The 576716-nt window shown below is 45.5% G+C and overlaps 2 protein-coding genes, 2 long non-coding RNA genes and 2 pseudogenes across 10 annotated transcripts; 3 read left to right on the forward strand and 3 right to left on the reverse strand.

The window, feature by feature from the left end:
- Positions 1-15796: 15796 nt before the first annotated feature.
- Positions 15797-268192, forward strand: JARID2 (jumonji and AT-rich interaction domain containing 2). 4 transcript variants are annotated; one of them, XM_045811686.2, is made up of 18 exons: positions 15797-16409; positions 131154-131289; positions 164135-164276; positions 200360-200529; positions 215287-215463; positions 236672-236907; positions 244057-245104; positions 248067-248569; positions 251348-251440; positions 254249-254367; positions 254457-254527; positions 255669-255783; positions 258144-258249; positions 258751-258933; positions 259463-259593; positions 260225-260408; positions 262980-263087; positions 266395-268192. In XM_045811686.2, the coding sequence occupies exons 1-18, from the start codon at positions 16365-16367 to the stop codon at positions 266575-266577; spliced, it is 3750 nt and encodes a 1249-aa protein (XP_045667642.2). In that variant the 5' UTR covers positions 15797-16364; the 3' UTR covers positions 266578-268192. The 4 variants fall into 4 exon arrangements, with proteins under 4 accessions (XP_045667642.2, XP_045667645.2, XP_045667643.2 ...); XM_045811687.2 differs by lacking the exons at positions 15797-16409; positions 131154-131289 and adding an exon at positions 154635-154777; XM_045811689.2 differs by lacking the exons at positions 15797-16409; positions 164135-164276.
- On the forward strand, positions 18749-24286 carry LOC148107323 (uncharacterized). The gene is made up of 2 exons (XR_015722595.1): positions 18749-18823; positions 18954-24286. It is a non-coding gene; the product is annotated as an uncharacterized LOC148107323 (long non-coding RNA).
- Positions 260946-391203, reverse strand: DTNBP1 (dystrobrevin binding protein 1). 4 transcript variants are annotated; one of them, XM_087858061.1, is made up of 11 exons: positions 391012-391199; positions 381592-381645; positions 380801-380851; positions 370479-370539; positions 357789-357921; positions 345902-346034; positions 326745-326767; positions 278537-278692; positions 270256-270399; positions 268981-269240; positions 260946-261873 (listed from the first exon to the last, which is right to left on the reverse strand). In XM_087858061.1, exons 1-10 carry the CDS (start codon positions 391065-391067, stop codon positions 269023-269025), a joined length of 1029 nt encoding a protein of 342 aa, XP_087714187.1. In that variant the 5' UTR covers positions 391068-391199; the 3' UTR covers positions 260946-261873; positions 268981-269022. The 4 variants fall into 4 exon arrangements, with proteins under 4 accessions (XP_087714187.1, XP_045667646.1, XP_045667647.1 ...); XM_045811690.2 differs by lacking the exon at positions 260946-261873 and having other exon boundaries at positions 268878-269240; XM_045811691.2 differs by lacking the exons at positions 260946-261873; positions 391012-391199 and adding an exon at positions 390085-390513 and having other exon boundaries at positions 268878-269240.
- Positions 391204-419045: 27842 nt separating this feature from the next.
- Positions 419046-419775, reverse strand: LOC123801539 (syntenin-1 pseudogene; annotated as a pseudogene).
- Positions 419776-467193: 47418 nt separating this feature from the next.
- LOC123801538 (uncharacterized) lies at positions 467194-470443 on the reverse strand. Its single transcript, XR_006782259.2, has 3 exons — positions 470372-470443; positions 469386-469467; positions 467194-467382 (listed from the first exon to the last, which is right to left on the reverse strand). It is a non-coding gene; the product is annotated as an uncharacterized LOC123801538 (long non-coding RNA).
- Positions 470444-480265: 9822 nt separating this feature from the next.
- On the forward strand, positions 480266-481662 carry LOC123801540 (non-POU domain-containing octamer-binding protein pseudogene; annotated as a pseudogene).
- Positions 481663-576716: the final 95054 nt, after the last annotated feature.

Raw genomic sequence — 576716 nt, forward strand, 5'->3', positions numbered from 1 at the left:
TCCCACCTCCGATTCCTTCTGCACAAGGTTCTCAGTCTACTCTCTTCATTATCTGCCCCGCCCTCAAAACAAAACGAAACAAAGCACACACTTGAGGGAAAAGTTCTAAGTGAAGCTGGCGTTCGTGGCTCTCAGACCCTGCTGCATACACTCCATTCCCACTCCAACCCCTCCCCACTTCTTGGGCACCTGTGCAGCAGGGCTGTGAGACCCCAGGCTGCTGGAATACTTACGAATCTACAGATCAGTGCTACAGGCCACCCCAGACCCTTTGTTCCATCCTCCTCTTTCCACATTGTTCTGGGCCAGCCTACACCTCAGTCTTCTTGGAAATTCCTGCTCAAGCCCTGCCCCTTCTAGGAAGCCTTCTGGCCCCGCGCGATCTCTCCCTCTTTTCTGAATCCTCCGGCGTTTATTAATCTAATCTACATCTTTATTTGTACTTAACCATATGCCACCTTGTGCTGTTACTTAATTTTTCTTGAGGACGTATTTTTGTTCCAACCAGATTCTTAAGAGCAAAGGTCATTTCTTACGTGACTTTTTACTCTCTTGGATATCAATATCGGGTACGTTACAGGCCCTTAATATATATTTAACGAATCATGGACAAATATAAAATCCAGGGACAACAAGAAACACGTTCAGCTTTTCTGTTCAACATACTGTCAAAAGTAGGGAAGGAAATGGAAGCAAGATTCCTGCCTTATGGGGTTTATGTTCTCTTGAAAGGAGCTAAGACCATCACAAATAAATACCTATTAATACAAATGGCTTACAAAAAAAGCTATAGTTGTAGAGAGAGTTATTTATACAGGGATGTACTTGGTAATTTGGGAAATTGAAGTCCAGAAGGGAGTCTATTCATGCTCCATTCTATTTTCCATATCACACTCCCAGCCTTCTCTGACCGAACCTGTCCATACCAGAGGCTCTCAAACTTGGGTGAGTATCAGAATTCCCTAGAGGGCTTGCTGAAATGCAGGGCACCACCCCCAAGTTTCCGTTAGTGGGTCTGGGACCCAGCCCAACCATGTACCTTTCTGGCAAGTCTGAATCCTGCCGATTCTGATCCCTGGACTGGGCCATTCTGGAACCTAATCACGGACATTATTGAACATTGTCCTTTGGTGCTTTTTTTTTTTTTTTTCTGGGGTGCCTGTCTTTTCTTTCAAGCTGACTGCAATCTCCCACAGGGCAGGGGCGATTTTATCATTGTTTTTCTAACTGCCTCCAATCCTAGCACAGTGTTAGACCCAGAGTGTAATTCAATACATCTGTGAAGGCTGGGGAGAAAGAAAACAGGATCCTTAATGGCAAGAATAAAGGCAAAAGAAAATATTTGCATTCTTTCAGGTCTTGGCTAAATTAAAGGAAATAAATAGTCCTAGTATTCATCCTAGTCCCTCCCAAGTAAGGATTTTTTCCCTCAGTGGGACTGAATGATTTTCAACTGGGAAGACTCGTCCGTGAGAACTACACTTTATGACTCAGTCCATTCATTCATTCATCCCAACCCTGCAACAATCAGAATCCGTTTAAACATGATTGAGCAGCACTGCGCAGGATTTATCATATTTGTGACAGGGAAAGCAATCAGTTTGGCAGGGAACAAATGATATTACAGGGCCCAAAGGTGAGTAATTGGCCCTAATGACGTGGAAATAAATTTGAATTCGCATTGGGTAGGCTATATAAATACCTACTGTAGAACTGAATGCCGGGTGCTTTTGGGGGGCAAGTGAGGTGGGAGGGGAGGGGACATGGGAAGGAGAGGGCATTGTTGTCAGCGGCCCCCTCGCAGCTGGTGCTATTCTTTCACTTTCTTCTCCTCCCCAAGTTGAATGACAGTAGGTTAAAGGAACTGCTGAGGCACAGACAATGAGCGAAGAAAGTGGCAATTCACAGCCTATTAACCTTGGATTTTGGAAGTTGTGCCACTCCCATGATTCTCCACTGCAACTGGCTTTAAAATCGCAGCCTGGAAAGATTGGCCTCCGTGCCTGTACTGAGACTTATGCTTTTGGCTCAGACGGGCGAGAATTGGAAGAATTTCCTGGGCGTCCTGGAAAGGTAACTCGATTGGAAAAAGACCCCTCGGTGGACCAGAGAGGCCCTAATGCATGGTGGTAGCTACTGATACCTGGGATTTACGTCGTCTTTCCTCTCAAGCGTTCAGAGGCATGGGGACAAGGAGAGCAGTTTTGGTTCAGTGGACATGCATGGAATGTCATTCTGAAGATATTCTGAAAATATTTATTGAGGGCCTGTTCTGCAGTCCTCTGAATGAGCAGTCAAGAATGGAGCAGAGGCTCTGCCCTCGTGGGGCTTGCAGTCTTGAATGTCCTTCTAGGCTGGTTGACCAGCCTTGGTGGTTTGGCCAGCACTGATGGGCTTTCTAGGATATGGGACGCTCAGGGTTAATACCGGGAAAGTCTTGGACAAACCAAAAGGAAGACTCTTACCTGGATCCCACCTTTGCTGGTCATGGCTGCCATTCACGAACTTGGGCTCAAGAGTACATAAATAATAAATGACTCTGCTTGAATCTGTAGAGTTGCACTGTCGAAAGTGGTAGCCACTAGTGGTAGCCACATATGGCTTTGTGCTCTGGAAATATGGGATGTTGAAAGAAGAGTTCGACAGAACCAAGAAAGCTGGGGGTGAGAGGGAGAGGAAGGTGCGCTCTTGACTAGCAACTCCGTTGAAGAGTAGCTTTTGTGGGTAGGAGGGTGAGGGGATTAAAAGTATTTTGGTTTTATTTTATGTTATTTTTTAAAGATTTTTAAAAGAGATTTTGTTTATTTGAGAGAGAGTGAGAGAGCATGCACGGGGGAGAGGTCGAGGGAGAAGGAGAAGCAGACTCCTTGCTAAGTGCAAAGCCCAACTCAGGGCTCCATCCCAGGACCCTGAGATCATGACCTGAGCCCAAGTCAGATGCTTAAGCGACGGAGCCACCCAGGCGCCCCACAGATTTTTTTTTAAAGTAATTTCTACACCCAGTGTGGGGCTCAAACTTAACCCTGAGATCAAGAGTTGCATGTTCCACCAACTGAACGAGCCAGGCACCCCAAAAGTGTTTTGTTTTTAAATCACTTTCAAAGTAGGATGAAGTAAGGGGGAGATGTGAAGAAGATGGTAGCTTGGAGTTGGTGATTTTCTAGCTGAAGAGCTCAGAGTATGGGAATGGCCAAGGAAGAGTGCCTCGGACTGGTCTCGAGCCTGAAGGCATTAACAGAAGGGCAGCAAAGCCCCTGTTCTGGTCCCTTGAGGCCAGGCCTAGTAACAGTCGTGTGGGTCATACATAGTTTTCATGAATCAGGGCACAATCTAGGGTTTGAGGAAGGGAATGGTTATGCATATTTTAGGACAGGAGACCCTGGTGTGTGGACTGGTAGACAGGGTACGTTGGATATGAGGAGGCTATTATACACGTGTATACTGAAATCGTGTTTCAGAAGAATGCATTTTCAGTATTCTAATGAGAAGGTAGGAAAAGCTAATTGTCTGTGCAGAATCTACTTCAGAGTCAAAATTTCAGGAATTTCTCTGTATCCCCTGCTAAAGGTTATATCTACAATGATACCTGTGTTCCCTTACTGCTTTTTCTTTAAGGTGGTTTTTATATTTCCCGTATTTTTCCTTTATCAAAATCCATACTAAAGCACGTGATAACTCCTTCATTATATTGATAAGAGAGATGAGATACAAAAGATATATATTTTTAAAATATTTTATTTATTTATCTGACAGAGAGAGAGAGAGACAGCTAGCGAGAGAGGGAACACAAGGAGGAGGAGTGGGAGAGGAAGAAGCAGGCTCCCAGTGGAGGAGCCTGACGCGGGGCTTGATCCCAGAACGCCGGGATCATGCCCTGAGCCAAAGGCAGATGCTTAACCACTGAGCTACCCAGGCGCACCAGTAAAAGATATTTGTAATGCATTGTACTGCTAGAAAAGAATTAAGAAGAAAGAACAGTAACTGTCTATAAAGCAGGACTCACTTAAAAGAAATCTCTGGCATTCTTTTACCCTCTCTTTCTGGGTTCCTTAATTCCCCACTTCTCCAAACATGTGTCTTCCCAAACAGCTAATGTTGGGCTAAGCTTCCCCAGGCAGAACTCAACTCAGACTCTGTATCTGGTTCAGACTTCCATCTCAACATAGAATCTAACCAGAGTGCAAGAGGTTCTAGAATTTAGACGCCAGTTCATACAGAACCAGATGGTGTCAGGTGTCCATAAGCAACACATTTCCGGTCACTTCAGGGCCCTGGTCCACAGGGAATAATTGTGATCCTGGGGACATTAAAAGCCAGGGACTCTCTGGATGACTAAATGAGGCTTTTAGGAGATCCATCTTTGAAAGGCTTGCATGACGCATGACAGAGAACCAGGGGGGCATCACATAGGCCAGTGTTTCCCAGAACTGTACAGGACAAGATTCACAGCAGAAGAAACACCGGGAGTGCTTGTTCAAAGGCAAATTCCTAAACTCCACCCTCGACCTACTAAAGGAGAATTCTAGGCTAGTGGCCTGGAATCTGCATTTCAAGCAAGTGCCCTAAAGATTCTTGCCTATTCTAAAGTGTAAGAACCTTACATACATTATCAGCACTTCCTCAATTTGTTTCCTTAGACCTTGCTAGAAGTCTGGCTCGCTAATCTCTAATACTTAATTCATGCTAATGTATTAATGATTAATAATGGTTTTAAAACTCTTTTATAGAATTTTCATTTAAAAATAGATCCCTAGATCTTGGAGTGCCTTCTCCCAAAGGGATACATTTTCTTTTCTTTTCAAGAATGTTATTCTAATAGTAGAACTCAAACTACGTAGGCCAATTAACTACCTAAAAGGGCAGCAAATGATCTGTGGTCAACCTTGACCACAGGTTTGAGAAAGGAGATATTTTATTAAGGGCCTCTCTTCACCTAGATAATAATTTGGGCTGTAGATAAATAATAGTTACTTTGGGGGGGTGTGAAGGCCATATCTGTTGGACTTTTAAAATTATGTCAACTATTATAAACTTTTAAATTGTGCTTAAATAATATTCTATCACAGTATAAACCCATTTACTAAACCAGCAAAATCAAATAGTTTGGCTGTTTTTTTTTTATTAGTTTTTTTTTTAAAGATTTTATTTATTTATTTGACAGAGATAGAGACAGCCAGCGAGAGAGGGAACACAAGCAGGGGAAGTGGGAGAGGAAGAAGCAGGCTCATAGCAGAGGAGCCTGACGTGGGGCTCGATCCCATAACGCCAGGATCACGCCCTGAGCCGAAGGCAGACACCCAACCGCTGTGCCACCCAGGCGCCCCGACTGTTTCTTTATTTAAAAATTGGGATAGGACAAGACAATTTTTAGGCAAAGAAAGTGATTCTATCTTTTTGAAACTCTTCCTTCCTATTCTTCAGCAGGAAAAATCCCTCAATTAGCCAATGGATGGTGCTAGTTCTTGGGAAGAACAAGGTAGTTTTCTTAAGTCCTTATGCCAGCTGTAAATATTGGACCTGTCCTTGGGCCACAACACTGAGAAGTAAGAAGCTTCATCTCTTACCCTTCTCCACTGCACTCCCCATACCCAAGTCCCCAAGAAAGACCATGGCTAAGAGACCAGGGGCTGGGAGTATCACCTACGGAGGATCCTGATCTCAACTACCATCTTGCAAATTTATGTCTCGGCATAAGTGGATGGGAGAATAGATCCACAAACTTATCCCCGTGACTAGACAAACAACTCAATGTCGGGCCCTGATGGTGGCCGGTCAGTTTTCTTTCCATATATCAAAGGTGTAATTTGCAAGGCAACCATATTAGTTGGCTCCAGCTGCCATAACACAGTACCAAAGACTGGGTGGCTTAAACAACAGAAATTTATTTCCCCCATGATCCTGGAAGCTCGAAGTCCAAGGCCAAGGTGTCAATGGAGTTGGTTTCTTCTGAAGCCTCTCTTGTTGGCTTATAAGATGGCCGCCTTCTCTCCTTCCCCTCACGGTCTTCCCTCTTTGTGTGTGTCTGTCCAAATTTCCTGTTTTGTAAGGACCCCAGTCATATTGGATTAGGGCTCAGCCCAATGACCTCATTTTAACTTAATGACCTCTTTAAAGGCCCTCCTTCCAAATACGAACACATTCTGAGGTACTGAGGGGTAGGGCTTCAACAGTTTAATTTTTAGGGGAAGGGGGGACACCGTTCAGTCCATAACAGCAGCCGACAAATACCATTTGTCAGATGAATGTATCTATACTGGTCCTGAGTTTTAGACTCACCATATGAAAATGTCTGGGCTTGTTACACTACTGAAGTATTTCAGTAATTTCTCATTGCGCCCTCCCTTCTTTGGACATTTTGTGAGACAAGTGCTGGCTGGAAAGCAAAATGGAGATCTTTTAAATGCCACTTGTCAAACAGTTTCACTTCCTCTGTAATTGCAAAGGCTTGGTGGGAGCTGACCTATTTGAAAGAACACTCCAGATGCAGAGAATTATTTGTGAACAAAATGATAATTGGCACAGTGCCAAATTCCATTCATTTATTTAAGAAGCAGTCTCTCCACGATGTGATAGATACTTTGCTAGGTAAGTGCTAGGTACTTGGTAAGTGTAAGGACTGATTCTGATCATCTGCGTCTGACACCTGGGAAAGCCTGGCACAGCTGCAGGCATATTGACGTGGCTGAGAAATCTCCAGGGATCGACTCTGTAGCAACTTCAGAACGTCTAGCCTCCTTCCTCCTGGTTTCTCCTGCCTTCTATATTGAGAGAATCCCAGGGGACCCAGTTTGGGTCCTAGGTTGCTTGGGAGTTATGGATTCCCCTACCAAATGGGACTCCTCTTCAAAAATATTGATCCACGCAGTGTCCAACGCGTAAGCTGTGACTAATGTTTATCCCCTCCCTTCCCACTCCCTCCCTCCCTCCCTCCCTCTCTCTCTCCTTCCCTGCCTTCCTCCTTCCCTTTCTCTAGGTTTCTGATAAGGATGTCTGTTTATATACTATGAGTCTGTGAACACCGCATAAACCATGTCCGTAGTTTATGCACTAAGAATTTACTGCCGTACTAAAAATTTACAACAACATTAACCATGTTGTATAAAATTGGTATGATCACAGATTACCAAGATTAGTATTGTTTGGTATATAATCATAGAATGTTAGATTTGGAAGGGTCTTCAGGGCACATCTAGGTCAGTTCCTTTTTTCACAAATGAAGTGAGGCGTAGCCAAGTGACTGATCCAAGGTCACCAAAAGCTGAAACAAACCCTCAAGCCTTCAGATGCCCAGCATAATCTTGCCATTAAGCCACCCTGTGTTAAACAATCAGCCTGGGTTTATAGTTTTTCTCTTGGTATCTGTATTTATCTAGAATCATAAATGCCCCAAATTCTTTAGATATGAGACACTGTTTGGAAGCCCTTCCTCCCTTGTCTTATGCACATGCACACACGGATACATAAAAACTCTGTCATTTTGTAATAACAAAGGCCAGATTCTGGCAATCCGGGTTCCTTTGCCTTGTCCCAAGTTCTCTGGATTTCCCTTACAGTCAGTCCTTCTCCCCTTTTCCCACCCTGGCTGCTTTTCCTGTGTGAGGACTGTTGGGTTTAAGGCAAAGATGCTCTACACTGATCACTCCCGAGGCCTGGAAGGGTACGCAGAAGGGAGGGGAGCATTGTAAGCACTTACCGGGTACTCTTTGGATGAATGAATGAACCAATGAATGAAGGAACAAATGAAAGTTAGAAGGGGAGGAAAAAAAGGTGAGGGGGCTGACCTGCTGGCTCCTTGGCACCTATGAGTCTCAGGGCTGAGGGATGGGTAAGACAGAGTTTGGAGTTAAGGAATGGGGGGCCTCGTTTGCAACCTGCTCCCAGGCTCAAGACCAGAGCGAGACTCCTAGCCGGCCCTCAGTTGAGTAGAGCCCAGAGGCCTCCTCGCTTCCACCTGCAAATGTCTTCCCCCTTCTTCTCCACATTCCTCGCACAAGGGACAAAATTCTTAGTGCTTTGCACAAAATGCACGCTGGGAGGACAGGGTCTGTGTTTAATTTTGCATCCTTAATAAATGTTCAACAAATGTTTTTTTTCAATGAATGCTTGACAATTGAGAGGAAGACAAACATCTGGAAATTAATAATCCACTAAGTTTCAGTCACAGTGTAACTGCTGATGTCTGAATTTTTTCATGTTTTACTGTGTGCGTGTGTGTGCGTGCGTGCGTGCGTGTGCGTGTGTGCGTGCGTGTGTGTAGGATCCGAAAGGGAGAGCGTGCCGGGTTTCTGTAAAGATGTAGGTGACTCTGGGGTTCTAGACACATGAAGGTTTGGGAAAAAACAAGATGAACTTGGCAGACGTTGCAGTTTCGCAGGGCTGGGCTGTGTTTCCGTGCAGTAGCACACGGACGCGTGGAAGCTGTGCGCGGAAGCGGCCGATAGGGAGATCGCCCAGCGCCTTGGGGTGCGCCTCGTGGCTGTGCGGAACGTCAGCTGCGGCACGTCAGCTGCGGCAGTGGGCTTGCGCGTAGCCGCAGGCAGCGGGACGGAGGGATACTTAGGCTGCTGGCCGGTGGGAGGGTGCTGTTCTCCTGGCTGCCCACCGGGGTGCTCGGACCCATCCCAGCACGAAGGACTTCCGTGGTGGGTGTGATCGCCGTCGCTTTTGTGCTGCCCAGAATGTTTTTCTTCCCCTCCTTCTGCTAACCATCTCTGCCCTAGCCCCACACTCATGGTGGGAAAGGAGAGTTTTCTTTGGGGCTGTCTTCACTGGCCCCACGGAAAAGCCAGAGAGGCCGACCAGAGGAGGACGCGCGAAGATGAATAGAGAGAGAAAGAGAGGGAGGAGGGAGGGTAGGAAGATGGACGTTTTTTGTGGCCCTGAAACTCTGACCCTGGAGTTCCCAGCTAGGTGGACCCAACCCCGTCCCCATCTTTCCGTTTTCATGTGGGCTTCTTTCACTCACAAGAGAAAGTGTCCTGATGAATACGGCTCCTCCCCCTCTATCCCTGCCAACGTCAGGGAGCTGGGTAACCTCCGTGACTCAGTTTCCTCCTAATGATTTCCTGTGGGTTAGTTGATCGCTCCTCAGTTCCTTCCCCCCCCCCCCAAACACAAGAGTACTGTATTATTATAAACAGTAACTTCTATTCTTAGGAACTGCAGGTTTCCCGTCTTGGCTCCTTTACCAGAGTTTCTGAATCAGGGCCAGCTCTCTTTCAATAACACGAGACACAATCTAAGCAGAAAAGTAATGACAGTCCAAAAATTTCAAATTATCCAAAGAACCAGGGACTTTCAGTGACTTGTATAAACGAGGTCCACTGGCAACCAGGAGATTTTAAAAAGATCATTTTATTGTATTGGGTTTACACGGTGGCATTTTAGTGAGGCTTGACAAATCAGACCATAAATTCAGGGACAGGAAGCAGTGAATAACAAAAAGAACTAATGTCTCCTTGACATCACTCACTCTTGGGAAGGCTGTTTACTTCTGAGTTTACCTCCTAGTGTGTTTTAAAATACTCTTGCAAATCTCAGTCAGCTTGAAATAGCTGTTCTACCTTCTTTCAATAGAAGCCCCCAACTTCTCAGCACACTGGCTCATAGTTATTTATAAACCTGATGTCAGTCAAAGAGTATTTTTTACATCCCTTCTCCTTACTCCCTTCCCCCCACCTATGAAGACAGACCTATATGGAATTAGAAACTTCACATAAAGTATTCAGTCATTTAGGTAAGAATTGTTGTCAGTCAGCAATCATTTATGAAACATAAATTCATCATGTTGGGTGAAGCATGTCTCCAACACTGTTCCATGGATACAAGCTACTTCTTTTTTTTTGGAAGATTAATTTAATTTAATTTATTTATTTGAGAGAGTGTGCGCGCAAGCGTGAGATGGGCGTGCGAAGGGAGAGGGAGTCTTAAGCAGACTCTGCCCTGAGTGTGGAGCCCCATGTGGGGCTCTGTCCCACTGCCTTGAGATCATGACCCCAACCGAAATCAAGAGTTGGACGCTTAACCAACTGAGCCCCCCTACGCTACGCGCCCCCACAAGCTCTTTCTTTGAAAAAAAGGCCTCTGTGCCTTTTTGAAGTTGAAAAAAGTCCTACGGTAATCAAGTTATTGTTGTGGAGTTAGCAATTTCCACATCTATTTTGTCAAAGCATCCCTTTCTTTCCAGCTAAATTTAGTAACATTTCATGGAATGATGTGTCTTGGATCACATCTTGGAAAACCAGGGAGGTAGCCTACACAAGGGATGTGAAGCCAGGAGCACTGGATTTGATTCCTGGCTCTGTCACCCTACACTGTGTATGACCTTGGGCAGATCACCACCTCTTTATATTTACTTTCCCGTTGGAAGAGTGAGGACGATAATACCGATCTTGATCCTGGTTGTTTTATGGATTAAATGATATTATTACGACCATGCTTTAAAGACTATAAAAAGGTATCATTAGAGATCACAGAGAAATATAAGATTATATTTAAAAATTAATAATGTGCAGGTATAAAGAAAGTTGCCCCAGCAGTTCTTACTCAACAATTGTCTACTTAAGTCTACTTAGGGGCCAGCGCTGAGAGGGGAGCCAGGAAGCACAGTACAAAGGTCAAAGTAAGATTAGAGCATGTTGGATCCAGAAATGTCTTTGGTGATAATTGAATTTAACCCTCTAATTTTATAGATGATGAAGCTGAGGTCCAGAGGGGTCAAATGAATGGCCTAAGGTCACTCAAAAAGTTAATATTAGAAACATCTGATTCTCATCCAGAGATTGGACTCCTTGCCGAGGGCTGTCTCAGTATGAGACAAATCACGGCCCATGAAGTTTTCAATCTAATTAGGAGAGACAAGATATACAAATGACATCATCAGAAAACAAGACAACGTGGAACAAAATTTTAAAGCTCAAAGAATGTGGCTGATTGTAACCATGTGAGGTGATGTGTATGTTAATTAGCTTGACTGTGGTAGTCATTTCAAAATGAATATGCATATCAAAATATCATATTGTACACCTTAAATATATACAACTTTTATTTACAAAGAAATGTGGCCGGGGTGCCAGGGTGGTTCAATCAGTTAAGGGTCTGACTTTTGATTTCGGCCCGGGGTTGTGAATTCGGGGTCGTGGGATGTAGCCTCGCGGGCAGCTCTGCACTCAGCAGGAAGTCTGCTGGAGATTCCCTCTCCCTCCGTGCCTCCTCTCAAATAAATAAATAAATGTTTTTTAAAAAGTTGTGGCTGAAGTAATAGGGACAAGGAGAATGCAGGAATGAGTAAGCCAAACAGCCAGGCTGAACTGGAGATAGGACCGTAGCTGGGGGAGAATGTACACGACCGTGTTCGATGTGGCTACCGCAAGAGGGAAAATAGTAGTCCCGAATGGAATTGGAGATGATAGTAAGACCAAATGGCTGGCCATAGTCTAAATAAGTGGACGTTACAGTTTTGGTGAAATATTCAACAGGAAACATTTATTGGACACTTGCAAATTCGATGAAGTCTCTGGAGCTTTGGGTTGGATATGAGAAGTAGGCAACATGGTCTCTGACTATGGAAAGCTTATTTTTTATTTGGAGAGTAGAGGTGGAAACATAAGACAAAACTGGAGAATGTGAGCAAGTAAGTATACAACATAGAGGGGTGAAATACATACCGTTAAGATAGGATTCTGGAGAAGATGAGTCTTGTTGTTTCTTGGGAGAACCATGCGTGTTTTTGGTTTTTGGAAGCATGTGGGATAACCTGTGCCATCCCCTGCATTAAGAGGGAAATTTCAATATGCATATAATATAGGACTATGGATTATTGCTCTGTAATTGGTCTTTATTAACTTACAATCCTTTCCCTGTCAGTTTTTTAAATTTTTTTATAGATTTTATTTGTTTATTTGACAGAAAGAGAGAGAAAGCACAAGCAAAGGGAGAGGGAGAAGCAGGCTCGAACCCTGGGATCATGACCTGAGCGGAAGGCAGATGCTTAACCGACTGAGCCACCCAGGCACCCCTCCCTGCCATTTTTTATTGTAAACTGGATCGTGGACTAGAATGCCTATGTAAATCTGGTCTCCTGCCCAGATTTGAACCCAGAACAGTGAGTGCCTGCTCTTATTTGTGTCTCATGATTTGCTGTCTCTTCCTCTTTCACCTCCTTCGCGTTCCCATTCTTCCTGGAGTAGTAGTTAATTGATCTAAGTATACAAGAGCATAGAAGGTCAGATTAAGGAAGCATTTTAGACTCTACCCTGTTAGTCACCATTCCCTCCAGCTAACAGTTCCCAAAGTCCGTTGGACTTTTGACATTTGTAAGTATTTCTCAACCTGTTTTCTGCTCTCCACGGTATTTCCTCTGTCACTGGGGTCAGATCATAACCATTTCTCACCTCATTTATGCAGTACCATTGCAACTGCTCTCGAGGTCTGCCTGCCTCCAGTCTCTTTTCTCCAGTCCTTAATTTCATCTCTCCTACAGGCAGAACTACTTTCCAAAAACGCAAATCTGCTTTATACCTCTAGTGAAAGTCCTTCTAAGATGCCTTTTAGTGTCCAGGCAAAGTCCAAACTCCTCCGCCTGGCGTACAAAGCCTTTCTGGGCCTGGCTCCTGCTCACCTCTGAGTATTTCGGCTCTAGTGACTCTCAAACAAAAATTGGGTCCTATCCATAAATTTGGTATGTTTTTGGAGTTCTCGTCATTTTTCTTTTTTTCCATGCTGGAGAGTTGCTTGGCTTCCTTCACACGGCTGAACCCCTCAAACCTCATCCCTCAAAACTCCCTAGTTCCTGGTCACCTCTGTTATGGGTTCCCTTTAGCACATTTTCCCCTGTAGCTAATTAGCACTTTTTAGAGGTATTACAATCCACTGTTAAGTCTGCCTTTTGTACTCAGCTGTGTGTTTCTTCACAAAGCACTTTAAGGCTTCTGTCTGTGTCTTCAGGGATGAGAACAGTGCTGGCAGTCTTCTAGAAGCAATGCACCTGGTGAGGATTTCCCTCCATCCTGCCCCCTCTCTACTGCCCTGACTTGAAGGCATCAAGAGGAGTGGTGGTGAGGAGTTAAAATCATCAGGAGAAAGAGTGAATTAGATTTAAAGAAAACACAAAAGAGGAGGAAAAAGAAAGGAAAGGTAATATCTGAATTTGCCAAGGTAGCGGGGGAAGGATGTCCATCAGGAGACAGTGCCTTCCACAACAGGAAAGGCTTCAAATCGCCAAAAAGGCCGATCTATTTTCCTTTTCAGGCAGAACAACACGAATGGTATCCAAATCTTTTGGAAATGAGCAAATTCCTTCCTTTCCCCTGCCCTCAAGCCTCAACTAGGAGAAGGGTTTTTAGTCTGTGTGTGTGGTGACCTGAAAGTTGGTAGCCCAGCAGGGGAGTTCCCAGGTCTGGGACAGAGAAGCCCAGCCTCAGGGCTAGCTCAGGGAACCAAGAAGAAGCCCACCTTTGTTCTTTAATATTTTGCCTGGGGAATGACAGATCTGACATTAAACCTCCAGAAAACTGGTTAAAACCATAACACTGTGGAGGAGTGCAGACCTCCAGTATACAGGTCGTAATGATCAGAAAATCTTTTGAAAACACCTCGTTGTAACCTAACCATAAAGTCACTTGGGTGGCCAATCCTGAAAAGTGGTCTGTTCTGCTCAGTCCTCCCCCGCAAATGGCACCAGCAAACAAAGTTTTGCAATATTAAGGCACAGAAGGCCATTTATTTTTCTGATTGTGAAATGAATGCAAGACAAAACTGTTCCTTTTGAGAAGGCATTCAGATTTTTTAAAAAGGAAGAGTAATAATTAAAAAGCCTTTGAAAAAGGCATTTTCTTTCATTTACCGAAAGCTTCCTATAACGTGGCTGGTTCTTAGCTAGGTTAATCGTATTACCTAATCCTCCCCATAGGGTCTGGTAATTCCTCATCTGCGATGAGGCCAAAGACGAACTCAGAGAAGCCACCGGTGGCCTTTTAGCAAGGGCTAAGGTGTGATTTGAATCCAGGTCTCTTCCCACCAGTTTCAGAGACCTTTCTAGACCACGGTTACCTCCTGAAACACTGCTGCAAATAAAAATCTAAGGATTGTGTTCCGCGAGTAGTTCTCCTTTCAAGGTAAGGAGAATCCACGCGATGGAAAGGAGAACAAGACATAAAGCAATGAGCACGAGGCAGTGTGAGTGACCCCACTTTTCATTTACCCAGAGGGGAGCCTGAGAGGAGATAATTTAAAACACTACTTCTCGGCAGCCACAGTTAAAACAAGGAAATTTACGATGCAGCATGGCTGCGTAGGACTTGACGAAGTTGTTAAGAAGGCGAAGGCCCGAGGAGACAGAGCGGGGCCTTGCTCCTTCCTTCCCATCAGCGATTAAATAACCACAACAGGGGGCAGAGGCAGGTAGAAGGCGGCTCCCGCGTGGCCAGCGCGGGGCATATTCCCCGGCACTTGGCGTTCCAGATGCTTCCCTGCAGTTCGCATGGCCGTTCGGCTCAGTCTCCGTATTCCACTCGTTTTGAAGTTCCGCGTGTGAGCCTCGCTCGCCCGCAGGCACCCCCGGCGCCAGGCACGCCTGAGGGCAGAGCTCGGGCTGGACGTCCCCGGGCGGGTTATCTCGCGCAGGAGGCGGCCGCCTGGGGTGCCCTTCCCGGCCACCCCCGTCGCCCTGCTCGGCCGGCGGGCCGCGTGCCGCGCCAGGAGGTGGCCTTCCAGCGCGTGCGGCTGCGGGGCGCCGGCCGAGGTGACCTCAGCCTACCCCGGGCCCGGCCGCAGCACGCCGTGTGCGAATACGCGAGGCGGTGTCCTGAGCTGACACCGGCTGCGCGGCACAGGCAGCAGGCGCCGCCGATCAACTAGTTCGCACCGAGGATTCCTCTTGGTGCGTGGCCCAGTTTTCCTTAGGACGGGCTCCAACCCCTCTCCGACACCGCCCCCCGCGCCGCCACGCTCCGAGGCCTTCCCCCAGGAAGCCTCGCGTCCCTCCCCCGCCGCTCGGCTCGGGCCGGCGCGCGCGCGATTCCTCGATTCCACAGGCGGTTCGCGCCGCGGGTGGGGGCGGGGCGCCGCCGGGGGAGGGGGGCCGGGGCCCGGGGGCGGGCCGGCGTGGGGAGTTCCTCGCTCGCGGCCCACACGCTCCGCGGGCCAATCCCGAGCCAGCCTCTAGCAGTGTCACACGCGGGACACATCCAAGCGTTTGTTGGCAGGGCCCGTGAGGGGGAGGGGGCGAGGAGGAGGGAGGGGAGTTGAGTGACAGGCTTGCGGGGCAGGCTGGGAATTGTAGTTCCCAGCTTCCGTGGCCATAGCCATTTTGTAGTCGGGGGACTACAACTTCCAGAAGATCAAGGGGACCATTCTAAGGTGCCCCGGGAATAGGCGGCTCTCCCCGGGGCCGGGCGTCCTGGGGCACTGGTATCCAGCAGCCCGGCTGCAGGTAGACGCAAGGGCAGCGGCAGGGGCTGGCGTGTGGCGGCTGTGGGGTGAGCGCAAGCTGGGGAAAGGGGGTGAGGTGGAGCGACCGAGCGTGCCATGCATTGGGCTAGGGAGCCTCTCTCAATTCCACTCCTAGGCTTGGCGTGGGAGCGATGCCTGAGGGGTTGCCCGGGAAGGGTTCGTCGAAGCTTCTCGGGTGTCTAGTCGACGGGGCTTGCGGGGGTCCTCCGGACCGGGCCGGGGTCGGTCGGCGCCAGAGTAGGCGGGTGCCTGGTGGCTCAGCTGTGGGAGTTTTCGGCTAGCGTCCTTCGGGGAATTATCCGAGGAGCCCTAACTTGTATAAAAGCAGAGTCCATTTAAAGTTGGGCTGGATAGCCTCTCTCTCATTGGTTAGGGGGCTTGGAAAAAAGAGACTCGGCGAGCCCTCGCTGTGGTGCTGCCGCCGCCGCCGCCGCCGCCGCTGGAGTTGACTCTTCTGCTCGCACTGCTGCTGCAGCACAAACGTGACTTCCAACATTTTTTATTTATCTTTCCCTTTTCTTTTCCAAGATGTAACTACAGATCAGACACTAAGGACCTTCACGTTTCGCTGATGTAGTTTTTGGAGGAAAAAGGGGGGGAGTGAAGGGCGTCGGTTTTTTTTGTGTGTGTGTGTGTGTGTTTCGGGGGAAATTTTCCATTATGAGTGTTTTACTAAAGTGAATTTTTTTTTGTTTGCTTCGTTCGTCTTTGGCTCTTTTTTTTTTTTTCCTTCCCAATTTCGGATTTATTTCAAGGCGAATCGGGCTTTGGGGGAAGAGGAAGAAAAGTCGGATTACAAGATCAACCACCACCAACAACAATAAAAACCACCAGGATATTTTTTTGCAAATTTCTGACGGCTTTAAATTCATGAAGCAATTGTCCCCTTTTGCAATCAGCATTTGGATCTCAGAATGAGCAAGGAAAGACCCAAGAGGAATATCATTCAGAAGAAATACGTAAGTGCTCTTAACAACACATCCTTTGACTTGCAGTTTTAAGCAATGGCTGTGAATGTCAAGTTTATAGATAATTCTGCAGCTGAAGGGTTTTAAACACAGCGTCCGATAAGGCTGTTTCTTTCTTTTCTGAAAGAGGGCTTTTCAGGCAAAGTCGTGTCTGCCTAGTTTGGATGAAAAAACAGATTGGTGTAGCGATACCTCAAGTGAATAAATTGACCTCGAATGACACAACCATAATCTAGTTTTAGATGAAAGGCTAGGGATTTTGGTGGAGCTTGGGGGGGTGGGGGCTGCGGTAATGTAACTAAACTGCATTCTCGGGCGGATTTGGCCCCATATTGCACTTTGCATGCAAATGAGCTTGTGTTATTATTATTATTAATGTTATTTGGAAAATCGTGTAACGCGTGTGTGTTGGAAGCCCTTTAAGTTGCAATCGAGGGTCCGATTATGGCGATCTTGTTCCTTGCACTGGCACATCAAATTTAATATATGTGGTCGTTTTGGCTTATTTGGTTCGCAACCTAAACCAGTTGGGAATCATGTTACAGCGAATGCATTTGTTAGGATTGACTTTAATAATGGGACTGGTTTTGTTTAAAAATTCATGGTTTCCAGTTTTAGGGGAAAAAGACATACAATATAGCTAATGTTTTTAAGTAGGTACGTGAATGCATGTGTAAGTGACTACAAATAAATTCTCTCTGTTAACTGGGCTTCTGAAATTGGGTGATTATTCAGAGATTTAAATGGTTTGGAATAGTTAAATTTGTTTTGTGCATAGTACAGCTACGTTTTGATTGGCATGGGGAGTGTTTTTGTTTTGTGTATGGCTTTTTTTTTTTTAAGTTTGGGGGGAGGGAGGGTAGAGGGGGACGGAGGATTAACCAAATATGCACTCGAGTGATCGGTGATTAGCTGCATGCTTTAAATCAAAGAACCCATTTTTTTTTTGAAAGCCCAAATGAACATACACTAGGAATAATGCAACGTTATAAGAAACTTTTATTTAACTCGAATCGACAAATTGGTGTTAATATTTTCCCTTTTTGAGCAGTGTGATATGTGTAATGGGAGATGACCTTCGGGGCACTAGTTTTTGTAAAAAAATACATTTAATGAAAAAGCCGAATGCCTCTTCTAGAGGGCTGATTCTAATCTAGGCACGTAAACTTCAACTATGAAAGAAATGCAAGGTTAAATAATCAAGCTCAACTTAAAAAAGCTGTTCCCTAAAGAATTTAAGAATTAAAATACATCCGCATTGCAGAGGGTTGGGTAGAATGCAAAGGACTAGTTTAAACTCGGGCTGTAGAAACTGCATGGAGACAACCTTGTCTTGGAGCGTGGACGCCTTCCCGGGGCACGTCTGATCCGGGTGCAGCCACAAAGCAAATGGGGTAGAACTTGGACAAGAACCGCCTCCGCCGCCCCCACCCCTCCCCCCGACCCCCATCCCAGACCTCGCTAAGTTGGAGAGCCGTGTGGGGTGGGATTTTTTTGTTGCTGGCGGTCAGGGGATTGTGTCGAGTCCGGGCGTCCGGCCGCAAGCCCGTGGCTGGCGGCGGCCGCGGGAGGCAGAGCACGAGTTGACGCCGGGGGAGCGGAGCGGAGCCCGTGTTCCCGACGTGCTCGAGCCGGCAGCAGAGGGGAGGGCGCGTGGGGGTCGCGGCGGGCTGGGCCGGGGCCGGGCGGGCGCGCGCGCGGCCTGTAGGGGGCGGGCTGTGGGCTCCGGCGCCGGGCTCTGGGCGGCTGGGGCTCCGGCCCCGGCTCGGGGCTCGGCGCGGGCCGGCCCGCGGGCGGGCGGGCGGGTGGGTGGGGCGCGGGGGCGGCGCGGCCTGCTGGGCCCGGGGGAAGGGAGGGGAGGGGGCGGCGCGGCGCGCGGTGGGGGGGGGGGCGGGGGCGTGCCGGGGTGGGGGCGGCGCGGCGCACAGCTGCAGCGGGCGCCCCCCGCCGCGCGCACGGCCGAGCATGGCGGCGGCGGCCCGGCCGGCTCCCCGCGGCCCTGCCCGCCGGCTCCAGTGCAGTCTCGAGAGCAACAGGTTAAGCCGGCGAGACGTCAGCGCGCCCCCTCCCCGCCCCCCGGTTCTCCCCCCGCCTCGCGCCGGCCTCCCCCTCCTCCCTCCGCTCCCCCCCGCCCCCCGCTTCTCCGGGTTCCCGGACGCTCCCGGCCGCGTTCTGTTGTCATTGTGACGTCACAAAGGGACGGGCCCGGGTGGAACCTTCTCCTCCTCCTCCGTGACGTCAAAAGTCAGGCGGGAGGTTCCACGCGGCGGGGCGGCCGGGGGAGGAGGGAGCGCGCGGAGGCGGGGGCCGCGGCGGAGCGGGGCTGCGGCGTGGGAGGAGGAAGAGGAGGAGGAGGATGCGATCGGCCTCCGCCTTCCGCCCCGAAACGCTGCGCTTCCCTGCAGGTGAGCGCCTGGGAGCCTTTGGTTCCCCGACTAGGGCTGCGGACCTAGCTCAGGTTCCATTTAGGGGGTGGGGAGCAGGGAGGAGACGCCTCCGTTCTGCAGAAATGTGTTTCGCCTCTTCTGTTTCCAGGTCTGCTGGTGGTGTGCCATTACCACGGTGGTCGCTGTGATCGCTCAGCAACGCTTTTGAGAAAGCGAGGAAACTTTATTCTGGGAAGGCTTTGCTTTGTAGGAGGACTGTGTTGTGGATTTGGGCACTTTGTCACTTGAAGTCGTGTTTGGGGTGCCTTTGGGGGATGTGGCGGGGTGCTTTTCTGGGTGACGCTGTTCAGGAGCAACTGTTGCTCTTTTTGGGAGCTCTGTAATACCGTGGGAGGGGGTGGCGCTCCTCCTTCGTATCTTTTGGGGCGGGGGGGGGGGTGGGTGAGTGGACCAGGGAAGACTCGTCATGGATACGTATTATTCTTGGAAGTGCACGGGACAATTAAGTCAGGGTACTCCAGCGCTTAGTACTTCTAGAGGGTAGAGCAGGAGGCTTACAATCTGAATCTACAGACTTCTGGGAAACGGAAAAGGTAACACCTAACACCTGTCTTTGCCCCTCACTTTCATCTGGAAGGATCACGCTCGGGACATATGTAAAGCAGTATGCTCTCTCTGTGTCAGGGGGCATCATTCCTCGAGCTGGTGGAAGGCAGCACATTTCCTACAATTGGTCTCAGAAGCCGCAGATGCCTGCTGCGTTGCCATTCAGTTTATTGCCTCCGCAAAGCAGAGTTTGGGGGGTCCGACTGGGGCAGGCTTTGGGAGAGATGATAGTTATATTTTGTATTAAATGGCATCCTTGAGAAACTCATAAATTGTAATGTAGTCCCGTCTTAATTGTGCTGGGCACGACTCCCATCACAATACCTTGAATCACTGAAAACATTTTCTTTCAAAGCCCCAGTCCACTTGGACCATAAAAACAGTTGCATGTCTCTGCTCCATGGATGTTTTCTGCCATTTCCATCACTCCACTGGATGGGTTATTCCTAGGGAGAATAACGAGGATGATATCCAGGCTTCAAAACCATTTGATCTTTGAGGCTTTATAGCAGGTATGAGTTTGAAATTAAGATCTCTGCCACGTGAAGATCCGAGTCATGAAGTGAGCACAAAAACAAATTACCAGTTTGATTTCTAGGCTAGCTCAGGCGGAATTTGTACCACTAGGCTGTAAAGTTTTAAGTATCTAATTTTCTGATGTCAAAGTCATGGTATGATTAAACAAAACTGGGAAAAGTTCACATTCCAAGGTTCAAAAGCAGGATTTACTATAATTACAATTACATAAAATTATAAAGAAAAAAGGAGAAGTACACCAAAATATAGTGGTAGGATTTACGAGCTCCCCCCATTCCCCCCCCCATCTTATACCGTTGGGTTCTTTCACAGTTCTGAAGGAAAAAAAACCCAACAACCTTGTACATGTCATTTAATTGCTATGTTGTTCCTTTCCTTTGCTATTTACGTGGCTTGCTTTCTGCCTCTGTCTAGTACTTTATTCTTTGGCACGTAAGTGTATAGGGCAGGGGCACTTGCGTGGCTGTTATTGTACGGAGAGATTATGGAGGGAAGACTGTCCAGAGTCCAAAGTGTGTACTATAAATTTAAAAAGAGAAAGAAGTTATGTTCCCAAATAATCCAATTTGGGTTACTGTTACTTGCATAATTATCACTTCATTGTAGACAAGAGTCTGACGTGTGTCTTCCCCGGTCATTGGCCCACAGAGCCACCTGGAATGAATTGGTATTCAGATGATATAATGGCTGTCTTATCTCACAGTAGGTCACCCCAGTTCCTTTTGCTGAGCTGGGGACTACTGACTCACTTCCAAGTGCCTTGGAAATAACTCGTGTTAATACATACCCTGCTCCAAAGGTTATTGGAAGTTCTCCCCTTCAGAAAGAGAAAATCTTTTGTTGGGAGTATGTAACTGGTGTCTGTTATGTTCCAAATGGAACTATTTTCCTCCTTTTAGAGACAACACAGACAAGTCATACAAAGCCTAGTACAGTAAAACACTTGGTAAAGGCCAAAGTGGAGTATTTTTTAAGGTTTGCCCTTTATCATGATGTTCTTAAGAACCAGGTTCCTGACGTTTTTATCTGAACGGTTAAAAAGTTTTGCAGTGTAAGAATTTTCGTTTTTGGACCTTTAGTTCCATTGTTTGTTTGTTTTTAAAGAATTTACTTTATGTGTTAAAGATTTTATTAGAGAGAGAGAGAGTGCGAGCGTGTGCGGGCACAGGGAGAGGGAGAGAATCTCCAGCAGACTCCCCGCTGAGTGCAGAGCTCACAACCCTGAGATCATGACCTGCACTGAAGCCAAGAGTCAGACGCTTAACCCACTGTGCTACCCAGGTGCCCCAAGAATTTACTTTTAAGTAATTGCTACACCCAAGGTGGGACTCGAACTCACAACCTGATCAAGAGTTGTGTGCTCCAGGGACAGAGCCAGCCAGGTGTCCCTGTTGCATTATTATTATTATTATTATTTTTAAAGAATTTATTTATTTGACAGAGTGAGACAGCCAGTGAGAGAGGGAACACAAGCAGGGGGAGTGGGAGAGGAAGCAGCAGGCTCCCAGGAGAGGAGCCTGATGTGGGGCTTGATCCCAGAACGCCGGGATCACGCCCTGAGCCAAAGGCAGACGCTTAACCGCTTAACGACTGAGCCACCCAGGTGCCCCCCCCTTGCATTATTCTAAACCTGCTGTTAGTGGCCCATCTCTTAAGTCTCCCCAAGGATTACATGACCGCTCTCCTAACCACCTTCTACCTATCCAACCTACTTGTTGGCTGCAGAATATCCTGGCTGGCATACCCCAGCACGACACTCCTGGCCAGTGGGTAGCCCTGGGGTGTGTGTGCGCCTCTGTCCCCTTTGGCTCCCACCCATAGAAGCCTTGCCAAGTGTCAGTTGTTTGTTTCCAAATCTGGTTATTCCAGTTAGACTTATTATTGCAATTACAGTTAAATATTATGTAAACCTTTGAACAAGTGTGGAAAGAGAGTTGGTTTCTTTTTCTTTTTTTTTTTTCAGAGTTCGTTTCTATGAAAACTTTTGACTGTTTTGGGAACGCTTGATAAAAGTGAATTATTAAAAAAAAAAAGGCCATTAAATTAGAGGTGGGCCCGCCATTTAAAAGACTTGGGGTAAATCTTAAGGATTGTGTACATGCACTGTTTTGCAAGTTGATTCCCTTTTAAGAACCGAACTTCATTTCTGCCCACACTCCCTTCCCAACAAACACACCAGGAAAGCATAACGTGGAACACTGGAATTCTCAACAAATCTATTACTGAAAGTACACTGAGGTATTTAAGTTAGAATGTCAAAATCTATATGGATTTTAAGGTTTCCAGCCTGACAGACTTTGCAGGAGCTAACCAGCTTCTGGCCCCTATCACCTCTGATTAGAGGGCTTCCATTGTATTTAGCCTTAATCCCCAGGGATTAAAGCAGACTCCCTATCTAGTTCATGCCAGGTAGCACAGGTGACTCAGTTTACAGTGGTCCTGCCGAGGTAACTTGTATTACTTTTAGAATTAAAAAAACAAAACAAAACAAAAAAAACAAAAAAAAACCCACCAGTTGTGTCAGTCACTGGGTGGGAGGGGGCAGAAAGATTAGTGATTTTACACCTAATTTATATGGAGTTCAGAAGCTTGTGTCTTGTAATCCAGCAACCTTAATTATTGTGTCTCACGTAGGAAATATTGCTAAAGGTATGTTCCCTTTCAGATCCTTAAACCTATCTGTTAATGGAAAGGAGACAGTTTGAATCTCAGTTTCTAGGTTTCAATCAATTTATCTTTTGTTTCTTTCCATCTCCAGGAGGTAACCTCTGATACCTGCCTCCCTCCTGACCCCCCAAGGTCTCAGGTACTTTTCCAGTTGGCCTCCAGTCTCCCTTTTTCTGGTTCCTTTTGTGCCCGTAAAGCCTTTTCCCTGCTGCCTTATGATCGCAGGCTTCCTTCGTTCCAGGAGGTGGGAGTTCCGATGACTTTGGTATCGCTGTTAATTTGTCTGCTTTTTTTGTAGACCGCATCTGTGTGAGATTTCTCTTATCCTTTTAATCTTTCTTGGGACTTCAGTTAACACTATACCTTCTGCCAGCCTCATGCCTTTTATTTATTTTTAAACATTTTTAAAAAGATTTTTTTTTATTTGAGAGAGAGGGAGCGAGCACGCCCTGTGTGCAAGAGGGAGGGGGAAAGCAGAGGGAGAGGGAGAAGCAGACTCCTCGCAAAGCAGGGCTCTATCCCAGGACCCCGAGGTCATGACCTGAGCCCAAGGCAGACACCCAGGCGCCCCAGCCTCACACAGTAAGGGAGTTTGCCTTCATTGCCGATTCAGAACACAATCAGTGAAAGCAGAGCTACAGCCTGTAGGAAGTGGCAGTGTGGGCTGGATACCCCTGGGCTCCTGGTCAGGAAAAGCTGCCTGCTTCCGGGACGTGCTGTTCCTGTCTCTGCTTGCATGTGGCTTGTGTCTCTTGTTCTCTGAGGATGTCTGGGATCAGAAAGGGTCAGTGTTTTACGGATGTAGATCCTGTCCCACAGGTTGAGGGCTAGGTCCCACCTGAGCGAGCAGTTGGGATGGCATCCTGGGCCTCTCGGGTGTCTGTCTGTTTCTTTCCACGTCCACGCTGTTTTTGCAACAGATTTTGCTAGTCTTGTGAGAAACGCTGCCCATCTCTCCTGGGGTTCTCTTTGAAGTTCGAAGAGCTGCGCCAGAAGAGCTTGGATTGTAGAAAACACCGTAGCTGGGCCACACGACACCCACTGCTCCTGAAAGCATCATGAAGAGAAGGCCCAGTCAGTTCAGAAATTACCACCCACGTTTGTTTCCATAGTGAGTTCACACCAGAAGAAGAGGCTGTTGAGTCCATTTTACAAAAAGAAAACCAAGGCAGAGAGACACTGGCCAGAGAGTTAAAGACCACGTTATCTCTTTCCCACTTTTTAGTCCAGCTGAAAGGTAAAATGAATGATCACTGTGGTCCCGAAAAGGGGGAGAAAAGGCCATAAGTGGGGCTCTGGGCAAGCTTTGGAAGAGGTTTTTTGCTCCAGAAAGTTGGGGAAGTTAAGGCAGTTTGTCAGTCTCCTGGAAGCAAAGGAGTGCTTCGTCTCGAGTGCGGGTTTGTGTTTGTTGTTTTTTTAAACACCAGTTGGTGGAGCTAACCCCTTATCCCCAGCCGGCTGTCTCCTTGAGTCCTCATTGGAAAAAGAGCTGAGATCCCAGGACCCCTTGGGACTGGCTGGTTTGTGCTCTGTGTTTTCGGAAGTGTCCCCCCATTCCCTTCTCGGTGGTACCTGAGGCCCGGCTGGGCACACGAGCTCTCCAGGCTTCTGAGAACCTGCTTTCTTCGCAGGGGCTGTGACACAGCGGCTGGATACTTTTTTTTTTTTTTTTTTTTTCCTGTCCTTGTATTGTTGCCCCTGGCTTTGCTGCTTAGGGGACCGGGGGGCTCTGGGGAAATCATTTGCCCTCTGTCCTCACCAGGGTCCGGGCCATGCGGGAAACAAAAGGCTGCCCAGATATATTGATGAAGCAGCCTGAGTAATGGGAACATTATATATAATTGCTCACATATTCATAAGATGTAGGAAGGGGTGAGAAAGGGGAACCCTACTGGTTGAAGTTCTTGAGAGCTGTTTTTGAGGGCCAGTGCTGCCTGAGAGGTCTAAATTGGATTTTAAGTTCTAATTTTGTAAGTCTGTCAAGCTCCACCACCCGTGAAGAGGAAGGCCAGTGTGCATTGAAATGTCATCACCAGCAGTGTTTAGTTACCAGGAATCCTAGAAGGTTAACAAAATAGCCAGAGTTTTGCCCCTTCATCCTCCCAAGGCGGCTCTTCCCTCACATACCTGTTTTCTCCCATAGAAGCAGGAGTTCTTTTCCAGCACTATTGTTTTTTGGGGGGGGAGGGGACAGTGAGAGAGGTGGGGTGTGTGTGTGTGTGTGTATGTGTATATGTGTCTGTGTCTGTTTTCCATCAGGAGACCCTCTGGTTTGCTGTGAATGAATGATCCGGGGGAGTGTGGGAGACCTTTTGGGTGTCCTGTTTTATTGTTCTTTTTAAAAAGCTGCGTGGTTCTTTCTCTCTTATTTCCTAGGCATGGTTTTGGGGAGGGCAGGATCTGCAATGGTTATCTCTTGGTTCTCATTTCTGCCAGCTGCTAAAGTGTTTGGTGCCGGTGGGGGCAGACACAGGTGCCAGGAGGAAATGAGCAGGGATTAGGACTGAGCATGTGTTTCTTGCATTTATTCCTTCCATAGGTTTGCAGAAGGAGGGCTACTGCACGGATGCTCATTCTGCGAAGCGGCGGTCGGGTGTAGACATGATTAAAACCCAGAGTGCTCTGTGTCTATGCCTTCTAGTACGTGGGCTTCAGTAACGCAGTGCCCCACATTTCATTCACAGGCTCGTTGTGAGTATATAGGGTGCCTCTGTGGTAATGGACAGGATTGGGGATGAGAGCTGAGTATAAGGTTGGGTCCTGCGTTACATGGGCCACGTGACCCTTGGGCACGCCCCGTAACCTCACTGAGCTGCTTCCTCATCTGGAAAACTGGTTGCGTGTACCTCCCGGGCTGGGTACTGGGAGAGCCGGTGAGATTTTTTGATGCGAAAGCACTTTGTAAATTGCATACGCCCGCACAAGTGGTCAAGGTATCATTACACAGTTGGAAATCACCAACCTGGAGACATAGGGCCTGCCGGCAGCCTTCCTAGCTGACTCAGAAATAAACGAGTCAAATGAGTTCTCTACTTTGCCTCTTAATAACCAGATGAGTAGCTTTAGAATAAGTCCATTTTGATGTCCTCTCTTCCCAGCCCCACTCCTGCTCTCTGTATCATCCGGCACTTGACTCCCAAGCACGTCCGGGGGTGACCTGGAGGCACAGAGCTGACAGTGGAGAGGAGAGTGGCCCCGAGTCTGTGCGCAAAGATGTTTCACCCAAGGTGTTTAAACTGGATCTTGGAGCAATAATCCCTGAAATTGAAAATCCGATCATGAGCCTTCATTGGCTCCCTGTGACTCTCAGGATAAATTGAAACCGAGTATGTCCTCAGCACATCCTGAGAAGCCCTTTTTGGTTTACCCTGGGCCTGTCCTGCCACCTGTTTCGGGGTAGCAGAGCTCACTCAGCCCCTTGGCCTTTGCACGTCCTGGTTCCTCGAGTGGCTTGCCTGAGGAGCCCAGCTGGGCCTTCCGAAGCCTTCCTGGACAGCCTGCCACCCCTGTCCTCCAGGCAGGCAGGGCTAAGCCCCTTTTCTGTGTCAGCCTGACTCCTTACACCTACCTCTGGGCACCGGAGTCCGCGTTTGCCTGCCTCTGACCCTATTAACCCGCCAAGAGGAGGGGCTGCATTTTTTTTCCGTGTGCAGCTGAGGAAGTATTTGTTGAGTTGAAGCTTTTGCAGTAGTCATATACTACCTAGTTGTGGGAGGGAGTTGGTGTGGGTCTAGCAGAAAAAGATGAACGTAACAAAGCAGAATCTCCTAGCTGAGAAAACAGAGGTGTCTGGTGCCGGAAAGCGACTTGCTTGAGGTCACACGCTTTGTCAGTGACACCGTGACACGGCCAGGGCATGAAATCCAGCCCTCGATGCAGCAGAAGGCTTTCTGTTACTGTTCTTGGGACAAGTTTTTCAGAGGTCCTGCCTCCTTCCAGGTGGATTCTCCGTTATCCATGATAACTGCTGTCACTGAATCATTTTCATGGGAAACTGAAATCCACACGTAAGCCCCGTACCTATGTGCCAAGAGTGTTTGTCCCATTTTGAGAACGACTTTTTGGCTTCATAAGAAGTACTTCACATCAGAGAATTGCAAATGATAAGAACCATTGCAGTTGCATACTGGGCATTCCTGCACTTGTGAAGAGAGAGACACACACACACACACGCGCGCACGCGCACGCGCATGCACACACATATAGTTTGACGTGTGTGGGTGCATGCTCCTGAGTGATGTTCTCTTAGATGCTTTTTGCATTTATATCTTATCTCGATTATCAGAATACAACAGTGCATGTTATTTTTAATGGCTGCAGGGCACTTGCTTGGTCTCCACTACAGTTTTCTCAACCTGCCTGTTCTCAGTGGCCTTTTCAGTTTGCGGCCTGTTGTGCAAAATGATGTGCCCAGTAGGCTTTAGCTATATCTTTTCACTTAATTCCAAATTCCTTAAAGTGGTATTACTGGCTCAGAAGTGCCCTTTTCTGTGTGTGGTTTTTGGTTTTTGTTTTTTATTTTAGTAGGCTGCACACCCAGTGTGGAGCCCAGCGCAGGACTTGAACTCACAACCCTGAGATCAAAACCTGAGCCACCATCAGGAGTCGCGTGCCACACCCTCTGAGCCACCCAGGAACTCCACAAGCGCCCCCTGTTTACACTGAGAACCCTGTTACCACCCTGTTTTCTCGGAGAAAGGCTGTACTAATCTACAGTCCCATAGGTAGTACATAGGAGATAAGTGGATTTGTTTGTTTGTTGGCTATTAAAAACCAATACAGGCCCTGGTAACGCGTAGTAAAGATGTCAGTTGGGTTTTATTTAAGTTTCTGTTTTCTTTCCTTGTCCTCTCTCAGGGCTTTAGAACTGAACGAGATAAGGTAGGTGATATCACTTTGTAAAACAAAATTGCTCTGGGAACACAGCGTGGAATTAGAACGATGGTAGTCGTGAAAGGTGAACAGGGTATGTGTACTGGTACAATTACATATTTCCTGTTTATGAAATGCTGTTTTGGGAGAATTGACATGCTTCGAGACGACCTGGAATCTTATGTTTTTACGTGTAATTTCAGCCTTGTTTGCATGGTTACAAAGGCGCCACTGGGCCCTGGCTTGGCAGACCGTCCAGTTACATACAGCTGACATATTCTGGTTGCTTGCCATGCTCTGGCACTGTGTTAGGTGTTAGGAAAAAGGTTATCATCCTTGTTCTCAGAAAATGTATAGTTTAGTTGACAGCAGGGCTGCAAAACATTGGGAAAAGAGCAAGTGGCCTTGGATAGATCACTTGACCGGAGTCTCTGTTCCTTCATCTATAAAATGGGGAGAATTACACCTTTAATCTCAAGGTCATTTTGGAGGAGGCAGAGTCCATGGGAAGTGCTTTATAAAACTGTTACCTAGATTGTGTTATTCTTGTTAAGTCCCCCAGGTCTTTGTGGCTGTCATTCTCTGGCCTCAAGGTTGAAGAGGGAACATAGTGTTTCTGGGTTATCGTCTTTGCTGATTGTAGCATGTCCGGTTGTCTGAGGAAGAGGATAGAAATGAAAATAAGGGGTGCCTGGGTGGCTCAGTCCGTTAAGTGTTCGATGTTTGGTTTTGGCTCAGGTCGTGATCTCAGGGTCCTGGGATTGAGTCCCCGCATCAGCTCCACGCTCAGCAGAGAGTGTGCTTGGGATTCTCTCTCTTCCTCTGCCCTGTTGCCCCCCACCCCCCAGCCACGTGTGTGCTCTCTTTCTCTCTCTCAAATAAATAAATCTTTAAATAAAAAAAGAAATGAAAATAATGCAGGTGCTGAACACTTTCGTTCTTGCCAAGACTTGCTTTTTCTTCCTAACTTAAGGGAAAAATGCAGCCTGCTCTCTACACTAGACACACTTCTGGATTGTTCAGATGTCGGATTCCCCACCCCCTACCCCGGCGGATGTGGACGAGGTGGTGTATCACAGTGCTGCTGAGAAGAAGCATTACTTTTTGGTGTTTAAAAGAGTGCTTTTGGATAAACCTCTTTTCCTTCCTTTTTAATTCTGTAGTCAAGATGCCCCTTTTAGAGATGGGGTAGAACTTGAATGTTTATTGGTTCTACCCAGACTGCCCCCTTTTCCATTCTTGGGCTGCCCAGAGCATTAAGCGCCGTGCATTCTATTTCCGGCTTGTAATAATGTCTTGATGTTAGAGGATGAGGAAGGCAGCGGGAATGGAAGGCATTGCGTAAGGAGCCATGGCCTGGAGCCCCAGTTAAACTGGTAGCACATGGCTTTCCCGTGCCTTGAAGGGCTTTGGTTGTGTTGCCCTGCTGGAGCTGTGTCGGCCACCACACCGCAAAACTTGGTCCCCGCTTGCCACGTGACTCCTTTTTGTAGCGATGATTCCGAGTGGCAAAGGCCAGCTGCCTTTGATGCCACATGAACAGTGGACTTGGTTTCTTAACAGTTTGAAAAGCCTGGAATGTCGGGTGGGGCCCTCTGCAGAGCGATTCCTGTGCATTTATTTAGGAACCGGGCCAAGGAAGCCGTCTTCTTGAGCCTGATGATTTTATTTTATTTTATTTTAAAGATTTTATTTATTTATTCGACAGAGACAGAGACAGCCAGCGAGAGAGGGAACACAAGCAGGGGGAGTGGGAGAGGAAGAAGCAGGCTCTCAGCGGAGGAGCCTGATGCGGGGCTCGATCCCAGGACACCGGGATCACGCCCTGTGCCGAAGGCAGACGCTTAACGACTGAGCCACCCAGGCGCCCCTGAGCCCGATGATTTTAGCATGGTTTTAACATTCAGTTCTGCCAGCCCTGCAGCCTTTTTGCTTGGACTCCCGGTTGGTTGCCCTTTTTTGAGACCTGTTTATTTTACGTATTGACTTATATATACCACACCCTCATTCCAAAAAGGATTTAAGGCCATAATGAGCAGTCCTCCTGGGAGCAAATAATTTTTTGCTTTGATCTGACAAAAGTTCACTTTCTAACTGCGAAAAGTGACAACCACATTAAAACACGGGCAGCGAGTCCTTGTCCTTCTCAACCCAGCGGTGTTAGGGCCGAGTAGCTTTTTCCTTTAGTTTTGGAAACTGGAGCTAATACTTTAATTAAAGGTGAGTTTCGTTAAGTAATATTGGTATTGACACCCTGACAGAACTCTTAATCTGCAGGAATTTTAAAGATGCGTGAAAGTAATCCCCAGTGGTGGTAACATCCTTGAGTGGCAGAGATCAGGTTTCTGTTTAAATGCCAGGACGGTTTATCACTTTTTTCCACAGTGCAGGGGGCCAGGGAGGGTTCTGGACTTAATAATGAACTTCCTTGGGGGGGGGGGAGGGTGTGGTGATTGGGAGATGTTCGTGCATGATTCAGCGTCCTGTGTCTTTAAAAATGTTTTCAAATACCCATTCTGTATCCTAATCCTCAAAACTGTTAGGATTCCAAACCATTGTGGTTTAAACTTAGCTGGAATCTGAAAGGTGGCTGACAGAGTGAAAGGAAACCTCCTTTAAATAAGGAACACATTTGGCTTGCCTGATTGTTCCAGAGTCTGGGCTCTGGGCATATCTGAGCCACAGGCCAAGTCTCCTGGTTGAAGAGGTTGGGGAATACTTGTTTCAATCCACTGGCCCGTCTCCCCCCCTCCCCCCCCCCCCAGCTCAGTCTAAACACCATCAGTGAGTCCTGCAGAAACTCTTGCTGCAGATACGGACTTGGAAAGCCTCATGTTACAACCGCGTTCTTGTCTGGATGAGAAACATGCTCTTTTGTCCTCGTGCTACATCAAAACTCTAATGATGCTATTAAAACGGGTTCTCTTCTGGCCCTGGTAAGCCGGAAAGCATTGGGAGGCCGGGAGCACAGATGTGACTTTGGGGAATATATGAAGCTCAGAAGCGGTGGTCTTTTCTCTCTCCGAATTCTGCTGGGGGCTCGAATTCAATGATGTGATCCCTGCCCCAGTGCTGACATGGCCCAAAGGAACCACGTTTTTCAGTTCAACCCGTTCTTTCTCACTTCCTTTCTTCTACGGGACTTGCTAAAGTTGTCACCTTCTTTCTTTCCAGAATTTATTGGAGCAGTGGGCAAAAGGCTCTTGGGAGTATAAATAATGATGATTTTAAAAAACAGTCAGTTTACCAAGGAAGGCCATTATCTTTGACTCGCGAGAGCTTCTCTGGCCCAACATTGTTTGCTTACAGTTGTCTCATAAAAATGGAGACCTCAGTAGTACCTATTGTAAGAGGAGTCCTTTTACTCTCTTTGTACACAGGGTCATCTCGATAAAGAACAGAACCACCTTGCCTCCGGGCACGAGGGCTTAATGCCTTGGGACAGTCATTATACACACGAGCCTCGAGCCTCCTCGGAAGGCCTTGGATGGTGGTTCATGGTTGCTCCCCCCCACCCCCTTCCATCAACAGCAGATAATCCTCCCTGCCGTTGTGGAAAGATCACTAAAGCCGATAAATAATATCTCATTTACTTCTGGAGTCCCCTCCTCTCTGCTTCCTGCCCAATTTACAATCCAAAGATGGCTTTAGAAGTCATCGACAGGGTTTGTCTGAATAGGCACTGGCATTGAGTAAATGTATTTAAATGGTAGACTCCCGTGCTCTTAATTAAAGCCCACAGCAGAACTGGGGGGTGCGGTGGGGGGGGATAGGAAGCCTAAAATTGCAGTTTTTATTTTTTGGGGGAGATTCAAGTTACCCCTCATTGCACTTTTAAGTGTAACTACAGCGTTTTATATAAATATATATATATATATACACACACACACTCTTGGCGCACATTGTTGTCCTTTGCTGCTGTATCTTTAGCAAAAGTGTCAGCCCATTTTAGCCTTTCTTTTTTTAAAACTCTCCTACATCTCCAACTTATTTCAGTTCGTTTGGCAGTTCATCAACTATTTTTCTTTTGGCGTTTCAGTGGTAGTTCATGACGGAAGGCATTTTAAGCATCTCAGTCTTTTCCCTGAGTGATTTTGGATGTGAATGTGATTTTTTTTCCCCCTTAACAATTCAGTGGTTTTTAGTATATTCAGAGTTGTGCAAGCATCACCGCGATCAGTTTTAGAACATTTTCGTCACCCTCCCCAAAAGAAACTCCATATCCATTGCCAGTCACCCCACATTTCATCCCAGTTTCCGTGGTCTCTGGCAGCCACGAATCCACTTTCTGTCTCTCCGGACATTTCGTATACATGGAATTCCTACAATATGTGGCCTTTTGTGACTGGCTTTTTTCACTTAGCGTAACATTTTCAAGGCTCGTGCATGTTGGAGCATGGGCCAGTGCTCAGTTCCTTTTTATGACCACGTAGTATTTCATTGTGTGGGCATACCGCCTCTTGCTAAGTCACCGGTCAGCTGACGGGCATCTCAGGTGGTTTTGCTCCTTTTGGTTGTGAATAATGTTGTGCACATTTGTGCACAAGTGTTTGTGGGGGGCGATATGTGCATTTCTCTTGGAAAACCTCCAGGTAGGAAATCTGGCCCATCAAACCCATTCATGACTAGATTCATTTGCTGCTCTTAGTTCAACCTGCTAAGCGGTTCTCAGCTTGTGTCGCTGAGCCACTGCGTGTTCTGTTCCGCTGAGTGCTACGCTGGGCTCTCCCCTTCTGGGGCCCTGGCCTTGCCTTTGGGGACTGGGGTTCTCCGTTTCCTCACTGCCTGACTGCCACTGCTCACTGTGTGTGTTTGCAGACGTTTAAGCTAGATCTATATATGCTCCAGGTAGGTGTGAAAAAAAGCTGGGACTTTGAATTTTACTTTTTGCGGGTGTTCAGGTGTTTTCGGCCGTCGGGGTGGTCTTTCAGATCTACGTAGAGTTTTGGGAGGGGTAGAGTAAAAACCCTGGCTCCTCTCTGGGCGCAGGAAAAAGGTCTAGGAGGAACTGCTGCCCTGCCTTACCTTCAGTTTTGACTTTCTCGTGGTTATGTTAACGTTTTTCGGCAAAACCCCTTGGGGCATAGAACCACTGTCTACCTAGCAATTCTCCCCGATTTTCTTGGTCCTTCCAGGCCTGCTTTGCCTAAACAAAAAAAGCGCTGACAAAGCTCTTCATAATGAACTCCTTGAAATGGGAGTTGTTTTAAGGAAGAGGGATGGTGCCGTGTTTTCTTTTGATGTTTCTGATTTGTACCAGATTTATTTTTTCCCAAGTTGGTGTGAAATTGTTGAGATGCTCTTGGTCTCTTCTTTGAGTCAGGAACTTTCTGCTTATTTTTAAGCGTTCAAAGATATTGTGAGGCAAGGGAAGAGAGGTGGCATGGTGGGGGATTCTGAAAAAGTCGGGTGGCCTGAGGGCATTCCAAAGACTTTTGGGAGGCGCAGAGTGTGTGTCCTCACTCTTGGACATCTTGCTGTGGATGTCTGTGCCTTACCTCGAGGTTCCTGGTGATAATTGGAAGCCAAAGACCAGTGTGTCTGTCAGCATTTGGAATCTTACTTATTACATAGCGCTTAAGTTTGGTGTCAACAACATTTCTGATTCATGATGTCAATCATGTTTTTTTCACACCGGTTTTTCTGGTGCAGCTCTCTGTCCCAGATTGACTCTTGTGCCCAGGTCATGGCTTTGGCTTACCCAATGGGGAGCCCCAGCAGATGGCTGCGTTTGGCATTTTTCTCTGTCATGGCCAAACAACCAAGAATTGGCAAGGTTAGATACCTACCTCAATTTAGATAGAAGGTAGGTGTCAGTGAGTGAGTGTGTGAGTGTGTGTGAGTGTGCATGTGTGTGTGGGTGTGGGTGTGTGTATGAATATCTAAGAAGGAGCTACTTTTTTTAATCTTTGCATTGTTGAACTGGCAATCTGTGTCCTGTTCTGCCCAGCTGCGTTTGTGTGGCTTACCTATAACCTATCCACATCCTGGTGCCATTTCAAAAGCAAATGCCACATCCCTCCTCCTAAAATTGCTTATTAGAGCTAATTTTAAGAATTGAGTTAGAACTGCCCTCTAATGTAATGCAGAATATTTCCCAATAATGCCTAGGTTAACAATGATAGTCTTGCTGTATTGTGCAAAAAGGGCTTCTGTTCAGACCCAGCTGGATTTCAGGCTTAATTCATTGCTCTATGGTGGGATCACCACAGCTGCTGTGGGGCCTTTACAAATGCAAAAAAGCTGTCAGTGTTTGTTTCATCAGCTGCATAAGTGATGAGGCCAAGTTGAGGAATCCATTCCAGTGTGGCAGCGTGCAGGCTGTGCCATTATTGTTTACAGAATTAGTGTGTTGGAGCTTTAAAATAGTTGGCACACCGACCGCCCTTTAGAAGCACAAGACTAAGGAACAGGACCAGTTGGTTGTCCTTGTCCTGTTGGCCGGATCCAGCCCAGCCCTTGTCTTGAACAGCCACGGCTCCAGTCTGTGCTGTGGGACTGACCTCCTTTTGGACAAGGTGGGGGGACACTGAATTTCTTGTCCCTTTAGATCCCCACCCCAAGCTTAGGTTGGCGTTCGTTTGTTTTTCGTCTGTTACTTAATGGTAATTGAATTTTAGAGCCTTCATCAGCCTCCCCGCCCTAGATAGGTATGGGGTTGGCAGCTGGGTCTTTAGGTAGCTGCGGTAACCTTCTAGGTTCTGCTCTGTGGGATTTATTTTGCCAAGTGATAATGCTTTGGGAATTGCCCTCATTTCTCCCCACAGATACAGAAGTTAAGGCTACTTTTTGGCTGCGGAAAGACTCACCGGACAGGTCCCAGTCCAGCCAATGAGGGGGCGTTCCCTAGGGTCCTTCAGTGGATGCCAGCCCCCTTCTGCAGGGTCCTGGTATAGCCATGGCTGCACGTCTAGTCCCTTTTGGGCTGGGCAAGCCTGTGTTTGGTGACTAAACATGCATACGTGATCTTTCACAGGATAGCGTGTCATTGTCCCAGCTTCCCCTGATTTATTTCTAGCCCCCTTCTCAGCTCCTGGGTCTTTACAGAAGTCCTGCCTCATGGAAGCTGGAGGGTGGCGGTGGCCAGTCTGTATAGGTTTTAAAAGCAGAGCCCGTCAGGTCTCTTCAGCCACCGGTGATGAATCATGGTGCTTCCTTCCTCCTTGCTGGAGATGTCCCAAAGTGCCTCGCATAGTCATAAAAAGGCTGGCGCGAGGCGCAGGGTCTCCACATTAAAGGTCAGTACCATTCAGCTTTAGACCTCCACGCACCGTCACATAGGCTCTTCTTCACTCCTTTACGTCTCCACGTTTTATCCTACGCATCCTCTGCAGCGCAGGAGGACGTGTGGGTCCGATGAATTCCCATGTGGTACGTGTACTGATGAAGCAGAGTTTGGGGGGGGGGGTCCTTGTATGGCCTCCCTTTTTAAAGAGCTCTTTTGAGGGGAGACGATGGACGAGTGTAATTTAACCCTTCCTTGACAGTGAACTTCAACAGAGCAAATACAAAAATAATCAGTTCAGATTTTTAACTGTCTTCACGCGCTCCGGCCAGCCATCACACACACACACACACACATACACACACACTCACGCACACACCCTGGAACAGTAGCAGTGAAAAGGGAAGTAGCCTGCAGTGAGCTCGCCGTCCCCTGGGGGGGAGGCTCATTTGTGGGGCCTCATAAGGAAGCAGCAGTGTCACGGTCATTGTTCTCCACCTCTCAGTGCTTGGTTGCACTTGCGGGAACTGTCCGGGGCCCCACCTGTTTCTCTCCTGGCTGGGGTGCTTGTGGTGTATTTCCAGTTTATGGAATGTTGGATCAAAGCCCCTTTTGCTTTTAGGGAAGTCATCCTGAGGCAACAGTGTCGTCTTGTTTTAGTTTGTTTTGAAAGTACTGCGTTCTTCTTGGTGTTTCTAGCAGTTTCGTTGAGTGCCTATCCAAGTGATGGGTGTGGTGCACACGTGCGTGCGCGTGCATGTATGTGTGTTTCTGTTCGTTAATTCAAGTGAATGTTGTCACCTCGGGACCCCTAGGGACCTCAGTCACTCGCCTCCTCGAAAAGTCACTGCTCTCAATCTGGGTGTCGGTGGGCCGCTGAATGCCCGCCCTGCCACTTATGGCTGAGCGCCCCAGAAAGTCCCCGGGCCTCAGCTTAAAGCCAGCCTCCGTGTTCTCCACAGTAAAATGGGTTGCACATGCCTCCCTGAGCAAACGGTAGGTGTTTTAGTATGTGTGCCCCCCACGTGGCAGGCGTGCCCTTCCACCTGCACACCGGTGTGGCTCCAACACGGCTTGGGCGGACACGGACATACTGCAGCCTGCTTCGTGGCCAACTGTGAGTTAAGTTGTTCTCTGGCTGTGGGGAGAGAGAGAGCGGGTGAGCTCACCACTCTGCACACATAAAAAATGTGTCCAGAGAGAGCCTGAGCTTCCTGGAGCGTCTTTCTCCTGACCTCAGCGTCCTCCACCCATCGGGGAAAAAAAAAATCTCAGGCTAGCGGGTCACTAGCACCCAACATAGAGGTGAGAGCCTTCACTTTGCCTGCACGGCTGTGGCTCAGAGATGGGCTCGAGGGGAAGCGAAAGGCCTGGGGGTGCAGGTAGCTGGGAAAGGAGCGCCCGAATCCTAAGCGGCTGTCTGGGCATGGCAGGAAGTGCCAGCGAGGGCCCTGCTGCTCCCTGTGGGGGCGTCACCCGTGGAATGGTCCAGGTAGAGCACCGGGCTCAGCATCGGGTTTCCTGGTGAAATGGAGACAGACTCAGAAGGCCCTGGGAACGGACTGTGCTGGTTCTAGTGGTTTCCGGTTGACTCGTTTCAGCCCAGGCTGTTGGAACTGTGGGAGGACAGTTCATTGGCTCTTCTGCCTTCGGGAGTCAGGTGTGAATCAGGAGTAGGCTTTCACCTTGGTTTCATCCCAGAGGACTTCCGAGGGCCTCCTCGCCCATCGTCTGACAGCTCGGTGTCACACTGTGTGTTCGTCTCGATGAGCTGGGAGGTTACTGGGCTGGGTGCATGCTGAACCCCAGAGGGCTGTGTATTTTGCCTACATTCCTGAGGGTGTTGTTGAGTTACTTGGGGGCCATTCATCTGAGGGTTCAACACGGGGCAAGTTAGTTCCACGGACTGCACGTTGACACACACTCCCAGGACGCTGCTGGGTCGGAACCTCTAAGGTCTTTGGCCCCGAGTTGAGGAGGGGAGATGAGTTGTTCGTGCTCTGTGGCCACAGTGGGCGTGTATGAAGCACGGACCGCTCCCCGCTCCACGGTGGACAGTAATGAAACCTTTGCTCTGAACTGCCTGTCCGCTCACTGGAAATTGTGGTAAGAGGTGGCGGCCTCCGCTTTGTTCTTGCCGTGGACATACACCCACGGTGAGTAGGCCCATGTACCCATCACTTGATACAGAAATTTAAAACCAAACCTCCGAACCCTCTCAGACGGCCCGTCTGACCCGAATTCGCTTTTCCGTAAGGGCAGAGCTGGATTTTCCTACGTTAAGCGCTCTCACAACACACCCGAAAAGCTCATCTTTGAGCTTTTACTGTTGACAGGGGTTATCTTGGTGCTGCTAATAGGATAGAAACTAAACTAAAAAGTTCATTTGCCCAAACGGATGGTCCTTTCCTACTTCGGAGGGCAGCTTTCCTCCCGGACTTCATGTAGTCCGAGGGAAAGGGTTGGGCCCTCCCCTGTTAACCTTCTTGCCATTATCCAGTTGTGGCAGGATTGACTGTTGTTTTGGGGGTTGGGGGAGGCCTGGGGAGCTGGGGGTAAGAGAAAGGAGCTGCTAAGAAGTGGTCCTGCCTTATATCTGAACGGAGGGGCCTTTAGAATGGGGGTAAAATGGGAGGGAGCTGGGGTCGCTGAAGCATGACCGGCCTCCAGAGGCCCCTGGGACTTCACAACAACAAAAAAGGGGAGCTTTTGGCAGAATCTTTCACATGCACACGTCTTCCTCTCCTGCATCCATTCTCCCCTGCTGTTTTGTAAATCTCCCGGTTGGAAATTTTTAACACGGGAGACTTCTTCCTGCGCCTCTCTTGGCAGAAGGCTCACACGCAGCTGCAGAGTCCCCTCCTGCTCGTCCCAGCAGCTCGCATTTAAAAGCATTAGTGGGGGCTACGAAACAAAACACAAACTTGAGGGTTGTTCAGAAGTGCAAGCCAAGTTTAATGAAACTCCAGGAAGTTGGGGGCTCTAACTCTTTTTGTTAAATCTCTTTAAGTCAGGTGCGCACCAGTGGCAGGCAAGGTGGAAAGTGCCAGCGAGCACCCGAGAAGGCCTCCCCCTCTGGTTTGTGCTCGGGGGTTGCCCCAGAGCTTTGTCAAGTGAGGTGCCCAGCCATCACCTCGTGGTGGCCTCCAGATGCTTGCCGCTTTGTTAGGTGGCTGCCTCCTTGGAGGAGGAGGAAGAGGGGGAGGAGGAGGAAGAAAAGCCTAGAATAGCTTTCTGCCTCCTCCCAACCCAACTTACTACCCCCACACACTCAGTGCTCCGCCCCCAATCCCTGACCAAGCCACTGGGTTGTGACACTTCAATAAAAAGTGAAGTTTCTTGACGAGTGGACAACAACTGTCTTCTAACATTGGCTTTTTATTATTTTTTAAAATTTTTTTATCAAAACAGTTTTTTTTCATTTGTATTTTTAAAGTAAGCTCTGTGCCCCATGTGGGGCTTGAACGCGTGTCCTGGAGACCAAGAGTCTCATGCTCCACTGCCTGAGTCAGCCAGGTGCCCCTAGCATGGGCTTTTTAATCTTTTAGTATACTTGGAGGTCTGTCTGAGCACTTTGGGTGGTGGGCTGGTTCCGTGGTCTTGGAGAATATTTTACCCAAGTTCACAAAGAACTATACTTGCTCTGTGGGAGAACATTCTCTTCTGTTCTTCAGGCAGTATTTATGTAGACCAGAGCCCAGTCAGGATCCAGAAGCAAATTGCTGTCTAGCCAGATCTGGACTGTCCCCAGGAAGGACACTTAAAATTTTTCTCACAGATTGAGAGGATCGGTAAATTTAATCTATCTGGTGACAGGGCTTTAAATTGAGTTTTGCCAGGAGATGGTTTAGCTTCCTCTCAACTTTTGAATTTCTTTCTTGAGTAGTTAAACATAAAAATTGTGTGTGTGGGGGCGCCTGGGTGGCACAGCGGTTAAGCGTCTGCCTTCAGCTCAGGGCATGATCCCGGCATTGTGGGATCGAGCCCCACATCAGGCTCCTCCGCTATGAGCCTGCTTCTTCCTCTCCCACTCCCCCTGCTTGTGTTCCCTCTCTCACTGGCTGTCTCTCTCTCTGTCAAATAAATAAATAAAATCTTAAAAAAAAAAATTGTGTGTGGGGCGTTTGTGGTTTTACACATGGAATTTTTATGTAGGGAACCATAGCCTTTCCTTACTGCCTCTGTAGAACCTAGCACTTCTTTTCTAAAGACAAAATGGTTTACTCAGGATCATTCTTGGGTATTTGGGTATTTGACCCTAACCATTTATTTGAGGTAGTCTGACCGTCTCCTCCTCTCATTTCATTGTTATGAAATTGAGATTTTTAAGGAGCTTAATGGTTTCAAGTCCTGTCAGGCTAATACGTAATAACAGCTAGAACTTGAAACCAGACCCTCAGCTCTGTGGTGACTGCTCTAGACGTGTTGGGCTCTGGGTTGAGTTTTTGCTCTACCGTGAAAAAGCCGTGGGACCTTACCTACAGTTGAGTCTCCTGTGTTTGCAAAGTCAGGGGATACGACTGGAACAGAGTTTCCCTCCGGAATGCTGTAATTTTTGTGTTCTAGACATTGGCAGCTCAACTTCCCTTCCCTTTATTCAGTTTTATTTCCACAAATGTGTACTATCTACTAGGTGTTCTTTGTCCAGTGATGTATTTTTACTTGTGGTGTGGAAGGACATGGGAAGGACACCGAGGATTGAGACCAGATGAGGTTCGGGAGGGTTTTAGGCCAGTGCGAACTCATCAGCCAAGGATCTTGTTAGAAGGGAGCGTCTCATTCAGCAGGTCTGCCTTTCTAACAGGCTCTCAAGAGACGCTCCCACCTCACAGCAAGGGTTTAGGAGTAGCTTTGTGGGGAGTTTGGGTGGTGGTTCTCCTTTCTCCTGCCTCTGTTTCAGCCATAGCACCTTATTCACTGGGGAATTCTCGTAAGATCTCCGCTACCAAAAAAAGTTTGAAAACTGTCATTTTGGGGGATCCCGCTTTCTGAACCAGCAGGAAGGGAAGACCATGTTGGTCATTCTCCCACAGTTGAAAGATTTAAAAGCAGTGGTGGGATGGTAAACCCTAATCAGCATTGCTTGAAAAAAAGCCTTTTTTTGGCCCCGTGTCCTATATGCTCTCCTTTCTGAGGACCATTCTTCAGTTTTTATTCTGGAAGGAAGCCTGGTGTTGTTTCCTTGCAGACAACTAGTTATAATGCACTGTCTGTGTAGTGTTACGCATTTCCCAAAACTGTGTCAGGTCTCATTTGGTAAACACAGAGCAGTCTCAGGAATTTCTGTGTGGAGCCCTTGCTGTTCTGCTGGTTTCTATCCAGAACTCATCTTGAAAGCTTTTATGTCATTTAAAAGAAGAAAAGTTCTCTACTGGGTCATAGCTACCATCGAGCAAATGCATACCCTGCATAAACGTACAGTATTTTACCTATTCTGGCCTAACGGCATCCCTTGCAGTTGAGGAAACAAGGCTGGGAAGAGGGGCCGGAATTGGGCTCCCCTTCGCGCCCTCCCAGGTGAGGTTTGAATCCTGGTGCCCGGAGGTCATGCAGCCCGAACCCCGGGTTTCAGTTCTGACTCTGGTCATTTACTTACTAATCTCCTAACTCACTCATGGAAACGGAGACACAGATGATCTATAAGATGGGGGTCCTAAGTTTAGCATTCATGTCATTTAATTTGGAATGTCTGCCAGCTTCCTGTGCATTTTATTTTTATTACTACACTTTTATTTATTATTACTGCCATACTGTCACTGAATTTATAAACATTATTTCCCCTCCCAGACACCCTCCCCTCAGCCCCCCAGGAATTGTTTAGAACACATTGTCCCAGGGCGCCTGGGTGGCTCAGTCGGTTAAGCGTCTGCTTTTGGCTCAGGTCATGATCTCAGGGTCCTGGGATCCAGTCCTGCATTGGGCTCCCTGCTCAGCAGGGAGTCTGCTTCTCCCTCTGCCTGCCACTCCCTCCCCCTGCTTGTGCGGGTGCACGCTCTCTCTCTCAAATAAAATAAATAAAATGTTAAAAAAAAAACCAACACACATTGTTCCTAGTGTCGAAATAGGTTTTTCTCAGATTGAAAGGTATGATGCTAGGTTAGGAGATTCTGTTTCTGTGTTATTGTCAACATACAAAATAAAACCTGGTTAAGGGGCTATTTATGGAGAAGGAAACTGGACGATTCAGAATTGGGGCCTTACCAGATTTTTGCGGGTCTCCATATTTCACTCACTTCATTTTCCGCTGTGTGCGGGGAATTCCTTCTGCCTGGAAACACTGCAGCTTCCTCAAATTAAGAGCGACTGCCTGTCCTGGTCTCCCCCACACTCATGTGCACTGCCGCCCTGAGACTATTTTTAAAAAATATTTTTCATTTGCTAACAGTATTGAATACATACAGTGGGTTTTCTGTAAACACAGCGACTGGCCAAATGATTAAAGATCTATAAATGGGATGTGTCCTTCTACAGGCGTCCCCACCAGTGTCCCCTCTGGGACATGCTCTTATTTATAAAAGTGAGGAAGTGATCTTCAAGTGATGATGGTACTCTTGTAAAAAACTGTTTTTGGGGGTGCCTGGCTGGCCCAGTCGGTGGAGCGTGCAACTCTTGATCTCGGGCTTGTGAGTTCGAGCCCCACGTTGGGTGTGGAGCCAGTTAAGTGTCCAGCTCTTGATTTCAGCCCAGGTCTTGATCTCATGAGTTCAAGACCCGTGCTGGGCTCCTTTAAATAAATACATAATAAATAAAATAATAAATAAAATCTTAAAAAAACCCCACAACTTTTTAAGGCTGCTTTTTTTTTTTTAGTAATAATTTTTTATTATGTTACGTTAGTCACCATACAGTAAGGCTGCTTTTTGGAAGCCTGATTTTTAGATATAATGTATATTAGTAGGACCCTGGTTTTGAGTCCTCCAAAGATCAATTAATTTCATTCTTGTGGGAATACTCATTGAAGAACATGTTTTTTCTTTTTTCTTTTTGCCTTTCTGTGTCTCTTCCAAAATATTTCTGACTCTATCGTCTTCCTGTTCTGTCTTTTAAAAATTAGGTTTTTTGGACGTTAAGAAATATTTTACTTTGCATTTTATGAGAATTTTGGGGACGTCCTTACTGTTTTTGCATGCTTTTTTAAGAGGCGTGTGAGGAAACTGGTGTATTTTTGTCTGTTAACTAGAGAATTATGTGGTTCTATTTTATTTTCATAGAAAAGCTGAACGTTCCTGTGTAGTATTATCTAATATGTTGTTCTGAAGAAACATGTTCTCTTCATAAAACAGGGAGTGTGTGGGAAAAGGGCATTCAGCAGCATGTTGGCTTCTCAGATCCAAATTAATTTGCCTTCGTCCAGATAATTTAACACAGCCTAGTAACTGATGTTTCCAGAGTGGTTTATTAGAGAGTAGCCCAGGAAGTAAGAGGGTGATTTTAGAACTTGAGTTTTTGTGTGTGAAGGGGGTTATTTAGACCAGAGCCAACAGGTCTGTTGGCTGACTTTTGATTTGGATTTTTCTCAGTGTTGATCCTTGGCACCTTTAGTCTTTGTTGGGTGTACGAAGGAGATTCTAGAGGTTTTTACAACCCCCTTGGCTGGTCCCCCCCCCCCCCATTCCCTGATTGCATCAGTGGGACCCTTGAAAAGCTGTTGACAATGTGATGGTCTAAAGCTCCACCTGCAGTTAGAAGCCGGTCATCCTTCTGGAATGTTCTTTCTATAGGAGGCTGGTACGAGTGTCTGGTCCGAAGGAGGTTTTGGTTAGGTAGGCCTTTCGTTTTGTGGTCTCTGGAGAGGCCACTGGACTGCAAAGAGGTGCCTTCAGGCATCCCTGTTTGTGTGATAGGATTAAAATGGGTTACCTGGGTCTCTGTGACCTGGGGTCACAAGCTCCAGGACCCAGTTGCCGCAGGAGGTGTGCAGACAGCAGGGAAGGGACCTTGAATCTCTCTTGCAAATTGGGCTCAGGATCCAGGACTGGAGAAGGAGAAGCACAGTGCAAGGGGGCAGCAGAGAGGAGGCGGGGTCAGCAGCAAGACAAGGACAAGCTAGGAAACTTGTCCTCACCTAGAAAGAGGTTCTATAGACAGGCCTTTGGCTGTTCGGCGTTTCCTTTCTTCTAAAGGCCCTGTGCACAGCTGAATTGGAAAATTTCCTACACGTACAGCTTCTTCATTAGATACTGATACCGGGTAATTCAAAATCGCTTGTAATTGGAAGCAGCTGCTGTTTCCCAGCTGACGAGGTGTTTGAATCAGATGCTTTGAATTAGCTGGACTTGGATTATTCATATTTTAATTAAAGTCCATTTTATCTCCCCCTCCCCCCAGTCTCTTGCCTCTCCGACGACCAGGATTTTACAGTAATACATTTGAAATTACATGAGCATCCCAGTAGAAAGGCGTAATGTAAGTTCAAGGACTTGCAGTTGATTATGGTCTTGTGTCATTAAATAGTGAATTTAGCTGCAGTTGCCAATTCCCTGCTCTCACCCTCTGAACCTTGCTTCTATCTTGGGGGGAAGATTTCATTCCCTTTAGAAAAGTTGAGACTTTTGTCCCCTTTCCTCCTCTTGGGACACAGGCATATTAGCCTAATTGCTTGTGTCACTGCTACAGGGAAGGTGCTGCGTGAAATGGGCCGAGCAATTTTCTGCCACTTTTCGTCTAATGGGGTTTGCAAATGAAGCCGTGAATAGTGGGGCTTTGGGGCAGTGGGGAAATTTTCTTAGAAGAAAAAAAAAGTTAGCAAGTGCAAGGGTGAGGCCATTTAGTGTTTCTGTATGGATACAGAATGTTCCACAAACAGCTTGCAGGGAAAAACCGACTATCTCAGTTTTCAGGGGGAAGAAAACAAAAGGGGGGGGGAGATTGTCTCCCGGTGCTCTCTCCGTAATGCTAATGATGAAAAGAGGCGAAGCTGGAGGGAAGGAGATAAATGGATGTTTCCTCCCTGTTGAAGGTACCTAACTTGACTAAAGTTTGACTTGACAAATGTTCTAGTTAATTTAATTTTGTGTTAGTCCCTCTCCTCCCCTTGAGTGGCCAATTTTGGCTGACTTGCAGAAAAACCAGGCAGTGCAAATGTGCCTGTTAGAATGCGTAAGCATTCTCCGCTATCTGGCAATTTTAAAAGGGTGCAGGAGACATGAGCTTTGTCCAAAAGGAGTTTCAAGTGTCCCTGGAGAGCAAAAGCATATACCTGTCAGTGCATTTGGGGAATCATGTAAATCAGCGTTGATGTGGCCCGTGAGATTTGGCGTGTCAAATACCCAGCACAGGGGAGAGACTAAGGAGACAAAGTCTAAGATTGGCTGGCTGGTTTTTGGGGGGGTAGAAGGTGACCACCGAAACAGGGAGATAGTTCATCCAGCCTAGTCCTCCTGTTTTTCTGTCTTCCCAGAGCTTGTCTGAGGGTCTAGAACTAATTGGCAGCCCCTTGACCAGAGAACCCGTCTCTCTCCTGTGCGTATCCTACACTGGGTCAAAGATTCGGAGGCCCCACAGAAGGAAGGTGGGGGTTTTCTTGGCCCACGAACGTGGTCAGGGACTGGCACAGAGACTGGCCTTGGAGGAGACACGGGCTGGAGTGTTGTCTTTCGCGAGGGTCCTTCTGTGTGTCATCCGTGCCCCCTGGAATTTTCCAGTGGCTAATTCAACCCAGAATTGCTGCAGTAGTTTCTTGGTCATAGACCTGGCCCAATTTGATTGCTTTTTGGGCTTCTCCCCAGGCTACAAGGCCATCAACAGACAAACCCTAGGTATACCTTAAGAGAAACGCATCTGACAGAGCAAAATGCTGTTATCATGTATTTCAGTGGAAAGTTATAGTTCCTTCCGATTTTCAGTTCCTCACGAATGAGTCCTTAGAAGAGGCACTTGGTTACGTTCTCCGCATTGTGGTAACCACCACATTTTGAGTGCTTTTGCCTGTCAGTGAACAGCATTAAGCATTGAAGTAGATGAGCTATGTATATTCTCATACACCTTTGCGAAGCCGGATTTATTCTTTTATTTTTACTTAAGAGAAGACTTGGCTTTAGGGATAAAATTGTGGGGGCTGGAGGTGAAGCCCAGCTTGCTCCATTGTGCTGATATTATTTAATTAATTAATCCGTTTATTTTCCAAGCCAAACTGTATCCAGCTTTATTAAAGATACTTTTCTCCATTGTGCTGATTTTAATAATGAGATGATATTTCTGTCCCCCAAAGGTGTTTCTAGGCTTAGAGATACCGACTCTCTTCTCTCTTCTGGGGAGAGCCCCCACGGTTGCCCGCCAGTCTCCTTCTCAGGATACTCCAATGTAAAAAGGAACTGGTAGTTAAACAGGACTCTTTAATTAAGGTCCAGCAGTCCTCATTTTGCATTTTAAGGTAGCTGTTGGAAATAATAATAAGGTGACATGATGATTTTTATTAATTGCATAGCTGCTGCTGAAGCATGACATTTATTCCATTTTCAAAAATATTTTCAGAAGAAAGACAGGAAAAATTTCTCTGTTCTAGAGCTTATTAATAGATAATCGAGTTTGGAAGAAACCCATCAAGAATTCCATCTAGTTAAGAAAGGCTTGGGGACATTTCAGGGGGAAGTTAGCAAGAACAATATGGATACATGGAGAGAAAGCAGAAACAGCTGCTTTTCTGGGGAAGTGAGCACACTGTTGGCTGTGGCGCAAGCCATAAAAAAATGGAAGGAAAAAAAATGAGCCCCGGTAAGGAATATGAGCTCAGTGAGACCGTAGGGGCTGAATAATGATAATTCAGGTAGGTGCAGTTCAGGAGCTCCTGGGAATTGATTGTAGGAGGAGCAGGTGGGGGGAGAGGTCCCCCAGCTGTAGGAGGAGCCTGCTCTGCGGAGCCCAGACAAGTAGCTGCCGGTGGCCATGGGGAGCTCCGCCACCCACCCTGGGCCTAGCCCCACCCGGGCTGCGGCAGGCCTCATTTTGTCTGGGATTTTCATTTGATGGGACTGGAGGTGGTGAGGGGGTTAAGAGGGAGGAGAGAGGGAAGAAGGGGAGGCGGAGAGGTTGAATATGAATGTTTCTCAGCTAAAAGAGCAGGAAAGTGAGGCAGAGTATAGGGAAGGAATTTTATTTTTTTAAGTTAATTAATTTATTTTTTAAATTTATTTGACAGGGAGCACAAGCAGGGGGAGTGGCAGGCTCCCCACTGAGCAAGGACCCTAGGATCATGACCTGAGCTCAAGGCAGATGCCCAACCAACTGAGCCACCCAGGCGTCCCTAAAGAAGGCGTTTAATTAGAGGATAAAAGCGAATTCCAGAATTAAGAAAAAGAGAGACTACCTTTGGATCTCAAAACTTTTGAGTGTGGGGAAGAATCACCCAGGCCCACCCCACTGAACCAAGCGATGCTGGTCCCACTTAGCATTAGGAGAGGGCACAGCTGGTATTAGAACCTAGCCCTGTGGTGTGCGTTTAGTTACTTACTTTAAAAAGTCTTTTTTGCCTTCTCAGCAAAATATATAGGAGGCCCTGTGGGGGTGGGGGTGGGAGATAGTGAAGGAGGACAGGAAAGAGGGGGAGGGAGTGGCAGGTGTCCAGGCAGAGGAAGGAGAAGCTGTAGGACTGATAGCTGTCTGCCTTAGACACCAGCAAAAAAAAGAAAAGAAAAAAAGTTTACATTTGAACTGGGATTCAGGAAGGAAATGCTTTGAGATCAAGTTTTTTAATTTTTGCGTGAGAAAAACTAATTATTACATACGTATTGATAATGGACATTCTTGATGGACAGTAAGCTCCTGGTCCTCATTTTTATATCTCCTGACTCACCAGTGCAGGAAGTTCTCTAATGTATATAGACCTAGGATTTCAGTTGTCCGGCCCTAGGAGGTCATGTGCATTTTCAACGTTAAGGAATACGAAGTGGTCTCTGAAATGGTTTGAAATGGTTGAAACACTACACTCCTACCACCAACATCTGCGTCCCATGTGATACACATCCTTGCTAAACTTTGATATTCTCAATTTTTTTTTGATTTTTGTGCATCTGACTTGTAATGCATATGGATTCACGTGGGGAACTTCATGGTACAGCATACTTTCTATTGTTAGTGATATTCTGGGGTCACGGATGTGTCCAGGTGTCTTGCTCTTCATCTCTCTTCTTGCTAATTTATAAAAGCCTTTACACCACTTGTATTTTAACTCCGTTGTCACTTCCCTTGGCTCTCCCAGCCCGACTGTCTTGTCCTGAAATGACACCATTATTTCCTGCGCTTGGGTGGATTGGTCACGTGGATAAGGTGCTACCCTCCAATCTCCTTACTGTTGGAAATTTTTTTTTTTAACATTTTATTTATTTGAGAGAGAGAGTGCAGAGAGCGCGCCAGTGAACATAAGCAGGGGGAGGGGCAGACAGAGGGAGAGGGAGAAGCAGACTCCCCACGGAGCAAGGAGCCTGACCTGGGTCTGGATCCCAGGACACCCCCCCCCCCCCCCCCGCCCCCATCATGACCTGAGCCAAAGGCAGGCACTTAACTGGCTGAACCTCCCAGGTGCCCCAGGTGTTGGAGATTGTTAAAAAAAAAAGTGAGACTTTTCTGTTCAAATCTTCCATACCTCTCCTTGCTTATGGGATAAAATCTAAACTGGAAGCATTACCTTAAAACCTTTTATTAGATCCGTACCTCGTCTCCTCCCAGACATTCCTGTTCATTTTCTGTCTTTGCTGTCAAGGTCATGGTCCTTTAAGACTGTGGTCCTGTGGCCCGTGTCCTTGTTCCATTTCACTGCCAGTGACCCTCTGACTCCCCCTTCAAGTCTGAGCATCACCGAGCTCTGTGTGCCCGCTCCGCGCTGTTGGTATCACCAGAGAGCCTCCACCATGTGCTGGGCACCTGGCCTTGTTCTGGGAGAGCGGCACGAACAGAGGTACGGGGTCGTGTCGACAGGCACATACATACCTGTATGGTTCATCTTTGGGTCTCCTGGCACTTGGCAGACAGACAGTAAATGTTGTTACCCTGATTTCCATATTCACCTGCGGCTCATCCGGATGAATGTGATTAAGTCCCTTTCCCTGGTGTTTTATATTAGGAAGAATGTCACGTCGAGCGGTGGAAGGAGTGGTGTGATGTGCACGGGACACTCGTGGCCTAGACTCCAAGATTAACTTCCTGTTGTGTGTGTGTGTCTCACCCAGGGTCTACTCCCTCCACGCCCCCCCAAATCTGTGACTTTGGAAAATTTGGAACGGTGCTCTTGGTTATCCATTAAAAGAGGATAAAAATAAACACGCTGTTGCTCCTGTTGCCGCCCTTCAGTGGTAATAAAAAAAATAATTTCAATGACTTCGGCTTTTTTCTGCCAAAGTAAACGTTGGCTCTCTTTCAGCTGTAGTAACGTAGCTTCTCTCAATTTGTTCGAGTTACGCTAAAGCAGGGCCAAGTTGAGAAATTAGTTTCTCGGTTTTTTCCCTTCCAATTTAGAAAAAAAAATTAGATTTTGGATACTCTTGTTCCTATAATCTTCTTCCCGGTTCTCTCCTCCTCCTGCATTAAAAAAAGATGATGACGAACTGGCTAAGTTGTCAGTGGAACAGCGAGGTCTGATTCTTAACGGTATTTCTAGGAGGTGGTGTTGGGGATAATCCTCACAGGTCATCGCGCCCTGTATTGAAGGTCACCTGGTACGTTTCTTCTGAACTGTAAGATGGTAGGTCAAGGGCCATATAATCTTTCAACGTGTGATTTTTGCTCTTCTGCAATACAAGTTCTTTACTAGCTTGGAAATCCAAGCAGCGTCAAGTTATGCCGCAGTGTAAGCAAGCGCCAACTCCGAGCCCTTCGAAAGCCTGATTTGGGGGTATGTTAGTTTTGGGTGTGTCAGGGTTTGTTTTGGGGGAACGTGGGAGGGCTGAATGTAATGTGCCTTTGGGAAGCAGCTTCTAGTCAAGACTGCCCAAAGGAGTGGTTGGGCAGGTGGGCCACGAGCCCCTTGTACAGTAAGTAATGGTTTGGTCAGGTGACCTCCAAAGAAAGCCATTTTGGGTTTGTCCCAGATGATCTTTCACTCTTCACTGCCTTTCGGTTCACAGGATGCCATTAAGATACAACTTTGTGTCCAAGAGAAAAAGAACGTGAATACATCGTGGCATACAGAATTCAATTTAATTTTTGAATTTTGAAAAAAATGTCAGGAACAAATTCAGGAACCTTCAGAGCAGAATATGAAATTCCTCTATATTTCCCCTATACTCCTATTAAGTTTACTTTCTATATATTTACATGCATATTTATGCAGACGTACATAGTCTTTTTTCTAAGATTTGAGAGAGAGAGAGCGTGCGTGCACACAAACAGGGGGAGGGGCAGAGAGAGAGGGAGAAGCAGACTCCCCGCTGAGCAGGGAGCCCCAATGTGGGGCTTGATGCCAGGACCTTGGGGTCATGACCTGAGTCGAAGGCAGGTGATTAACTGACTGAGCCACTCAGGCGCTCCGTCCTTCCTTCCTTCCTTCCTTTCTTCCTTCCTTCCTTCCTTCCTTCCTTCTCTTTCTTTTTTTTTAAAGATTTTATTTATTTATTTGACAGAGAGAGACAGCCAGCGAGAGAAGGAACACAAGCAGGGGGAGTGGGAGAGGGAGAAGCAGGCTCATAGCGGAGGAGCCTGATGTGGGGCTCGATCCCAGAACGCCGGGATCACGCCCTGAGCTGAAGACAGACGCTTAACGACTGTGCCACCCAGGCGCCCCCCTTCCTTCCTTTTCTTTTGCTTGTTTTATATAAATGAAATGGGTCATGTTGTATGATTCAGCGTTTTCTCACGTAACCATGTCTTGAAGATCTTCCCATGCCACTCTCGGTAAAGCGGCACTGTGTCCCACAGGACCCGTATCCTGTCACTTCCCTGAGCGCTTCCTCATGGCTCCCTTCCTTGAGGACTGCCTGCTGGCACTTAGGAGCCACTCCACAGAATTGAGGTTGTTTCCACTGTTTTGTTTACTTAGAAACAAATTTCTTTCCGGACATCTTTCACACGTGTGGGCATATTGGCGTAGGATTTAGTTGGAAGTACCATGTCCAAGGGTATGTGCTCAGTTTTTATAGCAGGAAGAGCTTTTTCCGTCCAAAGAGGTTTACCCAGCTTGCATCCCACCAGCAGTGTAGGACAGCGTTTCCCTCCTTGCCAGCACTTGGTATTACAAAGCTGCTTTGGTTTTTGCTTAACGAATGAACACGGCTCATCACTGTTGTATAATTTGAATCTGTCTCTATTGTGTGTTCTTCGTTGGTCTGTTGGCCATCCATATTTCTTCGTTCATGACCTTTGCCCATTTTTATAAAAGATTTTATTTATTCTAGAGAGGGGTGAGGAGGGGCAGAGGGAGAGGAAGAGAGGGAATCTCAAGCAGACTGCTCGCTGAGCTCGGAGCCAGACTCGATCCCACGACCCTGAGATCATGACCTGAGACGATGACCTGAGACCCTGAGGTCATGACCTGAGACGTAATCAAGAGTTGGGCGCTTCACTGACTGAGCCAGACCCAGACCTTTGCCCATTTTTATATTGGTTTGTGTTTTTCTTACTTTTTCTTGTTACAGTTCTTAATGTTCTGAATGTTTCCTAAACCCATTTACAAATATTTTCTCCTACTCTGTCCTTTATCGTTTCATGGTTTTCAAAGTGCTTTCCCTCTTACAGAAAGTTTAAAATTTTTCTGTAGTCCAGTTTGGTTTTCCTTTATGGGTTTTGTGTCCTGCTTAGGAATGCTTTTCTGACCTCAAGAATATGAAAATATTCTCTAAGAAATTTTCTCTGTTACTTCCCACCTAGTTAATATCACCCTCCAATTTTTGAATCCTGTCTGCACTCCACATCAACCACTAAAATGGTATGAAACCTCAGCTCTCTGGAATCTTCTGGTCATGACTTCTGACAGCCACATGTTATGGATACCTTAGGGTTGATCCCCTCATCTATGTACAAAAGGCTTAAAATGTACTTTTAATTTTACTTATTTATTTACTTGTAAAACTACTTTCTATTTTACTTTATTTTTAAGTAGACTCCATACCCAGTGCGGGGCTCAAAATCACGACCCCAAGATCACATGATCTACTGACTGAGACAGCCTGGCGCCCCTAAAATGTACTTTTTAGAGTCTTGGTACTCAATTATTATCATGACCACCATTATCTTGTACTAAATGATGTATTATGTTCCTGTTGGATATAGGCGAAAGCATGTATTGCATTAGAATTTCCGGATTCGAAATCTACTTAAATATGTAAAAACATGCGTAAATTGTTTTCTTTTTTTTTTTTTTAAAGATTTTATTTATTTATTTTAGAGAGAGTGAGCAAGAGAGAGCACGAGCAGAGGTATAGGGCAGAAGAAATGGGAGAAGCAGGCTCCTCCTTGAGCAGGGAGCCTGACGCGGGGCTTGATCCCAGGACCATGAGATCATGACCCTAGCCGAAGGCAGATACTTCACCGACTGAGCCACCCAGGCGCCCCTCTTTCAGTTTTACGGTCTTGAAAAGGAAAGGATGAAACAGGGAATGAGATAAAGGGGTGGCACTTGTGGTATCACTGTGTCACGTACACGGAAGGTAGACAGTTCGGACCTGGCCTCTGACGGAACAGCCCTCCTTGCTGGCACACCTGGGCGGGTCACTCACTTCCAGGACCAGCTGTGAACCCTGTGCCTGGTCTGCACTCAGTGCGGCTTGCCTTGGTTGTACCTGTTTGCTAACCAAGTTTTCTTTTGAAGGGCAGAACTGCTTTAAAACCATTTTAGAACAATTGCTTTCAACTTGTGTGGTGTTTTTTTTCCTTAACTCAAGTTTTTCCTGAAAGTTTTTTTTGACACTTGCCACTTAACCATTGGCATGGTGTATGTCTCCGAACGTCTATTTTTGTGACATCATGAATTATAATATGGAAATCAGTTAACTAGGCTATGACTGTAAAGTCGAGCTAAAAAAGCCCCTGATTATGGACCTGGGCCTCTGTGATAAGTAAGATGTCACTGCTTTTGTGCGTGAACTCGGAAATTGCTTTTTGACGCCCCGGAGACCTTTTGTTTGTTTTCTACTTCCCTACCATATTCCCTAATAAGTGAGGTTATAGGATAACTGAATTCTAGAAAAAAAGGCAGCGTCTTTTGTTTCCTAACCTTTTGCCTCCATAAAATTCATATTGCACTAGAACAATCCGAAAAGCCTTTGGAATCTCTTGTAAAGGAATTTTTGCAGAGATCAACATGCATTATGTATCAGACTTCTATATTAAAACCCACTTGATGAAAGCACAGCAGATTTGCGCCGCTTGACTCAGCAACCGGCAACTTCCAAAGTAGAGAGCTAGGATAATTCTTTATATATTGGTTATGCTAAGTTTGGTGATGCTTCGTTTTCTAAATGCGTTCCCTTCCTAGCACAACCCACCAGAAGCTTTCCTGGGAAGCTTTCCTGTCCCAGCTGGTGCTTCCCTGTACTCACCCGCCTTATCTTTGCTGCCTGTCCCTTTGTCCTTTGCCCGTCTCCCAGATAGCAGAGAAAGTGATCCTGTTCCAGCCTTAAAACCCTCCCCGGGTCTCCCCTTGCTCTCAGCAGGAGTGGGCATTCTGACCCATGGCTGTGGGCTCCTGTTGAAGCTGCGTCTATTACCAACCCCCCCCCCCCCCAAGTCCAGAAAATCCTCTTCAGCCCTTCTTGTTTTCTTTCTTATTCTTGTTCTCCGTTCAACATGTCCTTTTCTTTATCTGGAAGGTACTTGAACCTTTTGCAGTCTGGTGAAGTCTGTTGACCTCTTTCTTACAGTGTTTCCGATTTAAAGTAAAATACTCAGGATTACAAAGGGAACCCATTACCTTGAAATACAGCCATCAGAATACTGAAGAGCAAATTTGTGATGTGGCAGTAGGGGCTTCTGAATCCCCTGTTAAATAGCAAGCCCTCACTGGGAGGGGAGGGCGTCTGATCATTGTAATTTCAGAGCGATGATAGCGAATGGTGTTTCATGCTCTCTGCAACCACTGTAATGGGATACAAAGGTATTTATGATTTTTTTTGGATCTCAAACTCACAGGTTCTTTGGTGTACTGCCTACATTCATAGTTGGAGGAAATGCTAAGTTTCTGTAAGAGGTTAACAAAAACGGAGATGGAACTGTTCACTTAACCCAGGTTCCCAGACTTCAGGGCTCCATGAATCTTCTTGAACACCCTGGGCTCCTATCTTTTCCTCCTGCAGCTGTGCCCTGTGCCCAGAGCTCTCTTCGTTCCACTGTTCCCCAGCCTCAGCTTAAATGTCATTTCCTCAAGGTGGCCTTTCTAGGTCAGGAGCCTGTGATTGCGTGGCAGCACCCTCTCCTTATATGCAGCCCTTTGAATCATGGACATGTACGGGATGATCTGTAGGGTACCTGCTTGCCATGGGGGGGCTCTGTGGCTGTGAGAGCTTTGGGGCTGCAGTGACTGTCCACCCATCGGTCCCCAGTGCCTAGTGCAATGTCATAGGCACTTGTTAAACACTGACCTCACCGATGACCTTGAGAGCACCGTGAGAAGCAGGAGCAAACCATGTGAGAAGAGCTCAGGGAGCGTGACAGTCCCAGGCAGTGGCTCTCGGGGCCATGAGCGAGGCAGGTGGGTGGGTGAGGTGAGAGATGAAGTAGAACATAGCCCGGAAGGAATGCAGACGTGTTATTTCTTTGTCTGGGATGTAAGCCCCACACACCCTATACACAGATGTTCGTAAAAACACAGATGTCTGTGCGTGTGTGGTCGTAGATGTTACATGAACACACGGCATTAGTCCCACTGCCTTGCACTGCCTGGCATCTAGTAGGTGCTTGGTGTCTATTAAATGTATGACTGCGTAACCTAACTTGGGCCATGGCTTGCTCATCTGCAAAATTGAGGGGGCTTCCTCCTAAGGCCCTTTCTAGATCTCCCTAAGCTTATTCTCTCCCTTATCGTAGGGCATTAAGTAGGCCCTCTGGGGTTATAAAGGTGAGTAATTCAGGTTTTGCTTGTGCAGGGGGTAGGAAGGGAAGCATGGGTCCTGAAGCAGCTAGTGCAGAGGGGAGGAGAACGTCCTCAGAGCCATTTGGATGCTGGTTGCCCTGGGCCTCTGGCCTCTGATTTTATCCTGAGGTCCCCTTTTCTTATTAAGGAGCAGTATGCGATGATAGTGGGCCTTAGGCTGAGGGTTGGGAACACAGAGCTAGGGTTGATGGTCCCAAGCCCTGGAGGGAGGAGAGAGGCCCGAGAGAGATGTCACTGGGGCAGTTCTGATGGCGGACAAGTGGTCTCACAAAGAAACCATCCCGACGGGTTGGTGAAACCATCCCGACAGAAACCATTTCTGTCTGACGAGGTGGCACTTGAGCTGGGCCTTTAAGAAGTGATGGCAATTTCCTCCTGCTGCAGACTGAGTCTGAGGCCGAGGATGCAGGTGATCTAGAAGATTAAGAAGGAGCAGTTTTGTGCATGGTATCTTTAGGAAGATGAATCTGGTGTGCTTCTTGGGGGGGAACACTCTAGAAAGAATTTCTTTTAGTTTGTTTTAATGCCAGTTTTTTCCCTACTCTTACATATTTTATTTTATTTCATTTAAAAAGTTGTATTTTTTTAAGTAATCTCGACACCCAACGTGGGGCTTGAACTCACAACTCCGAGATCGAGTCACATGTTCTTCCGACTGAGCCAGCCAGGCGCCCCCCCCTCACCTATTTTAAAAACTTGACTTAATTGGGACCAGAAACTGAATGTACTGCATTAGTTGTGGGGGGGGGGGAACAACCCAGATAAATCTATAAGCCAGTGAATCATTTATCTTTATGGAAAGAGGGAGGGAGAAGATTCTTTTTTTTTTTTAAAGATTTTATTTATTTATTTGACAGAGATAGAGACAGCCAGCGAGAGAGGGAACACAAGCAGGGGGAGTGGGAGAGGAAGAAGCAGTCTCCCAGCAGAGGAGCCTGATGTGGGGCTTGATCCCATAACGCCAGGATCACGCCCTGAGCCGAAGGCAGACGCCCAACCGCTGTGCCACCCAGGTGCCCGGGAGGGAGAAGATTCTTAATTTTTAATCATGTTAATTTTGATTTTAATCAATAAAAATCCATAGTTTTGCCTGTAGCCACATTCGCAAACATCTGTCGGTATATAATTTACATACAAACACACCGATTCCGAGTATATGGTTCCTCGAGTTTTGATAGTTCTCTATCCCTTCATGTAACTCTCACCAAATGATAGTGTATTTTCATCGCTCTGAAAGTATTCCCTTCACGCCCTCTATCGTTGCTCGATCCCCCTCCAGCCTCTGCTTTGATTTCTGTCCCCAAAGGGGAGCGGTGCCTGTTCTTCCCCGCTTGATCTTCGCAGAGTCATTGGCGGCGGTGTATTCCTCAGGGGCTCGGTCCTTTTTATTGCTGAATAATGTCGCGTCGTGTGGATACAATGCAGTTTGTGTCCTTGCTGGCCGGTGGACTCTGGGTCGTTTCCCGTTTCTGGCTCTTAGTTGCGGTGCACATTTTGAGTTCAAGGTTGTGTGGAATCAAAGGTTTTCATTTCTCAGGGGTAAATCCTGGGGTGTGTCCTGGGTCACGAAGCCAAGTGTATGTTTCACTTCAGACGAACCCGTGGCCCAGTTTTGTAAAGTGCTCGGCGCCATCTTGCAGCCCGGAACGTTCCAGCTGCTCCACGTCCCTGTCAGCTTGAATGTTGGTCCCTCTTAAGCGCTTTCCTGAAATGGTTAGTAGTAGCCTTAGTATCTGGCCAGACTTGAAGCTCATGTGATGAACAGTTGGTTTTCAAAGACGCTGAAAAATGTTTGAACAGTTCACTTCAGATTGAGCTTGTAGAGTTCCTGAGTGACATCTTGGTGAAAGTGTTTGCCTTCTCTTGGGTTGGACGTGCACCTTCATTCACCTTCTCGAAGTTTTGACTCTCCTGCTAAAAAAAGACAAAACCCCTCACTTTTCACATGTGGTATGTCTTTGTATTGAGTGAAGCAGCTCTAAGTGACTTAAATGGTCTGGTTTCTCAGCCTGCATCGGACTTGAAGTAAAAGTTAAGAAGGGGAATTTCTTGGACCAAAGGAGGAGGGAGCACTGACCCTCAAATGAAGGGACATAGCAGAGCCCGTGACACCCCAAGTCACAGTGGTATGTAGCAGTGCGCTGAATAGGCAACTGGACCTCCCAGCTCAGGGGTGGGATACCGCCTTCCTGTGTAATTCACACATGCATGTTTTAAAGCAATGTTTTTTTCTCAAGTGGTAACAGAGAAACCACAGAAAAAAGCAGAAAAGAAGCGATTCCTCGCTCCAAGACCCCACGTAACCCCTGTAAACATTTAATTTTTCTTTTTACAGCCATTCTGGCCCTTCATGCAAATATTTTTGTAATACTGTATGTGAATTTTGTTTCCCACTAGGTATTATCATGAGCATTGCCTTACATTATTACCTGTTTTCTAGAATAATGATTTTTTTTTCCTACCCCACTTCATTGCCAACTCTGCCTTTTCTGAAACAACCCCTTCACTTCAGATTTTCATAATGAGTGAATCTTTTTAGGTCTTCCCTCGGTTTCTTACTCCTGTGCGATGCAGCTTCTTTTTCTGTTTGTTCTTTCTTTTTCCATAATAACAATTTTAATGGGCATGTATCTGTTCAGTGAATGTACAACCCAGGTGACTTTTTTTTTTTTTAAAGCCATTCCACTGTATTTAAAGATTTTAAATTGCTTTGAATTTTGGTGATACTATCCAAGTATAACCATCTTAAGTATCTTAAGCTTTTTGTTTCCTTTAGGGTAGATTACCAAATACAGACTGCCTGGGTCAGTGGAAGTGGGCATCTTAAAGCCTCTTGTATTTAGTGATTCACCAGAAATATACCGCTGCTCCCCCAAAAGGTTTAGTGAGGGTGCTTGGATCACTGTGGCATCCCAGAGCCCACTGGAATATTTAAATATTGAAACTGTGAAATCCAGAGTCACCTGAAAGCTTAAGTTGTAGTATTTTCTTAATTCAAGATAGGACACCATTCTAGAAAGATTTTTGTGTATAGTTCGTCAGAATGTACTCAGGACTGTTGTTTGCCTTCAAGCTTTGAGAACTGTTTGCCTTTTGAAAGCTATGTATCCCTAAAATAATCGAAGAAACTGACCAGTTAAAGGAAGGTTACCCGGGTAGCTCTAGGCTTGTCCAGATGCCCGAGGTTTTGAAGGGCCTCACAGAAAGGAGATACCTTTCCCTGCCAGAGCCTGATTGCTTGTTCATGCCCTTGAACCTGTCCCTGGTTACTTCACTAGGGGTTCCCTGAAGTCCTTTGTGATTGGTGATTTGTGTCTACCTGCATTCCTCCCCTCCCCCCACACCGACCTTGAGCTGATCTGTAGAAATGGCAGACCTTGTGAGGCATTATGAATTCATGGTGGTAAGGGCATTGGGCCACTTTCAAGGACAACCCCTTTTCCTTTTTCTTACCTAAATTGTGATGCCTGTTGATAGCCCTTCAACTTTCTACTAATAAGTTATTTTAGAATTGATTTTTAAAGTACTCTCGTTCTTTGAAGGGACACATATTTTGCAAACAAAGGGATTAGCGGGCATTAGTTTTGACCGGAAATGGTAAATGTTTGAGCCAAGGCTTTGTTCAGTGTTCTTCTATTTGTGCAGTAAACATGGATTGTTTCTTAGTAATTCCCAGTAAGACTGTCCCTTATCTTAAAGAGCTCACTGTTTAGACAGGTTCACAAAGTGAGGATTATAATGTGTCAGTGAGCTGGGTGTCACCCATAGGCCATTATGGAAGCTTCCAGGAGGGAGGTAGTCTTGGAGAGAGGTGGGTAAATCAGGGAGAGCTTCTTGGAGGAAGCCAGTTTCTTGTTAAGAGTGAGTAGAAGTAGTTAGGCTGGGGCTTGCATGGTGAGAGAAGCAGGGCCAAAGAACATGGCAGGCCTGTGGGAGAGGAGTGAAAGCACAAGGGCCCGGGGCAGTATATGTGCATGGGTGTATATGTGTGTGCACGCCTGTGTATGTTAGTGTGTACATTTGCTGGAGTGGAGAGGTCAGTGCAGGGCATGGAGGGGGGATGAGGCTGGAGAGATGGAACTTGTCCCTGTTGGTAATCAAGAATCAGTGAATCATAAACAGAGATTTTAAGCTGGGGTGGTGGTGAGCTGTGGGGCGGTTACAGCCTGAACTCGGATGGGGGCTGGCTTCAGTGTTAGGGCCTGTACCTGACTGTCTCCTGGGTGACAACTGGGAGCTAGGGACAGAGGGAGAATGTTAGAACCGAGGTTGTTTTAGGAGAGACTGTAACGCACTCAGAGAACCTTTTCTTTTTGGTGGCACGGTAATACAGTTTCTTCAAAGAGGAAACCTGTAAATCGCTTCAAGGATTTAGATAACCTGAAAGCAGTGTAACAGGTAACTAGAATTTGCCCACCCTGCATGGTCTGGAAACTTCCTGGTAGAGGACCATCTATCACATTATGTGGACTCTTGGTGTGACCAGCTGTGTCATTTCAAATGTTAATGAAGTTAATTTTTTTTTTAAAGATTTTATTTATTTATTTGACAGAGAGACAGCCAGCGAGAGAGGGAACACAAGCAGTGGGAGTGGGAGAGGAAGAAGCAGGCTCCCAGCGGAGCAGGGAGCCCAATGCAGGACTCGATCCCAGGACTCTAGGATCACTCCCTGAGCTGAAGGCAGACACCTAACGACTGAGCCACCCAGGTGTCCCTGAAGTTAATTTTAAAAATAAGTGAAGATTTCAAGAGGTGTGAAGCAGTTAGCATTTTAGAGCCATTTTAAGTGGGTTTTTTTTTTTTTTTTTAAGATCTCTACACCCAACATGGGGCTTGAACCTACAACCCCGAGACCACAAGTTGCATGCCCTACCCACTGAGTCAGCCAGGCGCCCCTGAAGGGGGTGGGGAAATCTCTCTTTTTTTTAAAAAAAAAAGGTTATTTATTTGAGAGAGATTGAGGGCAGAGAAGGGCAGAGGGGGAGAGAGAAACTCAAGCAGACTCCCTGCTGAACTCGGAGCCTGACAAGGGACTTGATCTCTGGACCCTGAGATCGTGACCTGAGCCGAAACCAAGAGTTGGACGCTTAACCGACTGCGCCACTTAACCACTCTGCCTGAGGAAGAAGAGTCTTTTTAATGGAACAGCTGTTTTACTCTGGCCCTTAAATGGAGGTTGTGTGCTCTTACTAAACTGGTGGGATCAGGGACAGGGAATTTGAGGATCTTATCTGCGTGCGTAGCTGAACACTAGTTGGTGTCCTTGCTTCATGCTGTCATGAAAATCCTGTTGGTATTGCTGGAAGGCTCTTTGCTATATGATGAGACAGAGTTTAATAAACGGATATTTTATTACTGAACAGGTCTTTGTTGTCTGCTGCTTCTGGTTTTATTTGAAAAAACACTGTTAGGTCTCACATACACATGCAAAAGAGGGACCCCTTCTGCCAGGCCTGTCATTGGAGGCTAGAAGTTCCCCTGGAAAGGTGATTCCCCATCCTTACCCCCTTCTCCTTCATTTTCTGATCTTGCTTCTTTTCAGTCCAAAAAGCAAAGTTTTCGTTTATCCTTTGAATAACTTACAAAAAGAAATGCCCCGTCAGTACCATTTTTGTAAGTGGCTTTGTCAGTCACAGTTTTATTAGCCTGAAGTAGATGCTACTTTTATTAGTCTTGGCATGATTCTTGGCGTACGAGACTGCAGTTGGGCATTGGCGGCGCGTTCGAATGCTGTCATTTTTGGAGTATTCGAGCCTGTGGATTTTGCTAGAGAAGTCGGTGACACTGATATTCTGTCCCATCTCTCCACTCCTGGGGATTTTTTTCCTCTGTGCTTTTTTTTTTTCTTTTCTCTTTTCTCACCCTAGTTTGTGCTATGTTGTAAAATTTACTTTTAAATGAAAAGTTGCGATGAAAATAGTGCAAAGGATTTCTGTCATTTCAGCATTTTGCCATGTTTGTGTTCCGTTCTCTCCTGTCTCTGTGCCCCTGTCCCACCAGCTCCTTAGTAAATTCTCACCTGCTGGAGGGTAAGTTACAGACATAATCCTCCTTGATCCCCAGATACTCCCATGTGTATTTCCTCAAACATGAGAATGCCCTCTTACAAATGTGCTCTTAGAAAACCGTAGTTTAGTTAGTCGATGAGGAAATTAATTTCGGGGGCCCTTCGAGACATCCGCCGTGTCCTTGTACCGTGTCCCCTTCATTCCTTGGGGGGCACTCCCTTCCTCTCCTCCCTGGCAAGGGATGCCGGGCTCATCATGTACTTTCCCAGCCCCTTCTGTATCTTGACCATCTTACGGTCTTTCATGCTGTTGCAAAAATTCTGTCTTTAATTTCATTTTCCATTTTGGTTTATGCCACAGCATTCACAGCACCTCACGGGTGGCTTTTGTCTATATGGTGGCTTCCTGCTTACGTCCCCCAAGCCGCTCTCTCCTTGAAGTGTCCATTACCATTGAGGTAGGTGTAGAGTGTCTCAGAATTCCTAAACCAGGGCATCCTCAGAGGTGGTGTTTCAGCTCGGGATTTTTAACTATTTCTTTTCGCTTGTCTTGTCCTGGGTCTATCACTCACTTGTGTGCTTAGGCTTTTATAAATCACGTCCGTTCCCAGGCTGCATCTGAGTCTTGCTAGGGAAATTTGCCCCTGTTCATTCTCTTCCTTGCCTCTGGACCCTCGGCTGTGGCAGGTCCTAACCTCTTTGAAACTTTCTGGAATCCTTTCTACACCACACTTGTGGTAGCCCTACTAATGTGTCAAGAATGGGCAGGGGAGTTGGAAAAAAATAAAATACTACATTATTTAGTGAACCCTATATTTTCTCTCTAAACATAACAACACATTCATATTTTTCCTTTTGAAAGGAGTGTATATATAGTAGAAAAAATTCAGAAAGTAGGAAAACGAAAAAGACGGGGGGGGGATAGGATATTTATCTTGCTCTTATAGTAATCCGAATCTGTGCGCGAATAGATTGTAAGACTGTTAAATCACATTTACAGTGTAATGCTTGTTCCCCGGGAATGCTGTAGCAGAATTTTATTATTATTACTAATATTTTAAGATTTATTTATTTGAGAGAGAGAGCATGAGCAGGGGAAGGCGGGGAGAGGTAGAGCGAGAGGAGCAGACTCCCTGCTGTGTGGAGTCCGAGCCCCCACAACCCCCCATTCCCGCAGACTCAGCCATGGGGCTCGATCCCAGGACCCTGAGATCATGACCTGAGCTGAAGTCAGATGCTTAACCAAATGAGCCACCCAAGCTGCCCCTGTTAACTATTTTTTAAAGTAATCTCTACCCCCATCATGGGGCTCCAGCCTATGACCCCACGATCAAAGAGTTGCATGCTCTACCCACTGAGCCAGCCAGGCAGGCGCCCCTTTAGCAGAAGTTTAGTAACCAAGACATTTTGGGGAATGTATCCAACTTTTTCTTCATATATGGCAACAGAAATGGATGTAATCAGAATGTAATCAGAGTGTAATCAAAACTACATTTGAATTGTAGCCCACGTCATTTTGTTTTCAGTTTGTTAATTTGCTTTATTAGATAGTTTCTCAGGACTCCTCTCTATTTTTTCATACCTTTATTGATAGTAAAAGTCAAGTGTTTCCTGAAAAAGTGACTGCTAGTTTTTGCTAGACAGTTTATAATGAAGTCATAGTGTTGTGAAGGGTCCTGAGTTCATTACTCCAGTGAGAACTTGCATTTTCACAAGTGTCTGTAGTTATGTTTTGTTAATAACTTTCTGTTATGTGTACGGTGGAAATCTCAGAGGATTAGGATAATTGCCTTTTTCAGTTTCTCTGAGCTGTAGAAAATAAACTCCTATTTTTGCCCAGTGCACTCAGTGTAGTTTACTTTTTTACAGTTGAACATTCATTTATTTATTACTCAGGAAAAACACCCTCCCCTCAAATAAAGACCCAGATCAAACCACCAACAAAATTGAATGAGAACAAGGTTGTATGGTGTATCGCAAGTATGTTCTGAGAAACACGTTCTGTTTGGGGGCAAGGGAAGGAGGAAGCTTCAGTGGTCAGGTAATTTGGGGGTACTAGGACTCTTTTTAGAGAATCACAGTGCCTGAGAGAAAGAAACCTGTGTAACCCGACATTTCTCAAACTTTAGTTCATCAGCAAACCCCGATTTTGATAATACCCCCTGCCCTAGGGTTCCCTGGGATCCCCTCTGGGAACGAGCAAAGTTGTGTGAAGAACATCACCTTGTCGTACTCAAGCCTCCGCTACAGACAATTAATCTGTGAAAATGAAGGCAGCAGTAGGGTCACGAAATTTCCAGTTTTTCCTCAACAGCATTCCAGGTGTGTTTGGCCCAGGGAGGAAATGGCATTGTTCTCTGGGTGGGGGTCTGGGGAGAGGGCCCATACGCTGATGGAACCCCTTCTTTGGGAGAGGGTGGGGGAACCAAAACATTTGTTGAGTCCCAGCTTTTGGCTGTGTTCTCTTGTGCTTTAGGTCATTAAGCTCGTAACATGGGCTCCCAAAGTTGGTGTTACCCCCCAACTAGTAAGGAATTTAAACTTAGGAGAGGGGGTGGGGCTGGAATCCAAATGCAGGTTGGCTTGCCCTGGTTTCCTGCTCAGTTAGTCCTGGGAGAGGAAATAAGAGCAAGTCTGCCCAGCTCTGCCAAAACCTGTGGTCTTTGTCTCTCTTCCCTTTTCTTTCCACTGCACCATAGCTTGGGGGCCACCCAGATGGCCCCATTGCAGTTTCCAGAGCAATCCTCAATTGGCCGGAAGTTACCCAGGCAGCCCTGCCAGTTTCCTCACTTCAAAGGGGTGGGCGTGGGTGTGGGTGAATGAGATAAGATATGTTGTATTGAATCATTTTTTCTGCTGGTCTGCCTAGCCTGCTTTGAGGATGATCACTTGGTCTTCTCTTGATTTCACTTTGCCTGTTGTCCCTTAAAAACCTGGATTTCTGTCCGGCCAAGGGCAAGGTCTCGGGCTCTGTGGGTGTGGGCTTCCTGCCATGTCCCCCCCCCCCCCAACCCAGAATTTCTGGTGTCTCCCATCCCTGGACTTCCAGATGAACATGAAATGTGTTTTCTCATCGGTGCAGGATTTGGAAGAATAAATCACTGTTTGCAGAGTCTGTGTGTGTTTAACCCTCCATTTGGAGTTGGGATGGCGTGGAACTAGGATGCATAGACAAACCTGTTGGAAAGCTTTTTAGCAGTGAAGGTTGGATGTGATTTTCCTAATTCTCTGATTTTGCTATACCTTTTCTCTCGTAAGCATTTAAAAACCTCTAGTGAGGGGCATCTGGGTGGCTCAGTCGGTTGGGCGTCTGCCTTCGGCTCAGATCATGATCTCGGGGTCTTGGGATTGAGTCCTGCATTGGGCTTCCTGTTCAGTGGGGAGCCTGCTTCTCCCTCTGCCTGCCACTCCCCCCTGCTTGTGCACTCTCTCTCTGACAAATAGAAAATAAAATCTTAAAAAAAAAAAAAAAACCTCTGCTTAAAGACAAATGAAATATATAATTTTAAGGAACAGTGCAGAGTAATACGCATGTAAAACTTCTCCACCTTAAAGGTGTGCTGTGGGCATTGAAGAAAAGCGGGGGGCATGGGAGCAGAAAGGATCACACCACTAGGATTGGACAGTTGACATTTAAGCTTCGTTCCTTGGAAGCATCTGGGCTTTGCCAGCAGCCCTTCTCCCCACATCTCCAGCTTCCTGAGATACTGTGCTCGTTCCGAGCTTATTCACAGTAATAAACTGCACCCGTAATTCACGAGCTCGCAAGGCCTTCTTTAACCGCTTGCAGCCAGGAGAATAATGACAACATTTAAAATTACAGATCGCTCATTTTGGGCCCTTTCTGTTTCAAGTTATGAATGAAATTTATGAACCAATTACTGGATGGTGGAGCCTGTTTGCAAAGACGAAGCTAGTGCCCCATGTCGTTACTGCTGCTGCTGCTGTGTGTGTGTGTGTGTGTGTAAGTGTGTAAGTGTAAGAGGGGTGGAGAAAGGGAGCAGGCTATCCCCGCATGTTTCCCAAAGCTTGCATTCTTAATTTGAAACCTTTTTAAAAAAAGGGTTAGGGTCACCCTGGCTGTATCAGGGATACGATTATCATTTGTCAGTTAGTAGGTAGCTCTTCTGAGAGGGAATTTGGGTAGCCAGGAAGCAGAATACGTTGGTATAAAAGTAAGGTTCTCGGGGTGCCTGGGTGGCTCAGTCTTCAGCTCGGGTCGTGATCCCAGAGTCCTGGGATCGAGTCCTGCGTGGGTCTCCCTGCTCAGCGGGGAGCCTGCTTCTCCCTCTGCCTGCCGCTCCCCTTGCTTGTGCTCTCTCTGTCAATAAATAAATAAAATCTTAAAAAAAAAAAAAGATTCCCTACATAGTCTCTTTACAAACCCAAGACTCACAGGCAAACATTTAAAGCAGTACGTGTGTAGGTAACTAGGTTTTCAGAAACTATTTCTGAAATGGCTGTAATTACTAAAATCCCAGGTCTTTAAAAATTCCAAAGGAACAGCAGGGCCACGTAAGGAGGAAAGCTACAAAATGATAGGGTGTGATTTGAGTTAGCAAATTGGTACTTGAGCTCTCTCTCTCTTTTTTTTTTTTCACAAAAAATTTTTTTTTGGAGACCGGTAAGCAGGTTAGCATAAACATGAATGCATTTAGAAGACAGACCAATATTAATCATGGGCTTTTCACTTTCTGTCACGGGTTCTAGACGTTTTGGCTTGAAATCAGTCATCAGTGTACTCCTTGGATGTTTACAGAACATCTCGTTGGTATCTCGATTTCTTGCTAACCTCTGACCCAGTGTCATTTGCGTGACTGGAGGGACATTTGTTTATTGACTGTGGAGGCTGCATTACACTAATGGATAATTGCAGCTCCTCTTCATTGTTGGCGACGTTTTCTCTCTTTTAAAAGATTTAGAGAGAGAGGGATGGGGGGAGCATGCTCTTGGGGTGGGGGGGAGGGCAGAGGGAGAGAGAGAATCTCAAGCAGACTCCCCCTACTCAGCGCCGAGCCCAACCCCCACAACCCTGAGAACCCGACCTGAGCCAAAACCAAGAGTCGGACACTCAACCAACTGAGCCACCCAGGCACCCCACATTTTCTTTCCTTTATAGAATGAGCTCTGCAGCCTGTTCTTCCGTAAGAGCGGTTTGAGTGGGGTGATTCTGTGCTAATACTACCATGGTTTGATGGGAAGGACGAGTGCAGAGCTGTCCTGTACAATATTTGAAACATAAGGGAAACCTGCTGGGTACTCGAGTCTTACATTCACATCAGGAAATGAGGGTGCTCTCCGGGTGTGTTGATGGACACGTTTTATTCTTAGCCTGTGAAGGAAATGTCTGGTTTAATGACTTCAGTTGTAACAAGGAGAGCTCCTTCTTTTTTCTGAAGTACTAGAAATTGTGATTAACGTAGATTGTGAGTGTTGGTGAATTGTATGTTGCTGTGTTTTTGGGGTCCCTCGTAACACGGAAAAGTCTGTCTCTGAGGGGGAAAATTGGTCTGTAACTCCTTACCTAGGAGGGGAAGGTGATACCTTTTGATCTTTCTGCATGAAAGGTAATAATGATTTATGGCATCCAGAGCCTTCATTTTACAATGACTGTAAATCTGTTACTTCAGGAATGATGGAGAAAGCCGCCCAATGTAGCTTATTAGTAGCTAAAAATCTAACGGTGTAAGTTCTGTTTTTGCTTTGATGATATTCAGGACGGTTTACGTACATACTTCATATCGATCAGATGTACTGGTTTCTTTACATTCTTTTCCAAATTTTCTTTTTTCGCTAGCTTCATTGATTTTCTACAGTGATGCACTTTTATAACTGGGGATTTCTTCTATATCTAAAACAGGGCTTCCTGCCCACTGCCCTGGGGAGACCATTTTAACCCAAAGAACAGGTAACCTCATTTAATAATGCATTTGTTGTGGTCACAGGATTTCTGGTGGTTCATTTTCAAAATTGGTGACGGTTATGAGCTGGAGAATTTTCAGTAAATTTCCTCTTGTTCCTGCTTGATGGCAGGAGTTAGAATAAAGTGGCAATTCTCATGTGTGGTCGTAAAGGTAAGTGATAGAAATTTGGGGCTCATTTGGGCAGCAACAGCAGTTGCTTCCTTGCCCTCCCTCCCTTCACTTGCTTCCTGGAGGGAGGTCGGCTTGTCTTAAGGCATACCCCCCATCGCCCCATCGGGCAGCACGGCTGAGACTTGTGTAGGAATCCCCCAGGGATCTTGTGCAAATGCCTGTGGTGGTTCAGTTGTTCGGGGTAGGCCTGTGAGGAGGATGCATTTCAAACCGGCTGGTCCTGAGCACGTGGGGTGGGGGGCAGGAGCGTGGCCGTGGCCCATTGGCCCGCCTGTAAGTTCACTTGTACCTGCTGCTCCTGGCCTTTCCTCTTTAGGGGGCTCTGTTTATCCTCAGGCTTTGATCTTCTAAAGCTCGGCAGTTTTGTTTCCTTTTTGTTAATTTATTGGGAGCGCTGTTTAAAACACTTGTCCCCTTGTTGCCCGTTAAGGTTAGACCCTAATGTGAGAAGAGTTGCCCTTTTGGTAATTATTTAAATGATTGTGAGTAAAATCATTCCGTGATGTTTTTAATACTGGCCTCAACATCCTGTCCCCCAGAAAAACCCCAAATCCAGTCACCGTTATGGAAGGGAAGCTAGTTGAACAGGGCAGTAGTTGAAGGGAATGTAAGTTTTCAATTTGCAGTGATATTTCGGGTATAGAAGTTACTGAGTGTGTAATTGATAGCGCTCGGTGCCTTCTTTTTAGTTCGTCTGGGATGCATCCTGGCTGTAGGTTTAGTAATAGGTATTTATTTGTTTATGTATGTATGTATGTATGTATGTATTAGAGAGAGCGCACGAGAGCGTGAGCACGAGTGGGGTGAGGGGCAGGGGCTCCTCCACTAAGCAGGAAGTCCGATGCGGGGCCCCATCCCGGGACTGCGGGATCATGACCTGAGCCGAAGGAGGCAGATGCTTAACCGACTGAGCCGAGCCGCCCAGCGCCCCAATAATAGGTAATCTTGAACTCAGAGCTCAACCCAGTGCATAGTTTATGGCTAAGAGCAATGGGTTCACATCCCATCTTTGCCGTTTGTTTAAGCTGTGTGGCTTTGGGCAAGTTACTTACATGTTCTGTGCCTCAGTTTCTTTAACTGAAATGATCAGGGTGGGTATTTTCCCAGTCGGGTTCCATAGAGGTGATTAGAGGAGCTAGTAAATACCAAAGGCTTGTAGACATTCCTGGAGTCAGCGCAGGGGGTGGTGGTGACTACCTTCTCCCCCCGCCCCCCCTCTCCTCCCGCTCCTCCCGCGCCCCAGTGATAACGTGTGATCATCTGGCCTCGAGTCTACCTTGAGCTTCCCAATCTCTTCTGTCCCTGCCTTTTCCCGCCCCACCTCCTTTCTCCTCCCTCCTGGAGTGGGTGGTAGAGAGTGGACATGGTTTACTGATTCCCCACTGTAATTTGGGTAGATTAACCAGCACTTTCTGGTAACCTCCCAGAGAGGTGATAATTAATTCATTTTCTAAAAGAACTCTAAAGCAGGAGGATTCGCCATCTCTCTTGGCAGCCTTTTCCAGTCGGTCAAGTTGCAGACACACCAGGAAGAAGCCCGCTTGTGGGGGTCCAGCTTGCTCTGCAACGGCCAGACTGTTACCCAGTGGCCCTTCTCAGACTCCCATTGCTAGATGATGGATGCTTTGCTTTTGGCCTTACATGGCCCTCTTCCCTCGAACCCTTTAATCACACCTTAAAGTCAATCAACAAACATTCATTGAATGTTTCCTGGTGGTCCTAGGGGCTCTGTGGATTTCTGCCCCAAATCGCACTGTCACCCAGGGAGCCCACCCTGGCCAATTTCTTTGGTGTCTGCTTTCCGAGATGGTGGTCAGCAGTCTTGGTGTTTTCCTTGCAGTCACTGTGTGTGCAGAGCACGTGCTGGCGGGGAAGAATCCAGTTCCAGGTTTATGAGGCTTAGTGAGGGGGTGGAGGGCGGCAGGCGGGCACCTCACTGTTTGTTTCGTTCCTCTTATTCACCTTTTTCCATTGTGCTGGGATATCTGAAACCTGTTTTGGGGTCCCCACAGTCTTCTGAGCTTCTGGTGGGAGTGTCACCCGCTGGGAGCAAGCGCAAGCCTGGGGTTTTGTTGGACCGGGTTTGTTACCTGTGATGTCCAGCTGGAAAGTCTCCTGCTGTTCGCATAGGCCTTCTACCCTTGGGGGGCTGGGAGGGGAGGATTTAACATATGTCCACCGGGAATGAATGGGGGCTGGCCATCTCGAGCAGCGCCCCCTTCTCTATATATTCTGGTGGGAGGGGCTTCGAGCAGTTGGGATCTGGGCTCCCCCTCCCCCCCATGCTGCCAGAGAGCGCAGACAACAGGCTCATTCTGTGTCTCCAGGCAGGAGAGGCAGCGGCCCCCTACACGGAGCTGCCCCCCAGCAGCCAGGTGCCTCGGCTCACTGACTGAGAGTCTTTTCACCACCTTCAGTTCCATTCTTCTGCACCATCGTCTCTTCCTGGAACGGAGTCCAGCTTCGAGTTAAAATTGGTTTCATTCTCCGGTGGTGTTTCTCTTCTTATTTCCATCTGCAGATGACTTGAGGTTCAAGCTAGAATAGGGTTCTTATGTGTGAGTAAAGCAGCTTATTTCCCCGCGGCCTGTGACCTCGTAGTCAGGTAAGAGGCAGAGCAGATGTCCTAGTTGACCAAGAATAAAACCAAGTTCAAGGGGTCTTATACAAGGGTTTTTGGCCTTGGTGTTTTTCTGGTCCCTTTGGGTACTCCCCCAGTACCTAATATTCTGAGCGTTAGAGAGGTACTCACCAGCTCAAGTGAAGTCTTAAGAATTCCTGGGACAGCGGATGAGTGTGTCCAAGGATCTCACTATCTCAAGGGTATTTGTGCTATACACATCACAGTATGCACGTATATACGTTATTTGCAGCTTCTTTAAGGAAAGGAAATAATTTACTAGCATTCACTACTGTGGTTTTAGCCACAGTTTTTAAAATGCGGAGGATTACTCAGTTTACGTTTTCTTCTTTCTTTTAAGATTTTATTTATTTTTTGAGAGAGAGAGAGAGAGGGAGAGAGAGCGAGCAGGAACAAGACGGAGAAGCAGACTCCCCACTGAGCTGGAAGCCCCATGTGGGGCTCGATCCCAGGACCCTAAGATCATGACCTGAGCCGAAGGCAGATGCTTAACTGACTGAGCCACCCAGGCGCCCCTCAGATTTTATTTTTTAAGTAGTCTCTGCATCTGGGGTGCCTGGGTGGCTGAGTCTGTTAAGTGCCTGATTTTGGATCTGGTCATGATCTCGGGGTCCTGGGATGGAGCTCTGTGCTCAGCGGGGAGTCTGCTTGTCTCTCTCCCTCTGCCCCTCCCCCTGTTCATGCTTGCTCTTTATTTGAGAGAGATCTCAAATAAATAAATAATCCCCCCCCCAAAAAAGATAGTCTCTGCACCCACTGTGGGGCTTGAACTCACAACCCCACGATTAAGAATCACATGCTCCACCCGCTGAGCCAGCCAGGCGCCCCCACCCCCCCCAAAGTCTTTAAACTTTCTGTTGAAGTAGCACACGTTTGATGTGTTGGCAAATCATCGTGTACATTTGGAGTTTTCAGAAGCTGAACATACCTGTTGTTTAACCAGCTTCTAGGTCAGGAAACAGAGTCTTACCAGCCCCTCCCTAGAAGCTGCTTTCGACAGCGTAGCTGAGTTTGGAATTGCTTGGACTTTTCAACAGGCGTGGGAAGTCCTTTCACAGAGGAGGGCAGAACAGGGTCCAAGCAGGAAGAAAAGCACGAGGGGCGAGTGGAATGGAGAACAAATGGAAGGTGGGGGAAGATGGACAGCCTGTCTTTTCTCCTGTCTGCATCCTTATACTTTAAAGTTTAAATATCTGTTTTTTTTGTTCTGTTTTTAGTAGATTGCAATTAACATTTACATTGAAGCTTTACAATACCTTGGAGCTCTGTTTTGGGGCAAGGAAAGGGGATGGTTGTGGCTTCTAAAAAAAATCTGTATCTCACCCACCAGGAAATGTGACCGGTCCGTTTTTGAATTCCATTATATAGTATTTGAGGCTTTGGATGCTGCTCTGGATAGTTTTCCCTTTTCTGATGATGCACTTCCTTAAATCAAGAACACTTGTTGGGGGGGCGCCTGGGTGGCTCAGTCATTAAGCGTCCCACATCGGGCTCCTCCGCTGGGAGCCTGCTTCTTCCTCTCCCACTCCCCTGCTGTGTTCCCTCTCTCGCTGGCTGTCTCTCTGCCACATAAATAAATAAAATCTTTAAAAAAAAAAAAAAAGAACACTTTCTTGTTGGGGGGGTGGTGAATTTTGTATATTTCTATACTTTAGTTTCTCCCTTTAATTATGTGATTAATTTAATTTCAGACATCTTATGAGTAGCCAATGAGAAATACATATTCATTGCCCAAATTTGCTAGGATAGCAGAGTCTGGTTTCAGTTAATTTGCAGAGTTCATTATAGTACATAATTCATCAGGTCCAAGAAATCCAGACTCCTAGCCAGTGTAGCTTAAAACTTAATTATTTTCTTTGGAGCCAGTCAGTGACAGCTAAAACAAGCACTTGCTAAACTAGAAACCCTGAGTTGGTTTTTCTCATTCAAACCTGAGTTTCCATTCTAATGCTCAAGCCACAGCATGGTAGTGACATCACTTTCTCATTGAATTTTTCCAGTCTTTTGGATCAGTGCAGATAATTCTGTTTTGTTCCCCGTAATGTCCCTTAGCAGCTTTTAGTCATCTTAATCTTTTCTCTCTTTTTACATTATTATCCCAGCCGGTTTTGTTTAACTCCTTTGTGCTGGCTTAGGAACGCACTACCACCTGAAAACTTTTCCTACGATGAGTTGTGTTCTGCGTTTATTTATTTATTTATTTTAAAAAAGATTCATTCATTTTAGAGCACACAGGGGAGGGGGTCAGAGGGAGAGAGAATCTCAGGGAGATTCCACCCTGAGCACGGAGGCCCCGCAGGGGCTCCATCTCACAAACCTTGAGTCCCTGGCCTGAGTCAGAGTCAAGAGTCGGATACTTAACCGACTGAGCCACCTTCGTCTCCCCGTGTTCTGCTGAATGAAATTTTAGAAGGTGGACTGCTTGACAGCGATCCTGCTTGTATCTTTCTTTCTTTATTTTTTGAGTGAGCTCCATGCCCAGTGTGGAGCCCACCGTGGGGCTTGGACTCACGACCCCAAGATCAAGTCCCGAGCTGAAACCGAGTCAGACCCTGAACCCACTGCATCACCCAGGCGCACCCCCTGTGCTTGTATTTTGAAAGTAAACCTCTTCGCCAGCCCTTCTTGCTTACGTAAGGTCCTTCATTATTCTCATGGTTCTCATCCCTCTTTGTCCACATGGAAATGACAACGAGGGTGAAAATGGGTCTGACAGTTTCGTGGCACTGGCAGTGTGCTGGGCAGTTGTCTTAAGCATTTTACATATGTTAACTCATTTGATCCTGACACCACCCGTGTCAGCAGGTACTGTTAACCACATGTCAGACCCCAGCTCACAGGCTGTCTGGCTCTTGAGTCTTACTCATAGCCACCAAAGACTTGACGTTGGCACTGTTTGCCGTTTCGTGGATCCCCCTGCCTTTCCCTAGAAACTAGACTTGCGTAGAAATGGAAATACAACAGTATTTTTGCTCCTTGTTTTGTTTTCCCTATTAAAAAAAGTGGGGGGGGGGACACTTAGGTGGCTCAGTGGGTTAAGCACCTGCCTTCGGCTCAGGTCATGATGGTTCCCTGCTCAGTGGGGAGCGTGCTTCTCCCTCTGCTGCTCCCCCTGCTTGTGCTTTCTGACAAATAAATAAAATCTTAAAATAAAAAGGTATCTTTCAGAAACTTACTTCATTTACATATGAACGTTGGTAAAAATTGAGGAAGAGATAATCCTATCCCCCTACTCCCCACCTTGTGGTTAAATAGTGACAGTTGATCTGTTGAATGCCTTCCTTTCTTAAAAAAAACCAGCAGGGAGATTGGGCAATTGCACCAAATGTTATCAGGAGAGTCATTTATTCTTATTACATATATTACAGTGAGGGCCGTAAGTGGTGAGCGAAGTCAGACCCTCCGGAGAAGACAGCAGACCTACAGTAAACTAGGTTACCGCCGTTGTTGGTGGCTGAGCCCACTGTTTGGTCCACCATGACCTGGTGCGTGGCCGCAGTCTGTGTGCGGTACATAGGCCCCGAGCTCTGATACTGCTTCGGTTCACGTAGGAAAGTTTCACTATGGCTGTTTTCCAGTTTCACCTGAAGAATGTGGTGGGGGGCCTTGAGAGAGTAGTAGCCAAACACGAGTGACCCTTTTGGGTGACTGACTGACCTCCCGATGATGCTGGCCCCATGTCTTTTCCCTCATGGGGATTCCGGCCTTCCCGGGCCTGAATACTTAGAGCAACTGCAGAGTCCCCGTTGGAAAGCTCTTGGGGAAAATTCCATTCTTCGAATTTGATAGAGTACCTCTTTCCGTCTCTTTCAGCAGGTTCCAGTTGTGTCCTCAGATGTAACTGAACGTTATCTCCCATCCAGCAGGCTCATTGTTCATCTTCTCTGGGCTGAACAACCCTGGGTTTCCTCAGCCATTTTTCAAATGAACTTTTCAGGTGCCTCTGTTATTTTTGGTCGTGGGGACCCTGTTATTACCCTCAAAAACTCGTAACCCATGTCTCAAGCTCTCGGGATATTATACCTAGTATATTTTGCATGCCATTTCATTCAGCTACTCTGGGTCTAGAAATTTATTTAGATTTGACCACAGGGAGATGTATCAAGTGTATTTCACTGTTGTCTCACACTGAAAAATGGTAACCAATAGGGGATTGGTTAAATTAGGGAACATCTGTTCCATGCAGTCATTAAAATGATAGGGTTGCAAGAATATTTAATGACATAATGTCGTCGTAAATGAAACAGGCAAGTGAGAAAACAGTTATGTACAGGTTAATCTTTTTTTCTAGTATACTCATTTCAGTAAATAAGATATTTAGGAAACACTGTAAAAGGTTATATACCCAAATCAGCAGTGTTTTTATATCGGCGTGGTCAGAACACATTCAGTTTTATTTTTGTTTGTTTATCTGAGTAATATTTACTGATCTCCTGCCATATGCTGGGCCCGTGCTGAGTGCCAGGCACCCATTGGTGGCTGTTTCGTTGTGACACAGGGAGGGACAAGTGTTCTGGTAAACCAAGTGCCCTGGGTGCTGTGGGCCCACTTTGGCACGCTCGGAGGAACAGCGCATACACGTGGAGGGGTGAAAGAAGGCTTTCTGGATGTCAGGGTGTAGAGGCACTTGGAGGGAGCAGTTAACAGGTGAAGAAGGTGGTGGAGACTGGTGTGTCCCAGAGTGCATTTTAGGGTTCCGAGGTGGAAAAGAGTGTTGCAGGACTTGGGGAAGAGGGAGGGGTGCTCCAGAGATGAGGCATAGTCGTATTTTCTCCAGGAAACACGTATTACAGTGCGGTTTAGAAAGATCTGGAATCTTCCTCTGTAAAAGGAGAGTCAGGGAAGCAGTGGGCACACAGAGGGTGCGCCCTGTCTTCTTAAGGAGACGTGGCTAATCCCGCTGTGGGTTAAGACAAGGGAGGTTTCCCAGACTGGCTTGCTGGCTGGGCTGGGTGTCTCTGGTGAAACAGATGAACACCAGATAACTAATTTAATTTCTAGAAGTGCTGCTTAAGTGCCTTTGCCTCCTACTACTGGTTAGAGCAAAACAAGCATGTGATTTATGTAAAAATACATGAATATTAGTTTTTATCATTACCCTGCAGAACAGCATAAAAGTGACGCTTCCTGCCGTAGCCGCTTTGCAGAATAAAATTAAGAAAATCAGTATTCTTTACAAATGACTAGTCACAGTGGAAAAAACCTGTCTGTTGAACTTACCATTTGTAGATAGCATTAATAAGTCTCCCCCTCCCATATTACCCCAACCAAAACTGAAACATGATTTACATAGCAGAACACAAGCTGAGTGAGAGATGGCCCTGAATTCCAGTAGAGAGGTGCTCAGGATGGCCTCCCCACCCCCACGCCTCTTTCTGGCCCATGCTTTCTGCAAGTTTCATGCCAGGCAGTTCCAGAAATCTGGGGGATACCCTCACCTATGTATGGAAGTTTCTGCAGGTTCTAAAAGGGAATGGGCCTAGGACTTCTTCTTTTTTTTTTTTTTTTTAAAGATTTTATTTATTTATTTGACAGAGATAGACAGCCAGCGAGAGAGGGAACACAAGCAGGGAGAGTGGGAGAGGAAGAAGCAGGCTCATAGCAGAGGAGCCCGATGTGGGGCTCAATCCCATAACGCCGGGATCACGCCCTGAGCCGAAGGCAGACGCTTAACCGCTGTGCCACCCAGGCGCCCCAGGGCCTAGGACTTCTGACCCATCTCTTCTATGAGATGGGATTTTAACTTTGAAAATCGGCACTCTTTGGCCTCTCAGGGTCTCCCCATTCTAGAAGCTGAGATTCAGACCAAGGCAATTGTCTTAAAATAGATCTTGGATATGACCTCTGACAGGATGACTTGTGAATTGTTTTGTGCCAGGAACTGAGCTGACTTTGGTTTGTGGGCTCCTTGGGTCCAGCCCTGGGAATGTGTTCTGGTTTTCTGTGTCCCTGCAGGGCCTCCTGCCCACTGTCCCCTTTGGAGAACCCTCAGTGGAGTTCGCGACATTGTCAGTGCAAGGACTGGGCTCCTTTGGTATGCCACATTTTGAGTTCCAGTGCTATGGTTCTTTATCAGAGTGCTTTTTTGTACTGGGGTGGGATAGTCCCGTAGTATTTCTGTAACATCAGGACCCCCCTCCATGTGGCCTAGAGACTGCGGCAGGATATCATCCCCACCCCAAGCCCAGTAACCACCCCAGGGGTGCTGGTGGCCTGCTTCCTTCCACCTAGTACGAAGCCCGAGTGTGGGGAGCCTCCCTCAGACGTGGGAGTGTAAATTTCTGGGTTTGAAAAAGTACGAACACTTGTGAGCACATCTTTTTCTCTCGGCAGATTAGTATTGGATTTGCTTTTCTGCACAACACAGAAACAAATCCCTTCACACAAACCACACGTGGCACGCTGATTCATTTTGCAAAGAAGTGACTTTTTAGTTTTCTCTTGCCTTTTCTTTTTTTTTTTTCTTAAGATAAAATCTACTTTTCCTTTAAATGTCTCAAGTCTTGAAAGGGTTTGTATTGTAAATATTTCTTTAATAAGTCACTTTTAACAGCATGAAACTTGAAGGAATTTTCCACAGTCGGACCAGGTCCCTCAACTATCACCAAAGGTGTGGCTTTTGGCTTTGACTTGTATTTAATTTGGGTGGCTACTTTCCAGAAAAATCAGTTTAACCTAATGAGTTGTCACAACTCATTCTACCTCCCTTGTCCCTCTTTTGTTTTTAAACAATCATAAATCTGTTCCAGTTTTTTTTAAAAAGTCAAGTTTATCGAAGTACAATTTAGAACACAACCCTTTCAAGCATACAGTTGGATAAATTTTGACAACTGCATACACCTGGGTATTACCATCCCATCAAGGGGATGCAACACTTTTTTTTAAAAAAGATTTCTTATTTATTTTTTTATTTTTATTTTTTATTTTTTTAAAGATTTTATTTATTTATTAGAGATAGAGACAGCCAGCGAGAGAGGGAACACAAGCAGGGGGAGTGGGAGAGGAAGAAGCAGGCTCATAGCGGAGGAGCCTGACGTGGGGTTTGATCCCACAACGCCGGGATCACGCCCTGAGCCGAAGGCAGACACCTAACCGCTGTGCCACCCAGGCGCCCCTAAAAAAGATTTTTTAAATTAATTAATTAATTTATCAGACAGAAGAAGAGAGAGTGTGTGTGTGCGCGTGCACAAGCGGGGGTGGGAGTGGAGGAGGGGCAGGCAGAGGGAGAAGCAGGCTCACCGCCCAGCAGGGACTCAACCCCAGGACCCCGAGATCATGACCTGAGCCGAAGGCAGGTGTTTCACCCACTGAGCCACCCAGGCGTCCAATGCCCGTCACCTCAGAAAGTTCCCTTATTACTGCCCCTTTGCAGCCAGTTTCCTTCCCTCCCCCAGTCCGAGGCCAACGCTGACCTGATTTCTAGTATTGTATAGATGGAAACACTGTTAGGTCGAATTCCTTCACTGCCATGTCTTTTTGAGACTGATCCGTGCTGGGTGTACCCATAGCTCCTTCCTTCCTTTTCTGCCTGAATCAGCTTTCCTTTTCTTTCTGCCTATGCTTTTCTGTCTGTCTTTGCCTTTCTTTGGTTTTCTGTGGCTTTCTGTCTTTCTCTCTTTCTGGGAATGGCATGATCCTTCCATTACTCCGTGTAGAGTCGTTTTCTCAGCTGGGCCTTAAAGCAGCCTTTACCTTTCACGTGCACTGAAAAACCCAAGTGACTGGAGAGAGACCCATCCACCCTCGCCCTTCCACACGAGGGTGAAAAACCGGTCTTGTTCTTTACTATCAGCCGGATCTAAATGCTGGAATTCTCTCCAGGTCAGCACCTGCCCCGACACCGGGCTGCCCGCCTCCCTTTCCACAGAGTAGGTGAGCTTTCTGTTGGATCGCCGTTGCTTGTTTTGAAACTTAACAGTTTTGGAAAAGGGTTCAATGCTGAGTATCACAGAGTTCAGCGCTAGGCAACTGTCAACCTCACGTTCCTTCCTTCCACAGGGAAGGAAAAGCATCTTCGAAACAGTGAGGACCCACGGAGCCTTCAGTTACAGGAAAATGTCTAATCATCTCTGCTAATGTAGTTTTAATGGATGAGAAAGTCCCATTCTGTTGGATCTTTGTGCTTGGTGGGTGCATACACGCTGTAACATCTCATTTTATTCTAATGTGAAGAAAGTGCTGTGTTGAGAGCGAGTGTCTTTATTTATTTGTTTTTAAAGCTTTTATTTATTTATTTGACAGAGAGAGAGGGAGAGCACGAGCAGGGGGAGCAGCAGAGGGAGAGGGAAGAGCGGGGAGCCTGATGTGGGGCGCGATCCCAGGACTCTGGGATCATGACCTGAGCGGAAGGCAGATGCTTAACCGACTGAGCCACCCAGGCACCCTGAGAGCGAGTGTCTTGTCAGGGACAGTTGGGGCCGGGGTGGCCTGGACTTGGAATCACTGTGTGGCAGCTTGTCCTGCTCTGGAAGGTTCTGCTCTGGAAGGTTCTTCGCAAACCCTAGCAATTGGGACACGCTTCTCACAGATCCTGCCTCTACCTCCTCACTGGTGACTTCACGTCTTGAAGAGGGCCGGTTTTGAGAAGCCTGCTGTCAGCACTGCAGTGACCCGCGTTCCTGGTCAAATCAAAGCCTGTAGGTCGTTGGTGCTTTAGCAGAATGGGTGTGCAAGCCTAGCGTGGAGAACCACGCCTGTTTAAATTGTGGGGTGACGCTCGAACTCCCAGCCATGGTGTGTGTGTTTTCTCGGCGGCACTAGTTTTTTTGGCTTGTGAATCCGGGGAAGAACAGCTAGTCTGAAGCCAGACTTGGTGGCAGCATTCCCTGGCGGGTATGTGTATGTGTGTATATATATATAGGAACTTGTTTAAGTACAGATTATTAGAAAGTTTCTTCCCACTTGGACTTTTTTTTTTTTTTTAAGATTTTATTTATTTATTTGACAGAGATAGCAAGAGAGGGAACACAGGCAGGGGGAGTGGAAGAGGGAGAAGCAGGCTCCCTGCTGAGCAGGGAGCCCGACGTGGGGCTCGATCCCAGGACTCCGGGATCATGACCTGAGCCGAAGGCAGTTAACCGACCAGGTGCCCCCCATTTGGACTTTTAAGGAAAGAAGTACCTTAAGTGTATCATTTAAGCCTTTCTCCTCAAGGCAGCCGAGCTCTGCCCTGGGCTTCATAGGGTGGGAGTTGGTAATCACCTTTGGCTATCTCCCTCAAGAAGCCAGAAATGTCCTCTTGGCCCCAGGCACCCTTTTTATTTTTCTCTGCCATATCTTGTTTGGGAAGAGTCTACTGTCTCTGGGCCCAAGGTCTTGCCAGGACAAGTCTCTCTGATTCTGAATAGCAGTTACTCAGGTGATCCTGTTCCCAGGCGAGGATACCTGTGAGGCTTCCAGAGATCAAGGAACCTAACCTAGTGAAGTTAACTCAGATAGTTAACTCAGGCAGTGGCACGGTTGGACTGGAATTCCAGTGCCTATCAGAGGACCCACTGTGGCTCGGGGTGGGGGGGGACACCCCTGTTGCTCTCTTGCCAGGTTAGTCTATCCCACTGCTCTTTTGTTTCTAGCAATTTACCACTGTCTCTCAGATGCCTTGTTCTTTACTTGTGTTTCGTTTTCTCCAGTGAATATAAACTTCCTGAGAGCAGGAGTCTTTTTGTTCTTGCTCACAGATTTACCTCAAGCACCGAAAACAGTGCCTGGCACTTCATGCTTCCTGAGTGTTGGTGAAGGAACGGATGAGCAAAGAGTACTTTGAAATTTGCCATAGTTCACATTGTGACTTGGGGCGTCCGATCTGTCACGGGCAGGGCTTTAATTTGATAAGTGATATTGGGGGGTCAGTAAAAAGCCATGCATTAGCTAAAACTTCTACAGTTTGGTACTTGTGTGTTGAGGCTGACAGACCCTGGAAATGCACTTTGAGGCCTCTTGGAGGGGCAAGAAAGAGGAAGCTTGAATTTGCAAAATGGTAGAGGGAATCCATGGGACACCAATGCCAGAAGATAGATCTTGGAGGAAAAGTTTTGGGGACTGTGAAGTGGACTGCAGTAATAATTTGTGAATGATTATTCGTCTTTTGCGATTTTTGGTTTCTGGAGAATTATCAGTAAAGCAAAATACAAAAACAAACCAAACCAAAAACCACCTCAGAAAACCCCCCAGAAAACCATACCTGGATACCTGGCCTGCTTTGGTCCTGGCTTCTACTGTGAGAGTCTTTCGCAAGAAACAGGAGGGTGGCATGCTTGTCTGAGAATTATCATTGTATTTGCATATATTGATTCTGTCAGAAAGCAGAGTTTAGACATGACAAACGTCGGCCTCTTTAAGACGCGGCCTGGTGGACACTCTGTAGGACCACAGAGGGTCAGACACCGTGTCGGTCTCTGGGAATTTTGTATGTTTAACTTCAGTGTGGGCGGTGTGCAGAGTGACCTGACTCCCCCCCACCCCCTTCCCCGGCGGTATCAGCCGGCTTCTTCCCAGGGTGGTGAGGACCAAGGTGGGGTTTGTTGGCCTCATCTTGAAGGATTACAGCTTCAGACAGCTTTGATCTTCAGCATGGGACGCAGAGTGGAGCCCGTAAAGTCCAGAGTGAAGTGTGGAATCTGGGGTTCTGACCAACACCCCTGTTCAGGAGTGGCCGTGTGTCTCCAGTGCAGTTCGTGTACCTTCATAATGAGGAGGGGGTGTGGCCAAACCAGGGGGGGCTCTAAAGCCGCAGCTCCCCATTAGTTGTGATAGTCCCGAGTTACTTGTAGAGCGAGGGGGGTTTGTGTTCAGTTCTTTCTTCATGTTGGATTGGAGTTTTCAGTCTAGTACTTGACCCGGAATTAGGAGAGTGCTTTAAAGAAGCTACCTGGGTAGCTCGGTCAGCTAAGCGTCCGACTCTTGGTTTCAGCTCATATCATGATCTCAGGGTCGTGGGACCAAGCCCCGCGTCGGGCTCCATGCTCAGCTTGGAGTCTGCTTGAGATTCTCTCCCTCTCCCTCTGCCCCTCTTCTTGCTCTCTAAATAAATAAATAAAATCTTAAAAAGCAAGTCCTGTGGTTGTGTGTCTACTGGGCCCGGTGTGCTGGTCATCTCTTCCGTACTTGCTATTATGACTGACTTTTGAAATACTTTTTTTTTTATGGTTCCCAAATCTGTGAAAGAAGGAAGTGATGCTTTTAGATTAATCTTCTTTGTTCAGATGGATTTCCTAGAGGCTGAGGACATAAGCTGGAGCCAGGATTAGAGCCTAGGAAATTCATATGGGTCCTGCTTTCTTTTGGTTCTGTTCCATAAATGTCATTTGGTTAAGTATTTTCTCAACTAATACCACAGGTACAACTAAGGTGGGGGCCTGTACGTGTTTTGATTCTAAAAAGCGAGCGTCTTGCTTGAAAAGATAAGACGAAATACAGATTCTGCAGTTGTTCAGTTAGAAATATTTTATAGCAGAGATTGCCTTTTTAATAATTTTAAGGTTTGTTGCCAAGGACGGTATCACTTTTTATGCTTCCTACTGCTTAAAAGTGGGGATGTTTTGGGGCGCCTGGGGGGCACAGTCGGTTAAGTGGCCCACTCTATTTCAGCTCAGGGCATGATCTCAGGGTTGTGAGATCGAGTCCCGTGTTGGGCTCCGTGCTCAGCGCGGAGTCTGCTTTTGATTCTTTCTCTTTCTCTCCCTCTGCCCCTCCCTCCCCGGCCCTGTGCTCGGCCACGCTCCCTCTCAAATAAATAAACCTTTAAAAAAAAAAAAAGGTGATGTTATTTTGGACCATTCTCGACGGTAACAGTAGTGGGTGGTATCGCTAAAATCCCCTCCCTGCAAAGATTGTCCTCGTATCTCTCTATCGCTTTGGAATGTCCTCAGTCTCTTTAAAGAGCTCAGCTCTCGTTCAGTTTTTAGCAGACCTTTGAAGCAGTGTGATTTAGTGAAAAGGCTCACTTGAGCCAGATGCCTTAGGTCTGAAGCTCAGCTGTGACGCTAGTGGAAGGACTGTGGGCAAGTCATTTATCCTGTGTGCGCCTCCGTTTCCTCCCGAGCGAAAAGGGAATAATAGCAGCACCTTTGATGTAGGATTTAAATGAGTGTACATCTGGTGCGGAATGAGTCCCTGTATTAGCAGTTGTGATTTTTAGACATCCTTTTGCTGCCAGTTCCTTATGATTAAAAGTGGAATGTTGCTGCAGAATTTTAAGCTCGATTGTATCAACTTAGCAACAGAAAAAAAAATTTGTTTTTTAAGCAATAGAATTTTTTTAGTCAGAAATGATTTCTTCCTGTCCGTGAAAACCCCTTGAGAAAAGGGGGAAGAAACAGCTCTTAGAACCAGTTCAGAAATAACGTCTCTAAAATGTAGAGACCGTATTAACACGTCAGTTATTTTTTTCCTCTTGCACTTGAGAATGTGTAAGTATCATTTAGGATAATAGCTTGGCTTCTGAGGTGGTTATTTACGGTTTGGTGTAACTTGGGGAGTCATGTAAAGGTTGATGCATGGATTTCTGGGTAAAATATGCTTCTGTTTGATATCTGCAAGCATTGCTCGAAGAGTAATTTCCCCCAAAACTCCCTAGGAAATTTTTACCTTTTACCTCAGGAAACCTGGAGTTTTGCCTCCTGCCCTGCTTGCAAAGTGAGTTCTTGCAAACCAACCCAGTTGCTTATCGTGTAACCAGTGGGTTCCATAATCCCAACCACAGTGCGCGCTCTGAATCCCTGAGATGTTGTCTTGGAATGCAGTTTTTGGGTTTCAGTTTAAGGTAGTTCCTCAGGTTGAGTTTCTAATCTGAGGAGATGCATAGGTATTTGTTCTAGGCCCTTCTACGCCCCTTCAAGGTGGGTGTGCCCGTGGGGGCGTGTATTTCCTCCGAGGCGCTCCACAAAGCTGGGGTGTGCAGATCCGGCCGAGGAGGGGGTGATCCCTGCTGTGGTTTGTGTCCAGCACCTGTCCTGTTTGCGCAAAGCTTGAGTGTTCGAGCCTCCCTTGTCCTGCCCTCTTCGCCGCTGGCTGGGCCTCACCACCAGGCTTCAGCAGGTGAGGTGAAGAGGCCGCAGGAGGCTGAGTCCGGTGTTGAGTGCTGTGGCCCTTACTTAGGAGGTTTGCTGAGCAGGCCCCAGGGGGGAATGTGACAGTGGTGGGGAGAGTGATGGCACACGCGGATCTTGCCCTGCCTGCCTTTGTGTCTGCACTGCACGGAAAAAGCTGAAGTCTAGGGCCAGGCTGGAGGGCACATGGCTACGGCGGGCATTTGGGGTTTATTTTATATATATATATATTTAATTTTATTTATTTATTTTATTATTTTATTTGACAGAGCGAGAGCAAGCATGAGCAGGGGGGAGGGGCAAAGGGAGAGGGAGAAGCAGGCTCCCTGCTAAGCATGAAGCCCGATGCTGGGGCTTGACCCCAGGACCCTGAGATCACAACCTGAGCTGAAGGCGGCCACTTCCCCGACTGAGCCACCCAGGCGCCCTGGCACTTGGGGTTTTAAAAGATGAGTGGAAAAGGAAAAGAGCAAGGAGCAAGGTCAGCAGAGCTGTGCCCCCGTGCTGCTGCTTGGGGCTTGGGTGTCGCTCTCTGCAGTCACTCGGGTTCCTGTACAAGAAGCAGGATTTCCTCGTAGGATACTTGGGCCTTTTTTTACACGTGCAGCATGAACTTTTGGGCGTTTCTTGATTTTTGTTGTTGTAGCTACCTAATCTATAACGAGAAGCTTGCCATGCAGCCCTCTAGCCGGAAATAGAGTCTGAGAACCACAGGCTCTTGAAGAGCTTGTCCTGACCCTCCCCCGGAGGCACCCCCACACCCTCTCTTTGGGACTGGCCTGATTCACTGGTTTGGCCGTGCTGGGGCTGGCCTGCCTCATTAGAAAGCGTGTTTTGGAGCAGAGACAATGAGGGATGGGAAAGGTAACAAAAACCTCTCGGGATTCCCGGATTGCTCAGGATGTTATAACAGTAAGTGTTGCCTTTGATCTCAGAGGGTGGTGTGGGGCAGGCCAGCGAGGGGGGGTGGTTATTGAGAGGAGAGCTGGAGCCAGACAGCCATAATGGCTTGTCCAAAGGCTGCTATGAATCCCAGTGGCAAAAAGCTCTGTACTTGCCACTAATTTCTGTTTTCTTTGCTGTGGTTGGCTTTATTAAAAGGGCATAAGGAAGCAGCCTAGACATTCAGTTCCAATCCGTTTTCGGAGCGAAGCCGGTTTGGGGGTGGGGTGGAATCGGGCCTTTGGTGATTTCAGAGAAAGGATGACTGGCTTTATGGCTTATTCCCTTTCTTGGGGGAGGGGAGAGAGATCTATGGAATGTTATAAATCATCAAAGGTATTCACGAGACACAAACAGATGTTTCATCCTGTTTGCAGAGCTGGGACTGGTGCGGGGCTGCCGCCTTAAACGTGATTTTAAGGGGTGGCTCTGATGCTCCCTGTACCGCGTGTCACCTTTTTCTGGACGTGGTTCTGCGCTGGCCATTCGGCGCGTGAGTGAGATGATGGACGAGCTGTGTTTGGTTTCTGGATCGGAACTGGGAAACGGGGAGTCTGGACCGGAGAGGGGAGCAATGAAGGTTTAACCTGAGGATGGCCCTTTAACTTTCTATGAGGAAAAACCACCTAATCAACGGTTGCAAATTATGTAAATTTGATGCAATAATCAAGCTTCTTGCTCCACTGCATCATTTACCTTTTGATTTCAGAGAAGTTCAGCCCCGTGACTCTTTTCCTTATTTGAACTGGAGCAAGGCGCCCAGAGAGACTTGGGTCACACCCTAGGCGGGGAGCGCATCTATGTAAATACAAGCTGCTAATTTCAGACAGACACAGCTAAATTATTAGAGCTCGGTTACTTTGAGCTCACTCACCAGCTCCTCCATCCTCAAGTGTGTTCTTTCCGTGTGTTTCAGAACTGAAAACTGCCGTCCTGGCCTCCTGGGACTGGTTTGCTGGGAGCTTTAGGACCCTGCGTGGCTGGGTCTACAGGGGAGGCTGACTGCTGGGCGGGTGGGGTGGGGTGCTGGTGCAGAGGACTTCTAGAAGCAGCATTGCTCTTTTAATCCTCCGCACACCCTGGCTCCCCCCCCCCCCAATTCCAGGGACCTTAATATTTCGTTAGGATGCACGTGTAGGGTCTTGCTTGTGTATAGTGGTCCAAGCTGGGTTAACCTCGTTCTGGTTCCACCGCGACTGATTTACAAGGAAAGAGGAAAACCTTGAATTCATGAGGCAGTGCGTAGCCTCTGTGGACGAACGTGGGAAAAAATGGGCTTTGTGGAACTCTGTGATTGTACTCGGGGCTAGATGAGAGGTCCCTCGGAGCGGGCGCCTGCCACGTGGGTGGGCTGACGGAGAAGGTGAAATGTTGATCGACTCTTGTTCCTGGAGGTGGTTTTGGAACCTACTGTACTTCGTACTCATCTGGCATTCATGACCATCGCAGTTCCTAAACAAGATGAAACTGTGTATAGCTAATGACACAAAGTGTTTCCTCCTTATCTAATCAGGAATCTTTCTGAGAGCAGCTAGATTAGATGTTACTCAGAATGGATAATATACGAAATAACTACTAACCGTATTTCATTTGTGGAATTAACCATGTGGCCTCGAACTTTGCGTATATTGCGAGTGAAAATAAAACCAATACAGAGCAGTCTGTAGTATTTTTAGCCAGTGGCACGCAAGAATTTGAGACTCTTGTTTGTTATTTTAATCCGCGTATGAAATACGATCTGCTGTTGGGAACAGAGTAATTTTATGCTATTGTTGCATTTGCCCATTTTGTTTGTGAAGTTCTATGAAATTGTAGTATTTTGATTTGGGGAGGGGAGGAGGTGTATTATAATAACATTTCACTCAAGAAGTCTGTATTTGATTGTATAAGGCAGCATTTGGGGCACTGGACACATGTTGTTAACAGGCTGAAAATGTACCAGAAGCTTACGGAAGAATTTTGGGAAGAAAATAACACTGTCTTCAAAGATTTGAGATTGATTCCTGAACCTTACCAATTATGGAAGACCTGGGCATGTGCCGCTATGTATCACATTGAGTTTTAGTATCATTGGTATAACCAGCCACCTTCTTGTTCCAGGGATATAGATATATATAGATATGCCATTTTTTTACTCAAGAAGGTAAAACTCATACGGTTATTTTTTAAAGATTTTACTTAGAGAGAGAGAGGAGGACAGAGCACGAGTTGGGGGGCCAGAGGGAGAGGGAGAAGCAGACTCTCTGCTGAGCAGGGGAGCTCGATCCTAGGACCTTGAGATCATGACCTGAGCTGAAGGCAGACGCTTAACCGACCGAGCCACCCAGACGCTCCTACAATTAATAGTTACTTGTTAGTTGTCCATCCTGTATAATAACAGGCTAATCACGCCCATGCGAATGTTCATAATATTGGTTATAGAACACGTTTCGTTAACGTGAACGTGCACAGTTACGTAAGGATTAAGTATGACAGCAGTGCAATTCATACAGGGTTTGACCAGGAAATATTTAACAAGTTTGAAAATCCTTTTGGTCGGGTCATGAGACATTTGTTTTGGAGCTCTGTTTTTTCTGCTCTGTTTAATGTTCAAGCATTGGTGGCCGTAAAACCAAGCTGTCTGTTCAGAATCAAAGACTGAGTGCGTCCGGGGACTTAGCCGTTGCACAACTCGTCAGCAGAAAACACCTTTTCTTCAGCATCTCCTATGACTCCCCCTTACATTTTGCAAACTAACTGCTGCACTCGGGGTGAATAGTTAACAGAGATACGATAACAAAAAAGACTTTCCTTGAAGATATGAAAAGTTGGTCAATAATAGAGCATGCGTTAGAATCGCATTCTAATTTTATAATGGGAAGGGGTCTCTCCTTATTGGAATTGGTGTCTAGGGATGCATGAGTGGGTGGGAAATCTTCACAGGTCCTGATTGGTGGAATGAAAAGCACGTAAATGTAATTTCACACATACTAAGAAGTATATGGAATAATGACTGCTCGTTGGACCTTAGTTACCTGCGGCTCTGATTCTGTCCCTGGTTAAAGAACAGGGGCTCACATCGTAAGAGCATGACTGTTGTCAGTCTCTAGACTAATTCTGTATGGATTCGCAATGGGCTACAAAATGTTTTATTCAGTATCTCTCCCTGTGTCCAAGAAGGTCTGGACAGGTGCCTGGGTGTGCTTTGACTAACATTCTCCCCGAGTCCTTTCCCTTCCTGCAGAATGGGAGAATACCCAATAATAGCACCTTGTTAAGGAATTCAGTGAGTGTGAACCCCATGAGCAGTGCCTAGAATAGCGCCTGGCATATGTTCTAAGTGTTCAAGAACTAATTTGTCTAGAGACAGACCCCGGGCAGTATTTTCAGCCAGCACTCAGGGAGCATTAAGCCGCTGGCGGAATCAGACTTGCTTTTTCTTAATCTTTAAGCTAAAAAAAGATAGCTCCTCTTGGGGTGATCCTTTGTATGAGGAAATCCGTAACGTGGCGGGGTGGGTGTTGGCAGGGGGAGATTTCAGGATAGAGAAGGAGAGATGATTTCTTAAAGCCACTTCCAGATGATGTCTTAAAGCTTCCTGCCACCCTGAATTCCAGAATATCAGATATAACCATAATATAAACATAACAGCATCCTCTTTAAACCAAAGAAAGAAAAAAAATTCCAAGCTGTTCTGAATTATCTGATTCATTTGCGATTGGACTCTGTGTGATTCGGTCCTAGTGGCAAGGCTCATTCTAGAAACACAGTCCTGCAAGCAAGTCGCCAGGACTGGAGGTTACTTTTCTCTGCAGCATAGTGATTGTAGGTTTCCCAGCAGAATCATTCTGGCTTTTTTTCCCTTTCTGCTCCCCCAGAGCTGTGGTAAGGAGCCTCTTAGATCTGTGTGGGTGGTGGTGGGCTTTTGCCTGTTGGGCAAGCAGGCACAGCCCGATTTTCCAAATGCATTTCTCCTGCATTTCTTGCTGCCTCCAGTAAAGCATATCTGAATTGTGTGGGAGTAGCTGCCTCTTGTGCTTTTGCTTTTTCTTTTCCTTCCTTACAAATCAGAGATGGGCTTGGGGGGTGGGGGTGCTGCTGTGTGCGGGGACTGACTGACCTTAGCCTAGCTAAGTAAAAGCAGGGGAGGGTTCTCCAGCAAGCATCTTGCTGTTTTCCCTTTTGTGCTTTTTCCTCGAGATCCTGGCTTGTCCTGTACTTTAGTACTTCAGATGTGAAGGTAGCCACTGGCCACGTGACTATGCCTGGTCTCCGTTGTTACGTGCTATCCGTGGAAAATACACGTGGACTTTCTAGGTCTTTGTAATATGAAAAGAGAGCTAGCGAAGTTGATTTTTATATTGATTGCATGTTTAAATGATACTGCTTTGGATATCGTTGAGTTAAAATTGTCACGCATTTTAGCAATTTTAATTGAACTGTTTGATAATTTTAAACGGTGCTCTGTTCCTGTTGGATAGCACTGTGTGTTCTGCCAAGAACTTGGGGGGCACATCTGTGGCCTTTCCCTAATAAAGTAGACTTGTATTGAGGTGTTACTAGCGTGCAGTAGTATTCGCCTATTTTCGGTAAACAGTTCTAGGAAGTGTGATAAATGCACACTTGTCCTATAACCCATCACAGTCAAGTGCTCCTTTGTAGTGAACCCTCTCTATCACCACTGATCTATTTCCTAGATTTTCTGACATTTCTACAATGTTTAAGTAGAATCACACAGTATGTATCCTTTTGAGTAGAGTTTCTTAATCTGAGATTCATGAATGTGGTTGGTGTTAGACGTGCATTTCTTTTCACTGCTGAGTGGTATTCTGTCCTCTGGACGGACCACAGTTGGTGTCTGTCGCTTCCTGAGCTCACAGACATGTGGTCGTTTCCAGTCTTTGGCAGTTACGGGCAGGGCTGCCGTATATAGGTTTTTGTGGGGTTATGGTATTCGTTGCTAGGTATTCATTGCTTGTGCATGTTTAACCTTTATAAGAAAATGCTAGTCTTTTCCAGACTACTCTTTTGCGTTCTCCAAGCAATGCATGAGGGTTCAGTTTGCTCTTGAGGGTTCCTTTGTACTTGGCGCTGTCGGTTTTTAAATTCTAGTCGTTTTAAAAGGTGTGTGGTAGAATCTCACTATGGTTTTAGTTTGCATTTCCCTAGTGACTGATAGATGGCGAGCATATTTCCCTATGTTTATTTGCCCCCTGTAAAATTGGGTTGTTTTCAGGATGCCTGGCTGGCTCAGTAGAGTATGGGACTCTTGATCTTGGGGTTGTAAGTTTGAGCCCCACGTTAGGTGTAGAGATTACTTAAAAATGAAATCTTAATAAAACCAAAAAATAAAAGGACACTCGTTCAAGTGTGGGCTTGAACTTGGGCTTGTATCTGCACTAAGAAATTTTGACTTGAGACCCATGCTTTGTGCACACTACATGCAAAACTGAAACACGTTTTGTGAAACTTTGCCTTATTAAGAAATTATTTGTATTTATCCATGACATACTCTGACCTGTCCAGTTTTGTTCTGTTTAATTTAAAAGAAAAATGCTTGTCCGGAGACCTAGCATATTGACTTCCTGTGAGAGACGTTCACAGCTTGTCTTGGATTTATGGGCGTGAATGTTTAAAGGCACTTTGCACCGGGCGTCACTCCACGGAGGCCCTTCCTCTCCATGGTGCTCTGCACACACGGGAGGGCGTTCTCTTTGCCAACTCTGGGTATTTAAATTTTGTGCCTCACTTTACTTCACAATTAAAAAGGAGTATAGAGGGTTCTTGCTAGGCCTGGTGTCAAGGAAATTCTGCCTTTTCCCACAGAGATTCCCTCCATCTCAGTGGTTCCCAAAGTGCCCCACAGGGAATCTTGGGGTTCTCAGAGTCCCTTTGAGGGCATTTGCACGTTAAGATGTATTCCTGTTTTTACTGTCATTCTCTCCCAACTGCGCGGCAGGGCATTCTAGATGCTACATGATCCGTGATAGCACATCGGATTGAGTTCAGGTGGGAGAATCGAGCTGACTGATTCAAGCCAGACATCATGGACTTTGCAGGAGCGGGAGACTTTGCCTCATTTTTCGCTAAATTTTTTTATTTTGGAAAAGACAGTTTTCATAAGAATGTTATTTATGTTAACGTGTGGTGGTTATTTTCTAAATGAATTAATATATATATTTAAAATTTTTCTTGGTATTAATTTGAAACTTTTTAATTTTTTTAAAAGATTATTTATTTGTCAGAGAGCACAATCGGGGCGGGGGGGGAGAAGCAGGCAGGGGAAGAAGCAGGCTTCCTGCCAAGCAAAGAGCCCGATGGGGGACTCGATCCTGAGACCCTGTGATCATGACCTGAGCGAAGGCAGATGCTTAACCGACTGAGCCACGCAGTCATCCTGAAACTTTTTTTAAAGATTTTTTTCCTTTTAAGTAGTCTCTTCACCTAGTGTGGGGCTCGAATTCACAACCCCCTGAGATCAAGAGTCAGTCGCACACTCTACCTACTGAGCAAGCCAGGCACCGCAATTTGAAACTTAACTTGAAAATTTCCCTCCGTGTCTCTCTCTGCTTATCAATATCTATATATCTGTATCCCACGTAAACAACAGCGCTTTGGTCCTCAGTAATTTTTCAGAGTTCGAAGAGATCCTAAGACCCAGCAGTGTGACAATTGCTGCTTCAGTTACATGTCATGTGGCTTAAAACCTCTTCTTCTTTTTTTTTTTCTGGAGGAGAAAACACCTTCCAGCCTTTAAAAAACTTTTTATTGGGGCGCCTGAGTGGCTCCCTTGGTTGAGTGTCTGACTCTTGATTTTGGCTCAGATCATGATCCCAGGGTCGTGAGATCGAGCCCCTCATGGGGCCCTGCGCTGGGCTTAGAGGCTGCTTAAGATTCTCGCTCCCTCTGCCTCTGCTCGTTCCCCTTCTGCCTCTCCAAAAATAAATAAGTTAATTAATTAAAAAATAAGAAAATTAAAACTTTCGATTACAGGAAATTGCAACTATGTGCAGAAGTGGTGAAAATGATAAAATGTGCCACCATAGACTCTTCTCTTAGCCCCGGTTGTATAGAGCTCGTGGTCAACTTGGTTTCACTTAATGCTTCTGCTGCCACTTGGCTCTGTTGAACAGGATATCCTATACTTTGCAGACATTTCATTATTAATCTTTAAAAGATGAGAATACCTATATACATAATAGGTTTTGATCCCAGATAACTAGTCAGCGTTCAAATGTCCTCTGCTGTCTGTCTCTCATCTTGTTTTTGAAGCTTGGTTTAAAATGAGGTCCATCCATAGCTGATTAAAAATGTAAGTTTATTACTAATCTAACACCCCCACCGTGACCCGTGGCCCTGCCCTTTGTAATTGGTTGAGGGAACAAAGTTGGCTGTCCCAAGGGGCACAAGTTTTGGGTGTGCAGGTGTGTGGCCTAATTTACCAACAGCGTTTGGGGTGGATCTGAAACACTTGAGTGTTGATAGGGTTTTTTTCTGAGGATATGCCATCTTTAGTGTTCTTCATAAAAAGAGGCCCGTCTTCTGGCCTCCAGTGTATCCCCTGCACGTTCTTCTTAGTTCATCCCCTCACCTGCACGTTTTCAGGGGCACAAACTATAGTATGTATAGCGTGCAGTTGGTATCTGGAAACTTCTTTAAGTTTCTTGACTCCTTGGGTCTGTGGGTGCCATTGCACGTGGGTAGGTGACGTGATCGAGAGAGTGGGAGTGCGGAGTTCTAATGGCCTCAGGGTGCACCGTTAGTGGAGCCGAGGGGGAGATCTGACAGTGGGGTCTCAGGAAGGTGGGAATGTGTGCGGGGCTGAACTCAGCTGGTCCCCCTTGCATTCTGGATGCTGGTGGAGGGTGGTGCATGGGGGTGTTTGGGTTGGGGGTGCTGGCTGGGCGGGGGGGTAAGAAAAGAGGACTAGGCGGGAGGGAGAGGGTCAAAACACTCGTGAAACCAGCGGAAGGATCTTGTGTGAACAGGCCCCCACGGGACTGGGAAACTGGCTGGCTCTTGGGCAGTTGTTGCAAAAATCGGGTTAATGTACCTGGAGATAAACAGAGCCTTCCAGGAGGTCTCTATCCTCTCTATGTTCACATTTTCATCCTTCAAGATTCACTCTCACTTCCTCTGAGAAGCCTCCCCCCACCCCGCCCCTCCCAGGTTGGATGCATTTTCCACCTCCCTGTCGCTCTCTCGTTACCTTGTTCCTATTTCTGTCACAACACCAGTCGCACAGGATGTGAATTGTTTGTTTTCAGAGGTGCCTTTCCCCTCGTGCTGCCCTTGGCCCCCTTTGATCCTTCTTGTTAGCAGATTGCTGGTGAATATTTACTGCGCACCGGGCCCGGGGAGCTGTTCAATAATGCCGGGTGAATGAAAGAATCACCCTGAATGAGGAGGTGAGGTAGGGGTCATCCTTCTGCAACGCCCCAGGGAGGGCTTTTCGGCAAGTCGTGGGCCCTTTTGTAGGTCCTGACAGAAAGGTTGGAGCACGCTGACCTCACAATGTTCTGAGCGCCCAGGATGTAAAGCACACTCCCAAGAGACACCTGTGTGGAATTCAGAAGGCCTTTAGAACTTGCCAGAAATGTCAGTGGTCATACCTCAGTAAGCACGGTTTGTTGAGCACCTACTATGTACAGGCCCTCTGTGAGATGGGCTTCATTATTTCCAGTTCAGCTCTGTTCGCAGGTGCTTTTATCCGTAGGAACTGGGCAAGTTCCTCGAAGAACTGTCATAAGTTGAGGCTATTGGTAAAACTTGTTATTACTGTCGTTGGATTACACGATTTTGCACGTCTAGTACTTAGACCATAGTGAAACCTTACTGAATGCTTACTCCTGCTTTGACGGAAGAGGGATTCATCCAGGGGCGCGCCTGGCTCACTAAGTCGGTGGAGCGTACATGCGACTCTTGATCTCGGAGGCGTAAGTTTGAGCCCCACATTAGGTGTAGACGTTCCTTAAAAATAAAATCTTAAAAAAAAATGTTCATCCAAGTTGTCCGGTGTCATATTAACTATTAAGTGCTAAAGCCAAGCCTGGAGTCTGTCTTAGTCTGTTTTACTCCAAACTTCAGAACACAGATACAGTGATACAACGAGACTGTGTTTGCCCTTGTGACCTCAAAACAAGAGATTCTAGTTGTCCAGAAACGCTTCCCTCCATTTAAAACTGGTAGTGACTTCACTGGCAACATTGCAGTGTCTGTTTTATAGGATGTGGGCTGTTGCTGCTGTAGGAGGGTTCCTTGTCTATTAGTATAGCTTTGGAGGCCCTCGCCAGATAAGGACGGGCTGGGGACACATCCCCTTGTTCATGCAGCTGGCGTGCAGCGAAAGCCAGAGAAGTGACTGGTAGGCCTCCGAATATGATGCTCTTAAAATCGGCCTTTTGCTAGGTTCCCATGTTTCCCTTGGATCCCAGATACCAGGAGAGTATCTGTCTGTACCCCCATTATAAACCCATTGTGTCTGGGAAGCCAACTAGGTCAGAAAAAGAATTCAGGAACCCAGAGAAACAGTCAGTGTATTGGTGCTTATATTTAATGAGGTAGGGAAGAAATGTTGTTTTAATATGTTTACTTGCATTATTTTGGTATTCCCTCAGCCATCCCTCCTTAACCATCAAAACCATCATCATCATCATCTGGCCCATCTCTGCTCATCTCGTGAGATACTGGCCTGGGCTGCTTCTGCTCTGTGGTTGTGATTTGTCCTGTGGGGGGCGGGGGGGGTGGAGTCAAAGGGGGGTGAGCTGGAGGAATGGGCCTGCTGCCAGTGGTCCATGGGTAGGGAGCATAGGGCAAGGGGACAGCCTCCCAGGATCTAACAGATGTTTGAGCGTGATTGTGGTGATAATGCGAGTAATTCTGCCTCTTCACTTACGGCAGGCAGGTCCCTGTAAACCATGGTGTGTGTGTGTGTGTGTGTGTGTGTGTGTGTGTGTGTGTGTGTGTAGGCAGGACATAACACGATGGCCTCTTTCGCTGCTCCCACCTCCGTTTGAGGGTGCACAGACTAGTTAGCATTTCCCCTACATGAGCACGAATGTCCATCTTTAATATGCAGGTCAAACCGCTCACACTCTGTCCAGCTTGTGAAGGTCAGGCAACCGTTTGGATTTTGTCTTCTGTTTCCAGACTGCCCAAATTGTTGTGCAGTGTTAGCACAGTTACTGGGCTTTGTCTTAAGATGCCCACACGTGGAAACACCTTTATCCTTCTTGTGGGAGGTCAACAAAGAACATGAGTCCCGTGCTAAGTTGCAAACATTTGTTTAATTTTTCCGGAAAAACGTGTCGTAGAATGTTGGTGGAGGTTTGTGCTGTTCCATAGCCCTGTGGTTGGAAAAACTTACCTTGTAAAATTGTTCATCGACAGCTCAGCACGGATCTATGAGATACGCACATAGCAGCATCTCGCTTTCACTTCATTTCTACTGAGTTTTGGGGGTTTTACTGTAATTAAACTTGGCATTCGTTTAAGGAATGAGTTGTGATTTCTTTGGTCACGACCTAGGGAAAATGACGTGTGTGTACTCTGGGAGTGAATGCTGGTGAGAACCTTTTGTGCTCTCCCCCCTCAACGCCCCCACCCCTCTTTTTTTCATTTCACAAGTCAGGCTGTAACTTTAAAAGAAACTGTAGGAGCTGTTCCCCAGGTTATCCACAAAATGAGTCTTTGTCTGCTTTTTCATTCACCATCTGGTTACAAAGCTAAATTGGAATCGTGCTTGTTTTAATTATTTTCTACTTGTGTGGCCAGGAGGTTATTTGGTCTGGTGAGGTTGCACGAAAGCGCACATTCTCGCTAATAGCACGCCGTCCACTTCCTCCGCCAGCACCGGGATGGTTAAGTCGATCCACTTGTGTGGCCAGCGCCTGATACAACACAGTGGTCACGACTTAGAATTACCGGAGGAAATGTGGTGTCAGTGTGTGGGTTCTCCCCCACCCCCACCCCGAGTTGTTGTTGTTTTTTTCCTTTAAATCTCCAATAATGTTAATTAAGTGCATTTTTCTTCCAGCAGAAATATGATTACAAATGGCTTTGGTTGACAGTCTTAGATCAGCACATTGTGTGATGAAAGGGACAATGTGTATTTCAAAAATTGGTAAAATAAAGTATTCAGAACACTTATATTTTGAACACTCTCCACAGCATGAATAATGGAAATAGCGTAGTCAGAAACCTCTCTGTTCAGTCATGATTTTTAGTGAATCAGCCAAAAGATGCAAGTCTTGCAAAGAGGTATTGTTCAATACTAGGAAAGTGACATCAAAAGGTTTCTTAAATTTTTTCTTTTTCTTTTTTTTCTTTTTTTTAAAGTCCTCCGTTCCCCGCTTTCCTGCTTGGGATGACTGAATACTCCAGAAGCAGGCACTTGTTTTCAGAAGGGGACTTGATTCAGGTTCTGTGAAATATTGTTCAGTGTGGTAATTAAGTAATGGGTGCTTACATATTCATTACAGTAGGCGATGAAATGTACATATGCATTGTCTTGTGAAATCCCCACCACCACTCCTCATTTAAAAAGCAAAACAGAACGTGTGGGCTCATACTTGGGAAAGGAAAACAGAACGCCCGCACCCCCACCCCAAAGAACTTTACTTAAAGCTGTCCATTTGAGCAAGACTTTATGAAAGATCCCAGAGATTTGGGAATACTTGCTAAGGTAATCCATTACAAATGTATGCTCTGGCATGGGAGCCGGAGTCGGGTCATGACCAAAAAATTTGGAAAGGCTGGTTAAAAGTACTGCCAAGCTAAAACCCAGTAGCTCTGACTTAGGCATACATCAGCATGCAGTGGGAGGAGGAAGGTGGGAGGATTAAAACGGGCTGGGGAAAAAATGCCTAGGAAGAATGATGAGCGATAATTCAGTCATCGAAATGACTTCATCAATAATACGCTGATATTTTACGGGGGGGGGTGTCAAATGGTTCTTTTCAGAAAAACAAATTAGCAATTTGCCGCATGAATTTAATTTTTAAGATCTATCTGAATAGTAATTTGGCGCTCAGACAGGCGTCACGGTTCTTTTGTTAATGAACTAAAATACACTGGGGGGTGATGTTGACCTAAAAGACACGCAGAGCTAAAACCGAAGATTTTATTTTCATTTGATTGAACTGGCAGGTGTCTTAAGGTGGCAGCCCCGTATAGAAACAGTTTTCTTCAGCAGAGGGAGCAAAATTTAAAAACCTTCTGCCATGGGGCGCCTGGGTGGCTCAGTTCTTAAGCGTCTGCCTTCGGCTCAGGGCGTGGTCTGGGATCGAGTCCTGCATCGGGCTCCCTGCTTCCCTGGGAGCCTGCTTCTTCCTCTCCCACTCCCCCTGCTTGTGTTCCCTCTCTCGCTGGCTGTCTCTCTGTCAAATAAGTAAATAAAATCTTAAAATACAAAACAAAACCCTCTGCCGGTTGCTTATCACTTGCCTGTACTTCTAAAGGGTTGTGACAGTGGCCAAGGTCTGGAGGGACCAAGGTGTTCAGAAGAAGGATTTGGCTTGCAGCTGGCATGGGTGGTCTTCGCCTTCCTCCCGTCTGTTAGGGCCTTGACATTGTAGCCAAACCGGAGGGATTCAGTCCTCTGCCAAGATGGGACGCAGACAACACATCCAAATTGGGGAAATAAACATGCATTCTTGTCCTTTTACACACACACACACACACACACACACACACACACACACACACGTGCACGCACTTTTTTCTTAAGCTTCTTCCCACTGTCTTTTAAAAATAGCTTTATTGAGATGTAATCCATATACCATAAAATGCATCCTTATAAAGTATACAATTCAGTGGTTTTTAGCATACTCAGAGTTGTGCAAACCATCACCACTGTCTGATTTCAGAACACATTCATCACTCCTAAAAAAGAACCACATACCCATTAGCAGTCCCTGCCTATGCCCTCCCTCCGGACCTCCCTCTGGGCCCTGGTAATCTCTGCTGTCCTTTCTGTTGGCTGTGGATTTGGCTTTTCTGGACGTTTCATAAAAATGGAATCATAAACTATGTGGTCTTTGTGTCTGGCTTTTTTCACTTATTATAATGTGTTCGAGGTTCATCCACGTTGTACCATGAATCAGTACTTTATTCCTTACACCCCCTTTACATTTTAAAAAATGGTGATAAAATGTACATAACAAAAGTTGCCCATTTTAACCAATTTTGAGAATGCAGTTAAGTGGCATGGACTTTATTCAAAATGTTGTGCAATCACCACCACTATGCTATCAATTTTCAAGACTTTATTCAGTCTTTTTTTTAAAGATTATTTATTTATGAGAGAGAGAGAGAAAAAAAAAGAGTGTGGGGGAGGGGCAGAGAGAGAAGCAGAAGCAGACTCCCTGCTGAGTAGGGAGCCCAACATGGGGCTCCATCCCGGGACCCCGAGATCATGGCCTGAGCCCAATATAGACACTTAACCAACTGAGCCACCCAAGTGCCCCAAGAATTCATTCATTCCTATTGCCAATAATACTCCATTGTGTGGATATACCACATTTTATTTATCCATCCATCAGGTGATGAAAATTTGTTTTCATTTTATTATAAATAATGCTGCCATGAACATCTGTGTCCAAGATTTTGTCTGGACATATGTTTTTAATTTTCTTGGGTGTATTCCTAGAAGTGGAATTGATTGGTCATATAGTAACTACATAGGTCTCTTACACGTCTATTCACATCCTTTGCCCATTTGTAAATTGGGTTGTCTTTTTTTTTTTTTTAAGATTTATTTTTTTATTTTAGAGAGAGAGAGCAGGCAAGTGGAAGGAGGGGCAGAGGGAAAGGGAGAGAAATCTCAAGCAGACTTCCCACTGAGCACAACCCAGGACCCTGAGATCATAAACTGAGCTGAAATCACGAGTCAGATGCTTAACCAACTGAGCCACCCAGGTGTCCTGGGTGTTTGCCTTTTTATTGTTGAGCTGTAAGTGCTCTTTATATAGCCTGAATACAGGTCACTAGTATGATAGATGATTTGCAAATAATTTCTTCCCTCTTGTCAGAGAAAGAAGGGTTATGTTGGTCCCCCCCCCTTTACCCTCAAATACATCTGAATGAGTTTGGGAATTGGCAGAAAGGATTATATTTAGTTAAGCATCCAAATTTGTTCAGAAACGTGTAGGTTAAGGAGAAAGGAAATGGAGGTTGAGTTATGTGAGATGTGGGTGTTGTAACATAAGAATGATCAGGGAATCCTAGGTCAACGGAAGCATGCCACTGAGGTGGTAATGCAGCGTTCAGACACGTATCACGCAGGGCAGTCTGGAGAAGAAAGGAGTGGGTGTTCTTGTTTTTAAAATCTGTGGTTATTGGTATGGACAAACGGACGAAAGCCACTAAGTGGGCAGACGATTAAAATGAAACGTCTTACAGTCAGAGCCCACAGCCCCAAAGCAAGGCCGGCTTGGTACATGCGGAAGTGTTCTCAGAGCACGTGTAGGTCTGTATGAATGTGCAAACAGCAATTGATCTGACAGCGTGAAGACACGGCAGCCTTCTCTAATTAAAGCCTCTTGATGACATTAAACTGTGTTGCTTAATTACAATAAATCATACACTAACAGATCATGTCTCCGAAGAGGCATTGTCAGTGTGCTGCATAATGGAAAAAAATTTGACCTTGTAATCGCGGGGGTTCCTGTGAGGCGATGGCTCTTGTCACCGAGAGGAATGTGTGCCCCACTTAAGTTTGGAATAACTCCGATCTTAGAGAATGCGTCCCGATAATTCTATTCATACAAAGATGTGTTTCATATGGACACGTTCTTTAAACGTGAGGCCGTTTTATATACATTGAAGGGACTAGAGTGTTTCATTCATTTGCTGTTTATTTTCACAGCCCTTAGTTCTCCGACCCCCTCTTAATTTTCAAGCTGGTCGGGGCTTGACTTCACTGCTACAGCTGTTTTGCACTCCTTGGGCAGAGCCCTTGCTCCGTGTCCCCTCCGTCAGTCACCTTTGGAGCCTGCAGACTACAGCTGGGTCACGCAGGTATTGGGCTGTTGTTACCAGAGCATCATGTTACGTATGTCCCTTTCTTAGATTAATACTGTAATAGTTGAGATGGTGTATCACTATAAACACAGAAGGTCTTTTTGAAACTCTTCATGAAGTAGTAGTAAAATACAGGCTAATGTGGGATTGGGAAGAGTAGTTTCTGTTCAAAACGAACCCCCACCTCCAGCTAAAGAACAGGAATATGATAGCGTATGACACTACCTAGGCTCATGAATGTTGCAATTAATTTATTTTCATTGGCTTAATTTTCAAAAATTAATGGTATTAAAACCAGTGGGGTCTATTTAATTTCTTCTTGATGCAGACTGTTGAACAATGACCAGCCTTTCTTCTCTTCTTGATTTTTGTAAATGGGCCTGGAAAGTCACTACATCTTAGCTCCATAGAACTGGATGGGGCCCCGGGGCTTACTCCATCCATCGCCCTCGTTTTGTAGCAGGCCGTGTTAGAGATGTCACGGTCACCTCGCCTAGGGCAGAGGTCTGACCCACATGTCCAAGGGCAGGGTGCTCTCTGCTCTGGAGCGCTACCTGTAACTCCACGTTTGGCTACTTCCCCCCCTCCCCCAATACACATTCTCTCCCCTTTCTTTGGATCCTGGATGCCATTATTTCCTTCCTTTTTCTCTTCCTGTTTCTGACCATTTTCTAGCTACTGTTTCATCTTTTTTTTTTTTTTAAGATTTTATTTATTTATTTGACAGAGACAGCCAGCGAGAGAGGGAACACAAGCAGGGGGAGTGGGAGAGGAAGAAGCAGGCTCCCAGCGGAAGAGCCTGACGTGGGGCTCGATCCCAGACCGCTGGGATCACGCCCTGAGCCGAAGGCAGACGCTCAACGACTGCGCCACCCAGGCGCCCCCACTGTTTCGTCTTTTGCAGCGTGTCCCTAGATGTTGAGGTGGCCACTGCTCTTGCTGGTGTGTGCAGAAGAGCTCCCAATGCTCTGTCCCTTTCCCCCCAGCCTCAGCCCTTCCTTCTTGGGTGACTGCTGTCTGTTCCTCTTGACCAGCAGTTATAACGGGCTGTGTCCTCCTCTGCCTTTTGGGAGATGTGGCTGTGCAGAGCCTGGCCCCTTCATCACCCCAGAGGAGGAGACTGTTCCGTGAACACTGTGGGTGGGAGATGGGGGGTGGTTCTATGGCTGAAACTCTGAAAACTGGGGGGGGGGAGGCAGTGCAGTGGGTAGATAGCCTCTGGGAGGGAAGGAAAAGTATGTCAAGTCTAACTTCTTCACTTGCGTGTTTTATGACACTATTTCTAAAATTTCAGCATGGTGTTAAAAATAGGAATCCAAGGATTAAATATTTTGGCTTGTCAAGTTTTGGAATGAACTACTTTTGTCAACCTCAAACATGAATAATCGCTAACATTTAGTTAGAACTGTAGTATACATTTTAAGTGTACATTTCAAGTAACATTTGTAAATTCCTGTGTATAATGGTAGATACTAAGACTTTTGTAAGGAAACCACTTTGCTTGGGAAAAGAGTGTTGTAGTAATTCCCAAATGTTGAAAACTGGCTCTCTGGAGTTTGTTAACAACACACACCCTTCAGTGTTCTGATGCAGCATTGGCTCACGAATGAAATACAGGGTAATGGTGGTGGTGTTTTAATTAAAAAGTAAGAAATTTTAAGTGTGTTACCGCATTTTGACGCATAACCAGGGTTATGCATTTTAACATACCATCCAGGTTAATTGTGATCCCGTCAGGATCGGAAGGAGTGCTGGACTTTGAGCAAATTCCTTTTGCCAGGCAAAGCTTAACTTATTTGCAGTATCGAGAGTGGTTCAGCAGGTCATGCATACAAATCAATTTCTGTGACTTTTGATTACCCCTCTTCTACGTGTTCCAGATTGTAGGGTTATCTCCGTGAATGCAGATGCTGTGCTCAGATGTCTGTGGAGTGCCCGCTGTATGCCCTTTCTCTCCGTGTGCACCTTCTTCTCGCTGCTTCTCTGATGGAGGATGCCGTTGCCCAGTGAGGTCACAGAGCACAAACATCAAGGACTGGTGTTTGAGCCCAGTTTTGATTCTGTGGCTTACGTAACACAAAGGGTGCCTCTGTTACTTTGCTTTTCATTAGCTGGGCAGGCAGCTTACACGCTACATGGGCATAGTGATGAGCACAGGCAGGTGCTAGTTTTCATTCCTTGCAGTGGACGTTTTGAGCCCCCGGACCCCCAGACTGTATGAAGTCTACTCCCCATCTTGCTTTGAATGGTCTTTTAAGTGATGAATATTGGAAGAGCTATTGAGTCGACGCGTTGGACACATCTGATTTGTTTCAGGCCGACTTCATCCATGTGACTTGGTGGTGGTCTGTATGTTTATTACGATTACAGCTCTGGCGGGGAAGGTAGATTTATGGTGTTGATGTCACAGTCTTTGTTCCAGCCCTTCTTAGCTCCTTCTAGGTCAGAAATGTGTCTCGATTCCTCTTCAGTGGGAAAAACATGAGTGTGAATGTGAGATAGTTTCAGTCAATACTCTCAGATCTCAGATGATCTTGTGACCTGTCTAGTCCTGAAGTCTCCTGTGGGATATTTTTTTTTAAGATTTATTTTTATTTATATGAGAGCGCGAGCAGGAAGAGGAGCAGAGGGAGGGAGGGAGAGAGAGAATCCTCAAGTAGACTCTCGTGCTGAGTGTGGAGCCGACGTGGGGCTCAGTCCTAGTACCCCTGAGATCGTGACCTGAGCCGATAGCAAGAGGCGCTTAACCGGCTGAGTCACCCAGGTGCCCCCACCTGTGGGATATTAACGGAATTTTGCTACGAAGCTGTGTGTTGGGACCTGTCTGTCTCTCCATGATAATGTAAATTCTGTCAAAGGCTTGGCCACCTTGAGGCAAGAGTAGGCTTGCAGCACTAATGAACCATCATATAAATGACCTTTATCTCTTAATTTTTTATACTTTTAAATTTTTAAAAAAGATCTTATTTATTCATTTGACAGAGAGCACAAGCAGGGGGCGCAGCAGGGAATGGGAGAAGCGGGATCCCCACTGAGCATTGAGCCCGATGTGGGACTCGATCTTAGGACCCTGGGATCATGACCTGAGCCAAAGGCAGATGCTTAACCGACTGAGCCACCCAGGCCCCAGGCCCGAACTTTATCTCTTTAAAAAAGAAAAGGAAAGAAAAGAGACTGTTTTCAAAAGGACATACTTTCTTCTATACCTACGCTATCCTTCCTGCCCATGTCATGTTAGAAAAAGTGAAAAAGTGTTATTTTCGCTGTTATGTACACGTTCTTGATGGTTTTTCTTCTGTGCAGTTTTGAGATGTCTCCTTGTTAATGGAAAAGCATGCAATACTCAAGCAGAACTCGTACCTTCTTCATGGCCTGTTCTCTTTTGTTGTATATACTGCATGTTTACATGAACAATCCTCCTCCCTCCACCCCACGTTCTTTCCCACTCTGCCACATTTTGAGTGGAAAAAAAAGTGTTCTTAAAGGGTGGTACGTTTTTTTCCCTCTGGAGCGGCAGATGTAAGATCTGCAGAGGCTTCCTTAAGCACGTGGGCTTCCAGTTTCTCTACAACAGACGGGGAAGTGGTCAAGTCCGGGGCGGGCCCCAGCCTCGCATCTTACCTGCCAGAAACGCTGCCTCGTCTCCGTGGGCCTGCCTGCCACAGCGAGGGTGCTCCCTAAACAAGACCTGCTATACTCCATGGGCCGGACCTTCTAGTTTGTCATCAGAGTTTATATTTACATATAAAATGTCTTCTTTTTGGGCAAGAATGTACTCTAGGAATTGCCTAAGGGAGGCCCATTAACTTTGCCATCGATAGCTGGATTCGCCATTATTCTGTAGTAAGTGGAGGTGAGAAATCCCATTGATGAAAAGCCGGGATGGGAGTAGTGCCCAGTCTCCTCATAGTACCTTCACTGATGGATACTTGGTAAAGGCAGCAAATAAAAGTAGGTTGATTATATTACCAGGAGGGCGGGCAGTACTGAGAATGTCTAAACATCAGGAACTCCTGAGAGAGGAAGAATATAATTTGGTACAGTCTGCTACTCTATTTTGTGTATGGTTTATTGAAAGTAGCCTTTTATAGTACATGAGTAATTTGTTTTAATCTTAGAACATTTAGAAACTCTGAACTCTTAAAATAAAATGGGAAAAAAAACAGCGACATTTGTGCCGCCCTGATAATTATTAACATTTTATGTTTGTCAGTTTTCCTCTTTTTCTCATCTAGTAGGCCGAAACAGGAAGAAACAAAACAGAAACAGTTCCCAAAGCTCATTGCACGTGCTTCTTCTCTTATTCCAAGTGTTGTCTTAAAATCATTTCTCTCATCTTTCTTTGTAATGGGCTGTCTAGTGTTTCAGTGTGCACTGAATCGCTGCAAAGCTCCCCTCCCCCGGCTCCGGGCAGTGTGACACTCTACCCCCTTTATATGGGCCTGTCGAATCTCTGGAACAGCCTCAGAGGACAGGGATGGCTATGGGAACCCGGGGCAAAGCAGACCCACACCCCCAGGGGGGTCTGACTCCTAGACCTTCAGCCAGCTCCCCAGCCACTGTACCCTGCGGCCTGCTAGAATTTATTAACACCTGGCTTTCTGGTAAAATACTGAATGTCCTCAAAGTCTAGTGCATTTTCATAATTATCGTCTTAAGATAAAATATGGAATTACTTGGTCCAAATATACATTTTTATTTATTTTTTAAAGTCTTGGTAAGTGTTGGGGCGCCTGAGTGGTTCAGTTGGTTAAGCGTCCAACTCTTGCTTTCGGCTCAGGTTGTGAGCTCAGGGGCCTGGCATCGAGCCCCGTGGCAGGCTCTGCACTCAGTGAGGAGTCTGCTCAGGATTCTCTCTCTCTCCCTCCCCTCCCCCCTCGCTTTCGTGCACGTGGGCTGTTCTGCTCTTTCCCCCTAAATAAATGAATAAAATCTTAAAAAAAAATCTTAGCTAGTCTTAACGTTTTACGTAACTCTTAAAATTCACGGAGACGTTCTGTGAGAGTTTCCTACTTTCTTTAAACTATAGAAAAAGCGAGGAGATGGTTTTTATTGCCGAAGTGTTTTTCACAGGATTATTCAGATAACCCCCTCCTACCTCAAAATGAACGTTCCTCTGTATTGTGACCTTTCTCCACCCCGATATTTAATTTGTTTATTTGTCCTTGTTTATTTTTACTTAGGCATTTAGTACTAGTACTAAATTATTCAACCATTATTTATATGCTTTGATTTTACAGTTTATTTACGTCCACGCTCGAAGATAGGCACCCTAAGTCCGAGGCAGGTAAAATAATGAGGATTGTTGTGTGAAAAGCTGCTTTACTGACCCATTCCTAGTTCAGGATTTTAAAAAACGCTGTTACGAATGCTTTCCGTAAATTGGTTTTGTGATTTCTGGGATTTTTCCACTTCAAAGAAAGGGTGTCATTAAGTTCTCAAATGTAACCAAATCGGTCTTACAATTTTGGTGGGCATCATTATTGATGGTGGAATTCAAAGATGGTGAATATCGTATTTAAAAACTCCCCCAAAGCTGTGTTGAAGTTACATTAAAGAATTGGCCGTGTACTGAGAGTATGATCACCTCCTGGTGTAAAATTAGGCTATTGTACATCAAAGAGGCCTGTGCTAAGTATGGTTCCATCAATGTCTTTGGAGCGGGGGAAGGGCGGCCCGACATCCTGTCACTGTGCCCTCCAACAGTTAGCAGATGTTCTGTGAGTTAATGTTGCCCTTCAGTTATCTTTGACAGAAGCAGGGTCTGGTGAAGATCAGATTGTTTAGACTAATGCACGTTGATCTTGGCATAGTAAGCAGAAGCTCTCAGCCTACTAGACAAGGAAGAGCCAGGTTGTTAAATTCAAAAAACAAAGCAATTAATAATTGGAGAATGGCTTCAGTGTCCTTGACTCATTCGTAGTCATTCATTCTGATGAATGCTGCTTTTTGATTTACCTGGGAGGACCTTTTAAATAGCTTTAGGGTATTAAGCTCCATGCTGCTGACCTTGCTGATCTGGGCATCAGCACCAGTGCGGGCTCTCCTTTCAGACCTCCAGGGAGAGCGAGATCACGGGGACAGCTAGCCCTTTGGGTGTTTCGGCTGCTTTGTGACACCTCGCTGTTTGGCACTCGCCCTGGAGGTTCAGTTTTATTTAATGCTTGCTTAATGTTAACTTAATGCGTGTGTATCACAGAGTCAAATGCGACGTCTGCTTGAGTTTTAGGGGAAGTATATGATATTCTGGCACACTTGGGAGTAGTAGGTGGTAATGTTATAGCTTCCAGAGGTGCCTGTTAAATTCCCTTTCATAGTCGACTACAAAGCAGTGGTCAGTCCTAAAGCAGTTTTGGGAAGTAGGCGAGAGAGGGAGATGTTCACGGAGTCTGTGTTCTGTTCTGTTCTGTTTTGTTTTAGCTTGGGTATATAACTTCTCCGGCATGCTCTCATGCTTCCTGTGACTGAGATCGAGCACTGGCATGTAACTGGTTTCCTTCCGTTGGTGTTGGGAGCGACCATGGAGTATGCGTAGCTCTGGCTGACCGAGCTGTTGTCTTGAAAAATAGAATGTCGTGAAAAATAGAACTTTTTGAAAGATCTTTTTTTTTTTGGAAAGAAGTTTCACAAGAAAGTCTGATGTGCTCTCTGGTGTTTTCTTAAACAGCTTTATTGAGATACAAGTTACCTACCCTACAATCCACCCATTTAAAGAGTATAATTCAGTGATTTTTAAGTGAACTCTCCAGGTTGTAGAATGACCATCGTAATCTAATTTCAGAATCTTCCCAGCCCACAGTTTCTCTGATTTTAGAAGTAAAATATCTCTTTCCACGAGTATAAATCATTCGGCGTCGGAGTTATTTTGATAGGTTCTAACCTACCTAGTTACGTGGCTTTTTATATTACTTTTATACATACTCTGCAGAAAATTTTTAATCCCAGCTTATCTGCCTTTTTGCTGGTCTCAAGTTTTCTGTAACAGTCACCTCTTCATGAGCTAAAATAATTTCAATTCCCTAACTATTGTAATGCTCAGAACATCCATAGATACCTAATTTTATTAATAACTTAAGCTGTGAAAATGCTACTGCTAACACCATACATTTCTGAGTACTTGGGATTATTTGCTATTTTAGATGATTATTTAAAAAAATTTTGGATTATCATTTTAAACAAGAATAGTTGAAGGTACATTTTATTTTTTAATTTTTTTGTCAAAGCCTGATTTAATTAGAATCTAAGTCCATTTGCTGCTGTTGTATAATCATAAAATATGCATCAAAAGTGATTCTCTCTGTATCGCTATTGTTTGTAATTTGTTTTTTTCCAAGAGGGGATAGAGTAGATTGAAGAATGCAGTGTGGTTTAATATTCTTAACCAGGGATGCGCATCTGAATCCCTGTGGAACCATAAAAATTCACCACTGTGAGTTTCTGCTTCCAGCAACTGGAATAACTGGAGTGGAGGCCAGCTCTGATGGTTGGAGCTGCACCCCAAATTGGTTTGTCTTTGGACTGAAAGTCTGAAGGTCAAGGTTATCAATTTATCTTGGTCTATTCGCGGACTTCCTGTTTTTTGCCTGTGTAATGGAGAGAGAGCTTTTGATATGAATTTTAGTGTATGGGAAAGTAGTTCAAGTCCTGGGGGTGGGGGGAGTAGGATTCAACCAAAATTGGTTTTATAATTAAATGTAGCTGACAATTTATCGTGCTGCTGGGAATGAAATAAAACCCATCTGTGCTTTATATAAATTGTATCACATTTATAAACTTACCCTTAAAATAAAAATTTTGACTTGACTTTACTCCCTTTAGATGGAAATTTTCTGACAAGGATTTCCACTTGCTTATGTTTTCTTAGGGTAGCACGGGTAAGGTTCTGGTTTAATATAGCCCCTAGCTTGCTTTGTTCTGTTTGGGGTAATGGAGCTTTGGGTAGACCAGAAGGCTGAGCTGTGGCTCTCTTTGGGAGTTTGCTTTGGAAGGGAACTGCCCGGGGTTAATCCTCTCCTTTGCTGTTGACTAAACTGTGCAGTCTGGGTCAAGTTAGCCTTTCCTTCAGGGGCTTGTTCTGTTCTTTTTTCTTTTCTTTTCTTTTTAAATTAAATATTTATTTGAAAGAGAGAGCGTGAGAGGGGAGGGGCAGAGGGAGAGAATCGCAAGCCGACTCCGTGCTGAGTGGGTTGCCTTGCCTGCCGTGGGTCTCGATCTCATGACCCACGAGGTCATGACCCAAGCCGAAACCAAGAGTCAGGGGCTTAACCGATGAGCCCCCCAGGCGCCCCTCATGGGGTGGTTCTGAGACTGAGTTATGATACATGGGCAGCGTATTCAGTAAATGTTTATTGTCTTTGTTGTTGGTGTTCAGCTGTTTGTATTTGAAATAATGAATTTTTTATTAAATGAATTTCTTGTCTGGTAATACTCCATTCTGTTGTTTTGTTGTCACATGTAGACTGGAAGCTTTGAAGAGGTTCAGACTCTTTCCGTCCCGTTTTGAAGCATCTATTTGGTGAATGTGACTTCTTGGTGGCTTAAAGGACTTTTAAATGTGCTTTCCAAAGACCCTGGCGTACATTAATGTATTCATTTATTCACTAGGAAGAGTAATTCATTTTTATTACACAGTAGCTTATAGCAGGTGTTAGAAACTCCTGTTGCTAACACTAATGGCAATCAGCATTTAACTTTTTTTCTTCACTGTCTGCTGTCTTGTGGTTTTCCACCATTTATTCTTAATTGTCATGTATAGTGGAAGTAATTAAATCCATGAGTCTCCTCCTCTTGTTATAAACGTTTGCACCCCTTTTAAGTTTTCTTGGCTTTCCCAGATTCTGGATTCAATTAACATGCTGATGGTTCTCTGGTTTGTAGGGCAGATGAGTCAGCCTCGGTGTAGCTTTTTTTCCTCCTTCCTTCCTGCTTTTCTGCATGTAGTTGATGTACCTGTGTATATAACCAAGCAAAGAATTTCTCGTCCTTTCTCTGGGAAGAAGGTGTGTGGAGCCACCGTGGAAAGAAACTTGCAATGCTTGGTTTCATTTTTCTTGGAGCGCCTGAGTGGCTCAGTCAAGAAGCGTCTGCCTTTCGGCTCAGGTCCTGATCCCAGGGTCCTGGGATTGAGTCCCTCTGTCATTGGGCTCCGTGTTCAGCGGGAAGCCTGCTTCTCCCTCTCGCACTCCTCCTGCTTGTGTTCCCTCTCTCGCTGCCTCTCACTCTGTCAAATAAATAAATAAATAAATAAAATCTTTAAAAAAAAAAAAAAAGTTTAAAATCGTTTGTCCTGACTGTGCCAAGTGGACACAAGCATTTGGATGTTGGTAATTCCAAACAGATTTTGAATACAGCGGTCAGAGTTAGGGCATTGAACTATTTTGTATCAGGAAAAAAACAGGCGGAGTGATTTTCCAAAACACTGTTTGACTCTCCTAACCTGAGCCATTAGGTGATTAAGTAATCTGAGTGAGTACATGGGGACACGTTATGCAGCCACACTTGCTGTAGCTGCTATATTTAAGGATTTCAGGTTGAGAATTTTGCTATGAATTATGTGCAGAATGAGGATGTGGGGAAAGAAGAATCTAGGGCAAATAAGTTATCTTCAATTGTTTCAGGATAGAAAGGGAATATGTTGGTTATAATGCAAGTTTTTAAAATTATTTTTTTTTTTAAAGATTTTATTTATTTGAGAGAGAGGGAATGAGGGAGAGGGGGAGCTCACATGAGCTGGGGGGGGAGGGTCAGAGGAAGGGGGAGAAGCAGGCTCTCCCCTCAGCAGGGAGCCCGACCCATGGCTCCATCTGGGCTGAAGGTAGATGCTTAACTGACTGAGCCACCCAGGCACCACCCCTGTAATGCAAGGATTTTAATGAAAATTGGGGAGGGGTGTATGGAAAGGGAGAAGAGAGTGTGCTTGCTCTCAAGAGAAATGGTGGTTTTATTTTAAGCTAGCAAGCATTCTCTTAAGTAGTTCAGAATCCATTTTGCCTTCCCTGATCACTCACGTGGCTGGTGAGCATTTATGAGAAATGGTTCCATTCCCATTATGTGTTGTAGATCCCCGGGCATATTGCATAATGTTTTATGTTTGAAGATGTGGACAAAAATGAGACGAAGAATGGGATGTTTGTCACCAATTGCACTGACTTCGTAAATAATACAATTCCGTTTGGGGCTTAAAAATTTACACTGCGTGTGTTGGTGTTAGTGGCTTGAAATCCACTTTACGGGCCAAGGAGATTTCATTATTTCTCTTTTAAGTGTGCTGTTTTCTCTGGATCTTCATTATAGCAGATTATTAGGGGGGAAGGGGCTATCGTAGTATTTTCTAAAATGTATTTTGGAAATTTCCATTGACTGCTTCCAACTTTTCATAAGCTCACAGAAATGGCTCAACATTTTAATTTGATTTAATATTTTGTTCCAGATGTTAACTAGTGGATTTTCCTTCTTTTTAGTTATACTTGAAAGGGCAGAGAGAACTGCTCTTGCTTTCTTCTCAAGTATAAAAACGTCAAAGTCAAAGTTAACCTTTATTCTTCCTTGAAACCATTAGAGGGTAGAAAGCGAGCATTTGCAGACAGGAACAGCATACAGCTAGATGAGAAGCAGCTGTACCAGGAGGATCGGGGCGGGAAGAGCTCACCAGAATATGCTTTGTTGCTGAGGTTTTCAGCATTTACTTATTTACTGCCTCTTTGGGTGGGTAGCTGGGGGGAAGTCAAGCCAATTAAATGGATAAAAGTTATTTATTTCCGTGGAAGAGGCAGGATATAGTAGACCGTCTCAGGCACACAGGCTGGAAGTTGAAGACTCCTTAATTAAGGCCACGAGAGGAACTCTAGGACACGGCTGAAGAAGTTTTTTTCTAAGTTAACAGCATGCGCATTAGGGATGGAAAGCATTTTCAGTGAGATTCCTTAGACCCTACTGTAATGTGAACTTACCACTTTTCTTTACAAACGAAAAGAGAAACCCCATCCACAAGGTTGTAGCTTATCTGTGGGTGAGGGGGGGTAGATTCGTACTGGTTAGTTCTAAAGGACCTCATTGGTATTTTAGCTTTTGTTCTCGAATCCAAGATGGTGACTTCCTTTTGGTGATGGAAGATGCTGAACAAAGATGTTCCATCTGAGAATGGAATTTTGTGGGCGGGTAAATTTTTAGTGTCTCCATCCACTGCCACAACCACATTATGTGCCCTAATTAGGCACATGTGAGTGAAGTAGGCCCAGCTGGGTTATTCCAAAGAGAATGGGTAGTGAGAAGGTTTCAGTCAGAACTATTTCCAGGTTGGAAAATTCCCACTTCTATTTCCAGGGTTGCTCAGTCTGGAGGTAGAGCACAAATTAAAGAGCACTGTTTTAGAAGTGGGATTGGGTTTTGGCACTGGCAGCTTGATAATTGCACTTTCGGCAAACGATCCTTTGGTGGGTTTGGGCCCGCCAGACATGAGTTGCTCCTGAAGAAGCAGTGAAGGGAAAGGGAAGGGATACGGTAGAGGGAGGTCTGAATGAGAGGAAACACCGACGCCCCCCCCCCACAAGTTCCAGAACCTTCCACAGGTTGCAGTGTTGTCTCCATAAGTGACAGTGAGGGAAAGCCACCAAAGATAACAGTGGATCCCAATTTCTCTTTCTGTCCTTTATCTGAATACACACAGGCATCTTTTCTAGTTAAAATTCTTGCCGGTCCTGTTTTGGAGATAGGGCAAATACCATGTAACTGTGTATTTGTTTGTTTATTTTAAAGAATTTATTTATTTATTTGTCAGCACGTGTGCACGTATAAGCTGGAGGAGCAGCAGGTGAGAGGGAGCCCGATGAGGGAGCCTGATGTGGGGCTCGATCCCAGCACCCTGGGATCATGACCTGAGCCAAAGGCAGATGCTTAACCAACTGAGCCACCTAGGCGTCCTTTAGCTGTGTTTTTGATGATGAAGTTTCTTCTCACACTTTGACCCCCTGATCTCTTGTCACAGATGTCACACCTGGTCACTCTTCTTTTTAGTGACCTTCTATCATGCAGGCATGACACAATGAAAGTTAGAAATTGGTTTGGAGGTGGTTACTGGGCCCACTCTATCTGAGACCTAGACGTTGGGTAAGGCTGCTGGACGTCCTTGTTCCAGTCTGTGGATACACAGCTTCCCTTCTGACTCACGACCAGAATTTGGGGGAGGTGGATCAAACTGTAGGCGTGGGTGGAGGCAGGTTTCCCTAATGGAGAGACCATTATATAGGATTGCCTTTTCTGTTTTGTCCGGCATATTAACCAGGCACCAGAAGTGACCAGTCTGCATTTTGCTGTGTTCATGATGAAGCCCAACCACAGGTCTTCTGGTCTACCTCACTCAGTTTCTCGTTATTTCTATCTGGAAATGTGTTATTTAGTTAATGTGTTATTTAACAGATACCCCTAATTAATAACATGGAGACCATATAGCCAATGGGGGAACATCGGTGCTCCTGACCAGTAGTGCTCAATAATTGGCATATTTTGTTGACTCTAAGTTGTACTTGGTTTTCATATTTTTAAAAAGCCTAAAATAAGAAATAACCCGGGTGGTCTCCATGACACGGTTTCCATAGCCTGAGCGTGAGTGAATTTGGTCATGGTGGTTCGTCTTGCCGTTCCTTCCATCAAGTTATAGGCACTGTTGGGACTTCGCATAATTGAAATGAAGTGAAGACTTCATCTCAACGCCAGATCATATTGTAAATTTATTTGGAGCAAACAGAGGCATGGAAATGAAAGCAGCAGGCTGCAAATTTCATATTCGCGAAACAAGTATTTGTTGTGGCCAAAATTTCGCGTTTTCATGCAAAACAACCACCAGGTGTTTTACAGGACCTTAAAAAAGAAAGGTCTCCCCCCACCCCCCGAGTAGATGAGGTTCTGGTGGGTCCACTAGGATGGCCTATTCCAGCGCACCTGAAGGCAGGAGAAATTGAGCCTAAAGAAAGAAAACGGAAAGCAAAGCTGGTATCTTGCACGACTAAGGGATCGCGTCACATGTGACTGACAGGAGGGTATGTCGTGTTAGGTATAAATATAATGCTGAATTTTTCATATTCATCGACACCAATACTTGAAGGTTATGTTTTTTGGTGAAGGAAGAGGATGTTGCTTCACATGAAGACTTAAAGAGCTCACCTCAGGGACCTTCATGTCTAGTGCGGGAGCCTGTCATTTTGGGGGGATGTCTGAGGAAGCATTCTGCTCTAAGAGGCGAACAACATGCTAAGATTCTAAACGTTTCTGAGGCAAAGAGACATTTTCAGTCAATACTTGAAAGGCGGAGCTGAGTTAACTAGGGGAAGGGCTGGTAGAGTTTGGGCAGAGCCCCTGTTTTGCTCCCACGACTAGCTACCAGGTGGGGATGGTTGTGTGAACCAGCCAGAGCCAACCTTGCTTCCAGCCCGGGCCAGTGTGGAGGGCCATGAAAAGACACTGTTGATAATGAAGCCGGAGGTCGGGTTTTCACCCGTCGTCTTCCCAGTAGAGTGCAAGCAAGCTTTCTGACCATGACTTCGGCTTTCTAGGCCACACTGTCCTCATATGTAAATTTTGGTGCAAGCGTGCAGAGTCCTGGCAATAGAAGGAGGTGCTTTTGTGTCCCACAAGCCGGGTCGACTGGAGCCTCAGAGAAGCAGCTCTATTCTGGGGGCCAGTCCTATTCACCGTGACTTTTATATTTGCTGATTTTTTTTTTTAAAGAAGTGACCGCTTTATGGGTTAAACTTGGAAGTTATTCTAGGCTTCTGCAAAGTCGCTGTGTGGTCCCTCTGTGCACACGCTTTTGTGCAGCGTTATAAATGGGATGTGTTGGCATCAGTCGCTGCTTCGTTTGGCAGGAAGAGAGACAGCCTGAGTCACTTTCCCTGGTGCTTCTTCCAGGCTTTCCCCCCCGCCCCCCCTTCCCTGTGCTGATCACATCTCAGGAGATTTCTCTGTACGAGCTCATTTGGGGCTTGGCTGGAGAGTTGATTAGAAGGAGCCTAGACTCCGGTATCTCTGCTCGTTTAAAGGAGAATGTGTGTGCCCAGTCCCGGGCCAGGAGGTATTTGCAGTCTGTGTTGATTTTTCTTTTTTATCTTTTTTTTCCCCACGAGTAGTTTGCCTCGTGTCTCTCAGAGCAGGGGATCTCCCGCTCTGCCCACTGGCTTGTCAGAGGCCAGGCCGGGTGCCTTCCTTGGCCTCACTGCTGCCTCGTCTTCCCCAGCACCCCCTCTACCCCCCACCTTACTCCCCTGAAATCCTGTTTGTTTCTTACACTCAGATTAATTTATGGACGTGTAATTCTTTATAACAGAACACTTTAAAGGCTGCTGTGAATCTGAGCAGTCATGCTTAGCTGAGATTCCTGTGAGGCTGTAGGTTTTAACAAGTACAGCTCTTTGAGTCGTTGACAAGAAACTCTCTTTAGATTCTTCCCCCCACCCCCTTCCCCCACATTCATGTCACACTGTCCCCTGTCTGTGCGTGGTTTCCTAGTAACACGTGCACTGTCACTGTAGGCGAACCGTTTTTTTTCCTCTTGGCTCAGATGTCGACTCCCAAAGAAGGAGTCACGCACCTGCCTCCCTGCCTATTCGCGAACGGGCGAAATGGTGGTGGGGGGCGGCCTGTGTGGGCCGTACGGAGGAGACTGCTGTCTCTCCTTCCTTCCCCCTCCTCATCTCTCTCCTTTCTCTCCCTTAACCTGCTGTGAACAGGAGGTTGTCTGAATGTCTATTAAGTAGTTTCCTTGGCGGGCCTGTCATGTAGGGAACAGACGACGGATGGCGTGTTTCCAGCTGACAGAGCAGGTGAAAGGTAGTAAGCAGCTCCAGCATTTTCCTTTCCAGACATGCTCCTGAGCCTAGATTCACGGTGGAGGAAACACTCATTGGATGTGCAAAGTTTTATGAGTTAAATGTAGTGTGGGAGAGCAGAGGCTATTCTCGAAGGGCAGCTGTATTGGGATAGATCAATACCTCTGTTTTATTGTCCAGCAGTTCCATTCATGGATGCGTGTCCCATTTCATCTGTTCGTCAGTTGATGGGTGTTTGCGTTGTCTCCACGTGCGGGCCATCACGAACATCTGCGGGCAGGTTGTGTGGCCATTTTGTTCACTTGTCCTAGGTGTACGTACCTAGGGGTGGAATTGCTGGGTCTCGTGCTGACTCCCTTGAACCTTTTGAGGAATGAGCCCGACTGTTTTCAAAACCACTGCACCAGTTTTCATTACCACCAGTGTAGGAGGGATCCAATTTCTCTGCGTTCCTGTCAACACTTATTATTGTCTGTCTGTCTGATTATAGCCATCCTACTGGGTATGAAGTGGTATCTCATTGTGGTTTCGAGTTGGAATTCCCTCATGGCTTAATGCTGTCAAAGCTTATTTTCATGTGTTTATTATCCCTTTTTGGTCTTAGAGTAGAAATCTTGAGGTTAATTCCTATCATCCTATCTGAGAAATTTTCAACACATTCATGTCTTCTTTCTTTATTAAATTTCTACTTTAGTGCTAGTTTTGAGAAGAGCAGTTGGGCGGTGTCTCTATTTAGGAAAAGATAAAAAGCATTACTCAGGAAGGGCGCTCTTTGAGTAGTAAAATCAGAAATAGAAACTTCTTATCCCCAGGTAAATTAACACGACTCCAGCCGTCAGTTGCAGACTTAGAAGGGAAGCCCTTGCGACATTAAATGATCGGGCTTCTAATGTGCGTTCCGTGTTCCTCTTTATTGAGAAGTCAGAACAATAGTAAAACCCTTCAGCCAGTTCACTGCTCCCCTCTGCGCCATGATTTCAATGCAGGAGAAAAAAAGTCTTTTCAATGGAAACACTCAATTACTTTGCTGTTTCTAGGGAAACAGAGAGTGTAAGCTTTGAGAGATGGTAGTTCTGGATGAGCCTACGAGTTCCACCCTTTATTGTTGGCCCATTCAGGTGTTCTTGCTTTATCAGGAGCTGATTGTTTTCTTTAAAAAAAAAATGGGGGGAGAATTCTGCCAGGTGTGTTCCTGAAACGCTGTCCCCTTAAGGGGTGTAAAAAGTACTTTGCCAGTGTGATTTCACTAAGGATCTTCACATGGGGATGTTATCCTGGGCGGTCCTGGTGGACCCAGTGTCATCACGAGGATCCTTATAAAAGCAGAGGTAGGAGGCGGAGGTAGGGAGGAGGGGAGGCGAGGTTGCTGAGGGGCGGTCCGGCCGTGCTCTCTGAAGATGGGGTACGGGGCCACAAGCCACGGAGTACAGGCAGCTGGCTTGAAACAAGGCAAGACACTAGATTTCAGAGCTTGTGGGAGAAGCCAGCCCTGCCAGCCCCACCCCTCCCTTATAACCCGGTGAAACTGATTTTGAACTTCGTTCCAGAAGGTACGCGAGTAAGTTTGCGTTTGTTAGACGCTAGTAACAGCAGCAGGAGAAAACCAGGCCAAGTGTTCTCTTTGTTCTGTCGTCCCTCACTAATAGAGGGGGCATTCCCTCACTGCACCCTCTTTGTGCCAGACCCGCCGTGGGATACCACGCAGTTGGCATGACTTTGGGCACAGACTGGTGAAGGCAGTCCGCGAGATCACACAGCTTGTAAGTGGTTCCAGATTCCATGATTTTTGTGGGGAGGTGGGGGTTCACGCTTGACTTTGTTAGCTACGTGAGTTAACTTATCCCTTTGACCCTTTTTTTTTTTTTTATGGTTTTAAAAAAAACAACTGTTTAATCCTAGAGAATCAAGTTTTGAATACAGTTGACCCTTGAACAGCTTGGAGGTTAGGGGCACCGGGCCCCCTGAGCTGTTGAAAACCTGCGTATGATTCTTGACTCCCTCAGAACTTAATTCCTAAGAGCTTACTCCTGACTGGAAGCCTTCCTGGTAGCATAAAGTCGATTAACATGTATTTTGTACGTTACGTTATTATATACTGTGTCCTTCCAATAAAGTAAGCCAGAGAAAAGAAAATGCCAAGGAAATCCTAAGGAAAATCTGTTTACAGTCCTGGGCTGTGTTTATTGCAAATGCCTGTGTGTAAGTTGGACCCGTGTTGTTCAGGGGTCGACTGCATCCTGAATGCTCCACACAGATCTTGCTCCATTACGGGCGGGATTCAGCGGGTAATTGAGAAAACCATACACTCCATCCTCTGACAAAGGAGAATGTCATGGGTGAGAAGCCCAGTGAAGAAAGTGAAGCAGTTACTTAGACGGTGTGGTAGGCTGGTCTGAGAAGACTTTGTTGAAAAGGTGGTGTTTGAGGGGCGCCTGGGTGGCTCAGTGGGTTAAGCGTCCAGCTCTTGATTCCGGCTCATGTCTTGATCTTGGGGGTCCTGAGATGGAGCCCACCTCAGGCTCCGTGTTCAGCAGGGAGTCTGCTTCTCCCTCTCCCCCGTCCCTCCCCCTGCTCAGACAGGAGTGTGCGTGCCTGCGGGCTCATTTGGGCGCTCTCAAGTAAAAATCTTAGAATAAATTAAAAAGGTGGTATTTGAGAAATACTGTGATAAGGGAAGATCCAGAGGAAGAGACTTATGGGAGAAACAAGTGCTAAAGGGTATTTAGGAGATGGGTTCAAACCATTGTAAACCAGAGCAGAGATGCAAAGTAAATACTGAAAGTTAAGAATGTTGGTTGAGCCCATTCTGTCATGAATGACTGGAATCTTGCTCCTTCCCTTGCTGGAGGTTTGATCACTACTGTTGGCCAGGCAATGGCTCTGGTTCTAGAGGGGAGCAGATCCCACACAGCCCTGTCCTGCCCTTTGTGAAGAGGAAGTCTGTGGGTCTTCAAAAGTCGTATGAATTATAAAGGGACTGCTTTCCTATATGTTGACTTCTTTTTTTTAATTTCAGCAGTACCTTAGTAGAAGTTTCTAGTGAACATAAAACCAAAATAAGCTCATATTCTGTTTCACTTAAGCTGCAGTATTAGTGGTATTTTTTGTATTGAGAAACTAGATTTTTTCTTGGTAAAACGTGATTATGGTTTTGTTTTGAATACTGACGGGTGATTTTACAAGCCTTTTTAAACTCAAGCCCCGTTTGCCAGTAATATTCTTTCTAGAACTTCCACATGGAATAAAATACTAGTAACATCAGTATTGATGCTCAGTATCTCAAAGTAATTTAAAGTAGAATTTGTTTTGAAATGAGCAGATTTAACATCCTAAGTTTTTTGTTGTTGAGGTAAAGTTCACATGATAGAAAATTCACCGTTTTAACCATTTTAAGGTGTATAGTTTTCAGAGTTTTCTTTCTAGAGGTTAAGATAAAAGGCTCCAGACTCCTGTTTGCATCGAGCAGAAAAGCTTTGAACAAAGTGAAAGATCCTCACTAGGGAGAGCGCCCCAGAATGTCCTGAGGTAGGTTTGTTGGAGCCAGACAGCAGGCTCTGCCTTGGCCAACCTGCCTGTTACCTCAGCACTGCATTACTTCACGTAAATCTCTTAGAAAGCTTCCCAGAAGGGGCGCCTGGGTGGCTCAGTCGGCTAAGCCACTGATTCTTGGTTTTAGCTCACATCACGATCTCAGCGTCATGAGATCGAGCCCCGCATCGGGCTCTATGCTTAGTGCAGAGTCCACTTGGGACTCTCTCCCCCTCTGCCCCTCCCCCCCTCAAATAAAGCGTGGTTTTTGTGTGTGTGTGTGTGTGTGTGTGTGTGTGTGTGTGTGTGTGTGTGTTTTTAAAGGCTGCCCAGCATATATGGTAAGCAGAGAGAACCCTGGATTTTGCAGTGGTGAAGATACCCGTTTTCGTAATAGAACAATTCTTGGTCAGATGAATACAATTCACAGGCTAGTGAGGATTATGAGGCAAATGTGCAGACTTATTTTTTTTTAAGATTTTATTTATTTATTTGACAGAGAGACAGCCAGCGAGAGAGGGAACACAAGCAGGGGGAATGGGAGAAGAAGAAGCAGGCTCATAGCGGAGGAGCCTGATGTGGGACTCGATCCCACAACGCTGGGATCACGCCCTGAGCTGAAGGCAGATGCTTAACCGCTGTGCCACCCAGGCGCCCCTGCAGACTTATTTTTATGCTCTTCACTCATTAGTATTTTCTGTGCTGCTTCTCTTTAATCACAGGTTCATTTTGGATAGGATTTATACAGTACATGTCCATGAACTTAAATCATAATTTCAAACTGATAACCTCGTAATCACAGTGGGAGCTAGTGTGGTTGATTTGATGGACAGCTGCCTCACGTGCTCATCTGAGTAGTTCTCAGGCTGTTTTTTAAGGGAGGATCTCTGCTTTTCTTTATTGATTTCCCCCCCTTAAAAAAATCAAATGGGCATTGATTGGGAAATCGTATCAAATTTAGGGGAAATAACAAATGCCCAGAGGAATGAGAAATCTTTTCTCAAATATTAAGCTATAGTTTATTTGGTGGGTTTTTCGGAAACTTTCCGGTTGGTACCAAAGAAAATGAATGGTCCTTGCATTCTGCTTCTGTATTTAAGGAGGGTAGCAGCATGTTGAACCCTGAACAGTCCTCTCTGCAGGCTCATAGACGGGGCCTCTTGTTGGAGCCTCTTCCAGATGTGTTTCTTTGCATCTCACTGAGAAGCAGTTCCGCCTTCCTCCCGGTTTATTGTTGGCCGTGTAATTTTGTTTATGATGTTTTTGTTGCTGGTGGTTTTTCTTGTACTCTGTACTCTGACTCAGGAAGCCCGTCTCCTTTTCTATTTATGGTAATTACTAGAGAGCATTTTCTTTTGGCCCTTGGGGAGCTCCTGCTGTGTTTCTTTGTGTGGGCATGTATGTTAGCGTTGCAAAGTGTTTTCTTTGAGGTCAGGGCTTTTGTAAAATGGTCTGAAAAGTTTGTCGAACCCCAACTGGCCATTAAAAATTTTTGTGTGTTTTGTATAGGACTACCCACCCTGCACCCCCACCCCCCACCCCTGAGCTTTACATCAACGTTAGGGATAAAATCCATCCATTACTGTCCTGTGGGAAGGACAAGATCTATTTTCTCTTGTGTGTGTGCCCGCCAGGTTGGAGAAGGTCTTTTTGAGAGCGACCCTGATAACTGAGGAATGTTAGGAACAAAAAGCGAGCCCGCAGGCCGCGGAGTCTCTCTGGAGACAAAGTGGAATTATAGGTTCACGGTGGGCAGGAGATACCCCAGAATGTAGAGCCTCACCGTCCCTGCTCTACTGTACAAGAAGAGGAATAGAAGCTTCACCTGTGTCTTTCAGGTAACTTGGGGACTGGGGGTATTTGGCAGTAGCTTGAGTTTTAGATAAATGAGAAGAAAAACTCAACACGTGGAGGTGGTTGGTGTTTTTTTTCCCCCCTTTCCCTCCCTCTAGTAAATTGACCTTAGTTTAGCTACCTTCCCTGTGATGGGATATTGGGGTCAGAGGTCACCTACATTTCAAATCTGTCCCTCCTGACAGAATTAAATACACAAGCAGTCCTAACCTGGTTTCCTGATTCTTGTACTGAGATGTTATTTTTGTATTTATTATTGGCAAACGAGAACCGATCTCTGACTCAGACATGCAGGGTTTCCCTCATTCAGTGGGAACTCTGGAAACTTTGAGTAGTTTACAGCCATTCGATTCACTTCCTTCAAGCTAATAGGTGCTCAGTTTATGTTTCAAGGAACGAAAGCTTTAGTATCTGCTAAAACTTTTTTTTTTCCTCTCTATTTCAGAGAACACTGAAATCTTGATCTTCGAGAATTTCTGTAAAAACAGTAAAAGTGTATTAGGACATTCTGGGTATCTATTTAAATAGTTATCTGATTTCCTTATTTACATGAGTTTCTTTCTGTTTTCTTAGCTTCATTTGCTCAACAATTCTGACACTCCTAATATAAACAAGGGTTGCTGTTGGGCAGTTGTTAAGAATAGTCATTAGTGCTGTGAGACTGCTTTTTACTAAGGGTGGCAGTGTCAATAGATAGATGGTCCCAGGGCTGAGTCCCAGAGGTGTGAATCTGGGCTTATCAAAATCTTGGGGCACATGCCACAACCCCGACCTATTAACATGCCACAACCCCAACCTGTTCAAGTCCGAATGGGGGTGAGGTCTGTACTTCATAAAGCTCCCCAGGGGGGTTTCCAGGGCAGCCAAGCTTGACACACGTAGCATTCTGGAGAAGAGCTTCCGGGGCTGCTCAAACCTGAGCACAAGTCCTCAGCAATGGACGTGAGAAAGACTGACTTATTTGGAAGATAAGAATATGGGGTTTTTTTTTGGGTAAACCCAGTAAAGGAGTATCTTTAAGGTGAGAATCTTGGTTTCAGGGGCCGGAGGTATAGCAAGGCGGTGTGGCTCGTGGCCGTGGGTAAAATAAGGATGTTCATTACTCACCAGCCATTGGGTTTCTGTATTCTGCCTCCAGGTCTTGGGGTTTACGCCTTTTGGATTTTGTAGTGTTCTGCCCTTCGGTGTCCCCAACAGCTTTTCTGTCTGTGGGTCTAGCCAGGATCCTTCCTCAGTTCACTTGAGGGGGAACAGATTGGAATTTGGATCTCCACACAGATCTTTGTTTTGTGACCTCTTGAAAACGTCACTGCGTCGTCCCGGTGTTGCCGTACGGGGCATCTTGTGACCGTATTTTGACTACCTATGAGCACAGGCCTCAGGCCAGTGTCTCCTTGGGTGCCTGTCTCTGCATAGGGGTGGATGTTCGTCCTTTTTCTTATTTGCACGTGAAGCCTATATAGAAGAAGGGATAGTTTTGGGGTGTATGACAGATTGATTTTATTTAGGACTTCACATGGCTGAACAGAATTTTCTTACCAGCACCAGCTGATGAGCGCCAGTGTCACCTGTATTGATCACTGCCCCATTGTTGACCGGCCATCACTGGTGAATTAGGGCTGTGGTGACAAGTGGGTTTTTATAGAATGACTCTTGAGTACGTGAAACCTCCATTTTCTCCCTTCATGCTCACCCCTCCGTCTTCACTCGCTATTTTTAAAAGCATTATCTTACCTAAGGCTCTAGAAACCTTCTTAGCCATAAAATGAGTCATCCAGGTTAGCCAGCCCTTTATTTGACTTCGTTCCTAACTTTCACATGGACAAATAAACTGCATTTTCTGCCCTTCAATAAATTAGGGTACAAGAAATTGATGTTTAAACTACTGGTTATATTCCGATCTCTCGTTCTGACCCCTGGCCTGAGCTCTGACATCTCTCCTAGGGCAGGTTATAGGAAACTCAGACTAGGAAGCCTAAAAATGAAACTCTGGTTCCTCCCTTCTCTCTGTTCCAGAGCACTCTTCTCAGAAGTGTCTTCCTTTTCCCCCCGAGGTGAGACTCCGTTTACGGAGATGAAACATTTTGGAGTTTATCTTTAACTCCCCCCTTTGTCACACATTCTAGATAAGCATCGAGTTGGTTCTGCCTAATAAGTGTTTGTTCTCAACGGAGCAGTCCCTGGGGGACTTTTAAAAAATGTAGATCAGATTGTTCCTTCTTTGCTCAAAACTTCTCCAGTGGTTTCCATTGAGAGTAAAATTGTCCTCTGCCTGCTGCTTTATTTTTTCATACATGCTGGCTGACGTGTCAGTGGTAAGCTTCCACTTAAATCCATGTTACTTATAACATGAGTTTTTGCTTATCACTGAAATGTCAGCAGAGGAAGAATCATGACTTTGCCTCCAGATAGCCATATTTGCTTTCCCTAGCAGCTTTGATTTAAAATGAGATTGTATACATGCAATGTTCTCTTTGTGGGGGGTCATCCCTCGTGACTTTAGGGGAGCTTTGTCAGCCTATAGGTGAGCGTGAATCTCTTCATTGAACCACACACTGGTACGTTGGGTTTTATAGAGCTAAATAACCACAGGAAATCTTGTCCTGCACGAAAGGAACAATACTAGAACTGGCTTGGATGCACGCACCAAGGAAGATTTCCATTTTTTTTTTGGTGGCAGTAATGATGACTTGGAAACCAGTGTGAAATGGTGATCTAGTTAAATCTTGTTACTGGACTAGGACTAGATTGACTTGTAGGAGATCTATCCATTTGAAAACCATTGTTATCTTGTACAGAGGGTCCTGGTCACACAGAATCATGCATTCTATGTGATAGGAAACCAAGAGCTGTGGGTAAATACTGAAACAGCCATAGGTGGTAAATTGAGTCTAATTGACTGTTGAGCCCAATTGACTGTGTTTCTTGGTACCAAGGTATTGATATGAAAACGAATTGAGAATGGACTCTCACTGGTTCATTTAGAAAGTCTGTTCTTTATTTTCTGTGGAATTACTGAAGTCACAATGATTATTTAGTTAATAAACGCCAGTACTCCGGTTTCCTGGAATTTCTTTTGGGATGCAGATGCAAGATGAGAGAGAGGTCACCTCTTGTGGAGGTTGTCCTGGGGGTGGGTATTGAGAGTTGTGGGGGAATTGCAGCCTAGAAGGTAAGTTGGGTTGATTATAAAGGAATTTTTGTAGGCCATGCTAAGAAATTTGGAAATTTCCCCTGTAGGAGTCACTGGGGAGCCATGGAAGGCTTTGGTGTAAGGGGAAGGAATGACATGGATTGATGGTTTTCCAGGGTAACTCATGGTCGCTCTGTTTTTTTTTGTGTGTATGGTGTGTGTGTGTGGGGGGGTTGTTTTGTTTTTGTTTGTTTGTTTTTAAGAGGAAGACTGTGTGTGGAGGATGGTTGGGCCAGGGATTGGTTGGTGGCAGTCATTTTGGAAGGTTTCCTCTGTAAGAGGGGAGAGGAGAGTGTGTTTCAAGGCTGTATCTGAGGACTAGAAAGACAAAGAGCATTATACCTGGATTTAGGGAGTGGAGGTGAATGAGAAGGTGCCACGTCCTGCTCTAGGATTTCAAATCGTGGGTAGGCAGGAGGTCTGTAGGAGGGATAATTGCGGTAGAATCCCACAAGACGGTGGGGGCGGGGTAGAGGAGGAAGGAGATTGTCAAGAAAATGCATGAGTAGTCATAGGTATTAAAATCATTACAGATTGGGAAGCGCAGAAAAATCCTAGTTAAAAGTGGTCGGGGGACAGGAACTAGGAAAGCGAGGGGGGAATCAGGTTGCCAGTAGAAAGTTTGTGTTAGATTTGGCAATTACCATGCTTTTCATGGCAGTGAGAACCATTTTCCTAGGGAGCGAGGAAGTCCAATCCACCACAAGGCTGGTGTGCACCTGTGATTCTCCAAGTGTGTGGTCCCCAGGCCAGCACTGTCAGCATCACCTGGGAGCGACTGTGGAGGTGGGGCCCCCAACGGGGGGCGGTCGTCAAGCCTTGTGGAGGTTTCTCACGGATGCTCGAGTTGGCGATCACTCTTCTACACATGGGGAAACAGTTCTAGAATTGGGAGTCCAGGTCCCTCTTACCTCGAGGCCACTGTCTTGTTTTCCATCTGTTTCTAAGTGTTCACTCCTGGGAGATGGTTTCGAATACACCATGTGTGCTAGACTCCTTGCTCCTTGTTGGGAGCACAGAGATGAATAGGGCACACGGCAGGTGCTCTGGACTCAACACCGACTAATTCGGGTGGGATCTGTCTTCACACCTCTTTGCCTAAGGTTGGTCGTTTGCAGATGTTTGTGTGATAATACTTCATAGGCCAGTTGTAAAATGGGGAGGGGACTATGTGCGAGAAACACGTAGGATGTGGCCTGCCACATAGTGGTCTACACTTATCAGTGTGTGAAGTGCTCATAGAGGGGGAGGCAGACATGAAAACGGTTTCTGGAGACCCATCAATTCTAGGTCATTCTCTCTGCAGAGGGCTGGAGGGTATGAGAAGGGGGGGGTAAAACACACCAGCACAAATGTGGCATAGGATCCATTTACCCTCAACCCAAGGGCAGGATTTTATTTGTATGCTTTCTGATAATTTGATAAGTTTTCATAAAAAGGCCAAAAATCGATCCAGTGGCTTATGATCTAGTGGGACCAGGCAGTTGGTGTCCTGGGCAGGTACGTACACTTACGCTTACATCCTGGATGGGGGCACTGCTGAGCCAAAAAAGCCAACAAACCAGTCAGCTTCTTGATGGAACTCCTAAAACGTTCCCAGCAGTGTCCTAGGGCCTCAGGGAGGAAACAGGAGTGTAAAAATTGCTCAGAGGGCCATAACCTTGACTGGTCCTGGCAGGAGCTGGGGCAGCAAGCCATCTCAGTGGTTTGGGTCACTCTGTTGGTGCTTGGAAACTGGCTGGTGGAGAACAGGCTTTTGTCTAGTCTTAATCCTGGAGGATTTATTTTAATGATTTATTTATTTTAGAGCACGCGCATGTGGTGGGGAGGGGGGAGAGGGAGAGAGAGCAAGAATCCCCAAACTGAGCTCGGAGCCAGATGTGGGGCTTGATCCCAGGACCCTGAGTTTGACACTCAACCAGTTGAGCCACCCAGGCGTCCCTCCTGGAGGATTTATTTTGTGGGAGAGTCCTTAGAAAATGATTTGAAGACCTACAGAAACGGTGTGTTTCCAGGGCTTCCTTGTAGACTGAAAAGTCTCCCACTTTATCCCCAGAATTCCTCTACATCCCCTGCAAAATTGAAAGGCCCGGTGTAGCAGAGAGGATGGCAGCTATTTTCCTGAGCATTGTATGGGTATCTGTAATTCAGGTGGTTCTCCCCTACTTGCGACTCGGATTCTTGTGCAAAGTATTTAATATTCCCGAGTTTTCCTAAGCATAAAGGTACATCCTTTGAAGAATCTCAGGGACATGATGGAAATGCAGCAGGAAGTGGCCCACAGTCCTTGAAACCCTATCCAATGAAACACAAAAAGGATACTCTGGAAAGAAACGTGTTAGCCATGGGAGCTTCTGGTGATGATGGACACATTCCGTAGGGAGACATGCGGCTGTTGAGCACCTGAAGTGTGTCTAATACAACTTGGAACATATATTTTTTTTAATTGTAATTAATTGTAGATGTGGCTACATGTAGCTGGTGGCTACTCTATCGGTTAGTGCCATTTGGGGAATTTTGGGGAGGGATGGGGTGTATTCTTCACATTAAAAAGGCTTAATGATGAGAAGATCCAAATCGGTTAGAATTCCTTTGGGAACCTACACGTTAGTAACATCCCCAAATGAAGTCCTTGTCTACTTGCCCCATCAGCACTGCTGATGCTGAGTCGACTGTCCTTCGTTCTGCTTGGGTTTTTGAAGACACCGGTCCAGCATTTCTTTGTCACTTGATTTTTAGTGCTTTCCCCATCTCCCTACACTTGAAGGTAGATGGTCAACCCAGAGAATTCTTGGAGGTTATCCTGCTGTAGGTCTCGCGCCTTTCTGATGATGTCGAAACCACTAAGTGTTGGATGAAGAGCTTCGGGAGGGTGGACGGTTCCCTGACTGCACCGCTTACCCGTGAACGTGGGGCTGTCGCAGCCCATGCTGCCGCTGTCTTGACAACAGCAATGTGACATGCTCAGACGCAAAAGAGCTGACTTGGCAGCTGCCCAGCAGATTTTTATAAAGACTCAGTTGGTGGCCGGAGAATCAGGCTGTCAGAGTTGTGTGTTATGCAATAAATCGTTTTCAGCAGAAGTTCTTAATCCAATTTCAGCTGTGGCTTTTTTTTTTTTTTAAATAGGCGGTAATCAAAGATAAGTACACATTATTTAATGGGAGTTTGGAAGAAGTAAAACTTTCCTTGCATAAGCATTTTCAGGCCGTTTACTTTATCCCAGGAAGCATGTCTTTCTGAGGGAAATTTGCTGCTGGAAGTGCTTTTTAATTTAAAGTCCAGGCAGAGCAAATATCATTCACAAGTTCAGTAAGTCTGTGGTTTCCTGGCTGCTTGTCCACTTTCTAGATCTGAATATTCTTTGATATTGTCAGCATTGACCGTTGATCCATTTCATGGAATTAAAAAAAAATGGATTAGCATCAGGTTGATTTGAGAAATGGAGATTTGTAATGGAGAAGACATGATTATTTTTGAAAAGGGAAGAAACATTAAGTTTTAGCCTGAGTTATAGCGCTCCCATTTTTCAGTATTTTCTCATTTATTTTTTGGCTCTGTACATCCTTGTTTACGTGGAATCCATGTCAAGAATCAAGACAGCCTCACCTCCCCTACCCCTATGCCCCCCTTTTTGGGGGGGTGCTTTCATTGTTACTCTTCTCAAGCTTGATGGAAGAGGCTGGCGTTTCAGACAGCAACACATTGTATTAAGTAGGACGACTTAACAGGTATACGCAGAGCTTGTTCTGAAAAGAAAAGGTGTTCATGGGGAGGGTTCCAGTCGTTTTCCCTGGAATGAGGAAAGCGCTCTCAGTTTTTCTCCATCTCCCTCACGAACCCGGTCTTTCAAATTTTGTCTCTTTACTTGTTGGCTCTGTGCACCTGCCAGACCCTCCCCCCCCCCCAATTCTCCTCCTCTCCATGAAGTGCTTATTTCTTGTTAATCCAACTTCGGGTCGGGTTAAGCGTTGGAGTTGGGCCATGGCACTCCCTTTTCATTTTCAAAGGAGTAGAAAGTCACAAGTTCCTCCGTTCCCAGAGCCTTGGCAAGGTGCATAGAGAGAGGCTATAGCACATGCTGGTGGAATTGGTTAACTTTTCCAGTGGCTCCTGTGATCCAAACACCTAATCATTTGTCTTAGCATTTGTATGAGCCATCGTACAGAGGTTTCCTGAAGGAGAAGGTCTTCCTACCTTTGAATCTGAACATTCTCTTTCCGAACAATCCCACCCTCCCTTCCACATCTGCTTGTTGAACCTACAGGAGGTTGCAAAGAGCATTTGATTTCCTGTGCGCCCTCCCTGTGGAAGCATGAGTGTTTGCTGTGGACTGTGATGCCATCTTTACCTGTGCCAGTCCCAAGGGATCCCCCCCCCCCCAAGCAAGTTGACCTTTAAAACCTCAGTGGGGAGGTTCTGGATTTCAATTTAAAACACAGGTGTGTATCACTGCATTTCTGGTACGTCTTGCATGTTGGTTTTATTTTTCTTGGGTGATGTGGTTAAAAATGATTTCTGGTGTATTAGACTTTTTTTTTCTTTTTCTTTTTTTTTTTTTTTTAAGATTTTATTTACTTATTCGACAGGACAGAGACAGCCAGCGAGAGAGGGAGCACAAGCAGGGGGAGTGGGAGAGGAAGAAGCAGGCTCATAGCGGAGGAGCCTGACGTGGGGCTCGATCCCATAACGCCGGGATCACGCCCTGAGCCGAAGGCAGACGCCCAACCGCTGTGCCACCCAGGCGCCCCCTAGACTTTTTTTTCTTAATGGATTTGTATCTGCTGGAAAGGACACCTGGTATAATTGGTTGGTTGACCTGTGTCCCAGTTTCTACCAGTCCTTCCTGCATCATTATTAACGATGCCCTTGGTTGGTGTGATAAACTGCTTGGTCATTCTACCTGTGATGCATGAGTCTCTGATGTAGTTTGCTGACAAGTGATAGGAAATTAAGGATCTGACCTTGGACGGGCCCTATTTCATTTGTAAATCGCTGTCATTGTTAGGAAAGGTGTCTTTGTTTTTGCTTTTGAAATCAGAAACGTTTCCCTCATACCCATGCATTTCCATCCTTGTTTTCCCTCTCCTCAATCAAGATGGCCTGAATTTGAAACCATAACACACACCGAGCCAGATGGCATACGGATGTCTTGAGAAATGACCTTAGAATGGTGTTGTTCCAATTACACGAGGTAGCTGCAGAGACCAGTAGGAGAAAATCCCTCTTCCTCCTGTTCTTTCTCTAATCTCCAGCTAGTGCTGCTCGTGAATGGTTCTGGGTTGGGTTGGTGGTAGTGGTGGTGTTTCCCCACCCCCCCACATAATGTTTCCATTCACCTCTTGAAATGAGTAATTTTAATTTTGCTTTCATTGAGGAGTTCATGTGAGTTACAGGTTTGACATTTTCTCTTCAAGAATGAGTTTCCGAGTTTTAAAACTTCGCTTTGGGCACCTGCTGCCTGGTGTGGACCCATTGACCACACAAGCCAGCTCCAGGTTCTCTCCAGCTGTGTGACCTTGGGCTAGACATTGAAACTCATCTCTCTCTCTCTCTCTCTCTCTCTCTCTCTCTCTCTTTCTTTTTTTTTTTTTAAAGAGTTTTGTGATTACTTCCTTTTCTGCCCCATTTAAAGCCTAAAGGAGATGGTAGCAAGCTTTTTAATCTCTAACCCAGACGTGAGTTTTGGAGAATCGTTCCTGGGTGCTGTCTGCCACAGGGAGTGTCGTATCCTCTTGTGCTGGCCTCGCACTCCATTTTCTTGCATGTCTTTTACAAAACTTGGAGCAGCTAAGGGTTATGCTGTGCTCTTTTTCTCTTAATAAAAAAGATTATGACCATAAGCATTCACGTTTAATTCCTGACCAGCTGCCATTTTTGATAAGAGATTCTCCAGCTATTTCAAAGAATGGGAAACGTTTTTCAAATGAAAAGAAAACCCTGTCACTTTTACTTTTTTGAAGACCTAAATACTCAATTTTTCATTTGCCGAAGAAAGTGATTTTTTTTTTTTTTAAGATTTTTTTATTTATTTATGTGACAGAGAGACAGCCAGCGAGAGAGGGAACACAGCAGGGGGAGTGGGAGAGGAAGAAGCAGGCTCCCAGCGGAGGAGCCCGATGTGGGACTCGATCCCGGTACGCCGGGATCACGCCCTGAGCCGAAGGCAGACGCCTTAACGACTGCGCTACCCAGGCGCCCCTGAAGAAAGTGATTTTTAACAGTCAGAATAGCAAAGTGAATCTAGATCTGCGTGATGATTTTTTTGTTCTTTTTTTTTTTTCTTGTTGTTTTTTTAAATCCCGTCAGCATGCCCACATATTCTTATTATGGCAGTATTTGCAAAGCATTTGTTTTGGAGTTGGGGAAATACAGGTTAAGAAATTAGGGGATGGGAATGAGGGAGGGTGCTACGTTGTCTGGGGCTTGAATTGTACTTCCCCAATAATCTGATGAAAATGTAAAAACGTAGAGGTCTTACTGATGCCCCAATGGCAAGTAGCTTTTTTAAAAAAAAAAAGTCTTTAAGGAAATGCATAGAAAGAACGGACACACACTCTAGGCGCCTGAATTTGCATCAGAATTAAGCCGCCGGGTTCCTCTATCGTGGCTACAGTTTTTCCTGGGCCGCCTTTTGTTAAGCTGACCAGTAAACCAGAATGGACTGGGTACATGGTTCTGGGGAAGCATCCCAGAGGAAACCAAGAAAGGATCTCTCCCTGATCTCTCCCTGTTCTGTCAAATCTGGCAGGATCCCTTCTGACGAGAAGGGAGGATCCCATGGCCTAAAGGGGGTCTAGGGAAGGTCAAAGGGGATCATTAGGAATTTTGAACACTGAGGCATGAGTGGACCATCAGATGATTTTGAAAAATAGTGATTTGGGAATGCATAATTGGATATAGAGCGTCCAGGGAAAAGAGCCTGCAGGAATCCTGGAGGATTACAGGGGGGAGGGGAGCCAGAATTTAGCCTAAGGTAAGGGGCTGTGGCCCGGTCATCAGGTTTGGGCCCTAGGAGACCATGCGGATTTCTAGATAGGTGATTGCAGGACGAAGTCTCCAGTATGTGGATAAGCTTACTGCTGAGAATGAGAGAGGGTAGATAGTCCTTTTGGATTATCACTGTGGGGAGTGTTTTATGGGGGGTAGCGGTGACTTGAGTCAAGAAAACTGTAGGATTTCCAGCACTGTTCTCTACTTAACACACCCTGGATGTTTGTAAGGTTAGGGACCGGCAGGCCAAGTGTAGGTAAAGGTAGTGTGAAGAGTAAGCTTGAGTCTTTTTGTTTCCCTGAAATATTCATTGAGCTCTTATTCTATCAGGCAGGCCCTAGGTGCTGGGATGTCAGTGGTGAAAGGGATTTCCCAGCCCCACGCAGATGTTGTTTAAATGGTTGATTAAACGAGACCACTATCAGGGAGTCTGCGTCTCCCTCCCCATGTCTCCTTCCCCATGTCCCCCTCCCCCTGCTTGTGCTTGCTCGTGTGCGATCTCTCCCTCTCAAATAAATAAAATCTTTTTAAAAAATGAGACCACTGTTGAAGAGGAGGAAATAAAAAAGTCTTAGGTGTTTGCATTTTGAGTCGCCTGACGTCTAATGATAGTTCTGTCTGGGCTTTTCTTGGAGCTCTCAGCCCTTGGCTGTTCTGAACGACAGCTAAGGCTATGGCAGAGTGCGTGTCGGACTTGAGGTACCTTCTTGCAGACCTTCCAGGACCCCCCTCTGGGCTACCTCTGTGTTCCCGGCTTGTGGGGTGCAGGCACCCTATGCTTTTTGCATCTGGCATTCCACTGGGGAGGAGTGCAAGCCTGCTAGCGTAGTGTGGGGTGATTCATCTTGACCTTGCAGCTGTGAAAAGCAGCTTAAGTTTTAATTTCGGAATTATTACCCACCTGTGGAGCTTTTGGAACCAGAACAGAGTCCCCTTATTACCTACTAGGTTTGTGTCTTGCGTCCACATCAAGGGAGGTGACAAGGCTTGACCAGCACTGTACATTACAGAAAAGAACTCTTGTGTTAAAAAAAAAAAAAGGGTTTGTTTTTTAATGTCTAGAATTTGAAACCCCATAATCCAGGTCATAGATTTTGTTCTCCTGTATTTAAAGTACTTTATAGATTTCATGAAGCTGCTTGTGTGAGTAAGCGAACCGGAACTGCATCTTCCGTGGTGGGCGGTTTCAGCTCACATGGTTTGTTTTAATGAGAACTTAGGGGTACGAGCCTCTTGTACAGAGTTTACTGTATCGTGTTCCGACCGGTGCCTTCATTCTGACTTCGGGCCTCCGTACAAACGCTGGGGTTTCAGCCTCACTGTCTAAAGGTCGGGAGGGGTCAGCGCTTCTCAGATGCAAGTCATCGGCTAGGGGCGCTGGTGGAACAGTGAAATCACCTTCTTTGTGCCTTTTGTGTGTGGTGTGGATATGTCCTTCTGTTGGTTCTTGTTGCTCACATGGGGTCTGGTCAGAGGGCTTCTCTTATCCGTTGGTGAACCCTGTGATTGGAAGGTACGGAGTGACTTGTACGCAGTTGCAGCTCAGAAATTCCGTGTGCTCCTCGCTCAGGTGGAGGCCGTTTGCTGGCTTCTTTCAGCCTTTTTTGGGTTTGAGCCTCAGCCCGCCAACCCTGGCCCGTAGAACTTCGCTTTGCCTCTCTGGGGAGCGCCCCCGGGGAGACAGGATGTGCCTTCTTCCGCTGGATCCAGCGGAAATCTCAGCTTGGCAGGTCTGCAGGAGTGGGAGGATGTCGTGGGGAAGGTGGAAATCCTAGCCCTTCTTTCCCAGGGCTCTCTTCCCCCTTATTACAGAAGATGGAAGAGCGTTCTCCTTGTGGGAAAATCCTGGCAGCTTAACCGAAGTGAAGCTTAAAGTTATTTAGGACTTTAGAGTCTCCGTGTGGTTGGATTTCTAGATGTAGTTTGTGTTGGTGCAGAGTTTAGGAATGTGAGCACTGGAAGAGACCTCACGTCCTCTAGCCCCCTGACCTAGTCCCGTGGACGTTTCCCGGGACTGGCGAGTGGTGCGGGTTCTCTCTGGCATGCGGGACCGGCCTGGCTCTTGCGCCGTGTAAGTCCACCTGTTTGAGCAAAACGATCCCAAATATCCACCCTCCCCCCACTCCTGCTTTTACCCAGGATGTTAAGGTTCTCCTTACTCTCCTAAGGCCTGAAGTATCTGAGAAGCTCCCATCCTTCTAAGGCGAACGGTTCTGAAATGCTTAGTCTTGAAGGGAGTTTGTGAACATAAGGGCCTCTTGGGTTCACAGATAGTGGGCCGGTATCTAGAGGCGCGAACCTGCGACTGTCCTTGGCCATGTGTGAAGCAGCACTTCAAACCTTACACAGACCTTCTTGCTGGTTCCCTGAAACCGTTACCTCTGCTCAGATCCCAGATCAATGTGTCCACGTTGTTTCCAGACTTGGCTCCCGTTCTCACTCCCCTGCTTGGGGGGACTCCTTCCCCTCCTCCTCTTGCTGCTTCTCGATTCTCTGCTGTCTTTCTGGGGTTACTGCTGGAGTGGCTGGGATGGGCTCGGGGCCCAACCCCCTCCCGCCCAACTTGGCCTTCATTTCTTCTGTGCCTCTCGCAGGAGCTTACATTGCGTCTGTTACCACAGACCTAAGGGGGAGCCACGCAAATTAGACCTTCAAGACCTATTATTAACCTGTGTGTATTTTTCTTTTTTTTTTCCCCCTCCCCCTTTAAGTCACCCCTTCCCTCGCAGACTTCCTACCTGTACCCACCAGGATTCATGGTCTGTTTTCCACAGTGCTCTGTCTCTTTCCCTAATTAGGACTCCTTTCCATGAGTGAGGGGTCAGTACAGATCCAGTTGCCTTTCTTCGGACCGAATGGTAAATTCTCTGAAGGCAGCACCAACCCCTCCCCAGTGACAACAGCACATGTTTGTAAGGCAGGACATCTTCTGGAGTTCTTCAGCGGAACTCCCGGACAGTCGTTCCTCGGCCCTCTGCTTGTGGGTGTACTAACGCCTCTTTTGCCCGGCAGGAAACTTCAGGGTTACTCTCTAATAAGGATATTTGGGCGCAGGGTTTGTAAAGGAAGCGAGGTGGTTGTCTTCCTTCCACGGCCTTTGACAGGCTGTGCGGGAGCTTTCTGCTAGGGGCCGGGCTGGAATCGTGACCACGTGGTGGAATTCCGGCCTCCAGCGCTGGTTCTCAGTAGCGTCCTGCTCATTTGGTTTTTTTTTTTTTTAAGGTTTATTCTAACTCTTAATATTTACTGGCCCCCCCTTTTTTTTTTTTTAAAGTGATTTCCCTTCTCCCTTTCTTCTGTTTCTCCAGGATGACAGTGATGGGATTCCATGGTCAGAAGAAAGGGTGGTACGTAAAGTCCTTTATTTGTCTCTGAAGGAGTTCAAGAATGCCCAGAAGAGGCAGCACGGGGAAGGCATTGCTGGGAGCCTGAAAACAGTGAATGGTGAGTTGCCTCTTCTGTTGGAATCGGCTGGGATCTTGGGGCACGGCCTTGTTTCTGCATTGGATGTGTTTTGGGCGGCTTGTGCTTCTCAGGCCCCTCATGGCAGTTTCTTTGGACATCTGACTGGGTTTATGGATTCATTTTTAAGCTCCGTTATGTGCTGTGTGATATAATTGGCAAGGTGCCTTAATTAGTCTGTTCCCTACAGATAAGACGAGGGCTGTGATCTGATTTCTACCAGGTCTGGGTTGAAGGTAGAGTCCGCCTTACAGGTTTTTCTGTGGATCTCTGTCGTTCTGCTTAGCTCTCGCTGCACCCTGGAGCTCCTGGTCCATTTTCCCTGTTTGTGTGGGAAGTAGCTTGAGTCTTCTGGGTGCCTGCTGTCCTTCGTGCTCTCTGGGTCAGCAGCCTCCTAGGGGCTGCTGCTTTTCCTTGCTGATCAGGCCGAGCAGGTGGTTACGTGGCAGCAGGTAGACGGTGGCCTAGAATTCCTGTGCATTTGGGAGTGGCAGCCATATGGTTATTAGAAGTCTCCTTGCAGCACGGAAGGAAGCCTGTTCCTCTCTGAGTTCGCTGCGCGGTCTCTATTTCACAGGCGTCGGAGGATGGGGCTGAAATCATCCAGTGGAAGCCACTTCAGAACATGCGTTGGGTCCCAGTGTGTTTTTTTGAGTTCAGCGGATGTGGCTCTGATGGCATTCCCCAGTCGCCCTGGGCCTCACTAGGCCTCAGAGTTCTAGGTAGATGTGAATGAGTGGACCACGTTCTGGTCTGTACCTGGCTTGGAGCAAGGAGAGATACGGAAGAGGTGATGGCTCTTTCTAAGAGGCTCTGCTCTGGTCGTGGGGTGATAAGAGTAGGGATGCGTGGCGGTACTTGAGAGCTTGCCAGGGTCCACAGGGGCAGTTTCGCCTCAGGCGTCCACTGTCCTGCATTCGGCTTCGTTGTAAGGTGAGTTACCCTCTCCGAACTCTAGGGTTTACCCTGCCACCCACCCAAGGCCTGTCCCTCTCTTCTTCTGGTTCTGTGTGACTTAAAACAAGAAGCTCTTGGAAGTCAGAATCCACATGTATATGGGAAAGCCCCCCCCCCCCCACTTTTTTTTTCTTTTTTAATTTTTCACATGCATGGAAGCAAAATCAGTAGACTTTGTTGCCACAAGTCTAAAATCTGGAGCCCCGTGTGACGTGATTGTTCTTGGTGTCCTTGCTTCTTGTTGAACGTAGTGTCTGGTTCTGCGTGTTTGAGGGGAGCCTGTCGGGGGAGAGTCTCCCTGCACCCTAAGGTTACAGTAGACCAGGGGCTTCGGGGGGGTGTAGATTTTACTGTCGTGATAAGGCATGCTCTCGTCCTGCTGTGTAGGAGTGGTAAGGCCTTAGTGCTTTTGGGATCTCGTAACAAAAAAACAAACAGAAAACCTACCTGAGGAAAAAATCCGATTTTTAGGACAAGTTAGCCAGGTGTCCAGAATTAAATAAAGGTGGAATTTAGGTAAAAGAACAAAAACTTAAAGCTCTTCAAGAGGTCTAACAGGCACTGCCAGCCTCATCGACCAAAGGTAACTCTCGTTTTTAAGTGGCCTCGTTAAGGGTTTGGCAGTGCCGAGGAAGGAATTCTAAGAAAACTGGCAAAGACCGCTCTGTGGGGATCACTGAAGACTTTAAAGAATCCTTGTACCAATTTCATAAAGAACAGGGGGTTTTTGTTGTGGAAGTTTGTATTTCATGCCGATAAAGTCTGGCTTGTTGTTTTTTTCCTGTCTACTTTTCAATACGGGGACACCAAGGCCTGCCTCTCTTGCTTGTGGGATTGCTGTGAAGATGCCCGTTCCTGGTTCCTCTTGGTGTCCGTGCGGCCAAGTCCCCATGTCTGTCACTCTGTATCGTGGATTTCCATAGCACTTCTAAGTAAACACCTCTGGTTTTAAGAATGATTTTCTTAGAGGCCGCTCACAGGTCGAAGTGTGCTTTCTCATCGGGGGCCTACTGGAGAGATCGGGAAACCAGCATTGTTCACTGGGGGAATAACTCCTTTTCTGTAGATCCCCGAACCTCAGCAGTGCGCTCTTAGGGCACGTGGTCCAGAGAAAGCCGAAAGCAGTGGAGGTTTGCAGACTTTTTTGGCCGCTGAGGTTGGGAGCGGGGTGATTGCGAACGGTGCTGTGTGCGCGCGCGTGTGTGTCTATATAGATAGATGTCTCTTATTTAACAGATACTTCATAACCCTCATTCCATACTGCACAGTAGAAGGACCTTGTCCTGAGCTGGATGTCCCAGCACCCCATCTTTGGGGTTCTTCACTGTGGGGCAAATGGACATAGGTTAGTCGTGATGGGGGGTGGGGTGGGGAGAGCGGTTTTCACAGCCCTGCAAGATGAAACGTTTTGGGTTTTTGTTTTGGTTCGATTAGTCACAGAACCTCCTGAGGTTCCCGTGTGAAAATTGAAATCCATTGGTCCAGTGTTAATGGTCACAGAGATCTGTCTGGTGGTCGAGTTTTGAAGCTGAGGACACGGGGAAGGAAACTGACCAGACAGGGGTCAGAATGGGCACCTGCTGCCCCTCTGGGCACCCCCCCCTCCTTTCATGCCTTGAAGCTTGGGGACCTTGGGTAGTGACCGACCTCTGAGTCCCCTGGGGTGCTCATCCGTAAGCTGAATGCAGTGTCCTCGTGGGGCTTTGTGAGTGTTCTGTGTGGTAGTGACTTTCCCAAGGTCACATGGCTGTCACCTGTGCAGTGGCAGAACTAGAATTATAGCTCAAGGCCTGGAACTTTGAATCTAGCGCTTATTTAAGGAGGCAGAGGGGGTGAAAATTCCACTGATACCTTTGCAGCAGTACTATTGAAAACAAGGTGTTTGATTCCCCCACCCCACCCCCACTCCCTTCACTGAATCACTTTTCAGAGCTGTTTCTGGGTTATTGGTCCTGCCAGTGTTTCATGGGGAAAATTCCCTCTTCAAATAATGCTTTGCGTTGACAATGGAAGGAGCTTGATGTAACTTTTTATCTGATTTGAGACTGAATTGACATCACTTCCGCTAAATCCTTGGCGTGCCAGGATGAAGCAGCAGCAGCTCCTCGCCCTTGTGCGAGGAGGGTGGGGTCTGGTGGCTGTGAACAGAAGGCGGCAGCTTGTATCGGAGCGGCTGAGCTCCGCTGCCCCATTTCTGTGGGTCTCGTGTAGTAGAAATAACCCAACCAGACGTAAGATCGTAGGAAGACCACCTATTTTATGTCACAAAATCCATGTTGGCCACCAGTCTTGCTTTTGTAGTTCTAAAGCAACAAGGAATGAGGTTGTATGTTTTTTATGTTTTTGTTTGTTTTTGTTTTGGTCCTAGTCGGAGTATCGAATGTGAGTCTTGAACAGCCTGGTGGATTGTCTGCGTAGGGCTTGAAATCCTCATTACGGCTTGCTGGTTACAGCCGGGTGTGGGGGGAGGCAGCGCTCTGATTTTTGCTGATTGTGAGAGCCTTCTGTCTGCTTCCTGCTGTAGATAATGCCACTTCTTCTGGCTGTAATAAATTTGACAAAAGCTTTGGGAAGGGCTGGCAGAGGCTGAGGCCTCGGCCACTCTTTGAGGGCCCTTGGCCCGCTGGGGCTGAAATTAGGGACATTTAAATAATAACATGCTACACAAATGAGTACACATAATTACACAGTAAGAGAGGGGAGCTATTAGCTGTATTTTGAGTTTCGTTTGCTTCCTATAAATGTCATCTGAGATCGAGCAAGGTCTCTGGCCAGCCAGAGAGCCTTGAGTAGATTTAAGGGACCCCGGGTTTTTTTTCTTGGACCCTTAACGGTAGTTGTGATGGCCAGTCTGTTTTGGGCACTCACTACTGACCCACTATTGATTCTAGGACTTGATGCGCATTTCACTCGTTTTAACCCTCAGAACAGACCATTCTGTAGATGAGGAAGTGATACACCGGAGTGGATTAGCCGTTGGCCTACACGAGTAGTCCTTGGCAGCCAGACTCGAAGCTGCGGCTTTCTGCACCTTGCATTCAACCACCTCTTCGATAAACAGAAGTAATTTTGGAACACTCTGTAAAGCTAGGATTCCAAAAATAAGAATTTGTAGGAGGACACTTTTTCTAATAGGCATTTCTTTTGAAGGAGATAATGTGAGCTCTTTCATTGGGGAAGGAGACTTGGGAAGGGCGGGGGCGTGTGAGTATGAATGTGGGCATGTTTCCGGGCTTTAGTAGAGCTTATCATTGATCGAGGGCATCCGAAGATGGCACTGCTTCTGCTCGCTTACCCTCCCATCACAGGCACACAGATGCATTCACTTTATTCTTTCACCAAGAGGTAGAGATTTGTATTTATAATGCTGCTATTGAACCACCAGGTTGGCGGTCCTGGCACCATGCTGCTGGGGGATGGGCGTTTCTGGCAACCACTGACAATTTGTAGCAAAGGGCCAAAGTTGGAAGTGCAGATACAGGGTGACCCCCTCCTCCCCAACATACACCCCTTGTTTCTTTTAAGGAATAGAATTTTCAACTCCTTGAAAATCTTTCTCCAAGATTCCTGATGTGTTTGTTGATTGTGAAATGAAACAGGGTCCCAACCCTGCAGGTTCATTGTGGACCACATAAAATAAAGATGCCTTGTGAGTCCAAATGAAAAGCCCAAGCACATTGTCCCACAAATGGAATTCTATTGACGAGGCTGTATTTGAAAAGACCGTCATGGTCGTCTGGTTGCCTTCTGTAAGCCAGGGAGACACCTCTCCCTTCTGCTTTGGGCCTGAAGTGTTCACGTCTAGCTGTTCTAAGGATGGTCCGTACTTCAACAGGAAAGACCGTTTTGGGGAGGGGGGGTTGTTCATTTTCCTCCCGGAGAAAGTGGCTTACCCCACCGCTTTGCCCAGATGGAACTTGTCCAGTGTCCCGTGTCCTCTGTAAGCTGTGGGCACCGGCCACCAGCAGCTCAGGCTGCCCTTGAGCAGCCGCTGCAGGTTTGGGTTTCTGGAACGCTCCAGCCTCAGAGACTCTTCTTCCTTCTGTCCCCCCTGATGTGTGAGACGACACTCCATGTGAAAAAAAGCTGGGTGAGATGAAGGGTAAATAATACACTTCACTGAAAACAGCTCAAGTTTATTCTTTGTTTAAAAAACAAAAACAAAAACTGCATTTTATCCTGGAAAATGGTCACGTGGAAAAGGCTTGATGTCTTTCTCTGGCTTTCATGTGGTCCATCCAGGACCTGAGTGATGGACTCGGGGAGTTTGTTGATAGTGCGTCCATTTGGTTGATACCTGATGTGTCTTTGGAATGCAGGCAGTTGCGTGAGTGATAAAACAGAACTCCGTTGCTTTTCTTTCCTGTCACTTTGTGCTTGAGGCCCCTGCCCCTCCAGCTCTCCCAGCCCACTTCCTCTGTCGGCTCTGTCCCGGATTCTGTCCTCTCCATCCTTGTCACATCTGGGCTGCTTTAGGGGGAGGGGGTACGACAGGTGTGTGTGTGTGTGTGTGTGTGTGTGTGTGTGTGAGAGAGAGAGAGAGAGAGAGAGAGAGAGAGAGAGAGAGAAAGCACGCGCACGCTCTCCTGCCTGTCGTAGTTCTTAGAAAAGCCCAGCTCTGAGGGGTCCTGAGGGCAAGAGGATGGAAATCTGCTGTGATCTCCTTTTCTCATCTCTATAGGGACATCACTCTGGAACTTATCTTCTTCATTATTTACTTCTCTCCTAGATGATTGCCATCAGTAAACAAAGCATGTTGTAGTTGCTCTCATAATAAAATAATTCCTCTCCTGATCTTGTATCTCCCTGCTGCTGTTCATGTCTCTCTTTACTGTGGTGTTCCTTGAAAGAAAATGTCTACACGGGCTGTCCTCTCTACTGTTTATATTCATGTTAATATCCTTTCCCCCTTTCATTCTCCTTTGAACCCCTAGAATCAGGCCACGATTGAGGCTTAATAATGACCTTGATTGTCACATCAAGGTTCCAGTCAGTGTCACCTTATTTGCCCCTTTGGCAGCATTTGACATGATCAGACCTGTCCTGAACTCCATTGCCTACTTGCCTCCTACACTGATGTCTTGGAAGGCCTCGTGAATGTAAACTGTCCTAAAGCCAACTCTGTCTCCACCGTCTCTCCTCTGCTCTGCCTGTCTTCCCGTTGTCCATAAATGCCAGGTCCGTTTTTCTAGTTGCTTTGGCCTAAACCTTGGAGTGATCTGTACTTCTCTGATTTTTCCATACTTTGCGTTTTGTCCTTCAGCAAAACCTGCTTGATCTAAATTCGCATCTTCTGAATCAATCTGAATTTGCACTACTGCCACTAGTCCGAAACCTCTGGCTGGGCCTGGGACCCCTGATGCGCCTTCATCTCAGCTTCTGTGTGTCGCCCCCCACCCCCGCCCCGGCAGCAGTCAGAACAGTCCTTCATAAATGCCGAGTAGTGCATGCTGTGTTCCTGCCGTGTCTCCCTGCCTCTTAGCATGATAGCTGAGCGTCCTTACCCTGACCACTTGATGTGGGCAACCGTATCGGTCAGATCTCCTCACCACTGCCTCCCCTAGTGTGGCCTTCTTGCTGTTCCAAATGCACCAGAGTTTTTGTGCCTTTTTTTTTTTTTAAGATTTTATTTATTGAGAACACGAGTGGGGGGAGGGGTAGAGAGAGCGAGAAGCCCATGCAGACTCCCCGTTGAGCCTGGAGCCCAACATCGGGGCTCCATCCCAGGACCCTGGGATCATGACCTGAGCTGAAGGCAGACGCTTAACCAACTGAGCTACCCAGGCGCCCAATTTTTGTGGTTTAAAAAAAAAATTAGTTTTTGAGAGCATGAGCAGGGCAGAGGGAGAGAGAATCTCAAGCAGGCTCTGCTTGGTGCAGAGCCCGACTCAGGGCCCGCTCTCAGGACCCTGAGATCATGACCTGAGCCGAAATCAAGACTTAGATGCTCAACCGCCCGAGCCACCCCGGCACCCGGGATTTTTGTGCTTTCTGGTCCTTGTGTTTACAACGCTCTCCCTCCGCATAACTGCGTGCTCGGTCCCTGCCTGTGTTCCAAATTCCTGCTCAAACCCAGAGGTTTGTACTGGAGCGTTCCTCTTGAGCACCCTAGCAAAGCTCGTTCCTTGGTCTGTTACCCTTTAGCTGTTTACCTTGTAGTATTTCTCTGGGTAGAATTTCTCGCTGCCTGGCATTGTGTTCTTGTTATTCGCTGATTCTGAGTCTTCTTTCCGCAGTAGACTGAAACCATGACACAAAAGCTTTCTCCACGTGGAGTGCACTCCCGGGCACTCCGTTGAGCATGTGTTGTGTGAAGCACTGTGCGGACAGTTCTCTGCCCATTGGCCCCCTCCCCCCTCCAGCATCCTCTGCTGTGCTGTGGACACGTGCCTCTCCGTCCAGGGGTTGAGTGTCCCACGTGGGACTCCAGGTTTTATTTCAGAAATGCACGCAGCCTGACAATTCCCGCCCCGCCCCCCCCCCCCCCCCCCCCCCCGATCGCAGCCTATGCTGTTTTCCCTGTTTCTGAAGCACATGTTGATTCATAATTGTGATAAGTTTCTCAGTCTTACCATTATAAAAATTCTTGGAATTGGATCACCCTGTACGTTTTCTTTTTTCTTTCTTTTTCTTCCTTTCTTGTCTTTTCTTTCTCTCAGATTTCATTTATTTGAGAGAGCGCACAAGTGAGTGAACCCTTGCGCAGGAGGAAAGGGCAGAGGGAGAGAGTGTCGCAAGCAGCCTCTGTGCTAAGCCTGGAGGCTGACACGGGGCTCGATCTCATGATCCTGACATCACGACCTGCGCTGAAATCAAGAGTCCGATGCTTAACCAACTGAGCCACGCAGGCGCCCCACCGTGTACCTTTTCTTAACCACGTTTGTAGATTGCCTGTTCAGGTACCGGATACGTTGCTTGGTAGTTTAAATGAAAATTGGGCTTTTAAGAAATAAGTTACTGTTTCTAATCTCATAACCTTATCAGCTGTTACTATCCTAATTTTGTGGGTTTGTGTTGTGCGTTGGCACAAGGCTGCATAACTAAACAGTCTAATCAGAATTTGACCCCTGGACTCCTGACTCAGATCTTCCTTTTTTTTTTTTTTTCTTCTTTTTTTTAAAATTTGAGGTAAACTTTACTTTCTGTGAACTCAAACCTCTTACTTGTATAGCTCGATGGATTTGCAAATGCTCATACACTCGTGTGACAAGCACTCCAGTGTAGACTTAGGGCTGTTCCATTGGCCCGGAAATGTTGCTCCTACCCTTTCCCCTTTCCAAGTGAAAGTATGTGTTCGTTTTGGGGTTTGTCACCATGGCTGGCTTGATTTTTTTTTTTTTCTTTTTTTGAACTTTTATGATGATACGTGGGTTTGTGGTGTTTTCCCAGAATGTACTAGATGCTTGAGAGTGTCTGTTGAGACTCGAAGGGGTCTCAAAGCCAGTGCCTTGGCTCCTCTGTGTCCAGTGGGCAGCTCTTGGGAGCCATGGCTTTAGGTAGGCATGAGTAAGCCCCCCACAGTTGCACATGGCCATGAATGACCTTCACTGTCTCAGAGTGGCATTCTTGGAGCCAGATTATCTTGAACCGGTGTTACGTTTTTGGTTCTGAGCTGTGTGCAAGTCCAGACCTAATGGGCGTTTGAACAGCTCTGCCTCTTCCTCCTGCTTGGTGCCCCCTTCTGTGAGTGTTAAGAATTCGTTCAAGAATTGATTTCTCAGAACTGGGGCTCCAGGCGTGGCTTTTCCCCAAAGGCAAGCTAATGAGGCATCCTTAGGGCGTATATCCCTTCTCTGCCGATACGTGTGTTTTCAGTTAGCGTGATTCTTGTCCGGAGCCTGTGAGCTGCCCCATGGCCCTGAGGATGCCAACAACGCAGCGGGGGGCAGCCTGGTCAGATTGCTAATTTCTGTTCATTTTCTTAGGGCTGTGACGAACGTCTGTGTATTAGTCAGCTCGTGCTGCCATAAGAAAATACCATAGACTGGGTGGGGTGGTTTAAACAGAGAGATATTTCTCCTGGCTCTGGAGGCTGGAGGTCCCGGATGTGAGATGCCAGCCAGTCCTTTTCCTGGTGAGGAATGGCTTCCTGGCTGTATCCTCACTGGGCTGAGAGAGGGGGAGAGAGTGTGCGGGTGTCCTTCCTCTTCTTATGAGGACACTGGCCCTGGTATTGTCTCCCCCCCCCCCCCAATTATGACCTCATTTACTTTTCTCACCTCCTTGCAAGCTCCGTCCAAATACGGTCACACAGGGTTTTGGGGCTTCAACATAGGAATTTGGGGTGGGGCAAACAGCACTACTACCAGTACTAACACTAAGGTAGGGCTCTGAGGTGGTAACAGTTTTATTCCATTTTAATTCTAGATTAAGTTAATTTCCATGTTCATCAGCAACATGTTTCCTTTTGTTCTTATGTGGGTACTAGAATGACTTCCTGGTGTGTCAGGAGCCCCTGAGAACTTGTTTGACCTTGGAGAAGTTATTATTCTTCCCAGTTGGATGGAATTAAGCTTGGGTTTTTAATTCATTGAGTGCTTGCTTTTTTGAGACCACTTGGGTTTATCTAAATCCCATTCTTCAGTGAGGATTGAAACGAGTCTGGAGCTGGGGAGCTGCTGTAGGCCAGGAGCCCTAAGGAGGGGGCATACAGGCTATTTCAAAGGCCCCAGAGGTCAGGGAGGGAGTAGGAATTGAGTTGGCCCTGGAGGGATGTTTCTGTTGTCAGTGTGGGAAAAATCATGAAATTATTTGAGGTTGAAGGGTCCTATTTGTTAAACACACATTTTATTTGTATTTTATACACAAATTCAATTTATTTTTATATGCTGGGGGTGTAATTTAGGGCGAGGCTTTCCAACCAGTTTTACTTCCCAACTTGTATAGGAAGGGAGGAGCCTGTGGGGTCCCCAGACAGGGCTGCCCTCAGCCAGAGAGGACGTGTTCAGGCATGGAGTGGAGTTTATCTGTGTTCACTCTCGTAATTACTATCCAATCTACCACAATGGGCCTACTGCCGTTGTGCTTTGCTTGTGAGCTTCTTAGATCCATTTCCCCCACATCTAGAGGGCCCTTTACCTCGCTTTTGGAACGAACCTGTTATTACTTGAGCCACATTAAATGTTTAGTGTCCTGTATGGCGTATCTTTAAAGCCAGAAGGGTGATAACTGGGTATGCTTTTGGGAAATTACCCTACAGCCCATAAATCCCTTAATTTACAATTTGTTACTTAAGCTTACCAGTTGCCAAATCTCCTATCCTTCTAGCCTTCTCTGTTAGTTTTGAGGGGGGCTTCTCTAGAGTCCCCAAACTAGCTTCCTCATGATTTCTTTCTGAAAGATGGTAAAGCAGTCCAGGTGTCTCCTTCTTGGAGGTTTGGGGTCTGTGAGGGAATTAGGAGCTATTTCATAACCTTAGACCTGTCCGTCGAGGACTAGAGTGTCACCAGTGTCCGCCCAGCCTGTCTGCCAGGCTATCTCAGTGTCTTGCAAGGAGACCTTGAGGCTCCTTTCCGGGGTTTTAGAGCTCCTAATGCCTGGTGCCCGGGACCCCGTTCCTCCCCTCTCTTGTTCCCTGACCTCTGACTAGTGCTCTTGGTTTCTTCACACTTTGGAGCTGATGATTTCAGCTCTGCTCACAGGGGCCTCTTCCTGTCTGACCCGCCCCACCCGAGGCTCCTGGGTCTGTTCCTTCACCGACTCCGTGTTTCCCTCTGGCAGGTACGTGGGCCTTCTGGTCATGTGTGTGGCACCTGGTCTTGGTGACTGGGAACGACATCTGTGCCTTAGACTCCCCTGCCAGCTCCTGGTGCCGCCTCAAGTGGCAGTTTTCCTTCCAATTTTCCAATGGCTTTGAATGATTTCTGTTGCCTTCCGATGCGTGAAGGCAGCTCAGGGTCTCCCCTTGGAAACATTTACCTGTCTTAATTCTGATACCTTCGCTCTGATGGGCTTTTGGAGTATATATGAAAGAGTTTGAATCCCTGTGTTTGAAAAGTTGGACCTCCCCATCTAGAGTGATGCTAGAAGGCCAGCGAATCCTCTCCAGACATGAGTAGGGCAGGTGACACCCCAGTGGAAATTGTGCACATTTATTGTCTTGGCATGCAGGAGGCCTGGTGATTTCTGGAGGGATCTGCATTGCAAATTGCTTAGCCTGGACCAGGGGGGCTTTACCCTGTCCTCACTCAGCAGTTTACCCAACTTCAGACTAGTGTTATTTGAAAAGGGCCTTTCCAGTTTACTCAGTTGGAAAGTGTTACAGAGTTTTAAAGGGTGAGCTGGAAGGCTCTCAGCTGGCACTTTCTGAATCCCTCAGAGGAAAATATTGGCAAACTCTCCACTCTCTGCCTGAACTCTTCTTATAAATGGAGAAGCCAAGAGTTACGAAGCCATCACAAAGGGCTGGGTCTAACCGTGGGGGGGATACCAGTCCTTATCCATGCTAAGACCTTGGGCAGTTTTCTGATAATCCTGCCCCGCCTCCCCCCCCCCCCCCGCCCCCATCTTGTGATGTTAATCTTCCTGCCACTGAAAATAGAAGTGTGCAGTGAATGTAATTTACAGTGTATTCCCTTTTTTTTTTTTTTTCCTGGATAGCCGCCTCTTGAGAAGATACATGCACATGGCTTTTATTTCTCCCCCCCCTTTTTTACAGTTTAAATAAGACAAGTGCTGGGCTGATTTATTCAACAGGTGTGGTAGCACCCGCCAGGAAGGAAAGTTGCCCTTTTTTTTTTTTTCCTTCCATTTTTTGGCTTTTTTTCCATGGTTTCGGGGGACAAGGTGCTGAGATCAGAAGCAGGAGCTTGCCATTGATTTATTATCCTGTTTGTTACCATCTGTCTGCCTCGCACTTCAATCTGTAGATGGAGAGCCCAACGCGAATGTGTCACGGGGCCTGAGAAATTTCCATCTTCACGAGTTGTCTGACTGCAGAACCCGTATTGTCGCTTCCACCCAGTCCCCCAGAGAGGTCTGTGGACACGAAAATAACCCAGGGGAGAATGTCAGCATCCTTTCTTTATGCATCCTTCTGTGCCCCTGTGCCTGCCTCCTCAGGCCACGCGAAAGGGCTTTTTTCTAGCACTGTCCACACATTCTGCAGCCCATTCTTGTTGCTCCCACCCTCCTGGGGTCGCTCCTGATGGAAGAATTCCAAGGGAATAGGTTAAGATTGCCATCAAGTGGCTGCTCTTGGTAGTGGATGGGAGGTCCTGGCCCTCCGTGCTGGCCGACTCCTCACACCTGCTCCTCCCATTTCTTAGACCCTTTGTGAAAAATAAGCCAGCTCCAGCAAGCTCTGGCTGGGGAACGGACTATCGGGGTGGGGGTCAGGCACCGAGAGCTCAGAACATCTCTATACTGCACGTCCTCAAGGACGGGCTCTTGTGTGAACCCGAACCATACGTCCCCAGTGGACTCGGACACGGAAGGCAGGCGTACTTGCCATGGCCTGAGCTCAGGGCCCTGGACCTGTGAGTGCAGATGATCTAGAAGCTTACTGTGGAAAACTGCTTGTGTGTTCAGCCTCCTGCCAGCTCCAGCCCCGGTCAGCCGCTGCCCTCCAACTCGGCTTGTGGAAATTGGCAGGGGGGATCACGCTGTCATCCCTGAAAGGATGGCCTCACCGTCCCAGCATGGGAGAGGAACGCTAACACACATGACTTGGCCATTCCGTTTGGCTCCTGTCCTTGTTTCCCAGCTCTGTAAATGGAGTAATAATTTCTTTCTCAGTGGCGATATTCTTAGGATTAATGAGATGATTTATTTAAAGTCCTTAGTATCTGGCAGGAAGCAAGCATTCAAAGGGTAATTGTGATAGAGGTTCTAGATACACATTACCGAACTACTGCCCATAAAAGCTCTAGCTGTGTCATAAAACAGTACACCTCAGGGACTGTATTAAAATCTGTTTGCCCCATTCCTTGGGTCTGGATGCCATCTTCCTATAATTAGACCTCCCCCTAGGACTCGGAGAGCAGAAGCTCTTGACTGAGCGAGAAGGACGTGAACCCTATTGAGTTTTCCCCAGTAGGTCGTTCCTCAGTGGTTTGGGAAAACCTGTCCTATAGCAAGGCAGGTTTGTGTATGTGGGGTGCCCCTCCTGGGGCACAGAGCTCTTGATTGGGTTGTCTCTGAGGTTTCTGAGCTGGCCTGTGGTTCTGTGGCAGCTGGGTTGGAGCGGGGAGGCAGGCAGAAAGAGAAAGGGACTGTGGGAGTACATCAGCGTGGCAGTGCGACTTCAGGTTAGGGTCAAGGACAGACAATTCTAGGGCTTCTGTATTTGCAGCAGCTTTTTACAAGTGATGGAGGCTACGTTACGTAACCATTCACATTGCAATCTGTCAGATCATGAAACCACAATTCCTGGATTCTAGCCACTTAAAGCAATATTGGATGCATCAAAAAGAATTGGTATGTTGTAATATTTTGTAATGAGCGCTGACCTCATTGGAGGTGTAGCTGTACAAGTAACTGGGTACCACCGTGAGCGGGTTTCTTATGTCAGATAGAACACTTGAGACCTCCCTTTGTCCGATTTGGTTTTGTTCCAGTGACGAGTGATCGGCTGATGTTTATGGCCTGTTCAAGTTCTTCTTCCTAACTGCTAGATCCTACCTGGTACGATCGGGTAGGAAACATTTGGATGCTTTTGCAGAATTTGGGGAGAAGTAGAAAGCAGATAAACTAAAGGACAGGCATCGTTTGTGAGCACCGATTCTCTCCTGTGGTGTGTGAAGCCTTCCCTGTCCCTCAATCCCCACCTGCATACGGGAATGAATTCAGGGTGATGGTTTCTTTCTGGAGGTGGTGTGTGTGTGTGTGTGTGTGTGTGTGTGTGTGTGTGTGTGTGTAGGAGCCAAGCAGTGAGCCCAGAATCCTCTCTGTGGATTTACACGTTTCCTTGTGCCTAGAGCCTCGAGGGTAGCAAAATGTGCGTCTAACTCTGAACAATTTCACGCGGCGTTTTGTTCCTGACTATTAATTGGTGATTGCTGGCCTTTTACCCTCTAGCTACATCAGGATTGCCTAAAGTCCTCTATGATAGAAACTACCTTTTTGGGGGTCATGGGTTTGCAAAGAGTTTCTCTGTAGTTTCTAGTTTACTTGAATAAGTGCGTGGCTTTTTTTATTTTTATTTTTAAAGATTTTATTTATTTATTTGACAGACAGCCAGCGAGAGAGGGAACACAAGCAGGGGGAGTGGGAGAGGAAGAAGCAGGCTCCTAGTGGAGGAACTTGATGCGGGGCTCGATTCCCAGAACACCAGGATCATGCCCTGAGCCGAAGGCAGCTGCTTAACAACTGAGCCACCCAGGCGACCCCCCCTTTCTAAAAAAGATTTTATTTATTTATTTATTTGACAGAGACAGCAAGAGAGGAAACACAAGGCGGGGGAGTGAGAGAGGGAGAAGCGGGCTCTCCACTGAGCAGGGAGCCCAGTGCAGGGCTGGAGCCCAATGCGGGGCTCGATCCCAGGACCCCTGGGATCACGACCTGAGCTGAAGGCAGCTGCTTAATGACTGAGCCACCCAGGCTCCCCTCCCCGCTCATGGCTTTTTATAAGGGCTCTGACCTGCGCTTTCCCCTTCTCCCCATGTCTCAACACTAGCCTGGTGACACCAGTCGTCTGCTGCTGGACTAAAGGAGGTTTGTCAGCCCGCTGCTCTCCATTTGCTTCCCTCTGCTTTTCTCCCTGTCTCCTGGAAAGAAGTCCCCATCTGGCTGACTTGCCCTGTTGACTGGGTCTGGGCTCTAGCGGGGGACAGCAGAGAGCTAGAGGGACCGGACCGCTGCTGCCCACAGACGTGGTAGCAGGGTCTTGAGACTACACTCATGAAAAATCTATAGATGTAGGACTTTCCACAATGAGGGGAATGCTGTGTATCCGTATTATTGTATCTGGTAGCCACTAGCCACCTCTGAATCCGTGAGTCCTTGGTACCTGGCTGGTCTGATTAGTTTTAGTTGATTAAAAAAACAAAAACCAAAAAAAACCAAAAAACAACAACAACAAAAACCAAAGCCATATGTGATGACAGGCTACCGTGAACAAGTGTAGCTGTAGAGGCAGGAGGAGCATAGCGGTTACGTTCTGAGCTTTCGTTCTCCAGCTCAGGCTTTTTTTTGTTGGTGGTGGTGGGAGGTCTTTCTAGATTGCCAGTGTAGTTCAACTGAGAAACACTCCTTTAGCTATCTTAATGGTATGTTGTGTATGTAGGCAGTGCCTGTTTATTCACATGCCTTGTAGTGTGTTGGGCAATTTGAGAATACTTTACCTATGGTATTAATGTCACAGTGTCCATATCCCCGACTTCAATATAGCAATATTACTACTGGCTTCAGAGTTGTCATTGTCTGCTGTTCTTCACTTGATCCTCGTTTTTTTGTTAGCTCCGTGTGAGTCCTCGTTTCATATAACTTGTTTTTTTTCTTTTCTTTTCTTTTTTTTTGAAGTAGGCTCCACACCCAGGGTGGAGTCCATCGCAGGGCTTGAACTCGTGACCCTGAGATCAAGCCCTGAGCTGATACAAGAGTTGAACGCTTAACTGAATGATCCACCCGTGTGCCCTGTATAACTTCTTTGACCGAGTACTTCTTTTTGTGATCAGTACTAGTTCCATCCAGGCAACACACCCACTTTCCTTGTGATACCATTTGAATAGTTGTTAAGATTCCCTTTTCACTGGGTTATTAGTATAATTTATTCATTGTAGAAAATGTGGACCTTTCAGAAAGCTGGAAAGATTGCCACTGGACAGAATACTCCTTTTTATTTTTTTTAATCACTACCTTGTTTTATTTCCTCTGGTCTGCTTTCTGTACCCTTGCATTAAAAAAAAAAAAAACCCACTAAATATTTCGTGCAGTAGAATCTCTGTTATTTAAAACATTGTTTTTTCCTCATGTTGCTAAGTGTTGAAAAATGTGATTTTTGGTTTTCCTTTTTAAAACCTGTCTTGTCTTATTTTTTTTTTTAATGTTTTTTTATTATGTTAGTCACCATACCGTACATCCCTGGTTTTTGATGTAAAGTTTGATGATTCATTAGTTGCGTATAACACCCAGTGCACCATGCAATATGTGCCCTCCTTAAAAACCTGTCTTGTCTTAAATTATGTTCCTTATTCAGCATTAGGTGTTATTATGGCACATGAAACTTTTAAGGAAAATACCACAATGGATGCACACAGAATTGTTAAGTGATTGATGTAGTTACTAATTTTGGCTTTTATTTGAACACGGTAGTAACCAAATGAATTTATCTAGGTTAGCAGGGTATAAAAGGCAAATCTTTGAGGAAGAGCCAGAACAGTTTTATTACAGACAGGAAGAAATCATTGGCTCTAAAACAAAGGACTTTAACATTAAAATTAGTGTAAAGGGATTAAATGTCAAGAAAACACGACGTGAAGGTTATTGAGTGTTAAATAGTGTTCATAAAATTTTTCTCACCTGAAAATTTGAAGGTTAGATCTTTTTCCTAGGCTAAGAATTCCTTGGGTACCTGGGTTGCATAGTCAAGCATCTGAGTCTTGATTTCGGCTTAGGTCATGATCTCAGGATCATGAGATCGAGCCCCATGTTGGGCTCTGAGCTCTTCAGGGAGTCTGCTGGAGAGACACACACCCCCTACTCTCTTTAAAAAATCTTCAAAATTAGGAATTCTTTTTTTTTTTTAAATTTTTGAATGCTGAAAAATCAGTGCAGTAAAAATGTACATGATGCGTTCCTAGCCAAGTAACTTCTATACACAAAGAGCTAAAGAATTCTTCCCTTTTCGGGAAGAAAGGGGTGCCTTTGAATGCTTCGAAGTTGTGAAAGGGGGCCTCCAAGGTAAGAGGGTGTCATGCTATGGAGATCCTGAAATGGCCTCAAAGAACAACCTGTTCTTGAACAGTATTTATTGGCTCTCAACTATTTTCTCTAGGTGCATGCTAGGTTTTGAGGGTTCTTAAGATGAGCAAGTCTAAATCTTTTTCTTCTTCTTCTTCTTTTTTTTAAACGAACGAAAATATTTCTGTAATCTCCATACCCAATGTGGGGCTCAAACTCAACAACCCTGAGATCAAGAGTCACAAGCTTCTCCCGACTGAGCCAGCCAGGCGCCTGAAAACTAACTCCTCTTGTTCAGAGAACATGGCAGTTGGGTAGATGTTGGCTTGTCACTGCGGGTATTACCTTGAAAGTAGCACCTGCCGAGCAGGTGGTGGGTATCCCTGAAGGCTGACCAGAGGAGGAGCAGGAGTTTTCTAGACAGAGAAGAGAATATTCCAAAAGAGGGAATAGTGTGTACCAAGTCAGAGGCTTCAGGGATCAAATTAAAAGAATGTGTCGGTTGCCATACACGTAGGATCCAGCTACCTCTGGCATCATGTGCCATCAGGGTGGAAGACCGAAGCCCTGTTAGTCTGTTGCATGGCTTAGGAAGCTGGTGTTTCTCTTTCTCTGTCTTTTATTATTTTTTAAAAGACTTTAAGTAGTCTGTACACCCAACGTGGGGCATGAACTCATTACCCTGAGATCAAGAGTCCCGCGCTCCACGACGGAGCCAGCCAGGCACTGCTTAATATTTTAACTGGGTGCAGATAGAATTTGAACCAGTAAAAGGAGCAACAGAACAGTTAAAGTATGTTGAAATCCTTGCACGTAAATCTTTGTTTCTCTGATTCGTTTCCTAGTATTACTTTCTAGAAGCAAACTTGCTGAATTACAGACTTGTAAAAATTGGCATCTATCACCGAGTTGCTCTCTAGAAATATTTTTTTCGGTTTGTTCCCATCCTAGCAGCGTAAGGGGGGATGGGTTTTGTCAGCCTCAGATTTGAGAAGGAGAGCGACGATTCTTCAGTCGTGACCTGAGTCAGCTCTTTTAGTTCTTCTCAAACCGAGTTTTCCATTATTCAGTATTCTTAAGTAGGTCAAATGGCCATGTTTTAGTTCTGGTTGAATTTTACTGGATCCTTCTGCAAGTCATGTTTTCAAAATATTCTCAATGCTGCTAATCTTCTCTAACTTGGCATCGTTTCTGTGTTTACCTTTTTATAAATCCATTACCCAAATCATTTTAAAAATATACTGAAAGCCAAAGCGTATTTTATCTTCTTTTTACAACCAAATAATCAAAAGTGTATATTTGACAAAAATTTCTGCAATTCATTAGCACCAAAGTTTATTAAGGCATCAAGGTAGCCCTTTTAAAGTGCTTATTATGGGGGCGCCTGGATAGCGCAGTCGTTAAAGCGTCTGCCTTCGGCTCAGGGCGTGATCCTGGCGATCCGGGATCGAGTCCCACATCAGGCTCCTCCGCTGGGAGCCTGCTTCTTCCTCTCCCACTCCCCCTGCTGTGTTCCCTCTCTCGCTGGCTGTCTCTCTGTCACATAAATAAATAAAATCTTTAAAAAAAAAAAATAAAGTGCTTATTATGTGCCACTAACCCTTTTATGTATATAATTAATTGAACGCCTTAATTTAACGAACTGTTGTCTTTACGTGTATTTAACAGAGGACACGGGGTTTTCCCTCGTTCTCCCCTGACGTTCACACACTTGATGAAGGGTAGAGTTAGAACCAGGCAGCCTTGTCCAAATTGTGCCATGTATTCTATGAACTATCAAGGTTCTTAGTGCTAGATGTTTACCAAATCATTTTTTTTAAATAAATAAAAAAAAAAACCTGATGGAACATTGTCCTTTATAGTAGCCTCTTAATTTGAACTTCCTGGTTTAATTGTAGTGACTTTTCATTGGTATTAGTGACTAAATCCATAGCAACCAAGTTTCACTAGTTAACATACAGTCCCCCAGCCTCGATCTCCCTACTGTGTTCTTGTAATTATTGGTATTATTTTATAATTGTACAGCATGGACTTGAAGTCACATTGGCTATAGGGCCAGCCACACGCATTATAGAGTTGTACGCTGTTGGTGCTTCAGAAATTACCAAGCCCTCTTGGAAAGAGTCCAAGGCGACTCCGTGTGTACCTAATTCTGCTTGGTGTATTGCCAGTGTATTAACTTTTATTTAAATAGAAGGCTAACAAGTAATGTTTATTATTATGTTGGCTGCTGTAAACGGCCCACGCTTAGTATTTTTAAAAGTCAAATATTAGCACTGTGGATCACTTTTTCTGCATTGGCTTTTTATTCTAACGTAGGTGATATGATCAATATTGTGTCATTCAGCCCAAATAACCTCTATCTTTATGAGGACATGGCTAATGTGGTGTGATCATTAAAACCCTCTATTTCCTCTGTGAAATTCTCAGACTCTACAGCCTTGGACACCCTTCTCTCCCACATGGCAACCCACTCCACCCCAATCCTCCTTTGTCATGTGTGTTTTGTTGGGGGATGTTGGATTGGTAAGGTGCCACCTTTTGTATGCAGTCACTTACATAGGTGGCAGGAAATTGGAGAGCTTTTGGAAGCACATCATGGACGATAAGGAGTATTCGGTGACTTGCTCTTACTTTGTAAGGCTTGTCTTTCTTTTTATGAGTTAGGTCCCAGCTCTCAAGATGAGCTGACTTCCTTGATTGGGTACATGAATAAAACAAGTCTTAATGCTTATGAAGTAGCTTGTTTAATTAATCAGCACGGCACTATTAGATATCCAAATTTGATGAAGACGTGCAAGTGAATTGCTCTCTCACATTATCCACAGCCTAGATTGGGGTTTGCCCCAGTCCTATATTTTTAAAATGCAAAGTGTGGCTGGCGGGCTGCTGGAGTTGGCCCAGCTTGGAGGTAATGACATGGTTGTACATGCAGATAGGGTCCTCCGTTCTGAAGCTCTTGGCAGCAAAATATGTCCTCGATGTCCTGGTGTTTGGGTGATCGTTAGGTGGTTGGTGGCCACGTAGCTGGCTGGCTGCATAGCGTTCTTCGGATGAGAGATCCTTCCTGAAATGCTGATCTCTCTTCAGAAGTAGCAGTTTGGAGTACCTTGTGCTCTCAAGTCCTAGGTAAATTGGTCTGTATATTTAAGCATTTAGAGATTACAATGATTTGTATTGCTGGTGCACACGCAAACGTGGAGGCCTGCTTTGGCAACCAGTTTGCCATTAACATGTAAATTTGTTTTTGCATATTCAAGAATTTCCAACACTTCCACTTCTAGGTGTGTATCCCAGAGAAACTCCAGTGCATGCTTTCCAGGGGACAAGCAGAAGGTTTGCAGCGTGGTTCATGATAGCAACAAACTGGCAATGCTTAGATGCCCTTGGATGAGATAGTCAAAGTGTGGAATATTCATACAGTGGAGTGTGATGAACAACAGTGAAAACGAGCAAAGAAAAAGCTTAAAATCATGGATAGATGATCTTAGTAGCCTCATGTTGAGTTGCGGGAAAAACAAATCCCCTGAGACTTGACACAGAGCAATATCCTTTTTTTAAAAAAACGTATTTATTTGTGAGAGAGAGAGAGAGAGAGAGCAAGCACACATGTGAGCATGGGCCCGTATGAGCCAGGAGAAGAAGAGGCAGAGAATCTGAAGCAGGCTCCCCGCTGAGCACAGAGCCCAGTGCAGGGCCAGATCCCATGACCCTGAGATCATGACCTGAGCCAGTACCAGGAGTTGGATGCTTAACCCACTGAGCCACCCAGGTGTCTCCCCCCGCCCCCCAAGAGCAGTACCCTTTTTGTGAAGTTCATAATCGAGCATGCTGAAATAATAGAGCACAAATACATATGCCTAACTTAAAAAATAGTGAAGTGCAGTAGGCAGGAGCATATAGCCAATGCTTTAGTAACTGGTTTGGCTGTGGGTTTATAGGTGTTTTTTTACATTAAACTGAAACAGGAAGACTGAAGTGGGTGGGCGACATTTGGGGAGTCTTCACTTAAAACTTGGAACTTGCTCTGATCTTTGAATGTAATGTTGAAACTCTCCCCTCTCTAGCTCAGAATTTCAGTATTGAAAGTTGTATTTTTATTCAGAAACAGGACGCCGTTTTCAGTTTTATTGCGTCTCCCCCAGAGGCTGTTGTTCCATGTATGTGGTACTTCTGACGCGTTTCCTCTTTGGTGAAACAGCGTTTTATCCGAACAGTCCAAAACCTGTTGAAGTTGACAGGCCAGAAGTTTTCACCTCTTTTCCCGACCCAGCAGCAGAGCATGGGTCAGAGCAGACACACGGGTCTAACCTTAGCATTAGGGAACGTGGAGTGCACGATCAGATCCTGATGATGGTCTTGGAAGTAAAAGCAGTCAGGGCCAATACTCCGTGAGGTCTTATTTATTGAAATTTAAAGGCCTAGTTACTCTCCAGACAACGGGAAGAGGACACAGTGAAGTCAGAGAGTGGAGGTGAAAAAGCAGGGCTCTCTACACAGAGCTGGGGTCGTTAAGGATGACCAGTATTCAGACGTGACTGTCAAGCTGGATTTTGGGGAGGCATTTTAGGTCTTGTGGCTCTTGCTGTCTTCCTTACCTTTTCTCAGAATGACCATCCCGTATTTCCAGTTCTCTGTTGGGTGCTTTTGATGACTGAGGGCACCAGAAGACCAGTCCCAGTAGAAAGAAGAGAAAAAAAGCCAAATAGTCATCCCTTAAATGTCCTTTAATTGACTGTGTATGACTTATGCTGTCGTGGGATGCGTGCCAAACAGTTGTTCGACATTATAGGAATATACTGCCCTGGAGAGAACTGAATGAGGGTCTGCTCTGCTGGCTCACACATGGGGCAGGAGAGGATACGAGAGGGATTTTCCAGCCCCGTGATTTCTCTGGGGAATTGTATCATGAGGTGGTTCGGTCCCTAGATACCCTGGAGTTCTTGGATGACCTTTGGTCGAAAACTTCTTAAAAGGAGCTAGCTCTGATCTTAGTTAAAAGCCATACCTGCATAAGGCCTCAGTGTGCACATCTGTAAAGTGGGGTTTATACTAGATGGTTTCTAAGGCCCCGCCTGTAATTCTGATCAGGAAAGACCATCACCAAACTTCTGATATGTTTTTTGTTTGTTTAAAAGGGAGGCGGGTAGATATGCCTCGGTGATTTAGGCAAGGGGAAACTGCCCCCATGGAAGGAATAATCACCAGCTCTGGGTAACTCTTAGCTGGCCGTAAGCAAAGCCGGCATCAGCTTTGAGGGTTTTTGTGTGGTCTAAGTAACTTAAAGTGTGTAAAGCCCAGGAGGGGCTCATTCAGTGGTTAAGTAACAACTACAAGTAATAGTAAGGGGCATTCTTTTCCCAACTCCCTTGGTTGAATCTGAGGTAACACTTAAATTTAGCATGCGGGTTCTTTGATGGCATGCCACCATCCCCCCCCCCCATTAGAAAGGCATAAAGAGTGGAGTGTGGGACCGTGTTCAGAGCCTGTGTGTTGGACATCATAATTGCCAGCTGCAGTTCAATAGCTTTGAAGAATTGACTTTGAAAATCAAATTGCTTTCTGACAAATGAAGGGAGACGCATGCTCCCGAAGTCATCAGGGCCAGGGAGCTGGCCAGCCTTGTTGGGAGTCCTGCGGTCCTCCCCCCCCCCCCCCCCCCCAGCAGCTGCCAGGCCACAGAGCCTGTTCTGTGACAGATACTCCAGAAACAATGCGGAGAAACAGCTTCTGTGTTATTAGATGAGATGAATTTACGTGCGTGGGGGAGGGCCGCCCGCGTGCCGGGGGCGGGAGGGCGGTGGTGGCCCCCGGCGGTCATCACAGAGGTAATAAAGCACCCTGGGAGCCGGGATTGGAGGGAGGGGAGGGCTGGAGGAGGAGGAGGGGGAGGAGCCCGTGGAGCGAGATTTCTGCAGTGGGCCTGGATCGCTGCCCAGGTCTCCCAGCCAAAAAAACAAATAAAAATAAATAAAAGGCAAGTGCTGAATGGCACAGATTATGATATTAAAAAGGGGCGCCATTGAAAATGTGCACGGACCCCCACCCACCCCCGCTGTGCGCGGGGGTGCACTGTATGCATGGAGGGGGCGGTCTGGCAGACGGGGCACAGACGTGTGGACCATTAAGCTGACCGCCCCCAGTCAGAGGTGTCCGGTCTCCACCCTCCACCTCATCCCCCCCCAGTGTCAGAAATTCTCCAGTAAGGATTTGTCTGCATTGCAGATTGGGGGAATTGCCTGGCCTGGATAGAGAAAAGCTAGTCGCTCCTCTCCGTCCTTTTCCCCCCCTCCTCTCAATTTATCAGGAAGCGGGGGGGGGGGTGAAGCGCGCCCCAGACCCCTCCTCTTCGGGGTTGGGTTCCCTCCCCTGCACATAAATAACCTTCCCTCCCTGGCGCGTCCCCTCCCCCTCCCGGGCCCGGCTGCGCGGCCGTCCTATTGCCGCGCGGAATGTGCACCGCCGCCTGCTTATTACGTACAGGGGAGGATTGTTGACAAGTGCTCTGGAGCCTGCCTCGCCGCGCTCGCCCTCCCTCCTCCCTCCCTCCCTCCCTCCCTCTGTCCTCCTTCCTCTCTGTCTCTCTGCAATGATCCGGCTCTGAGGATGGCTGCTCCACGGGCCTGTCAGGTGCAGTTTTTGGTGGCTTATCTTGAGGAACCTGGGATAGAAGGTCTGTTCCTATAAATAAAATAAAAACCAAATAGCTCTAGGTTTGTTTCCGGCTGCTAGGGCTTTTGTTGGAGAAATAGGCCTTTTGTGGTTTTTCTCCTGCTGGGGTCCTGATTAAATCCATTATGGATGGCAAGGTGCTAGATGGATCTATCTGTCTATCTGTGTGTATAGATAGGAGTATGTGAAAAAGTGTTGTGATTGCTTAATATTAATATTCTTTTAGCTTTGATCTCCTCCCTGGGGGCAGTCGTGGCTCCTAAAAGGCACTGTGGAAATTTACAAGAGAGAATTAATGTCGTTCTTAAAGCATTCAGCTCTGTTGACCATTTTGGCCAAATCTGCAGTTTTAGCCAGGCTGGTATGAATTTAGACGTTTCTCTGGGGACCGAACGCCATCCAGCTATGGCTGGTCCCTTTATTTTATTGCCAGTTGATGTGATCATTTCCCAGCATTTAAAAATAGATGTTTGATTAAAGTTAATTAGTTCATCCTCACCCTCAGCTTTGGTTTCCTTTATCAGCAGCATGCATGGTTTCCTTTCCCTTCATACTTTTGTATCTCTTGTTTTCCTTCCTTGATAGAGGGAGGAAACTGAGGCATGGACGTGGGTACTGGGTGATTCCAGGTCAGCCCTTAAAGCTAGAAACTCCGAGTGCTCTCGATTTTTTTTTTTCCCCTCCCATCTCTCGTGCAGGAATCTGGGTTTGCATTACTGGATGTAAACACAAATGAATTTTAGGAGCCCTCAGTTTAGGTGCCTCTGATCTTTGCAGATTCTGTGGCCGCATTCCTAGAGTTCTGCTTTTTGTGTTGCTTCCCTTAGATTTCAGTATGAGAAAGAACGTTGCTCTGGGAGGTGGTAGGCCTCTCTGAACTTGCTTGCTGTCAGCAGCTTCAAAATTTCTTTTTCTTATTATTTTTTACTTCAGATAGCCCACTTAATCCTTTCTTACTCTGTTCATCTGAAAAGGGGTGTGCAGTTTGATTTGTGAGTGAGGTAATGAGGGCCCTCAGAAACTTCCGTCCCTCCCAGTCCATGCTCCAAACACAAGAGAATTGAGAACTTCTGTGGGGGTCCATTTGTATTGTATGAGGGAGTAAAAGCAGCCAGAGAGGTTTTAGGGTTAAGGGTGTGGCTCTTCTCCACAAATTGTGATGTTAGTCAGGACACAGTATTTGGAGTGGGGCCTGTTTATCAGCACAGACTAGTAGACTAGGAACTTTATGGGGTTTGCTCATCTGAGTTGAAGCCAGCTTTAACTTTGTAGAGACTTGCTAATATTTGAGAGCCCGTGTCTTTTGGTAACTCATCTGTGGGGTAAGTGTAAGTGATGATACTAAGCTTTAAAGATATATACACATGCATATGGCAGTTACTTAAAGGTAGACTATTCCTGGCTCTCTGAGAATATACTGCATAGGTATATGGAAATCTCCCTTGAGAAGTGCAAATCGCATGATTTTGGGGGAAAAAAAAAATCTGATTTTCGCACGTCCGGTTATCTGAACATAAAACTTTGGATGTATTGGTCTCCTTAATCTGTCTCAAAGAATTTCTCCAGAAATGCCCTGTGTTTACCTCTGCTGTGTGTGTGTGACTCCAAGTTCATGCTCTGCAGTGATGCCATTGTTCAGCAGCTCGGTCTCCACACCGGCCTAAATCAAGCATCTGTCTTTAATCCCTTTTCTTCTGAATGTGGAAGGCGGTTTTTGACCTCTGGGGTGTTCAGTACTGGGCCATTTGCACAGTGGAACCTTTTCCTTAGCTGATAGAAGCTTGAGTTGTGTGTCCTAGAGGATTCCAAGGATTCATGCTTTGGATGGATGGTTATAACTAGGGGGCCTGGTGGGCATGCTTTTGACTGGTTTGCCAGCGTCAAATCAATAAGGTATCCGGATGGGGGTTGGGACCCGGAGGAGTTAAGGCCTGGGATGGAGGAGTAATTGATGATCGCATGCAAAAGTAGAGAGAGCTGCGCATTGTGGAGCAGGGTGGGTGTTTCTATTTCAGTGATGATGATGGTGATTACTCTTATTATTCAAGCTACCCTACCTATTGTGATGTTGTAAAATTCATGGTAAGGACGAAGAACGAGGGAAAAGAGGGAGAATGTAAGGAGCAAGAGCCCTTTACCCTAAAGAAGTGAAGGAGTTGTTGCACAATGCCCAGGACAGTTTGCTTGCCACTGTGATCATCACAGTTCCAGTAGCTGCCATGGCTGGTCCAGAAACGAGAGATCCTAGATCGTTCCCACCGGGATTTGTTTGTTTGTTTGTTTTTGGTACCAAATGAAGTCCCACTGTGGCTCTTTGGTGGTGGTTGTCGGAGCCTCTCCATGAGGATTGTTTTCTTTCTTCTTGTGACTCCTGGTCAGGATGTGGGAAGGAGAGGTCTTTTGTCTTTGGGTAGTGCTCACTCGTTTGGGGTTTAGACCGCCAGAGCAGGGCCCGTTTTAGTGTTTGCAGCACTGTGGTCGCCCTTCCTGTGTGTAAATGTGTCTGGTCTGCTGGCTCGCTCCTTTGTGCCTCAAGGTGAGGAAATCCCTTCTGGGCTCAAGGATCCTGTCTCTCTTCCCGCTCGTCCGTCTCAAAGGTAGCCATGTGCTTGATTCCGAAATAAGAAAAAAAGGATGGAATCTGACATTGGCCTTGCCTTCCTGGTGGCCCAACTTTTCCATGTTAATTAATTAGTACTGTGTTAGGTTTTTTTTTTTTTTTTTTTTTTTTTTTTTTTTTTTAGAGAACACCTTTTCCCCAAAAACTTGAGTGTGCATGGGAGCAGCAGATTGCCAAAGAAGGTTTCGTGGGGGATGAGTGATGGTGGGAAACGGTTCCTGGGGCATTATCTGTTTACTTATTGGGTGTTAAGCTAACAAAACCCCCTGTCGTCTCTTTATCTTGGGGGGCTCTTCTGTGGGGTCATTGGGGTTATTTTTGTCTTCCATGTTCTTGGATGAAATGGGACATCTCCATAGCTGGTGGAGAGTAGACAAAGGAGAGCCCTATCTGCTCAGGGGCCGTTCTCCTGAGGGAAGGGATAATTATTTTCTATAAGCCGAGGTATTCAACCCACTTTCATTTGTGCTCTGTTGACCATGAGTGTGGCAGTGACATCATGCCTCGAGACTGTCATTTGTTCTCGTCCACCTCAGCGCTTTGATGTGGGGAGGATGTCCGCGGACCAGCCTGGGCTTAGCCTCGCAGACCTCTCTGCCCTGCCCACCCCCTTCCCTGGAACCCGGGGATCGATCCAGCAGCTTAGCTGCTGACCCGCGTGTGTACAGTTGGGTTCGGACTCTGTGTTCTTGTTGAACCTGCGAGGCTGGCCCAAGCCGGATTTTCCCTGGCATCCCAGAGGAAAAAAAAAAAAATCCACAGATTTTTCTTTAAAAATTTGAGTGAAACATAGACTTTATTTTTGACTAGCAATGGCAGCAGACTATGCATTCTGAATATCTGGGAGAAGGTCCTACCTCAACCAAGGGGGCTGTTGTGGTAATTTTTCTCTCAACTCAAAGTGCGGCAGCCATCCCCATCCCCCAGCACGCACGCACACACACACACACACACAGCAGCTGAAAATGAAAGCTCTCTTTGGATGCTTGACTGTTTAATATGTAATGTGATACCTTGTCTCACAGTGACGGGGTGACAGACGGGCATTGGCTGTATAATACAGAATTACCTTTTGTGCGTCTCTTCCACAACAAAGCCAAATACATCGACTCTCCTAATATGCTAATACGTTTGGTGTGCTCCAGATGTTTTGGAAGCTAGGGAATCACTTCAAAGCTCTCCTTATTTTTTCCCTTCTCTTTCACCCGTCTTTGGGCACTGCTTTTTGTGAAACACAGGGGTTCGATTTTTTTTCCCTTTGGTTTTGTATTCTGTCATGTGCGGATAGCTAATGGGAGGGCTGGTGAAACTTCTTTGTGTCTAAAACATGAAATTAGAAGGGCTGCACATTCTAAGTGTGTGTGTGTGTGTGTGTGTGTGTGTGTGTGTGTGTGTGTCCCCGTCCGTCCCAGCGTTAGAAAAGGATTCCCTTCTCTCTCTCTCGACACCAGTGTTCTGAAATCTGTAGTTCTCATCAGTTGCTTAAGCTGGAGTTCTGGAGCTAATGGGATCCTTGGCCTTGTTTGTATCCCTCCCCACCCCCCACCCCCTTTATGTGAAGGCAGGAGGGAAATCATGGTCCTACATCTGCAGTCTTCCAAGGACAGGGATTCTTACCCAGTGCCGCCACTGCTGTTCCAGGCTTAGAAAAGAAGCCAGTTTTGGTGTGTTGCCTTGAATGGAAAGCCTTTTCATTTCTTGCTAATTTGGGAGATGGGCTGCAAGGCCCCGGAGTGTGATGGCCCGGTTCTGTTGTACTGGATTCTTTGGGGATTCTCAGCCTGTGAGGACCGGCACTGCTGCCCGGTGGTGGCCCAGTGGTCTCAGGCCTGGGACACATTGCCCTTTTCCACCGCTGGTGGCTAGCCAAGGTTGCAGGCAGTCCCCAAGCTGCCTTCCCCCGCAGTGGTTTGGAATTTTCAGCTCATATTTATTGCTTTTGTGAGAGACAATAGACGTGGTTTAATTTAAGTTCAACCTCCTGAATATTAATAGAGGGGAACAAATGCTCATGTGGGGAGAACGGGATCTTTGGGCCATTCGATTTTCTCCGTTTAACCTCCTCTCCCAAGGAAGGTTCGTGGTGATCGGGGGAGGGGTTTGGGAAAATAAAATCAGCTCATGTGTTAGAAGGAGGGGACGCTGTTCCGTTAGTTTTCATCGACTAAAAATAATAATTCAAAAAATTGATGGCAGGGCTTTGTTAGGGAGAAGAAAAGGCAACACACACGTGCTTGTCTAATGTTCTGATAATGGCTCTTCTGCCCTGTGCCGTCCTCTTCTGTCTTGCTGACCCGGCTCTTCTGGATTGGGGAGGCAGTATGATTTGGATTAAAACATTGAAAATGAAATGGGGTAGCCAGTACACCAAGGTGTGAGAGTGGACTGGGGTGGGGGGGAGCTGGGTGGAGGTGGGCACATGTCTGTCCAATCCTGTTGACTGTCTCACTGAAAATAAATGTACGTGTTCTCTGTACAGGATGGGGTACTCAAACTGAAAGAGCAGATTGCATGCAGAACAAATGGGTCTTGCTCCCCTTACAGAGGCAGTGGAAAGCTGAGCTCCTTCAGTTGGCATTGACAGGCTATCAGTTCCCTCTCTATGGGCCCCAGTTTTCCTAATCTGGAAAGCAAAATCAGACTTCTGTCTTAGAGTTCAGGTGACCGTCCTTGTTAATCGTCGGAATGGGGGCAACTTTGGAGTTCTCCGAAGAGCTGTTAGTCTGGTGAGGGCTTGGGACCGTGGACGCACTACTAGCAGTCGTTTTTTCTGTAGCTTAGCCACGCCTTGATGTCGCTTCATAGCATCCTGCCCACTGCCGTCTCACCAGCGAGCTTCAGTGAGCTCACGCCGTGTCAATTCACGTTCCCTCTTCCCTTGTAAATTTCACAATCCAGTTTCCCTGAATTTGCACTTTGGACAGTCGACTTCTTGGGGGAGGGTGGTGGGGAACATCCTATGCCTTTTTACATTGATGCCTCTTAGATATGAACCCCCCCCCCCCCCCGGCCACGTGTTACTTTTTTTTCTCTGAATTTGTCATTAGCCGACTCCTTAGAGCTTTGTGATTAAGTCGTTTAAGTCATCGTCTTTGCCTTCACAAAATCCCTGAGAAAAGGTAGAAGAATGCGCCCCGTAGAACTTTGGGGTTGGATGCCTTATTTTCATTTAGGTCGTCATGGGTGATGCACTTGCCTGAGCTTCCTAGTGTCTTAGAGCTCTAGGTCTCCTGCCAGCTTGAACCTGGCTTTGCCCTCCAGTCGTGGCTCTCAAAATGTGGTTCCCCGGACCAGCCAAGGCCGCGTCACATCACGTGGGAGCTTGTTAGAATAGGGCAGACTGGGGGTGATGAAGTCTAGGGGACTGTGTTCGGACAGGTGATTCTCTTCATGCTCACGTTTGAGAATGACTGCCCTATAATCGGCAGAGATGATTCTCGCCAGAAGGGCAGGAGTGTAGCTTGTCACTGAATAGCTTCACTCTTCTCTGCTCGCTCACTCACTAGCTGCTTACTCATGCAGCAAATACGGACGATCTTGTTATGTACCGAACGGTACAGTAGTGTTTCTGCCCAGGCTTCACCTAACACTACATGGTCCTTGCTTGTTTCCTCCTTGATCAAAAACACAGCTTCAAAACAACCCCCTACTCTACTTCACTACCACCATCCCCCTGTTCCGTGGTGGTGGTGTGCTGGCCACCAGTGTGCTGCCTTCACTGATTCACATTTCACTCTGTCCCGTCGTCTCCCCACCCCCATCACTTTTTCCTTCCCCTCCAAAGTGCAAGGTTTCTTCTTTGCACTTACTAACTGAGCCACCCATGTGTGCTTGTCGATCTACCGCCTCGCTGGAATTAGGTTTTGTTTGATTTTTGCCTGTATCCCCAGGGCCCTGGCATATGGTGGGTGTTAGGAAAATGAACAGATGATAAAAATTTCAAAAATTAAAAAAAAAAAAAAAAAGCCTGGATGAACTCCCATTCCCTCCCTCCTCTCTTGCTTTATTCTCCTGTTTGTACTTACGGACTATTGGAAAATGTGAACCCAACCAAGAGTAAGCTTATACTTATGATGCCTCTCTTTCTCTCTCTCATTAATTTTACATGTGGTTCTGTAATCAGAGTTCTCATTTTGAACTGCCCAACCTTTTCAAGTGTGGCCATTCACCTGTCTCCTCTTTACATTTCTGACTTCTCTCCCTGGCCCGGTTTCTTCTTCTCTGAGTATCGCCTGTATGCATCCTTCTGTTTTCCGTAGGCTTTCTCCTCACCCTATGACCTTACTAAGGTGCTCTATGTCACTTTATGTACTTAATACCTATGCATTATGCAGGTTTAGTTGTCTAGAGCTTCATTAAATAATCTAAAGCCAGCGAAGATGAATTTTTCATATAAGTTGACTCCACCCCAAGGATACATCCAAAATGTTTCAAAAATTAATCAATATAAAATTACCGGATGTTTAGTTTTTCAGTTGATTAAAAATAATTCATTTCCGGGGCGCCTGGGTGGCACAGCGGTTAGGCGTCTGCCTTCGGCTCAGGGCGTGATCCCGGCGTTACGGGATCGAGCCCCACATCAGGCTCCTCCACTGTGAGCCTGCTTCTTCCTCTCCCACTCCCCCTGCTTGTGTTCCCTCTCTCGCTGGCTATCTCTATCCTGTCGAATAAATAAATAAAAAAATCTTAAAAAAAAATAATTCATTTCCTTCCCCGCACTATATTTCAGATGCTCAGTAGCTACATGTGATTGGGCGCCTGGGTGGCTCGGGCAGTTAAGCATCCGACTCTTGGTTTTGGCTCAGGTCATGATCTCAGGTTGTGAGATCAAGCCCCGAGTGGGGCTCTGTGCTGGGTGTGGAGCCTGCTTAAGATTCTCTCTCCCGGGGCGCCTGGGTAGCGCAGTCATTAAGCGTCTGCCTTTGGCTCAGGGCGTGATCCCGGTGTTCCGGGATCGAGTCCCACATCGGGCTCCTCCGCTGGGAGCCTGCTTCTTCCTCTCCCACTCCCCCTGCTTGTGTTCCCCCTCTCTCTGGCTGTCCCTCTGTCACATAAATAAATAAAATCTTAAAAAAAAAGATTCTCTCTCCCCCTCTCCCTCTGTCCCATCCCCCCACCTCAAAAAAAACAAAACAAAAAACAAAAAAAACACACGTTAAAAAAAAGAACTGCATATGACTGATAGCCCCAGTAGTGGGTAGCACGGACCATACCTCTACCTTTAGACTGTGACTTCCATACAGTTCATGTCTCTTTTGGGCCTCACAGTGTAAATTGCCCATGTTTTCTCTTTCTTGGGGAAGTTGTGTATGTTTTCACTTCTGTTTTGCAGTCCTGACTCCTGAAAGCCGCACGTCTGAGTGATTGCGGCGGGCTTTATTTATCGCATCACAGTAGATTTCCAACGTTGTGGTTTCCTCATCCTCAGAAAGGATGGGAAAACACAGAAGCGCATGCATAAATAGGCCGAGTCTCAGGGTTGGGTTACCTTATACCACGTTCTTTCAGACGACTTTACCAAACAGGTAGAATCTTGTTTCCTATATGTTTCGTCCACTAGTCGGAACCACTCTTAAGTGTTGGAAGCAGAAAGGGATTTAAGACAGGGAATTAAGTGCCTACAACATTGGTGGACACGTTGGAAGGATGAAAATCAAGGGGCCACACTATAATTTGGCTTTGCTTAAAATTAAAAGCCAAGCACTGTGGCTGTGAAAACCTAGGTCCCGGGCAGGCATTCTTGTGGGTTCCCAGCTTCTGATGCCCATGAGGCTGCTGATGAGACCGAGAAATTGGGGCCTAGTCGCTGCGGACACTTGCGTTGGGGCGAGCTTCCCATCGGTAGGACTTAAATCATGTCCGGAGCCCTAGATGCAAGAGCGTCTCAGTGCTACAAGACCGCCCAGGCTTTTATTCCACCATCGCCCATTACTGGGGCCTCCATGCTTATTAAAATACTTACAGTAACACTTAGCACAGGTCCTTCCCTGGGACCTTTCTCCAGTTCGGCTACTTAACAGGACATCCTGGGGCCCCAAGACTCCTTCTTTTGCATGGTGTCGTCATATATGCAGTCCTAGAGAGGCCTTCTCCTTTGAGACCATCAAAGGCAATGTGACTGTCTGATATAACAGATTACTATGAAGAGGAAATTGTGTAGTAGGATTTCTGGTTAATAACTTAAGCTATGGCTCCAAAATAATGCTTTCTCTTGTCTGGTTCCTGAAGGCAGTTCCAAAAGATTTCCATATTTTTGTTGTTGTTGTTTTTTTTAAGATTTATTTTAAAGTTGTCTCTCCACCCCACGTGGGGCTCAAACTCACAACCCTGAGAACAAGAGTTGCACGCTCCCCCCACCGAGCCAGCCAGGCGCCCCAGGAGTTCAGTATTTCTAGCGTCCATCTATTAGCCTTTGAAGGTTAACTAGTTTGAATTGGTAATACACGAGTGCCTTTCTTCCTAGGCCAAGTCCTGAAAGATGTTTACGTATTTCAATAAGACCCCGGCAAAGTATATTATGGTTGCAAAATCCTGCCTGCGTTTCTTACTGTTGAAATGATTTCCTAGGCCTCACGTAGGATGAGGTGTCCCGCTCAAAAGGGGGATATGTACCTTCTAATCCTCTTCTTTCCAAATTCTGGTCCGGCCTCATCAGCCATGGTGTAGGGGTAACTGTGGTAAAGTGCTACTTCCTGATGTCATGTGTTTTAAGTCTTTGTCCCCTTTTCTCACCTGTAGGGCTCCTTGGTAATGGCCAGTCTAAGGGATTAGGACCAGCGTCAGAACAGTCAGAGAATGAGAAGGACGATGCATCCCAAGTGTCCTCTACTAGCAACGATGTTAGTTCTTCAGATTTTGAAGAAGGGCCGTCGAGGAAAAGGTTAGTACCCAAGGCTGAAAATGCTGGCGCCTTAAACCTGGGACGCCAGTGTTTCCCACAGGGGAGCCAACTCAGGCCCACCCACCCACCCAGTCTCCTGGTTTTCGTAGAGGAGCCAGGGTTCTGGATGTTCTGTATCACAGGTCCTGGTTTCCAAACTTTGTCCACTAATTGTCACTCAAAACGAACATACCGGAAAATGCCGTGGGCCAAACAGAGCCCGTTCCTGCCCTGAGCATTGGCCACAGGGTTGCCAACTTGTAACTCCTGTCTTCTCTGATCATTTTAAGTGACTCTCCTCAATTTCTGGAGTCAATTCGATGGTATGTAGCCATGTCTGAAGAGAGCTGTTCCTAAAACTGTTGAAGAATTAAATGCGATGTTTCTGAACAGTGTTCCTTCCCAGGAAAACAGAACGGCGTGGTGTTTAGCCCCGGCGGAAGTGGAGGGAATCGTTCATAAAACTTCTAATTTACCAGCTTTTTTTTGTTTTTTGTTTTTGTTTTTTTTTTTTAAATAACTTTCTTAAATAAGCTTGAGTTTGATAGGGAAGTTGGCTATGGGAGTTTGATAAGTTTGTGGCTTCACGGTCAAACTGTGGCAGTCGACATTATATAATGCTGCTTTTAATGGGGTGTTTATAAAACCTCTTGCTGGTCATCTGCCTGATTTCATACCTCAGGTTGTGCTCCCCACCTCCCACCCCATCTAGAAATGATATTCCATTTCCAGTTTTGTTTTTTGTTTTTTTTTCTTTTTTTCCGTTCTCATACTCGAGGTTTTCCTGGATGACTAGGTTAGTGACTTTTTCTTAGAACCTGGTGGTTTGAGAGGTTGGGGAAAAGAAAAAAAAAAATCCCTTGGCCTGGCTGCTGCTGTGTACTCTTTCTCCAGAATTCTAGTTACCTTATGGAAATTGTCTAGATGTGTGTTATGTAATGACGTACGGAGTATAGTGGAAATTAAGAGGAAAGGATTGGCTTCGCCATACATTAGGTATTTTGAGATCCTTACCAGAACCATACTTCGGTCTGAAATTTGAGACGGTAGCTCAGTCGTTTATTTTCCTCCATCATGCCATGTCTTTCTTCATTTAGAAAACCCAGAATACAGTTTTCTCTTAATTCTCAGCGCTGTGTCTCAGAAGAGGTCTCAGATCTGTTGTTAGTCAGCAAGCATATGGACGAAGAGTCTCTGGCAATGTCCTGGGCCTTGTAGGTTACTATCTTTTAAAGACCCTTGGGTGAGTGTCTCAGTGACAAGTCTGTCATGTTGCAGATACTCGCCACAAACATTCGCTCGGTCCCAGTTGGAGAAATGCACCCTCACAAGAGAGGGAAGTTGAGGATGTGTGTAGAAATCCCATCAGGGAATAGGTTGGAACCTGTAATGATGTTGTCCATGCTTCCAGACGTGGGCGGGTGGTCATGTATCTGCCATCATCTTTTATCTCCCATTTGGGGATCAAAATTCTGAGTGTGGTTGGAAATGTCTGCACCTGGTCCTTGAGCTGCATGGCTATCAATTCTCCCCGCCCCCAAAGATCCCACCAGTACGGGGGTGTGATGACCAGCATCTCTACGGCTTCGTTCTCTTGGGGTGGGGGGGATGCTGGCCCTTTGTCCTGGACTCCCGGTAGTGCCTTTCTTAGTTTTCAGTGCTACTGGCTTCCTCTTTGCAGGCTGCTGTGTTGGTGTGGGGCAGCTGTGTGCACATCGGTCTTTGACTTTTGTCTCCAGACAGTGGGAGAGAGAAATTTTGTTCAGGATGAATCTAAGGAAAACGTAACCATTTTTAATCTGCTTTAATTAGTGTGCCAAGTACCTTGTTTTACTGAATTAAGGATTCATAGCAGCATTTTATTTGGTTACAGTCACACTCTGCTAGGGAAATCCATCAGGGGCATAACCTAGGTTATGGTTTGACAGGTTGGGCTGGATTGAGGGCTGGTCTGGGGTGGCCTGGAGTTAACACGAGGAGTGCTTTGTAGTTTACAAGTAGGGAAGTTAGGGCTAAAATTTCTTGCAGTCTTGTAGGGTACATTACAAATACAAAATAATAACTTTTATTTTTTTTTAAACCTTTAGAGAGGAAGGGCGGAGGAGAGGGAGAGAAACAATTTTCTTAAGTAGGCTGCATGCCCGGTGCAGAGCTGGATGGCGGCTTGGTCTCACGACCTATGATCATGACCTGAGCCAAAATCAAGAGTTGGACGCTTAACTGACTGAGCCACTCAGGTGCCCCCAAAATAAAATCTTTTCATACTTTCTGGGTCTTAAAGAGCTCATTTGTTTTGATCTTTCGTTGGTATTTAGCATAAATAATTTGGTATGAACCCCGCCTTCTAATTAATGCATGTTGTTAGAACTGAAATCTGAATACCTAGCGCTTTGTCAGTGCCTTGCCAGACTGAGTGGTCAGCCTCCTTCAACTTAGGTGTGTTAGACCTTTCCTCATAAGCTGATGGGGTGTCCTGTCCCTGCTGATGACAATGTCAAACCCAGAGAAACTACCTAAAGTGGTTATTTCAAAATGTTACTTAGAGCACTGTTGATGAGACTCTGCTTTTAACTCGTGTCTACAATTCGCTGAGCCTCGTGTATATACACCCGGGAGGAGCGTAACTTGTGATTGACCCCTTGTGTTCTTGGTAGGCATTTAGACTGTGTGGGACAAAACCCTGAATCCTAAAGTTCCAGGGCCATGATTTAGGTCTTTGCTCTGGACCGAGCATTCTACATTCTTTAGGAATTGGTAGCCATTCTCGTAAAGTTCATTGCCCTTGCTAGATAGATGGTTTTTAGGATATTACCAGTTAATTTGCCTTTTCTCTCGGGACTGGAGGAAAGAGGGAATTTGTGTTTGACTTTTGTAAGAAAAATTAAAATAAGAGGTGCAGACTGTGCAAGTCTTAGACCATTGCCTTGAGTTTCCAACCTGGAAATCAAATCAATTTCATTTTCTGATGATGCCTGTCATGTGTTTTGTTAAGTCTTTAGTCCAAACAACTTGTGTGTTTGCAAAGTGTTATTTTCCTATGGGAAACCCCCCTGAGCTATGTTTGGCCCTGTGTACTTGCTGCCATTGGTTGTACTTGACGTCGGGGATTTTTTTTTTTTTGGCATACAGAAAGCAGTAGAATCCAGAGTACTGTAGCGTTTATTTTTCTTTTTTGAGGCAAAAATGAAAGTTATCTTTTTACCTAGCCATTAAAAGGAAATCCTCTGAAATCTTTGTCTACTCTTTGTGAAAGGAAGAGCCACTCTTCTGTACAAGCTCTTTGCCTGTTTGGTGGCCACAACATCCCAGCCACTGGAGATCTGGAGGAGTCCATGCTGGTGTTCCTAGGTGTCGATTTTCCTTTGTATTATTATTTTTATTATCATCATTATCATTGGGATAAATGATATTTAAAAAATTCTACATTAAGGTAATGTCACTGTTCAAATGAAAACATTATAGGGACTTTGAGCCTGTAATCAGCTCCTTCTGAATTTGATGGTGGCCATGCCTAACTCCTTACCCTCATCATCCTGTTACACTGACACTACCCCTGCCCATCCTGTTACACTTGGCTTGTCTAAAACTCGTGTTTCCTGCAAGAGATATTGAAGTATTTTCAGAAACCAGAAGGGACAGATTCTGTCAATTGTGGATACACTGAGAAACTCCACAGTGATGGTTATGGGCGTATGGATTACCTGTTCGGCTGGTAGAAAGGAAGGTGGCATACAAAGTTGGTGTGACAGTGTACTTTTGTTGATTTATTGATTTGTTTATTTATTATTTAGAGCAAGTGTGAGTCTGAGGAAGGGAGGAGCAGAGGCAGGGGCAGAGGGAGAAAGAAAAGCTCAAGCAGGCTCTGTGCCCAGTGCGGAGCCCGACGCAGGGCTCAATCTCACAACCCTGAGATCATGACCAGAGCTGAAATGAAGAGTCAGCCACTTAACTGACTGAGCCACCCAGTCCCCCGCCCCCGTATACTTTTAAATGCACATAAATGGAAGATCCAAAATGCATGGTTTGAAAGGGGTCCTTTGACTGCTGGGATATGTAGCAGAATTAACTGTGTGTATTTATTTTACTTAATCTTTGGGTGGAGGGAATAAGCAGAGAAAATACAATAACTGGTGGTTTTTAGGGATGTGTCCAGGGGACCTGGTATTTGGCATAGTGGTTCACAGCGCGGACTGGAGCTGGACGGCGTGGCGTCTTTGGGCTCACCCTCGGCCAGTCCTGTGCCGTCGGGCAGCTCCTGCACATCGCCGGGCCCCCGTGTCCTCGGGTGTTAAAATGCCCGCAGCGCTAGTAACCACCTCGTGGTTTTGTGGACTGAACAGGGCGATTTCGGGAGAGCCTGCAGGTGTATGATGAGGACTGCGCACGAGATACGACTATTCGCTCTCCTCGCCGTGTGTGACCCATGACTTTGCTGCCTGTGAGTCTGCACATCGACTGGGGGCTTCTCAAACACGTTCTAGAGGAATTTTGATTTATACAGATTGTGATTTGTATCTTCCCTCTGTGGTGACACCGTCACCACCCTCTGTGGGCAGATGGAAAAGTGTAGGCGCGTGTCCCTCTTCTGAAGTTACTGAGTCACAGGAAGGACCCGTGTGGAGGACAGCGTGAATCCCCCACAGAGGTTGGTGTAACCCGGTTATTTGCTTGCGTGGAGCAGTCATGAGTGAGATGAGGTTCAAGTGTGCGAAGATGGGCTGTCGGTGACGTTAGTCATCATTTTGCCTTGTGTGAGGGGGCTGTTTCGCTAGTACTTATTGCTGCTAAAATCCCTGCCTTACTTTGGGGGGGGGGCACCTTCAGCAGAGCCTAGTGAACTAGTTAAAAAGTACAGACTGTCTCTCTGCGGGTCCCATGTGTCTTCTTGTTAAAGAGCTGCTGTATCTTAGGGCATCGGTGGATAGAAGACTGAGTTTAAAGATGGTCCTTATTCCGGTGGATGGGGTTTTGCATACAGAGAACCAACTTTTTTTTTTTTTAAGATTTTATTTATTTGAGAGAGAGGGCACAGCTGGGGGTGGGGGGAGGCCGAGGGAGAAGCAGGTTCCCCACTGAGCAGACCCCCTGGGGGCTCAGTCCCAGGACCCCTGGGATCATGAGCTGAGCTGAAGGCAGACACCCAACCGACTGAGCCACCCAGGCGCCCCTCACAGTGAGCATCTGTAAGAATTAGAATTTTAAAAGTCTAAATGCTTGTTTCCCCTTAACAAAATACATTAGTAGTCAAGTGCACTGTTAAAGCACTTGCTCATTTTGCTTTGAATCTTGGCAATACGAGTCACATGCAGCCTCAGATCATTTCTTTTAAGTTTTGGTTTAGATTTAGACCTCTCTACTGACCAGGGTGTTACAGATTGTTACAACCTTGAAGACGATTTTACAAATTAGAGCTTAGTACTGTCCTAATTTTTAATTCTGCAGCTGTCTTGACTGAAACACAGTCTCTACAGGAATAAAGAAGGGGCGGAATGGCAGAATGGAATATTAGGTGGGACCCTTAGTAACCACAGAAGAGAATTGTGGAATTAAATATAAAGTAAATGTAGATGTCTCAGGCCTATCTGCTTTTTTATATTTATCTAAATGGTTGGCATTGTTGGTGTTTTTCTTTTCCTTCTTCTAGATCTTTCTTTCCAGGGTCATTTTTCTTTTGCCTGAAAGGATTTTAATACCTTTTTTTTTTTTAATACTATTTATAGGGTTGAATGAATCTTGGCTTTATATGTCTGCGAAGGTCTTTATTTCACCCTCATTTAAAATACATATGTGTTTGTGGGAACTGCAGGACAGAATGTACTTGTACGAAATTTACCTTGATTTTTAAAAGATCTTTTGCTCATTATAGAATTTTAGGGCACTGTCTTTAAAATGCTGTGGTAGGGATGGGCACGTCACTCAGCTGTCCCCTGCTTCGCATTAGTTCCAACACGTCTACTGTCACTCTTTTAACTCTAAGAGGTGTCCCTTCCCTTAGTCTACCTTTTTTTTTTTTTAAAGATTTATTTCGGGGGGGGGGGTGAGACAAGAGTGGGGGGGAGGGGCAGGAAGAGAGGGAGAGGTGCAGGAAGAGAGGGAGAGGGGAAGCTGACTTGCTGCTGACCTCTGGACCCAGATGCTGGGCTCTCTGCTGCTGGGCTCGATGCAGCACCCCCATCACAGGACCCTGAGAGCATTACCTGAGCCAAAACACAAGAGTCGGAGGCTCAGTGGACTGAGCCACCCAGGCGCCCCTTCCCTAGTCTACTTTAAGATTCTCTTTTCATCAGTGGTACCATGTCCCTTGGTGTCGTTTATTTTTCTTGTGTTTGCAGTTCATTGAGCTGCTGCTTCTGTAGATTTCATCATTTTTGGAAAAATTGGAGGCAACATTTCTGCAAATTTTAGTGTATGCTGCTTTTCCCCTTTAGGGATTTCAGTTGCGTCTGTATCTGACTGCTTGACGTTGACCCACAGCACCTTGATGCTGTTTGTTTTATCCTAGTCCCCTCCCCGCCCCCACCCGGCCCCTGCTTTATTTTAGGTAGTCTGTAAAATTTACTTATTTTTTTAAATTTTTTTAACCTCAGAGATTGCTGTCTTTATCTCTAAAATTAGAGCCTGGTCTGTGTAATCTTCAGTGCTCTCCTGACGGGCTGGTCTTTGCTCGCACTAATACAGTTATAATGGAGGTTTTAGTACGCTTGTCTGCCACTTTCACCTGTGTTCTTTATGGGTCCGTGTTGGATTGACTCCTGTTCCTCCTCATTAGCGGTCCTGTTTTCCTGCCCTTTTGCTTGCCTTGATCATTTTTTATTGGTCGTCGGGCCTTGTCCATTTTCCTTTGGGTTCTGGATATGTTTGTATTTCTCTCCCTGTTCTTAAGCATTGCTCTAAGATGTGATGAAGTTCGGAGGAAGCAGTTGGGTCCTTCTGGATCTTGGCTTTGCAGCTTTGTTCAGTAGAGCCAGGGAAGTGTTTGCTGTAGGGTTAAGTTTTTCCCAGCGCTCAGGCGAAACCTGGATGAGTACTTGCTGCCCTGTGAATTAGGATGTTGACCATTTGGTAGATACAGACACCGTTCATGGCCCTGTGTGGGATTCAGGAACTGTTCCCTCCAGTCCTTTCTTGTACTTTTCCCCCGTAGTTTCTGCTGGTACCCAGTGAATATGTGAGGAGGTTCCAGAATTTTCTATGTGGCCCTCCCCTTTCCAGTACCCTGCCTTACAGATCCTGTTCTTCAGTACCTTGGCCTCTGCCTACTCTCAGCTCCTTCTCCTTAATTTAGATTCCTCTAAACCCTGCTTGAATTTCCCCTCCTTGGGCTGTGGCCTGGAAATTCTCTCACGGTTGTGAGCTGTCCAAACCTTTCCCATCTCTCAGGGATCACAGCGCTTTGTGGTGTGATGTCCATTGTTTTGTGTGGATTTTTGGTTTCTTTCAGGCAGGAAGTCCGTTTTGGCCCTATTACTCTGTTCTTTCAATGTTGAATCAGAGGGAGGAGAAGGGTACCACTAGGAATCCTAACTGCCATGTTTGCACTTTATCTTAGCCCCAGCCCTAACCTTCCCATTTAGTTTTGTTATGCAATTCACATTTTTTCTCCTTTAATGACTAACTAAGCCCTGACACAATGTAAGCGAGTCTCAAAATAAGCGATTGACCTATAAATAGAAAGTCCCACTCCACAAGAAAGCGTGTGACTGTTAGAAACACTTTTCTTTGAAGTTCCAGAAAGTCTGTTTCTAAAAGAGGCAGAACTGCTTAGTGAATAGAACATATTGTGCTAATAAATCTTACCTTAATCCTAAGGAAACACTCGGACTTTTTTTTTTTTAACTTTATTTTTTAGAGAGGATGGAGAGGCTCTTCGAGCAAGTCCCAGACTCCGCGTGAAGCCCAACACAGGGCTCAGTCTCATGACCCTGAGATCTTGACCTGACCCGAAACCAAGAGTCTGATGCTTAACCGACTGAGCCACCCAGGCGCCCCACACCTGCTTTGTAGCCGAGTCAACAAATGTTGAAAATACTTGACTAGTGACACATTTCTTAAAAGTAGCAAGGTCAGGATTGGAATCCAAGTCTTCCTGTCTGTAATGCCTGGACTTTTCCACTACACCATGTCGCCTTCTCTTGGGGGCATAAACTGTTGATTGGATTCTTCAGGTCCCTCTGGGACAGGCAAATTCCAGAAGGGTACTGTCTTTGGGCCAGCAGCACCTGGCTTGGTGAGCTGAGCCCTGGCTGGATCACAGCCTCACGTGCCCTCTTGGCCGAGCACCTTTGTGCAATGCAATCTCCTTGTGGCCCCTCAGATCACAGAACCCTAGTAGATGTTCTCTTCTCGGCCAAGTGTTTGCATTCCTTCTTTAATGAAATAAATGAATTTTTTTTTCTGCATTGTAAACCAAGCAGTAGATAGAAAGGTGGCAGGGGTGGGGGAGGTTTAGCTTATCTTGAGTAAAACACATTTTGCTTTTGAAATCCTCTCTGGGGTCCTCCAGTATTAGAGGTTAGAGGTCATGCACAGGGGCACCGGGGACAGGTCTATCCTGAATAGGAGAACATTTTAGGACCCAGTTGACTGTTCCTTTCAGGTAGCTGTTCCAAACAGATCTGTGATTACTTTGTGACTTTCATGGTTTGTGCCTGTGTTCCTCTGGGAGAAGAATACTCTTTTATGTGCTTTTTCATTAGTTGGCTGGAGTTGGTGGGCTCCAAGGGGGCAAGAGTTAAAACACTGGCTCACCTCCTGATGTCTACTTGTGAATGACCTTCCCCCTTTCTTACAGTTCAAGTTTGGGAGGGAGGTTTGTATCTGTCCACTCTTCATACCTTCACCTCGATCTTAAGATTTTCCCTGATAAAAGGGTCACCAAGGCGAAGTCGAGGGTCTGATGTCTTACGTTGAGTAGCAGAGAGCCACGAGACCATTTCTCATGGTGCCCGAGACTCGCTGGCTGAAGCACGCACACGTTCTGTTTACTGCAGGATGTAGCCCGTGGCGCTCATCCACGTTCTCGTGGTTCCGTTCTCTCCCTGCAGCCAAATCCCTGGGCTTCTGTTCAGATCTCTGATAACCCTGCCCTCCCTAAGGCACGGCGCTAGTGGTCTCTATTAAAGAGAAACCCCCTCCCCTGTTGTACACCGCCCCCCCCGGTGAGATAGAGCCTTGCTGCAGGCCCCATCTGTAGAAAAAGGAGACTGCGTCATAAACATAACGTCAGACTGGTCTTGTGCATGACATTATTTATGGGAGCTCTATGGGATTCCCCCTTCCCCCTTCCTATTCTAGAATGTTCACGACTTGTCAGATTATTAGGTGGCATGACCCGAGGTGGGGGGTGCTTATAAGACCATCTTTTGCGTCCTTCTCTCTCACTACGGATGCTTTTTGGGTCCATCCCTGTTGTCGTCACACACGGAGGCCTGCCTGCCTATCCGTGAATAGCGTCTATGGTACAGGTGCCGCCTCTCCGGAGGTGCAGCCCAGTCATCTGTCGGAGGAAGAGACAGCAGAGGTCTCCGTGGAGTTTTGGGGTGTGGTTTTGGTTGTTAGGAGGAAATCCAGAGCATTAAAGTCAGGTTGGGGTTTGACCTTGTGCAAGAACATGGGACAAGATGGCACAGGAGGCTCTCGGGAGACTGAGCAAACTTTGGCTGCTGTTTGGGGGTTAATGTCATGCAACGTGCATGGGTAGGTGAGTTTGGCTTAAATGGCAGAATCCGACTGCAGGTTCCCTTGGGATGTTCTTCCCTCCTTGCACCCTGTGTGTCTAGCTGAAGAAGAGGCACCGGTTAGCTTCCAGCCAGGACACAGGAGCTGAGCGGTGCTTCTGTGTGCTTGACTTCATGCTGCCCTGAGTGCCCGCATTTCATCCTGGATCGGATACCTGGGATGCGGGAGTTGGGGCACGGTTGTCACTTGACTCCTGCTGGCTCCAGTTGCTTCTGTCGTCCTAGGGAGTGGTAGAGAGGGGGTGGGAAAGAAGCTGCGGAGGGTAGTGTTCTCTTTTGGTGCTGCCATCCCTTTGGGGGTTCCCTGTCTTTGGGTGGGTCTCCTTATCTGCATCCTCAAGGCACCTCCTGCCCGTGGAGCACCTTTCTGCTGCTTCACGCTCCTTCCTCTCCCAGGGCATCCATGCGCTTCCCCTCCTCCTTCTGAGCCCACGTTCCTGACTTCACTTCTCTACCTGGCACTGGTTAGCAGGTGTGTCCCCAGAACTGGGACTCGGGTGGGCCCTCTGAGCCACCTGGCCTTCCAGGAAGAGAAAACTGCCTCCGAGCACGGCTGGGTCTCCCATATCCCGTGAAGCCATCCTTCCTGGGACTGCCTTCCCAGGCCTTGGGGTCCATGAGGTGTTTCAGACTCTTGGATCGCAGCCCCCAGGCGTGTGTGGTCTGTTTGTCTGTTTGTAGCCTCCCGAGCTTAAGGCAAGTGGTATCGGGGTGAGACCCTTCTCCCTGAACGATCCTCAGAATTTGATGATTTAAAGTAGAACATGTTTTCCTGGCACAGTCTTCTAAGGAGGCCCTTGATTAGAAATTGGAGGAAAGACAAAGTTGAGATTCTAGAATCCTATAGATGGGTGTGAATCCCAGTTTTCCTCTTAGCTCTCCATGCGAGAGTCAGTCCCCCAGAAGAATACCCCCTTTGTAAGGCGGCCGTGATGAACACTTAATCTAGCACTTAACACGCTTACAGTGCGTGTATATGTACACAGCGGGGTGCCGGCCACCGCTCTGAATCCTTCACATACGTGAGCCCGCTTCATTCTCCACAGCAGACTCTGCGGGATAGGCCTTTCCTCATCCCCCTGTTTTACTGACGAGGCACAGAGGAGCGAGCACGGTGTGCACGAGAGACACGGAGCTCCTGGCCCCTGGTCAGGACTCAGTAAGTGGTTTCTCTCCACCTTGAGTAAATTTGTGAAGAGCCCCCGTGGAGGACTGCTGATGGAGACAGGTGGAGGGAGGTGTGTTTTCAGAAGTTTTTTGAGGGGCCCGAGGAATCTGCCTTCTGGGCCAAGTGATGCGGTTTTAACTCTCTGAGGAGTGTGACCCTCGAGGAAGGCGTGTCCAGGGGTGCCATTTTATTCTTCAAGGTTCGAGGTGTTTGCCGGGTCCTGGGACGGATCTAAAAGAGGATTTGTTGAGCCCGATGTGGTGGTGCAGGAGCTCTCCACTCCAGGGAGAGGAAGCAGTAGCCGATCACCTCAGATGCATGCTGTAGGAGACGTGACATCCTGGACACAGGCCGAAGAGTCGACGAGGGCGTGTCTGGGGACATCAGGGCATCGTCAGTAAGGTGACCTGTGCACTGAGTTTTTCCTTCTGTGGAGAACTTGGCTATGTTCTAGGCCCCATGGTAGCTTCCTGATAGCACGTTACAGACCTGTGTGGGTGTAACGCAGAGAGAGAGCGATACTGGCCCAGTGCCCAGGGCTCAATTGACCTGGCCACTGCATGCCGTTGGAGCTACATTAATAACCTGGCGAACGATTCATGTGCCAGGCTGCTTGGCCACGGGAGGAGACCCAGAGAGCAGAAAGAGCCAGCACTCCATGCCTTGAGCCTCTCCTTGTCCTTGGTGGGGCTGGGCCTTGGCACAGGAAGTGGTCCTCAAGGCTTTATAGCAGGCTGCTTCTGGAAGGTCCTGTGCACTTCCGTGCTTTATCTGACTGGCCTCACAAGAGGGCAGGGTTTATTTACTAATTTCTTTTTGAGCTTGAGACCAGAGGTTTCCTTGAAATTTTGAGAAGGCACATGTGCTGGTTTGGAGGTGGGGTGGCGGGAGGCTATCTGGTCCCAGTCTAGTTATTTCTATCTTGTAGTAGAAGCCTTAGAATTGGTCTGGTATTCTTGTAGTTGATTCAAGAAGTTGCCTGTTGTGAGAGCAGGGTGCACCCCACACCCTGTCACCACCCCCTCCCGGGCACAGAAATGACCCACCGACAAGGGGCCTGCAGAGACCATGCTGTGGGCTGGGAGCTGCGTGGGCTTCAAGGTGGACGGGCCAGCTAGGCAGGCTAGCACTAACCAGCGACCCAGGTGGCTCTTAGAATTAAACGAAGTAACCTAGCACGGCCCTAGGTAGGAGCCTGGTTTGCTTTTACCATTTGGCTTTTAGCTTTAGCATTTAATCCCCAGGTCCGTCTCAGCCAAGATGTGCTCATAGGCACTGAATCTATTTGTTGAACTGACAGCATTAGTTTCTTTCGATTCTGGGAAGGGACAGACAACCTCCCTGTCTTCACCTTAGTAAATGAAAGACCCCGATCTTGATTTCTTTTTCTTTTTCTTCTTTTCTTTTCTTTCTTTTTCTCTTTTTTTTAAACTACCAGAGGAAGAGTTGACTTAAACTTAAGAGGTCCTTGGCTAATTAAAAGGGAGTGTGTGTGGGGGGAACGGGGTGGAGGGTGGGCTTTGTGCTAGTTGAAAACTGTCCTGTTTCTGGTTTTGATCAGAAAGCTTTTAGTGTACATTTACTTCGGCTCCATCCCGTCGTGAGTTTCGAAGTCAGTGTGGAATTTCCATTTTTAATTGTGTATTAAAGCCCCACGTATCTGGCTGGATAATTTGGGGTGGGGGTGGTGCTCGGATCTGTGTACAGGACGGAGCGCTGTCTGGTATAAAGCAGGGAGAGACGTGTCTTTCTGTTCTTGTACAGTTTACATTTACCGTTCAGGCGTATTTTTTTAGAATTGTGTATTAAGCTTTTCCTCAGTGAAACCGGGCTCCTCTTAAGTTATGTTCTGCCAGGTGTAGGACTCTGTCTGGAGAGGTCTTTGTAGATCTGCAGTTCTTCTGCGTAGACTGGCGCCCCCTTCCTCCTTTGAGGCCCTTGCATGCGGGTCTTGGCGGGAAGGAAGGTGCGGGAAGCGTGGGGCCCCGGTGCAGATGTGTCCTCCGCGGGGTTACAGGCTGGCCAGCAGGCGTTGCTGAGGGCAAATTTTTAGACCCTTGTGGGAATGGGCAGCTGTCCCCGAAATTTGCTTACGGTTCTGGGAAAGCACATGGGCCTCTCGCCACGTTTTACTTGTTTCAGGAAAATTGGCCTGAGAACTTCACCTGAGGCAGTTTCACGACTGCTGTGACCATTTCCTTTTTCCGTTACCTCGGAGATCTGATTGCAGGGATATCACTGCCACCTCCCATGCAAATTTTGGTCTAGCATGCTTGTGGTTGCCATGGAAACCAGGGACCCAGCTCTCGCCTTCTTCCTGCATCCCTGCTCTTCTCAGTCTCTTAAATATGAATGCGAATGCCCGAGCCACGTGCTTCTGCCCACTTTCCCGTCCGCACCCCCAAAGGACAAGTGTAAGCCCATCCCTGACCGTCAACGCAGACTCCGACTCTCCTGGAAACGGTCTCATCAGTTCGTGACTTTTCCTTGATGAAATTGAGAGAGGGAGGGAACGCAGACAGGAGTTCTGGAGGGCCTATTTGCAAGTCACTGGCTTTGGTTGTGTGGGGTTTGAAGGCACCTCGTCTGGGATGGGGGTGACAGCCGTTAGCGCCCCTTGTGGTTCCCATGTGAGTACTTATGGACAGGTTGTTGGACCTGGCTTTTTATGCAGAATGTTCCTTGATGTCGGTACCTCCCTTGGCTGCTTTTGGTGCTCCATTACAAGCAGCACACAGTGTTGCCACTTGGATGGGAAGAGAGTGTTCTTGCCATGAGCACCAGGGACCCCCGTCTCCTTCCCTCCTTCTCTCTCATTTTTAGAGCTGGGCCCAGGCGTGGAGGGTTGGCGAGGGAGATCTCAAGTACAGGCTAGCAGGCCAGGCAGCAGTCTGAATGACTTGTTAGAGGAGAGATTTTGGTCCACTTTGCTATTAGAAATGTAGAGAAGAGATCCGACTCAGAAGTGGGTCCATGTGTTCCCCCGCCCCCGCCTTGAAATAGGTAAATATCAGGCAAGAATATTTTCTCTCTTGCTTCAGGCTCCATTGCTTTGATTTGCATAAGATAGAATCTTTTAAAGAGCGTAATCCTCCTATAAAATACCTTGACAGATCTGTCCCCTGAGTTTAGACTGTTCCAGAGAATGGGTGCAGAGTCAGCGTCATCACTGTGGGGGAGGAATCCGGTGATCTCGCTGTCTAGTCCTGCTCACTTGTCCTTCAAGCTTTAAAAAGTGTGTGGCCCTCAGCTCCCTCAGATGGGATCGTCCTCGTCTGTCTTTGTATCCCCAATGACTGGCAGAGTATCTAGTGTGTAATAAATATTTGCATGTTTTTGTCAATGCAATAAGCCAGTTCTACCAGTAGCCAGATAAGGTGTCAGGAAAGGAAATCTTCCTGGAGGAGTCCTTACGTTGGAGAAGCATGCTTTCCTGTTTAGAATTGTCCAGATCTCTCACCTCTGCTTTATCATACCAGGAGGTAGGTGCCTGTGTGTGTCTGCGTTTCGTGCACATTTGAAGTATTACCCATAGTTCCTTGTTTTGCTTTAAAGCGTTAGGAAAGAACAAACTTTTTTCGGTAGCGATAGAATTTTCTCGTCTCTCCTCCCCCTTCCTGTTTCTCCATCCTTCTTAGAGCTCTTTGGTTCTGTAAGTACTCCCTGGGACCAAAAATGGGTTTAGGATGTAAGGAAGTTTCTCTTTTCACAGCAGGTTCCAGGGGCCTCAAACTAATACAATACCAGGTCACTGAATTTCCATCCACCGTGATTAATCTGTGATGCCCAGAGAACGGAAAATGCCTTCTTGCCCGAAAGCCCGTGGTACTTCTTGTGGTGCCAACCTGAGGTTGACTACACGTTTTCTAGTCTCTTTAAAAATTTTTAAATCTTCAACCTGGTCATCTAATTCCGTGACAGTAAATATTCTCTGATAATGACGGGGATAACCCTCTCTGGCATTTTTCTCCTGTTATCTCAAACTCACAGATTCTGCTTTTCCCCCGAGGTAGAAGGACCTAGCTTTTTGTGTTCTTGGAATTCAGTATTTGAAGAAAATTTATCTCAAGTTTAAATAGCACACAGGGCAACTTGACAGAAAGCATCCGTTATGTAGAATTAACAGGAATATCACTTGCTGTTGCCTGCCATATATACAATGAAAGCGTGAGAACGTGAAAAAGGAACACAAAAGCCAGGTCTTCTTAAAATGAGTTTTTGTCCCGATGTTCCTGTGTGGTTTCAAACCTATTGCGAAATGAGCGGAGGCTGCTGGAGATGTTGCTTCTTTCGTAGGAAGTGCTGTTTTGTTGCATGTATAACCATATAATAGGCCAGGTGCTTTACTGAGTCAAGTAAATTGTTCTCTGAAACTGTAATTAAAAAAATACACAAAGCTCGCATTGGCTCTGATGGAGTAGGATATAAATCCATGTGGTGATTATTGGTTATTAGCTTGAGGGAAGGCCACCTAGCCAGTAGCTGGTTATCTTGGGACCGTTCTCTCCAGGCCAGAGCCCGCCTTAGCTCCTTGCAAACTTTGAGTGAGGAGAATGAGTGAGGATGCTTCCAAGTAACCGTGAGCACGATTCAGCCCAACGTGGTTTTGGGGGGCGGCGGGGTGGGCTGTGGTTACTTTGTGTTTAGCCTTTGATATGTTCATTGATTTACACTCTTTAAGAAAAATGTTCAGATTCTGTCAATTTGGGACTCTTACAGGATGGGATTCTCAAAAGTTTTAAATATATCTGTATCTATCTATATATATCTATATGTAGATATAGATATATAGATATTATTGTTTTTTTTTTTCCCCTTCTCTGAGTCCTCCTTTCTCTGGAACATAAGTTACAGATTTGTTCAGCCTGTTACTCTGCCCCCAAGAAATATGTTTGCCTCGCTATGACGCCTGCAGGCTATTGGTACATCGCGGGGCCGTCATCTGCTTCTTGTTTCGGCAAATGCCATTGTGGACTGTGGACTGGCACTTGGCCTTTCTGGAGTTTGTGTTTCATTCTTCCCTGTTGCGGGGATTTGAGCCGCCTTTGCCATCATTGCTCATGTCTCCCCTGTGCTCCTGGCTCCCCTGTGCTCCCGGCTCCCCTATACTCCAGTCCCCTTGAGTGAGGCTGGAATGAGCAGAGCCGTTCTACATCATCTGGAAGGGAGATCACCTGTTCCAGAGATGAGAAATCGAAGGCTAAGAGGGGGGACGCGGGTGCTGTGAGTCCTCACGAGGAGAAGGGCTTCTATGGTTTGGAAGGATTTAGGAACCAAAATGTATATTGATCTTTTCCATACAGCCAGACCGAACTGGTGTGGCTCCTGAAAGATGCCCTCCGGCTGTGAGTTTGGGGCTGTTGGAAGCCAGAGGGGGGGAGGGTGTGGCAGGTACAGCCTTCCCTTTCTGCCCCAGACCTGCTTGCTGGGAGGTCTGGAAGGACAAGGCTTGCGTGCCCCACCTTTTGGGTTGCCCCTGCTCCCCTGCCTTGGGTGTAAACAAGTGCGTTTCCGTGTTCTTCAGATTTTTTGGCTTAAGTCTCAGCTGAGCAGGACAGACTTTTCTATTGGAGGACAGACATCAGCCCTCTCTGGTCTTCAATCACGAAGGTCCATCTTTTACCAGTCTCCTCCATTTGCCCAGATAGATACTTCTAAATTCCGACTTAAACAAAAAAAAAATTGGTATACAAGGAAGGATTTAAGACCGTCAGTATCATTTCTTCTTTCAAAGAGCAGCTTTATGAAATGAATATACTTAACAGATGTCAGCTTGGATGGTGACACGGTGGCTTTTTCTAAAGCGGGTGGCTCTCCAGTGTGTTAATTCTTCATCTGGGAACACTGAAACTGCGAATGTTGAGGTGCCCTTCTAGTAGTGGCCACCAGCGGCACGCCAGTGGGAATGGACCCACTTCTCTTACTGAACAGAGCCAACAGGGCGACCGTTCACAGGCACGCTTGGCTTAGGTCAGCAGGCCGGCCCTGCCGAGCAGTGCCCGTGTATTTTTGCTAAGCAAACTAGGACCTACAGTACACACGGCCCGAATAATACAGCCCCTTGTAGGGTGCTTCCTGTGAGAGTAGAACTTACCCAAAAACAAGGGAGACAAATCCAGAATTAAAATCACTTTGGACTGAGTCTGTTCTTCTAAAATATAAAGGAGATCTCTGACAGTGCCTCACCACTTAAACCAGCTCTCCTGGCCAGAGCTAGAGATGGAATGCCCGTAGAACGTGGTGTGTATAATACAGAGCACAGGCTTCAGAAGGAGGCAGATTGTCGCTTTGCATGTATGCTCGTGAAAGCTGCTTGACGCCGGAGCCTCCGGTCCCTTGTCTGATAGATGTGATAGAGACAGCTCTAAGCTAGTGCTTCTCCAGCCTCAGCACGCGGGAGAAGCCTCTGGTGTACTTGCTCAAATGCAGCTTCCTGGGCCCCACCCCAGAGTTGCGATTCACTAGGTCTGAAGTGAAGCCTGAGAATTTGCATTTCTGCTAGATTTCCAAGTGATTCTGATACTGTGGGTTGGAGGCTTGCCCTTGGGCAACCACTGCTCCAAGGATGGAACGCTAGGTACGATTGACAGCAGCGGTGCGTTAGTGTCTGCCGGTAAATAGACCTCTCCGGTCTGTGTGCATGGACAGCGACTGTCCCTGTGCTTGAGAATTCTTGGGGCCGGTTGGCCTTGATCGAGTAGATCAGGTAGGTTAGCTTTGCGCCCCAAATGCTTGATCTCACCAGAATATTCTCTTATTTCTACTGGATAGTTTCTGTGACTCCTTTAGGTAATAATGTAAATGAAGTCAGCTGATCACCCCCACCCCCACTTCGGTGTATGCTCTGTGATCGTCTTTTTTTTTTTTTTTTAAATCAATTATTAATTAATTTATTTTTAAAGTAGGCTCTGTGCCCACCATGGGGCTTGAACTCATGACCCTGAGATCAAGAGCCACATGCGTTGTCGACTAAGCCAGCCAGGCGCCCCTCTGTGATCATTTTGTTGTCCTCTGTTTTGCGTTCTTTGTGCAAACCCTTGCTCAGACCCGTGAGTGAAGTGTGGTATGAATTCAGCTATGTCTGCCCTCCTTCCTTCCTTCCTTCCTTCATAGATGTCAGGGTGTGTTGGCCTTCGTAGATCTTCTCGTGCCTACTGGAGAACATGCCTTTTTGAAACCTTTTTCTTTATATGTCCCCAAATGTTTCCTTCCTGCTTGTTCATCTGTCTTGTGCAGGAACACAAGAGTAATAATGTCTTTCCTTCCCTTGCGGTTTATTTGAAATTATTTATAGACCAGTCACTGGCTGCGTGTCTCCTCCTCCCCACCCCCCACTTCTTTTCTCGGGTGTAATTTCACTTTAGATCGTCACTTGTGTGCTGTATTCCTGACCTAAACACATGCCATCAGAGCGAGAGGATTTTCCTGCTGCAAACAGCTCCTCAAAGCAGACAATGCGATTTAATCGTAGATTACCTTGGCAAGGGAGTGTCGTAATCTGGTTTGAATTTCCTGTCTATAAGATGATTCCCAGCCTACTGTAGGTTACAGTAGGTGATGCTCCCTTTGGCCAGGTAGACGCACTCAACAACCCACCATTCCACTGGCACAGTATGGGTCGGGGGTGTTTTCCACTATTTCTGGGCCATAGGGAAGAAAACGTGCAGACAATACTACATGCCAGGTTATGTCTTCTTCACTTTCTACTCCGTATTCATGGACGGCATTTGGGCTGATAGCCAGACCGTGCAATATCCATCACGTCCCTGGTTTTAGGATTCTTCCAGGCCTGAGAGTCTTTCCCATAGTCCTTTCCAGGGTGCGCTTGTGTTTGCGTGTGGGAGAGCGGGGTGGAGGTGGAATGGAGGTGAGGCTATGTACGTACGTATGTGCTGATGTACCTCTCATTCCTTCCCTGGCTTCACACAGTTCACCTTGCACCAGATTTAATTTAATTTATACCCAGCGGGGGACTCTACCCATAAAACACACGCCTCCGTAAGTCTGTCTCCACCTTTCTCTGTGTGCCTAACAGCCTCCGTGTTTTACGAATCAAGTTCCGTTTTAGACCAAGAAAAGGAGAGAGGACACTAAATAACATCCTGGCTGTCCCTCGGCGCGTAGAATTCATGCTTCTAGTCGTGTGTGCTGTGAAGGGCGATGCTGTATACTGATCAACATTTTCTCAGTGGCTTATCTTTTAAAAAGGAATTTGTTGGATTTTTAGCCTATGGGGTTTTTAAAGGGGTAGTGGTACCTCCCAGAGAGTGTTGCACAGAGATTGGGATGGAACCTGTTCCCTTAAGGACATGCTGGGGGGAGAGAGATTTTCACAAAATTCTTGCAAGGGCAAATAGGGTCAGCTCTCATCTGTGTTTATTTGAACCACTGTCTGGAATGGATGGGAATGTATTGGTTTACCATTGCCATGGCAACAGTTGCTAACCCCTCCCCCGGCAGGGTGTCCCATGACAGGAAACCAACCCATTCATTTATCCAAGTGACTCAAAATTCCATTGTGTGAATTCCATGGGCTGTTAATGGCAGTGTTTTGATAGAATGTCATTGTGTGTTCTCAAATAGTATTCAGTAGTAGCTTAATGCTGCTCTGGTCATCAGATAGATAGCTATTTTGAGCCACTGTTTCCCTCCCGTCTAGTGGGGGAGGGGAGGTATGAGAAGATGGTCAACAGTGGAATAGGATTTTTCAGCTTTCTTTCTGTCTAGGACCTAGAAGGAGTCTTCCTCTGCTGGGACATTTCTTTGAATACTCTCTCTCTCTCTCTCTTTTTTTTTTTTTCATTAAGATTTTATTTATTTGAGAGGGAGAGCACAAGGAGGGGGAGGGGCAGGGGGAGAGGGAGAAGCAGACTACTGTATTGAGCAGGGAGCCTGATGCAGGACTCATTCCCAGGACCCTGGGATCACAACCTGAGCCGAAGGCAGACGCTCAACAGACTTAGCCAGCCAGGCGCCCCATTTCTTTGAATTCTTGTGGTTGGTCTTAATTCATGAAATTTTTACTTCTTACTTCAAATAGATCTGGATTTGTTTTTTGTTGTTGTTGTTTATTTTTAAAGATGATTTATTTTAACGAGCGAGGAGGGGGTTGCAGAGGGAGAGGGAGAGGGAGAGAGAATTCCAAGCTGACTTCATGCCCAGAGCAAAGCGCAGCCTGGGGCTTGATCTCCCAACCCTGAGATCAAGACCTGAGCTGAAGTCAAGAGTCCGACGCTTAACCAACTGAGCCACCCAGGCGGCCCCTGCGCTTGTTTTAATAGAAAATGCTTTTAGTTACCACCAAGTGGAATCTTTAATTCTGGCTGGTTTTAGATTTCCTGGGTGTTGGGTTACATTCGAGTGTATGCACATATGTGTGTCTCCCTCACGGCTTCAGCTTTATTGACCTGTAGCATCATGTAAAGTTTAAGGTGCACGACCTGATGATTTGGTGTACGTACATGGTGAAATGATTGCCGTAATAAGGCTAGTTAACACACCCGTCAACCTCACATAGTTCCTTTTGTGTGGGGTGTGTGTGTGTGTGTGTGTCTGTCTGTCTGTCTGAAAGATTTTAAGATTCACACTCGGAGGCTTTTAAGTATACAATACAGCATTAGCTACAGCCCCCATGCTGTACATTATACCCCAGAACTCACTCGTCAAGTGCAGGTTTATACCTTGTACACACTCCCTGTCTCCCTCTCTCTCTTCCCCTCCCTCTCTCCTCTCTCTTTCTCTCTCTCTCTCTCTCTCTCTCTCTCTCACATGCACACACAACCACCATTCTCCTCTGTTTCTAGAACTTTGGTTTTTCTTAGATTCCGCATATAAGTGAGGTCACTCTTTCTCTGTGACTTACACTTAGGACGTGATTATCCATGTCCTATGTGGCAGGATTTCTTCCTTTTTTAGGGCTGAATAATATTCCACCGTGTATTTTGTGTACTGCGTTTTCTTTATGCATTCACCCCTCTGTGGACTCGTAGCTCATTTCCGTCGCTCGGCTCTCATTGTAAATAATGCTGCGGTGAGCCCAGGATGGCAGGTGTGTCTTTGACGTGGTGTTTCTATTTCCTTCGCTCTATGGCTGAAGGGGGATTGCTGGATGGTCTGGGAGTTCTCATTTTAACTTTTTGAGGATGCTCGTGTTCTCACAGCGGCTGCACCCATGTAAGTTCCCAGCACCAGTGCACAGGGTTCTTTCCTCCATGGCCTGGCCGGCACTTAGCTCTGGTTCTCAGCGTCAGTTTTTGCTGTCTGATGTTTATATTCTGGGTGTTCACATTTGCTTGAAAGGAGTTCAGCTCACGGGAGAATGGGACTCTGGTGGACGGCCTTCCCCTAGTGTGTGGTGCTTTCTTCCTCAGGCCTGGCTTTAGGGTTGGGCTCTGTGGAGCTCGAGATGGACTTGTCCAGGCCAGCAGCGCCAGGCCCCCCTCCCCACCCCTCCTCTCCAGCCCCATGGTTTTATGGTTTTATTGTTGAGCTAATCAGCATGGAAGCCCAGGGGTGTGAGATTGTCTTTGTCTGGAGTTGGCTTGGAGAAGAGGAGGCCAGGAAGGCATAAATTGTACCTTTCTTCCTGGAAGGTTCTTTTGTGGTGAGTGATTGCATTCCCAAACCTATTTCTATTTCCGAGGGAAGCTGTTGCAGGGGCTGGCAGGGAGTGGCGAAGTGCCGGGTCCCAGCCGGCTCCCTGGTGGAGCATAGGCCGTGTTTTATATTGTCCCACTGTGGGTAGAGGAGCCCGCACTTCACGAAACCCGAGGCTTCGTGTTCAGACCCAGAAGGTGGCATTCGTCCATTATTTGTCCATTCCTTGCCATCCAGCTCCATCATTCCATGGAATCTCTCTTTGCCTCCGTTCCCCTTTCAGACGCGCACACACACTTGTGCTTACATTCTGTGGTGGTGGGGGGTCCTCCCTTGGCCTCATTAGTTCCCAGGCTTGTCCTTCTCTCCTTTCTCCAAGAGGAAACCGCACGAACAGAGCAGGGATAATCTGAGCTTTCTGAGCTCATTTACAGTTTCACTGCTTATCAGTTTTGCCACTGAGTCAAGTTTCGTTTTGTGATTCCTAGCTCAAGTGTGTTGCTGTCTTTATAATCCTGGAACTGAGAGACCATGGCAGCTGAGAGCAAGAAGGTGTGACTTGCCCCGTGGCACCGGCGGCCGCCGTGATGTGCCCCCCCCTTACTGTTTGCAGTACTGACTTGTATCACAGTTTCTGTTTTTTAAAATGGTATGACAAAAAAGAAAATAGTTATTTAAGCAAACAACCCTGTGAAGTTAGACTACTGTACCCCACATCTCCAACCAGGTGTCCATTTCAGAAAGTACTAGGTGACATCTGGGGTACCCGGATTTGTGTAAAATAGGCCAGCCCAACGGAGGTAACCTTGGACGGGAACGGTTGAAAGAATAAATTGGGAAAGTGAACCGGTTAGGGCCAGGGTCTTGGGGCCCTTTCTGGGTGTGAGGTTAGCGCTGCTCTCCGAGGGGATTTTGTGAGGGGGGTATGTGGGGGGGGGCAGGAAGGCGTAAGTGTCCAGCTGGAAATGTGCTCCGACCAGGCTCAGTGACAGGTTGCTGGAGGTGGAGCCCCAGCCACCCTTCCCAGGACTGACGGATGGCCTGGAGTGTGGCGTTGGGCAGAGTATTGACACAGTTCAAGATGGATGCGTCTTTGATCCAAGGGAGACCATTAGGGCATGTTTAGGCTGGTGGACTTGAGGAGACTCATTATAACACGACTGGTTCTGCACCCTGGCCCTCCGTGGCTGCCACCCGCCTCTTCACGAACACGGTTCTATTTGCCTGGTTTGCTGGCGTAGCGTTTTGCTGAAGCCAGCTGTGAGGAAGCAGCACGTCCTCGCGTTCGTTCATCAGTGGGTTGCAGAGGCGAGGAGGATGTCGCTGATTTCCAGGATGCCACCCTCTACTGTTGTTTCTGAACGTTTGGGAAGATGTGACCCCCCCCCCCCGGCCATTATCCTACCCCCTCCTGCATCGTGTGGCCCCTGCCTGACCCCTCCCTTCCTGACAGTGCCCCTTGGGTCTCCCCTTTCCCTTAGAGGGGGCCTGCCTTGGGGGGGGGGGCGTGTGCAGCATCGCTTAAAAAGAACAGTGAAGAAAGTTCCCTTGACATCAGTGCTTCGCCCACTCAACTGAGATAGCTGGTTCTGGTTTTGGTTGGGTGGGGGGATGGGAGAACATGGGGCCATGGGCAAGCGATGTGCTTATAGGGACCCAGGACAAAAATTAATTACTCTTAGTGTGGAAGCCGGGCTTGAGACTGTGGACTAAAACAATAAGATTTTGGAGGTTGGTCACTTCTGTTTAATCTTCCGGCTCGTAAACGTTGAGACTCCCTTGTGGGAGGTTTGCTTCAGTTGCGAGATGGTTCCCCTTCTCCCCCATTTATTCCTCCTCCCACCCCCTCCCCCCACCCCCGGTTGTTTTCACATTCTATTAGGATCACGTAGAGCTTTTGAATTCTCACCCAATTCTTTCGCTCTTTTCTCTGCTCTCGGTCCTGCCGTACAGGGGAAAATGAGTGGGACCAGGCAGCATTGAAGCGTAGTGCCGCGTCTGTGGCTGCGGCCTTCTTTGTGGGAAAGCCACAGCTCTCGAGGCTCGATCACTTCCTGTTTGTAGACAAGGAAAATGGGCTCAAGCCTTCGGGATTACTGAAGGGCTTAATTGAACAGGAAGTCCTTCAGCCCTTGGGGGTTGCTGAAGTGTGGTGCATGCAGCTCCGGTGTTTATCTTGAGTCTTCTCTAACAGATTGGACTTCCGTTTGTTTCCTGGAACTAAATGGGGGTCGGAAATTGTCAGGGAGTTGAGATGCTCAGAGGGAAGTCGGCTAGTCTGTGGGCTTAACAGCATCGGGTGAGGGTGGGGGCTTGTTTGGATTCCTGCATTTTCCCAGTCTCACCGCCAGAAGTTTCCACTGCAGGCTTTGCTCAGAGCGATTTCTGTAGTATCCTGGCTAACACAAATAGGAGATCTCAGAAACGGAGCGATAAGTCACTCATCTTAGTAACAGCAGGGGTTTGTTGGTTAAATGGCTGTGAGAGAGATAAACATATTTGACAAGCTCCCCTGTGGTCAAAATGACATTCCTCTCTCGGAGGAACTTTCATTTTGTGCTGTAAGGGAGGGCTAGTCAGAAGACCTCCTCACTAGACCCTTCTGAGGGTTCATTTAGCCACGCACGGTGGGCGTGTTTGTCCCAGAGATGTTCGCTGTCTGCTTGTCGTTTGCTGTGGATTCTTTCCACTTAGTGCATTCATGGCATCGGGTAAAGGTCCCGGGGCTCATACCTGCAGAAGCAGACTGGACCTGCTGGTGGGGAGGAGCCGGGGGGAGGACTTTCATACTGGAGAGCGGTACCTTACCTGAGGTCGAGGAAGGTTACTGACACTGTAATGAGATAAAATATCGTGAGTTCAGTTGTAAGATGTGATGAGTGCACCTCTCCCTGCCTCATTCCCCTTTACTTTTCTGGCTTAAGAGTCCCCTTGGTTTGGTGTGAGTCAGCAGATGACATTTGGAAAGATGTTTCTGCTTCCCAGCCTGACATGTGGTTACCCTGCGCAGCCTTGAATATGGGTGGGGAATTAACATCTGGGCATTGTTAGGAAGGTGATTTTCCTGATTTTCTTGCCTTTGACTCCCTTTGCCTTCTTTGTGTATGTGGTTTTTTTTTTTTTTTAATTTTTTAAAATTCCAGTATAGTTAACATAATGTAGTATTAGTTTCAGGTGTACAATTTAGTAATTTAACACTTCCCTATGTCACCTGGTGCTCATCACCGCAAGTGCCCTCCTTAATCCCCATCACCTGTTTCACCCATCCCCCACCCACTTCCCCTCTGGCAACCACCAGTTTGTTCTCTGTAGTTGAGAGTCAGTTTCTTGGGTGCCCAGGTGGCTTAGTTGGTTGAGTGGCTGGCTCTTGATTTCTGCTCAGGTCCTGATTTCAGGGTAGGGGTCGTGCCCAGCCGGGGAGTCTGCTTGAGATTCTCTCTCTGCCCCTCCCCCCTGCTTGTGCTTGCACACGTGAGCGCTCGTTCTCAAATCTTTTTTTTTTTTTTTTTTTAAAGATTTTATTTACTTGACAGAGAGGCAGCGAGAGAGGGAACAGAAGCAGGGGGAGTGGGAGAGGGAGAAGCAGGCTCCCCGCCAAGCAGGGAGCCCGATTCAGGGCTGGATCCCAGAACCCTGGGATCATGACCTGAGCCGAAGGCAGGCACTTAACGACTGAGCCACCCAGGCGCCCCTCAAATAAATCTTTTTTTTTTTTTTTAAAGATTGATTTATTTATTAGACAGAGAGAGACAGCCAGTGAGAGAGGGAACACAAGCAGGGGGAGTGGGAGAGGAAGAAGCAGGCTCCCAGCGGAGGAGCCTGATGTGGGGCTCGATCCCACAACGCCGGGACCACGCCCTGAGCCAAAGGCAGACGCCCAACCGCTGTGCCACCAGGTGCCCCCCTCAAATAAATCTTTAATGAAAAAGAGTGTGTGTCTTTGTTTGCCTCTCTTTTTTCCCCTATGATTGTTTGTTTTGTTTCTTAAATTCCACTTATGAGTGAAATCATATGGTATTTGTCTTTCTCTGACTTATTTCACTTAGCATAATACTCTCTAGCTCCACCCATGTTGTCCCAAATGGCAAGACTTCTTTATCCATTCATCTATCGACAGTCTTTTGACTTCTTTGGATTGACACACTTTCCTTGTTTTTAGTGCAAATTTCCGTGCCACTGATGTGTCTCCTAGATTCATCGTGGCAGCTGTAGAAGTGCCAAGGAGACTGAGAGGCGTGGCCGAGTCTGGGAGTCCATGTGAGCCCCCCTTTACCAGTGTAAGAATTGAGTGCCATTACTCCAGGATCACAAAGCACAAACAGTAAATAGGAGGATACTTGCTGCTCTTACATTCATTAGCCGCTAGCAGATTCTTTAATTATGATCATGGTTCCTGATCTTGAGGCAATTGTCATAAGAGCCTAGACCTCTTTCATGAATGTTTAAGAAGACTCTCTCTCTCTCTCTCTTTCACACACACACACACAAATAAAACTTTTTTTTTTTTAAAGGGACACCTGGGTGACTCAGTTGGTTAAGCGCCTGCCTTTGGCTCAGGTCATGATCCCAGGGTCCTGAGATCGAGTCCCACACTGGTTTCTCTGCTCGGTGGGGAACCTGCTCCTCCCCCTGCTTGTGAGCACGCGCGCTCTCTCTCTCTCGTAAATCTTCAAACGTCCAAGAAGAGAGAATGTGTGAAGTGTAGTGAATCCTTCTATTACAGAACAGACTTCACTCCACATTTCGGTTGGTGAGAGCTTTAGTAACACCCCACACTTCAAAACTTGCGCAGGATTATGTTTCTGCCTACTACATGAATTTCTGTCAGAGCCCCAAGATGAATATTTTGGGCTCCTTCGTGAAGGAAACATTCGGACCCTGGTGCATTACTTTAGCTCTGCTTTATCTTTTCTTGGTGGTAAGCATCACTTTGGGGGGAGGCACGTGTCTCTGAGGCCAGTCCTGAGGGTTTAGCCCCGGCGTACTTTGAGGACCTAGAAAGAATGATGGCTTGTGAGTTTCCGTGTATTCTCCATGAGCAAGGCACTTGAGTTGTCCTTGAGTTGGGGGGATAAAGAGGTGGTGCTGAAGTGTTCATCCTGCTGCTTTCCTTACCCAGCGGCTGGTTGCTTAGCTGGCATCATCAGTGCGGGACCTAAAAATCGGTTAATGCTGGGCCTTGTCCTAAATCCGGGGAAATCAGAAGCTCTTCTGTGCCTCCGTGATCCCAGCCGGGCGTCTGAAGACTCTCTGTTGCCATCTCTTGGCGCTTGCTGGCTACTTCATGGGATTTCCAGTGGGCGGGGAAATGGCACAGGATCCCTTCTCTGTCAAATAAAGCAGATCTTACTGTCCCCGAGAAGCAGAGGATGTGAGATGCCAAAGCCTGCTCTGGATCGTTCCTGGCCTGGTTCCGAGCGCTGCCTTTGTGCTTTGGTGTGTCACGTGCTGGTGGGGTTGAGCGTCTCCCTCACCCCGAGACCCCATCGAGCGTGTTTCTGGTGGGGAGTTCCTATAGTATTGACTCTGCGCATACCGCTGGATTTTGTTTTTTCATGAATGAGCCGTGAAGCTTTGTAAGATGTCCTTTCTTCATATGTTTTTTCCTTGAAGGGGGGAGGAAGTAAGACCTGATTCTCGTCTCACGGAGTGATTCACTGTCTCTCCCCAGCCATCATCTTAGCCAGGACTGAGGGAGATTTCTGGCCCTTGGCAATTGGGCATCCAGTAACCTCACGTTGAGAAAATGCCTGGGTTTTTGTTGAAATGTTTAAAAAACAAAATTGGCAATGCCACCTCCAGACAGAGTAGAAAGGCAGATTAACATTTTAACTGGCTCTTTGAGGCTTTTAAAACTGAATGGGCTTTAGATAATTGGTTCACACCTTGTAACTACAGTATGTATTAGGAGTTTCTTTGGCCAGGTCCTGGCTCTATTCCTAACTTCCATGCGGTATCCCAGGACTCTGAACCTTTCTTGCTTCTGCTGTAAGATAAGAGTTTTTGCTCAGGATTGCTCTGAAACTGTCTCTGTAGAGAAAGAGCATTTGTGGCTCTTGGATCCTGGTTTTGAGGGTGGGTCCCTGATAAAAGGAGGGTTCTGGTGCCTGGTGTGGCAAAAGCAGGCAGTTTTCCATAGGTGGTAAACCACAACATGTGTGACATTTGTGACTGACAGAACAAAAGGGCTTTGTTGCCGCTCTAATTGTTGATTAATGATGATCCCTCTCAAATTTGACATGGTTGCTTTCTAGCACACAAAAGAAGTCAGTGTCAAATATTTCCTTGATCATGACAGAGTCATGATTTCCAGGCTGTCCTTGGTTCTTTGACATTTCAGGGTGCCGCGGAAGATTTTTTTTTTTTAAAGCATAATTGCATATTTTTTAATTAATTGAATCAAAAGCTTTACTGCATGTTACTCTGCATACCATTTGTGTGGGCTGGCCCCATCCACCTGAGGTGCATGTGCCCAGGTACTGCTTTTCTTAGGAAGGTGCTCTGCTGCATTGGCTTATTGGTGCTTAGAGCTGTTACTAAATCTTGAGATTCTCCTTCCTCGTCCCTAGCCCTTTCGTCTGAGTCAACGCAAAGGCTCACTTTTTTTTTTTTTTTTTTAAGTAGGCTCCACGCCCAGCATGGAGCCCATGCAGGGCTTGAACTCATGATCCTGAGATCAAGACAGAGGCCGAGGTCAAGGGTCGAACATGTAACTGGACTGAGCTACTCAGGCGCCCCAACACCTTTCTTTCTTCTATCTGCTTTCCAGTGCCTGCGTTCGGAGGGGGTGTGGTGTTGGTGAGCAGTTGGGTGATATTTGGGTTTGCAGGGCCTGCCTCCTTGGGCGCCAGGTGTTTCGAGGGGTAGGGCTGATGCACACACATTTGTGCGTCATGTTGGTATTCCTTGGGATGTTCTTGGGCTCTGAAGGAAGTTGATGTGTTGCCTTCAATGGGAGATTTATTCATGATTGGAGAGATGGAATCTTAAGGAGAGTGTAGAACGGAGTTGTGGGACCGCTTTTGGAATTGTGCCATTTAAAAATGTGTATGTCTTAATTTTTCTGCTCCCACCTTCTGAAGTGCTAGGCAGGATATTTATCTCAGAATCGAGACGTTGTCCCGTTGGCTGTTCTGCAGGGCAGCCTGTGGTTAGAAACTTGGTGGTCGGCATCCTGAGTGTAGCCATGCAGGCATCTGGAAGACGGAGGTTCTGACTTCCCACGGGGCACAGGCAGAAAGTTCGGTGTTTCTCCTGTGGTGTTACGAAGTCACAGGTCCAAGGGGAGTTTATTGTAGGAATTACTGTATTCAAGTTTTATTGATGAGGTCAGACAAGGTGGAGCTCGAAGGGACCCCACTATTCTCCTTTTCAGAGTGTGCTGCTGCTCCCCGCCCCCCTCCCTTAGTGGAGAAATAGAAGGCCAGCTCGTCACAGAGCAGCTCAGTAGAACTAAAGCCCGGTTTCTGATACCCCTGTTCTTTCCTTGGTAGCACTCTGACCGAGACAGACTTGATGAGCCTTTCTTCTTGGATTCGAGGGACAGCAGTTCCTCTAGGTACATCCGGTTGGTAGCAAACTTGATTCTCAATAGCTGCCTATGTAACTTCATGAAGACAAACGCTGTGGATACTTCCCGTCCTGTGGTTTGAGCATCCACAACCTCTTTCATCGGTGTATGAGTTCAAGCAGGAGACGAGGCCTGGGAACCAGTATGGCAGGAGCTCCAGGAACCCCATAAGGCGAGCATTCTCCGTAGTGCACCTCGCCTCCTGGAGCCCGCTGACCTCCTCTCCTGTCCCGTGACGTCCTCACACCCTGGTAAAGCCAACCCCAGTGGGCAGCTCGGAGCAGGGTGGGAGGTGAGTGAGCGTAGAAGGGGGTCGGCCCTTGGCAGCGCTTTCATTACGGTTGGGGATGAGTCGGTCTCTGCTGGCCTCCCGGTTCACTTGAGGATGTGTTTATTTTCTCTCTACGATACAGGATGTTTACAACCCTCCTGTGTGGTTTGCCCACAACTGCACTTGCTTTTGAATTTGGTGGGCAGCTTGCCCTGGGCAGGGGCTATCCCCTGCTCGACCCCCCACAATCTCCAGCACACACATGCACACGCGCGCACACAGACACTCCTGATTTCTTTGAGTCGCTGCCAGGTTTGTAGTGTGTGTCTGGGGGTAGAATAGAGTGGGTAATTATTTTGGGGATGGAAACACAGGAATTTTTTTTTTTTTTTTTTGAATAGGCCTTTCAGCAAGTTGGCAAAGCTTCAGGCCCTGCTCCTACCCCGGCACAAAGAGCGCAGCCATGCCGGTCATTTTGCATTTGCCAGACACTATGTGTCTGTCTCTCTTACTGCCCCCCCCCCCCCCGCTTTTTGTTTCTTGAATGAGCAGACCCTCCCCTCCCACCCATTCCTTGCTCTTTGTTTAGAATTGAGATGTAATCTGAGTAATTGGATTTTACCAGCTTATGTTTTTAATATTGGAAAATTGAGTTAATAAACCGGTGTTTTGGCACACACGCCCCTCCACAAGGGGCCAGCTGGGCATTTCTTTAGATGGCCTGGTGCCCCTTGCTCCTGCCTTCTCCAGCCGAATCGTGCCCACGCACTGTGTCCTCCTCAGGGTTGTAAACTATCAGAAATCCGGGACAGAAATGGAATGTAATGAACCTAGAGATTGCTGTCATGCCATATTGAGGGCTGCCCTCGAGATGGAGCGTGCAGATGGCACGAAGCTGGATGAGGCCCGTGGAACCCGGGACTACCACGCCACCCCTTGTGAGTCTTCTGATGGTAGGCTGCCCGCCGGCGTCTGCCTGCGTGACCACAGGAGGGCGGGAGGGGGCACACGGAGGCTTATTACAAAACAAAAAATATTTCGCATCGAATTTAGTAGGCTCATCAGTGACGTTTCTTTACAGGTGTTGTCTTGCAGTTTGTTAACTTTCAAAATAGTGCCAGTGTTTCTTTTGGTGTGTTTCTTTGTTTCTGTAAAGGTACTGTACTACTTTTTTTTTTTTTTTTTTGGACCTAAATATGAAATATACTTGAAGATTTATTTGGGTAAGATTTTAAGTGTTTAAGCAAAACATTCTTTTGGCTGTTGGCCATGCCAGCTAAACCCCAAATGAGAGAAGGCTACGGAGAAAAATAATACCAGCTTTTGTGTGTAGCTCAGGGAGTGAAGGGAGCAGGGGGAGGATGGAGCTTCCCCCGGGAGCTCATGCAGCGTGATCTCACAGTATGCACGGTCTCCGTGTGCATGGGGCTGCGGCCAGATCAGCCTCCTGGGTCCAGTGGATTGTGGCCCTGGGCCAGTTGTGACGCACGGACCACAAGGGCATCATGCCTTGTGGTGGGATGGCCTCTTGTGTGGCATGGTGGTCGAGAGCCAGAACCAGACCTCACTTGGCTTCTGTTTGATGCTGCTGCTGGTGGGCATGTGGCCCAGTGAATTCTTAACGAAGTGATGACCATGGAAATGGTAGAAATGGTGACCATGTGGGCAGATGCTTTTAGATTCCTGTGAAATGGATCCCTGATGACACCAGATCCCGGTGGACCTTTGGATAGACTTAGAGAGGAATGGCCACTTTCCCTGGGGCAGAACTACACGCCTCTTCCTCTCCTGTTGGGTCTCTTTGAGGTCCACCCAGCTCTCTCCCCGGCACCTCTGCATAGCATTCAGTCTGCCCCCCTGCTCTGAAAACGTGGGCGTGTTTACCTGTATGATTCCTCACGAATGGATGGTGCATGTCGTTTATCAGTGGTATGGAGGGCGTGCCTTCTGTACCTGGTGACACACATATGCAGGGGAGACTGCAGTAGGGCATCCTCTGCAGGGGTCCCTCCCCCTCCCCCCAGAAGGGCAAGGGGATGGAATTGGGCTTGAGCAGTAGTAGGTCACGGGCAATGAACTACGTTAGAATGGTTTGGTCCCTCCCTCCAAAGAGGGGAATTGTGAGCAGAGAAGGGGAAGAAGCGATCTCCCTAAAAAGAAACAGGCTTGGAGTATTCTTGTCATTGGATGATGAGAAGAAGCCAGCCATGGCAAGATAAAGGGGAAGAGCATTCCAGATGGAGAGAGCAGTCTCAAGCCCTATCCCTCGGGATATTCGCCTCTGTCTTAGGGCATTTCTTTTTACATAGAATGATACTTAGGGATCAGATCAGTAAGTTGACTTTCATCTCAACACATTTTTCCCCCTCCCTTTTGGGACACTTTAGCTTAAATGGGATTCACCCCAGCAGGGCTGAGTTTTTTTGTTTTTTGTTTCTGTTTTATTATGTTTTGTTTTCATGACTGAATTGGCATGGGGCTCCCAGACCTGGGAGCTTCTAGAGAAGAGGCGCGCCAGATGGCCTTGCCTATGACAAGGCTGGGCCTCCCCTCCCGCTTGGATGCAGCATGAGGTGGCTGAGAAAACTCTGACCCAAGCATCCAGCATGTGCCTTTGGTCTTCTTTGTCCTGCACCCGAGCTGTGTGTGGCCTGAGGCAGGTCTCCCCTGCTCACTTGGTAGTTCTGTGTAGTGAGGGTGATGTTGGCAAGATCCTTCCAAAAAAAAAAAAAAAAAAAAAAAAAGGAAAGAAAGAAAGCAAGCAAACCTTTTAGCGTTTAGCATTTGTCTCGAACACCAAACAGATACCAGCCCGTAGCTATATTCTCTGAGCTTGCTGTTTGAATTTTTTAGTCTTTTACTTGGCACACACACATTCACACCATGGACGGGCAGGGATGGCATGGTTTGACCCGAGACCGCTTCTCTTCCCTCACCCCCGCAGCCGCCAACCTTTGATCTTCACACATGGTAAATAAAATGGAACCCTCCATATATTCTTCTATAAACACATTTATTCATGTCTTCCTCCACTGGTTTCAGTCGGTTTGATCTGTTTAACTTGGCTGGCTGGAGAGTTTGATTTAATTGGGTTTTCTTGACCTAAGGATGTACCTAGGGTTCTAGAATGAAGTCTTCGGTGAGGGGGGACTCCTTCCTTGATCATTTTATAAAACAAACGTGGGACTGCATCATGCTCCAGTCGATCCTTCCGTGGTCTGGGTGAGGAACACAGGCGCTCTGTACTTCCCTTATGCTGGCGTTTCCGTGGGTCCCCAGTGGGCAGTGGAGGGCCATCTGGCTAACACTCAAGGCCCCACATAGTGTTTCCCACCTGACCCCAGGGACCCCACACTCTCTCCACCCCCACGATGATTCTGAACCTTCTTCGTCCAAACAGTGTTGCCATTTTCAGGCATCTTCACTCTAGGAATGGAAAGGGCGATGCATGTGGTTCTGGGTGAAATGTCAGCCGATGGAAGGAGGTGCGTACACCGGCTTGCTGCTGCCGGAGACTGGCCCTCCACCTCCCTCTTTAGCCTTTGGTAGGTGTCCTGTGTGGCCTGCCCTCTGTCTCCACCTGGAGAGGCCGCGGAGTAAGGGTGCTCTGTGGAGCTATCTAGTTCTGCAGAACATATGCAAAACCTCCCACCTCCCCTTTCTTTACTGATTTCAAATGCACTCATTACCTTGTATCCGGCATTCTAGAATGAATCGCCTCAAACATTACCTGCACAACTGAGCCTGCCGAGCGTGCCTACTCCCGTGGATGTGGCCTCTGTGTCATTTAAACTCTTTTGTTGTGCGGGGCCAGCAGAGCCCAGCCAACACCTCTGTAATCCTCCCAGGACTGCAGGATGAGAAGCCAAACCACAGACCTGCACTTTGTGCAAAACAGAGTCTTCTGGCCGCCGTTTACAAAAAAAAAAAAAAGCTATTGGTTTGTCTCATGGCGCAGTCCCTGCTTTCATCTGGCTTTCACAAATACTTAATCACTTGGGAGCTTGGCTTATTCCTCGAAGGGGTCATTTATTTGCCTGCCATTTTTTAATCTGTTAACGGCCTTATTTTTCATGGTCTCACCGAGCAAGTCATCAGGCAAAAAGTGCCTTTTATTTGAACAATGGTGGGAGCAGTTTATCTTTCGGGTCCTGGATGTGTAGAATATTTTACCGCGTCCCGCACGGCCATGAGCGCCTTGTCCGCGTTCGCGTGTTGGGCTTGAGTTCGGGCTCACGATGTGTGGCATTTGTTGTTACTGACTTTCAAAAAGCCGTAAGCAGCTGCCCCGCTCAGTTGCAGGCAGTATTTCTGTCCAGTTTCTTTAATGCCTAGAGGGAGCATTGGGTCCGTATCGGGGAAGATGTACGTGTTCCTACAATTGCCAATTTAAAAAAATAAAAAACTCTTTGGTGGGATCCGATGACCAGGGTGTTTCTTTTCACAGGGCGGGGAAGTCGCTGGAAGAGCCGGGTACTTCTGTGCGGTCCGTCCACCCGATGGTAGCATTACGTCGCGGGGTTCTGGCTGGTGGGGACGTGCTGGTTGCCTGCGGCTTGGCCCTGCCTCTCGATGCCCTTCGTTCCCGAGGGGGCTGCTGCTGCCCCAATACAGAGATTGAGAACAAGCATTTAGCAACTTATAGTCACTCTGTCAAACTGCTTCTATGTCTGTAGAATCGAGTAATAAATTTGAGCTTAGCTTGGACTTTTTTTCATCCCACCCCCGCCCCCCCAGTTTAGTCCTAGAGACTGTAAAGGGTGGAACATAACCAGACTCACAACTATGATCCTCCTCACAGTTTGAGAAGCACCCCTGCGCTATCTCAGCCCCACCCCTACCTCCATCCCGTCCTTCAGCGTCTCGCCCTGGAGCGTCCCTCCTCTGGGCTTAGTGACTTCCCCTGCACACACTTCTGGTGTGTCTCGTCTTACATACGGGTGGTAGGTTGGTTACGAAACTCTTCATTCTCCATAGCAAGGGGACAGTGGTGTTGCCCTGTTCTCTTACGTTTTAATACTCGGGAGTTTTCCTTTAAGTTGTTCAGCTTTCTGCTGATGGATTGTGAACGTGGCGGCTTCACTGTGGTTGCTCCTGGGTTTGCAAGTGCTTGTGATTAGCCATGATGTTTGCAGATTTCAAGGACCGAAGGTTGCCCTGTAAGTAAGGAGTTGGGGGTGCGGTCTCCCTCTTGAGTAAATGTCAGTTGGTACGGGCACATCATCTCTACAGCCGTGTTTCTCATGGGTTTGGGAAGAGAGGCAAGAGTAGAGACTAGTCAGGACACAGGGTGGTTCAAGTTTTCTACCTAGTAGAAAACCGAGGGTGTGTGTGTGTGTGTGTGTGTGTGTGTGTGTGTGTTGCTGTACTAGTTTGTTAAATACCAGAATGGTGATTTAACATGTGAAGGTATTGTGGTCAACTGTTTAATAAGATACTACGGTTACTATTTTATATAATTCCAGCAATAGTTAAAGGAAGACTTATTTGTGCTTTACTAATCTGTTTGGTTTACTTTTTATTCAATACTCAAAGCAGTTTTTCTGGGGGAGGGCAGTTATCAATTGATTGATTCTGATTTGGATTCTGACCCATCCCTGTGCCATGGGGCTGCTTGTGGTTTCTTCTGTTTCGTGTGTTTGTTTTTTCCGCCTGCCCTCAAATCCTGTTTTTTGAGGGTCTCTGTGAGCAGGGCTGGCTAGACGGTCTAAGTGGTGCACCTGCGGGTTCTTGCCCTCGGAAGTGCCTGCCACTTCCCTTGTGAATTGAGATCTTTACAATGAAGAAAGAGCCGATAGGAGGTCATTTGTGATAAATGTCAGGTTAGTTACACACAAACTAAAAAGAAGGGACTATGCTTACGTGGAAGCAGAAAAATTAACAGCGGGCGGCTACAAGGTTCGGAAGGAAGTACAGAAGGCTTTCCAAGACTCATCAGGATTCCAGTGATAGAGAGGAGTGCCTTGCGTGTAAGAGTTTGTAAAGGAAAGATTCCTAGCGAAGGAGAGAAGTGTTGTGATTTGTAGACCTTGTGGATGCTCGACAGGTAAGACTCGGGGCCAGTTTTTCGAATCCCTGACTGAAGTTTGGACTTCACCCAGAATTTGAGAAATAGATTTTTCCTGTATTACAAGCTTTCATTCGTGTAATGAGTTTGTGTGGCTGGATTGGGGTCAGAAGAGATTGGAGGTGGAGAGACTGCTCCTTCTGGGGGGGTGTGGACGGGGTCAGTGGGGTGCAGGCAGGTGGGGGAAGGGGGAGACACCAGGTGTAAGGGCACAAATGAAGGGACTCGTGTATGTGTTTGTGACAGTATCCCGTTGAAGCGGACGATGCTGGATACATGTGGCGGGATGATTTGCGTGTTTGTCATTACTCTGGACTTAATTTAAAACTAGAAAAGCCATTCATTAATCCGGTGTCCTCAAAGGGCACAGGCTGTGTTGGAAATGCCCAGGCCCACACGTGGTTTGTGCAGAGGCACACAGGCTCGTGCACACGTGCTCAGGGCGCCCATTTTATATCCGTGTATAAAACATAGCCTTTTAACCAAATTTATTGCCCTTTGCAGCAGGCCTGTGGTTTATGAGAGTGTGAGAGAGATAGAACCTTAATTAGAAAGAGTTTGCGTGAATTAGGGTCTTTTCTTCCTCCTCTCGTGTCCTGACTTTACGGCCGCATGTAGACCTATATCCTCCGATCTCTGCCTAATTCATTTTTAATTTTCCTTTGCTTTTCCAGGCCCAGGCTGCAAGCACAAAGGAAGTTTGCGCAGTCTCAGCCGAACAGCCCCAGCACAACTCCGGTAAAGATAGTGGAGCCATTGCTGCCCCCTCCAGCTACTCAAATTTCTGACCTCTCTAAAAGGAAGCCCAAGACAGAAGATTTTCTTACCTTTCTCTGCCTTCGAGGTGAGACTGTGTTCCCCGCCAGTTGGGGAGGAGGAACCTAGTTGCAAGGAAAAGGAGGACCCTGTTCCCAGGAGTAGATGTTAGCTGTGGTCTGTCTTGCAAACATCTTTCCATTTCCCAGCCTGGTTCGTGGGGGGAGCTTGAAGTGACCAGTGCCACGGAGGGGAAAGGGGTGTCGGAGTCTTCATATTTCTCCTTCTAGTCTCATTTGATACTTCCATCCCCTTTCTTGGCTTCTCTGCACTGTCTCACAGATCATAGTTTCTGTAGCTTTAATTTGACAACCTGACTTTTCCCGTCCCCCTTCCCGAACCCCACCATCACCACCACACATGTGCTTTGTCAGCGCTGTGTTTTGTCTTGTGACTTCTTTTTTTCCCCCCTTGGGGCATCGTGAGTGGAGATTTGTCTCCTTTCCTCACATTTTGTAAGGTCTGTCAGAAGTCATGTTGAATGAGGTTCTCACTTTTCCCTGTACTATATTGGGAAGAATTCAAGCAATACTTTCCAAGTCAGTTGACCCTCGAACGATGTGGGTTTGAATAGCACAGGCCCACTTCTGTGTGGGTTTTTTTGGTTTGTTTTGTTTTGCATTAAATACGGTTATGTGTGTATTTTCTCTTCTTACAGTTTTCTCAATAGCATTTTCATTTCCCTGGCTTACTTTCTTATAAGAATATAATATATAATCCATGCAGCATACAAAATATGTGTTAATCGCCTGTTTATGTGATGGGTAAGTCTTGTGGTCAACAGTAGGCTATTACTAGTTAAGTTTGGGGGGAGTCATAAGTTACACATAGACTCCAGCACCCCTTAAACTAACCTCTACGTTGTTCAAGGGTCAACTGTATATAAATGGTGAGAATAGTGGTCCATTTACGTGAACAGGACTGAGGAACAGAGTGCAAGGTCAAGGATAAAATTTCGTAATAAAGGTTGAGTTTGGATTTGCATGGCCTGACTTGGGAAACTGGCTACTACAGGAACTAAGTTCATCACAGTTGTTGATGAAGAATGTCAGGGATTGTCAGAGAGCCTCTTTCGGCCGTGGGAGGTGTAGAGGAGTGTTAGAATAGAGAAAGCTGTGAACGTGGAGGTTTCCGCTGGTGAGGTTAGTTGACAGAAAGCCAGCAGGCGGTCGAGGTCTTTTCTTTTGGTCATCTTGGTGGGGGCGGGGCTTGAGGTTTCGAGTTCTGTACTTACTTCATAAAACTTTTTTTTTTTTTTTAAGTGACAGCAAGATTGAAGTATGGTAGTATTTTTTCCCCAAACTATTTGAGAATTTTGACCTTGTACCCCATTGCTCCTTAACACATGAGTGTGTGTTCTCTTAAAATAGGGACATTGTCCCATAATGATCCAAGTTAGAACATTGACGGTGAGCCATCACTACACTTACAACCTCGTCTCAGATCAAGTCCCAGTTGAGCGTTTTTAATGGTCTTACTCTGGAGCAGGTCCTCCTCAGTCTTTGCGTTTCGCGATCTTGACTCTTGAAGATTACAGGCCTGTTGTTTTGTCGCATGGCCCTCCATTCGGGTTGTCGAGCGTCTCCTCATCATTAGATTCACGTTTTGTGTTTTTGGCAGGAATGTTGCCGTCTTCCCATCGCATCCTCTCGAGTGGTACACGGTCTCAGGCTCTCCTTTTATTGATGGGGTTGACAGGGATCCCTTGATGAAGGTGGATCTGTCAGGCTTCTCCCACTGTGGGGTTTTCTTTTTCAGCCTTTGTAATTTATTAAGTGTTCGTTGGGAGGTTCTTTGAAACTCCATATTCCATCTCTCATCCAACACTATGCATTTTTTAAAAATTTGTATGGGCTCATTTCTTATTTCATTCAAAGGGTCATAATCCATTTTTTAAAAAATGTTTTGGGGCGCCTGGGTGGCTCAGTTAAGTGTCTGACTCCTGGTACTGTCTCAGGTCTTGCTGTCACGGTTGTGGGTTCGAGCCCCACGATGGACTTCAGCTGGGCATGGAGCCAGTTAAAAAATACATATACGTATATATCTTCATTGAAAGGTTTTTTTTTTTTTTTTTTTAATTACAATCTGCCTACCCCCAGCTTGGGGCTCACCACTCCAGGATTGAGTCTCATGCCGTACCAACTGAGCCAGCCGGACGCCTCTTTCTTGCCGTATTTTGATGTTTAGGTTGTCCCAGATCTCCTCAGTGGAGCCCCTCCATGCTGGCTTCCTTCTCGAACTTCTGGGCCTGTCACTGCTCCAGACTCCTCTTGTACTTTCCCTTCCTCAGCTCTGGAACCCGCCATTTCTCCAAGGAGCCCCTCTGGAAGGGGCAGCTTGGGAAGCCACGGGCTGGGCCTGTGGCGTGCTCTTGGATGGAGTGTCCTTTCTCTTAGGTTCTGTGTGAATGTGTGCAGTGTGTGTGCACGTGTACACGTGTGCCCCGTTAGTGTATCTAGATGTACATCCACGTTTCCGTGTGTGTGGAAGCCCCTGAATTAGCACACATAGCTCCGAATTCAGTTGAACACCAGTGGGTTCATTCTGGTTTTCTTCCTTTCCACGTTAGAGACTTGAGAAACCTGGGCTTTGTTATCCCCAGCGTACACCCCCCCTCTTGTCACCCAGTCTCTGCTGCCACCCCTTCCTCCACCTCGTGGAACCCTTCTAAACTTGCTTGGCTCTGACAGTCCTTTTTTTTTTTTTTTTTTTTTTTTTAAAGATTTTATTTATTTATTTGACAGAGATAGAGACAGCCAGCGAGAGAGGGAACACAGCAGGGGGAGTGGGAGAGAAAGAAGCAGGCTCATAGCAGAGGAGCCTGATGTGGGGCTCGATCCCGTAACGCCGGGATCACGCCCTGAGCCGAAGGCAGGCGCTTAACCGCTGTGCCACCCAGGCGCCCCATATTAGGCTCTGACAGTCCTGATTGGGCCGTGTGTGAACACCCACCTCCCCCTCCTTGGGCTCTGACATCTCACCTGGGTGACCTCGTTCCCTCCCTGGTCTCCCTCCCACTGATTTACTTTAGGAATGACACCTTGAAGAAGGGAAAGTGAGGAGTTAATGTTCATGTTGGACATGAGAGGCTACTGAAAAGTATTCAGAGACCATCGAGACGCAAAGAAGAGTCGTTTCAGTTAGGAATTGTCCAGCAGCCGGAGATCGCTTGGCCTGGACCAAGGGGAGGTGAGGCAGGAGGCCTGTCTCCATTAGGGTTTGCAGAGCTCCCTGCCGAGTTTTAGGGATCCCAGGGGTCGAGGGTGAAGATGGAGAGGAATGTGCGAGACCCAACACGAGAGGCTCGCGTGCTGGGGTGGCTGTGAAGGGAAGAGTGGGGAGCATGACCAGCGAGCCGTGCTGGGCTGTCGTCTGTTAATGGAGAGACGGTGGGATGAGGTGCTCGGAGGAAGGGGTTTGAGCTAAAGCAGTCTCTGAAAGGGTTAACTGGCTCATCAGCAGAGTGGTTCAGGTGGATAAAGTTCAACAGCGATTGTGGAACTCTGATTTTGTGCCTTTGGTCACATGTGGCATCTTCGTGCATTCGGAGCCGGATTTAACTTGGAGCCACGACGTCCTGTTTACTTTTCTTGAGGGAAAGGCTCCACGGATCTTGTTGCATTAGGATGCTAGAAAACTGGCTGTGGAGAACTGAATTTAGTTAGGAACATCTTCACTGTGGAGTGGGTGTGACTCATTTTTTAGAGAGGGATTTGTGCCTTGTGTACCTGTATGTGCATTAGTCTTAAAAATGCCTCTGCGCTTTGGGAGATTTGGAGAAGGGCCTTGCTGAGAGAGGCATGCCGCGTGCTCAGGTAACTGGCATCCGGGGAAACGTTACCCGGTCCCCAGCTTTGACGTTTCAAAGCTCTTGATAAAAGAGAACCATGTCAGAAGATGACCACAATTTACTTTCCACTGTCGGATGGAACAAAGGTTTCCATAAGTGAAGTCTAGGAGGTGTTTAAAACAATTGTGTAAAAACGCTTTGAGTTTTGGAAATTTATTTCTGTGTTTACATGAGCCAGGCAATAAAATAAGTTTTGATATTTGGTTTTTAGCTGATAAACAGAATGGGTTTGACACGCAGTATTGCACTCTTTTTCCTGTATTTTTTTGACTGGAGGTATTAAAAAAAAAAGTCCGAGTCATCGTTAGCTTTTATTAATTAATTAATTAATTAATTAATTAATTAAAAAAGAACCCATGTATTTGTGAGGTCAGAAATGCTTAACTTGATTTGGCTCCAAAAGCCTCAAATGATAGGTGATTCCTCTGTGGTACCTTGTACCTTCCCAGTCCTGGAAATGGGGTGGATCTGGGGGTATGGGGATGTCATCACTTACCAGATTCCTTGTTTATGCTCAGATGTATTTCTGACTTTCTGGTATCAGCTGCTGCTGACCTACGTCCACAGAACCGTCTTTGCCTTACCTCCCCTTCTTCTCTGAAGTTGGCAGCCGGGAATGTGACTGTAATGTTCTCACCCCTGAGTTCTAGTGCTTTCTTTTTGTGTTGCGGATTCCAAACCACAGAGAGCTTGTCAGAGCCCCCCAAACTCAAGGCTCCGCATAAAGAGCCCCGTTAGCTCCATCAGCCTTGGGTGACGGTGGGCGCTGTTGGGGTAAAAATCAGCGTTTATAGGAGCTCCTTCGACGGACGAGAGCGTGGCTGCAGAATTAATGAGTCAGATCAAATGGATTTTCCATTCACAGCATCCTGTGAGCCCCAAGACCATGCCTTCTCCCCACACTCCCATCAGGTATTTTGACCGAAAACCTTGGTGGGTGGGTGGGGTATCTCTGTGTCATTAGTAACACTGGGATTAGTATTATATATGTAAACATACCAGCTAGTCAGTCAGGGTTCAGAAGCCTCAGTGATTTAAAAAATCTGCTTCCAGGCCCTCAGAGACCTTTCAGCTCAGCTCGGCAAGGCGCTCTCTCTCCTTTCCTATTTAAGATCATGACCTAAAATTTCTAAAGGAACGGAACACAGAATGAATAGTGCAGCGGGGCCTGAAGTGTTTGCCTGCAGTGTATTTATCTTTAAGTAGCTGCTTGCAAGGGGGTCCACATGTCTCCTGCCAGAGGCGTAATTAGTATCTTTGCCTGGTTCCCTCCGAGAAGGGGCCGTGTGTCGTGCGCTGTACCCAGCAATTGGTACCATCGCCGTTCCTCTGTCACCAGCCTCGTTATGCTTAATGAGTTGGGTCGTCTTCTCTTTGTTCTGACTATGATTATTAACAGATTAAAAAGCTTAACACAGTAGAGCAGTGGCAGGTTAAATGATTCTCTTATTTACATTTTTCTCTTTATGGGGCACTGCAAACAAGGGAGATTCCCAAAGGGGATTCCTGAAACACACACAAGACACACACAGACACAAGACACACACACACACACACACACACACACACACACACTCTCTGTCAGTTCTCATGACAGTGGGTGTCACAGCTGAGTGTCACAGACCCAACGAGAGCTCTTTGGGGATGGGGGGGTATTCTTGGTAAAGAAACAGCACCATCAGCCTTTGTGATAGCAGTGATTTCTGGTTGGGGACCTGCCTGCCTTTTGTTTCTAGAGTCTTAGAGAATCTTCGGTTGATCAGCTGTCATTCAGTTGCTAATTAATTCAGCAGGCCTCTGTGGAACCCTTTTTATATGCTAGACACCTAGAAAACAGAGTAGGAACTGGAAAGCTGAGAGGCTCACAGTAAACACGTGGAATGTGCCAGGGTAGAGGTGTGTACCCCGCACAAGCAGGAAGGAAATGCCACTCTACTGGGGGCGCTGCCTGGGACGGCCATGCCAAGCAAGGAACACTGGCACTGGCTTTGTGGAAGGGGAGTGGGGCCACCCCTGCCGAGGCACGGATTGGTTTGTTGTTTGGGAGGCCCCAAGTAAATGCCGGGACGTGAGCTGTGTTGTCCACTCCTGCGGGCCTTGGGCTTGTTACTTGGGCCTCACTGGGGTTCTGCAGCTGACAAGGTGATTTACCATGCCCGGGCCTTTAGGAAGGTGATCCTGGCTGGCGGCTCTGTGGAAAATGGCTTGAGGCTGCAGAAAGGCCCTCCTCCCTCGCACCCAGGTGGGGGACTGTTAATGAAGCATCCAGGCCCAAGGCCTAGAATCTCCTGTCTCAGGCAGGTGGCTTAGCCTGCTGTAAGCCTGTTTCCTCTTGTAAGACAGGTAGGTGGTGTCTTTGCCCCACGTCCCCCCCCCCCCCCCATCGCTGTGGAGTCCAACAAGCCACCTGCTTTTAAATAGGCCCAGCCGATGCCCCGAGGTGGTCATCCCAGTCTATTTAGTTTCTGGAGGAGATAACGCAGGATTTGAAATTTAGGAAGGAACCTTCTGAAAGATGAGTAGAAGAGACTGCAGGTAGCCTGCCCAGGGAACTTTCTCTAAAGACAATTGCCGGCCTTATTGACCAGGAGCACACACATAGACGGAAGACGGACTGTGGGTATTGAGGATGATAAATTCTAAGTAGGGCAAATGCGGAAAGCCTGGGGTGGTTTAGAGGTCACAGAATGAAAGGGGATTAGCCTGCTAAAAAGCAATTAAGCAATCCTCCAATTGCAAGGAGCACTTCGGAGCTAATAATGAACTTTGTTGAGCAAAAGGGGAATGCTGTTACATTGTATGAGATCTTCGGGGAGGAAGGCACACCGCCACAGTGGTACACAACTTTTTTTGATGGCTCCTTCTGAGAGGTGTGGCGTCTTCATTTTTGAGAGCCGCAGCAGAGAGAAGTAGGATCCGGAATGGTATTCTCACCGCCTCGAGGGCTACAGTGGCTCCCTTCTCTTTTCTCCAGCTCAGACCAGCCTTTATATGCTTTGTTTTCCAGTTAAGTCCGTGTTAACGTGGCTGAGTTCTGCTGAGCAAGCAATTGATTTGCCAGGCTAGTTTATCAGGCTAGTTAGGAAGAAATGTGAAGCCATGGAATTCTTCATCGTGGAGGAGGGGAAGGATGGATCCCTTTTAATTGCTCTGTGACCTTGATCCGCTGTTAAGATTCCAAGACATTTTGCTCAGAGGACTGGCCCTGCTCCAGGCCAGCTGGCCTCTGACCAGGCTTGGCCCTCCCCGAAGATAAAGCCCGTTCCCTCTTCCCCACCAGCAGCTGCTGACGCAGATTCGGTGGTATTCCTCACAATCGTCTCTGGCCTTCTCCTTAATTTCTAGAGATTCTCTTAGCATTTTCTGCCCTTTCTGAAATCCATATAGAGAAGGTAGATGGGGGGAGGGGGGACTTTAAGTCGGGACAGTCCTGTTTTGTTGCTGATGAGCACCTTGCTGGCTCCTGAGGCATCATTATTCCGAGACCATTAAGTCCTCCGTATCGTTAACCTTAAAAATAAAACTCAGTTATTTTACCAGCAAAAATGGACTTCTTTGGGGACAGCAGGAAATTGCAGTTTGGGCATACAACCACACAGCATGTCATCTGGCAAGCCCAACAAAGAGGAACGTCTTTTGTGGAGGAGGAAGTGGGGAAGGGGTTATTTTGAGTGAAAGTCCATTGGAGAAAAGTGAAGAGTTCAGGGTGCCAGCCATTTCTCGGGGGCTGAGTAGCAGGGGTTGTTGATTTCTCATGAGACGCAGTGTGTATCTTTCCCTGTCGGGGGCCTGTAATTGATGACTCTTTCCTGTTGACATTCTTCTGTTGGGGCCTGTTGGAAAATTGACACTTCTCCCTGTAATTTACCTTGATGGTGTCCCGGCTCCCCTGTCTGGCCTCCCGGCTCTAATGAGGTCTCCCTTTATTAATTTTCACCATATGCATGTCCCCCAGGCAAGGTGACCCTGCCTTCAGCGTTCAGCGTCTGTTAGGATTTGTGGACGCTTTGCATGGTGAAGCGAGCACAGACATAGTCTTCAAAGAGTGGCTGTGTGACCTTGATGAAGCTGTACTTTGTAACTTGTTTCCACTTTTGAACTTGAGGGGCAGAAGTTAGGGACTGTGGAGGCCATCCTAGCCGCTCTGTGGTGTGATCTGTGTGTTTGAGGTAGAGCCAGCGAGCCCTCGTTGTGTTCGGTGGGGTGCGTATTTGTGTATGTTTTAAGCCATGTGTATAGATAAGAAACCTGGGAAAAAGCGTAAGGGGAGGGTTCCAGCTGTTAATGAAAAGATCGTTTCTCCTATTGCTGGAGGCAGGTTGGCAGGAGTGGACAACCGTTGGGAGCAAAAGTGGTTCTCGCTGCTGAGTCCCTCGTGTTGGGGCTCTGGCAGGCAGAACACGTGCCCTCCCGTCAGGGAACGTCCCAGATGGGGGATCAGATCGGCACAGCTGGTTGCACGTGCACCTAGGCCCATGCCCGGGGGCTGCGGTGAAGGAGGAATGCTGTGGGAAAGACCAGCCGGTCGGTGAGGAGGTCACCACTTCCTCCCTGTTCTTAGACGACCTTTGCATGGCTGAAGGTTCCAGCTCTTACTTGGCATTACTCACTCACTCCCAGTTCCAGAAATCCTGGCTGTTGAGTTCGCTTTGCATTTCCAACCCCCCAACCCCCATAGATTCTTGTTCTCAACCTGCTTGCTTGCCCCGTTTAGGAAAGCAGATAGGAAATCAGTTGCTTTTGCTCCTACCTGCGTGAAGTTACCTGGCAGCCTGATGTTTATAGTTCTCAGTTTTTGTGTCTGAAGCCAGGTATTAACCGAATGTCGCTACAGCGAGAGCCGCTAACGGTGCTTTTGCATACGTGACCTCATACCCTTTGGGGTCATCACAGTTGTTAGAGCTGAAGGCCTCATCCTCCCTGTACAGGGTCTCAACAAATAAACACGTGACGTGACTGCTGAGCTGACGCTTCATTCTAGATTTTTGGATTCCATGGAGGGTCTTTTTCAGTGATTTGGATTCGCACATGTGTGAAGGATCAGCAGTCCCAGAATGGGGCACCGTCGCGGAGCAGCTCCTTATCCCATAAGGAATTAGGGGGGCTCCCTTTGGATTTGGCCTCTGGCCTGGTGGGCTGTTCCACACCCTTCTGCACGTACCCCCGGTGATGCCAGAAATAGCTAACTTAGCTGAACGTCTGAAAATTTTTATCGTAATTTTAATTACCTTTCCTTTAGGACAAGTGATACTAATTTTCGGCTGATATCGTACAGAGAAATCATTGAAGGCACGAATGTGGATCACTTTAAAGAAAATAGCACACGGAGAGGCTTCATATGGCAAATAATCTTAGGGCACACAGGGGTGGACGAAGTTGGGGAACTGTGTTGTCCGTGCTTCTTCCCTCGTGAATTATGAAGGCCGACCCGGAAGAGACCAAGACACCCCGCCATTCGGTGTGTCCTACCTGTCCCGCAGCCGTTCAGGGCTCCTTGTGTCTCCCTGCCGGGGGTGAGATGAGCGTGTGGATGAGTTCAGACCTCAGGTCCGTTTGGGTCACCAGTTCTTAGCATGGCGCCTGGTACGTCCCTAGTTAGGTGAATGACCCAAGGCACTTGGCAACTGCGTTTTCTGTGACTTTCCCATGTCAACGACTGGAGCTTTCCTCTAACTCAGGAAATCTGCAAATAACTATCCCTCTGTTCCCCCCGCCCCTACCAAGTTCTTTCTGAAGTTTTAAAATGTCTTCATATGGTAGCAGGGGCCGACTGCTTTTCATTCTGTTTGTGTAACCTGAAAGATCAGTCGTGAACATGCCAGTCCAGTGGGCTAGCCAGGTTTATTAGGTCAAGCTACAGGAATTAGACTCCCCAGCTAAATGACAGCGTGCAGGGAATCCCTGTAGGGTCCTTCCAAAATAGAACGGGGCTATGTTTAGCTTGTTAAGATAAAGAACTGGTCGGGGGAGGGAAGATAATGGGAAGGAGGGCTTGTATGTGTACATGATTATGATTCATGGAGAAGAATCCAATTTTATAGAAACCACAGCCCAAATTAGAGAAAGCAAGCTTTTGGATTAAAATGATTTCTGTTGTGGTTGTAACATACCACAGTTTGATTTTTGTCCAGATGAAAACATTTGGTTTTCACTTCAGTAAATATTGTGGAGACATTGCCAGCTAATTCTGAAACGTAATGAAATACGGCTTTGGCAAAGCGCACATGCATTCTGTACTCCCGATTCCACTTATCTGATCCAAGTTCAGATTTTTTTTCCACATTTGCTAATGCACTTGAATAATCAGGAGAGAAAAATCTGCCTGTAATTTTAGGAGAAAACTGTATACGCTGAATACACTTTTATAATTTATTGGATATAAAACCTCCCTTGCTCCTCCCCCAAATACCCCACACGTTCCTTAAGTCTTTCGAAACCTTCACCTTTCATTGATTACGTCTCTAGAGCTACAGTTTGCAAGGGAGACAGGATGTAATTCCGTGTAGTGAGTCAGCTTCGCTCTGTTGTTAATTAGCGTCGCAAGTGGCGTTTGTCCCTCAACGTGGGGAGACCACCCTGAGAACACCAGGGCGGAGCTCAGAACGGGGCGGGGGGGGCCTCCTGAGCCACCTTGGAGTCCCCTTGTTTTCCCCATCTTTGCTGGTGTCGCAGCAGGGGGCAGGTGAGTCCTTCTGATGAAAGGGAAGATGTCTCTGGGGAAGCTTTCTTGTGTCGTGAAATCACATGGCCCCCGTCCCTGTTTTCCCTTTCCCGGTAGCTCTATTCCTCTTGTCCTGCATGCTAGACCCACAGTGAGGTTTCCCAAAGTCTCCCTCCCTGGACATTTGACCTAAAGAATTTTCCCTGATAAATTGTCTTGAGATGAAGCTTGCTTTTTATGTACCAGGATCTGTAAGTTGCATACTGTATTTGATGAAAACTTTAAAAGCGTGCGTGCTCTTCTATTTTCAAATACTAAACGGTGATTTAGCTTTTTCTGGACTCTGCGTCAGTAATGATTATGTAACACACTCATTCACCCCTTTTAACCTGAGGAATGTGGGGGTAATTTTCACTAGCGATAAATAACCCAGATTGCGTTAGGGTTTATAAAATGCCTTTTCCTTCACCTTTTTTTGTGTGTCTAGCAGATTCCTCTTCTCTAATGTGTAAATTAGATAATCGAGACTGAATCTAGGCTAAGAAGAGGTGAATGTGCTCTATGTGAATGCCTTTAACTAGTTGTGGTTCCTTACAGGCTTTTGCTTCCCTTTATATATTTGAAGTTGTTATATAGTTATTCTCCAGGTATTAGTATATAATAGTGCTTCTCTGTCACCTTGATTGTTTTTAGTGTGGCATGAAATAATGGGATGATTTTACTGGTTTTTGTCTTCCTGGGAATGAAAGCTCCTTTTGCTTTTAGCCACTTTCCCTGGTTTGTCCTGATGTGAATGCTAGCTTTGCACAGGGACACGTCATCAGGGTCTTAGAGGGATTACATGCAGTAGCCACCTGGTGACAGAGTACCAGGCTCTGTTGGATTTAGTGTTTTCTGCTTGCTTCGGTTGGACTATAAAGTTAGGAAAATTCTGGAGCTCTCTCCTGGGGCAAAAGCTAACCGTTGACAAGGCTTTTCCTGGTGGAGGGTTACTGGTTGGCAGTGGCTTCATGAACCCAAGCTAAAGGACAGTAAGGCCATACTCAGGAGGAGCTGGGTTGTTTGTAATGAAGGGCACCTGCCAGAGGGGAGAAGTGGTAGCAAGCCGAGGATGTGAACTAAAGGCATCATCTTGCCTTGGAGAAATTACCTGACCTTTCCCACGAGGTGCATTATTATTGAGTATTGAGCCTTTTTCCTCTAATGACCCTTCTTTCAGAAGTATTCCTTCCCTTTATCATACTGGCTTCTCCTGTTTCCCATCTGGTTTGAGAACCCTTCGTTACCTTTTCTTTGATGATGCTTTACCTTCAGCTCCAGACCAGCAGGTCAGTGGTCCTGACTAGAAGCACAGTCGTCTCTTAGTGTGAGGGCGATCTGTGCTTATCCCCGTGCCCCCGAACTTAGGGCTGACCACTCCTTCCCTCCCGACTGCGGAGCCGGCTCCCCAAAACTTAGTGGTGTTTGGAGTTTCATTTTGAGAATGCCCCTCAGAGACACCCACCCCATCCCCGTTCTTCACATCTTACTTGCCCCTTGTGTTAGCCTCTAACTTTCTTCTAGAATACCTGGGAGGCTAGAATGGTTTATTTGTATTCGCTGAGAAGCTGTTAGAACAGATACATTCAAAAGATTGGTCATTTGCTACTGTTGTGGAAGAAATTACCCTGTGTGCTTTCTTTTAGGAATATTAACGCTTGGATGCTTCTAGGCAGTTTCTCCATTTTAGTTCTCCGGAACGTAACGTTCACCCCGTTCTCAGAATCTTGAGTATAAGGAATGGGATAGTTGCTTCATGCTGCTTATGCAAGGTTTGAGTCTTTAAAAAAAAAAAAAAAAAATCCTCAACAGATGCTGTTAAATGGAAGTTAACTCTGTGTTTTTCATATGTTGCACCTGGATTTTTAGCAGATTGTCTTTGAAATCTAGACCATTTTTATCCGTTTTCTCTCTCCCCCCCCCCCCCCCCGCTTTTATTAAACATGACTCTCAGTGGTCTTGGCTGCAGAATTTGCTGCATTTCCCTCTCAGAGAGGAGACCCTGGATGGCAGGAGGGGCTGGGCTGCCCCGCACCACCCCCCCCCCCCCCGCCCTCACATCTCTTCCCCCTGCTGCCCCCTGGTGGGCAGTGGTGTCCATGGGCTGCTGCGGGCTCTCCACACGCACGCCTGCTCTTCTCAGGGCTGGTCCTTGAGTTCAAGCTCGAGCCGGGGGAGGCTCTTCCTCAGAAGAAATCCGACATGGGTAATTTCATCTGGGAGGCACTTGAAGAGATGATTCCCTCATTCCCTCTCATTTCACAGAAGAGGGAGATGTCATGACCGAGCCCCGCACTTCCAAGCCTGGAAGTTCCTTGCTAGGTCTGTCCGACAGCACGTAACTTGTTGCCTCTGTCGTGTTCTGTGCCAGGCTGAGTGGGAGCCTGTGGTAAAATGAATGTCTGTGTCTGTCTGTCTGTCTCATGAGTGCTGAGATACAGTGTGTCTTGCTATTTCTAAAAGTACTCATACAGTTAGATTTGGGAGCGAAAGATCCAGCAGGATTGGTCATTGGACTGTGGAGGCACCTGCCCTGTACCCACCTGTGATCAGAGAATCCCAGCCGCGGACTCCGATTTGGGAACCGGGAAGGGCGCTGTCCCCTTTCCCTAGTCACTCTTGGACTAATCCGAAAACCACTTTGGAGCACGTATAGATAGGTTGTTCCAGGGGAAGTATGGCTAGCTAGCTATTTTCTTTTTCCTTTTTTTTCTTCATCTGTAACTCTTGGTTTATAAGAACCTTCCTTCCATTGAAAACCTGCTTCTAATTGGAAATGATCAAAGGGGAGGAAACAAGCAAGAGTAAATGGCTCCTGTCAGACTGTAGCCAAGTCTGTTCTGCCATGTACATCCCTTTGGAGTTTCATTTCTACCCAGTGGTGTGACCCACATAACTTCTGGGGTTTTTAAAATGCAGTAGAAGGAAGAAGGGGGCTTGGAGGTATCTGTGCGGTCTTTGCATTTTTACAAGACGGGTATTGGGCTTAACCACTTCCGCTCCCTGATGCTGCCCGTTCATTTCCATGTCCTCGTGGGATCGTGTGGCTCGGCAGCCTGACAGGGATGGTTAAACCTTTGTGTCTGAAGTTCGAGATCTCCGTTGGGAAGAAGAACAGATTGGTCCCCTGGGTCGTCGTTGATAACGCTGGAGTGTCAGCTCATGCACCAGAAAGCAGAGGCGAGAAGGAGTGAATTTCACACTTAATAGTTCTTCTGCTGCTTGGTAGTAGCTCTCCCCAAAATACTTCATGGTTAGGAAGATTGAAGGTGTTACTGGAAATTAATTTGGGAGATTTTCTTTGGATTTTAAGCAGCCTCTGGTCCTAAACAATAAATCAGTGAGTTGGGGGATCTTCTAAATTGTCATTGTTTGATAAAGAAGAACTGTATTGTACTTTTTTGTAATACTGAGCTTATCTTCTGATGTTACTGCTTTATCTTAAATTCAGAAATGAAAACATTCAGGGGCACGAGCAGAAGGTTAAGGTGTAAAAGGAATGAGGGATGTGGGGTTTGCTCTTAGGAGGTTTTTGTTTTGTTTTGAAATCCAGCCCTTATAGTTTAGTCTTGTGCTGGAATTTATTTTAATAATTTTACATGCTATTAACCTGATCATAATATCAAAGTAGCTTCCAAATATCTTGTGATTTGGGGGAATCCATGTCATTCACCTCATTGTGAATACAAGACCGTGACCTTAAGATAGGGAAATGTCGTATTCTGTTATTACCACTTGGTTTGTCGTTCATTTTTAAATTCATTTGCTTAAATTCATGTTAAGTCTAGTAAGTTAAATGCCTAACCCAAAATAGTCTCTTCCATTCTTCCTTGACATTGTAAGTAGGTGTTTTTAATTTTACTGATTTTTTTTTTTTTTCCCCTTCCCTGTTGCTCAGTTCAGTTCTTGGTGGTTGTCATCCTCCCTCCCCCCTCCCCAGACTATTCATGTGAGATTTAAAATTTTTGATGTGCTGTGTTTGGTGAATGGCATTATTCCCCATCTGGGGGGGATTTTGCTTGAACTCCATTGAAAGGACACAGATGGAGTTTTATTTCCTGGGGGATATTTGAAAAATAAAAGTGGCCATAGAGACGGAACAGCTTCGTTTTATCTGCTCAGGCGTGAGGATTTAGGTTCGTACCTTAATAGATGTCTCCATGTGTAGTGCCCCTCCCGGAACGGGCGAGGACCAAGGCCTGTGTTTACGAGCCCTCTTCCTTAAACCCACCCAGGTTCTCCTGCGCTGCCCAACAGCATGGTATATTTTGGAAGCTCTCAGGACGAGGAGGACGTCGAGGAGGAAGACGATGAGACGGAAGACGTCAAAACAGCCACCAACAATGCTTCAACTTCATGCCAGTCTACCCCCAGGAAAGGAAAAACCCACAAGCATGTTCACAACGGGCATGGTAGGTCCACTCTTGATTTGGGGTAGAAAATGCTGGAATCCACAGCTCTGACCGAGAGAGCTGCAGTAGGTCATCTGTTGAGGTAGAAGATGAAGATGAAGATGAAAGCCGCGTAGCTGGTTGGTGGCAGAGCTGGTGCTGGGCACGTCTCTAGGTGCCAGGCACTTGCAGGGCAAAGAGGTGAGTACAACCCAGCACATTCTAGATGAGCAGACCAAGACACGGGGATGGATATTCTTGTGTCGTGGAGGCGATGATCCGTCCTGTAAGAGCTGCGGATAATGGGATTTGGAAGAGGAAGAGATCACCTCTGAACAGGGATGTCCAGGAAGATCGCGTGAAACATCTCTTGTGATCAACTTATAATTATTGTCATTTTAGCAGGTGGCGGGCACGTAGAAAGAAAACTGTTACTGAGCATGTGGAGTCAAGTAAATGCCTCTCTATTATGAACCAGGCTGGTTGGCTTTTTTTCTCAAGGGCTGCAGTGTGTGGGAGGAAGACAAGAGTGGGTATCAGTGAGGAATCGCCTTAAGTGAGTTGGCCGTGGGAAGTGCTCAGTGGTTTTTCAACAAGGAAGTGACGTCATTGGAGTTGTGCTCTGAGAAGATGAAGCTGGCCTCGACTGTGAGGGAAGGGGGCCCGAGGAAGGGGGACACCTCAGAAGGCTGGAGTCGTGGATGGTTGCCTGGCTAGAGATAACAAGGGACTGAGAGTTCCTTGCGGCACTGCAGCTGGGAGGATGAGGGGGTGGGGAGAAAACTACGCCAGGGGTAGGGTTGGGAGGAGGACTTGGACCGACTGGGAAAGTAGACAAATAGGCAAGGAGAGGTGGAGAGTCAGGCCTGGAGTGAAGCAAGGAGATGGGGGCGGGGAGGTATTACAGCCCATTCCTGTTGTGCCCCCTACTGGGATGGTAGGCATCCTGTTTCATTCAGGGCTCAGAGACCCCGTGAGGCAGCCAGCTCCTGTCTGTCCATGGCAGAAAACAGTGCTGTCGGTAAGTGATTGAGGCCAAGGCAGATTTCTCCACTTTTCCCTCCGTGGCTGTGCACTGAGCCACCACTCGTCTTTCTGGACCCCGTGCACAGTGGAGGCTGGGGTCCAGCACAGGCTCGATGTGATGGGGACGTGCCTGGCTTTCACCGTTGTGGAACATTTCTGCCTTGTCACTGTAACAGTCCTCCTTCTCAAGTAGGACTGTTCAGGAGGCATGCCGACAGAGTGGAGGGTGTGACCCTCTTTTTAAGAACTTGAGGAGAGAGGGTTAATACTCTCAGTGCAGACTACAAAATGCTGACTTAATTTTAACGTCAGAGGAACAAGGGTTCCCCCTACAGCTGTGGTCCTCAGGAAGTCTCGACTGTTGGAAGAGAGTCAGAATACGGGTGTAGGTATGATAACGTGCCCTGCTGGGCAGGAGGAAACGGTTCCAGCGTGGAGAATGGGAACGGTGGATGATGGTAGATGTGGGAATGGGATGAGATAGGTCAAGTTGAGAACGATCCTCCAGCCGCAGAGCTGTCTGAAGTGAAAAGAGAGATGAGGAGCGTCCAGGGAGCCCAACCAGGAAATCACCGCTGGGGGGCTGGACGTGGGAACAGAGAGTGGCTCACGTGAGCTCCAGGGCGATGAGAAGCAAAGGTGAGCAGCTTTTCACTGCTGCCTGGAGAGCCAGGGCTGGAGGTAATAGAACAGGAGTTAGGAAAGGAGGTGATTTGGGGGTAGTTAAGAACTTTATTATCTGCTGAGTTTGCAGGGATGGTGAGAGACAGAACTCCCGAGAACAGACTGGGAATTTACCATCCCAGAGCTGCTGGCTGATGCAGTCAGAAGGGGCGAGCTTTCTGAGGTAGAATGAAGCCGGAAAGCAGACTTAAGGGATTTTTTTTTTTGTTTGTTCGGATTCCTGAGGAGGTATTTTCTAGTTTTACTTGGGGTTTAATAGGAGTCGAGAGTGAATGAACAAACATGAAATGAAACTACTCTCGGTTGGTCTCTGTGTCTGTGGGATAGAGCTGTATTTCATTAGGATAGCATCAGAATGGTTCCTTGATACTGTTTTTCATTGTCTCGTCGTGTTGCGTGGGTGAATTTGTCAGTCTTCTGGGGTTCTGAACCCAGTTCCAGCAGCGGGGGTGAATACCCACTTTCCCCACAATACCCTCAGTTCTGGGTCACCAGCAGGGTGCTGGGAATTTAACTCCGTACCAACATGACGCGCGTGGAGGGTGCGTCAGAGTCCTCGGGTTAAGCGCTCAGTCCTGTAAGACTGCCCGCATGCCCTGCTCAGATGTGCCACTTGTTACGTGGGCTTCTGACCCACCAGGTACACACTGGAGGTTCAGCCACCTCCCCCTCAGGTTTGATTAACTTGCTAGAGTGGCTCACAGAGCTCAGGGGACACTCACCTCCACTAGTTTGATAAAGGATACAGATCAGTAGCCATATGGAGAGATCCAGAGGGTGAGCTCTGGGGAAAGGGCATAGAGCTCCCACGCCCCCTCCACGCCCGCCACTCTCTGCATCTCCGTGGGCCTCCCCCTCAGAAGCTCTTAGAACCCTGTCCTTTTGGGTTTTTATGCAGGCGTCATTACATGGTCATGATTGACCAAGTCCTTGGCCATTGGCAGAGTCCCCATCCAGCCCCTCTAGACTTCCCAGAGGTCAGAGGGGTGGGGCTGAAAGTTCCAGTCCACTGCTCACATGGTTGGTGCTGCTGGCAGCCAGCCCCCACCTTTAGGTATTTTCCAAAGGTCCCCTCACTAAAATAAGACAAGATCTCTGTATCACTCTCAAGGTTTTGGAAAGTCCAGGGCTTGGGGAACTGCGAGCCAGGAATCACGAGTAAGGACCAAATACATGTTTTTTGTTTATAAGATTTTATTTATTTATTTATTTGAGAGGGAGAGAAGACCGCATGATGGGGAAAGAGGCAGAGGGAGAGCATATCCAAGTAGACTGAGCTGAGCGGGGAAGCTAGATGCAGGACTCAGTCTCACAACCCTGAGATCAGGACCTGAGCCGAAACCAGGAGGCGGACACTCAGCCTACTGAGCCACCCAGGTGTCCCCTCAAATCCATATCAGTGACCAAACATATATTTCTTATAAATCATACTACCGCAGTCTGGATGTGCCGAATTAGTCCCGTGTCTGCTTTTGCATATGTGGTTGGGTCCCATCTCCTCCTTTTCAGCTTGTTTGAACTTGCTGGTTCGCTAGGCCACCTTCTCATTGATTCTCCTTCCGGGGTCCAAAGTCGCCTTCACTGTGCATGCAGCTTACTTTTAAATTCTTTTTCTGGTGAGCTGCTGAGCGGTGAAGGGGCAGCAGGTGTCTGGTGCCATGTTACAAAGTGTCATGAAGGGTTGGGGTGAGGGTGAGGGAATTGGCTGGTGTCTCCTCCCTGTCTGAGGGGAGAGAGTAACAGTTTTGCACTGACCACAGTCACTGCCAGTAGGAGTCAAGGAAAATGTATCTCTGTCTACAGATGCACATATCTGCACGTCTACACGAAAGTAGACTTCTAGTTTATTTTTTATTTATTGCATTTTATTTTTTTAAAGATTTTATTTTATTACTTATTTGATAGCCTGCAAGCAGGGGGAGGGGGCAGAGGGAGAAGCAGGCTCCCAGCTGAGCCAGGAGCCCGACATGGGGCTCGATCCCCGGACCCCGGGATCATGACTTGAGCTGAAGGCAGGAGTTTAACTGAGCCACCCAGGCACCCCGACTTCTAATTTTTTTTTTAAAATGTCAGCAGATTTTACTGTTTTGAATAGTTAACATGTGAATGAAAAGGATACTATGGTGACTATGAAAGGGTTTTAAATGTTCACTTTGGGGATTCACTTGCTGAAATATTCTGGGGTTCTTTCTGTGTAGTGGATTTTAGGGCTCTTGGATGCGGGCATTGGGGACAGTGTGTGTCGTTGGAGGTAGTGGGGGTGCCTGAGCTGAGAACCCACACGCCCCTTCTAGTGTCTTCTCTGCTTCTGTGCTCTGTACACGCTCCTGTCTTCCTCCCCGACTACGCTGGCTTCTCTGGAGGTGGAGTGCGAGGAAACGGGGAACGAGGCAGATGCGCAAACCAGCTGGGCTTCTTAGACTGCTGACTCTACTTGTACGTAGAGCCACTTGCTGAACTTTCCTGCGTGAGGCTTGTAGAAACCAAAAGTCGCGAGGCCCTTTATTTCCCATCTGTGCTGGTTCTCATAGTGCTGGTTGCTGCGGGTCTGCTTCTCGTGACTGTTATCTTCATTATGGGTCCTACGTACGTCTCTCCCGTCTTACAGTTACATTTTCTGTGTTGTGCAGGACAGTGAGCTACAGTCTCCAGTATCTGTATTCGCTGTCCAGGGGATGAAGTTTCTTTGCGGGGGGTGGGGGGGCCACTTAAGACAAAGGGCCACCACTCTGATTTTTCCTGAAGTCGTTGGCTTACAGCTTGAGTTAGCCCCACCTCCAGCCCTTCGTCTTTTTGATTGTGTCAGTTTTTGAGCTGGGAAGGGATTGGCTCTAGTTTCAAAGGTTTGGTTTTGGGTTCAGTCCCAGTAGAATCCCAAAACTGATCCTGGTGAGAACCCACGGAGCTATGTACCCACCTAAACTTGGGGGAGAGGTGACGGAGAGACCCCTGCAGGCCCAGGTGATCTGTCCTTGTGTGTGCGTGTCTGCCAGACACCAGTCCCTCCTGCAGTGCTGTATTGTCTGAGACCCCGGCCTTATTCGTGCAACCTCTCCGTCTGTGGGGTTTCTCATTCCCACACGAGGCACTGATCCCCCATGGGTATTTTTCTCTGGCATTCCGTTCACCTGCTCTTTAGTTGCCCTGTAGAAAAGTAGGAATTTGTGTTATGTCTGAGTTGGTAATGTTGCCATGGGCATGGAGACCTTCCACGTCCTTCTGTCTCCTAAAGAAACATGGTTAGTACAGTTATTCCACTGTGAGATGTTCAGAAGACCAAACACGTCACATAGAAGTACCAAATTGTAATATCACCTGCAAAATTAGTGTGTGAGTGTTTGGCAGATGTTAATGCCTGTGATTTTTGGACAGAGATCTTGTTTGCTTATTCCTGAAAACATTGTATTTGTGGAGGATTTGGAAGGGAGCTCTGGAAATCATTTTGCTGGGGAAGTGCTGAAACACAGTCCTAACCTTATTGAGGGCAGGATCTTGCCATGTTAACCACTTATGGAATTTTATGGAGTTAATTTTTGTGTCCTGCATCAACTAAGTTTAACTTATGAACACATGGGAAACATGCATAAGACTGTGTGTTAATTTTAGTGCTTTTGGAAGCTAACCCCGGTGAATAAGGAATACGGACCCGAATTTTCCCTAAGGAGCCGATGGTATGGGGCACTCCCTGGAGAGTCCATCAGAAACGGAGACATTCAGGCACTCTCTGTGTTTCCCGAGCACACAGGCTTAGTGTCTGGTTCCTGTATGCCCTCCCCCTGGTCGCTCCGTGTTTCTCACTGTCTTGCTGTCGCTCCTGGTGCGGCCCCCTGTCCTATGACTTCGGTGAGCCTTCGGCACACCCAGGTGCAAACACAGACGTAGGAAGGGCCGTTGGGTACAAGCAGCCAAGATACTCGAGTGTTTGGACTCTTTGAAAAGCAGTGTTCTGTAGTTTCTTGAGTACGTTCGACAGGCGTTGTGTTTTTGGACATCTGAGTACCAAATCTTATGTAAGTTTCCATGGAAAGAAAATATAACCCGAGATGTAGTGTCAGGGCATCCTCTGATGCAGAGAGTGGGGTGTTCTCTCTCTCCCTGCCCCTCTCCCTCCCTTCCTGAAGTAAAGCACTTGCCTTGGCCAAGGGTATTCTGTGATCACATTTGCATTTTGGGAAGATGAGCTAGGACAGCATTTTGAGGGATGGAGTGTGCACAGCTTAGAGGCAAAAATAAAGAGAGACCCTTTAAGAGACTGCTGCCCTAGGGGTTGCGTGAGCCTGAGGTTTTCACCGAGGTGACATTGCACTGACGTGGAAAGGTCACTTGAGACACGTTGACACACGGGAATGGTCTGGTGTGAATGGAAGCACAGGTGCCCTTGGAAGTGGGTGCAGGTAGATGTTCGGTCCGCCTGCGCCGCTCTGTGAGGTGTACCCCTGGGGAAGGGCTCTGAGCGAATTAGCTCAGGTTCCCACTGTGCCGTCAGCCTGGCTTACGCTAGCTGAGTTAAGTCAGCCTTTGACCTTTCATGTGGATAAAACCGGGAGATGCGGCAGGAGGAGAACTGAGCCCAGTGCTTCCAAGCCCAGGCTTTGGACTCTGACCGCCCAGCTGGCCACAGACGATAGCTGCCTCCCTTGGAAGTTCGTCTGGAAGGTGGGTACCGAGTGAAAGGTCTGGAGGCTCTCTGCTAGCCGCGCATGTGGACATGGTCGTAGTTAGAGGGTGATTTCTCCAACTCGTTTTGGTTGGTGGTCTCATACACCTGCTTTTTTTGTGTGAAGGTGTGATTTGAGGGCTGTTTTCCACGCGTGACAGTAAGAACAGTAGAGTTTTCAGGGGCGCCTGGGTGGCTCAGTTGGTTAAGCATCTGTTTTTGGCTCAGGTCGTGATCCTGGAGTCCTGGGATCGAGCCCCGTGTTGGGCTCTCTGCTCTGTGGGGAGCTTGTTTCTCCTTCTGCCCCTCGCTCTCTCTCATGCTCTTAAATAAAATCCTTAAGAAAAAAAAAGAACATTAGAGTTTTCAGGATGTGTTCGTCTACAGTCTCTCTTGATTCCATTTCCTGTACAAGAGTCACTGTGAAGGGGTTGGGGCAGGCGGTGGTCCTGCTTACGGTGGGGCACATGGAAGATCCGAGCTCTTAACGCCCATCACGAACCAGCCAGGGCACAGCCGAGAGTCAGGGTTTTGGAAATGCTTCCAGCTCCGCACAGGATTGTGCGTCAGGGAGAGAGTGAACTCTGGTTTTTTGTGGTGGGTAGTCTGTGCTGCGATGGTAGAGTTGACTCCTGTCTGGTAGGCAGCGTCTGAAAGTCCTCTCCACCAGCCACTGCCCGCAGTATAAAGCTCCGCTTGGGTCCCCACTTGTGCTGTTGCTCGCCTGGCTTTCACGTGTTCGACAGCCAAATAATTAAAACGTACAGGATGGCAGTTCTTCTGTGCAAGGCCGGTGGAAGGGAAGGCGTTGAAGCCAGCTCAGAAGTATACATGCTTTGAAAAAAAAAAAAAAAAGAAACATCCATGCTGTTAGCAATGCTCCTCCAACTTCAGGTGACCCAGAGAGAGAGGAGTGGTTTTGTTGAAGAGAGAGAAGTCAAAAGGGCCCACAATGTAAAAGGGCAAAAAGGGGGAGGGGGAGTCCTCTTTGGAGAAGGCCAGTTTCAGGCCGAGCTGCAGAGGAACGCGGGGCGCTCTCGTTACCTGGTTAGGTGAGCTGCCTCCCCCTGTCCGTGCTGCATCCTCTCTCACGTAGAGGAAGCAAGTGATAAGGAAACAAACCACCACCAGCAGTTTATTAAAGCAAGTCCCAGTGATGATCGGGAGTCGGTCCCCAGGCAGGAGGACGTGAGGATCGTCCCAGAGGCACAATTTTCCACAGTAGGGAAAGGGGCCCTTGCTCCTCGAAGCTCATCACCCCAAAGTGGTCCAGGTAAAATGGAGTGATCTTCGAAAATGCAATAATTCGCGTTGCACAGCTTCCCCAGCCCTTTCTAGATAATTGGAATTACATTGTAATACCAGGTTGCCCATCACATGTTTGTTCTGTTCTTTTTTGGTTTTTTTGTTTTTTTGGTCCATTTCCTACAAAGGTCTTTATCAGCATCGAACGGTCACCAGGAGCTTCGTGTCTTGCCTCTTGTAAAGCTACGAATGAGCTGCGTGTTCCTGGGGGAGGCGTGCAACTTCTCTGATTCGTAATGTCCTCTTCCGTGGAATGAGCAGGATAGAGCAGCTTAGCGGTCGTACGATCGTTTCTGTCCCAGCACAGAGAGCAGTTACGCGCACGTGTCTCGTGCACGGGAGTGGCCGACGCATTGCTGTGTGCGCCAGCCGGAGGACTTTTCCGAGATCCCCTGTTGATCTGGGTGAAGATCCCTAACCAAAATTCGGACCTTGACAAGGGCATCCTTACCGTGTGGTCAGGCAGGTGCTCAGAACGGTTGATTATTTTCACACGAGAACTCGGACAGCAAGCTGCTGTCTCATGCTTCTCCATGACCCGGTGTTCACGTGTTCAAGTGGGGCTTTTTTGTGCGCCAGGGATGTGGAGGTGTGTGGGGACATCCCCCAGCATCTGTGTCCTCCCCCAGGAGGGCAACCCTCCCTGAAATGTGGGGAAGGTAAATGCTCAGAAAGCAAAATGTGGAATGTGAGCACTTTAGTGTTGGGGTAGCTCGGCCCAAAGCCCCGCTGAGGCCACGTGTCCCAAACAGTTTTATTTGGGCGGTGTTAGCTCGAAGAAACCAGGAGCCAGACTGCTGATGGTGTCCTGCTTTGTCTTGTTTTTCCTTAAACCTTGGACTCCCCCCCCCTTTCCTCCCTGAGTGAAGCAGAGGGGTTCCCTATGGAGCAGTCGTGGGGCTCAGGGCGTGGAGGCAAGGTGCGGCACCTGACCCCACGGAAGGCGGCACCAGGGGAGAACACGCATCCCCGGGCTCGCCCCGTGACATCCGTGTCCGCTTGGGCCCGTCTGTGACCACGCTTCTCTTCTGCAGGCGCACAGCCCTGCCCCCAGCCGTCTCCTGCCAGGGCCTGCTGTCCCTGGGCAGATGTTTCGTTTTGCAGACATGCCCCTGGACCCCGGTGTTCTTGTTTCTGATCCGCCGAGCATCCTCATTTGTTTATGTGCATTTGTTTATTAAAATGCATAATCTGATGTGACGTGCACTGTGTCATGCGTGTCTGCAGCCCTGGGTTCACGCTCCGGGGTCACAATAACGAGGCCTCCGGCTGCTCCTACCCCACTAGTTCTTCAGAGTTTCCAGAACGCTCTTCCATCTACAGGACCTCACGTGATCCGAGCAAGGGCTCCCTGAGGTAATCCCTATTTGGAAATAGAACAACACCGTCAAAACACTGCTCTGGGGATATTGATGTTACAAGTTGATCCTTGAAATGGCTTCATTTTTGAAAAGTTCTCCTAACTGGTTATTTTTTTTCCAGTGGGATGAGCGTGGTAGGCTAGAGGCATGAATGCATTGGTTTGGAATGAATCTGGCCTTGGTTTTCCTCAGTGTGTCACAGGGGCCGGTCCTTCCTTACCCATTGCACGGGGGAACGTGGGGAGAGTTCTCTGGTCACATCAGCTCCGTGTGGTAGATCTTTCACATGCTTTTTTGCACTTTTGAAAAACCGCGCCGAACGTCCTTCCTCTCCGTGCTCTTCTCTTTCTGAAGAGGGACGTTTCTCAGAAGACTTTAAACAACGTGTTGTTGGACTCCCAGCTGGAATGATTTAATTGCTTTAGGATTCACAGTGGGGGCCTGTTGTGCGAGGGCCAAAATGCAGTCATTTGGACGAGTTCACAGTAGTTCTGCCTTGGAGGTGCATGCTGCCCTCCCCGTGTCTATGCGGGCCGTCCGGGGGCCTCACCGCAGCCCTGGGCAGCCGGCAGGTGCTGCTTTCTTCATGGGGTAGCCTCTTCACCTTTTCCTCACCTCTGGCAGCTTCATTTTGTTGTTGTTGTTGTCGTTTTTGTTTTTTTCTTTCCTCCTGTCGAGGCAAGTGAGTTTTCCCAAAAGTTGGACCACGGGCTGGGAGTGTGTTTTTAAAGAGCAGTAGTACGTGTAAGGTGGGGTCACAAGGATCTGTTGGCTCACCGTCCTCCGCTTCTGTATTTGGGGCCGTTCGGTGTAGTGGTTTGCAAGCACCACGCTGGCTCTCGTCTTCCCATAGATGGCTGCAGCCTTTTCTTTGTCCTTGTTTTCTTACCCCTACAGAAGAATAGGAGTGTCAGGTGCCCGGGTGGCTCAGTCGGTGAAGCGTCTGCCTTCGGCTCAGGTCAGGATCCCGGCGTCCTGGGATCGAGCCCCATGTCGGGCTCCTTGCTCAGCAGGGAGTCTGCTTCTTCCTCTGCCTCTGCTGCTCCCCCTGATTATTCTCGCTGTCTCTCAAATAAATAAACAGAATCTTAACAGAATAGGCGTGCCCTTTTCAAGACTTTATGAGCATGTGTGTGTCTGGTAGAAAGTGCAGTATTCCACGCAGGACCTTAGGGACAGCCCCCTCCCTCCCGGCCCCCACCACATGCTTAGGACAGTGGGCTGGCCCCTCTCCTGTTTCAGTGTGGGGATGCCTCTTCCTGGTCACGGTAGGGCCATTCCGCTCCGGGCTGAGGGCCTTACATAGAGTTCAGTGACTGCTGATGGGGACCAGCTTTTGGCTCAGATGCTTTCCTGACCAGCTCTCAGGGGGCCAGTTCCTGCAACCCCTGAAACCTTCCTTTCCCCATTTGTGAACATCTGATAACATGTGGCTTGTCAGTTGGGGTCAGAGAGGGGAGGTTGGGAAGGGGGCGCCCATGGGTGTGTAGTGTTTCATCTTGGGGTGATGAAAACATTTCAGACTTGCATCGTGGTCATGGGCTGCGAGGCTCTGAATATGCAAAAATCCACGGGATTGGTAGGTCTGCTTCAAATGAGCAAATTACACGATAATGTGAATTGTATAGCTTATTAAAGATAAACAAAAATCTGTTAGGACTTAAATGAATGACAGATGCCCTTAGCGCGGTCGGTGCCTGATGCGTGGTGAGTTCTTAAAAGGTGGATGCTGGCCGCCGTCCTTCTTCTGGCGTCACACCCCACGACACTTCTAAAGAAGTAGAACAGCCTGCAGTTCTGAAAAAATGAATATATTCTATTAGATTTTCAGAAACTTTAATCTGTTTTGTTGCTCAGAATTGGCTGGCATGTGTTTATACCCTACACATTGTAAATTGAATTGCTGAGCTCTTCGCCAAACTGCTCAGTATTTAATATTTTCAGTTAATTTCCTCTGGCCTGTCTTACGGGGAGCCTGCAGTCGGGAAGATGTGCTGTTCCCAGAGCCCATAAGACGTGCACGTAGGATTTCTGACAGCCCTTTGTTTCCTGGCTGGAGGGTGGGTGGAGGTGTTCGTGATTCAGTAGCAGCTCTGTGATATTTATTTGGAGAACGTGGAAGCAATCCTTATCACAATGCAAATATTCCTATATTTAGTTTTTCTCTACTGATATTTTTACTCTGAAAATTACCAGTTCTATAACTTGTATGTGGGGGAGCCTTCCAGATGCACTCCGGTGCACGTTTCCAACGTGTATTTCTGCCAGTGTGCTGTGGATACTTACAGATGCCTTGTTTGGATCCAAAGGTGGGCCAGAAACCTTATAATTTACTTCAGATGTGGTTGGCCTTTGAGAATTCATCGTCTTGAATATAGGATTTTTTTTTTTTTTTTGAAACCCCAGACTGCAAAAAACACTGCAGTCATCTGTTCTGAAAGGAGTTAATGCTCACCCCTTTGGAGTGTAACCCATACTTCTGTGTCCTTTGTCTTGCTTTTGCAGAGTGGTAAAGCATGAAATCCCTCTCGGCCCACTGCCTGTCGTCCCAAAGGCCATTTGCCCAGATGTCCCTCCCCAGGCCCTGTTCTGTCATATTCGAGAATGCAAATGTCTTAGAAGCCCAGTGATGTGGGCACAGGCCGGGGGAGCTGGTCACCGTCCTACTCCATCTCGTCCTGTCCTCAGCTCTTCTGGGGACCAAGCAGGCCAAGAAACCATTTTTCAGTGATAAAAACGACTCATCCTGATTTATGGTCTTTTTGTTGCCCCAACCTTTATATTCTCATGAAGGTCCTAATGCCCTTTTAAACTCCAGTATCAGAAGTTACTAGGAACATATGCAAGAAACATGTTTAAATGGCAAATCTGTCCAGCCCCCGTTTGTACATCATTGCACATAACGTATTTTATATTTTTAGATCCTGGGACAGTGGCAACCAAATTTCCATTATAGAAAAATAATCTAGGACTTAAATTCTGTAAGTTCACATGTAGAAAATTTGATTCGTCTTAAAAATCCTTTTTAATGTATTTCTTTCCTGTTAATATATTTTATTTATTTGAGAGAGCAGGAGCTAAGGGGGGAGGGGCAGAGGGGGAGGGAGAAGCAGGTTCCCCGCTGAGCAGGGATCCTGACATGGGGCTCAACCCCAGGACCTAGGACCACGACCTGAGCTGAAGGTAGACGCTTAACTGAGCCACCCAGGCACCCCTCTTTCCTGTTGCATGTATAATCAAAGCTGTAGGATTTCAGTGAGTAGAAATTCTAGAGGGGGTTTGCAAACACCGTGTAAACCCGTAGAGCTTGCTCGCGATGCTGGAGGTCGGGGTGCACGGAGGCCAGGATAGGTTTCCCGTCTCGTGTTGTAGTCTGGCGTTGGCTCCCGGTGTGCGTGAGCCACGCCGTGAGGTCATAATGGGACTTGTGCTGACCCAAACATGTCCCTCCGCCTTCTCTGGCAGACCATGTGAGTGCTGCCGCTGAGCCAGGGGAGCCGTTTCTGCCCAGGGCACCCCGGGTTACAGCGCTCACACATGCTGCATGAAAATCCTTTTGAACTATTGGCACAAGGTTGGCAGACATTCCATTGTTTTCAGACAATAGTGACTCAAAGTTGAACTGGCTCCAGGGAGCGAGCGCAGCTTTTGTACAGTAACAAGGATTTAATGCCAGCCAATTGATGGAGTCTGTCTTCCCCAAGTCGGGACGCCTTGTAATGACATGATGCTTACATTTAAATATCTGGCTTCAGATCAGAAACTTGGCGTGCTTCTCTTTTCCTCTCCGTCACACACTTCTGTATTTACACTGATTCTCTTTTTGTCCCTTCGATTTGTTTTGGGGGTGGGACAGGGAGCCGGTCTTATTTTACAAAATTTTGGGGTTGGTCCAGCCTTTGGGCCTTGGGTTCATTCCTTCCTCCCCATCTTTGTGCCTCTGCTAGCAGACCGTGCAGCTGCGCTTCCCATGAGGGCTCCTGTGCATATTTCTGTCTTTCAAGTAAGCGAAGGCTTCGGGAACCCCCTTAGCTCAGGTCTGACACTCAGGCATCTCAGGGTGTCCTGTAACCTCTGTCAGATGCCATGTGGGGGGACTTCTCTCTCCTAGTCTCCATATTAAAAAACAAAAGAACCCCCCCCCCCCACACACACACACATCAGGATGATGTCCTGGTGTTCTGATGAGGTGCCTTCATTCGCACAAATCATCAGCAAGGTGGGGGCGTCTGGTTCTGGGAAGGGCACGGAGACGGGCCCATGTGGACCCACGTCCTTGCCAGCTCTGTTCAAGGGGCATCACTGCTTTCAAATGGGGCCCTTGCTCTTCGCCATTCCAGCAGGACCTTTGAAGAAGCTGAGCCTCCTTCTCTTTGTCGAACTCCTTCCTCGGAAGAACACGCAGCATTATATATACTTTATTTTAAATACTTGAGCGATTCCTGGAGGGCAGATAAGAGGCGGCAGCTGGTTTTGTGGCTCAGGGAATGGAGGCACAGATGTGTTTGGTGATGCGGGAGCGAAAAATCAAAACCAAGCTAAGCACATCCCTACGAGAGGCCGTGGATGTGGGAGGGTTTTAAAGACCTTCCAGTCGGCTTTCCCTGGGCCGCCTTCTGGAGCTCCCCCAGGAGCCTGCTCTCCATCAGCTGTGGGCGCTGAGCCGCTGTGGGGCCAGCGTTACGGACAAGCTCCCCGGAGCTGTAACTGTGAGCCGCCTCCTCGGGACCTGTAGCTTTTTCCAGCTTCCCCACGATTGTGGGATTGCCGGAGAGAGGTTTCTAAAGTAACTTGCCTTGCCTGATTCCTTTTTCATCCCTTATTGGGAGCAGCTCCGAGCTTCTCAGGCATGAAGTGACCCTAAATCAAAATATCAGCCTTGGGATGTAAAGATTTTGCTTGCCGTGGTGTGAAAACACTTGTCTGTTGGCCATTTAACCTTCAGAGTATGTGTATACAAATCAATATATTTGTCTCTGTTCATTAATGTAAAGCTGTTTGTATCTGAGTACAATACAATTTCCTAATACAGTTCACCGTGATAAATGCTTTTTTTTCTCCCCTTGAAGAAACGAGTCCAATTATTCCTTTTAATTGGGGAGAGCGTGTGTAGTCTTCCATCCGCGCGCCTCTGTCTCTCTTTCTGTCTCTTAGGTTCACAGGGTTTAGTCTTTCCCTGTGAGAGTGAATGTTTTTTTTCCTTTCTCCTTCTCGAGAATCTTACAAATTAAGACAAAAGATAATTACTTGGAGGGGTAAAACTGGCAGGTTCCCACGACACTTAAAATTAATGAGCTGTTGAGGACAAAATATACCTTGTCTCTGGCTCCATCGCCCCCACCCCCCGCCCCTTCCCCCCCCTTCTCCCCCTTTCTCCCCATTTAACACATGATTTGACTTTTTGGCTGTGTTTGCCATTTGGGTATATGGCTGCTGTAAAATAGCGGAGTGGTTACAGAAAGTGGATTCACTGGAAAGCCGTCTCTTTGTTTGCAATTCAACGTTAATTTCATTCTGTTTTTAAATTTTGTATTTTTGAACGCTTTCTCTCCTTCCGATGATCTGATCAAAACAGTCTGCAGAAGGCTGCCGTGCTGCGGTTCACAGGGCACCGGTCTGGTTTATAAGGTTTGTGGCACATGCTTTTCTGCCTGGAGTCCCGGTACCCCACAGCTTCCAGAGCCGTTTCCCCAAGGAGTCGCTGTCATGCTGGGGGGGGGCGGGAACTCTTCCTCCGCATCAGGATAGCATCAGGGCTGAGCATCTCAGGTGCAGATAATGCTGATGCATGATCTGGTGTTTTCCAGTCCCTTGAAGTCCCCGTGAAGCCACTGGCCTTGTCCCGTGGCTCGTTGGGAAAGGAGTGGAGTGAAAATGTGAGCAGGAGTGTCCTGCTACGTCTCTGGCGTGGACTCCGTCAGGAGTGTGGTGATCCTGACAGAGCCAACGCTTGGCCAGTTGCTGGCTTCACGGCCCGCTAGCCCCTTTCTAGACGAATATTCTCTCACTGATTGCTCCAAGCAACCCTGCAAGGTAGTAGATAGGAAACTGAGGGTTGGACAGGTGCTAGCCCAATGTCACATAGCATGTGATTCCTGGACTCCAAATTAGGTAGCTTCCTCTCAGAGCCTGAGGTTTTTGGGGGTTCGTAGAGCTAAACAAAAATACAGGGGCCACCAGATCTATGGAAACCATGATGGAGCTAACCATGGAGAAGATTGTCCAACCTAGCGATGTCCAGGTTTTTGGTTTTGAGACCCATTTATTTATTTGTTTGTTTATTTGTTTATTTATTTTTAAAGATTTTATTTATTCATTTAACAGAGAGAGAGAGACAGCCAGCGAGAGAGGGAACACAAGCAGGGGGAGTGGGAGAGGAAGAAGCAGGCTCCCAGCAGAGGAGCCTGATGTGGGGCTCGATCCCAGAACGCCGGGATCACGCCCTCAGCCGAAGGCAGACGCTTAACCACTGAGCCACGCAGGCACCCCTTGGGACTCCTTTGTACTTAGCGACCCCCCCCCCAAAGGACTGTATTTATGGGTATTTACCATATTAAAATGGAAAGTGAGGAAATTTTAAAGTATTTTTTAAAATTCTATTTATTTTTAAAATTTACTTCTAGTAATCTCTGCACCCAATGTGGGGCTGGAACTCCCAACCCTGACATCAAGAGTCATATGGTCTTGTGACTGAGCCAGCCAGGCTCCCCTAAAATACTTATTTTTTTAAAAAAATGACACAAACCCATTATACGTGAACACAAGTAACATTTTTATGAAAAGTAAGTATATTCCAAACCCCAAAAAATGAGAGCTGGGAAGAGTTGCACTGCTTTGCATTTTTGCACCTCTGACATCTGGCTCAGCGGAAGACGGCTGGGTTCTCCTATCTTTGTACGCAGTCTCTGGCAGTACATGGTTTCGGGTGACGTGTACGAAGAAAATCCATCTCAGGCGAAAATACAGTCGGAAAAGGGAGGAATTTGGGGGGATGATTTTTTGCTTTGGTATAACACCCACATCCAACCAGTGGTGGTTTCCTGAAAGTCCGTTGGTTGGCACGGTAGTCTGAACCCGTCCGGTGAACTTTTCATGCTCTGTCACATTAAAATCCATCGGTGTGCCTTGGGCTTTGAATGGATCTCTTAACCCACACATAACTTTGTCATGTTTTGTGTTGATCATTTGAAAATCATGCTTCACCAAGTACCTCTTCTAATTGCCAGCATCTTTCACTAAACGCGAACAGTCCCGCATCTCCCTGGCCTCACCAGAGAAGGCTTTCTGTGTGCAGAAACTCACGGTGGCAGAGGAAGCTTTTCCACGATGGTGCTTTTTGCCCGAAATCGTGAATGCCATTCCTAGCAGCAAAAACTATTTGTTATTTTCCACGACAGGATCACCAGATTCATCTGTGAGAAAAACAGTGGACAAACCACTCCTTCAGTCCTTCTTTCAAATGAAAATAGTGTTCCATGCAAGCAGCTTAGCTTCGCACCCTAAACCGGCCCACGAGTGGCTTTTCCCTGGACATCAGCTACTTTGATATGCAAGGGAAGTGCTTCATGCGTATTTGCCGTTTTGTCACACAAAGCATGTACACCCAAGGGTTGGCATTTAGTACCTGCGGCCATTCATGCTGCTTTATCACTCCTGGAGAGGAGAACGGGCTTTTCTTTCCTTCCTTCTTTCTTTTTAGCTGCTAGTAATTGGTACTGATGTATCCGGTACTTCGGAGTATAGTTTGCTGCCTCTGCCTTGTTTTGTGTTCAGGCACCAGCAGACCTGCCCGCTGGTTTTTGTTTTCCTTTGGGTTAGAGAGCACGTGGAGAGCGTGAGGGGTGGAGGGGCTGAGGGAGAGGGAGAGTCGTAAGCAGGCTCCACGCCCAGCATGAGGCTCAGCACAGAGCTCCCTGCGGGGCTCGTGAGATCATGACCTGAGCCGAAATCAAGACTCGGATGCTTAATGACTGAGCCACCCAGGCGCCCCCCATCCCTTTTTAAAAAATAATAGCTGTATTAAGATATGATTCACAAATCCTAAAATTTACCCGAAGTCTACAATTCAGTAGTTTTTCGTATATTCAGAGTTGTGCAGTCATCCCCATAGTCAACTTTGGGAGGTGTTTTCATCTCGTTCTCCCTGGAAAACCTCGTTCCCATTAGCAGTCATTCCCAGTTTCCTGAAGCCTCCCCAGCCCCCGGCAACCATTCATCTACTTCCCGTCTCTCTGTATTGGTCTGTTCTGGTCATTTCTTATGAATGGGCTCCTATAGTATGTGACCTTTTGTCATTAGCTTCTTTTCACTTACCACAGTACTTTCTAGACCCCTCATACTGGCGCACGAATGAGTACTTGATTCCTTTTATTGGGTGGATAGTAACCTGTTTTGTTTATCTAAATACTAGTTGATGAAACCTTTGGGTTTCCCCCCAGTTTTTAATTATTTTTTTTTTAAGATTTTATTTATTTATTCGACAGAGATAGAGACAGCCAGCGAGAGAGGGAACACAAGCAGGGGGAGTGGGAGAGGAAGAAGCAGGCCCATAGCATAGGAGCCTGATGTGGGGCTCGATTCCATAACGCCGGGATCACGCCCTGAGCCGAAGGCAGACGCTTAACCGCTGTGCCACCCAGGTGCCCCCAGTTTTTAATTATTATTAATTCTGCCTCAAACATTTATACACAAATTTTTCTGTGGAGATATATATTTTAAGATTGATTTGAAAGAGAGCACACGTGCACGAGCGGGGGAGGGGCACATGGAGAGACACTCTTGAGCCAATTCCCCACGGAACACAGAGCCCGACGCAGGGCTCCATCTCAAGACCCTGAGATCATGACCTGAGCCAAAACCAAGAGTCAGGCCTCTCAGTGTGGACATATGTTTTATTTCTCCTGTGTACGTACCAGAGAGTAGAATTGCTGGGTCGTATGGGAACTGTGTTTCACTTTTTGAGGAACTTTTGGCCTGTTTTCCAGAGTGGCTGCAACATTTTGCATCCCCACCAGCAGTGACTGAGGGTTAGAATTTCTCTGAGTGCTCACCAGCACTCCCCGTTATCTGTCTTTGGAGGACGGCCGTCCTAGTGGGCGTGAAGTGGTTGTGTCTCACGATGGTTTCGATCAGCATTTCCCTGTTGCTAATCCACCTTTTCGTACCGTTCCTGAAATCACGACGAGAAAGGCGAATAAGGATCTTGGTATAATTACAAAAATAATTTTGACCTAGGGAATCCCCTGAAAGGGTCTCCGATTCCCCCAGGGGTCAAGTCGCTCATTAAACCAGTAGAAAATACTGGGTGTGTTTTCAGCATTTATGTCTTCTTGCCCGGGCCGGGCATCAGCAACACGTCTTTTCCCATGAAATGGAGCTCTGCCGGGGCCAGCCACTCGTCCGTATCCAAGGCCTCCTTCATGCTGCTCTGGGTAGGGAGGACCGGAGGCAAGAGGAGGGCTTGCCACGTGTCTCATTCCTTAGTCGTCTGAGCCGGTCCTTCTGAACGGGCACGGGTGAGGTTTCCCAGAGCTCTGTGCCGGGAACATGCGTTCTGCCCAGTCTGCGGAGGAGAACATCGAGGGGCAAATAAACTTGCTGGGGTGCGAAGGGCCCTGTGGGGAATTGAGGTGCTATGTAACACAGTGCTACAAACGAGGACAGGGCCATCGAAGCGCATCTTTTTAACTGAATGAAGGGAAGTAATTTCAGAACTGCTACTTCCTTCGTGGCAGTGACAAAGTGCAGAGGAGCATGGAATATTTGAGATTTAAAGAAAAAGAAAAGAACAACAAAACCCCAAACAAGCCAGCTTCCCTGCTGTTGCAGTAAAGGAGCTGTATTCACTGCTCTAGAAAATGGGTGAACGGTCAAGAATCGCCTAGATTCACGTTGCTTGGCTTGAGTTTCAATCACACTGAAGTACGACTTCTTACGGATGTTGCTTTTAATTTGTCTTGGAAGTAAGCACAGACATGTCAGCTTGGGTGTGATAGGTGGACTCTGACAAAGCACAGTTACTTACATCCGGACTAAATGCCAGCCATTCGCAGCTCTCCGTGTTCCCTGTAACTGAGAGTATCCAGGAGAACCTCACACACACGGGATCATATGCCGTATCTTTGCTGTGGCAGGGTCTTTAACCGCAGCACTGAAACTCTGTGTAGCGTAGGTAGTCCCTGGTGCTGGGAGGAGCTTTCGAGATCGAGGTTCCTATCCGGTCCAGGCACGGGAAGTGTAAATCTCTGTTCTGTTGTATGCCGGGTAGTGGCAGGTGGACTGCAGACGTCCGTGTTAGCATTCGGATCAGAAGACAATCAGGAGGAAATGCGAGGACTGTCTTAGCGTTTGGAAATATGGGCAGGCATCCTAATGATAAACGTTAAGACAGACTTAAAAAAATGGGTTGGGGACCCCTGGGCGGTGGCTTAGTCGGTTAAGCGTCTGCCTTCAGCTCAGGTCGTGATCTCAGGGTCCTGGGATCGAGTGCTGCATCAGGCTCCCTGCAAAGCGGAGAGCCTGCTTCTCCCTCTCCCTCTGCCTGCCGCTCCCCTGCTTGTGCGCACACTCTCTCACAGATAAATAAAATCTTAAGTAAGTAGGGGCGCCTGGGTGGCACAGCAGTTGAGCGTCTGCCTTCGGCTCAGGGCGTGATCCCGGCGTTATGGGATCGAGCCCCACATCAGGCTCCTCCACTGGGAGCCTGCTTCTTCCTCTCCCACTCCCCCTGCTGTGTTCCCTCTCTCGCTGGCTGTCTCTATCTCTGTCAAATAAATAAATAAAATCTTTTAAAAAAAAATCTTAAGTAAGTAAATAAATAAATGGGTTGGTATATTTAGCCTCACAACAGATGGGAAAGCAAATGACAGAGAAGAGGAAAACATTTGCAACCTCTGAGGCGTCACAGTCCTTTAAGGGACACAATGGAGGTGAAAAAGTCCAGGGAGCTGTGGGTACCCGGCTGGAGGCGGCTGTCCTCAGAAGAGAGGCTTTGTAGGTTTTGAGCTCTCGGAAGGGGGCGGGGGTGGAAGGGCATGTGGCATCTTCACGGGAAGAGACTTGGCTCAGACTTGCTGCCGGGCCCGTGGTGGCCTCTGCCTGGAGTTCTGCACAGCCTAGTCAGGGCCGGCCTGGCCTGGAGAGGAGGTGCCCGCGGGCGGTGGACGCAGTGACCTGTAGGCTCCCCTTTGTCAGGACATGCACCGGGAGCCCTTCTAAATGGACAGGTGCAGGGGCTCACTGTAGCTTCCCCATCTGTCTCCCCTTTCTCCTTCCCCTGAAGAAACCAGCCACCACCGCTGGGATGGTTTGAGGGGAGGGGAGACCTGTGGTGTGGGAGGAACAGATGGGAAAGGCTCCCGGATTTCATGGAAAGGGGCCGGACCCACGGTGCTGGGATCGTCAGGCCCAGCTGTAACGCAGAGGAGGGAACTCACAGGAGTTTCCTATAAAAATGTGAGCGGAGTGCTGTTCTCTTCTGAATTGCCTAGCTGGGTGGCATCCGGGGGTCGGGGAGGGGGCGGGCTTGGGAGGCAGGCCAGCTGCCTGTGCTGGTGACAGGCCGTCGAGTCTGGCAGCAGCCCCCTTGTCCACCCTGTTGGCTTCTTCTGTAAAATGGGCGTGGTGACCACGCCCTGCCGGTCCCTTCGGATTCTAAGGCCGCTTGAGCCGGTTCCCCTGGCTTGCGGTGAGCAACGTGACGCGTCCGCTCCCTGACCTGTGTCTGTGGGCAGATCTTCAGTCTCCCAGCGCGTAACTTTCAATCTGAGAATGTGTGATCTTCTTCCAGATCTCCTGTGTCTTCATACACGGAGTGGTCCTGTTCTCAGGATGTGACCGTTTGTGTTCATTTCTTCGTTTTAACTTCTTTCTGTTTAAGGTGTGATGTTGGTATTCTGAGAGCTGCTGGGTTTTGTTTTGGTAGGGATTGAAAAATAAATTTTGCAAGCATTTCAATCACAACACATAATTCTTTGGATACGTTTCAAATGGTTTTTGTCTCAGGGCCCGGGATTAGTCCCAGTTTTTACATTGTTGGGGGTGGGGGAGGTGGTCTTTTCACTTGGGGTCACTCTCAAGCGTGGGCGGGACTCGAAGGCCATCCAGAATGTTTTCTTTCCCTTTGACATCAGGGCGTTGGTGCTCAATGGTAACAATCCCTAATGTAGTGACTGCGTTCTCTCTCCTTCCTTTCTAGTTTTCAATGGTTCCAGCAGGTCATCACGGGAGAAAGAACCTGTTCAAAAACACAAAAGCAAAGAGGCCACTCCCGGGAAGGAGAAGCACAGCGATCACCGGGCTGACGGCCGGCGGGAACAGGCCTCAGTGGCCCACCCCCCAGCGGCCCCGTCCACGGGCTCCTCGGCCAAGGGGCTCGCTGCTAACCACCACCACCCCCCTCTGCATCGGTCGGCTCAGGACTTACGGAAACAGGTAAAGCACAGCCCCGCCGCACGAGTGACCCTGCTCTGGCCCAGAGGGCGCCTGCCTGCTAGATGCCACCTCCCATGTCCCCAGCGTAACTGAGGGGGACCTGTGAGTAGGAGCCTCAGGACATCATGATGAGAGGGCTCACACGGCAGGAGGGGGGTGCGCAGAGGTAGGATGGGGAGGGAAGCCTTGCCTTTTTGCACAGAGGGGTTCGTGCGCGTACCCCTCCTTCTCTGAAGGTCCGTCAGCTGGTCTGGTGGCACATTCGCATTCAGCCCTGGAGCAAGGCCTGGGATCCTGCGTGTTGGCGATGGACAAAGGGCACTTGCCTTCTGCATTATCCGTCTCCCACCCGTGTCCTGGGTGTTAGAGGAGTTAGGGTCCTGTTGCTCAGGTTGAGCCCAGAGAAGCTACACCTTGAAAACAGGCCTGCGATCTGCCTAGCGCTGTCCGGAGACGATCCTGGGCTGCTGCTGTCTTCTTAATGTGACGAGAGAGCGTCTCTGCTGGGACTTAGGAGCGGAGGACGCGCCTGGGTGCGTGCACTGCTGAGCTGCCCCCTGTGCTGGGGGGCAGTGGGGGGCACTTAGCTGAGCGCATGTCAGCCCTGCCCCTCACGGTCAGCAGAGTGCAGCCGCACCTAGCTCTCTGGCCCCGAGTCCCACGGTCCCCATTTCAGGGTGGCAGTAGATAACAGATCCTGTTGGCACACTCTCAAGAATGGCCTCAGGCTCAGCCACTGCGGTTGTCCCTGTCCTTGGACAGTGACTTCTCAGGACCCCGGGAGGGTCGGTCAGGAGATAGGCAGGTATGTGGAGGCATGCAGTGGAAGGGCTGTGTCCCCCGGCTCGGTGGCATTTCCACTGACCGCTGTGCTCCTGTTCTCACTGCATTTTAAAGTTCGGGATGTGGGGGACACAGACAAGCTCTCCTCACGGGGCATTTATGACCCAGAGTTAATCTTTTCCCCAGAATAGACCACAGGCTGTAATCTTTAAAGATCGAGTCAGGGCGAGGACCAGGAGATTCCTGGGCAGCAGTGTTCCAGAATGACTAAGAGATGGTGGGGACACAGTGGAATTTCTCCCTGTTCTTTACATACGGCCTTTCTTGTTCTTGATGACAGAGTGATTTCTCCCTGAATATGTGTCTTCGTGTGCACACACGTGGGAGGGCGTGTGCGCACACGTGGGAGGGCGTGTGCGCACACACATTATTAGTCTTACCCTTAGCTTTTACAGGTGATTCAGCTCTTCGGGTGGGTTGGGGTGAACAAGGTCCTCACACATGACTTCTTCATCCTTTGCCCTGTTGCTTTGAGATCGAGTAGGTGGTTGTAGCATATTTTAAACCTTGCCCCTTCTTCCTGAAACACAGACGTCACGGTTTTCCTAGAGACACGACTGCGCCTGATTGTGGAATTGTCTCCCAGGTCCCTGCTGGATGCCTGGTTCTCAGGACCAGGAGGCACCATACCTGTGTGTTTTTGGCACATCATCCCCACTCAGTAGGACTTGATGTCCAGGCAGAGTCACGCTCGTGCACACACATGCACATGCGTGCACGTACTTTGACTCTCACATGTGAAGCCGGATTGAGTAGACCTGGTGTCAGTTGGGCCCAGAACCCGTCAGCTGTCAGCCGGTGCCCTTCAGCTCGGGATGTCCCTTTGTAACTGAACGCAAGGCATCACACAGCTGGAGGGAAGAGTTGGGGGCGCAGGGAGGACCCCTCTGCCCCTTCCCCCTAGCTACCTGGCATGCATGTGGGCCCATTTCACACACATGCAGCCTGAAGTTGGAGGAGAGATCTGGGTGCCCCTCGCAGAGCAGCTTCCTGTCCCCAAGCAACTGCAGGAGCGTGGCTCGCGTGCTTTTGTTCAGGCGACCAGCTTTGCGGGTGGGGTGTCACTGGGCTCTGCTCAGGGCTTGTCTCCTACCTCCCCTCCCCCCTCCTACCCTAGCCCTCCCCCCAGAAGGGCTGGCCGAGGGCTCCAGCTCTCATTTGATGCTGACCGAGACCTTCGCTGAATCTTAAGATATCTGACCCACCTGGGCCCTATTGTTCATTTGGAGGCAGTCATGCCCACTCCCCTCTCAGCAAGATTGGGAGAAATGAAAGGACAATTTAGAAAATACCAAATCCCGTTATTTAAAGAAAGAAAATAAGGTTAGTAGAGTTAAATTGCAGATTCCTTTGTAACTGCTTGATGGAATGGACTAGAATCTGATCTTTCATCCTTCACCCGCATTAAAGACGGGGCAGAGGATATGTTGATTTTTAACTTCAAATAGGATTAAGTTACGTGGGTCCTCCTGGATTGGAAGGATGAATGTGAATCATGTTAAGGGGGTGGGCGGTAGCGGGATACAGTGTTGGGGGCTGCTGCTCAGAAGGGCTTTACCCTGCTTGTGCTGATGCATTTGGAGACACTGATAACTCGCACTTTTTACTAAAATAGCCTCTTTCCTGTTGCTTTGCACGGTGCCATGTGCTGCTGGCTGTGCTTTGTTAGGGCCCGGGGCTCCGAGCCTTTGAGCCCGGGAACGCACACTTCACCTTGCCAGACCTCCCACCTTTATGACAGTGGCAGTGCTGTGCCTGTCACACTTGTGTGCTGCCCTGGGGTTGTCGGGTGGCCGTGGCAGGATAGTGTGGACGTGTGCTCGGTGCCAGAGGAGCATGTGTCTCCCTCTTCATTTCCTTAACCTAACACTTAGGTTGAAATGCACTAAAAGTCCGTAACAAATTCAGGATGTTACAGAATCCTGGAGATTCGAAATGCTGGTTTCCTAGAGCGTCCCGAGGAGGTCTTGATTCGTACAGAAGTTTGTGCGGTCAGTAAGCCTGGATGTGGGTTGTCAGGCCGCACCAAACGCGTCACTGTCCTGTCCTTCTGTATCATGCTGAGGCTTCACACCGTGAAGGCTGGTCACCTGGTGCGGGGCAGCCGGCAGACACGCTTGGAGGGAAGGTCGGCTGAGCTCTGTCCTTACCTTTGGTGGCTGGGTCCTCCCAACAGGCTGTACACGGGTTGCCAAAAATGTCTTGGCCTCAAGGATTCAAAGAGGAGGTTTAAACTCTGATCAAAGAGTTGGAAGTAGTTTTTTGTTTGTTTGTTTGTTTGAAGTTGTAGAAAACGAAATAGGAACATCCAGAGAGAAAAAAGGTCAGAAAATCACCTCCGCTGTTAAGAACGTTCAGGGTTTAACTGTGCTCCTCGTCAGGTTGCCCTTGTGGGTGGCATTGTACGTGGTGGTGCCATGGTACTTGTGACTCAGTTGCCTGTAGTGGGGGCAGGTGCTTTCAGAGGTTTAGGGACTCCCACTCCTTCTTGTCCGCGCTCACGAATTTGGATGTCACCCATCCTCTAACACAGGGGCCTGCTGTACCAGCAGACCTTCCCTCCCGGGGCTCGATGCCCGTCTGGTGTCATCTCAGGCTCTTTGGTTTTCAGTCCAAGTGGGTTCTGCCCAACCAGCAAATGTTTCTCCTGAGCACCCCCCTGACCCCCTCCCCAGCTCTCCTGGGGTCTGAAAGGATGGGCCCAGGCTCTCGACTCAGCGGCTCCCTCTGGTGGGATTTCTGGTTGTGAAGCGGGGGTAGCGTCTCTGCCTCCAGCCACCTCATGGCCGTGTGTCCGGGGGAACCGGGGCTACAGGTAACGGGTGGGTGGTGGTGGGAGAAGAACAAGCTGCAGATCCCCCACCTCCTGCAGAGCTGGGTGGGTTGTGGGGGAGTGGGAGGCCGAGGCCAAAACCCCTGCCGGAGCCGAGAGAAGGAGCAGCTTGGGGAGAGGCCGTTTCTCAGCTGAGTGTGTGCTTGCACAGTGGAGAGCTCTGCCACACACACCACCTTCGCGTTAGTCCTCGTGAAATAAGGGACCTCTCGTGCTCCTCCGGGCAAGGACTTTCCAGCGCCCGCGCCGGTGACATCAGACCTGCCAACGCTGTGTGCTGGCCGAGTGACCCGGGCGTTTTGTTGAGCTGACACTTGGTGTTTGCTACTTCTCGATGGGGCAGTGGGTGGGGGGAGGACCCCCTCAGTGGCAAGGTGAAACCGTGCCCTCCGCCGTTCCTTTGTTTTCTTTGGTACAAATTAGGCATTGGACCCCTAAAGACAAGGACGGGACGAGGAGCAGGCCAGTGTGTGTGCAGACAGGTGGGTCCCAGGTCGGTGGTCCTGTGCGTCCCTACCTTAGTATGCACGGCACAGCGGGTGGGACGGACAGGTGGGTTCCCGCGTGGGGCCAACTTGTCAGCTGCATCGCGGCCCCTGCTGGCACGCAGAACGCGGGCACCACTGGGTGGGCCGTGGGGTGTGGGAAGAAGGAATACCGTCCACGAAACGTGCCCTTTCCAGGCTCCGTGACTTATTTCTCAAAATCAAGTTCATCGTTCCGATGAGTCCCGAAGGAGATGCCTTTAGCCTGCGCTTGTGATGTGGACATGACGTGCAAGATTTGGGTGGCCAGCCGCTCTTGAAGGACTGTGAGGACGGTAGGAAGGAAAGGAATTGAGTAACTCCTTCTAGCAGAGCTGGGCAGTTGGCTGCTCATCTTGGCAGTAACCACCGGTATTCAAGTTGATGGAAATAGGTAAAGAAGAAGGGGATTCTTTTTGCCATTGAGGGAGGTGAAATACTTCTCCAGAACTCTGCCATGCAGGAAATTGACCTCCCCCTAGCACGCAAGGAGAGGTGGTCAGGTGTCCCCAAGAAGGCCGATGGATGGACTAAAGGCCCCTGCTCTCTCTTCTTTGAGGTGGTGGAGTCTGAGAGCTCTCCTGTGGGTGCGGGGTGGGGGGGGCAAACAGAAGCGTTAGGGGAGCACTGACCCGGCAGGGGCCCCACCCTCAATGACCAGGTCAGCATCCAGGCGCGGTGGGGGTTAGACTGTGGAGTCAGCACTGTTGGGGCTGGGTGAAGACTTGGAATACCCTGTCCTCTCTGTGGCTCTGCAAAGATTGAAGGTCCTGGATCCCTGAGGCCTTTCTCTGTCTTGATGATGGAAAAATCTCTCTGAGCCACAGCAGGACTTCACTGTTTTTGTTTTTCTAAATGGTTTGTTTTGTGTTCAGTTAATGGAAGCACTTGAAAAAAAAAAAAACAACAGATTAGAGATCTTCTTGCTCCCCGCTTTACCTCCTATTCCGGATCATGGTAGTCACCGTGGGAAGTTTGTCTGCCCACCCCGAGGTGGTATAAATGTATTTTTCACTTATTGTTGCCAGGCTGCTAGTTTGTTTGTTTTAAATTCCTGTTCTTCATTCCAGATCCCTCTGGCCCTTAGCTGATGTGGTCAGTCCTCCTTCTCTGTAGGGGTGGTGGTGGGCAGTGGTTGATGCTGCTGTACCCCCCCCCCCCACCGCCTGCCCTGTGGCCTCCCCAGGGTGGCTCAGCCCCTCAGTGAGTCCAGACTGGCTCCCCAGAAACCTGACTCCCTAGACGCCCCAGGGTTGATTATGGAACGTGGCCTCATACCAAGAGGTTAGGGTTTGATTGGACTGTGTAGAGACAGTGGCGTATACAGAAACACACTGCGTTCTCTGTTTCCGGAATCTCCTACTGAGAGTTTGCTTCAGTGGTTCTCAAAGTATGTTCCCAAATCAGCCTCAGGATTTCCCGGGGCCTTGTTAGAAATTTGAGTTCTTGGGCCCCATCCCAGACCTAGTGGATGAGAAACCTTGGGCGTGGGGCCCAGTGGTCTGTTTGGGGGACAAGCCCTCCCGCAGGCTCTGACGGCACTGGTTTGGATACTGATGGGAAAGTTCTGGTTTTGTTTTTGTTTGTTCCCATGTGGGCGAAGTGCATTTTCCTGGCCTGGGCCTGGGCCTAGTGCAGAGGTCACTTGGACTTGGGGCCGTGTCCTGGGGAACCTGATTCCTCTGGGGAGGCAGCCGTGGGGCCCGTGGGAGCCGCATTATCTCAGCATGGCAGGTCGAGGCGCTTGGGTGTGACTGCAGCTGGTCGCTCAGCTTCCTTGACTTGGGAGCCCAGGCTCCTTCTACCCAATCCTGTCCTCACGGGGGTTACTGATAGCTGAGAGGAGATGGCCGTGTTGTTCCATGTCCTGGGGATTGGCTTATTTTTAGTCAGCCTCTTCTGGAGGCGGTGGTGCCCGTGGAGCCTTGGCGTCCCTGTTTGGAACTCACGTTGCAGACGAGAAGTTGAAGCCCAAGATGTGAACGACTGTTGGACGGGATGTCCCCCCCCCCCCCCCCCCCCCCGCCAAAGCCACGTCCCCTGCAGCAGCAGCAGCAGCAGCTCTGGGCTGGGCCCTTCCCCATCCCTTGGAAGTGACGCATTCCCAGTGTCCACCCGTCACTCTCCGGTGTCCCTTTATAAACAAGGGTGACTTTTACGGGTCCCAGAATTACCGCTGTGTCCAGGCCGTGCAGAGAGGCTGCTTGGCTCACCTGGTTCCCACAGAACCGAATGTGGAGTTTGTCGGGGGTGGGAACACGGGAGCTGTCTGTGCAGGAGAGGGCGGGCATCCTTCGCTTGGCCGGAGAGAGGCGGCGCATCCATGTTCCGCGGGGCCGCGTCTCCCCGACCAGCCGCTGGCGGCCATGTGCCCGGGTTTGCCCCGTGACCTGCATGGGAGCAGGGCCCCATGAGTGCCTTTGTTCTTTTCTCTCCCTGGTATTTTGGTTTCCTTCCTTTTTTAGCACCTCGGTTTAAAAATTCTGTGGGCAGAGCGTGCTGTTCTGTGGAGCACACAGACCGGCAGACTCGTCTTTTCTTGGAACACGGTGTGTGTGTGTCCTGTTCCTAAGTGGGCTCAGGGTCTTGCTGCTGGGAATGTCCTTAGCCTGTGACCAGGTGATGGCGGGCGAGTGGACAGGTCGTCATCGTGAAACGTCGATTTCCTGGAAGACCACTTAGCAGGAGTGTTAAAATCCACCCAGGAGACTGTGCTGCGGGCACGTGGGTGGTCATCATGATTTTGTGCGGGAGGCTAGGCATGTGTCGGCCCAAAGATCCCGAAAGCCAGTGTCTCGGACTTGAGTCCACAGCCGTGTCTGCGGCGTGCCTCTGCGTGAGAGCCGGCGGCCGGCTCTGCAGGGTTCCCCGCGGGGAGAGGTCGCCCTCTCGGAAGGTACTAATTCTGCTTCTCTTGTCCCTCCCTCTGCTTCTCCTGCCGCCTCCCAGGTTTCGAAGGTAAATGGAGTCACTCGAATGTCATCTCTGGGTACAAGTGCAACCAGTGCCAAAAAGATGCGCGAAGTCAGACCTTCACCGTCCAAAACTGTGAAGTACACTGCAACGGTGACGAAGGGGACTGTCACATACACCAAAGCCAAGAGAGAACTGGTCAAGGAAACCAAACCCAATCACCACAAGCCCAGTTCCGCTGTCAACCACACAATCTCAGGGAAAACGGAAAGTAGCAATGCAAAGACCCGCAAACAGGTGCTATCCCTCGGGGGGGCGTCCAAGTCCACCGGGCACGCCGTCAGTGGCCTCAAGGTCAGTGGCAGGTTGAACCCAAAGTCATGCACTAAGGAGGTGGGGGGGCGGCAGCTGAGGGAGGGGCTGCGGAACTCCAAGAGGAGACTGGAAGAGGCACAGCAGGCCGAGAAGCCGCAGTCCCCGCCCAAGAGGATGAAAGGGACGGCTGGCTCTGCCGAAGCCCCCGGCAGAAAGGCGGCGGCGGCCCCTGCGTCGCCGGCCCCCGCGGACAAGGCGCTGCTGCACGGGCACGTGAAGAAGGAAGTGCCCGAGCGCAGCCTGGAAAGGAACCGGCCGAAGCGGGCCACGGCCGGCAAGAGCGCGCCAGGCAGACAAGCACACGGCAAGACGGACGGCGCCTCCTGTGAAAATCGTTCTACCTCGCAAACGGAGCCCTTGCACAAGCCGCACGAGGCGGCGGCCAAGCCCGACAAGGCGGGCGGCCGGGCCGGCTGGGCGGCCATGGACGAGATCCCCGTGCTCAGGCCGTCCGCCAAGGAGTTCCACGACCCACTCGTCTACATCGAGTCGGTCCGCGCTCAGGTGGAGAAGTACGGCATGTGCAGGGTGATCCCCCCTCCGGACTGGCGGCCCGAGTGCAAGCTCAACGACGAGATGCGGTTCGTGACGCAGATTCAGCACATCCACAAGCTGGGCCGGCGCTGGGGCCCCAACGTGCAGCGGCTGGCCTGCATCAAGAAGCACCTCAGATCTCAGGGCATCACCATGGACGAGCTCCCGCTCATAGGTGAGGCCCCCCGCCCTCCCCGGCGCCCCTTTCCTCCAGCCACCCCCCCCAACCGGGGCTAAGATGGGGAGGAGCCTGCCCTGGGCAGGGTGGTTTCTCTGGAAGCCTGTCGGCTTTGGCCTGTAGATCCCCGTCTCTGCTCTGTGTGCTCGTGGGCTTCCCTTGTACGCGTATCCTCCTGTCATAAGGACTTCAGTCATATTGTGGGTTAGGTGCTGTCCCCCCAGGGCGGGGGGGGATGTCTAGGACACTTCATTTTACCTTCATCACCTCTTTAAAGACCCTATTTCCAATACAGTTCCCTCCCGAGGTGCTGGGAGGTGGGGCTTGAACACTTGAATATGTGGGTGATGCAGGCCAGCCCACTTTCTCTCTCTCTCCTCCTTGTTTTTCCTTGCCTGTCACTTTCTCTGGTGACCAGTGGGGTCCTTTCAGTGACCACAGATCAGGAGATGGGTTTAAATTTCCCTTGAGAGTGGGGACCACGGTACAGCTCACCTCGGGGAGCTCCCCTGTGTGAGTGAGCATCCTGCAGATGTGGGGGCCCCGGCCACAGGCAGAGCCCACGTACAGGTCCTCCCGGGCCCCCAGTGTCCCTCTTCCTCCTCCCTTGCTGCAGCTTGCTCCTAGAGGATTCACTCACTCTGTCTGCAGAGTGCGGGGTTCCTTTGGGGACAGCGGGTAAGGTCACGCACAGCCTCCCCGGTTCAGCTCCAGCCCAGTGAAATGGGGCATATTGCTGCCTCCATTTTGGAGGTCCTGAGTTTGCAGGGGCAGGGAGAAGAGGAGCCATTTCAGCCGTCCCAGTGTCAGGAGTTGGCAGGAAGCTCGGGCTCCCTGCAAGATGGAGGTCTCATTATTCTCTCAGCAGGTGCCTGCCACGGCTAACGCCTGAGTGGGAATCACTTAATTTGAAAAAATCCTCAGTTTGGGGTCTGCGCTCAGGGACGGCACGTTGTCAGCTGACGCTACGGGGCTGTGGGTACGGGCTGAGCAGGCGTGAGCGTTTGGTGCGGGTTGTGCCCTCGCTGTGTTCAGAGCAGCACCAGGCGCCCCAGGCCACGGTGAGAGGTCTGAGTCCCTCCACCCACCCTGCTGGGGGACCGTGGGTCTTCGGGCGACAGGTGAGGTAATCGGGTGATGTCATAATGACAGCTGGTAACGGTTGGTTCAGGGTAGGTTCTTGCTCGCATCCTTCCCGTAGTCCCTGGGGCCAAGTGGATGTGTCCCCGTTGTGTGTGTGCACTCTTTGCCGCTGTCCCCAAGCGTAGAGCCTTGTCTGTCGCCATCTGTAGAAGGGGTGATGGGCCAGCCCGTTCCTGTAGAGGCCTCCCCACAGAGTGCGGGGCTTCACGGTTTTGAAGCCACGTTGCAGAATGTGCCAGTGCAGGTACTCCTCCTGCGTCTGCTCCCAGCCCCTCGGGGAGCAGGGGGTGCGGGAGGCGCTTTGCCCCTTGGCAGCCGAGCGGCTCTGTGAAGGGGCCGATGGGAGCCGGTGAGGAGCCCACGAAATTTCCAAGCAGTGTGTGCATTTTCAGGTGCTTCTGGATTCTAATGATCTACAAGAGCGAAAGATACGAAAGTTCTGGCTTACCTCCTTTCTAGTCCATCTGTGACGTGAGCCTCAGGGGCCGGCTGGGGCGGCTGGCTTCCCCGGCCGCGTCCGCGAGTGCGCTCCGTCCCGCCAGCCTCCGCTTTCCCAAGTTGGAGCTGGAGACCTGAAGCGAGTGAGGGCAGCTCGGCCTCTGGCCTCTCCTGGCCAAGGGCAGGGCGAGCTTTCTCTGATGAGTCCAGCCTCTCGCCAGGCAGAGCTCCTGGACATCCAGGCTGCCGCACTCCTGTCCCCCATCTCGCTGGGGGGCCTGTTCCCCCATCCACCCCCCTCCCCCCTCTGGGGGTCCAGTGATGCCCGGCCCGCCCTGCGCTGGGCTGCTGTTCTCAGGAAGCCGTCAGGGTCCACAAGAGCTCGGCCCCTTTTCCTTTGGATAGAAATCTTTCCCTACCTTCCAAAGACCTAAAACTTAATTTTTACTTTTCTCACCTAGCAATTTTGTTAGGTATTTACCTCCTAATAGCCAGTGGATGGTTATTCTGGAAGATTTTGTTCTTCCTTTACTGTCTAGAGGGAGGCTGTCTTCCAGGCCCTGCGTAGACAGTCCCTCTGTGAGCATGCAAAAATATTCGGTTTGGACGTGCGTGTGTATGGTTCTGTGATGCGATCAAGGGGTGTAGTGAACACTAGCTTCTGAGGTAAGCAGTCTCTTGGTGTGCACGGACGACAAGAGAGTGGAGGGACAGACAGACTGCTCTGTGTCCTCTCAGATCCTGCCTCTGGCCCTGGAGATCCACTGGGATTGAAAACCAGTGTGTGTGTGTGTGTGTGTGTGTGTGTGTGTATGCATGCGTGCAGGGGATGGGGACAGATGGCACATGTGCACTTGTCTGCTTTCTGACCTCACAGCTGTTGTGGGTGATGCTGGGATGGGCGCAGGTGCCTTGGGGCAGCACAGCCCAGGCCCTGCCTCCATCCGGAGGGATGAGCCCTTGCTCCTTAGCTGGTCACACCCACTTCCTGGGGTGTGTGTGTGTGGGGGCTGCAGCATCCATGCTGCCCCTGCTGGGGTGCCCCTGGGATGCTCCTCCCCAAGATCTGCAAGGCCCGCTCCCCTTCTCTTCAGGCCTCTGCTTACACATAACTCCCCAGGGGCACCTTCCCCGAGCATCCCAACCCAACCCCTCCGCCGGCTGTCGTTACCTCCACGGCGCCCCAGGCTATCCTGGTCTGTCCCTGTAGACTAAGCTCCCTGAGGGCCAGGAGGGATTCCGTTCTCCGCTCTGACCCTGGAGCCTAGTGGCGTCCATGGCGCATAGCGGGCATCCCTGGACTTGCCAGGTGGACGAAGGTTTCGTGCATGGTCCTTTTCACTGACTGCCAGTGTGCTTTGTCCCCTCACCGTCCCAGGAGGCTGCGAGCTCGACCTGGCCTGCTTTTTCCGGCTGATTAACGAGATGGGCGGCATGCAGCAAGTGACTGACCTCAAAAAATGGAACAAACTAGCAGACATGCTGCGCATCCCCAAAACTGCCCAGGACCGGCTGGCCAAGCTCCAGGAAGCCTACTGCCAGTACCTGCTCTCCTACGACTCCCTGTCCCCCGAGGAGCACCGGCGGCTGGAGAAGGAGGTGCTGATGGAGAAGGAGATCCTGGAGAAGCGGAAGGGGCCCCTCGAGGGCCACACGGAGCACGACTACAACAGGTTCCACCCCCTGCCCCGCTTCGAGCCCAAGAACGGGCTCATCAACGGCGTGGCCCACAGGAACGGCTTCCGCAGCAAGCTCAAAGAGGTGGGCCAGGCCCAGCTCAAGACGGGCCGGCGGCGACTCTTTGCTCAGGAAAAGGAAGTGGCGCGAGAGGAGGAGGAGGACAAAGGCGTCCTCAGTGACTTCCACAAGTGCATATACAAGGTGGGGCCCCAGGCAGGGTAGGGGGGAGCTGGCGGCTGGGCGGGGCTTTGCAGTCCTGAAGCACCAGGCCACCGGCTCTGGGGGCCGCTGCCTGGACTGGAGAGCAGCGTGCGCTGGCTGCAGGGGTGCCACGGGGCAGGATGCAGGCCCAGGTGTCTGGTGGTGGCGAGGGTAGCCTGCCAGCTCTGCCCCCTGCCAGCCGGGACCGCAGGTGAGCTGCTTGCCGGCTCCTGGCCCCCAATTGCCTTTGCGTGAGATGAGCTGTGTGCGCCCTGGTGCTGGGGATGCAGTAGCTTGCCCCTCCGAGCACCCCAGCCCGTCCTGGTGGTGGTAGCTGCCCAGTCCGGCCAGACCCTCCAGGCTTGGAGCCCTTGCTTCCTTTGCCTCCTTGCCTGGATTCTGAGCAGGCTGCCAGCTCCTGGTTCTGTCTGGTCCATTCTGACGAAGCAATGAGCACGGGCCTCCCCAGTGAGTCTCTGGGGGGGATGGCGGGAGCCCAGCAGACAGGAGCTCCCAGATTGCAGTGCAGTGTCTGCTGTCCTGAGAAGCCCCCTCCTCCCAGAGGCAGGCAGAGGCCCCGTGACTCTCCATGTGGCAGCCTGTTCGCCATGGTGAGCGGGACACGTGGCCCAGCTGTGACCCTCACTAGAGTCTCTGCTGAATCGCCCCAGCGACCCCGGCGTGGACTTACTGGGAGGGAAGGGTCCTCCGTGAAGACCCTCGCCCAGCAAGCCATGCCTGCCCTGAGCCTGGCAGCGGCATACGGAGTGGTGGCTTTCTGCTGCGCTGACAGCCTGCCTTGGGTTGACCTCGTCACCCCCCTGCACTGCCCAGGCCCCTGTCACCGCCTGCAGGCGGCGCTGGGCTGTCCTTGCCTGGTGGCGTTGCCCTGGGCTGGCGTTGCCCTGGGCTTCCGATGCCCCGTTCCTGCGTGAAGCCTGGGAAGGCTGACTCGTCCGTGGTTCTGGGCACACAGGAGGTCACTGTTCTGGCTGCTTCCGGCCACGCTTCTTTTCTCCTCTACTTTATTTCTTTAGATAAGCCTGCTTGCCTCCACTGAACTTTCTCTCCTGTTAGACCCAGCAGGACTCCGTTTCCTCTGCTGTGGTTCCCCATTCTCGTTGCCTGGAGGGGTGGGGAGTGGCTGCAGCAGCCTCTCTTTATACTTAAATATTTTATGATAAGGGAAAGAAGGTGCATGGAATAAATTTAGGAGCACTTTTTGGGTGTTTCTGGATGTGTGCTTGAGAAGCTGTCTCAGTTGAAGCCACTCGTAAAGTCAGTGACTCTGAGTGGCCAACTTGGGAAATGAAATATATTTTTCACTTGTGTTACTTTTTATTTAAGAAAGACAGTTCTACGAGAATGAGGCGAGTTTTTCTGGAAACATGCCGTCATTGATAAGTTTAGGGTTCATCACTAGCATCTGATGGCATGTGCCTGTGGTGGCAGCCTGGTGGCCACGGTGATGTCAGCAGCTGCGTGCATACCCGCACCCACTGGGAGGGGAGCTCGTGGTTCTGGCAGCCTTCAGGCCCTGTGGGTGCTGACCCTTGCGAGCCAGGTGTTGTCCTCTCGAATTACAGGCGCTCTGCTTTTTAGATGATGCAAAATCACACCCCTCCTGGTAGGTAGGTTCTTAGCTTGTAAGGAGCAGCATGTCTGGAGGACCTTGGAATCGCAGGGAAGGACTTGCTTTAGTTAGAAGCCCATGCAGTCACGTTCAGTGCTGGAAAGCAGAGCAGATGCCAAAACTTCTGTGCTGATGGATTTGACTGTCCTTCCAAAGGCAAGAAGGCTCTGGCACGCATTCTAAACCTGTTACTTCTGCGGGGGTGCTGCAGTGTCCCCTCGAGAGGGGAACCTTCCCCGACCACCTCTGGTAGAAGCCATGCTCTCCTGCCATTCCTGCCCCTCTGCGCTCCCTGCCTCCTCCCGGCCCTCACCACTTCCCAAGGGCCGTGTCCCGTGGGCCAGAGACCTTGTCCGCTCGAGCACTGCTCCATCTCCAGCCCCCAGAACTAGGCCTGGTACACAGTAGGTGCTCCAGGAGCACCTCTGTGACCCTTCTGCGGCCAGCGAGCACGGGATCTGAGGTGGGATTCGCAGACCAAGACGGCAGTGAGCACATCCCGTGCGTGTTCCTGGGCGGAGGGCAGGGTGCTGGGTGCCCGGGGGCACTGGGAGCGTTCCCACGCCGTATGTGGGGGCAGCACGTGGCCTCTGTGAACCACCAGAGCGTTTCTGCCGTCTCTCCTCCATGAGGGCAGGCTGCTGCCCTGGCTGCTTTCACAGGGACCCTTGAGGTGTGGAGGGTGCCCAATGTTTCTTCCAGGGCCTCCCCCATCCCTGGTCCAGCCTGAATCCCCAGCCCATCTGGATGCCGTCAGTCTGTCCCCTGCCCCCAACGCCTTCTCCTGCCCCTCACGTGGGGTAAACCGAGGCATTCTGCCTCCTTCCCACGTTGTACCTGCTTCCTCATAAAGCGAAGTGTGCTCCTTCCGTGTGTCATGTGGGCGCCTGTCCGAGGCCCCCGGGTGCATAGCCCCCATTCCCGCCGGCGCAGGGCTCCGTCTGCTGCTGGAGGTGCAGCGAGGGCGGCGGGTCCTCTGTCCCCTTTGGTCAGCACTGACTTGCCTGCCTTCTCTGCTCACGTCCGCTCGGGATGCAAAGCGGCCCATGGTTGTGGGGAGGCGCCGGGACTCGGTGCGGCCTCGTGTGGGGTGGGGGCTCGGCGACGTTTCTTATGCTTTACTCTCGTCTTTGTTTTCTTTTCAGGGAAGGTCTGTTTCTTTAACGACTTTTTATCGAACAGCAAGAAATATCATGAACATGTGCTTCAGCAAGGAGCCCGCACCAGCTGAAATCGAGGTGAGCGGGGGTGGCGCCACACTGGCCCCAGGCCTCCCGCTGCCTGATGGACAGGGGTCCGAGGGCCATCGTCGGGGTCGCTGTCAGGGGCAGGCAAGCTGCAGCTAACTATGCCCTCGTCCGGGGGCTGACGACGTGTATGGAAGGGGGCGCGCCTCCCCGGCTTCCCCCTGACTCGGCCGCGGAGTCCGGGGTGAGCTCCAGGCGCGTCCCCTGCCCGGTGGCCGCTCTCACCCCGTCCTCGGTGTGTCTGTTATGCAAGAGAATGTTTGGAATCCCTGGAAACCACAGTTGTGCGTTTTCTCCTCTATTTTTTGTCTAATGGGATTGGCCGATTGCCATTTTTGTGCTTCTGCCAGCTCTGTTCTTTGAGTTCGTGTGAGGTTGGAAAGACAGGGAGCACTTCTGTGCCCAGACCAATTAGGGGGAGTTTCTGGGTGAGTCGCTGCGGCAGGACAGGGACCGGATCTGTTGACCTCCCCTGGCTGGGGCCCCGCCGGGTCCTTGCATGCGTCCAGCTGCTGACGGAGGTGGGCCCTGCCCAGCGCTTGGGCCTGTCGGGGGAAGGACACTGGGCTTCTGCGGCTGGTCAGGGTTCAGACCGTGAAGGACGCTGGGCTTCTGCGGCTGGTCAGGGTTCAGACCGTGTCTTCCTGTCGTCGAGCACAGCTTATGCCACCTCTCTGGATACGCCTGTGCTGACCACGAGGGTCCCCGCTTCCTGGGCTGGGGCTTGAGGACAGTCCCCGGACAGGCCAGGTCAGAGCCGGATGCCGGTCCCCACACTGTGGCCGTGGGGAGCCATGCCTCAGCACCCCGTGGAAGCCCAGGACGGGAGCGGCCACCCCGCTGCTCGCGCTTCCCAGTTAGGGGAACTTGGTGTCCCGGTTTGGCCCCAAGTGTCACCCTTCTCTTAAGCCTTAGGTCTCCGCCGATTAGCACAGGCCGCCCCAGCTCTACCCTGGGCACCACCTTTGAACACCACACCATGGCTTGACCCCCCCCCCCAGCCTGTCCCCCAGCTTTGGCCCCACCAAAGCCACGTCCCGTTGGCCGCAACGTGCACTGGGCCCTGGTTCTGGGACACGTGTGGCTGTCACCATTGCTTCTGGAGCACTCACGGGCGTCTGTGGGAGAGACGTCCGAAGCTAGGGCTGGGCTCTTCAGGGTGAACAGTGGAGCTGGAGAGAGAGGCCCCTGCTGTCCAGCACAGGTCCCTGTGGGAGCCTCCAAGGGTACAGGCTTTGCTACTGCGTGTGGACGAAGGGCACACAGCTCACTGTGGTCTCCTCAGGAGTAGTCCTCTATGAACATCCTCCATCGTCTTCGGGGTTCAGCGCTTGTGTGGTATCTGATCCCGAGGGGAAGGTCTGCTGAAGTCCAGACCTCCAGCCTGAGGCTGTGTGGCTTCTGCGTCCTACGAAGAGGACTGGGCCTTCCTCTTGGCTGGTGGTTGTCAACTCAGTGGTGGGTCCCCTTCTTCTGCACGTCGTCCCCCATCTGCCGGAGGTTGGCGTCGGTCTGTGCGCCTGGCGGCAGGGCCCATCCCCTCCTTCAAGGAGACCTGCTTAAGGAGCCCAGACACGTAACGGTGTGGGATTTGTTTTCAGGGCCTTTGGCCCCTCCAGGCCGGTCCCCCCTTTCTAGAAATTATGCGTGTTGTGGAGCTGGTGGCACGTCTTCGAGCCGAACTGTACATGGTGACGTCTGGTGCTTGTTGGCTCCGGCTCCTCCTCTAGGTGAGGTTCCAGCTACCCGGGCTTTGCTGAGATTAGGGAAGGTGGTGCTCGGCTTCCAGAATGAAAACTGAAAACAAAATGACAAAGTGCTTCTGGGTTGGGGGAGTTGCCGAAGGGAGACTGAGCTCCTCTGACCTGTTAGCAGAACTCGTTCCGGGCTCTCTGGATAGGACTCGTTACTGTCACCCGGTAGGCTCTTAATGCTGGCGGTGTGACATCCCCCCAGCCTGCCTGATCTCATTGGCCTGGTTCACAGCCCGGCCGGATGTCGTCTTCACTGCTGGCGATTCTAGCCTGCAGCCCGGTCCAACGGCCCCACAGAGAGGCCAGGATCCCTGGTGCTGGGAGTGAGGGGGTGAGGTGTGCGTCTGTCGAGATGCCGGACCTGGAGATGGTGTTCGTCAGTCTGAGGATGTGGGGACGACTTTCTTCCCTCCTGCGATTGCTTTCCCCCACCTCTCCTATAAATGACTTAAAATACACACGAGGAAACCATCTTCGCTCTTTCCAAGCATCCGGTTGAGTGGCATTAGCGCATTCACATTGGTACGTGGCTGTCACCACCATCTGTCTCCAGAATTTTTCATCTTCCCAGACTGAATGTCTGTCCCCATTGAACACTAACCCCCGGCCCCTGGTCCCCAGCCACCAGCACTTTTTCTGACTCTGACAATGCTGAGTGTCTCCATGTACATGGAGTCCTACAGCATTTATCCTTCTGCAAGTGGCTCATTTCACTCAGCGTGATGCCTTCAAGGTTCATCCGTGGTCGTGGCCTGTGTGAGACTGTCCTTCACTTTGAAGGCTGAGTTGTCTTTCGTGTGGCTTTTATCCACCCGTGCACCCTGCCTGCTCCCACTTAGCTGCTATGAACTTGGCGTACGGAAGCGCTCGAGCCCTCCCTCCGTTCTGCGGGGCTGGCCCCAGATGGCATCCGACCCTTGCTGTCCTCTGAGCTCTGCCGGAGGTTTTCGGTGGCCGTCATGTGGCAGGGCGCTCCGTGGCACAGGGGCGTCCCTGTGGCGTGTGCACCGCAGGGCTGCTCACTGGGCCTCTCCTCTCCCCGCAGCAAGAGTACTGGAGGTTAGTGGAAGAGAAGGACTGCCACGTGGCCGTGCACTGCGGCAAGGTAGACACCAACACGCACGGCAGCGGGTTCCCGGTGGGGAAGTCAGAACCGTTTTCAAGGTAATGGGGGACACGCTCGTCTGCATTTTGGGGACCAGGTGGTGTCCTTCCCTGCCAGTCTGTGATGTCCCTCTGCTTTTCCTCTGCAGGCATGGATGGAACCTCACCGTCCTCCCTAATAACACAGGGTCCATCCTGCGTCACCTCGGTGCTGTGCCTGGTAAGCCTGGCGTGGCCACTGTCTTTGTTATTTTTAAGAGGAAGAGTGGGGTTGGGAGGGGCAGAGGGAGAGAGAAAACCCCAAGCAGACTTCCAGCCTAGCATGCGGCCTGACATGGGGCTCGATCCCATGACCCTGAGATCGTGACCTGAGTGGAAACCAAGAGTCGGACGCTTCAGCGACTGCGCCCCCAGGCGCCTGGATATGGCTGTTGTCTCTAGGGTCCTGAGGCGTCTGCCTCTGGCGGCTTGCAGAGCGGGCTCCATGCCACGTGCCCAGGCAGGACAGGTTACCATGTAGAAAGCATGTATGTTGGAAACTTTGGTCTTTAGAAAAAGAGAGGGATAGGATCGTTGAAGTCACTAAAGATGTGGAAAAGTGAACCACATGATAGAACCTAGAAGCTGGGCAGCTTTTCATCTTGAAATTGTATTTTCAGAGCTGATGTCCTGACCCTGTAGGGCAGGTGCAGGCTCGGAAGTGATTGATTGCGGAGAGTAGGGACAGCAGGTGTCCTGGGGGTGTGGCCCAGGGCCCTCCACACACTGGCGGGGCCGCGTGGGTACCGAGGGCCTTGGCAAGCGGTGGGGCTTTGTGCTTCCTCGTCTGGCGCACGCTGGAGTCCGGGTTGGCCCGTCTGCTGTCCCTGTCCTGAGGTTCAGCAGGGCCACGGCACGTGGCTGGTGGTTAACTGACAACAGTCGTCGTGGTCCTGCTCCTTGGGGCATCTTGCTTCCCAACTTAACTCACAGATTCAGAGGTCTTTAAGATTTTATTTATTAGAGAGGGAGCACACGCGCGCCCGAGCTGGGTGAGAAGCAGGCTCCCCACTGAGCAGGGAGCCCAATGCGGGGCTCGATCCCAGGACCCCAGGATCACGACCTGAGCTGAAGGCAGACTGTTAACGACTGAGCCACCCAGGCGCCCCTGAGATGTTTGTTAATAACGTTTTGTCACCGCGTCTGCCTTCTCGGCTTCAGCAAGCAGGAAGGAGCACAAGTACCTTTTTCTCGCTGGTGGCGTCAGAATTTGAACCCTTTTTTCCTTCCCTCCCCGTGTGGGGAGAGGACGGGGATTTCCCATTGCCCTGACTCTGGGACCCTGGCGCTCTGCTCTGTGATGCGCGTTTCTCCCTCTGCAGGAGTGACAATTCCCTGGCTGAACATCGGCATGGTCTTTTCTACCTCATGCTGGTCTCGAGACCAAAACCACCTTCCCTATATTGACTACTTACACACTGGTGCTGACTGCATTTGGTGAGTACGTCCGCCCTGGGGCACTTGGGTGGGGGGGGGACAAAGATTCCGGAACCTTCCTGATGTGCGCGCCCCCCCCGGCAGCTGACAGCCCCGGGGAGCTTGCCTCTGTGGGTCGGTCCGCTGCTCGCAACCAGTCATAGGATTTCTTACCTGCATTGGGAGCGCTCCAGGTGGCCGGGTGTAGGGGGTTTGAAGTGTTCGGGTCACGAGCGGGTCGAGCATCTTCTCATGTGCTTAGCGGCCATTTCTGTTCCTTCTGTCAGCTCTCTGCTTACCCTTGTTTTTGCTTCAAGGACAGTATTTGTTGGTGGTGGTTCTTAGGACTTGGTGTCATGTTAGGGGTGAGAACAGTTAGGGGAGTCCGGGGAAGGGGACCAGTTGTGCTGGCTGTACCCCCCGCCCAGTGTGAACCCATCCCTCTCGGGCCTTGTGTCAGGCTAGTTTCAGCACCTGTGCAGCTGGTGTCTCCGATCTAGTGCGCTGCAGGGAGTAGGTGTCCGGGGGTGGAGTGGCGGCGGCTACTGTGGGAGAGGCACAGGTTTCCCCTGCCGGTGCCCACCTGTGAGCCTCCAGGTGGGAAATGACTGCAGATAATCCGCTGTCTTGTCTGACAGGCTAGCAGCACACATCCGTCCCCCACTAACTGCATTTACTGTGCTAATGGGGTGAGTAGCTCTCCTCTATTGAAATAAAGTCACCACTAACGTCCTCCCTCCGAGGAGCCCATAGACGTGGGTCCATAGCCTTGTCATAACGGTTTCCCTGCTCTCAGGCCACATGCCCACAAGCGTGCTTTGTGTTGAGGCCTGCTGGGAGTGAGGGACCCCCATGGGGGCTGCCCTGCTGAGGAAGGGGGTCCTCAGCGTCCCATGGGGAGGTTGTGAGCAGCTGCCAGGGCAGGGAGCCCGAGTGGGCTGGAGGCCGGGGACAGGGTGCATGGAGGCCACGCTCAGCCTGTTGTCCCCCATGGACAAACTTCTGTGCCAGGCCTGGCCTGGGGTGCACGGGGACCCACCCAAGCCTGCGACCTGACCCGCCTTGTCCTAGAGGGCGAGGAGCGAGATGGTGTGTTGGTGCATCCGCCCTCACAGGCCGACCATGAGTGAGAGGTGGGGAAGTGTCAGACTCCGTAGGCCTTTGGAAGACTAATCCCTGGAAACACCCCACTGGTGGGGAGTTAAGAGGAGGCCGGGATATGATCAGAGAACTTTATGGTGTGGATACGTTGGCACTGAAATAATGTAAACGTTTATAGAAACGTGAACGTGGGGATGGCACCCCCCTGTACTCGGCACTGAACAGGATTTGGCCTCCAAGTGCAGGATTTCCCCATAAACAGCAGTGCTGAGGGCCGGGGGGTGGGGGGCGGTGGGAAGGTGCAGGTTTGGAGCTGATCGTGCGGGGGCTGTGACTGCTGACGTGAGCCTCCCGACTGTCACCCTGCTTTGATTTTTACTGGAGGTCGCGGTTTTCGTGGGCCTGTGGCCTGGTCGGACCACTCCGGCAGGCTGTTCCTAGTAGGCCCTCTTGGGACACCGATGATGACTCCCCAGTGAGGGTCCAGATTCTCCTGTCAGTGAAGTTCTGCCTGCATCTTCAGCCTTCTCTCCCCCTCGCCACCCCTGCCAGCTCCTCAGCATGCTGTCCCCCACCCTTGGCCTTGCCCCGGGCCCCCATCCGCCTGTGAGGCCTGCCCGACACGGCCCTCTCGGTGTTGCTCTCCCGGGTGCCGAGCCGGCTGGGCCAGGTCCCGGGCTCGCTGGGCTCTGGCCCACAGAGCCCTCGGTGGGCCCGGGCCTGCATCCCCCCATTTCAGAGCTTCACACCGCTGCCGTGTCCTTGCAGTGTTGGCTGCGAGGCCGTGTGCGCACTGACAGGCCCGACTCTGTTTGGAGAGTGGTGGGGTTCGGCCGTCACAGCCCTCCCCCGCCTGGGGGACCAGCGCCCTCGTCCCGCGGCGGTTTCTGTGGGTTTGGAGCACGCAGCAGAGGCTGGGAGAGTCTGCACGTGTGTCTGGGTCTGATTTATAGGGGGCTTTAAACATCTGATTTGGGTTCAAAGTTTTTTGGCTCACGCGTAGGTCAGCTCTGCATAAGAGGAGCACGTTTGCCCGCTGTTGGGCCGTGCTGGGCAGAAGCCGCAGTGTGGCCCCGGGTCGTGGGGCGCCAGTCACTGGTCCCCGGAGCGTGTCCCTCCTCCCGCGTTTCGGTCACTCCCTTCCCGCACCCCAAGGCCGCTTCGCAGGCCTTTGTTGGCTCAGTTCCCTAAAGGAGGGTGCAGGGTGGGGCCCGCACGTGTTCCCGGGGCAGAGGGTCCTTGTCAAGGCTCTGCTGTGCCCCTGTTTCCAAACAACCCAGGTATTGCATTCCTGCTGAGGAGGAGAACAAGCTCGAGGATGTGGTCCACACCCTGCTGCAGGCCAATGGTACCCCAGGGCTGCAGATGCTGGAGAGCAACGTCATGGTAGGCCCAGAGACGAGCAGCAGGCCCTTGGGGGTGCTGGGCCCACGGCCACCAGCCTGTACCCCTGTGCCCACCTGGCTTCAGAGGCCACGCAGTAGCCCCCTGGTGGTGTAAATGTGGGCCGTTCCCACCTGGCAGTGCTGCACGGGGACAGGGCTGTAGTCAAGGCGGCCGCATCCCTGCGTGAGCACCGTGTCGCACTCGGGCCAGTGCCCAGTTAGAACTTTGTTCTTCTTTCAGGGGTTATGTGTGTTTCCCAAAGGAGAAGCAGACCTTTAGTACAAAATGTAATCTGTCTCCTGGCGCGCAGGCTCCTTCTTAAGTACTCATTCCCCCCCCCGGAGAACAGGGGTGTGTGTTAACACGCCTGCTGGGGGAGAGGCCCTGCGCCAGAGCGGCCGCGTGGCCAGCTGGCAGGGCTGTCGGGGGGGCTCTGTGAGCAGTGGGTCGTGGTTGGGGGCAGCAGCCAGCAGGGCGCCTCAGCCCAGCCCGTGTCCCTAGATCTCCCCGGAGGTGCTGTGCAGAGAGGGGATCAAGGTGCACAGGACCGTGCAGCAGAGCGGCCAGTTCGTCGTCTGCTTCCCGGGCTCCTTTGTGTCCAAAGTGTGCTGCGGCTACAGCGTCTCTGAGACCGTGCACTTTGCCACCACCCAGTGGACGAGTATGGGCTTCGAGACGGCCAAGGTGAGCTGGGTGAGCCCCCCGTGGGCCTGCTGCACTGTGCACGTAGAGCGTGCGGGACTGCACGCCGGCGCCCGCGTGCCTGCCTGCCTGCGCGGGTCTGCTTGTGGGGAAGGCGGGTTGGCCCAGTATCCCTTCCAGACCGTTCGCGGGCAGCCGAGGGGTTCCTCTAGGAGAGGGGAGGGCGTGTGTGTCGTGAGAGATTTTGAGCTGTTGGGCCCCACACAGCATCAGGAAGACGGTACAGGAGTTTAAGGTAAAACTTAAAATGGGCAGAAAATCTGCACCCATTTTAAAGCTGTGGCCCCTGCTTTGCGGCCAGAGGCCCCGAGCGAGGACTTCTGCTCTCGGCTGCAGTTCTCCCAGGCCAGCCGACGGGATTGTTGCAGAATTTTCAGTTGCTTTGAATGCACGTGGAATTCAGAGTTTGAGAATTCAGATAGGCCGCCACCCCGACCCTCCCACTGCGGGCAGACGGGGACAGCTGCCTGGTGCTGCCCGTGTCCCCTGAGGGCTGTGTCGCCTCTTCCAGGAAATGAAGCGTCGCCATATAGCTAAGCCATTCTCCATGGAGAAGTTACTCTACCAGATTGCACAAGCGGAAGCGAAAAAGGAAAACGGCCCCACTCTCAGTACCATCTCCGCCCTTCTGGATGAGCTCAGGTAACCCGGGGTCTGGCTCCGGGAAGCCCCTGAGGCCGGGGACGGTGGGGGTGCCCCCGAGCGTGGCAGAGAGAGGCCAGCCCCGCGCGGGGACCCCCGGCCGCCTCCCGGCCTGCGGGCGCTGCTGGTGCTCGGCCGGTGGGCAGAGGCTTTGGGAGCCTGGTGTGTTCTCCTTCCTCGGCCCTTTCTCTCCTGGGGCTTGATGTTTGGGAGCTTAGGCTCCTGTGGGAAGGAGCGGAGGTGGGTCCTGGGCGGACTCCCCGGCAGCCACGTCGGGTGCCCCCACCCGGTGTCCCGCCCTCCTGCTGGCGACCTGGCGCCCGGTCTGGCTCGCCACCTCCGCTCACACGAGGCCCTCCCCTGGCCCCCGTCCTCGTCCTCGGAGCGGCTGCCCGTAGCTGCAGCTCTGGTGCTCGGCCTCCTCTGGAAGGCCCCCCTCTCCTCCCCCCCGCCCCCCCCCCCCCCCCCCGCCGGCCTCAAGAGCCCCGCCCCCTCCCGGGGAGGCTGGGGAGAGCTGGCGGGCAGCACGCGGGGTTTCGCTCGTGTGGGGGGCGGGCTCCTCGTAGCTGTGGCGAGGCCGGCCGCGGGCAGGGGCGCGCGTGTCCCCTGACGCCCCACTCCGCGTGCGCAGGGATACGGAGCTGCGGCAGCGGCGGCAGCTGTTCGAGGCCGGCCTCCACTCGTCCGCCCGCTACGGCAGCCACGACAGCAACGGCGCCATGGCGGATGGCAAGAAAAAGCCTCGAAAGTGGCTGCAGTTGGAGACGTCGGAGAGGAGGTGTCAGGTCTGCCAGCACCTGTGCTACCTGTCCATGGTGAGCCTGGGGGATGCCTGGCCTCCGGGGCGGGGAGAGGGGGGCTCCAGCGTGCAGGTGGCCGTGGTGGCCGCGGGTCGGGCACGGGCCTTGCCCTGCTCCCTACGCCCCTGCCCGTGCGTCCCTAGCTGCTGCTCCGGAGGGGACGTGGGCCCCGTCTGTCCTCGGCTGTCCTCGGCTCTTGCCTTGTCAGGTTCCAGGGTGACGACTCAAACCTGTCTTCAGTGAAGACGTGTTTCTGAGCAGCGCAGCTCTGTCTGCGGCCTCCTGGCCTCTGGTGGGAGCGCTTCCTGGGCTGGCCAAGGCAGGCTCTTAGGACTCTGCGCCTCCCTCCCCCCGCTTCGGCGCCCATAGCACCCCCGAGGGGCCTCCTGCGTCCCGCCAGGCTCCCCGGCCAGAGCGGAACCCCTGGCAGAAGGGCAGCGGGGCGTTGGCGGGGCCCTGGCCTCCCACCAGGCGGCCTCCCGCACAGGGGCCTGGGCCGCCGTGCACCTCCCCGCCTGTGCCAGAGGAAGTGCACCGCCGGCCCTGTGGGACACGCCTCAGCCCATGTCCCCCAGCGCCTGCCCGGCTGCCCTGCAAGGGAAGAGGGACCCCCAGCTGCTCCCCGCTGAGTCTGAAAGCGCTGGAGCAAACACCACGGGAGCTTGCACGAGGGACATCTCTCTCCTCGAAGCTCTCGAGGCTGGGAGTCCGAGGTCGGGGTTGCCCGGTCGGTGGTCACCAAGGCGGAGCTCTGTCGTGGCTCGCAGATGACCCACTTTCTCCTTGTGTCTTCACATGCCCCCCCTGCTGTGTGCCTGTGCCTTCACCCCTTGTAAGGACACCAGCCCTCATGGGACGCGGCCCGCCCTAGGGCCTCAGCTTACCTCCGTTGCCTCTTTAAAGGCCCTGTCTCCAAATGCCATCCCTTTCTGAAGTACTGGGGGTCGGGACTTGAGCATGTGGACGGGGTGTGGCTGGGACGTCAGAGTCCACAGCAACCACACAGCCCCTTTGACCTACAGATGGCTCCCAGCCTAACATGGTCGGACTTGGGATTTTTCTGCCTTACTATGGTCTGAAAGTGGTACGCATTCAGTAGAGACTGGACTCAGATTTTTATTTTTGAGCCCCCCGCCCCCAGCAGTGTGCAGTGCGATCCTGTCTGTAGCACGGGGCGCCCTGCACTCACCAGGGGGAGCAGCGCTCACTCTGACAGTACAGCATTCGGGAGATTACGGGAGATCGTCAACACTTTGTTGTCAACCAGGCTTCGTGCGGGACGACGTTGCCCAGCCGCAGGCCCGTGTCCGAGCACGTGCGGGTGGGCCAGGCCGAGCGCCGTGTCCGGGAGGTTAGGAGCATTCCGTGCGTTTTCAGCTTGAGGATGTTTTGAACTCTCAGTGTGCTTATCAGGGCGTGACCGTCTCGTAAGTCAAGGAAGATCTGTATTTTCTTCTGTCTGGTCTTTTCCAAGGTACTTCTAGAAAGATAAAACCAAGGGCCATGCGCTCTTAGAGAAGGTCATAACCATTTCCCCAGATCCTGAAACTGTTCAGTGAGCATCACTCGGGAAAGCCGCGCAGCCCTGTGCGGGTCGTCCTGTGCCCGGATGGAGCTGCTCCCATGGGAGAGCCTCCCGGGAATTCCCACGAGCCTGAACGGCGCTGTCACGACCTCCGTGTGGGGCCTGGGCCGGTTCCCCTGGGTTTGTTGTCAAGCTGTCATGCGGACAGGCGGGCCCTGAGAGTTGTCACCAGGCATTTCCCAGCAGCCCCAATGTTTTAAGCAAGCATAGATTCTCCTGAATTTGTACGTAAAGTTTTATTTTATGATTTTCGTTGTTTGGATTAGTCCTAAGATTTGTGTGTTTACTAAAGGTGAGGCGTTTCTCTCTGTGTTAGCGCCTCCCTCCCGCAGCTTGTTTACCAGCTGTTTCCCTGCATTTTTATGAAAAGGCCTGTGAGCCTCTTGCATCTCGTGTGTTCAGGCAGCATTTTCCCTTTATTCACTTGGGAGACCAGGACTAGGGTTTGGGGAGGGGCGAGGACCCCCGCTCGACGCAGCTCTAGAGTCCAGATCCCCCGCGCTGGGGGTCCGTGGGTCCCGGGCCTGTGCTCACGCCGTTGGAGGCCTCTGTGCACACTGCCGGGAGGGGCCCGTCTGGGTTGCAGATCGCCCAGAACAGGTGCTTGGAGTTTTGGGGGGCACCCTCCGGGTAACCAGAACTGATCGGGCCACTGAAGAGCAGGGGAAGAGCGGCCGGGGGGCGTTCCTGCGCAGCCGCTCCAGACCCCTCTGCCAGCCCCCGTGCCGCGGTGGCGTGTGCACATGAGGCGTCGGAAGCCCCCGAGGCTGAGCGCTTCCAGACGGGCCTCGCGTCCTCCTGGGCCCTCCGGTCTGTGGGCGGCCGAAAGCCGGAGGGGGCGTGATGGTTATTTACTCCCTTCCTGGTTGGAAGTGCTACTCCGGCGCCTGTTGCCCGGTCTTTTCAAGGGCGGGGCGTGCCCTGAGCGGCAGGTCGGGGCCAGGCCCGTCCCCAGCGGAGCTCCGGCGCTCCGCCCTTCAGGACTGGCGCTCTCCCCGCAGGTCGTGCAGGAAAACGAGAACGTGGTGTTCTGCCTGGAGTGCGCTCTGCGCCACGTGGAGAAGCAGAAGTCCTGTCGAGGGCTGAAGCTGATGTACCGCTATGATGAGGTCAGTGCGCACTGGGGGCGCGCCTGCGGGCTCTGGCCTTCAGAGCGGGGTCGCGGGGGATGGCGACTGGCCCCTGCTCTACTGGGGTGGTGGGCGCTCGCCCCCGGCCCGACTGGGGGATGGAAAGTAGTGTAGGTCCAGCTTGTGTCCGACCTGACCTGGAGGGTCCCAGGGACTAAAATGAGAAATTTCCTGGCTTTGACCAACTTCGTTTCATTCTGGTGTGGTCCTCCTGTGACCAGCAGCTCTGTGGCCGTGAGCCCGGAGCCCCCTCCCCCTGCACAGCATCTGCACGGTGGTGGCCGTCTGTGCTTCCAAGGGACGTGGGTGCTGGCCACGCTGGCGGGCCGGGCTAATAAGGAAACCGGGGACAGTGCCATCCCCTACAGCCAGGGCTGGGGTGCAGATCTGGGGGGGGGGCGTGGGTCACCTGTGCACGACCTTCACAGGCCAGACAAAACTGGGGGGCTGGTTGTGGCGCCGGCAGCACCGGCACATCAGGGCCTCGTCCCCGTCCCCGTCCCCAGGGGGGCTGTGGGCCATTGCTGAGCAGCCGTGGCTGCACCGGGGGCCTCAGAGTCAAGTCTCTGGTCTTTTCCTCAGAGAAGCCCGATTCTGGGGTTCTGGGGACAGGGCCAGAGCGGCCTTCCTCTCTGCAGCCCCACGGAGTCTCTGAGACACAAAGAAGGGAATTAGCCCAGCCCCTGGCCCGGCCAACCGCAGCCCTGTCCTCATGCCGGCTCGCTGTCCCTTCCCTAAGGTGCGTTGCCCACAGGGCAGGGGAGGGGTGCTCTCTGGTCTGGCGGGGTCAGTGCACCAGAGACTCCCCCTGCACCCGTGTCCTCACACAGGAATGAGCACGTGATGGCAGCCCTCAGCCGGGGCCAGCGGGGGTGCTTCCTGGCGCTCGGCTGCCTTCCGTGGCTCTCAGAGGCGCTGCAGACCGTGCTGTGCTGGCGTCTTCGGTCTTCACAGGAGCGCCCATCCCACCCCAGTTGAGAACCCGGGTGCAGGTGCCGCCAGCACCTCCCAGCAGGGCTGGCAGCAGGCCCCCGACACACAAGGCCAAGGGCCAGCGCTGGGAGCTGCGACCCGGCTTTGTCCTCACCAGGGGCCTCGACATGGAGCATTTGTACCGCCCCCGGCACCCAGCTCCACAAGTCCCGTTCCACTTTCGAAACGGATCCTAGGTCTGGCCAGTTGTCGCCGCTCCTGAGCTTCTGTCCTTGTTCAGGCAGCTGCGCTTGTGTGTCCCCTGTGGTCCTTCCCTCTGTCCCTTCCCCTGGTTCCATGAGAGCTGCCCGTTGTCATCAGCAGCGGATGCCATCCGAAACCCGGCTCTGTGGGTCGATTGTGTCCCCAGTGTGTCAGGCCCGCCACAGACGGCAGTGCTGAGTGGGGAGAGCGGGCACCCTTGGCCTGGGGCTGTCCCCGCACAGGCGGCAGGTCCGTGCCCGTCTCCCCAGCAGCCTACTGGGGTACGGGGGCACAGCTCTCCCATCGTGATGCGCCCAGAGCCCTTTTTAGGGCTCACCTCTCAGATGGCGGTGGTGCTGGGTCACCGTTCGCCAGGCCCTTGCGCTGTGTCCTGGAGAGGGTCCTCCCGCAGGCTGCGTGCAGGTCACGACCCCTCCCTGCAGAGAGCCCCGCCCTGGGGGCCACATCCGGGGGGAGCCTCTTTCCTGAGCCCCCCCGCCCCGACATCCCAGGCGGCTGCTCCCAAGCGGGACTAGGGAGGGGGTGGTGCGTCTGCGGGGCTCGGGCTGTGAGTCAGAGGGGTAAACCCTCGCCTGAAGGAGGTTGGACAGCTGAAGGGAGACGGGCTTGTCTTCAAAGGCAGCAAGTGCTCTGCGTCCCCGCTGCGCCACACCGCTGGCCCGCCTGCAGAGCGCAGCCGCTGGCACTAGGGGGCGTCGCCCGCACGCCTGGGGGGCGCTACGGAACACGGGCTCTTCCGTCGCCAGCCCGTTCTGTGCATCCAGGTGGAGCGTGTGACCGGAATACTGGACAGAGGAGCCCGCCTGTCGGGTTCGTCTGAAGTGTAATCGTTGGTTTTGAGGAGTAAGACGGGCATTCGAAGCCGCCTCCTTTGCCAGCGGCCTCATCTTAGTAAATGAAAATCTGGATCCGTGTGTGTGTGTGTGTGTGTGTTACCTGGGGAATTGCTCACTCTGGGCTGGGTTTCAGAAATGGCTTGTGAGGACACCGCGGGTCCTGCAAGGCCTCCTGGCAGCGGTCTGCTGGGACCAGGCCGGACGCAGCGAGGGCATCCCCTGGCCCCGTGCTCCCCAGGAGGCTTCGGCCACTTGGAAGCAGCTTTTAAAGAAGCTTCTCTATTTACCTTCGACGAGCAGCTTGGCCGTAAGTGCTTTAAAAAGTGGCGAGACGGCGCTTTCATAAGCGGGGGGCCCTGCTCCTTCCAGCGTGCTTTTCACTTTCTTTCCAGACGGTTTTCACTTCATGTTTAACACCTTGCACCCCTGTGCTGACCGCCTCCTGGGGCTGGACGGCCAGCCTGGGATCCGCTGACCCCCGGGCCTTGGAGTAAAGGCAAGGCCTCCCCGTGCCCACGCGGTCCCCTCATCCCTGGTCTAGAGCAGGTGCTCGTGACCTGCGGGTCAGGCCAGATGCCATTTTGGTGTCTCGGCGCACGGTTTCTTGTATAACTGGAAGCTTCGGAGTGTGCGGCTGTTACGCATCCTTGACGCCAGGCCGAGTGAAGGGGCTCCCGCTCGCTGAGAAGGGAGCACCGGAAATATTTATAAGCAGACAAGCGTATGTGTCTGCACAACCCGGCGAGGGGAGGCTCGAGCGTCGGGGTGGCTGGGGCGCGACAGCTTCAGGCCCTTGTCACCATGTGGGCAGCAAACACGCCCGCTGCGGGCGGAGCGGGGCTCCGACGGCGTCCTGCTGCTGTCACCGTGCTCGTCTCGGGCTCCGTGGCGGGGGGCAGGTGTGCATCAGCTGAGTGTGTGGACCCATTTTAAGGCAACTCTGCTCCCTCCTGGCCGGAGTTCCGTGCCTTCATGGGTTTCGGGGCTCTGAGCACCCTTGTCGGGCCCTGAGCCCGGGGCTTGCGGACGCCGGGGCCCGAGCTTTTCCGAGAAGGGAGGCCTTCTACTCCCGCGGCCAGTGAGAGGGCCTCGCTGTCCCGGAGCGATGTTCTCCCGCGTTCTCGGAGGGCCCCCCCCCCCCCCCCCCCCCCCGTCACCCTGTGCCGGGGACTTTGCGCTCGGCGTTCCCTGGGTGGTTCCGGGACAGTGCGCCCCCGGTTTCTTAATTCTCTCTCCCTTTCGACCCGACACAGGAACAGATCATCAGTCTGGTCAATCAGATCTGTGGCAAAGTGTCTGGTAAGAACGGCAGCATTGAGAACTGTCTCAGTAAACCTACACCAAAAAGAGGGCCCCGCAAGAGAGCGACCGTGGACGTGCCGCCATCCCGGCTTTCATCCTCCAGTTCATCCAAAAGTGCTTCGAGCTCGTCGTGAAGATGCCAACACCCGTGTCGACTGAGATCTATTTTTTTGTAATTATTATATTCTAGTTTGGAGTACTTGCTGTAGGATACAAGCTGTCTTTGCACTAGCTCTGAAGAAGATTTTCTTCTGGTTTTAGAGAACTAATTTTGTTTTAGCATTAAACTGTTGAACTTTTTTTTGTACTTAGAATACCTAGATACTGCAGTCAGATTTTTGAAACTGCCGTATATTCACTGTTTTAAAAACCCTTGAGGGGCTGTATTAATTTGTATCGCCCCCGTGGCTGAAAAAAGCCTTTTCGGTTTGTTTTGTTTTTGTTTTGTTTTTTGTTTTTGTTTTCTTTGGTAACTTGGGGAAAAAAGGCTTTTTAACCCATTTTTGAAGAGGGTGAAGTTTGGAGAACAAATTTTAAAAACCATCAGTCAGATTTTTCTAGAGAGGAAAAGGGATAGGAGACACACACACACACACACAAAACTTGAAAAGAAATGGCTTTACTTTGGCTGTCTTTTCTTCTGTCATGTGCAAAATGAGTTTGTAATTTTTAAAACCGGAGAACCCCCCTGTTGTGTCTTTGGGCGGTCATGGCAGCTGAAGGCGGACGGAGTTTCCCAACCCGGGGCAGAACGCGGACGAGGAGCGCCGAGGTTCTCTGTACCAGCACATCACTATGCATCTGTTTTTGGAAAAGAGGAGAGCGAGACGACGACTGCCTGCCTTGGAGGGGTCACGTGAGGGACACCTGTGCCTGATTTCATTAGGAAATCCATTCTGTTATTTTTTGGTGCTGTTGGCTACTTTATCAAAAACCCTTCAATAGCATCCTTAAGAAAAAAACAAAAAAGGAAAAAAAAAGTGATCGAAGCCGTAAGTGCTTCTTCGTCCTAGATGTGCAATCTTCTAACATTCCGTCTCCATCTCACCGCTTGTGTCCCACCTTCACACGTCAGCATTAATCTCTCTTCGGTTCGTTTCGTTGGCGGTCACACGGAGCCACTAGGTCTGCAGTTCTGTTTGAATGTGAAAATGCATTTGCGCTCATCTTGTCTATTTTTTCTCTTCATGTTGTAACAAAAAGAAAAAAAAAAAAAAAGAATCCCATCCCTTTTGTACATACGCCTGTAAATTGTTTTAAATACTTGAGCCTTTTTCTCGGTGGGGGGTGGGGAGGGCGCGAGGACAAGATGAAGAAAAGCCTTACGTTTCCGTTTCTTCATCGGGTGGAGTGGATGCTTACAGGGTTTTTCTTGTAACATTTATAAGTGCTGCTTACATCACTGAACAACAACAACAAAATAATAATGGAGTAGCTGTTGCCCTTCTCCGGTTGTGTGTACAGTATGTGTGGAATAAAAAAGGGAACTGTTTTCACAAGCTGTTCTTTGTTTCGTAATTGGATCCAGCGAGCCCGTAGCCACCCCGTTGCACTGAGCTTGCCGGTGGGACTGTCAGGAGCGCCCTGTGATACACTTTGTCAGTTGTTGTTGCAGAAGACTGAACTGTTTTTGGAATATTTAACAATTACATAAACAGAGTCAAGTGTTTTCCAATGTGGTTGTCCGGTTTTTATGGCCTTGCTGTGTACTTTCCCTCTTTTTGACAGTAAACTTCTGCCTCTGGCTTACAGTTTGACATTTAATTTATTAGCGCTGCTCTGCACTCCTCCCGCGGGAGGGAAGACTTCATGTTGTTTATTGCCAGTTTTTTGTTTACTTTTTAGGTTTGTACTACAAGGTTTAATAATAAAAACAAAGTTTTTTGGATATTTGTCTGTCTTGTGGAAGATGAGTGAATGACCCAAGCTGGCTCGTCTCTGCTAACTGGGCAGAGGACTGAGACCCCTTCCCCCAGACGGGGAGTGGAGCCGATGCCTTGTCCTCTCGCTCCCTTGCTGTCCACCGGTGGCCGCGGGAACCCCCTCCTTTCCGTGCAGCGTGACCGCGGGTCCTCCCTCCCCAGGTGCTGGGCTAGGAGCTGGTGAAGGGGACACCGCGGGGTGGCCGGCCTCTTGTCGGGAGTAAGAGCGGAGCGGTGGTCTGGATCACGGCTGCTGCTCCCCTGGGCCCAGGTGTGTGCTCCCGTTAAAGCAGGGACAGCCGACAGCCGCAGGACGGCCGCTCTCTACTCAGCACAGAAAAGCCAAACCGAGGAGGAAGCAGAAGGGAGTATCTCCAAAAGCGCTTTCCTCCTCTGGCTGAGCCGGGGCGGGGTCGTAGGGTTCCCGGCCCAGCCCTGCCTGATCGCGGGCTCCCCCTCCGCGGGGCCCCGAGCCGCCCTCCCTGCACCGAAGGCCTGAAGGACGGATCTAGTTAGAAGCCCTTCTGTACACACTTTATTGTCAGTGGCTCTTACAGTTTCTCACACGTTACTGGCAACTGCGTACAAACCGAGAACCTCCATGAAACCACCTGCCTTCGCGGTGCGGATCCCTGGACACGCGGGGCGAACGCAGACCTAGGAGTCGCTATCATCTGTGTGTAAAGTGGCGAGGGCAGTGTCCACCTCGACTCCCTCCTCGTCAGACTGGACAATGGGGGACTCGCCACCATCGCCGGGGGCCGCGGCAGCCAGCTCGGTGCAGACGGACAGCGAGGAAGGCCGCTCGGCTTGGGATTCGGTGGGATCTGGAACCTGGAGCGTGATTCCGTGCTGCCCGATCCCTGACTCGGGCCCTGTGAAATGAAGAAAAACTGCCACTGAGAACCACCGCGGAAGGCGACCCTCCCAGTGGGGGGCGGGGGGGACGGAACGGGGACGGTTCCAGGGACCCGGGGGCCCTGGGCTGAGCCTTCCGCCTTCCAAACCAGGAACACACGGGGCTCGAGGCGCAGGCTGCATGTCTGTGTAACCCTCCGTAATCTAGATTTCTTTATATCCTTGGGAGTAATTCAGTAAACTCAACACTAAGAAAAACTCCCTGAAATTTCAGTTCTCGCTTCATGGGAACTAAACAGAAGGTCCTAAAGGAGTCAAAGTCACGTACAGATGGTCGAGTCACTATCTGTCCTGGACTCTGGGAAAGGGGCCAGCACCCCGGCCGTTCCCAGTGGCCCGGCCTAATGCAGACGGGTCCCGGTGCCCGGGGGTGGCGGGAAGGAGGAGAGCGCTGCCTCGTGGAGAAGTCGCTGCCTCGTGGAGAAGTGAAAGGCAGCGACGAGAGAGCTGGGGTGTGACTGTGGCACGGTGGCCCAGGCTAGAGGGGACGGTGTGCCACTGGCAGGACAGGAGTGCGTGCTCACCGACGACCCCAGAGGGAGCAGACCCCGCCCAGTCCCGAAGGGCTGACCCACGCTGAGCCCAGGGAAGGGCTGGGGCCTCGGAAAATCCGCCGCCGAGCTCCCACGCTACCCAGCTTGCTGAAGGCAGCAAGCGGAGGACAAGTGTCCGCAGGGTTGTAACTCGTCCTTAACCCAGGAAGCCCACACGGAGCAAGAGCTCCCGTAACCACATGCTGGGGGGGGGGAGCCACGCGGGAGCCCCCGCCCCACGTCCAGGCCCGGCTGCCCAACTCCAATGGCCATGGGAGCCCCCAAGGGTGCGTGAGGCCACACGGGTGCGCAGACCTGGCCGTGGGACGAGCAGCGGAGCTCAGGGCCCCATGCGGTCTGATCAGCGGCCCGGGAGGGCGGCCCGCTGGAGGCAGCAGGTGTGAGCGTGACGGGGTTTGTGCCAGGTGGTCACCCCCACCTGAGACCGGAGACAGCGCGGGGTTGTCTTCACCGCCGGAATTCAAGAAGACGTCCAGGGCCTCCTGGTCAGAGATGTCCATGAGGTCCATCTGCTCCAGCATGTCGATGTTCACCTCCATGGACGACATGCTGCCCATGGGCTCTGCGAAGAGACCAAGAGATGTGATGGGAAATGACACTTCGGTCTTGGCTAACCCTTAAGAAGGAGAGCTGCAGACACACCAGGCTGACATGTTCGCGAGGGACAAGGTATCTCCCGCCACTCCAACCTCCTAAACCAGAACAAGGACCCCTCCCGCTCAGGCGCTCTGGCTCCGTCTTGGTGACTTTGGACCCCTCCCGGCAGCTTTCTGCTTCCAGGTCCGAAGGCCACCCCGCTGCTGCGGGAAGTGGTCCTCGGCTGCCGGGAGCGGGGTTCTGAGGCCCCAGAACTTGGTCATCCCGGTTGAAGCTGTCCTTGCCCTGGTGACCTCCCTCCAGTCCTCGCTCCGAACGGCGGGCACGGTCTGGGCAGCTGCGGCTGGGGAGCCGGGCCGCGAACTCCGTGCAGTGAAAGCACAGCCCGGAGGAGAGTCGGCCCACGGGCAACAGGACACGGAGACGAGGCGGAGGGAGCCTGGGCCCGGGGGGACGGCTGCCTTCCGGCCTGGAGCCCTGTTCCTGCTACCTCTGTGGCCCAGAAAACCGCAGGCCCGTTGGCTTCCCCATCCCAGGCGTGCCCGTGTGTGGCAGGAGCACATTACCTCTGGCTGCGGACACACACCCCCTCAGCCCCGGGTGTCCCAGTAACGCAAACACACTCTGTGCGGCCCAGCGCGGCCGGCACCCGGGGCCCTGCCAGGCATGACGAGGGGCAGCAGAAACACGGGGGGTTACACCCCCTCCCGAGAATTTAAATAAGTATTTTAGTGAACTTAAAGATGAATCAAAAAAACAAGGAATCAAAAGACAAACACTTGAGAGAAAGCCAAAGAACTTCCAGATAGGAACATTTTAGTCACCGAAATGCGGCCTTTGGGCAGGAGTTAAATGGAAGATGAGTGAGGGCCAAACAGTCCGCGAGAGCACGCCAGACCGAATCGGCTCTCCACGCGGCCCCGAAACAGCTGGAAACGCAAATGCTGAACACCGTCCCGGCTCCAGGACGAGAGACGGTGGGGAGCGGGAACGGTCCGCGGGGCTGTTTCACCTGCTGGAAGATCTGACGTCCCAGACTGAGGAAGCAGAATCTCCTCCAAGGAGGACACACAAGAAATCCTCACCTCCGTCCACTGCAGTGCAGCCGGCGAACATCAGAGAGGAGGGACCGATGCGGCAAGAGAAGGAAATAATCAGACTGACAGCTTTTTAACCACAGAAGGCGGAGACCACGGAGTAAGAAGTTCACAGAGGTGAGATGAAGGCCCTCTCTAGTCTGGAACATTAAATGGCATTTAAGATCAAGGATCAAGCTCAGACAGAGCTCGCCACGTGAACCTGCTCTGGCCACGGGCACGAACGGCCGCAGACGGCCGGTCTGGGCGACGAGGAAGCCTGTTTTGGGAAGAGTCTCAGGAGTGTGGGAGGCTGTAGACAACCGGGCAGCTTGTCACAACAGTACCCAGTGCAGGGAATTCGCTCGCAGGATTAGAGGACCGAGCACTGGCGACAGGAGCACGGGGTGCGCGGAGCCCCGGCAGTGTGGGGCCCTGTTCCAGGAGGAGGCAGGACCGGATCACCGTGAGGCCCGGCATCGTTAGTGGCAGCACTAAGATTCAAAGTAAAGAGCACATCATTTCTGTCCCTAAACTGGGGGGCAGCTTACTAGAGCTAGGTGACCCCCCGAGGTGGCAACATCCGAAGCCACATGGTCAGCATGGACTCGGCCAGGGTGTGGACCAGGCCACGGCCATGCACTCATCATGCTGCTTCACACTGCTTCTGCCCCACCGGTCACTGTGCCCACTGGTCAGGTGTGGGGGGTGCTCTTCTGCGGCCACTGGGCTGCCAGAAGGTGGGGGATCGGCAGGTTTTCTTCTGTGGGTATGGAGACCTGTCAGCTTGACCCTTCTGGTTACTGCCTTGCTTTGGCTGTAATTTTGAAAGGTCCAGAGGCTCCTTCCCTGTCTGTCCCATTCTCTTGAAGAGGGAAAGAGCAGGGCTTAGGGAAAGAGAAAAACTGGATTAACAAGCATCAGAACAGCACCAAGAAAGACGGTAATGAAGCCAGGTATGTCTGTAATCCCAGTAAATGTAAATGAATCAGATTTGCCAGTTGTAACAGGTTATAAGACTGAATTAAAGTGATAAAAATCTAGCTATGTTTCATTCGTAGGCAACACTCCTAAAACAAAGACATTTTTAAAAAAATGAAAAGCTTAAGAAAAATGGAAAGTAACTGAACGATGAACTTGAAGACAGTTGACACAGGAATTTTAATAGGAAACAAAACAGGCTTAAAGGGAAAGCAAACCTACTGGGGTAAAGTATAGTACTTAATAGAGGTTCAGTCCACCAGGAGGACCATTCAAAATCTGTGTGTGACGACATAACGCGTGGCTGTGCTTGGAGAGGGGCCTACAAGGAAGATCTAACAAATCCGTAATCATGAGGTGAAGGAGGGCTTGACATACCTCTTCGATAATTACAGAACTAACTCAAATTTAGTGACGGGGATACTTGAACAGCCCAGCTTACATGCTTGCTGCAATAAGTACGCACAGAACCCTCCTTCCCAATCTCATCTCAAGTACACAGGAAGCACACGGACAGACTTTTAAGTCTTGAATTAAAAAAAATCAAAATCCCATTCTCTAACAGCCGCAATGAAGTTTATTAGAAATCAGTAACAAACGGTAACTAGAAACACCTTCACGCATTATTTAAAGACACTGCTAAACACTTCACAAGTTAAATAAATCATAATGGAAAGTTTGAAAAACCCAGGAAGAAACTATTACTTGTCAAAACTTGTAGAATTCTGTTAAAAGTGGTGAACTTTACCCTCCTGAAACATTCACAGCTTTGACTGCCTTATTCAGACAAGAATCCTGAAAACTGAGCCCAAATGGTCAACTTAAATTAGACCAAAAACCAAAAAACCACCACGTGAGAATCGCCAGCACTGAGGACGAGAACTTCATGAAACAGAGACTCAACAGAAAACGACAAAACTAAAAGTTGGGTCTTTGAGAAAACGCTTAAAAATGAGTGTTCTGGGTAAGATTCCTCACGAAGGGGTCCAGGGCTCAAACGATCAATGAGGGAGGCCGAGGCGGAGCTCGCCCCAAGTGCCACCGAGATGGAGAAGCACCGCGGACCCCGCTGTGCAAACGTACCGGAGAACCGCGGCCGAGCTGGACGGATTCCATGGAAAACTTGCTAAAATTAGTAAGAAACAGGAAACCTCTGTTCCCACAGAGAGGGGACTGGCCCCCCAGCAGGGTCCAAGGCACGTTCCCCCCAGCGCTGGGGAAGAGAGAAGGGAGGAGGGCTGCCAGGCGCGGCCGCGGTGCTCCCTCCGTGCAGGCTCCGAGCTCGGCTGCATCCGCGTCCGCGCGGGCTCCTCGCTGGGCTTGGTAATCGGACCATCACGTTTCTACGGAAGGACGAAGAGCCAAGAGCCGCCAAGGCAACCGCGAAGGAGCCAGAACGCATACCCGCGTGCAGGGGTGCAGAGGACTCGCTCTAGCGCACGGCCGCACTCGCCGCAGAACCGCGCTGCTCAGCGGAGGCCCCCACACCCCGGACCAGAGGACACTCTGTCGTGGGGCTGTCCTGTGTTTCGGCGCACGGCCCCCCCAGCAGCCGTCCGTCTGTCCGGCTGCACGCCCCTGCCCCGAGCGCACCACCACGCCGCAGACGCTGCCAGACGCCCTCGCCCGAGAACCGCGGCTTACGGGAGAATTCGGATGGGAATTCGGACGGTACAGCTGGGCTCGCGGCCACACGGGAGAACGGGCCTACAGGAGCCTCCCCGCGCACCGCAACGGGACACCAGGCAGCGGCGGGGGGCGACTGCTGGGGTGACAAAGTACCGAAATTGGGTCCTTCCCTCACGATCCGCAGAAAGACCAAGTGGGGGTGGATTTCAGAGCCAAGGACGAAATGGAAACACTGAACTTTACGAATGAAACCCAGCAGGGTGTTCACAGAACTCGCAGTTCTCGCCGAGTTCTACCTGTGCGCTCATACTAGAGGGAAGGAGTCCTGAGCCAGGCGCACGAGGACACACCACACACCGTAAAACGGGCCAAGCTGATCCCTTAAAACAAACGCCCACGGAGCAAAGGCCACTCGGATCGATGAGCCACGCACGGACCGAGTGAAGGCGACTGCCTCCGATTATCACCAGCAAAGGCCAGAACCATGGGTGTGAGACGCCCGACAATCAAGGAAACGCAGATTAAAACCCAAGAGGTCATTGCATACAGATTGGCAAAACTGTCAGTCTCCGGCTCGACCACGTGCTGACAAGGACGAGTGAGCACAACACGCACGTCCTGCTCCGGGCGCGGTGAAGGCAGTTTGACAGAATCTAGTAAAAATAACGATAAGCACATCAGATGACTCGTGATACATTCTAAGGAAGCGGATCTCAAAGTGGGGCACCTGGGGCCGGCCCCGTGTGAGCAGCCCTCCTGGTGACGGTGGGGCTGGCTCAAGTTTGGGACCTGCTGCCCTAAAGAAACTCCCCTCATCTGCACTGAGACACACGAGAATGTCCTTAATTGTGGTTTTTTAATGAGAAAAAACTTGAAACGATGAAAACACCTATCAACACAGTGAATATATTTCCATATATTCATTCACTAGATCTAGAAATCTATTTACGAGTGAAATGAACAAACGCGGCTGAAACTGGACGGTATGGACGATGATCACGCCGCCTGCCGAGAACGCAAGCAGGGGGCGCAGCGCCCATCCGCGTCCACGCGCAGCGGGGGTGGACGGACACGTGGGGGCGGCTGGTCCCCCTCGGGGGCCTTCACCCGTGTGGGCGCTCGGTTAGTACGTGGGTGCTTATGTTACTCCTTATACCTCTGTGTATGTTTGGAATATTTCATAACATTTAAAAAAATATCTGAAGCAAGTAAGGTAAAATTATTAAAATGTTAAATCTGGAACAGGAATATGGGACATTTTCAGTTCTTCTCTGGATTATTTAAAATACTTCCTAATTCAGTGAAAGCCAGTAATGGGTCACAGTAAATTTCCAAGTTCTAAATAAAACCCTCATGGGGAGATAATCATGAAGTTCAACCCATAAGCTGGTGACTGTGTTTTGAGATACCCCTCCAGTCAAGATCGTACCCTTGGGGGGGGCACTATATGAATTCTAGTTTGGTGCATTTTTATCTATTAATTCTCTCTATTCTAACTCTGCTCATCTTACCAGCAGCCCACACAGCCCCTGCTTCTCTTTCCCAAGCACTGGGTCCCTCCTGGAACATCCAAGGGCTGAGTCAGGGCGTCTCAGGGCGCAGGGGGGCACCCCTGGCTCCAGACTTTGACTTTGCTGAGTTCCATAGGGCCCCCCGGGAGCCCGAGGTCCACTGTGGGAACACAGAGATACAGAGCAGGGCGTCTGCAAGGCGATCTATCCATTACTGGCTGCACTCTCAACATACCCTAGCGCTCGGCAGTAAAGAAAACGGGAGTCATGTCAGGTGGAAGACGGGTCAGGACCGCCCCAAGCCCCCGGGCCCTGACTGCACTCAGAACCGCTGGGCGCCGCTGGCTCCCGGGTCCCCTCTGCGGCTTGGCCCATCCGTTGCCTTTGTGCCCGTCCAAGTGAGGGATGCTCCGCGCTCCGTGCGTTCTGCAGCCGCACCCCTGCCCAGGGCGGCCCTGAGGTCCCTTTCCTCTTTACTCAGATACTTTTCTGGGTAAAACTTCCCATGCCTTTGTCTTCATTAAAAAATGATGCTTTGGAAAGTGAGAAAAAATTCAGACTGCTACTTCTGGTTTAGTGGAAGGAGTCCAAATACCATGTTCACTATGGAGATTTTTGATCTCGACTGATTCTCCTCCAGGAAACCTCCCCACATTCGTCCTCCGGGAGGACTGCTCCGGGAGACAGGCGTGGGGACTCGCCAGGCCGGGAGGTCCCGGGGACGGCTCCAAGCAGCCCTGCGGGGAGACGCCTGTTACTGTGACTGTCCGTCCCACTCTGGCTGAAGCAGAAAGCTAAAAAGCCCAAATCTTCCGGTTTTCTTCTTCAGTGCTTTCAAAACCACACAACTTGGCACCATGTGCCTTTTTTTTTTTACCTTAAAAAAACGAGCCCAACACTTTGAAATGTAAAGGCGGCTCTTTTTTAGGTGTCCAACTCCATAACCATTCCGTCCCTTCGTATTTAACTGATGTCCGTTCAAGAGCTGCTGGCTGAGCACGTCCCTGAGCTGGCCACGGAGCGTCCCTGCGCCCAGGGGCTCGGCGGCAACCGAAGGAGGGACTTCTGAACCCGTCCTGCCGCCACCTCTTCGTCGCTCGGCGCACTCCTGGCTCCCGGTGCCAGCGGGCGCCACTGAAGAGGCACGTCCGTCTTCTCTCTGCTCCTCTGGGCCTGAAAACGCGCCGAGCGCTCCCAGCAGCTCGGGGAAGGTCTGCTGAGCGAAGCTGACCACGGGGTAGCCCTTCCCTTGGGGGCCCCACGTCCTCCAGGCCCTCGCGGTGCCGCAGGGTACGTTTGTCAGGCTGTGCATGTCCCTTACGGCCTGGATGTCTGTAGCCCCCCGGGTTCCCATGTTGAAGCCCTACCCCCAGCGTGCCGGTGTCTGGTGGGGGGGCCTCTGAGAGGCGAACAGGCCGAGATGAGGATGGGGGACTCCCCTAAGGGGACTAGCGCCCTCTGAAAAGACACGCCCGGGGCGGGGGGGCTCTCACTGTCACTTGGGGTTACCGGGAGACGCAAGCCAGGAAGAGGGTCTCTTCCCTGGAAACCGAATCTGCCAGCACCTTGACCTTGGACTTGAGCCTCCAGAACTGTGGGAAGTAAACATCAGCGATTTAAGCCCCCCCGTGTGATGGTTGGTTACGCGGGCTCACGCTCAGACGGCCTCCTCCTCACCCCTGCCCACGACAGGACCCAAATCCCTGCAGCAAACACGGGCCGCTCACTCCACAACCAGCACGTGACACTGGAGCGAACGGATACCACGCGTACTCTGAGGAAACAGGCAGCCTGGCTTTTCTAGATAAAGACAGACTTCAGATCGGCAGCACAGAACAGGGAAAGAGCCAACTCCCGGAGACAAAGACGCTCACCCCCAGATCTGTCCGACCCACCGCAAGAAAAGCAGCGTTAGCCACACAACGCGCTCTCTGGTGCGTTCCGAGGCGTTCAGATACCACTTTTCATCTGTGTTCTCTACATTATTGTCCTTCCTCGTCTTTGATTTCTTTAGCCTCTCCCGGGGCGGGGGGACGGGGGGGACACCAGACTGAAAGACAGGGAAGGACAGCGTGAGGTGACAGAGGTACGTCAGGGGGTGCGGTGAGGGGTGGGGGAGCCAGGGAGTCCCGGGGAGAGAATGGAGACTGAGGACAGATTTGGGGAGGAGGGGGTCTCTGGGGTGCCGAGGGGCAGGTGAGCAGGGAAGGCCCGGCCGTTGCTGCAACTGGCGGCTCCTGCCCGAGGGGAGGAGAGGCCGCCGCCCCGAGCGCTCCTTCCGAGGCCTCCAGGTCGTAGAGGTGGGATGAGGGGCCCCGGCGCTGATGCCTCCCCTGCTCCGCCTGTTCCCGGGAACCAGCGAGACGCACAGACTTTTATGCATCTAACTGTGCCGCACACAACCACGTATAAAGGTAAAGCATGGACACGCTCAGCCGGGGGACTGGTTAAGCGGAGCACGGCACATACATCCGGACGGTGAAGACGCAGCTTTGAACACGTACCCTTTTAAAGAACTTTTAAGAACACGGGGAATGATCCCCGTGCAATGTTAGGATGGAGACAAAACCAGACATATGTACGGTGTGACGGCAATTATGTAGAGAGATTGGGAAGAACCACCCCGGAAATAGTAACAGAGATTATTCTGTGCTGTAGAATTAAGGGTAATGTTTGTCTTGTTTGCCTTTTTTTGAAAAACGTATTTTATGTTTTCTAAGTATGTCCAACTAAAGCCTAGAACTACAGCAAGACGCAAACACCACGATAAGACAAATGTGCCATGACATAGCCACTTTGAGTTCTGGGGACTGTTCCCCATGCCCCGCCCGGGGCGCACAGTGCGACACTGTCTCTGTGCCCCCAGGGAGGGTCCCCGCGGCCAGCAACCCCATCCCCCACTTGCCTCTCCTCTCCGCTATCTGCAGGTAACCTGTGGAGAGGTACTGCTCCATGTCCTGCTGGAAGGCCTCCTCGAAAAACTTCTGCCGCTCCTTCAGCTTCGCTTGCTGAGTGTGCTCCATTTCCAGAACCTTCTGGGCGTGCTCGGCATCGAGTTCAGCTAAGGAAACAGCACAGTCTGGGTCAGGGTTTGAGAAGGGATGCAGACAGAAAGGGGAATAGATTTGTACTCCTGAGAGCCCCTGAGCTGAGAGGCTGGTGCCCGGACGGAGATGCAGGCAGCCTCCCCTCCCCCAGTCTGGGGCACTTCTTCCCGGGCCGTCCCATGTGCTGTTCCCCGCTCCCCCGGCCTGGGATGACCTTCCCTCCACCACCTCCCACCCCGTACAGACCCGCTGCTCATCTGCCAAGACCAACCTCTCCGTTAACCCTTCTGCATGTTGCAGCCATCGAACTTCAGAAGCTTCTAGTACAACAGGTGAAGACTCGGGCCTTCAGGCAGACAGGGCCCTTAGCCCGCGCAGAGCCGGGAGCCCAGGACTGAGTGAGTTAAGGGGCAAGGACGCAGCTGCTGTGGCGTCACAGAGACGGGCCGTCTGGGCTTTGGCCTGATGGCCTCACCAGCCATGCAACCCGCCTGACGCCGGTCAGCCTTCCTCAGCCTCACGGGATTTGGGACAGACATCTGAAGCCAGGCCTGACGTGCGACTTCAACGGAATAATGCTGGAAGGACTTTACGATCACAGGGAGCGGGATCCTTCAAGATCGGGCTGAGTCAGTAAGAGCAGGCAGGAGCCGCGGCACGCCAGCGAGAACCCCCACCGGCCCGGCCCTACACACCTGCGGCTTAACCGTGCTCAGCGCACCCACGCGGAGCACAGCCCACGGAAGCTGGGTCCGGCGTGCACCACCCTTCACCTCGTGCGTGCACCAACGGTTACGAATTCTCGCGTCCTCTCTACTTCACCTGCTGGTGGGCCGCATCCTAAGGCGGCCCCCATGACCCCCGGCTCCCTTGGGGCACCCACCCCGATGACCCTCGGACCGTTTCTACGTGTGATTTTACTGCCACGATGAGCTTATGCGCCGCGGCACAGCTGACGTGAAGAAAGAGAGGTCATCGGGGCAGGCCAGGGCGGGAGAGCAGCCCCCGGCGGGCCACCAGCGCGAAAACAGCCGCAGCTCCGCCAACAACCTGCCCGAGCTCGGAAGCGGGTTCTTCTCCAGACTCTCCAGAGAGCCATGCGGCCGGTCAACACCCTGCTGTCGGCCTGTGAGGCAACGGGCGCCTTGACGACTGACCTACAGCCGGCGAGCGAAGACCTCCGTGCTGTCTATGCAAACCACGCAGCGCGTGCTGGTCTCTGACGCAGCACCGTGGGAACACTCCAGATACGCCGCGTCAGTCCCAGCCCCTGCCCGCAGTGGACTGGCTGAAGAATCCGAACATGACGACTTGAGTTACTTCCCTTAAACAAATACTTTCCAACAACTACCCTGCCGCAGACACGACGCCAGCCTGAGTTTGCAGAACGGAACGTCTCAGCTACCTTACTGTCGTGGAATAAACGGAGGGCCCCAAACACCGAAAAGTAATTAGACTGAAGACATTATTCCCCACAGTTGACCTCTGGGGAGTGTCACATCTTCGGGGTGTTAGAACTCCTATAACTCAATTAAAAAAAAAAAAACCAATCCAATTAAAAAATGGACAGAGAATCTGAATAAACATTTTTCCAAAGAAGACATACAAATGACCACCAGGTACATGACAAGATGCTCAAACATTACTACCCATCACGGAAATGCAAATCAAAACCACAGTGGGGTATCATCTCACGTCCATTAGAATGGCCATCACTGAGAAGAGGTAACAGGTGTTGGCGAGGATGCGGAGAAGGGGGGCCCCTCATGCATTGCTGGTGGGAATGCAAACTGGTGCAGCCACTCTGGAAAACAGTACGGAGCTTCCTCAAAGAATTAAAAATAGAGCTACCCTACGATCCAGCACTCTCACGTCCAGATTATATACCCAAATGAAATGAAAACAGCTTATCCAAAAGATAATCTGCAGTCGAGCATTATTCACGATTGCCAAGATATGGGAATAACCTAAGTGTGTGTCCAGAATGGATGGATGTGGTGTGTGTGTGTCCGTCCACACCCATACAATGGAATACAGCTCACTCTAAGGACGAAGGAAATCCTGCCGATTGTGACACCATGGATAGGCCCTGAGGGCGTCATGCTAAGTGAGACAAGTCAGACAAAGGCAGATACTGCATACTCCTTAGATGTGGACTCTAAAAAAGCCAAACTCATAGACACGGAGAGTACAGTGGCGGTTACCAGACACTGGGTGGTGGGGCAAATAGGGAGATGTGGGTCAAAGGGTACAAACTTGTAGTTAGAAGAGATCTCATGTAAAACACTGGTTACAGTCAACAGGGCTATATTACATACTGCAAAGCTGCTAAGAAATTAGATCCTAAATGTCCTCACCACAAAAAAGAAGTGATGATTTTGGGAGGTGACGGAGGTGTTAGTGGACGCTACAGTGGGAGTCGGACTACAACACACACTCGCATCAAATCGACACGTACATCTTGAACCCCTACAATGTTAAATGTCAATTATGTATCAATAAATAATCTCTGGGGCGTTATCAAGTGGCATTTTTTTAAAGTAGGCTCCACACCCAGCATGGAATTCACAACCCTGAGATCCAGATGTAAGCTGAGATGGAGTCAGATGCCCAACTGACGGAGCCACCCAGGCGCCCCCAAAGTGGTTTTTATTTTTATTTTTTAGAAGATTTTATCTATTTCTTTGACACGCAGGGAGCCTGATGTGGCGCTCGATCCCAGGACCCTGCGATCACGACCGGAGCCCAAGGTAGCAACTTAACTGAGCCACCCAGGTGTCCCCTTGCAGTGATTTTTAACAACAAAAAATACATAGAACTTACAGTGAACGATGGTCTACAAGGCCCCGTGTGCTCTGCCTTAGTCCCCTCACGGCCTCCACCAATACCCAACACCGCACTTCACAAATGCTGAGAACGACGTAATCCTATATGCATGATATACCTTAAAAACTCAATAACGGAGGTTTTGGGGTTTTTTTAAGATTTTTATTTATCTAAGGATGAGAGAGAGAGAGAGAGAGGGCGAGCGAGCATGAGTGGGGTGAGGGGTGGAGGGAGAAGCAGACTCCCCGCTGAGCAGGGAGCCCGATGTGGGGCTCGATCCAAGGACTCTGGGGTCAGGACCTGAGCCAAAGGCAGATGCTTAACCAACTAAGCCACCCAGGTGCCCCAATGGAGTAGGTTTTTAATCCCAAATCAGTCTCCAGTACTTAGAATATTCTGGGCATTCTCACGAACTAGCATTAACCAAGCAACACCAACAGAAAGGAAATCTTCCCAACTTCATATAATTACAGCTATTACACCTACAACGTGCCTTCTATTCACACTACTTTAATCACTATGGGCATTCGCTATATTTCCATGTCACCCTAACTAACCCCACCTCGTAGGTTTGTTTACAGGGAGACGGTCTGGAAGGAGCTCAGGCTTTAGAACCAGTCCAGGGGCCATCCTAGCCCTTTCAGCAGACATTCCTGCAGAGGCCCGCACGTTCCCGTCTGCACCGCTCTCCGCTTTTCTGCTCAGGGTGTTCTCGGAGTCTCGGGGAACCTCAAGGCACAGAGCCCAGGAGTTCCGGGGAATTAACACAGCTCTCAACCAACGGGTGACAGGAGTCGGTGTATCAATGCTGCAGTCTCCCATCCTCTGGACGGACAATTCTAGGAGGCATTCTGAACACTTCTCGGAGATCCTGGGGGAACTGCAGCTCCCTGGCTAGAGCGTGGACTTTACTAACACATCCCCATCTTGGCTCTTCCTCCTGCACTCACTCTCTGCGTCCTCACCCCTGCTCCCCGGGATCGCGGCCCACACACACCACCTGCAGCCAGATCCTCATCCCAGGCTCCGCTGCTGGAGCCCACGCTAGCCTGTTGAGGACTAGCGATCACGGAACCTGTCTGAGCATCAGCGTCCTCTGTACGAGAAAGGTACGAACACCTATTCCCAAGTGGCTGGCAGGACTAAACGAGGGAACAGAGGTGAATCACCGGGCACACAGCATTGACCAAGATTCCGGCAGCATTATTAGAAATAACGGACTCTTGAACAGGAACATTACGAGAACGGAAATATGAGCCAGGATGTGTACAACACTGAGAACTGCCCCAGCTCCCCCAGCCCCACTCACACTTCAGAATCAGTCACCGTTCAGTGCCCTCACGAAATCTGCATGGAACTGAGTGGCCTCATAAGAGGGGAGCGAGGGGACTGAAGAGGACGTGTCTTTACTTGCTTCACTTTAGCTGTCAGCCTCTCTGCTCAAATGCTTCCTGGCTGCCAAGCGCATGAGGGTAAGTCAGCCCTAAAACACGACACAGGCGTCGAACACTTCAAGCGAAGTTCAATTAATCCTTAACAAAAAAATAATTCCAGAATAAGCAGCTCAAAAACAGAGATCAATGGAGAAATCATCAAAGGGGTTTTCACTAAAGAATACCTTGTTTTAACCGAATTAATGTTTCCTACAGATAGCTTGAAAACTTTTCATTCTTCTCAAGACTTCTGCTTCAAAAGTTCAGTTCTCTGTTTCTGTGTTCTAAGTCCTATGTTTTTTGTTTTTAAGATTTTTTATTTATTCTCGAGAGACAGAGAGAGAGAAGCAGAGGGAGAAGCAGGCTCCCCACTGAGCAGGGAGCCCGATGTGGGGCTTGACCCCAGGACCTGAGATCATGACCTGAGCTGAAGGCAGACGCTTAACCAACTGAGCCACCCAGTCCTAGACGCCCAGTCCTATGGTTTTTTTGTCTTGGGTTTTCTATAATGGAATGAAATCTAATCCTGTGTCAACCCTCACAAAAGCCGGGGGTAGATCAGGGAATTTAAAATGACTTAAGGAAGAGGAAGAAGATCACTAGTTTTCATTTTCAAGCAGGTGACGCAGTCATTACTGGAAATACTGCCCACCGCCCGATGTCGGCTTGTCCCTGATTTCCGAGCTGACCGCGTGGCGACGGTCACTGAGCAGCAGCACGGCCACCCGAACCAGCTCTGTGCTCAGGGTGACGATGAAAAAGCACATGGCAGATGGTAAACACAGCCGAGCCGCTCAGCCGTGCAGAAGCCGCACCCTGCCTCAGGCCTGAGTGGGGAGGTCCCAGTGCTGGTTCACCCTGCCGGCAGGCCAGCTCTCGCCACCGGACAGCCGCATCTGGGGCTGCTGCCACGGTGGGAGGCCGTCTGCGGGAGGATTTCAGATCTAGAGGTTTCATGGCATCCGGATTTTAGAATGACGATGGAAAAATATAAATGACGGAACATGCTCTACAAGGAAGAATGACCCCTTGTTCATGCTGAAGAGGTCATTCATTACACTGGGAAAAGCGAGACAAATACAAAGATCTAAAGAGCTTCAACATAGGGACACCTGGGTGGCTCAGTCGGTGAAATGTCTGCCTTCACCTCGGGTCATGATTCCAGGGTGCTGGGATCGAGTCCCGCATTGGGCTCCCTGCTCAACGGGGCATCTGCTTCTCCCTCTCCCTCTGACCCTCCTCCCCACTTGTGCTCTGTCTCAAATAAATAAATAATAAAAAAAAATAATAAAGAGCTTCCACATATAACCTTAAGGTTAAAAAGAAGAAAAACAAAGAACCCACACACTAGCAGCGCTAGCTTTCCTGACAGAAGGCAGGAGTGGTCATTTCACCCCGTTATCAGCGGGGTCCGCGCCCCCATGGTGGGCCCTGCTTCCTGTGACTGCCGCGTCCAACTCTAAACGATACTTTCTCAAAACAACAAAAGGTCCCGTTATGAGGGAAGATGGTATCATCAATTCTCAATTACAGGTCCTAACGGGCCACAAGGGTGGCACAGGATACATGTGCATAGAAATCCATGGCGCTCCTTTCAGGACCAGCTGCAAACCACTCCACACCTGCGCATTCTGACAGAGCCGGTGAGGACCGACAGCCGGTGAGGACCGACAGCCGGTGAGGACCGACAGACGGTGAGGACCGACAGACGGTGAGGACCGACAGACGGTGAGGCGTGAAGGGCTGAAATGGCCCCACGACTGCGGGCGGCAAAGAAAGGGAAGATGTATGGAGAACAGGATAAACCTCTCAGGCAGAGTTTATGATAATCTCTCAAATCCACAAAATCTTATAACAGAAACAGTGAAATTTCCTAAGTATGAGAGTTAAGAAAAATCCTGGTAATCTCTATATAACATTTAAATATCAAGCACATTTTTCATTCAGGCTAAATAACCAAGAATAAAAAGAATAAAAATAAATTCAAAAATCTAGACGATATCTACAATTCAGATGTTTTTCAATGGTTTCTGTGACAGTCGAGGCATGCGAAAGGATCCAGGCAGATCTCATGACATCTCTACATTTCTAAACACGAAGAGTAAGCAGGGGCGCCAGGGGCGGGGGGGGGGGGGGTTCAGTCGGTGAAACCTCCGACTCTTGATCTCAGCTCAGGGCTTGATCTCAGGGGTGTGAGTTCAAGCCCCGCATTGGGCTCTATGATGGGCGTGGAGGGTACTTAAAAAAAAGAAAAAGGTAAACAAATGCCTTTCCAGATGGTTTTTGATAAAAACTGCTGACAAACTGTCAAACCACACGACCACTAGAAGACCATACTAAACTGCGTCCGTGTGATAGAATTTAAACACTGGGATGAATGTTTTTCAGGCTTCTAACTATCTGCATTTATTTAGTAGGTTTTTATGAACACATGGAAATATTTTAATTCTTAAAAAGCACAAATAATAAGGTGAAAATCCCTCTTAAGTAACAACGAACAGATGACCTCTGCTAGCATTTGGTGTACGTGCATCAGATTTTCTTCTGTCCTATGAGGCTGAACTGTACCAAATTGCAACATCTGATCCCCGCCCCCTTTTTTTTGGTGCCTCTAACATAGTTGTTGTTGAACTTTTCACTTTGAAATAGTCACAAGCTCAAGGGATGTTGTCAAGAACAGGGTGTAGAGGGCAGCCCCACGCACCCCCACCAGGCTCCTCCAACGCTAACATCTTAGACAATTATGGTGTAACATCAAAACCAAAATAAATGACATGGGTACAACCCCCAGCGGTCATTCAGATTTCCTCACTCACTCGAGTGTGTGAGCATGTGCGTGTCGGGGGAGCTCTCTGCAGTCTTGGCCCACGTACAGTCCCGTGCAACAAACCACAATCAGGATACTCAGCGGTACCAGCCCCCCAAGGCCCCCTCATGTTACCCTCTAGTGACCACGCCCTCCCTCCTCAACCAGGAATCCGGTCTCCAAATGTATTATGTTATTTTACAAGCGTTACAGAATGGAATCATGCAGTATATATCCTTTTGGGATTGACTTTTTTTTCACTCAGCATAATTTCCTTGAGGTTCATCCCAGCTGGGGCACGTGTGGATAATTTGTTCCTTTTGATTGCTGGGTAGGATTTCACGGTATAGATGTATGTACCACAGCTTACCTATTCACTAGTGGAAGGACAGCTGAGCTGTTCCCAAATTTGACGATTATAATAAGCTGAGAACATTTGTGCACCAGTTCTTGGATGAAAATAGGTCACTTCTGAGAAGAAAAACTGCCCAAGAATGCAATTGCTGGGTCATAATGAACATAACACACGTGATTGACTGATGTATGTATGTATGTATGTATGTATGTATGTATGTATGAATGAATGAATGGAACCGCCAAACTCTCTCCCGGAGTGGCTGTTCGACATTTTAGCCCCGCACTGTGTACCAGTGACCTCATCCCGCCGCATCCTCGCCAGCGCGGTGAGACCTTCTAACTGTAATGCAGGCAGTTTGACCTTTCCTTCTCCTCTTCCCCAGAGTTAGAAACAACTCTGGACTTCCTCTTATTTTCAGTAATTGCTATTTTTCTAAAGGTACTTTTAGTTTCTCGAGATATTTCTTCTTTCCCTCCCCCTACTTTACTTCTCTTTACATTTGGACTTTAATAAATATTTAATTTTGGAAAAATTCTGTTCAGAAACTCAGGACTTTGATGAGGACAAAATATACAAGATTTCTTTCCAGTTTTAAAACCCACCTAGTTTTTTGGTTTTGTTTTTTTTTAACTAGTTAGCAGTAAATTAGTTTTCAAAATAAGGTATACGTGTACTAGCTTAAATTAGTTTTCAAAATAAGGCCTACTCAACCGTGTTTAAAGTCTCCCAACCTCCTGCCCCCACCTTTAAAAATGAATATAGATTGTCTTAGACTGGACCGAAAACAGACTTTTAATTAATGGTTTCCTAGAACTGGGGTTTTTACATGTGCCTTTTAAAAATTTCAACGTCTGTACCCCACATTTCTACAGTTTTCAATAGTGTTCTTCTAGCCTTCATCAACAATTAGTTGCCAAGACAGACTTATAAGTACTGTAAACCATACATTATTTCTATGAAAATTCTAAAGTAGTACAGAGCCCTTATTCCTCAGAACTGGTATTTTAAAAAAATTTTCCTGTGCATGGTAAAGTTAACAAAAAATTTTAAAGAAAGTTAAATGACTTTTTAAGAGAACTTTAACTCACCCTTCACACACACACACACACACACACACACACACACACACACGCACACACACATATACCCTTATACACATTTATCAAGAACCATTATTTTTTTTTACATGCAATTAAGAAAGGATGTTCCTTACCTAAAATACAGTCGTTTTGAATAATGGCAGGTTTTGCAGACAGTCAGAATAAACAACTCAGACAACAAAGCATTCATGGCAAGCCCTGAGGAGGCTCCCCAAAGTTCGGTCCTTCGGGGCAGCTCCTGGAGCAGCTGTTTCCTAAACCCGTATCACAGGAAACAAACACGAGCCCAATATCTGAACTTCTGGAACATTTTACAATTTCTCCCAACTGCCCTGAAGGAAATGACCACTATCCAGAGTATTAGCAAAATACACAGTTTTGTGTGCACAGCGTGTGCACGGTTTGCTGAAACCACGAGGCAGGAACGCTCAGCTGTTCATGGTCTTTCATGGGGGGGCAGGGTGCTCAGAAGACCCCCGTGCAGCTGGGAGCCTTGGGGCCCCACCATTCACCCCTCCAGGCCCAGGGCTTCCCATCAGTGAAAACAGGGGCGGAGGGCAGGGCTGGATGACTTCCATAAGGAGGTTATGTCCAGTTCTAAACACCACGGTTCTATTTTTACTTGCTTTTGATTGGGGAAGGAAGAGGTAATTCTAAATCCTATGTACTTTTTGGTAAAATTGTATGAAAACCAGATTAGCAGTAAGAAATCTGGAACCTTTTTAATTAGACAGTGACATTTCAAGAAAATTAGCTTCAACTGTTAACAAAAACCTGATGGTATTTTTGTAGTCATTTCCTGCTTAAACAATGATTAGAACCCCACAGCTTCAGATTAATGGACAAGTGAGAAGTGCAGTCGGTCTGCGGCCAAGGCTCTGTGAGTCATTACTCTGTCGGAACTCCACGAGCTCCGTGGGGGAGGCTGCCGGGAGAGCTTCGTGGTCTGAAATGAGGGCAGTGAGCCTCAAGCCTGAGGCTTTTCAGGCAGGGGATTGACACAGGACAAGACGGACAAGATGAGTCACTGTGCAAGGGAGTGGTTCAATGCCATTTGAAAGTGCTATCATTCTGGGATACGCTGACAAAAGATATCTTTTACAGAAACAATACATAAAAATGATAAAATATCAAGCCTATATCATGATATCCTATTCTTCGATGATTTCCAATTTTTTCTTGTAAGACTGAAAAAAAAAAAAAACCCACCCCAGTCTTGAAGCTTTGTGTTACTAATAGTTGGACAATACCCTAATTTCCTAGAATTTTTAAGTCAAATCAGATACTTTGCTGAATTTTACTTAGGGCATAGACCTACTTAATAATAACTACTGGGGCGGGAGGGGGGCATTAGATCTTTAGAAGAATTCTTTCAAACTCCAAAAGTATTTTTTTTTGTTACTACATGACAGACTCTATAAAGCGAAATATAAACCAGCTGCTTGCGTCTAAATGTGAAAATCAACTATTACAGAGCTCACTCAAATGGGTTATGGAGATAGTAGACCAGGGGTTCTCAACCTCTAGTGGCATCAAAATCAGCTTGAGGGCTGGTGAACACAGAGATTGCTGGGCCCCGTGCCAGAGTTTCTGATTTAGTAACCGGTGGGCCAGAGAATTTGCATTTCTAACCAGTTCCCAGATGCTGCTGCTGCTGGTCCGAGGACCAGGCTTCTGAGAAGCACTGCTCTAGGTGAACGATAACTGTGCATCCACTTCAGTGGAAAAAGTAAATTTTTACTTTGTACATATATTTATACAATGGACAAGAAAAAATACAAGACGGGGAAGCTGGCACACTTCATGGAAATGACAGAAACGTCATCTCCTTGATCCCTTTCAAACTATCTGGAGTATCATCTAGAAAGGAAAATCTCCAGCAGCAACTGAAATGCAGAATCATAAACAAGCAGGACCTCTGGCCATCTCTACCGGTGAGAGACAAGGGCCTTCAGGCCAGGAGTCCCTCTGTAGCAGCTCGGGCTCACTCTGGGGCATCACTTACCGGCCCCTGCTCAGTGGCTCGGCAGCTTCATACAACAGCAGGAAACAAAAATGCTGCGACCAGATCACACCCGTCTCCTGGATTTCTGCCTACAGAGGCCGGTGCAAGTGAGAAGTCTTTTTTTTTTTTTTTTTTTTTTTCCCTTCCTTTGCTGAATTTGGATGAGCAGGAGAGAATATTTGTGGAACTGGATCCTTGGGTACAGCAGCTCCAGTAAAGATTCAGTATAAGTACTCTTAGTTTTTATTGATCCTTTCCTCCCAGAGACGGTCACTGTCTGTCTCTATCTGTTGTGCTGCTGGTCCCGAGGAGAAAAAGCACAGGGCCGAATGCAGGCAGAGGCTCTAGGAGCCTGCTGTTCTCGCTGGCCTCACGGACTGCGAGTTACCAGTTCTCACCAGACTGGGTCTGTCCAGACAGACATGGCTGTGGGTTAAGGTGCACACGAGGTAAAGGTTTTCGCTAGGCGACGTCTTAGAAGCTGAGGCTGTATAACCGGTCGAGTACCTAAAAATTATTAGAGTGCTCACCACCTAACTTGAACACGCCCGTGGTGGAATACGTTGGTCACAAAATAGGGTTTTTTTTTTTTTAAAGATTTTATTTATTTATTTGACAGAGAGAGACAGCCAGCGAGAGAGGGAACACAAGCAGGGGGAGTGGGAGAGGAAGAAGCAGGCTCATAGCAGAGGAGCCTGATGTGGGGCTCGATCCCACAACGCCGGAATCACGCCCTGAGCCGAAGGCAGACGCTTAACCGCTGTGCCACCCAGGCGCCCCACAAAATAGGGTTTTTTTGACACTAGGTCACCCCCCAACCTAAAGAAAATTTCGATGCAATGAGGTACACACAACCCCCAACCCGCTTCGGAATCGGTATGGCTCCGAGAGACCCAAAGCTTGGCTGAAGCTCTTAATGTGCATCTAAGGAAACCCGGGTGGGGTTTTCCTTTTGTCTTGTTCTGTCTTCAGAGCCTGGCTTCCAGCCAGTGAGAATGTCACTCGGGTCTCTGCCAACCAGAGACGCAGGTACCAGCGTGGTTCGTGAGGTTCCTACGGAACATCCTACGTACCTAACGGTCTATTTTAACTTGGTGGTCGCTTAAGTCTCGGCACAGCCTACAGTCTACGACTACATTCCCTCCCCCTCCCCCGGCTAATGGTTTAAGTTGTGGATATATTTTACATCTTATTTTGTGAATCCCTGGGCTGACTGTTAGATCTAGAGGACTTTATTACTTCTGTCCTTGACCGGTCATACTAGTTATGCAGGTGGGTGATCTATTACCTTCACTGCATGTTTACCGTTACCAGGGAGACTTTTTCTTCCGTAATATTCTTATTTCTAATGATGGCCATTTCTTTTCTATTTAAATAGGCCCATTTCGCACCCACTCTGGAAAATAGTATAGAGGTTCCGCAAAAAGTTAAAAATAGAACTATTTCTATGATCCAGTGACTGCACTACTAGGTATTTACCCAAATAATACAAAAATATTAATTCAAAAGGATACATGCACCCCAATGTTTTATAGCAGCGTTATCTACAATAGCCAAATTATGGAAACAGCCCAAGTGTCCTAAACTGATGAATGGATGAAGAAGATGTGGTGTGTGTATATGTATGTGTGTATGTGAATATATATGTATGTATATGTGCATATACATAAACATGTATATACACACATATATATGCACATAATGGAATATTGCTCAGCCATCAAAAAGAATGAACTCTTGCCATTTGCAACATGGATGGAGCTAGAGAATATTATGCTAAACAAAATAAGTCAGTCAGAAAAACACAAAGATCATATGATTTCACTCATATGTGGAATTTAAGAAACAAATGAGCAAAGGAAAATAGAGAGAGAGAGAGAGAGAGGCAAACCAGGAAACAGACTCTGAACTATAAACCAAACTGATGGTGACCAGAAGGGAGGTGGGTGGGGGGATGTGCTAAAAAGGTGGTGGGGATTAAGGAGGGCACTTGTTGGGATGAGCATCGGGTGATGCAGGGAAGTGTTGAATTATATTATACACCTGAAACTAATATTACACTGGATGTTAATTAAGTGGAATTTAAATAAAAACTTTAAAAAAATAGAGAAGTCCCTCTAATTTTCTTGCAGGGCCAGTTCAGTGGTGATGAACTCCTTCGGGTCTTGCTCGTCTGGGAAACCCCCTATCTCTCGTTCAATACTGAGTGGTAACCTTGCCATGTGGAGTATCTTGGTTCTACGTTTTTTTCTTTCAGCACTTGGAATATATTATGCCATTCCCTTCAGGCCTGCAAAGCTTCTGCTGGAAATCAGTTGATCATCTTATTGGGGGGCGGGGGGGGAGGGAATTCCCTTTATGCAACCACTTATTTTTCTCTTGTTGCTTTTTTTTTTTTTTTTAAATAGGCTCCATGCCCAGCATGGGGCTTGAACTCACAACCCTGAGATCAAGATCTGAGCTGAGATCAAGAACTGGAGGCTTAACCAACTGAGCCACCCAGGTGCCCCTCTGTTGCTTTTAAGATTCTCTCTTCACCTTTTACATCTGACATTTTGATTATGTCTTCCTGTGTGTCTCTTTGCGTTCATCGTATTTGGGACTTTCTGTACTTCCTGGACTTGAATGTCTTTGCTTCACCAGGATAGGAAAGATTTCAGCTATTACTTCTTCAAGTAGGTTTTCTGTCCCTTTCTCTCGCTCTTCTCCTTCTGGGACCTCGATAATGTAAATGTTAACATGCCTGATGTTGTCCCAGAGGTCTCTAACCATCCGCATCTTTTTTTGATTCTTCTTTTTGTCTTCCAGTTGGTTGATCTCCGCCACACCTTGTCTTCCAGATCACTGACCTGTTCTTCTGTGTCATCCTCTCTGCTGTTGACTCCCCCAGTGTATTTTTCACTTCAGTCATTGTATTCTTTGGCTCCGATTGGTACTTTTTAAAGCTCTTACCTCTTTGTTGAAGTCTGCACTGTGTTCATCCGTTCTCCTGAGTTTGACGAGCATCTTTATGACCATTACTAACTCCTTACCTGGTAGGTTGTTTATCTCTGTGTCATTTACCTCTATTTCTCAGGTTTCATCGTGTTCTTTCATTTGGAACATATTCCTCTGTCTTCCTCCTTCTGCCTCTCTGTGCTTGTTTCTACATATTAGGTACGTCAGTTACGTCTCTCAGGCTAGGATGGCTTTATGTAGAAGGTGCCCTGTGAAGCCGGGCAGTACAAACCTCCCCCAGTCACCTGCGCCCCCGGGTGCTTCAGGCGTGTCCTCTGTGTGGGCTGCGTGTGCCCAACCACTGTGGCCGGGCTACAGTTGGTGCAGATTTGCTGGTGTGCGTGCTGTCCCCCAGCATCGCAGTCTGCAAGGCCTGGGAGTGCTGGTGTGTGGACTTGGCCCTTGGTGCAGCTCTCTGCAAGGTCAGTTACAACTGCTGCCAACATTCTAGTGTGTGGGGCTGGCCCTGAGGTGGGGGCCGATTGGGGTGGCACCAGTCCTGGACTAGGCTACCTGCTGGGTGTGGTGGTGTAGGGGGCCCACTTGGGAGGGGCGCTGGTGGTGGCTGAAGCCACCCACCAGGTGTGGTGGAGCAGGAATTCCTTGGGAGGGGCACTGGTCAGGGTGGGCAGGTTGGGAAGGGCAAGTCCCCAGGGGAACCCCAGGGCAGGGTAAGCAGTCCTTGCACAGTAGATGGAGGGTGTCAGAAATGGTGCCCACAAGCACCTGGCCAGCCATCTAGAAGGGGAGTGAAAAAAATAATGGCACCTGCCAGTGCTTCCATCCCTGGAGAAAGTTCCTAAGATCCCTGCCCCACTTGCACAGGCCTTAAAACTAGTCGATGAATCTCCATGTGTAACTGAGTCCAATTTTAAAATGCTGCCTCTGTGCTGGGTCTTCGAGCGAGGGAGACTGTATCTGCTCCTTTAGGGGTGACGTCTCAGTTTTCCAAACGTCTCGCTGGTTGTCAAAGCGAGACGTTGTGTGGGCTTGTCTTCCTAGCTGTGTGGGGAAGGTCCCCTGAGCCGGGAAGCCCAGTGCGGGGCTGGGAGCCCTTATTCCTCGGGAGGGGCCTCTGCAGCTGTGACAGCCGTCCTGCCTGCGGATCACTGGGCTCAAGGTGCTGGGCTTGACAAGACTGCGTGTCTCCGTCCCTCCCGCCTGACTCGATGTGGCTTTTTGTGCATATCGTTAGTCGTGTAAAATCTGTTCTGCTAGTCTTCAGGTCATGCTCAGCCCTACTTGTTCTACACCTAGTTATTTTGGTGTGTCTGAGACAGATGGTGAGTTGAGGACCTTTCTACGCCACCATCGTGAGTCTGGCCTGCTTCAGACTTTAAATATCACTAAAGAATACTCAGTAATATTTGAAATAATCACCTTTAGAGATGTTTTTACTTATACCACATAATTACAAATTAAGTAGTTGAAAAATTACAATCTAGAACAATGGTTTCAAACCTTCTCAAGTTTAAGAGCGGGTGTACTTTCCCTGACGATTTACTGAGAAAATACATAACAAAAATCTATTACGATTTCAGAAGCATTTTTTTTAAGAGAGCACACACGTGTGTGCAGGAGTGGGGGAGGGGCAGAAGGACAGAGAATCTTAAGCAGGCTCTCCGTGATGTGGGCCTCAATCTCATGACACTGAGATCATGACCTGAGCCAAAATCAAGAGTTGGATGCTTAACCCACTGAGCCACCCAGGCACTCCTCAGTAAAGCACTTTTAAAATGACTCTGAATCCTATTTCCCACAACATTTACACACACTAGGAAACAGATTACTGCATATATTTGCAATAAAAAATATTTATTTATCACACAGGACACAAAACTAAATGTGCTTCTGGATGCAAGGGCCTCTCATTATTATAAATGTCCTCAAGCCACAAGTTGGAAATATTGTGCTTCTAAAAGGTTCGGCAACAGTCAAATCTCAGAATGCCTGAAAGCTGATCATATCTGTTGGAAATGTAATTATTTCCAGAAAATATTTTAGAAATGCGGATTTATCACTTTCCACTGCAAGCTGTTGAAAACTTATGAGCGAGTAACTTATGAATAAATTAGTATTATAAACGGCTGCCATAAGCCCTCACTGCCAGCTAGTGAGACAGCGACGAGAGATGGATCGCACGCTTCCCAGAAAGGCTGGTGGTGCAGCCGGCGGGGACGGCAGGACATGGCCCCCGAGTAGATCAGGAGTCCAGAAGCAGGAAGAAGGTGTACGAGGAAGGGACTGGTCGGGGGAGCTGCCAACATGTGGGGGCAGCCTGCTGAGTGAACTCACTTCCGGTAGTACTCCTCCCTGAAATTTCCCCAATTCGAGAGTGGGATGGTTTAACATGTTTCGTCTAAATTAAGTAGAATACGGTGTTCGGGAGCTTTGAGAAGATGCTGACATTCAAAAGTGAACATGAATGAGGTTTTCACATGCTTGCTTCCTCCCTAGATGGGGGAGACACGGTCAGGAAGACAGAGGAGTGTGAAGAAAGGAGGAGCGGGAGGGGGAGAGGCCAGCCACCGTGGGGGCCTCGGTAGGGACTTCTGGCCACGAAGGTTTTAATGCCTAATGGAAAGAGGAACCGGAAAGTGAAAGAGACAAATACGAAATGTCAGGGATGCAGTCCTCCTGCCTGGAAACGGGGTTCAGAGATTATTGTAGCCTCTGTCTTCCTGTTTCTTCCTGGCTCTTCGACTACATTGTATGCAGTGAAGACTTTTGTTAAGAACAGCTCAGAAACGAAAGCATCATTCAGTAAGTATCCCTAAGAAACTGCTCTCCCGGTTATGAATCCCATGTAACAAATCACGCTCCCTTCTCCTAGCGCTGCTCGGCGACTACGCTTGCCCTTTGCTCAGAGGCAGCAAAGCTCTGCCCAACCTGTGGGGCTCTGCCCACCTGCCCCAACCCCCAACAGGCCCAGCAAGTTGTAGGCTCTCTTTCCTCCGGGTAACTGATACATCTTTACTCACGCCATACGTGTGCCCTTGTCACTCGGCCAGACGCTAAGTTCCTTAAGGGCAGACACGATGTCTTTTAAGGGGATCAGGATATACCACCCTGAAATATGCCACTTTGGCATGGAGATTACTTTGAGCTGAAGGCAACTGAGAAACAGCAGATGTAAAGGGAAAGCTCTTTAACCTTCTCCTTTCTGTCTAAATGCGGGGTATAAACTTTCCACTGTAAAGTGTTTCCCGCTCTCATAACCGGAAGAGGAGGAGTCTTAATCCCTGGGGAAGACTCGTCATCAGAGAAGGCACCAACCTATGTCTGTGTGGCAAACCTTACTAAGTAACCTTCGCCTTCCATTAGGTCCCCCCATCTATGGACGTTCCTGTAATTCACCACCCCTGGGTGCCCAAATTCTTTGGGTCTTTACTCTTTATCCCCTCTGTTAAAACGGTATATAAGCCCGCAGGTCTGATTGCGGCCGTGGGTCTTCACTTCTTTTCTAGGAGGGCCTCTGTGTGCATGTAAAAATTAAAAATTAATGTCAAATAAAATGTGTATGCCTGTCTTATGTCAGGGCCCTAAGCGCTAAACCTAAGAGGTAGAGAAGAAAGTTTTTCCTCTGTTACACTTTCAGCCTGGCAGCTTAAGTGCCTAGGACGTATCAGCAAAAGTCGGATGAATGACTGGTCACAATCACAAAGTGCCACATGTCCAGGGGCAGGGGAACACCGGCTGCAGAGGCCGATCTAGGTAGCAGGCTTTCAACTGGTGGCTTGACTGCAAAGCCGCCTGAGGCAGGCACAGCATGCCAGATATTCGAGACACAGGGATGCAGAAGAGAGACAGCCACAGCAGCTCAGGAAACAAAGCGTGGCCACCAGGAAACGCGGGCCTGCATTCCCAGGGCTGAGAACAAACATGCGTCATCTCCAAGGCTAAATGTGGGAGTAGGGAGTGGCTACCCCAAGCTCTCAGGGGGGGCAATGGACAATGACGTCCAACTGGTCCATATAATCAGGGCATATTCAGAAACACCTGAGCTTACCAAGATTCACTGTGACCCAAAAATGCCATTACCCTGGGACTAGGGAAGGGTTGGCTGAGAAATCTGGGAAGCATTAAAAAGAGCATCCCGAAAAATAAAAAATCACCGCCAAATGATCAACAAAATACAGCCTCTGAATCACTCCCCAAAATTCCTACTTACAAAATGAAGCAATCAACCTTCCCTTTCCTTTAGGGTGACGACAAGTGAAAGTACGCAGAGAGACGGAAGGAGCTTTGAGAGTTTATTCAGAACAGTATTTAACCTGTAGGATATTTACCCATTCGGTGAAAAGTTCAACACATGCAAGAGATTATGGGAACTCCCTTGTGTTTACTCAACTAAAATGACAGCAATTCATATACAAGATTATTTTGTTGTACCGAGAATATAAGACAAGCTGAGCTAACAATCCTAAAATAAGATTCACAGTGTTTTGAAAACTGTGACGAGACAATGTCCTTTTCACGAATGCTCCAGAAAATGTCAACACTCCCTAGAATGAAGGCCTGCCCCCACCAATCCAATGGTGTAGTTCTGGAATGTTGGTGAGGTCCGGAGCTGACGGCCAAGAAAGAATTCTTGAGAGGTCTTTGGTGCAAAAAAGTGGTTTTCTAAAAGCACAGGAACAGGACCCGTGGGCAGAAAGAGCTGCCCTGGGGTTGTGAGGGGTGGCGATTATATACCTTCAAGTTGGGAGGGGGTTCGGAGCGTAAGTCTCTAAGGAATTTTGGAAGCGAGGTTTCCAGGATCCTGAGGAGTTAGCTATTGTTGGGAAAGGTCATTTATCGCTGTTTAGTAAAAACGCAGTCATGAGACCCTCAGATGTATATCGGTGGGTCATGTGCTTGGGGGAGGACTGCTAATACGTATCTGGGGGGGAGGGGATAGAGATAAAGGGAGCTTCCAAAGGAATTTCTAGATGTTTAAAGTAGACTCACAGGATCCTGGGGGGTCAGGCTAAGGTTGCCTTTTGCCCTTAGCAAAGTATCAACACGGAGGCAGCTGAGTTCCCAGAGGAAGGTCACTCTGCCTGTCTCAAGGACTTGCCAGTGGGCTGTCAGTAGTAAGGGAATGTCATAATTGTTCTTCTGCCTTTGTTTCCCACATCACCAATCCACAGGAATAAGTTGTTTTCGTGGGGTATTCCATGGCCTTCCACTGTTCTAGGCACAAAGCAGGAACTCAACACTGATTGTGAAATGAAAGAAGGGGCGGCCTTCAGGAAACACCCACTCGAGAGAATGGTGTCGTCTAAGCCCAAACACAAGTATTTTCATTTTATCACTGTCTCTGTTTGTATATCCTCATAAGGAGAGAAAAACAAAACACACAAACAGAAAAGGTCCCCACTCTTGTCATTTTATGAAAAAGTCTGCCTAAGAATCCAGTAAAGCAAGTAAAGTTTACTCTAGGAGACTAACACATCGGGAACACCACCCTTAATTTTACATGTCCTTTAAGGATGTTATTGTATAAACTAAGGCCCTGGATAAAGAGACAAGATTTTAAAGCACTTAAAAACACAAACTCCGTATCATGTGAGGATGATACAACATACACACTGTTTTAATCTCAGGGGAGCTGAACGCGCACAGTATTGCAGAGAGAAGTGATTTGATCAGCATTTGGGGTAAACAGTTTCAGGACTTTCAATGTCCTTTATCCACCTTCCCCTGTCTGCACACGAACAACTCTGTTTATTCTTCGTGCACGAGGCAACTAATAACAAGGCTCCTGACAGCAGATGAGCTTTCCCTTTTTGGCTCAGAAAGCTTTACTATTTCTTACATTTACTTATAAAAACCCATGTGGGTTCCTTAGAAAAAGGCCCACAGGTCTGATAGTTAATTTCTTATGTCTTTTTCATTCCCCTCACTTCCTGTCCTAAACCTAATTTCTTCCATTTATGATCATGGGTACGCCACAAGAGATGAAGTATTTTCCAATTTACTAGAATCTCCTGACACTCAAAATTTACCTGCATTTACCATTTAGACATTACAAAGTAAAATGACCCAGCAAAGGGATTTCAACATCCTATTCTATTTTCCTTTCTTTACAGCAGCATTTCGTTACTTGTTTTTCTCTGTAACTTCAACCAGCAGAAACCTTTCTCTTTGTATACTTCAGAAAACTATAAGAAGGGCCCTATGTTCTCTGGTATCCATCTCACACACAGAATGAAAAGCACTTAGTAAAAATAATACATTTTAGTTTTCTGAGTAAGACACTTCTCACCCTTGGCCTAGAAATCCCAGTGCTCTCTGTTGTATTCTGGAAGATAAAATGAATTAGATTTACTGTAATCCCCTTGAGAAATAGTAATTTGCTTCTATTAATTCACTGAGCCAATCAGAGGACACTCAGAGAAAATCACAGAAAAGATTCTTCCACATTTTGTGCTTCAAAACTAAAATAAAAGCTCAGCATTTGAACTGGATACTGTGGTCCTTGAAAACGTCTCACAATCATCTTTTGTTGCATGAGTGGATTAAAAGCTCACAGTCTGTGTTGCTTTCATTGTTCTCTTGTATTCACCAGACTCAGTTACATTTCCCCCATGACTTCCTGAATTAACAGAACAGGTGGGTCAATCCTGTGCTACCAGGACTCCAGATTATGAGCCATGCTTACCCAAAGATGTTCTTCCCACAACAAAGGGACTTGCCGTTCTTTGTTATGTAGCAGAGTGCTTAGCATATAGTATATACTTTTTTTTTTTCCTAAATGAACGGATGTATGAATGAATAAGTAACTTGCTTTCAATTTTCCCCAAAGTTTTATGAAGAAGGAAAGCAGTAAAGGTGTTTAAATGAAATTGCTGGCAACAAACTCTACCTCCTGCTGGAAAAAGAAAACCCAATAAGCACAACCAAAAGTACGTGTGTGCTAGGGAAGGGCGTGCAGCCCAGGCACTGGCTCACTTCCCCTTATTAGAACCTCCTGGCTGGGAAGCATGAGGGACCATGTAGAATTCAAGGCAGCCTCCCGAACACCAAGGGGGCGCTCTCTCGTTTCACAAGCCCACGTGGCCCAAGCTGCCACTCTCTCTCACTAACCGGGCAACAACAGCCCTCTAGCTGGTCAATCCAAATCCACACTGGCTGCCTTCCTAAACCGTTTCTGCACAGCAGCCAGAGCGTCCCAGAAAGCAAATCTGATCATGTCATTCCCTCTCTGACCCAATGGCTCCTGGGAGTGAAACCACTTAAAAGCCTAAAGCTGAACAAAAATCAAAATGGCTGCACTACCGCTTCAGCAAAATTCCATTTTAAAGGAAACTTTTCCCTCTTGTCCACAAACCTCCCTCCCCCCTTCTTAGCCTTTTGTTTCAGGAACCTGGTATCACCCTACAGACATGACAAAGGAGGCTGGCAGAACGAACACAATTTATATCAAACCCAGCTAGATCTATATTTCTCTAGAAAACCCCGCCGTGCCTTCCTTCGGAAAGGCTCGCAGTTTTTGAAGGCCTTGGCCTGCTGCAGCCTCCTCTGCCCGGCAAAGTCATAAAGCTACTGTTCCTCTTCATTCCAGGCTCTGTCTTCGAGCTCTATTTTGGCGCTGAAGCAGGGAGGTCGGTTTTCTACAATAGGAGGACTGCCTCCGGGCCTACATCATCTGATCAGCTCTCCAGTCAGGTACCACTCAGGCACTCACTGCACCCAGCGCTCAGGGCCTTGTTCTACCTCACTGAACTCGGCACAATCCTGCCAGCCTGGAGCTGTGCACATGCTGTTCCCTCCAGTGGGAATCTCTTCCCGCTCCTCTTGCCTCCTACTCAGCTTTTAGATCACAGCTTAAGTACCACTTCCTCACACAAGAACTCTCTGGCCTCCATGTCACTTAATAGTGACACCAAACCTATTACAAAACCTCGTAGGAAACGGCTGGGAGAAAAGCCTCGCAGCCTTGGGTTAGGCAAAAGGTGCTTGGACACGGCAACAAAAGCAGAATTCGTTAAATTTTTTTTTGTTCAAAGGGACATTAAAATTAAAGTTTTGTGTTTCAAAATAGACAAGAAAATGAAAAACTAAAAGCTGAAAGAAAATACTGGCAAATCGTCCTTCCGATAAAGAACCTGTATCCGAAATATATAAAGAACTCTTTTAACTCAGTAAGACAGCCCAATTAAGAAACGGGCAAGATATTTCAATAGTCATTTAACCAAAGAAGATACCCGGATGGCTCACAAACACATGAAAAGATGCTTAACACCATGGGTCAGCGGAGAGGTCCAAACCGAAATCACAGGAGAGACCACCCCCCCCCCCCCGCAACAGCTCTGTCCGAAAAGACGCTCGGTCAGCAGTGCTGGCAAGGATGAGGGAAAACTGGGGGGCTGGGGGGAGTGCAGAAGGAGAAAACCACTATGGAAAACAGCGCAACAGTTTCTTTAAAAAGTGAAACGGAAACTTATCCTACCGCTCGGCCATTCCACTCTGAGGACTCATCCTTCCCAAGAGCAAGGAAAACCTACGTCCACATGAACACTCGCGCCTGAATGTTTACAGCACTAGTGTTCAGAACAGCCGCAAACCGAGAACAATCCAACTGCCCTTCAACTGGGGAATGGATAAGCAAAAGGCGGCATATGCCTATAATAGAATACCGTTCAGCAACGAAAGGAACCAAGCACGGATACGAGCGACCGCACGGATGAGACGCAAAGACATTCTGCTAAGTGAAAGAAGCTCATTCCATTGTATGGAATGGCCATGAACAGACAGAAAGCTGGCTCGTGGTCATCTGGGGCTGGGAGCAGGCACTGACTGCACACGGGCAGGAAGGGATCTTTTCTTCTGGGGCTGATGGAAATGTCCTAAAACTGGATGTGGTGATGGAAGTGGGGAACACAGGCAGAAGGAAGTGTAGATCAAATTAAATGTCCTTATGCAGCCCACTGACAAAATACTTGAGGCGGGCAGACTACGACATTCTCCGTGGAAACTTCCAACTGTCTTAAGGTTAATGCTTTGCCAGAGGGAAAAACAACCTTAGCTTGTCAATAGCTAGGCCTCTAGGATCCTGTCAGTCTTCTTTAACGACTGAAAGCCCTTTTGGAAACTTCTCTTTGTCTTTACCTCCCCCAACTCCGAAGTATACAATCAGCCACCTCTCACAATCCCAGTGCAGCTCTTTCTCCCCAGGAAGCCTGTCCCTGTGCTCTAATAAAACTTCCTTTCTGCACCGAAATCATCTCAAGAATTCTTTCTTTGCTGTCGGCTCCAGACCCCACATTCCCTCCATCAGTGAAGACTGCACAGCTCTGTAAATTTACTAAAAATCGAACTATACACTTAAGATGGGCAAATCTTATGGTATACAAATTTCCCCTCACCATAGCTGTTAAAAAAACAGAAACAAGACCTCATGTGACTGTGTGGCTCTCCACAACACCTACTCCAGCGTCTGGCGTCCTGGGCACTCGGGGGGGTGGGGGTGGGATACACAGTCCTCTCAAGCACTGTGCTTCTTTTACAAGAGGCGGCCTTACACGGTAGAAAGAGCACAGGCTCAGAAGTCAAGACCATGTTCAAACACTGCTTCCCCACCTCCTTGCTGGGTAATTTTGAGAAGTTCCTTAAAATCTCTCAAATTCAGTACAATAGGGACAAGGATACTGTGGTTGTTGGGAGGACTAACAACGACGTAGGTACGATATGGCTTCCGTCCCCTTCATTCCACTGAAGACGCTCTTCTCAAGGTCATCAACAGTTTACATGTTCTTTGCCAGTTCCTAAGGACATAGATGAGTCTCCATATTTCTGTAAAGATGACAAAGCTCAGCACTTTCTCCAACATCTAATCATTCCCGACTCCAATCAACTCTGCTTCCAGAGTATCTCCTGAGTCCATGTTTACCTCTCCCATCACTGCTGCCTCCATCCGAAGTCCCACTCCCTATAGTACCTTCTATGCCTAACCTTTCCCCCATCTGTTTTCCACACAGCTAACGAGAACCAACAACAGTCCTTTCCCTACATACCCAACTACAGTGATTTCTTCAAGTTACAAATCAGATGTTACCCCCTCCCATACACTACTTAAAATCTTTTGTTGCCTTCCATTTGTTAAAAGAAAAAAAAAAAAAAAAAAGGAAAACCACAGGCCCAAAATGGTGTCACTTAGACTGAGTTCCCAAATGGGGGCTTCATACCCAATCTAACTGCAGTTTCGACCTCTGCTAGAAATGTGGCCTTAGCTGGTCACTCAGGCATTTTCTGGTCAGCACCAATGAAGTCATCTGTAAGTGAGCCCTCTCTAACCACCAAAGGAAGATGAGGTCATCTGTGTAAGATCTCCTGCCCTTTTCCCTGAAGGAAAGTGACCTTGCCTGGAACAATCCTTTCTTTTCTTTTGCTAACTTCTCTGCCCTCTTGTAAAAACCTTCCAATTCGTACAACTCTTCAGTTCCTCCCCTACTTGCTAGATGGGATGCTGCCCAATTCACAAGCCCAATTCCCAAATCGCTTGACACCAATTAGATCCTCAAATGTAGCTGAATTTTTGTTCTTTAACAATGACCTACTCATCGGTAGAATGCCTGGCACGTAGTGGGCAATCAACAACGAACCTTACTCCTTTAAGGTTTACAAAATAAAATGACTGTTCACCCAGTGTCTTCCAAGCTCCTTTCCTAACAGCCCCAAGATGATATGGAGACTCCCTCCTGTTCCAAATACGTCCAGATGTGCTCTTACTAAAGTGACTACCTCATTATATATTCTCTAATCTCTTCCCTTGAAGGTAAGAATCTTTTCAACTCTGAATTCCTAACGCTTAAAGACAAGCACAAATCTTTGTTGAATCAACAAACACTGATTATGGCAGAAATTCATTTTTAAAAACTTTGGGTTTTCCCTGGGCCACCTTTACAGATCCCAGTATGCAAATGGCCTGGTTTCATGCTGAGGCTTTAAATAAACAGTTAGTTAGAAACAGAAAGCCAAATCACCTACGTCATCTCCAAAGACCCTGCTTTTATTTTCCATCAAATACACTTACAACATATATATAATCCAAATCCGGATAAGCCCTTAATTTAGAAAAATCTGAAAATAAAACCCACAGGGCTATATTCTATATACCCGCGGTTTCATCAAACGACACGTTTTCGCACTGTGATCTACTCAGGCTGAGAGACCGACTGAATCAATTCCTTATTTACTAACAATAATTTTTTGGAATACTAAAAATCTGAAATTGATACAGAAGGAGCTAAAAAGAAACAAAGTACCCCCCCACACACACACTCACACCCTGCCAGAAGACTCTGCCATGAAAACAGACTTCATATTTTCAAATAAAGACCTAATGAACGATCTAGGATTTCAATCGCTGGTCTGCAAAAACGGGCTGTATTCAAAAACACTGCGATGTGCAGGCTGTGCTCCTGGGGCGGTTTCATGCTTTTATCCGACGTACTGCATACACAATTAGCCAGAATGCCCTTTCCCCTCAAATGCCCCCACGTCCTACTGACATTAGGAAAGGACCCCTCAGCAGTTCCGCGCCCTGACCACAAGCACACGGACCAGAAGGCCGCAGTGCTGCGGAGACGCACGTGCTGAACTAATCCTGCAAAACGTTCTGCACTGATGACAACAGCCACCCAATTCCTCCCCCATTTTAAGTGTGAGCTCACATTTGGGGCTGTTTGTCCCCTCCTGCGAACTTCGTCAGGCTGTCTCAGTCTGAGAAGCCCGGCTGATGATGCTGTTCTGTTTCCATCCTGGACTCGCCCAGGAGGACTCCGTGCAACGCACAGGTCAGAATAAAATCATACTGTTAGCAGAAGCACATTCCACTAAAATGCATTAATTAAAAAATCAAGGCAACCTGTTTGTGGCAACAGAGGCTTACGAAGCGAAGGTGGGCAAGAGATGCTGTTACGACCTGTCTGCTGTGCAAAGACAAACGTGTGTTTGGCTGTACGTCACAGTGGAATGCATTACAGCAGCCTGAAACGACAAATGGGATTCTACCAGAATTTTTATGGGATGTATAGGGCCTACTTTTGAAAAGCTGTTATAGAAATAGCAGAAAACAGTTCTGCTCAGTGAGCCTCACCTCAGCACCCGAGAGAAGGAGGAAAAAGGAACAGGAACCTGGAAACGCATCGTCATTTTGTCAGCTTGTGTGTGAGGACAATGAACGGACTACTAGAACAACGCCCTATTTTTATACCTGCTTACTTGGGACTTTCTGAGTGAGGCCCAGAAGCACCATCCTCGATGCCAGGGAATTCACGCACAGATCAAAAGTTAAATTCTTTTCTTGCAAAGTTAAAGTCTTGCAGACCCATAAGACATCCTGGCTCTGTGGAGTAAACACTTCTTTCATTTTTTTTTTTTTTTTAATTACTCAGAAAAGCTTCATTATTTTAATTTGGCTTTCTGACTCCCCTCTTGTGCCTACAACCCTTGCACAACAATTTTCTGCTCCATGAGGCAGGCAGGCTTGATCCTGTCACATGCGCGTTCGGCCCACGTGGAGCCACCGCAGGCCCTGCTGACATGCCTTCTTCAGTGCAGACATCCTCGGAAGCACCTCGGGCTCGCGGCACGAACCCCTCAAAGCTGGTGCCGGCCCATACCACGTGCTGATTCTGGTGTCTTCCCCACCTTCTCAGTAGGAAGGTGAGCGAGGCTATCAGCAGAGGCTGGGGCCGCCCGGATCTGCTAGGGGCGGTGCCGCAGCAGGGCCCGGACGACAGCGCGACACGTGCCGGACACCTCTGGACACTGTCCTGGGAAGCGCAACCCTTTACTTCCTGAAGTTACGGCTTTGCTCTTCCGGGCAGTGCTTTCAGGAAGCCAGCTAGACACATGACTTTTTGTAGATTTCTGCTTTAAGAAGGTCAAAGTTTCTGATAAAATAATAACACTGGAACATGAACTAAGGCAGTTTGCTAACTGCTTGCTAGATGATATTGAAGGGGAGCAGAATAAGCCACCCCAAAACGTGCCTCCCCTTTGGCCTGAGGATCGTTTTGAGCCAAAGGCAAGCAAGACCCAGCGGACTCAGGAAAAACTTTCACCTGTTCCTTAACTGCCTAAGAGAATTTAGACAGGGGCCTGCCCTAGCGAAGAGCTATCATCAGAGCTAATGTTTTTACTTGAAAGATCCACCTGCATCTGGTTATTAAACATCTGTTCTTGTTATCTTCCTGTGAGTCCTCCTCCCCTTTGAAGCCTCAGTCCCCAATCCCATTCCTTAGCTCAGGATCACCCCTGAGCCCCAACTGCCTGGCTGCCTTTGGGTCTCGTATTTTTACAGGGCTCCCATGTGTACAAGACCAAATTTATTTTTCTCCTGTTATGTGTCTTATCTCAATTTAATTATTAGATCTGCCAAAAAACCTAGGAGAGGAAGGGCAAAGTTTTCCACCAGTATAAGATGAAATAAAGAGCAATTCAAAACCATACATTTAGTAAAATAGAAATTAATAAAGTAGGTATTACAGAAATACAACTTATGGCTTAACGTCTGAGTCACCCAATCCAAGAAACCTAACATTACAATCTCTGTCTTAATGGTATTAAGGAATTATATTATTTTAGGTATAATAATGGCATTGTGGGTATGTTTAAAAACTCTAAATTTTTAGAGGTATACACTGAGCTATTTTATATAAGACATGATATTTCCTGGAATTTGCCTTTAAAAATGGAGTGAGGAGGGAACAGGCAGGGGTAAGTGATGGGCCAAGACCAGCCATACGTTGGCTGTTGAAACTGGGTAATGGGGACACAACATACTCAGAGAGCAGATAAGCCAAGGTTTCAGCACCTCTAGTCTGGCCCAGATTCCATGCTCTCACTCACCTGCTACCCTGCTGAACAGGCACACATATACCTGGGTTAACCCGAAAGGCATGGTCTAAGGATTAAGTCCCCTAAATAGGAGGAAAGTTACTATTTCCACCTACCCTGTTTTTCCCAGCTCTATTTTGTAGTCTGGTCTTTAATATCATACTTAGGAAAATTAAAATGGTCAACATTAATTTACAAAAGTAGACACTGTCCTCTTCCATCTTTATCATCATGCAGGAAACTTTTGATGCATGCTATATATTAACAAAACTAAACCAAAGGCCATTTTATAAACTCAGGAATATGATTTATCCAATCAATATAATTTCTGACCTAGTCAACTCTAATGAGCTTATTATATAAACCATAGTAAAGAGTCAACTCTGGAATTTTTTTTTTTTTTTAAGATTTTATTATTTGTTTGAGAGAGAGAGAGAACAAGCTGGGAGAGGGAGAACCAGGCTCCCTGTTGAGCAGGGAACCCAACGCAGGGCTCAATCTCAGGACCCTGAGACCATGACCTGAGTCAAAGACAGATGCTTAACCAACTGAGCCACCCAGGTGCCCCATACTCTGGAAAATTCTTAAAAATGAAGAAACAGAAAGGTCGCTCTATAAACGTTTCTTCCTGCTGCATGCAGTTAATATAAATTCTCAGCATGATGTTAACACATAAAGGAGAGTCTCTGCACCTGTTGCTGAAGGTCTTTGTCAGAACGACAATAAATCCAGATGGTGAAGTGTTTCAAAGGTACAAAGACACCTTGTTTCTGACACTTACGTCTCCAGAACCTGAGCACATACACAAAACAAGAATCCCATGCCGATTCTCAGCATCGTCACAAATCTTAAAGGGCGTTCAAGGAGAAAATGCAGACGGTGCATAAATGGGTGACTCCCTCCCTTGACACCGGCTGAGGGTCTCTGTGTGCCAGACGCTGTGGCAGCTGCTGGGGCTGCAGGCACTGGTGCCTCTTCCATAGCGGCCTTTGCTCCCTCAGCACTGCAGAGAGTGGATGTAGCAGCAGCAAACACAGGCGTTTCGTAAATGGATCAAGAGCATGTCAGCCATGGGGCGGGGGGCTGGAGAAAATGAGCTCCCTTAGAGAAGGTTAAGTTACTGAAGCTGAGCCCAAGGCACAGGCACGCGGGAGCTGTCAAGGTTGTGAGACCCTCAGGCAAGACCCAGAGTACATCACCTGGACAATGTGGGATGTCGTGTATACATTCATTTCAGTCCGCTCTGAGCATATGGTTTTCACCAAAAATGTTTAGAAGTGAATCTACCGTCACTCTCCAATGCACGTGGAAATAAACACCCTCCAGCCCCCAGGGCACCACCCAAATGCTCAAACATTTGCGGGGAAGGAGAAGGGTAATGAAGTGTCTAACCATTCAAAGGAAGAGTTTCCTTGGAGTTACCTGGGCACGATGAAACACAAACCTATTTATTAGTTTGCAGTGAGGTCCTCTGATGTTTCTCTCGAGCAAAATGCGAGTGTCACCAAGTTTCCTAATATTATTCAGTACAACCTTAAAAGAAGAGCGAGAGGGCTCTGATCTGAATGGAATGCTTTCCACCACGGCATGATATGTACTAATTTTTCTGAACAGAGAACTGAAAACAGATTTATTCTGTAAACATAATCACAATTTTCTGCGATATGTTCTCTGAATACAATGCACGTCATATTGCCAGGCAAGCACAACGGTCTGAGTCCAGAAAACAGCAATGTTTTCACTGTTTATTCTATACACACCAAATGTGCCATTTAAAGGCATATCTTCTGGCTTTCACGGAGACTTTTTCTTTTTTAAATACTTTTTGGTGCTATTCAGTGTTAAGTTTAAATAAAGATACACAGTAATATAAACCTTCTTACCACAGTTCTGGATAAAACAAAACACACGTGTTCTTCAGAGCACACTACAATACAGACTCCTCTGAAGGCAATAGGAGAAAAGGCTACATAGGAAGCAAACGAAAAACGAAGGAAAGAAAAACGAAATAACCCTCTCGCCCCCTACATATTTGCCACTACTCCCCACAATCACTCATATGGGCAAGAGACCCCACGTCGCTTTGGTTTTATGGTAATGTTTCACGCTGTAATTGGCATTGTGGTATTCAGTCTCACTCAGGCACAAAGAACGGAATCGGCAAAACTGGCAGCGAAAATGCCCGCGCTGACAAAGCGCCCCCACAAGGAAGGAGAGGGAAAAGTCGCCACCAAGGCTGTGCGGGCGGGGCCTGCAGGCGACACAGCTTTCAGTGTGACTTGAGGTTTCTTTTCGAACTTGATTATAGATTTAGGAGAAAAACACTTCTCAAAAAACTGCCCGGTTCAAGAGAAACTCCGCAGGTGGTATGCCTTCACAATCTTCAGTATGGAAAACACTCCTGGCAACCCCAGCGTCTTCGGCAAGCCCTGTGTATTAGCCAGGCTTCATGCTTCCTAGGAGCGTCGTTTTTTAAAAAAAAAACTTTTGCCCTCAAGTCCTGTACATAGCAGATAACTTGGGAAACTTACACCCAAAAACTTCAATGCAAAAAACAAGTCCTTTTCAACTTGGCCGCGTAACTAACACATACATAGGAGGCTTGCTTCACCACACCCCTGCCCTCACTCTCCAAATTCTCCCCCTGTCCTCTCCCATCTCCCCAGCTCCCTGCAGACACAAATCCAGTGGTTCCCGATCTCTTCCTTTCCTGACACTCAGAAGACCGTGTGCTCGTTCTCCCCCACCTCTTTCTCTATTTAACAAAACCTCCCGTTTCCATAATTTTAATACTCCCACCTGGGACAACATCCTTCTCCGAGCCCAGACTCTGCTCTCTCTACCTGCTTGGACACAACATCTGCAGAAGTCAAGTCAGCGGCTGCATCAGACCGAGGCAGACCCAACCTGCCGTGTGCCCACCTTGCTGGGTACTTCCCTCCAGCAGCTACGCCACAGGCGGCCTCTCCACCCCCTGCCTCCTTTCCTGGCCCACATCCACTGGGCAAAACGTCTCGCCATCTTCTGAAACAGGCCAGTCTTACTTCTGTACCTGTGAACCAAAAGCCTGACCATTCTGTCCTATTTGTACGTATGGCTCACCCCCCAGGGCCGGGTTCATCCATCTGCCGTTTATTCACACACAGGCGCTGGCTCAGTGTGAGACCTACACGGATGGGTGTGACGGGATCCTTGTGCTTAAGCAGCTCACGATCTACTCCTGCAGGAAAAAGCACTGCAGAAAACCACAGTTTAATATAAATTAGATGAGGGGCAACTAACGGTGCCCTGGGAGCAGAAAGGGTGCCATGGAAGGGCACCTACCTAACCTGCTTTCAAGGAGGCCTTCCCAGAGGAGGTGGCAACTGAGCAGCCCTCAGAGATGAAGGTGTAACAGGCAGACGAGGGCACGAGGGGGAAGAGATGGAGCCGAGAAGAGCCGACCAAAGGCTGAAGCAGGTGATGAAGTGTGTCTGGACTGTGACGTACAAGACAGAGGAATATGTGAAGAAGCCAGAGAGGTGAGCACAGCTTTCGAGAAGAATTTTATCCATCATGTTAAAGAGCTGTGATCCAGAGGCTCAGTGTTTTTAATTGTTGTAGGCAAGGTCCTCTGGGGCTGGGACAGTGTTAATAGTTACATGTTCACTTTTGCAATTAGTTTCTATTCGTGTCAAGGGACACTAATTTTCCATGTATATCAATAACTGTACTTTAAAAATACAATTTCTAAATGATGTGCAGAAAATCAGTTAACAACAGTATGAACTGTGCACGGGCAGGGCAAATGCTGTGGAAGCGACGCTCACGTGACTGACGTGTGGGAGACACAGCTGCGGGAATCAGAGAGCCACCCGAGGCTTAGCGACAGGGGCAGATGTGAAGTGTCAGGAGGGGGGTTCTGGCAACGTCTGGAAACAGAGCTGAAAGGAGTCCCAGCCAGAAAGCAAGGACGTAAGATGCTGTCATAGTTTTCTACTCAGCCCATGAACATGGGGTCAGTGCCGCACCCATCACTGTCACAGACACTCTAACAGAGAAAAGCCAGATAAATGTAGGTCGGGTTTGCACTTTGACCAAAAATACTACTACCACTACAACAAGTAATAATAAGTCCTAAATAAAATGAAGCCAGGTAAAGGGAGAGAGAGAAGGCTGCACAATTTAAGAGAAGGAGACCCTTGAGGAGGCCACGGAGGCAGGAAGCCAGGAGGCCAGGAGGGAGGAGCGGGAAGAGAATGGGAGGAGAGGTCAGAGAGGGAGCCTGGGGCTGTGTGGGGAGGGCCTCGCGAACCCCGGGAAGGGCTCAGATGGTACTGTCGGTGTGACAGGAAGCCAGGTGCACGGCTGGGGCAAGGAGGTGACCCCCAGGATGGCGAGTGGGAGTGGAAGCAGGGACTGGGAGAGGAACCGGGGCAGGGGCAGGCAGCCTGGACCAAGGTTGCAGTGGAGACAGGAAAAGGGGGTCAGGTGCGGGGTCTGGTGCAGAGGCAGAGCTGCCTGGACGGACAAGGAACCGGGTGTGAGATGTGACAGCAAGAGAGGAATCCAGCAGCGCTTTCTGGCCATGTCTGGCCTGGGTCCTGCGACGAATGGCAGTATGGTTCCCCAACACAGGGGAGACTGAGGGAGGTGGGAGGACGAGCTGCTGTGGGTAAGACGCCTGCGAGCACCGACCTAGCGATCCCCAGCTGGGAGCTGCACGTACCCTTCGAGAATTTGGTGGGGAGGCCAGGACGGGAGCTGTTTACTCGGAGAGTCATTAGCATCGGAGGGCATTTCAAGCCTAGGGACCCCAGGAGGCAAGAGAAAAGGCCCAAGGACGGAGCCCAGGGGGCCCTTCGCCATTTCGCAGGGGTGAGCAGAAAGCACACGGAAGCAAAGGAGACAGAACGAGACAGCGAACTATGGGGAAATGAGAACACACCCTGGGAATGATTCAGCAGGAGGTTAAAACTAATGATGCAGGAAGAGGGGGAAAAACAGCCAAAGCCTCGAAGGAGGAGAGAACAGACAGGATGCAGTGCACAAATGGAGACGGTGGCTCTGGGAGCAGGGACAGTCCCCAGGCGTGGGGGGTGGGGTGGGTAGGACAGACGCAGGCGGCCGGGAGCATCAGGGGAGGGAACAAGCACAAGTGCCCTTCTGATGGCTTCTGTTTCCTCAGTGAAACCAGAAGAAACGGAGCAGGTAGGAGGAGAAGAGATGGGAGGTCAGCAGCCCGAGAGAAGAGGAGCCAAGAAGGCTGGCCAGTCTGTGCTCAAGGCGCTCCAGGGAGCCGCGGACACAATGTAACCCGTGCGGCCTCGGCCTCGGGGAAAGGGGGCTGGGTTTGCAGTTTGTTTTTTCCAGCTACATTCAGCTGCTCAGTTTAACTTAACCAATTAAAATCTGCCAACAGCAGAGGTAGAGAACAGCACAGGATTATTCCCTAGGACTAGAAAGAGTAATGACCTAAATGGCAAAACACTGAGGACTCACTTCATGCTGTACATCCAAATAAGTTCCAGGGTAGCTAGAAAAGTCAGCAAATAAAACTTAGCTAGCTAGAAAGTAGAAGAAAAAAAATTAAAAAATAAACTAGAAGTAATTACAATTTAAAATTAATTTTTTTGGATTAGGAGAAAAAATTTTTTAGGCATAAATGCAATGGAGAACATAATTTTAAAATACTCATTTGAATATACCAAAATATGAAAATTCTGCATGTAATTAATGAAGTTAAACAAATTAAAGGGCAAATAACCAGCCGGGAAAGAGATCTGCAATCAAGAGGACAACAACGTGATACCCTTAATATGTAACAGTCTTGTTCACATCAATAATTCCTCACAGGAAAGTGGCAAAAAGCATGAACAGAACAGTTCACAATGAAAGGCCAATAAATCAAATTTCATCTCACCACTGCACCTCAATCAATAATCACATTTTACTTTTACTGTATTAAAAGGAAAAAAATTCTCACGTGAGGGTATGTGAGGCAGTCCAGTCACACTGTCAGTGAAGGTGCAAACTGGCATAAATAACCCTTCTAAAAAGCTAATGGTCAACAGACACCAAGAACTGAAAAAATAGAATACCCTTAGACTTTAAAAAAATGTGACCCTATGAAAATATGCATGCACAGCAGTGCTAATTACAGCATAAAACCAGTAACGACCTAAATTCCCAACGGGAAAACAGTATTTTTAAAAAACTCATTATAATGACATGAGGCAATACTCATAATGTGAAAATGCAAGGAACAAAGCTGTTTATATGCTATCTCAACTTTGGATCTATCTGTGTATACATATGTGTGTGTACATAGTCCCCGACTTACGATGGTTTGACTCACAATTTTTCAACTTTATGATGGTGCAGAAGTGATATGCGCTCTGTGGAAGCCATACTTTGAGTTCTGAATGTTGACCTTTTCCCAGGCTAGTCATATATGAAATAGGCTTTGTTCTAGATGCTTCTGCCCAATGGTAGGCTAATATAAGCACTCTGAGCATGATTACGGCAGGCTAGACTGAGCTATGATGTCCAAAAGGTTAGCAATATTCATGCATTTTTAACTTTCAATGAACGGGTTTATCAGGACATAATCCCCATCATAAATCGAGGAAAGGGTGTGTGTGTGTGTGTGTGTGTGTGTGTGTGTGTGTGTGTGTATGCGCACCAAAACTTTAGAGAGTGCTTCTGACTAGTGGTTCAGTTTTTTTCTTGGTGGCTTTTTGTAAATTGTCCACAATAGAGACATTTTGTTTTTATAGTCATTAAAAAAAATTAAAATATGGGGGCACTTTCCTACTAAAAAAGACATGGGCATTGTGGTTAAACATGAACTAAACAGGTAAAAAAGTGAATGCTACGTTACTAGTCCCCACTTCTGGAAGACGGCAGTTTCACACACCCATTTTCCTAAGCGGTACTGGAATACCACGGTGTGTCCAGAAAAGGGTGACCAGGAGAACAAAGCATCTCTAACCAGGTACTGGGGATAAAAAGGTGAGGGAACTAAGACTCTGAAACTCAGGAAAGTCAGTGGAGTATAAAGATGTTCAACCAACTCTAAACATACATCCTCAGAACTGCCCACAAAGGGATTCTACAAAGGATAGGATGCTGGATTGATTATAGGACTGAGAAGGTTTTCCTAAGATAGGATTCCAGAGGTAGAGACAGGGGACGCTGTCTGAAAGTCCTTTAAAACTATTAGGTAGAAATCAGTATCTGAAGGAAAAAGACTATATCTTAAGAAGAGTTCAATTTCTTACATCAGACCCAGGTATGGTATGAGGAAAGGATCGGGAGGCCTTTATAAGTCTTTCAGTCCTGATTTCAACCTCAATCCACATCCCAAATTGAGAGGAATCTTTCCAGGGTTCTGTAGCATCCAACAGCTTGCCCCCCATGCCCTTTCTTACACTGGGTTTCTGTTTGTATTTGTCCTTAAAACAGTCAGGCATAAACCATGGAGAGAGCCCAGATGTCCATCCATTGATGAATGGATAAAAGATGTGGTATATATGTACAATGGAATATTACTCAGCCATCAAAAAGAATGAACTCTTGCCATTTGCAACAACATGGATGGAGCTAGAGTGTATTATGCTAAGTGAAACAAGTCAGAGAAAGAAAAATACCACATGATCTCACTCATATGTGGAATTTAAGAAGGAAAACAGATGAACATAATGGGAAGGGGGGGGAGAAGGAGAGAGGTGAAACAAACCATAGGAAACTCTTAATGATAGAGAACAAACTGAGGGTTGATGCAGGATGGTGTGGGGGTCTGGGCTGGGCTAGCTGGAGGACACTTGTGATGAGCACTGGGTGTTGTCCACGTAACTGACGAATCATTGAATTCTACTCCAGAAACCAATATTGCACTGTATGTTAACTAAGCAAAACTTAAATAAATAGAACTGTCAGGCATCACCAAAGGAGAGCAACTCAGCAAGACCAGTAAGCAGGTAAAATGAACTTAAAGATGAAATCTCAGTAAGCTACTTAGCTATTGAAGCACGTGAATTTAAGTTGATCTGGTACAGAAAGAGAGTGGGACATACAATAAATAGCTATAAATACAATACATAAAGGAAAAAACTACAGGAACAGAAAATTGGTCTCATTTGTACTGTCCGTTTTTCCTCACTTCCCATGAACTGTCGTGAAGTGAGAAAGGCACAAGTTCTGAGGGCAGACATTCCGGGGTTTAAGTCCCTGCAGAGATGCTCGCTGGTCGGGTGACTGGCTGAACTTCTGAGTCTCAATTTTCTCATCTTATGGGTTGGTAACTATCGTACTAACTGAGCTACGGTGGTGCTAGGATAAGCCAGCATACTACAGATACATAATTGTTTCCTTCTCTTTAATATAATTTTAATAGAAATAACAAGATTAAACGCTGGTAGCTATCCTTCTGTGTCACATTAATTTTACAAAGTGAAAAAGGAACAACTCCTGGTGTCAAGTTTGTATATTCAAATACTGTTTACTTTTTATTCCATTTACTGAGATAGCTTTCATTACAAGTACTTTTACTTTCAATTAAAACTAAATGTAAACAGGACTATGAGTGATCCTCACCTAGTACGTTTCTGACTGTTCACTATCATCGTATCGACAACTACAGTACTTCCTTCACACATTTTCCAGACGGTAATTAGAGACTTGGAAGTGAACAGCCTGCCAGTCAGTACCTTAAGCTCCTCTTCGTTACCTTATACTAACGCTTCCTTCCTTCAGAACAAGAGAAACGTGAGGGAAACACCTTGGTATGGTTCCAGCGTTTCTGTAGTGACTTCCTTTATCTTAGGGTAAACAGTGTTTTATTCCTCAGCTGTGGTCAAACTGACCAAATTTCATAGAATGGGCACAGATCCACAAGGAAAGTCAGACGAACATTTAACGGGAGAGCGCATGTAGGGCTCAGAGGGTCCCTTGAGTTCTCCCCTGTCCCGAAGTCTCTAAAAATCACCAGGCAGCTACCAGTCTTCTGAGAAGGTGCCCGAAACAGTTTCCACTATACGAGCCTACACATTATTTTCCGGCACAACCCTCCAAAAACCTGACACGAAATCACACGGCTCCATATAAAATCTCTTTTTGAGTCTGACAGGTAACATTTTCATAGAACTCTCCTTTTTGTGGTACTGGAATCGACTTTTCTGAAAGGTGTAATTTTTGCTGTCAAGTTTATACTGTGTTCTAGCAGAAAGGTAATGAAACACAACAGCTGTATTCATTCATGATACCAAGCATATATGGTACACAACACAAAGTTGTCCTCATGCGATGCTACAATACACTATTGCTATAATTACTGGTTACACAACAGTGGTATATAATCAGTATAAGGAATCACAGAAAGGTAACATTTAAGCATCACAACCTAAACCCAAGGCTCTACTTTTGTGTAGTTTAATACCCAAACAAGCTGTTAGAATTCCAGTTCCCCTTGAATATAAACATCACCTTTGAGAGTCCTAGGTCATGCCACAGTACGCCATCTTCTGATAGGGGATTAGAACAAAGAATCAACTGGGTCTTAAAAATAAACTAAGAACCCAAATTAGCAGACAGGATATAAATATTTCTGTGCTACAGGACACAGTCACTTTATTTAAATATTAAGTTAAAGGATATAAAGCTGGTTTTTAAAAACAAATATACACTTATATTGACATGTTGAAGGAAAAAAAAAAGACAAGCAGATACTTAAAAATCTTGCAGGGATTCATCAACAAGTCAAGATTTTCAGAGAATAATTTCTTAAATGAATAATATGAAATTTTAAAATTGAATACCACATTATATCTATGTTCAAAGCTTTACTCAAAACAACTATGTTAAGATAGTATGACTGACGGAAGAAGATGCTATTTATTACAGATTGCCTATAAATAAATACTTTAAAAATAAATACTAAAGTTCTCACTTCCTCCACTCTTACCAGTTTATTTCTGAACAATTAAAATAATGAACAAAAACATGGTAATACCTCAAGTTAAAATTTCATTGCATTAATGCTCTAATTTTATAATGAATTCGTGAGCTCCGTTTTGCTCCAGTGAATACTGCTATCTAAGCTGAAGAAGCCTGACCGCTTTGCTATACTATACACAAGATGGACAGGAGAGAGGGAGAACACGAAGGAACCTTCCATGCACTCAGGTCTGATGTACCTTATTCTTATTTGTGATCTAAAAAACAGAATAATCATGAGAGGGTAATATATTGGGACAACATGTACTTCTTTTGTTTTTTCCCCCCGAAAACAAGTGGGCTTCTCTCTGACAGGGCAGGATATACTAACATGGCATGACACCTAAAAAATGCAATAATATGGAGTTTTTAAAAATGTAATAATTATTAAAAATTATTCGGTTTTCTCCATGGATAAATAGATTTCTCAACAACAACAAAGCCACCAATTAATTTTAAGGTATAATTTTTTGCAGTCAATTCCACAAGTTTAGTGTCCTTGTATATGTATTTATAATAATACCACAGATAGACATCACTAAAACCAGGGCCTCTAGCCAACAAGTGATACAAGGTGTGAAATTCTGCAGAATCAGGAAAAGAATACGTATTTTTTTTAATCTGTAAGAAGCATATGACATTTTCAACATCCATTAGGAAAATCAGCCATTTTAGATAGACCCACAGAGTAGCATGGGATGAATCTTAACTTTCCACAGTTGGCTAGGGCTCACATATTTAACTGTATTAACTGCTTGCTGGAAAATGAACACACTAGCAGCAAGGGATGCTGAACTGGTTTTATGGAGCTGTCCCGTAAGAACTGGAGTCACTATTCTAATAGCTGGCGTGACTTTCCTGGTATTTTACATTTATCTTTTAATATAAACGCTGCCTCATATGAATGACTGTCTGGTGTACTTCACCTGATGGACGATCAGACACAATATTATAAAATCCAAAGTCCTAGATTTCCCTGCAACATTTTTTAATTTATTTGTTTCAGGTATTAGTTTGGTAATTACTACTTGGCAATATAAAGAAACGAGCCATGCTCTCGTTAGCATGTACTGCTTGAAGATTCAAATCAAACTGCAATTGAATTTCTGCTTTTTAGTCATATATCACCTGCATACCATGCAAACACTGCCATGTACTCAAGCATGGAGGTAAAAATGATAAAGAAAAGCAGTGAAGGAAAAACATAAAATAAAGTTCCACCTACAGGGAGTCCTCGGACTCTCTTCGGTGAGTCCTGGAGATGACATGGATGTGGGAAGTGCACAAGTAAACCGAAGCTCAGTGCCGGTCAAGTGAAAGCTCCAGTCACCAGGCAGCTCCCCTGGTGCGCATCTTCTGAGACGGAGAACAAAGGGAGCCAGGCTGCAGCCAGGAGCAGGTTTTTCCAGAGAGACTGTGGGAAGCCTGCTAGTTTTCTGCGGATGGCTTAAGCAGACATGTATCGGAATCTACTGCCTCTATAAAAGCCAACTGCAAGCTCTCAGGGCTCTGGTGTGCAAAGATGTATGCACAGATCTTGGGGCCGTACCAAATGCTGCTCCACCACGGGGGGGTGGGGGCTGAAAATACCCTCAGTTCGTGTGCATTTGTCCTTTAGACACACAGACGTACCCATGACATGCCAAAAGTGAGAAGAAACCCCACTATCGGAAGTAATAAGATGAAGATTAAGAATACAGGTCATTTCATAACACATAAGGTATCTTTAAATTCCCCCCACTTCATTTTTAACATAAATTCAGCCTAAAGCTTGCTTCAAATTCAGCAACACTAACCAGTGGCTTAGAGTGTGCTATGTGTTTTTAATAAGTATCTTAAATCATCACAATTCCAATGGTTACAAACACTTGTCAGCTGTCTCTTCCAGTTTCAGAACAGTATGCTCGAAACCCCACTCCCTCTGGACTACTCTGAGTGATGGCTCTGCCAGCCCCTCGCCCTCATATTCGGCCTCTACCGTCTCTACGGCCTCTTTTCCCTTTTCACACAAATAGATTCAAGTTTCTCACAAATTAAAAAAAAATTCCTCCTGTGACCCTAACCCTCTCCTCTACCCTCTCTGTCCTCCCCTGAGCCTTCGCTTTTGAAAGCACTGTATCTACTTCTCATTCGGACACTTAGGAACCACCAATGTGCCAAGCACCCAGGCGCCAGTGGTGAGCAAGCCAGAACATTCCCCCCGTGCCCTGGTCCTCCACCATCCGGCCTCCACTCCCCCTCACATGCGAACACCCACGCTGCTGAAACCGTTCCAGTGACATCCCCGATCAGCTTCCGACTGCCAGATTAAGCGACCCTTTTCTTTGCCCTCTCCACAACGGTACGCTGCTGCTTCTTGACATTTCCTGGAAATGTTCTGTTTGGTTTTCAAACCCTCATCTCTGTGGCTGACTGTCCTCAGCCTCTGCTACAAGCAACTACAGCTGGCCCTTGAACAACACGGGTTTGAAATGGCACAGATCCACTTACATGTGAATTTGTTTCAATAACTGCAGGACAGCACTGTAAATGTATTTTTCTCTTCATGAGTTGCTTAATGACATTTTCTTTTCCCTAGCTTACTTTGAGGATTCAGTAGATAATACATATACCACACAAAATCTGTGTGCATCGACTGTTTAACGCTATTGGTAAGGCTTCCAGTCAACAGAAGGTTACAGTAGTTACGTTTTTGGGGGAGTCGAAAGTTCTACACAGCGCCCCTATCACCCATGTTGTCCAAGGGTCAAATGGAGTTGTTTTTTTTTTTTTTTAAGATTTTATTTATTTATTCGACAGAGATAAAGACAGCCAGCGAGAGAGGGAACACAAGCAGGGGGAGTGGGGGAGGAAGAAGCAGGCTCATAGCGGAGGAGCCTGATGTGGGGGCTCAATCCCACAACGCTGGGATCACGCCCTGAGCCGAAGGCAGACGCCCAACCGCTGTGCCACCCAGGCGCCCCAAATGGAGTTCTTTTCTGATGTCTGTCTGGTGAATGGTAGCGCTTCCTAGATTTCTATCCATGGTCATCCTCTTGTGGATTCTGCCTGCTCACGGTGGGCAATTTCATCCGAACCCAAGCCTTCCTCTTCCGCCTGTATGCTGACCACTCCCAAATATAGCTCAGATCCTTCTCCTAAGGTCCACGGGCCCATTAGACACGTCTACTAGTAATGTCTCACCGACACCTCACATTTAATGAGCAAGACAGAATTCACTCAACAAGAATAACACAGTTAGGGCTAAATTTAACAAAAGCCCAAGACTTACATATGGCAAATAAAACACTGCTGAGAAAAATCAAAGAAGATTTAAAGAAATGGAAACACAGTTCTTGTTCATGGATTGGAAGACTCAATATTAAGACAGCAATTCTTGCCAAATTGATCTATAAATTCAACACAACCCCTATCCAAACCCCAGCATTCTTTCTTTTTTAAAGGATTGACACAATGATCCTAACATTTATATGGAACTTCTAAGGACCTAAAATAAAATAGCCAAACCAATTTTTAAATCAAAGTTGGAGGACTCATACTTCCCAATTTCAAAACTTATTACAAAGCTACAGTAATCAAGGCAGTGTGGTGCTGGCAAAAAGGGACGAAACTGAGAATCCAGAAGTAAACTCTTCTATTTATGGCCACTGTTTTCCTGCAAAGGTATCAAAGCAATTCAATGGGGGAAAAGACAGTCCAACCGAAAAATAGTTCTGGGCCAACTAGGTATCGATACGTGAAACAAAACAAAACAATAAAAAAACAACTCAGACTCTTACACCCCACAAACAGAAAAAATATCTCAAAAGGGATCATGGGAGAGAATGGATCACAGACCTACTTGTAAGAGTTAACGATAACAAGTGTTGGCAAGGAGGAGAAAAACAAGCCCTCATGCGTGGCTGGTGGGGACGTTGCGGGCCCTTTGGAAAACAGTCACATAGCTTCTTAGAAAGTTCAATTTAAACTTATGCCATGACCCAGAAACTCCAGCCTTAGCTATACGCCCAAGAGAAATGAAAACACATGTCCACACACAGACTTGCAATGAACGCTCCTAGCAGCATTTTCCATAATAGCTCCAAACTGGAAGCCATCCAAATGTCCGTCAGCTGGTGAACGCACGAACAAAATGTAATGTATTCATACGTGTAATATCAACTCGCCCATAAAAAAAGAACACTGTTACAACATGGATGAAGCTCAAACATTTAAAACTAAGTGAAAGAATCCAGATGCAAAAAGACTACAAATTATATGATGGCATTTATATGAAATGCCCAGAAAAGGCAAACTGATAGAGACACACTGATTACTGGACGGCCTGGGACCGGGGAGGCAAGCTGGTGGTAAAGCGCAAACAGGCAGAAAGGAACCACTGTGTGGATGGAAATGCTGTAACACTCGATTGTGGTGATGGCTGCACAACTCTGTGAATTTAGTACAGATCACTGGAGCGTACACTTAAAGATGGAGGAATCTTGCCGTACACAAATCAAACCTCAATAAAATCGTTTTCAAAACCCGTTTCTCGGGGCTCCTGGGTGGCTCAGTTGGTGAAGTGTCTGCCCTTGGCTCAGATCATGGTCCCAGGGTCCCAGGATCGAGCCCCATGTCGGGCTCCCTGCTTCTCCCTCTCCCTCTGCCTACTTGTGCTCTCTCTCTAATAAATAAATAAAATCTTAAAAAAAAATAATTTCTCAATCTACTGGATACCAAGAAGTTTTGTGAGGTTATGGGGAACTTGCCTGCAAAGTGATACTTTGATCACCCCTCCCCCCAAAAAACAGCCAATATCACTACCACTCCCTCCCAAATCTGCTCTGACCTGTATCACTTTCCTTGCTGCATGAAAAAAACCTATGTGTGCAAATGTCCTAGCCAGAAGTCTAAGAGGAACCCCACGCAGTTAATAGAAATCTTTTTACTCCACTCAGTGTCTTTCTCTCCAATCCACCACTGCCTTCAATTAAAATCTTTTTAAGTTTCCCAACAAATCTCTTCCTCTAGATTTGCTCTTTCCAACCGGATCTTCTACATGATACCAGAACACTTGCTCTATAATGCAAATCTGATTCTATGACCCTAATGAAACCCGTCCGTTCGCCCCCCCCCCACCGCCTACCCTGTATCTAGCAGCTGCAGCAGAACGCTCCTCTAAGCTCCCTTACCATGGACCTCCACCATGAGTTAAAAACCTTGAACATGTAACGCAGACTTGTATATTTATAAATCATATACATGAAGTCCTGTACCAGTTGATTATATAATATACACAAAAATTGCAATTTATAAGGGAGGCATAAAAAGAAACAAGTGAAGCTCCAGTCTTCTTCTCCACTCCTATTATTCTGCAGAGTCACACCCCTCCTTGGAGACCACTGGCCCAAAGGAAAAAGCCTAACTCCTTGGTGTGACATGTGAGGCTGTGTATCATTTGTTCCCTGCCTACATCTCAACTGCTTCCCTATTTCAGCCCCACACACCATATGCTTTCACTGTAACAAATTATTTGTAGTTCCCTCATTGAACAAGAAGTTAAATCTTCACTTGTGTTCTCAAAATAAACATTTCTGCATCTTTGCAATTGTTCTTTCCTCTTTCTGGAATGTCCTTATTACCCTTTTCGACCTCGCATGCACTCCTCATTCAGATCCAGCTCAAGGGCTGTGGCCTCTCTCTGACTAGTCCATTACTCCTGTGTTAGTGTGCTTATTTATAATATTTTTTACGTTATATTAAACATATATATTTGCCTTTTGTCCTACAAGCTTTAGCCCAAGGCTTTAGCTCCTTGAGGACAGGGCAATTATATGATCCAACCTGAGTCTCCATCACTTAAATATTGCCACATGGCAGCTGGACAGTTGTACCTTACATGTTAAGGTAACTCTTGAATGGAGTCAACACGCTCCACCCAGGTTTACCATCTATCATACATACAGATTTACAGCATGCTAAGGCCTGCCAAGCCAGAAATATCTATAGTTCATATCCCAGAGTCATCCAAACAAGTGAGACTCCCAGTGGTGTCAGAACTCTCTGAATCAGATAACCTCTACAATGTTATGACTTCTATTTTCACTCAAATTTAGTGATTGTCATCACTGGGATGACACCTCTAAGATCTCAAACTTCCGTCCTTGACCACAAGATCTTCCTCAACCATTGATGTGTTCTCCATCTTTATGGTCCACACCATCCCCCGTGCCTCCTATCTTGCTTATTTTCCTGGTCTAGTCAGGCCTCTCCCTGCCAGCCTGAATTCCATGGCCCGGCATTTTAACCATGCTCTCATTAGCTTCCAAGATTACCGAACTGCTGACCCACTGTACGTGTCCTCCCAATTCCCAACTCTGTGTTAACTAAAGCATATTTGTTTCAGTTTTTATTTCTACTTCTGGTCCTAGCCCTGCAAAATTCAGACCATCTTACCCTAAATGGATTCTCAAAAAATTGTTTCTTCCCTCTGTGTCTTTTCCCCATATTACCAGGCATCTTTCCTTCTCTAAGGTTTCGGGGAAAGAGATGTCCCTGGATCCTTTCCAAGGATAATCCATCCGGATATCATTGCTTTCCATCTTCTCCAGGATCTTACTCAACTCCTTAATAACCTCAATTTCACCCTCTCCCCCGATCTAGACCCTGATTCTAGCTCAAGTTACTTTTTCATTTCTTTCCTCTCATTCTAGAAAGAATACTGAGTTCACATCACCTTTGTATGCTAACTTCTCATATACTTCTGATTTGCAATCTGGATTCTCCCTTTACAAACAGCTCTTTCCGATCACCAATTACCAATATGACAATCTGTTCATTGTCAAATCCAATGGGATTTCCCCATTCCGCATTACTTATATCACGGATAACCACTTCTCCTTTAAACTTTCTCCTCTCTGTCCTTCCTTATCACTAAATTGTCTTGGTCTTCCTCCCATTTCTCGGACCACTCTGCCCTATGTCCTTCATTGGCTTTGCTTTCCATAGCTAAGCCATAACTGTGATCACACTGTACCAGGCTGGCCTTAGCTGCTTTTGCCCACATACTCTCATGATGATCCACTTACTCTGATAGTGTAACTCCTAAATCCTGACATGTCTTCACACTGTCAGTCACATCTATTACATGGCTGGGTAATTTTATGTTAAGGAGATTACAATGGACATCCTCTTATATGATACAACTGGATTCCCTGTTGGTCATTTAATTTTTTAAGATTTATTTATTTATTTATTTTAGAGAGAGAGAGAGAGTGCTCAAGTGGGAGGGACAGAAGGAGAGGGAGAGAGAATCTCAAGCACACTCCACTTTGAGTGCGGAGCCCGACATGGGGCTCGATCTCACGACCCTGACATCAAGACCTAAGCCGAAATCAAGAGGCGGGACGCTCAACCATCTGCACCGCTCAGGTGCCCCAGTCATTTAATTTTTTAAAAAGCAGTTAATATAGGAATCCATTAAAAACACATATACAAACACTTTAATATAAAATATAACCATACTTTTGTGAATTTTTTGAGCATAGGTCCCTTGATTGCAAGTTCTTGCACAAGCCACCTGTACTACCATGAATAAAATTTCCAGTCTGTTTTAAAAAGCAGAGCAGGAATCTAAGATGTGTGAAACAATCCATGTACAGAACCTTCCAGGATTTTTATTATTTTTTTCCCAATTCTTTTCTAATTCTGAATTTTACCTTTTGCAGCAATTTTAAAATCTATTTCCCTATACCAAGTCTTCCAAAGCTGTCGACTTAGTTTTCTTACAAACGGTTCTCCTGAACACTGAGGTTTCATCATTTTCTCTGATATTTAACTGAACTGCAGATTATCATAACAAGTATACATGAGTTGGAGAGCAAACAACTCACCCTGGGTGAGCATTCAATGCAAGCAGTGGAAATAAAAGCACTTGGGTGTACCGGTGAGGAGCCTATCAGCCTTCAGTATTCAGCATGCTCTGTGCATCAGTCGGTACATCTTACAGAGAACGACGGTTAATTTGATGGGGCGCTTAAGTGAAGACAGGAGTCTGCATAGTAAAGCCACTTTAAGTTAGGAACGATGGAGGTATGAGCCATACCCAATCCAGTGACGCAGTATTTCTAGACTTAGACTATATAAATCTTAAGAGTGAATCTTAGATATATACATGGAATGACAACCTATTTTTAAAATTAAAATGGAAAAATGATAAATAACACCTAGTGAACAGACTAGTCTATTCATGGCCAATTTCCTATGTTCTTAAGGACTGTGAAAACCTTATTTACTCTACATATGCTTACAGTAATGGAATTCCTTCCCCACTGAAAATTAAAAATTATGATTTCTGAAATCCTACTCTCCTTTTTCTATTCTTTAATATTCAAGGGACTATCATTTAAAAGTTTTTTTAAAATGCAATATTCAGGGGAGCCTACATGGCTCAGTCGGTTAGGCATCTGACTCTTGATTTCAGCTCAGATCATGATCTCAAGGTCGTGAGACGGAGCCCCGCATCGGGCTCCATGCTGAGCAGGGAATCTGCTTAAGATTCTCTCTCTCCCTCTGTCTCCCCGCCCCCACCCCCACCCCCAGCAACCCGGCTACCTCTCTCTTAATAAAACAAACAAAAAACAAAGCAATATTCAGGGAACACAGAAAACTTTTCCTGTTGCCAATAATTTAAAAAACAAACAATAAATAGCCAGTTTCAGTAAAATTATAGAGCGGCACCTGGGAATGGGATTCTTTTCTCGCTAACATCCATGGAGTACAGAAGGAAAAAATCCAGAACGTGGATAATACTGATCTGTACCACTAATTTTGAGGGTTACTAATTTTGTTTTTGTTCCCCAAAGTTAGCTTTTCATTGACTTGGAAAAAAAAGCTTCCAAATACAACTACGAGAGTTGAATAAAACAATTAGACTAAGTAACATCTTTTGCCTTCTTGCGACCTATAATGCAAAGCCAAACACAACACTCAAACAGTAAGAAACTGTTACAATTCGTATGATTTTTTTTTTCTTTTTTCCTCCATGTGTTTTCTTCCATGAATGCCTTGGAAGAATAGTTACACGTCCTTTTTATTATGTGCTACTCATGCTTTTGAAATATTAGCAAAACACTCAGGAGGAAATAATCTTCAATGAATACTGGTACTAAAAAATTTTGATATGATGCAATAATCAATTTACAGCTTGTTCAAATATGAGAGCTTTACTCGGCGTATGGGCGTATGTGCCGTTACATGCCATACCATAATTAGGCACGTGTGTATAAATGAGATACGTCGGCATAAACTGAATTATTCTCTTGGGTAATATGTAACACTACCTAACCTTTTGCAAATGGCTGGTTTCTTCTTCTACTGTGAATATTGTCATACCAAAAAAGAAAAAAAAAAAGGCCCCGGTACTGAGATGGAAGTGAGGTTGACATTTTGCATCATCTGTGTCCCTGCCTGTCTTTCAATATTAACTTGATTGCTTTTCTTCTTCTCCTAATGTTACATAAGATGCTAGCCAACAAAAAGAAAGAATGAGGAAAAACAAAAGAAACATTTTATGAGGACTTCAAATCTTATTTTCAACCACTGATGGAAAATAACGTAGATGAGTCCTGGTGCACAAATTGATTAGGAATAATGATAACCATAAGAACACATTCTATCACATGATCACTTAGCATTACCCTCAACAAACTGGCCACGAACTCAATCATTTTACTCTAACTGTAGTCAGTCAAACAGAAATCCAGCCAAAACAAGTCTGTTCAATTAGAGTCACAGTAGGAATAGCCTTTCTAACTTTAATCTTGAAGGTTATTCATTTTCCCAAAACATCTAAACAGACCATACACATAAACAATTCAACGGTAAATGATAAACTGGAAAATCTTTACTCATTCGGTAAATCTTAGTCAATACTAGCTTCTATGTGAAATACAATAAGCATAAAACTAGTTTAATGTGTACTATAAAAGGCAATAATTCAAAGCCTTCCTAGTTACTGGGATGAGTCTGTCGGAGAACAGTGACTTCTCTGTGCAATTGCTCATCAGTAATTGAAAAACAGCGCGCTGGAAGGACTTGGGGCTGCTGGAGAGTTTGTGGTTTTCTCTATTTTGCACTAGTGCTGTTCCATGACCAGTAAGGGTCAACGTGACCTGGAGTTATTTTTCCAGTGTCCCACTTTCAAAAGTTCCCTAAAATGAAAAGGCAATGTGGGGTGCTTTTGGTATCTCAGGATATAGTTCATACAGCTTCTCATTTTACAGATGGAGAAACCGAGCTGAATAAGACGAGAGACTTATCCAAAGTTACAAGACAGGTGGCAGGGCAGGACCCAGCACTGAACACCTTTTGGAAGTTCAGGTGACTGATGGATGGATCGCAGGGGCACATCTCCATCTTTACCACCATGCCCTCTCCACATGGCCCAGACTGTGCACATGAGAAACCAGAATCTTCTCAAACTAGGATTCCCAACAACGTCAAAGTTAGGACTATGCCATCCTAACATATTACTTGCAATGGTCATCAGCAGAAACTCTCACTTAGTATGTGTGTTATAGCTCAGAGGGTATCAAAACCACTTGTGGTTAAATAAAACTTACAAAAACAGGATTAAGTAAACTTTTTTTGATGTAAATTGATTTAAAGAAAAAGGAATGAGTTCATCATCCAGAGAGAACATCTGACATCGATTAACTCTCATTTACTTTAAAGTGAAGAATTAAACACAAAATTACCTTTGAAGGTTTCGAGTTCCTTCCTGTAGGAAAAAAAAAAATGTAAATTTTATTTGTTTATTTGAAGTATAATTACATACAGTGTTATATTAGTTTCAGGTGTGCAACATAAATGATTCAACAATTCTATACATTGCTCAGTGCTCACCACAATAAATGTCATCACCATCTGTCACCAAACAACATTACTCCAATATTACTGACTATATTCCCGATGCTGTACTTTCCATCTCTGTGACTTATTTCTTTTATAACTAGAAATCTGTATCTCTTCATGCTCCTTATCTATTTCCCCCATCCCTCCACCCTCCCGCCCCTCTGGCAACCACCCGTTTATTGTTCTCTGTATTAAGAGTCTGGCTTTTTTTTTTTTTTTTGTCTGTTAAGAAAATGTAAATTTTAAAATAATCCATTCCCAGTGGAAACTGCTCTTAGATTATATAAAAATGCATATACTTTAAAAGTCCAGAGTGGTGTTTCTGAATGTTCCCATATGCTTTACTGAAATTACCAATACAATTAGTCTAAAGCAACTATTTTCAGTTTTTCTGCTATTACTTTATTAATGGCTTAAAAAAATTCTACTAGAATTTAAACAATAAAACACTTATAAAAAAACAAAAAGCATTTTAATACCAGCTATGACCCATACATAAGAATCAGTTTATAAAAGCACTTAACAATCTGCACATTAAATCAGAGATTTTTAAGATGTTTCGTTAAAAATCATCCAGAATAGGAACAGTTATCTCCCCTTTTAAGTGAAAGAGGAAAGCGCGTATCAAAGGACTGAGGTCCACGGCTCATCCTGACACAAAAGGGCAAAGCCTCCAGGACACGCTGTGGTCTGTCACTGCGTCAGTGTCAATTAAGGATCCTGAGAGACCAAGTCTCCTGGGGAAATGCACGGCAGCAGAAAATAGATGAACAATCACAGAACAAAACATTTTTGACAAAGAAGTCAAAGTAAGTTGTTTTCTGGTTTTCCTTCACGATTTTGTAACTCGATTTTCCCTCCTTAGCGGTCCTGATGAGAAGTACTGTCGAGGAGGTGAGTTTATTTAGTAAAAGCTTGTTATCCCACTCAAAATAGGAGACATTCATCTCTTATTTGCACTCTAGGTTTTTCTAAACATCGAGGGCTATTTTGAACGCGCGAGTCAGTATTCCACACTACTAATTACAACACCCCTCGTGTCCCAAAATAGTTGACTACAATTACCCGCTGGTGGAGGGGACGGGCAATCTGCCTGCTGGAAGGCTAGACACGGAATCTTCCTGTCACAGCCAAGGGAAGGCTCTGAAATCAGACGGTCACCTCACTCCTCGTTTCTGGAAACACTGACTCCTCATAACTGCGCTCCAGCAACTGAGACAAAGTCATTTTCAATCTCATCCTTAAAAAAGAAAACGCAATTGCTTCCCTTCAGCCAACAGTTCCACTTCATTCTTGAAAGATTAATTCGGTACAAGTTAAACGTGCCTAAACCTTACTTCACCCTCCAATAATGGGGTGAAACTGGAAGTGCCTCACTGAGAGGCAACACGGATCGTCAGAGAACACCGTGCAGGGACACACCTTCGATGTGCTTCCCGCTGCTGCCCTCCTCACAGGCGCAGCTCCCCCAGCCCCCCAACGGGTGGAAGAGCAGACAGACCCCTCAGCTCCATACTGTAACGAGTAATTTTTTGTTTTTTTTTTTTAAGATTTTATTTATTTATTAGATAGAGATAGAGACAGCCAGCGAGAGAGGGAACACAAGCAGGGGGAGTGGGAGAGGAAGAAGCAGGCTCATAGCGGAGGAGCCTGATGTGGGGCTCGATCCCAGAACGCCAGGATAACGCCCTGAGCCGAAGGCAGACGCTTAACCGCTGTGCCACCCAGGCACCCCTGTAACGAGTAATTCTTTTCTGATTAGAAGCGTGAGACCATGCGGGCTTTCCGCCTTTTAGAATGTGGAACACTGAGCAAAACCCCCAAAAGGCACCTTCTGTTTTAAAAAGCCAGAACTCGAGTAATTTCAGAGACGTCTCCCCCTGCTCCCACCCCCAGTCCCCAGACCCCAACAACTCAAAGCCAGGCAAACCATCCAGTGTCTACTTGGCTGACGGCTGGCTGCCCGATGCAGGAAAGCCGCCGCTTACCAGGAGGTGCGTGCTCACCTCAACCCTCTGGCCGCCCCCTCTCCTCCGCGGGAAGGTGCTGACCCAGAAACGGGGAGAAGCCCGGCGGCGCGCCCTGTGTACGCGTCCTCTATTTAAAGAATATCATGACCCACGCTGTTAGTAAAATTCTCCGAGAAACTTCCTTCCAGACAGGAAATCATTCCTGTGCCCACTTCCTAAAAAGGAACACTGGCTGAGGGAGCGAAGGGAAGGATAACTGTGGTGTAAAGGAGAAATCGGTGTTAGGGAACTTTGAAGGGACTGATACAGTGACGCAGTGGCACTGAAAGCCTTGAAATTTCCTGGTTTTTTGGGAGGACCGCACATTTATGAGGGGTCATAAGCATCTGAAGGTACAGACGATGGAAGAGGAGGGAGGGCCAGGCTTGCCAAGCAGACGTGACAGTGAGACTGAGGCACGAAGGTCAGATGATGCAGGTTACAGATTAGGCAAGAACAAACACTTGAGAACAGTGGGCTGAACGAAGAGAAAGGTGTGGGAGACAAGGTTAAAAGGTAGAGGGTTCTGAGTGCCGGGCTAAAAGGATCTGGTTTTATTTTTAGCAGAGTAGCAGGAGCAAAGCTATGCTTTAGGAAGAACATTCTAGCTGTGATGGATAGCTCTACTGACAAGGGGGAGAATAAAAGCAGGGAGTACTCAGGAAACTACAGAGGAGTTTGAAGAAGAGCTAATTAGTGCCTGGGAAGAGCAACTGAAGTGGCAAGGGCAATAAACAGGAGGAGTCAGGTTTGCAAAGTGCCATGGAGAAAGCTCGACAGTCCCGGCAACTGATCCCACGGAGATAAGCGGAGGAAGGAGAGGAGGACACTCTCCATTGAGGGTTCCTGTCTGGACCCCTAGAGGAAGGCGAGTCTATTAGTAATGGAACATTCAGGAAGAGAAACACTGCGTGAGCTCAGTTTGGAATGTGATGAAATAATCTGGTGATGCTGAAACACATGATGCCCACCCCCTGAGCAGGCTACTCAAAAATCTACCTCCTACAGATTGCCACTCCCTGATTTCCCAGTCACTCTTGGATGGATTCCAACTTGGCTTCCAGACCCCACCCCTGCAGAGTCAAGGTCACTGACAATCATGTATGTTGCCAAATGCAATGATCACTTCTCACTTTTCATCTGAATCACTCAGCAGCATTTGACCCAACTGGCAATCCCTTGAGGAAATTTCCTCTAGTTTTTCCTGCTGTCTTGGATTCTTTTGCTAGCCACTTCTCCCAAACCACGATGACACTGGAGCGCTCACAGCAAGACTCGTTTTGGGCTCTCTCTTTCGTCTACAGTCTCTCACAAGGCGATTTCATCCAGCTATGCAGCCCTAAATATCACCTATATGCTGACTTCTCAATTTATATTTCCTACCCTGATCTCTCTCTGAGCTCCAGACTCACAGGCGACTGCCTGTCTGATAGCTCTACTCAAGCAGAGTAGGCTTCTCAAACTGCATTTGCAAGACGGCCTGCTCTTCTCCAGTCTCCTGTATATCCAAGTTCCTCCAGTTTGCTTTATCCGTTCCTTCATTTTTCACACCCAGTCCATCAAGAAAGCCTGTCACTTGGGTCTCAGAACAGATCCTGAATTCATCCATTTCTCTCGATCATCACTGTTAACAACCTCGTACACGTTTTCTTATACTGACTGTAATCTTTGTTGTGTTCAATCATTCATTCAACAGAAGTTTATTGAGCCTTAGACACTAGGAATAATGCCAGGTTTGGAATATGCATGTCTCATAACCTCAAGGACTCCCGTACGAGAAACAGAGAAGTAAAGCGACAATTAGAAACGCACCTCACTGATGAGTGCTCTGGTAACGACAGGCGGAGGCTTCTCTAGGAATAAAGAGGAGGAAGCAACCTGTACACGTTGGTTTGTGGCAAAGGCTTTCAGGGGCAGCAAGGACCGGACTGAGTGTTGAAGGATGACGGGTAACACTGAAGACATGGCAGAGATTTTACTCTTAACCATTATGTTACTCTCTCAGTTAACCAAATGAAAGGCATAGATTAAGCAGGTGTTTTAAGTTCTGGTCACTCTCCAAACTCTATTAGAAGTGGACATGACAGTGATCAGTGTGAAATGGTTTTCAAGTTCATCTCTGACACCCACTTGGTGATCTTCCCTTATCTAAATTCTTACTGTGCTTAACCCTCCCGGGGTTACAAAGCCTCATGTGCTGCCTCGTGACACCGTTGGTTCCGTCCAGACATCATCCCTACACTTCCACTGCCGAGCTCCTGACATGCAGAGATCCCTCTTACCCACCGTGATCAAACATGTGCAGAGTCAGACCCAACCGACACTCCGAAAATCAAGGAATGACTAAGATCTGCTTCCTCAAGGAAGCCCTTGCTGAAACTATAGAGAATTTTATTCTTTTTTTTTTTTTTTTTAAGATTTTACTTATCCATCTGAGAGAGGGAGCCAGAGAGAGCACGAGCAGTGGGAGGGCAGAGGGAGAAGGAGAGAGCCTGAGCAAGGAGCCCAACGTGGGGCTCAACCCCAGGACCCTGAGATCATGACCTGAGCCAAAGGCAGAGGCCCAACTGACTGAGCCACCCAGGCGCCCCAAGAATTTTATTCTTTATAAAAAAGGCTGATCACATAGTATCTCATTTGATAACAACATGTTTGCCACTTTCATTTTCTAAAAATTCGAGTCTCTTATTTTTCGCAGTTTAATAGTATTTTCAGAAAATCAAATAAGTAGAAAGAACTGAAATACTCGCTCTTACGTTTTACCGTATTTTAAAATTTACTCGGTTCAGCAATGCCTTGACAAAATTCAGCATAACGAACCCTGAGACTAAAACATTCAACAAATAACACTCGACTCAAAATCTAATAATATTTCCAAAGGGTGAAAGTGCTATTTAATCATTTTCTCTACAGGGGCTGAGTTACAAGGGCAGAATAAAAAGAACAAAAACATCATTCCAATAAATAAGTCTGTGGAATGTTCCAGGAAATGTATTAAATCTGTGTATGTATAGAAATCAACTGAATCAGACTCACAGATGCAAACTTAACAGATTGGAACCACTGGATAAATACCTCCATAAATACAATCATCTCACAGATGGAAGCACACTCCAAATACTAAACGGCTTCCCCGAGGACAAACGCATGACAGAAAGCTAACGCAACGATTCTGTGTGGCAAGCTACCACATTCAAAAAGCCAACTGCAACATCAGCTCTAACATTTTTCTTCACATCTGAAAATATTTAGGGGAATTTTTTTTTTTAAGCAGTATTTTTTGTATAGAACAGACTTGAAGGGCGACCCTTTGTTGTGGCTGATGGACAGAATCGATCACCATGACTAACTGTTCACAGGAAAGATCTCATAAGACCTCCTGCAAAAAGGCCCACCTACCACTCATCATCATCAAGTCTGCTGTTCCCTGCATCCCACAGTCATGAAAATGTGCATCCTTACAGGCTTGGTGGGTTTGGGGTGACAGGGCAGAAGGTGGCGGGGGGAGGGGTTGGGGAAAAGAGAGGTGGCCTTCTAGCTTGAGGTGAATTTTCTCAAAACCATCTGTATCTTTGAAATCCCTATTGGTATTTATTCCTTCCATAGATCCTGCCCAGGGGATGTGCTGCAGAACAAGACGTTTTTAACATTATCTGTAAAATGAAGCCTCTTAAAAAGCAGCTAGCTCATTGTAAAAACAGCACTAAGTCTTTATTTATCATGCTATTAACATAATTTCATATATTTATCTACTTCGGGAAAGCACAGCCTAAAAAATAATAAAATGATAGGATACTAGAATACTGGCATTTAAAATTGGAAAGAATCTGAACGATATGGTAACAAAGATTTGGAATTTTTAAAAATGCCCCCTGCCAAAAGATACTGAAGGTCTAGGAAATCAGCTGGTTGGTAGCAGCACTAAATTATGTATGGATTAAATTCCCCCCAAACTTGCAAGAAGATTACTTTCCTAGGACTGTTTTCCATGCAAATCTCTTTGAGTTGGAGGGAGATGCAGGTGGTTGAAGGAAGCAGGATAAAGAAAGATAAGACAGGAACCAGAAATATTTACTGAGTTTTTACTATATGACACATATACAATGAAAAAAACGAGGCTTGAGGATCAAAGGCTACACGGTTAATAAGAGACAGGACTGGGAATAAAATCCGTGGCTCTCTGGGACTCCAAGCGTGTGTGACCTGTGGCACCCAGAATGTCATTCAACGGCACACAACCTCCATAAATGCAAACTGTGACCGACCTGAGACACTTCAGCCCAGCCAGAAAGTGCCGAAGTAAACCACCACATCTCCTGGACACACGTCACGTATGTAAAACCCACAGATACCCCCACATCGTGGGGCAACATCTAGGTCCACTCAGCTCTATGAAAGCAGATTCCTTTTGAGGAAACCGATGAAACTAAAATTGAATGCTGTCATCACTGATGTGAACATAAAGTGAAAACCCAGCATGCCCTTGAAGGCATCTCGTGAGTTTCAAAAAGTTAAACACCTTTTTGCTCACTGATGTACTGAGAAGTGTCCAGTGACTAACCCACGGTAACTAATGGATTAATTTTTAAATTATAAAATAAGTCAGAGAATTGTAATACCTTTGCGTTACTGATTTTTGTTAATTCAAAATTTTTACTTGGCCTTCCAGTTTCCTAAAAACGCACTCTATCACTCAGTATTACCAAGGCAGTGTTCTATTGTTTCTCGGCATTGTACAGCCATGGGACATCGCCTGAAACTGTATGTCCCCATGGGCATGGTGAATGTGTGGCTGATGGGGCAGAAGGTAGATTACAGGAAAAAATCATGCATCCCATGTCCAGACATGCTCATGATCCAGTGGTACCACTATAGAAAAACCCTGCTTGCTCATTTTTATAATGAGCAGTCACGAGAGCTGAAGTGATCAAAGCTCTGGGAGAAGCAAGACTGTGTTCACCCTCTACGGCATCCAGTCCCAGAGTGTGGACAGCTTTGCACGGAGCTGATATAATATAAAGGGTATGAACAGACTTTGAATTAAGAGAGACACTGGTCTGGTGTAGCGTTGCCACTTCCTGGCTCTGCAACTCCTGGTAAATTATTTAATCTCCCTAGTCTGATTCTCCTTGCTAGTAAAAAGGACAGTACGCCTCCTCAGACAGTCATGATGAGAATTCTGAGTTAATGTAGACTACAGTTTCTAAGCACAGCACCTGGTACACAGTAAATGCTAAATAAATGTTACCATTACCTAAGTAACACAATCTTTGTAACTTAGCTTTTATCTTGAAGATGGTGAGAAGTCTTAATCATATCTGTATTTTAGAAGAAAAAAGAATGACAGTAATATAAATGGTCCAAGGGACACAATTATAGACGGGAAGACTAATGAGGAAGCTGTCACTGTAACTGAGGCTGCATAGATGGGGGCCGGAAAGGACCAGTGAAGACAGAAAGGCAGGAACAGATTCAAGAAACACAGGACTGGCCGGGACTGGGAACTGAGCGGAGATGGGAGCAGAGGGGGAAAGAGATTATGACGACTCCCATGTTTGTGGGATAGGCAGATCTGCAGATGGTGATGCCTTACTGAGACAAGAAAAGGTCAAATGTTGCTGAGGAATACAATTTGGGGCAGGCTGCTCTTGAGACGTCTGCTGAGATGTCCAAGTAAGGAAGTCCAGATGGCGACTGATTCTGCGGGTGAGAAGAGACCCGAGCCGAAGACAGTGATTTGACTGTGGTCACCACGTGGGTGGTAGATGAGCCAAGGAGATGGAAGGACTGACTACCTGGGGGGGGAGGGGGTAATGCAGAATGGGAGGAGGCAATAACCCAGAACAGAAACCAAGGAAATACCAACATTAAAGCCCCTACGAAGGAAACTGAACACTAACCTCGGGTGGAGAAGCCAACTTAGGGGTGTTAGTGTTGTATTAGTCAAGAATGAACAGCTTCAAGATGTCAGGTGAATCAGGATTTATTTGTCAATGGACTTGGCTCCCAAAAAAACTAAGGGAAAAAAATACAGATTAAATATTCAAAGTACATCATGGACTGTGTCTCTATTAATGTCTTCATGTCACACAGTCTTTATTCAATTTTCTTTCTCTATCAGTATTTTAACTCTAGTGTGCCAAGCATCTTGTCCATTCATTTGAATGAATGAATAAATCTTTTTAAAAGTTCGCTTATAAGGTACAATAGTGTTTTAACTCTCCTTGAGTCAGTCCAATGTTTATTTTATTATTTTACGGGATACTTTGTTTTTAAATCCATGTGAAAGCACGGAATATTGCTATCAAGTGATAAATTCTCATCTGAGCTCATCCTTGAGAGCTGTATGTCAGCTTCTATTTCCTGCTCCTCAAAGAAGTAACGTGCTGTTTTATATGACCATAATGCACTTCTCTGATATCAGTGTAAGGAGAAGAATTTGTCATAAACAAAGCATGGCAGGAACTTCCAGAGAGAAAGGAAGATGTTGCTCACTTTGGGGGAGAATGTCCCTCTTTGAAATCCAGGATCAAACCTCTCCAGTAGCTAATGACCGAATGCCCTTTGAAACAATGGCAGCGCCAATTTTTTGAGACAGAACGAAGACTTGAAATGGTAGAAGGCCGGTAGGAAGAGAGATCGCAGAGAAATTGAGCCAATATAACCACGCGAGAGCACGCAGCACAAGAGGACCAGGTGTGGGAGAGAGGAGGCGCACCCCCTTTCTTGTTGTCGCCTCTGCCCTGATTTTTCGGCCACTGACCACAGAGCCAGCAGGTAGGGCAGGCTGCTAAGGATGTCTCTGCCTGTCCCATCCCTACAATCCACCAAGAACGCCAGAGGAGCAAAGCAAAGGGTCACACCATGTTTCAGCCATGCTCACCTGAAGACTAAAATAACGGGCTTCTTACTTTTGAAAGCATCTCTGAGAAAAAGAGTAACCAATGAGGAGATACAACCAGCTCCAAAACAGTACTGGGCCATGTCAGATATAAATTATTACTCCAAATTTAACAAACTGATTCCTAGAACACTGCAAGTTATTACAGACTCTGTAAATTATAAAGCACAAGCTATAACCAATCTATCTTCAGAAAAAGGATGACCTTTTTGTTTTTTGTAAACCCAGGCTAATCATAATTATGTTTGCCTGAATTTCAGTAAACCTCTCTCAACGTTGCTACATTTTTAGTCTTGACCACTTTCAACTGCAAATATGTATTTAAGTTTTTATTGTCTCTGTTAAAACAAACATCTTGATGAGCCCCAAAATACAGAACTGCATTTACACAACTGGGAGAAAAAGTTCAGGAAAAGAGTACTGTAAATCAATTAGAGAAATATTATTTTTAAGGAATCAAGACAGAACATGAGTTTTTAATGTTGACAGCAAACAGATACTTGTTCAAAATAAAGCCTGAAGAACTTAAATATCAGTCCTGAACTATATCTACTGTCAACCCGAGGATCTAATAACCTGTTAAGATATTCTAGCTACATCTGTTCTTGTGACTATGTATAAAGTCTGAAACTGTCAAGATTTATTCTCTGACGCTTCAGAATAAGAATTTGTTGAATTCTTTACCAACTCATAAGCTTAGGTTTCATTTTGAAAGAAAATGTGAGATTTGATTACAAATTCATGAACCCCATAAATTCATAGCTTCCTACCAAGAGGTCACTGGCTTAGCAGGTGTGATTACTATAGTGTAATAAATACGATAATTTACTATCAGTTAACCTCCTGGGAACCACGTAAAACTAGCATCTAATGGGGAAGGAGGAAGTAAAAGTAGAAAAATGGAGAGACAGGTTTGGGCCTTTTTTCATCTTCCATGTCTCTACCTAATATTTTGAACTCACAGAATAGTTACAATAATTGGTTTTATTGTCCTTGTCGGCTAATTCTAACATCTGTATCAGTTCTGAATTGCTTCCGATTGATTGGTTATCTCCATGTTGGCTGAGTAATCTTTAATTAGATGCTACACATCGTGATTTACCTTTTGGGGGCTAGATATTTGTGTCTTCCTACAAATACTCTTGAACTTTGTTTTGGGATAGGTAATTTCCTTGGAAACAATCTGGTCCTTTTGATGCTTGCTTTCATGATTTGTTAAACAGGTCTGGAGCAGGACTCATTTGGGGGCTAATTATACCCCCTACTGAGAGAAGACTTTCCCGAGTGCTCTTCCCAACGTCCCATGAATTACAAGCTTTCCAGTCGGGCTGTTGAGAACCGGCATTACGTAAGCAACAGCAACTCTTAGCTAGTCCTTTGCCTCTTTTCCCCTCCTGCCTCTGGGACTGTCCTCACGTGCATTATGAGTACGCTGCTGGATATTCAAGGGGAACCCCTGGCGGATTTCTGGGATTCTCTCTGTGCAGCCCTCTCCTCTCTGGTACTGTGAACTATAAACACTGGCTGCCTCGGTCTCCCAGACTCCCAGCTCTGTTCCTTCGACTCAGAATGTGCCAGGCTCTTCCTGACACGCCCCCCACCCCGCCCCGCCCTGTAGCCTGGGAACTCTCTCAAGGCAGAATGCGGGGGCAAGCAGAGGTCTCACTGCACCATTTCCTGTGCATCAAGGGTCATTTTTCTTCTTTGCCTGAGGTCCAGGATCTTAAAAAACATTGTTTTGTCTGGTTTTTCGTTGTATCGGGTGGGAAAGTAAATCTGGTCCCTGATACTCCATTTTGGGTAGACAGAGTCCACTTCTTTTTTGTCAAAGCACTGTCCGAGGGAAAGTTCTCCTGATCCGCTTTCCATTCAGCACCCAAACCAGACTCCATTGCAAACCCTCAGAAGCTGGCTGTTGACTTTCTGCCCGTCTCCTTTGGCTGAGGTACTCTGGACCTTCTCTTCTGGTTCCAGAACCATCTTCAGCCTGTAGAATGCCACTGGTTTCCTCTGCTCCACTCTGAGCCAAGCCAGGTCTGTGGGGTACACGCCTGCCAGGCTCCCACCACCACCATTCCCAACTTTCAGAAGTGGGAAGTACAGGTCAGACCTAGTGCCCACGACTTTTCCAGGTTAGTTTGGACAGTCATTTCTGGAAGCTCACGAGCTTGGCAGATTATTCTCTGGAACATAAACTGGTAGACTACTACGAAAGGTTATGTCATAACATCTCAAATAAATCTCTTATACTTAGCTTGAAAGATTTTTGAAACTTAGTCTATGGTCTACAGGTTACCAAAAAAGACAAACAAAGAGCATCGTTCCTCAGCATTAGCTGTAATACAGAAAGTAAAAGGAGTCACTTTCTCGAACTACACATGATCACTAAACCTCCACAGAAGCAGTGACCTGCCCCACACACACCTGCAAGTTTCTGAGAGATAACAACCAAGTTTCAGAGTCTGAATCAGTGAAAAATGTTTCTAGAGTTTAGTATGCTGCTGAGCAGATTTCAAGTCCAACAGAAGACTGTTAAAATTATGAGTCATTTATAATTAAGTGGAATTACTAAAATCACTGTCTTCTTCAAGATGTAGCTATTTTCGGAGAAATTCTGACAGTATGCTGCATGCTGAAGAAAACAAAGGATCCAGAAATTTGGAAATAAGAAATATTGTAATAAAGTTACACACTTATGTATGATTTTAAGGATAATTATTGTGAAAGGATCTCAATAAGCATTCTAAGGAACACAATGGTGGCCCTGGAAAGATTAAAAATTCAGAAGGCTGGGATCCTACATTTCTTTTTAGCTCCATTTCTTTGTCCTTGTACAGTGCTCATGATACAATTTTTTGGGTTTTTTTTTTTTAAGATTTTATCTATTTGACAGAGAGAGAGAGCATAAGCAGAAGCAGGGGGAGAAGCACAGGCAGACAGAGAGGCAGGCTCCCCACGGAGGCCAAAGTGGGGCTCGATCCCAGGACCCTCAGATCATGACCTGAGCCGAAGGCAGACATTTAACCGACTGAGCCGCCCAGGAGCCCCATGATTCGGGTTTTTTGTCCCTATTGTTCTTTCTGTGTGGAACTGTGCAATCCTAGGTCCTTACATGGCTGCCCTCCCATTCAGGTCCTGCTTCTCGTGTGCCTTCTCAGAAGGGCCTTCCCTGCTCACCCTGGCTACAGCAGCTCCCCCTTGCCTTACTACCAGAACATCATCCTGTTTTATTTTCTTCAAATCCTACATAATCACCAGAAATTATAATACTTTACTACAGGGGTGTCCGGGTGGTGCAGTCAGTTAAGCATCTGACTCTTAGTTTTGGTTCAGGTCATGATCTCAGGGTCGTGAGGTCGGGCTCCACGCCCAGTGTGGACTCTGCTTGAGATCTTCTCTCCCTCTGCCCCTCCTACTCGTTCTAAAATAAATAAATAAATCTTAAAAAAAAAAAAAAGGAATACTTCGTTACACATTTGTCACGCCCCAAACACCATGACTAAAGCTGTACTCCCCAATCTCAAGTCCATTTTTCTAACTGCTGGCTAGACAAACGTGTGTTTGTCTTTATTTTGGCTCATGTACAAAATACTAACTCTTGTCAACTATACTCAAATAAAAAAAGAAAACAAAAATAAAATATTAACTCTTCTTACCGGATGAAAAGTGTTTATTTCCTATCGCAAGGAATCCATGCATCAGGCGTGTGTGGCTAACACATCTTCTGAATAATCTGCCAACTCAGCCACTGGTACAGCACCTGTCTTCTGCCTGGGACCACATTCTGTCCACTATACAGTGTTTTACTATTTATCAAGCCAGTGTCTACTCCTGTCTATAAAAGGTATCAGTAATAGTAACATCACTCTATATACAGATGTTATTAGAAAAACTATTTATGGGTATTTTCCCTCTATGACTGTACAGCTCCTCGTATGTCACTTTCATCAGATAACCATTAGATGTCCTTCTTCACTGCAGAAACGCCTGGGCTGAACCATCGTTCAAATGTTTTTCAAGGGTACAGAAGAGCTATTGGGATCTTCCCTAGGAGTGTTCTAAAGTGGTATGTTTCCCTCTGCCCACGGTTGAGAGTCACTGCCCCTGTAAGCCATCATTACTGCTGGGAACAGACCCTGTCCTCCTTTTACAGAGAGCTGGAAGCTATTCTCTGTACTGGGAATGCACGTCAAATGTAGGACAGAATAGCATACACCCATGCTGAACTACAGATGCACTGGTATCAACGGCTGGGACTGATTCGGTGTGTTGCAACTTAGAAGAAAAAAAAAAAGACAAGTTCGAGGTAACTGGAGACCTTGGCTCTGATGCTGATCCTGATTTCCTGGACTTCAATTTCCTCCTTAACTCCAATAATTGGTGCCCTGCCCACCCACAGGCTCTGATGGAAGCTGAGCGAGAAAATGCCTATTGTAGAGACTCTTAGCCCTAGAGGTATGTAAGAAATTATCCTTTACGCCCCTATACTCCCCATCCCGTCCAGCTGTCTACACCAGATTTTCTGGAAATCTGCAGAGTATGCAGACATTTTATTTATAATTAAAGAAATTGTGTTACACAGCACACTTATTTTTTATAGTTTTTTTGAGAGAGAAAGAGAGAGAGAGCATGCATGTGTGCACAGTGGGGGAGGGGCGGAGGAGAGGGAGAGAGAGAACCCCAAGCCGGCTCCATACTCAGGCTAGAGCCTGATACAGGGCTCAATCTCACGACCCTAAGAGCCTGACCTTAGCCAAAATCAAGAATCGGATGCTTGGGGCGCCTGGATGCCTCAGTTGGTTAAGTATCCGCCTTCAGCTCCTGGGATGGAGCCCCGTGTCAGACTTCCTGCTCAGTGGGGAGTCTGCTTCTCCCTCTGCCCCTCCTCCCTGCTCATTCTCTCTCTCCCTGCCTCCCTCTCTCTCTCTCTCAAATAATAAATAATAAATAAATCTTAAAAAAAAAAAAGTTAGACACTTAACCAACTGAGCCACCCAGGCGCCCCAGCATGTAGATGTTTTAAATACACACCCACCCCCCACACACCCACACACCCACCCACCATTTAGCCAATCTTTTGTTACCAACCACACATTATCTTTAGAGCTAGAAAAGTCATCAGTTTAGATTGTAGGGCATCTTGTTAAAAAGGAAGGTGGTTTATTTTTAAGAAGCTCTTCCCCATGGAATCAGATAAGTTTAGTTTGGGGAACCACTATTTAAAAATTTTTCAGATGGTGTATATAACACAGAAAATACCAAGTCAAGGAATTTTAATGTGTATTATGCACAGATTGGTTTGTGAGCAAGCAAGCTGTGACACGCGGAGTTAAACAAATTTCTTTACTATAGGAATTCCCAGAATTCCGAATGCACGGACATGTACTACAAAGCTCCACGAGGCAAACACAGGACGGAGTGTTTCTGGATCTTATTTGATCATGGAAGGCTTTGTCAGTGGCAATCTTCTCAGTCTAGAGTGTTTAATTCAATTTTTGTATTTACTAAAATAACACCATGTACATTCCTTAAGTCAACTAGTGCCCACAGGGTTTATTTATGAGAGACCAGAGTTCCCTGCCCCAGCTCTGTCCAGCCTCCTGTCCCACTTTTCACAAGAAACCACATTCCATTCTTTTGGCTACTTTCTGGTATTTACATCCATTATTTCTAAATAATACGCCAACACTGATAATTACTCATTTTTTTCTATTTTAAATATTACATATTGATCTCCTGATGTGGAAGCCGAGGATGAGCTTTCTTCAGTCCCTCCCTCGTAGCCTGCAATACAGCAAGCTTCTCCACCGTCTTTCCAGTAAGTTCTATCACAATTCCCGCCTAACTCCACGTTAGCTATTACAGAGTTCTACAAATACTGTTTACAACGGAGTCCTACGGTGTTTTATTTCTCTTCTTGAAAAGCTGTGTTTTCCCCTAGTGTTAATAGTTGCCTTGTTTGGCCTGTTTTTAAAACATCACCCCTATCACTAATTCATCATCAGACTTGCCGTCAGAGCTTATAAAACTCTCAATATGATCAAGCTTATCAGACAACCTATTAGTTTCATTTTTTTCCCTTGGAAATATTGCTTTTGGAATCCTCCAGAAGGTCTTCCTTCTTCAGTGGATTGCTCGCCAGGCCTGTTCAAACTTCTCTTTGCCATCCCCCTGAGCATTCCCAATGTTTCTCTTCTGAACTGGATGAATCCTCACTGCAATTCATGTCTCTCTCTGCCCATTCTTCCTCTCCTTGGTTTATTCCCTTTCGGTGGAGCATATCCTCCCGCAGTTTCCTGATACAGTGTGCGCATGAGCAAAATCTAAGCCCCCGTACGCCTGGAAATGACCATTTCCTCCCACTGGAGGAAAATTTTGCTATGTAAATGTAAAGTGAAAATCATTCTCCAGTTCCAGCAGTGCTGCTGAAAAGCCAAGTTCCTTTTGATTCCTGATCCTTAATGTTATGATTTTTCTGAAGACTTTTATGACCTCTATTCCCAGCACAGTGAAATTTATAAAACTATGCATTGAAATGGATCTTTTTCTACTCAATTTGTCAGGTACTTGGTGGGCCCTTTCAAACTCGTTCCTATATTCATATCTGAACAGTTACCTTGTATTAGTTCTTTAATAAATTGCCTTTTCCCCCCCTCTATCTTTCTGAAGCTTCTAGTAGTCAGAGCTTGGACAGAGCAATGAATTCTCTAATTTTCTCAACATTCTTCGCTTTTCTTATCTTTTCGCTGTTTTATGTAGAGGCCAAACACGATCCCCCAATGCTTCAGGAAGTTTACTACTTCCGCTATTGTATGTTTTATTTCTAAGAGCTCTTTCTTGTCTCTCGTTATTCCTTTCCTGTAGCATCCTGTTCAAGTCTCATAAATTCAAAATGGTCTCCAACATGGCGGCCTTGAATATCTGAGGCTATTCATTACGGTTTCTGTGTATAAGTTTCCTTATGCTCCCCTCATAGTCTCTCATTCCTCTGTGTGTGTGTGTGTTTTTAAATTATTATTAGTTTATTTTCTGTTTATTTTGGTCCCTTTCACTTTAGAAGCTTTCCTCCATTAGGTATCCCTCCTCAGCTGTCCATTCATATTTAAGAGTGAGGCACCACAAAGCTGACTGGAAGTCACGAACACAGTGTGGAGCTCAGCATGGGAGGGTGCTTAGACGCAGACCTGCTCTTTCATCAGAGCACTCCCCCCAAATGTCCACACAGGCAGGTCTTTTCTCGCGGGCTGGACAATTTCTCAGATGAACCCTCCAATAATTTGCACAGGGTATTTAAGTGTAGTTGCCAGATTTCTGGAAGCCAGTGAGGAAAGAGGCTGAAACAGCCCTGTCTGATATGCAGACTTGCACTGAACCCATCTGTTTTCAATATTTAGTTAACCATTAAACAACACAGGTTCGAATGGCATGGGCCCACTTATATGCAGATTTTTCTTTGATAAACACAGTATAGTAGTGTAAATCTATTTTCCCTTACAATTTTCTTAGTAACATTTTTTCTGTGGCTTACTTTATTCTAAGAGTACAGCATACAATACATATGACATACAAAGTATGTGTTAATCAACTGTTTATGTTATCGGTAAGACTTAACACCCAAGTTCGTAACCAACGGAGCCAGGACTTGGGTCTTCTGACTCTAAGGACACACTCTTTCTACTACATAATTCTACTTCTTAGAAGACAAATATTCTGCATTTCAATTACGTGACACATATTAAGACCCATTCAGTACATTTTGGCTTTCAAAGTATGGGTAATGCTGCTCTCCAAACACTAAAATTAACTTTCACTTTATAACATATAAATTATAATGCATTAATTAAAATACAGGTAAGTCACTGGGTGAAAGTGAAGAAAAGAATGATATAAAACCTCATCGTTCCAAATCTTATTATTTTTTTCTATCTAATCATCTTAGCTTATGAAAACCTGAAATTTAATTTTACATACTGAAGTATCAGATACCCTGTTTAAAACAATCAATATTAACACATATGGATAGAAAACCCACAATATTCATATAATTCTTGCATTCAACTAGCTAAAAAGCATAATTGGCACAAATACGGAAAACCCATCGATTCAGCTGTACAAGTAATCACACAAGTCAGCCCATGCTTATCACCTGACGCAGCATTCACCATGCGCTGAGCATTATTCTAAGCACTTTACCAACTGAATCCTTAACATAACCCTGTAAGGTCCTATATTATCTCCAGTTTACAGATGAGGAAATCATGTAACTTCTAGGTTTCACATGACCTGTACCCAATTTCCTGCAAAAACTTCCATTCAAGATTCTAAGCCTTCCTACTACGCTCCTTGAAACTTCCTGTATCATAAATAAACTTACACGATTAACACCTTTGCAACAAACTATTTCCCTACTTTTTCATGTAAAATTGCAGACCAGCCGAACCATCTCTAACTCTGCTACCTTGTGTTGTTCTCTTCTACAGAGAAAGTTCTTCATCTCTCATGCGCCGTGATTCAGTCTGAAAGCCGCGGGGTCCCAGCATTCACCCACTCATTCAAAAGTCCTATCTTTGACAAGGACTACCTTCTTAATGCTGCCACACACCCTCCTGTAATCTCCGTAGGCAAGCGCGATCTACAGAAAGCACCTCCAGAAAAATTCACATACTTACAAACTTCTGGGAACAGTTTTATCCACGGCTCCCTGGGGCCCCTTTTGAAGCTCTTCCACGTAGAAGCCTGCATACCACCCAACCCCAGGCCCACCTGGCCGTCTCTTCAAAGGTCTCTCCCTGAACTGCCCACGTCAGAATCACCTGGAATGCTTGTCTACAGCAAAACCATTGACATTAACTTGGGAACCGGGGCTGTCCAACGGTGAAGCCCAGGAGTTTGCATCTGAAGCACCACCCAGGTGACTCCTTCGGCTCATTAACACTTAAGACCCAGCCCTAGGAACACATGGACCTGACCAAAAATTTCAGAACACTCCACTTCAACTCTGCCCCATCCCTTGGCATTATTCTAGAAAACTATGACATCAGTGTGATAACCTACGATACCTACATATTAGCTTCACTTTTTTCTACCTCCCGTATGTCAGTGATCGGCACTTCCCGTCCATGTCGACAACCCACTCCTCTGTTGCCACACCCTAGATCCAGAACGACTCAGTTTACCAATAATCTTAAAATCAATAGGGTACTCTGTCCACCCGATCTTTCTTCCTCTCCTTCCAAATCTGCTCTTAGCCCTCAGCCCGACTCCCGCCCCATGACTTCTGTTTTCTTGCACCTATCACAAACCCCCCCACAGCTCCACTCCCTGCCCTGCGCGGGGCAGACGACGGACCATCTCAGGCACTCTCAGCAGCTACCGTGGACTCCCTGCCCCCCACCCCGCCCGTGGAACTTCCCAGCCTGCCCCAGGTGGCACTGCAAGAGCTGGGATGCTGCAGCTCATTCCACAAGCTGTCACCCTTGGGCTTCTCTTCTGCGTCCAGTTCCTCTCAGCCCCATGACAACAGTTATGATCATAACTAATACAGAGCACTTACTATACCTGGTAGCTCTTACCTCATTTAAGCCTCACGACAACTCTACAAAGTGGGTATAGTATCATCCTCACTATCAGCTAGAGACACTGAGGCTGAGAGAGATCAAGTACCTTGCTTAAGGCCTCCCAGCCGTATGTGACACAAGCTGAGATTCAAACCCCACGAGCCCCTTTCCCAGCCTGGGTGCAGGTTCCTTTTCTTCCTGCTCTAATATTAAAGGAGGAGAAAAGAAAGAAAAGGAAAAAAGCGGCTCAGGATATGCCACTTGGAGAAAATGAGGTCAGGGCTCCTGCTTTCTGGGAAAGCTTTCCCTGTTGCTCTGCTCCTTCCACCTTTCATCTCAGCCTCAGCTTTACAGAGCTCATCTCCACAAAACGCCAACACACAGTGGTACCAAAATGTATCTGTCTATAAAGGTCATGCTCTGGAAAGCTAATGGAGGAGCTTCACGTGTCGCAAGCTTTTGTCTTTTATCGGCCCAAACTTACAAAGACCAGCATGTAAAACGAATACTGTTGATCAGTTTTTCAAACTCACCTCTTATTTTTCTTGTAATTTTCCAATTGTTGGGACTGCATATGCTTGTATCTTTCTAATTCACACTGTCCACATAAATCCTCCAGATTCAGCAGGTGGTTTTCGACTTCCTCAAAGCTTGCCTCTAAATGAGCTGTAAGTACATAAGGTCCAAAAAAAAAAAAAAAAAGAAACAAATGTAAAAAATTAGAATCGTCGATCATGGAGAAAAGGAAAAGTGTCCAAAAGTTAAAAGTTTAAACTGTTGAGACTGTTCTGCCTTTATATAATACTCTTTATTAAGCTTTCTTGAAGCAAAATAAAATACACTGACCAACTTTAAAATGTACTTCAAATTCTCTTGAGTTTATTTTTATACTTCAAACATTTGCAATGTGTAATTTTCCAAAATACTTTAAATATTCTATTAACCAGGATGATGAGGAAACAGAGCATCGTGATTAATCTAAGGTGATATTCTAATGATCCCATATACCACATGTGAGTAACCAATTTTCAAATGAGAATATAGCAAATTATAATTAACACAAATTATACCAGACATAATTTAAAATTTGAGATTCCAAGTTACTTGAGCAGAGCATTTGTTTTGCCTTGGTGAATGACAGACATCAATCTTCACAAGTCACTGCAGAGCTGTACAGACACACTCAGTAAGCCCAGGTCACCGGGTGGTGGGGAAGAGACTCAGCTCTGCCCACCAGACCGCTGTGGTCTCTACTGTGCCTCTAGGCCACAGAGCTTGGCAGCTTTACCGGAACATGGAGAGCATGTTCCAGTAAAAGCCTTCATTTAAAAGATCCAAGACCAAAGCCTGCAGAAATTAATTCAGTGCTTTGCCTAAGGTCACCTAGCGACTGAAGGAGAGTCGGGAGTCAAAACTGAGTCCCTCCTGCACTACAATAATTTTGAATTGATAGGGTACTAGGTGAACCAAGACTTCGTAGTCGTAGAAGTGAGCGCTGGTTGTTTCCTCCAACAACAGAGAAGTTTTAGAGGTCAAAGATTTTAAAGAATTCCAACAGCACTGTGGCCATTTACCAAACTCCACATGTGCCACATACTGGGACACAAAGATGAAAAAGACAGTCCTTGTGCCAAAGAGCTTAAAGTAGGAGGAGAGACGTATTTCAATGACACCACGTCCTGGCAGAGTGAGGCATGCAGTGCTCGGGAAACTCAAGAGTGGCGTCTAACACAGATGAGGGAGGTGAGGGGAAGGCCCAGCAACAGACTGACCCCCAAATCTGGAAGTCACAGCCACCCAGTGGGGAAGGGAAGGGGCAGGAGAGAAGGAGCAAGCTAGCGGTGCAGCCTTCCAGTCCTGGTTTCACATAAATAGCTAAACACAACTAGGGAGCATCTAACTCCTTCGTGTGCCCACTCGACCTCCACGGGACTTTCCAAATTAGCTTTTGGACCATCTGCATTAGAAGCAACTCCTCAAATTTCAACTTGTAGTTTTAGGTTTATTAAGATGCAAAATTTGGCCTGTTTGTAATCTTTGATCCAAAGATCTGACTAAATATCTGTGCTATCCATAAAACCTCCCTCTTCTGTTTGGTAGGGCCTAGGGCTTAAAGATATGGATTTGGCGGGGAAATAAAATTCTGAAACGTGAAAATGTGAGGACAGTTTAGCACTCCTTTTCAAAGACAGTTCAGGTACTGACAGATATTGACAGGTCACTGTAAACCCGTGGGAGGGCTGCAAAGGGCTGATGACCATGCAGTTCATAACAGTTTTGAATCTATCTTCAGGCACCACAAAAGACTGTTAATATATGTGATATGTGATGATGGAAAGCCTCACCTGAAACAATATGCAGCATCTAAATTAAATCCAAGATTTTTAATAATGACATGAATGGTACAGAGAGAGTTTATGTGGGGAGAAAACCGGCAAAATGATGTTACTGTATTCATTGCTGTTTATGTTATTGTTTTTTGTTGTTGTTGTTATTAAATTAAATGGAAAAACGAGTAGGAGTCTCAGTCTCGGAGCTAAGACTACTGGCCTTGAAGAAGCAATATTCAGCTCCTTCTGTTATAACTAGCTTGATGGGGTCTTAAAAGGCGATCATAGCTAATAGGATTATTTAAAAGGCTATTTCACTTTGATTAGTGATAAGAACTAGAATAATTAAATTTAATATGGAATCCATTTAACTCTAAGCTACTTGGTTCCTGAAGTATCATGCATGTTACACTGGTACCCTTAGCATAAGGGGGACTGGTTAGGAGGAAGGCTTTGAAGCACCAACTTGGAAACCCAGCTCTGCCCCTTACAATGAGGTGAGACATCTCGTCAGTGAAAAAAGGGCTAACAATTCACATCTTGCAAAGCTGTCAAAAAGGTCCAATGGGGCAAAGTATATAAACGCTACACGCTTACATATAAATATGCATACAAAGTATACGTAACTTAGCACTTGACAGTAATTGACTTTAAAAATGCAGAGAAAAAACTGTATAAAAATTATCTAAGTTCCGGGGCGCCTGGGTAGCGCAGTCGTTAAGCGTCTGCCTTCGGCTCAGGGCGTGATCCCGGCGTTCCGGGATCGAGTCCCACATCAGGCTCCTAGGCTAGGAGCCTGCTTCTTCCTCTCCCTCTCCCCTGCTGTGTTCCCTCTCTCGCTGGCTGTCACATAAATAAATAAAATCTTAAAAAAAAAATTATCTAAGTTCCATAAAAGTCATTTATTTTTTAAAAGATTTTAAACATGGACACTCAGGCCAGTGGGGGTAGGGGGAGATCAGGCAGACAGACAGGTAGAGGGAGAGACTCTCAAGCAGACTTCCCGCTGAACATGGAGCCTGACGCAGGGCTCAATCACACAACCCTGACACCATGACCTGAGCCAAGACCAAGAGCTGGACGCTCAACTGACTGACCCACCCTGGTGCCCCATTTAAAAGTCATCTAAGAATTTTGTAGACCAGAAATGATCATGTTGTAAACACCTAAGGATCTAACATACGAAAATATCAATAAAATTTTCATTTTTTTCTAGCAAACTCACATGCCTATAAATTATGCTCAAAACTATGTTGTTAGACCTAAGATCCCTTGTAAGTGCGGGGGATTAAATCTGAAATGGTTTTGCTAAAAAGAAAATAAATAATGGAATCAATAACTGTTCTATATTTGAATACATTTACATATATATATAATTTTTCCCTTTTTAATTTTTATTTGGACAGATGGCAGTTTCTATTTAGAGTCTAGCTCTGTTGGTAGACGAGAGAGCTAATGAGGCCAGGAGCTTGAACGAAATGACTTGATACCTAGGCAGACCAATTAATTTCTTATGGAGAGAAATTCTCTTCTAGATACATACTAAACTTGCCACCCTAGTTCATTCTTGTGTTGATAAAATGGTGACCAAGTGAAACATGTGACTGGTTTAGTACCAACCTGGAACTACTACTAAGAAACAAACCGTACGCACTTCTGAACTGGCCGACAACATCGTGTTCTTGTGTTTCTGAATGGCAAATCTAGATCTGAAATGCTTGGGAGACTCAGTGGCCATTTTATTGCTATCACCAAATTAGTATTTATGTTTTCTCCTTTTAGAAACTTAAAGGTTCCGAGTACTTCAAGAATCCAGTTTAGGGGCACCTGGGTGGCTCAGTCAGTTAAGCGTCTGCCTTCAGCTCAGGTCATGATCTCAGGGTCCTGGGATTGAGCCGCACATCGGGCTCCCTGCTCAGTGGGAAGTCTGCTTTAGATTCTCTCTCCCTCTGTTCCTTCCCCCTGCTCGTGCCCTCCCTCAAATAAATAAATAAAATCTTAAAAAAAAAAAAAAAAGAATCCAGTTTAACACCTTAACTTAGTATTCAGAAACCTATCACCCCCCAGGGCCCACCACCTACTTTTCCAATCTCACTACTACTTTCCTTCAGGACCACTCACCACTCTAAGACAACTCGGGCACCTTCCTGCCTCTCTGACCCTGTCTAGCCCTGAGGTGCCTCTGCTTGCCTGCCTTCCCTCTTCTGCGCTTCCGTGCACCTTTGAACCTCACACAGAGCTTATACTCTGATATTATACAACTATTTGCATATTCTGGAATATTCTCTCTCAGGAATCAGTAAGGGTCCTAAGGGTAATAACTGTATGTTTGCATCTTTGTATCCCCTAATACATAGTCTACTGAATTTAACTAAGAATGACTATCCCACTAAAACATCAAATAATAACCAAAAAAGCAAACTTAAGTATTAGGCGGTTATGCTAAATTTTGTAAAAGGATAAATTAAACATGGGAAGGGAAGTTAGAAAACATTAGGCAACATGATGGTACTTTGTTCTTAGTATGTCAGACCAGGCTCCTTTATCAGTAAGTTACAGTAGCAGAAGCAATGGAAATTTTCCATCTTCATGCTTAACTAGCTCGAAATCAGTAATCAAATATAGAAGAACTATATTGACAAAAATAAAGTTTCTTCCATTTTTACATTAAAAACTTTTTAAAAATCCCTTTAAATAATTATAAGCAGATAGATGATGTGTACTCTGAATATTTTAAATTGCATTTGAATGGCAGAAATTGAATGCCCCTGTCACATCCTGCTCATTTCCCATTACAAACTGAATCGCATGTATGAGTAAAGTTGCTAACCAAACTCAGAACGCATGTACATAAAACACTAGCAGGGCTCCACAGACACCTTCACAAGAAGCTCAAACTTGACCATTCTGCTCGCTATAACAACAGCATATGTCTCATTTAGTGATCAGTGGAAAAGATGGGTGGAATTTTATTGTGAAAAGCCATTTGGGAATGCCTGACAGCTGTGCAGCGAAGAGCTTCACAAATCTTTATGAGAAGACCATCCCAGAGGAAGAGCGATTCTGCTTGGAATTTTTCTTTGTGCCATTTGTTTGAAATCCGTATTATCTGTAGTGTAACCGCTCATATATGAAGAATGGGTGGCGCACTAAAATTATTTCATACTTAATGAGTACTTTTCTAACAAAACAATGAGCCTCGAGGGAGAAAGAAATCTTTGGTTTCGAACCCAGAGGTCACAGAGGCCAGGTACTAAAAGGCTTGAAAGATTCTTCAAATGCTTACATTACCCTTTTATGTAATAAGATAATACAGCAATGATGGTGTGGTAACAAGGAACCTGAAGAAATGCATTAACTTGCAGGCGCCGTTATGGAACAAACGAGATCTGTGTGGCACGTGAAAAGGTGTCTAAAGAGAGTTAATGTGCCTCTTGAAGAGTCTAATCCCAGAAAGTAACCTGAACAATAAAATACTCTAGTTCACGAAACACCTGTGGCTGTGGCAGTCTCCCTGCTAGACGCTCTCAAATTCCATAACGACAGCAAAACAACGATGTATCAGGTTAGGTCAGATCAAAAGAAAGATCCGAACTCAGTCTATGGCTTTCACCCTTACAGTACTCTGTTATCTAAGAATTCACGGATTCTTCTGTTCTGGGAGAAGAGAACAGTCTTTTCAAAGTAGGTCACTTAAAATAAACTAAGCAAGAGCAAAAACTCCGAAGAGCCCTTGATAGGCTAAACTTCAATAAAGGAACAGGGTTAGGCTACCCTCTAGTGGAAGTTCAAGAGAATTCAATACTTTTCACACATTTTACCAGTTTTACGATAAAATGCACACTGTGGTTTTTTCGGAAGAAGGACGTGTATAGAATTTGGTTGACAACCTTCCTTTTTTTTTTTTCTTATCCCCGCTCTAGCAATGTTCAGAATACAACACTGTTCATCTACCACATTTCATGCTGCGGCTTTGCATTCTACCTAATCTTACAGGACAAGCTCAACTGTGTAACATCCATCCAAACCCTTCTGTCAAAGAACAGTGGTTTTGTAAATTTGCAAAGGCTACAGAGACTTCCACTAGAACGCCGCCACCTTGATGGCAGGTACCCGGTCCTGCTCGGCGTTGTAGTCCCCAAGCCTACAGAGGGCCCATGACACACAGTAGATATCTCATTAGGTACTAAGCACTGAGCTGAGTGCTCTATGCACATCTGCCATCTCATTCAACCCTCCAACTACCCTCTGAGGCAGGAACTCTCATCCTCTTTGTGCAAAGACACAAGCTTGGAGCAGTCAAGAAGCCTGCATGGAGTCTCACAGGAAGTTGTGGAACTGGGATCCAAACTCAGGTGTGAGAGGAATCCACAGCCCTTATTCTCTAGTTTCCATAGTATCTTCATCATTTTTTTTAAATGTCAAACTACCAGTAATTATCTATTACACAGGCTTATGTAAGATGAATGGATCACACTCAGTTTGAAGGAAAAAAAAATGAAGGGATTATCCAGTATTACTTCACAATTCCTGGGGGATTATGTAATCAGGAGTCATATTTATTAAGCCATAGGATAAGGCAGCTAAAAGCATCATCAAAGGTTCAGACTGCTCACATCATGTAAGTCCTTGACTGTGTAATAAGGGCAGACAGTCTAAAGGGCAGAGCAAGACTAAAAAGGACGCGTAGCCCGGGAGATGGCGGGACTGACTGGATATGGTATTAGATCTGACAGGGAAAGAGCACAAAGTTCAAAGAAGTTAGGGGAATCCTGTGACTTCATACACATCAGTACTACTTCTAGTTTTTAAAATTTTTTAAATTATTGCTTGACTATTTAAGCCTTATAATATTACATCAAAGTATTCAGGAGATAAGAGATATTCCTAGGCTGCCAAAAAATAAAAGAATCTGGTAGTATATGAGCAAATATTTAAAACACTGGTTCCACTACCTAGGAATGAGACATAAACTCCTTAAAATGAATTCATAAACTATACCAATGATACAGATGTATGTTTATATGACCTACCCCACCAAATCTGGCTTTATAGTATTTTCCTATTGTAAAGAATATCAGCACCGGTCCAAGATGTTTAAGTTGCTTACCTAAAATCTCAACTCAAAACACCTCTCTATGGGGCTTACTCTAAGTCACCAGATATGAGGTCTTCAGACTTCCAGTTCTGACTATCTGTCCTACAGTGAGTCATTCATTACTAAGTATAAATATCAGACAAATAACAGCAATACAATGAAACCAAAGGTAGCATGCGTTTCAAATGCTAATGGTAACTCAGACTGGCAATACATATGAGAACCACCTAGATTTTAGAGGTATCTTTTAAGGCAACAGAATTAGCTCTTCAAAAAGAGCTCCATACGAGCATACCTCGTTTAATTGTGCTTCGCAGATACTGTGTTTTTTTTACAGATTCAAAGGTTGTGGCCACCCTGCACTGAGCAAGTTTATTGGTGCCGATTTTCCAACAGCATTTGTTCACTGCATGTCTCTATGTCACATTTTGGTAATTCTCACGATATTTCAAACTTTATTATTACTGTGGTGATGTGTGATCAGTAATCTTTGATGTTACTACTGTCATTGTTCTGGGATGCCATGAACCACACCCGTAAAAGACAGCTAACTTAACTGATAAATATTGTGTGTATGTTCTGACGCCCTACCAACGGGCTGTTCCCCCATCTCTCTCCCTCTCCTGGAGCCTCCCTAGTCCCTGAGACACAACAATACTGAAATGAGGCCAGTTAATAACTGTACATTGGCCTTTAAGTGTTTAGGTGAAAGGCAGAGTCACACGTCTCTCATTTTAAATCAAAAGCTAGGAATGATTAAGCTCAGGGAGGAAGGCATGTTGAGAGCTGAGATAGGTTGAAAGCCAGACCTTTTGCACCAAGCAGTTAGCCAAGCTGTGAATGCAAAGAGAAAGTTCTTAAAGGAAATAAAAAGTACTGGGGCGCCTGGGTGGCACAGCGGTTAAGCGCCTGCCTTTGGCTCAGGGCGTGATCCCGGCGTTATGGGATTGAGCCCCACATCGGGCTCTTCTGCTATGAGCCTGCTTCTTCCTCTCCCGCTCCCCCTGCTTGTGTTCTTTCTCTCGCTGGCTGTCTCTATCTCTGTCAAATAAATAAAATCTTTAAAAAAAAAAAAAAAAAGTACTACTCTAATGAACCCAAGAATGACAAGAAAGCAAAACAGTCATATTGCCAACATGGAGAAAGTTTGAGTGGTCCAGACAGAAGATCAAACCAGTCACAGCATCCCTTAAGCCAAAGTCTAATCCAGAGCCAAGCCCTGATTCTCTTCAGTTCTGTGAAGGCTGAGAGAGGTGAGGAGGCTGCAGAAGGAAAGTCTGAAGCTGGCAGAGGTTGGTTCATGAGGTTTAAGGAAAGAAAGCATCTCTAGAACACCAAGTGCAAGGTGAGGCAGCAAGTGCTGATGGAGAAGCTGCAGCAAGTTCTCCAGAAGATCGAGCTGAGAGAGTTAGTGAAGGTAGCTGCACAAAACAACAGATTTTCAACGTAGATGACGCAGCCTTCTACTGGAAGAAGACGCCAACGAGGACTTCCGTAGCTGGAGAGGAGACGTCAATGCCTGACTTTCAAAGGACAGGCTGACTCTCTTGTTAGGGGCTAACGCAGCTGCTGACTTGAAGTTGAAGCCAGTGCTCATTCACCATTCCGAAAATCCTCAGGCCCTTAAGAACGATGCTAGATCTACCCTGCCTGTGCTCTGTAAATGGAACAACAAAGCTGATGACAGCACATCTGTTTACCACATGGTTGACTCTTTTAAGCCCACTGTTGAGACCTACTGCTCAGGAAAAAAGATTCCTTTCAAAATATGACTGCTCATCCACAATGCACCTGGTCACCCAAGAGCTGGTGGAGAAGGACTACGAGATATATGTTGTTCTCATGCCTGCTGACACAACATCCATTCTGGGGCTCATGGATCAAGGAGTCATTTCAACCTTCAAGTCTTATTATTTAAGAAATACATTTTGTAAGACTAGAGTTGCCATAAATAGTAATTCCAGGACAAAGCAAATTGGAAATCTTCCAGAAAGAACTCATCATTCTAGATTCCACTAAGAACATTCATGATTCATGGGAAGAGGTCAAAATATCAACACGAACAGGAGTTTGGAAGAAGTTGATTCCCACCCTCAGGGATGACTCTGAGGGGTTCAAGATATCAATGGAGGAAGTGGAAACAGCAAGAGAACTAGAGTCAGAAGTGGAGCCTGGAGATGGGACTGAGCTGCTGCCCTCTCATGATCAAACCTCACGAGAAAAGGCTTGTTATGGATGAGCAAAGAAAGTGGTTTCCTGAGATGGGAGCTTCTCATCCCATCTGATGGTGATGATGCCATGAAGACTGTTGGAATGACAATGAAGGATTCAGAATATGACATAAACTTAGGATTGAGCAGCGGCAGGGTTTGAGAGGATTGACTCCAATTCTGAAAGAAGCTCGACTGTCGGTAAAATGCTATCAAACAGCATCACAAGCTACAGAGAAATCATTCATGAAAGTCTGAGTCAATCGATGAGGCAAACTTCATTACTGTCTTATTCTAAGAACTTGCCACAGCCACCCCACCTTCAGCAACCAGCACCCTGACCGGTCAGCCGCCAGCAACATGGACGCAAGACCTTCCACCAGCAGAAAGATTACAACTCACTGGAAGTTCAGGTGACGGTTAGCACTGTTTAGCAATGAAGTATTTTTAAGATCTTTTTTTTTAAAGGGAAGGGCAGAGGGAGAGGGAGAGAAAATGTCAAGAAGACTCCATACTGACCACAGAGCCTGATGCAGGGCTCGATCCCAGGACCCTGAGATCATGACCTGAGCTGAAAGCAAGAGTCAGGCACCCAACTGACTGCGCCACCCAGGCACCCCAGCAATGAAGTGTTTTCTAATTAAGGTACATACATTTTTTTAGACATATGCTATTACACACTTAACAGACTACAGTATAGTATAAACTAATTTTTATATGCGCTGGGAAACCAAAAAATTCATTTGACTCACTTGATTGCAATATCTGCTTTGCTGCAGTGGTCTGGAATCAAACCCACAACATCTGAGGGAGGCCTGCATGTTCTATTTTAAGAAAGACTTATATAAACTGCATTTCCCAAGCAGAATTAACTAGGAGAATAATTAGAATTGCAGCAAAAATGCATTTAATCAGTAAACTGATATCCAACAAAGAACATCTATCAACACAGTTTACTCCCAACTAGGAAAAAAAGAAGGGAGGCTTTCCTATCTGCAAAGAAATACACAACCAATTTAAAGCAAATGACTCAGACAGATGCAGGAAGAGAAGCCAAAATAAAGTGGCTACAAAGAAAATCCCAAATGTCTCGGGGGCTGTTTCTCTAGTTAGCTATCAAAGGCCTGACAAGGTCATTACTATACCCGCAAGGGGGAAGTGAGGCAGAGGGCAACCACAGCTATTTTACATTTCTCTTAAGAGCCAGAATCTCTTGTTCCAGCCGCGCTTTCAGAAGTAACAGAACAGTGACACCAGGAGATACTTGTAACAGCCAGGGCTTTCAGAATACAGTTCACGAGAGGCCCCTGGGTGGCGCAGTCAGTTAAGTGTCCCACTCTTGATTTTGGCTCAGGTGGTGATCTCAGGTCCCGCACTGGGCTCCGCACTCAGCTTGACGTTCTTTCTCCCTCTCCTTCTGCCCCTCCTGCTCATGCTCTCTCAAATAAATAATAAAATAAATCTTAAAAAAAAAAAAAGAACATACAGTTCATGAGGCTATTGATAGCTGCCATCCTGTCTCATCCCCCACTGAGGACATGATCCCTGGGACTGGGATCCTGGATCCACATCTTATTAACAGTCTCTCTGAGCCTTACTTTCCTTAGCTGAAAAATGGGATAATAATAGTTACTTTTAAAGAGTTCATGTGAGGATTAAAGATAATGTTTGCAAAGCACCTCATGGTCTCTGACCTATGACAGGTGCTATGAATGTTAGCTACTGTTATCAGCAACAGCATTCCAAATACCATCCAGGTGCATTTTATCCATACACACACAAAAAACTGTTTTACGTACTAATTACTGGCTCTGTCAATCATTTTTGCTTTGCTTAAGAAGGGTAATACTGAAAAACAGAAAGAGATGATAGGTATCCGTACCTTCGTACCTGTAAGACCGAATCAGGTTACTGGCCAGGGGAAGTTTAGGTACTTCCCATGTAGGTACTCCTACCTCTTACACTTCACTAAGATCTTAAGCTTGGTCAGAAAAGAGTGAGCCACGGTATTATCCTATCATGTGGCACCATCAAACATAAAAGGGAATTTTTTACTATAAACCCAAGAAACAAAGAATATCAGCATAATTCATTCCAATGAAGAAAACAAAAGAATATGAACTTCCATAGATATAAATTTAGCCAAACAGGCACCCTCATTTACCTGGATTTGTTTTCTCTCTCAAGTGTTCAAAGAGGGAAAAAAAACACATTTCAAGATACAAAGCTCTAAGCAGACCTAATTTTTAAAGCAATAACTTCCAGAGTACATTCTACAACCAGGACAAAGTCACTATAACCCCTTTTATTTTATATATTTGTACTTTTTAAAGTAGGCTCCATGCAGAGCATGGAGCCTAATGTGGGACTCAAACTCACGACCCTTAGATCAAGACCTGAGCTGAGATCAACAGTCGGACACTTAACTAACTGAGCCACCCAGGCGCCCCTATATATTTATGCTTTTAAACTGAGATCTAATGTCACACACACAACCCTGAGTCACCCTAAGAACCAACAAATTATAATTGTGTTTCCGGAGCTGAACTGAGGCAGTAAAGGTTAGTGGTGTATTTTACAAATAATTTCTATACTTTAAAACTATTTCCTGCCCAATCCTCTGCTAGTCAGACATGAAATTAACTATAAGTCACCCTTTTACAAAAAAATCATTTAACCAGGAATTTCACGCATTCTTAGAGGGCTCTGAATTTCTATCCAGTTCAGTCCAAATTATTCTCATTCCTAAAAGTGACACGCCGATAACAAACATCAAACTCACTCAGATTTGCTGTCATGGATTCCAAATCTGCTAATAAGCCAGGAAGCTGCTGGAGCTGCTCCTGTAACGCGACCAGGCTCGTCCTCTTCCTCTCCCAGTGCGCTGACAGCATAACCACCTCGCTGTCCACCAGCTGCAAGGGAGGAGCAAAGTAAAGGCGGAGTTCAGGCACAAGGAGATGACAGCAGAATGGGGGTTACTCAATGTTCTCTTTTAAACCCTCTCCTGAGGATCCCCAACAGGACACCCCAGAGAAAACTCGAGTTGTTTTCTTTCTTAGAAAAGCACCAACTTAACATTCAGTGCAGAAAACCTCAAATTACCACTTGTCTCACTGCATTTTAACCCGGAGAAGAGAAAGTTCAGAAATGACCTTAGAAATCACTTCTAAGTATACCCTGTTTTTAAGTAAACCATGTATTTGAAAACCCAAATCTAGAAAAAATAAATCAAAAACCCGACACTAACAACCGAAAAGAAAACAAAAACAACCCAAACCACAATTACCAGGTAATTATTTGCTTTACAAAAGGACTTTTTTGAACAGAAAAGTTACTGAATGCATTTAGAATATATATGGTTCAATCTATATTTAAACAGGAACACACTGCATAAAGTAAGGTAAGCTTGTATGTGAAGGAATTGAGGCAAGTGATCGATTCCAGAAAAAAGGAGAAAAGCACTTATGTTAACAAAGACGGAATTCAGATGTAAAGGGCTCCTAATAGCAGGGCTGTGACATACTAGACTGGCCCGAAAGATTGCTAACTTCTTTTAGTGAAGACTGTACAGAAAATGACAGACATCAGTTTCTCCCAGACAATTTTGTTTTGGTCTTAACACGGTGGGAGGGAAAGGGCTTAGAATAAGATTGAGAAGGAGCAGGGAGAGGTCATCTTTTGAAAACTCCACCAGTGATAAGCAAGAACTGTGAAAGATAACCACAGGAGTACAATAAATGCAAAGATTGCAAAACTCATTATATAACAGAAGAAAATGCATTTGAATTCTATCTGTAAATCAGAGTTCACAGTTAAGTTAAAAAAAAAAAAAAAGACAATTTACACATCCCAAGAGTAAGATTTTTCAGGAGTTAGAACATGAATACAACAAATTCTTTTTTTTAAGACTTTTTTTTTTAAGATTTTATGTATTTGAGAGAGTGAGAGAGCACGTGCACATGTGCGCACACAAGCGGGGGGGGGGGGGGGCAGAGGGACAAGCGGGGCTTGATTCCAGGACCCTGAGAGCATGACCTGAGCCGAAATCAAGAGTCAGATGCTTAACTGACTGAGCCACCCAGGCACCCCTGAATACACCAAATTCTTACTGAATCCCACTAAGGTAACAAAAAACTTTAGAGAAATAAAAGTATCAAAATTAGATGCAAAATTATTTGTATGTGGTGCGAGATTGCTTCGGTTTCTACATTTTAATATTCTAGAAATTCCCAACATGGCAACAAAAGAACTATGCTCCGACAGAGAGGTTAAAAGCCTCCTGATTTCCTTACTGTGTTTCCTGGCTCGCACACCTCCCCACTACCCTCCGGCCCACACTAGAGAGAAGACCACATCATCTCTCCCAGACAAGCCTCCACTGAGCTTTACTCAAGCCGCACTGCTCGTTAATTCTGTATACTTAAAAATGCCTATCGCCAACCAGGTTTATAAAGATGTCTAAGAGTAGTTTAAGAAATGCTGAGCAATGCTAACATATCTAGCTGTGCAATAGTAAGGAAACTAAGGCTTGACACAAGGATCTGCATTCATAAAATTCATTTGTACAAACTTCTACTGACCGACCACTCCCTGTCTGCCAGGCACTGTTCAGGCTATGGAGATATAATGGTGAATGAAACAAAACAGATCCTGCCCACTTGCTTATACCCTCGCAGCAGGCCTCCCAACTCCTCTTAGCTTCAGTTTTTAAACTCAAAAGAAGAAAAAAAATAATTCCTATATCACAGCGTTGATGTGAGGATAAATACAATATATTTTTCCTGGTACATGGTGTGTTTTTTTGTAAAGTCAGTTAAATCTTAACTATCCTGGTTAATTTGGAAAATCGAGAACAATTTTTGATATTAACCATCTCTCACTGAAAACTGAAGTACAACATAAACATTAAAACAACTATGATCTAGTTCATAACTTCCACAAAACTGAAAATTATATTCTCAATACGGGATAGAAGCAGCACATATATAGAAAAAGATGTAAGAATACAGTAAAATGCCATTTTTATTTAAAAGAATGAGAGATTGAATGGATTCTCAGAAATCATTATCAATAATTATGCAATAATACTAAAAACACTTTGAGCATTTTCTGTGTGCCAAGCCCTATGCTAAGCAATTTATGTACATTATCTTGTTTAGACCACACAGCAACCTTATAAACTAAGCACTTTTATCACCTCCATTTTACAGGTGAAGACCCACAGGTGTAATGAAGTTATGCCTCTTTCCCAAAGGCCACAACGGACTGAGATCAATCCCACAGAATCTGACACTGAAGTCCAGGCCCTCAATCAATATTGTAGGGACTGCGCTATAGGGTTGTATGAAAGGAAGACATGAGAAGCTAGCAGAAGAAAATAGCCTAAAAAACTATTCTTAAACTTTACTTAATGATAAGAAATGATCCATCACAAGAAGGCCAATTTTTCCATAATTCTGAATATATAGATCAAACACCAGGAAACCAAATTTAAGCAGTAAGACAAACCCACGGTGCTTTATTCCAAAATTCCTTCTGGTGAACACTGAAGCAGGAGCATGAAAACAAAAGGAGGAGACTACCGAACTCAACAGTTCAGTGTTTGGGGGTACAGAATTCCATGTGATTTCCAAACAACTTCGTATGATAAGCAGGGTAAATGGTGTTATGCATTTTAAAGATGAGAAACTAACAACAGAGAAACTAAGTTAGGTGCCCAAGTTCAAACGGACTAGTGCAGAAACTAGGATTTCTAACACCCGGTTCAGTGAACTTTCTACCACAGCCAGAGGAGAACCACGCTGGAGCATGTCTTGTATGACCAGTTTCACTTCAAACTGCTCAACCATGAATCTTAAGAGTTCAATCCGAAGGCAAGCAAGTGTTTCACAATAATGGTAATTAGAAGCAAATAACGCACTGGAAGTCTGACTTTTACAAACTGCCCTCAGAGTCTAGCCCCTAAAGTCACTATTAACTATTCATTTATATATTGCTAGGTAGGAAAAAAAAAGTCAAAGAACTTGTAAACAAACAAACAAAAACCAATGTAGAAAAAGCCTAAAGTTACACTGACCACAAATGTTCATTTCTAAGATACCATCTGAATTTTAAGACTAGATAGTAAGAATTAGCTTTAAAGTAGATGAGTATAAAATAATTTGTCAAAAAAAAATGAATGGTTCTTAGTATATTTGCCCCGGCAAGTTGTCTGGTTAAAGGGCACCAAAGACACATGAGAACAGTCTGACAAAATCAATTCATCATAGGTTTAACACTATGCATATTAAAGATTTGCATTTTAAACATTTACGTATGTCTCAACAATACATCAGAAAATAAATTTTCACTTTTTTTTTAAGATTTATTTGTAAAAATCTGGAAGAAATGGATGCATTTCTAGAAACTATAAACTACCAAGACTGAAGCAGGAAGAAATAGAAAACCTGAACAAACCCAAAACCAGCAAAGAAATTGAAGCAGTAATCAAAAATCTCCAACAAGAGTCCAGGGCCAGATGGCTTCCCAGGGGAATTCTACCAAACGTTTAAAGAAGAATTAACACCTGTTTCAAAAAATAGAAAACTTCCAAACTTGTTCTATGAGGCCAGGATTACCTTAATCCCAAAACCAGATAAAGATCCCACCAAAAAGGAAAATTACAGACCAATATCCCTGAGGAACATGGATGCCAAAATTCTCACCAACATGCTACCCAACAGGATCCAACAGTACATTAAAAAGATTATTCACCACGACCACGCAGGATTTATTCCTGGGCTGCAAGGGTGGTTCAACATCTGTAAATCAATCAATGTGATGCACGACATTAATAAAAGAAAGGACAGAACCATATGATCCTCTCAACAGATGCAGAAAAAGCATGTGACAAAGTACAGCACCCTTTCTTGATTAAAACTTTCCACAGTGTAGGGTGGCGCAGTCATTAAGCGTCTGCCTTCGGCTCAGGGCGTGATCCCCGCGTTATGGGATTGAGCCCCACATCAGGCTCCTCTGCTATGAGCCTGCTTCTTCCTCTCCCACTCCCCCTGCTTGTGTTCCCTCTCTTGCTGGCTGTCTCTCTGTCAAATAAATAAATAAAATCTTAAAAAAAAAAAAAAAACTTTCCACAGCGTAGGGATAGAGGGAACATACCTTAATACCATAACAGCCATATATGAAAAGCCCACAGCGAATATCACTTTCAACGGGGAAAGACAAAGCTTCTACCCTTAAGGTCAGGAACATGACAGGGATGTCCGCTATCACTACTGCTGTTCAACATAGTACTAGAATGCCTAGCCTCAGCAATCAGACAACAAAAAGAAATAAAAGGCATCCAAATTGGCAAAGATGTTGTCAAACTCTCACTCTTTGCAGATGACATGATACTCCATGTGGAGAACACAAAAGACTCCACCCCAAAATTGCCAGAACTCATACAGGAATTCAGCAAAGTTGCAGGATATAAAATCAATGCACAGAAATCAGCTGCATTTCTATACACTAACAATGAGACAGAAGAAAGAGAAATTAAGGAATCGATCCCATTTACAATAGCACCAAAACCCATAAGATATCTAGGAATAAAAGTAACCAAAGAGGCAAAGGATCTGTACTCAGAAAACTACAGAACATTCATGAAAGAAATTGAGGAAGACACAAAGAAATGGAAAAACGTTCCATGTTCATGGATTGGAAGAACAAATATTGTTAAAATGTCTATGCTACCTAGAGCAATCTACACATTCAATGCAATCCCTATCAAAATACCATCGACATTTTTCACAAAGCTAGAACAAATAATCCTAAAATTTGTATGGAACCAGAAAAGACCCGAATAGCCAAAGGAATGTTGAAAAAGAAAACCAAAGCTGGTGGCATCACAATGCCAGACTTCAAGCTATATTACAAAGCTGTAACCATCAAGATAGTATGGTACTGGCACAAAAACAGACACATAGATCAATGGAACAGAATAGAGAGCCCAGAAATGGACCCTCAACTCTATGGTCAACTAATCTTTGACAAAACAGGAAAGAATATCCAATGCAAAAAAGACAGTCTCTTCAACAAATGCTGTTGGGAAAATTGGACAGCCACATGCGGAAGAATGAAACTGGACCATCTTCTTACACCATACACAAAAATAGACTCAAAATGAATGAAAGATCTAAATGTGAGATGGGAATCCATCAAAATCCTAGAGGAGAACACAGGCAGCAACCACTGTGACTTTGGCCTCAGTAACTTCTTGCTAGACACGTCTCCAAACGCAAGGCAAACAAAGGCAAAAACGAACTACTGGGACTTCATCAAGATAAAAAGCTTTTGCACAGCAAAGGAAACAGTTGACAAAACCAAAAGACAACTGACAGAATGGGAGAAGATACTTGCAAATGATCAGATAAAGGACTAATATCCAAAATCTATAAAGAACTTACCAAACTAACCACCCACAGAACAAATAATCCAATCAAGAAATGGGCAGAAGACATGAACAGACATTTCTCCAAAGAAGACATACAAATGGCCAATGGACACGTGAAAAAAATGCTCCACATCACTCGCCATCAGGGAAATACAAATCAAAACCACAGTGAGATACCACCTCACACCAATTAGAATGGCAAAAACTGACAAGGCAAGAAACAACAAATGTTGGAGAGGATGTGGAGAAAGAGGAACCCTCTCACACTGTTGGTGGGAATGCAACCTGGTAAAGCCACTCTGGAAAACAGTATGGAGGTTTCTCAAAAAGTTGAAAATAGAGCTACCCTACAACCCAGCAATTGCACTACTGGGTATTTACCCCAAAAGTACAGATGTAGTGATCTGAAGGGGCACCTGCACCCCAATGTTTATAGCAGCAATGTCCACAACAGCCAAGTATGGAAAGAGCCCAGATGTCCATCGACAGATGAATGAATAAGATACAGTATATACATACACATACACACACAGGAATATTACTCATCCATCCAAAAAAATGATATCTTGCTGTTTGCCATGACGTGGATGGAACTAGAGGGTATTATGCTTAGTGAAATAAGTCAATCAGAGAAAAACAATTATGATATGATTTCACTCGTGTGGAATTTAAGAAACAAAACAGAGGACATAGGAAAGGGAGAAAACAATAAAACAAGATGAAATCAGAGAGGGAGACAAACCATAAGAGACTATTAATCATGGGAAACAAACTGAAGGTTGCTGGAGGGGAGGGGGGTGGGGCCATGGGGTAACCGGGTGATGGGCATTAAGGAGGGCACATGACGTAATGAGTACTCGGTGTTATACACAAGTGATGAATCACTGAACTCTACCTATGAAACAATACACTATATGTTAATTGAATTTAAATAAAAAAACAAAAAATTTTTAAAAAAGACTTATTCCCGTGAGCATGAGAGAGAGAGTACGCGTGCGCGCACACAAGCCAGCACATGCACACGTGCATGCTGGGGATAGGGGCCAAAGGAAAGACAGAGGGAGAGTCTTAAGCAGATTCCATGCTGAGCGTGGGCTTGATCTGACAGGCAGCAACCTCAGGACCCTGAGATCACAACCTGAGCTGAAACCAAGAGTTGGACACTTAACCAACTGTGCCACCCAGGCACTCCCAAAATTTTCATTTTTAAAGCTAAGTACTGTATTTCTGGAAAGCAACAGAAGCACTTTTGATCAGATGTGGGTCTTAAAATAACTGCATGAATACATTTAAGGTCCCCAAATAGCATAAATTCACCAACATATCTTACAGGAAATTCTTTCTCCTGTATGTTTTATTATGAAATACTTCTTATAATCAAGGAAATTACTTGTTAAAGCTCTTCGACAGGATCCGGTCTTTGCTGAGCACTGTGGGACTCACCCATGCTGATTCACACAGATGCAGCAGTTCACTAATTTTCACTGCTGTATGGTATTTGATTTTACGATTGACACTGTGATTTATTCTGTAGATGGACTGTGGGACTGTCTAGTTTCAAAAAACCTGCTCAAACATTCCACTACAAATCTCCGGGTGCAAACGTCCAAGTCTCACCAGTGAGTTACAGATGCATCCGAGGTACGGCTCTCATCACACAGAGTGGCTCAATAGGCCTTGGGGTCATAAGGCCGCCCTGGCCTCTCTACCTGTGACTTCAAGTAGCCTCATCTGTTTACCATGTAATAATCCATGGCAACGTTATCAGAGGAAATACGTGCCACACCAGTATTATGAGGGGAAAGCGTGAGATGCAATGCTCTGGAGATATCCCCAGGCGCAGAACTGCATTGGAGACGTACCTCCAACTTCAACTCCTGCTTAATGCCAATGCATGTTTTCTTTCTTTTTTTTTTTTTTTAAGGTTTTATTTATTTGACAGAGAGAGAGAGAGCATGAGTAGAGGGAGTAGGAGGGAGAGGGAGAAGTAGGCTCCTCGCTGAGCGGAGAACCCGCTGCGGGGCTCGATTCCAGGACCATGGGATCATGATCTGAGCCGAAGGCAGACGCTTCACCGACTGACCACCTAGGCAGCACCGCCAAAGCATGTTTTCTAACGCCATCGTGGCAATGGACTTACACTCCCTGGTTCTGGTTGCTCCTCCTCATGTTTCTTCCCAGGGAAGAAACCAAAACTGTCCTCTGAAAATAATGACCATCGGCACAGAAACGTGAAGCTTAAATTTCTAATAATCTAACGAGTATAAATTTGTGGTTTCAACTTGTATTTCTTTGATTACTAATCAGCTTGAAACACATTTTCATGTTTATCGGCCACTCCTATTTTTTCATCTGTAAAATACCTGGTCATATCTTTTGCTCACTTCTGTATTTTGCTCCCTCTTTTTATTGGTTTGTATATGTTGTTCATATTTTCTGAACACTTGTGTCCTCTGTTTTATGAACTGCTTAACTTTTTCATGGTGTTGTTTAATGAGTAGAAGCCTCGATAAAAATTATTAATGCCTTCCTTAAGAAATCTTTCTCTACCCTGAGGTCTTAAAGGTCTTCCACTGTTCCCCAAAAGCCATAACTTCCCTTTCACATTCAACTCTGAAGAAGTCAAAATGTGAATGAAGGTCTTCATCTACTCTTACTCAGCATGATGCTGGAGGTTCTACCCAGTGTGAAAAGACATGAAGAAATGGAAGTTGTACACATTAGGAGGGAAGAAACAAAACCTACCACTTACACAAAAGAATTCCCATACCCAAATACAAATTAGTGGAAAAGAGGATTTAGGGACTCCTGGGTGGCTCAGTCAGTTAAGTGTCTGCCTTAGGCTCAGGTCATGATCCCAGGGTCCTGGGATTGAGCTCGGTCCTGCTCAGTGGGGAGTCTGCTTCTCCCTCTCCCTCTGTCCCCCCCCCCATGCTTGCTCTCTCAAATAAAATCTTAAAAAAAAAAAAAAAAGAGGATTTAGCAAGAAGGTTGAACACGGGATCAATGCACTGTAAGTCAAATACTGCAGGCTTTGGTAGATATCAGCCAAAGAGGTTACCTTCCACAAAAAACCTGCTAAATCATTTTACTCTAAGTAGATGCTTAATTTTATTGAATTTCTACATTTGATTGTATTATATTGTACAACCGATCCATTGTATTTTCTGCATCTGACGATTACATATTTTTCTCCTTTAGTATGTTAACACAGTCAATTGCATTTAAAAGACCTCTAAGGTCGGGAAGCATGGGCGGCTCAGTCAGTTAAGTGTCCAACTCTTGATTTCAGCTCAGGTCATTATCGAAGGGTCATGCGATCCAGCCCTGAGCCAGGATCTATGCTGGGCATGGAGCCTAAGATTCTCTCTGTCCCTCTCCCCTCCCCCACTTTTTCTCTTTAAAAAAAAAAAAAAAAAGGTCTCTAATGTCAACTTTTCAATCCTGAAATAAACCTGGTGTATTTTGTTTTTTATGCACTGCTGGGTTTGCCAACACAACCACACACTGCAGAATGTCTCCCGGTAGAATGCCTTCTGTCTATCATCCTGCACTCACAGGACATACAACAATACAAAGTTCTGGCTAGTATTTATACAGGAAAAGTTTACATTTAAGCTTGATACACATTTTAAAACACTGCGCAAGAGTCTCAAGTTATATTTCAAATACAGTTGTTAGCATACACAATCACAAGGCAGTATAAGCAGCACAACCACAAAGGAGACGCAGGCCGTGCGTGTTGCTAGTGTTGAGGGGCCCCATGCTGCACACAAGCAACTGTTTACAAACAAGTACGTTAAAGCTTTGGTAATCAGAAAACTATGCCTTAGCACTTTACACCCTAACAGACTGCTACCCACGTGTAGACATTCTGCTGGTTTTAAATATATTTGGGCAAGTTGGTTGAGGGTTTTGGGTTGACACATAACACATTATAACTTCCCCAATTTAGAATATGGGAAACAGGATCCTCGCTAGAGTTTTTGCATAGAACATCTGATTTTCAGAAACTGAAGTTAGGTGAAAGATGTTTATAATTTTTATATCTATATTCATGACTGAGACTAGATTTCAATGTCATTTTCTCATACTTCCCTTGTTGGGTTTCATTATGAGGTGGGCACAGTTTCCTCTTTTTTCATTTGCTGCAAAAGTTTGTCTAACACTGAAAATGATTCCCTGAAAGTTTGACAGTAATCTCCTATCTAACTCTGCAGACCTGGTGCTTAAGTAGCAGAAAAAAATTTTTAATCATTAATACTAGTTAGGATTTGAATTGCTTCTAGAATTGGTTTTGGTAAGAATTTCTAGGATTTCTGCCCTTTCATCTAACTTTTTGAATTTGTCAGAATTGTTCATAAACTCTTAATCTCTCTCTGTGCGATAACTGGTTACATTCCCTTCAATTCTTAAAATTGTTTGTCACCAGAGATTTGTCTACTGTATTAGTCCTCTCAAAGCATTTTTCACTTTGGGGGCACCTGGCTGGCTCAGTTGGTAGAGCGTGTGATCTTGGGATGTGAGTTCAAGCCCCATGGTGGGTGTAGAGATTACTAAAAAAATAAATAAATAAACTTTAAAAGGAACTTTCCACTTTGTTTAGCTCCTACTGTATTTTTATATTCTACTTCATTTACTTTTGTCATCTTTCATTCTTTCTTCGAGGTTTATTCTATTCTCTTTCCAAATTCTTAAGTTAGATTAGCTCATTCAACAATTCATATGTAAATTTTAAATTTTTTCAATACTTTTCCTTCTTTGAGCCATAAATATTCATAATATTTTTTTTATTTCCAAACATATGGAATTTTCAAAATTGTTTTCCTGAATTGACTTTCAGCTTCATTTGCAGTGAGATCAGAGAATATTCTACATGACTTCACTTATATGAAACCTGTTGAGGATTCTTTATGCCTCAGTACATGGTCAATTTTTATGTGTTCCAAATATGCTTCAAGGAACCTGTATTTTATATTTGCTGGGACAGTATTCTATATTTGTCCATCTAGAGAAGTTTGTTAAACATATTATTTAAATCTCCTTTACCCATACTTATGTGTTTTTTTCCCCTCTCAATTAAGAGGAATGTATTAAAATTCTCTCAATTTGGATTATGGATTTATCTGGTTTTTTTCCTTGTAATTCTATTTGTCTTTTGTATACTGATCTTCTCCTACATTGTCTTTCCCTCATTCTTTCTAGAATGTTTATTAATTAGATAGGTTGATCCATATGAAACTCTAACTTTACAGATCAAAAGTAGTCTAATACTGGTCATCTCATTTGGTTCAACCTCCAGATCTTCTAGAACTATTCTCTATTAACTCGTCTTTCGCATTTTCCACTTTCTTATCTCAGAGACCCCTTCTACGTCACCATAGTCTTTCTTCATTTGTATATAATTGCTGCAGAAGCACACTCTGGGGTTTTTAATGTCAGCGAATTTCTAAAGTCATGTTTGATAAAGTCTTATTCCTCATTCATTTCTTACTCTACCTTTTATCTCTACAAAAGCTTTAAATGACTTTTCATTTACCTATTTAATAGTCTGTATCCAACAGTGCAATATCTAACATTCTCTGTAGGCTAAATTTTACTCTTTGCTTCTGGTGCCTCTCAAACTTTGGACAGTATATTCCTTTGTGCGTTTACTAATTTTTTTTTTTAGAGGGGTGGTAGAAAATTAATCTGTAGAAATACTGAGGGGCCTAGGTTTACATAGCTTCATCCATGTAGCATTTGTGTTTGTTTCTGTTGGGTATCAAAAAACATAGTCACCTGTGGTCCTTTCATTCTTAATTCAGCGGTTCCTCAGTTGTGCAGGAAGTATAATTGGAGCCCCATGCTGAAATGAGGCCAAGGCGACAGTAATAAATCTAGAAAGGGGACCGTATTTATTCCAAGTTGTTAAGAAGACAGAGAGGTTTCCATGTTGCCTCTTTCCGTAGACAGGGAGCTCTTGTATCCTATCTTCACCTTTCACTGAGGGATGCAGCCACTTCAAAGATTCAAGAGCTTTGTGCAGAAGACTCAGATCCAGTTCCCCACAGTCTCCTTCCTCCATAAATCTTGAAAGCTTTTACTTTAGTATTTTACTCCAGCTTCCACAGGTTTTTTTTAACCACTCTGATTTCAGTTCTCTGTTCTTTTTTTTGTTTTCTTCTTCTTTTTGGGGGGGGGGCCTTCAGGATCTCCCTTAGTTTTTGTGAGCCTAATGCATTAAATAATTTTTTAAAAATCTATCCACTATTTAAGTGTTTTAAAGCTACAGGGCTTTTCAAGGTACCTGGTCTGCCTTATTCCCAGCAACCTCCACTCCCCCTTTTCAGTAATTTCTAAGAGAAACACTAATGTCTAACTTTCATCACATGTATTATTCTACTCTATGTAACTGTTACGGCTTCACTAATTTAGATAAGTGATAAGGAAAGTCAGTTTAAATTAATTAAGTCAGAATCACAGAAGTGTTTTTAGAAAGAAGTAAGTTTGACATCAATAGCACAGAGTATCTGATCTTGGCTAATAAAGCTTTTAGTACATGTACCAAATACTTTTAATTACAAGTCACTTTTATTCATTATGCACTCTATACATACTGCTAGAAAACAGTTTTTTCTTCTGAGTGAATTGAGGATGACCCCTGAAATGTTTACATTTATTTGTTAAGCAAATTAATGATTTTAGGCATCAGACTCAAATTCAAAACATTATACCTAGCTAGCCAAGTATCTACTTGTGACTTAAGAATTAAAGTCATAAACTCTGTAAGCCCAACTAATCTTAAGCTTAGTTTAGAGAAATCACAAAAATGTAACTGAGGGAATTTCATTATCAAATTAAATTCATTTCAGATTACTAAATTCAATTATTAATTGAATTATTAATTAAATTCAAATTAAATTCAATTACTAAATTCAATTTCAGATAGACTGCAAAACATTTTAACGTAGGCCCCAATGTAATTCCTTAACAACTAGCCTTCAACACTGCCAACAGGTATTGTTCCCGCTAGTCTAAGGTTAGCCAGTTCTTTACCTCTCCAGCACTTGCACATTCCTTGGCTCTTCTGTGAAGTGCAGCCCATGTATCTTCATACCTGAAAAAAAGCAAAAAATAATTCAAAATGCAAACCACACATTGAAAAAAATACCATCTACAGATGAGCCTGGAACATCCTTTGGTGTCCTAAGAAAAAAAACAACTCAAAAATAATGGGGACATGTCACAAGGACGTAGAAGAAACTTGAAGGGGCTTCCAACGGCAAAACCTGGGACAATCTGAGCAACAAAATAAATAATGGTAGTGACGGGTTATAACTCAAGCGCTAAAAACAAAATACCATGAGTTCATAGTGATTTAAATAAACAACTGAACAAATGAATGGAGAAGCGGGAAATTCTCCTATAGAATTTCAATGAATAACTGTAGAAATATGATAAAAATAAAATATCACCACTTGGTAGGGGGACGCCTGGGTGGCTCAGTAGGTAATGCGACTGCCTTTAGCTCAGGTCATGATCTTGGGAGTCCCAGGAACAAGTTCCACATTGGGCTCCCTGCTCAGTGGGGAGTCTGCTTCTCCCTCTGACCCTCCCCCCTCTCATGCTCTCTCTCTCTCAACTAAATAAATAAAATCTTATTAAAAGATATATCACCACTTGGTAAATGCAACAATAATTGTTTCAGGCAAGAATTCTAATGCATGCTAAAATTAATGAGAGAAATTATGAAGAGAAACAGCATATTTATTACATAGTCTCAAAGTATCTCCCCCACAGGACACCCGTAAATTAAAAAGGGGGAAATAGCACAACAGTGTAGAAACCAGGCAGACACTTCCCTAACCATGTGATCCACAGTAATGAAACATATAAACATCCTGTGTCTATTAATGTGATGCCCTGAGAAGGACACACCATTGCCCTTCTGGTATTCTTGCAAAAACAAAAACAAAAACAAAAACAAAAAACAAAAAAACCCAGACTTTATTTTTTTATTTTTTATTTTTTTACTAATAATGATTTTTTATTATATTATGTTAGTCACCATACAGTACATCCCCGGTTTTCGATGTAAGGCTCGATGATTCATTAGTTGTGTATAACACCCAGTGCACCATGCAATATGTGCCCTCCTTACTACCCATCACCGAAAACCCAGACTTTAATTTAATCATGAGGGAAAAAAAAAGCATGTAAACCAAAACTGAGGAGCATTCTGCAAAATAATAATTTGCAAAATAACAAAAAGTACTCTTCAAAAGTGTCAAGGTTATGAAAAACAAAGACTCAGGAACTGTTCCAGATTAACGGAGATGAAGGAGGTGCGGTGACTAAATATAACCAATCATTCTGGATTGGATCCTGGTCCCAAAATAAGGACATTAGTAGGATAGCCGATGAAATCTGAATGAGGTCTGTAGGTTATGAAGCAGTGTTAATTTCCTGGTTTTCATAATTGTATGCTTGTACCAAATCTTCAAAATACGCAAAGCAATAATTGACAGAAGAGAGAAATAAACCGTTCTCCAATAACAGAGACTTCAATACCCCACTCTTAATAATGAATGGTTAAAATGACCAGACAAAAGATAAACACAAGAGGACCTGAACACCACAATAAACCAACTAGATATAACCGATACATACAGAACACTCTACCCACAACAGCAGCAGACACATTCTTCTCAAGTGTACATGGGAGATTTTCCAGGACAGATCATCTGCTAAGCCACAAATTAACTTGCAACAGATTTTTTTAAAGGGGGTAAATGAGAAATCTCTGAAACTTTTGCTCAATTTTGCTAACCTAAGACTGCTCTAAAAAAGTTTTATATATTTTTTAAACAAAAAGAGAGAGAGATCATAGGAAGTATCTTTTCTAATCACAATGGGATGAAGTTTGAAATCAAAGACAAAAGGAAAACTGGGGGGCGCCTGGGTGGCTCAGTCATTAAGCGTCTGCCTTTGGCTCAGGGTGTGATCCTGGAGTTCTGGGATCAAGCCCCACATCAGGCTCCTCCGCTATGAGCCTGCTTCTTCCTCTCCCACTCCTCCGGCCTGTGTTCCCTCTCCTACTGGCTGTCTCTCTCTCTGTCATATAAACAAATAAAATCTTAAAAAAAAAAACCAAAACTGGAAAATTCACAAATCTGTGGAAATTAAACACTTTTAAATAATCAATTGATCAAAGAAAAAATCATAAGGGAAATCAGAGAATGTTAAGAGATGAATGAAAATAAAACCACAACATACCAAAACTTATGGGACTCAGGAAAAACAGGGTTTTGAGTGAAATTTATAACTATAAATGCCTTACATTTAAACAGAAGAAAGATCTCAAATCAACAGCCTAACTTCACAACTTAAGGAAGTGGAAAAAGAACAAACTGAACCCAAAGCTAGCAGAAGGCAGAAAAAATAAACATTAGGAGAGATAAACAGGGGCGCCTGGGGGGCTCAGTCATTAAGCGTCTGCCTTCGGCTCAGGTCATGATCTCAGGGTCCTGGGATCGCACTCCACTTTGGGTTCCCTGCTCAGCGGGGAGCCTGCTTCTCCCTCTCCCTCTGTCCCTCCATCCCCACTTGTGCTCATGTGCACGTGCTCTCTCTCAAGTGAATAAATAAAATCTTCAAAAAAAATTAAAATAAAAAAGAGACAAATTCCTATGAAAACAAAACCTACCAAGATTGAATCCCAAAGAAATAGAAAATTTGGTAACTAGTAAAGAGACTGCATCAGTCATTGAAAATCTCACCCCTGACCAATCAATGAATCAAAGAAGAAACTAAACAGGAAATAAAAATGTATCTTGAAACAAATGAAAATGGAAATACAACATACCAAAACTTATGGGATACAGTTTTAAAAGGGAAGTTCATACCAAATGCCTGTTAAGAAGATTGCAAATAAACAACCTAACTCTACACTTTAAGAAACTAGAAAAAAAACAAAAACTGAGGCCAAAGTTAGCAGAAGGAAGGAAATAATAAAGATTAGAGAAGAAATAAATGAAATAGAGAATAGGAAAACAATAGAAAAGATTAACCAAACTAAGAGTTGATTTTCTGAAAAGAGAAACATAATTGACAAAACTTTAGCTAGACTAACCACAGAAAAAAAAAGACAGAGGACCCAAATCAAAATTATAAATGGAAAAGGAGACATTATAATTGACACCACAAAAATACAAAGAATCGTAAGAGGCTACTATGAACAACTATACATCAACAAACTGGAAAACCTAGAGGAAATGGGAAAATTCTTAGAAACGTACAGACTACCAAAACTGAATCAGGAAGAAACAGAAAGTTTGAATAGCAATCACTAGTAAGGAGATTGAATCGGTAATCAAAAATCTCCCAATGAAGGAAAGCCCAGGATGAAATGCCTTCACTGGTGAATTTTACTAAACATTTCAAGAAGAATTAATGCCAATCCTTCTCAAACTCTTTCGGGGCGCCTAGGTGGCTCAGTCGTTACGCGTCTGCCTTCAGCTCAGGGCGTGATCCCAGGGTTCTGGGATCAAGCCCCACACTGGGCTCCCTGCTCAGTGGGAAGCCTGCTTCTTCCCTCTCCCACTCCCCCTGCTTGTATTCCTTCTCTCACTGGCTGTCTCTCCCTCTGTCAAATAAATAAATAAAATCTTAAAAAAAAAAATAAAAAAATAAAAAAACAAAACAAAAAAAAACCTCTTCCAAAAAATGAAGAGGAAGGAATACTCCCAAACTCATTTTAGGAGGCCAGCGGACTCTGCCACCAAACCTATAAAGGACAATATCAGAAAAGAAAACTACAGCCCAATATCCCTGATGAATATAGGTGCAAAAACTCTCAATAAAATACTAGCAAGTTGAATTCAGCAGCACATTAAAAGAATCATTCACCATGATCCAGTGGGATTTATATCGGGATGAAAGGATGGTTCAACATCTGCAAATCAATGTGATGCACCACAGTAATAGAAAGACACAAAAAATCGTGTGATCATCTCAATAGATGCAGAAAAGGCATCTAACAAAATTCAACATCTGCTCATGATAAAAACTCTTAACAAATTAAGTGTAAAAGGAGCATAACTCAACATAATAAAAACCTTATATAAGCTCACGGCTAACACCATACTCGATGGTGAAAGGCTGAAAGTTTTCCTGGTGCCCAATCTCACCACTCCTATTCAACATAGTACTAAGAACTCCTTGCCAGAGCAATCAGACAAGAAAATGATATAAAAGGCATCAGAAATGGAAAGGAAGAAGGAGAATTGTCTCTATTTGCAGATGACATAATTTTATACATAGAAAATCCTGAAGACTCCACCAAAAAACCTGTTAGATCTAATCAACACACACAATAAAGTTGCAAGATACAAAATTAACATACAAAAATCGGTAGCATTTCTTTAACAATAAATTATCTGAAAAATAAAACAATCCCATTTACAATAGTATAGAAAACAATAAAATAGTTGGGAATCACCTTAACCCAGAAGGGGAAAGATCTCTACTCTGAAAGCTGTAAGACAATGATTTAAGAAATCGAAGATGAAAACTAAATGGAAAGGTATCCCGCATTCATGGACTGGAAGAGTATTGTTAAAATGTCAATACTACCAAAAGCCACCCATAGATTCAATGCAATCCCTATCAAGATTCTAGTGGCTTTTTTTTAAACAGAAGTATAAAAAGCCATCCTAAAATACATATGAAACCACAAAGACCCCAAATAGCCAAAACAATCCTAATAAACAAGAATAAAGAGTGAGGCATCACATTTCCTGATTTCAAGCTACACTATAGAGGTACAGTAATCTAAACAGTACGGAACTTGCATAAAAACAAATAAATCAATGGAACAGAACAGAAAGTCCAGAAATAACCCCAAGCATATGTGGTCAACTAATATTTGACAAGGGATCCAAGAACACTCAATGGAAAAGACAGTGTCTTCAATAAATGATCCTGTGAAAATGGGATATTCTCATGTAAAATAATGGAACTATACCCCTATCTTATACCTCTTCCAAAAATTAAGTCAAAATGGATTAAAGACTTAAATGTAAGACCTGAAACCATGAAATTCCTAAAAGAAAACGTAGATAAAAAGTTCCATGACATGGGTCTTGACAATGATTTTTTTGAATAAGACACCTTAAGAACAAGCAACAAAAAGAAGTGGGACTATATCAAATTAAAAAGCTTCTGCAGAGCAAAAGAATAATAAAGTGAAAAGAGCCTACAGAATGGGAAAAAATATTTGCAAACCATGTATCTGACAAAAAGTTAATATTCAAAATATATAAGGAACATATACAATTCAATACCAAAAAAAACCTCCCCAAATAATTCAATTTTTAAAAATGTGCAAAAGACCTCACTACACATTTCCGCAAAGACAGATGAATGGGCAACAGGTATATGAAAAGATGCTCAACATCCTAATTTTCATGGAAATGCAAATCAAAACCACAAAAGAAACTATACCACCTCCCACCTGTTAGAATGGCCATCATCAAAAAGACATAACAAATGCTGGTGACGATGATGAGAAAAGGCAACCCTCAGTGCACTGTTGGTGGGACTGTAAACAGGTACAGCCACTATGGAGAGTATAATGGAGGATCCTTAAAAAATTAAAAACAGAACTACCATATGATCCAGCAATCCCACCTCTAGGTATTTATCCAAAGGAAACAAAAACACTAACTCAAAAAGATATCTGCACCCCAATGTTCATAGCAGCATTATTTACAATAGTCAAGACACAGAAACAACCTAGGCATTCACTGATAAATGAATGTGTATACACATACAATACACACAATGGAATATTATTCAACCATAAAAAATGAGGAAATCTTGCCATTTGTGACAACATGGATGGATTTTGAGGGTATTATCCTAAGTGAAATACATCAGAAAGGGAAAGACAAATACTGTGTGGTCTTACTGATATGTGGAATTAAAAAAAAAAAAATCCAAACTCAGAAAAAGAGATCAGATTTGTGGTTACCAGAGGCAGAGAGCAGAGGGAGTAGGTACCGGAGGAAGGTGATCAAAAGGTATAAATTTCCAGTTATAATGCAAGTGCTAGGAATGTAACGTACAGCATGATGGCTATAATAACACTGCTGTATGACATATACGAAAGCTGTAAAAATTCTCATTACAGGAAAAAATTTTTCTGTTTTTGCTCTTTTTATCTCTATGAGATGATAAACGCTAACTTAACTCACTGTGATCATTTCACAATACTTGGAAATCAAACAACTATACTGTACACCTTAAACTATACAGTGACATATCTCAATTATCTCTCGATAAAACTGGATTTTTTTTTTAAACCTCCCCCAGAAAGAAAACCCTGATGGCTTCACTGATGAATTCTGCCAAACATTAAAAAAACAACTGTCTCAAACTCTTCCAAAAAACTGGAGATAATTCATTCTAGGCCAGCACTGCCCTGACGCCTAAGACAAAGGACACAGACACTACAAGAAAACTACAGACCAATATCCTTTAGGAACACTGATGTAAAAATCCTCAATAAAATATAGCAAACTGAATTCAGCAGCATATTCAAAGGATATATACCATAACCTATTGGGATTTTTTTTGCAAATTTCAAGAATGATTTCACATATGAAAACCAATCAATGTAATATACCACATTAACAAAATGAAGGGGAAAAAATACATAATTTCAACTGATGCTGAAAAAGCATTTGACAAAAGCCAACACACTTTCACGATAAAAACTCAAAAAACAAAGAAAAGGAAACTATGTCAACATAATAAAAAACGTATATGAAAAACCCACAGCTAACATCATACTTGATGGCAAAAGATTGAAAGCTTCTCCTCTAAGATCAGAAACAAAGATGCCTGCTTTTGCTAATTCTATTCAACATAGTACTGGAAGATCTAGCCAGAGCAATTAAGCAAGAAAAAGAAATAAAAGGTATCAAATTGGAAAGAAAGAAGTAAAATTATGTTTGCCAGTGATATAATCTTACATATAGAAAAGTCTAGGAATTCCACAAGAACAAACCCTGTTAGAATAAACAAATTCAGCAAAGTAGCATAATATAAAATCAACATACAAACTCGATTGTACTTCTATACACTAACAACGAAAATTCAAAAGAGAAATTAAAACATTCCATTTATAAAAGCATTTTAAAAATTTAGGAATTGGGGGGCGCCTGGGTAGCGCAGTCGTTAAAGCGTCTGCCTTCGGCTCAGGGCGTGATCCCGGCGTGCCGGGATCGAGTCCCACATCGGGCTCCTCTGCTGGGAGCCTGCTTCTTCCTCTCTCACTCCCCTGCTGTGTTCCCTCTCTCGCTGGCTGTCTCTCTGTCACATAAATAAATAAAAATCTTTAAAAAAAAAAATAAAAATAAAAAAAAATAAAAATTTAGGATTTAACAAAGGAGATGAAAGACTAATATGAAAACTACAAAACACTGCTGAAGGAAATTAAAGAAGATGTAAATAAATAGAAAGATAGCCCATGTTCATGGATTGGAAGGCCAATATCATTGAGATGTCAATAATACACAAAGTAATCTATAAGTATTTAATGCCATCTCTATCAAAATCCCAATGGCATTTTTTGTAGAAGCAGGAAAAAAAATCCATCCTAAAATTCATATGGAATCTCAAGGGACCCTGAATAGCCAAGATTCTTGACAAGAACAAAGTTGGAGAACTCACACTTCCTGATTTCAACCTGATTTCAAAACTTAGTACAAAGCTACCATAACCAAAACAGTGTGCTACTGTTATAAAAGCAGCTATATAGACCAATGAAACAGCCCAGAAATAAACCCTCACATACACGGTCAAATAATTTTCAACAGGGGTGCCAAGACTATGCAATGGGGAAAGGACAGTCTTTTTAACAAATGGAGCTGGGAAAACTGGATATCCACATGCAAAACAATGAAGTTGGGCCCTTACCATCATATACAAAAATTAACTACATGGATCAAAAATCCAAACATAAGAACTAAAACTATAACATTCTTAGAAGAAAAACATAGGAAAAGCTTCATGACCTTGGGTTTGGCAATGATTTCTTGGCTAAAGAAAATAAAGGCACAAAAAATGGACAAACTGGACTTCATCAAAATTAAGTTTTTGTACATCAAAGAACACAGAGAAAAAAGGCAACCCACAGAATGGGAGAAAATATTTGAAAATCACCTATATGATAAGAGTTTTAATATCCAAATACCCAGAGAACTCCTAAAACTCAAAAACAAAAAACCCTACCCAAAAATGGGCAAAGGACTTGAACAGACATCTATCTAAAGAAGATATATAAGAGCCCAATAAACACATGCAAAGATGCTCACCACCATCAGTCATTAGGGAAATACAAATCATTACAACAAGTCCATTCAACTAAATCACTAGATTTAAAAAAAATAAAGACAGGGGCGCCTGGGTAGCACAGTGGTTAAGCATCTGCCTTCGGCTCAGGGCGTGATCCCAGCGTTCTGGGTTCGAGCCCCACATCAGGCTCCTCCACTAAGAGCCTGCTTCTTCCTCTCCCACTCCCTCTGCTTGTGTTCCCTCTCTCGCTGGCTGTCTCCCTCTGTCAAATAAATAAATAAAATCTTTAAAAAAAAAAAAAGAAAGAAAGAAATTGTTACCTTTGCATATTAAAAAATAAATAAATTTAAAAAAATAAAGATAAAATGTAAACAGGACACCACTGATCTTTATTATACCTTCTTTCATGTTCACTTACATTCTTCACTCAACAAAACCAAGCAGGAAATTGATATCAAATTATGCACTTTTCATTTCAAAAAAGAAAAAAAAAAATTCTAGATTTAGCAACCATAAAAAGAAAGCCAGTAAAGAGCTAAAAAAGAGAAAGCAAACTGTAGGCACAGGCGATTGTGTCACCGTCAATGCAGCTCCAGAGAAGGGGCGTATCTTCTCCTGCACGCATCTTTAGCACAGACCTGTCAGAGGGCAAACTCTTAAGTTTAGAACTGCACATAACATACTTAAACTATGTATTTTTGTAACAGCTATACTGAGGTAATTTGCATACCATAAAATACACCCTTTTAAAGCGTTTAAAGTAGCTTCTAGTATATTCACACAGTTGGGCAACTATCACTACTATCTAATTCCAAATCATTGTCACCACCCCAAAGAAACCCCATACTCATTCCCCTCTCCTCCAATCCTTGGCAACTACTAGTCTACTTTCTGCCCCCCTGGATTTGCCTATTCCGGACATTTCACATAAATGGAATCCTGTAACGCGTGGCCGTTGTGTCGGTTTTTAGGGGTCGTGCACATTGCCGCGTGTACCAGCGCTCCGATACGCTCATCAGTTGACGAGTATCTGTGTTGTTTCTCCTTTTTGGCGATTATGAGTAATTCTGCTCTGCACGTTTGTGTACAAGCCTCTATGTGCACGTACGTTTTCAATTCTCTTGGTGTGAAGTTGCCCAGGTCACACTGTAATTCTACGTTTACGTTTCTAAGAAGCTACCAAACTGTTTTCCGCAGCAGCTGCACCGTTTCATACTCCTACCGGCAGGGACATGTGCCCAACAACGCTTGTTACTGTCTGTGTTTCTGATTAGAGCCAGGCCAGGGGTGTGCGGAGCTCTCTCACGTGGTCTTGTTCAGCGGCCACAAACGGTGCTGGGCATCTTGTATTCGACTGTTGGCTCTTTGTATCTTCTTTAGAGAAATATTTGTTCGAATCCTTTGCCTATTCTTCATTGGGCTTTTTATCGCTAAGTTACAACAGTTCTTTATCTACTCTTGATTCAAGTCCCTCAGCAGATAAATGATTTGCAAATATTTTCTGCCATTCTGTGGATTGTGGTTTCACTTTCCTGATGGGTTCTGTGAAGTACAGAGGTTTTTAATTTTGATAGACTCCGATTTATCTATTTTTTTCTTTTGTCGCTTATGCTTTCGGTGCCACATGTAAGAAAATCACGTATTTTAATATTAATCTGCATGCCAATAGGAGGGGAGTAGGGAAGAAATGGTATAAAATTCAAAATCAAAGTAAGAGAATTATCAAGGACTTAAATTTCAAAATCAATTTTCTTACAACAGAAAAACCATAAACATAAATACACATAATAAAGTATTGACTAGCAAATACAATAGTGATCAATCTGCTCAAAGCCTGAACGGCCTTTGCATTAATCAATGAAAAGTAAAAACCCCTCAGGGAAATGAATAAGTTAATAATTTCTAATCACTAGGTTTAGGTAAAATTTAGTTGTTTTAAGGTTTCTACCTACAAAATTATAAAATATTTTTAGCAATAGTCAGAAGGATAATTTTCTTATTTAAATGGAAACACTTACCTGCTGAGTAATTCTAGACCAGCAGAGTACTTTGGCAAACATGGAACACTCCTGCCAAAGCAAAACAAAACAAAAACACTTATTTTATTAAAATTGCTTCTTATTTAGACCAACAATAACAACAAAAAAGCTACATATGAGAATTCTGATACCATCAATTGTAATGTGGAATATTTTTAAATTACTAATGACAATTTACCTAAACTTTTAGAGAAATGTATTGTTTTATTTCACAATTAAAATACTATAATGTACGATCATCCATCACTCTGCCCTAGATTATTTTTAGCACCTACTATGATAAATACCTTGACAAAACGCTAGATAATAAGAATTTTTTTTAAAAGCTCATAAGCTCTGGTTTAAAGTGAAATTTGGTTGTGCTTTACTTATTAAAAAAAAAATGAAAAAGTTGCACAACACTGGTGTTTTATATAAAACAGGTAACACAGTTCCAGAGGCTCACTTGCCAAGTACTGTTTTATTATTAATCTGCTTCTCAATAATGTAGGACTTTTACTTTGTGCTTAATATACAAAATGATTAACTGCGACCAAACAATAACCACTGGTTGTACTAGAATAAAACTACCTCTCTCCATGTCTTCAGCCATTTCACAATTTTATCAGAAAATTTTCCAGTGTTACATAATTTAGAAAGAATCAGATTGCTTTGAAGTCAAATGCACTCAACAGATGTAAAATCCACTAAAGTAATCACACTATTATAACTGGAGCCAAACGCTGTGTGAAATTTAAGTCACAGTAAATTAAATCTTAGCACAGGCTTACCTTGGTTTGCTTTTTCCTTTAGCTTCTCTTGACTTGTCACTTAAAGTCTTCAGCCTATAATTCAACAAGTATAAAATATCATATTTTTACAGCTTAAGAGATTTTTTCAACCATGAATTTCACAGTTCTTAAAATTTTAGATCGGCCTACTTAATATAGCAAGAATTAAGCACCTCTACAGACAAGTATTTGAGTGTTTACTATTATGTCAGACACCCCAAACAGAACATTCGTAGCAAACATCTTTACGTTTTTTTCTTGCTCCAAACTTTTTAGAAATAATTCCCAAGTCTGATTGGACTAGAGGAATGTCATTTACCTGGCATCATTAGAAAAAGAAGTGATCCACACAGGTGAATTTGGTAGGTAACAAAGATATCTAGCATTTGAATAAAATAGGTATGATACTAGGCACTCCCAGCTCTTTAAGTAGCAACGGTCTGTGGAATTTCAGACACTGATCAAAAGCTTTCTAAAATATACTACAAACCTCTTTCATTAAAGAGGACTTGGTACACTCCACTTAACATTTTCTGCTAACTCCAGGTCGTTCCTAGGAATACCACTGCTCACATTTCGTGGCAACACGACCTCTCCTCAGCTGTTTGGGACAGGAATGCCTTTTCATTTGCCAACCTGAAACCAATCTATGGTGATTTGATTGTCTGCAATCCTGGGTCTGTTTTTTTCTAAATTTAAATCTCCCATCTCCTGCACTGGTCATTTGGTTCTCAGGGATAACTCACGGCTTTTACTAGCTAGGTAACTACTGCAGCCTCCTCCCTATTATTGGCTTTTTTAAACTATTAGGCTAGAAAACAGATACATGGGCTAGAGATGCACAGAAAAAAAAAATTAAATAGGCTCCTCTCTATATATCATACGAAGTTCATAGACTTTGTACAATTTATTTTTGCTTCACTGACCCACTTTCACCTTCTTCTGGCTGTCGATTCCGTACCATGTAACAGAGGCTGCCAAAGAGTGGGTGCCACCTTGTGAGCCACTCTCCTATCAAATGAGATATTGCTGTAAATGTTCTTCTTAATGTGGTTACTTCAACAAATCTCCGTTTCTAAGTAGGGTCTGGAACACGGGCCACGGTACCACCACTAGCCCCTAAGAAGACTTTGGTAAAACGAGAACTAGGTGCCCCTTCCTCAAAGCACTTGAGTGCTATCAGCCAGAAACCGCCTACTGTCCGAGCTGACTCTCCTATACACACCCCCAAGCCCGTGCCTCCTGCAAGCCCGGACCTAGGACTCCCATCTTTTTTGTCCATAATGAAAGGGACTTTAAAAAAAAAAAAAAAAAAAAAAGAACTGGAATGCCAGTTTCATACAAAATTTTTTACATTATTCTATGTTGTTTCTCAAACACTGAAATACTGATGAGATGAACTTCTCTTTGTTGTTAAAAGGCCTCTGCCATCTCTTTAATACAAAACTCGTCTGTATCTCTGTCTCCAGATGAGTCTAGGAAGTTGTATTTAAAAAGTCTGAACTGTCCTAGAGACACAATATAAATTTTGGGGTGCCTGGGTGGCTCAGGTGGTTAAGAGTCTGTCAGCTCAGGTCATGATCGCAGGGTCCCGGGATCGAGCCCCACTTTGGGCTCCCTGCTTCTCCCTCTCCCTGCTGCTCATGCTCTCTCTCTCTCTCTTTCCCTCTCTCGCTATTTCTCTTTCTCTCAGATAAATAAAATCTTTAAAAAAAAAAAAAAAAAGAAAGAAAGAAAACAGAAACAATATAAATTTCCAAGCTTCACCCTGCAACTAGTAAATCTGGTTTAAACTAAGATTATGCAACAACTAGGAAAAAGTATTTCGACAGTCACGCTCTATCCCCTCCACTCCAAAATTTGAGAAAGGCACTCAGCTGTGACATCCCAGGTAGAATGGTTATACACAGTGGTACATTACACTTAAAATGATTTCAGTAATATTTTTAGTGATTCAGGACAATTCCACAGAGTTAGGTGTACAAAGATATTGCAAGGGAACTGTTAAAATATTTTTTGGACCATTCTTATTATATGGTCTGGCAAATCTGGAGGTTAGTATCTCAAATATTTATTTCTGAAATACACTTTTACTTTTTCAATTGTAATATATCAAATTTGGGGTGCTCCTCCACACCCGCCCCCAAAAAGAAAGAAAAAATTAGAATAAAAGAGAAAGAAGGAATGTTACAAGCAGCTGAAAATAAAATTATTGGAAGGGTCAACGGGAGCTTCTCCATGTGGCTCCTTAACAGCCATCTGCTTTAAAATTGGTCCCTAACCAGATGTAATGTGTGGAACTTATCTGATCTGGATTTGAACAGATCAACTGTAAAAAGACATTTCTAAGAACCAGGAAATTTGATTATGGACTGGATAATTGATAATACCAAAGAATTAGTGCTAATTCTGTTAAGTATGATGTTGGCATTGCATTCACGTAATGTATTTGTTTTTAGGGGTGCAAACTGATGTAGGAGAGGGTAACAGACAAATCTGCGATTTCTTTTATAACTACGGGAGAGGCAAAAGCAAACGTGGTGACAGCTGACAATTGCTGAATCTGAACCATGGATATATGATATACATCTATATCATAGATAATAGAATCACTGTGTGATTCTATTTTTTATATGTTTGAAACTTTGTAAACATATTTTTGTAATAAACACAGTCTTTCAGACATTCATCTCTTCTCAGCACACCTTCTCCATAAATCATCCATGCGCCAAAATTCAGAACAGAAACTGATGGAGAAACAAAGTAGCTGGAAGGAGGTGGGGAACAGTGGAGAAGGCTGGAGAGGAACACAGAAAAGGGTCAAAAGGACGATCTTTCTTACTTTGAGTTGAAAAAATCTAAGGTTAGGGATATATATATATATATATATACACACACGTACATCAAGGTCAAGTGTATTTAACAAGTAACAGAAAAAGTAAAAAGTTCCTTTCTGAAATACAGCCTCAAAACCGAGAATTCAACTAAAAGTCGCATACTGTGTTTACTGTGTACTAATTCTACTTCAAGTTTGTCACAGTGATTGTGCTGGTAACAACCGCTAATAAAAGCCACTGAATGCCCCCCAGTCATGACTCCCTAAGAAGGAATACTGATCTGGGTGTAACACCCCAGCTTCTCAAACATAAAATGGTGGTATTATACTGACCGTAATAATCTGCCACAGGAATTAAATAAAATTCCAAATAATGACTTTGTCAGCATTCTGTCAACAGAGCTAACTCACATGAAAAGTATGATAAGAATTATCTCCACGAAGAAAGGTAGGCAACTATGCACATTACTGGGACAAGGTGAAGGAAAGGAGAGGTTCCTGAATGCACCAGTTCCTGGAACAGGCTTCCCCGCCCTTCCCAGTCTTCTTCCGAATCCCATACAACCTCCGGGAAGACAGTAGCGCTGCTGCGGGACCCTACCAATTTAGACTTAACTGAGCACCTAATTATCTTCTACCGAAAGCAACTAGAACACACTTTTGAGTTCAAAGCACTAAACCTCAAATTTGTCCTAACACTCCAACAATTTATTTTTAGATTGTTCCAAAGGCTTACCTTGATGTGACGCGAGCACATTTATTTTTTTAGGCCTTGCGGAAAATATGAAAACGGGGGCATCCTCCTAAGACGGGGAGGTGATTAGCAGAACTGCCTCCGCAACAAGTTTAAAAAGAAGCAGATACACAGAATGCTGCACGGAGCACACCAGGAGGAAGGATGAGCAGAAAATGTGCTCTCTCTAGCTGACTCGAGCTCACGCGGTGACCTTAATGGCACTCATCTGGGCTTCACTCTCCCCCTCGGCCAACGTCATCAGCTATTAGGAAAGTTCAGGATGACTGCCGCAGACACCACAAAACGTATTAACGAGCATATTCTGTCATTAAGGTTCAATTCCTCTAACCACGTTCGCATCTCCATGATTCTGACTTTAAATTCTCCTTATAAATCCAAATCCAGTCCGTTGTATTTTTCCATGAATGTTTATCATTTTTCCCCCTTTCTTTAAAAACAAGATCATGGAAACACAGCATCGATCACACTTAAAAGTACACACGACTTGGGGCTCCTGGGTGGCTTAGTGTGTTGAACACCAGACTCTTGATTTCAGCTCAAGGTCGGGGGATCTTGGGGTCACGGGATCGAGCCCCGCCTGCTGGGCTCTGTGCTGCGCGTGGAGCCTGCTTCAGATTCTCTCTCCCTCGCCCCTCCCCCCGCTTGCGTCCTTGCTCAAAAATAAATAAATCCTTAAAAGTACACATGACCTCTCAGCTCTGGAGCCTGAGAGTGTCACACAAAAGCCACACAAACTTAGGAAAGGGACAGGAATGTAGACTACCTCCATCCTAATTAACCCCAGCTACACCTGACCTGTCCCCTGAGGCTTTGTTCTGTTTCCAGTTGCTTCTTGGAGATCAAGCTGTAGGTGACCTCACACAACAAATTCACTGCCAACCGCTTCTTTCAAAACTACTCTGAAATTCTTCTGTTTGTAAATGACATCATTTATCTAAGATACTCCAAGGTTAACATCCTTAATTTCTCTACCTTTTTCCCTTCCTTTAACATCGCACAGTTCACAAATTCACCCCGTGCCTGTCACACCGATTGCCCTGTGAAGCTGCTACCAGCACCGCCTTATCATCACTCCCCTGGCCCAAAATTACAGCCTAAATACTCTCCGAAATAATCCCCGTTCCACACCTCCAGCCCTCCCATCACATGGCCTCACAAATTTCTTCCAGAAATACAGGCAGGCTCATTCTGCTCCCTCCACAAAAACCTTCAAAGACTCAACCTAAAAATGAGCCAGGACCACCCAGTATAAAGTAGCAATCACTTCACCCCCCCAACCCCCTTAACCTTCTTAGGACCTTCTAAATATTCTGCCTCCTGCCACCAGAAAGAGCCCAGGGGCGTTATTTGCTGCCTGCTCTGTTCTCTGCTCCCTCCCTGGCTCCTAGAACAGTGCCTGTCACAGAGTAAGTGCTCAGTAAGTATTTGATAAATGAATTAATTCAACAAAGCATTCAAGATCTTCTCTTAGTCACTACACTTCCCTCCCAGCTTCCTCTCCCACAACCACTTCTGTCTTGGAAATGCCCTCCCCCAAACCTGTTACAACCCTCCTCATTCTTCAAGGCCCAGTACAGAAGCCACCTCCTCTCTGAAGCCTTCTGTAAATGCTTCCTTTTGCAGGAACAAATGACTCCTCACTTTGGGCTCACGCAACGCACAGACTCACTTGTATCCTTACTGTTCAGGCCCCTCTGCTTCCCTTTGCATCGCCCCTCGGCTTTGTAGGCCCAGGATCCAGCCCAAGACACAGACGCCAATTAGTAAAGAAAACTGACCACGTAGCCTCTTAAATCTTTTTGCTTCTTAATAAAAGGAAAAAAAAAAAAGCTTCCATGAAAAAAGACACTTTCTGAGTACATCACCTAGTGTCTGACACTTAGTAGGAACTCTACATAGTTATTAAATCAGGTTGAATATTGGAATTTTTTCTTCCTGCTTATTAAAAAGGTGAGTGAGTAATCCTGGAAGAGTCAAGATTTCAGGCAAAATGTCGCCATTTTACCACACTGTGAATTAGATTATTTGAGCCTCTCCTTTGAGTAGGTTTTGATACTACAGGAGGGCGGCAGAGAAAATGAGTCTGCCGGGCAGGGGTGGAGTTGGGGGCAATGGTGGCCTCTGGGGGAAACACCCACTGTCTAGTTGCAACAACACAAGTTTTCTATCCCTACCCACAAGAACCCAGAGCATCACAAACAGGAAACACCAGTCCGGGACAGGCGGCTATAAACCTTCAGTAAATCTGATTATCAATTCCCTAAGAGTTTTGCATTCCTGATTACTTCATTCCTGAGGCTTTTGGTCCTAACTGCTCAAAGGTAAAAACCAAAGACCAGAGTGGATTTAAAAGTTCGAGGCTTCAGTATATCCCCCAGTTTCCCTCAAAGCGCAAGTCAATCCCTACAAAGTCCAGTTCTATGTGAATCCCCCAAAAGGCTCTAAGAGTTCTGAATGAGTTAAATAAAATTAGGACTCACTTAGATGAGGGCCGAAGAGTGAGGCCCAGAACCTCACTCCTGTAGTCCTTTGGGCCAGCCACCCACCCACTTAAATCAGAAAGAGCATGATATAGGGGCGCCTGGGTGGCACAGCGGTTAAGCGTCTGCCTTCGGCTCAGGGCGTGATCCCGGCGTTATGGGATCGAGCCCCACATCAGGCTCCTCCGCTATGAGCCTGCTTCTTCCTCTCCCACTCCCCCTGCTTGTGTTACCTCTCTCGCTGGCTGTCTCTGTCTCTGTCGAATAAATAAATAAAATCTTTAAAAAAAAAAAAAAGAGCATGATATAATTTCCAGGTTTATCTCAATTTTGACATAACTGTTATTATGAATAAAAATTTACAAAGAGGTGGGGCGCCTGGGTGGCACAGCGGTTAAGCGTCTGCCTTCGGCTCAGGGCGTGATCCCGGCGTTCCGGGATCGAGCCCCACATCAGGCTCCTCCGCTATGAGCCTGCTTCTTCCTCTCCCACTCCCCCTGCTTGTGTTCCCTCTCTCACTGACTGTCTCTATCTCTGTCAAATAAATAAATAAAATCTTTAAAAAAAAAAAAATTTACAAAGAGGTGACTGGGTGGCTCAGTTAAGTGTCGGCTTTCAGCTCAAATCATGATCCGGGAGTCCTGGGATCCAGCCCCACAAGGGGCTGGTCAGTGGGAAGTCTGCTTCTCCCTCTCCCTCTGCCCCTCCGCCCCTGTTTGTGCACTCTCTCAAATAAATAAAATCTTAAAAAAAAAATTTTTATAAAAAAGACCCCAAATCCACGGACAACTTAGAGTCCCCCCCACCCCGCAGGCCATCAGCACCTCTGGCCACTGTCCTTAACTGATCTTAAGTTGCATTTTTTTTAAAGTCTGAATGGGAAGGTCATCAGACACGCTTTTATCACTAATGTGGAGGATGATAAAGCTAATCCTCTTCTGCTTTAAAAAAAAAAAAAAAGTGAATCTGCCTACATTTAAGGTCCTTCATGAATTTCCAGAAGTTGAAAATGAGCAGAAAAGCTCTGAGACGATGGCACTCTAAATGACTGGGAAGAGCAGCCCCGGCAACACTGAAGAAAAGCAGAAACCCCCTAGGCCTTCCTTACTCATTCCCTCGGGCATCCCAACACTGGAAGCTTCCAATTACTTTAGAAGCCAGCTGCTACGGTGTCTACAGGCACTAGCACCAAGTGTTCTAAAGGTATGTCGGGTACAATCAGATAGTTTTGGGAGGTGAGGGCCATGTCACTTTCACCTCTGAATCCCCCCAGCCTTCATGCAATATACAGGTCCGCTGTGTTTAATTTCATCTTTCCCCAGCAAGGCAAAATATTCAATTATGTAAAATAGGCTGATCTCAAGCTTAATACAGAGTTGACTACAATGAATTAAGAGGATTCTTTCTTGGTAAGAGCCGCACAGGAATTTGTGAACCGGACAAAAGTGAACATCAGAGTTTAGAGCTGCCAGTCAGCTGCAAGACAGACCTCACCTGGAGAGCAGTTCTTTCTCTGCCAGGTGAAAGGCTAAATGGCACACACCGACCAGCGTGTTTGTCAGCTGAGTGACCAGGACAGGAGGGAGCCAATCCAGTGTCTAAATGGACTGAAAGCCCTCTCACGACGTCTAATCCCAAAGTGGCTCCAGTCTATGATACTGTCAAGAAGTCAAGTCAGTTTCCAAGGGGTTCTAACCAGATCCCCCCAACGCTCTTCCTAACTAAACCCTAAACTCAGGCTGTCCAGATCTCCCAGATGGCTTGGGTCCAGAGTCCACATTCCTAGGTAAATTTAACCTTCTTAAGCAAAGATCATGAGTATGAATGGGTTCTGAGGCAACCACACAACCTAGAGAGTTACAGTAACTACCAACGGCTGGACTGTTAAGTCGTCAAACAATTCACTGAAAGTAATGATAACAGGGGCGTACCACCTGGGTTTATTTATCTACGACCACTCTCATGCTCCAGGCAGACTATTCCAGTATCCCACCAAAATTCTTCAATAATTTACACCCCGAAGTTACTTTTTCAATTTAAATGGGGAAAAAATTGCAAGCACGCAAAAAAAAACCCCATAAATGAATGATTGCCAGTGCATCTATCATATCCTTAAGAACTCCAAACCAAAACTATCAAAAATGATTTACATGGGGAAAGTGCTCAAGTATTTGCCCCAAAGCCTCAGCACCCAAAAGGCAAACCATGTAAACATTTTTGTCCTGTAACATAAAATCTCAGCGCCCGTCTTTCTCATTGAAAATTTAAAACCCCATGATCGAGATGTCCTCGTTCAGAAAATTCTCCAAAGGATTTGTACGGCAACAGATTCTTTATGAAGAGGACACCTTTTCTAAAGAAAAGAAACACTTAAAATGAATTAGGCACTAACTAGTAACAATAGAGGGCATGATGCTTACTGTTCTACATGTTGTGGTTTATACATTCATTCTTAATCTTCCAACCCCATTAGTACCATCTTTATCACCTCTGTACAGTTGTGGAAACCGAGGAAAGACAATTCAAGTAACTTGCAAAAGCACATTTGCTTAGTGGTGGAGATGAGAGTCCTGGCAGTCTGGCGCTAGGATCTGTGCTGATGGTTCCAAACTTCCCGGCACACTGGTATCAACCGGGGGAATACTGAAAACTCCGGCCCCAGTCTGATGACCTTGGCATGGGCTACACCTGGGATCGAGATTGTTCAAGATTCCCAGGTGACTCTACGCCAAGTTTGAGAACCGCTTGGTCTGCGCTTGTAACCACTAGCTTGCTGTTTGCAATCGCTGTGGTTCTGCTGCTTTTCGCGCCCCAAGAATTTCTTCACCAAGGCGTCCAACCCGGGGCAGGGGCAGAGGGAGCAAACAAAAGGGAGGGAAAGAGGCGGCCGGCAACGCCGAGGGTTCCGCGAGCTGGCCGCGCAAAGAAGCGGAGACGGGACGCGGGCCGGCAGTGGCGGCGCCCGCGACCTTCGGCCCGGGCAGGGGGCGGCGGGCCCGAGCGGGCAGGTGCCTCGGAGGCGCAGGCCCCAGTCCCGCGGGCGGCGGAAGCGGGGGGCGCGCTCGCCCGCCACGTGACCCCGCTCCCGCGGCCGCCCGGGCGGGGGCCCAGGAGTCCCCCGCACACTGCGCGGCGCGAGGCGGCGCCGGCCGGCTGGGATCTAAGTTACTTAGTGCAGCCGGACCGACGCCGGAAAGTTCGTTCCTCTCTTCGGCGGGGCGGGGATAGGAAGTGCGGGACGGGACCGGAGCGGACCGGGGTGCCGGGAGAGGAGGGAGGGAAGGAGGCGGCGTCCGGCGGCCCCGGCCCAGCCCCCGGGTCCTTTCCGTCCCCCACCGAATACCCACCCGGAGGTGAAATCCTGCTGCACGCTCAGCAGCCGCTCGCGCAGGGTCTCCAGCATCGCCGCCGCCGCGTCTCCGCCCCCTCAGGCTTCAGGCCGCTGCAGTCGCCTCGGGTCCCGCAAAGCCGCCGCCACACCTGTCACCCGCGCGCCCCGCACACTCACAGCCAGCCCCGCCCCCGGCTCGGTCGGCGCCCCGCGCTGCAGCCCCTTCCGCGTTCCCGCCCCCCGCTCGCACGCTCCCGCCCCGCCCCCGCCGCGCCCAGGCCCGCGCAGGCGCAGTGGGCCGCGACGGCCTCGGGCTGCGGAAAAGGGGCGGTTCTTCTCGCCCAGCTGAGCAAGCCACAGAGGCCCCATGCCTTTTTCTAGCCCAAGCCAGGCCCTGTGGTTTTTCTCTGAAACAGAAGTGGCATCGTGAAAGAATGTTTTCAGTCGAGGGCTTCTTTGAGCGCAGCGTTGGCGTTTACGGTTTGGGAGAGAATTGGATAAATTTCTTGCACAGCGTGCACATCCCTGGAGCAAACTGTTTTCACCCACCGGGTCCAGGATCTAACCCACTGGCTTTGTCCTTGGATGAGATAGTTAACCATTCTAAGCCTCCGTTTCTGCACTCATAAAATGGGAACGATAATCAACTGTTTCGACATCATCACTTTCCACTTCGACCTCCATGAGGCTTTTGTGCCCTTCACACCAAAAGAGTGTCTCAGGTCACCAGTGACTTCATGTCGGCCAATGCCATTTGTTACTTATCTGCCCTGATTTTTTTCTCGACCTCTCAGTGGCTCTCAAAGCAGTATGTTATACCATTAAAAAATAAAGATTTTATTTATTTATATGAGAGGGAGGGGGAGAGAGCGAGTGAGCGCAAGAGCAGGGGGAGGGAGAAGCAGACTCCCTGTTGAGCAGGGAGCCCTACCCCAGGCTCAATCCCAGGACCCTGCTATCATAATCTGAGCTGAAGGCAGACACTTAACTGAATGAGCCACCCAGGCGTCCCCCCTTATGCCATTTTAAGACACATTCTTCTCCTGCCTTTAGGGACATCATACTTCTATTCTCCCTTCCTCTCCACTCCTATTTCAACAGCTGTTCCCAAGGCCCCATCAGCAGCGCCCTGCTCTTCATGTGTGCTCTACCATGCTGTGAATTCTTTCAAGGCACTGATCGACGCCCAGTTCTCTATCTTCAGCCCTGCTCTCCTTCCTGCCCCTTCAATTCAGACCAGTCGCTCACTTAACATGTATCCAGTAGGCACTTCCAAGCTAACATACCCCAAATCAAGGACTTGATTGCATAGTCGTCTCGTGACTTGCTCATCCCCCAGTCTTTTCCATTTCAGTAAATGGCACCACCATCCATCAAGTTGCTCAAGTTAAGCCACCTGAAATCACTGTTTCCTCTCTTCCTCATCTCCCATATTAACTCATCAGGTCCTATCCACTCTGTTTCTAAAGTATCCCTGAAACCTTCCTTTTCTCCATCTTCAATATAATCACCCTAGTCCAGGACATTGTCATCTTACACTAGGAACACTGACAGTTCCCCTGATTCTACTCTTTTGCCATTTACACCCCTGTCATCCATCCTTGACATAGCAGCCAAAGAGAATTATCTAAAAGAGCAATCAGATCATGTTACTCTCCTACTTTAAAGCCTTCCGTTGCTTCCTATGCCCTCAGAATAAAATGCAAACTCCTTACTTGGCGTACAAAGTCCTAAAATTTGACCCCTTCGTGATACTCTATCCAAAGCAAGTATGAGTTTGAACTGTATGGGTCCACTTACATGCAGATTTTTTTCAATAAATACATTGGAAAAAATTTTGGAGATGAGTGACAACTAGAAAAAACCTGAAGAGGAACCACATAGCCTAGAAATACCAAAAAAAGAGAAAAATTAGGTATTATTGTAAGCATACAGTATATGATACATATACAAAATTGTGTTAGTCTACTATTTATATTATGTCGATAAGACTTCTGGCAAGTAGTAGACTATTAGTAGTTAAGTTTTGGGGAAGTCAAAAGTTATATGCAGATTTTCAATTGCTAGGGGATCAGTTTGAGGGTCAACTGTACTGTTCACCTATCATGACCTTGACATTTAAGCCATTTAGTAACCTTGTGTGTGTGTTCCTTGAAAATTCCAGTTTCATTTCCATCCTGAGGCCTTTTCACAAGCTTTTCTCCAAAATGTCCCAGTGCTGGCTTCTTCATGGCATTCAGATCTCAGCTTAAATATCATCCCCTTACGTAGGTCTTCCCAGATCATTGGAGTTATCCACACAGCCACTTCCCGTACACAACCTGTTTCTCAACTTAGTTCACATCACTATCGGAGAATTTATTTAATAATTATTTAATTAAGAAAAAGTTGTTTGTTAACTTATTTTTTTAACACCATTAATTTTAAATCCAGGGCTGGGACTAGGGTGAGGCCGGTAAGGCATTCACTTCAGGTGCAAAACCAAAGGGGAGCCAAAAAGCTCAGTCTTCAAAATGAGTAGTGTTTTAATGCAATATTTAAAAAATTCAAAATTCATGCAAAAAATTTGATGAACAGAATATCAAACGTAAGCACTCAGTAAGTACTGATTGGTTGTAGGAATCAAATAAGATAAAGCATGCAGCTTATGATTGCGGGGGGGGGGTACCTCTTTCCCCCTCTTGATGAGTTCTTCCATGTGGAGAAAGTGCCTCCACAGTGTAGCACTCCAGGCCTTTCCTGGGGGAGTAGAGGTGACTATGTTGGTTAGCAAGCTAGGGACAAAGGAGCGTGGCCCCATCCTCTGTTCTCTACCATGGCTGGAAACTTCCAGCAGGGAACACGCTATTCCACAAGGACCGGCTGCCAGGTGAGGAGGCTGCGGTGACCTAGTGCTTTCTGTGACTGGATAGGCAAGTTGTAATCTGAGGTTCAGTGACAGGAATTCCGCTTGCCCATAAATATTGTATAAGCCATGTGCTTCATCAGCCTTACCAGAAATGAAAGTCATGCTCTGGCCACTTTATACTGATCCTCTTGTCTTATTTCTCAGTTGGTTCAGACAAGGGAGAGGGGTGCTGTCACTGAGCCCTCCCCCAACCTTCCAGAAATAGTCGCTGGTACAGAGTAAGTGATCAAATGATCAAGTCCATGGAGACCGATGCCTCGGGATCTAGTAGATTTGGAAACCACCGGTACTGAGAAATAATAAACCTTTTAAAATTATTCAATTAAGAAAATAGCTCTGCTCGTAAATTTTCAATTTACCGTTTCATAGGTTCCTACAAAGCACCAGATCAGAACAAAAGACTCTGCCTGTCACTAGGAAATAACTTTACTTGTTGTGCCCAATCCTTTTTGTTTTGACCATTGCATTATTGGCCTGTGGCCCGCGTGTGCCTCATTTTGAGGTGTATATCACGGACATTTTTAATCCCATCATGTCTGGTAAATCCAAAATCAGTGGAAGTTTTAAAAGGGCTAATAAGAAAAGACAGTTACAAAGAAACAAAAGTAAGTTTTAGGAAATGAATATAGAGAGAAAATGACTGTCACACAAATTGTTTTGTAGGAATGATTAAGGACCAAGATTAGCTTGTGACACCTTCCGTTGGGTAATTAGCCAGAAAGTAGGAAGATCAATTGGCAAAATGAAAACAACAACAACAGCAACAACAAAGTTTTTAAGTATAGTTAGGGAACCAACGTCAATATTAAAGGTTCTTGGCCTAATCTTGATCCAGCAACTGGCTGAGAGTTGATTTGAAATTAGCAAAGCACAGAGAGAGCTTTGGTGGTAAAACATTTCGGACAAGCACAGAAGCTGCTTAAGAAGGCCCCTAGACTAGTACTTCCCTGAACCAGCGACGTCAGCGTCAGGCGGGAACTTGTACCAAATGCAGAATCCCAGGCTCCACCCAGACCTACTGAATCAGAATCCGGATTTTAACAAGATCTCCAGGTGATTCATATTAATTGAACGTGCGAGAAGCACTACTCAAGGACACTGGCCAAGGAAAGGGGTTCCTTGTCTCAATGGATTCTTCGAGTAGACAGTGAGAAGTGAGAATCTCGTGGAATTGGGCCAAAAAGAAAGACGCTATAAAAGAAGCAGCTGTAGAACCCAGACTATTTCGCACCATTTTACAGGCACTGGAGGAACGGAAAGGCGCTATTGCCGTGTGAGTTACAGGAAGCTTAGATTTGTAAAGGCATCTACAGTGCGCTGATATTAACTTATTTATAATTTACAAACCAAGATGAAACTATTCTTTTTTTTTTTAAGATTTATTTATTTATTTATTTGACAGGATAGAGACAGCCAGCGAGACAGGGAACACAAGCAGGGGGAGTGGGAGAGGAAGAAGCAGGCTCATAGCGGAGGAGCCTGATGTGGGGCTCGATCCCATAACGCCAGGATCACGCCCTGAGCCGAAGGCAGACGCTTAACCGCTGTGCCACCCAGGCGCCCCAAGATGTAACTATTCTTTATTAATTTTAAGCATATAAAGATGCCAGAAGAAACCATTTAAAAGCGTTAACGCTTTCTTGTGAAGTAAGGAACAGTTCCAAGAACAAGGTAAGCTATGGAAGCTGGAAAGGTAATATCAGCATGGCATTTTGAAAAGGGAAGCAGAGACAGGAGCCCGGGAGGTGGAGGAGGGGAATTCCCACAGGCAGGAGCAAAGGTTAGAGCTGAGTTGAAGAATAAAAAAAAGGAGGTACAGGGGAGGACGTCAAAGTCTGAAGCCAGAAGCTAACAGAGACCAAGAGGGCAAGTACTGTCTGGAGAGATCCTCAGGGCCGCAAACTTGGGCAGGGAAGAGTATGTTCAACGTGAACCCAATTGAAGGAACAGTGAGAGGCCGCTCAGCTGTATTTATGTTTCAGAAATGTATCACACCATAATGCAATGTAATCAGGCACCTAATCTCGTCTTTTCGCTCCGACGAAAAAAAGAAAGGCATTGCACAGTGCATTTGAGTAGGAAACCTCTTCTTTTTTGTTCATCTGTGTTCGGATCTGTATGATATCTGAAATATTCCAAAACCACCAAGTGAAGCCATTCATCAAAGTGGAGGGGCTCTACAAGGGTACAGGAGACCACATGCTATCCTCCTATAAATAAATGGTTTTCCCTAGAAAAAAGTATTTTTCAGAAATTACATCTTCTGCAGCACTGTAGAAATCTCTTCAGGTGGGAGAATTTAATTCACACTGAAACTTTAATAAGAATTAGGAGCATGAAAAAAAATGATTGAGACAATTACCTGTAGTTAACAGCTTAAAGTCAGGAGGTTGGGGGGGAGGTCCTAATAATTGAAAAGGGTCGCAGAGAAAAGCAAACATCAGGTTCTAGTGCTCAAAGAGTTCCTCCCCACCCACAGGAATTGTCCATGTCACTGGAAGCTGATACTTAGAGTCTCGTAGGAAACTAGAAAGAGTCCTTTAAAAAGCATTTAAAGAAGTACCCACTCCCCGGGCCCAACCTCCAGACACTCGGATTTAATCAGTCTGAGGCGGCGTCTCCGCATCTGTGCTGTTTAAAAAGCTTCCCAGGTGCTTGGAATCAGCAGTGGGGGCGAGGAACGCTGAGCTATAAGCTTCTGCAGGGAAAGGCAGCAGAAACTTGTGAGCGCAGCACCCATGATCTCCGAATCCACCAAACCCCTCCCTGATTCAGGACTGTAGGTGGTAGTCTTCCCCATATTTCCCAGCGTCCTCAAAGGGCCAGGAGCCCTATCGCTTTGGTTTGGAACACTGGGGGTGTGGGCCTGAGCTCGCAGCCTCTGCCCGACACTTTGGGCTGGCGGACCCCAAAGGCAGCAGTGTAAGGGGGCCAGAGGGCGCTGGTCTGGGCACCGTGCCACACGAGGGAGGCCAGGCTCTGTCAGGAGCACGGCTGTGCTCAGGCTGCCCCAAGGCACGTGGTCGTTTTGTAAGGCTGTGTACACATCAGGGGGAGGAAAGCTCTGGAACCGGCTGCGGCTAAGACTTGACGAGGCCTCCTCAGCTGGAAGGGTCTTGCTGCCCTGCAGGAAACAACAAATGCTCTGCTATCCTCAGCCCCTCTGAGCTGTCATTCAGGCAAAAATGCTCCTCGTCCCTTCTCCCGATGCCTCTTCCAGTCCTGTTTCTGTCTCTGAATGAGCCCTCTGCTTCCATTTTTCACTCTTTCTAATTTCTACTCTTCCATATGACATCCGCCACCTGGTGGCTCCGGTTTCTCCACCTCTCTCTCTCTCTCTTCCCCTACCCCTGCCTCTTGGTTTCTGCTGTTGCTACTGACTGCGCCTCTCCCCGGGACCAGAAGAAAGCTAAACACCTTTGTCGGTCTGTCTTTTAACGGAGAATGCCTCGAACAGGCCCAGCTCCTGCACCAGCCTGCCTCGTGCTAGACCTGCCCACAGGCCAAGCACAGGGGCCCAACCCCGTCTCCTGGGACCAGGTTACGGGTCAACTGATAAAAAAACAAGGGGAAGAATTGCTTTGGCTTTTTTGTTGTTGTTAATTGTCTCCTAAAAGGGGACTATGAGGAGGCCGTGTCCTAGACCTATTTGAGGGGAAATAAGCCTGTAATAGCTGAATTAGAGACAGTGTATCCAGTGTGTACTTGGTAACGTTCTTGCTTGTGTTGCTTCGGTTCTGAGGCATATGTACAGTAAACAGAGCTTTCAAACACTGCCTTTGTGATCTGGGAATCTTAAGGGAGGGAAAGAAAGTAGTTCTCAGGCACAAAAATACTGGATTCCTCTGTTTTAATCGTGTATAGTCTCTGCTTATACACACAAATGGAAGAGAAAGATGTATTTGTTCTCTTAATAAACGGTTTTAGAGACGGTTCGGTCAGTTAAGCATCTGACTCTTGATTTCAGCTCAGGTTGTGATGTCAAGATCATGAGATCAAGCCCCGTGTCGGGCTCTGTGCTCAGCAGGAATCTGCTTGGAATTGTCTCTCCTCCTCTCTCTCTGCCCCTGCTCACACGTGCACGTGTGTGCTCTCTCTCTCCCTCTAAAGATGAACAAATAAATCTTAAAAAAAAAAAAACCACGTTATATGCCAATGAAAATGTGGTGTATATTGAACAGTCTGTTCCTCCATTGTTGGTGCTCTGTTCCTGACGGGGGTCTCATTACCGGGCTGACCCACTCCGACTTAGGCTCCACTCATCGCCAGGAGGTACCTGGTGCAGAAACACGGCACTGAGAGAGGACGAACTAGCCAATGAAGGGCTTTTTGTGAAACTTCAACTTTTGTAAATACAGGAAATGTCATAGGAGGGAAACACCAAAGCAGGAGCCCCGTTCCTCCCCTCCCGGAGGCAGCAGTGAAGAGAAGACACTGGGTTGTTACGAAGGGAGTAAGATGGGCTGGCAGGGAGCGAGTCCAAGAGCACAGTCCATCTACCGATATCCCACGACTTCTTAAAAGTCATCCCTCCGTCCAGCAAGCCCTGAGCCCTTGTGGTTTTCTGCAACATTGTCTATTCAAGGACTAACTGTTGAGGGCCTGCCTATGGTAGGCCTTCCACTACCCGCCACGGACGTAGTAACAGTTTTGATATTATCTGTATTATTACAACAACAACAACGACTACTATTTATGGAGAGCTCTCTTGTGTCAGGCAGGGTTCTAGGCACTTTACACATCCTTTTTTGCCCATTTTAGAGATGAGGAAATAAGGGACAGGAAGGCACCAACTGACCCATGAAGAGTGGGTCTAATCTAGAAGTGAGGGGATTATCATTGTATGTGTGGCTGTGACAGCCCAGATGAAGGATGACTAGCCTAGACTCTGCTTTGGAAGAAAGAGTCACAAAATGAGGCCTATCACTGGGGCCCATCCGGGAAATTTAAATCCAGTGACATCACCACAAACTCCTGGAAGGTCCATGTGTTTGGTTGATCAGGCTGGACATTTGGCCCAGTCTTCCAGGGCCAGCTCCCAGCAAATGGCACCGGGTTATATGGAAGCTAAGGCTCCCATGAGTGGGAGCTGAGCCAGGCTAGCCCAACGATGGAGTTCTCCACGGTTCCACCATGGCAGGGGAACCCCTCCCAGCCTAGCAAGACCCTAGAACGAGGGAATAGAGAAGACACAAAGCCCACCAGTGTTAGAAGCAGAACAGGGGAGGGGCGGGTCATGCCCATGCCAGAAGCCTTTGCGCTCTGCCATTTGGAAGGGAGTCAGAGAGGGTTACACAGCCCCTGGCTGGGACCCTGCCGCAGAGATTCAGGGTCAGGTGGGAGGAGACTTGCCTTATGGGAACAAGAGGCTTCCCGGTGTAAGTGTGAATCCGAGACCTGGGTGGCGTGTTGAGTCTTGACTCTAGGGGTGAAGAAGGAGAGGTGGTAGGCTCAGGCTGGGAAATCTGTCCAATCCTTCTGGCCAAACCAAAGTGCCCTGCTTCTGCCGTTAGTCACAGTCAGTGGGGTCACCTCCAGGTCATCCCCAGCTTCACTTCCTCAAACTCAGAGGATTAAGGACAACCAGCATTTTGAGTCACTACATGGCGTTGGGATCTGAGCAGTCACACAGAGCCCACCGATTGCCACCTGTAAAAATACCCTTTCTGGAGCCCCCAGCCTCAGGAAACAGTCCTAAAGCTCATCTGACTTTCGCCCAGCTCACACTCTCTGAGGAGGGATTTTTCAGGAGTCGGTGACCCTTCTGAAGGATTTGTAATCGTTTGTACTAGGAGAAGCACAGAACAGGGTCCAAATAGTGGGGACGATAAGTCATCGCCGAGCAGGGGTTCAAGGAAGAATCATCAGTGCAACCTCGTACGGTTATGCTGATGAGTGCAGACAGGCACTAGCTGGCCCCCGAGGAAGGGGGGAACACAACACTTGGGTAGGTGAGGAGATGCACAGATGTGCATAAAGTCCTGAAGGGACAGAGGGACTCTGATCCCTTCCCTTCGGGAGTCGTCCAACATTATGAAACCCCTGAGACCGGTCGAAGTGGTCTCACGGAGGTCAGGTGACAGAAAGACTGCAGATGACAGGGACCCAAGGGGAAATCATCTTGGTGGAAAGGGAGGGGGAGGAGGCTGGGGAAGAGAAGCTTGTACTGGTCACCTGGGCCCACAGCATGGCCCCAATTCTATTGGCAAAGGGCTACTTTGGGCACAGCGGAGTTTGTGGGGGGGAGGGGGGGAGATGGTTGTGTGTGAGTGTGTGTGTAACAGAGACCTGAATCACAGAGATGATCTCACTGGGAGCCCAGAACGATTTCAGCACGGAGTGAGCTGTATCCTAGTAGTACTCATCCTTTAGCCTCGTGGGGGTGAAGCTGAAATTTTGACTCTCGCCAAGATAAAGCAAGTCTAGCTCGAACTAAGACAATCTCTGACCTCTTTGCTTTGTTATGGGAGAGGGGCCCCTACAGAGAGAAGAAAGCCATTCAAGTGATAGGTGAGTTTGGAGGCTGACTTATATAATAATTTTACCCCAGGTTGGTGAAGCAGGATCTCCTGGCAACTTGGAGTCTAGCCTTGAGGGAGTGGTAAGTCAGAAATGTGTTACTGTCCCCATACCCCCTTGTTGGTACTCCTCCAGGGCACAGTGTGGGAAACATGGGCCATACTGATTATTTTCTCTCTTTTTAAAGCATCTTGTCTACTCTTAGGGGACCATAAACCATCCTGTCTTCATCTTTCAACAGAGAACATCGCCACTAAATGTCTGTGATACCTTATTGCATTTTCACGACTGCAGTCTTAAATCAAATCAGATCTGGGAGCTTATCCCACAGGCCAAATGGAATTCAGCCAAGGCTCAGATCCAGCCTTCCAACCGGCCCTTTTTTTCTCTCTTCATTGTCATTTCTTTATGGCTTTTTGCATTTGAGGCAAGTGCATTTGACCCAAACTTGATGATGTGTTCGAGTGGGAGGAGAGTTTCCATTAACTCCCTATTTCACATCCATCACTAAATTTAACCTCTGATGTAGTCTCAAGTTCTCTGCCCCAAAAATAGCTGGGGGCTGGAATAGGAGTGGAAGTCAAGATGGGTGTCAAGCTGTGACTTCAATCAATCGGAATTTGGTTAAATGCCAATAAATTCCCCTTGTCCTACCTGGGTTTTGCATTCACGTCTATTGTCTGGAGGGTAGGTGGGGGGGCCTGTGTCCAGAAACACCACTGCCCTTCCCCATCAGATTTAGCTCACATTAATGAACACTGAATAGCACAATCTCTGTGGGGGCACTCTTCATCCTTGGAAAATTTCTGGAAAATTGGCCAGCTTTCCCTTGGAAATATGACCTGATGCAAATGTCCTTGGAACATTATTTTTGGAAAAGAAAACAAATATTAATTGAAGGCTTCCTGCCAACAATCTCAATATGACGTGCCTTATCAACTTTTAGTGGAAATGCAAAAGTACAATGGTTTATGCTAAATAAATCCTGTTGAAATGAAAACTGAAGTTCCAGCAGTTAAAATAGCACATCAGTCTTATATTCATTTTTTCCACAGAACTGCAGTTTCCAGCACTCTTAAACCACACACACACACACACACACACACACAGGTCGGTCCACTGTAAAGCCCCAGCCTCGGCTCTTGCCCCCCTGAGGTGCAGGGCTGGCCGAGGTCAGGGAACCGTCCTGGAGAGGAAGATGAATGAAATAGGGACTGGTCTGTGTTCTTTCGTTCTTCCTCCGTGGGGTTTTAGGTTCTCCTGGGCAGGCCGGCGAGTGGGAGGACAGACCAAGGGAACGGCGAAGACGTTTCACTTCACTAGGCACCGATATAATCCTGTGCAGAGAGCCCGAGGCCCCCTTCCCGCCTCCCCGTCCAAGCTGGGTAATCAGACTCCTCTCTTTCCCCCTTAGCCTCAGGTCACTGAGGTGCTCTTGGCCCTGAATAGCACTCTGAGAAGCTCCCCAAGTCTCTCACCGGCCCCCAGGAGACCGTGCAGTGCCGCTGAGTTTGTTAAGCCCTTGTTTATCTGTACTCCGCGGGGCCACAGGATCCGAGCCAGTTAATCAGACTAAATAAAGCCACCAGGCAGACATGATAAAAGCCATTGTGCATCATTAAGGGCTTAACCAAATTACATGGGCGAGAGAGAAATGTTTGCTTGATGATGGAACTCCCCGGGCCGGATGCTCAGGGTAAATCCCACCGACAAAATCACAGAGTATAAATGACATGCTACACACAGTGCCCAATCTATGAGTGCTGAGAAACCCAGGATGCTTTTCTTCCCCAGTCACAAGGTTATAAAGGGTGACTGGGTTGCCAAGTCTTTTCCACAGAAGGTGGTTTAACCCTTAAAGTGGCCACATGGCAACAGGAGCCTGAGTTCTGAGTCTGGGAGTGGGAGCCACATCCTCTATGGAGAGGAAGAGAGAGGAGCGCTCCTTCCCCTTTCCGGGGTCCAGTGCCAGCCCTGAGTGACCTCCTCCACTGCAGATCCCCCTTTCTCCAGGGATCAGGACCTCCATTTGCCCTGAATGCGTACACTTCACCTGGGTCAGCCCCGACTTCTCTAGGGCATCCAAACCACCGACCTCCTTCTCCATTTCCACTGAAACCCCGGTCTTCACTAAGATGAACAGAAAAGCAAAAATTAATCAGTCCAAACTAACATTTGATTTTCTAGTAGCCTTTTCCTTTCTGTAAGTGTGCAGGTCTTTGGACAAGAATGCTTCTGTGTTTGGGATTTCACCTGGTAATAGGAGTTTGGACGCTCAAACGGGACACAAGATAATAATAGATTTGTTTTTCTGAGAGGTTGCCTCAGACTGTAATTATCCTTCTTTTTCAACTCCTAGCCTCTTGAGGCAAAACAAGCAACCCCCTGGCAGAACAGCAGTGCAAGACTGTCTACCCCGCCCCCGTGCTTGCTTATCCTGCCTCGCTGAGACGGACCATTCATTTCACCACTGGGGGTATTGTTACGGATTCGTGTAGCTTTGGCCAGTCTACCATTCTTTAGCTTTCCTATTGGATTTATTGAATGGGCTCCTCTCCTATTGGATTTATTGAATGGGCTCCTCTCCTATTGGATGTATTGAATGGGCTCTTCTCCTATTGGATGTATCGAATGGGCTCCTCTTCTATTGGATGTATTGAATGGGCTCCTCTCCTATTGGATGTATTGAATGGGCTCCTCTCCTATTGGATGTATTGAATGGGCTCCTCTCCTATTGGATGTATTGAATGGACTTTTTGATCACCGTGATCATCCCGTCTCTAGCCAATGGAGGGGCAAACCACCCCTGACAGGCTAATTGATGTCTTCCTCTTTACACTTAGTGACAAAAAGACTGAGAATAGTTGGAATGGTTCATCCTTTGCAGTGGGGATGTCCAGATAAGACCATTTAGTAATTCCTGCTGCTGAGGTCTTTGGAGATGCTTGGGGCTGTCCATTTTGAAACTGCCTTTCTCCATTGCCCTTCTTTACCCCAATGGCCTTCCAAATGAATTCCTTTTTGTTCAAGTTGGCCATAATGGGTTTCTGGTCCTTGACACAAAACACCCTGTCTGATGACAGCTCTGCCCTCCCTCCCTTGCTCTATCTGTACCATGAATGTGGGGATGAGATCTCAAAAGGATGACACACTTCTTATTCCACTGAAGCAGCTCACTTCTACCCCAAAACTTATCCTAATATCCTAACCTCACAGTCAAACCTAGAAAGGCTTTGGGCCTTTTTAGTGCTTCTGTTGTATGGTCTAAGGTTTGTTGGAAGATCACTGGAGCCTGGTTTGCCTTCTTCCCCATGAACGGTGAGGAGGGTCTTCCATCTTTTCCCACCCATCTTGAAATCAGTCTCTTCACATTCCACCCCTTTCTAGCCAGCCGTGCTTCCTGGAATTACTTAGCAGACTTTATTGCATTTGTCTGCAAAGCTTTGGTTTTATTTGTTCACCTAAATGAATCCGTCATTAAACTCCTACCAGTATAATAAAATAAACTGAAAAAGTGAAGGCCACGTAAAGTTCTGTTTTGCATCATTTCACCAGGAAGCTGAAGACAAAATGCTCTGGGGAAGACACATATCCAAATAAGAGCCAGCTTCATTAGCCTCTGGCTGTTACCACGCTTGCCAGTAACCTGCCGCTTAGTCAGTATATTCGCATTACAAAGCACATTACCTGGACCTTTTGAAACTCCTGTCAAATGCCTGGAATTTCTGAGTGAGCTGGAGGTGGTTCCCACCCAGTGTGTCTTATTGCAGGCCAATGCTGGGATACAAGATTCTGTTGGAAACACTGGGATGCAAACCAGCTCAACCTCTAAGAGGTAGCGTAGGGTGAAGTCAGGAGCCAATTTCAGGCAGTCTGATTTTACGGTTACACTGCCTCTCCAAGAAAGAAGGGACAGGATACTTTCATACTGAACTTTGTTGGCTTAATGTAGGAGGCTGTCAGTCAGACCCAAATTCTCTATTCTTCATCAAAATTAACTATAAATAGGGGCACCTGGCTAGCTCGATCAGAAGACTTCAAGACTCTTGATCTTGGAGTCATGAGTTCGAGCCCCAGATTGGGTAGGGATTACTTAAATAAATTTAATAAAAACATAAATGTTTTTAAAAAATGAACTATAAATTATAAAAAACATTTCTAAATTTCCAAAATGGGGAGAAAATGGTTTTGGGTGAGATGGGCGAGCTACATGGTAGGTGGTCTCCAAAGAACCCCAAAGGTCCCCAATCAACTATGCATCCCTGTTTTCCTGTCCTATGTGTTTCCTCCCCTTGAATCTGGGCTGGTTCTTGGACTTGCTTTTAACCTGCAGAAGTGATAGCTCTGTAAACTCTGAGGCTATTTCACAAGGAGCTTCCACCATGTCTCTTGTAGCTTCCACCCATGTCTCTTGTAGCTTCCACCCATGTCTCTTGTAGCTTCCACCCATGTCTCTTGCAGCTTCCACCCATGTCTCTTGAAATGCTCACTCGGAAGAAGCCAGACACAGTGTAAGAAGTCTGACACCCTGAGGCTGCCATGCCAGGAGGAAGCACAAGTCAGTCACATAGAGAGACCATATGGAGAGAGAGAGGGAGAGAGGGAGAGTGTCTTTGTCACCTAGCCAGCCTCCAGCTCTTCAACTCACCCCAGCTGAGACACCAGTCGACTTCAGGCCCAGATGCCATGCGACTGCAATCACAGGATAGACCCCAAGTGAGGACTGGCCTTGTGAGCTCAGTTAACCACAGAACCAATCAGAGATAATAAGCATTTTTTTAGGGGCGCCTGGGTGGCTCAGTTGGTTAAGTGTCCGACTCCTGATTTTGGCTCAGGTCATGATCTGAGGGTCGTGGGATTGAGCTCTACGTTGGCCTCCATGCTGGATGTGGAGCCTCCTTAAGGTTCTTCTCTCCCTCTGCCCGTCCCCACACTCTCTCTCTCCCTCTGCCCCTTAACACCCCAGATCGTTAATTAATTAGTTAATTAATTATTTTTAAAGCTACTTCATTTTGGCATAGTGCGTTATGCAGCAATAGGTATTGGAAACAGAGGGAATGACAAATATTGAGAATTCACTTTGTGCCAGACCCTGTGCTATTGTCTTAACATAGATCATGGGTGAAAAATATCAACGTGGAGTGTTGGCAGATTTTTTGCCACATCACCCTCCCATACTGACAAGGAAAAAGATTCTAATTTCCAGTTCAATTTAAACCTCCTTATCTGCCAACCTCCACCTCCTAAAACAAACCACTGGCCTTTCCTTCTCAGAACGGCCTAAGCTTGTGATGCACAATGTCCGGAGAAACCGAGAATTGGAGAGCCTAGAGTTGAAAAGAGAGGAGTTTCTAAAAGAGGTTAAGTCATTTTCCAACAAAGACTGGGAAAGAGATGGAGCCAGTAGGTGGGAGGCGAGGTGGGAGTGGACAGAAAAAGTGAGGAAGGTTGGAGAATGTTCTTTGGTGGTAGGATAAACGAGGCACTCAGAGACTGGGGATACATGTGAATCGGGTAGAAGAAATAAGCAGCTTTGAGAAATACTCCAGTTGGTTATGAATTTGATTCCTTTTAATGTTGAGAACCTCAAATAAGATTGGAATGGCCTTTCTATGGTAATTAGCCTGTAAGTTTGGAGTTTCTTTAACTGTGGAGCTCCTCTGAAACTGGATCACATGAGTTAGGGTTACACGGCTTCATCTCACTTAATACTCTCAACAATCTCAGGAGTCATGTGTTACTGTCTTTGTCTCATAGATCCGGGAACTAAAGCTCAGAAAGGTTATCTAGCTTGCTTAAGGTTGTACATTAGTAAGCAGTAAAGCTGATCTTGAAAAAATACAGTCCTGTTGACTCCAAAGTCCATGATTTTCCACGTCCACCTTCTAGAGTCAGCTCCCTGACACTAACTTCTCTTTGTAATGTTGTCCTTCCTTCTGCTCCTGAAGCCACTTTACCTCACATCATGGCAGTGTCACTGGGGATCCTGAGCATGGTACACCCTCCAGCTTTGTTCTTCTTTCTCAAGAACCAAACACCATTGGTATGCTGATGGGGGATTGCACTGAATCTGTAGGTTGCTTTGGGTAAGTATGGACATTTTAACAATATTAATTCTTCCAATCTGTGAGCACAGCGTATCTTTCCATTTACTTGTGTGGTCTTCAATTTATTTCATTAAAGTCTTCTAGTTTTCAGAGTACAGGTTTTTTACCTCCTTGGTTTTTTATTCTTTTTGATGCAATCGTACATGGGGTTGTTGTTAAAATTCTCTTTCTGATAGTTCATTATTAGTGTATAGAACCAACTGATTTCTGTATGTTAATTTTTGTATCCTGTGACCACTGAATTCATTTATTAGTTTGAAGAATTTTTTGGTTGGAGAATTTAGGGTTATGTATACACTGTATCATGTCATCTGCAAATAGTGACATTTACTTCTTCCCTTTCAATTTGGATGACTTTTTTTTTTTTTCTTATGTAACTGCTATGATTAGGACTTTCAATACTATGTTGAATAAAAGTGGCAAGATTGGGCATCCTTGTCTTGTTCCTGATTTTAGAGGAAAAGTTTTCAGCTTTTTAGCCATTGACTATGATGTAAACTGTGGGTTTGTCATATATGGCCTTTCTTATGTTGAAGTATGTTCCTTTTTTTTTTTTTTTTAAAGATTTTATTTATTTGACAGAGACAGCCAGCGAGAGAGGGAACACAGCAGGGGGAGTAGGAGAGGAAGAAGCAGGCTTCCAGCAGAGGAGCCTGATATGGGGCTCGATCCCAGAACGCCGCCGGGATCACGCCCCGAGCCGAAGGCAGACGCTTAACCTACTGAGCCACCCAGGCGCCCCAGAAGTATGTTCCTTTTATACCCACTATGTTGAGAGTTTTTATCATAAATGGGTGTTGAATTTTGTCAAATGATTTTTCTGCATCTATTGAGATGATCGTATGATTTTTGTCTTTTATTTTGTTAATGTCGTATATCACGTTGATTGATTCGTCGATGTTGAACAATCCTCGCATCCCTGGAATAAATCCCACTTGATCGTGGTGTTTGATCCTTTTACTGTGTTGTTGAATTTGGGTTTACTCATATTTTGTTCAGGATTTTTAAATCTCTGTTCACTAGGGATATTGGGGCAATTCTTTTTCTTGTGATGTCTTTGTCCAGTTTTGGTATCAGGATAATGCTGGTCTCATAAAATGTGTTTCCAAGAAGTTCCTTCTTCCTCAATGTTTTGGAATAATTTGAGAAGGATAGTTATTAACTCTTCTTTAAATGTTTGGAAGGATTCACCTGTGAAGCCATCTGGTCCTGGACTTTGCTTTTCGGGATATTTAAATTGCTTATAATTGGTCCATTCAGATTTTCTATTTCTTCATGATTCAAGACTGAATCTTTAAAGGTTGTGTGTTTCCAAAAATTTATCCATTTCTTCAAGGTTTTTCATTTTTGGTATACAATTGTTCCTAGTAGTCTCTTATGATCATTTGTATTTCTTTGTTGTCAGCTGTAACTTGCCTTTCATTTCTGATTTATTTGGTCCCTCTCCCTTTTTTTGTTGATGAGTCTGGCTGGAGGTTTAGCAATTTTGTTTACCTAAGAACAAGCTCTTAGTTTCAATAATTTTTCTATTGTGTTTTTAGCCTCTATTTCATTTATTTATGATCTGATCTTCATTATTTTCTTCCTTCTATTAACTTGGGCTTCATTTGTTCTTCTTTTTCTAGTTTCTTTAGGTATAAGGTTAGACTGTTTATTTGGGATAACAAATTTAGGGTTTGGGATTTTATTGTTCCTTGAGCCAGTTCTGTATTGCTATGGACTTCCCTCCTAGAATTGCTTTTGCTGTATATAGATTTTAGAAAGTTGTGTTTCCATTTTCACTTATCTCAAGGTATTTTTTAATTTTCTCTTTGATTTCTTCACTGACCCACTGGTTGTTCAGTAACATGCTATTTAGGTTCCATGTATTTTGCAGAGCCAATAGGGGTGTGTGTGTGTGTATTCAGCTTTCTTCTTATAATTGATTTCTAATTTTATACCATGTGGTCAGAAAAGATGCTTGACATAATTTCAGTCTTCCTAAATTTATTGAAACTTGTTTCGTGGCCTAACATGTGATCTATCCTGTAGAATGTTCCATGTGCACTTCAGAAAAAAATGTGTTTTCTGCAGTTTTTTGGTGTTTTGTTCTGTATATACCTATTAAGCCCATCTGGTCTATTTGGTTATTTAAGGCCAATGTTTCCTTATCAGTTTTCTCTCAGGATGACCTATCCATTGATGTTGGTGGGGTATTAAAGTCTCCTACTATTATTGTATTACTGTCAATTTCTCCCTTTATGTCTGTAAATGTTTGCTTTATATATTTAGGTGCTCCTATGTTGGGTGCATAAATATTTATTACTGTTACACCCTCTTGTTGGATCGACCCCTCTATCATTATGTAATGCTATTCTTTGTCTTTTGTTACAGTCACTGTTTTAAAGTTTATTTTGTCTGATACAGGTGTTGTTATTCCAGCTTTCTCTTTGCTTCCATTTGCGTGGAATATCTTTTTCCATCTCTTCACTGAAGTCTGTGTGTGTGTGTGCAGATCCGAAGTGAGTTTCTTGTAGGTAGCATGTGAATGAGTCTTGTTTATTTATCCATTTAGCCACCCTCTGTCTTTTGGAACATTTAGGCCATTTACAAATAAAGTAATTATTGAGAGATATGTACTTATTGCCATTTTGTTAATTGTTTTCTGGTTGTTTCTGTGGTTCTTCTCTGTTCCTTTCTGCTTCTCCTGGTCTCCCCCCCTTTGTGGTTTGATATTTTTCTTTAGTGTTATGCTTGGGTTCCTCTCTCTTTTTTGTATATCTATTGTAGGTTTTTGGTTTGTGGTTACCATTGGGTTCCTATATACCGACTTATGTATTTAGTAGTTTATTTTAAGCTGATAGTTGCTTAAGTTTGAATACATTCTAAAACCACTACATTTTTACTCCACCTCCCCCACCATGTCCCATGTTTCTGATGTTGTATTTTACAACTTTCTATTTGGTGTATCCCTTAACTACTTATTGTAGTTATAATTGATTTTACTATTTTTGTCTTTCAACCTTTATATTACCTTTTTAACTGTACATTTGCCTTTACCAGTGAGGTTTCTTTTCTTTGATACATTTTCTTATTTCTAGTTATGGCTTTTTTTTTTTCTTACAGAAGATCCTTTAACATTTCTTCTAAGTCTGGTTTAGTGGTGATGAACTCTTTTATTTTTTGCTTGTCTGGGAAACTCTCTCTCTCCTTCAATTCTGAAAGATAACTTTCTGCTGAAAAATCAGTTGGTAATCTTATGGTCTTTCCCATGCATTTTTTCTCTTGCTGCCTTTATGATCCTTTCTTTAATGTTTGCCCTTTTAATTATAATATGTCTTGGCGTGGATCTCTTTGGTTCATCTTGTTTGGGACTCGCTACAATTCCTGGACATGGATGTCTGTTTCCTTACCCAGGTCAGGGAAATTTTCAGCTATTATTTCTTTAAATAAAATTTCTGCCCCACTCTCTCTCTTCTCCTTTTGGGACCCTATATGGAAATAGTAGTACGCTTGATGTTGTCCCAGAGGTCCTTTTAACTATTCTTATATTTTTTATTCTTTTTTCTTTTTGCTGTTCTGGTTGGGTGATTTCTACTACCCTGTCTTCCAGATCACTGATCTGTTCTTCTGAATCTTCTAATCTGCTTCTGTTTCCCTCTAGTGTATTTTTCATTTCAGTTATTGTATTCTTTAGCCCTGATTGGTTCTTTCTTTTATTTTCTAACACTATATTGAAATTTGCACTGTGTTCCTCCATTTTTCTCCTGAATTCAGTGATTATCTTTATGACCATTACTTTGAACTCTTTATTAGTTAAATTACTTATCTCCATTTCATTAGGGTTCCCCCCCACCGCCCCGGGGTTTTATCTTGTTCTTTTGTTTGGAACATATTCCTCTGTCTTCTCATTTTGTTTGACTTTTCTGTGTTTCTATGAATTTGGCAGAACAGCTCCCTCTGCTGGTTTTGAAGGAGTTGCCTTGTATAGGAGCACCCCCTGTTTATAGACTGCGTGAGCCTGGTGGCTTTGACAAGCCAGCTAGAGCTGAAGTGGGAGTGGGCATGGCGTCCCAGAGTGCTTTGTGTCAGGCCACCTTAGTGGGATGGCCAGAGCTGGGGGGGAGCCCACAGTTGGGGGGGGGTCTTTCTCTATCTTTTTGATGCCAGCAGTTACTCCCTAACCTTTCCTTATCAGCTCTGTATATTTCTCCCTTTTAAAAGGGACATTTAGCATTTTCCTATAATACATTTGTATTATAATGCTTTGAGAAATTAGTATGCTTTGTGAAAGAAAGAAGTTTTAGTCTATTATGATCATTCAAAACATTCTTCCTGAACTTCCATGACCCCCCCCCAAAATACATTGATGTTGCTTCTTAGTGATAGTATGAATTTACTATTTAAAATGTAAAATTATGATATGTGAAATTTACTCTTCAAACAGGAGTACATATATAAAAGTAAATCCCGATTATACAGAAGTGGATTGCCCGGTGTGTTGTCATGGTCACCGTTTAGCCGTGTTTGCCTCCGGCAGAGCATCCAGCAGGGTGAAGCAGGGGATTTCATACCAGCCAGTTTGACTATATAACAGTCCTGCTTTTCTAATTTAAGATCTGGCAGTAACATGCAAGTAAGAATTGGCAGTTATCTGTGAATTTTAACTATTTGTATTTTTTCATGCCTGTCTCTGAAATTTTCTGACAGATATCAGTATTTAAAAATAAAAAAGTAAGGGATGTAGTACTGAGAGGGTGGGACGAGCGCGGGCCTTGTTTAACTTGGTTTGAACCCTGGAGCCACGATTTGCTAGATGAGTGACTTCGGGCCGTTTCTTTAATGTATCTGGGATTCTGTCTCCCTGCCTGTGAAATGGAGGTACATAATACCGATGACGTTGTGAAGGTTCGAATGACACAGTGAGTGACTACTGGCTGTCTGACAGAGCTGCATATGTCGTAGCGCGACAAGAAGCCACAAATTCCTTCTGCTATAACTTTAGAGGTAGAAAAAAGATAGGTAGTATTTTTATGCTGCAGTCTTAAGGAAAGCTTCTATCCTCATTATTTTCTCACATTAACCAGTAAGTAATAATCGTCAAGTGCACAGATCACACTGGACTTGGACTCAGAGACCAGCATTTAATTTCAGCATCCAGCTGGGACTCCCTGACTTTTCTACACATCAGGGGAGAGAGACAGACAGACAGATAGCAGCACTCAGTTTCAAACCACTGGTAGGGCTGTTGTAAATATTAGTAAGCAATCAATTACCTTTAAACGCTTTGGAGAATTGTTCCACATAATAACAAGTATCATCACACACAGGGAAAATGCTTGTAAAGTGTGAGACTTCCAATAGAATAGTCCACTGAAGCCTGCGGTATTGTTACAATTGTATTAGCTGGTGACATTTGACACGGGGTCATGACCTTCTGGGAAAGCAGTTATATTAGAAAGAGAAAATGATTTTAAATCTAGTATGTACTTTGCAGTCGTTACACTGTTTCTTCTCCGGAATCAGTTTCTTTTGCTCTTTGCAACTATTATACTTACTGGGGCTTATTCTCTGCTTTGACCACAGGCAGGATGAAAGACAGCTTTAAATTCTACTTGCCTATTTTAGGGAAGATTTTCAATGTTTTTCTTGAACTGTTTTGCAATGTTAGAGCTGAACTGCAGTGTGGTTCAATCTTAGAGACAAGCAGCATGTTGTGGGGGCTTGGAGCCAAGTAGATTTGAATTTCCAACAGGCTCCACTGTCTATGAGCTGTGTGACCTTAGGCAAGTTGCTGAGCCACTCTGATCCTGTTCCTTCAATTATTAAATAGATATAATAATACAACATCTCACAGGAGTTTTGCAAAGATTAAAGTTTTAGATACATAAGGATATAAAATACAGTTTTTGGTATATAATGGGCCCTCATAAATGTTTAGAAGTACACACAACAGTCACTCATAAATATTGTTCATGAAATTTAAAAAAATCAAAAGATAAATCATACTAATGCAAACCCACCCACATCACAGATGATTAGTTTGGATTCAGGATTCAAATGGAAACATCTTGTAAAACATATGCAGGACAGATAAATTAACATTCATGTGCCTTGAGAATCTTAAGTTTTCTATTTCCTGACTTCTGGTATAAAATTCATGATACAGTTTAAGTTTTTATATGCTCCCCCTTTTATCATTTTGTTCACTTTGAATGAACAAATAAACCCACAGCATTTGTCTACCGTATTGGTAGTCAAAGCTGCAGGGGGATGGAGCAATAAAAATGAAACATTAACTCTAGTTATTAGAGGGAAGCCCAGAATCTAGGAGCTGATACAGTAAAATTTCTAGAAAAAGCTTAAGTTATTGATGTTGCTGGCTTGTTATTCAATGGTTATTTATTTTGAAACTAGTGGGAATTAACCAAAAAGGAATTTTGGCATAGCTATCTTACCCTTTGCTAAATCAGAATTGGAGAAACTATCTAGGGCATTTAGCGATTCTCTGGAGAACATAACTATTTCTTAATTACCTAACCAGGAAACTCATGTGCCTCTGGAGAATACTTAGGAAACATTATAAAGAGTTTATGCAAATTGCAGCCTCCGGTGGCAAATGCCCCAGCGTGAATCTCCCAGTACTTTTTTTCTTAACATAAATAATTGTACGTAAATACTTACTCAGGTAATTATTTAATGTTTGTCTCTCCTTCTCCTTCAAAATGTAAGTGCAGTGAGAAAACAGACTTATGTCTGCCAATTCACAGTGTATCTCCAGCGCCCAGCACAGTGCCTGACATTTAGTAAATGACCTAAGATAAATAATTTTGAGTGAATAATGATATGCATTTATGGTCATTTTTCCTTTTTGGAATGTGACTATATTACTCTTAAATATGTGGCAAACAATTCTAGAATCCAGGATGTATTCTCTAGTCTAGTTTGTTCCTCGCCTCCACTTAAGAGCCAACACACATAGGACTGCTTTGTCCTTGCTCTGTATCCATATATCAACATACACCCATATATACTCATATTCCTCTATTCATTTTTTTTTTAAGATTTTAGTTTTGGGGATGCCTGGGTGGCTCAGTCAGTTAAGCATCTGCCTTTGCCTTAGGTCATGATCTCAGGGTCCTGGGATCGAACCCTGCATCAGGCTCCCTGCTCAGCAGGGTGCCTGCTTCTCCCTCTCCCTCTGCCCCTCCTCTCTGTTCGTGCTCTCTCTCTCTCTCAAATAAAATCTTAAAAAAAAAAAGATTTTATATTTAAGTAATCTCTACAGCCAACATGGGGCTTGAACTCACAACCCTGAGATGAAGAAGTCCCATGCTCTACCAACTGAGCCAGCTACGTGCCCCTCCTCTATTCATTTTTTTTTTAAGATTTTATTTATTTATTCAACAGAGACAGAGACAGCCAGCGAGAGAGGGAACACAAGCAGGGGGAGTGGGAGAGGAAGAAGCAGGCTCATAGCGGAGGAGCCTGATGTGGGGCTCGATCCCATAACGCCAGGATCACGCCCTGAGCCGAAGGCAGACGCTTAACCGTTGTGCCACCCAGGCGCCCCTCCTCTATTCATTTTTATACTTGCGTCCAGAAGCCATATTTACATATCAAGGAGAGGACCTAGTTAGGATATCCTAACTGATATCCAGCTGAGTCTTGAATGTTTGTTATATAAATTCAGCAATGTAAGGGCAGACTTTATATGGTTGACCCTGGAACAATGCAGAGGTTTTGGCACCACCCCCCATGTAGTCAAAAATCCACATGTAACTTCCCCAAAACTTAACTACTAATAGCCGACTGTTGACCAGAAGCCTTACCAGTGACATAACAATCCATTAACACTTATTTTGTATGTTATATATATCATACACTGTATTCTTACAATAAAGCAAATAGAGAAATGAAAATGTTACTAAGAAAATAAGGAAGAGATGGAGCCGCTGGGTGGCTCAGTCTGTTAAGTGTCTGCCATCAGCTCAGGTCACCATCTCAGGGTCTTGGGATTGAACCTCGCGGCAGGCTCCCTGCTCAGTGGGGAATCTGCTTCTCACTCTCTCTCTGTGCCTTCCCACCCCCACACCCCAACCTCATTCGTGCTGTCTCTCTCTCTCTCTCAAATAAATAAATAAAATCTTTAAAAAAGAAGAAAAGAAGGAAGAGAAAATACATTTACACTTTTGTACTGTATTCATATTAAAAAACCTGTGTAAGTGGGTCTGTGCAGTTCCAAACCATGTTGTTCAGGGGTCAACTGTACTTGGAAACATTCAAAATTGCCCTGGTTCCAAAAACAAAGTAACACTCAAATCTCTTAAAACATTAAATATAGACAGTAATTATGAGTATCTGGTCTCTTTTTTTTTTTTTTTTTAAAGATTTTATTTATTCGACAGAGATAGAGACAGCCAGCGAGAGAGGGAACACAAGCAGGGGGAGTGGGAGAGGAAGAAGCAGGCTCATAGTGGAAGAGCCTGATGTGGGGCTCGATCCCATAACGCCGGGATCACGCCCTGAGCCGAAGGCAGACGCTTAACCGCTGTGCCACCCAGGCGCCCCGAGTATCTGGTCTCTTGATATCTTATAGCTTATCTAGACTCCTGGCTTCTAATATCATTTATGTGTTTGGTTAGGTCGGATGCCCTCAGACCCTGAGGCAAGGATTTGTGTGCAAATGGTTTATTAAAGACGTGCTCCCAGGACAGACGGGTAAGGTAGAGGGAGATGCAAGACAGGGGAGGATAAAAGCCAGGTAAGGGCATAATCTCAGGTAGGTTGCTTGGTAGATATTTTTGAAGGAATAAATGAATGAAACACAGCAGAGCAGTAATATAAATTATCCACTAGATTGTAAATTTTTTGGGGACGGGGCCATCTTATTTATTTTGATATTCCACATTGTACCTAATATAGTTCTTTTTTTTTCAGATTTTCTGTTAACATTTATTGAAGGAGACAAATTCTACTGAATTAAAATATGCTTACTTGTATATAAGAAGGTGCAGTAGGGGCACCTGGGTGGCTCAGTCAGTTACGTGTCTGACTCTTGATTTCGGCTCAGGTCAAGATCTCAGGGTTGTGAGATTGAGCCTCACGTTGGGCTCTGCAATGAGCATGGAGCCTGCTTAAGATTCTCTCTCCCCATCTCTCCCTCTCTCTCTCTAAAGGAAAAGAAAGGTGCACTAGTGTTAATATTTGGAACTATGGATAATTTTCTAAAACAATGCACGTTTAAGATTTTCATAGAAAATGATGACCACATTTGATCAAATCTAAGACAACACTGAATATATGACACATTACTTTATGTTCTAGGAAGGCAGGAAAAAATGCTGTCAAACTATGACAAAGTTTGTCACTTTTTTATCACTTGAATTTTTATTTTACATTCAATTGCAAGAGCTTTTAAAGACTTACTTAGCAAAGGTATTTTATAGCATATCTGTACAATATGAAAAGGAAAACAGAATTGAAATGAATCAATTAAGCATACCTAAAACTTTTTCATATTCAGAATTCAACTCTTTGGAATCATTTTTTGACGCTGAGTCATTAATATCCATGTTTTTGATCAAGAATGTTCTCAAGTTGGCGGACCAGGCGGATCCTGAGATAACAGGCACATTAGAGTGTCTCTCCACAGTTAATCATGAGAGGAGGCCACAACAAGAAGAGGGCAGGAGGGGTGGAGACACAGTTGGGAACCAAACTTCCGGTGAGACTAACTACAAATGGGAGGGACACCACAAGCATGGAGAAGGGAGAGGTGCAGAGCCCACAGCAGATGCCCTAGACTGGACGACCTGTGTTGAAAAGATGAGTCCCCATAATATTTGGCTTTGAAAGCCAGTGAGGCTTAACTTCACAAGGTTGTTTTGTTTTTTTTTTTTTTTTTTTTTTTTTTTACAATTAGCAGGGCTTAATTTTGGCTACTTTAAAAATCAGGGACTTGGCTCTGGGAGAGCCATAGGGTAATAGGAAACTGAGTTCCCATCTTTAAAGAGGTAGTGTAATGAACAACCCCACATAGATATAGCATAGCAACAGCAGTTTAAAAAGCACTTCCTGCCACCTCTCATCCTGTAAGCAGCCCCTGCAGGGACTCTGTCCCACTCCAAATTGCCTTCTGCCCGGGGCAGAGGGGCAAAGAACCACACACACACACACACACACACACACACGCGCGAGTTTGACTGCAACTCCAGCAGCCAAACCTTCTAATTGGCAGTGCCAAGAGAGTACCCTGCTGACCATTGTGACTGCAGCCCCAGCAGATGGACTGAGGGCAGGCATCTGGTCTGACTGCAGTCCCCACCCACCAACAAAAGCCTCTCAGGGGACAAGGCAGGGACAGCACCCTGCAGTTCGGGGCAACTGCAGCTCTGGCAAATGGCTGAGGTCAGGCATCTGGTCTAACTACCGACACCGCCCAACTACAAGCTCATGGTGGCCCCAGACTGGCCCCTTAACAGCCAGGGACCAAACCAGGCTGACAACAGACAAAGTGGGCCATTGCAGCTGACTGGACTAAAGGCAAACACAGCTCAGCCACAACAGGAGGGTACATGTAGCCCCCCCCCATAGAAGACACCCTTGAAAACCCTGGTTCTGGTGAACAGGGGAAATTGTGCTACAAGGCATCACAGGATCCCTTCTTCACAGGGCCACTGCTTCCAAGATCAGGAGATGTAAATGATTCCCTTAATACACAGAGACAAACAGAGAATTAGACAAAATCAGGAGACAGAGGAATATGTCTGAAATGAAAGAATAGGACAAAACAACAGCAAAAGAGCTAAAAGAAATGGAGATAAGCAACATCCCTGATAAAGAATTCAAAGTAATGGTCACAAAGAATTCAAAGTAATGGTCACTGGACTTCAGAAAAGAGTGGAGGATTTCAGTGAGACCTTCCACAAAGAGATAAAAAATACATTTAAAAAAATCAGAGATGAAGAACTTAGTAACTGAACTTAAAAATACACTACATGGACTACAGGAAGCAGAAGAGTGGATCAGCAACCTGGAGGACTTGTAATGGAAAGCAATCAAGCTGAACAGGAGAGAGCAAAAAAAAAAAAAAAAGAAAGAAAGAAAAAAAGAAAATAGATTAAGGGAACTCAGTGACACCATCAAGCATAATAACATTCACATTATAGGGATCCCAGAAATAAAAGAGAGTGAAAGGGGGACAGAAGATTTATTTGAAGACATAATAGCTGAAAACTTCCTGAATCTGGGGAAGGAAACAGACCTCTATATCCAAGAAGCACAGAGGACCCCCAACAAAATCAGTCCAAGGAGATCCACATCAAGACACATAATAATGAAAAATGGCATAAAGTAGTGATAATGAATGATTTTAAAAGCAGCAAGAGAAAGAACAGTTACATACAAGGAAAAACCCATAAGGCTATCAGCTGATTTTTCAGCAGAAACTTTGCAGGCCAGAAGAAAGTGGCATGATATATTCAAAGTGCTGATAGGAAAAGCAAACAAACAAACAAACAAACAAAACAACTGCAGCCAAGAATATCCAGCACGGTTATCATTCAGAATAGAAGGAGAGATAAAGAGTTTCCTAGGGAAATAAAAGTTAAAGGAATTCATCATCACTAAAGCAGCTTTATAAGAAATGTTAAAGGAATTTTTTGAGTGGAAAGAACAGGCCATAATCAGGAGTGTGAAACCTATGAAAGGAAAAAATGTCACAGGTAAATACAAACATAATAAAAGTAGTAGATTATCACTTATAAAACCAGTATGGAGGTGAAAGCACAAAAGCAGTAAAATCAATTTAAAATCTATGAAAATCAGTTAAAGGATTCACAAAATAAAAGGATGTGAAGTATGACATCTTATATATAAAACATTGTGGGGAGGGGGTAAAAATTTGGTGTATTTATTTATTTATTTTTAAGTAAAGGTAGTTACAATTTAATGATAATTAACACAATCTCTTGCAAACTACATACACTGTATAATGCTTACATGGAATGAAATCAGTGTACTTAATTGGTATTTTACACCCACACCCACCCACCTGCCCACACACACACAGAACTAAAAACCATCAAAAGCAGTCATTCTACATGTACTATAGTAACAATTAAAAATGCAATTATACCATAGAACTAAAGTAATATGTACATATCTTACTTGATATGTAAGATAAAGGTGATTGGTTCTAACAGAGCTAAGCCTGTATCAGTTCTAATCATATCATTCTAATCTATCATTCGAATCATAATGGCTTGTAAAAGCATTGGGTTTCCAGTAGAGAAACTACTCTACGAAAATCAGTATATCTGTCCGAAGTTTCACATCTGTAAAACCAGGATAAGGCTACAACACTCTTGAAGTGTCAACAAGTTATCCAATCAAAACAGTAAGATTCCCAGCCATAAGGTAAGATAGAAAGGTCTTCATGCAGCATATGCTTTCTGGCTCCTAGAAAGCTTCATGTGCATAATATAAAGTTAAGTTGCCCAAGAAGTAAACTGAAGAAGTTCAGTGAAGTTTCCATTGTGTCATGACTTTTAAGCCTCAGGAATGGTGTGATCCATCAGGCTTTTCATAATGCTTGGTGCCATCCGTTTAATAATATGTTCAGAGATAAAAGCAGGCATGATTATAATAGTAACTACAGTCTCAGATGTTGACAGCATGTCTGCAATCTGAGAGTCCTTCAGCCCAATGACATTCTGCCCGTTGACTTCACAGATGTTATGTTCTGTGAGAAGACCATTTCTGGCTGCAGAACTATCTTTCACTATGGATGTTATCTTTCCATTTTTAAAGATAAAGCCAACATGTCCAGTACTATTCTTATTCACGGTAATTGTCCATTCAAAGGGCCTGTCATGAACAGTCATAGTAATCTTCTCTCCAAAAGCCTGTTTGAGCACCTTGTATGCTTTATTAGAGCTCCAGCCTGCACAGCTTTCCCCATCGATCTGGAGTACTTGGTCCCCAAATCTCAGACCAACCAATGAGGCTGGAGAATTTCCCTGGACCAGCTGAACAAATATACCATTATCTATTGATTTAAGCTTAAGCCTAATTTTTCCATCTTGATATTTACATAAGATGGCATCACAAATCCCTTGCTTAATTTCTGCTCTACGAATTCCAACATCATTACCAGTTACAGGAGCCACCACAGAGTTCAAACTGGGAGGTCCCTGAACTGATGCTCCAGGGACCAAGGCCATATTTGCACAGATTTCTTCTTCATTTAAACTCAGGCCCACGTACTAGGAGAGGTCCGGATAAAATTTAGGATAGAGATTTCCATCTTGGGAAATGGGAGCAGAAGCTTTAGACAAAATTGCTGGGTTGGCAGGGTTTGCAGAAAAGGCTGTTTGAGCCTGAATAACTTTGTCTACCTTCAGGTCTTTAAGAGACAGGTATAGAGATATTTTTGTAGGATTTTTCTAGGCCACAAGGACCTGCTCACTGCTGTCACCACTGCTGCCTCTGGTAACTGGGCAAAATTTAGTGCTTTTAAAATGGGTTCAAACTTAAGTGACCATCAAGTTAATACAGATTGTTCTATGCATAAGATGTTATGGTAACCACACATCGAAAACCTATAATATATATGCAAAAACTGAAGAGAAAGGAATCCAAGTATAAGACTAAAAACCCATCAAACACAAGGGAAGAGAGAGGAGAAGAAGGGAATGGAGAAGACCTGCAAATACACCTACAAAACAAGGAACAAAATGCAATAAATACATACGCATCACTAATTACTTTGAATGAAAATGGATAAAATGCGCCAACTCAAAGACATAGGGTGACTGAATGGATAAAAAAGCAAGACTCATGTATATGCTGCCTACAAGAGACTCACTTCAGACTGCAAGACACAGGCAGATTGAAAATGAAGGGATGGGAAATCATTTACCATGCAAATGGAAGCAGAAGGAGAGCTGCAGTAGCAATACTTATATTGGACAAAATAGACTTTAAAATGAAAACTGTAATGAGGGACAAAGAAGGACACTACATAATGATAAAGGGAACAATCAAACCAACAAGAGGCTACAACAACTGTAAATATTTATGCACTTCATATGAGAACACCTAAATATATAAAGCAACCATTAACAGACATAAAGGGAGAAATTGACAGTAATAGATGATAGTAGGGGACATTAACACTCCACTTACATCAATGGACATATCACCCAGACAGAAAATCAACAATGAAACAATGGCTTTGAATGCCACTTTGGACCAGGTGGAACTAACAGATATCTTCAGAACATTTCATCCAAAAATAGTGGAATACATATTCTTTTCAAGTGCACATGGAACATTCTGCAAAATGGATCACATGTTAGGCCACAAAACAAATCTCAGTAAATTAAAAAAGACTGAAATCATATCAAATATCTTTTCTGACCACAACAATATGAAGCTAGAAATCAGTTACAAGAAAAAATCTGAAAAGAACACAAATACGTGGAGGCTAAATAACATGCTACTAAACAAAGAATGGATCAACCAAAGAATCAGAAAGGAAATAAAAAACTGCATGGAGGCCAATGAAAATGAAAACAGAACAGTACAAAATCTTGGAGACACAGCAAAGCTGTTCTAAGAGGGAAGATGATAGCAATACAGGCCTACCTCAAGCAGGAAGAAAAATCTCAAGTAACCTAAACTTACAACTAAAGGAACTAAATAAAAGAAGAACAAATAAAGCCCAAAGACAGTAGAAGGAAGAAATACTAAAGATTAGAGCAGAAATAAATGAAATAGAGACCAAAATGACAACAGAAGAGATCAATGAAACTAGGAGATGGTTTTTTGAAAAGATTGACAAAATTGATAAACCTTTAGCCAGACTCATCAAAACAAGAGAGAAAGGACTCAAACAAATAAAATCAGAAATAAAGGAGGAGAAACAACAACTGACACCACAGAAATACAAAGGATTATAAGAGAATATTATGAAAAATTATATGCCAATAAATTGGACAACCTAGAAGAAATGGATAAATTCCTAGAAACACATAATCTCCCAAAACTGAATCAGGAAGAAATAGAAAATTTGAACGGACTGATTACTAGCAATGAAATTGAATCAGTAATTAAAAAAACTCACAACAAACAAAAGGCCTGGATCAGATAACTCTACAGGTGAATTCTGCCAAACATTTAAAGAAGAGTTAATACCTATTCTTCTCAAACTATTCCAAAAAATAGAAGAGGAAGGATAGCTTCCCTATTCATTCTATAAGACCAGCATTTCTGTAATATGAAAACCAGATAAAGACACTGTGAAAAAAGAAAACTACAGGCCAACATCCCCAATGAACATAGATGCAAAAACCCTCAATAAAATATTAGCAAACTGCATTAAATAATCATTAAAAAATCATTGAAAATACATTAAAAATCATTCAGTACTATCGAGGGGGATTTAGTTTAGGCATGCAAGGGTGGTTCAGTATTTGCAAATCAACCAACATGATACATCACATTAACAAGAGGAAGCATAAAAACCATGTGATCATTGCAATAGATGCAGAAAAAGCATTTGACAAAGTTCAACATCCATTCATGACAAAAACTCTCAACAATATAAGTTTAGAGGGAACATACCTCAACATAATAAAGACCATATATGAAAAACCCACTGCTAATTATCATACTCAAAGGTGAAAAACTGACAGCTTTTCCTCTAAGATCAGGAACAAGACAAAGATATCCGCTCTCACCACTTTTATTCAACATAGTACTGGAAGTCCTAGCCACAGCAATCAGACATGAAAAAGAAATAAAAGACATCCAAATTGGTAAGGAAAAAATAAAACTTTCACTATTTGCAGATGACCGGGTATTATACATAGAAAACCCTAAAGTAAAGACTCTACCAAAAAACTACTAGAGCTGATAAATGAATTCAGTATATTCACAGGATGCAAAATTAACATACAGAAATCTGTTGCATTTCTATACATTAATAATGAAGTAGCAGAAAGAGAAATTAACAAAACAATCCCATTTATAATTTCAGCAAAAAGAATAAAATTCCTGGGAATAAACTTAACCAAGGAGATTAAAGACCTATACTCTGGAAACTATAAAACATTGATGAAAGAAATTGAACATAACACAAACAAAGGGAAAGACATCTGACGCTCACAGATTAGAAGAACCGATATTGTTCAAGTGTCCACACTACTGAAAGCAGTCTACAGATTTAATGCAATCCCTATCAAAATACCAACAACATTTTTCACAGACCTAGAACAAATAGTCCTAAAATTTGTATGGAAACACAAAAGACCCCAAATAGCCAAAGCAATCTTGGGAAAGAAGAACAAAGCTGCAAGTATCACAATCCCAGATTTCAAGATATACCAAAAAGCTGTAGTAATCAAAATAGTATGGTACCAGCACAAAAATAGATACATAAATCAATAGAATAGAATAGAAAGCCCAGAAATAAACCCACACTTATATGGTCAATTAATCTTCAACAAAGGTGGCAAGATATACAATGGGGAAAAGATAGTCTCCTCAACAAATGGTACTGGGAAAACTGGACAGCTATACACATAAGAATGAAACTGAACAACTTTCTCCCACCGTACACAAAAATCAACTCAAAATGGATTAAAGACCTAAATATGAGACCTGACCACGAAAGCCCTAGAAGAAAACATAGGCAATAATTTCTTTGACATCAGCCATGGAAACATTTTTCTAGATATGTCTCCACTGGCAAGAGAAACAAAAGCAAAAATAAACTATTGGGACTATACCAAAATAGAAAGCTTCTGCACAGTGAAGGAAACCATCAACAAAATGACAAGACAACCTACTGAATGAGAGAAGATATTTGCCAAAGATATGGTTTTTGCACTTTATTTACAATAGCCAAGATATGCAAGCAGCCCAAGTGTCCATCGATAAATGAATGGATAGAGATGTGGTATATATACACAATGCAATTTACTCAGCCATAAAATGGAATGAGATGTTGCCATTTGCAACAACATGGATAGACCTAGAGGGTATTATGCTAAGTGAAACAAGCCAGTCAGAGAAAGACAAACCACCATATGATTTCCCTCATATGTGGAATTTTAGAAACAAAACAAAGAAAAAATGAGACAAACAAACCAGACTCTTAAATACAGAGAATAAACTGATGGTTGCCAGAGGGGAGGTATGTGGGCAGATGGATGAAATAGGGGATTAAGGGTAGACTTATTGTGAGCACTGAGAAATGTATAGAATTGTTATATCATTATACTATATGCCTGAAACTAATATAATACTATATGTTAAGCATACTCGAATAACAAAATAAAATAAAACCTAAACAATAAAAAAGAATGTTCTGAGGCCCAGTTAGCGCTTTCTGGTATACAAGTCCAGGCAATGACAGTTACATCATGACGGCCACCTGGCTTCAGGTGCTGTAAGAGGCGTCTCAGTTTCAGCAATATTTAAATGTGAAAAAAAAAAAAGCATCTTAGAATCAATGAAATAAGGAATTCAATGACACACCCATTCCTGAAGACCTTAATGATTTTCATGTCTAATCAATTCTACCTTCCTTCTCTCTACTATTGTGGAGTAGGTAAATTTTATTAACTAGAGCAATCCAACTACAGCACATGGAGTCAAACAATCCTCTCATTCACATCCCTCCCAATGGTATTTGCACAATGATAATCATCTCATGAAAGTGAACTGCAGGGTTGATCATAAAATTATTAAAATCTGCTAGTGATTTAAATACAACCAGTTGAAAAAAAAGAACCCTTTAAAATTTGATTATTTAAATTCAAGAGGAACACATGGCAATTATGTAGATTGCAATATTCTTCTCATTATCTCTTTAACTATTAAACCATTTTTAAACCATTTTAATTTTAAACCATTAAAATTTATTTCACTTCTCATTGAGGTAAAAGTCACATTAAGATAAAATTTACCATTAAAAGGGCACAATTCAATAGCATTAAGTACATTCACAAGGTTGTGCAACTACCACATCTGGTCCTAAAACATCGCCATCACCCTACGAGGGTATCTTGTACCTGTTTAGCAGTCTCTTCCCCATTTTCTGTTGTCCCCAGCGCCTAGCAACCACTAATCAGCTCTCTGTTTCTATGGACTTTTCTCATTCTGGCTATTTCATATCAATGGAATCACATGATATATGACCTTTGGTGTCTGGCTTCTTTCACTTGGCATAGTACTTCTGAGGTTCAGCCACATTGTAGCTCGTGACAGTACTTCATTTCTTTTTTTGGGCTAATATTCCATTGCATGGATAGACCACAGTTTGTGTATCCATTTATCGGTTGACAGACATTTGGGTTGTTTCTTTTGGCTACTATGAATAGTGCTGTGATGAGCACTGGTTTTCAATTCTTTGGGGTATATACCTAGGAGTGGAACAGATGGATTATGTGGTGATATTGTGATTAACTTTTTGAGGAACCCATACCTTGATTTCCAAAGGGACTGCATCATTTATATTCCAATTCGCAATGCAGGAGGGGTCCAATTTCTCTCTGTCCTCACCAACATCATTAAATATCTTTTTGAAAACAGTTTTTCTGGAACTGTAGAGCAGACTTTGTCAAAGTTTAAATTTATAGACATTTTTAAAGGTGGTTTTGATACACTGCTTGGATTTTGTGTTAGCGACGCAGAGTTAGCCAGTACTTCCCTCTAGTCAGAGCACCTGCTTATTCTGGGAGCCGCGTGCATTTCTTCTCACGGCTAGTTTTAAGTCTCCCTCCCTTGCTCCGTCCATGGTATAGAACCTTCCCAATCTCTCAGTGGCCTTTATTTCCCTATTTTCTCTCTACAGCACACAAAGCCATCCCCCGCACCCCCTAATCTGGATCGGAAAGCCACCAAGAGCAGTAACAACCGTCCCAAACTTCCCCTAGTCCAGTCTGACACTCTCTAAAGAGACTCCCCACTGTCCCCACTGGACTGTCCTGCTATCCAGGCCCCAGTCCAATCCTTTCCCGTTCTTCAATCAAGCAGATCACATACGTCTTACCAGAAATCTCGTGATCCTGGTGTGGTGAGAAGGATACTGCATTAGGTGGCAGAACATCTGGGTTTCAGGACGTTCCCTTCTGAATTCCTGCTATGTTCCTGCTAGGTACTGAATTGCCACATGCAGATTACATATCTTGCCTAGGTCTCAAATCGGTAACATGGACAGAATACCTTGTTTTCCCAGGATATGATGACCTTAGACATCCACTCTAACTGAAAATAATTCTGTGATTATAATTTGAAAGGCTGCCCCATGGTGGGTTGGAACAGTGGTTCCTAGAAGTAGAGATGTAACAAATGGGTAAAAATTTCCAAGGCATTTGGGAGATGACATCGGACATTAAAAGAAATTCACCATTTACTGCTATCATCATTTCGTAAAGCACCCAAATTTTAGCAGAACAAATAATCTCCAAATGAAAGTCAGTCCTTTAACGTCAATGCATTGTTGCTGCATTAGCCTTAGTTTTCTAATTTCGAGGGAACCTCTAACTCCGAGGGAACCTCTAACCTCTAACAGATGCTCAGAGAAGTGGAAATCCAAGCTCTCACCCACATCTCAACAGCATGTGCCATCTGCACTGTTTCTCATATGTCTGTCTCCCTAGTTACTTCTCTCGGTGTTCGGGACTCAAAGTTCTTGGTCCTGTGGGAGGGAGAGGACGCGCTGGAGGGCAACGAGCATTTTCGAAGCGTGACTAACGCCTGCAGCCACTAGAGGGCAGGGCTCAGCCTGAGGATGCCCTTTCCCGGGCAGCAGCACCAGCCCCTCGCTGCATCTCCCCGGCGCGTCCCCAGAGGGCGCTGCTGTTCGCAGAAGCTGCGGTCAGCTCCGCGGCTCCAGGCAGTTAGTTCCTCACTGGAGTGGGGGTGGGAATCTACCTTGTGTCAGAGACCAGCTTTGGAGGGGCACCTTGTCTTCTCCCAGATGCTGCCCTGCACCAGGATCTCGGGAGGAGTTTTCCTTTTTTGGAATTAAATTCTGTAACTTGAATTCATCATTGGCATGAAAATTATTTATAAAGTCCTTCAGGAGCGTTGTACTCTTGCGAGCGTTGAACTAGAAAAGACTAAACAGACGCTGGCCCGTCAAGGTTGAGTGCCCTATCGAAAACTGCTGGGGGAAATTCTCCTGCTGTCAGTTTTTCAGAGACAGCAGGATGATCCCATTCCTTTCCCTTATCTAAAATGATGGGCACGATATCCACTGTGGTATTTTCTTAGAATTCTTACATGCATGTTCTCATTTTACCCTTAACTCTGTGAGGGAGGCGTAATGACTATCCCCATTTTATTATCATTTTAAAACTCAATCTCAGGGTTTTGTTTTGCTTTTTCTCATTCAATTTCTATTTTAACAATTGAGACTTTTCCAAAGTAAACCAATGTTAAAAACATGAAATGCCACTAGAGAGCTTATCTTAAGAAGGAACATTTCCTGCTCTACCCCTTCCCACAGCCGGTCCCTGGTTCTGCAACTCAGAGGCAAACATTTGGATTCTTGTCAGCATTTTCAGGATTTCTGATGGTCCCTGCCCATCCCTAAGGAATGTGCTTATGCTATTACTTTTTGGTTTCTAAGTCTAGATGTTAGCAATTGATTTGGCTTTTTTGAAGAAGTCGCTCACGATCCCTGCTTTGAAGATGAGCAAACCAAAGCTCAGGAAGTGAAAGGGGCTAGTCCAAGACCACATAACCAAGAGCTGATGGAAATTAGGACCTGCACCTTCCAAGTTTAGAATCCATGTCATTTCCACCACTGTGTGGTGGGGGTCACTAGAAAGATGCTGATTACACCCCAGGGTCCTTAGCACTTGGCATTCAGGTATGGCGACTGATGTAGTGTCTCCTTAAATCAGAGTCGCCAGATAGAATACAAGATGCCCAGTTACATTTGAATTTCAGATAAAGAACAAATGATTTTTAAGTGTGTGTCTCCGGAATTGTATGGGATATACATGCTGAAATGTTATACTTTGGCTAAATCTGGCAAGCCTACCTTAAAACTATGAATCTAGGCCCTTTTTTGGTTAAAAAAGTCTAGGACTACAGATATATAGTGAGAGGTCTGTGATTAATCCATGACAAAGAAATTTTTCTTAGACAGGCATTAATTCACAATTTCCATATGGACTAAATACAAAACAGGCAAAACTTAAAAATACAGTGTTTAGGGATACAGACATAAAAAGAAACCTTGTAATGAAAAGAAAGCAAATTAGTAACACAAAATTCAGGACAGGTCGGGGAGATTCCCTGAGGAGCGGCACAAAGGGGCTACCTAGGTAGAGGTAAATTGACCGTGGTGCAATGGTGGTTACTTTATTTTTTGGTGTAATGTATTTCCATGAGCTCTTCATAGGTATGTTATATATTATTAAACATAAAATGAAAGCTAGCCTAGATTCGGGAACGAGAGAGGCACAGGTTCTAATCCCAGCTTTAGGCCGGCTCGGCTTTAGTTTCTCCATCTGTAGAATGGGACTACTACTACTTCCTCGGCAGCATTGTTGTGTGGTTCAGAAGTAACGTATGTAAAGAGCACAGCATGTCCTTGGGAAACTTTACTATTGATCAAGTCCATGTGGGGTGAAAACCAGAAGACTGTGCCAAGGCTTCCACATCCCACTGGGTAAGCGTGGGTCAGACACTGTCTTACCCTCTGCCGGCTGTTGCATTCTTACCTGAACTCTCTCTTTCCTTAGTGTGTATTTAAGTTCTGAAGAAGGCTCAACACTTTACATAATCCTGGAGGTTGAAACACTTCTGAAAAAGGAACCACAGCCCTTTAAGAAGTAGATTTGTGAGCGCATGAGAGGATGTTTGTATCTAGAACAGTTCAAAAGAAAAGTCGATTCCGGGCTAATGTTAAGTACTAGCTTCAAAGCACGGGAGACACAGAGGGAGATCAATAAGGAAAAGTCTCTGATTGGAACAGGCAATCACTTCCTGCGGACATGCAAAAAGCAAAGTATTTTTCTTAATTGTATATTCTCAGAAGTCTTAGCCTTGGTATTAAAATTACTCCTCTGGGTGGAGAAATACATTTTTGGTAAAACTCTGAATTGCTTTTTTAATTTCCAACTGTATACTTTCATATACCCTAATATATTGAAGTCTTTCAGGTTTAAAAAAAAAAAAAACTGTCCTTAACCCGAGATTTTCCTTTAAGCCATGATTTAATGTTAAGTAAACAGCTCTTTTATTTAACCAGAGGCAGAGAACCTTCAAATTTAGGATGATAATGGAAATATTTTTCTTGTAAGTATTCAGAATTGACTGAAAGGAGGATTCGCTATGTCAATTTAGCAGGAAGTATTCTACAAAAATTATTTTTATGCTTCTTGCATTGAGTTAAAATGCCTTGGGAATAAAATATTCAGATCCACTAATAATCCATTGATAAACCATTTCACCTTTAAAATGTTAATACTCAATGCTGCCAAAGATACAGTGAGGTGGGAATTCTTATAGCGGAGTGTAAATTGGGACAATCTTCTGGAGAGCAGTTTGTTGGAATGTATTAAGAGCTCTAAACACATTTACATTCTTTGATCTTATAATTCTACTAAGACTCTTTCCTTCAAAACTCTCAGAGACATGGCCTCAGTCAACAGGGACCTCCCTCTTCCCTTCCTCAGAGGCCTGGGTCCCAGTTCACACAATAAATGTGCATGCATATTTATCAAGTAATTCTGATAATGCTGAAAAAGTAAGTTATGGAAACGTTCACCAACAGGGGGGATGATGGAATAACTTATTGTGCACTCATATTGTGGATGATAAACCCATAAAAAGCATGCTGACCAAGATTTTTATGATAAAGAGAAAATGCTCACATTTATGTATGTTATGTTAAATGAAAAAAGCAGTACGAAGTGGTACAAAATGCTCTCAATGTAAAATGTGTATCTATAAAAATATTGGAATAAATAAACCAAAATACTAACAAGTGGTAATTTTTAGATTGTGGGATTGTGATTTTGTTTTCTTTTTTATGCGTTTCTCTATTTTCCAGATTTTCTACAGTGAGCATTATTATCTTTACACTAAAAAACAAGAAGATATTTAAAGAATTCCAAGGTGGTGGCATAGTCTTATATTTGTTACACATGAATTGACTCGTGTACAGAGAGAAAGAAATCTAATGGCATAGGTGGGGTATATCATTTTCAGTTCCTCAAAGCAGGGATCAAATGGCATTTTCTCAGAAAGGATCTGTGCAGCTTACATTATTGTTAAATCATATCACTTCACTGTATTTAGGAAACCCCAGCACACGGGTTAAACAGAAGGCACGTTTTCATATTGGTTATGAAATGGCACAAATCTCTAGTCCCTGGGGAGAGCGTGCAATTTGTAATACCTATTATTTTTATGTTATTAAACCCATCTCTGTTAATAAGATCTATAATTATTAAGCAGAGAGCATAATGAAGTTGGCTGATTACAGAGGGAGGAGAAGCCAAGTGTTTCAAACCCTCTGACATTTTCTAGTGATAGCCATTGAGTAGAGCACTGTTATTTTGAAGTAATTTTACTGAGAAAGGAATATGTTTACAGAACATTAATTGATGAATTTATATTGCTTAAGAGCTCTCAATTTCTGAATTTGGGCATTGAGCACGCACGCTCTCTGTTAAGAATTTTGTGATGGGAATAGGGTAAAGCAGGAATTGCATAGCCTAAAATAAAGGTGTGAGGCCGGACTTGAAAGCTGAGGTCTGGAAACCCTTGCGCCATGCCTCCCCCTAAGAGAACCCTTCACAGTCAGGGCTCTGTTTGGCTTTCAGGGGGCGCTGGTTGCCTTTTCTTGCTGGGTAGGGCTCCCTCACGTTAAGTAAATGATAACTTTATGAAGTTTTGGTATTGAGGCATTCATATTTGTAGTGTAGTCTAACCTTCCTATTGAGTTGAGAGAAGGGAAAGGCTCTATCTTGTATTCTTACGCCCTTGGAGCTTTTTATTTTGAGATTAATCAAGTCAACTATGTGCAGACCCTATGAGTTTCTTATTCCTTTACATAAAACTCATATGGAGTAATGGGTTTCATGGGCTCTCTTCCCAAGTATTGGTAAAAGATCATTTCAGAATCAAATACTTACATCTTACATCATGGCCCACAATAATCATCATTTTAAGCTACCATTAAATTTGGACCCCAAGAGTGAACACCTTAAGATTCCTTCTGAAAAGATAACCCATACTTCTGTCAACTCTTCAGATAAAAATTCACCCTGCTAAGCTTTAAAGTTTGAATCTAACAGCATGGAATTCTTTGTTTTTATTTAATTAGTAGTTTATTGGACAAATATGCTCCCTGAGAGGCATTCTGAAGGATGTGGGGGATAAACATAAAGCAAGGGTCATGTTTATGGAGATAAGCATGAGAAGGGGTTGGGACCCAGCCATGAAATATATGTGTTCCTATAATATATATATATATATGAATTTCTGTCCATCAAGGGAAGTATTTTCAGAAAAAGTTGGAATTTAAATGCTGGCCCTGTGTTATGTAGTAAGCTAGTGTCTCTTAGCTTCAAACCCATGCTTCTAATCCATTCCGCTTGCTGATGCTGTGGCTGCAAACCACTTCCTGCTTTCCCAGCTGGCTCCTTTAGGCTCTGCTGATGATCAGGCACCTGGGGGAGACTACAAGGGTGGAGAAGGAAGAGAGGCTTGCTTTCCTGTTTGCTTCCTGTTTTTTGTCAGATCACCTTAGCTGGGCTACTTCACCCCAGCAGCAGCAGCTCCTTCCAGAAGCAGCAGTTGATTCCAGTTTACCAATTTTCTACACCTTGGAGAACCAGGCTGTCATACGTTTGCAGAGACATGGCCTCAGTGAGCAGGGACTTCCAGCCCCTTCCTCACAGGTCTGCTTCCCAGCTCCCTGGGGACCCTGTCCCTAAGTTTCTGAGGTTCCTGCGTCATCTGTATCGCTGCCCCTCCTCTGAGGTCTGAACTCCCATCTGTGGGACCCATTCTCCAAGCTTCTGAGTTCAAATAATTCTGACCCTTTCCTTTAGCTCCTCAGTCTTAGGGGTAGTAGCTGCATGCCGGGGATACCACTTCCGGGAGACCGGTTTCCTTTTCTTGCCTCTTTGGTTCCCCGGTACCTGGCTGGCAATCCTTTGTTACATGTTCTCTGTTAGAATAACTGGTGTGATTTCAGTATTCTTTCTGGATCCTGACTGATACAGCTTCCTAAAACAGTAAGATTGGGGTCAGAGTTAATCCTCACAAAATGCATGGCACTTGCTGCTAAGTACTTCCGGTGGATGAGAGAAGAAAAAATGACGTCTTCATTTGTAGCTCAGAAGCCTTTTCCTAAAGTCCACTTGACTGGGCTAGACAGAGGAACGAATTTACAGATACACATATTTAATCAGCTATATAAGAATTGATTTTTTAAAATGCACATGCACATTTTTTCTCCTTGCTTTCATAAGAACTTCTTTTAGAAATTCCCATTCCTATAAATCATGTGATGCATCCAAACATTCTGTAACATTCCAACGACACGTTGAAAAAAAAAACTGTTTGTGTCTCATTGGCTCCATATTTAAGATAGAAGTAAACAGAAAAAATTTTGAATATCTATTAAGTCAATACAAAGTAACTAATAATAAATCTATTATGTGTTAATGTAAATAAGATACTTAAAAAATAACTAACTATATTTTCCAGAACATAAAATATTTAGTCAGAAGAGTGGCAAGATTTTACAATTTTGCAAATCTTTTCAATACCTGGCTTAATAGAAGACAGATGGATTCTCATATAGGGCTCACATTCAATCTGTTGAGATATGTTGTTTTTGTGAAGAATGTGAAAAAAAAATAGCCCCACATAGATATATAGTTTAAAATGGGAATAGCATTTTTCTAATATATGTAAGTTGAAGTAAAATTAACATAGTGTCATATTAGTTTCAGGTGTATAATATAATAATTCAACAATGCTATCTATACATTACTCAGTGCTCATCAGAATAAGTACATTCTTAATCCCCTTCACCTATTTCACCCATTTCCCCACCCACCTCTCCTCCGGTAACCCTCACTTTGTTCTCTGTATTTAAGTTTGGTTTTATTTGTTTGTATCTTTTTTTCTTAGTTTGTTGTGTTTCTTAAACTCCACATATGAGTGAAGTCATATGGTATTTGTCTTTCTATGACTGACTTACTTCAATTACCATTATACCCTCTAGGTCTATCCATGTTGTTGCAAATAGCAACATCTCATTCTTTTTTATGGCTGAGTAATATTCCATTGTATATATATCCACTACATCTTTATCCATTCATTTATTGATGGACACTTGGGTTGCTTCTGTATCTTGGCTACTACAAATAATACTGCAATAAACGTAGGGGACTTACATCTTTTTGAATCAGTGTTTTTGTTTCTTTGGGTAAATACCCAACAGTGGAATTATGGGATCATATGATAATCCTATTTTTAATTTTCTGAGGAACCTCCATACTATTTTCCACAGTGGCTGCACCAATTTGGATTCTCATCGACAGTGCACAAGGGTTTCTTTTTCTCCACATCCTTCCCAACACCAGTTATTTCTTGTCTTTTTGATTCAAGCCATTCTGACAGGTGTGCAGTGATATCTCACTGTGGTCTTAATTTGCATTTCCCTGATGATTAGTGATGTTAAGCATCTTTTCATGTGTCTGTGGGCCATTTATATGTCTTCTTTGGAAAAAAATGTCTATTCACGTTCTCTGCCCATTTTTAATCTGATTATGTGCGTTTTTGTGTGAGTTGTGTAAGTTCTTTATATATTTGGGATATTAACCCCTTATCAGATATATAATTTGTAAATATCTTCTCCCACTCAGTAGGTTGCCTTGTCATTTTGTTGATGGTTTTCTTTGCTGTGCAGAGGCTCTTTATTTTTGTGTAGTCTACTAGTTTATTTTTGCTTTTGTTTCTCTTGCCAGTGGAGACATATCTAGAAAAATGTTTCCGTGGCTGATGTCAAAGAAACTATCACTTATGTTTTCTTCTAAAAGTTTTATGGTTTCAGGTCTCACATTTAGGTCTTTAATCCATTTTGAGTTTACTTTTGTGTATGGTGAAAGAAAGTGCTCCAGTTTCATTCTTTTGCTTGTAGCTGTCCAGTTTTCCCAGTACCATTTTTTGAAGAGACTGTCTTTTCCTCATCGTATATTCTTGCCTCTTTTGTCATAGATTAATTGACCATTATATATGTGGGTTTATTTCTGAGCTTTCTATTCTGTTGTACTGATCTATGTATCTATTTTTGTGCTGGTACCATACTATTTTGATTACTACAGCTTTTTGGTATATCTTGAAATCTGGGATTGTGATACTTCCAGCTTTGTTCTTCTTTCACAAGATTGCTTTAGCTATTTGGGGTCTTTTGTGGTTCCACACAAATTTTAGGACTATTTGGTCTAAGTCTGTGAAAAATGTTGTTGGTATTTTGATAGGGATTGCATTAAATCTGTAGACTGCTTTCAGTAGTGTGGACATTTGAACAATATTGGTTCTTCTAATCTGTGAGTGTCGGATGTCTTTCCTTTTGTGTTATGTTCAATTTCTTTCATCAATGTTTTATAGTTTCCAGAGTATAGGTCTTCAACCTCCTTGGTTAAGTTTATTCCTAGGAATTTTATTCTTTTTGCTGAAATTATAAATGGGATTGTTTTGTTAATTTCTCTTTCTGCTACTTCATTATTAACGTATAGAAATGCAACAGATTTCTGTATGTTAATTTTGCATATATTCAGTGAATATACTGAATTCATTTATCAGCTCTAGTAGTTTTTTTGTAGAGCCTTTACTTTAGGGTTTTCTATGTATAATACCCGGTCATCTGCAAAGAGTGAAAGTTTTATTTTTTCCTTACCAATTTGGATGTCTTTTATTTTTCTTATCTGATTGCTGTGGCTAGGACTTCCAGTACTATGTTGAATAAAAGTGGTGAGAGCGGATATCTTTGTCTTGTTCCTGATCTTAGAGGAAAAGCTGTCAGTTTTTCACCACTGTGTATGATACTAGCTATGGGGTTTTCATGGTCTTCATTATTTTGAGGTATGTTCCCTCTAAGCCTACATTATTGAGTTGGGTTTTCTTTTTATCATTAATGGATATCATACTTTGTCAAATGCTTTTCTGCATCTATTGAGATGATCATATGGTTTTTTTTCCCTTTCTCTTGTTAACATGATGTATCATGTTGACTGATTTGTGAATATTGAACCATGCTTGCATCCCTAGAATAAATTCCATTTGATCATGGTGAATGATTTTCTGATGTATTGCTGTATGCTGTTGCTAATATTTTGTTGATGATTTTGCTTTTATGTTCATCAGAGATACCGCCCTATAGCTTTCATTTTTTGTAGTATCTTTGTCTGGTTTTGGTTTCAAGCTAATGCTGGACTTGTAGAATGAATTGGGAAGCTATCTATCCTCTTCTATTTTTTTTGGAATAGTTTGAGAAGAATAGGTCTTAACCCTTTTTTAAATGTTTGGTAGAATTCACCTGTGAAGCTATCTGATCCAGGCCTTTTGTTTGTTGGGAGTTTTTTTGATTACTGATTCAATTTCACTGCTAGTAATCAATCTGTTCAAATTTTCTATTTCTTCCTGATTCAGTCTTGGAAAGTTATATGTTTCTATCAATATATCCATTTCTTCTAGGTTGTCCAATTTATTGGACATATAATTTTTCATAATATTCTCTTATAATCCTTTGTACTTCCGTGGTGTCAGTTGTTATTTCTCCTCCTTTATTTCGGATTTTATTTATTTGAGTCATCTCTCTTTTTTTCTTGATGAATCTGGCTAAAGGTTTATCCATTATTTTGATCTTTTCAAAGAATCAGTTCCTGGTGTCATTGACCTTTTCTATTAAGTCTCTATTTCATTTACTTCTGCTCTAATATTTATTATTTCCTTCTGTCTATGGCTTTGGGCTTTGTTTTTCTTGTCCTAGCTCCTTTAGGTTTAAGTTTAGGTTATTTATTTGATTTGTGGTTACCATTAGGTTCATACACAATATTTTATGTGTATAGCAGATTATATTCATTTAATGGTGGCTTATGTTTGAACCCATTTTAAAGGAAACCAATTTTTACTCCCCCCCATTTATGTATAGATCTACAGTTGAAATGGGTATAGTATTTTTAGTAATTTTCAAATAATTGTGGATATTCTTTACTATTACACAAAACTTGGGAAAAGATAGTTTTTTTTAAAGTGATAGTTTCTTAAAAGTTGTTTGAAATGTTAAATTTGAAAATAGATCAATAAAGTTATTTTTTTTTTACAGATTTGTTGAGATACAACTGATATACAATAATAAGTCACACATATTTGAAATGTACAATTTAAGGAGTTTTTGACATATGGATACATTCATGTATGAGAAGATGATCATCTATGAGCCAGGACACAGGCCTTTGCCAGACACCAAATCTGCCAGCACCTTGATCCTGGACTTACTGGTCTTCAACTGTGAGAAATAAATTCCTATTGTTTATAAACCACCCAGTCTATGGTCAGCAACCCAAATGGACTAAGACAGATATTTTACATTCTCTTTTTTCATATTAGGTCTTCAAAATTTCCATATTCTTACAGCAACACTCAATTTGAACTAATCACGTTTTAAGTGCTCAATAGCCATATGTGGTTAGTGGCTAGACATTTGACAGTGCAGGTCTAAAATTGTATCTAGGGGTGCCTGGGTGTCTCAGCCAGTTAGGCATCTGCCTTCAGCTCAGGTCATGATCTCCAGACCTTGGGATTGAGCCCCGAGTCAGGCTGCCTGCTCAGAGGGGAATCTACTTCTCCCTCCTCCACCCGCCCCCGCTTGTGCTCACTCTAATAAATAAATAATTAAATATTTTTAAAAATTAAAAAAAAAAATAAAATTGTATCTAAATGGAATTATAAAGTATATATTCTTTTTTGACTTGCTTCTTTCACTCACATAATTATGTTGAAATGTATCCATGTTTTATATCAGGAGTATGTTCTTTTTTATTTCTGAATGGTATTCCATTGTTTGGATATGGCACAATTTGTTTATCCTTTCCCCTCCTGATTGGACATTTGTTCTCTCCCACCACCAAGGTTTTGGCTATTATAAATAAGTCTGCTATGAATATTTAAGTTCAAGTCTTTGTGTGGACATATATTTTCATTTCTCCTGGGAAAACACCTAGAAGTGGACTGCTGGGTCATACAGTATATGCTAAGCTTTTTGTAAAACTGTCAAATCGTTTTCCACAGTGGCTGTACCATTTAACATTCCCATCAGCATTCCAATGAGTGGTAATTTTGGCCATTCTATGGAATTTTCATTTCCATAATGACCCATTATGTTGAGCATCTTTTCATGTATTATTTCTCTTTCATAGATCTTTTTTGATGATGTGTCTGTGCAAATCATTTGCTCCTTTTTATTAGGTAACTTGTCTTCTTATTCAGCCTTGTCAAATACATGTTTTGCGAATATTTTCTCATAAGCTATGGCTTACTTTCCATATTCTTGGCATTTCGAGAGCAAAAGTTTTAAATTTTGATTACTTTATTGATTTTTTTCTTTTGATAGTTTGTGCTTTTTTTCATGGATAATGTGACTACTTTATTTTTTTAATTTAAATTCAGTTTAATTGACATATAGTGTATTATTACTTTCAGAGGTAGAATTTAGTGATTCATCAGTTGCATATAACACCCAGTGCTCATTATATCAAGTGCCCTCCTTAATGCCATCACACCATTCCCCCTCCCACCTCCCCTCCAGCAGCCCTCAGTTTGTTTCCTATAGTTAAGAGTCTCTTATGGTTTGTCTTTATCTCTGTTTTCAACTTATTTTATTTTTCCTACCCTTCCCCTATGTTCATCTACTTTGTTTCTTAAATTCCACATATGAGTGAAATCAAATGGTATTTGTCTTTCTCTGACTGACTTACTTTGCTTGGCATAATGCCCTCTAGTTCCTCCCATGTTGCTGCAAATGGCAAGATTTCATTCTTTTTGATGGCTGACTAATATTCCATTGTATATATAGTTTGTGGTTTTTCAAAGAATTCTTTGCCAAACCCAGGGCCACTAAATTCTATGTATTCCTTAAGAAATTTTATAGTTTTGACTCCTACCTTTAAGACAAGGATGCAGTTTGAGTTAATTTTGGTATATATTATGAGATAAAGATTGAGGCTCCCCCCTCTTTTTTTAATGACTATCCAATTGTTCTAGTATCATTTGCTGAAAAGACTATCTTTGTCCGCATTGAACTGTCTTGGCATTTTTATTAAAAATATATTGGCCACGTATATGTAGAATTATTTCTAGGGTCTCTATTGAATTGATCTATAGGTCTATCTCTGTACCAATACCACATTATCTTGATTACTGTAGATTAACAGTAAGTCTTGAAGTCAGGTAGAAATTTTTCAACTTCTTTTCCAAATTACTTTGGCTACTCTAGTTTCTTTGCATTTCCATATATATTTTAGAATTAGCCTGCCAAGTTTTTAAAAAATTAAGCCTGTTGGCATTTTGATTGGGATTGCACTGATTCTATAAATCCATTTGGGGTGATAGAAATAAACATTTTATACTTTGCTACATTAAAGTACATTGATTATTTCACAGTGTAAATGGATTTACATCCATTGGTCATTTGTAAAATATTGGTTCTTGAGTCATGTAGATCTTCCATATGTTTACACGTTTTATTGTACAATATATTTAAAAAACATATTCATTAATATCTTCACCAATCTCAGAAATGTCTCTAAGTACTGGGAAGCTGTCAGGTTCACAGTGGCAGATACATGCTTTCCAAAAATTCTCATTTTTGCTGGAAAGCTCAAATTTTATCACTGGCAACAAATACTTTCAGTTGTTTTCCTTGAAGTGACAGGCTCGCTTGGTTCCTTTTTCAAAAAAATGTCTGCCAAATGCCCAAGTCTGAATCATCCTAGTTTGTCTGTCAGTCGTTCTTTCAGATAAAAAATGTCGTTCTATGGAAAAGACACAAACAAAGCCGCCTAGCTCAGCTTGCAACTCAAACACAGGTGCTTCTCCTAACAGCCACTGCTGTTTGGCATGCAGCCCAAGTGCTTTATTCATATTTCTCATGTCATCATGTCAAATATTAAAAAGTTCTGTATTCAAGGGTTGAGATTTAATAAAGTGAGTTAATTTTTACCACTTCATCAACAACATTGTTAAGGGCAATTGGTCTTTTCTTTTTTCTTTCATGACCATGTGGTGGAAAGTGGGTAGCATGTGAAGAAGAGGGACACTGCCCTAGAAGAGTGATGATGAGTATCACTTGGTGCCACTGCTTTAATCTGTGTTAAGATGCTGGCGGTTTTACTCACCATTGCTTTTGCACTATTATTGACAATGTCAACACAGTAGAGAAGGCAAAAAACATCCTAGTATTATGAAACTCGTTTTGACCTTATAGACCCCCATGATAATTAAGGGATCCCCCTCTTTCCTTGGGTTCCATGGGCCACACTTTAAGAGCCATTGCTTTAAGGACATAAAGGGGCATTTAATACAACCTGGAAGGATGCCTGGAGGCTTTGTTAAGAGGGTGAAGCCTGAGCTAAGGTTCAATGGACACAAATGTAAGAAAGGGTTGACTGTCTAGACACAGGGAATACCACAAGCAAAGGCACCGAGTGTGAAGAGCAGGTCTCTCTTCCTCAGTGTCAGTCGAGCAAAAGGTGCAGCGAGGACAGGGCCCAGAGCAGAGATAGCAAAAGATACAGATGGCCTTGGATGCATGAAAGGAGCTGAAACTTCATTCTTCAGGTGGTAGGAGCTCTGGAAGGTCTTACAGAGCAGGGGAGCAATGCGGTTGGAGTTGTCTTAGCTCTAGCACTCTGGTGACAATATGGTGAATGGATTTGGGAGGTTTACACTGGAGAGAGGGAGCTCAATTAAGAACCAGTGCCTTGTCAAGGTAAGAGATGATTAAGAGAACAGATGGTCAACTAATTAAACACCAAGCCCCCTCCCCCTTATTAATTTAGTCAGAATATTATAACTAGTGCATTTGCTCAGGAGACACAACTATATATCACCTTGAATTCATGAATGCAGACCTGGACAATAAAAAAGAAAAGCAGACTTATAGATCAGACTCCATGTTTCTACAACCCGTATCTTTCCAGACCCTCAAATGGAAATTCTTACCCGCTCTGCTCGATCATTTCCCTTAATAATTAGAGAACAGAGAGCAGGGGTAGAAGTGGGCTTACAAGTTATGTTTAATTGTTTCTTGCAAGAGCATAACTAGATGACATTACAGAGGTCCGAGGTCACAGAATTAATTTTTTTGCTTTCACTATGCTGCGTGTGTTTCTGTGTGTGTGCACTCGCGTCTATACATAGTATTTACTTGCATACTTTAACACTGCACTGTACTGCTACACTCCATCCAAACCCAGATTAGCTCTCATCTGGACTTCAGTGATTCCCTGCTAGTCTTATTTCTACTCTTAACCCACTGCAATCCATTTTATACACAGCATCCACAGTGATCCTTTAAAAATATAAATCAGATCATACCATTTGCCTGCTTACAATCCTCCAATGACTTCCTGTTCCCCTATAGGGAAAAAATCTAAAATCCTTCTGCTGTTCTACAAAGCCCTGAATAAATGACTCCTGCCTGCGTCTCTGACAACGTCTACCCCTCCTTGCTTTGCTCACCAAAGTCTTATCGCCCTGGCTTTGGTGTGTTTCCATCTTGGGGCCTTCCCACTAGCTGTTCTCTGCCAGGGGTGCTACAGCCCTAGAGCTTACACGGCCTTCAGGTCCTAACACATTATGGGAAGCTCCTTTCCTGATCACCCAGCCTAGAGTAGCCTCTCTCTCACTCCCTATCACTTCACTGTTTTATTTAAATCATGGTAGCCCCTGGAACACAGCCGGGCACACAGTAGGTTCTCAGTCAGTATTTGTGGAATGAACAGATACATGAATTATAGGTACAATTTTCTCATTGTACTTGCTTTTCATGGTTCTAACAAAGATGTCATGCAAATGATCCCATATTGATAACTAGTTTAGAGCCACCTTTGAACGCCAACTTTTGTTTTGTTGCTTTGGTCAGAGATTTAAAAGCATATCGTGGAAATTCAAAATTACTTAGGAAGTACATGGGTTTTTCTTAACCAGCTAGAGATGTTAGTCATGGTTGTAAAACAGGAGAATTTACCAGCATGTACGTTTATGGAATAATGCTAATGTTTTTTCTTTAGAGAAAGAATAAAATATAAAAAATCTTATAATTTGGAGGGCACAAATGTACAAATTATTATAAAAATGTGACAAATGCTGTAAACAAGATACAAAGCACCACGGGAACAGAGTGGCAGGAACTGCTTTCTGTGCTTACAGAAGTCAGGGAAAGCCTCAGAGCGATGGTGACAGTAGGGATGGGTCCTGAAGGATGAAGAATTTTCTAAATATAAGAGAGGGAGAAAGGCATTGCAGGCACATGGAACAGCATTCAGAGAGCCACAATTGTGTAGGGGAAAATAAGTATCATGCAGAAAATATCTTTTTTTTCCTTCCAGTGACCCACAAATGAAGGGTCAGGGTTCTAAGAAGAATCTCTCCACCAGTGGTTTTCCTTTAACTATTCTGAAACTATTCAGAAGATAGTTGAATCATTTTCCCCATAAAAGAAGTCTGATGTGGAACCCTCAAATGTATCCACAACAGTAAAAAAGCTCTGGGGGCACCTTGGTGGCTCAGTTGGTTAAGCTTCTGACTCTTAGTTTCGGCTCAGGTCGTGATCTCAGGGTCGTAGGGTGCAGCCCTGAGTTGGGCTCTGTGCTCAGCGTGGAGCCTTCTTGGGATTCTCTTTCCCTCTCCCCCTGCCCCTTCTGCTCATGCTCTCTCTCTCTCTCTCTCTCAAATAAATAATCTTTAAAAAAAAAATCCTCTCTGGGTGAAGAAGGTGGAAGGGTCTCTATGGTGGTTCTTGACCTCTTTCTTGTTCTCCCTGGGACTGATGGCCCACCTCAGGACCCCAGAGCTTCAAAGAAAATAATTTAAAAGCCATTACCTTTTACTTTTTAAAAGAAAACTGGGTGGGAGCTGTGGTGGCCGTGAAAACGCACCATTCAGATCTCTTGCTGTGGGAAGCATAGTGATAGATGGCAGTTTCCCACAGCACTTGTGTGACTCCAAGCGCCCCAGGGACCACTACTGGCCAGTGGCTGAATATGACAAGGCTGCTTATGCAGGTCCGTCCCTGCAAGACAGGGGACTCCTCTGATGGGTGACTCTGGCTCAAAGACTTTCTTTCCGTCAGCCAGGCTAGGAAATTCTTAGAACAGGGGTGCCGTCTGAGACTGCCGACCCAGGCCCACTTACTACTTCCGTCTCATCATTCCTAGTTCCCTTCACTGCCTTCAGCCTCTTCCCCTTTCCCCCTTCATTGGCATTTCCCTGATGAATGTCTTGCACATCTAATCCTGTCTTGGCATCTGCTTCTAGAAGGACCTGAACTAACAGGAGCCCATGGCAATGAAACCAGTTGCACGTTTCCAGATTATCTGAAGTCAGGACTTCCACATGGATACTGGCACAATTCCAATAAAACGCAGTAGAGAGGAGGAGAGGATGGAGAAAGGAACTCCTGGGCACTCTATTGTACTCTTAAAGCTTGCAAATTGATCATGAGTCAAACCCGGAATCTAAATATGGGCAGACTGAAAAACTTGAATAGATATTTAAACAGCCAAAGTAGAACTGAAGATTAGTTAATGGGGGCTGTTTTTACACCCACACAACCTGGCAGATCAGCGTGCTGTACAGTCTTTGTCGCAAAAATACTACAGAAATATGGTTCTTTGCAAACATCTTCTGTCTCTGTATAAATGACATAGGATCCGGAGGCATTTCTGCAAATAATATGTTTTCCTATGCCAGTGTATAAATAGCTTCAGAGTACTGAGATAAAGAGAAAGTTGCCAGTGCTATTGCTACATTGACAAGAGGAGCAGCTGATTTGGAGCTTGTCCTGCTATTTGCTGCTAGTCCTGAAATGTAATGAGAGCGCATTGTTGTTTTCACACAACCAGATAAGAGGGCAGATACTGCCATCTCTGACTACCTAGAAAAGGCCAGAATGACACCTCCCCAAGTTACCTGCCTTTGCAATGAGATTGCATAGCAGGCAAGTACTTTCCTCCTATTGGAAAAGACTGTCTTTTTAAATGATGACCAAACCCGGGTCTCCCAGCTTTTAATGCCATAATATCCATGTGATTCTTCTGGACTGGACCAAAGATACGTCCTTCCTAATTTCTGACAAGGCTTATAAAGGGGGAGAAAGATCTGCGGAAAATATGAAAATCTAGGATGTCTTAGCTTAGCTTGGAGAGCTGCATCATTAAGTATGGTGATCCCACGACATGCCCAGAGTTGCCCTTGCTATCACGTTGGACTTTGCCATTCCTTCATGTATGCTTTAGTTCATACATTAAACCTTTCCTGACAGCTTACTATGTGCAGGCACTATGCGGCCCGCTGGGGATAGAGCAATGAACATGACTGGCAAGGTCCTTGTTCTGACAACATATGCTCTTCGTGGGAAGAGGTGTGGTAAATACACAACATGGTGGAAATATAAGTGATCAGATGGAGTCACTGGAAAGAGAGTGCCTATTTTACACAGAGTGCTCAAGGATGCCATCTCTGAGAAGCCAGTCATGGAGAAGACTATGAAGAATAGTCATCAAGTGCAAACACTTAGGTGGGAGTGAACTTGGCCTGCTCAAGGAACAGAAAGAAGGCTGAGGGGGCTGGATCGTAGTGAGCATAGACATGTAGTAGAAGACGAGGTCAGTGCGAAAGGTGGGACCCAATCTTGGAGGGCCTCATAGGCCCAGTATGGTTAGGAGTCTTAGCTTATTCCTAGTGCAGGGGCAGTTCCCTGGAGTTTTGTTTTGTTTTGTTTTGTTTTCAGATACTTTACTTGTTGGATATTTCTGTGAAGGATCTGAACACTGACATTTTTCTAATCATTAGTGATCCTTCCTTGTTAGGTTCCTTCCTCGCAGAATGTGAATCTTTATGCCCTTGTGAATATAGAGAAAGACCAGGTTGTGGTAAAAATCAATGTGAAAGCTGATAGTTAGTAGGTCAGCATTGGATGGAACCCAAAGGGAGGAAAGCAGCCAAGAGAGCTCTTGTGTTATGACAAATCCCTAGTGAAGAGAGGTGGTGAATTGGCTACTGACACCAAGGGGGCAGGGAACTTCAAAATGTAATTCAATGTGAGACCCAGGAAATGGGGACAGTTACAAAAGAGTCTCACTGACCTCCAGGATGGGCGCCATATTTGTCTTCCTGCTGGACATGATCTTGTCTCCCTAATGAAGAAGGGCAAGAGGCTTGAACCGTCCTCCCTCTTTTGGTTGATTAGAAGGTAAAGTAAATATTTATCCTACTTTTTGGCTGTTCAGTATCTGAAACCCTTTCCCATGTTTGGATTTGTCCACCTTGTGTCTGTGAAAAAGCATACCTTCCACTATAGAAACTGAAATGCCAGATATTTGCTTTCTCGGTCTCCACTTCTAGAGTTGGTATGGGTAGTAGCATGAGACGAAGTCACAACAAATTCTCTAGTGTGTCTGAGGGTCAGAGATGGCAGAATGATCAAGCTTCTGGGGCAACAGTGGCTAGAAGGGCTAATGGGGCCCAGAGTCCCATTACCCTATACAAGTCACCATGCCCCTTCTCAGGAGTACTAGAGTATTCTTCCTGGCTGCCTTTCCACAAACTTAACTTGGCAGCCTTCCCAGAGATTCTGTGAGCCACACGATACCCTTTAATAAATTCCCCTTCAATCTGACAGAGTTAGTTTCTAGTCTTTGCAACTAAGAGCTGTGAATGATCCAGAAACTGGAAGGGAGACAAATATGGGATGCATGTGGAAATATGGAAGTGTCATCTGGCTTGGTTGACGCTGAAGGCAACGAAAATCCAGCTGTTGTTGTTAAGGGTTCTTGTCATGATCTGGTGAAGCAGTTAATCAGATCATCATCTGTGTGTATCTAGACTGAATTGCCATTGAAGGCAAAGCTTCAGGGAACCAAGAGATCAATACTATTGAATAATATGAAGGTCACAGGGAATTCAAGGACTATGGGATGAGATGGCTTCTTCTAATGATAATTGATAGCTTAAATAAAAAGACATGCTCAAATTCCCAAATTCTCAGTTCAAAGCACCTGCTGAAAACCAGAGGCTTCTGTGCCTTTGTTAAAAGAATTTATCACTTGCTGTTTAAGTGTGCAGAAAGCCAAATATCAAATGTACAGTTTGACCCTGATAATTACTGAACTAAAAAGAGCTGAATTCACTATAGAAAACAAAGTGAGGGTTACTGGAGGGTAGGTGGTCAGGGGATTGGGTTAAATAGGTGATGGGTATTAAGGAGGGCACGTGTGGTGAGCCCTGGGTATCGTAGGTAAGTGATGCATCACTAAATTCTACACCTGAAACTAATATTACACTGTATGTTAACCAGCGAATTTAAATAAAAATATCCGGGGAGAATGAAGGTAGAAAAAAAGAAAAAAAGAGTTGAATTCACATCCTAAGCTGGTTGCTTTAAGAGAAAGCTGTAACAATGATTGGGGGAGATTAGGCCTGGAGAACTTCAATGGGAAGATTTAGATGATTCATGGACGCCATGACCAAGGCAGCTGCATTGAAATTTTTTTCTTTTTTTAAAAGATTTTATTATTCATTTGAGAGAGAGAGAGAGAGTGCATGCAAGCCGGGGGTGCGGGTTAGGGGAGAGGGACAAGCAGACTCCAGGCTGAGTGTGGAGCCTGATGTGGGGTTTGATCCCATGACCCTGAGATCGTGACCTAAGCCCTAAATCAAGAGTTGGATGCTTAACCAACTGAGCCACCCAGGCACGTCTGCTGCATTGAATTCTTGAGAAGACCCAATTACCTAATTGCTGAATATAAAAATTTCCTTACATAGTGATGTGATGGACCCTTGCATACTGGTAGATTCCTCTATGCCTCTTCAAGAACAAAACAATATAAATGGCAGATCAGAATCCTTACTCCATGAGGACTACTGAAGCTATCAAACTTGGCAAACATTTATTTTGTTCTTTTGCACTATTGTTTACTGGTTTAATAATTAAACCAAGTTAAAATAATTTAAGCCAAATCTGAATAGTCATTCTCATTAGTTTTTTGAACCTAAGACTAGCCCTTGCAGTCTAACCTGGTTTACTCAGAATATCCTGATTCTTGAATTCCCACGAGTGTCCCTTGCTTTTCCCTCCTCTATGCCTCTAATAAGAGACATCAGAAGGAGTGCTTTCACTTGTCAGGGTCAGCAATACTCTTTCACCACAGTCCCTGCCTCAGGGTCATGCCAGTTCTCTGGGTTTGTATCAAATTTAGTCCACAGAATATGGAACTGGCTCACTATAGTAATGACATCATACTGATAAACTTGGAAGCAGGGAGAAGCATGCAGCCAAGGTGTCTTGATAAATCATGTGTGTCTGAAAATGAAGAATAAATCACATACAATTAGGGGGCTAGTTATCTTATAAAGTTCCAGGTGTGTGTGCATGTGTGTGTGTGAGACACAGAGAGGGCTGGGGAACTGGGGAATGTTGGGATATTTCCCCACAAAATCAAAGACAGGGAGCTGTCCGTTGCTTTTCTTACCATTAAGAAAGAGGTACAAGGCTTTATAGGTCTTTTTAAATTTTGGAAATCATATATACCACATTTGGATGCTGAGGCAGACATGAATAATTATCTACCAATATGGATTTCTTCTTTTTAATGGAAACCTAACTCTGTTTGAGCAGCAATATGTTGTTAAAAATATTCAGACACCCTTGAAGTTAGAAGTCACCAACTATTGGAGTGTGGCTAATGTGACTTAAGTTCAAGATTTCTAAGAAAGATACCACCCCTTTCTGTTTCCTTCCCTCTTCCTATCTGGAGCTGTGATAGACAACCTGTGACCATGACCGTAAGACAATAAAAATGAGCAGAAATCACAAGTGAAGGATGGTGGACCAGAAATACTGAAGGATCCTCCGACACTATTGTTATTAGGTAGCCACGGCAGAAGTCCTGGGCTGTTTACCTCTATACTTCTTAGCATGTGACAAAAATAACCCCCCCATTTGGTTAAACTATTATGGTTGGATTTCTTGTCCCTAATACAATGCCTAACCGATACAAATGTGCTGTACTGACTCATTTATTGGGTGACTGGAAAGGCAGTAGCTTTGACTGGGGCCCAGAGAAATTTCTCCAACTTCTTAATCCAGTCATCTGTTGAAGGGCATCTCGGCTCCTTCCACAATTTAGCTATTGTGGACAATGCTGCTATGAACATTGGGGTGCATATGGCCCTTCTCTTCACTACGTCTGTATCTTTGGGCTAAATACCCAATAGTGCAATTGCTGGATCATAGGGTAGCTCTATTTTTAACTTTTTAAGGGACTTCCACACTGTTTTCAAAGTGGCTGTACCAACTTGCATTCCCACCGACAGTGTAAGAGGGATCCCCTTTCTCCACATCCTCTCCAACATTTATTGTTTCTTGCCTTGTCCATTTTTGCCATTCTAACTGGTGTAAGGTGGTATCTCAGTGTGGTTTTGATTTGAATTTCCCTGATGGCTAATGATTTTGAACATTTTTTTCATGTGTCTATTAGCCATTTGTATGTCTTCATTGGAAAAGTATCTGTTCATATCTTCTGCCCATTTTTTTATTTGATTATTTGTTATGTATTGAGTTTGAGAAGTTCTTTGTAGATCTTGGATACTAATCTTTTATCTACAGTGTCGTTTGCAAATATATTCTCCCATTCTGTGGGCTGCCTCTTAGTTTTTTTGACTGTTTCCTTGGCTGTGCAGAAGCTTTTTATCTTGATGAAGTCCCACAAGTTCATTTTTTCTTTTGTTTCTCTTGCCTTTGGAGATGTGTCATGAAAAAAGTTGCTGTGGCCAATGTCAAAGAGGTTGCAGCCTATGTTCTCCTCTAGGATTTTGATGGATTCCTTTCTCACATCGAGGTCTTTCATCCATTTGGAGCTTATCTTTGTGTATGGTGTGAGAGAGTGGTCAAGTATATACAATGGAATATTACTCAGCCATCAAAAAGAATGATTTCACAATATTTGCAGCAACATGGACAGGACTGGAGGAGATAATGCTAAGCGAAATAAGTCAAGCAGAGAAAGACAATTATTATATGGTTGCCCATTTATGGAACATAAGAAGTAGGAAGATCGGTAGGAGAAGAAAGGGAAGAAGAAAGGGAGAGTAAACAGAAGGGGGAATGAACCATGAGAGACTATGGACTCCGGGAAACAAACTGAGGGCTTCAGAGGGGAGCGGGGTGGGGGAATGGGATAGGCCGGTGATGGGTATTAAAGAGGGCACATACTGCATGGTGCACTGGGTGTTATACGCAAGTAATGAATCATGGAGCTTTACATCAAAAACTAGGGTGTATGGTGACTAACATAATATAATAAAAAATTATTATAAAATTAAAAAAAAGAAATTTCTCCAACTTGTGTCGGCATTGGTACAGGCAATTTTCTCCCTTGGCCCTTATTACCAGAAGATCCAGTGGTGCTCAAGTTGCTTGTGGCAGAAAATATATTTATGGATTCTTTGGACAGATTCTTCAGAAAATCTGTTAGGAGAATTACAGTGGAGGACCCCTGGGTTTTAAACAAAACCACACCCCTCTAGGCAAGTAACAATTCTTTTGAGGAAAAAACTTGTAACTTGAGAATGAGTTATAGTGCATAAGTCTATTTCTGGACTCTCTTCTATTCCGTTAGTCTATTTGTCTATCTCTATGCCAGTATTATAATCTCTCAGTTTTTATAAGTTAATAAAAATTCCTGATATCTGGTAGAGCTAGTCTCTCACTCTGTTCTTCAGAAGGGTTTTAATTATTCTTGGCCAAATACTATTCTTGCATTTTTAAATAAATTTTAGAATCAACTTGCCAAGTTCCATGAAAAAAAGCTTTATTGGAATTTTGATGGCATTCACACTAAACCTATTGAACTGGGGAAAATCGGCATTATTCCAATCCATGAAAACAGTGTATCTTTCCATTTGTGTAATTTTTAAGTTCTCTCAAAATTTTTATAGCTTTCTCTGTAATGGTCTTTCATATTTTCTGATAGACTATTCCTTGACATCTAGTATTTTTGATATTATTATAAGTACAATTTAAAAATTGTTTATTTTCTAACTATTTAGTGGCTAGTATTTAGAAATATGATTATCTATTAGCTTTGTATCAAGCAAACTTGCTAAACTCTCGTAATTTCTTTGTGGATTCTTTCAAATTTTCTAGACCTACAATTTTGTTATCTATAAATAATGCCAATCTTCTCTGACAATTCTAATTTTTCCTTATTTTACCTGTCTTACTACTCTGGCTAGGACCTATTATCATGCTAAATTAGATAAGTGTTATTAGAAATTCTTCTCATTTTTTTAATCTCAAAGAGAATGCTTTCAATATTTTACCATTAAATATATGGTTTTCTGTTTTCTCCCCTCTAAATATTCAAAAGGGGTATGCTTCTGTGTATTTAAATGCAATAAATATTGTCAGATTGCTTTCTCAAAAGGTTGAAACAATTCACATTTCAGCATTTTTGCCAGCAATTGGTATTATAATACTCAAAAATATTTGTCATTCTGTTGGGTATAAAATGATATCTTATTATTACTTTAATTCACATTTTCTCCATAGTTAGTGAGTTTCACCTTTCCACATGTTGTTGACCATTTGAATTTACCTTCTTATGGTCTCTTTGTAGCCTTTGCCTAATTTTTAAATTTCTCTTTCAACTTGAAAAAGATTTTTGTATATTAAAATTAACCCTTCTATGTTCTCTACGTTGCGATTATTTTTCCAAACTTGTTATTATCGACTTTATGTTTTTTAGCTATAAAACTTTTAAATTTATATATGATAAAATGTCTATTTTATTTGTGGGTCTATTTTTCCAGTCTTGTCCCCATGTTGACTTTCAAATTTTTTTGTGTAATTTTTTCTTAATTCTACATTTAAGTCTTATAGCCATCTGGCACTTATTTCTATATATTGTATAAGATGAAGGTACAATTTTATTTTCTTTCAATCAGATAACTATATCACCACCATTTATTAAATAACTCACTCTTTCCCCACATAAATGAAAACGCGAACTTTATATTGATTCTCATATGTTATTGGATTGTCTATGCTATTGCATTTTGGTGCCTATCCTATGCCAATAACATTTTACCAAAGCAGATGATGATGTGTTATTTTAACCGTTGAAGCATGTCCCCCTACTCCCCTTCACTAATCTTATTTTTCATACTTTTCATGGTTATTCTTAGATACTTATCCACTGGTATAAACTCCAAAATCATGTATTTAAAATAATTCTCCTTTCATCTTCTCTTTCCTTTTGCAATGAAAGAACTCTCATTGGAATAGAGTTTCATTAAATTTATATATTAGTTTAGGAGGACTGACATTTTTATGATATTAAATTTTTTCCATCCAAACTCATGATTTGTGTTTCCATCCAAAAGTTCCATTTGTGTATGTCTTTGTATCCTTCATTAAGACATTTATAATTTCCTATGCTTTGCTTTTAAATTATATTTATTCCTAAGCATTTTATAGTATTTATCACTATTGCGAATGGAGTAATCTCTTTCATATTCCTTTTTAGGCTTATTTATAGGATAAAGGTTTTTTTTTTGTTTTGTTTTGTTTGTTTTTTTAAATTTTTTATTATGTTATGTTAGTCACCACACAGTACATCCTTAGTTTTTGATGTAGTGTTCCATGATTCATTATTTGCATATAACACCCAGTGCTCCATGCAATATGTGGCCTCCTTAACACCCATCACCGGCCTATCCCAATCCCCCACCCCCCTCCCCTCTGAAGCCCTCAGTTTGTTTCCCAGAGTCCATAGTCTCTCATGGTTCATTCCCCCTTCTGTTTACCCCCCCTCATTCTTCCCTTCCTTTTCCTACCGATCTTCCTGCTATTTCTTATGTTCCATAAATGTGTGAAACCATATGATAATTGTCTTTCTCTGCTTATTTCACTCAGCATATTCACTCCTCCAGTCCCGTCCATGTTGCTGCAAACGTTCGGTAATCGTTGCAAATGACACTACAAAGACCGGTATCCAAGACCTACAAAGAACTTCTCAAACTCAATAAGCGAGAAACAAATAAACAAATCAAAAAATGGGCAGAAGATATGAACAGACACTTTTCCAATGAAGACATACAAATGGCTAACAGACACATGAAAAAATGTTCAAAATCATTAGCCATCTGGGAAATTCAAATCAAAACCACATTGCGATACCACCTTACGCCAGTTAGAATGGCAAAAATGGACAAGGCAAGAAACAACAAATGTTGGAGAGGATGTGGAGAAAGGGGATCCCTCTTACACTGTCGGTGGGAATGCAAGTTGGTACAGCCACTTTGAAAACAGTGTGGAAGTCCCTTAAAAAGTTAAAAATAGAGCTACCCTATGACCCAGCCATTGCACTACTGGGTATTTACCCCAAAGATACAGACGTAGTGAAGAGAACGGCCATATGCACCCCAATGTTCATAGCAGCGTTGTCCACAATAGCTAAATTGTGGAAGGAGCCGGGATGCCCTTCAACAGATGACTAGATTAAGAAGATGTGGTCCATATATACAATGTTTTTTGGGTTTGTTTGTTTGTTTGTTTGTTTTTGGTATACCTATCTTTTATCCAGCCATTTTGCCTAGGGCACTTAAGTCAAATAATTTTCTTTTTGTAACAGGATCTCTTGGGTTTTCTACTTCCACCTCTTCTTTTCCAATGTTTACATCAGTTATTTCATTTTTTACTCTTGTTTCAATTGTTAAAATTTCCAAGAAAATGTTAAATAAAAATGGCAATGGTGACACAGCAGTCTAGTCTCCGACTTTAACAGAAATTGTTACAGTGATTTATCATTTACAATAGTATTCAGTTTTATTTTTTGTTAACTAGTCTTTATTATATATGTCATTTCCTTCTATTTCAATCTTACTTTTTTGTGGTCATATTTATCTTTGTGTCCTTAGCACCTAGCTCTACATTTAGCACGTGTTAGGTTTTTAGTAAATGACCTATGAATGAATGAAGAATTATTAGCTTTTGCCCCACATACCATCAGAGCTGTTCATGAGTGCCACCCCTTTCAAACAGAGATTGGCACATTAATAGTTTTTATCTCACACTTTGGCTGCTTTTAATCCTGCAGGTAGAAGTGCCAGGTTCCCTGTAGCCATCCTCCATCAGGGAGGGCAATCTTACTTTGATTTTTTTTTTTATAAAGGTTAAGCAATACACTTCATCAGAAGACCCTTAACATCTGCTTTCCCCCCCCAATTGCCATTTAATAGATTATATTAACAATATTCCTGACATTCATTTGCACTTTATGCAAGTTCTGCTTTATTATTTTCATTTTTTAAAAATCAGCTCTGCTGTTTTATAATGTATTACTCCTTTGACATGTTGCTGGATTTTGTTAAAGTTTTATTCAGAGTTTATAAATGTCTATACACGTCTGAGATGATCCAAAATTTTATTCTGGATTTGGTATTAAAGTTATGCTATCTTTATAAAATAAATTGGAGGGGGTACCATCTTTTTCCAATGACTGGAATATTTTAAATAACATTGGAATAATTTGTTCTTTAGAGGTTAGATAAAGCTCAGCTGTGAAGCCATCTGGTACTGGTATTTTGTCCAGTGGTAGACTCTAATTACTTTCCAATATCTGTTATGGTAACTGGTTTATTCAAGCTTTCTCCTTCTTAAGTTTCCTAAATTTGCTAGAAAATTATTTATTTCTTCTGGATTTTAAAATGTTTGCCATAGAGTTACATGTAGTATTCACTTATAAATTATTTCTATTTTATCTATAGTTTTAGAAGTATTTATCATTCCTTTCAAAGAACTAGCTTTTGGATTTACCTGGGTTTTTGTTGTTTATTTTTATTTTCATAAATTTCTTTTTTCCCTTCCATTCCTTCATTAATTCTTTCTAGTTTCTTCTTTTTTTTAAGATTTTATTTATTTATTTGAAAGAGAGAGGGAGGGAGGGCATGAGCAGGGGGCGGGGCAGCCTGCTGAGCAGGGAGCCAGATGCCAGGGCTTGCTCCCAGGACCCTGAGATCATGACCTGAGCTGCAGGCAGATGCTTAACCAACTGAACCACTGAGATGCCCCTCTTTCTAGTTTCTTTTAGCTTATTTTGTTGTAACTTGGAATATTTCTTAAGATCCCAATATCCTATTAATTAAAAAAAACAAACTGAAGGCTTCAGAGGGGAGGGGGGTGGGGGAATGGGATAGACTGGTGATGGGTAGTAAGGAGGGCACGTATTGCATGGTGCACTGGGTGTTATACGCAACTAATGAATCATCGAACTTTACATCAGAAGCCAGGGATATACTGTATGGTGACTAACATAATATAATAAAAAAACATTAAAATATAAGAAAATATTTTTGAATTAAAAAAAATAAATTTTGATACAGAGAGCAGTATGTCTCAAAAAATATTTTTTTTTGTTAAGATGATTTTTACTGTTTACAACTAGAACTCATAGTTCTAGTTGTAGAGTTTCTTAACAGTACAGAAAGAATAATCCACGAAGAAAGATTCAGAATGGAAGTGAAAAAATTCTTTTGGCATAAGAGTGTGTCAAGGAGATAAAAGTTAAGAAGAAAGTACTCTTCATCCTTTGGGGAAACGTTTTGCTATCCTCTCCTGCTTTTCACTATTGCCCTGAGAAGAAAAAAAAAATCAATGACTGAATGTTTAAAATTAAATTTCTCTCTGATAAGAGAAATTAAATGCTAAGGAATAAGATGTTATTAGGTAGAGGTGAACTTTGGAGGATCCCAAAGCATTGTAAAATCTAAGGTTTTTCACCCATTCCTTTGCCTTCCTCCAAGAACAAATTTTTACCCTCTTAGGAATAATACCATACCTGTTGAGAATACATCCTTTGGGTATAGAACATAAGAGAACCTTGCCCCATAGTGGGTTATTTCAGATATTCAAAAAAGGTAGAAGTATCTAAGGTTCTAGAGCAAAATGAAGATTCATACGCACTGACAAGTTTGAGAAAACCTCTTACAGACCCAAACAAGAAAAGCCACGGTTTGGTGTTTGGAGGCCACTGAATGCAGATCTGAGTCAGTTTAACAGAAGTCGTATACCCAGGAGAAGGGATAGGAAATAGCATTCCATGTCAAAAACAAATGCAACTATGCTGATGTTAGGCATGTTTGCCTTTGGACCATCCCTTACTTTGCCCCAGCTTTTATCTGTACGGCAAAAGCTGTATAGCCCAGTGGGTTATCCCAGTCTTTGGGCTCTGGTAACATGACCTCCTTCCTTTCTCCCTCCAGCCAACCCAGGGTTAGGGTTTCCTTCGCTAATCTCTCAGTTGCCTCACTATCCCTATTGTCTTTTCAACTTTTCCATAATCTGTGTGACCAATTCCCTGCATTAAATAACTTCTGTTTTTAGACAATCAGACCCTAATAGAGCAACTAATTGGAAAATCCCCAAATTCAGCATAGATGCATAGTGGAAGGCATTTATGAGAAATGAGAGAGAAAAGTAACATAATTGTAGAAGTCTATTTTAGACTGCTTAGCCAGAGGGAAAGAACAGACTATAGTTTATACTTAGAAATCACAAACAAGCACATCCACAATAATTTGTTTACATCTTGGTACCATATTGTAATGTGTATTATCAGTTTAACACATTTATCTTAGTAGGGAATAGGGATAGGCACAATGTTTTACTTAAAGCTTGTGTACCCAGTACTTAGCACAATGCCTTGCATATACTAGGTGCTCAATAAATGTATATAGAACGACTAGAAGATAATGCAGAGACAAAGGTGTTACATTATTTCTTAGAGTCAGTCTATTTCTAAGAGTTCCTAACTTGGAATCCAGAGACTCCTGTGGGGGTCTATGGAGAGATTTCAAGGAGCCCACAAACTAGGGTGAGGAAAATGACATCATTATTTTCAGTAATCTGTAAGGAAAAATCTGGCATTTCTTTCAGTTATAAGAAACAATCTCCAGGAGTTTTTGGAGTACCTGTCACCAATAGAAATCAGTGATACTTTTGTAACACATTATGGTTGTTGCAGCTATCTCAAAATACTGTTTACACCCACAATCATTGCAAAATTTAAAAAATTAGATCTGCCTCTAGATATTGCTATTTAGTGTGTTAATAACATTACTGTATGAAAAAATCTGTTATTTATTTTGATAATTATATTTCAATATGGCTTCCTTTTAAATCTCTGTCTCTTCCTTTCTCTTTTTTAAATTTAAAAACGTTATTCTGAGAAGAGGTACATAAGTTTCATGAAACAACCAGAGAGAGAGTCTCAAAAAAGGTTAGGAAGCTCTATAAGTTGATAACCCTGGACTGTGGTGTTCGACCTGGATTTAAATCCTAACTGTGCTTCTTAAGTTGCATGTACTTGGGTTAAGTGCAGATTCCTCATTTGTTAAGTGGGGATAATAATAGTAACTAACTGCTAGGGATGTGGCAAAGATCAACATGTCAAGTTTTCAGTCCAATACCTGGTACAGTTAGTGTTAAGTTATACAGGCATATGAACTATAAGTCACACAGGTAAATGGCAGAGTGCTTGGCAAACAATTGCTTGTCAAGCTGGGATCTTAATTTGAAGACTGTGAAAGAAGGAATTGTCAGATGAATAAGTTGACAAAATAGGCCAAGTCTGCTGGGCCAGTTAAAACAATGGGGTTTAATGTTCCTGATATTTGTCACTACATCTTTTGGGAACACAGTAATGAACCAATTAATTACAACAAAGTATTTTCTTCATTGTAAGAGAGTATTCTTCAGGGTACCTTTAAGGAGACAAAATGGAAGAGGCACTTCAAGCTTGGTGTAATTGTAGTCCAGCCCCAACACCCACTGTTGATCAGTTATCTCCTTATACTAGTGGGTCTGCCACATGACCCCAATCGGGAGTAATTCACAGGAAATAAACTGGCAGTGCAAAGCTTAGAGCAACAAAATGACAAAAGGAAAACAACTAACAAATCCAGAAAGTTGAGTAATGAATCAGAAAACTCTCAGACTGCCAGGAGGCAATTTCAATGCCATGCTGTGTTGTCAATGCGTTTTCACTTTTTCCAACGGCTGAGAGCTCTGAGAGGTGCAGTGGGTAGTGGGAGGTAGGGATATCTTGTGACACGACAGAGATAGGATGTTTCTATCTTATCAACCATTTCACTGTGGCCTAGCTTACTGATGATAAGGAACAATTTCTATTAAATCTTTCCTTATATATTTATATGCTAGATACTTTACATATTCCTCATATTACTCTAAGATACAGGCATATTACCCCTACACTCCTCTTTAACAGGTGAGAAAATCAAAGCTCAGATGGTGATTAACCTATCTGAAGTCACACAGATTGCAAGAGATGGAGCTAGGATTAAAAAATGTACCATATTGTTTTGATTACTACAGCTTTCTGGTATATCTTTAAATCTGGGATTGTGATATTTGCAGCTTTGTTCTTCTTTCCCATGATTGTTTTGGCTATTTGGGGTCTTTTGTGGTTCCATACAAATTTTAGGACTATTTGTTCGAGTTCTGTGAAAAATGTTGTTGGCATTTTGAGAGAGATCACATTAAATCTGTAGATTGCTTTTGTTAATACACGTTTTAACAATATTTGTTCTTCTAATCCATGAGCATGGAATATCTTTCCATTTGTTTGTGTCATGTTCAATTTCCTTCATCAATTTTTAAAAAGATTTTATTTATTTATGAGAGAGAGAGAGAGAGAGAGCATGCTCAAGAGTGCACAGATGGTGGGAGGGGCAGAGGGAGAGGGAGAAGCAGACTCCTCACTGAGCAGAGAGCCCAACGCGGGGCTTGATCCCACAACTCTGGGATCATGACCTGGGCCAAAGGCAGATGCTCAACGAGCTGAGCCACCCAGGCGCCCCTCATCAATGTTTCATAGTTAGCGGAGAACAGGTCATTCACCTCCTTGGTTAAGTTTATTCCTAGGTATTTTATTATTTTTGGTGCAAGTATAAATGGGATTGTTTTGTTAATTTCTCTTTCTGCCACTTCATTATTAGTGTATAGAAATGCAATAGATTTCTGTATATTGATTTTGTATCCAGAGGCTCTACTGAATTCATTTATTAGTTCCAGTAGTTTTTTTGTGGAGTCTTTAGGGTTTTCTATATATAGTATAATGTCATCTGTAAATAGTTAAAGTTTTATCTTTTCCTTAACAATTTGGAAGCTTTTTATTTCTTTTTCTTGTCTGATTGCTGTGGCTAGAACTTCCAGTACTATGTTGAATGAAAGTGGTGAGAGTGGATATCTTTGTCTTGTCCCTGATCTTAGAGGAAAAGCTGTCAGTTTTCCACCACTGAGTATGATATTAGCTATGGGTTTTTCATATATGGACTTTATTATGTTGAGGTTTTTTATATTTTATTTTTCTATACTTTATTATGTTTCCTCTAAACCTACATTGTTGAGAGCTTTTTTTTTTTTATCATGAATGGATGTTGTACTTTGTCAAATGCTTTTTCTGCATCTATTGAGATGATCATATGGTTTTTATCTTTTCTCTTGTTAATGTGATGTATCACATTGATTTGTGAATACTGAACCACCTCTGCATCTTCAGAATAAATCCCACTTGATTGTAGTGAGTGCTTTTTTAATGCATTGTTGTATGCAGTTTGCTAATATTTTGTTCAGGGTTTTTGCATCCATGTTCATTAGAGATACTGCTCTGTAGTTCTCTTTATCTGTAGTGTCATTACCAACTTTTGGTATCAGGGTAATGCTGGCTTATAGAATGAATTGGGAAGCTATCCTTCCTCTTCTATTTTTTGGAATAGTTTGAGAATAGGTATTAACTCTTCTTTAAATGTTTGGTAGAGGGCTTTCTGGTTAAGATGGCAGAGGAGTAGGGGACCCCTTTCTCAGCCGGTCGCCTGAGTCGAGCTGGATAGGTACCAGACCATCCTGAACATCCACGGAATCAGCCTGAGATGCAGGAAGATACATCTGGATCTCTACAAATGAACATCTCCAGCGCTGAGTATTGAGGTACGAAGTGGGGAGACGTGAAACCGCACGCACAGATATCGGAAGATAAATGGAAGGGGGAGGGAGCTGCCGCATTCGGGCACCAGGAAGCGGTAGCCACCTGCAGGGGGGAGCAGGCAGACTCGCGGATCGGCACCCACGAGAGAGAAGACTGAGACCGTTAGCCGGGGAACGCACGTGACCAGACTGAAACGGAGCTCCGGTGTGCTCACTGGAACCAGACTGAGACCGGGAGCTCCGGGAGCGCGCGGGGAGGGGGCGCAGCTGGTGGTGTTAGAAACACAAAGGACAGAGACGCGCCGGCCCTGGAAGTGAGGGCTGGGACGCCGGGTGTGGGGCGCACATCCTGGGATGCTGCAGGGCTGAGCAGCACCAACAGAAACAGAGTTAAAGTGGCCAGAACATCAGTGGAGAACGGCCCGCGATCCCCTCTGTTCTGAGACAGAGGCTGAGATTCGGCCACTGCTGCTCTGACTCTCAGAAGAGGCACAGCAAACCGCCAGAGAAAGCTGCCAGAGAACAAAAGCCTGGAAATACCGGCTCACAGTGTGCCCATCCCCCTCCCCCCTCCCAGGGGACACGGAGACTCTACTCAAACATGGTTGCCTGAGTATCGACGTGGCAGGCCCCTCCCCCAGGAGGCAGGCTGAAAAATCAAGAAGCCCACATCCCTAAGGTCCCTATAAAACAAGTGTGCACGGCCTGGGTCCTGGTCAATAATTTGGGCTCTGGACAACCCCTCATCCTCTCCTCATCAGAATGACGAGAAGGAGAAATCCCCCTCAGCAAAGAAAAGACAAAGAGTCTGTGGCCTTTGCCACAGAACTAATGGATATGGGTATAACCAAATTATCAGAAATGGAATTCAGAGTAACAATGGTCAAGATGATGTGTAGACTTGAAAAAAGTATTAACGAAAATGTTAACGAGAATATAGAATCTCTAAGGGCGAAAATGAGAGTGAATCGGGCAGAAATTAAAAATTCTATGAGCCAAATGCAGTCAAAACTAGAGGCTCTGATGGCCAGGGTGAAAGAGGCAGAAGAACATATCAGCAAATTGGAGGATGGGTTAGTAGAAGAGAAAGCTAAAATAGAATCTGGGCTCAAAAAAATCCAATCTCAGGAATGTAGGTTACAGAGGATTACTGATTCAATAAAACGTTCCAATGTCAGAATCATCGGCATCCTTGAGGGGGTGGAGAAAAACAGAGGTCTAGAAGAGATATTTGAACAAATTGTAGCTGAAAACTTCCCTAATCTAGCAAAGGAAACAAGCATTTGTGTCCAAGAGGCAGAGAGGACCCCTCCCAGGCTCAACCACGACAAACCTACGCCACGTCACGTCACGTCATAGTGCAATTTGCAAATATTAGATCCAAGGATACAGTATTGAAAGCGGCCAGGGCAAAGAAATTTCTCACATACCAAGGCAAAGGTATCAGAATTACATCAGACCTGTCTACACAGACCTGGAATGAGAGAAAGGGTTGGGGGGGCATTTTTAAAACTCTTTCAGAGAAAAACATGCAGCCAAGGATCCTTTATCCAGCAAGTCTGTCATTCAGAATTGATGGAGAAATAAAGACCTTCCAGAATCGCCAGTCATTGACCGATTTTGTAACCACGAAACCAGCCCTACAGGAGATATTAAGGGGGGTTCTTTAAAGGTAAAGAGGCCCCAAGAGTGATACAGAACAGAAAGTCACAATCTATAGAAACAAAGACTTTACTGGCAACATGGCATCATTAAAATCATATCTCTCAATAATCAGTCTCAATGTAAATGGCCTAAATGCTCCCATAAACGCCACCGGGTTGCAGGTTGGATAAAAAGACATGACCCACCCATTTGCTGTCTACAAGAGACTCATTTTGAACCTAAAGATACATTCAGACTGAAAGTAAAGGGATGGAATACCATCTTTCACGCCAATGGACCTCAAAAGAAAGCTGGGGTAGCAATTCTCATATCAGACAGATTGGATTTTAAACTAAAGACTATAGTTAGAGACACAGAAGGGCACTATATTATTCTTAAAGGATATATCCAACAAGTGGATATGACAATTATAAATATATATGCCCCCAACAGGGAAGTAGCAAGATACACAAACCAACTCTTAACCAGAATAAAGAGACATATAGATAAAAATACGTTAACAGTAGGGGACCTCAACACTCCACTATCAGCAATAGACAGAGCACCGGAGCAGAAAACCAACATAGAAACAAGAGCTTTGAATGCCATACTCAACGAGTTGGACCTCATAGATATATATAGAACACTACACCCCAGAACCAAAGAATACTCATTCTATTCTAATGCCCATGGAACATTCTCAAGAATAGACCATGTTCTGGGTCACAAAACAGGTCTTAACCGATACCAAAAGACTGAAATTATTCCCTGCATATTCTCAGACCACAACGCTTTGAAATTGGAACTCAACCACAAAGAAAATTTGGAAGAAACTCAAACACTTGGAGACTAAGAACCATCCTGCTCAAGAATGATTCGATAAACCAGGAAATCAAAAATCAATTTAAACAATTTATGGAGACCAACGAGAATGAAAACACAACGGTCCAAAACCTATGGGATACTGCAAAGGCAGTCCAAAGGGGGAAATACATAGCCATCCAAGCCTCACTCAAAAGAATAGAAAAATCTAAAATGCAGTTTTTATATTCTCACCTCAAGAAGCTGTAACAGCAACAGAGGGACAGGCCTAATCCATGCACGAGAAAGCAGTTGACCAAGATTAGAGCAGAAATCAATGAATTAGAAACCAGGAGTACAGTAGAGCAGATCAACAGAACTAGAAGCTGGTTCTTTGAAAGAATTAATAAAATTGACAAACCACTGGCAAGACTTATCCAAAAGAATAGAGAAAGGACCCAAATTAATAAAATTATGAATGAAAAGGGAGAGGTCACAACCAACACCAATGAAATTGGAAGGATTATTAGAAACTTTTATCAACAGCTTTATGCCAATAAATTAAGCAACCTGGAAGAGATGGAGGACTTCCTGGAAACCTATTAACTACCAAGACTGAAACAGGAAGAAATTGATTTTTTAAACAGGCCAATTAATCATGAAGAGATTGAAACAGTGATAACCTTCCAAAAAACAAAACTCCAGGACCGGATGGTTTTCCTGGGGGAATTCTACTAAACATTCAAAGAAGAAACAATACCTATTCTTCTAAAGCTATTTCAAAAAAATAGAAACAGAAGGAAAGCTACCAAACTTATTCTATGAGGACAATATTACCTTGATCCCCAAACCAGGCAAAGACCCCATCAAAAAGGAGAATTACAGACCAATTTCCCTAATGAATGTGGACACTAAAATTCTCAACAAGATCCTGGCTAATAGAATCCAACAGTATATTAAAAGGATTATCCATCATGACCACGTGGGATTCCTCCCTGGGATGCAAGGGTGGTTCAACATTCACAAATCGATCAGTGTCTTAGATTTTATCCAGAAGGAAAGAGCCAAAAATCATATGATTCTCTCAATAGATGCAGAAAAAGCATTTGACAAAATACAGCATCCTTTCCTGATTAAAACCCTTCAGAGTGTAGGGATAGAGGGTACATTTCTCAATCTCATAAAAACCATCTACAAAAAGCCTACAGCAAATATCATTCTCAATGGGGAAAGCTGGAAGCCTTTCCCTTAAGATCAGGAACACGACAAGGATGCCCACTCTCGCCACTATTATTCAACATAGTACTAGAAGTCCTTGCAACAGCAATCAGACAACAAAAAGGGATCAAAGGTATCCAAATCGGCAAAGAAGTCAAAATGTCTCTCTTCGCAGATGACATGATACTCTATATGGAAAACCCAAAAGAATTCACTCCCAAACTATTAGAAGTTATAGAGCAATTCAGTAATGTGGCGGGATACAAAATTAATGCTCAGAAATCAGTTGCATTTCTATACACGAATAATGAGACTGAAGAAAGAAAAATTAGGGAATCCATCCCATTTACAATAGCACCAAAAACCATACGTTACCTTGGAATTAACTTAACCAGAGACGTAAAGGATCTATATTCGAGAAACTATAAATCACTCTTGAAAGACATTGAAGAAGACACAAAAAGATGGAAAAATATTCCATGCTCATGGATCGGAAGAATTAACATAGTTAAAATGTCCATGCTACCCAGAGCAATCTACACTTTCAATGCTATCCCGATCAAAATACCAATGACATTTTTCAAAGAACTGGAACAAACAGTCCTTAAATTTGTATGGAACCAGAAAAAGCCCCAAATCGCCAAGGAACTGTTGAAAAGGAAAAACAAAGCTGGGGGCATCACAATGCCAGATTTCGAGCTGTACTACAAAGCTGTGATCACAAAGACAGCATGATACTGGCACAAAAACAGACACATAGACCAATGGAACAGAATAGAGAACCCAGAAATGGACCCTTGGCTCTTTGGGCAACTAATATTTGACAAAGCAGGAAAAAACATCCAGTGGAAAAAAGACAGTCTCTTCAATAAATGGTGCTGGGAAAATTGGACAGCTACATGCAAAAGAATGAAACTTGACTACTCTCTCACACCATACACAAAGATTAGCTCCAAATGGATGAAAGACCTCGATGTGAGACAGGAATCCATCAAAACCCTAGAGGAGAACATAGGCTGCAACCTCTTTGACATAGGCCACAGCAACTTTTTTCATGACACATCTCCAAAGGCAAGAGAAACAAAAGAAAAATGAACTTGTGGGACTTCATCAAGATAAAAAGCTTCTGCACAGCCAAGGACACAGTCAAAAAAACTAAGAGGCAGCCCATGGAATGGGAGAAGATATTTGCAAATGACGCTACAGATAAAAGACTGGTATCCAAGACCTCCAAAGAACTTCTCAAACTCAATACACGAGAAACAAATAATCAAATCATAAAATGGGCAGAAGATATGAACACTTTTCCAGTGATGACATACAAATGGCTAACAGACACATGAGAAAATGTTCAAAATCATTAGCCATCAGGGAAATTCAAATCAAAACCATACTGAGATACCCCTTACACCAGTTAGAATGGCAAAAATTGACAAGGCAGGAAACAACAAATGTTGGAGAGGATGTGGAGAAAGGGGATCCCTCTTACACTGTTGGTGAGAATGCAAGTTGGTACAGCCGCTTTGGAAAACAGTGTGGAGGTCCCTCAAAAAGTTAAAAATAGAGCTACCCTATGATCCAGCTATTGCACTACTGGATATTTACCCCAAAGATACAGATGTAGTGAAGAGAAGGGCCATATGCACCCCAATGTTCATAGCAGCATTGTCCACAATAGCTAAATCATGGAAGGAGCCGAGATGCCCTTCAACAGATGACTGGATTAAGAAGATGTGGTCCATATATATAATGGAATATCACACAGCCATCAAAAGGAACGATTTCTCAACATTTGCTGCAACATGGATGGGACTGGAGGAGATAATGCTAAGCGAAATAAGTCAAGCAGAGAAAGACAATTATCATATGGTTTCACTCATTTATGGAACATAAGAAGTAGGAAGATCGGTAGGAGAAGAAAGGGAAGAAGAGAGAGGGGATAAACAGAAGGGGGAATGAAGCATGAGAGACTACGGACTCTGGGAAACAAACTGAGGGCTTCAGAGGGAGGGGGTGGAGGAATGGGATAGGCTGGTGATGGGTATTAAGGAGGGAACGTATTGCATGGTGCACTGGGTGTTATGCGCAAGTAATGAATCATGGAACTTTACATCAAAAACTAGGGATGTACTGTATGGTGACTAACATAATATAATAAATTATCAGAAAAAATAAAATAAAAATAAAAATAGAGATGAGAGGCACCAGGTTCTCCAAATTCTCCCTTTGAAAGGAGGCTCAGAAAACGTTAGTCTCTGGAGATACTGCTGATGAAATATACCCACTACCTTTGTTTTAAATCAAGTGAGAAGGCCAAGAATTGTCCAAATAACTACAGTCTTCCATGAAACTCATTTCCTTATACTGACATAAAGAAGGGAATAGAATTCTCCTCAGGGTATTACAGCCAAGGAGAGAGTGAATGTTGTGATTCTCCAGAGAGGCTACTTAAATAACATGTGAGTGAGGCCCACAGAGCTATTAGAGAGAGGATGGAGGTCTTCCTTCTGGTAAAACACACACAGTCATCAAATCTGCTTTGTCAAGTATCTATCTGAATCTCCATTTCAAGGCTGAGGGCTCAATAATATACCAGAGGAAAGGAAAGGCTTAACTAAAGAATTATAGTAAATTTAAACCACCTTAGAAAATAAAATACCACAAAATAGGTTGTGGAAGAACTGCTAGTGTCTTTTCTAGAACTTGTTAATATTGTCTTTTGATGATCACTTCTGGCCAACAAAGCTAACTATTACACCAGCTTGGTATCTGTACCTTGTAGAGGAAATTCAAAGAGGACTGAAGAGAAAAACAATAGAGTAAGCCCTGCCAACTAAATAAAATGGCACCTGTCAAAACATAAATTTGGATGAAATGACAGAAGAACATCTGATACACAGGGCCTGTCAGTGAACATTTAAATGATAGTGTTTTTCTCAGCAACTTCTGTGCTTAGGTTTACATTTAAAATCCACGTCTAGAAACTCAGAAGAGATGAGGGTTGAGTTAGCACAGCCACTGATGTTTCTCACAGTTGAGCTCCAGTTCATGACACGAGTAGTGCACTTATTACAAGGGCCGCCTTCATGTCATCCCAAGCATATAGGACCGAAAAGAGAGGTATACCTCCTGCTTTTGCTGGCCATCTGGAATTATGGGTTTGCATCAAAAGCAAAGAAAGGTCATGCCACTGATCTCGTTTAGAAGGACAAGAGTCTCAAAGCCTTTGAGAATGGAAAGTGTGTGACAGTGTGGGAGAGGATTTCTGTACAGAACATTATCAAAGACATTACTGTAATGTTTCTATTCCCAAATCCATATGAGCTCCTCTGGGAAAAAAGAACATGATCTAGCCAGACCGGGAGTATTGATGCCACCCTAGGCTTGTAGACTTCACTTAGCTAAACACAAAGAAAGGTGCTAAAGCACAGAGGACCAGCCCAGTGCTGGAACGTGACCACCTTATGCCAGGTATGGGACACACTGGATCGAACTGAAGGAAGACTCAGGGAGTCAACACACCTTCCCTCTCAAGGGAAGGATGTAGTACTGTGGGAAGTGCACTGAATCCTGGAAATCTCACTAATTGAGATTTCCAGATTTGTGGGTATGAGGGTCAGAGGCATGTGCAGGTTTAGGGAAAACATCACATCGTCCTTTGCTCCTGCTCTCAACATAAAGCCCTGTTTAAATGAAATGTCATGAGCTGGTTTTTATCTCAGTTCTATATCCTCTATGATGGACCTTCTGGCTACTTCCCTTTGAGAAACTTATTAAACTTATTAAGCTCATCATATTGCAACGTTTGAGAGATCTTCCTGCTCCTATCTTTTTGTTTCTTCCCTTCATTTTGATTCTCTTACATTCACTTTGGTTCCCTTAGACTATTCTAAGAAATCCCCCTCCCTTAGGGATTCGATAGTGTGGTGTTTAACTACAGAGCCACTGGAATTATCACTGAGAGGATAAAGGTAGCCAAGTCTGTAGCTAACACACTCGCACAGACACACACTGGTTCCCTGCCATATCCAAACAGCAATTTTTATCTGTTGGGACTGCCAGTATTGTCAACACTCTACATCCTTTCGACGGTGCGAATGTGGCAACAACTCCCTCCCACGTTTCCAGGGGAGGCTCCTGGACTCTAGTATTGCTGTGTCACTTCTAGCTTCTCTGCTGCACGCGTTCCCGAACATGCCAGCTTCTTTCTCCACAGAATAAACACATGGGCAGTTAAAGGTCTAAGAAGAGCTTTATTAGCCAGGAGAAATTGCCTTCAAGACTAATTGCTTTTTAGGGAGCCATTTTCGGGAAAGCTACCACCACCACCATTTGCTGCGAAATAAGCTCAAAGAACCTGACAGGGCCTGAAACAGGCTCGCTGGCTGAACTCGGTGTTTCTTCAGAGCCAGCCTTTTCTTTCTAACACTTCGGCTGTAATGAAACACAGCGGTGCCTAGTAACACTGCGCCCACCAAAACAGCATGTCCAGAAGCACAGCAGTGAGTTGCTGCCGCCGAAAGGGACAAACACCTTCTTGTCCCAGCTGTCTGGACCCACTGAATTGTTTTGTTTTTTTTTTAAAGCACCCCATAAAGACTTTTTTTTTTTTTTAAGATTTATTTATTTAGGAGAGAGAGAGAGCGAGCAGTGGGAGAGAGGGAGAAAGAGAATCTCAAACAGACTTCCCACTGAGCGTGGGACCCGACGCAGGGCTTGATCCCACGACCCTGAGATCACATCCTGTGCCAAAATCAAGAATCAGACGCTCAACTGACTGAGCCAGCCAGGCGCCCCCATAAAGACCTTTCTGTTTACACCTACCACGCAAGCTGCAGATGAGCGCCCTTAAATACCAACTATTTTAGTTGTTAGCCATGGAACTATTCTTAAAACAAATCTGTGGGATGTCACCAGAAAAGCAGATAGAGCTGTTCTGGTTGAAATGGGAGAAGAGCTGGCCTCCGCCAACAGCCACAGAACCCTTACAAAAGCTCTGTGGAACTCTTCAGTGGAAGCGGCTTGAAAACCCTTGATCTTGTTCAGAATCTCGACCCAGTTTTCCAGCCATGGCTCTGGCTCATGGAGGTGTTTTTTGTTTGGTTCCTCTGTGCTTTAAACATTGTTGTACTCATTTCCAACACATAGAATCAATAGATTTTTGTAGAATCAATAGATTTTTGTATGAAGTCTTGAATGTCAGGCTCCTCTTAAAAACTCGGAAGATGATAACAGACAGTGCAGTCCCTCATGGCCACAGTGAACTGAGGTCGCTGCTACTCACTGTTACCTTTCACCAGGTCTGGAGACTCATTTAGGTCATGCTCCTGCCCCCACTGGGCTTATGGCCCCTCGGAGCACTGATCTGGCCTATCTCATTTTACAGCTGAGGCAACAATAACGCCCTGGGTCATGGCGATGGCAGGATGAGAACTGGATTTCCTGAGTGCAGGTTCAGCACTGTTTTGGCTAGCACACACTGGCATTTCTCAAAGTGGGGTTCCAAGGAAATAATCTTCAGAATCCACAAGAACTCCTGTCCTTAAGAATGTGTCTATATTAGATAAGCAGTGAGTGGTTCTGATTCCTCCGAGTCAGCCTCACCGTGGGACCTACAGTTAAGGGCACAGAAGGACAGGGTCACAGAAGAGAGCCCAAGGCGAGGGCACCAATGAAGCCAGGGAAAGAGTATCTTTATCCTCAATTTTTAACATTGACTTTAATCCATTAATTACACCAGGAAGTAGCTCAGCAGAGTGGTAAGTAGGCATGGCTGCCCGATGACTTGGGTTCAAATCCCAAGGCCGCCATTTACTCCCGGTATGATGCTCTGGCAAGGTACTTAAGCTCTCTGGGCCTCAGTATGATCATCTGTAAGATGGGAATGACAGTATTTACCATGTGAGGTTACTGGGAGAATTCAACAGGTAAGCACCTAAACTCAATGCCTAGCACATGAAGGATACTGAGAAATGTTTGCTATTATTGGCACAGCAGGTTTATAGTTTACAAAGCACTCTCATTTCCTTCTCTTTATTCCATGTAACAAAGCTGTGAGGTAAGCCAGAAGAACTGTATCCATTTTGACAGACAGGAAATCTGAAGAGGTTAATTAACTCATCTGCAGTCATATAGGGAGTAAGGGAGAAACCTAGTGCTAGAGTTCAGGTTTTCTGCCTCAAGATCCTATGTTCTTTCTACTACCCACAATGCCTTAGGAGTCTCTCTGCAGCAGAAAGGCTTTTCAAGAACTATTGTGAAGGTTAGATGTCAATGAGACAGGGAAGCGGGAGGATTCCGTAAAAATCTGCTTTTTTCTCTTTTTCCTGCTTCTATTCTTGCAAGGACCTGCACCCCCACTTTACACATGCCTCACGGTGCAAAGAGAGTATGTCCTCCTAGTAAGGGACAAGAAGTTAGTGAGTTCTTTAGAGTCTTCCAGCACAGCAGATAACATCGAAGGAAGGACCGGGGAAGAATGACAGGACAAAGCCATCATGTGCATATTCCAGAGCACCAGTGTTAGACACCTCAATGATAAGACCCCTGGCTCCAAGGAATAAGTGACTTATCACAGATACCTAGATCTTTGTCCTTGTTCTAAGTGGTTCCTGGATCCCTGAGAAGACATGTAGACCAGACCACAACCCTCAATAAAAATCCAAGACCCCAAGCAAAGATGAGACACTCTCTCCTTCCCTTTCTGTCTCCCAGGCAGTATGTATCTGCACTCTCCTTACAACTTCAATAAGCTCTGCTCCCACTTCCAACTGTCTTGTGTTTGATTTCTACCCTCCATGTAGCCAAGGACCCTCTTGGGTGGTCCTGAGGGACCCCCTCTGGGTCCTCAGACCTGGCCTACCTGCATCATCAATACATGTCAACACATATGGTGGGAGCGAATCACTAAAAGCTAGGGCTTCCAAAGGAACTAGCAGAAGCAGGTGGAAAAACAAGAAGATTTATAAAGAGAAATGATAAACAGAAGCACACTGAGGACCCTGAAGGGCATGTGCTCCAATGATGGGCAGTTCCCAGGTGGTAGCGGCAGTTTGCACGTGGGACTGAAGGGCCCTTCCAGGGCACCCTGGTGAATTTCTGAGCTTGGCCAGCTGCTCTCATCCAGGGTGGAGGGGGTGCAGTGTCGGGGCCCGGCAGGGGAATGGAGTGGGAGGGGAAGAGACCCCTGCCACCGAGCTGGAGACTGCACATTGCTGGTGACAGGGTTTAAGTAACGCAGCAGCCAACATTTCCCAGACAAAGTAGACTTGTCAGATTATGGGATTTCCACTGGTAAAAGCCTCAGGATGCTTTTTATGCTGTGTCCTAAATTACTGCTTTGGAGTCCAGAAATTTTATGCTGGAACTAGCATGCAGCAAGCTCACTGGAAGTAGATCTTGAGTAGTCTGTTTAGGACGATACCTTGGGCCTAAGAGGCAGTAATAGGAAATTGGCACTGGCCTGGACAGGCATATTTTCAGTTTTATTAGCACCTGAATAGGCCCACTGTTTTATTTCTTTTAAGGGCAATGCAGGGAAAAGGCCAGTCCCTTTATGCTGCTTTTACTACTGAGAGCATTTGCTTTTCCCTATGCATTTCCAGGCCCTCCATGCTTAATTGCCCACCTGCTCCACTCACTCACCCCCATTTTACCCCTTCATATCCTTCCCCACATACTAGGTCTGGTTGAGGTAGGTCAGGCCCAGGTAACAGCTGTGGTAAATAGTTTTCTGAAATAACTCTAAATAGCTCCTGAAATAGTTTAATGGGTTTGCTTTCCCTGCAGCTACTTTTTACCCTCTGAGAGAGAAATTCTTCCTCTAGCACAACACGGTGAAGAATGTTGGAGAAGTAATTTTTTCATCTTCTTACCTTGAAGACGTCCTGCCATCCCTCCTCCCAGGTGCAGGACACTAAGCTCCACTCCCCATCTTTACATTCTCTTCCTATAGGACTGCCAGACAAAATACAATAAGCCCAGTTAAATTTGAATGTCAAAGAGACAAAAATAATTTTTAAACATAAGTATGTCCCAAATATTGCATGGGACACAGTAATACTAAAAAAACAAAAACAAAAAAAACCCCACCACCACCAAAAAAACTATTCACTGCATCTGAAATTCAAATTTTTTTTAAAGATTTATTTATTTATTTATTTGACAGAGATAGAGACAGCCAGTGAGAGAGGGAACACAAGCAGGGGGAGTGGGAGAGGAAGAAACAGGCTCATAGCAGAGGAGCCTGATGTGGGGCTCAATCTGATAACGCCGGGATCACGCCCTGAGCCGAAGGCAGACGCTCAACGACTGTGCCACCCAGGCGCCCCTGAAATTCAAATTTAACTACATATCCTGCATTAATTTTTGCTAAATTTAACAAAACTATTTCCTTGGGAAAGTGCCTACTGAAGAGAAAAGACAATCATACTGGTAATTTAGGGTTTTTTTTTTAACTGAACAATATAATAAATATATTAAAGACAATTTTTTTCAAGGAAAGAAAAATCAGTACATTAAACTGACCATTTCAAACACACACACATACGTTTTCATTTCTGCATCTTCTCTCTTCAAGGTTTGGTCCCTGAAATTTTTCTTGTTATGTAAAATACATGAAACTGGAATAAGGTGTATAGTTTAGTTCATAGCATTGAACTAATATCAATCTCCTGGCTTTGACAGTGTGCTACAGTTTTATAATTTGTCAACATTAGAGGAAGCAGGGTCAGAAGTATTATGTGAACTTTCCATACTATTTTTGAAAGACTTTTAAGTCTCAAATTATTTCAAAATGGAAAGTTAAAACATCAAAATAAAAACAAAGTCCCATTATTAGAGGCCATTTCGCTGTTGTTACCTGTTCACTGCTACTTTCCACCACAATGCTCCACGAGACAATTACTCTCGACCTCAGCAGCCCAGGAAACCTAGAGAATGGCAAGCAGATCAGAGAGCTCAAAAAATGTTTGGGTTTTTTTTTTTGTTTTGTTTTAAGATTTATTTATTTTAGAGAGAGGGGAGGAGGAGCAGAGGGAGAGAGAGAGAGAATCTCAAGCAGACTCCCCACTGAGTGTGGAGCCTGATGTGGGTTCAATCTCACCACCGTGAGATCATGACCTGAGCCGAAATCAAGGGTCAGATGCTTAACTTACTGAGCCACCCAGGCAGCCCCCAAATATTTCTGTTTTTATTTGTTATGCTTGTTTATTCCTTAGATGACAATGTACTGTTTTAAGTTGCATTAGTTGGTTAATGAGTGCTTCTTTGGTGACAAGATGGTAGGGCCGCCCCCTCACCCCCTGCTTTTTGATTTAAGCTATCCCAGGGTGGGACACAAGAACACCGAGAGCTCTGATTTTACTTTCCTAATCAGATCCAACTCTGTTATTAGTTTTACACCTGTAAGCAATGCCAGGAAGCATTTATTAATGCCCACTCAGAATCATATTCAAAAACAGGAAATGCACATCTGCTCCTGTCAATGCATTTTTACACACTGTCTTACGAAGTTTGGAGTTGTTTGCTAAATGTCAAGCCTTTCTAGCACAGCAGGGAGTTGCAACCCCTCAGAGGTAGCTGGGTACAATATCCATCCCTTAGACACCTGGATTACCCCATATGTTCTCTGATCTCTGATCTTCCATTGTCCAATTCCTGGTTCCTGCTCTTTTTAAGTTGCATAACTTCTATGTCTCAATTCCCTCACCTGGAAAGATGGAGATGATAATATCACAAAGCAGGATTGTGGTGTGGATTAGATAAAATAACATATAAGTAACCATCACACAATAAGCACTTAATAAATGTGCATTTCTTCATTTCCTTCTGTTTCTTGTGGGCCACAGAGCCATCTCCACCATTAAGTACAGATATTAGGGCTTGACAAAAAAACACTTGGTTATAATCCCAAAGCTACACACTGTATGGTCAGCCCAAATGGTACTGTTTCTAAGCTTCATTTTTTAAAACAGTAAGATAATATAAAGCATCTTAATGAACTATAAACAACACATAAACAACACATAAAAATATATTCAGTATTATAAACTCACCAACAGGAAATATGCTGATGGCAGTAAGCCTCAATTAAATATCTCCTGGGTAGTTCTGTCTTTTATAGGAAGTTTTTAAAGAGATGTTTTGCACAATTCAGGTCTCTTGGAAAGTTCCTAGAGCATATTTGGGATGATGCCTTCTTTTTGATTAGTTTACTCCAGTAAACAGAGAGGTGTTCAATGAAAATTTATTATTGCTCATGATAATTAAGATGACAAAGGTACTTCCTACTGATACGTTCATTTTTAAAGGATTGACTCTCTATATTTTACCCTCCTTAACTTCTGCAATCTTATTTAAAGCTATAATAATAATAATAGCAGTAGTAGCAGCAGCAAAGATTTATTGACTACTTACTACATGTCAGACATTATTCTAAGTCCTTTACATGCATTAACTTATTTAATTCTCCCCAAAGCCCTATTATAATGATAATAGCTACTGGTTCTACAGCATTTACTATGTGCCAGAAACTGCTTAAGCACTTTATATGCATTAATTCACGAAAGTCTCACGGCAGATCTGGGATGAAGGTACAATGGTTAATCCCTTTATAGCGGGGAGAAGAAGAGTAAGCTTTAGAGATGTTAGTAACTAGCTCAAAACTACACAGCTCAGCATTGGGCACCGTCAAGGTACTGGAAATAGCAAATGTCGTTCTGTCACTTTTCTTTATCCTTGGCTGTCACAGGTCCTCCTCGATTTTGTGGTTGCCCAACAAAAGAACACTTTACATTGCCTGAAAAGCTCTAATAACAAATATAGCAACCACTAGAAGAGACTTCAAATCACCATCACAGAATTGCTAAAATGATAATATCCTGAATAGGCTTGGTTGGCTTTTGTCGTTCTCGGCATTTTGTTGGTCTCTTATTTGTCTCTGGACGTGTGTGTGTGTGTGTGTGTGTGTGTGTGTGTGAGAGAGAGAGAGACAGAGACAGAGACAGAGACAAAGAGAGAGAGAGAAGGAGGGGAGGGAGGGGAAGGAGGGAATGAATTACAAGAATCTGCTGTAGCCAAAACAGGAATTAGCCAACACACCACGAATGGCAGAGAGGAAAGAACCTGGGTCTTTGATGACACAGTTGAGCAGCTGAACTAACCAGTTCTGGAATCACCATATCTCTCTTATATTAGCAATAGTCTTATTGTGCAAGCAGTTTTCAGTTTGGGTTTCTATACATAAAGCTGAAAATACATTAACTACATGCATATTTCCTCTCATATTTCTGTTTCTACTTCAACTTTCTTGTAGTGATGTACTCTCCAGAGATATACAGACCACACATGCGTACACACACACACACACACCCCCCTCCCAGGAGGTACCACTATCAATCAGTGTGTTACCAAACAATCTCTAAATCTCAGTGGCTTAGAACATCAAACATTTACTTCTTGCTCATTCCTCTTGCCTGTGTCTGTTATGAATTGGCCCCTTGTCATAATCCCTCTGAGACCAAAGCTGATGGAGAACATGAACTAAAAAACGGCATGTCACTATGGCAGGAGGAAAAGAGAAGTCCAGAGGATCTCATTCTGGCCAATGAATGCCCCAGCCCAGAAGTGGCACACATCATTTCTAGATTTTCATTTTCATGGCTAGAACTAGTCACACAACCCCATCCAACCTCAGGAGGGCCAGGAAATGCAATGAGACCATGTGCCTGGAAGGAGAACTAGAATAGCACTAAAGACTACCGATGCTTACAAGTTACTGGAGGCAACTCCCTAAATGCATATTCATCTGTGGAGGGGAAATGGGGCATAGAATGTTCCTGTGGGATTCTTTTTTTTCTTTTCTTTTCTTTTCTTTTCTTTCTTTCTTTCTTTCTTTCTTTCTTTCCTTCTTTCTTTCTTACCGTGTACCTTTTTAGCATTTGGATTTTTTTAAGCCTTAAAAGACTGAAGTATAATACATGAAGATAAGTGCATAAATCATAAATGTACAGGTCAATGGATTATCATCATCACCCAGATGAAGAAATAACACATTGTCTGCATCCCAAAAGCCCCCACATTGTGATCCCTCTAATTTCTACTTATATCCTTCCAACCAAAGTTATCCTAATTTTTCTGGTACCTCTGAATCCCTTTTGCCCATTCCCCACCCCCTCCCCCAACCTGCCTCCCCTCTGGCAACCACCCGTGTGTTTTCTGTATTTAAGAGTCTGGTTTTTTGTGTTTTTTAGATTCCGTATATAAGTGAAATCATATGGTATTTGTCTTTCTCTGTCAGACTTACTTCACTTAGCATAAAAGTTATTTTGATTTTTAATTCCATAGATTAAAAATTTTTTAAAAAGAAATATTTACAGATTTATCATCACAGAAGGAAAAGAGGCACATGACATCCAAGCTGTTAGTTTGGATCGCAGAAAGTTACAGGAGGTGAAGAGTGGGTAGAGATGTAGGTGGACCCAAGGAGAACTGGATTCTGAGACTTGTAGGATGTAAGGTTCTGTGGGTGGAGGAGAGGGTACCTGCCCCATGCACGCCTCAGGGTGTCAGGACCTCTGATGATGTGGTATACGGCTCTCTGGAACTTATCACCAGACTTCTTGGCTTTGAAACCTTGGGACCTAGGCTGAAGCGGACTGAATGGCTTCTTGGTGGTAGCTATGCTTGTCACAACTGGCCCTGGGAAACAAGACGGAGGAAGTGACAGAACCACCCAGGACTATAAGGACCAGGTTCCAGTCCATTTCTGTGAGCCCTGGGATTCCAGTTCTATACAATGGGGAGGTAGTAAGGGTAGTGGTGGTGGTGCTAAGCGTCCCAATAATAACTGCTTTGGAACGTCCTCCCAGCTAGGGAGGTAAGGACACAAAGCTGGATATAATTTAGTTTAAAATACAAAAGCACATCACGATTCTTGCCCCTCTGCCAGGTGGGCTGGGAATGCACACTTGTCTTCACAATGCAGTTCTACCTTCCTCTGTTGTTGAAGTCCAGTCTGTCTAAAGCAGCAGAGCTTTCTTTGAAGCCCTGGCGCCAATTCCACTTCCGAATGTGTACCGCTGCCCTGAAGAAAAGTGGCGAGAGGGCACCTATCGAGTGCATCACTCAGGGTTTAACCATGAAGCCCATATATGTATGTATGTATGTACGTGTATCTATGACTGAAAAATATATAGTGAATTATTAGGAACGGACTTGCACAATTACGGAAGCCTTACCAGGCACTCTCCACAAGGTTGTCTTGACCAATGTTGGCGCTTGAAATCCGCAAGGCAGTCAAGAAGGGAAACTCACGAGGGAAGGCTAGAACCCCCATAAGCAGGACCTGGAACACCACGTGGGCTGCCTGAAACCCACGTCCTGTTTGTTCCTCTTGACCTTCTCGATGAAGGGACCCTGCAGAAGCTGAGGCCCTGTGTCACACTGCTGAACAAGGATACATCCGCCATAGGATGCAGAGAAACTAAAAGAAGCGAGACCCAGTGGTAAGGGAGGGTAACCCCGGGCCCACCAGCAGCTTCACCTGAACATGAAGGCGGTGATCAGCAGGCAGCGCTTGCAAGCAACGGGATGGCAATCGCCCCGTGCCTCCTTCCAACTCTCGCGAGAGAATGTACCTTGGCGCTCATACTAACCTGAAACACAGGAGGGAAAGGAATCCTGGGAAATGTAGTCCAGCCTGACCAAGTAGGCAGATTATAAAGCCATCACCGTGACCACTGAGTGAGCTTCGTTAAAGGCACAGATCGTGGAACGTATTTCGGGAAGTGAGTTTGGTCTTTAAACCAATACTATGTTTCCTGTTCCCTCCTCCCCCAGCTGCTTTCTCTTCCTCTTGGTGGATCCCCCACTTATGTTAGTCCATGTCTTCTGAGAGGCAGTTACCAAGATCCGTTAAAAGTGCAAGAAATTTATTAGGGGAAATGCTTGAAAGAAAGAGGGGAGGAAGCCGGGAGAGGCTTGAAAAACCATCAGACTCTCATGCAAGTTTGACCCCAGGGAGGAAGTGTTATAGATGGCAATGCAATTGTAAGTTTGGGCAAACCTTCCGGCCAGAAGAGCCCCGTACTTCCCACCGAAAGGCTTGCCTTCGTATCCTGCTGTGCCTGGTGACCACGGGAGCAGCCAGGGGATGCGGGCCTGTGGAGAAGCTTGGTGAGGGATTTCAGAGCACAGCCCTGGGCCCTTGGTCAATTGCATTCCTGGCAGTAGGCGATTTGGGGGCTCTTCTAATGACTGCTATCCTGCTTCATTCTCATTTCTTACTGTAGTCAAGACTCAGACTCAGTCCCACCTTCCTTTTTTGTTGGAGTGTGAAAAATAACTAAATTAGGGCCAGGTGTCTTCTTGCTGGCCGCTCTTTTGTCCTGTGACTGATTTTCATTCAGCCAGGACAAGCTTTGCCAGGAGTAGATGTCGGGGGATATTTGGAGGTGAAGGCAGTTTGGGCGTGTCTAAATGCAGGAAGATGGAGTTGCTGATTGGCAATACAATTGGTCTAACCTTAGGGCATTTCATTAAAGTGTGTGGCTAAGTATTAAACAGTTCTGATCCTTGGGATTTATTACACATTTCTTAAGAAAAAAACAGAACCAATGAAGTGTTCAGCTGTGAAGGGGGACTTCTGGGATTAGCTAGAGATAGGGATTCGGAAAATATAGGTCGAAGCGTTTTCTGCAGTCTTATTCCTATTCTCTTGAGAAATCAAATGTAAGCATCTGTAACAAATGAATGTAATGAAATGGAAATAATTTTTGCCTAGGCAATGAAAAGTTGATTGTTAAATTGTTAACTCCTGGAAGGCAAGAGTTGTTTTTCTTAATCTGTGTGACATTTAGTGGGTGTCTGTATAGAACAGGACTCAGTTGCTCTTCAATGGTGAGTCTATTGAATTTTGAGCTTGTTTCCCATATTTGCATAACAGCAAAAATAAATAAATTTATGTTGATCATGTGTAGGCAGGGGTGGGTGGAATGAGGCCCGGCCTTACCACAACCTGCTATTACTATCTCATGTTTATAGCAAACAAACCCCACTTTTGCAATAAATGCAAATTGCACCCATCTTATTCTATTCAGAAGTGTTCACTAGAGATTTTTCTGATCAAGCATACAGTCCCTATCATGATTACTCATCTATGCAAAGAATGGAGTCTAAGTTGCCCTGCCGACCCCAGTTCTCGATTTCCTGGCCTATGGGTCAAATTATGCACTTTTAATGAGCGTTCATATCATTTTCTCATTGAAAATACTAGAAGCTGATTTGCTAGATCACTGAAGCCTGTCCTGATGTCTAATAAGTATTTGAAAAGGATCATCAAGAAATCATCTCTCTTCCAGTCTACCCACTTACCAGGAAAAACAGAGAGGTAGACTGCTTTGTTTTTTGTTAAGCCAGGCCAGTGGGAAACAACAATTCTTTCTGATTCCCATTCCCTGGAGAGCGTTCCTTTTGCAAGTTTACAGATGAATAAACCTCACATTCTAATTAGGACCCATCAGCCTCCTAATCAGCTCACACGGTACTGAAAAGCAGCCCTCTATTAGTAGTTTCTGGCAGGGGCACTCACTGTCTTGAAAGAACCTGTTTTCTCCTAATTTAGAGCAGTCCCCTGGGTTTAGTGATGTTTGCGTGTTTGCGGGAGCTTGGCAAATAGTCTCTTCTGACACACTGCCGTTGTTGGCAGCTTCACACCAGGATCCTCACCAGGGCTGACGCCTGAGAAATGAATTCATTAATGTCTGCCAGGCAGGGTCCTCTGCTGTTCTAGCGGTATCAGGGACTGGGACCCAGAACACGACGCTGGAACCCATCCTGGAAGCCTCGGTGTTGGATGGCTTGGAAAACAAGCCTTTATATCTTTCTCACGGATAGGGATGTTGTTGTGGGGAGAGAATTCTTGAGACGTTGTGTGGTGCAACTTCGTAAGTTTAAGTAGCACGGGGACAGGGCCCCTGAGCAGAAAGAGCTGCACTTTTTGCTGTATGAAGCTGAGGGTTATATGCTTAGTGTTGGGGGGGGAGGTGGGATGTGCAGAGAGTATTAGATCATCAATGTCTTCTTCAAATTTCTACCCATAAACTAAACTTTTGCAAGATTTCTCTGGTGCTTATCATTCAGTTTGATATTGATTATTGGTCAGATGTACAGGCAGTCATGAGATCCTTTAAGAATGCAGCAACAAAGCTACAGACGTAGTGAAAAGAAGGGGCACATGCACCCCAGTGTTCATTGCAGCAATGTCCACAATAGCTGAACTGTGGAAAGAGTTGAGATGCCCTTCAACAGACAAATGGATAAAGAAGATGTGGTTCACACACACAATGGAATATGACTCAGCCATCAGAAAGGACGAATACCCACCATTTGTATCCACATGGATGGAACTGGAGGGGATTATGCTAAGTGAAATAAGTCAAGCAGAGAAAAACAGTTATCATATGGTTTCACTCATATGTGGAACATAAGGAATAGCATGGAGGACCACAGGGGAAGGGGGGGAAACTGAATGGGAAGAAATCAGAGAGGGAAACAAACTATGAGAGATTCTGGACTCCAGGAACCAATATGTTGGCTAACTGAACATAATAAAAACCAAAAAATAAAAAAATAATAAAAAAAAGAATGTAGCAACCAGCATGTATTTGATCCTCATTGGAACTAGGCAGGCTATTGGTCAGCCTTCTGGGCTAAAGGTGAACATTTTCCTTCTCCTATCCCTTGTCAATATTTCTCTTTACATGATGTCTGTTGAGTTTCATGTTTCATAACAAGGCCCAACAATTTTGCCTGTAGAAAGTCTCTCACAGCTGCCTCTTTCTCTCCAGGCTTAATATTCTGCTAGGTTGTACTGGTAAAGCCATCCCAGCTGGCAAATAGCTACTGGCGAGTGCTTCCCTCACCCCAGGCCAGCCCTTCCCCACTCATCTGGGATCCAGCGCACCAGGGGTTAATATGCCAGTCGTTGGGAGCTCCAGGAGCGTCAGAAAATCTGCTCTCTCTAGGTGCTTACCACCTGTAGTGGGGTGAAAACTGTCCCCCAAAGATGTGAAGCCTGTGATAGATAGCTTACTTTAAAAGGCAGACCTGTGAATGGCGAAGGATGGAATCCAGGTGAAGATCTTGAGACCGGGAGCTTTTGTTGGGTTATCTGGGTGGGCCTAAGTGCAATCACATCTCCCCCTATCAAAGGGTGGCAGAGGGAGATTTGATAGATGTCACAGGAGATGATGAGAAGAAAACAGATTCGAAGATGCTGGCCTTGACATTTGGAGGGACAGAGCCGCACGCCAGAGCAAGCCAAGCCAAGCCACCAGAAGCTGAATGAGGCAGGACCAGATCCTCCCTGAAAGCCTCGGAAGAGGAAGAGCACGTGGCTCTGCTGACACCTTGATTTCAGACCTCTGGTTTGCAGTACCTTGAGACAGTGTGTTACTGTTGTCTTAAGTGCCCGAGTTAGTGGTAACTTGTTACAGCAGCTCCAGGAAAGGAAAGCACCACCTCTCACCTGGTTCACATCAGCCTCACAACTGACCTCTTGGGGTCTGATTCTTCTCTTTAATCCATCCTGTGCATTGCATTTTTCTTGACTCCTCTGAGTGGTTTCAAAAACTCTCTATAAAGTTTTGGTCCTTTCGTACTGAAACAGCTTTAGTTTCCATTAGTAATAATAACAATCAGCATAGTCACTCTGTGGAGTGCTTTTGCTGTGCTGAGCACTTTACAGAAAGCATCACCTTTCCTCCTTGTAACAACACACTAAGGTTGGCATTATTATCCTTGCTTTACAGACAAGGAAACCAAGGCCCAAAGAAATTAAACATTGATCCGTGTGAGTGGCAGTCAGATGGGCACGCTTGTGTTCTCAGCCTCCTACTGTAGTGCTCAGTGTGTCTCCCGCCCAGGACACTAGCCGGGCTGAGAGCCTTGTTCTCGCATTTCTTTGTCAAACACCCACCACCCTTCCAGATTCAGTGTCTGTGCCACCGTGTCCAGGAAACTCTCTTAAATGCCCATCCCTCGCCTGCCTGCCTGAATTCCCTGTAACTTGTAGGTAGAATCTATTCTTCCTACCTAGAATCTAGTCAGTCAAATTATAGAAATTTGATTCTGCTTTGTATTTTTTAAAATTCAAAACACTGTAGTGGAAAAAAGTATACCATGTAGAGAAAGATCTTAAAAATACAAACCCAAAGCACCCTACTCAATGATTCCTGACTTGGATTCACTGATTCCTATTGCGGAGACCGTCTCCTAATTTTATTTTGAAAAAGATTTATTTATTTATTTTAGCGAGAGAGAGAGCACGGGGGCGGGGGGAAGGGCAGAGGAAGAGGGAGAAAGAAACTCAAGCAGACTCTGATCTGAGTGCAGAGCCCTGATCCCCTGACCCTGAGATCAGACCTGAGCTGGCACCAAGAGTCAGACATTTAACCAACTGCACCACCCAGATGTCCCTCTCCTAATTTTAAATAGAAATAACTCACTGTTTGGGCAACGTGGCCAGTTAGAACTTCCCTGGCTGTGTAGATACCCCAGTGGCACATCTGTGGTATTATCTAGAAAATCTGATCCCCATGTAGATGTTCTATCAGTCTAGAGCCCCACTGTTCCACTGAAACATGATGTGAAAACCAACGCAAGCTGTTCATGTCACTTAAACATTTTCTAGTAATCCGTCTTGGCGCGGCAGACGCTGTGTAGCATTGCTGTTACTCTCAGGGTAGAACAGTCGATAGAGGGTGCACATATGCAGAGAAATAAAACCTTTAACTTGGAGAAGCAAAACCATAGTCCAACGAAGCATCGTCAGCATCACCAGCAGCAGCAGCGGCCACCACCACCACCAGTACCTACACATGGGCAACAAGCCAGCAGCCCAAATGAAGGCTTGACTCTTGACCTGAAGGATTTTAGGAAACCAGGAGAGAAGACCTTCACCCAACGTAGCTGCCTCTTTGTGGGCAATCTTCCTCCTGACATCACTGAGGAGGAGATGAGGAAACTATTTGAGATAGAAGGGAAGGCAGGCGAAGTCTGCATTCACAGGATAGGGCTTTGGCTTTATCTGCTTGGAAACACGAACCCTAGCAGAGATTACCCAAGCAGAGCTGGATCACGTGCCACTCCGTGGAGAGCAGCTGCGCGTGCACTTTGCCTGCGATAGTGCATCCTTTCTGGTCTGAAACCTACCTCGGTATGTTTCCAATGAACTCCTGGAGGAAGCCTTTTCTGTGTTTGGTCAGGTGGAAGGGGTGGGCTGAAGTCACCGTGGGTGATGGAGGAAGGCCCTCAGGAAAAGGCATTGCTGAATTCTCAGGGAAGCCAACGGCTCAGAAAGCTCTGGATAGGTGCAATGAAGCTTCCATCCTGCCAACTACATTTCCTCGGCCCGTGACAGTGGAGCCCATAGACCAGTTGGATGACGAAGAGGGACTTCCAGAGAAGCTGGTTATAAAGAACCAGCAATTTCACAAGGAGCAAGACAGCCACCCAGATTTGTGCAATGAGGCTCCTTTGAGTATGAGTAGGCCATGCGCTGGAAGGCACTCACTGAGGTGGAAAAGCAGCAGAACCAAGTGGACCTCAACATCAAAGAAGCTGGTGAGAAGCTGGAGATGTAGATAGAGGCTACTCGCCATGAGTGCCGGGTCATGCTAATGAGACTGGATTTGATGAGGCGTCTAGAAGAACTTTGGAAGATGGAAGAGTTGCACAACCAAGAAGTGCAGAAAGGAAAGCAGCTGGAGCTCAGGCAGGAGTTGGAGCGCAGGTGCATGAGGAAAAGATGCGGCCGCGGTAGGAAGGATTCAAGGGAACATTCCCTGATGCAAGAGAACAGGAGATATGGTGGACCAGATGGCTATGGGAGGTGCTATGGGCATCAACAACAGAGGTGCCACGTCCCCTGCTCCAGTGCCAGCTGGTACCTCAGCTCCTCCAGGACCTGCCACTATGATGCCAGATGGAACCTTGGGATTGACTCCACCACCAACTGACCACTTTGGCCAGGTTGCTACAATGGAAGACATTGGGGCAATTGGTGGAACCCCTCCTGTGTTCAACCATGCAGCATCTGGAGCTGAATTTGCTCCAAACATCGCCAATACTAATAAAAATTTCAGTTTTTAAAGTTTCCCCAAAACCTTAAAAGAAGAGCCCTTTTTGGACAAGCCAGAATTCTGCCCTGGAGAAGTGTTGGGAGTACCTCCCAATCATTAGGTCTTCCTTGCCTGTACTACTCTAAGGGCGTATGCTGGAGGCTGAGGGTAAGGGAAGGGTGATATTTAACAAATCAGTTCCATGTGGCATATCTTTGAACTAATCGATTCTGTGTGGTGCGTTGCTGAAGTCTCATGTGATGGTTGAGGGCCTGGGCGTGGGGGGAACCATGGCAAAATGGATCCAGTTAGAGCCCCCATTCATCTTGATCATTCCATTCTTTGTCCAGCCTGTTCTGTTTGCTTTCTCATCTTTTTACCCCCCAACCCCAGAGACACTGCCACATACACTGCCACATACACCACAAAAGCACACATCCCCCCAATGACCTTAGCCCTGTTGCCCCATTCATGCGCAGGTGGGGATTCAGGCAACTGGCCACAGAGGTCACGGACAACAGACATACGATTGTTATATCCATTATATTATCCCTTTGTGTCCTAAGGAAGACATTCTCTCTTAGACATTTTCATTTTAGTGTATCTTTAGAAAACCTTGTGCTAAGTTGCCTCCATCTTTCTTCCTGGGGTAAGGACAGCCCAGGAACTGCCCTTTTGTGTTGATGATGTTGCTGTTCTTGATAGGCCTGGGACAATCTTGGGAACAGGGTTGCTGTGTGCTGAAGGTCAGACAGTAGCTCTTAGCCTTGCCTATCTTAGGTAGTTATGCTATCCATTTTTTTTTTATTGGTGCACCATGTTTGATTTATCCCTGATTTCTTTGGAGTTTTTCTGAGAAATGGAGCAGTAATGCAGTATCAACTTATATGCCTTAGAATTTTTTTTTCTAGTAATCGTGTTTTAAAAAGTAAAAAGACACAAGTGAGATTAGTTTTATTTTATGTAACCCAATATATCTAAAACCTTATCATTTTAACATGTAATAATCAATATAAAAATCATTACATCTTACCTTCTTTTTTTTTTTCTATCAAGACTTCAAAATATGGAGTGAAATACACCACATGGAAATTCGGATGAGCCGAATTTCGGGTGCTCAACAGCTGCATAGCAGAGAACACAGCTCTAGAATCACTTACAACTTTTTTAGAAAGCTACATTTCCAAGTTCTGTTCTTCTGATAAATATCTACTTTAAAGACAACAAAACAAGATGTTTTTTCTTGAGGTGTATTTCCTACTCACTGTCAAAAATTAAGAAATGCAGAAAATCACAAAGAATAAAACAAAACTCCCCAGTATTCTAGGTCCAGGGTTATCTTCCTAAGCATACCTAAAAATATATAAATTAGAAAAATTAGAATCATTCTGTCAATACTATTTTGTAATGTTTTGGCTCAGAAATATAGCCCTTCCCTGAAGTCTTGAGGTTGTCCCCTGTGTGTTGGTTTTCTAAGTAGAGTTTTAAAAAAAATTTATTTATTTGAGAGAGAGAGGGGGAGCACACGTGAGTGGGGGGGGTGGCAGAGGGAGAGGGAGGGAAGCAGACTTTCCGCTAAGTACAGAGCCTGTTGCAATGTGGGGCTCTCCCCATGACCCCGAGATCATGACCTGAGCCAAAATCAAGAATCGGTCCTTAACCGACTGAGCCACCAGGTGCCCCTCTGAGTAGATTTTAAACCTAAAAGACAGGGGTCATATTTCATGCCATTTCTACATACCTCAGAGAATATGAACGGGTACATGGAACTCACTCAGTAAACACTTGAATGGACGAGGAAAATGTTAATGAATTAACGAATATTTATTGAGTGGGAGTGGCTTCTCAGACTTCTTAGGTAACAATAAGCTGGATTTGAGGATTGGCTAACCCCAAAAGAATATCTCACTCTGGCTTGGAATAATCCTCTGAACTTGAAGATAAGAGCTTGCTACTTACTAGGAGTTAAACATGGGGTGATCCATTCAAGCCCTCCTGGCCTCATTTTCCAACTGTGTAGGTGAGAAATGTGTGCTTGCCTGCCTTATTATTATCATTGATTCTCTCAGCTCTGCCAGGGCTACGTGAGAACAAAATGTCATAGTATACGCAACAGCGCTCTACAAAATAAGAAGGTGTGTTATCATTCTTCTTTCTAACCTTGCTACCCAGTGTGAAACGTGCTCTGAATACGCAAAAAAATTGGCCCCAGCCACTGACTGCATCCACTTCTTGGGAAGGTTACAGACTCCAAGTCGTCAGGATTTCTATTCCTTTTAAATGATTATGCTTTACTAGTATGTAGTTTCTCCTAGAATGTTAACCATATTTACACTGGTTTCTTGAAGTTAGTTTGAGTGCTCACTGCTAGTCCTTGACCCCCTTAAATCACGACTTTCTTATTCAAATTTTTGTATGCTTTGTGAATATCTTAAGTAGTTGTCGTAGAAAACAATGTGGTGTGGTAAATCTAATAAGTCTTTAATGTCTGAAGTATACATATTTTTTATATTGGAGTTGACAGACAAAATACAGGATCTCACTTAAACTTGAATTTCAGATAAACAATAAATATATTTGTAGGATAAGTATGTACCAAATATTACACGGGACATACTTATCCTAAAAACACATACATTATTTATCTGAAATTCAAATCTAACTGAATGTCATATCTTTTTTTTTTTAAAGATTTTATTTATTTATTTGACAGAGAGAGACAGCCAGTGAGAGAGGGAACACAAGCAGGGGGAGTGGGAGAGGAAGAAGCAGGCTCTTAGCAGAGGAGCCTGATGTGGGGCTTGATCCCAGAACGCCGGGATCACTCCCTGAGCCGAAGGCAGACGCTTAACGACTGTGCCTCCCAGGCGCCCCTGAATGTCGTATCTGTGTTTTTATTTGCTCACTATTTGAGAATAGAATTCTTGGGTTATAATCTTTTCCTCTCAAAACTGAGAATAATGCACCATTATCTTCTAAACAGCACTGTGGAATCTAATTTTTGTTTTTATTTGGGCAACTTGTCCCTTTTCCCCCTTCTGAATACCTTTAGGGAATTTTCTTTATTTTTGCGGTATAAAATATTTTTAAGGACATACGGGAATTTCAGGCCTTTCATTGAGGCTCTAATAAGGTTTCTACGACTCCTGAAATTATATTGCATATCTGGTACCTAATCTTCCTGACTTAAACTTTTCTATCCCTCCTCTTTCTGTCTGATTCTCAACTTTTTGAGGGTACCCGTGGTGTATTTGTAGCTCTGAATCTGTAAGCCGTAGCACAGTGAGAAAGAGAGAGAGTTGTAGAAACGTTGGCTAAGAGATCAAATGGATAAATTGGGACTGTTAGGACCGGCCACACATTTTTCAAAGTCCTGCGTACAGTGTAGCTAAGTCAATGCACACTGGTTATCGAACAATATGAAGATAAAGATAACCTCCCTAACGACAGTTCTCTAACATAAGGAACACTCTTGAGAATAAAGGGACAGACGCTGGTTTCAAGGGAAGGGGAGATGAAAATAGTCTCCATTCCTGGTAGGGAGAGGAGATGGAGAAAAAAATGTAATTAAGAATTGTAGCCTAATAGGCTTTTATTTTTTCAGAGGCAGAGGGGAAACTCCTGTTTCATTTTGTCTCCCTTGCCGAAAGGCCCAGGAGTATGAGAAAGTCATTTTTCCCACTTTCTAGTGAATGGCAGCCAGTTGCCCCCACTGTGTGGCAGAGCAACATTCCAGCTCTTGAGAGCCCTGGGATTAGGGCCGGACAGATTGCCCCAAGAGAGGGGTGTGAAAGGTGACTGACTTAGGAGGCCATCAGCATGTTGGGAGGAAGCGAAATGCCCTTTGATGTCAGGCTACAGCCCTGAGTCAGAGACCTCAGTCCCAGTCTCAGACCTCTAAGACCAAAACATAGGGTGGATTTTACTGGGTAGCTCAGCTCTGAGATCTGCAGCCTCTAAAGGGTGGAGAGCTCAGCTCCCCTTCACTTTATTACCAGCCTCTCCCCTTTACCGTGATTGTAGCAAATAACTCACACTAGCCACGCAGTTCTGTAAATTCTGTGAATAAGACTTTCCTTGACTGCTTAGACTTTGGCACCAACTCATTTGGGGGGGGGGGAGCAATAAAAATATTCTTTTTTAAAAAAGATTTTTAAGTCATCTCTACACTCAGTGTGGGGCTCAAACTCACAACCCTGAGGTCAAGAGTCACATGCTCCACCAATGGAGCCAAACGGGCGCCCCTTAAAAATAAATGTTCTTTAAATGATCAAATCTTAGCTGTTGACCTCAGTCAGATTTAGGGGGATTCTGAATTGGTTCCCAACTGCCTTACATTCCTTCATCAGCTTATCATTTCTTCCATCATGTGAATATCCCATGGCATCTGATTTCCCATGAGATGCAATCCTTTAAGAATTAAGCAACTATGGTAACAACAGCTAAGCTCCCAGTTTTCTAGAATTCCATCCTGGAGTTATCTTCTTACACCGAGCTTGAGGGGCTCCTGGGTTAAGCGTCCAACTCTTGATTTCAGCTCAGGTTTTGATCTCAGATTCATGAGTTCAAGGCCCTGTTGGGCTCCATGAGGGGCATGGAACCTACTTAAAAAAACAAAACAACAACAACAACAAAACCAAACTGAACTTGAGCTCGGCACCATCTTGTATACTAACACTTAGATATTGGTTGCAACCCTGGAAGGTCCCAAGACCCTCTTGTGATTAGAAAGATGGAGTGACTTTAAGGGCCAAGAGGGAAAGGTCTCCCACTCTTAGGGCTGTGTCACCCCTCTTCCGGATGAAGTAAGATAAGATCAAGTCCTTGAGCAGCACCACTACCGGTTTGTGAATTTGAGTATGGGAAAGTCACACTAGGGCTTTTCAATAGGCCTGCGTGTGTATGTAGGTCTATATATAGGCACGTAATACAACATTGATAGCTATGAGTTAGAAATCACGGAAATGAGCTACACAACTGGAGAAACGGATCAGACCCAGTATGGCGTCTTTTATCTTGCCTCTAGAAATCTGCCTTCTTCAGAACCAAAGTCTTGGCATTTCTAAGCATTTATTAAAACTCTGCTGCTTTCTTGAATTAAGAGATTTGTCCTGGAGAAGACAACAAGGAAGGCGCCAGTCCCTGCCAGCTTGGAGATGGCTGGCAGCATTTAGGAGAACTTATAGTGATGTAGGGCAAAGAGGCTATTTCTGACTCATGGGACTAAGTCTTACCTTGTGTGGAACATCATTTAAAGTATAATATTTTAGCATGCAATTCCAGGTCATGGAGGACCCATTATTCTATGCCTGTTATCTGGAGGGGCATGGCCTCGGTGTAATGGCATCATGAATATGCATGAAGGGAGGTCAAGCAGATGGCTCTGACATTAGGAAGAAATAAAATTCATCTTTAATGGATTTGACCATAGCTCCTATAAGCAGGCACCCCAAAGTAACATAAATACACACGATAAAATATGTGTAGGTGAGTTTTGTGATTCCTTCACCTTGTTAAGTGGAGTAAGTAATTTGCTACTTGATCAGAAGTGGGAGAGAATGTGTGCATTATCTCATGGCCCCAGACCACTTTAGCATTGCCTGTTCCCTCTCTTCCCCTTTCCATTCCCCATGATTGATTCCGTTGAGAGTAAAGTAATTGAGGAGCAGAAAACTGCTGAATTTGGGGGAAACATCATTTGGGGTTTTTTATTCCAGGAATTATTGTAGATGGTACTGAAGAATCCTTTCAAAGCTGGGGATGTGGACGATCCTGGCAAAGTCAATTCTTGAAACAAGAATTTGAACAGAGGAGAGATTGGACAGGCTAAGAGAAAGCAGCTGGGGCTGGTGTTGTCCAGAGAAGGTCGTCAAGTTTTGGGAAATCACAGTGTGGCCATAGCGATCGGAAGAGATGGCCTGGCGGAAGGGAAATGCTAGGCAGTGTCTGAGGTCTGGGCAAGAGGGCTCATATGCAGAGCCAGTTCTGGATTGCAGGTGGGTTTGAAGTACCAAAATATGATTGGGCACAAGGAGGAAACCAAACTGTCTTGGCTGGTTTCTACAGCAGAGGATACCCACTGACGTGAGAGGACGATCTGATGATGAAAAGCAAGGCCCTGCAGGGAACCTAAAGACATCTGGATGGGAATCCAGGCATGCGAGGTGCATTGGGAACCCAGAACAAATGATGGGGTAGCAGAGAGGCAGAGGCAGACAGAAAATGCTTGTGTTCCGGGAACAGTGTGCAGACATGGCATGCCTAGGTGGGGGCACAGAACCCTATGATGCAGAAACGGAGAAAGCTCGGTCAGCAGCAAGATGATAATAATACCAATGACCACATGAGCAAACATGAGTAACCGTAGCTAACACCTACTGAGTCATTACCATGTACTGGCCTAAGTGCTCGATCCTTCCATGTATGGAGGCCTAGAGAGACAAAGTATATGGTCAAGGTGACACGGAGCCAAGCGGCAGAGCTGGGATCTGAGTGCAGGTTGTCTCACTGCCGACCTCATAAACCTCCTCCTTCTTGGATGGCTCCTAATAGAAGCTCCTTCTCTGAGGTTCTGGGAAGGCCTGGCCCCACAGCAGAGACACGTACAGGTAGACATCAAAAGCAGATCAGGGTTCTGCCAAAAGTAACATAAATATCAAGTCAGCTTACGTAAAAAAGACCGTAACCTAAAAACCCCCTGAAAAGTCATCTCTCCACCGTGCTCAAGATTGGCGAGGATCTTTATGGAAATCTATTTCTGTTTTGAGGTTATACAGAAAGCGATTAAAATATGAAGCGAGATATTGCTGGGGACTATGTGAGGTGGGTTGTGGGCTGAATTGTGTCCTCCTAGAAGATATGTTGAGGTCCTAATCCCCAGTAAACGGCAAATGTGATCTTACTTGGAAATAGGGTTTTTGCAGATGCAGTCGAGTTAAGATGAGGTTCTAATGAGTTAGGGTGGGCCCCAAATCCAACAACATGACCTTATGAGAGAGATTTGGGAGCACACAGATACACAGAGGGGAAGGCTGTGCGAAAGGGAGGCCGAGATTGCACTTGTGTTGCCATAAACCCAGGAACCCCAAGGACTGGCAGCAGCCACTCGAACCTGGAAGACGCCAGGACGTAATCTCCCCCGAGACTTCAGAGGGAACAGGGTGCTGCTGACACCTTGATTTCAGATCTCTTGCTTCCAGAACTGTGAGAGAATAAACTTCTGTTGTTTTCGCCACCTCGCTTGTGGTCACTTGTTACCACGGCCCTGACGGGCAGGGGTGACTTGATAAAATCTTCTCTTTTTTCTTTTTCTTTTTTTTTTTTTTTAAAGATTTTTATTTATTCCAGCAAGAGAGTGAGAGAGAAAGAGAGAGACAATGAACAAGGAGAGGGGCAAGGGGAAGGGGAGATGGAGAAGCAAAAGCAGACTCCCCGCTGAGCAGGGAGCCTGATGCAGGGCTCGATCCCAGGACTCCAGGATCATGACCTGAGCCGAAGGCAGATGCTTCACCGACTGAGCCGCCCAGGTGCCCCGATAAAATCTTCTTGAAAGTAATTCAACAAATGTATCAAAACATTAAATATTTATATTCTCGGGATTCCTATTTCTTTTTTTTTTTTTTTAAGATTTATTTATTTATTTTTTAGAGTGGGCACGCACATGGTGTGGGGAGGGGCAATGGGAGAGGGACAGAGAGAATCCCCAGCAGACTCCTGGCTGAGCGTGGAGCTCTACACCGGGCTCGATCTCACGAACCTGACGTCACAACCTAAGCCAAAACCAGGAGTTGGTTGCTTAACTGACTGGACCACCAAGGCGCCCCAGGATTTCTATTTCTAATACTCTAGCCTAAAATGCTGTTTATAGATTGAGATGCAGAAAAGCTTTCTTCATAATTAGTTGTTGCGTTATGTATATTTTTCAAAAGGAAACCACCCAGTAGCCAATAAGGAGGAATGATTAAATAGACTATGGTATACCTGCAGGGGAGAATGTTATACAACCATTAAGACATTTTAAAAACAGTTTTCAGTGATATGGGAAAATATGTTTTATGATGTTAAATGAAGAAAATCAAGAAATAAAATATTCCATTCAATACCATTGTAATTCCATTAAAACAGGCACAGGCAGAAACCAGAAGGAAATACGTCAAAAGATTAATGGTGATTATCTCTGGGTTTTGGGACTACGGGTGACATTTTTTTTCTTTACGTCTTTTGGTATTTTGAAAATTATCTGTAATAAGCATATATTACTTTGTATAATGAGAAAAAAAGTGCTTGTAAGGAAAACTTACAGGAATTGTTATTCGAGGGTTACAAAGGAAGGGTCAAGTGAAAAGTTACCTGCAAAAAATAGACATGCGTCATTGTTATTTACAGTGATAATATTATAGAGGCAAATTTTTTAAAAGTTTTTTTTATTTATTTGACACAGAGAAAGAGACAGAACAGAGAGAACGAGCGGGGGGAGCTGCAGGCAGAGGGAGAAGGAGAAGCAGGCTCCCTGGGAGCCCCACACAGGGCTCGATCCCAGGACCCTGAGATCATGACCTAAGCCAAAGGCAGGCCCTTAACTGCCCGAGCCACCCAGGTGCCCCGGGGTAAATGGTTTTTAATGTCAACAATATTAATGATGCTTAGGGTTACTCAGAGGTTTATAGCACCTTACAGGGCTTATAGCCTGCAAAACATTTTCATCTGACATGTCACTCTCATTTGATGAGTTAAAAAGACTAGGGATTGTTATACTTATTTTCTGGAGGATGCTGAATCCTGAGATGCTGGTGGAATTGGGTACTCCAGGATTGCAGCTGGCCTCGGGTAACCGCAGTGTGGCCTGAGTTCTGCTCTCACTGTTGCAAGCGTGAGCCCAGTGCATCCCAGCTCCCTCCTCTACAACATCAGAGAGCTGCACAAAAGGTCCCTTCTGGCTCTAAAATCCTATGATCCTAAAGTCCATGCGGGCTTAAGAGATGGAGATCTGCGTTGGCAGTCTTTTAACTTTCTGATTCCCCTGATTTCTTCCCAGAGATAAGATAATGGTGTAAATTTAAAATGGGCTCTCTCTCTCCACTTCTGCTCCAAGCAGCAATTCCTGAAATATCCTTTTTATCTCTTCGTGAATGCTAAATAAGAGAGCTCTGTGGCTGCAAACTTCATACTTTCCCAGCTGACCCCTCTTATGCACAGAGGCTCTGGAAACATCGATACCTTCATATGCAATGATGTATTGATTACAGTGTCTCAGTGACAGGGTCGAGGGCCACTATGAAATAGAGTCCCAGGCTGTCTGCACACTCTCTCGAACCTGACAGCTTCTCATCAGACAGGCACTCCCCCACTCTGCCTGCCTCCTCTCTGCTGCCTCCTGTTACCCACACAGTAGAATCATAAACTTGAAAGACTGGTGGGGAGCTTGACAAGTCAGCTTACCTGGCTCTGGGACGGGGCTGAGAATGGCTCCTACATCATCCCCAGCTTTCTTCCCTTATGGAGGCTCTCGTCATTTGATAACCAATTCCAGGGCCAGAGGAAAAGGCGTCAGAATATAAAGTAAGAGTTCCACTTCCCACATGCCATTTGCGTTTGAGTATAAATTATAAAGGGCACTTTAATTCTGCGTCCCAGTTTCCAACAGTCCAGGGACCCGACTCTAATGGATTCATCTGAAATTGCATTAGCTCTGGCCCCATCATTCCTGCTCTGTTTCACAAGCTTGCCTGGAGGAGGCTGATAAATTGAGTCCTGCCAATCCGATCACCCCGTCGCCTCAGGGGAAAGCTTTGAGGGCTTCTCTCCAACCTTGGCATCCATTCATAAACATCTATTAAGTACTTACTAAATGCAAGGCGAAATCCAGGGCCTTTACTTTTCCTTTTTTCCTTCCTCCTTCCCTTCCATCTTTGCTGGGGAAGTGCTGTTTGAGTCCCAACTTAGAGCGTGACAGATGCAGGGGAGATACAATGACAAATTACAGACAGTCACTGCCAAGGAGGAGCTCACAGTTGGTGGGGGCAGGCGGGGGAGGGTGGCATAAATAAAGATTAGGCGGCCTGCTGGAGAGGGGTGAATCCGCACTTGGCCAGGCCCCCTGGGTGTGAATTCCTGCTCTGGCCCTCTTTAGCCCTGTGGTCTTGTGACGGACCTGTCACTTCCGGGAGCTGTTTCCTTACATGTAAAATAGAGGGAGGTATACCCCTCTCCAAAGGTGGGCATGAAGATTCAATAATGTCATGTATGTAAAGCATCTAATACAAAAATCTGGGTCATACTGCATATTAGTAAATGCCGGTTTCCTTCTCTGTCAGATAATTACTAATGTGACATGGTAAGTGTTAGGATAATCAGAGTTGTATATCCTTGGAGGAAAAGAGAGGACTTGGGCTCTGAAGCATCTGCCTACTCAGGGGCACAGTGGGGGTGGAGGTGGGGGAGGTGTGCCATAGGGGGTTAATGTCACAGGTTATGAGAGTTCGATGAGCTTCCTGGGCAGACAGTGAGTCCATGGAGAAATTGACTGAAGATTCACCTTTCCCCTAAGATTTGTAAGCAATTCACTTGCTAGGTGATGTCCTTGAAGGAAAAGGAACTCACCCTGAGGAGAGAGTGGAAACGCACCATCTGGTTTGGGATACTGGCTGGGGATTGACAGGATGCATTTGAGGGTGGTGGTCAAACTGTTTCCTGGTCTCGCCTCCCACATGGGTCAGGTTCCCCCAGAGTGGGTGAGCTGCAAGGAAGCAAACAAACAAATTAAAGGAAAAAACCTGAATCATAATAGGTGCTACTGGAAACTCCCTGTGGCTCCAGAGGGTTTAGCATGAGCTGGATGAGGACCATTGTGCTCTGACACAAGCATGGTTGCAGACGAAGCTAACGGTAGTGAGGTGGTAAGCTGAGCTCAGGATGGTGAAGGCTGGGGCCACAGAAACACCACCTGTGTAACAAGTGACATCTATCTATGCAGTGACCAGAGAGCCGTACATAGACTGAGTGTCTGGGTAATAGGGAAAAAGAGTAAATGTCACAAAATGTGGAAGTAGAAGACCATCATGGTGGTTCAAGGATACATGGTAGAAACAGAAGGGATTTCTCCAAACAGAATGAAGATACTTGAACTTGACAAGACATTGTAGTACTTGTCATGGATCCAGTCACTGCTGAGGGCTCTTCTCTTGCGACCCCTATGACCATAACTGTGTGGCCCAAGTGAGGGTACCTGACCTGAGGGAAGCATTTTAAAGGCCTTCCAGAGGCCTCCAAGGTGGGCTTGACAATCAGAATCTCAGTTGTTGAGAGTATTGGAGTAGGGAGATATTTGGCAGTTGGTAGAGCTATAGATATGGATAGATCCAGAGAGAAGCAGACATAGAAAGAATAACTGCGCTCTAGAATGAACTTCATGAACCCTAGCTGATGATGAGACAATAAGACAACTCAGTTCCCAAGAGCTCCCACTGGTTCCCGGACAAATTCTCTGCTCCAGTTTCTATAAGATTCCACTGGGCTACTCCTCCGTGCTCCATGGGCATGGTTCCTTGCCTGGAATATCAAGAGTCATTGTCACCAGTGTTATTAGCCTTAAAAACACCTGCCTACAGAGTGCTTGTCTCAACCCCCAATGCCTAAATTTTGTTGGTAGTGGTAACAGCAGGAGACTCTCATTCAGACGTTCCACAGTCTTCCACTCTATCTCCAGGCTGCCAGGGCCCAGGAAAACCATGTTAATATAAAGGTTCTAGGTACTAGCGAAATCTGACTGCTTGAGAGGTCCAGAAGACTCTCAATGGAGGTGAAGCAAGGTGCGACATGTTCCCAGTGAAGGCACGACTCCAGCTCGTGTGTAGGTATGGAGGTATGAAAGCTCAGGTCATGGGGATAAAGAGCTGTTCTGTGTGTGTTGGAGGTACAGTGGGAGGTGAAGCAGGGAAGATGACCCTGAGCACATGGGCTTAATTCTGGAGATAATGAGACACAGGATGGCTTTTAGGCAAGAGGCGTTTTCCATTTGACGAGGCAACTCTGGCAGTCACAAGGAGGACTAGTTGTTGGTCGTGGCCCCATAGGAAGGCAGGAAGACCACTGGAAGCTCATGAGACAGTTTGGATAAAATAAGATGAGGACCTGAACTGAGAGAGTATCATTGGAAGGAGAAGAAGAAGAAGCCTGGGTGGGATTTAGAAAGCAGCAATGACATGAGCTGATGAATGGCTGCGTGTTGGGGGCCTGGGGAGGGACAGCGGGAGACAGACGGAGGCACTGAGACTCAGCTGACCCCAGGTTTGTCTGTAGAGCAGCAGGAGCACAGCGGTGCTATAAATCAAAATAAACATTTCAGGAGGAAGACCAAGTTTTGAGAAAAGGTTGATCTCACTCAGTGTGGGAAACACTGAGTTGGTGGTGTTCCTAGGATCCCACAGTAGAGATGCTGACAACAGTTTAAATACCACCCTGGGATTCAAGAGAGCTGGGAGCAGGAGATGTGGAGTGGGGGGCCATTGGTGTGTATGTGGTTTAAGTTATGGGAGAACACGTGATCATCAGAGAAGAGGTCTGAGATAATGATAGGACAAGAGGTCCCAGCCAAAACCTGACCAAGATGAATAAAATCAGGTGGTGACTCAGGTGATGGCCGAAATCTGTAAGACCCGTTGCATTGAAGGAACGTAATGGATAAAGGCACGTTGAACTGTTTCAGCCTGGCCTTTGTGAGATTGAACACTTTGCAGGTTTAGAAACTTAACTTAATTAGTTCACCCCAAGGGGTGAGCTGATCAAGATCTTGGGGTTCGATTCAAAACACCAAACTCAAAATAGCATTCTAAACTAGAATGGGGTTCTATTGATTCACAAGGGGGAAATGCAAAGAAGCACAAAAGTCATCTAAGCAGAGAAAGACAATTATCATATGGCTTCATTCATATGTGGAACATAAGGAATAGCCCAGAAGACCACAGGGGAAGGGAGGGAAAAGTGAAGAGGGGTGGCAATCAGAGAGGGAGACAAACTATGAGAAACTATGGACTCCGGGAAACAAACTGAGGGTTTCAGAGGGGAAGGGACTGGGGGATGGGGGACCTGGGTGATGGACATTAAGGAGGGCACATGTCGTGATGAGCACTGGGTGTTACATGCTACTAATGAATCATTGAACACTACATCAAAAACTAAGGTTGTACTGTATGGTGGTTAACTGAACATAATAAAAAAAAGTCACCAAGTACTGATTAAAGGATACAAATTCTAAACTGATTGGTTTCTGTGCTACCTTGCTTCAGGGTAGAGATAGTTCTATTAAAAAACTAGTATTTGCTGTCGTCAACAGTATTCTACAAAGGGAGTTCTATAGAATAGTGGTGTGACTGGAAGATCCCAAAAATAAGAGAGATAAAACTCAACAAATAAGTTAAATAGGTTTGCTAAACCTTAAATCTTCCTCTTGGAGGTTCACGAAGTGTATTTGGGTTAAAAACTAATGAGGCCTAGAGTAAAACCACCTGGTAAGTCTAACCTAGTATTTCCAAATCCTTTGTCCATAGAACTCTCTCCCCTATGATACAAGCCCTCATTTCTGACCTGGCATAATCTGTTTGACTGTGGCCCCCCTTGGATGCAGAAGACGTCTCCAACTGAACATAGAGACAGACTCTTGACCTCTACCTCTCGAAGCCTTCTTTCATCTTCCCCCTTTTAGGAAGTGGTGAGTTCAGTCTCCAGTTTCTTGGTGTCTAAGTCCTGCGAGCTCCTTGCCTTTTCTAATTTTTCATGCAGAAGAAGAAGAAGAAGAAGAAGAAGAAGAAGAAGGAGAAGGAGAAGGAGAAGGAGAAGGAGAAGGAGAAGGAGAAAGAGAAAGAAAAAAGAAAAGACAAAAAAAAAATCAGCACATCCTTTTGGCACCATGAAACCATATCCCAAATCTGATCACTCTCAGCAATTCCACTTCAAAACCATCCTAGCCCACCTGTCACCATCTTCTTCCTGGATTGTCTTAGCCACTTACCTCATCTCTCTGCTTCCACACTTGCTTTCCCTAGTTTGCTTTCCACACAACAGTGTTTTTTAAAATTTTTATTGATTTATTTGAGAGAGAGCACGAGCAGGGGTCAGCAGGCAGAGGGAGAGGGAGAAGCAGACCTCCTGCTGAGCAGGGAGCCCACTCTGAGACTTGGTCCCAGGGCCCTGGGATCATGACCTGATCTAAAAACAGACGCTTAACCAACTGAGCCACCAGGTGCCCCACACAACAGTTTTTAAAAACTTAAGTCGTGTCATTCCTCTGCTCAAGATCTTCCAATGGCAGTCATAGTAAAAGCCAAAACCCTTACGGTGGTCTAGGAGACCCTACCTGATCTGGCCCTCTATTATCCCTCTGACCTCATCTCCTACCACTTACCACTTACCTCTTCATTGTGTTCCTGTCACACTGATCTCCTGCCTCAGGGCCTTTGTGCTTGCTGTTTTCTCTGCCTAAAATGTTCTTCCTCAGACATCAGCATGGCTCACTCCCTCACTTCATTAGGGACTCTGCTCAAATGATCACTCATTAGATAGGCATTTCCTGACCATCTTATTTAAAATATATCTCCTTTGTGTTTCTTCATAGCAGGTATCAGTATGTCGATGTGCGTGTATTTCTTTGCTACCTGCCTGCCTCTCTCCCCAAGATATAAGCTCCAAGAGAAGAGAGGAAGTTTTTATACATTCACAGCTGTATCCCCAAAGTTAGTATTCGGAAGGGTATATGGCTTGCAATAAATATTTTGTTGAAGAGCTGAATAAATAAAAAGTCCCATTTTCAGGTCTGCAGAATACACCTTGGGAAACTGGCTCAGACTCTTCGTGCTTGCTCTGGGCTGTCATATACAGTTGGAAAAGGCCTTCATAAAATGGCCGCTGTAAACATAGGTTTGCAGACATGGGTCTCTTCCTTTTAAAATACACTGCACTGTGGAAAATTAAAATTGGGGGGATTTAAAATAGACTCAAAAAGGACCAGAGTGAGTTGACCTGGAAGTCAACCAACACTTACAATTGGTTTGGGTTGAATGTCTACAGGCATCTCAAGTAGAGCTCCTAACTTTGCCTTATACTTTTTTTTAAAAAAGATTTTATTTGAGAGAAAGCATGAGTGGAGGGAGGGGCAGAAGGAGAGGGAGAGAGAGAGGGAGAAGCAGACTCCCTGCTGAGTGGCAGAGCCCAATGCGAGACTCAATCCCAGGTCCCTGAGATCAGGACCTGAGCTGAAAGGCAGATGCTTAACCGACTGAGCCAGCCAGGAGCGCCATATTTGTTTATCTTTTTCCCTGGCTAGAATGACGGTCCAACAAGGGAGGGGGCCTTGTGTTGCTCCCTGCATTCCCATTGCCTAAAAAGTGCCTGACACATAGTAGGTGCTTGTTAAATACTGGTCACTTTTTGGTCCTCTTTTCATGCTGCCTGGTAAAACTTATTCTTTGCTTCACGTCTTACTCACGTGATGCCTTTTCACTTATGACGCTCCCCATGTTCATCTAGAATAGTCCTTCAGGAGCCAGTGACCACGCGTCGGGTACCTACCGTGGGGCTGGGAACAGAGGGACGGGAATATGGGAAGTTTGTTTTCTGTTCCATAATGGGCCACTGAGTCTCCAGGGAGAGCTTGTACTTAAAAGCAGGAAATGTCTCTGTACATTTTTTTCCCGAATAGCCAAGAATAGGTAAAAGTTCTATCTGATGCTTTCTGGACTCTTGTGGATGAGAAAAACAACATGTCCCCAGTAAGTAGAAAAAATGAGCAAAAGGAGAGAGTATGACTTCAGTAAAATATCTCATGACCTACTAACGGAATTGCAAAGCAAGCCAGAGAAGTCACGCTCATGACATAAAAGACGCTGGTCTGCCCCTCACAGCCTCTCCCGCCCAGTGACAATTTGAAAGCCCATTAACCTCATCTGAACTGAGATGTAAAACAATCACCCCAAACTCCAATCTTCATAATAGCACAGACACCACAGGTACCCCGCTGCTGCTCCAAGTTCCAAATCACCTTTAAGACATGTTTACATTCACTTTGGATGTTTTGTTCTTGACGCGATCTCATCTTCCAGTTATGCACACCCCTGGGAAAGAGGGAAATTGTTTTTTTATGAGAAAGCTAATTTTCAACAATTAGAGTTTAGAAGAGAATCTTATAAACTTCTCTTCCTAAGCACATACCCATACCTTTGAGAGAACCCGAGCTCGTGCGTACTCAGGAAAAGAACACAATATCCTGAACGAGTCCAACCTGAAAGTGCCAACAGTTTACTTTTGGTACTTAAATGTCAAGGGATATCAACATTGCAAGTGATGTAGTAAAGGTGATGGCCATCAGGTGTCTTCGTGGTCCTTGCTGACCAGGTCTGGGCCGGTTGTGGGGTAGCGATGGGAAGTCCCTCTCTGGTATAATGTAGGGTGTATTGATAGTCACAGCTCCCCAGCCCCATCTACATTGACACGCGAGAGTGTCAAGGCAAACGTTCTTTAAATGTGGTTTCTTTTCGTATTTCTCCATAGTACTCGTGGGACGCCTTTGGTGATTGAAAGCAGAATGACTTAATATGATTTTAACGTGCCGAGAAGCTCTTCCACCCAGACTCGACTGCCTCTGTTTTAGTACGAACCTTGTTGCAAAAATGCCAAGAGTAGGGGCTTTTCTACCCTCTCTGTATCAAGACTAAAAGGTAATGGTTTAAATAGTTAAGACCAATCTCCTTCTCTTTCTCCATATATGTATGCACACACACGTATATACATATACATACATATATACATATGTGTGTATAGATGTGTGTGTGTGTATATGTAAATTTTTAATTTACAGAACAGTTTTAGGTTTTTACAACAAAATGGAGGGGAAGAAAATCTATATTTATGAATAACAAGAATAGTACCTTGTAGTACATTCCTGGGGTTCTGTACCAAGGTCCCACAAATTGGGTGACTTCAACCAACAGACTTTTGTTCTTTCTGTATGGAGGTTAGAAGTTCCAAATGTGGCAGGACTGTGCTCCCTCTGAGAACTTTAGGGGAGAATCTGTCCTTTATCTCTTCTAGGTTCTGGTGACTGTCACCATTCCTTGACTTGTGGCCACAACACTCCAGTCTCTGCCTCCATGGTCACATTGCCTTCTCCTCTTCTCTGTTATCTGCCGATCGCTCATTCTTACAAGGATACATCGCTGCACTGTGGCCCTGCCTGGAGAATCCAGGGTGAAATGGGGAAAATCTCTTCATTTCAAGATCCTTAATTTCATTCCATCTCCAAAGACTTTTCTTCCAAATAAGGTCCCATTCAGATGTTGTGGAGATTAGGGTATGCACATACCTTCGGGGATGACCACTATTCAACCCCGTATACATCAAATATTTATTAATCTCTGTGTGTCCCTAAAGGCAGTCTTGCCAGCAGTTTTTAAATTAGCATGCTGTCCTGAACCTTCATAAATCATAACTCCTTTGGGGACAGCTGCCAAAGATAAGACTAGATTAAAATTCTGAAAAGGAGAATGGTTTATAGAAGGAGTTAGAAACTCATAATCAATAGTCAGATCAGAGGCAGGAAATTAACATCGGTTAAGTATCTTCTGTCATTCACTTCCAAATGTGGTCTCATTCAATTGTCGTTACAGATCTATGATGTACTTATTTTAAACCATGCTCTGTAAATGAGGGAACGATGCTCAGAGGCTGGGCAACATTCCCAAGTCCCAGCAGCTACTAAGGGCAGAGCTGGGATTCAAAGGCCAAACCCCAGCTCATATCTCACCAACCCTGCTTCCACTCTTGCCAGGAGAGGGGGCTTCTGGGCGCATCTGGGACCTCCGAGCCAGCTGTGTCTTCCCTCTTCGGGGGTCCCCAGTGAGGAGAAGAGGGCGGAGTTCTTAGGGCTTTGACAAAAGTTGGGTCCTGGGTCCAGGGCTAATAGTTCCTGGATTTGAAATTAGGACAGGAGAGGAAAGAAAGAATTACAAGTTTTCCTCTCTGCCGTCCACCTTTATGCACGATTGCTATCATTGTACCTCCCTAACTAGAAAACTGAACAGGAAGGAAGGCCTGAAATATCCAGATGTGATTTTCCTGGGCAGGAGACTGAGTGAGAATGTATACAGGTATCAACATGAGAATTTTGTTATCAGTTTCTTCCTCAATGAATCAAAACCAAAACAAAACGAAGCCCAAAAGACCATACATGTGTGTGTGTGTGTGTGTGTGTGTGTGTGTGTGTGTGTGTGTGTGTGTGAAAACTAATTATAACACTTTGGATTTTGAAATGAGTAAACATACATTGGAGGGTTAAAAAAAAAAGCAAATACAACACACAAGAAGATAACACAATTTTGTTTTTTAGAACTAACATTGAAGCATGAATCTTGAATGTCTTTTCATTGGGTAAGGAAAGTTTTTCATTTGAACTACAAAGTGGAGAGAGAATTTCTTCCATGTCAAATGTTCTAACTGCATTTTCCCTCTTACCTCCTCATCGTAGAGATAACTGGGTGACATCGACATCTAGCATTTGAAGATAGTGTCCTTAACAGAAGAAGGACAGTTCAACCTGCCTGAGAGGGACTTCTGTTTCATGAGAAAGTCCCTGGAGGCCCAGCCTTTAGTAAGAGCCGCATTTCCTGCTAGATGGAGGTTACATGTTTGGAATTACTGAGCAGCTTTCTCTTTGCAACAATCATTAAGCAGAGTAGCCCATTTTTAATTAGACTTAAATGTATGAATCACTAATGGCCTAATGACACGCATGATTTAATCATCCGGCCCTTCATTTGTTCTGGAAAGCCTCGGTCTATTCCTGGGATCCTCGGTGAGGACATGTAAAGACTGTGGGAGTTACAGATTCAAGTTTTTCTATAGAATCTTGTAGGTAAAGGCACCATCTTATTGAATGTCTTTTTACAGGCCTAACATGCTCTTAATGCCTTGAGGGGCTTGGATACCCACAAAAGGACAGCGTCCCATGGGCTGTCTTCACTACCTTCTCCCTCACCGTCCTCGGTCCAGTCCCTAGAAATATCTCATTTTTCACCTGGATGCTTGTGGAAGTGTCAATGGAAGAGTCCATCAAGGTGCGTTTTGATAAACCATGGAAACTTCCAGGCATATTTAAATCCTATTTGTGGATTCTTCAGGAGAAAGGGCCTTTGGGAACTGGAGAGAAGATGTCATGGTGGAATGACAGACATGGGGGTCATGCTTTCTGGCAGGAGCACCTCTGTGGGGAGCCTCCTCTAATTAGAAGCTGACTGAGCCAGCTGTGGCCATGACTGAAATGAATGTTTCACACCTGGGCCATTTGAAAAGGACTCTGGTCATGCTAGCCATCCTCACACAATGTATGACCATCATCGGTGTCCACAAACCCCAAAGGAAAAAGTACTTCATAAATAGAGTTTCTATTCCTGTGGCCTAAGGCACTCTCTCGAACCATCAAGCTGGGGCAAGCTCCGTCTCTTAGAATCTGTGGTTATTGGCTAAGATGAGGGTGTCTTCCCAAGTTGGAAAAATGGTCCTAAGACATTACCATACTTTTAACAAATATTGTATAAGCAAGTATGTCATTGAGGGGCTATTTGCATTTAAGACCTAGATTCATTTAGTAATAATGGTAGGTAACATTACGGAGAAGTTATCTGGTGTTAAGTTTTTCTCCCAACAACCCTATTGTGAGGTATTATTACCCCCCTTTTACAGATGACGAAGCAGACACAGAGAGGTTAAGTGACTTGTGGAAGGTCACAGAACTGATAGGTAGCAGAGCTGGTTCCAAAGCCCATACTCTTGACCATATGTAAGGCTAAAAGTGCACATACATCATCGATGTGATTCTTTTTTTTTTTTTTTAAAGATTTTATTTATTTATTCCACAGCGATAGAGACAGCCAGCGAGAGAGGGAACACAAGCAGGGGAAGTGGGAGAAGCAGGCTCATAGCGGAGGAGCCTGATGTGGGGCTCGATCCCAGAACGCCGGGATCACTCCCTGAGCCGAAGGCAGACGCTTAACGACTGCGCCACCCAGGCGCCCCCATTGATGTGATTCTTACCATTAGTTGCATGATCGATTTTGCCAAATGGACAGAGGCTTTGAACAAGGGTAGCAGGGACAGCAGGGAGGTACGAGAGCATAGTAGGCCAAAGCATGACCTCCTGGGTCAGACAGATATTGGCTGATACCCCGGGTCCAACACATATGGCTTTGGGAGCTTGGGCACATTACGTAATGTGTCGGGACCTCAGTCTGCTTATCTACAAAATGGGAACAGTAAGGGTACATAACTCCTAGGTTTGTGCTGGTTACATATGATAACTATGACGATACCCAATGTTTACCAAATGCTAATTTTTGTGTCAACTATAGGATGCGTGGAAGTGATTGGTTTCTCCTTGGCTGAAGACATGCATTTACGTAACTGCTGTTATTATTATTATTTTCTTCCTACACGTTAAACCGATGTTGACAAACTTCAAGGGATCACCTGTTACTTCTTTTGGCACATTGGACTTCTGACTCATTGAGTATGATTCTCGAGAAGTCTGCCAGGGATAGAGTGTAGAAATCTCTTTTGTTATGTGCAATTTCACCTATAATTTATTTTCCGTTTTTATCTAATGCATAATTGAACACACTTTTTAGAGTATCACATTCTATACGCTTCTATTATTTTCAGCAATACTTTGTCTTTGTCAGAGGGTATTACTAAATCTAGCTAAATCTCCAACTTCCTGAGAACCTGATAAACAGGCTCATTTTTCTTCACAGATTAGTAAGAAGAAAGGAATTCGTTTTGAATCCTGATTCTTATCTACAGTTTACAGGGAAAAATACAGTTAAAACAACTTGAAACCATACCCGTAGTTCCCTCCTGGGCAAAATGATGGGGTAACAGGGCAGCCTGTTAGGGCTACTCAAGCGCTTTTAGTAACAGACTTTATTCTAATCCACTTCACCATCCATTCTTGGCAAGAAGTACTTTCCACCTTTCAAACTGTCAGATTCTTGGGCTGAGCAAATTGGGTACAGCGTTTCGATTACGCATTCGGTTCCTCCCCAGCTTACAAAGTGATTTCACATTAGTGGCATGATTCATCAAGGGGCGAGCCGTCCTAAGGCACAAGCCGAAATTACAGAGGCAGCCCCGATGTGTAAGCGAAAAGCACCGCAGAATTACAGATAATGATGAAACCGGGTGAACCTGCTGTTACCTGTGTCCTGGATACAAAAGATGCTCATCTGATAGCTTGGAAAGGCTGGCATCAGCACCCCCATTTTATTGGGGGGCTTCTGTTTCTATATTTTCACATCAGGGAACCCCATTTTTTTAGTAAGCATCCCAGTAACTATAACTGTACCCCTTAAAAAAAGGTAACCAAGTTTAGGTCACTATCATCAAGCGTCAAGCATGGTCTCTTGATTGGGGTCAGCCTGAAACCAACCAGTTGGGTAACATTTGCTGTCTTCTTTCTGGTTAGTGCTTCTAAACCCTGTTGTCTTCTTATTCCCCTTCCAGTGATCTCTCAGAGGCATTTGCTCTTGCTCCCTTTAATCAAACATCAGTAATGTGCTAGTATCTTCTTCAGGCTTTGATTCTTTCTCACTCTGTCAGAGACCACATCCTTGAGGAAAAGGCTAGCAGACACGTGACAGAGAAGCAGCCGGATCAGAAGACTGGAAGGCAGAAGATTGGATTTTAGATCTGCTGTCTAATGGGCATGTCAATCACCTGTCCACCCTGAGCCTTGGTTTCCTTATCTGTCAAATGGCTGGACTGGAGAATCTGGATTTTTATAATTTACAGGTTCATGGACCCTTAGAGACATCCACACTAGAGAAGAGGAAAACAGAATGTTAGAAAAAAAAAAAACTCTGATGTTCTGGAACAGACTCTAAATTAGACTCTAAACTCATGAGGGAATGTTTAGAGGGGTTGTCACGCCATCCCTAAATATACCTCTCATCGTGGCATGGGGGTGGGGAGAAAAACAGGTGTGAAATCTGTGGCTTTTAAGTGAATGCTCATTACCTCCAGGATTCTTACCACTGTTCTTTGAGATATTAACCCTGATGCCCAGGTGGGGAAATTGACGACACTCAAACAACACACGTAGGACTTGCCCAAGGCCACACTGCTAGTAAGGGGCAGGGTATCCACGCTCCCTTTCTCTGTCTACCGCAAAACTGGTCCAGAGCATCATATTTGATTGAAAGAAAATTCCGAGCAAATTCCCGCTGTTCTAGAAGCAGGAAGTCCCAGTTGCTCTGTCTGCCATACCCCGATATTTTTTTTTTAGTGTTCAAAGAGCCTGGGTTTCTCTAAACTGTGGAGTGAGGCATGAAGTACATAGTTGTACTTGAGACAGTGCTAAGGCGCACATCGTACCTGGGCCAGCTTTCCCCATAGCTGAGCAGCGGATGACCCGTGGGAAGGTCTTCTATTGCACTCTGTCCCTTCCCTGCTACAGTGGCCAGTGTGTCCTGATTTATCTCGGATGTCCCTGGTTGTAAAACTGGAATGCCCAGGTGCAGCGAACATCTCGGCTCTGGGCAAACTGGGATGGTTTGGTCACTCCTAATGTGTGAATTTCTGTAACTGGGAAGACAAGCCCTCTACTTCATACAAATAAATAAATCGTATTTCTGCCTGTTGAGATGTTATCTCACCAAATGTGGAGGTTATGTTTGAGATCATCTGCAGCAAAATAGAGATGTCTGTGGAGTATGCAAAATTCATTCTGGGGCTTTGGGGCAGGAGAACTCTCAGATGAGTCACAAACCTGGATACAGCAAGAAGCCTCATGATTATTGGCTGGGAAATGCCACAGACACAGAAAAGCAATAAACAATGATTTCAGACAAGCTCCAGACGGACACTCCAAATTGCAGAGTTGATCTGCAAACTTCTTCTTACCTGGGTAATTCTGCTGGACAAGAATTAGGCGAGTAGCCACAGAGAGCTGTTTATCTGACCAAGAACTACGGTTAATGGTTCTCCTCAGCCAACCTGGGAAAGTCAGGGAGCTAAAAAATTTTTTTAAAGATTTTATTTATTTATTTGACAGAGAGATAGAGAGAGAGCGCAGTAGGCAGAGTGGCCGGCAGAGGGAGGGGGAGAAGCAGGCTCTTGGCTGAGCAGGGAGCCCGACAAGGGGCTCTATCCCAAGACCCTGGGATCATGACCTGAGCCGAAGGCTCAGAGCTACACCCAGGCGCCCCAGGGAATTAAAATTTTTAACTGCAAACTCTAACGTAAATGTGCACATGCAGAATGATTCTCCATGCCCTTGTTGTAATAGAAAGAAGGAACAGGGATTCCCAGAATCTGTGTAACAGAAACGAAGACCTTCTAGAGAGAAGAAAAGAGAATCGGCATTTCTTAGATACCATGCCAGGCATTTTATACATACTATTTGCTTTTTTTAAGTAACCCTCCTTTTATATCACTGTTCCTGCTCCCCTCCTGTGTCTTTGGTGCAGAAGGGGAAATTGAGGCTCAGACCCAAGGAGAGGTTAAAGTCTTGGCCGAATTCATCTTGCTGTCCGACTCCATGCTTTATTCCCCATACTAACTGGAGGCTGGGACACACAGAGAAGGGGCTTCATTAGTTTGTCTGAGGAAGCCCTGGGTTTAAAGGGATTCCCTGTTCATGTTTGTGACTTGGGAAGCCTACTAAGGGACAGTTCTTTAGTACGGTTTCATCTGTCAGGAGGCAACATGAGCCCAGATGTGGATACCAAAAACCACGTGTGTCCAGATAGCATCTGGTACTATTGGAAGGTCAGGAACCAGTGCTTAGAGACAGCCAAGCAGAATTCCCTGGGGGGCCCATAACTGGGGGTCCAAATGTGACTGCACATCAGAAAAGGTGAGCGGGGTGCAGCCAACAACACCCTATTCTCACTCTCTGGAGATTCTGACTCACTGGGGCTGAGGCAGAACAGAGGGTGAAAGATTACAAGCTGCTTTAGCCACTGCCTGATTTGGGACCCACTGATTTACAAGACAAAACATAGAACCCAGAAAATGAGGCTTACGTCCTATTTCTTTTTTTTTTTTTTAAAGATTTTTATTTATTTATGTGACAGAGAGACAGCCAACGAGAGAGGGAACACAGCAGGCAAGTGAGAGAGGAAGAAGCAGGCTCCCAGCAGAGGAGCCCGATGTGGGACTCGATCGCGGAACGCCAGGATCACACCCCGAGCCAAAGGCAGACGCTTTAATGACTGCGCCACCCAGGCGCCCCTTACGTCCTATTTCTTGCTCAGAGCTACAGGCTAACTTCTTCTTCTTCTTTTTTTTTTTTCCAATCATTTTATTTAAAAAAATTTTTTTTGTCCAATCATTTTATTTATTTTATTTTATTTTTAAAATTTTTTTATTATATTATGTTAGTCACCATACAGTACATCCCTGGTTTCTGATGTAAAGTTCGATGATTCATTAGTTGCGTATAACACCCAGTGCATCGTGCAATACGTGCCCTCCTTACTACCCATCACCGGTCTATCCCATTCCCCCACCCCTTCCCCTCTGAAGCCCTCAGTTTGTTTCTCAGAGTTCATAGTCTCTCATGCTTCATTCCCCCTTCTGATTACCCCCCCCTTTCTTTATCCCTTTCCTCTCCTACCAATCTTCCTAGTTCTTATGTTCCATAGATGAGAGAAACCATATGATATTGTCTTTCTCTGCTTGACTTATTTCACTTAGCATTATCTCCTCCAGTGCCGTCCATGTTGTAGCAAATGTTGAGAACTCGTTCTTTCTGATAGCTGAGTAATATTCCATTGTATATATGGACCACAACTTCTTAATCCAGTCATCTGTTGACGGGCATCTCGGCTCCTTCCACGATTTAGCTATTGTGGACATTGCTGCTATGAACATTGGGGTGCATATGGCCCTTCTCTTCACTACGTCTGTATATTTGGGGTAAATACCCAGTAGTGCAATGGCTGGGTCATAGGGTAGCTCCATTTTTAACTTTTTAAGGGACCTCCACACTGTTTTCCAGAGTGGCTGTACCAACTTGCATTCCCACCGACAGTGTAAGAGGGATCCCCTTTCTCCACATCCTCTTCAGCAATTGTTGTTTCTTGCCTTGTCAATTTTTGCCATTCTAACTGGCGTAAGGTGGTATCTCAGTGTGGTTTTGATTTGAATTTCCCAGATGGCTAATGATTTTGAACATTTTTTCATGTGTCTGTTAGCCATTTGTATGTCATCATTGGAAAAGTGTCTGTTCATATCTTCTGCCCATACAGGCTAACTTCTGAAGGACAATTTAAAAAAAAAAGATTTTATTTATTTATTTGAGAGAGAGAGAGAGCGCGCGCAAGCAGGGAGGAGAGGGAGAAGCAGGCTCCCCACTGAGCAGGGAACCCGATGTAGGGCTCCATCCCAGGACCCTGGGATCATGACCTGAGCTGAAGGCTGACACTTCACTGACTGAGCCACCCAAGCGCCCCCTGAAGGACAATTTTAAGTCTTAAGTGTCTTTTGTGATGGTGAGAATGGATAAATTGCCCCACAGGTGGCCAAGAATGGCATAGCACTCATTTAGCATCTCTGTGCCTCAGTTTTCCCAAATGCATGAGGAAATGATATCCGAAAGTGCTCTTCTGGAATCTCATGAAGTTAAACACATAGACTATTAGGAGCTTGTGGGAGGAAAGAAATTCCAGCTGGTATTTTAATTTTTTTTATTTTTTATTATTTTTTAAAGATTTTATTTATTTATTCTACAGAGATAGAGACAGCCAGCAAGAGAGGGAGGGAACACAAGCAGGGGGAGTGGGAGAGGAAGAAGCAGGCTCATAGCGGAGGAGCCTGATGTGGGGCTCGATCCCACAACGCCGGGATCACGCCCTGAGCCGAAGGCAGACGCTTAACCGCTGCGCCCCCCAGGCGCCCCCCAGCTGGTATTTTAAAAACAGCACTTTATCGTAGCAGTTAAACGAAGTGCCACTTTTTGTTCTTGATCATCTTGAAAAGAAGATACAGTTCTTGAGTCACGAAGCCCATAAAAATGTCTTTAATTATGCATGTGAAAATTACTTTGAACCACGTGCATCATTCCCCTGTGCTCTCAGGGGAAAGCAGCCATCAAGACTCCTCGCCCACCCCACAGACGTGTTAATGCAGCCTGGAGTCTGTCCTCATGGTTAGAGGGACCCATTACCAATCAGTTCTCCTGAGTTCTAATTCTCATTCAGGAGTTGATACAGGAATCCTTAACAGGGTCCCTGCTGTGGAAATGGACATTGTCTCCAGTTCATTTGGAACTTGGAAAGCTACAATGTATTTAAACGGTGGTCCGCTTCCCTCCTCTCCCCAACACCCTTAAAATACCATTGATCCTAAGAGATGCCCAAAGTCCTGAACAAAGAAGGTGATAGAACTCAGAGATGCAGTTTCACAATGAGTCTTTGGGGAAATGCATCCAGCTAAGAAAAATTATTTCCCTGTTGCACTGAGACCTGGGGTCTGGGGAAAAAAAGAACAGTCTCCCTAATCAGCTGGCTGGGGTGGGGGGCGGGGAGAAGGGCACTCAGCTTTATGTCAAAGTTGGGGCTGTTGTGACCTGGCTGGGGAAGGCTGGGGCTGGGTGTTCAGGGGCAAGGATAGGATTGTTGGCACTTCAGTTTTGGGTTGGAGACTTTCGGGTAAGAGGAAATGGTGCTTCAGGAAACAGGAATGGGAGGACATAGTGAATTGAATGGTGGGTGAAGATAGGTCTCGGGGAGAGATCATCCCATATTTGAGCAGGTTCTACATCCGATGGCAAATGTTCTTAGAAGAGAAGAGAGGAGAGGAGAGAAGACCCAGAAACGGAAGCAGAGATTGGATTCTGCATCTGGAAGCTGGAAGCAGCAAGGAAGGATTCCCTCCTAGTGCTGTTGGAGGGAGCATCGTAGTATCAACACCTTGATTTTGGACTTCTAGCCTCTAGAACTGTCTGTCGTGTGAAGACACCCAGTTTGTGGTAATTTATCGTGGAGCTCAAGAAAACCAACGAGAGGGTGAGAAGCTGCAGGCAACCAGTTCTGCCAGCCCAGTGCCTAGACCCTTGTCTCTCCTCAAATGCTTCCGCCACGCACCTCATCCCCTTACCCGAGTCATCTCTAAGCCTCCAATCCAACCGATTCCTTGTGACTCCAGAATACACTCTTTTCTCATCCTGTAAGAGCCAATTCAGGAAAAACAAATGTTTGAGGCCATTGTATTTTTCCTCCAAAAAGCTTTTTTTGTCATAAAACTATATAATGATCCAGAAAGATGCTCACGAGATAATGTTAGGAGAAAATAGCAGGATTTGAAGATAGTATTTACGGAACTATATCATTTTTGTCAAAAAAAAAGTACACAAACTTTGGAGGATTTACCTAAACCCTCAATGGCGATCTATAGATCCTAGGTGATTTTTATTTTCTTCTTTTGGTTTATACATATTAATTATATTTTCTTTAATATATGTATTACTTTTGAAATAAAAATATTTTGGGGGGTAAAACAGATAACTCCTCGATCTGTATCTAAAGCCATGATGATCTTCCTAAACTTTGTGCTTTGTCTTCAGTTACCACTCCCTACAGAAATGCGCTCTCTTCCCTCCTTCTGTTATCGACATGATGATTTCCCCTCATCATCCAGACCTAAAAGCTTATGGTCTGACTAAGCATCCTTTATAACACTGGCGTAGCTAAATGCTCAAAATCGTAGAACAGTACATAGTCTAAGAAAAAACAAAACAAAACACCAAACCCCAAAAATGAAAAACCTGTAAGAGTGTTCTTTTATTATTTCTTACCAAGATCATGGTGGTTTCTGTATTAACCAATAATCCAAAGAACCTGTTTTCAGGTCTCCTCTTTCTTGACCTCTAGGTGTTCTGGTACCGGTAACTTTGTTCTTCCTGAAATGCTCTTTACTGGGTTCCTGGGAGTGTTCTCTGCCCCTCTGTATTTTCTTCCTGCCTCTCTGACTATACTCTGTTTTGTAGGCATATTCTACTCTCCCCAACGTCATTCTCTCCTTGAACCCTTTCTTCTACTTATACCATGGCTTTATCAACTTCCTGCAAATGGCTTAGATTTCCACCTCCAAACTTGACCTCTCCTCTGACCAGCTTGCCCGACTTCTTCCTGCGTATTCTCTCTTGGATTTCTCAAAGGCAACTGAACACAACATGTCCCAACTCAAACTCATCATCGCTCACCACCCCCTGCCCCCAACCTGTTCCTTTTCCAATATTTGCCGTCTTGGTGAATGGTTCTACCAGTTCCACAAGCTAAAAATGTAGTTAATGCCATTCTCCTGCTTTTCAGGACCTCCCCTCTAATTGCTTGAATGATAGGAAAGAAAGAAGCAAGCAAACAGAGGAAAACTCCTGAACACTGGCTGCAAGGTTCTGCGTGGACTTGAGACTTTCTTGGCCTCAAAGGTCCCTACCTCCCAACGTTTTCTGTCCCAGTCACACTAACTTTTTTCAATCTCTCCTACTTCCCCATGGCGCTTTCTACCACAGGGCCTTTGCACATACTTTCCCCCCATTCTCTTTGCCTAATTAACTTCTATTTATCCTTCAGATCTGAGGTCAATACTTCCCTGGCCTTCTTGACAAAGCAGATCCCTTAATCTTCTGTCCTGTGTTGGATACTCCTCTCCTCCTTAGCACTGGCCCCATGAAAGCTTTCATCTTGGTTTAGAGGTTGTGGGATATACCTTTTTATTGTATGCTAAAAGGGACTTATACCTCATGGTCCTCATGTCGCTTCACCATAACCTGCAGGTACTTCCGATAATTAGGTGATTTTGGGAGGCCCAGCTGTTGCTGAACTGGAGAAAAGGATTGATGCTCGCCCTTTCTACCATTTCTTTAGGGGGCATTCTTGGAATACAACTAGTGACTCAATAAAGCCCTTTGAAGTCTTGGCATGAAAATTTGGAAGCAGAACCTTTAGAAACAGGTTGCCAAAGGGGCTTAAGATGGTTTTCCTGGATCAAAAGTATCTCCTTTCCCCTGTTCCACAAACGGCAGAGTCCTTTGGGCTAGCAGACTACTCTCCCCTCACCCCAACTCAGACTCTTAGGCAATTTCGTGAGAAGTACTGTCATCAAGAAAACAACTTCTAGGTGGCACCCTGGAAGTTGGAAGATTTGACGTTTGATGGAAGATTTTTTTTCTAATCTTATGTTTCTGAACATTGATGTGCACATAGGATGAGGTGGTGTCTTTTTCTCTTCAAGAAAAGCTATTTTTAAACTGACAATGCGATTTGAATTTGATGGAGTCTCAGCACCCTGTCCGGCAAGGATGAGAGGCCAGCAGGCCCAGGGGGGTGTTGTCGGGCCTGCTGAGGGTCAGAGGCCGTCGGGAGGGTTCTGATCTCCCGGAGCTGGGCAGCAGGTGCAGTGGGAGGAGAGCCGGGTTGTGCAAGGAGCGCTCCGGCACTTCTGTCATTATGCAAATAAATCACAGCTTTGCACCTCATCTGTGTCTTTTCTAATCTTACGTGACTTTACATTTTGATCAGAAGTTGTTCCCTGCGTGTCCCTCCTCCCGCTCCAAAAGCTACACATTCTCGAATATTCTGGCATGGCGTCTGCTAACAGGCCTTATGAGCAATACGATCATTTTTCTCTTACCTTCAAAAAACCAAATAACCAGGAATTTCAACAGTTCGTCTGCCAAACCACATCTCCCAAGCTTCTTCTCAGACTCGGAAAGAACAAAAATACTTGGACAGACTGCATCACCCATCTTAGTGCCTGTAAAACATGGGCCCAACAGGGCAAGATTCCCCATCGCGTGAAAGGTGGGTGCTCATCAGCTTGCAGGTTTTACAACACAGCACCCACCCAAGATTCCCAAAATGCCGCTCGTCAGACCCTGGAGAGGAGCCGTGAGTGGCAGCAGCAAGGCCGTGGGAGCCGGTAGCTCTGTCCTCCCCCGGAAAGCTCGGCCAGGCACCTGTCACATGGCGGTGGGCTCTACTGGGCTCACAGCCAAGGGCTTCGGTTTGCTGGGTGTACTAGATCTTCTTCATTTGCCCTGTCCCCACTCCCATTCTCTGCCCTACTCTGCTTGCTCGGGGCCTGGGGAGGCCCATCTCTGAGGACAGGATCACCTGGGCGGCCTTGCCTGCCACCTCCTGTTGGGTTCCGTCCATGGGAAACGTGCAGGGGCCCAGCGGAGGGGTGGGGGGAAGAGAGAGAAGTCCAGCATGCTTCCTCTCGGCCCACCCTCACACCCGCACGGTGCTGAGGACGCGACCATCTTCTCTGTGACCACAGCCCTCTCCTCAGGCACCTGTGTCCTCCCTGGAAAATGGTTTCTTTAGCTCTGCCCAGACCTTAATTAAAGTCTCTGCCATGGAGCCACCTGCATGGAATTCTGTCTCCTTCTGCAATCCCAGCTGAGGGCGGGGAATACGCTGCTTTCAAGAGGGTTAGAGTTCACATGCCTGAGTCCCCCAGAACATTGTTCATTGTCACTTACTGTCCCCACGGAGACCATTTCGTTACCCATCCAAGTGGGACAAGGGGCAGAAAATGGAGGCTTTCCTTTGGGGCCCTCTGCGCCCCCTTTCCTCGCCAGTGGTCTTTCCCTGCCCCCCCTCGACCCTAACCCCTCCCCTCCTACCCCGCAGCCTCTGAACCTGTCCTGCCTCGCATGCCCCCAGGGCTTTCCTCTCCCACTGAGCTCTCACCCCGGAAAGTAGGTTTTCAGTGAGTCGACCAGAAGGGTCTTATCATCCCATCTTTTCTTTTTTTTTCTAGCTTCTGTTTTATGGGGTGAGGCCCCAGTAAGGAAGTTCCAGCGGCCCCTGGGGGGGGGTGTCCATCCCTCCCATCTGTCCCTTTTCCGCATTCTCAGCCACTTCACCATTGCGGCTTTTTGCTCCCACTTCCCCACTCCCTCCGCTTTCCCACTACCTCGTTGTGCATCTCCGTCTGTCCGTCTGTGCCCTGTTGCTTCTGAAGCTCTTATTTGTCCCTGAACACAGTGGCCGTGAACCTACTGCCTGCAGATTAGAGGACAGCCCCCTCAGATGGTGCCCTGGCTTGTCTTCCTCGTCTTGTCTCTGGTTCCTTCTCAAGAGGATGTGGACCACCCTACGTTCTCAGAACAAATCTCCCCTCTTCCTGTCGTTGCTGACACTCGTCCCTCCTTCTGGAATGTTCTTTCTTTCAGCTCAACAGATTAAAAGCCTAACTACTTTTGGCTCCCATTGAAAGCCTCTTCCACCATGACGTTTTCCCTACTCTCACCAGCCACAAGCAAAGGCCTCCTGTGCTGTGTTCCCACCTTACAATGCCCCCGTGAACCAACTGTGAGTTCATCTGGCCCATCCACTTGTTTGCTCTAAACAGCTGATCAATAGGAAATTAACTCATGCAGGGAAGTCACCTGACTTGGCACTGAGAGATGGGGCTCTGAGGTCAACCTGCGTATTAATTTTGGAAATCATTTGATTTTTCTGGATTTATATAAAATGAAGTGGTTGAACTGGGTCTCCTTGAAGATCTGCACTAGCACTAAGACTCTAGAACTTTTGATCAGACTTCCCAAGTCTAGCCGTGGGGGTACATTTATCTTCTGTCCTTCCTCCTGCCTCTTCTGTGAAAAGGATGAGAATTGGACAACTGGGCATTGTTTTAGTAGCCAGAGGGCTACCCAGGGATGGAGAGGGCACTACAATCATGGGTGACAGCATGGCTTTGGGTGACCAGGTTGGACTTTGAATCCAGCTCTATGCATTTTAACTCTGCATATTTGGGCAACTGTTTAACCTTTGTATACTTCAATTGTCTCATTTGCAAAACGGATATCAAACAGCATCTACCCTACAGGGTTGCTGACAGGTTAAGGCAAACAACTGAATGAGAGCCCTCAGTCTGCCCCATAACAAGCGCTCAATAAATGGAAGGATGGGCGGTGGAGACCTGTCTTCCCCCAAACAATCTGCAGAAGCTGTTTAACCAGCACAGAGACTCAAGCGTATGATTCTCAACTCTGGATGCACTTTGGACTCATCTGGGAGCTTTGAAAACCTTCTATCACCTGGGCTCCAGTGCTGGTGGGTAGAAGCAGAGTGTCAGGAGAGGAGGGAGCTCTGACATTAGCATCGCTGGAGAAGCTCTCCAGATTACTCCAATTTATGGTCAAGGCTGTGAAACATTGTTCTAATGAGGATGTAATTGACCCCAGGAGAGGAAAATCCACCTGTTGAATAATTAATTCTTAAGTCATGCTTCAGAAACATTTAAGTGACTTGGGAAAAGAAAGCTCTGCTTTCCCAGGTCAGGGTCAGTAATTAGACTTCCTCGCCTCTTCCTGCTAGGTCTAAATATAGAGCTACCTGCTTGGCTAGGAATGACACTTACGAAATGACTAGTGACTCATCCTTCCAACATCTGAAGTCACTGTGGAGGTGTTCACATCCCCCCACACTCTAACTGATGGTATGAATTTCAAATTCAACTACTTTCTTCAGTTCCCTGTTCTGAGCTGTCACCATGGAAAATAGGTTTTTCTGCTTAGGGCCATCCCTTCTTCTGAAAATTTGTATCTTCTGTCTTTAGATTATGATCAATGAGAGGTGGTGAACAATTGAGATTTGTATCCATGGAAAATGTGTGTGAGATTTGGATTTGGACTCTTCTTAGGGGTGACACAGCACTTTCTCTGAATCTGTTAAGTTTTTTGGGTGATATTAAGATACTTCTCCCCTTTTGGGAAGAAGATAAGAATATTTCCAGAATATTGTTCAATACTGAGTAGATATGTTTCCAAATATGGGAAAATAAAATTGTTATAATCTGCCTAACTCTCATTTTTTTGAGTTCCAAAGGTTGGAAACAAAAACGAGCTCAAGCCTGTTTTAGATTAGAGTGGGGGGGGGTGTAGAAGCCCTGGGTTAGGGTCTGCACCCTGGGTTTCTATCCCACTGAAGAGCATAGGTCCCCACAGCTCAGTTCGGTCTGCAGCATTCTTTGGGGCCCTTCTTGATCCTAACCATTTTTGAAACACTCTTGCAATTTGGCACTGTGGCCTTCATAGATGATGGGGCAAAGGGAAAGGAAGCAAGGGGAAGGCAGTGGGAGAGGGATGTGGGAAGGAAGGGCAGACAGGTTGTCTCTGCTGGAGACCCACAGAGTCCTGCAGGGAGCAGCTGCTCTCAGCAAGTGTGGTGGCTTTGTCATGTGGTAAGTTAGCCAGGCTGCACTACGTGTCCCAGAACTCCCTTCCTTGCATATTTCCAGCTAGGGTAGGCCACAGAGACGGTTTACACAAGACTGGAGGGCATCCATATTGTCTCTGCCCTTGGCAGTCGGGGGTGTGGCAGCCTCTCCACATGCCCGTTTATCTGCCGGCTCAAGCCGGGGGGGCCTGTACTACTTCACCGGGATCGTCCTTCAGCTTCTTCAATACCCGGGCCAGGTGGGGGTGCAGCTCCGTGACCAAGGGGCCTAGCTTCGGAGTCCTGTGGGGTACCCCATCATCATGGAGGTTGGGCTTCAACCTGTCCTGTGAGTTCTGGCTTGTCCTCCGTGTCCCCCACTGTCTTCAGAATGCCATAGACCAGGGGCCTTATGCTGCAGACAGTTATTCGTCACAGCTCTGGAGGCTGGAGGTCCAAGAGCAGGTACCAGCGTTGTTGGGTTCTGGTGAGAGCCTCTAACTGGCTTGTAGACAGCCATCTTCTCGCTGTGTCCTCACGTCTTTCTTGTGCCTCTTCTTACAAGGGCACTAATCACCTACCTAGCTACCTTCCAAAGGCCCCGCCTCCAAATGCCTTCACACTGGGGATTAGGTTCCAAGGTAGGCACTTTGAGGGACACACACATTCAGTCCACAGCACTCCGCATCCACGCTCCCTTCCAGGCTCTCCGCCCTGCAAGCTGTAATTTCCAGCATCAGATTCAGAGAAACAGCTTTACTGAGACTGTTTCCCCAGCCCCTGCAACTGCGTAAGGTCCCATCCCTATAATGAATGTCCGTGTGTGCGTGTGTGCTGTGTGGATATCCTAGTGGTTCTGCTTCTCTGATGGAGCCTGACTGGATCAGCAGGAACGGATCGGAGGGGGACTGTGGCACAAAGGGCCAACACCCTTGTTCTATAGTTCATAGTCCTGGCTCCTGTCAGGTCCAAGGGTCCACCCGACTCTAAACCAGGCCAGGCCTCTCAGGGTGTCATAGGAACTAGAATCGAGAGGGTCCCCCTCTGCAGGTGTGGCAGCTGTGAGAAGCAAGGCTGGGGAGCTGTTGGCAGCTGTATTAGTCTGCTAGCGCTGATGGAACTAAGTATCACAGACTGGGGGGCAGGGGGAGCCTTAAACAACAGACATTTACTTCTCACAGTCCTGGAGGCTGAACGTCCAAGATGTCGGCAGGTTTGATCGCTCTTGAGGCCTCTCTCCTTGGCTTGTCGATGGCCGTCTTCTCCCTGGGTCCTTACGTGGTCTTCCCTCGGTGTGTGCCTCCCTGATGTCTCCTCCTTTTCTTGTGAGGACATGGGTCACGTTGGATTAAGGTCCTACCCTAAGGGCCTCATTTTAACTTCATTGGCTCTTTAAAGGCCGTATCTCCAAATATAGTCACATTCTAAAGTGTGGGGCTTAGAACTTCGACGTATGAATATTGGGGGAACACAGTTCAGTATACAACAGTAGGTGAGCAAGTGTAGTGGGTTTACTTTTACCCTTTGGAGAAAGTCTGTGTGCAGTGAAGGAGAAGAATGTGGCAGATACTTAGAGATACGTGAACCAATAGGTAGAGAGGACCCACTGTATTTGAGCTGGAAGGGCTCAGTTCTGTAAGGAAGCATGTACGAATTGCTTCTGCATGTGGCTCATGGCACAGTTTACGTTCACTTTTCATTCCCAGCATGCAGAGTGTCTGGCGGTTTCTTCTGCAGCATGGTCAGGCCCCTAGATCACTGTCCTAACTGCTGAGCTCCCCAGTGTCTGTACAAGACCCTGCCGTAGCCTGGCTATCTCCCCCACCACAAGAAAGGGACTGACGTTGCAATCAGGCACAACAGCTCTACTAGCAACAACAGGATGCCTGTTTTTTCTTACTATTATTTAAAATTATCTGTGAGACGTGCATAGAGGGAAAATGATGTAAAGACACAGGGAGAATGCCATGTACAGATGGAGGCAGAGATTGGAGTGATGCGACCATGAGCCAAAGAACACCAAGGATTGAGGGCCACCACCGGAAGCTGAGAAGAGGTGAGGAAGGATTCTACTCAGAGGGTCAGTTAGAGCATGGTCTTGCGGACACTGTGATTTCAGACTTCCAGCTTCCAGGACTGTGAGAAAATAAATTTCTATTATTTTAAGCCAAAAAAAAAATTATCTGTGACATTCTTTCTCTTCTTTGGTGCTATAAATTAAAAAATTTTTTTTCTAGAATGTTCTTTCTGCCTGTCATAGACTCCCTTTTCATGATCCATAAGCTAAATTCATATTATTAAACAAAATAGTACCTCCATTCAAGAATGTGTCCGGCTTTCAGAAGCCCAATCACAGTTTTGTAACATGTGGCAATTAACCAATCCATGTTTATTGAGCTCGGGTTATAAAAGCGGCTCAGCAGTAGGGACTGTGAGAGATCGTAAGATGGTGAGGACGGGCTCCCAGCTCAACAACGCACCATCTGGATAAGCTCAGGAACCAAGGCACTGAACCAGAAATGTACTACACCTTAGAGTCAAGGTCAAAGCATAATTTTGGTTCTGATTCAGCCCCCTGGCCAGAGGGGCAGAAATCCCCAATTACAGCCGTGCACAAGCACTTAAATAGCATAGCTTTGTCTACAGGAGAATCTGGCCAGCTGGGCAAATCCATAGCTTTTCCTCTCCCAGTGTTTACATCTTCCAGTGCTTTTGATAAATTCCAAAACAATTTGGATATGTCACAGAAATGGAAGTCACAAATCTTTGTTTGCTCTTGTACCGTTTTTAAACAAGTCATTTTGAATTCTTTCTCTCTGGGCCCTGGGTGGCCTCTCAGTTTTGTCTGTGGCTGTACAAATTTTTGGAAAGAGTTGAAAAGAGGTACAGCTGGGATGAGTACAACCTGTCTAGTGGGTTGACTGCTGCTATGTGTCTGGTTACTGCTTTGAACATTTAGGGTAAAAATACGGGGCTGACAAAAAATGCAGCCTGTTGCATGAACAACACGTGACAGTGGTAAAGTAGACACTGGGTTATTATTAGGGGCCGTAAAGTCTAACCCTGTGTATGTGAAGAATTTAGTTTGGCCGCATATAGCAGAAAAATTAAAAGAAAAATAGGGACGTCAGTAAGATAAGAATACATTTTTGTGTCTTATAATGAGAAATCTGGAAATGGGCAGTGGAAGGCTCTATGAATCATCAGGAACCCAGACCCTTCCTAGCTTCTTAATTCATGATTCTTAGAGCTTACAAAATAGTTGCAGAAGCTCCGATGTGGGGAAGAAGGAGGGGCTAAAGCAAAGAGGACACTTGGCTGCTGATTACGCTTTCCCCTCAGTGATGGTTAATTGCAGATGTCAACCTGACTGGGCTCTGGGTGCCTAGACACAGGTTTCCCCCGTTATCTGAAACGGGAGCATTCCTATGAAAACTTCTGAAATGGCATAAAGGGAAAAGTACCCCGTTTTTCGAAAGTTCACATTACACCTCTTTGCTCTAATGGAAGACCCCCATGAGGACAATAACGTGGGGTTTTGTTGGTCTTGCTTTTTGTTTTGTTTCTGTAAGAGCACGCACCCCCTCTGGATTTCTTTTAGCTGGTGAAAACAAGGACCAAACAGGTACTTGCTCGTACTACCTGCAAGAAGGTAGCCATCCGCAAGGCGGGCAGAGTGTTCTCACCAGAACCTGGTCATGCTGGCACCCTGATCTCAGACTTCCAGACTCCAGAACTGTGAAAAAAGTAGGTATCTGTTGTTGATACCTCGTCTGGGATGTTTTGTTATGGCAGCCTAAGCAGACTGTGCTCCCCCACCCCCGCCCAAAGTAAAGACAAACTTCAACCAAAGTGAATCAATGTAGGATAAATAAGTAGTGATAAGGGCCAGAGGATTGGGTGTGCCACGGATGGGGGCTGCTCTTTAGAAAGGAACCTCAGTGGCCGTGGGATGCAGCATTGTGGAGAGTGGAGGGGTGGGAGGGAGGGAGGGAGACATGCCAGGGGTCTGGGCAGGAGTGCTCCAGCAGAAGGAACAGTCAGCCCAGAGTCCATGAGAGAGGAGCTCGAGATGTGGCTAAAGCGGGGAGAGCACAGGGCAGAGTGGTAGGTGATGAGGATGGAGAGAGAGGCAGCGGGCCAGGTCCTGTGGAGGGATTTGGGGTTCCAAGTATGACGGGAAGCTGCAGGAAAGTTAGGGCAGGAGAGCACTGCGGTCTGAACTCCAGTTTAGAAGATCACTCTGGCTGCCCTGTGGAAGATAGAACCATGGGCAGCAGAGACCCGGCGTGGGGAGAGCTGCCAGGAGGCTATTTCAGGAGTATGGGTGGGAGAAGCTGGGCTTGGAGGAGCCTGGTAGATGCAGGACTGTTGCAAAGTAGCCAGACCCACTATATTCTGAGAGAAAGAGCCATCAGTGATGAATCTGGGAAGTGGAAGGAATGAATCGTTGCTTTCTTAGATACATCAGAGGACCACAAAGGATTGGGGGACATCAGTGTACTTTTGTCAATTAAAGGCTGGGACTTGGTGAAAGAAAGCACAGAGAGAGAGGTCTGGATACTCTGAGACTCAAGCCTTCAAGAGAAGGAATATCCAGCCAAGGAGAGGCACGGCCAATGAGCTCGGAGGACGACCAGGGAGCTCAGTCAGGAAGCTTCCAAGAAAAGGCAGTGCTCAACTGTGCAAGGCTGCTGAGAAGTACATTGATCTTTGGATCTGCAACATGGGGGTTGTTGTATATTAAAGAATTTGGCTCGTCTCTGTCCTGGGTTCCTGGGAGGGAGACTAAACCTTTGGAATTGCCCAACTGCCAGGAATGTCTTTGTTATTCATGGTAGGCTCCTAGATCACTGATGCTGATGGCATGACTCAGGATGGAGGCTGGCCATGCCAGGAAGACCGACCATGTGATCAGAGGTTGGGGCTTTGAGTCACAGGATACCAGCCTGATCTCCTGACCTTGGGGAGTGGAGGGCAGCTGGAGATTGAGTTCAATCATGTGGTCACCGATTCAATCAACTGTGCCTGCTAGCGAGGCTCAGCAGAATTTCCTGGTTGGTAAACACATCGATGAGCTGGGAGGGTGATATGCCCTGATTCTACAGGAGAGGGCTCACAAGTTTGCTTTCGCGACCTTCCCAGTCTTGGCTTTAAGTGTTTCTCCATTTGGCTTGTTCTGATTTGTATCCTTTATAATAAAACCAGAATCCTAAACATAGTGCTTTCCAGAGTTCTGTGAGTCTTAGGGAATTATCAAAACTGAATACTGTGGAAACCCCTGAATTTGTAGCCAGTTGGGAAGAAAGGGGTCCTGGGAGCCCCGGAACTTGCAGCAGTCTTGGGGAGGACTGAGCTCCTCACTGTGGGGTCTGCACTAACTCTACGTGGTTTGCTTCAGAACTGAATTCCAATATTGCAGGGGTTCCTTAGTGGCACATCAGAGTGGGAGTTCAGTGGTGTGGTACGGGTGGAAGGGAGTTTAGAAGGAGAGCACTAAGTAGTAAATGGAGATGCAAGTAGAGACAACTGGTTTGGGGCATTTTATTGGGAAGGGGAACAGAAAAGTAGAATGGTGGAATTATGTGAACTCCCACAAATGTTGATTATTAATCTATAAAGGAAATAAATTCCTAGACAGGCATCCAGAAGAGATGCTTTGAAAGAGGCGGGTATGTGTTGCATGGTCATGATCAACAAGTCGTAGGGATAGATAGTACCCTAACGCAGGAGACGCAGAGGATGAACATTGGGAAAGGCACAAGAGTTGGGATATTTGAATGGCACAGTTGATCTGAGGACAAAGGAAAGAGAGGTACAGGGCAGGGGAAAGCAGTGAGAAGAAATGGATCCAAAGGTAGGAGTGGGAAGTGGGGGATTGGGAAGAGGAGGCCCAGATAGCAGATGGGCTCTGAGGGTTTCAAACACCAGAAAAGCCCCAGCAAAGGAACCCATTTCCAAGTGGATCAGCTGGGCTTCTCAGCTTTAACTGGCTGTGGGGTGACCAAGAGCGAGGAGTTCGTACTAAGTGGACTGTGAGTTTATGCCTCTCATATCATATTCCCAGCACAGTACCTGGCCTGGACTGGATGTTCAATAAATGCTCGTTGAATGAATTGGAGCTTTAGTACACTACCTACTTTGTCTATCCCCCACCCTGTGCCTTCAGATCATCTATGTGGGAATTTAAGTATCAGGGCAATTTCCATTGGGTGGAGGATGTACTCAGAAGTTGAAACGGAATCATTATTTGCCAGGGATTTTTGAAAAGCAATTTATGAACATAGCTGACCCCTCAAGTCTCTGCCAACATAAGATTCTTTGGTTGCATGATCTCCAGAGCAGCCAAGAGAAATCACAATGATGGCAATAATTAGAATGTCAATAATTAACACACACTGTCTGCTTAGTAGTGCTTGGCACCGTGGCAAACCACTGGCATGCATTCTTTCATTTAGTAGTACCTACGAGGTAGGTGCCAATATTAAACCCATTTTATAGGTTAGGAAACTGAGATATAGAAAGAATAGGTGACTTTATCATAGTTGTCCACCTGTAAGGGGTAAAGCCTTGACATGAGGGCTATCTAACTACCAGCCCAGTGGTTCCACTTGGCTGCACATTGGGATCACCTGGGAGCTCTGAACACTCCCTGTTCCTGGGTTACACTCAGACCAATGAAATCAGAGTGTCTTGGTGTCTGTTCAAAACCTACTTGGGAGTTTTCAGGTGTACCAGCCCCTGACTCAGAGGCCAGCGTGAAACTGCAGGAAGAGGTGGCCACTCCAGGTGGGTTGGTGGCAGGTTTAATAAGCAAGGAAACTTACATGTGAGGTTTGTCTTGGGTGGCCACAGTATTAGATCTCTACACCTACCATCTGAATCTTAAAGTTTATAAACAGATCTTAACTGGGTTCAGTCACATATACCACCCAGATGGTCTCAGCAACACCTTCATCTCTCAAGGCTATGTCCTTGGAACAACGCTCATGTGGGAACAGTAGGCACAGTGTTCCATTCCAAGGACGGGGGAGGGGTACGGAGCATTTGATCGCCCAGTTACAGCTAGAGGGTCAACTGGTGGTCATGCCTTCTTCATTATCTCCTCCAACACTTGGGTGGGAGCCAGGTGTCAGTATTGTTTAAAGATTGCCAGTGGATTCCTGCATGCAGCAAAATTTGGGAACTACGTAGTAGGCCATATTGCTTTCTAAAAGTAGAAGCCAATGGAAGTAACCCAGGTGTCCATTGATAGATGGATGGATAAAGAAGATGTTCTATATAGTCAATGGAATATTAGCCATAAAAGAGAATGAGATCTTGACATTTGAGACAACATGGATGGACCTTGAAGGAATTATGCTAAGTGAAATAAGTCCAAGAAAAACAAATACCATATGATTTCATTTATATAAGGAATCTAAAAAACAAAACAAACAAAACTCAGAAACATCCTCATAAATACAGAGAATAAACTGATGGTTGCCAGAGTGAGGGAGAGTGAGGGGATGGTGGTACAGCTTCAGGTATGGAATGAATAAGTCATGAGGATGAAAGGCGGAGCATAGGGAATACAGTCAATGGTATTGTAATAGTGTTGTATGGGGCAGATGGGAACTACACTTGTGAGGATGGCATAATGTATAGAGAAGTTGACTTACTACGTTGCACACCTGAAAATAATGTAGCCTTGTGTGTCAACTATACTTCAAAAACAACAACAACAACAACAACAACAACCAAACAGAGGCCAAGTGCTTTACTGGGGCATGCAGGGAGTAATGCTCACCCTTTCCTGCTCCCCTAGGTACAGGGCAGAGTATCCCAGGGGGGAGCCATCCTGAGCTGAGAGGATGGCATTCCTCAGGTGGTGGTGGCAGGTTTCCCTTTTAGTTACAAGTCCTCATCCCTCTCCCGCAAGATTGGGGGAGGGCAAGATGAAATATTACAGAAGAGGGGATGAAATGGATATATGGTTTATTATTACTGTTATTTTTGTCATCATTCTACAATTTAGATGAACCAGAACACTTGTGTTCATTTTAATAAGCTAATGAGTACCGTGGGAGAGCCTCCCCCAGTGACTCATGGTGATGTATTACATTAAATGTTAACTGCCAGGACCAGAAAGTTAAAAAAAAAAAAAGACACCACCCTCACTTTCCCTCTAATTGCCCCTGCAGGGAAATTGCTCAGCTGGAGCTGAATATTCCTGCTGAACATTTAGCCTATAAACTCAGCCTTGTAGTTTACAAAGAGTCCAGCCAGAGAGACCATAAACGACTCTTCATCAGTGTGCATGCGAAGAAATTTGAAGAATAGGGCCTGTCTTGATTTTGTGGTTAGCACAGTCAGGACATCTATTATGGCCAATAAAATAAAGCAGACAGCTGGAGGGTCATGGAAATCACAAGGCAGTTGACACCGTCTGTGATATTTCAGGGCCCTGAATACAGAATGGCTTTGCAGTGAGGGTGAGAGGTGATGGGCTAGGTGATGTGAGACATCAAAATAATGCTTTGCAAAAAGCACATGATATCCACACTCAGGTGTGAGGGAGGTAATGTGGGTGTGACACTGCCTGTCACAGAGCAGCCTGGCCTCCTCCTGTCCTCACACATATGTTTGCTCTGTGTTATAATGGGGGAGTTTTTATATTTCTGGAGCCTTCTCTGGCAAGGCTAAAAATGGCAGTGGGGGTGAAAGGTAGGCATGGAGCATACATCAGCTATCTATGTGGTAGGGTAGGGCAGACTTACCTTTCAGGGTAAAGGAGGAGGCATTATCTATTAACATCTGTGTTAGTTTCTTGCTGTTGTCTGACAATTACCACACATTTAGCAGCTTAAAACAACACCTATTTATTAATTTGCAGTCTGTAGGTCAGAAATTTGGGTGCAACGTGTTTGGGTTCTCTACTTGGGGTTTCACAAGGCTGAAATCAAGGTGCCGGCCAGGCTGTGGTCTCATCAGGAGGCTTGACTAAGGAAGTCTGTTTCCAACGCTCATTAGGGAGTTGGCAGAATTTAGTTCCTTGTAGCTCTAGAACCCAGGTCCTGTGTCTTTCCTCTCTCTCAGCTGGTGGCCACCTGCATTCTTTATTTTGTGGCTTTCTCCATCTTGAAAGGCAGTGGTGGACGATGTCCTTCACAATTCAAACCTCTCTTGCCCAGAACAGTCCGGTCGCTTTTAAGGCCCACTGAAGGTAGTCTCCCTTTCTCCCTTTCTTAGGGTCAACTGATTTGGGACCTTAACTGCATCTGCAAAATCCCTTCACAGAAGCACTTAGATTGGTGTTTGGTCAAATGACTGGGAGAAGGTGTCTGTATACCAGGGGACAGTGGGGTCTTGGGGGCCATCTAAGAATTCAACCCACACAGCATCTTAGGCAAAGTTCTTGAAAGTGTGCTAGAGAGTGTGAACAGCATATGGGTCCATAGTGAGGCCATTTATGGGCACATCCCCTTCCCCGAGCCTTTTTGCTTCAAAATCCTTGGACGCTACTGCTTGGTCTATGAGGACGGTTTCAGAATTGGCAATAAAATCTTCACATAATTGTATTTGTTTTATGCATGGCTTACAGAAATGCTAACACCACCTCACTAAGGAGACCTAAGGCTGGGCTTTCCAATCCGTCTACTGAGGGACAATTAGTGAGGGAGAAGAGCTGTTGGTCTTATAGGAGGAGAAATGCAGGAACACTTTAATGCAAATAATTTTATTACACCTCCCACTTAGAAATTGTGCATCATGCATGAAAGCAATGAGCTTTAAGATACATCGGAGGACAGCCTCCATCCTTGGAGGACAAATTTTTAATGCATCTTTGAAAAAGCAAAGGCTGAGTCAATTCTTTACAGAGATTTCAGAGGTATGCAAACAAGGAGTCTTGGGGATGGGTAGAGGGAGGATGTGGTAATTGAAGGGGCTCCAAGACACAACTCTACCAATGCTTGTGGACTTTCTGAGCATATTTTTTCATCCTCGATTCACTCATTAAATGCCAGACATTTGGCTAGATGCTGGTGTACAAACGTGCTCCCTGTCCTCAAAGAGCTTGCATTAGTGGGAGAACCAGGACCAGCGCTGACAGTCATGCGGTCCAGTGGTATGAGCTGTGAGCAATACCCGTGGGAGGTGGTGAAGCCCGGAGCATGTCCCTAATTCCAATGGGGCAGGTGTGTCAGGATTGCCACGCTGAATCTCAGAGGGCACTAGAGCCATATGACATTGATTTGCCCACGTTTTAGTGCAAAGTGAGGTGACTCAATCAAAGGCATGGGGTTTATTCATCACTGGTGTAGTGGGCACGCTTGCAAACTTGGGGGTGCATCAGGAGCCCAGGGAGTGCTTAATCAAACAGACTGTGGAGTCCCACCCAAGGTCTTGATGATTCATGCAGTCCTGCTGTGGCCCGAGAGCTTGCATCTCCAAGAGCAATGCTGCTGCTGCTGGGGCTTTTTGGAACTACTGTTGTGCGGCTTGTTGTCATTCATCTCTGGATGGCACCTGCAAAGGGTTAATAAAGCATCAGCCGGGTGGTAATTTTTACAATGGACGTTGATGAATTTGGCCTTGGAGGCAACTCACTGGAGTGAAGAATGGCTACCCCGAGGAAAGGGCCAGAAGTTTTCCTCCAGGGTCACTAGTGGTTAGGATTTCAGGGAAGTTGTGATTTGCCTGCCTGCGACCTCCCATGTCCCTGTGTTGGTGACAGAGCAAAAGATAAAGCGCTCAGCATTACCCAAAGTGACTCGGGAGGTGATTAATACTCAGAGCTCCTTGAGCAGAAAAGGTGGGCAAGAGGCAATTAAGATGATAAAGAACCCCAAGAAGCATGCTTAGCCGCAAGCTGGGGGCGCTAAGGCGATGACGAGGAGAGCTACTGCCTGTCTCTGGCTCTGCCGAGACCGTTGATGAGATACAGAGATGGGGCTCGTGATTCTGCCAGGCTCATCAGGATGGAGAAAAGATGTAATTGGAAAGGCTATTTTCAAGACGTGGGCATTTCTTTGTCTCCCTCCCTGGAAGGCTGGAGCTCCAGCAGTCCCCCATTACGATGTCGATGAGTGTTGCAGTGGGGGTAGGGGGCAGAAAAAGTGATTTGGTTTAAATTCTGACTGTGTCTGGCTTGGCTAGTAATTGATAGAGGGAAGTAAATGACCCGGAGGCGGTACTCAGCGTGATTCATAAGTCTTGTGTGAAATGCTATGGCAGCACAGGCTACATACACAGGCCGGCCCTGCCACGAGGGAGAAAATCATTTCTGGTGCTAGTACAGCCTCCCCTTTCTGCGCTCCTTCTGCCATTCGGACCCTTTGACCTCTCTCCAGGGCCAGGTAGAAACTCCTAGGTGCCATAAAAATTCTCATTCCTTCAGCAAACTGTTGCATAATAAATTAATTAGATACCAAGTGACCAAATGGTGATTTAATGCATCTATTAGGTAAACGTCTTAACTCCAATAAATAACCCTATAATGATGAAAAGGGAGCGGGGAGGTGGAACAGGTAGTGCCTTTGGTCCTGCTGGGGCCCCCTGGCAGATTAATGAGTCAGATTTCCAGGACAAATGAGCCCTCCAAGCATACCTCTACTGATGGTGTTGATAGCAACAATAGCTATTATTATGTTGATAGTAATAATAGCCCACAGTGTGGCAAGCCTCTTTGTTTTCTTTTTAAATTTTCCTAGCAACCCTTTGAAGAAGGTCTTTATTATCATCCCCATTTTGTAAAAAATGGAGACAGGAGGCACAGACAAGTTTAGGAACTTTCCCAAGGTCATTTGGTCAGTAAGTGGTCAAGGCAGGATTTGAAACCAGATGGTTAGACTCCAGAGCGCTCACAAGGAGCCTCTATTCTACCCACCTGAAGTCGCTCCCCACACCTGTCTTCCCTGCCACAGGTCTGTGCACACACTGTTTCCCTGTCCTTCATTCCCTTGTCCTTCCCCCCAAGGGTTGTGACTTTATTTGTCTTATTTCTTGGATCGGAAGGATCTAGAAGAGTGTTGGGCACCGAGTGGAAAATGATGTCTGTTGAATAAACGAAGGAACCTGCTGAAAATTTCAATGGGGATTTTTTTTCTATCATTGAATTGTTTAACATTTCCCACTTGAGCCAGCAAGTCGTTAACAAATGTTACCACCACGAGTGCCTGATGTTAAAAAGAGTTGGCTTATAAGTTTTTGACTATAGAAGCATCGAACAGATGCTTATGTTTTTAAGAGGGAAAAGATTTTGCATCATCTAGAACTCTGTCGCTTTGTTCTTTCCAACGCATTTTAGAATCTGGAAAGGATAGAGTGTCAATGAGGGCCAATGGAGCAGGTGCAGGGCTGGAACAAATCAAGGAAAGAGCTACGAGTGTGCATCTAGAAAGCACGTATCTACACAAATGTCCATGAACAGTGATTGTACATAAGTATGTTGTGTGTAATTGTATTATTATTCGGGATCTAACCAGGAAACAGAATCCATACAAGTTACTTCAATAGAGAGAATTTACTCTAGGGAATTGATCAAACAGCTGTTGATCAGACAGAAAAAGCAAAAAAGAGAACACAGATGTAACACAGTATTAGCACAGAGACAGTCTCTGCAGAGAGCAGCTGGGAGCCCGAGGGCTGGGAGAAGAGAGCTGTTGGGGTCTCCAGAATCTGGAATTTTGGATGGGGATGCACATAAGTGACAGACTTCTGAGTAGGGGACACTGCCTGGCAGCTGCAGGTACCGCAGGAGCTGGGAGCAGGGATTCAGGTCTCCGGAGAGGGTGCTTCCTGGCAGGTGCAGGCACCTCAGAGGAGGTGTGAGGGTCCTGGGAGCCAGATTCTGGGAGAGTGAGAGGAAGCTGGCAATTGGAGCCACCGGCCTCCAGGATCCACCTGCTGGTGCCGGGATGAAGGGCCATCCCTGGGGTAACACAGACAGGAATAAAAAGTCCTTCTCCTATGGTCTTCCAGCCTTCATCTGGTGCCACCAACTGCTGGAGCCTAACAGGAAGGCAGCTGGCAGAGGACAAACATAGTTGGCCAAGTTCTGACCTCAGTATTTCTGCGCAAATTATAGAAGGGTGTTTAGAGCTGAAAGATGACATTATATTACAGACAGACAAAGACCTTTACCATGGCGATGGCCCTTCATACCCTTTGCAGGAGAGTTAACATTTCTTTGGACCTAGATTATACACCAAGATGCTTATCACCAACCTCACTTGAAGGTTCCACGTGAAAGAGCACCTTTCCCTAATCCAGTCCTCACCAGACAGAAGATGCATCTATTCTCTACTCTCAACAGCAAAACTTATTCAGTTAGATAACAGTAAAATGGCGAACGATGACTGGTTACTGTGTTCCAGGTACATAATACTTATCAATATTAACCCATACAATCCCCCTTTTAACCTTCTTGAATGGGACATATTTTTGTCTCCAATTTCTGGATGAGAAACTGAGGCACATAGAAATTAAGCAATTGACCCAATTTTCTAAGTTTATATGTGGCTAAGGTCCAGGATCTGTGCTCTTATCTTTTCCACTTTATTGCCTCTAATCATTTATTGAATAGGCCTCTAGACCGGGAATTTGCTGACGTAGGCACTGGAATGGGGTTGTGGTTACAGCAAATGCTTTAGAACCAGAGGAAGCTGGTTTGAAGGGTGAGCTACAGTTCTTGCTGAAGGCGTGGCACCGGACAGATGAATGAACCTCATACACCTTAGTTTCCTCAACTTGAACATGGGATGAAGATAGTATTTGCCACAGGGGTTATTTTCTAAGGATGAAAGGATATAATTCATATAAATCACTTAGTCACTTGTTAATAACAAGTATTAGTAGCAGACAGCCATTTAAAAAACTAGTCTCATTATTTTCCAATGTAAAGCGGAGAAACCCTTTGTACTTCAGCTTTTGAACCTGAGAAAGGGGTGGTTGGTGGCCCATTTCTAATGGGGACAGCTAGCCCATCTTTGGACCATTGGGCAACTGCAGACTCACAGGCCCCTGTGATCTTGGGGGAGTTGGAGGCTGAAGCTTCCTCTGGAGGTAAGAAGGGCAGAGGCCAGTGGTTGGCTATCTGCGGCAGGTCCCGTTTGCAGGATGCAGAGTGGCAAGACCTGGGCAGGACACAGCAGATGGCTCCACCATCCTCTACTTGACACCCGGGAAGAAGTTTCACTGAATTCTGCTCCGTGCATCCTGCCTGTGGTTGGCTGAATGTGGATGTCCAGCCTTCCCAGAATTTGGGAATTCATTTCCTGGATCAAAGGGACTTGCCCATGTGATTACGTGAACGGTCTTGAGATGAGGAGCTGCTCCTGGGAGGCTGGGTGGGCCCACTGTCATCACAACCCTCCTTATCAGAGGTGGCAGGAGAGGAGAGAGGAGAAGGGAATACGGGCATGGAGCCAGATGCTGGAGTGGTGGGGCTACAGGGCAGGGAATTCGGGAAGCCTCTAGAAGAGGCAAGAGCCAAAGGGATGGATTCTCCCCCTGGAGCCCTCAGGAGGGCCTGGTCCTGCCCACACTTTGATTTTAGCTCTGTAAGACTCCTCTGGGACTTGTTTCCCCTGGAACTTTAAGAGAATAAATCTGTGTGATGTTAAGCTCTTGTGTTTGTGGGAATGTGTCACAGGCCCTGTTGTGTTTATCTGTTTGCCTGTCTCTCTCCCCTACTAAGCAGACAGTCAAAGTCTTTGAGGGGAGGTGTCTCAAGAGCCTTAGAGCCTATCAGAGGCCTTAGTACATAACCAGCTACATACACGTGAGTGACCTGAATTACTGTGGATGGACAGGTATGTCCACCTATTCCTCTCTTTAGCCATCTGAAGTCTGTGACTATCTCTGAGGACTTTTCTAAGTTATCCTCCGTGGTTTAAAAGCACTGAGGAGGGTGTCAAGAGTAGAAAACTATGCTCTGAACTTATACCCATGGAAACAACAGCATCCCTGGTCCCTTTGCTCTTTTGCTGGCCGTGGTCAGCTTAAAGGTCAAAGCAATAATCTTTCACTGACGGAGGAGAGGAGGAGAGAGAAGACCTGCCGAGCTCTTTAGAAGAGGAGTGTTAAACCAAATATAATTGAAACAAGAAGCGATCAGAATATGCAACACCTGTTATTTTAAGGAAAATAAATTCATGAGATTCAGATTTCAGCATGACAGAGGAAAAAAAAGGATGTTTTTCACATTCTCCACAAGATGTTCAGCAAGACAAATCTGTCAAAAAATGGGGGGAGAGGTCACACGGGAGCCAACGGGAAGTCATGGATGGAATGCGTTCTGTCACACGGCATCATCTCAATTAAAATATTACTAGGGAACTGTCATTGAGACTCTCATCTTTCCAGAATCTTTTATATGGGACCTTGACAGGGCTTATTTATTCGGCAGGAGAGCCTCTGAAATCTTCCCATTAGGTTTGCAGTCGGAGATAATTAATGTGTGAAATGGTCTATTGCCTCTGTTTTGACAGGAGCTGTCTCAGATGTATGGGAGCTTGATAACAAACAAAGCAGAGAGTTCTCTGGGATGTCCAGAGTTTGTGTTATTCTACTGGGTGGTGCCACGTCTGGGAGTCTTTTTATGCCACACTGGGGTCACAAGGTCCTGGAGCCCAGACACAGTCCCCTGTGAGTCCTTCCTAAGGTGAGGTCTTAGTAACGGGCAAGGGGCTGGTAGGAGGAGCGTGGTTTAAGGGAGGGTGGCGTAGACGGATCGTGCTCAAGAGTGAGTGCTGGGTAGAGTGTGGGCTCATCTATCAGCAGTAGGGGGCACGGGGCGAAAGGGAAAATCAAATTTATTTGTAAAGGTTGCCAATTTCCATGGTGTAAATATTCCCACCGTGGCTGGTTTCAGCTGACTAGCAACATTCCTGAAAATTTAATGGCCAGCTCTTGGCTAACCAGTACCAACAGCTCCAGCGTACCCCTGGGGTTTGGTGGGTGTTGCTAAAGGCAGGCATTGGGGGGTATAGAGGATGGGCAGAAGCCCAAACTGAGAAATTACAGGAATAGACCATAGGCAGGTCTAAAGCCTGAGCCTGGGGCGCCTGGGTGGCACAGCGGTTAAGCGTCTGCCTTCGGCTCAGGGCGTGATCCCAGCATTCTGGGTTCGAGCCCCACATCAGGCTCCTCCGCTATGAGCCTGCTTCTTCCTCTCCCACTCCCCCTGCCTGTGTTCCCTCTCTTGCTGGCTGTCTCTATCTCTGTTAAATAAATAAAATCTTAAAAAAAAAAAAAATAAAGCCTGAGCCTGTCTGGGAGAGTGTGCATAGGGAAAACTGAATCACAATTTGCAGTCATTGCCAGGTTGTTGTTTTGTTTTGTTTTGGTTTTTTTTTTTTTTGCATCTGGCCAGCAAGTGGATATATGGTTAGAGTCTTCCAGAACTTCTGGGAAGAGCCAGGAGAAGATATACTGAGACTGGATAATAGTGGGGACCTTGTTTTTCTTGTGTACTCTGTGCCCAGAGTAATTTGTATGCATTACTTTTAACCCCCCCCCCTCCGACAACCTTGCAAAGCTGGTGTTGTTGTTGGCATTTCTTCGATGAGACAGGTAACTGGGAAGGGGTTAAGTACCTGCCCGACATTGTACTGCTAGTACGCAGCAAAGGCTAGGATTGGAATCTGGGTGCTTTTGAAGCCAGTTGCTCCCTTCAAATGGGGTTGGAACGGGGGAGAATTTGGACAAGTATCCCAGCTACAGGACTCCCTTTCCTGAGGGGAGGTGTCTTGACCTTGCTTCAGAGAGATGAGATTCTTGGGTCCTAATTCACTGGGTTGGGTCTGGGGGCAGCGCCTGCGGCCGTAGATGTTCTGGAAGTCAGGTACTAGTCAAATAAAGTTTTCGGTACTGAGCCCATTTGCAGTGAGGCCATGAACTCCACAGGTTGGGGTCTAGGGAACTGGGTGTGGCCAGGAAGGGGAGGGGGGTGGCAGGAATGAGGCAGAGGGTCAGCAGCACAGCTGGAAAGAGTGCAGTTCAGGGCAGGGTCCTGGCCAGGAAGTAGACTGTGGGAGGAAGTTTCAGGTATGTGAGAGCAGGCAGGCTGATGGGTCACAGAGACGTGTGGTCCCCTGAGTGGAGAGTGCCCCTGTGACCACCATGTGGTTCCCCAACCCCCTTTCCCAAGTTACAGAGTGTGTTACAGAGGCTGTTGTGAGGGTATCGTTAATGAACCAAAAGGATGATCGGACCAATAAGGATAAACATCAGCTCCAGGGGCCTTGAGGGACTGACCTTGTATATTTATGAGCACGGGTGGCCTTGGGCACTCTCAGTAGCAGATCGTGTCATCACCCCACACTAGTCACTGTGTGTGTGGAGCTTCCCAATGCTCCGCTGGGCTGTGGGCAGGCTGGAGACAGAGTGGCCCCTAGCAGAGGTCCCACCCCTGCTCCTTGGTGGTGGTAGTTGGGGGCTTGGAGGTACGGCAAAGACTCTGGGAGTGGCCATGGATGTACATAGGTGTATACGGGCATTCTCAGTGGCTACGGTCGTTATACTATCCTGCGGACATTCTGTTGGTATGTGAAAAAAAATAATTTTATACTTAAAAAGAGGAGAACTGAAAGTAGAAGGCAATAACTGAGACAATTAAACAGCTGAAAAGTACGTGGTTTTTATTAATTGATAATGGGCAATTTAGAACTTCTTCTCAAAGCACCAGTGTACGTATATGCGTGTACACATGTGTGTATATGTGCATGTATATATGTATGTGTGTATGCATGCACACATATATGCACATGTACATGCAAGTTTGTATACACACACGTATATATGTTTGTATGCAAACATGTGTGTATATATGTGCACGCACGTGCGCACACACACGTGTGTATATGTGTATGCATGTACACATGCACATTTGGGTGCAGATATACATACATGCACACATATTTATGTATGTGTATGCATGCATGTGTACATATGTGTATGCATGTGTGTATACATACATGTGTGTACCCACACACCTATATGTATGTATATACATGTGCATATACATGTATGTATATATGACTGTTTTTAATGTATGCTTGTGTGTCCATGTATGAAAGGGGAGAGGGGGCGGGAGAAGTGACGCAGGACTTGGCCGTGGGGCTACGTGGAAGGCCAGGCAGGGAGAATGTTGGTAAGACAGTAGGGAAAGGGCAAGATACAGGTGAAACAGTGAGAATTCAGTGCGAGGTCTGAGAAACTGTTGGTTTGCCCCATGTTTCCTGTGTTTCTCAATGGGCTTCTGGTTGCCAGAAGGCCTGGCTCATTAGGAAGCATCATGAATCCATACCAGGACCGGACCTCCAGGAATGAGAAGGGGATGGAGAAGGCTTTGGGGTTGAACGTCTTTACCTCTGGACAATAGGGCTAAAGGGACATCAGCAAGCGCCTAGGCCTCTGGTGTGCTTCAGTTCCTCTCTGACGGACAGATGGGGGCTTAGCTCGGTGGCCGTCAGTCTTGGGGAGAAAGGGGGGGCATAGGGCACTTTCTGCAGCCTCTAGGCTGTCACCCCAGAGAGACCACCAGGCCTGTGCCCAGTGGAGCCGAGGATTAGGATGGGTCAGAGGACCCAAGGCAAACTCTAACAACGCTGCTTTTCCAGGCACTCCTCTTCATTGACAAACCATGTTTGAGGGTTCCCCAAACATTTCATCTTGTGAGGTGATATTGTAATAAATGTAAAAAACGGATGATAGTTACTACCTTAAATATTTTTATCTATTTATTTTGTTTATTTTAAAAATATTTCTCAAAATCTAGTTGTACAGTCATTCATTAAGTGCAAAAAGGTATATTTAAACCCCGTATTTACATAAATGAAGACAAATGACAGATTAGAAGAGAAATAATATTTCCATTTTATATTAAAACTGAATATCTTAATTCTGAATATCTTAATTCTGAGGAACAAATGAATACACCCAGCATAGAACTAATCATTTCTTTTAAATCATAGAAAACTGTACAAAATGCCGTCAAAGAAATATAGCTTTAAAATAGCTTGCTTCAGAATGCAATCATCTGGGTTTTGTTTTGGTTTTTTGTTTTTTTTTACCTGCAGTTTAAGTCCTTTATTAGAAGGAAAACATGAAAGATGTTTCTGTCAGGAAGAGTGAATGAGTCTTTTTTTTTTTTTTTGCTTTAACTTTATTATTTTTTTAAATTAAATTAAATTAAATTTATTTTTAAAAATTTTTTATTATATTATTTTAGTCACCATACAGTACATCCCCGGTTTCCGATGTAAGGCTCAATGATTCATTAGTTGCATATAACACCCAGTGCACCATGCAATACGTGCCCTCCTTACTACCCATCACCAGCCTATCCCATTCCCCCACCCCCCTCCCCTCTGAAGCCCTCAGTTTGTTTCTCATAGTCCATAGTCTCTCATGCTTCATTCCCCCTTCTGATTACCCCCACTTTCTTGATTTTTTTCTTTTTTTTTTTTAATGATCTTTTATTATATTATGTTAGTCACCATACAGTACATCCCCGGTTTCTGATGTAAGGCTCGATGATTCATTAGTTGCGTATAACACCCAGTGCACCATGCAATACGTGCCCTCCTTATTACCCATCACTGGTCTGTCCCATTCCCCCACCCCCCTCCCCTCTGAGGCCCTCAGTTTGTTTCTCATAGTCCATAGTCTCTCATGTTTCATTCCCCCTTCTGATTACCCCCCTTTCTTTATCCCTTTCTTCCCCTACTTATCTTCCTAGTTCTTATGTTCCATAGATGAGAGAAACCACATGATAATTGTCTTTCTCTGCTTGACTTACTTCACTTAGCATTATCTCCTCCAGTGCCGTCATGTTGCAGCAAATGTTGAGAACTCGTTCTTTTTGAATGCACTCATCTTAAGTATTGTCTTGCAGATTGATTAACAGAAAAGAACTTAGAGGTGAATCTGCTCTCTGTGTGAACAGGGCGCTCATCACTATTCTATTTTTTTTCTTTTAAAATGATAAGCTTTGAACTACTGGGTATTTACCCAAAGAATATGAAAACACTAATTTGAAAAGATATGGGCACCCCTATGTTTATAGCAGCATAAATTATGGAGCAGCCCAAGTGTCCATTGATAGATGAGTGGATAGAGAAGAGGTGATATATATATATATCACCATATATATATATATATATATATATATATATATATATATATGGAATATTACTCAGCCATAAAAAGAATGAAATCTTACCATTTGTAATCACATGGGTGGAGCTTGAGAGTATAATGCTAAGTGAAATAAGTCAGAGAAAGACAAATACCATATGATTTCACTCATATGTGGAATTTAAGAAACAAAACAGATGAACATAGAGGGAAGGAAAAAAAAAGAGAGAGGGAGGTAAACCAAGAAATACATTCTTAAGTCTAGAGAACAAAAAGATGGTCACCAGAGGGTGGTGGGGGGGGGGTTTGGGTGAAATAGGTGATGGGGATTGAGAGCATATGTATCATGATGACCATTGAGAAATGTACAGAATTGTTGAATCATTATGTTGTACACCTGAAACTTACATAACACCATATGCTAACTATACTGGAATTAAAATAAAATTAAATAAATAAAATTAAATTAAAATAAAGTTTACAAAATAAATGAGATTTTGAATAGAAGTTTTCAAATTCATTAGCATAGCATTCTCATAACTGTATTACAACTTTATTGGTCACAAAAGCAATTCACAGTCATGGCAAAACAACTGCAAAACATAAAAAATGAAAAATAAACCCTCCCTTAAAAGAATGAAAAGTAAAATCCTACATAATCTCAGCACCCTGAGTTAATTACTCTGCAAAATTTGAGTGCATTACCTTCCAGTCTTTTTTCCATTTAAAAAAACAAAACAAAACAAAAGTAGGGTCATAACACACATTGAGTTCTTTGTGTTAATCTTTCCTTGGTTAATTTGTAACATTTTCCCATACTGTTAAGTACTTTTTAGAAACATAACTTTAGAAGATGATATGAATTACTTAGCCCTTTTCTAATTCTTAAACGTTTCTGTTTAATATTTTGCAACTGTGAAAATGCTATGATGAATATTCTTGTCCAAAGATCTTTGACTGAATCTTGGTTATCAGGATACATTTCTCGAAGGAGAACTGCTGGGTCACATGGTATGAAAAGATTTAGGTCTCCTGACGTGGTGAATGTCACTCAGGGCTTTCTAGCATATGGACACAAGTGAAGTCACAGACTTATGACCCTCAGTGTGCTCTGAGAATAAAATGGCTTAAGTAAGATACCCAACTGTCCTGGTAAAAAAAAAACATTTCTCGTGGAGGAGCAATGCAGATCAACATCCCTTTCTTAGCTTAAAAGCAAAGCAGCGCCTGCAACTTTATTGAACAAGGAGGTGGCTGTCTTGAAGCGCTCGAGTGGCAAGACCTCCCAGGGCCATCAAGAGACTCACCTGTTGCTGATCTCACCTGAGCTCTGCATCTGTCCAAGAAGCATCCAGAATTCGTAAACCAGGAGGAGGTCGGCTCCGTGGGCAAAGGGTCTGTAAACTGGGAAGTGATTTGTCTTATACTAAACCCCCATGGTACTGAAGACTTGCATTGATGTGCATTTTCAAAATATAAAGGGCGATAAACTCAACATTCAACATATCCCCCAAAAGGGCAGCTTTTACTGTCCCGAGGGCCCCTCCTCTTACTTGAATAGCTGCTATTACTGGAGTTCCCTATACAGCTTCCTTTTCCTCCCGAGCATATTAAGGAGGTTTCTAGAGGGTGCCTCACCTTGGTTGGTGGTCCCTCAGACACATGGGCACACTCACTACCAGTGCGCCCTGGGGCACCGCTCCGGACTCTCACTTTCCCTCCTGTCTAATCTCTACTGACGAGGGCCCCCTTGCCAGGAACCCTGGGGTGTGAGCTAGGAAACCAGGATCTCTGGTTTCAAATGTAGCATTTTTTCTCCCTAGAACATCCCAGGTGCTTGGCTACTTGCAATGGGCTCGAATGGCTACCTCCTCCATTTGGAGACCTGTTGCCTGACATGTCTGTCTGATTTTTCTTCTTGCTCTAAATTTCAGATGGCCCCATGTAAGTTTACCAAGCATGTCTGAACTTCAGAGGAGGACATACTTGTGGATAATTCCAAGAGAGCTTCTGGCCTCCCCAGCAAATCAGAGAATTTAAACAAATACTGGGGAGAACAGTGTTGCCAGGGATATTTCAATCTCTGATCCAGCCAGTAGGGATTTTTTCTCTGTAATAACATATGACTAAGTTGTTTTTCAGAAAAGATGTGTCCATTTACATTTTCAGCAGAAACGCCTACTTCTCTGAGCCATCAACAATATTAAATACCATTGTTGAAAAAAAGATTTTGTCGATTTGGAGGCAACAAATAGTATCTGGTTATTTTTATTGACATTTGGTTAGTGATTAGTAAATTTGAATGCTTCTTCAAATGTTTACTGTCTAGTTGTTTTTTCTTCATTTGGCAGTTATTTGCTCTTTTCTTTTGCTTGATTTTTAAAATCTTGAAATAGACATCTTTTTCTCATTAACTTTAATGTTTTAAGGATGTTAATTAGCCATCTGTTCATCAGGTGGGATACTTTCAGATGCAACCAACGGAAAAACTAAGGGATTCATAATTTCATAAATAAGAAGACCCAACTAGGTGGGGCGTCTGGGTGGCTCAGTTGGGTAAGTTTCTGACCTTTGATCTCAGCTCAGGTCTTGATCTCAGGGTCATGAGTTCAAGTCCCACGTTGGGTGCCATGATTGGCATGGAACCTATTAAAAAAAAAAAAAGGAAAGAAAGAAGGAAAGAAAAAGAAGACCTAAGTAGGGCAGCTATGACATTGGTTAATTCAGGGACTTTGGCAACCCCAGGGACCCAGGTTCTTTCCGTCTTTCCACCCTGCTATCCTTGATAAATGGCGTTGCTCTCAGCCTCATGTCTCCATGGTCTGGAGATGATGGCTTGAAACTCAGAAATCACCTCTTCATCACATCTAACACCCAGAGGCAGAAAGAGTCTCTTTTCTTTCATGAGTCTCTTCACAGCAAGCAGACTTCCCTTTAAAGCTCATTGGCCACGACCGCATCACACACCCGTGATGACAGTCGTGGGCAAAGGTGACCACTGTGATTGGCTTAGATCAATCACCACTTGACCCTGAAGCTCACTGGGGGAGAGGTGGCTACCTAAACAAAACAGAGGGTCTCTTAGCAAGGAGGATTGGGGGAATGACCTTTGGGTTTACCTCCAACAGTACCTGCCACACCATGACTTTCGTACGCCAAATTCTAGTTTTGAAACAACAAACTGGCACATCTGAGAACTTTCACAGACAGAAACCACAATGCCACAAAAGTCTTTTCATTGTGAATATGCCATCCTTAGGGAGGTGTCTGCTCCTCTCTGGGGGTCAGAGGGTTGATTTCTGAGCTCTGTTAAGAGTTGTCCCTCCGCGTGGCTCAGACTCCCCCAGCTTAACAGCCAAGATACGAAGATCGAGGAATCTGAAAACATTTCCTTTCCTCCTAACAACTGCTTAGAGCTCTTCAAAAACTTCGTGCCCCAAGGGGAGCATGAGGTATAAACGTCGTACTCACTGAGACAGTCAGACACCTGACTCACTTGGCAGGTGTGTGTTTCCTATAGCTGCTGAAAAACTGACCAGAAACTTACTGGCTGAAGACAACACAGATTTGTCATCTTACAGTTCTGAAGGTCAGAAGCCCATTTGAAATAGATCCTAACAGGTTAAGATCGAGGTGTTCACAGGGCTGTGCTCCTTCGGGAGGCTCTAGGGAAAATCTGTGCCGTTGCCTTTTCCAGCTTCTTGAGGCTGCCTGCCTTCCTCACCTCCTGGCTCCTTTGTTATTCTGTAAAACCACCAACGGTAGGTTGAGCCCTTCCCACACGGTATCACTCTGAATCCCTCTGACCTTCTCTTCTGTCTCCCTCCCCCACTTTTAAGAACATTGCGATGACCTTGGGCCCATTCAAATAATCCAAGATAATCTCCCCATCTCGAGGTTACCTGCCATGTGAAGTCCCTTTTGCCATGTAACCTAACAGGTTCATAGGTTCTGGGGTACTGAATGTGGAAATCCTTGGGGGGTAGTCATTGTTTTGCCTACTGAAGTTGATGGGAAAACAATTTCCTTTTCCTCCTCCATAATCTTTAGTTCACATTACTGTGGTATTCGTAATTCTCAGAGTGTCATAGGGTACTTCTGGCCTCAAACCAGTCCTACTTTGGTTTTCTAGAGGCCATTTCATGACTCTCTCTTGGGGCCCATAAGGACTGTGCCTCTGGTTTTTCACTGAAGACCCAAAATGTGAAATCAGATCAGAGAGCGAAGTATCTCTTCGTTCTGCTTTCTAAGCCTCTCTGCTCCTCAGCATCGATATTTCTAGGCAGTTGCCCGTTATAGAACCCTGTCCCACTGTGTTCCTATTTAGGGTTGTACTATATACATTCATTCCTTTCTCGTACGGCCTCCTTGTCAGAATAAATCCATCTGGGAGCACAGAGCGTGCTTGCTCCTTTTTGGCTTCCTTCTTCCCGAGTCTGTGGAAACCACCTACGAGGACGGAGTTAGCCCAGCTCCTGGCTCCAACGGGTTACACAAGCTGTCCTTTGTACTAGAAACTGTCATAGGGGGATGCCTGGGGGGCTCAGTTGGTTAAGCATCTGCCTTTGGCTCAGGTCATGACCCCAGGGTCCCGGGATCAAGCCCCGCATCAGGCTCCTTGCTCAGCGGGGAGTCTGCTTCTCCCTCAGCCTGCTGCTCCCCCTGCTTGTACACACACACACACTCTCTCTCTCTGGCAAATAAATAAATAGATGAAATCTTAAAAAAAAAAAACCTGTCATAGGTTATTTCAACAGGTGAGAAGCGATACCCTTTCGTTCTTCTTCTCTTGCCTTCCTAATCTCATTTGTTATACAACATGCTTCCTCATCATTCCATCATCCAAACTAATCACAATGGAAAACAGGGTACTTACGTGAACGGTGCCAGGACAGCAGAGAATTCAGAAAGAAATGGAAACAGATGGGAATTGTGCCATGCAGACTCTGTACTTGGCCTCTGTCGATTGTCGGTGGTCCGGGAAACCCTCCAGGAAATCCTGAATTTAGAAGTCATTTCCCTATTTTTGACTCTTTGGTGTTAACTTTTGGGTCCCAGTAACCTACAAATGCCCACATGGAAAGCTCAATGAGTTCTGACCTCCTAACTCAGAGGAAAAGCTCTGATTTTCTACCGATCTAGATTTCACACAGTGTAGATCTGGTTGAGGCTGTGTGAGAGGGAGTCCTAGAGCCCTCGGGCCATGTCTGAAACATCACTCCATATCACATCGGAAAGAATCAACATGTTTGAATCATGCTGATTTCATGTCCTTTACAAACGGGTGTGGAATCCTTGCTACAGAATCTATTTGGGGTTCCTATAACCCGGGAGAGGGGGTGGGCATCTGACTCCCTCTGGATGCATTTGAATAATCAGCCACGGGCTTCTGAAGATGCTATGCTTGGTGCTTGGCACCTATATACTTTTGGAAAAACTGAATCCAATAAAGGTTTTTTTTGGAAAGCATCTCTGCTTCTTAAACAACTGGTTTCCATGAAATCCCAGGCCTGTAGGGCTCCTTTCCAGCTAAACACAACAGAAGGCACCTGAAGTTCCTCCCACAGCAGACAAGAAGCTGGAACACGAGCGAGAAAGGATAGGACTAAAACGGGAAAGTGCCTGGCATCTTTCTTGGCCTCTCTCTCCTTGTCCTTCGTAGGCGTGATGACACAGCTCTGGGGGACCGGTCAGCCGGCGCTGCTCCCAGGCATTATTTTCGAATCATTTATTCTCCTCTCTTCCCATCATGTCATTTCTTAGTGTCCTATAATTACCCAGCAGCGTGCATTTGGGCTGTCAACAGGGTCTTCTGAGCGAAATAGCGCTAGATAAATTTCGGTAATGAGGAAGGACCCAAATCAAAGGTGAGTCTCTACCAATCCCTTCTACAGTTCTCGTCAGCCTCACTCTCAACGGACAGCTTGTTTATTCATTGCAATACTGCTAGGATGGTGTTCCAATGAGGGTGAGATTCTCACCATGAGTTTCAAATTAAGCCCGCACTTCCAGGAACCCCTGTGTTCATGTCAGGCGAGGAAACTAGCACTGAGAATGTGGGTTCTGCTCTTGATTGGATATTTGTGAGAAGGAGTTTTTCCTGTTCGTTTGCCTGCTTGATTCCTTCCTGTTCAAAGCATTTAAAATGTAAGTGTCTCTTTGTTAGCTGACTTATGGTTTTGCGGGTATTTTGAGGGCTCAGTCTACTTCGCTATTTTTAGGGGACCACCCCATGTTCCCTGTGGTAGGCAGAATAATGGTCCCCCATGATGTCCACGTCCTAATTCCTAGAACCTGTGACTGTTACTTTACGTGGCAAAGAGAATTTTGCAAATATAATTTAGGTTAAAGACCTTGAGATAGGGAGGTTACCCTGGATCACCAGGGTGGGCCCAGTGTAATCATGAGGGTTTTTATAAGGGAAAGAAGGAGGCAAGAGGGTCACAGAAGGAGAGGTTAGTGGCCACAGGCCAAGGTAGACGGACAGCCTCTAGAAATTGGAAAAGGCAAGAAATCAAGTTCTCCCCTATAGCTTCCAGAGGTATTGCAACCCTTCCAACATCTTGCTTTTAGCTCAGGGAAAGCCATTTGAGAATTGAGACCTCCAGACCTGAAAAATCATAAATTTGTATTGCTTTAGGCCAGTATATTTATGGTGATTTTTTTTTTTTTGAGAGAGAGAGAGAGAAAGAGAAAGAGAGAGCAGGGGGATGGACAGAGGGAGAGAATCTCAAGCAGACTCTGCTGAGCGCTGAGCCCGTGACGCGGGGCTCGATCTCTCGACCCTGAGATCATGACCTCAGCTGAAACTAAGAATTGAACACTTAACCAACTGAGCCACCCAGGTGCCTCCAATTTATGGTGATTTGTAACAGCGGCAAGAGGAGACAAATGCTTCCCCCAATCAGAACATGTTTTAATTAGGGTCTTTAGTGGCAAGGATTCAGTACACCTCAAACAAGGTGTTTATTTTAAGAAGACCTCTGCTCAGAAGCCCCCCCCCCCACTTGGGACAGCAGGATGGGAGGTGGTTCTGGGAACCTCAGCAGGAGACCCAGGGGCTCTTGGCCTGAGTCTGTTTCCCTCTTCCAGCTGGCTTATCTGCCCCCATGTTCTCTGTGTTCTATTCCTTCTTCTTGGTCTCTGTTTATTTCCAGCAACTTCTCCCTCAAAATTTTGCCCTGAGAATGGTGTGTCATGGCTGCTCTTCCACCTCATAATAGTCCTTCAGCTTCAGATTGTTCTCATTCCTATGGGAGAACCTTACTGACCCATGACTGATGACCATGCTGGACCATGTCATGGGTTGCTGGACAGCCTATCAATGGACCGTCCTTAGATAGAGTGCCTCCCCTAGTCCAGCTGGCTGTGGCCAGTGCGTCAGAGTGATGGCTAAGACCTGTGGCTGCCCGCGAGCTATGTCTTTGCTGGGGCATGGTGCCTAGAAGGGGCAGCAGGTGTGTGTATGTGGGGGGCACTGCTGATAGTGGCTGAAGCCAATTTAGGGCACAGATAATGATATAGGATGCCGATTTTCCTTCTGAATCAATAGGTAGAGACAAGGTCATGTGGAATTTGTTGCTGATTAATTGTAAGGAGTCTTGAAAGACACCTGGTTCGGCCTCTCCCCCTTTACCCTCCCTTGCTGACTCTCCAAGCAAGAATGAATAGTCATTTTCTGCTCCCGCAGAGCTGTGGTTTCCGAAGGCAGATCCTCAATAAGGTAACGCTAGGGTAGTGTTAGTTGTAGAGTTTGGTCAATGGCATAAAAGGCCAAATCAGGAAGCATCATGGCCAAGGAACAAAACCAAGCTAGCAATGAATATCTGTGTAGCCCCTGTTATGAGCCAGGTACTGGATTTCTCTGCATCAGCGTGTGCTCTGTGACTATAAGTGGTCTGAGCAGCACAGACTATCATCTGATTATCACCTTGTCTGGTCTGGATTCCTGGAGGCACCCCGGGTGTCATCCTTCGATGTGGCTACCCACCCTCCTCTCTACATTTTTGGTGTTCATTAGCTCATTCCCTAAATAATTACTGAATCCTATGAACATCGTTATTAAGCCTTTTATATTAAGTTCTGGGGTGAAAGGGATGAGCGAAGCCCAGTCTTCATCCTGAAGACCATGAGGGGGATGTGGAAGAGACAGAGAGGAAGGCATGATGGGGGTTTACTTGGCTACAGTTTGGTAAATGCTAAGATAGAGGTGTTTGTGGGGGGAGGGGCAGGTAATTCTCCCTGGAGAGGCTGGAGAGGACTTTTTCCTGATGAATTTGTTCAACTGGTCTCTCATCCAGCCCTGCATTCTTGTCCCATCTGCTTGAGCTCTACCCCTCCCCACCTCCATTTTCTCTCCTTGAACATGAGGGAGGTGGACCCAAGTGTTTTCAAGGTCCCTTCATGTTTCCTCCCAGGTTCCAGCCCTGCTTTTCCGCAGCCTTGATTTGGAAGCCTCCACCTGGGGCTCAGAGGCATTTTTCTTGTGAAAGCACATTTTCCAGTCGGGATAAGGAACACTCTGTTTGATGCAAAACAGCATCTTAAGGTCTGAAAGTAACATTTCTCAGAGGGACACTTGTTGGGAGCAAATCTTTATTTTTTCCAGAATTCAGAAAAATCCCCCAAATCTCCATGGATAGCTTCAGACCCCCCCCTTACTTACAGCTTCAATTTCAGAGTGGGATCCTTAAGCCTGGCCACGGATTCTGGCAACACCCAGCTCTTGCATTCGGGATTATCACTGGTGGTTGCTTCCATCCTGGCCGAAAGCCTCATCCCACCACCATTTCTGCTTTTTTTTGTTGGTTTGTTTGTTTTGTTTGTTTGTTTTGTTTTTAATCTCTTCAAACCTCAACCAGTGTGGTGTGTTCATGAACTCTGAGCGCTGCATGGGAAAGAGAACCTAGATGCTGTTCAAAACACATCCTATAGTTTGTGGTCCAGGACAAGTGATATGGAACATGGCTTCTTTGGAAGTTGAGAACTTTCTGTTAACTTCTCCATTAACTTTTGCTTATTTTCCCCTCATAATATATTTCCATTCTGGCCAGTCATCCACTGCTCACTTAGACCAAAATTAACGCGGAAGATTTCTAAAATTAAAAATGTGATGTTGATTTTTTTCTTTTTTAGGGAATGTGTTGTTTTTTTCTCCTATTCACCTAAACTATATATCAGCCTCTTCTTCTTGGTAAAGGGGATCTCTTTTTCCTTAATGCTACAAATCTAAATTTCCCATCCGCTAAACATTGCTTGTCTTAAAAAATTCGAGTATATACTCTAGAGAGTCTTAATTACTGTTGCTAATGTCTTATGACCCTGATTCCCTCCCCTCACCCTCTTTCACATGATGTGGATGTCTCTGAGATACTGGGATTTCTAGATCTTATTCAATGCATCACTGAGGCTCTGGTTATTGGACACCCCCCACCCCCGATCCCAAGCAGGGTGTCTAGGAATTTCTTTCTTTTGCATTTTATGAGGTTTGTTTGTTTAAAGATTTGATTTATTTATTTGAGAGAGAGAGAGAGCGCACGCACACAAGCAGGGGGAGGGGTCGAGGCAGGGGGAGAAGCAGACTCCCCGCTGTGCAGAGAGCCTGATGCGGGACTCCATCCCAGGACCGCAAGACCTGAGCTGAGCCGGAGGCAGACGCTTAACCAACTGAGCCACTCAGGCGCCCGCATTTAGTTTTGAGAGCATAGTTTGTTATTTCAGATTTTCCTTAATTTACAGTACTTTCCAATTTGGGAGCTTGAACTGTGTCTCCTGGCATTCTCAGCTTCAATCTGAAAACCTCTCCTTTCTGCATGCCCTTTTACACATGGAGAATTTCAGGGTTTTGCTGAGAAGCAAAGGGGGGATTCCAGTGCTCTTGAGCACTCCCTGTGTTCCTTTTGATTATGTCTTTGTCTCTCTAGCTTTTTATTCTTCTCCATCTGGAAGGTTATTATGACCTTCAGATAACAACTGCAAGTGGAATCAAAGAAATCTTTCATGACTTTTCTCACCGTTTTCTCTATCTGAACCGTAGCTCGAATACATGAATATGCTGTCTTGGCCGTTGTTCTGTAAAAATAAACAACAAAAACCCGGATTCAGTAAGGAGAATCTGACTGTAATTGTAGAGCCAGACATAACACGCGTTTCTTTCGAGTCTGTTCCGTGGAGGCTGGCACTCCTGGGCTCCGTGAGCCCACCTCCTTGCTCCCTTCCTTCCTGTGTTATCTCTGACTGCTCAATCTGCTGCTGGACTTTTAATGGCTTCCTTTTCTAGTTTTAGATAAGTTTTTTTCTTATACTCTTTCCTACCCTGTGAACGGTGCACATTTGAACACTGAGTTTGAATTCAGAGAGGGCTATGTGTACATGGTAGGGTACAGATTTCCCACTTGGCTCCTGTTGCTGGAGAGAAGTGGAGTAGACTCCCCCAACTACCAGCCTGAACCATGACTGTCCTCTTTTCCTCTCAAGGCTCATGGCTGACACTTCATAGAATGGAAGAGAGTGTTACTATGCTGGTTTGGGCAGAGTCAATCTCACTGAGGAGTAGGGAACTATTCAACTGCCTCCTTGTTCTACAGGGCTGGGGGTCAGATGAGAGCAGAGGGACAAAGATCGGCAGCTTTATGGAAGAAGGTGTAGTGTGATGTTATGGTTTACCCACAATTACGGTATGATGCATATTTGGTACACTGCGGCTCTCTCTGTATGTATTTTGTTCTTATTTTCTTACATTTCAGGAGTCTGATACTACTCAACTTGACTTTGGAGGATGATGTGTTATATGAGAAAGAACACAAAAGAGAGTTAGGAGATCCAGGACTAATTCTGGCTTCATGAACTGTAGTGTGCCATATAGATGCTGGTTATTATTGTTACTATTAGTAATAGAAGTTTACTGACACCTACCATAGGCTAAGCTTTTTTACATGCTTTAGCTCATTGAATCCTTACAGCAGCCCTTTAAGGGAACTGTTTTATTATCCTCAGACAACAGGAGAGGAAACCAAGTTTTTGGGAGGTTCCGTGACTTCTCCGACATCACATGTCTCAGTGGTATTTGAATCCAGATTTGTATGATCCCAGAGCATCCTCTCTTTACCATCGTGGCTCACAGTTTTTCTAGTGGTCACGATACCTGTAATCAGAGTAATACATAGAAGTAAACCTGCATGGCCATCGACTTTATCCCTCCCAACTTTGATAGAACCAGTCGTTTAACTTTGGAGCTAAAATGAATCTGAACGATCACTAGGGCAGCCTCCTCAATTTACAACTGAGGAAACATAAGCCCCTAGAAAGGAAGGACCTTTCCGAAGCTGACAGTAGACCCCAGAGCTGACACCTGACCTCTGAACGACCTTGACTGTGTGTGAGCTCTATTTCCTGGTCTCTTCTCATTTACTGTGAGATTCCACTTTGCTCCTCTTCTTAGAATTCCCTCCTCATTCTATTCCTTTTTCAGGGATCACAGATTTCACAGCTTGGATGGCAGCCAGGGACTCACATCGTTTTAAGAAGGAACTCATGCCTGGTCTTGTCAAGTCTTCTGTTGGCTTGGGTTTGCCAGGTGGGATGACTTCCACCTTACCTTTGTAAATTGCAGTTTGCCAAAGAGAGTAAATTCATTGCATATTGTCTCATTTGGTTGCTCTCCTGGGCTCTTGCGTTGCTCTGCTAGTTTCCACTACAGTCTTCATGATGGGCCAACACTGACACTTGAGACACTATAGTCCAACATATGGAAGGCCTCTGACTCATGACTCCTCTTATCAGATGGGGTATCATCTGCTGCAAGGAACAGGAAAGGATCAGAAAACCCAGACGCAACAGGCTTAAACAAGAAGGGATTTATTATCAAATAAATCAAGAGGTCTAGATGAAGAGGTATTCTGGTGAGGGTCAGTTAATTGGCTCTATACCACCACTAAGGACCCACATTCTTCCCACCTTTCTGACCTTCCAATCTCAGTGTGTCACTTACCTCCCTTCAAGGTTTCAAAATAGCGACAGTAGTTCCAGGCATCCCATTCTCACATTGGCTAAGGTCCAGTGGCAGAAACGGGGACAATGGCAAAGAAGCTGTTCCCCAGAATCATTCCCTGCTCACTGGTCAGCATAGGGTCATATGTCATTTCCTAAGTCCATCGCTAGTAAGGGAATGGAAGGAAGGACCATGAGTGGATTAAGTTAATTAAGATTTACCCCCATGAAGTTCAGTTGGAGACAGAGGTCTTGTAGAGGAATGTGGGTGTTTGAAGGACACCGGGCTTCTGATGACAAAGAAGGGGAAATGGGGATTGATTAGGCCTCTTGATGTGCTGCCGTACTGAAATCATTTTAGAACTAAGCATCTTTACATTATGTAATTTGTTATTTGTCTTTACTGAATTATATCAAAAACCTCTGCCAGAACATTAAGAAAAATTTACTATTAAATTACGTAAACAATCAATGCCGGACAAGGGTGTACTGAAATACTCTTACTCATAGTGACAACACTATAAATGACATTCAGACTCTTGGAAAACCATTTGGCCAGATGTATCAAGATGCAAAAATATTCTGGTGACCTAATAATTCTGTTTCTGGGTAGCTGTTCTTGGGAATCAATTCAAGCTAAGAGGGAAACTATCAACATGCAGATATTAATCCCAATATTGTTCAGGGTCACAAGAACGGCTTGGGAATGGAAAAACCTGGCTGCAGACCTGACTTTACTGCCTCCTTGTGGCAGACCCCTGAACTTCTCTGAACTCGTTAATGGTGACCATAGGTGGACCCATGGGATTGTTTGAGGATTAGAGAAAATGCACGCAGAGCCCTAATTACATAGTAAGCACAGGCTAAGTTCTAGACACACACATACACACACACACCATCCGAAACAAAGATTATCTCCTTTGTATCGATTATGCCACCATTAAAATTTACATTAATCGAAACTTGAAGAGACAGTAGATAAACTGTTGATACCGTAATAGAACATGAAAAATCAAAATACAAAATTACTACCAAGTTAAAAGAAAATCCTATGCAATAAAAAAAGAAAGCACCTGCCAACATGCTAATAAGGTTATGTTAGGCTTATTAGGATGGTGGATAATTTTCCCTCATTTTTTTTCTGTATTCCAGTATGAAATATATAGTGGACATAATTTTTTTTAACACAAAGCTACAAAAAGTTAACCTGGGTGGACCTTTAATATTTCCTTCTTCCTTATTCTTTTTAAACTAACATATCTGAGTAAATTCTTCCATCTTTTTTTGGTGAGCTAGTCTGGATTTATCCAGACTTTGTTGTCACCTTTTCTGCATCAGTTGATATGTCTTCCTCCTTTTTCTAGGAGAGTTTTTGTCTGCCATTTCCTCCTTTCTAGCTTTCTTTGTGCACATTGGGCTCGCGCTGTCGGTGAGACTTCCCCACCCCCAGCGTTCCTCCGTCAATATTTTCCTTGGGCTTCGCACTGGTCCTCCACACAGATTTTGTCTCTTAAATCGTCTCGCATTGATTCTACTTCTCACCGTTCTCTGTACGTCTTTTTCCCCACAATTGCCCATCAATCGTGTCTCTCTTGAAGGCTGAGAAGGGCTTTCTGTTCATTAATTACTTGGCTTACCTTCACCTGTTCTCCCCCTGTCTAAAAAATTACTTATCTCTGCACACCCTTGGCAAGAATATTGAGACATGCTCAGATGGATGGGAAAGCCGAAGAACAAGGTCAGAATGCAGTTAGGACCCAGTGGAAGCTGAGCAGCGTCAAGGTCATGCCACAGAAACAGTCTGGTTAGGACACTGCCACTGGCGCGGCGGCGACTGTCACCGCTGAACATTGTCACTGAAAGCAGAATTCGAGCTGCCTCTGCGCTTTATGTGCTTGACTGAGAGTGAGAACCGGGGGTTGGAGCATCTGGCGAGCTGCACCTAGGTCAGGTGCCCACAGCCTTGCTGGCGGGGGTGGGGGAGAAGGGTGGGGGGTGGGGCTGCCGAGACTCATACAAAGCGGAGGATGAGGATACCCCACCTGGAAAGCAAGTCCAGATCCTGGGCAGAAAACAAATGAATAGACGAAACCAGCCGTTCTCTGCACTTGTTAGAATCCAAACGCCCATAGGACCTGTGCTCTGAGTTAGTATTGTTAGGTACCTTGCCAGCAGAATCGGTCCATACAGCATTTTCTTTCTGCCTTTCCACAAGCAATTCTCTGGCTCTGGCATTGTATTATGAGGCGAGATGATGTCTTTCACCTTCTTCTTCTTATAATGACCTTGCTGCACCAGGGCCTTTGTTTTTATCTCTCTCCACAAACGCAGCCTTTTCTGTAATGGCTTCTTCCGTGCCTGATTCCTAACAAGCATGTCTATCTCCTTGACTGTTCCTGCCGACCCAACACACACAGCCCGCGTGGTAACTGTTTTAGCTATTAGCTGTGTGTTACCTGTTTTCCCACTACACTATAAGCTCCTTGAGGGCAGATACTGCCTCTCATTGTTTTAGCTTCAGAACCTGGTACAGAGCCTGGGACACATCATGCGTTTCATAAATACTAGTTGAATGAATGGATACATAAATCTCGCTTCCTTCTGTATCTGGGTTTGTTTGTGGGGTTTTTTGGGAAATATTTTATTTTTAAGTCATCTCTATACCCAATGTGGGGCTCGAACTCACAACCCTGAGATCAAGAGTCGCAGGCTCCCCTAAGGCACCGCCCCCATCCCGCTGTATCTGGTGTTCCATGTTTTAAAGCAAGCATGTCCTATATTTTCTGTAAAGATCAGTAGTGAAATTTTCTGTTCTTTTTTTTTTTTTTTTTTAGTAAAGAATACTCATTAACTAACTAGATATGGCTCATTTGTGGACCATTGTGAACCCTTCTTCATAATACCTTCTCAGATCGCAGATGATTCAGTGTCAAGTCACATCCCAAGCTGGGTTCAGTAAAAGGTAATTCTAGCACTTCCTCTCAGAGCTATCACACTATCTCACACTTCTTGAAATGCTATAAAAAAAGAAAGGCACCTCAGTGCAAATTTCTTCTCACAAAGACCCAAGCAAACCCTCCAATAAAATTTTGGGTCTTAAATATCTGTCTCTTGGTAGCTCTCTTATTTTCACGCGCACACAAGGGAGTGGAGACGTTAGCTGATGGCGAGGCTGGATCCAAAGCGGGCGGCAGGCTTCTCCGCTGACCGTCAGGAGGCTCCCCGTGGGTGTCCCCTCTGTGGGGCTGCCATGGGATTTCCGCCCAAAGCTAGTGGAGAAAAGCCGTGCCTGTGTGTGCTTTGCCCTGACGGACGTATACTGCGGCCATTCCTCAGCCAAGCAATCCTCTACCCTGTCACACCACCTTTCCATAACAAAGCTTTGTAAGGACTCCTTTTACCATTCTCAAATGGAATTCTGGAGGAACATAGCCTATGTACACATACAATTTTAAAAACACTGAAGTATTATTTTAACTAGAATATAAAGAAGATGGAAAAGGAGATTGATTTATGATACATGTTGTGTATTTCAGCGAGAAGTGTTAAATGTCCCACGCAACTGCTCCAGAAGACAGAATGAAGCAGTCAGAGGCTTCCCCTGTCACTGCGAATGTGTGACAGCTATCAGAGCAGGTGGGTGGAGGTGTGTCGTGTATGGAAGGTGAATAACTCTTGGTTAAATTCCAAACAAAACCAACTACGAGCTTCTCTTGATTCATATAGTAGGTGCATTCCTGGAAAGTTCATGGATTAAAAATGATGCCAATATATATTTGGGGCTTGTATGGGAAACAGAGTAGAGGTCTCTGCTCAGAAAAATGAGAAACATTTCCCCCGTTTTTTTTTTATTATGAAAAATTTGAAAATTTTGAAAATTTGAAAATTAACAAAATGAATACTGGTCTATACCCTCCAACCAAGTTCAGCCTTTTTCCCCCGCTCCAGATTCATTTGAAAGGTGACAGATATGACAATTTATTGCAGTATGCAGCTTTAAGAATAAGGACATTTTCTTCCATATTTATAATACTGTTATCACACCTAAAAAATGAACACTATTTTCATAATATTATCTAATATCTAGTCCAGATGCAAAATTCTCCAAATGACCCAAAAATTACTTTCATAACTGTGATTTTAAAAAATCAAGATCTGGGACGCCTGGGTGGCTCAGTCGGTTAAGCGTCTGCCTTTGGCTCAGGTCGTGGTCCTAGGGTCCTGGGATCGAGTCCTCCGTCAGTGAGCAGGGAGCCTGCTTCTCCTTCTCCCTCTGCCCCTCTCCCTGCTTGTGCTCTCTCTCTCTCTCTGACAAATAAATAAAATCTTTTAAAAAATTAAAAACTCAGGATCTAATCAACATTAATCTGTTGTATTTGTTTATATGTTTACTAGGTTTCTTTTGATCTAGAACAATCCTTCCCCCTTTCCCCCCATGATATGTATATTTGGAAGAACCCAAGCCATTTGTCTTGCAGAATGTGCCACATTCTGAGTCCTGTAACTTTCTGACGTATCTGCCATTAATCGTTGAAGCAACTTTGCTTTTCTCTCCTTAGAACTGGGATTTGCCATTTATCCAAAGATCTCTAATTTTTTTTTAGTGGGGTACAAATTTTGGAAACCAAAATCTGGGAACTGGATTGTGATTGTTGTTTTCAGGGTGTCCCTTTCAGCGGGTAGAGCTAGGGCTGTGTCAGTATTTTCTGTGATTGAGTTCATATACTATTTCCAGTTCCGATGAATTCTTACAGAGATTTCCCCCTTTGTTAGATATATTTGTAGCTTTTTTCTTAGGCTGAAAGTTTTGATTTCTGATACCTTTAATGTATCCACTTATTTGCTATCTTCTACAATATTTTTAAAAATCCTTAAAAATACAATATCAAGAGCACTACTGATAAGGAAAAAAAAAAAGGTACTAGAAGGAATTCTCTTTGCCATTAGTTTTCTGTTATGGTGATGGTTAGGTTCGTTTGTTTCTGTTTGTATTCAGTTTTGATTTTTTTCTTTTGATTTAATTTTTTAAAAATAAGTCAACTGTATACATAGTTTAAAAGTTAAAACTATTTAGAAGTTATTTTCAGAGAAGCCTCACCCCCATTCCTCCCCCCTGCATTCCATTTGCCTCCTACAACTTCCCATGAGTAATGATACTCCTTTTTTGCTTATCCTTCTTTTTCTACCTCTCTTAATATGAAAAGGAGGTATAGCAAATACCATAGATCTTACACATAACTTGAAGTCACTCTGTTAATCTTCCTACTTCCTTTTTCATGGCTCTGGTGCTCTATCATATAGATGTACCTTAGTGTTCTGACCAGTTCGAAACATTTGTATTGTTTCCAGTCTTTTTTTTTTTTTATTACAGCTAATGCGACAACAAATTCCCTTGTGCACATGTCAGTCTGTACTGGCAGAGATGTAACTTGAGAGTGGATATCTAGAAGTACGATTGTTTGGGGTGAAAATGTAGTGTTGTCGGTGTTTCCAAGTTCTTCCCCTTAGAAATGTCACCATTCTGCCTTCCCACCAGTTATGTGTTAGAACGGGGGATAAACCAGGTTTCCATCTACACAAACATCCAGTGTTATACTTTCAAAGCCACGAGGGATATGTGATGGCTCTATATTGGGTCTTGCCCATTGAAGGATGTTGAGCATTCCTGGGCTCTGCTTGCTAACTGCCAGGGGCCACCCCCACATTGTGACCACCTGAACCTCCAGCGTCCATTTCCAAAATGCCCCGATGAGAACCTTGCTCCAGGTGACTCTAAAAATTACCTTTTGGATTAAGGGAGGCCTTCGGAGAGCTGTGCACCTGAACCCCATGGTTTTTTGCTTTTACTGAATGGCACCTGGCATTATTCTATTTGCCCGCATGGAAGGACATGATGTGAAGTGGTCATATGATGCTGCTCGCTCCTTAGAATTTCTGTAGGGATGCTCTTTCCCCCAACATCCCACGGGGCTCTGTCTCTAAGGATGCTTGGGGAAATGTCTATCTTGTATCGATCCCAGGAGGAGTCTTGTTTCCCTTGCCATTGTCTTCTGATCATGAGTTGGAAACTCGACCTCGCTCTCTGGTTTGTGCTAGATGCTAGACCACTCCTAGACCAATCTGTGCTCTACTTCTAGCTCATGCATAAAATTTCATGATTTACACTTTAGGGATGAACCTCACCCTGGATTCATCGAATTTTCCTGTACTCTTCATTTCTCTTTGTTTTCGTGACCTACAATTTTTAAATCAGTAGGATTATATGATCTTCTAAGTGGCATTAAGGAAATAAAAATTAAGCACCAGCCCCCTAGCCCATGCCTGGCTGAGAGGAGGAGCACATTAATTTGTCCCTGCCCCTTGTCATTCCTTCCTCTTTTCCCCACAGCATGCCCTGCTCCCCATCACAGATCTGCCCCCTATTATTAAAGACAGTATTCATGAATTCTCTGGGTCCTCTCTCTGCCTTTTTATTCAGGTCCCGAGACAAGCTTTCAATGTGAGCAAAATAAATTAAACATGTGCTTCTGTACTATAGGCCACACAGGATGTTACTTTCTCTGCAATAAACACTTTTTTCCCCTTAAAAGATTGGATAGATATTCTTGTATCTGAAGAAATGTAAGCACAAGTGTATTAATTAGGGTTCTCCAGAGAAACAGAACCAGTAGAATGTATAAATATATGTAGAAAGATTCATTTAAGGAATTGGCTCATGCAATTATGGAGGCTGAGAAGCCCCAAGATCCTCAGTTTGCAAGCTGGAGACTGAGGAGAGTAGATGATGTCAGTTTCTGTCTGGGTCTGAAGACCTGAAGGCCTAGGAGAGCCTATGGTGAAGTGTAAAGCTGGTAGGTTCAAGACCCAGGAAGAGTAGATGTTTCAGTTCAAGTCCGAAGACAGTAAAAAACTGATATCCCAGGTCAAGGGTATTCAGAGAGGAGGAGTTTCTTCTTACTTAGCACTTTTGTTCTCTCCAGGCCGTCAACTGATTGAATGAGGCCCACCCACACAGGGAGGGCAATCTGCTCTACTCAATCTACCAATTCAAATGTTCATCTCATCCTGAAACACCCTTCCAGATATGCTCAGAATACCGTTTGACCATGTGTTTGGGCACCCTCTGCTCCAGGCAAGTCGACATAAAATTAACTGTCACAGTGAAGATCTTTTTGTGGGTCCAGAGTACAGCAGCTCCAACCCTAGGAAAAAATACTTTGCAGGTGATTTCTTATAGTTGCCCCCTCCATCCTTCTTTACCTTAGCATTTCTCTTTCTACTCCATCCTGCTGTCTGTCTGTCTGAGATGAGTTAGAACATTGCAGGCTTCATTTAGTCACAACACAACGTGGTTAGCGTTGTTGCAATCATGATATTTTCTGGGAATGCTTACCTTTTTCACTTCACTCTGCTTGGTAATTTTACTGTAAAACCAAGTCAGCAGTTTCCTCTTACTTTTTGTCCTAGAGATTTCCATCCAAATACATCATTTATGACCTTCTTTCCAAGAGACATTTCACACTCCTCCATCTCAGAAATCTGAAATCCTGGAAGATGTCTTGCAGAGAGTCCCAGGAGTTGTTCCTGATGCTAACTGGAGTTTTCCCCCAGGAAGGAGCACTCCAGGTAAAAAAAAATGCTTCCTGCCTTCAAGCAACATACAACCTCATTGTGGGGGTCTGGGAGAGGGCAGGGTCTTCACATTCAAAAGCTCTTTTTTTTTCAACTGAATGACGTGCCCAAATAACAACTCTTGGCATCGTCACCATTTCAGGCATTATAACAATAGCTTCTTGTCATGGATAAATTATGTTTATGGTACATTAGTAGCTCCTATGAATTTTAAGAAACCATTTTACGGACTTGCATTTGTTAAAGTCAAAGTTCTCTTTGCCTCACATCATAGACTTTTTTTTTTTTTTTTTTTTTTTTAAGGGAAAAAGGGACCTTGTAGTTTTTCTGGTAACTTCAGCCACAGGGAGAGGTGACTTCCCTAGAGCCCCATGGCTGGTTACGGACAAAGCCAGGAATAGCACTCTGGTATTCTTGTTTTCACCACATGGCATGGTCTACAAGTGACTCATTGATGGTTGGTCATGTTCAAAAATACCTCCCCTCTGACCTTCCTGCCTTGCAGAGTTGATTTCTACTGCTGATCTTGAAGTGGCAGACTGGCATTGGTTTTTGCATTTTTTCCAGCCAGAGGTGGGTTTTGTGTATATTGAAGACTGACTCCTGACCTTCTGAAATACAAGAGCCATATAAAGTTATACAAATGTATGTAGTGTAAGGTAAAGACATGTTTGCTGATGAGCCAGCCTTGCTGCTAAAGGCAACCCCCTGAAATTACATTGAAACCCGAGGAAGGCATTGAGTAAGACTAAGTCCTGCCAGTTGGCTCCAGTCCCATAGACATTTTAGTTTTGTTGGCATCAAGAAATAGTGATCAAATTGGTGATTTAGTGGGCGCCTGGGTGACTCAGTAGGTTAGGTGTCTGCCTTTGGCTCAGGTCATGATCCCAGGGTCCAGGGATCGAGCCCGCGTCAGACCCTCTGATTAGGGGGGAGACTGCTTCTCCCTCTTCTCCCCACCTGTGCTCTCTCTCACTATCTCTGTCTCTGTCTCCCTCAAATAAATAAATAAAATCTTTTTAAAAATTGGTGCTTTTGCTCCCTTCTCTTTCTTGGATGAGATGCATGGAGAGGACCTTAGGGTTCTTGCTTTGTGAAAGGGAGAGCTGTAGAACACAGCAAAGCTCAGAACTACTTTCTCCTCCTGGAATGTACACTTAAGGAGGTCTCTATTCACATTCTTCTGAGGACCTTAAGAAAGAGATTGCTTCACCCCAGCAACCACCTGAACCTGTGTCCAGCCACCACCTCTGTCTAGGGACACTGGAGACCTCCTAAAAAGATGACATATGGACACGTATGCTGTTGGGTAGACGTTGCAACCATCCAGAAAGCAAGCCAGCTCTGCAAACCATAGCGTCTAATAGAGGAGCATGTCCGAAAACCCACTTGGACATAGAATTTAGCTGCCTCTCACAAATGTCTGGTTTTCTTTTTGAACTTGGGACTTGATAATTTTCTTGCAATGTTTTTTTTTCTCCCACGTGCTTCTAAGTATTTTGTTTTTCAAGAACATCTGATTCATTTATTTTCAAAAATAATGGGAGGAACTTGCCATGCAAGCAATAAAAAAAAAATGTTTTCTGAAAATGAATAATTCCAGGACTGTTTCCAGGACAACCAGGAGGATAAAATAAAATGATACAGCAGCAGCTGGGAAAATGGAACTTGTGTAATTCTAGAAAGAACCAGTGTGTTTTAAAATTACAAGTTAAAAAACTGATATCTTGAGAACTTAACAATTCTGGTCACATTTGAATAAGTGCCCTGGGCAATTTATTATTGCCAGTTTGGTATGATAGGCATCAGGAGAGTATTAAATGGAATGCTTTTGAAAGAGGATGTAATGTCCTTCTTCCAAGCTTAATTCAGAGTCTCCTGAGATCACGGGTTATGTCAGGGTTTACATATAAGCTACTTTTTCTTTGGCAGTGTGTTTGAAAATTGCCATATGGGTAATACTTAAAATGTCCTTTCTTAGGTATTTTACCAAAGACATATTATCAGTGTTATTTTGTTAGCAGGATTCGTAAAACACATAAACAGCATATTTAAATGGGATCTGTAGTAGAGGGCTACAGAGCCAATTTTTGAAAACTGGTGAGTTACCAATAGACTGCAACATGCAAAAAAAAAAAACAAAAACAAAAACAAAAAACAAAACCCAAAAAACAAAAAAACAAAAACAAAACAAAACAAAAAACCCCCCAAAAAACAAAACCCAAAAAGTAATCAGTATCAAATCACCACACTGTGTACCTTAAATTTACACAGTGTTGTAAGTCAATTATATCTGAATAAAACTGGGGTGCGGGAAGTAGTGGTCCATTAAAAAAGGACAGAATTCTTTGTTCTATTTAGAGATAGGTTTCGTGCTCAAACTAAACAGTATCTTTTATGTTATATTATATGCATCTGGTCTATCCAACAAGTTTAATAGGGTAAAGCAGAAAATCGTTTTAAGATTTTCCACCTCTGCCTCTTCAAACTAATTCTCTCGACTTGTTCCCTCCTGCTACTGAATACAAACTTGGGTGGTCCTAGATCTTTTCCAGTTATTTTCGTGACAATAAAAAGTCCACTGGTCAAGTTCAGGAAAGAAGTCCAGTTCTGTGCAAAGTCTCATCCGATGATCAGCTGCTGCAATCATGTGGGACCCGCCAGGGGGTTAGAAGGCTGGAGGTGAGGACAGGGAGCCGGGGGAAGGGGGCGGTCAGCTGCTCTATCTCCTCCCCCTGCTCCTAGCTGCCCCTCACCAGGCGGCCTCTGGCTCCTCCAGGGCTGCAGGCTGGGGAAGGGCTGAGTGGCACGAGAGCTCTCTGCTCACCGGGTACAATTTGTAGAGTGTTGAGTCCCTGACTGGCACAAAGTCCAAATGCCCACTTGCCTCACTTGTGGGCTCCTTAGTGGTTCTGCTGGAGGAGCTCTGATTGTCAGGAACCTCTGAGCTGTAATGGGACTACTCGATGTGGGCAGTCTGCCTAGGAGCCGCCTCAGTCCCTGTTTTCAGGGGCTTATCCTCACCTGAGGTCACCTGGCCCCTCCAGGCACCTGCTGGGAGGAGTTCCTCTCAAGGTGACCCAGGCTCCTTCTGCAGGGTCTGTTTTGGTCCCATGGGATCTCAAGCAGCCTGGGCTCTCCAGTTTGCAAATGCAGGCCACTTCCTCTCCCAGGCAGGAGATAAGCACCAGACCTTGTGTTTCTCCAATTCCAGGAATAGACCAGCTCTCAGAGTGGCTCGCTTAAGCCTCTCCTAACAATTTACTCTCAGATGGCTCAGGAAAGATATCTTTAAATTGTACTCGTAATTTTTCTATACATTTGAAATTGTTTCAAAACTTTGAAAGAAGCACATATATACAATATACATGTAAATACATATTCTAAAAACATTATGATCACATGTCATATAGAAAGCCTGTAACCTGAATTTGTCAATTAATAGTATGTTATAGGGGCCCCTGGGTGGCACAGCGGTTAAGCGTCTGCCTTTGGCTCAGGGCGTGATCCCAGCGGCGTGGGATCGAGCCCCACATCAGGCTCCTCCGCTATGAGCCTGCATCTTCCTCTCCCACTCCCCCTGTTTGTGTTCCCTCTCTCGCTGGCTGACTCTGTCTCTGTCAAATAAATAAATAAATAATCTTAAAAAAAATAGTATGTTATAAACATTGGTATATTAATATATGAAATATCTATGATCATTTAATTAAGATTTATTTATTTGAGAGAGAGAGAGCCAGTGAGTGTGAGCAGGGGGAGGGACAGAAGGAGAGGAAGAGAGAGAATCCTTTAAGCAGACTCCTCACTGAGCACAGAGCCCAACATGGGGCTCGATCCCAGAACCCTGAGATCATGACCTGAGCTGAAACCAAGAGTCGGACATTTTACTGACTGAGCCACTGAGGCGCCCCTGTATGATCATTTTTAGAGCATATATTGTTCATTGTAGGCAGATACCATAACTTAATTAACCAAAGTTATACTTTTGTATCATTTATATTCTTTTAATGTAACAAATTGTGTTACAATAAAAAAATGGATTTGGACAAAGATACCATTGTTGCACATAATAAAATTCAGGGTCTGGCTTCTCTGCAAGTTCACTGAGCTGTAGGGAATCCCTCAGCCTAGTGTCAATTACAGACTACTATCCAGAAAGCTCGAAAGGATTGCTCTTCCTCTGCTTCAGAGTTTTTTCTGATAAATCTCGCTAACTTTGGAAATGACATCTCAGCATCATGAATTTTCTCCCACTTAAAAACCTAACACAAAATTCTTTTAAACACTGTCTGAGAGCATTCGATCCTGAATACAGTCGTGGGGTCCATGGTCAGAATGTGGTCAGTGCCACTGGGTTATCATAAGAAAACAGAGGTGACACTTGGACATGGAACATGCTGGGCATTCAGCTTTCTGCTACTCGTGTTCAAGAAAAGCATCCTGATTTGACAGATTATTTACTTGCCTGTTTATGTATTTGGTTCCACGTCCAGTGTGGAGCCCAACATGAGACTTGAACTCACGACCCTGAGATCAAGACCTGAGCTGAGAAGAGCCCAAGGCTTAACTGAATGAGCCACCCAGGCATCCCTGCCAGGTCTTTCAGAACACGTTGTTGAACATTTCCGTAGAATTCTCTCAAGACCACGCGTTCAGTGACAGAGATGTGGGGCCCCAGATATGCTGCCAATTGTGATAATGATACTCTACCAAGATGTGGTGGCTTATGTATTTCAAAGCCTTTTGTTTTTATGGCCTAATCCAATCCTTACAGATGCCCTGAGAAGGAATCAGGGAAGATATTTTCGTTCTCATTTCGTTGATCAGGGAAGTGAGAATAACTTGAGCCGCTGTTCTAAGTCACGGTGCTAGGAGTAGACAGCGGGGACCGCAGCTTAGGATTTCAGCCATCTGCACCGTGCTGGTTGGTGCCAGGCGTGCTTTTCACCCCACAAGCTGCCCCCCCCTTCATGTTTTCATCTGAGACTGCTGTCATCCAGCTGTTCTATTGACTCCTTCCTTCCTTCCTTCCTTCTTTCCTTCCTCCCTCCTTCTCTCTCTTTCCTTCTATCTTCCTTCCTTCCTTCCTTCCTTCCTTCCTTCCTTCCTTCCTTCCTTCCTTCTTCCTTCCTTCCTTTCTTTCTGGTTTTTGTTTATCACCTCTCACATCCTGGATATCATCATCTCCTGCCCATTCTATTTCAAACCATATTCCAAATCTACTCTATCCTCTGGGACCATATTCCGAATCTGCTCTATCCTCTCCATCTCCATCGTATCCACTTCTGCCTAAACCAGCGTCACCTCTCAACTGAACGACAGCAACAGCTTGCCCACCTGGTCCCTGTTTCCACTCCTATGTCCCATGGTCTATTCTCCACGTGGCAGCCAGGTGACTCTCCTAACTCACATCTACTTCTATTCCTTCTCTGTCTGAAAAGATTTAATTGCCTTTGAATAACCCAGAAGAGACCTTCACCCTGGTCGACCATACACAAACCCAACGAGACTGCCTGTCTCTGACCTTGTCTCCCACCTTCTCCCGCTATCATTATCTCCCACCATCTCCCCCCTGCTCGGTGTACCCCAGCCATGCTTATCTGTGTCTGTTACTAGAACATACTAAGCTCACTCCTTTTCTAGAGTCTTTCATGACCTGAAAAGCTTGGCTTCAGTCCTTCCTGCAGCTTTTGCTCATCACCCAGGTCTCTGCTTCATGGCTGCTTCTGTAGAGAAGCCCTCTCCGAGCACCTCACCCGAAGGAGATCCTGTCACTCTTGGTCATATTACCCTTTTCATCCTGCATGACCCTTACTTTGTTTATTGGTTTATTATCTATCTCGATTGACTAAATATAGTCCTATTTTAAAAAAAGATTTATTTCTTTATTCTAGAGAGAGAGAGAGAGAGCATATAAGCAGGGGGAGGGGCAGAGGAGAGAATCTCAAGCAGACTCCCCGCTGAGTGCAGAGCCCAACACAGGGCTCGATCCCACAACCCCAAGATCATGACCGGAGCCGAAATCAAGAGTTGGCTGCTTAACCCGACAAGCAATCCAGGCACCCCTGGATTATCTTCATTACTGTGAGCCTGGCATTGTCTAAGTGTTTAAGCAACATGAACTCATTTTATCCTCGTAATGACCATTTGCACTTCTCAGATGAGGAAATGAAGGCACAGGAACTTCCTCAAGGTCACCGAATTCGTACGTGACAAAACCAGGACTTGATCCAGTTTGGCTTGAGAATTCTTGCTCTTGGGTGGGTGTCCTGTCTATCGTGTTTAACTATGAATGCCCATCATGGAGAACAGTGCCTGGCTCAGAGCAGGCACTCCGCAAATAGTCGTTGAGCAACTGAATGATTTCGTGGTTTCTATGGAGACCCTGACACTGGAACTCCACCAGTATATCTTGGGTGTACCCTACCATCTGTCTGATCCTCAGACCCTTGGTGTTATGTAGAAACTGGACTAGTTAACGTTTTGCGAGATATTTTGACATAACTGCATCTTCAGCCAGAGTCATGTCTGCAACTAAAGCTATCATCTGCCTGAAATCTACCTATACGGTGACAACTGACATTTACGTGGTGATGGAATTTCTACAGAGCCCTACACATACATCTTCTCATTTCGGAGTGGTCAAAGGGAAAACACCATTCCAAACCCCTTCAGGAGGTCCAATGAGACTGAAGCAGTCATTACCACGAGCTCAGCTGGTTCATGTAATAGTTTTTCACTTGCAGTTAAATCCAGACGGACTCGACGATGTGCCATGAATTTGTGTCTGTAATGTCTCCAGGGAACATTTACCTGGATTAGTAAGATGAATTTTGAGTTGGCAGAGTTGAATCTTACTGAGACTGTCCAGTTATGACTAACAACAATACAAAAAGTGGGGAAGAATTAGATCTTATGGCAAGGCCGATCAAGCTGATTTATCACATAATGGTATATTTAAAAAAATTTTAAATGATACATTTAAAAAAATGATATATTTATCACATAATGGTATATATTTAAAAATGGTATATCACAAAATGGCTTGTTTATTTTTTTACATTTCCCTCTTGTTTTCACAGAGCATTCCTGCCGTTACACCGTCATTGAGCAGCACTGGAGCATTTCCCTTATTTCTCTTCAGCCTGCCTTCGCCTGGTCAGGCTATGCTCTGAAATTCTCTAGGTGCATTTCTTTCCTTAAAACTTACCTTTCCTGTACACTGACCAAGTGAGTGACTAGTTCTGATAACGGTCGGTTCCAGACGCTACACAAGAGTCACTTTCTCCTTGCTCACTTCAGTCCATGGTGCTTTCGTTTTGTATTATTGTCACCGTCTACCTTGCTGGGTGACAGGCACCATGAAGCTAGTCTAGTTCAGCATTAAGAATAGGGGCTTTGATGGCAAACTTCCTTGGTTCTACTCCTTGCTCTGTCATGTACTAGAAGTGCAAGCTTTGGCAAAGTACTTTGTCTTTTCCGTGCAACCATTTCTTCTATAAAATGGGGTAATATAGCACCTTTTTCCTAGGGTTGTTATGCGGCTTACCTTACTACCTGGAAAGCACTCAGAACACCGCCCAGCCCAACATGAGTTATATATCAGCATCATTGCTGGAAACAGTGATATGTCTTATACTCATTGCAGCTCTATGTACACCATCGGCACTCAGTCAACGTGTGTTGGGTCCAGTCCCACTGGTTTTCTTCATTACAGATCTCAACGGATTAAAGAATGATTCATCTCAGATAATACTACACCACAAACCACTTAACAGACATTTAAATTAATTTGTAGGAGAATTACAATTTGTGCAGTAGTAGAAATAAAGCACGGTATTGTAAAATTAATAACTTTTTTTTTTTTGGTCACTGAGAGATATGAAATTGCTTGTAATCTTTTAATAAGATGTCTCTTTCCCCCTGTGTAGAGCTACAGGTCAGTGCCCACATCCAAATATCACCCATAACCTTGAAGGTCATCAGGAATGGTGGCAAGGTTGGGCGACTTCCTTAGATGGTCCCAGAAATGAAGGAGAACTGACTCATCCAGTTGAGGTTGGTTAAGTTTAGCTGACATCAGGTGAACGGCAGATTACCTAAATATCTGCGTGTGAAATTAAATGTTTGCTATATTATCTACTGAGACATTGGAGTTGTGCTTTGTAGAATTATTACAGTAAAAACCTATCCAGTATGGAAATTGATACTAGAAGTAAGGTATCGCCTGAGACGTGGGGCAGTAGCTTTAAGACCAATCCACGCGCAGTAAGGAGACAATAACAGAAGTCACACAGTAGTGACCCATGCTATGTGGTGGCAGAACATTTGGTAACATTGTCACCTGTCAGGAATGGGAAGGCAAAAAACAAACAAACAAACAAACAAAACAAAACAAAACAAAACAAAACAAAACAAAAAGACCCCATGAACTTGTGAAGCAGCAAGGAGGTTTTAAGGTAGAATGTGGTCCTGTGAGCTGGTTGTTACAAGTTGTATGTGCTAGAATACTCAAAGGAAGAGATCAGAAAACAACTGGTTGATTTGAAAACAGAAGAGAGAGGAAAGATAGAGAGCCCGGGAATTTTGGAACTCTCATGCCTGGGCAACAAAACTGTTTCTCATCTCCAACCAGCGAAAGAGGAAATTAAGAAGTTCTTTTGAGTTTGAAAAACCTGCTAAGACTCAGCATCCAGGGAAAGACCAAATCAAGCTTTTAAAAGATCCTGAAAAGGATTAAAGATTAAAAGAAAAATTCTACCTAATAGAATTGTGTCCAGTGGGACACAATGGACCCATGAAGCTTGTTGTGTCAAAGTGACCCTTGATAAGTATATTAGATGTTTCAAAACAAAGTGTGGGTATGACTTGTGTCACATACAAAAGTCTAGAGTAAAATACAAAAAACCAACAAAACTTTGGAGTGAGCTATCTTGCCCAAAGCACCCCAGACTGGTCTAAAAGACACTGTGACTTTTCAAGACAGAAAAAGATCTCTGGGTCTCTAACCTGGAGCTGAAGACCCAATTCCTCTTTATTCCCTTTATATTTACGATTCACCAAAGAGAGCATTAGATCAGGCTGTTTCGGAACAATTTGGTGTGAATCGTGTCTATCTGAGTTGTTTGCACCAGCCAGCTCTGACGTGCCTGAATTGCCTCACACCCAGTCTGTGTAGAGTTTCTCTCACTTCTGCACAGTGTCCTGAGCTAATCTGCTCTAGTTAAGTTGGTAACTAGCCAATTCTGCCTCCCTAAGATGCGAAGAACACCTGAGACAGGAAGAAAGATCGGGATATATTCCTCAAGAGGTGACTCTATTTATGGTATATACTTCGACTCCTTCAATCTAACCTTTGAAGTCTTAAAGGGATAGTGACATAAACCTTTCATGTATCCAACAAGATTGAGAGGTGTGGAAAGAATATTTTGGGTCATAGGAGCCTTTCAGTTGGCTGTGTCACTCATATGGTTAAAACCAACTGAGCCGTAGTAGAGACAATGCTATGTGCTTACCAAATCTCATTTCTTTTTCTTCTTCCTGGCACCTAGCAATATATATTTCACAGCCCCCTTTATAATTAGGTTTGGTCATGTGACTGGGTTTTTGAGAACAGCTGTAAGAGCCCCATGTCTTTTTCTACCTCCTCCACATTCTCTCTCCGCCTTCCAGAGCTACCTTCCATGACAGCTGCCTGCCATGTTTAAAGTGGCAGCGCCACAAGATGGAAGGAGTTTGGACGCCTCATTTCCTGCCTGAAGGAGGCAGTAGAGCTGCCTGGCCTGTATTGGACCGTGATGTGGGAGGGAGATAAACACGAGATTTGGGGATTGTTTGTTACCCTGACTCTCATTGGTTATCTTGACTACCACAGAAAGCCAAGGGAGTGAAAATGGAGAGTCTACATAATTTTTATCTTACTTCAGATTCAACAACTGGTTTAACATGACATTACTTCACTGACGTCAGGAATTCATCACGCGTGTACAAGTGATTGGCCTCACAGTTCTCGTTTTGCACTTGGGTGGTACAGGGAGGGGGCATGTATAAAATTTGAGCGGCAGAGGTCAAGAATATAAAAATATTTACATGGAAGAATCTAAAAACAATGACAGCAACAATATAGGTTGTCTCATACCCCTTCAGGCTTTGGGATAGCTATTCACTCCCAGCCCCTGGGCTCTCCCTCCACATTCCCGTTTCTGTTCTTTTTGGTCCCCAGAGGACCCATTCTCAAAGTCTGATGCTTTTATTTCTCTTGTCATAAATGAACATTAAACATGGAAAAGTTAATACAGGCCCTACTGGCATGCTGGGAGCTTAAACAAGCTTGGAAGTCTTGCTGAGACAAAGATTTTAAATGTGTCTTAAAGCCCTAATAAGGTCCTTAACAAGTAACAAAAATGAACCCACTCCCCAAAGCATTGACCTGGAAGTGTGTCTTTGTCGCTTAAATTATGATTACAACTTTCCAAGCTATGTCTTATTAATGAATTCTAAATGGAAGTATTTATCTCCGGAGGAAGTGGTGTTTCTTCCTCTCATCCCTGGTGACACATTGAACATACTAATTGATACGAAGCTGATTTTTTAGGAGACAAGAAAGCCCTGAGGTCTTTGTCACAATGACAATTGTCGCTGGAGGACTGTCAGATCAGGGCTGAAAACAGGCCACTCTCATTTTACAATGTCCCTAGAGTATACGATTTCGCCATGCTTTAGTGGTTCACACACTCACGAGAAAGAGCTTTCCTTCTTTATGAGGCCTTATTACCTGCACAGGGACCGTGGGGGGCTCTGGGGAATGCCCTTCTCCTTGATTTTTTTGTGGAAAATTTCATTTTACTTAATTACATTGCCTCCAATTTCATCAATTAAACATTGGATGCAGGAGATTAGATAATCCCTTCAAAAATGGGATAAACTATAACACAGATGGAGGACAAACTTAATGCATACAGAGATATACAAGTCAAGGAGGAAAACATGGGCCAATTGAAAGACAAAAAGAAAAAAAAAGAGCGGCATGAAAATTTGAAATACCAATGGTTAATGAAAATCTTTTTCTCCCCCCTTATGCTGTGCCTTTTATTTCTGTAACTTATTCATTCCATCACTGGAAGCCTGTATCTCTCACTCCCCTTCACCCATTTTGCCTACCCCCCTACCCCTCTCCTCTATATTTACAAGTCTGATTCTGCTTCTGTTTGTTTATTCATTTTTTTTAAAGATTCTACATATCAGTGGAATCATGGCATTTGTCTTTCTCAGTCTGACTTGCTTCAGCTAGCATAATACTCTTTAGGTCCACCCATGTTGTTGCAAATGACACAATCTCATCCTTTTTTGTGAGTAATATTCCATCATGTGCGTGCACGCATGTGCGCACGTGTGCATACCACATCTCAAAAGATCTTTTATTACACAAATTAACTTTACCAATAAGTAAAGAAAGTAAATGAGATGTAATATAAATGCCACAAAAGGAAATAGACCCTTATCTCCAAACTGGAAAACATTTTCTTTTTTACAGTAACACTTAGTGATATTGAAGATGTGGGAAAGTAGACATTTTTCAAACACTGCTGGCCCCCGAGTAGAGTAAATTAGAAGATTCTTTGGAAATGTCTATCCAGGGTCTTAAAAATGTGACTACCCAATTTCACCCCCGGAAATTTATCCTAAGGAAATAAATATGAATGTACGTAAAGATTTATCTAAGGGATATTTATTGTAGTATTACCTAAAATAATACAATTGGGAAACAACCAAAAAATCCAATAATGGGGAATTGGTAAGATAATTATATTGTATCCACATGATAGAATGCAATGTAGCCGTTAAAAATTATATTCAGATGAGATTCTAGGGTACCAATGATATGTGTGTGTGTGTGTATGTGTGTGTTGTGATTTTTTGGTATTTCCTACAGGAGACCTGTATTTCTCTGATAATCAGATACAAATCTCCCCCCCCCCTATTTTTTGAACATGGGGCTCAAACTCATGACCTAGAGATCAAGACCTAAGCTGAGATCAGGAGTTGGACACTTAACCGACTGAACCACCTAAGTGCCTTTTTCCCCCCCATTTCTTAAATGTGACAACTTCTCTGAGAAGGTTCAGGTGGAAAGTCACTTGCATAACCACGTGTATGGGCGTGGCTGGCTTGCTTTTTGTTAACCCCTCATGGACAACTGAGAGTCAAGAAAGAGAGAGAAGAGAATAAAAAAAGTCATTCTGCAGCTTGGAGCATTTGGGATGAGGAAGCAGGCCAGAGGCTCCAGGGGACCATGGGTCTAGGGTGACAAGAGGGAGAAAGACCCACAGGTAGGAGAAGAGTATAGACAAGACTGTGGGAAAGGCCAAAGACAACCTTCCCTGCAGTAAACACAATTCTCCCCTTCTAAGACCAGCTTTTAATGCCTCAGTTATATTCCTAGTACCCAATGGGGAAATGCAGTTGATGTTCTATCTCTTTTTAGAAAGGTATGCATAAAGAATAGGTATTACCTTGGGCTACTCCTGAACAGGGGAATGTCTAGATGTGCCTTTTTCTTTTCCTTGAATCTTAATTTTTATAAAAGATTAATTAGAAATTGGAGGTAACCAGGAGTAGGAGCACCAGACTGTTTTAGTTGGAAACAAGAGAGAACTAATAGAAAAGGCAATTCCTTGTCTCTGCTATAGGAAATTGAGTTGATGTCAAGTGGAAGGGGATGAGCTGACCTGACAGGATCCTTTACAGCCCTGGGGCGATTTGCTCGCTCAGGCTTCAACTTCTCAGTGTTCCAGATTCATTCCATATGAAGGTCATGTACAATGTAAATACTGGAGCCTGAGTGGCCTGGATATCTGATATTACCTATGGTATACATTGACAGGTAAAGCAATCATGTCCTTTACTTACTGGGAAAAGATCTCTTTCGATATACAGGTCTTTCTTGACTCACGGTGGCACTATGTTCCAGTAAACCCAATAAACATTGTAAGTTGAAAATATCATTAAGTAGAAAATGCACCAAATACACCTAACTGACTGAACGTCATTGTTTGCCTTAGACATGCTCAGAACACTTATATTACCTTATATTTGGGGAAAATCATCTAACACAAAGCCTATTTGATACTGAATATCTCATCATGTGATTTATTGAATGCTGTACCAAAAGTGAAAAATAGAATGGCTATGTGGGACAGAGCGATGGTCAGTGTATTTGTCGTTCACTCTTGTGATCACAGGGCTGCCTGGGAGCTGCAGCTGCCCAGTATCACAGGAGAGTTGTACCACATGTCACTAGTTCAGATCCAAAGTATCCAAATTCAAAATTCAACGTATGGTTTCTACTGAGTGCGATTGCTTTCACACCATTACAAAGTCAAAAAATTCTAAGTTGAACCATCCCAAGTTGGTTATCGAGTAATAGAGAAAGTGATGGGCAAGCTGGAGAGGTCAACAAGGATGGAGACAAGCCTGGAAACACTGTCTTATATGGAACAATGAAAGGAACTGGGCTCTTTTGCCCAGGAAAGGAAGCTTTAGTGGGCATATGATAGTTGTCCTCTGCTAATTTAAGAGCTATTGTGAGAAAGAGGGGATGGATTTGCCCTGTTTGGTTTCAAAGAGCAGAAACAAGGACCAGTCGCTATTAGGAGGTTGGTTGTGTTTCGAGAATAAGAAAATTCTTTTTTTTTTTAATGATTTTTTATTATATTATGTTAGTCACCATACAGTACATCCCCGGTTTCCAATGTAAGGCTCGATGATTCATTAGTTGTGTATAACACCCAGTGCACCATGTAATACGTGCCCTCCTTACTACCCATCACCGGTCTATCCCATTCCCCCACCCCCCTCCCCTCTGAGGCCCTCAGTTTGTTTCTCATAGTCCATAGTCTCTCATGTTTCATTCCCCCTTGTGATTACCCCCCCTTTCTTTATCCGTTTCTTCTCCTACCGATCATCCTAGTTCTTATGTTCCATAGATGAGAGAAACCATATGATAATTGTCTTTCTCTGCTTGACTTATTTCACTTAGCATTATCTCCTCCAGTGCCGTCCATGTTGTAGCAAATGTTGAGAACTCGTTCTTTCTGATAGCTGAGTAATATTCCATTGTATATATGGACCACAACTTCTTAATCCAGTCATCTGTTGAAGGGCATCTTGGCTCCTTCCACGATTTAGCTATTGTGGACATTGCTGCTATGAACATTGGGGTGCATATGGCCCTTCTCTTCACTACATCTGTATCTTTGGGGTAAACACCCAGTAGTGTAATGGCTGGATCATAGGGTAGCTCAATTGTTAACTTTTTAAGGGACCTCCACACTGTTTTCCAGAGTGGCTGTACCAACTTGCATTCCCACCAACAATGTAGGAGGGATCCCCTTTCTCCACATCCTCTCCAACAATTGTTGTTTCTTGCCTTGTCTATTTTTGCCATTCTAACTGGCGTAAGGTGGTATCTCAGTGTGGTTTTGATTTGAATTTCCTTGATGGCTAATGATTTTGAACATTTTTTCATGTGTCTGTTAGCCATTTGTATGTCTTCATTGGAAAAGTGTCTGTTCATATCTTCTGCCCATTTTTTGATTTGTTTATTTGTTTCTCGTGTATTGAGTTTGAGAAGTTGAGAATAAGAAAATTCTAATAAGAGCAATTGCCTGACAATGGGATTTGTGATGAGGAGTATAAACTAGAAGTACATGTTTTGACTTCTTGTTGTGGATTGGCTTTCATGGAAGCAAACTTAGAGACAGAGATTCTGAAGATTATTGTGGATATTCTTGGGATCAATAATTGTGGGAGGGAAGGAAGTAGGATTAAGCAAAAGAAGATAAGCATTGATGCTGGACAATGGAAGGAAGGCTCAACTGATACGACAGAGACATCTAAACATAGGAGGGTCTTGGAGAGCCATCCGGAGTTCAAGTGAAAGGGCCAATCTTTATACCAGCAGCCAGACCTTGGGTGAGGAGGCTCTTTTCAGCTAAAGACTATTTCATGTTTGCATGGGGATCTGAGCAGCTCATAATAGCATTCATCATGACTTGGGAGAGAGTAGGAATTTTAAGCAAGACATAAAAAGTGATAAATATGAAAGAAAAGATTGATTTGACAGTATTAGAAAAAGAATGCTTATTTTTCAAAAGATGCCATAAAGAAAATACAAAGAATACTTACACTCTGGGGGGAAGATTTTAACACATACAACCAAGAAAGGATTCATGTCAAGAATATATAAAGAGTGCTTACATATCATTAGTGAAAGGATAAACAACACAGTAAGAAAATGGGCAAAAGTCATGAACAGGCATTTTATTAAAAAAAAACACATATGGCCAATAAACACATAAAAAATATGTTTAATTTTATTAGTGATCAGAGAAATGCAAGTCAGGTTCACAGTGAGATATAGTTTTATACAGATTTGATTGGTAAACATTATGAAGCTTGATGATACATGTATTGGAGAGGATGTGGATAGAGAGAATTTCTTATACATTGTTAGTAGGAGTGTAAATTGTTATAAGAACTAGTTTGGAAAAGCAGTTTGGCGTTACCTCGAACATTAAATATTCATGTATTCTATAATCCAGCAATTCTGCTCACAGGTATTCTGCTCATCCAGCTCCTGCACATGGACAAGAATAGACATAGAAGCACTGCTTGTAATTGCAAAATCCTGGAAATAACCCAAATGTGCATTACATACAGTACATGTACACAATGGAATATTATAGAGCAGTAAAATCAGATGAACCACATGCAGCACTGTGGGTGAATCTGAACAATTTAATATTCGGTGAAAAAAGTAAATCCTAGAATATAAATTACAAAATGACACCCTTTCTATGAAGTCAAAGGGTAAACTAAACAGTATATTTGGGAAGCACATATATATGTGAGATCCATAAAAACAAGAGAACGATGAATAGTATTGTGCATCTGAGGTCCAAACAAAGATGAAGTGGAGCAGGAGAAACAAGGAGGGGAAGACAAATCTGAAACTGTTTTGGAGTGGCTCAAGGAGAGGCCACAGGTCCCATCTGTCAGGGGTGTGGTGCTAGTAATTTCCTTTAAAAACCACACCGAGATATAAGGGACTAAACTTTATAGTTATCTCTTCTCCCATGTGGAGATCCCAGAACCCCAAAGACAACTTATAGTACGTGTCCATCATTTTTCAAATTAGTCTACTGTCCTACAATAAATGATCTGGTGACATTTTAGCCACCTTTCAGATGGAGACACTTGCCTGTGTTTTGATTATTCCCAGTGACTTCACAGTAGTGATAGAAAGGTCCTTTGGAGTTTTGTTTTGTTTTGCTTTTTTGTTTTTTTTTTTAATGGGAGAGTGTGCTCTGTTGCCAAGTGTTTAATTCTGGGTGACAGACCCACCTGTGTTGTAATTACAAGTCTTGGGAAGTCAGAATGTCTTGCAAGTGAAATAAGTGCTTTGGCAGTTGGGACATTTTCCAATACTTGGAGGTATTTAAAGGATCAAAAGGGGTATTTGGAGGATGTTACTGAGAGCATTTGAAATAGATAACTTTTTTTAAAAGGATTTATTTACTTTGTTTTTAAAGAGAGAGAGAGAGAGCACATGGGGGAGGAGAGGCATAGAGTCTTAAGTAGACTCTGCGCTCAGCACGGAGCCTGATGGAGGGCTGGGTCTCAGCACCCTGAGATCATGACCTGAGCTGAAAACCAAGAGTCAGACACCCAACTGACTGTGCCACCCAGGCACCCCTGAAGTAGATAACTTGTAAGGCAACTTCTAACTCAGGCTATGAGCCTCGGTCAACCCTCTTCCAGGGGACAGTCAGAGCAGAGTGCTCTTTATTTGACTGAGTGGCATTCGCAACTCCACCCATCCCCCCACCCTCCAGCTAGCAATTCTGTCATAAATTAATAGTCTCTCCCATTAGCTTAGATTATAGCACTAATTAGATATCTGGCATATGGATATTTATGAGCTTTCAAAGTAAGGGCCAAGAAATCACAAGACCAAAACATTTTTTATCAGCTTCTCCCCTCCCCTGCAACCAAATTCCATATTCACAGAGATAAAGATAAAATAAGAAATGTGTCTGGTACCCTTCATGTATGTGTATATTTCTTAAGATAACAAGCACCTTTAACTGAACTTGACAGCTAGAGAGCTGTTCATTCAGGTTATTTTTTTTCTCATAGGTTTTATTAGGCATCTTTTTCAGATTCTAGGCTTCTCTGGATGAGTTTGTGATTTGATTGTCTGATCAGGGAACGTTACCTCATTAAAAATAAATGTACAGAGAGCTTTAGAGATTGAAATTTCATGTTTTGGGGCGCCTGGGTGGCACAGCGGTGAAAGCGTCTGCCTTCGGCTCAGGGCGTGATCCCGGCGTTCCGGGTTCGAGCCCCACGTCAGGCTCCTCCTCTAGGAGCCTGCTTCTTCCTCTTCCACTCCCCCTGCTTGTGTTCCCTCTCTCGCTGGCTGTCTCTGTCTCTGTCAAATAAATAAATAAAAAATCTTTAAAAAAAAAAAAAAAAAAAGAAATTTCATGTTTTATTTGTTGAAAAGAAAGGGGTCACGTCAACTAATCAAATTCAACAACCATAAGTGCAATTCCCAAGCCTCGGAAAGCAGGGTGTAAAGAAGAGATTACAAAACCAACTCATTAACAAGTCCTCAGGGAGATTCCTTGAACGTCTTGGTAAAGTTGGGTTCTACTGAATATAGACGGACCACCCAGATGGCTGCCTCACTACGCATAGAGCCCAGGTGGATCCAGTAGGATGACTGATTTGGGAATATATTACCCTGGGAGCCAAGACAGTTTAGTTGCATTTATGTACACATTTTATTTGTACAGCGAAAACAGGAAATGGTTGCTTCTAGGGAAATCGTGACTTTTATTACCTTCTTCAGTATCTTTTCCCCTTCGGCACAGTACTCAGTATGGAAGGGAACGCAGGGGGTTTTGGATGAAGAACAATAAAGAAAGTGAGCTTCAGACTAGTTCTATTACTTACTAAGTTTCACGACTTTAATAAGATTTTTTACAGCTTTGAGATTTAATCGTTTTTAAAATCAGAAAAATAGTGGTGTCCATCAACTCGGTTTGCGTGAGAATTAAATAAAACCAGTTATCTATGTTGTTAGCACAAAGTACAAATAATGTACTTTGCTCTAGAAATTATTTAAGGTAACTTCTAAATAAGGCTCTATTCAACACACACACACTCATAACCCTACATGCCACAGACAGATGCGTGTGACTTCTGCATATGAAGCTTACGGTGCAGTAATGTAGCATAAATTAAACACACAGATAAAAGATGAAAGGAAAACAAAGGTATGAAACTATAATGAAGACAGAAATGAGAATAAAAATATGAACCGAATATAAATGTGGTTCTCATCTTTAGAGCTGCTAGCAAAAAAAAAAAAAAAAAAAGGAAATTTAATCTATAGAACACTTCAGTGTCCATAATATAAAAAGAAACCAGCTGTCCGAGATAATTACCAAACATCATTAGTTCCAAAGCCAGGAAGAAAATTTTTCCATGTGAAGAAGACAGGGTATGAGGTGATGGGCATATCTTTGATGACGATCTTACAGTAGATACAGTTATGCGCTTCACAGGGCTATTTGTTATATCGATTATTTGATGGCATGGCACCAAAGTAAAATACAACCAGAAAAACAAACCAAAACATGTAGAAGTTGCTTAGAATGTATTTCTAGATATCTTGCACCTTGATGATGTAGCTTGTTTCTCTGGGAGAATAGATGAATTGTACATGTTTCAAGCAAACTTCTTTTTCTTTTTTCTATTTATTTATTTATTTATTTATTTATTTATTTATTTATTTATTTAACAGAGATAGAGACAGCCAGCGAGAGAGGGAACACAAGCAGGGGGAGTGGGAAAGGAAGAAGCAGGCTCATAACAGAGGAGCCTGATGTGGGGCTCGATCCCAGAATGCCGGGATCACGCCCTGAGCCGAAGGCAGATGCTTAACCGCTGTGCCACCCAGGCGCCCCTTCTTTTTCTTTTTTTAAAAAATTTATTTGAGAGAGAGAGAGAGAGCACAAGCAGGAGGGGCAGAGGGAGAGAGACACTCAAGCAGACTCCACACTGAAAGTGGAGCCCAGTGTGTGGCTCGGTCCCAGGACCCTGAGATCATGACCTGAGCTGAAATCAAGAGTTGTATGCTTGACTGACTGAGCCACCCAGACGCCCCTCAAGAATCTTCTTAAACTAAACCAGACGATGTATGTCGATGAGCCCAGAAACAACAAAGAGCTGCAGAGCTACACACATTCTTCTGGTACCTCTGACACTTACCAGAAATCTAGCCTGTGTCCATACTTGTGACCTGTCATGATTATAAAGCAACTTGATAGATTCTCCTCTGATAAAGTTGGCTCTTGAAGACTTAAAGGATTATTCTTGTTAGAAATAGCTGCATTTCAATAGGCAACTCTTGAACATCCCAAACCCCTGAAGGTCCGGAGGAAGGAGTCCTTAATGGGAGTGTTTTGTTCACAACGACAGGAGGGGTAGGAGGGAGGTGTTCTTTTTTTCTGGCATTTTGTTATCTAAATAAGTGATCATCGACTCCATTACATATAAACTACTTCTCTAAGGAGAGATTCAAAGTCCAAATATAATAAACGTATGTATTTTTCATTTTCAAAGTTTTAGAAACACTCTCTATTTTATAAGGCAAAAACTTCCATTGACTGCATCTTCCAAGATAACGATTGCTAGTGGAATGTTGTTACTAGTGTGTCCTTAATGAGTCCAGGGTGATTTCGCCCTGGATAAATCTTACTTTGTTCCCAGTAGCAAGACCCCATTCATTTTTTTAAAGAATTTATTTATTTATGACAGAGAGAGCGAGCAAGAGAGAGCAAGCATGAGTGGGGGGAAATGTAGAAGTAGGCTCCCCACTCAGCCAAACACAAGGCTCCATCTCAGGACCCGAAGATCGTGACCTGAGCTGGGCAGACGCTAAACCAATTGAGCCACCCAGGCGCCCCACAATATGCCATTCATAATAAGACCTGATGGGAACAAGCTATTTTCGAATTGTTTTTCCTCTCTGTACACAGCTCTTAGCGTTCATTTTATTAAAAGATTTCTTCTAATTAAAGCTCATTATTTAAAAAAATTCGGTTTCAATCTTTATGCATCAGGTAGCAAAATGCTCTGGAAATCAAATAGCTTTCTGTGTCAGAAAAGAAAATGAATTCTTCAAACTGTGACTGGCTTTAGAAAGAGATTGCTATCTGGAAAGCTGGCCAACACCTTCTGTGTATCAATCCATGAACGTGTGATAATCAGTCAGGAGTGGAAGCTGTCATTCTAACCAGTTTTATGAAAAAGATCACAATAAGCAAGATGACATCTTTTATGATGACCTCTGCACTCACAATGTCTTCAGCTGACAATTACTCACCTGTCACTCTCAAAACCCTTTTTATTAAAAAATATACCAAGCACTTTGTTATTTTAGACTGATAGAGTCTATGTGTTCAGCTGAAATTCATCAATAATAACAGCAGCAAAAAACATACCATAAATTGGCTCTGTATATACTTCTAGATAAAGAAGAGCTTCTTAGGGGCTGAAATAGTATCTCTTTCAAGGAGTAGTGCTGTTTTTAACCCATCTGTCTTTATCCATTTTACCCGGAGAAGTCATGATTCACAGGGCAGGGTGGAGGGAGGGGGCATCACTGAGTGAAAGGTTGCAAACCATTAAGAAGGCATACTCATTGACTGACCAAACTCTTTCTGCCCAATTCCCTGGAGCCTTGGTGAATACAGCATGAGTCCAAGAAAGGAGTGAGGGTTTGAGTGGTCATCAAATTAACGACCAGTTGGGAAGCTCCTGAAGCCCAGATGGGAATAGGGTGTATTAATTGGGTTCCAATCAGGGCATAAAAAGCACATGGTACCTCAACTAGGGAGAATTTAATATGAAGAATGATTGAGCTGTGATGGAGTAACTATAAAGATCTTAAGATAACTCCAAAGGGTACCATCGTGCTAAGGAAGAGTATCCAAGGAACGACAGACTTGGGAGGGTGCCCTTCCCCAAGCCTAAGGCTCAGATCTCATTGGAGAAGGTATAGTTGACGCTTACTGGGATTAAAAAAAAAAAAAGTATCCAGGGTGCAGGTGAGTTGGGCAGGTGCACAACAAAGTGGACAGGTGCACAGAGAGAGTTTGGGACACCACTGTGAACATAAACCTGGATTGCTTGGTGCCCACACTGGGAAGGCCATGGGAAGGGGGTCCCAGGCCCAGGCAGAGCTGCAGTCCTTGAGAGATTGCAGATGTGCGGCTGGGGCAGAGCACCACCAGCTGTCCCCGCACACCTGCCCCACGAACAGACCCTGTAATAGGAGCAAGAAAATCAAAAAGCTGAAACCAGAACCAGAAAGAGAAACCTGCTTCCTCCTGCCATGCCCTCTACTGACAAGGCTTATATCACGTGCAACGTAGAGGAGGAAAGCTTACTTACCGAGTCCGATCTATTCTGGTAGGGCAGGTATTGAGGGATGAATTTGGAGCAGAGGAGCAATGCATTGATAACTGGCTCATTTATGGTGATACAGAGCATCTTCCAAAAGCTGTGAGAAGGTAGGAAAGTGGGAGAGAGACAGCAGTCCCACCCCCTCATAGGCCAAAGGATTTCGCCCTTGTGCTGATATACAACTGTTGAGGTTGGTAGAATCTGGTCTATATGCATGATGTGATAGACCATAGTGGTGGTCTCCTTGGGCAAAATTGTGCAGCCAATCTATACCTTAAACAAATTACTTACCAAAAGAATTAATTTTGTTCCTGATAGCCTAAGAGAGGTCCCATGTATTGTCTGCGTATTGTCATTGCCAAAAAATATCAATCAAATCAGCCAAGTCAGGGAAGAAGTCAGTTGGTTGCTGGGGACCAGGTAGAAAGATCAACAGTGGGTTGATCTTTCAGTTCACAGACAGCTGATGGAGAGTTGAGCAGGCAGCGAACCCTTGTGACAGTTAAATAGGTCCCCGCACTTCGGGAGGACTGCGGGGGAGGTGGAGGGGGGCACAGAGATGGCTCTGACAAACGGTACTAAAACAGTC

The sequence above is a fragment of the Ursus americanus genome, chromosome 32, assembly GCF_024610735.1.
Source record: "Ursus americanus isolate L20-20 chromosome 32, mUrsAme1.1.p, whole genome shotgun sequence".
Classification (NCBI taxonomy): Eukaryota; Metazoa; Chordata; class Mammalia; order Carnivora; family Ursidae; genus Ursus; species Ursus americanus.

Bases quoted from the DNA above. Each gene is read 5' to 3' on its own strand.
- JARID2 (XM_045811686.2), top strand. From the start codon at position 16,365: ATGAGCAAGGAAAGACCCAAGAGGAATATCATTCAGAAGAAATAC. The intron at 164,277-200,359 runs GTTAGTACCCAA...TTGCTTTTCCAG, and splicing joins GAAGGGCCGTCGAGGAAAAG to GCCCAGGCTGCAAGCACAAA. The intron at 248,570-251,347 runs GTGGGGCCCCAG...TTTTCTTTTCAG, and splicing joins TCCACAAGTGCATATACAAG to GGAAGGTCTGTTTCTTTAAC.
- DTNBP1 (XM_087858061.1), bottom strand. From the start codon at position 391,067: ATGCTGGAGACCCTGCGCGAGCGGCTGCTGAGCGTGCAGCAGGATTTC. The intron at 357,922-370,478 runs GTAAAGAACTGG...CCTCCCTTGCAG, and splicing joins AATGTGCAAGTGCTGGAGAG to CTGGTGGACAGCGAGGTGGT. The intron at 326,768-345,901 runs GTGAGTTTGAAA...TTTTTCCTACAG, and splicing joins AATTACAAGAAAAATAAGAG to GAAGGAACTCGAAACCTTCA.